Source organism: Copidosoma floridanum, unplaced genomic scaffold (genome assembly GCF_036245765.1).
Source record: "Copidosoma floridanum isolate Cflo_tuat_1 unplaced genomic scaffold, Cflo_Japanese_pri ptg000011l, whole genome shotgun sequence".
Classification (NCBI taxonomy): domain Eukaryota; kingdom Metazoa; phylum Arthropoda; class Insecta; order Hymenoptera; family Encyrtidae; genus Copidosoma; species Copidosoma floridanum.
The window spans coordinates 3,100,626-3,613,012 of record NW_028321888.1 but is presented as its reverse complement, the minus strand read 5'-3'; the positions used below and the strand labels follow the sequence as shown (position 1 = coordinate 3,613,012).

General features: G+C 33.5%; 2 protein-coding genes and 1 pseudogene across 3 annotated transcripts; 1 reads left to right on the top strand and 2 right to left on the bottom strand.

Annotated features, from left to right (window-relative positions):
* The first annotated feature begins 65,563 nt into the window (after nucleotides 1–65,563).
* LOC106647639 (proliferation-associated protein 2G4) lies at nucleotides 65,564–375,282 on the top strand. 2 transcript variants are annotated; one of them, XM_089590023.1, is made up of 7 exons: nucleotides 65,569–65,874; nucleotides 161,737–161,971; nucleotides 210,296–210,458; nucleotides 254,995–255,174; nucleotides 293,558–293,806; nucleotides 340,232–340,378; nucleotides 375,103–375,282. In XM_089590023.1, the coding sequence occupies exons 1-7, from the start codon at nucleotides 65,790–65,792 to the stop codon at nucleotides 375,208–375,210; spliced, it is 1,167 nt and encodes a 388-aa protein (XP_089446149.1). In that variant the 5' UTR covers nucleotides 65,569–65,789; the 3' UTR covers nucleotides 375,211–375,282. The 2 variants fall into 2 exon arrangements, with proteins under 2 accessions (XP_089446150.1, XP_089446149.1); XM_089590024.1 differs by lacking the exon at nucleotides 254,995–255,174 and having other exon boundaries at nucleotides 65,564–65,874.
* On the bottom strand, nucleotides 157,412–158,086 carry LOC149375148 (uncharacterized; annotated as a pseudogene).
* A 56,994-nt stretch (nucleotides 375,283–432,276) lies between the features above and the next one.
* SmB (small ribonucleoprotein particle protein SmB) lies at nucleotides 432,277–497,272 on the bottom strand. The gene is made up of 3 exons (XM_014363180.2): nucleotides 497,142–497,272; nucleotides 464,469–464,997; nucleotides 432,277–432,598 (listed from the first exon to the last, which is right to left on the bottom strand). The coding sequence occupies exons 1-3, from the start codon at nucleotides 497,142–497,144 to the stop codon at nucleotides 432,486–432,488; spliced, it is 645 nt and encodes a 214-aa protein (XP_014218666.1). The 5' UTR covers nucleotides 497,145–497,272; the 3' UTR covers nucleotides 432,277–432,485.
* Nucleotides 497,273–512,387: the final 15,115 nt, after the last annotated feature.

Sequence of the window (512,387 nt, the reverse complement as noted above, 5' to 3'; positions counted from 1 at the left end):
TCCTCACACGACTCATGGCTCTAACTGGTAGCTTTAATTCTTTATTATTAATAATGCAATACCGCAGGCGCCTATCCCTACACAATCAGGGGCACTTACGGGTAGCTTTGATTATTTATCATTAATAAAATAATACTGCTAGCGACTATCCGTACGAGACCTAAGGAACTTACTGACAGCTTCAATTATTTCTCATTATTAAAATAATACCGCAACCGCCTATTCCAACACAACCAGGGGCACTTACTCGTTCCTTTAATTGTTTATGATGAATAAAATAATAGTGCAAGTGCCTATCTCCATAAAACCAGGGGAACTAACTGGTTGCTTTAATTATTTATTTTTAATAAAATAACACTACAGGCACCTACACCAACACAACCTAAGGCTTTTACTCGTTGCTTTAACTATTTATAATTTATAAAATAATACCACAAACACCTATCTTCACACGACCTGAGGCATTTACTGGTTGTTTTAATTATTTATGAGTTATACAATAATACCGCAGGCGCTTATTTTAACACAACCAAAGGCACTTACGAGTCGCTTTAATTATTTATGACTAATAATAAAATACTGCAAGCGCCTATCTCTATACGACCTAAGGGACTTACTAGTAGCTTTGATTTTTCATGATTTATAAAATAATACCGCAGGCGCCTATACCTACACAACTAGAGCTATTTACGAGTAGCTTAAATTATTTATTATTAATAGAATAATACTGCAAATGACTATCCCTACACAGGCCAAGAAACAAACTGGTAGCTTTAATAATTTATCAATAAAATAATACCACAAGCCCCTTTTTCTACACGTTCCAATGCACTTACTGGTTGCTTCTTTAATTTATTATAAATAAAATAATACTGCAAGCGACTATCTCCACATGACCTAAGGCACTCACTGGTTGCTTTTATTATTTATGATTTATAAAATAATAATGCAGGCGCTTGTCTCGACACGACCCAAGGCACTTACTCGTTGCCTTAATTATTTATTATTAATAAAATACTACCTCAAGCGCCTATTCCCACACAACCAGGGGCACTTACTGGTCGCTTTATCTATTTAATATTGATAAAATAATACCGCAACCGCCTATTCCCACACAACAAGGAGCACTTACTGGTTGCTTTAATGATTTATGATTAATGAAAAAATACTGCAAGCGACTATCTTTACATGACCTAAGGCACTTACTGGTAGCTTTAATTATTTATGACTTATAGAATAATACTGCAAGCGCCCATCCCGACTCGACCTAAGGCACTCACTGGTAGCCGTAATTACTTATTAATTATTAAATAATACCACAAGCATCTACCGCCACACGACCTAAGGCACTTACTGGTTGCTCTAATTATTTTTGTTTATAAATTGATACTGCAGGCACCTGTCTCGACGCGACCTTAGACACTTACTGGTTGTTTTTTTCATTTATTGTTAGTAAAATAATACTTAAAGTTTCTATCGCGACACAACCTGGAGAACTTACTGGTTTCTCTAAATATTTATGATTAATAAAATGATACTGCAAGAAAACTATCCCTACACGACCCTAGGCACTTACTGGTAGCTGTAATGACTTATTGTTAGAATAATACCACAAGCACCTATCTTTTTACGACTTAATGCACTCACTGGTTGCTTTAATTATTAATTATTTATAAAATAATACTGCAAGCGACTATCTATACATGACCTGAGACACTTACTGGTAGCTTCAATTATTTATGATTTATAGAATAATACTGCAAGCGCCCATCCCCACATAACCTAAAGCACTAACTAGTTGCTTTTATTATTCATATATTATAAAATAATACCGCAGGCGCCTGTCTCCTCACGACCTAAGGCACTTAGTGGTTGCTTTAATTATTTATTATTAATAAAATGACACTGCAAGCGACTACCTTCACATGACCCAAGGTACTTACTGGTTGCTTCAAGTATTTATTATTAATAAAATAATACCGCAACCGCCTATCCATACACAACCAGGGGCACTTTCTCCTCGCTTTAATTAATTATTATTGATAAAATAATACCTTAACCACCTATCCCTACACAACCAGGGGTACTTACTGGTTGCTTTAATTTTCTATCATTAATAAAATGATAACGCAGGCACCTATTTTCATCAAACCAGGGGAACTAACTGGTTGCTTACATTATTTATTATTAATAAAATGATGACGAAGGCACCTGCCCTACACAACCTAAGGCTCTTACTAGTTGCTTTAACTATTAATAGTTGATTGAATAATACTACAAGCACCTATTTCCACGAGACCTAAGGCATTTACTGGTTGCTTGTATTATTCATTATTAATAAGATAATACTTTAAGCGACTATTCACACATGACTTAAGGCACTAACGGGTTGCTTTAATAATTTATGATTTATAAAATAATACCGCAGGCGCCTATCTCCTCACGACCCAAGGCACTTACTGGTTGCTTTAATTATTTATTATCAATAAGATAATACTGCAAGCGACTATTCTACATGATCCAAGGCACTTACTGGTAGCTTTAATTATTTATGATTTATAATGAAATACTGCAAGCGACTATTCCTATACGACCTAAGGGACTTACTAGTAGCTTTGATTTTTCATGTTTTATAAAATAATACCGCAGGCGCCTATCCCTACACAACCAGAGCTATTTATGAGTAGCTTTAATTATTTATGATTAATAGAATAATACTGCAAGTGACTATCCCTACACGGGCCAAGGAACTAACTGGTAGCTTTAATAATTTATCAATAAAATAATACCACAAGCACTTATTTCTACACGAACCAAGGCACTCACTGGTTGCTTTAATTATTTATTATTAATACAATAATACCAAATGTTCCTATCCTGACACAACCTGGGAAACTTACGGGTCGCTTTCATTATTTATTATTAATAAAATAATACCGCAAGCGCCTATCCTTACACAACCAGGGGGAATTATTCGTCGCTTCAATTAATTATTATTGAAAAAATAATATTGCAACCGCCTATACCCTTACAACCAGAGGTGCTTACTGATTGCTTTTATTATTTATGAATTATAAAATGATACTGCAAGCAAACTATCTTTACACGACCCAAGGCACTTACTGGTTGCTTTAATAATTTATGATTTATGAAATAATACCGCAGGCGCCTATCTCCTGACGACCTAAGGCTCTTACTTGTTGCTTCAACTATTTATAATTTATAAGATAATACCGCAGGCGCCTGTCTCCACACGAACCAAGGCACTTACTGGTAGCTTTGATCATATATTATAATTACAATAATACCGAAAAATTCTATCCCGACACAACCTGAGAAACTTACGGGTCGCTTTAATTAATTATTCTTGAGAAAATAATACCGCAACCACCTATTCCTACACAACCAGAGGTACTTACTGGTTGCTTTATTTCTTTATGATTAATTAAATAATAACGCAGGCACCTATTTTCATCAAACCAGAGGAACTAACTGGTTGCTTACATTATTTATTATTAATAAAATAATGACGAAGGCACCTACCCCTACACAACCTAAGGCTCTCACTAGTTGCTTTAACTATTAATAATTTATGAAATAATACTACAAGCACCTATTTCCACGAGACCTAAGGCACTAACTGGTTGCTCTAATAATTTATGATTTATAAAATAATACCGCAGGCACATATCTCCTCACGACCCAAGGCACCTATTGGTTGCTTTAATTATTTTCTTATTAATAAAATAACACTACAGGCACCTACACCAACACAACCTAAGGCTCTTACTCGTTTCTTCAACTAATTATAAATTATAAAATAACATTACAAACACCTATCTTCACACGACCTGAGGCATTTACTGGTTGTTTCAATTATTTATGAGTTATAAAATAATGCTGCAGGCGCTTATTTTAACACAACCAAAGGCACTCACAGTTCGCTCTTATTATTTATGATTATTAATGAAATACTGCAAGCGACTATCCCTATACGACCTAAGGGACTTACTAGTAGCTTTGATTTTTCATGTTTTATAAAATAATACCGCAGGCGCCTATCCCTACACAACCAGAGCTATTTACGAGTACCTTGATATATTTATAATTAATAGAATAATACTGCAAGTGACTATCCCGACACAGGCCAAGGAACTAACTGGTAGCTTTAATAATTTATCAATTAAATAATACCACAAGCACCTATTTCTACACGTTTCAAGGCACTTACTGGTTGCTTTAATTATTTATTATCAATAAAATAATACTGGAGCGACTATCTCCACATGACCTAAGGCACTCACTGGTTGCTTTTATTATTCATGATTTATAAAATAATAACGCAGGCGCCTGTCTCTACACGACCCAAGGCACTTACTGGTTGCCTTAATTATTCATTATTAATAATATGATACGGCAAGCGCCTATCTTCACTCAACCAGGGGCACTTACGGGTTGCTTTAATTATTTATGATTAATAAAATAATACTGCAAGCGACTATCCCTATACGACCTAAGACTTTTACTAGTAGCTTTAATTACTTATGATTTGTAGAATAAAACCGCAGGCGCCTTTCACTATATGACCTAAGGCATTTACTGTTTGCGTTAATCATTTTTTAATCATAAAATAATACCAAAATTTTCTATCTCAACACAATTTATGAAACTTATGGAGTGCTTCAATTATTCGTAATTAATGAAATAATACTGCAAGAAAACTATCCCTACACGACCTAAGAAACTTACTGGTAGCTGTAATGACCTATCGATAAAATAATACCACAAGAACCTATCTTCTCACGACTTAAGGCACTCACTGGTTGCTTCCATTGTTAAACGATTTATGGAATAATACTGCAAGCGCCCATCCCCTTATGACCTAAAGCGTTTACTGGTTGCTTTGATTATTTATATTTTATGAAATAATACCGCAGGCGCCCGTCTACACACGACCTAAGGAACTTACTAGTTGCCTACATTATATATTATCAATACAATGATACCGAAAGTTCCTATCCCGACACAACCTGGGAAACATACGGGTCGCATTAATTACTAATTATTAATAAAATAATACCGCAAGCCCCTATCCTTACGCAACCAGGGGTACATACTGGTTGCTTTAATTATTTATGATCAATAAAATAATAATAACGCAAGCACCTATCTTTATCAAACCAGGAAAACTAACTAGTTGCTTCCATTATTTATTATTAATAAAATAATGATGCAGGCACCTACCCCTACACAATCTAAGGCTCTCACTAGTTGCTTCAACTATTAATAATTTATAAAATAATACTAAAAGCACCTATTTTCTTGAGACCTAAGGCATTTACTGGTTGCCTTAATTATGTATGATTTATAAATAATACCGCAGGCAGCTATCCCCACACGACCCAAGTCACTCACTGGTTGCTTTAATTATCCATGATTAATAAAATAATACTGCAGGCGCCTGTCTTTACACAACCCAAGAAACTTACTGGTTGCTTTTATTATTCATTATAATAAAATAATACCGCAAGTGCCTATCCCCACACAACCAGAGGCGCTTACGTGTTGCTTTAATTATTTATGATTAATGAAATAATATCGCAGGTGACTGTACTTACACGACCCAAGGCACTTACTGGTTGCTTTATTAATTTATTATTAATAAAATAATACTGCAAGCGACTATCTGTACATGACCCAAGGCACTTCCTGGTATCTTTGATTATTTATGAATCATAAAATAATACTGCAGGCGGCTATCCCCACACGACCTAAGGCACTCACTTGTTTCTTTAATTATTTATGATTAATAAAATAATACCGCAGGCACCTGTCTTCACTCGACCCAAGGCATTCACTGGTTGCTTTAATTATTTATTATTAATACAATGTTACCAAAATTTCCTATCCCGACACAACCTAGGGAACTTACGGGTTCCTCTAATTATTTATGATTAATAAAATGATACTGCAAGCAAACTATCTCCACACGACCTAAGGCACTTACTGGAAGCTGTAATCACTTATTATCAAAATAATACCACAAGCGCCTGTCTATACACGATTCGAGGCACTTACTAGTAGCCTTAATTTTTTATTTTTGATAATACAATGTCACAAGCGCCTATCCCGATCCAACCAGGGGCACTTACGGGTTGCTTTTATTATTTATAATTAAAAAAATAATACTGCAAGCGACTATCCCTATACGACCTAAGGAACTTACTAGTGGCTTTAATTAATTATAATTTATAAAATAATACCGCAGGCGCCTGTTTCTAAACGACCCAAGGCATTAGTTTATTGCTTTGATCATTTTTTTTTCATAAAATAATACCGAAATTTCCTATCCCAACACAATCTATGAAACTTTTGGATTGCTTTAATTATTTATGATTTATAGAATAATACTGCAAGCGCCCATCACAACATGACCCAAGGCACTCACTGGTTGCTTTAGTTATTTATATTTTATAAAATAATACCGCAGGCGCCTGTCTCCACTTGACCCAAGGCACTTACTGGTTGCTTTAATTATGTATCATTAATACAATAATACCGAAAGTTCCTTTCCCGACACAACCTGGGAAACTTACATGTCGCATTAATTATTAATTATTAATAAAATAATACCAATAGGGCCTATCCTTACACAACCAGGGGCACTTACTCTTCGCTTCAATTATTTATTATTAGGAAAATATTTCCGCAACCGCCTATCCCCACACAACAAGGGGTACTTACTGGTTGCTTTTATCATTTATAATTAATAAAATTTTAACACAAGCACCTATCTCTATCAAACCAGGGAAACTTACTAGTTTCTTCCATTATTTATTATTAATAAAATAATGACGCAGGCACCTACCACTACACAACCTAAGGCTCTCACTAGTTGCTTTAACTGTTCATAATTTATCAAATAATACTTCAAGCACCTATTTTTACGAAACCTAAATTATTAACTGGTTGCTTAAATTATTTATGATTTATGAAATAATACTGCAGTCGCCTGTCTTTACACAACCCAAGGCACTTACTGGTTGCTTTTATCATTCATTATAATAAAATAATACCGCAAGTGCCGATCCCCACACAACCAGAGGCACTTACGGGTTGCTTTAATTATTTATGATTAATAAAATAATAACGCAGGTGACTATACCCACACGACCCAAGGCGCTTTCTTGTTGCTTTAATTATTCATTAATAATTAAATAATACGGCAGGCGCCTATTCTTACACAACCAATGGCACTTACGGGTTGCTTCAATTATTTTTGATTAATAAAATAATATTGCAAGCGACTATCCCTACACGACCCAAGGAACTTTCTGGTAGCTTGAATAACTTATTAATAAAATAATACCAATAGCACCTATCTCCCCACGACCTAAGGCACTTACTGAATGCTTTAATTATTTATGATTCATAAAATAATACTGAAGGCATCTGTCTTCACACGACCCAAGGAACTTATTTGTTGCTTTTATCATTTATTATTAATGAAATAATGCTGGAAGTTTCAATCGTCACACAACCTGGGGATCTTACGGTTTGCTTTAATTATTTGTGATTAATAAAATAATAATGCAATCAAACTATCCTTACACGATTCAAGGCACTTACTGGTAGCTGTATTAACTTATAAATAAAATAATACTACAAGCACCTATCTCCTCACGACCCAAGGCACTTACTGGTTGCTTTAATTATTTATGATATATAAAATAATACCGCAAGCGCCTATCCTTACACAACTATGGGAACTAACTGGTTGCTTAAATTATTTTTAACTAATAAAATAATACCGCAAGCGCCTATCTCCTTACGACCCAAGGCACTTACTGGTTGCTTTAATTATTTATTATCAATAAGATAATACTGCAAGCGTCTATTTAACATGACCCAAGGCACTTACTGGTAGCTTTAATTATTTATGATTAATAATAAAATACTGCAAGTGACTAATCCTATACGACCTAAGGGACTTACTAGTAGCTTTGATTTTTCATGTTTTATAAAATAATACCGCAGGCGCATATCCCTACACAACCAGAGCTATTTACGAGTAGCTTAAATTATTTATGATTAATAGAATAATACTGCAAGTGACTATCCCTACACGGGCCAAGGAACTAACTGGTAGCTTTAATAATTTATCAATAAAATTATACCACAAGCACCTATTTCTACACGAACCAAGGCACTCACTGGTTGCTTTAATCATTTATTATTAATACAATAATACCAAAAGTTCCTATCCCGACACAACCTGAGAAACTTACGGGTCGCTTTCATTATTTATTATTAATAAAATAATACCGCAAGCGCCTATCCTTACACAACCAGGGGGAATTATTCGTCGCTTCAATTAATTATTATTGAAAAAATAATATTGCAACCGCCTATACCCTTACAACCAGAGGTGCTTACTGATTGCTTTTATTATTTATGAATTATAAAATGATACTGCAAGCAAACTATCTTTACACGACCCAAGGCACTTACTGGTTGCTTTAATAATTTATGATTTATAAAATAATACCGCAGGCGCCTATCTCCTGACGACCTAAAGCACTTACTGGTTGCTTTAAGTATTTATTATTATTAAGATAATACTGCAAGGGACTATTTCCACATGACCCAAGGCACTTACTGGTAGCTTTGATCATATATTATTAATACAATAATACCGAAAAATTCTATCCCGACACAACCTGGGAAACTTACGGGTCACTTTAATTAATTATTCTTGAGAAAATAATACCGCAACCACCTATCCCTACACAACCAGAGGTACTTACTGGTTGCTTTATTTCTTTATGATTAATTAAATAATAACGCAGGCACCTATTTTCATCAAACCAGAGGAACTAACTGGTTGCTTACATTATTTATTATTAATAAAATAATGACGAAGGCACCTACCCCTACACAACCTAAGGCTCTCACTAGTTGCTTTAACTATTAATAATTTATGAAATAATACTACAAGCACCTATTTCCACGAGACCTAAGGCACTAACTGGTTGCTCTAATAATTTATGATTTATAAAATAATACCGCAGGCACATATCTCCTCACGACCCAAGGCACCTATTGGTTGCTTTAATTATTTATTATTAATAAAATAACACTACAGGCACCTACACCAACACAACCTAAGGCTCTTACTCGTTTCTTCAACTAATTATAAATTATAAAATAACACCACAAACACCTATCTTCACACGACCTGAGGCATTTACTGGTTGTTTCAATTATTTATGAGTTATAAAATAATGCTGCAGGCGCTTATTTTAACACAACCAAAGGCACTCACAGTTCGCTCTTATTATTTATGATTATTAATGAAATACTGCAAGCGACTATCCCTATACGACCTAAGGGACTTACTAGTAGCTTTGATTTTTCATGTTTTATAAAATAATACCGCAGGCGCCTATCCCTACACAACCAGAGCTATTTACGAGTACCTTGATATATTTATAATTAATAGAATAATACTGCAAGTGACTATCCCGACACAGGCCAAGGAACTAACTGGTAGCTTTAATAATTTATCAATTAAATAATACCACAAGCACCTATTTCTACACGTTCCAAGGCACTTACTGGTTGCTTTAATTATTTATTATCAATAAAATAATACTGGAGCGAATATCTCCACATGACCTAAGGCACTCACTGGTTGCTTTTATTATTTATGATTTATAAAATAATAACGCAGGCGCCTGTCTCTACACGACCCAAGGCACTTACTGGTTGCCTTAATTATTCATTATTAATAATATGATACGGCAAGCGCCTATCTTCACTCAACCAGGGGCACTTACGGGTTGCTTTAATTATTTATGATTAATAAAATAATACTGCAAGCGACTATCCCTATACGACCTAAGACTTTTACTAGTAGCTTTAATTACTTATGATTTGTAGAATAAAACCGCAGGCGCCTTTCACTATATGACCTAAGGCATTTACTGTTTGCGTTAATCATTTTTTAATCATAAAATAATACCAAAATTTTCTATCTCAACACAATTTATGAAACTTATGGAGTGCTTCAATTATTCGTAATTAATGAAATAATACTGCAAGAAAACTATCCCTACACGACCTAAGGTACTTACTGGTAGCTGTAATGACCTATCGATAAAATAATACCACAAGAACCTATCTTCTCACGACTTAAGGCACTCACTGGTTGCTTCCATTGTTAAACGATTTATGGAATAATACTGCAAGCGCCCATCCCCTTATGACCTAAAGCGTTTACTGGTTGCTTTGATTATTTATATTTTATGAAATAATACCGCAGGCGCCCGTCTACACACGACCTAAGGAACTTACTAGTTGCCTACATTATATATTATCAATACAATGATACCGAAAGTTCCTATCCCGACACAACCTGGGAAACATACGGGTCGCATTAATTACTAATTATTAATAAAATAATACCAATAGGGCCTATCCTTACACAACCAGGGGCACTTACTCTTCGCTTCAATTATTTATTAGTAGGAAAATATTTCCGCAACCGCCTATCCCCACACAACAAGGGGGAATTATTTGTCGCTTCGAATAATTATTATTGAAAAAATAATACCGCAACCGCCTATACCCTTACAACCAGGGGTACTTACTGGTTGCTTTTATTATTTATGATTTATAAAATGATACTGCAAGCAAACTATCTTTACACGACCCAAGGCACTTACTGGTTGCTTTAATAATCTATGATTTATAAAATGCTACCGCATGCGCCTATCTCCTGACGACCAAAGGCACTAACTGGTTGCTTCAAGTATTTATTATTATTAAGATAATACTGCAAGGGACTATTCCCACATGACCCAAAGCACTAACTGGTAGCTTTGATTATTTATCATGAATAAAATAATACTGCAAGTGACTATCTCTACGAGATCTAAGGGACTTACTGACAGCTTTAATTTTTTGTTATTAATAAAATAATACCGCAACCGCTTATCCTAACACAACCAGGGGCACATACTCATTGCTTTAATCATTTATGATTAATAAAATAATAATTTAAGCGCCTATCTTTATAAAACCAGGGGAACTAACTGGTTGCTTTAATTATTTTATATTAATAAAAAAATAACACAGGCACCTACACCCACACAACCTAAGGCTCTTACTTGTTGCTTCAACTATTTATAATTTATAAAATAATACCGCAGGCGCCTGTCTCAACACGAACCAAGGCACTTACTTGTAGCTTTAATCATATATTATTAATACAATAATACCGAAAGATTCTATCCCGACACAACCTGAAAAACTTACGAGTCGCTTTAATTAATTATTATTGATAAAATAATACCGCAACCACCTATCCCTACACAACCAGGGGTACTTACTGGTTGCTTTATTTTTTTATGATTAATAAAATAATAACGCAGGCACCTATTTTCATCAAACCAGGAGAACTAACTGGTTGCTTACATTATTTATTATTAATAAAATAATGACGCAGGCACCTACCCCTACACAACCTAAGGCTCCTACTAGTTGCTTTAACTATTAATAATTTATTAAATAATACTACAAGCACCTTATACCACGAGACCTAAGGCACTAACTGGTTGCTTTAATAATTTATGATTTATAAAATAATACCGCAGGCGCATATCTCCTCACGACCCAAGGCACTTATTGGTTGCTTTTATCATTCATTATAATAAAATAATACCGCAAGTGCCTATCCCCACACAACCTGGAAAACTTACATGTCACATTAATTATTAATTATTAATAAAATAATACCACAAGCGCCTATCCTTACACAACCAGGGGCGCTGACTCTTCGCTCCAATTATTTATTATTAAGAAAATATTACCGCAACCGCCTATCCCCACACAACAAGGGGTACTTACTGGTTGCTTAAATCATTTATGATTAATAGAATAATAACGCAAGCACTTATCTTTATCTAACCAGGGAAACTATTAAGTTTCTTCCATTATTTATTATTTGTAGAATAATGACGCAAGCACCTACCACTACACAACCTAAGGCTCTCACTAGTTGCTTTAACTGTTCATAATTTATCAAATAATACTTCAAGCACCTATTTTTACGAAACCTAAAACATTAACTGGTTGCTTAAATTATTTATAATTAATGAAATTATACTGCAGGCGCCTGTCTTTACACAACCCAAGGCACTTACGGGTTGCTTTAATTATTTATGATTGATAAAATAATAACGCAGGTGACTATACCCACACGACTCAAGGCGCTTTCTGATTGCTTTAATTATTTATTAATAATAAAATAATACTCCAGGCACCTATTCTCACACAACCAGAGGCACTTACGGGTTGCTTTAATTATTTTTGATTAATAAAATAATAACGCAGGTGACTATACCCACACGACCTAAGGCGCTTTCTGATTGCTTTAATTATTTATTGATAATAAAATAATACGGCAAGCACCTATTCTTACACAACCAGAGGCACTTACGAGTTGCTTCAATTATTTTTGATTAATAAAATAATATTGCAAGCGACTATCCCTACACGACCCAAGAAACTTACTGGTAGCTTGAATAACTTATTAATAAAATTATACCAAAAGCAGCTATCTCCCTACGACCTAAGGCACTTACTGGTTGCTTTAATTATTTATGATTAATAAAATAATAACGCAAGCGCCCATCCCCACATGACTCAAGGCACTTACTGGTAACTTCCATTATTTACGATTTATAAAATACTACTGCAGGAGCCTATTTCTCCACGACTCAAGGCACTTACTAGTTGCTTCAATTATTTATGATATATAAAATAATACCGCAAGCGCCTATCTCCTTACGACCCAAGGCACTTACTGGTTGCTTTAAATATTTATTATCAATAAGATAATACTGCAAGCGTCTATTTTACATGACCCAAGGCACTTACTGGTAGCTTTAATTATTTATGATTAACAATAAAATACTGCAAGTGACTAATCCTATACGACCTAAGGGACTTACTAGTAGCTTTGATTTTTCATGTTTTATAAAATAATACCGCAGGCGCCTATCCCTACACAACCAAAGCTATTTACGAGTAGCTTAAATTATTTATGATTAATAGAATAATACTGCAAGTGACTATCCCTACACGGGCCAAGGAACTAACTGGTAGCTTTAATAATTTATCAATAAAATTATACCACAAGCACCTATTTCTACACGAACCAAGGCACTCACTGGTTGCTTTAATCATTTATTATTAATACAATAATACCAAAAGTTCCTATCCCGACACAACCTGGGAGACTTACGGGTCGCTTTCATTATTTATCATTAATATAATAATACCGCAAGCGCCTATCCTTTCACAACCAGGGGGAATTATTTGTCGCTTCGAATAATTATTATTGAAAAAATAATACCGCAACCGCCTATACCCTTACAACCAGGGGTACTTACTGGTTGCTTTTATTATTTATGATTTATAAAATGATACTGCAAGCAAACTATCTTTACACGACCCAAGGCACTTACTGGTTGCTTTAATAATTTATGATTTATAAAATGCTACCGCAGGCGCCTATCTCCTGACGACCAAAGGCACTAACTGGTTGCTTCAAGTATTTATTATTATTAAGATAATACTGCAAGGGACTATTCCCACATGACCCAAAGAACTAACTGGTAGCTTTGATTATTTATCATGAATAAAATAATACTGCAAGTGACTATCTCTACGAGATCTAAGGGACTTACTGACAGCTTTAATTTTTTGGTATTAATAAAATAATACCGCAACCGCTTATCCTAACACAACCAGGGGCACATACTCGTTGCTTTAATCATTTATGATTAATAAAATAATAATTTAAGCGCCTATCTTTATAAAACCAGAGGAACTAACTGGTTGCTTTAATTATTTTATATTAATAAAAAAATAACACAGGCACCTACACCCACACAACCTAAGGCTCTTACTTGTTGCTTCAACTATTTATAATTTATAAAATAATACCGCAGGCGCCTGTCTCAACACGAACCAAGGCACTTACTTGTAGCTTTAATCATATATTATTAATACAATAATACCGTAAGATTCTATCCCGACACAACCTGAAAAACTTACGAGTCGCTTTAATTAATTATTATTGATAAAATAATACCGCAACCACCTATTCCTACACAACCAGGGGTACTTACTGGTTGCTTTATTTTTTTATGATTAATAAAATAATAACGCAGGCACCTATTTTCATCAAACCAGGGGAACTAACTGGTTGCTTACATTATTTATTATTAATAAAATAATGACGCAGGCACCTACCCCTACACAACCTAAGGCTCCTACTAGTTGCTTTAACTATTAATAATTTATTAAATAATACTACAAGCACCTTATACCACGAAACCTAAGGCACTAACTGGTTGCTTTAATAATTTATGATTTATAAAATAATACCGCAGGCGCATATCTCCTCACGACCCAAGGCACTTATTGGTTGCTTTTATCATTCATTATAATAAAATAATACCGCAAGTGCCTATCCCCACACAACCTGGAAAACTTACATGTCGCATTAATTATTAATTATTAATAAAATAATACCACAAGCGCCTATCCTTACACAAGCAGGGGCGCTTACTCTTCGCTTCAATTATTTATTATTAAGAAAATATTACCGCAACCGCCTATCCCCACACAACAAGAGGTACTTACTGGTTGCTTAAATAATTTATGATTAATAGAATAATAACGCAAGCACTTATCTTTATCTAACGAGGGAAACTATTAAGTTTCTTCCATTATTTATTATTTGTAGAATAATGACGCAAGCACCTACCACTACACAACCTAAGGCTCTCACTAGTTGCTTTAACTGTTCATAATTTATCAAATAATACTTCAAGCACCTATTTTTACGAAACCTAAAACATTAACTGGTTGCTTAAATTATTTATGATTAATAAAATTATACTGCAGGCGCCTGTCTTTACACAACCCAAGGCACTTACTGGTTGCTTTAATTATTTATGATTAATAAAATAATAACGCAGGTGACTATGACCACACGACCTAAGGCGCTTTCTGATTGCTTTAATTATTTATTGATAATAAAATAATACGGCAGGCACCTATTCTTACACAACCAGAGGCACTTACTAGTTGCTTCAATTATTTTTGATTAATAAAATAATATTGCAAGCGACTATCCCTACACGACCCAAGGAACTTACTGGTAGCTTGAATAACTTATTAATAAAATTATACCAAAAGCAGCTATCTCCCTACGACCTAAGGCACTTACTGGTTACTTTAATTATTTATGATTAATAAAATAATAACGCAAGCGCCCATCCCCACATGACTCAAGGCACTTACTGGTAACTTCCATTATTTACGATTTATAAAATACTACTGCAGGAGCCTATTCCTCCACGACTCAAGGCACTTACTAGTTGCTTCAATTATTTATGATATATAAAATAATACCGCAAGCGCCTATCATCATACGACCCAAAGTATTTACTGGTTGCTTTAATTATTTATGATTAATAAAATAATAACGCAGGTGACTATACCCACACGACCCAAAGTGCTTTCTTGTTGCTTTAATTATTTATTAATAATAAAATAATACGGCAGGCGCCTATTCTTACACAACCAGAGGCACTTACGGGTTGCTTCAATTATTTTTGATTAATAAAACAATATTGCAAGCGACTATCCCTACACGACCCAAGGAACTTACTGGTAGCTTGAATAACTTATTAATAAAATTATACCAAAAGCACCTATCTCCCCACGACCTAAGGCACTTACTGGTTGCTTTAATTATTTATGATTAATAAAATAATAACGCAGGTGACTATACCTACACGACCCGAGGCGCTTTCTTGTTGCTTTAATTATTTATAAGTAATAAAATAATACGGCAGGCGCCTATTTTTACACAACCAGAGGCACTTACGGGTTGCTTCAATTATTTTTGATTAATAAAACAATATTGCAAGCGACTATCCCTACACGACCCAAGGAACTTACTGGTAGCTTGAATTACTTATTAATAAAATTATACCAAAAGCACCTATCTTCCCACGACCTAAGGCACTTACTGGTTGCTTTAAGTATTTATGATTAATAAAATAATAACGCAGGTGACTATACCTACACGACCCGAGGCGCTTTCTTGTTGCTTTAATTATTTATTTATAATAAAATAATACGGCAGGCACCTATTTTTACACAACCAGAGGCACTTACGGGTTGCTTCAATTATTTTTACTTAATAAAATAATATTGCAAGTGACTATCCCTACACGACCCAAGGTACTTACTAGGAGCTTTCATTACTCATGATTCATGAAATAATACCGCAGGCGCCTATCCCCACACAACTAGGGCCATTTACGGGTTGCTTTAATTATTTTTTATTTATAAAATAATACTGCAGGCACTTATCCCTACACGATTTAAGGCACTAACTGGTTGCTTTCATTATCCATGATTTATAAAATAATACTGCAGGTGCCTGTCTTTACACTACCCAAGGCACTGCTGTTAGCTGTAATTATTCATTATGAATACATCAATACCGCAAGCGACTATCCCTACACGATCCAAGGCACTTACTGGTTGCTTTATAATTATTTATGATTCATAAAATAATACCGCAGGCTTTTATCTCCACAAGATCTAAGGCACCTACTAGTTGCTTTAATTATGTATTATTAATAAAATTTTACCGCAGGCGCCTCTTCTTACACAACCAGAGGCACTTACGGTTGCTTTAATTATTTATGATTAACAAAAGAATAACGCAGGCAACTATACCCACACAATCCGAGGCACATACTAGTGTCTTAAATAATTTATTATTAATAAAATTTTACCGCAGGTGCCTATTCTTATACAACCAGAGGCACTTACGGGTCGCTTCAATTATTTTCAATTGATAAAATAATACTGCGAGCGACTATCCCTACACGACCCAAGGAACTTACTGGTTGTTTTAATTATTTATTATTAATACATTGGTACCGAAAGCGACTATCCCCACACGATCCAAAACACTTACTGGTTGCTTTAATTATTTATGATTTATAAAATAATACCGCAGGCTTCTATCCCCACACGACCTAAGGCACTGACTGGTAGCTGTAATTACTTATTATCAAAATAATGCCACAGGCGCGTGTCTCCACACAACCAGGGGCACTTACGGGTTGCGTTAATTATTTACGATTAATAAAAGAACACTGCAAGCGACTATTCCTACACGTCCCAAGGGACTAACTGGTTGCTTTAATTATTTATTATTAATACATTTATACCGCAAGCGACTATCCCCACTTGACCCAAGGCACTTACTGGTAGCTGTAATTGCTTATTATCAAAATAATGCCACAGGTGCATGTCTCCACACAACCATGGGCACTTACGGGTTGCTTTGATTATTTATGATTAATAAAATATTACTGCAAGCGACTATCCCTACACGACCCAAGGAACATACTGGTAGCTTTAATTACTTATTAATAAAATAAAACCACAAGCACCTATCCCCTCACGACCCAAGGCACTTACTGGTTGCTTTGATTATATATGATTTATAGGATAATACCAAAAGCGCCTATCCCCACACGACTCAAGTTACTTAGTGGTTGCTTTAATTATTTATGATTATTAAAAAAATAATGCAAGCACATATCTCTATTAAACTACGAGAACTAACTGGTTGCTTTAATTATTTATTACTAATAAAATAATACCGCAGGCACCTACCTCCACACAACCCAAGGCTCTGAGTTGTTGCTTTAAATTTTTATAATTCATAAAATAATTCTGCATTCGCCTGTTTCCACACATCCAGGGGCGATCACTGGTTGCTTTAATTATTTATGATTGATAAAGTAATAACTTAAGCACCTATCCCCACACAACCAGAGCTATTTACGAGTAGCTTGAATTATTTATGATTAATAGAATAATACTGCAAGTGACTATCCCTACAAGGGCCAAGGAACTAACTGGTAGCTTTGATAATTTATCAATAAAATTATACCTCAAGCACCTATTTCTACACGAACCAAGGCACTCACTGGTTGCTTTAATAATTTATGATTTATAAAATGCTACCGCAGGCGCCTATCTTCTGACGACCAAAGGCACTTACTAGTTGCTTCAAGTATTTATTATTATTAAGATAATACTGCAAGGGACTACTCCCACATGACCCAAAGCACTAACTGGTAGCTTTGATTATTTATCATGAATAAAATAATACTGCAAGTGACTATCTCTACGAGATCTAAGGGACTTACTGACAGCTTTAATTTTTTGTTATTAATAAAATAACACCGCAACCGCTTATCCTAACCCAACCAGTGGCACATACTTGTTGCTTTAATCATTTATGATTATTAAAATAATAATTTAAGCGCCTATCTTTATAAAACCAGGGGAACTAACTGGTTGCTTTAATTATTTTATATTAATAAAATAATAACACAGGCACCTACACCCACACAACCTAAGACTCTTACTTGTTGCTTCAACTATTTATAATTTATAAAATAATACCGCAGGCGCCTGTCTCCACACGAACCAAGGCACTTACTTGTAGCTTTAATCATATATTATTAATACAATAATACCGAAAGAATCTATTCCGACACAACCTGGAAAACTTACGAGTCGCTTTAATTAATTATTATTGATAAAATAATACCGCAACCACCTATCCCTACACAACCAGGGGTACTTACTGGTTGCTTTATTTTTTTATGATTAATAAAATAATAACGCAGGCACCTATTTTCATCAAACCAGGGGAACTAACTGGTTGCTTACATTATTTATTATTAATAAAATAATGACGCAGGCACCTACCCCTACACAACCTAAGGCTCTTACTAGTTGCTTTAACTATTAATAATTTATTAAATAATACTACAAGCACCTATTACCACGAGACCTAAGGCACTTACTTGTAGCTTTAATCATATATTATTAATACAATAATACCGAAAGATTCTATTCCGACACAACCTGGAAAACTTACGAGTCGCTTTAATTAATTATTATTGATAAAATAATACCGCAACCACCTATCCCCACACAACCTGGGAAACTTACATGTTGCATTAATTATCAATTATTAATAAAATAATACCACAAGCGCCTATCCTTACACAACCAGGAACACTTACTCTTCGCTTCAATTATTTATTATTAAGAAAATATTACCGCAACCGCCTATCCCCACACAACAAGGGGTACTTACTGGTTGCTTAAATCATTTATAATTAATAGAATAATAACGCAAGCACTTATTTTTATCTAACCAGGGAAACTAACAAGTTTCTTCCATTATTTATTATTTATAGAATAATGACGCAGGCACCTACCACTACACAACCCAAGGCTCTCACTAGTTGCTTTAACTGTTCATAATTTATCAAATAATACTTCAAGCACCTATTTTTACGAAACGTAAAACATTAACTGGTTGCTTAAATTATTTATAATTAATGAAATTATACTGCAGGCGCCTGTCTTTACACAACCCAAGGCACTTACGGGTTGCTTTAATTATTTATGATTGATAAAATAATAACGCAGGTGACTATACCCACACAACCCAAGGCGCTTTCTGATTGCTTTAATTATTTATTAATAATAAAATAATACGGCAGGCACCTATTCTTACACAACCAGAGGCACTTACGAGTTGCTTCAATTATTTTTGATTAATAAAATAATATTGCAAGCGACTATCCCTACACGACCCAAGGAACTTACTGGTAGCTTGAATAACTTATTAATAAAATTATACCAGAAGCAGCTAACTCCCTACGACCCAAGGCACTTACTGGTTGCTTTAATTATTTATGATTAATAAAATAATAACGCAGGTGACTATACCCACACGACACGAGGCGCTTTTTTGTTGCTTTAATTATTTATTAATAGTAAAATAATACGGCAGGCGCCTACTTTTACACAACCATAGGAACTTACGGGTTGCTACGATTATTTTTGATTAATACAATAATATTGCAAGTGACTATCCCTACACGACTTAAGGAACTTACTGGTAGCTTAAATAGCTTATTAATAAAATAATACCACAAGCACCTATCTCCTCACGACCCAAGGCACTTACTGGTTGCTTTAATTATTTATCATTAATAAGATAATACAGCGAGCGACTATCCCCAAATGCCCTAAGGCACTCACTAATAGCTTTAATTATTCATTATTAGTACATCAATACCACAAGCAGCTATCTCCTTACGACCTAAGGCACTTACTGGTTGCTTTAATTATTTATCATTAATAAGATAATACTTTAAGCGCCCATCCCCACATGACTCAAGGCACTTACTGGTAACTTCCATTATTTACGATTCATAAAATACTACTGCAGGAGCCTATTCCTTCACGACTCAAGGCAGTTACTAGTTGCTTCAATTATTTATGATATATAAAATAATACCGCAAGCGCCTATCCCCATACGACCCAAGGTATTTACTGGTTGCTTAAATTATTTAGTATTTATAAAATAATACTGCAAGCGACTATCCCTACATGACCCAAGGCACTTCCTGGTAGCTTAAATTATTTATGATTCATAAAATAATACCGCAGGCGGCTATACCAACACGACCCAAGGCACTCACTCGTTGCTTTGATTGATTATGATTAATAAAATAACACCGCAGGTGCCTGTCCCTACACGACCCAAGGCACGTACTGGTTGCTTTTACTATTTATTATTAATACAATGGTACCGAAAGTTCCTATCCTGACACAACCTAGAGAACTTACGGGTTCCTCTAATTATTTATGATTAAAAAAATGATACTGCAATTAAACTATCTACACACAACCCAAGGCACTTACTGGTAGCTGTAATTACTTTTTTTTAAATAATGCCATAGGCGCGTGTCTCCACACAACGAAGGGCACTTACGGGTTGCTTTAATTATTTATGATTTATAAAATAGTACTGCAGGCAGCTATCCCGACAAGATTCAAGGCACTCACTGGTTGCTTTAATTATCCATGATTTATAAAATAATACTGCAGTTGCGTGTCTTTACACGACCTATCCCTATCCACAAGCGACTATCCCTACCTGATCCAAGGCACTTCCTGGTAGCTTGAATTATTTATGATTCATAAAATAATACCTCAGGCAGCTATACAATTACGACCTAAGGCACTCACTCGTTGCTTTGATTATTTATGATTTATAGAATAATACTGCAAGCGCTCATTTCCACATGACCCAAGGCACTTACTGGTAACTTTGATTATTTATGATTTATAAAATAATACCACAAGCGCCTATCTCCACACGACCTAAGGCACTTACTGGTTGCTTCAATTATTTATCATTAATAAGATAATACTGCGATCGACTATCCCCACATGACCCAAGGCACTTACTACCTGCTTTAATCATTTATTATTTATACATCAATACCACAAGCACCTATCTCCTCACGTCCCAAGGCACTTATTTGTTGCTTTTATCATTTATTATTAATGAAATAATACTGGAAGTTCCAATCGTGACACAACCTGGAGATCTTACGGGTTGCTTTAATTATTTATGATTAATAAAATAAAACTGCAAGCAAACTATCCTTACACGATTCAAGGCACTTACTGGTAGCTGTATTTACTTATAAATGAAATAATACTACAAGCACCTATCTCCTCACGACCCAAGGCACTTACTGGTTGCTTTAATTATTTATCATTAATAAGATACTACTGCGATCGACTATCCCCACATGACCCAAGGCACTTACTACCTGCTTTAATCATTCATTATTTATACATCAATACCACAAGCACCTATCTCCTCACGACCCAAGGCACTTATTTGTTGCTTTTATTATTTATTATTAATGAAATAATACTGGAAGTTCCAATCGTGACACAACCTGGAGATCTTACTGGTTGCTTTGATTATTTATCATTAATAAGATAATACTGCAAGCGCCCATTCCCACATGACTCAAGGCACTTACTGGTAGCTGTAATTACTTATTATAAAAATAATGCCACAGGCGCATGTCTCCACACAACCATGGGCACTTACGGGTTGCTTTGATTATTTATGATTTATAAAATATTACTGCAAGCGACTATCCCTACACGACTCAAGGAACATACTGGTAGCTTTAATTACTAATTAAAAAAATAAATCCACAAGCACCTATCCCCTCACGACCCAAGGCACTTACTGGTTGCTTTGATTATATATGATTTATAGAATAATACCGAAAGCGCCTATCCCTACACGACTCAAGGCACTTAGTGGTTGCTTTAATTATCTATGATTATTAGAAAAATAATGCAAGCACATATCTCTATTAAACTACGAGAACTAACTGGTTGCTTTAATTATTAATTACTAATAAAATAATACCGCAGGCACCTATCTCCACACATTCCAAGGCTCTCAGTTGTTGCTTTAACTTTTTATAATTCATAAAATAATTCTGCAATCGCCTGTTTCCACACATCCAGGGGCACTCACTGGTTGCTTTAATTATTTATGATTGATAAAGTAATAACTCAAGCACCTATCCCCACACAACCAGAGGAACTTACTAGTTGCTTGAATTATTTATATTTAATAGAATAATACCGCAAGTGCCTATATCGACACGACCATGGGCACTTACTGGTAGCTTTAATTATTTATGAGTTATAAATAAAGACCGAAAGCGCCTATTTCTACACCTGCCAAGGCACTTAGTGGTAGCTTTAATTATTTATGATTTATAGAATAATACCAAAAGTGCCTATCCCCACACAATTCAAGGCACTTAGTGGTTGCTTCAATTATTTATGATTATTAAAATAATAATGCAAGCACATATCTCTATTAAACTACGAGAACTAACTGGTTGCTTTAATTATTTATTACTAATAAAATAATACCGCAGGCACCTATCTTCACACATCCCAAGGCTCTCAGTTGTTGCTTTAACATTTTATAATTCATAAAATAATTCTGCAATCGCCTGTTTCCACACATCCAGGGGCACTCACTGGTTGCTTTAATTATTTATGATTGATAAAGTAATAACTCAAGCACCTATCCCCACACAACCAGAGGAACTTACTAGTTGCTTGAATTATTTATATTTAGTAGAATAATACCGCAAGTGCCTATCTCTACACGACCCAAGGCACTTACTGGTTGCTTTAATTATTTATGATCAATAAGATAATACTGCAAGCGACCGTTTTACATGTTCCAAGGAACTTACTGGTAGCTTTAATTATTTATAATTAATAATAAAATACTGCGAGTGACTAATCCTATACGACCTAAGGGACTTACTAGTAGCTTTGATTTTTCATGTTTTATAAAATAATACCGCAGGCGCCTATCCCTACACAACCAGCGCTATTTACAAGTAGCTTGAATTATTTATGATTAATAGAATAATACTGCAAGTGACTATCCCTACACGGGCTAAGGAACTAACTGGTAGCTTTAATAATTTATCAATAAAATAATACCACAAGCACCTATTTCTACACGACCCAAGGCACTTACTGGTTGCTTTAATAATTTATGATTTATAAAATAATACCGCAGGCGCCTATCTCCTGACGACCAAAGGCACTTGCTGGTTGCTTCAAGTATTTATTATTATTAAGATAATACTGCAAGGGACTATTCTCACATGACCCAAAGCACTAACTGGTAGCTTTGATTATTTATCATGAATAAAATAATACTGCAAGTGACTATCTCTACGAAATCTAAGGGACTTACTGACAGCTTTAATTTTTTGTTATTAATAAAATAATACCGCAACCGCTTATTCTTACACAACCAGGGGCACATACTCGATGCTTTAATCATTTATGATTAATAAAATAATAATTTAAGCGCCTATCTTTATAAAACCAGGGGAACTTACTGGTTGCTTTAATTATTTTATATTAATGAAATAATAAAACAGGCACCTACACCCACACAACCTAAGGCTCTTACTAGTTGCTTTAACTATTAATAATTTTTTAAATAATACTACAAGCACCTATTACCACGAGACCTAAGGCACTAACTGGTTGCTTTAATAATTTATGATTTATAAAATAATACCGAAGGCGCATATTTCCTCACGACCTAAGGCACTTATTGGTTACTTTTATCATTCATTATAATAAAATAATACCGCAAGTGCCTATCCCCACACAACCTGGAAAACTTACATGTCGCATTAATTATTAATTATAAATAAAATAACACCACAAGCGCCTATCCTTACACAACCAGGGGCACTTACTCTTCGCTTCAATTATTTATTATTAAGAAAATATTACCGCAACCGCCTATCCCCACACAACAAGATGTACTTACTGGTTGCTTAAATCATTTATGATTAATAGAATAATAACGCAAGCACTTATCTTTATCAAACCAGGGAAACTAACAAATTTCTTTCATTATTTATTATTAATAGAATAATGACGCAGGCACCTACCACTAAACAACCTAAGGCTCTCACTAGTTGCTTTAACTGTTTATAGTTTATCAAATAAAACTTTAAGCACCTATTTCTACGAAACCTAAAACATTAACTAGTTGCTTAAATTATTTATGATTTATGAAATAATACTGCAGGCGCCTGTCTTTACACAACCCAAGGCACTTACTGGTTAATTTGATTATTTATGGTTAATAAAATAATAACGCAGGTGACTATACCCACACGACCCAAGGCGCTTTCTAATTGCTTTAATTATTTATTACTAATAAAATAATACGGCAGGCACCTATTCTTACACAACCAGAGGCACTTACGGGTTGCTTCAATTATTTTTAATTAATAAAATAGTACTGCAGGCAGCTATCCCGACAAGATTTAAGGCACTGACTGGTTGCTTTAATTATCCATGATTTATAAAATAATACTGCAGTTGCGTGTCTTTACACGACCCAAGGCACTTACTGGTACCTGTAATTATTTATTATTAATACATTTATACCTCAGGCGACTATACCTACACGACCCAAGGCACATACTAGTTGCTTTAATTATTTATTATTAATACATTAATACCGCAAGCTACTATCCCCAGACGATCCATGGCTCTTACTGGTTGCTTTAATCATTTATGACTTATAAAATATTACAGCAGGCTCCTATCCCTACAAGATCTAAGGCCCTCACTGGTTGCGTTAATTATTTATGATTCTTAAAATTATACTGCAGGCGCTTTACTTTACACGACCCAACGCACTAACTTGTTGCTTTTATTATTCATTATTAATAAAATAATACCGGAAAAGCCAATTCAGACACAACTTGGGAAACTTACGGGTTGCTTTAATTCTTTATGATTAATGAAATGACACTGCAAGCACCTATCTCCTCACGACTAAAGGCACTTATTTGTTGCTTTTATCATTTATTATTAATAAAATAATTCCGAAAGTTCCTATCCCGACACAACCTAGGGAACTTATGGGTTCCTCTAATTATTTATGATTAATAAAATGATACTGCAAGCAAACTATCCCCACACGACCTAAGTCACTTACTGGTAGCTGTAATTTTTTTTTATCAAAATAATGCTACAGGCACGTGTCTCAACATGACTTAAGGCACTCACTGGTAGCCTTCTTTTTTTTTTATTGATAATATAATACCGCAGGCGCCTATCTCCACACAACCAAGGGCACTTACGGGTTGCTTCGATTATTTATAATTAATAAAATAATACTGCAAGCGACCATCCCTACACGACCCAAAAGACTTACTAGTAGCTTTTATTTCTTATTATTTATAAAATAATACTTCAGGCGCCTATCCCCACACAACCAGGGCCATTTACGGGTTGCTTTAATTATTTATGATTTATAAAATAATACTGCAAGCGCCCATTTCCACATGACTCAAGGCACTTAGTGGTCGCTGCAATTATTTATGATTATTAAAATTAAAATGCAAGCACATATCTCCATTAAACTACGAGAACTAACTGGTTGCTTTAATTATTTATTACTAATGAAATAATACCGCAGGCACCTACCTCCACACAACCCAAGGCTCTCAGCGGTTGCTTCAACTTTTTATAATTCATAAAATAATTCCGCAATCGCCTATTTCCACACACTTAGGGGCACTTACGGGTTGCTTTATTTACTTATGTTTAATCATATAATACTGCAGTTGCCTACCTTCACACGACCCAAGGCTCTCACTGGTTGCTTTAATTATTTATGAATTACAAAATAATAACGCAAGCACCTATTTCCACACAACTAGGGGAACTAACTGGTTGCTTAAATTATTTTCAACTAATAAAATAATACCGCAAGCGCCTATCTCTACACGACCGTAGGCGCTTACTGTTAGCTTTGATTTTTTATGATTTATAGAAGAATACTGAAAGCGCCTATTCCCACACAATTCAAGGCACTTAGTAGTTGCTTCAAATATTTATGATCATTAAAATAATAATGCAATTACATATCTCTATTGAACTACGAGAACTAACTGCTTACTTCAATTATTTATTACTAATAAAATAATACCGCAGGCACCTACCTCCACACAACCCAAGGCTCTTATTGGGTGCTTCAACTTTTTATGATTCATAAAATAATTCTGCAATTGCCTATTTCCACACATCCAGGGGCACTCACTGGTTAGTTCAATTATTTATGACTAATAAAGTGATAACACAAGCACCTATCCCCACTTAACCAGGGGAACTTACTGGTTGCTTGAATTATTCATATTTAATAGAATAATACCGCAAGTGCCTATCTCTACACGACCCAAGGCGCTTACTGGTAGCTTTGATTATTTATGATTTACAAAATAATAACGCAAGCACCTATCCCCACACAACTAGGGGAACTAACTGGTTGCTTAAATTATTTTCAACTAATAAAATAATACCGCAAGCGCCTATCTCTACATGACCCAAGGCGCTTACTGATAGCTTTGATTATTTATGATTCATAAAATAATACTGCAAGCTTTTATCTCCACAAGATCTAAGGCACTTACTCGTTGCTTTAATTATTTACTATTAATAAAATTTTACTGCAGGCGCCTATTCTTACACAAATAGAGGCACTTACGAGTTGCTCTAATTATTTATGATTAATAGAATAATACTGCAAGCGACTATCCCTACATGACCCAAGGAACTTACTGGTTGCTTCAATTATTTATTATTAACACATTGATACCGCAAGCGACTATCTTCACACGATCCAAAACACTTACTGGTTGCTTTTATTATTTATGATTTATAAAATAATACCGCAGGCTTCTATCCCCACACGACCTAAGACACTGACTGGTTGCTTAAAACATTTATTATTAATACAACGATACCGAAAGTTCCTATTTCGACACAACCTGGGGAACTTACGGCTTCCTCTAATTATTTATAATCAGTAAAATGATACTGCAAGCAAACTATCCCCAAACGACCCAAGGCACTTACTGGTAGCTGTAATTACTTATTATCAAAATAATGCCACAGGCGCGTGTCTCCACACAACCAGGGGCACTTACGAAATGCTTTAATTATTTATGATTAATAAAAAAATACTGCAAGTGACTATTCCTACACGTCCCAAGGGACTTACTGGTTGCTTTAATTATTTATTATTAATACATTTATACCGCAAGCGATTATCTCCACTTGACCCAAGTCACTTACTGGTTGCTTTAATTATGTATTATTATACAAAAATACCGAAAGTTCCTATCCCGACCAAACCTGGGAAACTTACATGTCGCATTAATTATTAATTATTAATAAAATAATACCACAAGCGCCTATCCTTACACAACCAGGGGCACTTACTCTTCGCTTCAATTATTTATTATTAATAAAATATTTCCGCAACCGCCTATCTCCACACAACAAGGGGTACTTACTGGTTGCTTCAATCATTTATGATTAATAGAATAATAACGCAAGCAACTATCTTTATCAAACCAGGAAAACTAACTAATTTCTTCCGGTATTTATTATTAATAGAATAATAACGCAGGCACCTACCACTACAATACCGAAGGCTCTTACTAGTTGCTTTAACTGTTCATAATTTATCAAATAGTACTTTAAGCACCTATTTTTACGAAACCTAAAACATTAACTGGTTGCTTTAATTATTTATGATTTATGAAATAATACTGCAGGCGCCTGTCTTTACACAACCCAAGGCACTTACTGGTTGCTACTATCATTAATTATAATAAAATAATACCGCAAGTGCCTATCCTTACACAACCAGAGGCACTTACGGGTTGCTTTAATTATTTATGATTAATAAAATATTACCGCAAGCGACTATCCCTACACGACCCAAGGAACATACTGGTAGCTTTAATTACTTATTAATAAAATAAAACCACAAGCACCTATCCCCTCACGACCCAAGGCACTTACTGGTTGCTTTGATTATATATGATTTATAGAATAATACCGAAAGCGCCTATCCCCACACAACCCAAGGCACTTACTGGTAGCTTCAATTATTTATGATTTATAAAATAAGACCAAAAGCGCCTATTTCTACACCTGCCAAGGCACTTAGTGGTAGCTTTAATTATTAATGATTTATAGAATAATACCGAAAGCACCTATCCCCACACAATTCAAGGCACTTAGCGGTTGCTTCAACTATTTATGATTATTAAAATAATAATGCAAGCACATATCTCTATTGAACTACGAGAACTAACTGGTTGCTTTAATTATTTATTACTGATAAAATATTACCGCAGGCACCTACCTCAACACAACCCAAGGCTCTAAACGGTTGCTTCAACTTTTTATAATTCATAAAATAATTCCGCAATCGCCTATTTTCACACAACCAGGGGCACCTACGGGTTGCTTTATTTACTTATGTTTAATAATATAATACTGCAGTTGCCTACCTTCACACGACCCAAGGCTCTTACTGGTTGCTTTAATTATTTATGATTTACAAAATAATAACGCAAGCACCTATCTCCACACAACGAGGGTAACTAACTAACTGGTTAAATTATTTTTAACTAATAAAATAATACCGCAAGCGCCTATCTCTACACGACCCAAGGCGCTTACTGTTAGCTTTGATTATTTATGATTTATAGAAGAATACCAAAAGCGCCTATCCCCACACAATGAAAGGCACTTAGTAGTTGCTACAGTTATTTATGATTATTAAAATAATTATGCAAGCACATATTTTTATTAAACTACGAGAACTAACTGGTTGCTTAAATTATTCATTACTAATAAAATACTACCGCAGGCACCTACCTCCACACAACCCAAGGCTCTTATTGGGTGCTTCAACTTTTTATAATTCATAAAATAATTCCGCAATCGCCTATTTTTACACATCCAGGGGCACTCCCTGGTTGCTTTAATTAATTATGACTTATAAAGGAATAACTCAAGCACCTATCCCCACTCAACCAGAAAAACTTACTGGTTGCTTGAATTATTTATATTTAATAGAATAATACCGCAAGTGCCTATCTCTACACGACCTAAGGCACTTACTGGTAGCTTCGATTATTTATGACTTACAAAATAATAACGCAAGCACCTATCTTTACTCAACCAGAAAAACTTACTGGTTGCTTGAATTATTTATATTTAATAGAATAATACCGCAAGTGCCTATTTCTACACGAACAAAGGCACTTACTGGTTGCTTTATTCATTTATTATTAATACAATAATACCAAAAGTTCCTATCCCGACACAACCTGGGAAACTTACGGGTCGCTTTCATTATTTATTATTAATAAAATCATACCGCAAGCGCCTATTCTTACACAACCAGGGGGAATTATTTGTCGCTTCGATTAATTATTATTGAAAAAATAATACCGCAACTGCCTATACCCTTACAACCAGGGGTACTTACTGGTGGCTTTTATTATTTATGATTTATAAAATGATACAGCAAGCAAACTATCTTTACACGACCCAAGGCACTTACTGGTTGCTTTAATAATTTATGATTTATTAAATGCTACCGCAGGCGCCTATCTCCTGACGACCAGAGGCACTTACTGGTTGCTTCAAGTATTTATTATTATTAAGATAATACTGCAAGGGACTATTCCCACATGTTCCAAAGCACTTACTGGTAGCTTTGATTATTTATTATGAATAAAATAATACTGCAAGTGACTATCTCTACGAGATCTAAGGGACTTACTGACAGCTTTAATTTTTTGTTATTAATAAAATAATACCGCAACCGCTTATCCTAACACAACCAGGGGCACTTACTCGTTGCTTTAATCATTTATGATTAATAAAATAATAATTTAAGCGCCTATCTTTATAAAACCAGGGGAACTAACTGGTTGCTTCAATTATTTTATATTAATAGAATAATAACACAGGCACCTACACCCACACAACTTAAGGCTCTTACTTGTTGCTTTAACTATTTATAATTTATAAAATAATACCGCAGGCGCCTGTCTCCACACGAACCAAGGCACTTACTGGTAGCTTTAATCATATATTATTAATACAATAATACAAAAAGATTTTATCCTAACACAACCTGGGAAACTTACGGGTCGCTTTAATTAATTATTATTGATAAAATAATACCGCAACCACCTATCTCTACACAACCAGGGGTACTTACTGGTTGCTTTATTTTTTTATGATTAATAAAATAATAACGCAGGCACCTATTTTCATCAAACCAGGGGAACTAACTGGTTGCTTACATTATTTATTATTAATAAAATAATGACGCAGGCACCTACCCCTACACAACCTAAGGCTCTCACTAGTTGCTTTAACTATTAATAATTTATTAAATAATACTACAAGCACCTCTTCCCACGAGACCTGAGGCACTCACTGGTTGCTTTAATAATTTATGATTTATAAAATAATACCGCAGGCGCATATCTCCTCACGACCCAAGGCACTTATTGGTTGCTTTAATTATTTTTATTAATAAATTAATACTGCAAGCGACTATCCCCACGAGACTCATGGCACTCACTGGTAGCTTTAATTCTTTATTATTAATAATACGATACCGCAGGCGCCTATCCCTACACAATCAGGGGCACTTACGGGTTGCTTTGATTATTTATCATTAATAAAGTAATACTTTAAGCGACTATCCCTACGAGACCCAAGAGACTTACTGACAGCTTTAATTATTTGTTATTAATAAAATAATACCGCAACCGCCTATCTTTACGCAACCAGGGGCACTTACTCGTTGCTATAATTATTTATGATAAATAAAATAATAGTGCGAGTGCCTATCTCCATAAAACTAGGGGAACTAACTGGTTGCTTTAATTATTTATTATTAGTAAAATAACACTACAGGCGGATACACCAACACAACCTAAGGCTCTTACTCGTTTCTTTAACTAATTATAAATTATAAAATAACACCACAAACACCTATCTTCACACGACCTGGGGCATTTACTAGTTGTTTGAATTATTTATGAGTTATAAAATAATACTGCAGGCGCTTATTCTAACACAACCAAAGGCACTTACAGGTCGCTTTAATTATTTATGATTAATAATGAAATACTGCAAGCGACTATCCCTATACGACCTAAGGGACTTACTAGTAGCTTTGATTTTTCATGTTTTATAAAATAATACCGCAGGCGACTATCCCTACACAACCAGAGCTATTTACGAGTAGCTTAATACATTTATGATTAATAGAATAATACTGCAAGTGAATATCCCTACACAGGCCAAGGAACTAACTGGTAGCTTTAATAATTTATCAATAAAATAATACCACAAGCACCTATTTCTACACGTTCCAAGGCACTTACTGGTTGCTTTAATTATTTATTATTAATAAAATAATACTGCAAGCGTCTATTTCTACATGACCTAAGGCACTCACTGGTTGCTTTTATTATTTATGATTTATAAAATAATAACGCAGGCGCCTGTCTCTACACGACCCAAGGCACTTATTGGTTGCCTTAATTATTTATTATTAATATAATAATACCGCAAGCGCCTATCTTCACACAACCAGGGCCACCTAGTGGTCGCTTTGATTATTTAATATTGATAAAATATTACCGCAACCGCCTATTCCCACACAACAAGGAGCACTTACTGGTTGCTTTGATTATTTATGATTAATAAAATAATACTGCAAGCGACTATCTTCAGATGACCTAAGGCACTTACTATTAGCTTAAATTTGTTATGATTCATAAAATAATACCGCAGGCGGCTATACCCACAAGACCCAAGGCACTTAATGGTTGCTTTAATTATTTATTATTAATACAATGATACCGAAAGTTCCTATCCCGACACAACCTGGAGAACTTACGGGTTCTCTAATTATTTATGATTAAAAAAATGATACTGCAATTAAACTATCTACACACGACCCAAGGCACTTACTGGTAGCTGTAATTACTTATTATTAAAATAATGCCATAGGCGCGTGTCTCCACTTGACCAGGGGCACTTACGGGTTGCTTTAATTATTTATGATTTATAAAATAGTACTGCAGGCAGCTATCCCGACAAGATTCAAGGCACTCACTGGTTGCTGTAATTATCCATGATTTATAAAATAATACTGCAGTTGCGTGTCTTTACACGACTTAAGGCACTTACTGGTAGCTGTAATTATTTATTATTAATACATTAATACCGCAGGCGACTATACCCACTAGACCCAAGGCACTTACTGGTAGCTTTAATTACTTATAAATAAAATAATACCACAATCACCGATCTCCTCACGACCATAAAAACTTACTGGTTGCTTTTATTATTTATCATTAATTAGATAATACTGTGAGCGACTATCCCCACATGACCCAAGGCACTTACTAATAGATTTAATTATTTATTATTGATACATCGATGCCATAAGTGACTATGTCCGCACGACGCAAGGCACTTACTGGTAGCTTTTATTATTTATAATTAATAGTATAATACTGCAGACGCCTATTCTCAAACAACTGGGGGCACTTACGGGTTGCTTTGATTATTTATGGTTAGCAAAATAATACGACGAGAACCCATTTCTACACGACCTAAGGCACTTTCTGGTATCTTAAATTTTTTATGATTCATAAAATAATACCGCAGGCGGCTATACCCACACGACCCAAGGCACTTAATGGTTGCTTTAATCATTTATTATTAATACAATGATACCGAAAGTTCCTATCCCGACACAACCTGGAGAACTTACGGGTTCTCTAATTATTTATGATTAAAAAAATTATACTGCAATTGAACTATCTACACACGACCCAAGGCACTTACTGGTAGCTGTAATTACTTATTATCAAAATAATGCCATAGGCGCGTGTCTCCACTTGACCAGGGGCACTTACGGGTTGCTTTAATTATTTATGATTTATAAAATAGTACTGCAGGCAGCTATCCCGACAAGATTCAAGGCACTCACTGGTTGCTTTAATTATCCATGATTTATAAAATAATACTGCAGTTGCGTGTCTTTACACGACCCAAGGCACTTACTGGTAGCTGTAATTATTTATTATTAATACATTTATACCGCAGGCGACTATACCCACTAGACCCAAGGCACTTACTGGTAACTTTTATTATTTATGATTTATGAAATAATACTGCAGAAGTCTATTTTTCCACGACTCAAGGCACTCACTATTTGCTTTAAATATTTATGATTAATTAAATGATACTGCAAGCAAACTATCCCCGCACAACCCAAGGCACTTACTGGTAGCTGTAATTTCTTATAATTAAAATAATACCACTAGCACCTATTTCCTCACGACCCAAGGCACTTTTTGGTTGCTTTAATTATTTATCATGAATAAAATAATACTGCGAGCGACTATCCCCACATGACCGAAGGCACTTACTAATAGCGTTAATCATTTATTATTTATACATCAATACCACAAGCACCTATCTCCTTACAACCCAAGGCACTCACTCGTTGCTTTAATTATTTATGATTAATAATATAATACCGTAGGATCCTGTCCCTACACGACCCAAGAAACTTACTGGTTGCTTTAATTATTTATTATTGATACATTAATACCGCAAGCTTCTATCCCCAGACGATCCAAGGCTCTTATTGGTTGCTTTAATTATTTATGATTTATAAAATATTACCGCAGGCTTCTATTCCTACAAGATCTGAGGCCCTCACTGGCTGCTTTAATTATTTATGATTCTTAAAATTATACTGCAGGCGCTTTACTTTACACGACCCAACGCACTTACTTGTTGCTTTTATTATTCATTATTAATAAAATAATACCGGAAATTCCAATTCAGACACAACTTGGGAAACTTACGGGTTGCTTTGATTCTTTATGATTAATGAAATGACACTGCAAGCACCTATCTCCTCACGACCCAAGGCACTTATTTGTTGCTTTCATCATTTATTATTAATGAAATAAATCCAAAAGTTCTTATCCCGACACAACCTAGGGAACCTACGGGTTCCACTAATTATTTATGATTAATAAAATGATACTGCAAGCAAACTATCCTTACACGACCCAAGGGACTTACTAGTAGCTTTTATTACTTATAATTTCTAAAATAATACCGCAGGCACCTATTCCCACACAACCAGGGCCATTTACGGGTTGCTTTAATTATTTATGATTTATAAAATTATACTGCAAGCGCCCATCCCCATATGACCCAAGGCACTTACTGGTAACTAAAATTATTAATGATCTAAAGAATAATACCGCGGGCGCCTGTCTCTACACGACCCAAGGCATTTACTGATTTCTTAAATCATTCATTATTCATAAAATATCACCGAAATTTACTATCCTAACACAATTTAAAGAACTTACGGACTGCTTCAATTATTTAAGATCAATAAAAGAATACTACAAGCAAACTATCCCTACACGACCTAAGGCACTTACTGGTAGCTGTAATTACTTATTATTAATTAAATATTACCACGAGCACCTTTCGTCACACGTCCTAAGGTATTTACGGGTTGCTTTAATTATTTATGATTCATGAAATAATACTGCAAGCGCTCATTTCCACATGACCCAAGGCACTCACTAGTTGCTTTAATTATTTATGATTAATAAAATGATACTGCAAGATAACTATCCCCGCACGACCCAAGGCACTTACTGGTAAATGTAATTTCTTATAATTAAAATAATACCACAAGCACCTATCTCCTCACGACCCAAGGCACTTACTGGTTGCTTTAATTATTTATCATTAATAAGATAATACTGCGAGCGACTATCTTCACATGACCCAAGGCACTTACTAATAGCTTTAATCATTCAATATTAATACATCGATACCGTAAGCGACTATGTCCGCACGACCCAAGGAACTTACTGGTAGCTTTTATTATTTATAATTAATAGCATAATACCGCAGACGCCTATTCTTACAAAACCAGGGGCACTTACGGGTTGCTTTGATTATTGAGCATTAATAAGATTATACTACGAGCGACTATCCCCACATGACCCAAGGCACTTACTAGTAGCTTTTATTACTTATGATTTATAAAATAATACCACAATTATCTATCTCCTCACGACCCAAGGCACTCACTTGTTGCTTTAATTATTTATGATTAATAAAATAATACCGAAGGTGCCTGTCCCTACACGACCCAAGGCACTAAGTGGTTGCTTTAATCATTTATTCTTAATACAATGATACTGAAAGTTTCTATCCCGACACAACCTGAGGAACTTACGGCTTCCTTTAATTATTTATGATCAGTAAAATGATACTGCAAGCAAACTATATCCAAACGACCCAAGGCACTTACTGGTAGCTGTAATTACTTATTATCAAAATAATGCCACAGGCGCGTGTCTCCACACAACCAGGGGCACTTACGGGTTGCTTTAATTATTTATGAATAATAAAATAATACTGCAAGCGACTATCCCTACACGTCCCAAGGGACTTACTGGTTGCTTCAATTATTTATTATTAATACATTTATACCGCAAGCGACTATCCCCACCTGACCCAAGGCACTTACTGGTTGCTTTAATTATGTATTATTAATACAATAATACCGAAAGTTCCTATCCCGACACAACCTGGGAAACTTACATGTCGCATTAATTATTAATTAGTAATAAAATAATACCGCAAGTACCTATCCCCACACAACCAGAGGCCCTTACGGGTTGCTTTAATTATTCATGATTAATAAAATAATAACGCAGGGGACTATACCCACACGACCTAAGGCGCTTTCTTGTTGTTTTAATTATTTATTAATAATAAAATAATACGGCAGGCGCCTATTCTTTCACAACCAGAGGCACTTACGGGTTGCTTTAATTATTATTGATTAATAAAACAATATTGCAAGCGACTATCCCTACACGACCCAAAGAACTTACTGGTAGCTTGAACAATTTATTAATAAAATTATACCAAAAGCACCTATCTCCCCACGACCTAAGGCACTCGGTGGTTGTTTTAATTATTTATGATTCATAAAATAATACTGCAGGCACCTGTCTTCACACGACCCAAGGAACTTATTTGTTGCTTTTATCATTTATTATCAATAAAATAATACTGAAAGTTTCAATCGTGACACAACCTGGGGATCTTACGAGTTGCTTTAATTAATGTGATTAATAAAATAATACTGCAAGCAAACTATCCTTACACGATTCAAGGTACTTACTTGTAGCTGTATTTACTCATAAATATAATAATACTACAAGCACCTATCTCCTCACGACCCAAGGCACTTCCTGGTAGCTTAAATTATTTATGATTCATAAAATAATACCGCAGGCGGCTATACAAACACGACCCAAGGCACTCACTCGTTGCTTTGATTATTTATGATTTATAGAATAATACTGCAAGCGCTCATTTCCACATGACCCAAGGCACTTACTGGTAACTTTGATTATTCATGATTTATAAAATAATACCACAACCGCCTATTTCCACACGACCTAGGGCACTCACTGGTTGCTTTGATTATTTATCATTAATAAGATAATACTGCAATCGACTATCCCCACATGACCCAAGGCACTTACTACCTGCTTTAATTATTCATTATTTATATATCAATACCACAAGCACCTATCTCCTCACGACCCAAGGCACTTATTTGTTGCTTTTATCATTTATTATTAATGAAATAATACTGGAAGTTCCAATCGTGACACAACCTGGAGATCTTACGGGTTGCGTTAATTATTTATGATTAATAAAATAATACTGCAAGCAAACTATCCTTACACGATTCAAGGCACTCACTGGTAGCTGTATTTACTTATGAATAAAATAATACTACAAGCACCTATCTCCTGCTCACGACCCAAGGCACTTACTGGTTGCTTTAATTATTTATCATTAATAAGATAATACTGCGAGCGATTATCCCCACATGCCCTAAGGCACTTACTAATAGCTTTAATTGTTTATTATTAGTACATCGATACCACAAGCAACTATCTCCTCAGGAACCAAGGCACTTACTGGTTGCTTTAATTATTTATCATTAATAAGATAATACTGCAAGCGCCCATTCCCACATGACCCAAGGCACTTACTGGTAACTTCCATTATTTACGATTCATAAAATAATACTGCAGAAGCCTATTCCTCCACGACTCAAGGAACTCACTAGTTGCTTCAATTATTTATGAAATATAAAATAATACCGCAAGCGCCTATCCCCACACGACCTAAGGTTTTTACTGGTTGCTCAAATCATTTATTATTAATAAAATTATACTGCAAGCGACTATCCCTACATGACCCAAGGCACTCTCTGGTAGCTTAAATTTTTTATGATTCATAAAATAATACCGCAGGCGGCTATACCCACACGACCCAAGGTACTTACTGGTTGCTTTAATCATTTATTAATAATACAATGATACCGAAAGTTTCTATCCCGACACAACCTGGAGAACTTACGGGTTCCTCTAATTATTTATGATTAAAAAAATGATACTGCAATTAAACTATCTACACACGACCCAAGGCACTTACTGGTAGCTGTGATTACTTATTATCAAAATAATGCCATAGGCGCGTGTTTCCACTTGACCATGGGCACTTACGGGTTGCTTTAATTATTTATGATTTATAAAATAGTACTGCAGGCAGCTATCCCGACAAGATTCAAGGAACTCACTGGTTGCTTTATATATCCATGGTTTATAAAATAATACTGCAGTTGCGTGTCTTTACACGACCCAAGGCACTTACTGGTAGCTGTAATTATTTATTATTAATACATTAATACCGCAGGCGACTATACCCACTAGACCCAAGGCGCTTACTGGTAGCTTTAATTACTTATAAATAAAATAATACCACAAGCACTAATCTCCTTACGACCCAAGGCACTTACTGGTTGCTTTAATTATTTATCATTAATAAGATAATACTGCGAGCGACTATCCCCACATGACCCAAGGCACTTACTAATAGCTCTAATCATTCATTATTTATACTTTAATACCACAAGCACCTATCTCCTCACGACCCAAGGCACTCACTCGTTGCTTTAATTATTTATGATTAATAAAATAATACCGTAGGTGCCTGTTCCTACACGACCCAAGGCACTAAGTGGTTGCTTTAATCATTTATTATTAATACCATGATACCGACAGTTCCTATCCCGACCAACCTAGGGAACTTACGGGTTCCTTTAATTATTTATGATAAATAAAATGATACTGCAAGCAAACTATCCCCACACGACCCAAGGCACTTACTGGTAGCTGTAATTACTTATTATCAAAATAATGCCACAGGCGCATGTCTCCACTCAACCATGGGCACTTACGGGTTGCTTTGATTATTTATGATTAATCAAATAATACTGCAAGCGACTATCCCTGCACGTCCCAAGGGACTTACTAGTAGCTTTTATTACTTATGACTTATAAAATAATACCGCAAGGGCCTATCCCCACACAACCAGGGCCATTTACGGGTTGCTTTAATTATTTATGATTAATAAAATAATAACGCAGGCAACTATTCTCACACGATCTAAGGCACATACTAGTTGCTTTAATTATTCATTATTAATAAAATTTTGCCGCAGGTGCCTATTTTTATACAACCAGAGGCACTTACGGGTCGCTTCAATTATTTATAATTAATAAAATAATACTGCAAGCGACTATCCCTACACGACCCAAGGAACTTACTGGTTGCTTTTATTATTCATTATTAATACATTGATACCGCAAGCGACTATCCCCACACGATTCAAGGCACTTACTAGTTGCTTTAATTATTTATGATTTATAAAATAATACCGCAGGCTTCTATTCCCACAAGATCTAAGGCATTTACTGGTTGCTTTTATTATTTATGATTCATAAAATTATACTGCAGGCGCCTTACTTCACACGACCCAACGCACTTACATATTAATTTTATCATTTATTATTAATAAAATAATACCGGAAGTTCCAATCCTGACACAACTGATGGAACTTACGGGTTGCTTTGATTATTTATGATTAATAAAATAATACTGCAAGCGACTATCCCTACACGTCCCGAGGTACTTACTGGTTGCTTTAATTAATTATTATTAATACATCAATACCGCAATCGACAATCCCCACACGACTCAAGGCACTTACTGGTAGATTTAATTATTTATAATTATTAAAATAATTCTGCAGACGCCTATTCTTACACGATCAGGGGCACTTACGGGTTGCTTTGATTATTAATCATTAATAAAATAATACTTCAAGCGACTATCCCTACGAGACCCAAGGGACTTACTGACAGCTTTAATTATTTGTTATTAATAAAATAATACCGCAACCGCCTATCCCCACGCAACCAGGGGCACTTACTCGTTGCTATAATCATTTATGATAAATAAAATAAAAGTGCGAGTGCCTATCTCCATAAAACGAGGGGAACTAACTGGTTGCTTTAATTATTTATTATTAGTAAAATAACACTACAGGCACCTACACCAACACAACCTAAGGCTCTTACTCGTTCCTTTAACTAATTATAAATTATAAAATAACACCACAAACACCTATCTTCACACGACCTGAGGCATTTACTAGTTGTTTCAATTATTTATGAGTTATAAAATAATACTGCAGGCGCTTATTCTAACACAATCAAAGGCACTCACAGGTCGCTTTAATTATTTATGATTAATAATGAAATACTGCGAGCGACTATCCCTATACGACCTAAGGGACTTACTAGTAGCTTTGATTTTTCATGTTTTATAAAATAATACCGCAGGCGCCTATCCCTACACAACCAGAGCTATTTACGAGTAGCTTGATATATTTATGATTAATAGAATAATACTGCAAGTGACTATCCCTACACAGGCCAAGGAACTAACTGGTAGCTTTAAAAATTTATCAATAAAATAATACCACAAGCACCTATTTCTACACGTTCCAAGGCACTTACTGGTTGCTTTAATTATTTATTATTAATAAAATAATACTGCAAGCGTCTATTTCTACATGACCTAAGGCACTCACGGGTTGCTTTTATTATTTATGATTTATAAAATAATAACGCAGGCGTCTGTCTCTACACGACCCAAGGCACTTACTTGTTGCTTTTATCATTTATTTTTAATAAAATAATACTGCAAGCAAACTATCCCCACACGACCCAAGGAACTTACTGGTAGCTGTAATTACTTATAAATAAAATAATACCACAAGCACCTATCTCCTCACGACCCAAGGCACTTACTGGTTGCTTTAATTATTTATAATTAATAAGATAATTCTGCAAGCGCCCATTTCCACATGACCCAAGGAACTAACTGGTAACTTTTATTATATATGATTTATGAAAAAATACTGCAGGAGTCTATTCCTTCACGACTCAAGGCACTCACTCGTTGCTTTAATTATTTATGATTAATAATATAATACCGTAGTTGCCTGTTCTTACACGACCCAAGAAACTTACTGGTTGCTTTAATTATTTATTATTGATACATTAATACCGCAAGCTACTATCCCCAGACGATCCAAGGCTCTTACTGGTTGCTTTAATTATTTATGATTCTTAAAATCATACTGCAGGCGCTTTACTTAACACGACCCAACGCACTTACTTGTTGCTTTTATTATTCATTATTAATAAAATAATACCGGAAATTCCAATTCAGACGCAACTTGGGAATCTTACGGGTTGCTTCAATTCTTTATAATTAATGAAATGACACTGCAAGCACCTATCTCCTCACGACCCATGGCACTTATTTGTTGCTTTTATCATTTATTATTAATGAAATGATTCCGAAAGTTCCTATCCCGACACAACCTAGGGAACCTACGGGTTCCTCTAATTATTTATGATTAATAAAATGATACTGCAAGCAAACTATCCTCACACGACCCAAGTCACTTACTGGTAGCTGTAATTACTTTTTATCAAAATAATGCTACAGTTGCGTGTTTTAACATGACCCAAGGCACTCACTGGTAGCCTTCATTATTTTTTATTAATAATATAATACCGCAGGCGCCTATCTCCACACAACCAAGGGCACTTACGGGTTGCTTTAATTATTTATGATTAATAAAATAATACTGCAAGCAAACTATCACCGCACGACCCAAGGCACTTACTAGTAGCTGTAATTTCTTATAATTAAAATAATACCACAAGCACCTATCACCTCACGACCCAAGGCACTTACTGGTTGCTTTAATTATTTATCATTAATAAGATAATACTGCCATCGACTATCCCCACATGACCCAAGGCACTTACTAATTGCTTTAATCATTCATTATTTATACATCAATACCACAAGCATCTATATCCTCACGACCCAAAGCACTTACTGGTAGCTTTAATGATTTATCATTAATAAGATAATTCTGCAAGCGCCCATTTCCACATGACCCAAGGAACTTACTGGTAACTTTTATTATATATGATTTATAAAAAAATACTGCAGGAGTCTATTCCTTCACGACTCAAGGCACTCACTATGTGCTTTAATTATTCATGATTAATTAAATCATTTTGCAAGCAAACTATTCCCGCACAACCCTAAGCACTTACTGGTAGCTGTAATTTCTTATAATTAAAATAATACCACAAGCACCTATCTTCTCACGACCCGAGCACTTTTTGGTTGCTTTAATTATTTATCATGAATAAAATAATACTGCGAGCGACTATCCCCACATGACCCAAGGCACTTACTAATAGCGTTAATCATTTATTATTTATACATCAATTCCACAAGCACCTATCTCCTTACAACCCAAGGCACTCACTCGTTGCTTTAATTATTTATGATTAATAATATAATACCGTAGTTGCCTGTTCTTACACGACCCAAGAAACTTACTGGTTGCTTTAATTATTCATTATTGATACATTAATACCGCAAGCTACTATCCCCAGACGATCCAAGGCTCTTACTGGTTGCTTTAATTATTTATGATTCTTAAAATCATACTGCAGGCGCTTTACTTAACACGACCCAACGCACTTACTTGTTGCTTTTATTATTCATTATTAATAAAATAATACCGGAAATTCCAATTTAGACGCAACTTGGGAATCTTACGGGTTGCTTCAATTCTTTATAATTTATGAAATGACACTGCAAGCACCTATCTCCTCACGACCCATGGCACTTATTTGTTGCTTTTATCATTTATTATTAATGAAATGATTCCGAAAGTTCCTATCCCGACACAACCTAGGGAACCTACGGGTTCCTCTAATTATTTATGATTAATAAAATGATACTGCAAGCAAACTATCCTCACACGACCCAAGTCACTTACTGGTAGCTGTAATTACTTTTTATCAAAATAATGCTACAGGCGCGTGTTTTAACATGACCCAAGGCACTCACTGGTAGCCTTCATTATTTTTTATTAATAATATAATACCGCAGGCGCCTATCTCCACACAACCAAGGGCACTTACGGGTTGCTTTAATTATTTATGATTTATAAAATAATACTGCAAGCGCCCATCCCCATATGACCCAAGGCACTTACTGGTAACTAAAATTATTTATGATTTATAGAATAATACCACAAGCACCTATCTCCTCACGACCCAAGGCACTTACTGGTTGCTTTAATTATTTATCATTAATAGTATAATACCGCAGACGCCTATTTTTACACAACCAGGGGCACTTACGGGTTGCTTTGATTATTTATGATTTATAAAATAATACTGCAAGCGCCCATCCCCATATGACCCAAGGCACTTACTGGTAACTAAAATTATTTATGATTTATAGAATAATACCGCAGGCGCCTGTCTCTACACGACCCAAGGCATTTACTGATTTCTTAAATCATTTATTATTTATAAAATATCACCGAAATTTTCTATCTCAACACAATCTCAAGAACTAACGGACTTCTTCAATTATTTAAGATCAATAAAAGAATACTACAAGCAAACTATCCCTACACGACCTAAGGCACTTACTGGTAGCTGTAATTACTTATTAATTATAAAATAATACCACGAGCACCTTTCGTCACACGTCCTAAGGTATTTACGAGTTGCTTTAATTATTTATGATTCATAAGATAATACTGCAAGCGCCCATTTCCACATGACTCAAGGCACTTACTAGTAACTTTAATTATTTATGATTTATAAAATAATACCACAAGCACCTATCTCAACACGACCCAAGGCGCCTACTGGTAGCTTTAATTACTTATAAATAAAATAATACCACAATCATCTATCTCCTTACGACCTAAGGCACTAACTGGTTGCTTTTATTATTTATCATTAATTAGATAATACTGTGAGCGACTATCCCCACATGACTCAAGGCACTTACTAATAGATTTAATTATTCATTATTGATACATCGATACCGTAAGCGACTATGTCCGCACGACCCAAGGCACTTACTAGTAGCTTTTATTATTTATAATTAATAGTATAATACCGCAGACGCCTATTCTTACACAACCAGGGGCACTTACGGGTCGCTTTGATTATTTATCATTAATAAGATAGTACTGCGAGCGACTTTCCCCACATGACCCAAGGCACTTACTAGTAGCTTTTATAACTTATGATTTATAAAATAATACCACAAGCACCTATCTCCACACGACCCAAGGCGCTTACTGGTTGCTTTAATTACTTATAAATCAAATAATACCACAATTATCTATCTCCTTACGACCCAAGACACTCACTCGTTGCTTTAATTATTTATGATTAATAAAATAATACCGTAGGTGCCTGTTCCTACACGACCCAAGGCACTAAGTGGTTGCTTCAATCATTTATTATTAATACAATGATACCGAAAGTTCCTATCCCGACACAACCTGGGGAACTTACGGGTTTTTTTTGATCATTTATGATAAATAAAATGATACTGCAAGCAAACTATTCCGACACGACCCAAGGCACTTTTTGGTAGCTGTAATTACTTATTATCAAAATAATGCCACAGGCGAATGTCTCCACACAACCATGGGCACTAACGGGTTGCTTTGGTTATTTATGATTAATAAAATAATACTGCAAGCGACTATCCCTACACGTCCCAAGGGTCTTACTGGTTGCTTTAATTATTTATTATTAATACATTTATACCGCAAGCGACTATCCCCACACGATCCAAGGCACTTACTGGTTGCCTTATAATTATTTATGATATATAAAATAATACCGCAGGCTTCTATTCCCACAAGGTCTATAGAACTTACTAGTTGCTTGAATTATTCATTATTAATAAAATTTTACCGCACGCGCCTATTCTTACACAACCATAGGCACTTACGGGTTGCTTTAATTATTTATGATTATTGAAATAATAACGCAGGCAACTATACCCACACGATTCAAGGCACATACAAGTTGCTTTAATTATTTATTATTAATAAAATTTTACCGCAGGTGCCTATTCTTATACAACCAGAGGCACTTACGGATCGCTTCAATTATTTATAATTAATAAAATAATACTGCAAGCGACTATCCCTACACGACCCAAGGAACTTACTGGTTGCTTTGATTATTTATGATTCTTAAAATCATACTGCAGGCGCTTTACTTAACACGACCCAACGCACTTACTTGTTGCTTTTATTATTCATTATTAATAAAATAATACCGGAAATTCCAATTCAGACGAAACTTGGGAATCTTACGGGTTGCTTCAATTCTTTATAATTTATGAAATGACACTGCAAGCACCTATCTCCTCACGACCCATGGCACTTATTTGTTGCTTTTATCATTTATTATTAATGAAATGATTCCGAAAGTTCCTATCCCGACACAACCTAGGGAACCTACGGGTTCCTCTAATTATTTATGATTAATAAAATGATACTGCAAGCAAACTATCCTCACACGACCCAAGTCACTTACTGGTAGCTGTAATTACTTTTTATCAAAATAATGCTACAGGCGCGTGTTTTAACATGACCCAAGGCACTCACTGGTAGCCTTCATTATTTTTTATTAATAATATAATACCGCAGGCGCCTATCTCCACACAACCAAGGGCACTTACGGGTTGCTTTAATTATTTATGATTAATAAAATAATACTGCAAGCAAACTATCACCGCACGACCCAAGGCACTTACTAGTAGCTGTAATTTCTTATAATTAAAATAATACCACAAGCACCTATCTCCTCACGACCCAAGGCACTTACTGGTTGCTTTAATTATTTATCATTAATAAGATAATACTGCGAGCGACTATCCCCACATAACCCAAGGCACTTACTAATAGCTTTAATCATTCATTATTGATACATCGATACCGTAAGCGACTATGTCCGCACGACCCTTGGCACTTATTGGTAGCTTTTATTATTTATAATTAATAGTATAATACCGCAGACGCCTATTTTTACACAACCAGGGGCACTTACGGGTTGCTTTGATTATTTATGATTTATAAAATAATACTGCAAGCGCCCATCCCCATATGACCCAAGGCACTTACTGGTAACTAAAATTATTTATGATTTATAGAATAATACCGCAGGCGCCTGTCTCTACACGACCCAAGGCATTTACTGATTTCTGAAATCATTTATTATTTATAAAATATCACCGAAATTTTCTATCTCAACACAATCTCAAGAACTAACGGACTTCTTCAATTATTTAAGATCAATAAAAGAATACTACAAGCAAACTATCCCTACACGACCTAAGGCACTTACTGGTAGCTGTAATTACTTATTAATTATAAAATAATACCACGAGCACCTTTCGTCACACGTCCTAAGGTATTTACGAGTTGCTTTAATTATTTATGATTCATAAGATAATACTGCAAGCGCCCATTTCCACATGACTCAAGGCACTTACTAGTAACTTTAATTATTTATGATTTATAAAATAATACCACAAGCACCTATCTCAACACGACCCAAGGTTCCTACTGGTAGCTTTAATTACTTATAAATAAAATAATACCACAATCATCTATCTCCTTACGACCTAAGGCACTAACTGGTTGCTTTTATCATTTATCATTAATTAGATAATACTGTGAGCGACTATCCCCACATGACTCAAGGCACTTACTAATAGATTTAATTATTCATTATTGATACATCGATACCGTAAGCGACTATGTCCGCACGACCCAAGGCACTTACTAGTAGCTTTTATTATTTATAATTAATAGTATAATACCGCAGACGCCTATTCTTACACAACCAGGGGCACTTACGGGTCGCTTTGATTATTTATCATTAATAAGATAGTACTGCGAGCGACTATCCCCACATGACCCAAGGCACTTACTAGTAGCTTTTATAACTTATGATTTATAAAATAATACCACAAGCACCTATCTCCACACGACCCAAGGCGCTTACTGGTAGCTGTAATTACTTATTATCAAAATAATGCCACAGGCGAATGTCTCCACACAACCATGGGCACTAACGGGTTGCTTTGGTTATTTATGATTAATAAAATAATACTGCAAGCGACTATCCCTACACGTCCCAAGGGTCTTACTGGTTGCTTTAATTATTTATTATTAATACATTTATACCGCAAGCGACTATCCCCACACGATCCAAGGCACTTACTGGTTGCCTTATAATTATTTATGATATATAAAATAATACCGCAGGCTTCTATTCCCACAAGGTCTATAGAACTTACTAGTTGCTTGAATTATTCATTATTAATAAAATTTTACCGCACGCGCCTATTCTTACACAACCATAGGCACTTACGGGTTGCTTTAATTATTTATGATTATTGAAATAATAACGCAGGCAACTATACCCACACGATTCAAGGCACATACAAGTTGCTTTAATTATTTATTAATAATAAAATTTTACCGCAGGTGCTTATTCTTATACAACCAGAGGCACTTACGGATCGCTTCAATTATTTATAATTAATAAAATAATACTGCAAGCGACTATCCCTACACGACCCAAGAAACTTACTGGTTGCTTTGATTATTTCTTATTAATACATTGATACCGCAAGCGACTGACCCCACACGATCCAAGGCACTGAATGGTTGCTTCAATTATTTATGATTTATAAAATAATACCGCAGACTTCTATTCCCACAAGATCTAAGGCATTCACTGGTTGCTTTAATTATTTATGATTCATAAAATTATACTGCAGGCGCCTTACTTCACACGACCAAACGCACTCACATATTGTTTTTATCATTTATTATTAAAAAAATAATACCGGAAGTTCCAATCCTGACACAACCTAGGGAACTTACGGGTTGCTTTAATTATTTATGATTAATAAAATGACACTGCAAGCAAACTATCCCCTTATGACCTGAGGCACTAACTGGTTGCTTAAATCATTTATTATTAATACAACGATACCAAAAGTTTCTATTCCGACACAACCTGGGAAACTTACGGCTTTCTCTAATTATTTATGATTAATAAAATGATACTGCAAGCAAACTATCCCCACACGACCCAAGGCACTTACTGGTAGCTGTAATTACTTATTATCAAAATAATGCCACAGGCGCGTGTCTCCACACAACCAAGGGCACTAATGAGTTGCTTTGGTTATTTATGACTAATAAAATAATTGTGCAAGCGACTATCCCTACACGTCCCAAGGGACTTACTGGTTGCTTTAATTTTTATTATTAATACATTTATACCGCAAGTGACTATCCCCACACGATCCAAGGCACTTACTGGTTGCCTTATAATTATTTATGATATATAAAATAATACAGCAGGCTTCTATTCCCACAAGGTCTATGGAACTTACTAGTTGCTTGAATTATTCATTATTAATAAAATTTTACCGCACGCGCCTATTCTTACACAACCATAGGCACTTACGGGTTGCTTTAATTATTTATGATTATTGAAAAAATAACGCAGGCAACTATACCCAGACGACCCAAGGCACATACTAGTTGCTTTAATTATTTATTATTAATAAAATTTTACCGTAGGTGCCTATTCTTACACAACCAAAGGCACTTACGGGTCGCTTCAATTATTTATGATTAATAAAATATTACTGCAAGCGACTATCCCTACACGACCCAAGAAACATACTGGTAGCTTTAATTACTTATTAATAAAATAAAACCACAAGCACCTATCCCCTCACGACCCAAGGCACTTACTGGTTGCTTTGATTATATATGATTTATAGAATAATACCGAAAGCGCCTATCCCCATTAACTTAAGGCACTTAGTGGATGCTTTAATTATTTATGATTATTGAAAAAATAATGCAAGCACATATCTCTATCGAACTACGAGAACTAACTGGTTGCTTAATTTATTTATTACTAATAAAATAATACCGCAGGCACCTACCTCCACACAACCCAAGGCTTTCAGTGGTTGCTTTAACTTTTTATAATTCATGAAATAATTCTGCAATCGCCTGTTTCCACACATTCAGGGGCAATCACTGGTTGCTTTAATTATTCATGAATGATAAAGTAATAACTCAAGCACCTATCCACACACAACCAGGGGAACTTACTGGTTGCTTGAATCATTTATATTTAATAGAATAATACCGCAAGTGCCTATATCGACACGACCATGGGCACTCACTGGTAGCTTCAATTATTTATAATTTATAAAATAAGACCGAAAGCGCCTATTTCTACACCTGCCAAGGCACTTAGTAGTAGCTTTAATTATTTATGATTTATAGAATAATACCGAAAGCGCCTATCCCCACACAATTCAAGGCCCTTAGTGGTCGCTGCAATTATTTATGATTATTAAAATAATAATGCAAGCACATATCTCTATTAAACTACGAGAACTAACTGGTTGCTTTAATTATTTATTACTGATGAAATAATACCGTAGGCACCTACCTCCACACAACCCAAGGCTCTCAGCGGTTGCTTCAACTTTTTATAATTCATAAAATAATTCCGCAATCGCCTATTTCCACACATTAAGGGGCACCTACGGGTTGCTTTATTTACTTATGTTTAATAATATGATACTGCAGTTGCCTACCTTCACACGACCCAAGGCTCTCACTGGTTGCTTTAATTATTTATGATTTACAAAATAATAACGCAAGCACCTATTTTCACACAACTAGGGGAACTAACTAGTTGCTTAAATCATTTTTAACTAATAAAATAATACCGCAAGCGCCTATCTCTACACGACCCAAGGCGCTTACTGTTAGCTTTGATTTTTCATGAATTATAGAAGAATATCGAAAGCGCCTATTCCCACACAATTCAAGGCACTTAGTAGTTGCTTCAATTATTTATGATCATTAAAATAATAATGCAAGCACATATCTCTATTAAACTACGAGAACTAACTGGTTGCTTCAATTATTTGTTACTAATAAAATAATACCGCAGGCAACTACCTCCACACAACCCAAGGCTCTTATTGGGTGCTTTAACTTTTTATAATTCATAAAATTATTTCGCAATCGCCTATTTCCACACAACCAGGGGCACTCACTGGTTGGTTTAATTATTTATGATTAATAAAGTAATAACACAAGCACCTATCCCCACTCAACCAGAGGAACTTACTGGTTGCTTGAATTATTTATATTTAATAGAATAATACCGCAAGTGCCTATCTCTACACGACCCAAGGCGCTTACTGGTAGCTTTGATTATTTATGATTTACAAAATAATAACGCAAGCACCTATCCCCACACAACTAGGAAAACTAACTGGTTGCTTAAATTATTTTCAACTAATAAAATAATACCGCAAGCGCCTATCTCTACACGACCTGAGGCGCTTACTGGTAGCTTTGATTATTTATGATTCATAAAATAATACTGCAGGCACCTATCCCCACACGATTCAAGGCACTCACTGGTTGCTTTCATTATCCATGATTTATAAAATAATACTGCAGGTGCCTGTCTTAACACTTCCCAAGGCACTGCTGGTAGCTGTAATTATTTATTATTAATACATCCATACCGCAAGCGACTATCCCTAAACGATCCAAGGCACTTACTGGTTGCTTTATAATTATTTATGATTCATAAAATAATACCGCAGGCTTTGATCTCCACAAGATCAAAGGCACTTACTAGTTGCTTTAATTATTTATTATTAATAAAGTTTTACCGCAGGCGCCTATTCTTACACAACCAGAGGCACTTACGGGTTGCTTTAATTATTTATGATTAATAAAATAATAACGCAGGCAACTATACCCACACGATCCAAGGCACATACTAGTTGCTTTAATTATTTATTATTAATAAAATTTTACCGCAGGTGCCTATTCTTATACAACCAGAGGCACTTACGGGTCGCTTCAATTATTTATAATTAATAAAATAATACTGCAAGCGACTATCCCTACACGACCCAAGGAACTTACTGGTTGCTTCAATTATTCATTATTAACACATTGATACCGCAGGCGACTATCCCCACACGATCCAAAACACTTACTGGTTGCTTTAATTATTTATGATTTATAAAATGATACCGCAGGCTTCTATCCCCACACGACCTAAGGCACTGACTGGTAGCTGTAATTTTTCATTATCAAAATAATGCCACAGGCGCGTGTCTCCACACAACCAGGGGCACTTACGGGTTGCTTTAATTATTTATGATTAATAAAATAATACTGCAAGCGACTATTCCTAGACGTCCCAAGGGACTTACTGGTTGCTTTAATTATTTATTATTAATACATTTATACCGCAAGCGACTAACCCCACTTGACCCAAGGCACTTACTGGTTGCTTTATTAATTATGTATTATTAATACAATAATACCGAAAGTTCCTATCCTGACACAACCTGGAAAACTTACATGTCGCATTTATTATTAATTATCAATAAAATAATACCACAAGCGCCTATCCTTACTCAACCAGGGGCACTTACTCTTCGCTTCAATTATTTATTATTAAGAAAATATTTCCGCAACCGCCTATCCCCACACAACAAGGGGTACTTACTGGTTGCTTCAATCATTTATGATTAATAGAATAATAACGCAAGCTCCTATCTTTATTAAACCAGAAAAACTAACTAGTTTCTTCCATTATTTATTATCAATAGAATAATGACGCAGGCACCTACCATTACAATACCTAAGGCTCTTACTAGTTGCTTTAACTGTTCATAATTTATCAAATAATACTTCAAGCACCTATTTTTATGAAACCTAAAACATTAACTGGTTGCTTTAATTATTTATGATTTACGAAATAATACTGCAGGCGCCTGTCTTCACACAACCCAAGGCACTTACTGGTTGCTTTTATCATTTATTATAATAAAATAATACCGCAAGTGCCTATCCCCACACAACCAGAGGCACTTACGGGTTGCTTTAATTATTTATGATTAATAAAATAATGACGCAGGGGACTATACCCTCACGACCCAAGGCGCTTTCTTGTTGCTTTAATTATTTATTAATAATAAAATAATACGGCAGGCGCCTATTCTTACACAACCAGAAGCACTTACGGGTTGCTACAATTATTATTGATTAATAAAACAACATTGCAAGAGACTATCCCTACACGACCCAAAGAACTTACTGGTAGCTTGAACAACTTATTAATAAAATTATTCCAAAAGCACCTATCTCTTCACGACCTAAGGCACTCGGTGGTTGTTTTAATTATTTATGATTCATAAAATAATACTGCAGGCACCTGTCTTCACACGACCCAAGGAACTTATTTGTTGCTTTTATCATTTATTATTAATAAAATAATACTAAAAGTTTCAATCGTGACACAACCTGGGGATCTTACGGGTTGCTTTAATTAATGTGATTAATAAAATAATACTGCAAGCAAACCATCCTTACACGATTCAAGGCACTTACTTGTAGCTGTATTTACTCATAAATAAAATAATACTACAAGCACCTATCTCCTCACGACCCAAGGCACTTACTGGTTGCTTTAATTATTTATGATATATAAAATAACACCGCAAGCGCCTATCCCCACACGACCCAAGGTATTTACTGGTTGCTTAAATTATTTATTATTTATAAAATAATACTGCAAGCGACTATCCCTACATGACCTAAGGCACTTCCTGGTAGCTTAAATTATTTATGATTCATAAAATAATACCGCAGGCGGCTATACAAACACGACCCAAGGCACTCACTCGTTGCTTTGATTATTTATGATTTATAGAATAATACTGCAAGCGCTCATTTCCACATGACCCAAGGCACTTACTGGTAACTTTGATTATTTATGATTTATAAAATAATACCACAAGCGCCTATCTCCACACGACCTAAGGCACTTACTGGTTGCTTTAATTATTTATCATTAATAAGATAATACTGCGATCGACTATCCCCACATGACCCAAGGCACTTACTACCTGCTTTAATCATTCATTATTTATACATCAATACCACAAGCACCTATCTCCTCACGACCCAAGGCACTTATTTGTTGCTTTTATCGTATATTATTAATGAAATAATACTGGAAGTTCCAATCGTGACACAACCTGGAGATCTTACGGGTTGCGTTAATTATTTATGATTAATAAAATAATACTGCAAGCAAGCTATCCTTGCACGATTCAAGGCACTTACTAGTAGCTGTATTTACTTATAAATAAAATAATACTACAAGCACCTATCTCCTCACGACCCAAGGCACTTACTGGTTGCTTTAATTATTTATCATTAATAAGATAATACTGCGAGCGACTATCCCGACATGCCCTAAGGCACTTACTAATAGCTTCAATTGTTTATTATTAGTACATTTATACCACAAGCAACTATCTCCTCAGGAACCAAGGCACTTACTGGTTGCTTTAATTATTTATCATTAATAAGATAATACTGCAAGCGCCCATTCCCACATGACCCAAGGCACTTACTGGTAACTCTCATTATTTACGATTCATAAAATAATACTGCAGGAGCCTATTCCTCCACGACTCAAGGAACTCACTAGTTGCTTCAATTATTTATGAAATATAAAATAATACCGCAAGCGCCAATCCCCACACGACCTAAGGTTTTTACTGGTTGCTTAAATCATTTATTATTAATAAAATAATACTGCAAGCGACTATTCCTACATGACCCAAGGCACCTTCTGGTAGCTCAAATTTTTTATGATTCATAAAATAATACCGCAGGCGGCTATACCCACAAGACCCAAGGCACTTAATGGTTGCTTTGAATATTTATTATTAATACAATGATACCGAAAGTTCCTATCCCGACACAACCTGGAGAACTTACGGGTTCTCTAATTATTTATGATTAAAAAAATGATACTGCAATTAAACTATCTACACACGACCCAAGGCACTTACTGGTAGCTGTAATTACTTATTATTAAAATAATGCCATAGGCGCGTGTCTCCACTTGACCAGGGGCACTTACGGGTTGCTTTAATTATTTATGATTTATAAAATAGTACTGCAGGCAGCTATCCCGACAAGATTCAAGGCACTCACTGATTGCTGTAATTATCCATGATTTATAAAATAATACTGCAGTTGCGTGTCTTTACACGACTTAAGGCACTTACTGGTAGCTGTAATTATTTATTATTAATACATTAATACCGCAGGCGACTATACCCACTAGACCCAAGGCACTTACTGGTAGCTTTAATTACTTATAAATAAAATAATACCACAATCACCGATCTCCTCACGACCATAGAAACTTACTGGTTGCTTTTATTATTTATCATTAATTAGATAATACTGTGAGCGACTATCCTCACATGACCCAAGGCACTTACTAATAGATTTAATTATTTATTATTGATACATCGATGCCATAAGTGACTATGTCCGCACGACGCAAGGCACTTACTGGTAGCTTTTATTATTTATAATTAATAGTATAATACTGCAGACGCCTATTCTCACACAACTAGGGGAACTTACGGGTTGCTTTGATTATTTATGGTTAGCAAAATAATACGACGAGAACCCATTTCTACACGACCTAGGGCATTTACTGGTTGCTTTAATTATTTATGATTTGTAAAATAATACCGCAGGCTTCTAACCCCACAAGACCTCAGGCACTTAGTGGTTGCTTTAATTATTTATGATTCATAAAATAATACTGCAGAGTCCTGTCTTTAAACGATTCAAGGCACTAACTTGTTGCTTTTATCATTTATTATTAATAAAATAATACCGAAAGTTCCAATACTAGAACAACCTGGGGATTATATAGGTTGCTTAAATAATTTATGATTAATAAAATGATACTGCAAGCAAACTATCCCCGCACGAGCCAAGGCACTTACTGGTAGCTTTAATTTCTTATAATTAAAATAATACCACAAGCACCTATCTCCTTACGACCCAAGGCACTTACTGGTTGCTTTAATTGTTTATCATTAATAAGATAATACTGCGAGCGACTATTCCCACATGACCCAAGGCACTTACTAATAGCTCTAATCATTCATTATTTATACTTTAATACCACAAGCACCTATCTCCTCACGACCCAAGGCACTCACTCGTTGCTTTAATTATTTATTATTAATAAAATAATACCGTAGGTGCCAGTCCCTACACGACCCAAGGCACTAAGTGGTTGCTTTAATCATTTATTATTAATACCATGATACCGAAAGTTCCTATCCCGACACAACCTAGGAAACTTACAGATTCCTTTAATTATTTATGATAAATAAAATGATACTGCAAGCAAACTATCCCCACACGACCCAAGGCACTTACTGGTAGCTGTAATTACTTATTATCAAAATAATGCCACAGGCGCATGTCTCCACACAACCATGGGCACTTACGGGTTGCTTTGATTATTTATGATTAATAAAATAATACTGCAAGCGACTATCCCTACACGTCCCAAGGGACTTACTAGTAGCTTTTATTACTTATGACTTATAAAATAATACCGCAGGCGCCTATCCCCACACAACCAGGGCCATTTACGGGTTGCTTTAATTATTTTTAATTTATAAAATAATACTGCAGGCACCTATCCCCACACGATTCAAGGCACTCACTGGTTGCTTTTATTATCCATGATTTATAAAATAATACTGCAGGTGCCTGTCTTTACACTACCCAAGGCACTGCTGGTAGCTGTAATTATTTATTATTAATACATCAATACCACAAGCCACTATCCCTACACGATCCAAGGCACTTACTGGTAGCTGTAATTACTTATCATCAAAATAATGCTACAGGCGCGTGTCTCCACACAACCAGGGGCACTTACTAGTTGCTTGAATTATTTATATTTAATAGAATAATACCGCAAGTGCCTATATCGACACGACCCAAGGCACTTACTGCTAGCTTCAATTATTTATGATTTATAGAATAATACCGAAAGCGCCTATCCCCACACAATTCAAGGCAATTAGTGGTTGCTGCAATTATTTATGATTATTAAAATAATAATGCAAGCACATATCTCCATCAAACTACGAGAACTAACTGGTTGCTTTAATTATTTATTACTGATAAAATAATACCGCAGGCACCTACCTCTACACAACCTCAGGCTATCAGCGGTCGCTTCAACTTTTTATAATTCATAAAATAATTCCGCAATCGCCTATTGCCACACAACCAGGGGCACCTACGGGTTGCTTTATTTACTTATGTTTAATAGTATAATACTGCAGTTGCCTACCTTCACACGACCCAAGGCTCTCACTGGTTGCTTTAATTATTTATGATTTACAAAATAATAACGCAAGCACCTATCTCCACACAACTAGGGGAACTAACTGGTTGCTTGAATTATTTGCAACTAATAAAATAATACCGCAAATGCCTATCTCTACACGACCCAAGGCGCTTACTGTTAGCTTTGATTATTTATGATTTATAGAAGAATACCGAAAGCGCCTATCCCCACACAATTCAAGGCACTTAGTAGTTGCTTCAATTATTTATGATTATTAAAATAATAATGCAAGCACATATCTCTATTAAACCACGAGAACTAACTGGTTGCTTTAATTATATATTACTAATAAAATAATACCGCAGGCACCTACCTCCACACAACTCAAGGCTCTCATTTGGTGCTTTAACTTTTTATAATTCATAAAATAATTCCGCAATTACCTATTTCCACACATCCAGGGGCACTCACTGGTTGCTTTAATTATTTATGACTAATAAAGTAATAACTCAAGCACCTATCCCCACTCAACCAGGGGAACTTACTGGTTGCTTGAATTATTTATATTTAATAGAATATTACCGCAAGTGCCTTTCTCTACACGACCCAAGGCGCTTACTGGTAGCTTTGATTATTTATGATTTACAAAATAATAACGCAAGCACCTATCCCCACACAACTAGGGGAACTAACTGGTTGCTTAAATTATTCTCAACTAATAAAATAATACCGCAAGCGCTTATCTCTACACGACCCAAGGCGCTTACTGTTAGCTTTGATTATTTATGATTTATAAAATAATACCGCAAGCGCCTATCCCTGCACAACCGGGGGAGCTTACTGGTTGCCTACTCAATTTACTATAAATAAAATTATGATGCGAGCGCCTATTCTCACAATACCCGGGGCGCCTACTGGTTGCTTTGATTATTTGCAATACATAGAATAATGTGAACGCTTATCCCCACATGACCCGAGAGGCTTGCATCATTTAATCGATTCCAAATATTTATAGTGACCAGTTACTACCCCTGGTTGTATTAGTATTTTTGTTATTGTATTATTAATAGTAATTTAAGTAAACGACCAGTAAGTGCCTTTTGTTGTTTGGGGATAGGTGCTCGAAGTAGTATTTTATTAATTATAAATAATTAAAGCAACCAGTTAGTGCGTTGGGTCGTGTGGGGATTGTCGCTTGCTTTGTTAATTAATAAATTTTATTTATTTTTCAAACTCATGAGGCTGCTTATTGCCCTATTGGGTTATTGGGTTAAATGGTTTGGGATTCGTTTATTAATTTACTTTGCATGTAATTGTGTCGAGTTATCTGGGTATTTGCGTCTTGCAATACATTGCATATTTGATTTTCCTACAAGTTTGCTAGTCTCATTCGGGGAGAACCACTAGCCTCCTCCCTTCTCCTATTCAGCTTTTGCATTTTTCTTAGTAGCTAGGATCTGTAGTTATATATAGGTCCTAGTGATAAAGTGGAAAATTATATCCTTTTCACCCAACACTGGGCGTGATGGAACGTGGCTTAGCTTGGCTCTACCGAGGCTACCTTCCTAGAGTATTTTCTGCATACCTTCACTGAAAATGGTTTAAGTATCTGTTCTGCTTTGCTCCTTACCTCCGCTTACTAGGTCTGCGTTATATACAGTACTTCAAGAAATGAATTTTTAGTTTAGGAGAATAAAAATTATAGTACGTCTTACAACAATGGTAACTTTTTTGTCAAAAAAATAAATTATTTCTAGATTGTAAAAAAGTATAGTAGGGAAAAAAATAGTGTCAATTTAATAAAACTGTAGGCATATTTTAAATGTTTTAGTCCTTGCATTTTGATTTTGACCTAATAACCCAAAAACCCATCGTAATTTGCACGAATTTTTGAGCCATGTATTTCTTTTTCCTTCTTCTTTGCAGTTGCACGTTTTAAAGCACGATATATCTTGACCTTTTCCGTACTTGATGACAACGATTGTTTCACTGTCTCACTTATTTTACAAAAAAAAATTTTTAAAACTATTCAAAAAAAATGCAGAGAACCCTTAACATCTCAGGTAATTATCTGTCAAGCACAGCCTCAAAATGGCTGTCATTTGCATTATTTGTACCTCTTCGCTACGTGCACAATTTTGAAGCAGCGCCAGCAAGGGAAAAACGAGAACTATTGGTCTGGCACAGCACAAGGCAATATTCGCGATATGTGCTTGATATCTATAGGAACACAGTACCTCGATGGATACACGAAAGGTTCTGTGTTTATTATATCACGAATTAATACAATGTCTCAAGTGGTACAATCCTATGTGAATAACTAAGGACAAAATTTGTACTACAAGCACTATATAAGCGCTTGAGTTTTACTTTAACACAAGTCCGTGTACTGTGTGATACGAGATGTGTTTTATTAGTTTGCATTGTAGTCAACACAGACCTCCTCTGACCAATCAGAGAGCTCCGTTAGCCCTATATACTGGCGTGTTTACACAGTATGTACACACGTTCATACGATACGCTTAGAGGATCAGGCCCCAGCTAAAAACTCTAAGAAATACACAGTATCCAATATATTTAATTGCGTTTTTTAATGAACATGCCTGAGTAAAATATGTACATTCTATTCATAATTTTATTAAAAATTTAACCCTTACAATGGTTAATTGTCGATGTATAAACACATAATTTTCTAATGATAGCTAATGCTTAGCAGTCTGCTAGCAGAAGACAAACATATCGTTTAGTTTCATGTATTAGCACAGGTATTGCTGCGATCGCTTTTTCAGCTTGTGCACGTAGCGAATATATATTGTAGCTACAGCTGCAGTATAAGAAAGAGTGAGATGGAAGATACGTAGGTAGACTTCCTACCTAGTCCCCACCAATTCCACCGTAACAAAACCTACCTACCTAGGCCTAGGCCCCCTCTAACTACCGAGGCAGCCTAGTTAAATTTCCGATCGGGTCAGCGTTTCTCAGTAGAGAGAGAGAGAGAGAGAGAGAGAGAGAGAGAGAGAGAGAGAGAGAGAAAGAGTGAGAAAGAAAGAGGGAAAGAGAAAGAGAGAGAGACAGACAACGGTATTAGTATATTCACATAGGCGTTACAGAAAAATTAAGCGTTACGCTTTGAAAATGTTCACCGCCCAAGTGGAAAGTCCAAAGCTCGTATAAAATGTTTTTACTTAAAAAATTATTGATTTGAGGGAACCAATGTAACCATGCTTCTCCGTATATTCGTAACCACGCAGACTCACCATTTAGCCACAAGTTGGCGCTGATTTCTTTGTGCACGGAGCCTGTTTTGGACTTCTATATTTTGGATAGCCAAGTTCGCTATACCCTAGTCAAGTAGCGAAGTAGCCCAAAATTGTGCGGCTAAAATGTACAAAAGTGGTGGTGGTTAACGTAGTGGCTAAAGTTGAAACTAAAACCTCTACCATTTTATGTGTTTAAAAGTGAACCGCAAAAATTTAGCGTCATTCTACTATGTGAAAAAGCATCATGTGGCAATAACTGGAACTAAAATCTTTCCCACGCGTCGCATGACGAATAATATGTGATGTAAAAGGTACGTTGCCTTTTCTGTATCTTCTGTCTTCATGATCTTCAGGGGCCCTATCCTCTAAGCGTGTCAGCATAACACAGAGATATCGTGATATAGAAAACGAAAATACATACAAAGCGTACTATCTTTTCCAAAAATACACTGCAACAAGCCCATTTCACAATTAAGTAGCAGGTAACAGCGGGTTAATTTAATTAGTGATTACAAATTCATACGTATATTTTAAAAAACTCAAAATTAACCATTACAAAGTGTAGTATTTCCTATGTATCCATCGTTTGCAATTATACAGTATGCTTCTAACAAATGTGAATCTTTTCTGTTAAGTACTTATTAATGCACGAAAATATAAACAATAATCATAACAGAAAATAGCTAATAAAGCATGGAAAAATAAACATTGAAAATTGTCACTAAAACTATGTGCATATAAAAACTGTATAGTTAAGGTTATGGATCGGAAACTTACCAGACGATAGATTAGACCTTAGTATTTTTGTTTTGTTATTTTTACTAAAATAATATATTAATAGTACTATTACACTAAAAAATAATATTTTGTGGATAAGGCTGATTTCTGTTTCAAAATTTAACAATTCAATCACCAACACAGTGTATGATATTACAGAGTATTGTAACTATCTTATAATTTTTTCGCAGGACATTATGCATTGTGAATATTTTTTAAATTCATATCTTATTTACATATGCAGCCAAATGTTATATTATCTGTCAAACTGACTCAAATGTATTTATTACTACTATTCGATCATTAAATACAGAACCAAGTACCTTAAAAAATTGTTATAATTCAACATCTCATTTGATCAGATAATTAATATTAATAGTAACTCGGAGATAAATTTGTGAACTCACGAATTCTTGCAATAAGTTTATCATAATAAAATATTTCAAGAACTTTTCATCAAATTCTATTTAAAATTAAAACAGCCTTGTAAAAGTACAACAAAATTTTTTTATTAAAATGGTTAATTAATAATTATTGATATACAAATTAGAAATTGCAATGTACGGTGTTATGACTAATGCATGTACAGAAAATATGAAAATGAAATGTGTCAATAACTCGATATAGAATTCGGTATTGAGACATACGACATACCTATTGTATTGGTAATGTCTCGAGCAATATAAAAAAAATGCACCTTTTTTCTGAAGTACCAATTATAAATAACTACTACCATGTAAGAAAACATTGTAGTGCGCATGCGCACAAAACTTTTGTTGCTGCTGTGTTACGTGTTAGTCTGTGTATATTATCTCACTGACCGACATGCAGGACACGCTTAGAGGATAGGGCCCCAGTGCTCCCTCAAACTACAGTGGGTCGAAGGACAGTACAGCGGATAGGGTCCAGCGGTGCTGATTGGTTCCGCTATTTTCAGCACCTCCCACTATTTTCCTGTGTATATAGATATACAGTTATGTGCCTAAGTCATTGCAGGGCCTCTTCTATAATTGCGCTGACCCTACGCACTTGCGCAGTGCAGCGAAAGCGCGATTGTAGTATGGCATTGTGGAGTGGTGTGATGTGAAATGTTATTGACCATCTCAAATTGACCGCCATTGACAAGTGCTATAAATGGCGGCTATACACCGCACTGTCCCTCGATCCACCGTACCTCAAACCTTTGCAACCAGCGGTCCGGCGGATCCATGTTGAAGTATCAGTGAATTTGCAATTTTACACTTGTATGGTTTGCGGTTTTGCTTCGGCTCGATCATCTTTTTTACTTATATCCGGCATTCTTGTAGTTATACAGAAGCTTATTACGGAAGTAAGTGTACGTAAATTCACGCTGCGTTCAAACTGAAAATTACTGGAGGTATCGAATTCGTATGTACTTTGTAAACGTATTGTAACTATGACGTATTGATGTATGTAACTTGAATGTAATTAAGAGAACGCGCTTGGCCACGTACACGTAAAAAAAGTGGAACACATCACGACAGGAGAATAACTTCAATTCGTACTGACTGCGACACTGTTATGTATGTACGTAGAAGCTGTAGCCATACAGGTGTAAAAAAAAGTACCTCGGTCGTGTTATATACCAAGTAAACAGTACTTATTTATCGCCAGTAAGAAATTTGGTAAGTCGGCACGAAATGTATGCAACCATGCGCTCGGCCTTAGGCTGAAATCACATAGAGCGGAATAGACCGACGCAATAGAATGAGCTGCATAGAAATAGCCAATGACAGCTATGAGGTTTTTTTTCTATTTCGCGAGCTAATGGGCTTATGTTTACATGGAGTGCAATATAGAACAAGCAGGATACATGAGCTGCCATGAGAGTGAGAGAGAAGTACGCGGTGAAACCATGATGTAAAAATAAAAGGTGTGGCGTTCCGAGGTCTCCCCAGCTAAAAATATTTGTCAAGATCTTGTATAAGAACTTACCCAAGAACTTAGATAAGAACTTACATAAGATCTTGTATAAGAACTTGCTACAGAACTTATACTTGCTTTTCAACCAAGAACTTACCTAAGAACTTTAATAAGAACTCATTCAAGTTCTTGTATAAGAACGTATTCAAGATCTTATATAAGAACTTATTCAAGTTCTTATATAAGAACTTATTCAAGTTTTTATATAAGATCTTATAACAGTATTTATTTGGATAAATTTTGCAACCATTAATGTTTGTCATATGGAAGTGTAGAGAAATAATAACAAATTTTTTATTTTGGTTCTTAGACAAGTTTATTTAATAATATTTATATAAATATACAAAGACACGCGGAAATTCATAATGGTAATATTAATAAGACAAGTGCCTATCACCCAATGACCCAGGGTGCTAACTGGTCACTGTTAAATAAACAATTATTAATAACACAAGCGCATATTACCTCATGATCCGGGGCGCTTACTGGCCACTCTGGTGAATAAATAATTATTAAAATAACACAAGCGCCTATTACCTCATGACCCGGGGCGCTTACTGGCCACTCTGTTAAATGAATAATTATTAAAATAACACAAGCGCCTATCACTCAGTGACTTGGAGCGCTTACTGGTAACTCTGTTTAATAAATAATTATTCATAACACAAGCGCCTATCACCCAATGACCCGGGGCGCTTACTGGTCACTGTTAAATAAACAATTATTAATAACACAAGCGCATATTACCTCATGACCCGGGGCGCTTACTGGCTACTATTAAATAATAAATTATCAAGGAATTACAAGAGCGCCATTTAAAAATATCTTTGTCGTACTAGATAGGGAATTAAAATTGTGATATGTTTACATATGTTATCGATTAACTTCATATCATTTAATAGTATAAGTGTCCTGGATCATCAGGAAAAAGGTGCTTGACATATTTATTAATAACTATTTATTTACTAGATTTGCAATTAGCGCCCCAGGTTATACGGTGATAGGTGCTTATGTTATTAATAAGTATTTATTTAACAGTGTGGCCAGTTAGCGCACCGGGTCATGAGGTGATAGGCGCATGTGTTATTTATTAATAATTATTCATTTAACTGAGTTACCAGTTAGCACTTCAAGTCATTAGGTGATAGGCGCTTGTGTTATTAATGATTATTTATTGAAAAGAGTGGCCAGTTAGCGCCCCGGGTCATTGGGTGATAGGCACTTGTGTTATAATATTACAATTTTTAATTTTCAGGCGTCTTTGGCAATGACCCTTTACTGCTGTGCTGTCTGCTCGACGGAACATTTTCCCTAGATCGTATAGCTATATATACGATCTAGGGAAGAAGTTCCGATATTGAATCCGCCTAACCCAACGCTGCCCGAGCGCTGTGATTGGCTGACGCTCAAGAGGCAATAACCTATATCCATAGAGGTATAAGTTCTTATACCTCTATGCCTATATCAGTAACTGCTGCTGACGGCCAGAATACCCCCTTCAGCAGCAGCCAATCACAGCGCTCAGCTAGAAAGAGATGGAGAGGATACATTCGGCGACCATCTCTTTGTTTTACCGTATCGCTCCCCCTTACGTACATTAGTATAATTAGCGCACTCTATCCTTATATCTCTATATGGTTCGGACTATTGCTGATCGGTTATCCGCCATTTGAGGCTCATGAAGACTTTAAGAGCATATACTACCGGAGTGAGCATGCAGGCGGCTGATAGCGTGACAGAGCAACTGCCCGAGTAGAAATGAAAGTTGTCAACCCAGCCTTAACGTTTGGTCTGAATTAAGCAACCAAGTGAACCAAGCCTGGCTGCAGGCATATACATATGAGATAAATAGACTGCTCGTTCTTATGTACGACGCTGAAGCACAAGTAGTAGGAGACACAACATCGAACGTGGACATATGTCTCTCTGGCACACTGCTAAAGTCGGGAATGTGCGAGAGAAACACATACCCACGTTCGATGTTGTGTCTCTTACTCCTTGTGCTTAAGCGCCATACATAAGAACGAGCAGTCTGTTTTTTTTATGTCTATCATCTGCAGATAAAAGTGGGCGATTACGGGCGAAAGTCATGCCAAGTCAGGCCAAGCTGCGCCCAAGTCAGCCCCGTATTACAAACCCACTGGAGGCCAAGTCAGGTGCCAAGCTGCGGCTAAGATGGGCGGCGTGGACGCGTGGTAGCCAAGCTTGGGCCCAGTTTTGCCCACTTTTAATTTCTACTTGGTTGAGTGCAGGTCTGCAGGTACTACCTCTTTCTCTGTCTCTAACTAAGTTATGATTGGTTGCACGCACGTACATATATAACATTATAGTGTATGTCAACACTAGGGATGCGTTCCGTAAGCACTGGCCGTTTAATCTAAGTATATAGATTCTGTGTAGATAACTTATTAGTACGAGAGAGATATCATGTCATACTTTTTCCATTACACTTAAATGTCATCTAGGAGACCGAGATACTTGAAAATTAACTGCTGGAGCTTGTGGAACGTACTCTAGTGGCATAACTACATACATGGTCCTCGTTTTCCATTTTTCCAACTGCTGGATGTTGAATAAAACACCACAAATATTTTACAAAAGTTATGCGTTCATGGGACCACTTGTCCCATATCTTACACCGTGCCCAAACCTAGCTTAGCACTTTTGAATAGGGCGACCTCACGATGTAAGATAAGACAGGTGGTACGAAGTAACACCCCTGCCGAGTTACAATTTTGTAGCAGTACTAAGTTTTCCACCAGATGGATCAGTGTCGAAGAGGTAGTATATATATGTAGAATGTATGTATATACATACATCATATATGTGTATATATATGTAACCGTTTCAATATGTATGTATATATGTACACTCCCTTTTTGACACTAATCTACCTGGTGGAGAATTTGGTTCTGCTACAAAATTGCGACAGACCGCACAAAGCATAGAGGTGGTACTTCCATAGGGGTATAAGAATAGAGGGGAAAAGCGCTATACTAGCCCATTAGCGGCAGCGACAGTATAACTAAGTGTAACGAGGCATCTGTCCTTGTTGCCAAAGCCACGTTAACGGCTACTTCTTCGTCCTGAATCCTACAGTTGATTGAATCTTATGTAGGACTCAACCAATAACATAACTGCTAGACAAAGAAAGATGCCCCGTTACGTAGCGAAATCTGCTGTCGCATATCACGTCCTCTTTTCTCCTCTATTCTTATACTTATATACCTCTATGGGTACTTCGTATCACCTGTCTTAGCTTGCACAATGGGCGACCGTAATAGAACCTTAATCATGAACGAATCTTCGGGCTTAAGGCCTACGCAGTGAAAAACACGACCATATGCACAGGCACAGTGCGCATGAATAACATTAGTTGGTATACCTATACACATGATGCTCAGCGCGGTGTGCATTACGTTTTCATAGATGTATAAATACAAACTTACCAACCAATGTTATTCTTGCGCACTGTGCCTGTGCATATGCTTGTGTTTTTCACTGCGTAGGCCTTTATCGTATTTGTGTACTGTAACCTTAAATTTCTACCACACGTGTTAATTGCGACGAAAATATTTTGGCATCAGCTCTAAAAGTATTTGTTTAGCGGCATAAGTTAATAACAAAAGATGGCTGATAAAGAAGACGTCGAAAAAACTATTGCTGAGGATTTCGTCGTTACGAAGTACAAAATGGCAGGAGAAATTGTAAATCGTAAGATATTTAAGAATATTAGCTTAGCTATTTTACAAGATAGAGAAAAATTTAATCATAAATGAAATTTTACAAAATTCTAACGTTTCTTGACAGATTTTTGATCCATCCATAAAAAAGATTATTCTTACACTCAATATCACAATTTGTTTAATTACACACCGGAATATTTAGTCTTTATTGATTGAATTACGACTTTAAGTTGTACATGCCGCTAGACAACTTTTTTTGTGTATTTAGTCAATTTCTATGTAACGAAAGGGAAATAAAATTAATTACCATGAGTTACAACACGTTATTACGCATTCTTGTTGAACATCTTCAAAAGTACATGAACTGATACACCATTGTAAATGAAGACTTGAGATTCAGAGACTTAACAGAGTTACAAATCATAAGGTACACTTTGTATGCATTAATGTTCAAGAATAATTAGTTTTCAATTTTCTATGAACTTAATATTGTCAGACTTCTTAATAACTTTAGTTAACTCTGCAATGATGTAAATGCCACGCAGTTTTTGCAAATCGTTGGTAGTAATTTTAACGTTTACTCGAAAATAATTTTTGTTGTAATTAGTCAAAAGAAAAATATAAAGTTCATTCTGAAAAATTTATGACGATGAAGTTGCTTATTTAGAATAATTTATAACTCAGTATTTATAATCTAAAGTTTTCAGGTGCTTTTGCACATTAAAAAAGAAATTACGAATTTCCTAGATACCAAAAAATGAGACCACAAACTTATTAAAAGCATATGACAAACTTTTTTAAAGCTTGTTAACATAAAAAGATTAATAATGTAAAAGCGTATTTTGTAAATGTAAAAGCATTGTCGCATATATATAGTTTAAAAAAACGTTTGATTCATAGGTAAGATTTTATTCTATTTGTACAGCAAATGTTTTGAAAAAAATGCAGTTTAATTATTTAATTGAATTGCTGTGGAAATTGAAATTTATGACCAAGTTTCAACTGCTATCCTATTTTAGCTGATACTCCTTTTTTCATTGTTAAAACTTTACTATTACATTAAATTTACAGTTAAAACTTTGAAAAATTTTGTTTTAAATGCGCAATAAAAAGTAAAAACATGGCCTGTTAAATCTTAACTTGACTTTTTGTCTATTTATATCAAGGAACGTTAATTTATAGACTTAATTGCTAGTTAGGGCCAAGGTATGCTCCTTAAGCTACAAGAATCTCATTGATAAGCTAAGGGTTTCTTTTATGTCATTTTTTACATTGAATCGGAATAAATTGATAAAAAAATTTCTCAGAAAGGTACAATTCGTTGAAAATATTATTCAAATTTCAAAATTAGATGATTTTAGCACATGCAATTTTTTTTTTTTTTTTTTTGTTAAAAAGTAAAAAAAAAAAATTTGATTTTTACATAAATCGCTCCACTGGAAAAAAAAAATTACTCAAGGACATACAGGACGTTTCATACAGTTAGCTAGTGGAAATATTTTGCGGCAGGGAAAACCAGCAGTGACCAAAGATTTGGCAACTTCGCACGGGTTTTTAATGTTTATGTGTTTCAATATATACATCTGCTGTCAGCTGTCGTTGGCAATCGTCGCATACCTCGGCATTAGTTTGTTTAATGAATGTGATAGGACATAAATATGATTTTGACTTAGACCGCACTATACGCATTGCAAAATTTAATGTGTACTTTACTAGTGAAATTTCCTGTAAGTAACGAAAAAAAAGAGCGAAATTCATTTAGCCAATTTTGTTAAAACCATGTGTTAAAGTATTGTAACTAAATTTGGAAATTTAAAAATAAAAAGAAAAATAGGTAAATGATTTAAAATTTGACCACGTGTATTATAACAACAGTATTGGGATCCCAACACGTCACGTGACTTAATCGAAATATATAGCCAAGTCGAGGCAAATTAACATAGGCCTTATGGGGACAAATCTGTTTTTGTTCTACGCATGGTGTCCACCGTACCTGAAAAACCTGGGAAAACGGGAAATCTTAGGGAATTAATTTTGCTCTGGAAAAACCTGGAAATCTCAGGGAATTCTCAAATATTTCTGGAAATTCTATATAGTTTTTTACTTTTCAATTAATACAAATTATCCATAACGATTTTCCACATATATTAATACTTAAATTTAATTAAGGTAGAGATTTATCAAATTTAATATTAGTATGATCCATACAATGGATGGGAGAATATAACATATCTACTTAAGTATAATATTTTTGAATTTAGAGATGTTACCTTTCTTAAGAAAATACGTGGAAAAAGTATCAAAAGATGAAACAGAACCTAGCTGTAACTCTTTCACTGTAGTAAAAAATATATTAGGTGATAAGTTTCTAGACACCAAATTAATTCTTTTTCAATCGTTTGCTGAAGAAATTGAACCATTCTTAACAGAATTTCAGTCAAATGAACCAAAGACTCCTTTTTTATATGATAGATTACTTAAATTACATATTAATATTTTAGAAAGAATAGTTAAGCCAGAGTACACATGCAAACCCAAAATTATCATAAAAATAAATTTACTAGATGAAAGTATTTTATTGACAGCAGATAAAGTAAAAATTGGTTACGCAACTAAAAATGCATTAAGAAAATTAAAAAATATTTCAGAGTTAAATATTTTGAGATTTAAAAATGGTATTCGTACTATCATAAAATTTTTTGTTGACAAAACTTTTCTTAAATCTCCTCTAAAGTACCCGTTTGTTAGAGGTTTATCTTGTTTTGATCCATCTTTTACGTTAAACAAGAGCCTTGCACGAAAACGTTTATCAATAGTTTTAGAAAAACTAGCCGATTGTAGTATTGTACCAGCTATTACAGCTGAAATAATTGAGAGAGAATTCAAAGAAATTATGTCGCTTGAAACAACTAAAAAATTATTAAAAAGTTATAAGTCAGAAGACAGACTAGACGAGTTCTGGGTGAAAATAATAAATATTCACGGAGCTTGTAAATATAGTAATTTATTTGACTTAATAAAAATTATTATAATTTTTTCACACGGTAATTCTGAGCTTGAAAGAGGGTTTTCTATTAATAATGACTGTATTGTGGAAAATCAAAAGGAAAAATCATTAATAGCTCAAAGAATGATTTACGATGCAATTAAATCGAGTCAAAAACCTTTACATGAATTTGAAATAAGCAAAAAGTTAATTTCTAGTGTTCGCATGTCATCATCTTTATACAAAGAAGATTTAACCGAAAAAAAGAAAAAACGTGATAAAGAACTAGAAGAGAAAAATGCAAAAAAAAAAAAAATATTAGCTTTAAAAGAATTAAAAACTAAAAAGAAAAAAATAATGGATGACGCATTAAAAGAAAGCGCTGTAGTAGAGAAAGAAATATTAAATTTAAAACAGATATAAGTTTAGTTTGTTTAAGGGGGCTCCTTCGCGAAAGTCCCCAAACAGAGATATATTATTTCTTGTAAATAAAAGTCTACTGAATTTAATGGTGGTCTAAATTATACTTCGAATGGGTCAAAATTTTGAGAAATCCGAGCTCAAAGTTGTAACTATTAGCACGTGTTCCTATGGGGCAGCGTGAAAAACAATTTGTTTTCGTTTATAATAAACCTAAATTAAAAGTCCCAGCAGACTGAATATATACGTTTTGTAGATGAAGTCTACCTCTGTAATATGCTGTATTAAAAATTGTGGATAAAGGACCATTTTAGCAAGATATTTGTGATGGAAATAAATGAATAGTGTCCGGGAGGTCAGGAGGTCACGTGGGTAGCAGACGTACTTGTTCACGACATATATATACCATATACCTATATATTACATCGCTATACTACACCAACACAGGTGGTCTGGTCTGGTGGTGTACCCTCGTATGCACTAGACTGGTCAAAACAATAATTAATTTTTCGTACAAAGTTGAACTGCACACATAAATATTATTTTTCCCACTTCATACGTTATTAAAAATATCATAATGATTTTCAGACACATTTGCTTATTGAAAAACAAAACTTTATTTTTTGTTTGTCTTTGACCTCAGCAGTAGTCGTAGGAGCCCCCTTAACAGATAAATATTTTTTATGTAATACATGTTTTATATGTTTATTATAAAAAAAAATTGTTATTAGATAATGATTGACTGACAAATAAAAACAATAACTCATATTTGATAAACTTTTATTATTAAAAAATTTCTGGAATTTTAAAAATTAGGCTCTGGAAAACCTGGAAATCTCAGGGAATTTTTTTCAGCAGATGCGGTGGACACCATGTTTACGCCTCTAACGATTGTAATACTATAAAATCTGGCAAATAACATGTTCTTGAGGAAGTAACGGTACTGCAACTCATTTTTTTTCCAACTCGACCGTTACATAAAACTTAAAATTTTACTTGGAAAGTGCGAAACGCACATTTAACCTGTACAAAACTCTCCCGCCACTGTCTATGTATAGTGTATATAGGTGTAAACACAAAACTTTTCTACAGGTTAAATGTGCGTTTCGCACTTTCAAAGTAAGGTTTTAAGCTATATGTAACGGTCGAGTTGAAAAAATAAACTAATTGCACTACCGATATTTCCTCAAAAACATGTTATTCGCCAGATTTTATAGTATTACAATTGTTGTAGGCATGAAAAAATAAAAACAGATTTGTCCCCATAAGACCAGTGTTAATTTACCTCGACTCGGCTATATATATATATATATTGCAAAAGTCACCTGACGTTCTGGGATCCCAATGAACGTCTAGTTCAAATTTCAAAAAATTCATTGTAAAAAACTATCGGCATGAAAGTTCTGAAACAAAGCCACCAGAATAATAGAAGCCAATGCTCTCAAGAAAAATGAAGCCCTCAAGTTCTCAGTAGGAATACATTGCATAACTCTGCCCGCTATTAGGCTTATAATCAAAGGTATTATACTGTACAGACTCCTCTACTGGAAAGAATTAAGTGATTTCTCACACGATATATCGAAAAAATTTTATTTTGAAAAATAATTCTCTGAAATATAATTCAACCCAAATTTTTTGCTTGCAAAACTGGGAGACTAAAGTAATTGATATGAAATTTAAAAAAATAAAATATTTTTTTTTATATTCCAAATTAAACATAAAACACTTAAATCCCCCAATTTTGGTGTTATCATATGGATAGTTACATCAATGGTGATCAATAAATTCGGGTTGAATTATATTTCAAACGATTGTTTTTCAAATTAAAATTTTTTTGAATAATTATGTGAGGTTTTGACGTGAGAAATCACGTGTGACGATCACGTGAGAAAGCACGTGATTTTTTCAGTAGGGTAGGCATGCATATGAAGGCGGCTTAATTACTAATTACATACTAAAAGAAACAACAACGCTTCCATATTATATTCAAAGCATGTGTGGAAAAAGACATCAACGATTCCTTTAATTTGTTTCCAAAGTATGTTTGGGAGAGTTGTTTCTCAAAGTGCACAACTCAGTCACCGCCATATGCGTCCTCGGTTTATGAGACTAGTGAGTTGGCAAGCTGAGCTCAGAGGGTACTAGAAAGAAAAACCTCCTGTTAATAGCGTGCTTGTGAATTTATCTCTTCCAAATATGGTGCTTTTGTAGCTGCATATATAGATTAGATAAAATTCATGTTCTCAAGTGTTTTTACACTGATACAAAAATATGGACAATAATAATAATAAGAATTGACAGACGAGCAGATTCTGCTTGGCACTGCGAAGCTAGTGTGATGGGTCACAAACCAAGCAAAACGGGCTCTGTACAATCAAGTCATCAATCGATGTCTCGTACAAAGTCTATCCTTATTCAGATTTTCAATGTTAATTTAAATGAGAAAATGTGAATAAGGCTAGATTCCGTACGAGGCGTCGCAATAGATCTGTTTCTAAGTACTTGTAATTTTTATTTTGCAAGCATTATTTTTATTGTTGATTACTAGTGTGTGTGTGTGTGTGTATGTGTGTGTGTGTATATATATATATATATATATGTATACGTAATAGTGCTTTACGTCCGGCTCCTATAAAGGGCACTACTGAGGGCACTTAGCACTTGGGAGGAGGAAGGGTACACGGAAGATTGTTGTTACCAGAAAAACAGGTACTATATGTTAGTACAAGTATTTTCGATACTCTGTACAAGAAAAATGTGTACTGGTACAGGTATATTTGGTACGGTAGTATACTTTAAAGTCCCTTAGTGAGTATAGATAAACCTTATACTTAGTACGTCAAAATCCGATACGTGGTACGGGTTTTTCCTGTACCAGTACAGAAAGTTAGTCGGCCCGTGGGAGCATATAGAATGTCAGTATATATATATATACATACGTAGCTGTAAAAGTTCAAGAGGTTAGGATTTCAGTATATATACCACAACACAATACAAAGTTCAATACATTGATACGAATCTAACAAGATGTAATGATAAGTGCAGTAGGCACTTGTAGTCACTTTCCTGTTGCGTATAATAATTGGTCTCACTCGCAAAGAACAATTTACATATTCAGCCAAAATAACAATGACAATCCCATACATGTATGCAAGTATGCACATATATATATACATACATATCTCCACTGTATATTATAAGCGCACGTACTATGCGCGGTAGACGGTACAGTAGAAAGCCATGCGCAGTAAACAAATTTAATAGACTATCCATGGTACAGAAAAATCCTGTACCAAAGCTATTGAAAAACTTGTACTAGTATAGTTATAAAACCGACTAGTCACAGGTTTTTCGGTGATCCAGATAAGTATGTCAAAATGTGAGACTGGTTGCAGAAATCTCAAGACCAGTACGTTATTTTTCTATGCTCATCACTTTTCGTATATCTTATTCTGGTAACAACAATCTTCCGTGTAGAGGGATAGGAGGCCTCCCATTACTGGGAGGGGGGTAGGGGGATATTAGGCAATTTTTGCTGCGAGAAGGTCGCCTTAAACCTTCCTCGACGAGCATTGCGTGGTGAAAAAGCACATGTGAAAAATCACAGAGGTACTTGCCCGAAAAAGTCGCACTGGCCAGGAATCGAACCACGGTCTCCCACGTGCCAATCCACGACCTAGCCGACTGAGCCACCTCGCGCTCATACATATATATATTTGTTGATGTATAATATATATATATATATATATATATATGTACTATATATAAGAGAGTTTCCATTCACATTTTTTTAGTATATTTATTTACAATAATTTTTTGCCTTACAAAATACATTTTGTTATAACAAGATATTCATTATTATGTTCATGTAATATACATGGACGAATTTCTGGTAATTCGAATATGAGTATAAATGTATATGATTTTTTTGGTTGCACATAATACGCGTACATGTTCATCAAATGCAATTGTCTTGAATATTAATATTTCGAAGAAAACTGGCGTATTTTTAACAAATATTTGTTATGATCTTTCTACGCTGATGACTAACACTTGATTAGTATAATATAAAGTTTCGTTATGAATTGTGCTCTCCGTCAAAATTATTCCACTAGCATCGCAGTCAGGAAAATATTTCTTTGAAAAGTAATCATGGATTTCTTCAGAATTCTCGACAATAATTTAATGTTACAGTAAATTTGCAGTCACTTTTAAATAAGCTAACTCTAATTGGCTCTTGATAGCCATCGTCTTAGCAAGGCTTATGCGACAGCTTGTAATAACTGCTGTAAGCTTATAAATTAAGGTTTCACAAATATAAACTACAGTGTAAGAAGCTGCCCCATCAAAGACATCGGGGAGTAAATTAAGTGCTATATTTTCACACACATTAAACCCAATCACATCGTTAAATACACATTTCTCTTTTACACCCGTTAAATTGTAATCGTTTATATCTAGATCTTTTTTAGTACGACTCACGTGTACGCAATAGCTTTTCTTTAGTGCATGAGGTTCTGATTTTGTTAAGATCAGCAGAGCAAATTCGACATGATTTTCCGGCATTGAAATTAAAAAAAAAAATCCTAATACTTATTTCGTTCAACCCCAAATTATCTTCCCATACAAGTACTAACTGAAAATAAACTGTATAACGTCCCCTTTACGCTTATTTTTAAACCATTTTGACGTAGATCGTTTAGTTCACTGATTGGATATTAAAAATTTTTTTCATTCCCATACGTTTTACAATGCCGGGATTTGAATAAAAAAGCTAGAAAAATAAAATTAAGTTTAGATGGCATTTGAGGCGAAAAACCTGATAAAGATACGTAAACACCACCAAACTTTTGTTGGCAGTGCATTCTCTGTTTCTAACTCATCTTCGTATACGAAGATGATACGTAATTCCACAAGTGGAATTATAAACTCATTCGTTCATTTCCTAACTCAATCGTTGAAAATTTTTTCTCAACATCTTAGATTGTGTAATGTTGCTCATTGTATTTTTTTTAAAGTTATTATTCCTCCATTTGTTTTTTTTTAGTAAATCAAAAGATCCAGGTATTTCTAGCAACAATCAAAGTCCACTTCAAACGTATGCTCTGTAAAAGTATTTTTTGCTTCCAGTTTTAACTGAGCCGTTACTACGGTATTTATTGACTCGTATCCTAAGATGTGTTCAAGACGCCGAATCATGAGGTCTTTACTCATATAATATGAAATTCTAGCATTTTCATTTTTAAACTTATCAAAAATCATGTGCACTTCACCCATTATTATTTTTTTCAAATTAGTCACGATATTTAAACTTTGCTCGTTAAACTGACAATTGAATTTTTGCTTCAGGTAGAACATAAATATTTTGTTAACGAAATCATAGTTATACTTTCAATAAGGACTTGCACAACATTTCTCGGTATGATTGAATCGTTATACAACTTTAAAGTTGGTACACTTATTTCACGCTTTAAATCTGTAATAGGAGACATTTTATAAATATTTTATATTATTAATAAGAGTGCCACTAAAATATATTTTATAAACTGTATTAAAGCTGAACTTGTTAAAATTAATTTGTACATATATTTTTATTGCAAACAATGTAAAAATTGTTGTGGTATTTCTGTATCGATTGTTTTTTGCACGTCAAACCTCTTCAAGTCACTGATCAAATTTTTAACCACAATACAATTTTTGAGCTTTTAACTCGTACGTATTAACAAGTATAAATTCCCAAATATCCCAGCACTCAGCAGGCCAGGAGAAATGATCTTATAATAAAGTGATCAACCAATGCGACGCCATATTGTTAGAATTGTTTCAAATTCAAAATGTGCGCGAAAATGTAAATACTTATAAAACGTATTGAACATTTTTATAGTAGATATAAAAAAAGTATTACTAGATAACAATCAAAAAAAGAAGTATAGACTTAAAGTAAGTTATATGAAATTATTCCTGTTTTATACTTAAAAATATATTTAAAAATTTTGAAACTTGTAGGTAGTAAAATAAAATTTTTTTTACATATTACAAATAATTTATAGAAAATATAATTAAAAAAAATCGAAGTTTATATAAATATTATTTTCAAAAATTGATCAATGCAAAAGATATTATTTTAAAAAATTGATCAAGAAATCACTATAGCATGATTGGTACTCGTTAAAAAAAATTAACTGCAATAATCGTTGGTAAAAGAAAGTCGTGAAAGTTATAAATTAATGCGGGAGTCTCCTCTGGTGATTCTACCAAAAGTGAACACTTTCCAGAGCTTGAGAGATCCTGGTTACATTTTCGCGTCGTTGCAAAAAAATATTCTTTATTCGTTAATACTGTACACATAAACATAACTTTGTTAGGCATATATTAATAAAAGTAAGAAAAATATTTCGTACAAAAATATAATTTATCATCTCTTTTTTACTTAGTATTAATGTACAGCTACACTCTTCCTTTCATACGTATAATTTGAAGTACTTTTAACTGTTTTAGAACATACTCTCAGTCTAAACGTGTTAAAGCGTTTTAATATCTTGTCTTTTAAATCATGGCACAGAGGAATTTCAAAATGTATCTCATTGAACTTGCTTGTAAAAAACTGTTTTGCATTAATGTTTAAGCCACGCAAGTAACTGTAGTACGTTCTAAATATTTTTTCCATTTGTAAAAAAAATTGAAAAGTTTCTTAGTTCCAAGGCATTTTCAGAAGTTACAAGATGTGTATTGCTCGAACGATTCTCAAGAAGTATATCGAGAATCTCTAATAAATATGTTCTGTTATCGACATCATAGTTATTTCCCCGGAAACCTTTCATTTACTGTGATATGGAAATAAGTTTTAAATTATTCTTAAACTTCAAAGCATTTGGAATAACATTTCTTTGCCTCATAACAGAAATGAAAGTCGGTTGCCTCTCAAGTTTATGAGGCCCTACTTAGGCAGCCTACTGAGGGCACAAGTAGGCGCGTCAGGGGGCGTGCGTGAGGTACTCATTAGGCAGCCTACATAACCTACTTTTATCTTACTTCTCGAATAGTATATACCATAGAGATATAAGGATAGAGTGCGCTAACTATACTAATGTACGTAAGGGGGAGCGATACGGTAAAAGAAAGAGATGGTCGCCGAGTGTCCTCTCCATCTCTTTCTAGCTGAGCGCTGTGATTGGCTGAATGGCTGCTGCTCAAGGGGGTATTCTGGCCGTCAGCGGCAGTTACTGACATAGGTTATTGCCTCTTGAGCATCAGCCAATCACAGTGCTCGGGTAGAAAGAGACCGAGAGGACACTTGGCAACCATCTCTTTCTTTTACCGTATCGCTGTATTCAGCCTCTAGCGCACTCTATCCTTATATCTCTATGGTATATACAGTTATATCAGCTACAGTTGCAGTGTAAACTGTAGCGTAAAATTACACACAGGTACACAAGTTACAAGTGTCTTTCATTGAGTCCTATACAAATGATTAATGAGTATTCTTATACATATATGAGACTGACAAAATTAATCAACATTAAATTTGTTGTCAACTAAACAAAGTTTCTCAAAGTACTGAATTAAAAATAATAATTAGTGCTTCAAAAAATTTCAATAAAAACTATTTAAAAACCGTACTAAGATTATGAAATTTAACAGCTTGTACACTGTCAATTAGATGTGCACCGTCAAATCAAGTTCATCTATCATTTAATTGAATCAATATGTTTTCGTATGAAAAAAAAGTAAACTGCAGTGTGAGCATGTAATTTGTATTAATTTCTTGGTAATTATTTAATAGTTCCTTAGAATTAACTCACGAATCACATGTTCATATTGTAAACTTGATATCAATTGTGAATGAGAGATATTTTTAAGGTGACATTTATATCTTCATTTATGTAAAATTTCTATTTATCTTAGGGTTGTATTTTTGTAACTACACGTGATCAACAACGCCGTGATGAAAAATTTTCATGAAGAAATTAAATTTGATTCGTTTGAAATGAGTCATGACTTTTGTTCAATCATAATACAATGTGTATTCTCATATGTACATATCTATATTTATCGATTGAAAGTTGGTTATGTTACGTCAATGGAGGCAGCCTACTGGAGGCCTACTTTCTGATTGAAAATAAGTAATATAACAACATTTTCCTACCTCGGGCGTTTTTGAGGGGCTGATGTACCCTCGGTAGGAAAAATAGTATTCACCACATGAGTGCTATCGCATCAGGGCAGCCTTACGTCCCTCAGGCCCTGCTTTGCATGTTCCTCGGGCTGTAAAATAGCCCTAGAGGCGATGGCACCTATGAGACGAAAACTACTATTTCATGACCTAATAAGAAAAGAAAAAGTGTATAACGTACCAGGCACAATTAAAGATTTGACCACTTTGCACTCATTTTAACTTGCACTAGGTACTACATTTCCATCACTGCCACTTAGGTTTAAGATATTTGTCTGAAATGCGTTGGCAGGTATATCATTGCAAAATACGTGCTCTTTTGTCACTTCAGTGACACTAGACTCAGCCCGTTCCTCAATCCTCGCAATAGAATTTGTACAATCCGATGGCATCTGGTGTTTGAAAATTGTTGGGATGGATGTCTTTTTCAGTTTCATTTTTCCATTAGCTTTACTTTCTCAACACTCTAATAAAAAATGGTCCTGAAAAAATTTCAACATGTTGATAAACACACAAAATAAACAATTTAATAGGTTATAAATACACCATGCACTAACAACACAGGCCCAAAAAAAAACAAAAGTGTCTGTGCCATTGACCAGACCTACATACTCTTATGTATTTTTTGACGCTGAATCCGAATTTGCAATAGTAAAGTAGGGTCCAGCTACTTTTTTATGGGGTTTTGCTCGAGACACCTCATTTTTTACGGTTTTTTCATGGTTTTTTTTTTTTTTTTTTAATAAAAAAAAAGAAAAAAGAAAACTTTGATTTTTTTGGCTTCAAAATCAAATTCTACGGAAAAAAAAACATCGAAAACCATGTTTTGAATTTTTTTTTTCAGAAATTTTAACCCACCATATGGCGATAAAAATGCATAAAATCGCGAAAAGTGAAAATTTGCTTCAAATTTGATTAAAATGACATTAAAATCAAGTTTTACGATTTTACTGCGACACGCTTTTGACCTCTTTTTGAAGATGTTTCTCTCTTCATCATCCAGCCGTAATCTGCCAACATATTTATACCCCATCGTCCTTGAAATCTGCGTTCAAATTCCTTCAAGTCTTGATAAAACCTTTCTCCTTGCTCTTCGCCAAAGTCCCGGTTGTTCTCAGGAAATTGATTAGTATGTGAATCAAGAAAGTGAAGCTTCAAGTTCATTAGGCAGCCCAGTCTTTCAAAGTTGCGTACCATTTTTTTTACAATAGTTTTGTAATTTACGTCTTTGGTGTTACCCAAAAATTATGTTGATACATCTTTAAAACTAGACCATGCTGCTTTCTCATCATCTTTCATAGTTCTTTCAAAGTTTTCGTCTCTAAATAGAGTACGAATTTCAGGTCCATCAAAAATACCTGCGCTTAGTTTACCATCTGTTTTGTGGTGAAACACTTGGCTCAAATATTCGTAGCATTCTCCATCTTGGTCTAATGCCTTAACAAATTGTTTCATTAAACCAAGCTTCATATGAAGAGGTGGTATCAAAATTTTGGACGGATTCACAAGTGGCTCTTTTACAATATTTTATTTTCCAGGTTCAAATGACTCTCTTAGTGGCCCAATTTTCTTTTAGTAGTGGTTTTCTCTATCTCTACTTTCAAACATACACAAAAAACAAGGATATTTTGTAAATCCAGATTGTTGTCCTAGTATTATAGATCAAATTTTTAAGTCTCCACATATTTGCCATTTATGTTCCTCGTATTTCATTTTTGACAGAACCAATTCAATGCTTGAATACTCTTCTTCAAGCACAGTTGAATGCGCTAATGGTATAGAAGCGTACTTATTTGTGTTATGAAGAAGGACTGCTTTAAGGCTCCGCTTCAACGAATCAATGAACAGGCGCCAATCCTCAGGTTTGTGTATACCTGGTTTTAATTCGTCAATAAGTCCTTTTACGTCAATGCAGTAAACTAGCCCTGAATCTTCTTTAAAATATTTTCAAAAGATTTTCTCGCGGTCACGATATTCACTTACTTTAGTTCCCTTTGTCAGCATATTTCGCTTTTTAAAGTCCGAAGCCATCAATTTAGATTGCTCTTTAGATGGGCCAGCCTTTCTAAATAAATCATTCAGACTCTTTCAATCATATTTTTTTACAGATTTCTCCACACCTTCGCGTACATACTCTTCATTATCATCTGAAGACAGATTTTCTTGACTTTCGTCGGATTCGCTTAGATCTTCGGATGATGTGTTATCTGATTTGTCGAATGATCGTCCACATGCAGAGAATCTAAACCTGTTGTAAAACTATCTTATAATTCTTTATTTTCTTAACCTTTTATAAGAATTTTTTCTGGGAACTCAACAGTTCTCAACCAGCAAAGGCGCGCTGTCTTGCAGGGGAATGCTTAGATGTGAGAATGATGCCGTAGTGTGTCTGACGACGAGTTGATTGTCCTCGTCAACGTCAGAAAGCTCTCATACTAAGGCCTAGGGAGGTATGAGAGTTATCACCCCTAGGACGGCTGACTCACCTGCGATCGGGACAGGATTCTTAGCGTGTGAGTTTAAGATATAATTTATGGCACATCACAATTCCTTATCTTCATTGAACTCCGCTGGCACTTCTGGTAACAAACGCAATCATGAATGCACTGGTAATCCTGATAACTTTTGTTATGTATGTGCAAAATTTGTTGGGTTGAAAAACAAAAGAAAAATAACAGAAACAATATAGTTATTTACGTAACAAGTGCGGAAAAGACGATTTATCGCACGAGTAGTGATTGACTCACACGAGTACCGGAGTTGACGGGAACAAGTAACAGTTGAGCACACGAGTGCGTAGCACAAGTGTGATTGCAAGGTACGAGTTACCGTCACCGGCCACGAGTGCGAGTCTATCACACGAGTGCGGGAAATTGTCCCGCATGAGTTGCGTACAAGTTTTTTCGCAATGTGTGAGGAAAATAGGTACAAAATAGGTTTGAATTTTGATTTCCAGTGTGTAGCAAAATTTTTTCCGGTGTGTGGCAAAACCTTTTCCACACACTTTTTCCGCACACTGTACGGCAAAAACCTTTGCTGCACACTTTTTCCACACACTGTGCGACAAAAACCTTTGCCACACACCTTTTTCGCACACTGTGCGGAAAAACCTTTGCCGCACACCTTTGTCGCACACCTCTTCATATGAAGCTTGGTTTAATGAAACAATTTGTTAAGGCATTAGACCAAGATGGAGAATGCTACGAATATTTGAGCCAAGTGTTTCACCACAAAACAGATGGTAAACTAAGCGCAGGTATTTTTGATGGACCTGAAATTCGTACTCTATTTTGAGATGAAAACTTTGAGAGAACTATGAAAGATGATGAGAAAGCAGCATGGTCTAGTTTTAAAGATGTATCAACATAATTTTTGGGTAACACCAAAGACGTAAATTATAAATCTATAGTAAAAAAATGGTACGCAACTTTGAAAAACTGGGCTGCCTAATGAACTTGAAGCTTCATTTTCTTGATTCATATATTGATCAATTTCCTGAGAACAACCGGGACTTTGGCGAAGAGCAAGGAGAAAGGTTTTACCAAGACTTGAAGGAATTTGAACGCAGATTTCAAGGACGATGGGGTATAAATATGTTGGCAGATTACGGCTGGATGATGAAGAGAGAAACATTTTTAAAAAGAGGTCAAAAGCGTGTCAGAAATCCTTTACGCCGGTCATTTGACTAGAAATGTGTGCGTAAGCGTAAAACTCTTTAAAACTTTGTTTAAAATATTTTTTTGGAAGACAAAAATAAAAATAGATATCGCCAATATCTTATCCAACATCTCACTATTGAAGTTGCGAGGTATTAGCTAAAATTCTACAAACTCAATTGATTAACCCATTAAAACTCTAAGGCACTTCTTAAAAGAAGCTAAAAATATTATAATGGAGGTCATGAATATCGCTATACACAAGTTCTAAGTCTTACTTCATGATCAAGAGTCGAAAAAAGTTCTAGTTTTGTGATTCATGTAGTGGAAAAGCTCCAGAACAGTATCCAAAACATCGATATTTATGAAAAAAATATCAATTTTTCACGTTTATTGTCCACTTACGCCAACTAGAAGTTGTTGTTTGAAAAAAATGGCTTAAAATTCGTAATCAGCGACCTCAATTACCCCCAGTAGAGTATTTTCAATGTTCATAAATTGGTTTATAATCGTAAAACTTGATTTTAATGTCATTTCAATCAAATTTGAAGCAAATTTTCACTTTTCGCGATTTTCTGCCTTTTCATCGCCGTATGGTGGGTTAAAATTTCTGTAAACAAAAAAATCCAAAACATGGTTTGCGATGTATTTTTTTCTCGTAGAATTCGATTCTAAAGTAGAAAAATTAAATTTTTCTTAATTTTTTTTTTTCATGTAAAAAAAAACCATGAGAAAACCGTAAAAAATGAGGTTTTCCGAGCAAAACCCCATAAAAAAGTAGCTGGACCCTACTTTTTTAATGCAAATTCGGATTCAGCGTCGAAAAATACAGAAGAATATATAGGTCCATTTAATTGCACAGACACTTTTATTTTTTTTGTAATTTTTTAAATAATAACGACTTATTTACATGCTCATTAATTAGAATAATTATTTCTAAAACCAAATTAAAATGTGACAAAAAATTGTACTTATATGACACAGCATAGCCCTAGGCCCAGGACTCCAATCACGTCTGTTTATGTTCACCATCCACATTTTCTTTTTTCTTTGTCTGGTGGAAAACGGTACATCTTGTACCCCTTTGTCGAAGAATTTTGACAATTCACCATGCAACAACCAGTCATGACGAATTATTTATACCTTGTCAACCAGTCATACCTTGCACTCGTAGGAATTTATACTGACGAAAATTTGTAGAACCTTTTTTTTACTTGATCAAACTCTTGCTTACTTGTCAGGTTCTAGTGCTTCTTGGAGCTCATTCTCTGAGGATTCTTGATTGTTGTCTTCTAAGTTTTCATCGCTGTGTAGGTCACCCATATACATTATATAAGGACAAACATTGCAATTCTTTTGGCGCTCTTTTCTTTCTTGTTGTTACAAAATTATCTGATTTCTTGTCTGCAAAAAAATGTAATAAATTGAAATTCTCTTTCATGCGCCTTGTTTGACAAAAAATTTTGTGTGTAAGAACAAGTACCTTGGCATGTAAAATAAAACTTTGCTAGATTGTTTTAGCATTCGTACCAAAGGTTTTATAAGATGTAGCCCTCTTTTGGTAAATAAATCCTTATAATCTTGCAAGACAAAGCAATGCTACTACATCCTTTTTTCCTGTAGAAGACAAAATATCTTCAGATTCAGTTAACTTTCCAACCGAGTGGGTTAATTTCACGATCTTTTATGCTACCGACGGCCACTTAGTAACAAATGTATCAGTCAAACGTGGGTAAATACGATCGAAATCATTGACTAACTGTGGAATAGTAAAGGATGAGCCAAGTCAGTAAAAAAAAAAAAAAAAAAAAACATTAACTTGTATACTCGTAACATCTCAAGTTGCGTAACTATTTTAAAATAAATTTTAATGGTTCTTTTTATGTTTATTAATTAATGGAGCAAACAAATTAAAAAAAAATGTATTAGATCGAATTCAAGCGTACTTTTTCAATATGGGCAACGAGGTACCGTACAATCTGACAATTTAAAAATGCTTGACTCAAAATACTCTAGTACTTAACAAATTCATTGATCGATCAGACCTTTACATTAGAAAAACCCGGAAATGCCTAATCTCGTGCTCATTATTAGTTTATCAATAATGTTCAAATCTTACCAAGGTCATACAAAAATACGTTTTCAAACAAGTAAACTGTTCGAAATACTGCTTTATCTGTTTATATTGATCTCTGTTTTCGAAACAACCATTCCACTTTTGAGTAACTTCCTCTTCTGGTGTGTCGTTATTCCAAAGCTATTAAATAGTAGCATTTACGTCGAGTAGATCTGGATAAAATAATTATTTTATTTGATACACATGTATTATTAAAATTGTAATTTCACTAATACCTTCACTCAGTCGTTTAGATACATAAATCACATTAACGAATAAGTTTTTTTCTTCAAAGCAAGATGTTTCACGTACAGTATTCGGACCGTGCAATAGTTTGAAAGAGTGACACCACTGGCGACAGTTGGAGTCACTGGATCGGAGATAACGTATGGAAGTAAGTTACAATTTCTCATTAATAATTAATTTTACAAATGTATCGAGTGAAAAGACGTTTATACAAAAAATAATAAATTTTCCATTGTCTGTGATAACCTTATCCATTTTTCTGAAAACAAACATCACTAAAAATTTATAACCTCTAAGCGTATGAAAAAAAAAAAAAAAAACAAATTAGATAATGGAAAATTCATTATTACTTGTATAAACGTCTTCTAACTTGATAGATTTGTAAAATTAAATTAATAAAGAGAAATTTTTACTTACTTCTGTGCATTATTTCCGGTCCAGTGACTCCGTCTATCGCCAGTGGTGGCGCTCTTGAAAACTGTAGCACGGTCCAAATACCTCGAGTATTTATGGCTTTCCTTGCATTTACAGCTGCTATGAAAAGTAAAATAAAAATTTTAGGTAGTTTTTTCTTCAGACACAAAAATGATGGCCAACTGGTGTGCTTAATCCACCAATTAAGCCATTGTTATTCTATTAAGGTAAATCAAATAATTATTTCGTGAATAGTTGGCTACGATTATCACATGTTTATTCAGTAGTAAATTAAAAAGTCGAAAAATCAAAATGATAATAAAAAGAGTTCCTACGGATATTTTTATTGTGTGCCTAAATTATGATTTTTATTTTTTATTGTTTTTCATGACTATATTGTTTATGGTAAATTACTAATGTTTGAAAAGAGTTATTTTTAATCTCGATAAAAAAATTCATGAAAAATAGTTTGTACTTATAATTTTTCGTAACTTCAAATTCATACTCAATCATAATATCACTTGTTATGCGTGTAGTTAACTTCAAAGTCTTGGCATATAATCCTAAAGTACATTTTCTTCTTGTGGTATATTCAAACAATTTTTCTACAGACAACCTCTGCACAGCTTTATACAATTGACGAAGAAAAAAATGTATGATATAATGCATTCATAAAATATCAAACATGTTAAGGTATCCGAAAGTAAATTACAATTTTTGTTGATCTCCTCAGTGTTTACGATTTCGAATGAAAAATTTCCTTCAGGTGGGAATGCTTGATTAATCGATTAATTAGGATCAAGGGAATGATCAGATGACTGGTTTGCAACTGGATTTTTGAAGGAAATATTAACAGCAAAATTACTATTAGATACAGAATTTTTTTACTTAGCATATCCTATCTCGAATTTTTTTTAAATCCACCCTTCGTTATATCAAACAAACTATCAAACATTTTTTCATTTAAAGATGAAATAATGAATTCATCAATCCCAGCCTCTAAAAAAAAATAAGTACCAGCGTCACTTACTAGAACGTAGCAATATCATACGCTGGGTCTATTCGCACCATTATACTATGTAACCTCAAACCAACCTGATTACGTGCCCTTGAAGGTGCGAATAGTTACTCCGAATTTCATAACCCCGTAAGCGTATAATAAATTGTACTATAATCTTTTCAATGAGTAAAAAAATACCTACTACGAAGCAACTAGCTCATAAATGGGTGCAACAGTGTGTGTATGTATTACACTAGAATCGTACACATATATTTATAAATGTAGATTAACAGAGCACTGCCCGAGTATTCGTTAACATGTACATATATCGGCACACTCACCATCAAATCTATCGATGAATATTTCCAATTTCCACTGACGTAATAACGACTTCACAAAATCATCCATGATTACATTACACAGATAACAGCTTTTATCTTGATTATACTCGCTAGTGATGTAAATACTGTACTTTTTAACACCTGATTGTACGTATATATACACGTATAAAGAAAGACAGAATCACTAAAAAATATACATAACCTGTGTTGACTTAATTGTACAGAACCCGTTTCGCTTGGTGTGTGACCCATCACATTAGCTTCGTAGTGTTAAGCAGAAATTCCTTGGCTGTTGAGCAGACTTTGCCTTTAGTTGCTTGGCCCGCTACTACTAGAGCGGTGGTGCAGTCAAGCTAACTCAGTCGTATTCTTCGATCAGTGTACTCCATTGGCTGAAAGCTCTTCTTAGCGCCCTCTAAGCTGAGCTTGCCAACTCGTCAGCGTTGACCGTGATCACGGTGTAAGATATAGGACAGGATATGGGACCACCTGTCCCATGTAGGCATAATTTTTGTAAATTATTTGTGCTGTTTCATTCAAGATCCAGCAGATGGCGAAGTGAGAAACGAAGACCGTATATACAGTTATACTATTAATGTTGGCAAACACTAGTACAATACTAGTGAAAGTAATAGCGTGTCGTTTACTTAAAAAAAAATTATTTACATCAAATATTGTAATACACTGTATAATACAATAATTGATTTCTTGTGTTCTTTGCTTTACGTTTATTTCAAGGGAACTCAAAATTGTAATTTCGTAAGATGCTTCCAATAGTTGCTTCATATATATTATTTTTATAATTTTTCAAAGGTTGAACAAAAGACTTTTCTGTATTTTGCAGTAAATCACATAAATTGCTATTGGCATTTATAAGTCCTCAACGGTTTTTTATGTTTACCAGTTCTGCCATTGGAAATTCACAATGTCATAAATTTAGCAGTAAGAATGTATTTTTAATAAAAAAAATATTTTATACAAGTTAATGATAAAAAATTAAACAGTTACTTTACTTGGAAAATAATTTTAATGATAGACTTTCGTCATTTTTTGGAGCACTAAATAATGTTGAGCCACTTTTACAGTCTTTTACACAAATTTTTTTTCCCAATTTAGTTAATTTATATTCAAATCATTTAATACAAGTTTTAACATACTTTTACAATTACATTTACTATTTTTATTTCTCCTTTTCAAATTGTTAACTGGCTCCAGGTGCTCGTCTGCTCAGTCCTCGTTTCTCTATTCGACACCTGGTGCGAGAAAGCGAAAATGACACAAAATGTTCACAAAAGTTTACTGTAGTCACCTGTTACATGTTACACCGTGGTCTTGGTGGTAAAAATTTTGAGCCCAGTCACTTACTTATGAGCGTACTTCGGTGAAATTTAACACAAGCGCTACCACCGTTAAAGCTGTAAACTAATTGGTGATATTCGTATTTCTGTACATAGCACTCGAAATGCGCTCTGTAAAAGTAAGCGACTGAGCTCAAGCTTTTCACCATTGCAGCTAGTACTGCAACTCGTATCGTCAAGTAAGTTACGACATGGATTTAAGGGAGCACTTTATCAATACAAGTAGTACTAATTTTTTTATGATTAATGAAGTAAGTACTCGAAGGATAGTTGATATTTAATTATAACTCCATACGATCAAACTGTGTTTAATATCACAAAAAATTTTATTTTTTTATTTTATCAATTACATGGTTACGGCTGCAAAAAAATCGTAAAAGTTGTAAAATATTCCTATTTTTGAAGTTATACTTCTATAGGCGCATTATGCGCGCGGGTAAATCGACGATTTCAAATTTTGACCTTGAGAAAAAGTGTGACGGAAGTAGATTTTTCTCGATTCTCCCCCTTCGCCTCGCCCCCCGTGACGTACTGCCGGTTTCCTTTATACCACATGACGCCTTATCACATTACCACATCACACATTTTAAATGTTATTTTTTTTACTTTTTACCAGTTCTAAAAAAAAAAAAAAAAAAAAAAAAAAAAAAAAAAAAAAAAAAAAAAAAAAAAAAAAAAAAAAAAAAAAAAAAACCCTTACCCACTCTGCTGCGAAGACTGCTACTGCCACTAGAAATATTCGATATCTACATGTTATGGTGTTATTCGTAACTTATTTCTTATGTAAATTTTTATTTAATGTATATTAATTCATTTGCTTGGATAATAAATTAAATTAATAAATAATTTACATAAAAGAATAATTTTTCTTCAATTATTTTTCAAAAAACTTGGAAATTAGTATATTTTAGTATAGCACCTTTCCAGTGTATTAATAAATATTTATTCCTATATATTTGATTTCTTACTTTTACAATAAATGAATCATTGTTTATACAATTTTTCATATTGTTTTAAAATTTTCAAAAATGAAAAAAAAAATTTTTTTTTGTACTAATACTAATACAATAATTAATTTTTATTGTGTTTTATTCTTTTAAAATTTTTTTATTCGTGATTAAAGTGATTTTGACTTAAGGACGTTTTTCACATAGTTAGTGGGAAAAAGTTCAGAGAAGGATAGGAACGCTAATGTGTGTAAAACTAGTGTAAGTAAAACTAGCAACTGTTTTTCTCCTATGAATGTACTCACATATATGCTTTTACGCACACTTCATCCCCTCTTTCTGAATTCATTAAAAAAATGAGTCTATTTGAAAATTCGATAGGTTTATTTAAAATTAATCTTTTGTACCCAAAACATTGGGAGATTCCTACAAATCATATAAATGCCATTTAACGTAATTTTTTCACGTGATTACATGTTAAATATCGATTTTTTAAAATTAAACATATATGAAATAATGGTACAGTCAAACGAGCTGCAATTTTTGTGAGTATTTATTAGACTATTTCAATATACGTTTGCTGTTTGAACAATATGTGTCAAAAAACCCTTGTGCGATAAACGTCCTGAAGAGACATTCACTGGCATGTAATACTACCCTATTGAAGCTATACTATAGGATAGTTTGTCTTAATTTTTAAGATACTATTATATTTTGGGTATTAAATAAGGACTAGTAATAAGTGTCGGATCGTATGTGATAAATGTGAGTCTGACGTTACAGATGGAATCAGCGTAGGCAGTAGGAAGTTGTTTTGAAATCACCTGAAGATTCGATGTAAGCACAGTCTTGTACTGCCCAGCCTATATGTAATTTTTATTGTATTGTGCCATAATATATTGTTTATAATTGTTAACTCATTAAATATTAATTAAAATCATACCCAATCAACGTAGGTATACTCATTCCTATGATGATTGCACTACCTCCGTTGACAATATTGTTTCTTGGGAGGTATTTTTATACTGAAAATTATATTGTTTGTCATATAATTTTATAGAAGAACAACTTCTTATTTGGGTACCCGAGCACTCACTGTCCACTGGTTTATCTGATTTTACTTGTCAGAGCTTATTGACTCTTTAAAAAATATAAAAGTAAGTTAATGAAAAAACTTTTTAAAATGTGATGTGTAAGAAATTAGGTCCTATTATTCATATAAAATAATGTAAAATATAATACCAATAGATTTTAACTTCTTGCACTTAATATGTTTCAAAAAATTTTAAAAAGCTGAATAGAAATGGAAAAAATGCTACATTTTTACGGTTTATATTTTTTTACAGTTATTAGGATGTGAATTGATTTTGTTCAACACCTAACATACACTTTATTTATACGACAAAACCTGATTCTTATTAGATGTCTACTGTTTACTAATTACACAAAAAGCCCCCTCAAGTGGTTAATGATGTTTGTCACTATCACGGATGAATAAAAAAAGGGTAGGGGAAAGTCGAGCGGAAGAGGGCAAAAGCGATAAAATATGCATTTAAATATTTAAAAATGAAAATACAGTTTGAACTGACTCCTCTTAAATATCTATCTGTGGCATCAATAGTTTCTTTATCCAAACTAATTTACTGGACTAAAAACCTTTTTTTTTTTTTTTTTTTTAACTACGAACTGATTCAATTCTTAGTCAAAGATAATCTACCAAAAAAACAAAATTATAACAATCTTTCACTAAACATTGGTTGCATCTCTCACACTTTGAAAGATATAGATATTGCTCAGTTAGGATCGATATTCCTGTATTTTGATTTGAGCTATTGCACATTTCCTGTGTATGTTTCTCTGAACTTGTATTCAGCGTTAAATCTAAAGTTTCGATTCATTTAAAAATATTATGCTGTTTATTCTATTTTGTATTTGTCAAACTTGAAAAGTATCATTATAAGTATAACCTATGTTTTCATAAGATAAGCAAGTCTTGTTTAGCGTTGGAAATGACAGATGCATGGAGTCATTATTTGTACGGTGAAGCATCGAATTTCCAGCTGTTACATTTTCAAACGACGAACAACTACTTTTTGGCGTTGGTAGACCAAAACTGTTTGTCTAAGCTAGAGAGCTTTTTTTTTTTTGTAAATTTCATCTTCGATTATCTCAGTGATGATATATTCATGACTTATTTCTTAAATGTTATTATTTGATACAGACATAACTATTCAAAATACTTACATCCTCATCAACAGTAAAGCTATCTATATAATTATGATGTAAGTATTGTAGAACTATTTAAATCAACGCTTGGAATTTTATTGCAGTGGGAGTTTGTTAAATGTGTATCGGTGTCTTGATTTTTTCAGACTCCTTCATTTTCATTTTCACTAACATTAATCGGTGCACTTGCTTCTGCAGTATGTCAAACTGTCAAGTTGAAAGGCATACTTAATCATACAATGAAATTACGTTGAAAATCAAAGAAACTCAATCACATGAATTATCAAAAAATTGCAGTGCACCGTTGTACAGTAGTTACATTTTTTTCTTGGATCTTTCTATGTTTCAAATTAACAAAATAACTGAGTATCACCATTCCAAGCTTCTCTTTGTTCAAAGTCTTTGAAGAGTGCAAGTGTATCGGTAGACATGCAATTATCTTCCAAAAATTCTAGCTGCGATGCATTTCTGTCGATTAATGACTCTTGATATTGGTTACTTGCACTCAATTGCTCTTTTCGTTTTTGTTGAGTACATTCTAATTAATTGTTTCAGGGTCAACAAATGCTAGCCTACATTATCTAAATCCTTTTATTATGCAATCTGTATAATCATGGGACTCTGAAGCCAACTGTAACATCGATGCGAATATTGATTTTTTAACGTCGATCATATTATCAGATCTTCAATTCTTGTTAGCTGACTTATATTCATCTTTAAACACGTGAAATAATACAACATCCAAGAGCTGTATAATATGTGTAGAGTTAACGTACAGACCAATTAATTCGATTTAATTCTCTTTACAAAAGGAAACAAGCTTCGTGGTGAGATAAGACGAGTGATTATCAACGTACAAAATAACAGAAAATGTCTAATTCTTTTCAAAAAATCAAACAAAAAAAAACATCTTTTATATATTTATAAAAACTTTCTGAAGTCATCCAGCCTTTCTTTGTATTGCCTACCACTCAATCTTTAGACATATTTTCCAGAACTTTTTTTGTAGTGTAATTTTCACATAACATAAGATCATTGATGGCAACAGCTTTTCAACAGCGTTTGCAGTAAATTTTATAAACACAATTGGTCCCCTAATTTTTCTAATACACGACAGGGAACAAATTTAAATAATGACTCGTCCAAATTGAACACTCAGTGAGTTTCAATATTCAACAAATCTTTTGCTTTCAAATATTCTTCTAATTGCAGAAACCATGAGTGAACATCCCATTCAGAAACATTTACCCTCATCGTGGTAAGATGCTGAGGTGATCTTATACTATTGTTATTGTGCCCTTGCATGAAAAACTTGTACCATTTATGGCCAAAGGATCCATTTTTCAATTTGGTCTTTTTTCCAGATTTCAAAACATACTCTTTGTCAGTGTCCATCAGTTCTTGTTTATGTACTGGAAAACTGAGCTCCGTTCTCCCAAAAATTTATTCTTTAAAATAATTTTTTTTCTTTTTTTGTTAAAATTGTAGAAGCTCCCTTTTTGCTGTCAAGTAGAGTTATATTCTGAAATTTCCTTAAAACAGTGCTCTTTGGTACACTATATTTTTTAGAAGTTTCTCTTGAAGTTTAACTACTTTTCATACTTTTCAAAGATTTCATCAATACGTTGACGTCATGCTTTTTCTCTTTTTTGTTCACAATTTTTTATGGTTTTTTTGCTTTTTTTAATGATTTTTGTCTGTTTTATTTGATTTTGGTCCTATCTAAGCATTATGTTCGCGTAAGAGTACGCAAAGAAATGAGAGAGAGAGAGAGAGAGAGAGAGAGAGAGAGAGAGAGAAGAGCCGAAAGTTCGAGTTTCCGTCCCGGTAGAAGAGTAGTCTCGTCCTGCTCGATGAGAGCCTAGTTGATCGGGCTTTTATTATCATTCTGGTGGTGGTCGCGTGGATTACAGCTCATCAGCAGCGCAAGCAATCGCCCCGACGGATTCACTTTCTTCGCAGGTGTTGCTCTATGCGAGTCTGAGTCTCGCACTATCTGAGAGCCACCAGCTGACGAGGGCCGAGTTTTCTTCTCTTTCTCTCTCTCGTCTGAGCAACGGCGTCGTTTTTGGTGAAATCTACATTTTGTTTTTTATTTTATAGTAATTTGTTCGGTATTTGCTGTCTAAGCGCCAGACGCCTTTATTACTATTTTTACCGTCGAATTATTTTCTTCCTCGAATTTATTTGTTAACGTGGAAATGATTGTTTTTTACTCACTTCATTCAGAACCCTTATATTAAATATACTTATTATTTCTATTATTTTAATTGTGTTGTTTGACTTCTTCCCTGCCTTTATTGCTAAACGTCCCGATCCACGGTGACGTTTATTTGCAGCCTCGCAGAGCTCTAGGCTAGTGTATTTCTGGAAGACGTATTGCGAGCTCAGAGTCTGAAAATTAACACATTGTGATACTGCAAACACACAATACATTTACGTAGATAATAAATCTTGATTCGAGTTGACAAGTATATAAACATTGAATTTGAACACTGAACATACTTCGCTTGCGTTGTTCCCAAATCCTCGTCTGAGATGGTGTCTCCAAAAGGAATGCAGAAACAGGTAAAACTGTGACAGCTGAGATTTGTGTGTCAGTTACAGGGGTACTTGTGCTACCAATGTTGATTTTCTTAAGTCAGTGGAAATACCTTAGAGGGAAAGCCTGAAGGTACTGAGGCAGAGTTTTACAAAAGTGGATGGATGCAGTTAGACGTATTTACTCAGTAGTTTGAAAAATCCATAGATTTTTCTCATGCATCCAAATATAATCTTGTTCTCCTTCTTGATAGTCACTCATCATATGTAAAAAATTTAGATCTTCTTACATCCAGCACAAGATAACGGTGTTGTTATTATTTGTTTTCTGCTGCACTCACACAGCTTATTGAAGCAAGAAGAATAGAGACTGCCATCAACTCTTTTCGAAAAACTGTGACATATTTTTATAACCCGTGTGTTTTTTCACCATCAGACTTTGCTGATCTACCTCAGAGAAATAATTAGCCTAACTCTGAAAAATAAGCTTCAAGCAACATAGTTACATTATTTATTTTCTTAATTCTAAGTGTAAGATAACTAAAAAACATTGCATACTTAAATTTTGCTGGTTGCTTATTTGCCAAATGTCAGTGGATCTGCATCATATTACTCAGGAGTACTACACAATTAAGTTTGTGATATATATGATCTTAACAAGAAATCACAAAGTTTATTAGAAAGCAGCACAAAAATGAGCTGGACATATCATTCACAGACAATATCTCAGTACCTCTCACTTATTTGATCAAATTTCTGGTAAAAATACCTCTTTTATAGAAAAATACTTTTTTTTTACAGAATTCTTTGCTGCTTCCTGGTTATGAAATAAAATTGTCATACCGGCCAAACAGTAATAAAGTGTAGTCAGAATATCATGAGTGACGTGGATGATATAACTCTAAATGATAACAGTAATTCAAACAGCTCAAACAGCCTAGTTTGTGCACCTGGTCCTACCGAGTGTTCCTCTTTAGAGTTAACGATAAGGATTCTCCTGGTCCAAGACAGCTTTTGTACAGCCTGCTCAGGTCTTATCAGATAGTCCATTAAGTGATTTAACAGATCAATGCAATAATAATATTAGAGAAACTGATAAAAATCAAAGAAAAGTATTGAAATCTAAAAAAAATAATTTAACGTGTGGCAAAGTGTGACACGGTAAAGTTAAGGTTCTTACCGTTGCAATAATGTTTGGATAATAATAATAAAATACTAAAAATTCTCACAAAAACATAATAAAAAAGAGTTGCCCACCTCTGCCCCACGTTCCCCTGCATACACGCTGGCCTATGCTGACCAGAAATAAAAAGCTAATAAAAAATTCTTTTTTTAATACAATGAAACGAAATAAACTTCAGAAACTAATTGATGCAAAGTTTAGCTGACAACAGCTATACTAATAACTAATTGTTAAGAATTAAAAATTGTAAACTAAGATAAAATTAAAACATAGTGAAACTGCATAGCCAAAACAAGCACATACATGCTATATTTGAATCAACCACAGTAAACAACAGCTATAAATATAAAGGTCTTAATGATTTACCCCCTTTTATGCCACCAACGATTTCATAAACCATCTGCAATTTCTTAATTTTGTAATCTTATTAAATTTTTCTACTTTTCTAAATGTATAGAAAAATAGGAAAATCAAGCCAACTATTGCCCTTTCAAGTTTAATTATTATTTTTAATTTTCTAAGTGATATGTCGTGACACACTAAACGTTTATTTAACCAAGCACTTAATCGAAATATTAAGCGATTTTCGCCGCTCTTTTTGCGATAGGCTTTGTTGAATAAACGAACAGTACCTAGCATTACTGACTAAACAAATATAGTATATGTTACGACTCCGCAATTCTTTGAAATAATAATTAGGAGGTGGGACAGAGCTCAATCTCTTCCTTTTCTGACGTAAAATAAAACCTAAACCTTCCGGCTTCGTTACAATTTGATAGTTTATTCGACTATTGTGAAAGCCGAAATTTCATTTTTGCTATCGGGCGCGCGTCTGTAAAAATAATTAGTCTCATAAAAATTTGATAATAGAAAAAAATCTCCGTACACAGGAATCTATTCTTTCAGACGATTACAGATGTATTCTAAATATTTAAAGATACAAATCACACCGAAAGTTGGTGACATCCGGTTAATTATGCAGATCGTGGGATAAACGATCATTTGTGGCTCTTTCCGAGTGAAAGAGTGAACATCAAAACTTACCAAAACTTATCGAGGCTATACCCATAAGCCTAAGTTATTTTCTAGCTCCTTAGGCCGATAGAGTTAGCAAATCCACAAGATGAAATTTCTTACAATATCTCACATGATTTATTCGAATTATTAAGTAGTAAGAAGCACATCTTTAAAAAAGCGCTCATTCGAAAGCGGGCATCATTTTTTTATAACCGATTTTACGCAAGAAAATGCTGAAAAATCGTGTTTTTTGAAGTATACCTTTAAGCCAATCAACAAAAGCCATATTTTGTGGTATGCCATTTGTAGGCATTATTAAAACGGACATTTTGCGACCAAAATTTTTCAAATCGATTTATAATTGTTTAAAATAATCGACATATAACGTCAAAAAAATCGAAAATTTCATTAATTTTTTACTTCGTCAATGGCCTAAAAAAACTAAAAATAGCACCTTGGCCTGTAAACATTTTACAACAATATATTTTTTTTTTAATTTATAACAAAATTCTAGCTTATAGAATAGACCAGTTTTATGCTAATATATTAACTTCTTAATGAGGTATTCCAAAAAAAACCATTCGTAAAAAAGTTACACGTTTGTGAAGACCATTTTGTTGATAAATAATGGCAAAAATCGTCATGCTCTTATTGGATTCTTAAACTACACGTTACAACAACTGAAATGAGCTCCCGCTGGGCCCTGTCAGATGACGGCAACCAGATGAGATTGAATTAAACATATGACACCTTTTTAATAAATAAATGCATTTTCTCAAAAAGTTAAGAATATTTATCAATGAAAAAATTGTAGTAGTTTCATGCTTACGGAAGACACATTTTTTTCAATTTTATTAATTTTTTATTTTATTATTATTTATTTTCTTTCAGCAAACAATGTTTACTTACATATTTGACATTAAATTGTTAGATATTTGTCCCAGAAATATATGTGTGTAGGAGTGTGTGGGCACTCGCTTTGTCATGTATATGTATGTGTGTATCTACAGACATTATTGGTACAATTAATGTTGGATAATGTTCCGCTGCCACATATATGAGGCAGCTTCGCTTCTATCAGGGGTCCCGTGATCCCTTGGTTGGTGGTGACGCTTGGTTTTTTTTATTTTTTTTTATTTTTCAACTAAACTTTTAAATACAACCTTACCCTCAAGCCACGTGTAAGCGTTCGAACGAGCGAGTTCGAGAAGATTGTGATTTATCAGCGTGAAAACGTAAGATCCCGCTAAAATTTAAAGTATTAGGCTGAAGAGGAAGACGAAAAGATAAACAAATAGATAAGGACAATATATTGTTTGACAGCGAATTAAATCTGAATCTGAATCTGAATCGACTCCCACGTCCACGATTTTTTGTTCGATATTCTCGAAATAAATATTTTCTTCGTCTTCGTCTTTTTGGAAATTCGTATTTTCGTCGTTTTTGTATAATATATCAAGTTGTGTTATCGCACGTCTTACCATTGCAATATTTGCACAAATGAGATCAATGAAAACCAGCCTTTTTGCAAGTAAAACGTCCTTTGTTGCAGTTTCTTTGAAAACTGCAAGAAACCTTAAAAAATGAATAAAAACGATGAAACAATATTTACTTCATTTGTATTTTTGAGTTTGTTGTTGTGAGATAAAAAGATCACGAAAATGATTAATTGAATCATATGCGAAAATTAGAATATTGCCATTTCTAACAGTTCCTCAGGCGTTGATGATTTCTCAGTTAAGAATGGAACAAACATAAAATTGGTCCTACTCCAGCCCCACATTTTTGGGTCAAACTTGTTCCCCAGCCGCCCCCAGCATTTAGTAGTAAACTCGTTTCATGTGTCCCATGAATGTTGCATTTGTTAGTAAACTTGTTTCATGTGTCCCATGAATGTTGCATTTGTTAGTAAAAGCGATGCCAAAATATTCTTTGATCTTTATTTTCCAAAAAAAAAGTAATAAATAGCTTTCTTAAAAAAAGAGCTTGTCGAGTTGCATCCGCCAAAACTGTGTGTGAGCATTATGTAAGGCTGTATATCTGTATGATATTGTATTTCATACAGTAGGTTTTCAGGTTTTCCACCTATTTATAGAAATCCACGTTAGTGTTACTGGCTGTCAGCCACCGTCACCACAAATAAGTCAACATCATTCTTAGCTATGGCAATGGGAGTTGAAACTTTTTCGGTTTTTCGGTCATTTCCATTGTCTGTCTTACAATAACCGTATCTGCATCCTCTTTAGCAATAACCGTACAAATATTCAATACATTTAATAGACTGATAAAAGAAGTTCTGAAATCGCCCAGAAAATACCATACTGCAATTTTAGTATGTTACGTAATGGACCCTGCTGATTACGGGAAAAATATCAAAAATGCTGTGAGTGTTGCAATTCTTGCGAAGAAACATTTTTTTGCGAATTTAGATGAAGAAACACTGATATCTCAAAAACGGTAGTACGTATCGAAAAATGATTTGCACCAATCGAAAGGGCATGAAAAGTTACATAATAGTACACCCTTTGTTTGATGAGTGCAAAGTTTCGACAAAAACGGTCCAGATAACGTAAACGTGAGTTGCAAAAGATAATCTCGTAGGGGAAAGCGGTGGTGTCGGCCAGTAGTAGCTGCTCTCAATCTCTTTCCCCATGCTGATGACAGCATAAAATAAGGGGCAAGGGGCAAGTGTGATGGCATGAAATAAGTGGCAAGGGAGAGAGTATTGAGGTGAAAGAGAGAGAGATCAGCTGTATATATATATAGACTGTGATGAGGTAAAACTGGTGCTGCTAGTTTCCCTGCGACCCTGCGACGCCTCCTTTCTCTGCTCAAATTCAAGCATGCTTAGCTGTCTTTGTCTAATTAATTGTTGTTTTGGGGGCCCGTGCGAGCCGGACGTGACGACGAAGACGCCAAGCCGGATTGGTGGAAACGACGGCGGCTGCAGCGGAAGAAGGGGAGAAAGGCGCGAAAAGTCAGCAGAGTGCAGCGGAAGTCAGGGAGAGGGCCGTCCCGAGAGCTTGGGAGGGGGGCCAATCTTGCTCGAACCTTGCAGCGAGGTAGTCGAAGCGAGAGTGTGTCACGAGTTTTTCTTTTTTTGAGTATAGAGCGCGTTCGATATTGTGGAGTGGAGAGAACGAAGGTACGAAAGTGTTGGAGAATCGAGGTGCGAGAGTTGAAACGCGAGCCGAAGACAGAGGCCAGGGTCAGCATCGAGAGGAGTCAGCTAGGGCAGGTCGAGCAAGCCAGCCAAGGAAGTTGAGAGAGAGAGAGAGAGCCGGACGGTGGACGAGGGCCGACCTGAGAGAGAGAGAGAGAGAGAGGAGAGATCCATCCCGAGGCCGAGGGTCAAGGAGCCACTCTAGAGACCGCAACAACGTCGGGACGAGGTAGGGTGTTAGAGCGTTTGGAAGCAGGTGAGAAATAGGAAACTGAGTGTGCCCGGGCCGGAACTGGTCGAGAATCGTGCGAGAGAGTGAGAGTGTGTGGAAGTTGAGAGAAAGGGATAGAGAAAGGAAAGTGTGAAGCTGGGAACGAGCTGGGGAGGGCATAGAGAGAAAGACTGTTGACCTAAGGGCAGAGTGCGATGGTGGTGGGACTTAAGTCGTGTAGATTCATACTGTAGGAAGCGGGTATCAGTCCGGTGAAAAAGTGTACGTGCTCGCGCGATCGCGGTCGAAGTCGGTGCCGTGGCCGCTGGATCGCCGGCACTCTCGATTGGTGTATTGTAACAAAGAAAAAGGAGAATATAGTGCTTGATTAAACATTGATCCCGCGTTAAATCTATTAATCCTAATTGTTTTTCCCCCTTCCTCCCGGAGCCGGGGAAGCTCGGCGTGAACCTCCTTTTGGTTAAGAGACGGCGGTAAGGAGAGGTATAACAGCGAGAGAGCAGGAGAGAAAACTTAGTCACCTGTTTCCGGGCCGTGGAACTCCTTCGCGGAAAGCAGTTCGTGACAAGACTGTGCACACATTACGTGCCGACGCTGCGGACGACGAGGCGCAGCAGACGCCTTGTATTATTTTACATACTTGATGCGTTGTATTGTTTTCGTTTCTATCTATTTTTTTATTTCTCATCATTATATGCCAGGTAAACACAATTTAATATTAGTCACTTAATAATGGAATGCGTATTATGTATTTAACGATAAATGTGACGTAGTGTTTTTATTTTATTTTTAAGAGTACATTATGTTCTTTTGTCTTTCCAAATTATTTATTCTGCATTTCAATCTTTCATAAGTATAAAATTAAGGTTTATAATATCTAGCGTCAGAAAGTAATCTTTTTGCTATCATTTTAAAATTTCTCTCTTGTGAAAGACATTAAATTTAGTAACAACAATAAGAATAGAAGTTTCTTGATTACCCATGAGTGTAGGGCAAAAAAAAGTTGAAACAATACAACGCATCCGGTATGTAATATAAGACAAGGCGTCTGCAGCGTCGGCACGCAATTTATGCACAGTTTATACATATACAGCTAATCTCTCTCTCTTTCACCTACAAATACTCTCTCCCTTGCCACTCATTCTGTGCCATCACACTTGCCCCTCATTTCATGCTGTCATCAGCATGGGGAAAGAGAGAGAGCAGCTACTACTGGCCGACACCACCGCTTTCCCCTACGAGATTATCTTTTGCAACTCACGTTTACGTTATCTGGACCGTTTTTGTCGAAACTTTGCACTCATCAAACAAAGGGTGTACTATTATGTAACTTTTCATGCCCTTTCGATTGGTGCAAATCATTTTTCGATACGTACTACCGTTTTTGAGATATCAGTGTTTCTTCATCTAAATTCGCAAAAAAATGTTTCTTCGCAAGAATTGCAACACTCACAGCATTTTTGATATTTTTCCCGTAATCAGCAGGGTCCATTACGTAACATACTAAAATTGCAGTATGGTATTTTCTGGGCGATTTCAGAACTTCTTTTATCAGTCTATTAAATGTATTGAATATTTGTACGGTTATTGCTAAAGAGGATGCAGATACGGTTATTGTAAGACAGACAATGGAAATGACCGAAAAACCGAAAAAGTTTCAACTCCCATTGCCATAGCTAAGAATGATGTTGACTTATTTGTGGTGACGGTGGCTGACAGCCAGTAACACTAACGTGGATTTCTATAAATAGGTGGAAAACCTGAAAACCTACTGTATGAAATACAATATCATACAGATATACAGCCTTACATAATGCTCACACACAGTTTTGGCGGATGCAACTCGACAAGCTCTTTTTTTAAGAAAGCTATTTATTACTTTTTTTTTGGAAAATAAAGATCAAAGAATATTTTGGCATCGCTTTTACTAACAAATGCAACATTCATGGGACACATGAAACAAGTTTACTAACAAATGCAACATTCATGGGACACATGAAACGAGTTTACTACTAAATGCTGGGGGCGGCTGGGGAACAAGTTTGACCCAAAAATGTGGGGCTGGAGTAGGACCAATTTAAATTCGCAAAAAAATGTTTCTTCGCAAGAATTGCAACACTCACAGCATTTTTGATATTTTTCCCGTAATCAGCAGGGTCCATTACGTAACATACTAAAATTGCAGTATGGTATTTTCTGGGCGATTTCAGAACTTCTTTTATCAGTCTATTGAGTGCTCTGAAAGCAAACGCACACACTTGTATTTATTCACTATGTTCGGTAAAAAGCGTGCCTGATGGCACAGAATAAGTTTGTCAAGAGCCACTTCTACAGCTGCAGTGATCGATTATTCTTTTCTGCGGTATAGTTCGCAAAATCTAACGCCTACCACTTTTTCTCGTTCCCTTAGAAAATAGAAGCAATTCTTTGAAATAGTACGTATGAGTCAACAATTGTGATTTTTTTATGTTTGTGAATAATTTCATGTACAGATGATAATGGTTTTACTGTATGCACTTTTGACAAAGTAACGTTTTCAGCGTTTTTCCCGACTATTTCTTCCATGATCTTCTTACCTATCTCAGAAGCCATACGACAATTGATACAGCCCCCCTCCCCTCTAACATCAATAAAAAGAGATACAAGACGTTCTCTGGCTTTGAAAAGTTTGTATTCGTTTACCCAAAATACAGATATTTTGAAGTGCTTGGCATCTTTGGATAAACGGCCACTTTTCAAATGTGCGTGCTATCCACTGGATTATGATTTTAAATGGTCGTAGTTTTTTTAAGCATTCGCAATTCAAAATAATGTTCTTAACAGCAGCAGGCAAACCTTGCTAATAGCAAGCCGCTACGCTGATTATCACTCCACGCCCATGAATAAATTATGTGCCAAAAAATCAATTTAGAGCTTGCTCAATCACCATGTCAGGTGATTGAGCCTTATCAGTCCTCTGAATCGAAAGAAAACCGTCTTTGGTGAACTTGCCAACATTGCTTTGATACTGTATAAGTAAAGTGTTTAGTCCGCGAGACGCTGAGCTTCGGTAAATTGCATTATAATAAGTAGGCATTTCATGTACTGAACCCACAATTTGGCAGAAGAACGCCTTTTGAAGTTATATTTCTATAGACGCGTTCTACCCTACAGAGTAAATCAACGATTTCAGATTGGTGACCTCGTGAAAAAATAACGGAAGTGGATTTTGCTTGATTCTCGCCCTTTAGCCCACCCCTCATAACGCACTTTTGGTCCCGTGTACACCACACAACGCCACTACATCACACCACACGTCATAACAACCAATTTCTAAAAAAAAAAAAAAGTTTCCAAATAGATTTGAACCCACGACCTCTTGCATTCTAGCTGAGATCCTTGCCCACTCTGCTATAAGCGGTCCCTATATGTGAAATTCGATTACTTCATGTTGTCATACAGTTCGTTGCTAATTTTTAATGTAAATTTTTATTTACTGTGTATTAATTCATTTAGTTTGATTATGCATTACATAAATGAATTTATTAATTACATACATTACATATTTATTGAAATATATTTTTTAGGTAAACGTTTTTTTCGAAAATTTTGAAGTTAGTGTATATTAGCAGAGCAGCTTTCATATGTAAACATTAATTAACTTATCATTAATTTGTTACTTTTGAAATAAATAAATAATTGTTTATACAATTTTTTAACATTTTTCAAAGTTTTAATGCTTGGAAAAAAAGATTTTGTATTGTATATATATGATGATTGATTTTTATAGCGTTTTCTTATTTCAAAATTTTTCTTTTGTAATTAAGGTGATTTTTTGACTTAAGGACGTTAATCACATAGTTAGTGGGGAAAAAGTTCAGCTGAAAATTGAGAGGGGTGGGAGGAGCGCAAATTTATGCAGCAACGGTGGAAATTATTTTTTTCATGTGATTGTACTTACATACACGCTTTTACGAGTACTTAACCCCTTCTTTTTTTTGTTAAAAAGAAAAAAAAAGTTATACAAGGTGTGATCAAAAAGTAAAGAGACTTTTCATTTTTATAAAAAAATATTTATTTATTCATCTAAAACTATGTTATCCCCTTCAAAGTAATCCCCCTCAGATACAATGCACTTGTGCCAACGCTTTTTCCAGTCGTCAAAACACTTCTGAAATGCTATTTTGGGTATTGCTTTGAGCTCCTCCAGCGATGTAGCCTTAATCTTCTCAATCGTGGCAAATCTTCGTCCTTTCATGGGCTTTTTCAATTTTGGGAAGAGGAAAAAGTCGCTGGGGGCCAAATCTGGTGAATATGGTGGCTGAGGCATGATGAAAGTACTGTTTTTGGCCAAAAAACTACTAACTAATAACGACTTGTGCGCAGGTGCATTATCATTGTGTTCGCGGATACACGTCTCATACCCAAAACATCCGTCAAAATTGATTGGCATGAGCCAAACAATATGTCAAGATCATCAGCTATTTCTCTAATCGTGATTCGACGATCTTTTAGCACCATTTCTTTCACTTTCTGAACATTTTCGTCGGTGTTTGACGTGCTGGGTCGCCCAGAGCGAGGTTTATCATTAACATTTTTTCGGCCCTTTTGGAATAACTTATACCACTTATAAACATTTTTTTTGCTCATAGTTGACTCACCGTAGGCCACTGTCAACATTTCAAGAGTTTTTGAGCACTTAATACCATTTTTTACACAAAAATTAATACAAACTCTTTGCTCCATTATTTTCAACAAAAAGAAATCGCCGAGTACGCAAATACGAGTCTAACCTTTAAGTCTCTCACATAAAAAGAACACATGCTATATAGTCAAAACTATGAACATATGATCGTGACTAGTGTACCAACATAATAAAAAAAAATTTTTTAACTTAAAGTGTAAAGAGCGCGCGCAATTCAAAAAGTCACTTAACTCTTTGATCACACCTCATAGATCTATTTGAAAATTGAACAGGTTTATCTCATAGTAATCTTTCATAGGAACAAAAATTGGGAGGTTTATACAGATCGTATGGATACAGTTTTAAGTGGTAGAGTACCAAGCGTGACATTATCCTTTTTTTCCCTATTTTTGCTCTCTTTTTCCTGCTGTGGGCTTTTATCTTCTCAACACCCCGGATACACGTTTTGAGGAGTTCTCGTAATTTCTCGCCAACTTTTTTCATAAGGTTACATGTTAAATTTTAATTTTTTAAAATTAAACATGTGAAAAAAGGTACAGTTGAACGATCTGCTATTTATTAAGGGTATTTCTTATTTTCTTAGAAAGTTATTTTAAAACCATCGGAAGATTCGGTGAAAGTGCACAGTCTTGTATTGCCAGCTTGCATATGAGGCGCGCTTCCAACTTGCTGAGACATTACTGAATCTGTTCCAAATTTTTCTTTTAACTTTTTGATGAAAGAATGGTTGTCCGTGATGTAATCAGACATTGCTTCGCTCAACTCACTCAAAGAATATTAATATTTTGCACTACCTTTAATGTACTCGCAAACGCTTTAAAAGCAACGCTTTTAACTATATATTATCTTCTACTTTACAAACGACCAAATCAAAAAAATTGCTAATAGTTTGTGTAACAGTAATAGTGTAAATTTTCTTCTGCTTACTATCAACATCACTGCCACAAATTAAATACAAGTTCGCTTAATTGAAGTCGGGGTTAGAAGATGTGCATTAAATAGCTGCGTGTGGTGTGTAATCCACACTTGCAGTAACTTCCTCCTTTCTTAGTTAACTTGGTATTTTATGTATTGTATATTGCTTTGATACTTTACTGAAGTCTTTTCTTTGAGCATTCTCCATTTATCGATTTTGAGAGCTTCACTTTTGGCTATGATCGTTTTCAAATGTCTTTCCGTCACACATACGACGTTCATCTTCCCATAATACAGTAGATTCAAGCAAAAAATGCAAATCTTCTCAAGATCTATCGCAGAAATCCACATAGACCAGTAAGCATCTGTATTGGCTTAGCCATTTTGAGTCGGAGCTCAATTTTTTACGGGAATACCTCCAAAATGTTAGTAGAAACCAGAACCACGATGTGCTCCCATCCCAAAATTTGTGTTACTATCGGTATGAAAATATAGTGAAAAATGTGTCGTTTTGACCCCTATTTTTGGGCCAAATATCTCGGGAAATATCGCGTCTACGTAAAAAATGATCAAACACAAAACTGTTAGTGAGATATTTTGATATCGAATAAGAATTTTAAAAATTAAAAAAAAAAGAATTTTTCATTCCAAAAAATCCGAAATTAAAAAAAAAAAAAAAAAAAAAAAACGAGAAAAAGTGCAATTTAAAAGAGTTCAAAAAGTACAGTTGACAACATTATATCCGTTTAATAATGCTGTCAGGAAAACTTCAAGTTATAATAAAAATAATGGCGCAAAAACCAACTCCGTATCTATTTTTGCTTTTGCATAATAATTTTCAAATTAAGCTATCGCCGAAAAATATAGAAATTCTGAAATTGTTGCTTAAGTTTAAAAAACAAATTATGTAAGTTGTTGATTTTTTGATGTATAGTAGGTCATTAGACATTTCAAATTCATTTTGAAAAATTCAAATCGCATAGTGAAGAGAGCGCAGAGATTTTTTAAAAATTGGTAATGATTTAGTGGCTTATAAACAAATTAAACATCTTCGCGAATTTTCAGGTTTTTGGATTGAAACTTCGTAGGATAATAATATTTTGCAAGGCGCATCTTTCGACAAAAAAGAGTTGAAATCTGTTAATCTGTTCCTAAGATAAAGCTAGTCAAATTTAACTTAAGTTTAACAATAAACAATAGCAGCTATCCAACTGACTTTTAAACAAATACCCTCGTTTTGTCCAGTACGTCCCTTATTAACATTAGGTATGCTGAAACACATGATCATTTAACAATAAATGCGCAATTTAGTTGATCCTATCGTAAAAAAAAATTGCTAGGAGGTGGTGATGGAGGGCGACCATCAGAGCTCGCTTCAAAAGTGAACTAGCAATCTTAGAACGAACGTGCGCTTCAAAATTGACGAAATCTTGGCTTCTAATGAACGGATTTAAACGTTTGTTTTCTTAATCTGGGGTAGCATTCAACAATGGAGCTGAAACTAGCCTCACGCCGAGGTAGCCTCACCAGGGACGAATTGGGCCTAGGGGGGCCTTAGGGTTTAAAATTTTTTTTATAAGCTTATTTCAGCTAGAAAACTAGAGATATCCTTGCACTTCTCGTATAGACGACTTCTATGGATTTTTTAAGCCGTGAAAAGCTGCCGTCCATAAAAATTAAGAGTTTTCATCGAATACGCGTATCCTCGTATACGGAAAAAATCGGAAAAAAAATCATTACTTTTTTTTGAGCTTTTGTGCCACTGGAAAAATGGATAGAATATTCATATTATATCGACTTATAATCTCTATATATTTTTTAAGCTGTGAAAGGCTGCTAGGCCTTAAAAATTAAGAGTTTTCCGCGAATACGCGTATCAGCACATACGGAAAAATTCTGGAAAAAAATCATAACTTTTTGTCGGGCTATTGTGCCACGTTAAAAACAAATAGAATGTATTATTATTATGTCTTTCTATGATCTCTATAGGTTTATTAAATTATGGAAGGCCGCCAGGCCCTAAAAATTAAGAGTTATCCGCAAACACGCGTATCAGCGTATACAGAAAAAATCGGGAAAAAAATCATTACTTTTTTTGAGCTTTTGTGCCACTAGAAAAATGAATAGACTATATTTATATTATATTGACTTATAATTTCTATATATTTTTTAAGCTGTGAAGGGCTGGTGGGCCTTAAAAATTAAGAGTTTTCCGCGAATACGCGTATGAGCGTATATGGAAAAAACGGGAAAAAAATCATAACTTTTTTTGGAACTCTTGTGCCACCAAAAAAACCAATAGCATATATCTCAATCATATCAATTTATAATCTCTATTAGTTTTTTAAGCTGTGAAAGGGCGACGGGCCTTGAAAATTAAGAGTTTTCCGCGAATACGCGGATCAGCGTATATGGAAGAAAAACAGGAAATAAAAATTTATCCTCTTTGTTTTTATCGTGACACAAGAGCCTGAAAAAAATTTATAACTATTTTCCTGATATTTTTCGTATACGCTGATACGTGTATCCGCGGAAAACTCATAAATTTTAAGGCCTGGCAGCTTTTCACGGCTTAAAAAATCCATAGAAGTCGTCTATACGAAAAATGCAACGATATCTGTAGTTTTCTAGCTGAAATAAGCTTATTAAACAAATTTTAAACCCCAGGACCCCCCTAGGCTTGATTCGTCCCTGGTGAGGCTACCTCGGCGTGAGGCTAGTTTCAGCTCCATATTCAACAACAAGTTTAAGTGTGATACTTGTAGTTTTGTAATATATTAAAAATTTGCCTTAATTAATTAAAAATTAAAAATGAGTTGAAAAATTCGCATCTTACTCAGGATAGAAACTTTTTTTGTCTCAAACAACATATCAATCTTCATAAATTGTAGAAAACAAATAGTAATATGTTCAGAAATTTTAAAAAAAATTTTTTTAAACATTTTTATTGTAAAAAAAAAAAAAAATTTTTTGGGAAAAAATTTTTCATTCAATTGCAGAATTATTTAAAGAACTTTACAAAAACCACACAAAAATAATAGGGAAAAAATAATGGAAAATCTCATGTTTGGTTGTGTTTTACTTCTATTTTCATTATTTTTTATTTGATTAATTCTTGCATTTATTGCATAATACGCAAGGTACAAAAAAATGCATATTAGTATTTGAAAAATAAACTTATCTTTACGAATTATTCATTGATATCTTCTTTATCTTCATATACATCTTCATTTGTAATATGCTAAATATTCAATGAGTCTTGTGTGGAAATCACAAGTTCTTCGTATTCATCAGCATCATCATCCTCATCAAAATCGTCTTGATAGCGTTCTTCAGAGTCTAAGTTTAAGGGTCGTGCAGGGGGTGCAATTTTATACTTCTCTTCCACGCAGTGCATGCAATATATAGAGGACTTGCATCCGTGCTTTATGCAATTGCAGGATTTCAAGCAACCTTTTAAACAGGAGGAACTTATATTTTTTAATAACGTGTCGGGCAACAGAGGGTCCGTGGTCTGAATAAGTTCCAAACCATCAGACCCTAATTCCCAACCCCAATACTTTGGATTTAACTCATTACCAAGCCATAGCTGCACTTGCATATATGCTTTGTAAGAGTGTACAGCTGCAGCTGATTTTGTTGGCGGAAGTACCGAGCGATCAAACGTCTTGTTTTTACAATGTTTTTTAAAACATATAAAGCGTAATTTATTTAAATCGATGCTTGTACTTTTTCCTAAATACATTGCTGCTATTACTTTACAGCCAACATCTCGTATAACTTCGCGTGAAGCGTGCATTGAAGATTCAAACTTCATTTAGTAAAGCCTTGTTAGCAAGCAACGTTTTGATAAGCTTATGCTTACCAAATCTGTAGAATGCGGATGTAGTGTCACAACCTTAAAAGCTATGTATAAAGCCAACTATTTTTAAAATTGTTTTATTGTAACTGCGTCAAATTCAAATTCTACGTAAAAAGAATCGCAGCTATATACCTGCTCTGATTTACTTCTTTTGCTTCGTTGATAAACAGTATATTTTGATGTTTCAACGCACGTAGGACAAATATAACCAATATATCGATATCTTCGCCTACGATAATAACTTTTTCCGGATTTGTTGCAATATTTATAGCGGTTTCAACTATGAAGGTGTCTGCATCTTCAAAGGCTTACTTATTATTTAACCCCATGGTGTTCCTTGCACAATATTTCATGTAGGTAACATAATCATTTGTAAGTAACAGTCAAGCGAACAAAAATTGTAACAATCAAGCGTACAAAAATTTCAAGCTTAAAACCTGTAACATCGCCTATGTAACACATGATAATTTAAACTTAACCTCACTTTAGCAGAGTCGAACGTATGTATTTTATAATACATTGACACGCACAATTTTCATAAACACATACGATTATTGAAACTATTTTGATGTTTACGTTACAATATGCAGCTGGTGTATTTTAAAAGAAAAATATTTCAACCGTGTTAAAAAGCTGACATACAAACTAAGCTGATGATTTTATTTCTATCTGCTTAATAAAAAAAAATATGATCTAAAAAAAAAAATTTTTTTTTTACAGTAAAAATGTTTAAAAAAATTTTTAAAACAACTTCTGAACAAATAACTGTTTGTTTTCTATAATTTATGAAGATTATTAATGTTGTTTAAGACAAAAAAAATTTCTATCTGGAGTAAGATGCAAATTTTTCAGCTCATTTTTAATTGGTAATTAATTAAGGCAAATTTTTAATATATAACGCAACTACAAGTATTACACTTAAACTTGTTGTTGAATGCTACTCCAGATTAAGAAAACGAACGTTCAAATCCGTTCATTAGAAGCCAAGATTTCGTCAATTTGGAAGCGCGTTCGTTCTAAGATTGCTGGTTCACTTTTGAAGCGAGCTCTGATGGTCGCCCTCCATCACAACCTCCCAGCAATTTTTTTTTTGCGGTAGGATCAACTAAATTGCGCATTTATCGTTAAATAATCATGAATCTCAGCATTCTTAATGTTAATAATAAAAGTACTGGACAAAACGAGGGTATTTGTTCAAAATTCAGTTGGATAGCTGCTATTGTTTATTGTTAATAAAAATAGATACGGAGTTTGTTTTTGCGCCATTATTTTTATTATAACTTGAAGTTTTCCCGACAGCATTATTAAACGGATATAATGTTGTCAACTGTACTTTTTGAACTCTTCTAAATTGCACTTTTTCTCGTTTTTTTTTTTTTTTTTTTTTTAAATCTCGGATTTTTGGAATGAAAAATTCTTTTTTTTTTAATTTTTAAAATTCTTATTCGATATCAAAATATCTCACTAACAGTTTTGTTTTTGATCATTTTTCACGTAGATGCGATATTTTCCGAGATATTTGCCCCAAATGGCCAAAAAATAGGGGTCAAAACGACACATTTTTTACTATATTGTTTATACCGAGAGTAGCACAAATTTTGGGATGGGAGCAAATCGTTATTCTGGTTTCTACCAACATTTTGGAGGTATTCCCGTAAAAAATTGAGCTCCGACTCAAAATGGCAAATCAAGCCAGTTCCTGACAGATACTTACTGGTCTAATAAGAGTCATATTATATAATTTTTCCTTTTATAGAAAAGATTTAATTTAATAAAAAAGCTTCTCACATGCTTGTAAAGGTTACGTATTAGTCAAATTAATATCGTGTAGTCTACCTTTAATTAATAATGCAACATCTGCATAGATACGTCCTACTTCTTATTCTCTTTACATACTGACTGGAAATATGTTGAGTAACCATCGTTATTGCAAGCGATAACATAGAAAAATTAGTTCTATAGCACATATTTTACTCTGAGAATCTCAGCTCATAGAGAGAGTGCAATCCGTTTCACCTATGGACTCTTTTCAGAGTTTGTACATAACATCCATCATTTGTAGCGCACGAATTCAAATTATAAGAAGCTAGACCATGCAGACTGGCAGTGGCGAAATAATCATCTAGCCATATTTTTTAATGAATTACGAATATAGTGCAATAAAAAAAAGTTGCTTCATCTACTAAACAATAGTGAAAATCCTAATGAACGCAATTACTTGTTCCAACTATTTCTCGTACAAGTTAACTAACAAAATAGTTACGTACAATAGTTAAAAGACTTATTCTTCATTGCAACTTGAACTTAATAGTGCCCGAAGAGGTTTTTAATTATTTTAAAAGCAATGAATTGGATACATCAGCAGTTGGAGAAATTTAAACATTTAAAACGATTACACTGTTTCAAGACTCCTGACAATTAAAAATTTCAATTGATTTTGAGTAATTTTATAGTTAAAGAACAGTTGAAAAAATTCTAGTGTTTGATAAGAAACATGTTAGTTAGTAAATAGAACAACTGAGTCAAAGTCAAAATAAAATGAAACAGTATAAGTCCATTTTTATCAGTATTATTATTTTTTTTATTATTAATGATGAAATAAATGAGTATTTAATAAGCTGGTTTGAAATACAACATAAGGTAAATTAACATTATTTAAATTAATGAGTTGTATCAGTATTTGCCGAAAAAGTTTCTAATCCAATAACTTGGGACCATGTGCAATCGATAGAGAATCATTGATAACGGGATAAGACACTGTCCCTCAGGGACATATTATTTCCCATTATAAAAATGTTGTGGGACTTGTTACATTTTTGCAAATGCAGCCTGTCAAGGAAAACCAACATTTCTGTCATGATCATCCCCAGCTGCCGTATATTTTCCTTCTCTTCTCTTCGCTCAGCTGCTCCTTATCAGTTGAGTAGCAGAGGCGAACGCGCGCGTGGTGGGAGAACTGCTGCTGCTGGCTGTCCGCCACTATACGTATAGTATGATAAAATTAGTTTTTCGATTTGAAAAATTTATTTAACGCAAAAAAAATTTGGCTGGTTGTTAAACGGTTTAAGAACAAATCTAGACAGTTTTAGACTCCAAATTAAGTCAGCTAACGGCTCAAAAAAAATGGTAATAGTGGCCAAAAATGGTTTTTCTCGTCTAGAAAAAAAGTGAAGAGTCGGACAAAAAAGATGTGCAACTTCAAGACGAAGAAAATGAGCTTCGGTGAGCTAAAATCAGTCCAGCCGTTTATTTGCAATTTGCATAAAGACTTGAAAATACAAGAATGAAAGCTATATCTTGTGTGCCTCAACATCCACACCAAATTTCAAGACGATCGGTTCTAAACTTTTTGAAACCGCTGCAAGAAGTAAAAAATGGTCCCTCCGCAAAAAAGTTGGACGTGGTTGGTTTTTCAACATATTGCCATTTTTTAAACGGCATTGTACCCGTAGAGAGTTAGTTTACAACCTACCAAAACATAGTTCCGTTCGACATTCCAGAAGTACGCGAAAAATCGATGTCAAAAAACAGCTTTTTTCCGTGAATGCGGCAGCACGGCGAGCCGCTTGCAAACCTCGGAGCTATGATGTGGAGAGGGGGCATGGCTTACGGCGGTAGCTCGCCGTGCAGCCGCATACACGAAAAATAGCTGTTTTTTAACATCGATTTTTCGCGTATTTCTGAAATGCCAAATGGAACGACGTTTTGGTAGGTAACTAAACTTGTAAAGTAACTCTCTACGAGTACAATGCCATTTAAAAAATGGCAATATGTTGAAAAACCAGCCACGTCCAACTTTTTTGTAGATGGACCATTTTTTGCTACTTGCAGTGGTTTGCAAAAAGCTTCCAACCGATCGTCTTAAAATTTGGCGTGGATGTTGAGGGACACAGGATATATCTTGTGTTTGATTTTCAAGTCTTAATATTTTAAGGAACGCGAGTTACAGATTTTAAAAAAAGGTCCTATGTAGCATTTTTTTGCAAACTGCGAAAAAACGGCTGGATAGATTTTATTATATCGAAGCCCATTTTCTTCGTCTTGAAATTGCGTATCTTTTTTACCAGTATAATTTTTTTGTTCGACTCTTCAGCTTTTTTCTAGATGCAAAAAACCATTTTTGGCCACTATTACTATTTTTTTGGGCCGTTAGCTGTCACAATTTGAAGTCTAAAACCATTTAAATTTGTTCTAGATTTTCTTTGTGTTAAAAGAAATTTTTCAAAAATAACCATGCTTTTTTGGAAATTTTATCATACTAGTATCTGTATCCTCTGCCGCGCCGCTTGTAATTTTGCATTAACTCATTTACGGCCGGTTTCCTCGAAATTTTACATCGTTCAAAACTGAGTATACAATTGTTTTCAACGTATTTCTTGCTTCTCTTTCGAATAGCGTAAGCCGTTTGCCGATCTGACTTATTGTTTGCGAGACATAAACGTTCTTGTGAAAAGTTGGCAACAAAACGCGATTTTTGCATTGAAGCCGGGAATAGGGAGTTTTTTTTACTTTTTTTTCCGTAATCAGCGACCTGAAAAAACTTTATGTATCTATTTTTCATCGTGATAGGAACAATGTAGGCTCTAACTATATTTTTTGGACTATTATAAACATTGTTTGACATCGTACTCAAAATTACAGTGAAAATGTATATCGGTTGACGACTAAATTAGAATTCGAAATATTTTCTACTAGTTAACCTGTTAAAATGCATATGAAATTTCTTTTTAAATTTATGTGGACTCCCATTGAAACCATGTGGATTTAGATAGATATTATGTGGATTTAACGTAGACTTTTTATAAAATTAGATTTATACATTAAAATTACATTTAAATTTTAGTCTCAAGTTTCAACAATAAACAAAATTCTTAACCACAGCAAAACGAGTCAAAAAGCGTTGCTTATTTTCAAAAAAAATTTCAGCTTTACTCCTTTTTTTTCATCTTCTAAAAGAATCTTTAAATGCTAGTTAACGGAGTTTTATTGGTTATAGAATTAATAATGAGAAATTGATGAACATTTATTTATGAATTAATCAAGTCATGAAAATAGCGCTGGCAAAATTTGAAGGCACAAGAATCCCTAGTAGCCGAGTAATTAATATTCATATTTAGCTAATTTACACAAAGTTAGGCTTATGGGCTATCGTCCTTTAAAGCGCTTCTATTGCATTTGCCTCGCTTATTAACAGTGAACTCTAGATAAAAATTTTATATATGACAAAAATACATCTAATGATTGTATTTAATTTTATTGAACATCTCGAGGGTCCTTGTGAAAAAAAAAATTAATTATTAAGCATGTTAAAAACTACTAAAGGTTATGATCTTATAGGAAACGAGAGAGACAGATGACATACCATACTATAGAGAGCGTCGCGTAGACTATAGTGATGGATTGAACCTCCTTAAATGTAACAGTGACGTATTGTAACATTATTACCATTGGAATGGTCCAAATAACTGCGCGTTTATCTACATAATCGAAAAACTTTCAGTAATACTTTGAGGTGATTTTTTTTTTTTTCATAAAATGATGATGAACAGAGTGACATGAAACCGTGAGGAATTATTTATAAAATAACAATACACTAACCCTCAAAATTTTAGAGTAGGTTGACGAATATGAATGCAAGAAAAAAATTAATAAAAACCATTACTCTACTGAAAGTTGTAGCCTAGTTATTTATTTATTGACCATAATTAAGTAAAAAAACTGACACAATAAAGTTTACGCAACATTCAACACACTACCATCTCAAAATATATAACTCAATCAAAAGATATCAAAACAAACACAGACATATATTTTTGTTTTTTATGTTGAAAGCATAGGCAAGCATCAACTGCTGGTATTTTGAGGTTACGCACAAATTGTATATTATGAACTTTTAAATCAGATATCATGATCTTAAATTTTTAATCAGTACTTGATTTGACTCAATATAAAACATTTACAAATAATCGTCAAAAGTTTAAGCGGTATTAGTAAATATCAACTTAATAGTCGCACTTTCGACTCTAGAGTTATGAAAAAACCACCTTGAAAAAATTTTTACCTAGTATTCGAAAAAAAAAATATTTAAAAACAATTCAAAGTTGTAGTGAAGCCCACTTATTTCAGAAACAGAAATAAAATAATTTTTTTTTTCATATGTTGACAAATAAATACGTATTCACTTGAAGAATAACTATTTGCTTCATTTTTGCTCAATAACTTTTAAAAAACACATCATGCATATTTGTTTTTAATAGTTTTTAATTTTTAAATGTTTCATCCATATCAAAAAAGTTGCAATGACTCATTGGAGAATCACTTAACAAGAATCGAAAAAAAATTTGGATTAGTTACAATTTGTGTTTAAGTCAAATTTTTCTCAAAAAAAATATTAGAATTTTTTTTAGGTTATGTTGGCAGAAAAGTGCGTAGGTAAACGACAACGATTTTTTCTGTATTTTCTGTTGAGCTTATAATTAACACGTCATACGTACCTATTTTCAAAAGTTTTACATTGAAAATGTGACATTTTTATCTTTTTACATTTATTTTAAATTTATAAATAATTTTTATCATAAAATTCGCTGTGACTCAATGAAGAGAATTTTTCATCTTACGAGTATAAAAGAAAAAAAAAAAATGCTTCTGTGTTAAACTCTTCAGTACTTAATGTTGTATCAAATATGTTCCTTGAAAAATTTACAGAATACAATTTGAGGCATGTAGTTTTTACAGTTCGAGTCAAATATTTTGCATTTGTGAGAAGAAAAAAAGAGTACACAATGTAGTCGATGAGACCTTTATTTAAAAAAAGTATGTCACGAGTTTTCGAAAATAAAAGTTTTAATTTTATTTAGTATAAAATTATAGCACAAGGTCTTATCAAGTATTGTGTCAAATTTCAGATCACAGTTTGGAGTAGATTATCGTTTGATTTGGCATGTACATTTATTTAGTGTTTTACTATGACTTTTTTCAGATAATGTTATTTGTGAAGTTGATTATGCTGCAACACCCTTACAGTAGGATAAGGTATAACTTGTCATTTTTTTGTTTTTTTAATTTCTGTTATTAAATAACCAATTAGTTGTTCTTACGTAAATCAACGAAAAGACTTGCCACTCTAGGGCTCTTTGGAAACAACCAATCTCAAATTTATTATGATCCGTTGTTAATTAAAAGACATAAGTTGCATCTTGCGATCATAAAAAAGGCTTAAGGTACCTTTCATTTGTAATGTACTTTTCTAGTTAATTATTTTCATTATACACGTGAGCAAAACGTCTCATCGAGAATTTGATGCTCTACTCAAAAGGTCGTTACGAAGTTTTTGATAATTCCACTCTTTTACAAGTTATTCAAGGTCAAAGTTCAACCCCAAGTGATATATGATGCCCTCTACAATTTTTACATTTTTTATGCATCGGTGACTCAAAAACATAATTCATGGAATGAAATCTGAACAATTTAGTCACAGCAGATTAATAAGCTGTTTAAGAGTTACGAATACTCAAATTAAGAAATAAATTTTAGATTGTGTTAGTTAAATAAAAATTAAAAATTCGTGATGTGGAGGATTAAATCACTAACATACAAAGCTTTGCTTCTTACAAGTGACTTTTTATACTACCTTAAAAGTGTTTGTGTTGAATTCGGAAAAAAAATTAGTCAATTTTGTTGTAAACAGCGTAATACACATACACACGTGCGTGCGTGTGTGATGGCTGTGGGTATGTACATGAATTTAATTCTTTTCTATGAGCAAAACGCTTTACTATTGTATATTAACACTAATTCGATATTAAAACTTTTATACAAAAATAACCATAATATTTTCTTTGATTTGTTAAAGAATAGCATACTTTGAAACAAGATACTTTATAAATCAAGTAAATGTAACAATCACTAACACGGTATCACAGTGGTAGAGTTGCAGCTTTATCTGTCAGCTAAACAGCATTTTACGTGGTTGTAACTTGGATAGGTGATGTCTTGCCCTTTGCCTTCGCCATTAGTATTAAGGGTTGGTTAACTATCTCTTCATTGTTTTGATAACGTAAGCGAAATGTGTGCATAAGTTCAGTCCTTGTGTCTATACAGACACATTTTTACCTCATCTGAACTTTATCAACAATTTTCAAACTAGATAAATTTTTTTAGAATTTAGATTTTTCTTGGCTCTTTTTACTCCTAAATCTATGAATCTATAATCTTTAACGTCATGCTACCGAGATACAATAATATTAATATCATATAATATTATATTGATTATATAATGATAGAATGCAATAAATAATACTATTATACATAATATCATGTGTAAATGTCAAATATAATGAGAATTCAGGTGAAGCGTTGGAAGAGTCGACCTGCGCCTGATAGAGCCTGGAAAAACTTCTTATGAAAAGATCTAGGAATTGAGACAAGAAAAAAAAAAGAAACAAATCATAAGGATAGATTTTTGTAATGTGGTGGGCGTTGAAAACAAGAATCAGGACTTTTGGAGTTACATAATTTCAATATTGCAGTCTTAATAGAAACATGGAAGTTGGTAAAAGACTAAGTAAAAGTAAAGTGTAGCACCAAGTTCTTATGTAAACGAGTAGACCTTATTAAAAGTGGTGAAAAGAAAAGAAAAAAAAAATGCAAGGAGATCGAACTAGGAAAGTTAAAAGAATCAGTTCAGAAAAAGAACCATGGAAATACCCGTTCTACTAGGGAAAAAAGACAGCAGATAAATGCATTGCACTATGGCATACTCGATACAGTAGAATATTCAATAAAAGATTAACAAATGAGATAAAAAGTGAGCTTAAAAGGATCAGCTAGGCTTCAGGAGTGAGGGAGAAACCGTCGATTCCATATTCATAATAAACCATACAGCAGATGTAAGACTAAGTAAGAAAAATTGAAATTTGTATGCCTGTTTCGCGGATTGAAAGGCTGCTTTTGATTGACCCCTGATTCCTGGCAGACTTGGAAAAATATCTGGAATAAAGTGGGATGCATAGTATTAGGATATAAAAAGGTAAGTATCCCGATTCATGAAGGTGACATTGTGTTTTCAGCAAAGAAGACTCACACACACACAAGCGTCTACTGGGCTAGGTGCAGATTTACAATCTTTTAAAAAGCAGATATCTTGTAAGGTGAACTAATGAGTTTGAGAAAAAAATGCCTACTTCATAAACTTCTGATTAACAAGCTAAAGAGCAAAAGAAGGCAACAAGACACAAAAAATGAAAAAATCTAATAATAGCACAATCTATAAGCCATTAGTATCGAATACGACTAAGAAATCAAAATATATAGAAATGAAGTTCAAACTGAAGTATAGAAAGCTACTGGCAAGATGCAGGTGTGGCAGCAAAACACGGGTCATATACCACTAGCTGAAGGAAGAAGAGAGACTGTACGAGGAATGCAAAGAATAAGGGCCATATGTTTTAGTATTCTTCTTTAAACAACCTGTATAAAAGTCGTGCACCAAACTTATTAGCGATGATTTCCACGGTTATTTGTTTGTTTTTTTAATGCATTTTTTTTACCGGATTACCGCGACAGCCTGTTGGCCCAGTCACCGGGGCCAACCTCTCACCATGTATGTGTGGGGGTGTATTGTCGCACCCATTTCCAAAATCTTAATTGATATCATACCTTATCCTACCATAGCACAGGGGGGCCAAATCCCAAGAAGCTGGACAAAAATCTAAGAATTAAGGAATCGATCTAAAAAAATATTACTCGGGGGGGTTTTGAGGTCGCGGATTACGAATGTAATGTTGGACTTCCTAAATTTCACCGCCTTCACTCCTAATTCACCACTACCTTGCATGAAATACCCCATATTTTACATCGTACTTGAGTCACTCATTATTTTTAAGGTTTTTGAAATCACTAAAAAGGTAAAAAAGTTAAAAAGTCTAATATTCTCATAATCCGCATTTTTATTTAATTATTTAACACGTACAGTTTATTCATTACTTTTTTTTTATTTGTTTGTCCATGTGCATAAATTAAGAGAGAAAGACAGGGAAAAAAAAAGAAAGAGAAAAGGAGAGAGAGAAAAAGCGGTGGATAGATTTCCAAATAACTCTGTAGCATACGGCTTAATTTGAAAGAAGAGAGAGAACGTGAAAAAGATCAAACCTTATTTAATTGTTTTGTATAGAATTAATAATTCGTATACTCGAAATTTACAAATGCCTTGCTTCCTAGAGGTATTAAGCAAACAAAAAGTTACATTTTTTAGCATAATAATACTGAGTTGGGAGCTAAGATTCACAATATTGGAAAAGCAACGTGATTTACTGACAAGCCCACACACACGTACTTGTAAATATATATTTGTAAGATACGCTGCGCAATGTCCTTCTCTTATTTACCTATTCTTCGTCTCTTTCTTACTCTCTCTTACACGCACGGTTACTCGGTATCTACATGGAAAGAACAAAATACTGATATACGCACGGATATCCAATACCACATTTTATTTCGGTAAAAAAGTCTCAAAAATAAAGGGGGAAGTCCAAAGCAGTTGAATTTTTTATTTTATTTTATTGCTGATACTTTCAGTTAAAATCTCCAATAAGTTTAATGGCCGAACACAAGAGAACATCGTAACTTTTTTTTAGTTTAGTTAAAATTTTTTTTTGATTTTCAGGACAAAAAAAAACCACATTTTCCTGGCTTTGTAATAATTTAGAGTTGTACTAAAATGTTATATTACATATAAATTATTACTCTACTTACCTCCAGAAGTCGACTCCATTTTGCACAATTGAATTTTATTGTGTGGTTAAAATTCTGTGCATCTTTAGGTGTGAGCGTCTTCTTGCCGTTTACTAACACTGTACCTGCTACGCGTTAGAGGTTTATGTTTGAACTGACTTATCAAAGCAGGTAGGGCAAGGGAAACCTAATTAATAGTGGTTTTAAACTCTAGGGACATCTGTTATGCCAACACCACAAAAAAAGCACCCAAAAAAAATTTTTTTTTTCATTTTTGGCCAGCTTTTTAAGATTTAGCCCCACTATGCATAGTCACAGTGTCAGTATCTCCAGGAAACACCTTGCCAGTTACGCTGACACTCTCTGCACCAATCGTGCATTGGGTTTACTCGCCACTGTGTACCCTGTCCCTGGAAAAGACTCCGTATTTCAGGATGTCCACTTCTCACCAGTTAAGCCGGTGCTCTCTGCCGAAGCATCGGATCCAGGCTAATTAGTATCCCTGGAGAAGTCCCATCTTTCAGGAACCATTCGTCGCCGGTACGGCCGGCAATTCCTGCCTGGTGCCTGGCATCGGATCCACTTATCCCTACCTAAAGCTATACCACTGTTTCGCATTTATTTTGGCCTGAAGGCCTGTGGGACGAAGAAAAAAACCCTCGAATCACTCTGAGGGAAAATTCTATGGAAAAACCCGCCCCAAAACAACCGAGGTTGCGTAGAATCATCATAGCATCAGGCGTCCTGCCTGTTTAGTGTCTATTAAAAAAAAGAGATAAGGATGTTGAGTTTTTTTTTTTTTTCAATTTTATTAAGGTTAATATAAATAATTAGGTTCCAAGTAACAATATATTTAAGAGCATGCAATTTCGAAAGACGTTAGGCGACAGTAAAAATAAGGTATCGTTATAGTAAAATAAAGTAGTGTGTTCTCAAATATACAAAAGAATCAAAGCTAAACAATAGTAGACTAAGACATTTTTAGAAAAAGGTGTAGAGGTGTAGACATACCCACCAAAATTAGTGTATAATATAGAAAGATTTAAATTGAATGTAATTCACTATACTATCGAGACTGTTCATCTCAAAAAACTACTTTAATTTAAAAAATTTTTATTTATAATCAAATTTACTATTATTTAAACAGAAACTGATAAAATACAAGAAACAAAAATTAAAGTTATTGAACAGTCGAAGTGAAGTGTAAACAAATATGAAGATAGCAGGCATCTAAGAAAAATTCTAATTTTTTAATCAAGGGGGTGAGAAATTAGCCTTTCTTGATCCTACCATGAAGTAATCCCAGCTAAATTCTAATTTAATATAGTGGGTGTGGGGAGAAGGGCTGTTTAAAAGACACCTACAATTGAAAGCAAAGTGTTGGGGGTGGGGTGTGAGGTGTTTTATTTATTTAGTGTTGGGTTGGAAAAATGTAGAGACTTTTTCCTTGCTTCTTTAGGGGGCGTGAACAGGATGATTACAACATTTTCTGATAATATTCTAAGTTTCCGAGGGAGTAGTAGGGATAGTGAGGGGCATTGAGTTAACATATTTTTGTTAGGTTGAATTCGCAGAGAAATACAAAGAATTTTCTCTTGTATTGTGGGAGGCTGCGGGGGGACTATAGGTGATGTAGGGGAATGTGTGTATAGGACCACCAAAATAACTGTATAACTTGGGAAGATACGTATTTATACATATCTTACTGTATTGTATAGTTGTTATCAGGGGATTCATTATAAAACCCCTTCATCCCCAATTCTCCTTCCCCTCAAAATACCCTCGTTACTCGTTTTTTTTCTTGCTGTTTTTAAATTCCATAACATCTCCTCTTTCTTCCACCCGCCACTTTCGATTTTTACTCTAAATTAAACTATTTTTTGGTCAAGATTGTTCCACAAAGTTAATTCGGTTATCTTGAATTCAGTTTAATCGTTTAGCGGTGAATTGCATGTGTGGTTAAATCACGGCTCCTGTTGAATTTGACGGGCTTAATAGTTAAGGAAATTGGGAAATTTTATTGGGTAATTGCCTTGGTCGGTCAATTCTTGAAAAAGATGATGAAATTCTTTAAAAAATCGGGGTGGACTGACATATTTCATCTCGTGATATAGCTATAGAACTTGAAATCGACCATAAAACAGTTTTGAAACATTTACTTTGGATGCTAGATACCAAAAAAAGCTCGATACTTGAGTTGTACATAAATTAACAAAGAAAAATTTGATGGACCAAGTTTCCACTTGTCAATTGCTGCTCAAACAAAAAGAACTCAAGCCATTTTTGAAACGAATAATTACGAATAATGAAAAGTGAATTATATACGACACTCCTGTGCGAGAAAAATCGTGGTTGAAGTCTGTAGAAGCTTCACAATCAGTTGCAAAACCTGTATTGACGCCAAGGAAAGTGATGCTGAGTGTTTGGTGGGACTGGAGGGGAATGGTTCATTATGAGCTGCTTGAACCTGGTCAAACAATTAATTTGACCCTCTTCCGTCAATAACTTATGCAATTGCAGCTGGTAAAAAAACGGCCAGAATTAATAAATTGAGAAGGCGTTGTATTCGAGTATCATGTACTCTTTTAGTTGAACAAGACTTTTGAGTTGGAGAATAAGACATGTGATAGTTTTGATTAACCTTCATGCTAAATTAATTGTGAAGAAACGAATATTGACACAAGTGACATAATGTATAAAATTAAAATGTTTAATAAATTGTATCTTCTATGAGATACTTAACACAAATAGATTTTCCATCGAATATGTTACAGTGAACGAAAAATTGTTTTTATTCGTGGTTTAGGTGGTACAGATAAGACACTCGTGTAATATAATTAGACAATGTTTAAAGTGAATCTTTGAAACTACAATTTGAAAAAAATTGATGTTAGTTGATTAAATTGTATGGGATAAAGCTTCAGTGATCTCAAAATAAGCTTTAGAAATAGATGAGAATACATTACGAGGCTTAAACGATGATAATAAACCTTTTGAAAACAAACAAATTTTTTTACTGTTAAAAGAAAAAGGAATAAAGGAATCATCCCACATATTACCTTACGCATAGGAATATCAACATCTTATTCATTTTTATGTCAAAAGCAATTCCAGCTTGTTTCATCGTTTTCTATGACAATTATTTAATTGCAATGGCAGAGTTTTTTAATAATCGTTTTCTACTTGAAAAAGTTTTTATTTTTACATGTGCGATCATTAGTTGTTTTTTTTAGGTGTAAGAATTCAAATAATAATTATATTGTTAGAGTCAAAAAATCCTCAAATAAGATAATGTAGTATATAAAAATATTTTTTCAAATTACTGTTTGAATAAAAAAATTTACGTACTTATATTATCTATATTCATCATAATTACAAAATAATTATTTTGTATTTAAATTCTAACTACTAACAAAATAAATCAGCGGAAAACAAGAATAATATTTAGTCTCTACGACGACACGAAATTTGACTTAAATTTACATGGATTCAGAAAGTAAATTGTATTACGCAAGATCTAAATATTCTATATTTAACATAAGATTGTTTCATACCTTAGAATACTTGTTTCTTATGCCAAATGCAATATCTTGTAACGCTTTGCTTTGATTCGCGAGACGATTGTGTTACAGATAATTGAAAGAAGCACGATAATAACATCGATAATTTATGAGGTATCATTATTATTTTCTTTAACGTCAATGGCGGGGTTTACACGCTAAATGACGCAAAAGTCAAAAAAAATCTAAAAAAAGTTAAATTCATTAAAATTTTTGTAATGTATTAGTTATATTAATCATCGGAAAAACTCTAACAGAAATGTGTATCAAGCAATTGAAATTCAAAACAAAACATTTTAAAAAGTTTAAAAAAACTTGAAATCATAATCTATGTATGGGGAGGAGAAATCTCGGAAAGCATGCATGGGGTGGATCCCCACTAATATACATATACCAGTAGGGGTCTGCCCACCTGTGCGCTTTGGATGCCAACCTCCTATTAATTCATAGTAAGCCTTCATATAGGCTTAGAAGTAAGAAGCAAAAGGTTTTAAACTAAAAAAAAAAATTGTTTTCAATTGAAAAACATGAATTGAATGAGTAATACAAATAATTACGTATAATGATATAATGAGTACCTTTCACAAAACTTGTGTATGGTTGTTAAAAAAAATCAGTTTCAGTTGGTGTTAGATTAACAATAAAGGAAAGTGCATGATACACGTAAATGAAAAATGAGGATTTAATTTGATAAAAAAAAAAAACTTTCTGCACAGTTCTTTTTAAGATATTTTCACAACAAATATTGTTATTTGTTAGTTTTATTTTTTCATTTCTTTTCTTTTTAATTTACTTGAATATTTCAGTATATTGATGGGTACACATCGACAATAAATCTTTTATAAAAAATAGTTAAATCTGTATTCTGAATGAAGTAAAACAATTATATATGAAACATTACTATAATGCTTAATAACTATTGACATGCTTTATTTACTTTTTTATGAACTCTATTGTGATGCCTTTTTAATGCATCTTCTTTTGAAAATTTTTTTTCGCAACATTAACTTATATCGCCGTTAATGTGTTGCTCTTGTAAGTTTTTGGTCACAGATAAAACAACATATAATTTTACCGTACGTATGCTCTCTTACGTAATGTACGTCATGATTATTTTTGTAATAACTACATTGCTTACACAACATTCAAAAAATTGATTTACTTTTTTTATTTTTCTGTAGTTTCAAAAACATACGTGCAATGTTCACAATTAATTAAGTATGGTAACATTCCAAATCAGTACTTTTTTAATAATAAATTTAATGTTTAGGAAAAAAAAAAATTAATAAAAAATACTGCAATCGGTAGATTAAATATACTATCTCCAAAAAATCATAAACGTTTGTTTTTAAAACTAATATTTAGTAAATTACGTGGTGCAACATCATTTAAAGATATTAAATAAAATACAAAACTTTTAAGGATGTTGTTGATTATGGTAGTTATGATAACATTTACGAATCATGTTAATCAAACATGATTCTCAAATTGATATTTTTCAGGAAGCAATAACTCTTATGCTTCCTCATTAGCTATGAAAATGTTTTGCTTGGTTTTTAATTTCTGAAATACTCAAGGTGACAGGATGTTCAATAAAAAAATATATATATATTATTTTACAAAAGATTTAAATACTGAGACAAATCATATGAATCTTTCAACTCACCTGTAACACAAAAAAACCTAAAGCAACAACACTTATAATTTATTATTTTGTAAAACAAAGTTTGATTCCTTATACATAAATTTTAATTAAGATCAAAAATTAATTTTTGATACTTGACGCAGAGGAGATGATAAAATTTATTTCATTTCTGGTCCTGAAAATTCAGGAAAAACTTATTCATGTTAAACATTTATTTATTATTTTATTTCTAAAGGTAGGAAAACTTTATCAATGGGCTCGTCTGGTATTGCATCAGTATTGCTTCCTACAGGAATGACAAGTTACAGAACTTTACGATTACCTTTGAACTACGGTAATATTGAAAGAGCATGCTTAGAAATGGAAATTGATTTGAAAAAATAATGAGAATCTAATTTAATTCAAGAATTAAACAAAGAAACCTAAAGAAATAGTTGATAAAACTTGGCGTGACCTGTGTAATATGGAAAAAAGCTTTAAAAGTAAATTAATTGTTTTGAGAAAAAGTTTTAGGCAAATTTCTCCAGTGATAAGAAACAGTAACAGAAGTATAACAATAGCAGGAACTATGAAGTCATCGTTTTTATGCTAATACTTTTAAAAACTTTTTAATTAAAAAAAAAATCGTTTAAATGATTAAACATTTTCAAACTTATTATTAACAATTGGAGAAGAAGAAATGCAAACGTTTACTATTACTAATAAACGGGTTATCGATAATAACTATTAAATAATATTTGAAAATAATAATTACTCAATACAGAAAGTAATTTTAACTTTACTTAATGAATATGCTTTCTTTTTAACCATAAAATTTTAAAAACACTAAAGGAATAATCTTAATTGTATAATAGCATAGACCAAGCAACTTCTTATGGTGTTGATTAATCAAATAATAACATTTGTATAAACATATCCAGTAAAAATGCTAAATAATATTTGGGAAGGCTTACAACCTCATAAACTAAATATAAAAATTAAAAGTATAGTAATGTTACAGAAAACTTAAGTATATCCGATGGTTTATATAATCGTACATGGTTGCGAATAACTTATAAGTACAATGTAGATGGTGAAATAATAACTGAAAAAATAGTTGAATGTATCTTTATTCGTTTTTAACCAAATGGTCCAGAAAGCATACTCGTTACAGTAATCGTTGTCTTTCTAAAATAGTTATTTTAGTTTTTTTCAGTACGTTAACGTATTACAAAAATCAAAATAACATTCATTTCGTTTATCTTATATGCTAAATATTGTTGAAACATTCGATCCTTACAATACGTTGCTTAACCTTATTATTTACGATACGCTTCCTCTACACAGAAAAAAAATACTGGACAATTTTTTTATAATCACACTATGTAACAATATTTTTCATTTCCTTTTTTTTTTTTTTTTCATATTACTTTAAAATAACATCACGTTACATCTATGGCACCTATTAACTATCCGATTAGTCGCGGTTATTATTTATCATTTATTTCATCTTCGAGTTATCTGTCTAATTTCTTCCGAAATTTCGCACATTTTAAGAGCAGTCTTTGAAAGTTTTTGTAATGTCTAGTTTTCTATCATTGTTCTCACTTGACATTTTTTATTGTTCTATCATACACTCGCTTACTAGGTCTAACCTTCCCTCCTAATCTTTACATAGTTTGCACATTCGTTCCTCGTCGCTTAGCCAATATTTGTTTCCACTTTCCAAATTACCGCAGCGCGCTCGCGCTACATGACATATATTCACCCCGTTACAGTGTTTGCTTAGATATTTGGTCCCCCCAACCGGTATCAACTCCTTGTATCTACTGCTATATTTAGATTCTTCTATTTTCGTCTAACCATCTAGTTGTCTATATCCTTCATACGCTTTTAAATCTTGTCTGCCGAGTTTTAATCCCTATCCCTCCATATGCCGAACATTATTAAATTTAAACCTAAATTTTTAAGAAAGTTCTAACCAAAGAAATAGTCGGAAAGAAAGTTTTTATTACAAGAATAACTTAAAATACTGGAGATACTTCTTCACTGACGTTTATTTTATACAGAACAGAATTTTCTTCAGTCTTAGCTTTTGCTATAACCATTAATAAATCTCAAAGTCAAAGTTTTGATAATGTTGGTTGACACTTAAGAAGCCATTGTTTTTCCGCTGTTCAACATTATGTAGCATAATCAAGATGCAAGAATAAAAATAGGATATTTATTTAAGTAGAAAAAAATAATAATTTAGTGTAGAAGACATTGTTTGAAAAGTGATTTTTAATTAAACTTTACTTCTGTACTAAATTTATTTTTAAAGAAATTAAATTTTCTATTACATTGATATTCAAATAGTTTTCTTATGACTATTAAAATGAGATACAGATAAGTACAGTGAGGGTTAAAATATATTATTTAAAAACTATACTTATTTTCATACTATTTTAACATACAGTGTTTTTTTTATATATAGTGTCATTTACAAAAAAAATTAATGCACCAAAAACCCTCTACTTACTAATAAAAATTTTTAATATCCTTTCATGTGACCTACTTTATCAATAGACAATAGAGATCAATCATCATATTCTTTTATGTATATTATTAGTATACTAATGTATGTATAAAGTCCATCTATTTGCTTCTTGAGCGTTGTGGAAAAATAGATAAACATATTTTGAATTTTAAAAAAACTTTTCTTAACATAGTAAAAAATTTTTTGTAAAAACAAATTGTTTAAAAAAAAGTATGTACAAATGTTTCCTCAATAAAAAAAGATGGGCTGAAGATTGTGTGATATAGTCAATTTATAAAAAAAATCCACGCAGACAATAGAAGTGCATTAATACACAAGAAAAGTCGTGTGAGAATTAGTGTGGGGGCGTTGGGGAGGAAAAAAAACGTCTATGGGGCAGTTTAAGGTCGGTAGTGAGTTAATGGAAGGCTCGATCCAATATTTTTTGGGTTAAAATAACGTAGAAATGAGACAAATTTTCCCTTAATTTGTAGCGTGGAATTAAGGGAACAGGGGGGGGGGCATGTGGAATTCCACATTTAAATGTACTATACAGGAATATGTGTATGTATCTATAGTTCTTTGTCTAGGCTAGTTCACACGAACCCCCACAGCCCACACCAAAACTACTGATGCGTATATTGTTATATATAATTATTACGTTTTCTACGTAAATAAAGTTCATATCCCTCGGAAAAGCATCTAATGACAAGTAATCCCGGGGGTTACCGCGCAAATTACACATTAAGGAGAACCTTACAAATATATAATAGGGCTTTGCCAACTCCCAAGAATTAATTAAAACTAATAAATTTAAAAACTGAATATCTAAAAAATGATAGACTTGTGAGTTACATAATCAAATTCTAACAAGTGTTACTCAGTTTTTTCCATTTTTTAAAATGTTTTCAATATCTCAATATACTTAAAATATACATACAACATATAGTTTCGTATAACATTATTTTATTATATTTTAAAAACAATACATACTTGAAATTAAAGTATTCAGCGATAAAACTGTAATTATAAATGCTTTTTTGCGAAAGAAAAATGTAGATATATGTATAAGATAAGGAATCAAAATATTCATTAGCCAATATTAAAAATTATAATTATATAGCAGTAATATTGTATTAAGCACACAAAATAAAATTATGTAATTTTTATTATTATAAAATTTGCGTTCAAAAATAAACGACGACTTTTTTAATGATAAAATTTCAAGTACAAAATTAAAGGCTGTCCCGTTCTTTAATTTTGTATAATTAATTTTTAACTAAAGTTTCAGATTTTTGAAATAAAGGTCAAAGTTATAATATAAATGAAAAATTTTGTAATGTGAGTAAAATTTCTTAGAGGAAAATAAAAAGTTATAAGGAATAAACTTTAAAAAATAAATAATAAAATTGTTAGTGATTAAAAATTTCTTGCCATACCATGTTTTCAATGTTTGCTTGATTCTCCGAATCATTTTGTATAAACATATTTTCAGAATTCTTACATCTTCATACCAATACGTATAGTTAACCATTAAAAACAAAGGTCATTTGTAGTAAAATTCTAATTTATCAAAACTTTGACTTAGCGATTTATTGATTGTCATGAAACAAGGTAGAAGTAATAAAAACTTTTTTTTGTATGTAATAAACGGTGAAGATGAATAATTACCATTATTCAACGTGATTCTCAAAATAAAAACTTTATTACAAGATTTTTCATCAGTTTTTATTTCTGCTTCTAAATAATATTTAGACAATTTTGTTATACGTAGTCTTTTGCCATTGTACAAGCCATCGGATATACTTAAGTTTCTTATCAACATAACAGTAGAATCTACTTTTTAATTCAAAACATAGGACGGTAGTTCTTTATGTATATTATTTAAAGTTTCTATCGAAAAACTTATGTTTATATTTTCATCAGTGCGATAACTACCTTATATTTTGCATGATCTATTCTGTAATAAGTTTGTTCTTTTTCTTCAATAAAATTAAAAATTTTATTATTCAAAATGTACGAGATTTTTATTAGTTGTTAGAATTACTTTGTTTAGGCAGCTATTTATACCATTCCTATTAATATGTTTACAAACGTTATCAGTTTTCCATCCCCAAGGAATTTTAAAAGACTTCATGGTTCTGTTTTCAATGACCATTAACAAAAATTAAAGTTGTAAATTAACGCATATTATTTTTCAATTTCATAATTTTTAAGTGTTTCCACAGAAAGAAATACTTCATAGTTGTACTTATTATAGAACTTTTACACCCATGTTTTATTACTGAAAGTATTTGTCTCAAATTGCCACCTAAAATAAATAATCCTTCACTTAATAAAATATTATTGTCTCATATGTCTTTTAAAGTTTTATTCACTATTTCCAGAGCTTTTTTAGGAATCATAAAAGTTGTGTCCTAAATAATAACATTTACTTCTCTTAATTTTTTTTTTATTAGTTTCGTATTCTAAAAAAGAACTTTCAATGTTATTTAAATCTAATGGTAATCGAAATGTTTTATGACTTTTCATCTCTTTAGGTAATAAAATTGAAGGAATTCCCGTCCAAGCTATACATATAACCTTTTTCTATTTTCACAACAAATAAAATTTAATGTTTCATACACATATGTTTTTCCAGAACCTCCTGGACTATTAATAAAATATAATTTTCTATTGCTATTGATAATTAAAAAAAAAATTTTTTTTGACCACTTTTCAGTTGAACAAATAAATCCTTGAAATTTCTTGTTAAGTTATTCACAGTTTCATTATCCTTAATATCTTCAGAAGTTATAGTTTCATTTGGTTTTGGTCATCCATAATCTTTACATGTTTTTTTTACATCTTTTTCTTTAAATTTAAAGATTCCATTTGAATGTAATAAAGCATTATTTTGCTTATCGTTTTTTAAATCTTCAATAAAAATTTTTGTAATTATTTACAAATAGGCTTACCACAAATGTCTGTAGATATTAAAAACCATGAGAAAAATTTTCCTAGTTGGTATGGCAGCATCAGAGATTATGAAGGAGATTTCTGACTGCAGTGCTACAAAGTGTACCCACATTTTCCCACTGTTTCGAGCGCCCTGTTGCGGCCGAACCAGGCACACATTTTTTTTATTTTATTTGAGAAGCATGGTAAGGTATGCACCTAAGGAGGGGATTCGCGTGGAAATGTGCATGTAGGCGCACGGTTTGGAGATGCGTAAAAGAGGTATACCGAATGTTTGCCTACGAGGAGAGAAGTGGAAAGGTTGGCCATGGCTGTACAGCTGAGCGCGTAACAAAAGCAAGAGACAACGACGACTCCGACGAGTATTTTCTGATACTTGCACTTTAACTATACCTGTAAGTATAATAGGCTATTTGACTGACTTGCTTTAATCTAATTATTCAATATTTTAGAAATTAAGGGGCATAAGTAAATAGTAAACAAAAAGTTTTAGCAGATGCTTATAATGCAGTTTGTTGTTTGATGTTTACAATATACTAATCTCTGTCAGCATAACGTTATAAACTTTCCCAAATTGTATGTACTTGAAAGTCATGTACAACTAAACCTCAAGCAATAGCAGTATCTCTAAACGCACTGTTATGTATGTTATCAACTGTTTTCAAACTTTCGAAAGATTCATCTCCACTCGCCCCATTTAAAATTAATTTAAAAAAAAAAACGCCCAAAGTCTTAAGGTGATACTATATTCAGACTCCCTGTTAATTTATGTCTCACTCTTTTTTTCGAATCAAAGGTTTTAGCGTGGATTTGAAATAGTAATATTCTAAAATATTTTCGTATCTTATTTTTTTTGTGAAACTCTCCATTTTATTTGACCTAAACCAAGCCGTTAATGCTGTTTTAGAATTTTCTATAGCTCTAAATATATTATTTTCTTAAAAAACTATTTTTTGTTAATTTTCAATTTTTACTAGTAAGTTTAATACAAAATGACTTCGTCTACACAGAGAAAGCTCTTGCAATCGCCATGCTGCTTTGATAGGGCTTAAGTAGTGACCATCTACATACTCTGATATTTAATCCAAAATTTATGTGCCGTCTTCTTTATTGCTTGTACCTGTTTTAGTTATTTTCAATAATGCTCTATTTTCTCCTTTATAAATATATTAAAAAATATACTGTATACTTTGATTGTTTTAAATTTAAAAAAAATGTATCTCCTTTTCCGAATCTTAATATGTAATGGCACGTTAAATACAGAATGACTTTGTCCACACAGAGAAAACTCCTGCAATCGCCATGCTGCTTCCATAGGGCTTTAATAGCGACCCATCTACTTTTTCTAATATTTCATGAAAAAATTTTTGTATCGCCTTCATCACTCATATCTGTTTTCATTATTTAACATATTGCTCCATCTTCTCCTTGAAGAATATAATAAGAAATATACTTTATGCTTTCATTGTTTTAAAATAAAAAATAAAAATCTTCTTAACGAATCTAAATCCCGACTGTACTTAAATTGATATTTGTATTTTGAAACTAAATAAATATAAACTAAGATTTGTTGGATATAATTCATCAATTAAGTTTTAGTGTGAGGCTAGAATGTTTTTACAAAAATAAATTCTCCATAGTTTCATTAGTTATGAAACTTTTCGAAAGAAAACCTGGTCAGCTCCACAGGTGAAGTCCCTGTCGGTTATAAGAAGGTTTGTACAGCGAAGTAGATGGTTAATTGGAAAATATTTTTTCATTAAACTTGATAATAGCTTGGGTGTATTTAAGGAGGCTTGTGCAATTTTGAATAAAATTCTGACTAGCTCTTAAATTCAGAGATTATTTTAAAAAAGTATGCCAGATATATAAAAAAAAAAGGTAGGTCAACACATACATTTTCAAAAAAATCGCTCGTTAAAATTCGTCATTTTAACACGTAACCTTACGGAACTCTAAATCCAATTGACTACTACACCATAATAAAAAGCTGTGGGCCGAGAAATCGAATTGATACGCATACTTTTAATTAACAATCTATTACTTAAAAAAAAATGAATAAGGTTAACTCGTTAAATTCAAAGAAAACTCAATAACTACACGAAAAACTGCTTATTAACCTCTTTCGCGTCGTCTGCTCATGCTTATCTTTTAGATTTGAAGAAATTTTTTTCGTCATTATGATTCATACGTAACAAACAATAGTTTACCATTGTTTTGACTTATTTTTAACTTATTGTAAGAAAAATCATTTTTCAGGCCCCTAGGGCCCTTCACTTCATACGGCACCAAACGCCCAAGCCTCCTTGAGACAGTTACTGTGCCCTGTAAGAAGTGCCCAGTAGGATGGACTGTACGGTACTATCATTGATTTACAAACTAAAATGTTTTTGTTACTATTTTCTATTTTATACATGTTATTATCATATCTATTGTGACTTATTAAATATGTGTAAAACTAAGTACATATAACTAAATGAACATGATAAGAATTGTTAAATATAATTGAATCATAGTATGTAGCCCGAGCGGGGACCAGAAACGGCCTCAAAATTATGAGTGACGGCTAAAGAGAAACAAGGGAGGATATGTGAGGTGTGGAAAAAAAAAAATTAATTTTTAATTGGTTAAATAAGTAAGAAATATTAGAATTTTCACCTTATTTTGAGGGCAGGCTCAAAAGATGTCCCAAAATTTTGAGGGATGGCGGAGGGGGTTGGAGAATAAATTTGGTCTTACTATATATCATATCCTATATTCCATACCTATTTTCTTAGGGCTGTCCACACATCTCCCCACCCCTATGGTTCTTCCACAGTCCCCCCTCAACCCCTACAGTATAAGGGATAGTTCTCTATGGATTAAACCCAACAAAATTTGTGTTAACTCCCACTTTTCTATCACCCTTCATAGTCCTCTACGTTAGTTTAGTGGTAAGCAGAGTGCACAAAGACTTGCTAACAATAAATAATCAATTTGTCAAAAGTATCGCTAAAATTGAAAAATTCTTCGTGTTCTAATATTTTATCTTAAAAATCAACGTGTTAAAATTTTTGATGAGATTTCTTTTTGATAAAAGATTGTTACATAAAAAAAAAAAAAAAAATAAAATAAAATAAGAAATTTTCTGATTTTACTAATCAATTTAAAGCTGGAAATTGGGAAGTTTGCGCGCGGACTGCGTAGGGGGCCGTAGCCTGACTAGTGTGTATATATATATGTGCACACGTGCTATAAAAAATATTAAAAATATCCTTTTTGAGATATAAGACGTTTTTTATTTTTTTTAGGTTAAGCAGCCATATTTTTGCAAAACCAAGAACATTATCGGAAAGCTGAGAAAAAAACACGTTAATGATGTATTTTCATAATTTTTCTACAATGCATTAAGAGGTTGCAATCGTGAGCTGAAAAACGAGTATTTTGGTGCTTGCGCGCCGCGCTTGGAAATCTATCGTAAAATGCCCCGTAAATTTGTTTTCATATTTACTTGTGCTATACATGTACATCTCAAGGTATATTTGAACACTTAATACTAACGCATATAAATAAAAATAACGATAACTATTTGTATATGCACGCGAAAACGTAAAGTAAATATTTAGGCGTATTTATATACGTGTATATGTTGTCTCTTTGCACGCATGTGTATATAATTATCACATATATAAGGCATTTCACGTCAACTGTCCTAGCGCGATCCGCGAGCACCAAAACATGTACTTTTAAACTCGCGATTGCGGTATTATAAATAACTGAAAAAAAATAATGAAAGCATCAGATCGACGTGTTTTTTCTTCAGGTTTTCGATGATGCAATCGGTTTTTTGAAAAAATGACGATTTAATTAAAAAAAAACACAAAATGTGTTATATCTCAAAAACGGCATTATTAATATTTTTTTAACCATCGCCAATCGAAAGAACAGGATTTTTTACGTCGGTATGGCGATTTCCAGAGAGTACTTTTTTCATTTTAGCAAGATATTAAATGACAAAATTGGGCGCAACGACACAGCGGCAGCGGCTGCTGGACTCGCGCGATGGTATGCTATATATATATCTCCAAGCGAACATGGTTAGGTTGCGCTGTTTTGATTCGACGTTTCGATGGACGGTTGGATCGCATACTTTTCTTGTTAAGTGTAATTGTAAATAAAGTGGTTTTTATTGACACATAAGTTAAGAGAAATCTACAGATTGGTAGTTTATCTTGAATGGAGCAGTGTTTGAGCTGTGCATTATATTTATTGCTCGTTTTCGACGTTCCATCAACTGGTAACCAAATACGTTATTATGCACGCAGAAGATGAAATATGAGCTAACGATTTTACTTGCCGAGCGTTACTTCGCTGCAACGCTTATGAAGGATATTTTTTAGATAGTTTATAATATTTTAATTTGATTCTTTTTACGTAGGTGAGGCCTAACTTAGGGTGAAATTAAAGTACGTCGTCGTGTCTACTGAATTGAAAAATCATATGCTTCTTGCTTGCTTTGACAATGGCTTTCTTGTCTCGGTGCTGTAATCCCTTGGGGTTGTCCAATCACAGCAGTCTATTCAAGAATTTGTTAAACTTTCCAACCGATTTTCGAGAGACACACCCTGCTGTTTGTGATGGATCAAAGATTTGTACAAAGTGCAGAATTCAAATTTACAAATTGAAATCTCAAAATTCTGATTCCCGTTCCAAGAACAAAAAAGCAAAAATTGAAGCAACTTGCGATGAAAGCTACTATAAAGCTGGTGTTGCCGTCCTTGATCAAATCAAAGAAAAGTTTGCTCTTTCAAGTAGTAGAGATGAAAGAATTTTGTTACTTACTCTGTCTCCGAAATTCTAGAGCCGTAATGATATGATAAGAGAATTTAACTGTACAGAACGAGAAGCAAGGCTAGCTACAACTTTATTTTCTGAAAACGGCATATTAACAGCTCTCAAAAAAAACGAGGCAAAGTACTTCCTCTCGAAACGGAAAATTTTGTTAAAAATTTTTATGTACATGATGATGTAAGTCGACTTATGCCTGGCTTCAAGGATTTTATTACGGTGAAACAAGAAGATGGTAAAAAAATTCACGTACAAAAAAGATTATTACTTGGTAATTTAAAGATTTACTTCTACAGTTTAAAAAACATGAAAATATCGAGATCGGTTTTACTACATTTACTTTGCTTCGACCCGTCCACTGCATTCTAGCTGGAAGCAATTAAACGCATACGGTTTGTGTTTGCGTACACCATGAAAATGTTAAATTGATGTTGGAAGGGGCTGACGTATCCGAATTAACAAAACTTAGCAAATTACAATTAAACAACTACCATGATTGCATTGCAGCCCTAGTATGCGATAATCCGTCAGACGAATGCTACAGAATGCTACACGAGAGACTGTCTTGATTACTCGAATACAGCTTAATTGAAAAATCATTTAATTCAAGTATTTAATGACAACGATATTTGTGTAGTAAAATTCCAGAACTGGTTTTAAACTGATCGGTGTAATATAGCATCACAAACGCTAAATGCTCACGAATTCACTGCTTTATTTCACTGCTTTTCACTCTGTGAAAAGTTAATGAAATTGAAAACCCATGATTATTTCTCAAAAAAACAATCACAGTATTTTCAAAACCTCAAAAGTAACTTGGAAGGTGGCCAATTAATCGTGTGTTGTGATTTCGCGGAGAACTACGCGTTCGTTGTGCAAAACTCGACCCAATCGTTTCATTGGAACAACCATCAGGCAACTGTATTTACGATAGTTATTTATCATAAAGAAGGAGATGAAGTAAAACATTAAAGTATTGCCATTATTTCCGATAATTTAGCATATGATATCATAGCCGTGGATGAGTATCAAAAAATTATTGTCAATTATTTAAAAAAGAACCTTAATCCGAAAAAAATTTATTACTTCACCGATGGAGCTGGCCAACATTTAAAAAACAAAAGTAATTTCCAAAATCTTTTCTACCACGAAACAGATTTCGGTATAGAAGCTGAATGGCATTTCTTTGCCACTGCACATGGCAAAGGTGCTTGTAATGGCATTGGAGCAAACTTAAAACGAGGCGCGAGAAGAGCAAGTTTGCAATTGACGTTGGAAAAGCACATAATCTCTATTAAAGCTTTATACGATTGGGCAAAAAGTCACTACAAAAAAACTGAAAATTTTTTTAGTGCGAAATCAGATTATGAAGCAACTTCATTATTTTTAAAAAGAAGGTTTGAAAAATGCAAAGCTATCCCAGGGACATTAAATTATCACGCAATCATTCCCATTGATAACAAATATTTTATGCTTAAAAATACATCTTTAGCCCCAAAATACCAAAATTTTCCTAAAGTAAAGAAAGAAAATCTTAAAGTGACGAGCATTGAGAAGAAAAAATGTACATTACCGAAGAAAAAAACTAAGTGACTATTGTAAAAATTATGTGAGAAATATAATATTGTTGTTGCGCCCAATTTTGTCATTTAATATCTTGCTAAAATGAAAAAAGTACTCTCTGGAAATCGCCATACCGACGTAAAAAATCCTGCTCTTTCGATTGGCGATGGTTAAAAAAATATTAATAATGCCGTTTTTGAGATATAACACATTTTGTGTTTTTTTCTGGGTTAAATCGTCATTTTTTCAAAAAACCGATTGCATCATCGAAAACCTGAAGAAAAAACACGTCGATCTGATGCTTTCATTATTTTTTTTCAGTTATTTATAATACCGCAATCGCGAGTTTAAAAGTACATGTTTTGGTGCTCGCGGATCGCGCTAGGACAGTTGACGTGAAATGCCTCATATATGTGATAATTATATACACATGCGTGCAAAGAGACAACATATACACGTATATAAATACGCCTAAATATTTACTTTACGTTTTCGCGTGCATATACAAATAGTTATCGTTATTTTTATTTATATGCGTTAGTATTAAGTGTTCAAATATACCTTGAGAAGTACGTGTATACCACAAGTAAAAATGAAAACAAATGTACGGGGCATTTTACGATAGATTTCCAAGCGCGGCGCGCAAGCGCCAAAACACTCGCTTTTCAGCTCACGATTGCAATCTCTTAATGCATTGTAGAAAAATTATGAAAATACATCATTGACGTGTTTTTTCTCAGCTTTCCGATAATTTTCTTGGTTTTGCAAAAATGAGGCTGCTTAACCTAAAAAAAAAAAAAACTTCTTATATCTCAAAAAGGGTATTTTTAAATACTTTTTTTAATAGTCCCGATCGAAAGATGAGGTTTTCTTACGTTGGATATGATGTTTTTCACAGTGTGGTAGAGCAGCAGTTTACGAGATATAAAGCGGCGAACGAGCGGCGCGCGGCACCGCATAGAGCACATACATAAGGGTGCCTTTACATGGACGTCTTGAACTCTGGAGACTGCCTGCCAAATTTTGGGCAGGCGATTAATTCATACTAACGATAAACTGATACTGATTTAATTTATTTTTAAAAGGGAAATAGATTCTCAATTTGTTATAAATCTGCATTGCGGAGTTAAATTTTAATATACAAAACGAATTTAGCTACAAACGGTAAAAATTTTTTTGTGAATGATTAGTCGACAAAAAAAGAGTTTGTTATCAAGAATCTGATCCGAACGGACATTATAAAATCTGTTTATTTTGGTTCATGAATCAGTTTTGAATGTTAAAATGCAATTACGTTTTAAGTTTTATTACAAATAAAGTGTTTATTCTTCTTTTTAAAAAAAATTATATCAGTATCTGTTTAACGTCTTTCAACGTTTTTGAATTTAATTGCCCGCCCAAAATTTGGTTGGCAGTTTCGTAACTTGAAGACGTCCATGTACAGGCACTCTAAGGCGAGTGTTGATATCGCTAACACAACTTGAGTATACATTTATTATTTTTTACTTTGTACTTACGTAAGCTAAAATTCCTGTTTATTTGTGGCTAAGATATTCGTAGGTAAATTATGAAATACCGTAAGTATTTTTGACACGAGATATCATCCGTTATTGTTTCGTTAAAATGATTTTAAAACCTTTTTTTTATAGGTTAAGTATAATTTCATTGTTTACACCATGCAAAAAGCGTTGACAGTTGCTTGTGTGAATCCATTAGGAAAAGAAACCCACGTAATAAGGCAAAACCTGAAGTTGTTTCCTGCAGTTTTTCGAGAAAAATATCCATCAGTGCCTCACGATGCCAAGATTTGCGAGCCGTGTAGGTCAGATCTATATAAAAAAAAGCAAAGATCTTGTGATTGACAATGATTTTGAAAAAGCAGGGGCTACGGTTCTCAAGCAGATAATGAATAAATTTAATTAATCGACTATGAAACAGGCAGAATCTGCTTGCTCACACTAGCACCTACTTACTGGAGCCGTCGACAACTAATGAAAGAATTTTCTTGCACTGAACGTGAAGCAAGATAAGCGTAGGAATTAGTTTCGGAAAATGGGATTTTCACATTTCCAAAAAAATCTTCAGTTTGTGCTCTGTCAGTAGAAACTCAATTATTGGTTATTGTTCAGTGCTTTGTCAGTAGAAACTCAATTATTGGTAACAAATTTTTATGAGCGTGAGGATATTAGTCGAATGATGGCCGGAACAAAAGATTTTTTATCTGTGAAACAAAGTGATGGTAAGCGAGTTCACATGCAGAAGAGACTTTTGTTATGTAATTTGAACGAATGTTATGCTATATTTAAATCTGAAAATGAGGCTATAAAAATCGGTTTGACAAAATTCACTCGCCTACGACCATCTTATTGTGTCTTGGCCGGAAGTAGCGGTACACACGTGGTGTGCGTGTGTTAATCACGAAAATGTATAATTAATGTTGCACGGAATCGACATTGAAATTTTAACAAAAGATTCACAATTGCCGTTAAATAATTATCATGACTATTCGTGTGATTGTTTGGGCTACAGCAACAGATTCGTGTTTTTTTGGCGATTGTTCGAATTGTCCAAATACAAGGCCGCTAAGGGAATTTTTCCTTGAAACATTTGATTGTAACAATATTCATGAGGTTAAATTTGACACATGGATGCAAACTGACTGATATACAATAGCTAGCTGAACTATGATCACTCATGAGTACGTGGACATAGTAGCTGATGAAGTAATTAAATTAAAAACCCACGATTTTATTGCCTCTAAGCAAGCAGCTTTTATAAAAAACCCGAAAGAAACTCTTGTAGATCAAGAATTTATAGTTTGTTTTGATTTCACTGAAAACTATGCTTTTGTCGTTCAAAATGCAGCGCAATCACTTCATTGTAACAACAATCAGGCCACAGTATTTACAGTTGTGATTTATGACAAAGAGAAAAATGAACTAAAGCATAAGAGCTTAGCAATAATCTCGAATAATGTAGTTCTCAATATATATCATTGAGCCCGCCGAGTGCGCCTGCCGCGTCGATGATATATATTGTTACGTCGGCGCAACGTACTATTCGAGCCTAAGCTTTCGCTTAATAACTCGGGACTCGCACTGGGTGCGTAGATGAGACGTGGGGCTAAAAGGTAGTTATTTTTTTTGTCTGAGTATTTGAAAGGGGGTGAGGGCGACCGTTTCGATTAAATCGACGCGGTTGTCGAGCAATAATGCGATGCACTTGTTCGTGGCGCGCCTCGGATTTATCGAGGATACTTGGTGTGATGTGTCGTACCGTATCCCGTTCGCGATCTAGAGGTTACCAGCACCGTAACGAGCAAAGGTAGTTACACTCTAGAGGTTACGCAAGGGGGCAAAATGGTTTAAGTTCGCGACCGGTCTAGGATCCACCAGTACCATCTGGAGTAAATGCGATTGTCTTAGACTTTACGTAAGGAGTAATTTGTCTATTTAAATTCGTAACGTGATATTTACCGATACCGAATGTCGAACTCTAACCGAGAGAAAAAGAGAAAAGAACTTGTCACTTTGTATTACAATTTGACTTACTTTAATTTCTGGTTTAAAGTATACAGCGGAGCGAACCAGCGCGGGGTGTCCGAGATCGAAGATTTAAAACCGCACTCGTGGAGGACCGTGAGATAGCAGAGGCGGACTCTAGCTACTTAGTCAACCGTTCGAGGGTGAAAATTAAACTGTGACTGTATCTGGCTTCGCAGTAGACTGGGTTGTAGCAGAGGCGGACTCTTACTACTCAGTCTACTTTGAAGGGCTATCGTCGAGCCGAGTCGAGTCGAGTCGAACTCCAAAATGATTTTTCTCTGGGCCTCCGGGCCTTTTTATTGCGTGAAGTGGACCTTGGTCACGCGCTGGCTCGAAATACGCAGGAAAACTTGCCAGGGAAAAATTTTGAAGAAAAGACAATAGCCGAAAATCTAATTGGCTAGAACTGCTCTAGTTTAGCCACTCAGAAATTGGCACATTCCACATCCGGCTTGTTCTCTATGCGTCAAGTGAAGGGAAGGTGATTCACTTACTCATGCCCTTCCTTTCTTTTTTACATCAAAAAGTTACAAGATTTTATCGTAACTTAATATTAACATTAAGATGTGGTATTATCATTATTAACGAATAGTAACCGTTGTTCACCCATTCAATCGAGCCCAATGCAAAAAGAGCGGTGAAAATTGCTTAATATTTAGGTTTGATTGAATAGATGTTCAGCATCTCGTGGTATTAATAATAGTCTTAGTAGTAGTTAATTTTAGATATTAATAACTATAATAATTGCTAGAATTTCCGCTAGTTACACCTGTACGCGTGAGCATTGATTGGACTAATAAATAATCATGAATGATTAATTAACAACAGTGGTTTCTGTGATTTCAACACGTATTTCTATAGAAACAGTAGTGGGGTGCTCGTCGCGAACTATTGTATTGTTAACTTACTTAAATTTACCGATAGTTTCCATTCATTGTTAGTTGTAAATGTATTTCAAAATGTTAGTAGCATTTGGTCAACTATGGTTTTCTCTGCTTGTCGTAGGAGAGGAAGTCGGCTCAGGGTGCCCTGGGGAATCGGAAATTCCGTTACCCGTGTTGGGGCAAGAGTGCGGACTCTCTCTCGACATCTTTGTGTCAGGAAAAGGGGGAAGTGCCTTTACTTTCCCGTTTTCCTTTACATTTGAAACAGTGACAGTTTTTAATAAGATTACAATTTGGGCTATTGCAGTATGTTTATAAAATTGTTAACGCGATACAAAAGGGTTGTACAGTAAACCATGAGCCTGCGAACATGAATGGTAAAAATTGGATAATTCTTTGAAAGTCAATAAGATTGCTTTCGTAGGTTTATGAAATATTGTTGCTGGCTAATAGTGTAGCATGTACAGGCTGTATTAGCCATAGTCTATGGGTCTTAACTCTAAGTTATCCTAGTTTTTAACATACTCAATCTATATATACTAATATCTAATATTAAATCTCAGCGCAGCTGCTCCCAGTTAACCTTTTGCATCTGTTAGTTCTTTAAAGTTATTATTTTACGCTTTAAAAAGTATTTCATTTGATTTCTTTTTCGGTCAGCATGGGCCAGCGTGCATTATATGTTAGTCATGCATGGGCGTAGTACCTTAGCTACGGGCAATCTTGTAGGTGATTCACCTCTTTTTAGATGCACATTCGCCCCTGCGTTTAGTGTTATAAAATTGGCACAGAAAGTTTTAAAACAAGGGAAAAAAAAAAATTAATGGGGATACACCGATGTTACACCCCCCTCCTAAGACTGGTACTAGGGCTTTTGGTGTAAACAAAGAGGTCTAGGAACAGTTCGCTGAGTGTTAACAACTTATTTACCTGGTGTACAATATGATAAATCAAATCTACATTTTAAAGTTAGTTATTCTCATTTATCTATGACTTATATCCATTCATTGACCCGCATTTGCCCAGGGTACCTCAAGGTATGAAAAAAAGCAATGAGGGACTCTGTGGTGACGGAAAAACAGTAATCAAAAACCTTCACCGGGACCAATACTATAACTAAGTTTAGTAACGCTTATACTTGAAAAAAATTTTGATTTTTTGTATTCATATAGGGTTGCGCTCCTCCTATCACCCCCCTCCTAAATCTGGTACTAGGGCTTTTGACAAAAAGATCTAGAAGCAGTTCGCTGAGTACCTGTTTTGGGAGAAGTGTTACATTTGGTTTGGCGTTACGCCCTTGTGGGTTATTATGAAATGGCGTAAAGTGGGTCTTCTTTTGGGGTAGTATCATGGATGTTCGGAGCGGTAGGGTTTTTGACTTGCATGTATTCTGGTACGTGGATTTGGTATTGTGCTTCAGCTTCTTCTTGTGGTACAGGGTTTCTGTTTCTTCGGTGATTTGGGTGGTCTTGTCCAACGAAGAGTAGTAACTTCGTCAGAGTGTTCCAGATTGCACCAAGCATGCGTACTGACCACCCGTAGGTTTGGTGCAGTAAGTAGCTGTTGATTAAACCTTCTGCTATTGTTTTTATTACATGGATAATCAGGTAGATGGCCACAAATCCTGCACTAGCGTTGCCGAAAGCGGTCAGCTTCCCCCATACACGCTTCCAGGAATCATCAGCAAGTTCCTCTAGTGATGCATCATTGAGGAGCCTGAAAATGGAACTCTGATGGTCGATCGCAGGTTGTCCATGCATATCTCGGGCGATATCGTTGAGAAGTGCTGGCTGCTCAATAGGGAACATGATTCGGTCTCTGAGCCTCTCTAGATCACTGGGGGTGTACATGCTGCTTGTTGCCAGGTTTGACGGTTCTGCGTATTGCCAGGTGGTTTTCGTCATCGGCTTTTATGCTTTTGGGGTCTTCACTTCTGTTAAGGTATCGAGTACTTGGTACTATCTGCTGTTTATCCTGTATAGTTGAGGAAATATGTGGTCGCATTGGATCCTCGTTCCGTACTTCTTGAGTACGCGCGTTTTCGGTGTCAGAAACATGGTGGTACCGTTGGTTTTTACCGGTAATTCTGCATAGCAGTTTTTTTCCTTCGCTAAGGTCACTTCAACAGGTATACATTCGATAGTTCGAATGGCCTCTCCAGTGACGGTAGCCATGTAGCCGGGTCCTTTCATGATGGTGTAGGCGAACAGGTCAGGGGATCTGTCGGCTATGGCGAGTGCATTTTCTAGTGTCATGCGCTCTACTCTACAGTGCTGTTCTCTGATGTCGTGATACAATGATTTTACCTGCGCTCTAACGTGTCTTTCGGCATAAACAAATTTTGAGTTCATATACGCGAAAAGGTCCATATTTTCGGGATTTCTGGACCCCTTTGTCAAAAAGGTTTGTCCTTTTTGTGTCTCGAAGACGAGGAGCTTCGGGTGTTCGGTCCGAATCACACTGTAGCCGCATATTTGGTCCAATTTCTTCTTTGCCAAGGTAAACGTTGTATCTTCTGATTCGAAAGAGTAAATAATTTCTCCTTGCGGGTCGGCGGGGTCTTCGGTACGATCAGCTAAACCTTCGAAGAGAACTTCGTACATCTCAAATTTACAGTTAGTTTAAGGGAGTACATTCCAATAAGTGCTGCTTCCATCTTGGTCTGTACATTGACCCATACTGAATGAGCAGCGTATGCCGGAATTCAGTATAATTTTGTCTTCCAGCAGATGGACTCTAGCATAATACTCTTGAACTTTTACTTGGAGTGTACCTTGTGCTGTCACATTGCTCCAAGAGCCATATCGATCCGCATAGTAGGCTCCTTTGCAACCCCCGTCAGACGTGAGCGAACCGGCAAAGGTAGCTGCGGTGCTAGTAGTTTTGTTAACCCCGACTCCTTGCACAACTAACAGATTTTTCCTGTACCATCCTGAGTTGTATATTCTCATGCACTTCTCTCCATCCATTTCTTCAATGAAGTTTGTGTCTCTATTGTGTACTGTAGAACTGTAAGAGTGCATGCTGCAATGGCGAATGTGGCGTTGAATTACTACCTTGCACTGTACGATGTCTGTTTGTACATAATGGTTCAATTGTAGCAGTTGTATGTAGTGCTTCGCTGACTTGACCGTATCAGTCGGCATATCGCAAGGGTCTACCTTGAGCAGTTGTAGAGTGGTTACATTCACGGTTTGCACGCCACAGTCGTACCCTACCAATTCTAGGGCTACCGGAGCCATGAGGGATATAAATACGCAGAGTAGCTTCATCATGCCTTTCTTCTTGGGCTGTAATCAACGAAGACTGTGGTTACGTATTATTGAGATTTGTAAGGCTGAAAGAGAGAGAGAGATAGAGAGACGGGAATAAGATAGGCTGGAAATTAAAAAATAAACCCTGCCATATTCACTAACCCACTTATTCGGAGCTCTCGCTATCAGATTCATGGTATTTATTATTATTAAAATCTATTTTTGACTGTCGTAATCTATTCGCATGCACTATTCTATGTTCATAAACTATAAGGATTTTTACATTTTATTCACTTAATATTTCTAAAACCTTATGGGGTCCTAAAAAATGGTCTCCAAATTTACCCTTTTTGACCCCCTTTAACAAAAAGACGTAATTGTCTACCTTAAACGTTTTTTCATTTATATTCCTATCGTAATACTCTTTAGATTTAAGTTTAGAGTTTACTCAATTTGCATATACTACTTTCTTTATATTAGTTAGCTTAGTTACTAAATTTACAATATATTCGTGATATGTAGGTAGGCGTTCTTCTTCCCTCAGCGCTGTGGAAGATGGTAGTCTTGCTAATCTTCCAAATACAACTTCGTAAGGAGTGTGCTTGGTGCTTTCTTGTATACAAGTATTGTAATTAAGAACGGCCAACTCTACCCATTGGTCCCAACTGTCATCGCTGTCAGCATATTGCTTGAGAAATTCGCTGAGTGCGTGATGCGACCTTTCCAGCGATCCATTGGACTGCGGGTGAAAAGCCGTAGTTTTGACCTTTTTAATTTTAAAGCGTTTGGCGACCTTTTGCACCAGATTACTCAGGAAATTTCTTCCCTGATCTGTGAGAATAACCTTAGGCGCTCCAAAAGTGCAGATGAAGTGTTTCACGAATGCATCAGCAATTGTAGCTGAAGTGGCATTTTTTAATGGCACTGCTAGGCAAAACTTCGAAAGTTGATATTGCATCGTTAGTATATACTCATTTCCGTCTTTGGTTTTGGGTAATCGACCGACAATGTCTAGGGCTACCTTATCAAACACGTTTCCAGGCGTGTCGGTTATGAGCATAGGTTGTTTAGTTCTTACCCGTACTAATTTTTTTAGTTGACACTTTAAACACTGCTGGATGCGTCTTTGGATGTCGTCCTTTAATCCTTCCCAGTTATACTCTTGCCGTATACGTCCGAATGTCTTGGAAACACCTCGGTGGCCTCCGATAGGGGATTTGTGCGCTTCATAAAATATTCGATCTCTATCGTTGTTATCTGCATATGCTAAAGTATTTTTACAAATTATAAATTTGACGTCACTATCCGAGAACTTATCTTTTAATAGGTTGACCACTACCGACCAATCCAAGTTGTATAAGGTCTGGCTTTTGGCTATACTGACTGTGCTTATATGTTTTTCAGCCAATTTGGTCTTAAGTTTTTCGTACAGAGTTTCTATTCTATTTTTAATTATCAACTGAGATTCTTCCTTCTCTTCCATGAGGCAGAGCGCGATCTGATATCTCTTGTTAGTCAATTTTTTCATGGTTATGCTTCCTAACTCTGTGGGACAAAATGCGGCTATTTTGTTGGCTTTGATGGGCCTGCGAGCGCCTTCGTCGAGAGGTTGGCCGGTTTTTTCTTCACCTTTCCTTGCTCCAATGTTTGTTGATCTAAGGCTTTTACCGGTTTAATATTGGGTTTTTCGGTGTTTGCGGTTTTTTTAAGGGCTTGGCTGCAGATTTCATTCTTATCGAGTGGTATTGCTGACTTAGAGTCTCTTTGAGCCGCTTGTCGTCTAGTCACAACGTTAACTTGGGCGGGTGGCGCTGGGTTCCTTGATAACGCGCCAGTGGGTTCATTTAGCCGACCAGGGCGGTGTATTATTTCGTAGTCGTATTCCGAAAGTTTAACCCTCCATTTTTGCACTCTTGTATTGAGATCTGCTGTTTGGAACCATACTAAGGGTTGATGGTCTGTTATTATCGTGAATTTGCGGCAGTATACATAGGGGCGAAAGGTTTGCACTGAATGTAATACTGCCAGAGCTTCTTTTTCGTAGGTTTCGTACCGGAGCTCCAGGCCTCGTAAAACACGTGAGGTATAGGCGATTGGTCGGTCGCTGCTGAGTTTTTCCTGATAAAGCATACCGCCTATAGCGTAACCGGAGGCGTCGCACGTTATTATAAACGGCTGATCTAATTCAGGAAATTGCAAAAGGGGAGCCGTGCATAAAGCTTCCTTGAGTGCTTGGAAAGCGTTCTCTTCTTCACTATTCCAGTGAAAGCTTTCGTTGCCTTGAATGAGCTTGCTCAGTGGCTTGGCTTTCCTCGCGAAATCTTGAATAAATTGTCTGTAGTATCCTGCAAATCCTAGAAATAGTCTTACATTCTTGAGATTTTTGGGTGTAGGGTACAATTTTACTGCTTCTAATTTCATGGGGTCCAGGTTTAATCCTTTTTCACTTAATATATGGCCTAAGTAAACTACTTCCTTTTGCATTAATTTGCACATGCTGGGTTTTAATTTCCAGTTGGCTTCACATAATCTTTCCATTACTAGGTCGAAGAGCCGTTCATGGTCTTCGAAAGTTTTCGCGTAAATGACTATGTCATCCATAAATACAAATACACTCTTGCCAATTAATCCGTCGAGGGTTCTTGTCATAGCGGCTTGGTATTCCACTGCTGCGTTTCTTAAGCCGAAAGGCATTTGGACGAACTCGTAATGCCCGTTGGGAGTCGAGAACGCGGTTTTGTGGGCATCTTCGGGGTGCAGCAGGATTTGGTAAAAGCCTGACTTACAATCGATTACCGTATAATATTTGGAGTCCCCAACTTGGTCGAATATATCTGTTATATTGGGGAGGGGAAAATTCATAGGTATAGTTTTCTTATTAAGTGGCCTAAAATCAAGAACTATTCTCCATTTAGGGCTGCCATCGGTGCTCTTTTAGGTACGATCCATAGGGCTGTACTATAACCCGATCGAGATCGTCTCACTATGCCGTTTTCTAGTAATTCTTGTACTTGACGCTCTACTTCTGCTTTTAATGCGTGAGGTAGCCTGTATTGCTTAGTAACTACCGGTATGTCGTCAACCGTAGGTATGCGGTGAGTTGCAATGTTGGTAGCCGTTAGTGCACCTCCTTCAAGGTGAAAATTTCTGTGGTGCCGCTCTATTAATCTTTTAGCTTAGGCCATCTCATCGGCTTCGAGCGATTTTAAATCTATTAGCATTTCTAGTTGTTCACCCTGGGAATGATAATTATTGGTGTTACTGTTGGTATTTTGGTTATCCCTGGCGTAAATGGTGGTTTCTTGAAAAAGGTATATATTTGTTTCGCTGTCACCCATATTTGGGATGTCTAATTCGTCAAATAGTTCATTAGTTGACTTGAGGAATGTTTCTATTTCCCCGAAGCTGCTAAATTCATCATCTAAGGTTTCGCAATCGAGGGAATCGTCATTTTCCTCGTCGTCAGGGGTCGCATCATTTACGATTGTTTCTCTGTCAGTGGGTAATTGCAATTTTTCGTATCTTATACTAAGGGGGACTCTATCGCCCTGTAAGGTCAATAGCTTGTTAGTAAAATTAATCCTAACCTTATTGCGGGTAAAGAACTCAGCTCCTAGGACTCCTTCGAATATTAGTTTCGAGTCGTTTGGTATAACTTGGAATGTAGTTTCTAAGGCTCCAAGGCCGATGACAGTACTTCCGAGTGTTTCCATTGCTTTAGTTCCAAACCCACTAATCATTCTCTTGTCGTTCGCATTAATCTGATATGCTTCAAGGGCTTGACTGTCTTTAATTATACTGACTTTTGAACCGGTATCTATCAGAAGCTGTCTGGTTGGTTTGTGTATAATAAAATAAAAAAAATTCTCGAACGACTCATTAATGTTGGAGCAGTAAGTTTCACGTGGGCTTATATTTAAATTTTGTTTAAATTTTGTTTAAATTTTGTGACACGACCAGTCAATAGTTGGTGCTCGAAGCTCATTTCGCACTTTGTGTCTAAAATAAATCGTACTCCTAGTATGCCATCGTAAGGTATATTAAATGGCTCTTCTACGATACGAAAGGAAACCGCGAAGTTGAGCACTTTTAGTGTTATTGTTCCAGTTGACGAGGTTGTGTCACCACCCATGCCGTGAAATTTCATTATTTCGCTCGTGTTGATGCAGACATTAGCGGGGACGCTTTTACGTTTTATCAAATTTTCGTGGGAGCCCGAATCGATCATTAGACTTATGGGCTGGGTGCCTGCCGTAAAATCTAAATAGGGCACATACTTTGGCTTAGGGTTTAGCTTGAGAGCATTAATTCTTGCAGAATTTGGCTCGTATCCGCCGAGTTCATTACTGCTTTGGGGGCGCTCAGAGCTGCACTCATTACTTGGGCGCCGGTGGGGTTTCCCTGTTTCATGCGTTCATTATATTCGCGCTTCCTACATTCTAGTATCGTATGTCCACGGTTAGAACAGTAGGCGCACGTTTTACAATCTGCAGCGACGTGTCCTTTGTTGCGGCATTGCGTGCAACGTGGTTGGGCGTCAGGTGGTGGCTGGCGCCGTCTGCAGTTGAGAGCTATGTGTCCGGCTAAATTGCATATTTGGCAGACTACTTTATTTATAGGACAGTTATTCGTAGTATAGTCTTGTCCTTTACAAATAGAACAAGCTACTGGATTTTCATTCATTTTTGTGCATCTCAAGGCGACGTGACCCATGGTGTTGCATAACTGGCATGTTACCGGTAGTGCACCAGCTCCTCCCATATTTATTTGCCCTAAGTATTTGAAACACTTGATGGCTATGTGGCCCCGTTTCCCGCATACCTGGCAACTAATAGGGGTTTCCCTTGGCTGCTGCTCGGAAGGGGTGGTATTACTACGGACTGTTGTAGCGGGTGGTTTGCATTTGTCCGTGGTGTGGCCTTCCTGCTTACATAACTGGCAAGTGGTTTGAGACTCACAGTCGGCATCCTTGTGATCGTTAGAAGGCATAATCGGCAGTATAAGGCATAGCGCCATTTCTCCGGTTGTGGCGTTACCTTTACTTGGCCTCTAAGTGCTTGCCTGGTTTGTGGGGCTTTTTCTACCTTAATGGCTCTTTTAATTATATCGTTCAAGCTTTCTGCATCTATAATGCTTAATTTGACTTCAATTTCTGGGTTGAGTCCATTTTTGAAGCACTCTATTGCGCCAGACTTTAAGGACGCGATGTATGTGGCTGGAACTACTCCTTCGTCTTTTAACCTCTTTACATCTAGTATTTGTTGCTGTAAATCGCATATTCTATTAGCGTAGTTAAGTACTGTTTCTTCTGGTTTTTGAAATTCATTACCCATCTCACCAAGGAGTTGACGTATCGTTTTAGTGGGGGCGTAGATAGCATTGATGTGATTTTTTAGTTAATCGATGCTTTCACAGGTTACTCTACTTATGGCCATTCGTGCCTCTCCTATTAATTTACACCTAATTAGTTTAGTAAGATTGGGCTCGTCTGCTGCGTTTTCCATATTCTTAGCTTCGTCGCAGCTTTATAAAAACATGCTTGAGGGTATATTGTTACCACTAAACTCTGAGATTACCTTCAGGGCGTCTTTTAAATCGATTGCTTGCGCCATGATTACAGGTTCGTTCGTAAACGGGTGGTGCTGCGGTGGATCTTGGGGTTATTGGGTTGTTGGGTTATCGATGGTACACCCACACAAATCACATAGTAGAGTGAGAAGTGTGAAGCTTTATAGCCCCAGTATTCATTCCAAGCTTCTAAAGCTAGGTCATCATGTATCCCGTACATCGTGGCTCTCGAATTTCGTACATCACGGCTGTTCTGTTATAGCAGATCCGATATTATGTAATTTCTTGAGCATTATAATTTTGTGTTTGTTACTTTCATAATATAAATTTATTTACAATAATTCAAAACAATAAAATCTTATAAAAAATTTCATTCTGTAGCAATCTAAAATAATAATAAAAAAAAGCATTCCAATGATAATAAAAAAAAAAAATTATACACAATGTTCTCAAGTTTGGTAGGAAAGATAAAAAAAAAACCAAAAAAAAAAGGATCAGACTCCGCAATGTAGGACAACATAATCGAGTAACAATAGAATAGAGTAAAATGTAAATTTGCGATGATAAAAAGAAAATTATGAATAACCATTCTTACATGGTTATACTTATTTAATAAAACAATAATAAATGTTATTCTAATTATTTTATTGGTAAATATTAGTACATCTAAATATTATTTATTTAAAAAAGGAACTACATACTTTATTATAATTACAACTTGCATTGTGTCGCAATTTACATTCTGTTTACTTTTCGAACAAAAAAACAATGCGTGTTTTAATCACTTTTTTAATACTTATCAATAACTGTGTAAGAGTGCTTATTCATGATTTGCTATTTTTTATTGAAAATTTACATTTTACTCTATTATATTATTACTATATTATGCTGTTCTATAATTCAGAGTCTGATCAGTTTTTTTCCTAAATCTTTCCTAAAAAACTTAAAAACATATTGTATAAATTTTTCGTATAGAATGCTTGTTTTTCGTCATTTCAGAACACTACAGAATAAAATTTTCTTATTAGATTTTATTGTTTTGGATGACTGTCAGTAAATTTACATTGCATCTGCTATAACGGAAAAGCCGTGATGTACGAGACTTACGAGCTGTGATGTACGGGATGCACCATGGTCTAGCTTCAGAAGCTTGGGATAACTCGAATACTAGGACTATAAAGCTTCATGCTCCCCACTCATGTGATTTGTGTGGGTATACCATCGATCATTCTACGCTGCTGACGCAAGTACCCGATTGGAAATTTTATTGGGCTGCCCAAGTTAGACGTGTGGCCTAACACTGGCAGCTCAGCTTGGGCACAAGTTGGCTTGTAATGGGGCGCAGACTTGGGCACATGCTTTTCCCCAGCCACCGTCTGATTTTGTCTGCACAGCTATGTATGATGGTATACATATATGTATGACTTGCAGGACCGTTGTGTGCATGAATGTGTAATTAATTGGGGTGTATAAAATTTTACTAGAGGAAACTCGGTGAATTATCAAATCAGAGAGTCCTATGCGTCAATACGAGACGACTTTCTAAGAGTACTACAAGGTGATGATTAATCATTTTTTCAGTTGTCGAATAACTTCCTTTTTGTCAAGATTCTACTAAAAATATCGAAAAAAAAGTATGTTCTTGCAGGACATGTGCTTTAATTTTTTCCAAAGCTCCTCTTAAGGCTTAGTAAATAAATAAAAAAGTTGGTTAAAATATATGTTTATACATTTCTCATTAAGATTCACCTGATATTTACAAGTGTATTCGTGTTCATAAGGTTCATCGCGAGTATAACTATATATATACTTTAAGCAGACGAAATCAGGTGGTGGTTGGGCAGAAGCTTCGGTCCAAGTCTGCGCCCGATTACAAAGATACACTTGGCCCCACTTTGGCTAACTAGGCATCTTGACTTAAGCCAAGCTGTCGCCAATTTTTAATTTTCAATCGCGTAACCACTAGCGTCAGAGACATGATAGTGATGCTTTCGACGCTAGAGACACCTGATGGACTGAGCTCATGGACTCTCCGAGCATTGAGCCAATCTTTTTTCTCTCCGTGCAATAACTACGGCACGACAAGGTGCTCTAACCAGAATAGAAGATCCTAAAAGATTGTAAGCTAATACAATTTCTATTAGGTGTCCTAAGGTTTCTATAAAATTACTAAGATGTTGAATAAATGTTCGAGAAAGTATTATCAGGTTCTATAAAGCATTTAATAGATTGTATAGGGTTTCTCGAAAGTTCAAACAGTTTTTACATCATTTCTGTAGACTTATATAGTCTTACGTATGTATGTCAGAAGTGAATGAATGTCCCACTAAAACAAAGACAACGTCAGCTTTGATAAAAAATATGTGAAAACCAATATTAATTTTTTTTTAAAACGAAAAAACGAGGAAAAAAAATTTAAGATAAAGTAAGTAGAGAAGGAAATTCAAGTGGTAAGTCATTATCTTGAAGCTCTCGTAAAGTAAGTGGAAAAAATGTTTCTCGAAACTTCAGATTGAAATAAGTTTTAATTATCTAGCCTCCAATATTATGTCTGATCTCTTAACTCAAATAGATAAGACGACTTGTTTAATTGTTTAATGTATATTTTTAAGGTATGTGTATACGATTTTGGATAAAAAATGTTTGCTTTTTCTACAGTATCGGGTATAAATAAAAAAATTGCAATCTTATGGTTAAATGGTTTTAATAGCTCGGGAGCTTGGGACCACAGACTTCCAAGTTCGATACCCGATCCCTACTTACTTGACTACTAGTTTTTAATATGCTAATGACGATAGCATATACATGCAGAGTAATACAGCAATGCAGAGCTAATGGTGCATAGTCCTTAGAAATGGCTGTAAAATATTTATATAATAATTAATATCCTATTTGAATTTTGAGTACCTGACTAACTATTATTCTTGTATTTTCCCAATAATAAAAAGAAAGAACATAACAAAAATTGCATTAAAACGAGATTTTTCTGATTCTTATTTGGTTTATTGTAAAAACCTTAGTACTTCATTTTTGCTGTATTTTTCTGTTAAATGTCACAAAGTAACGGATCTTGCCGTACATCTTGAAATTACGCTTAAATTATTATTAAGAAAATAAATTTTAAAAACATAATGGAAAAGTAGAAGACACCCTGAAAATCATTATTTGAGTTAAATAAAATTGACGATATTACAAAATTATGAAAGGAAGTGTATAATCCTGAAAACTGTATTTTTAATAATGAACTCTAGATTTAAGATTTACTATAGAAAAAAAAAAAAAAAAAAAAAAAAAAAAAAAAAAAAAAACATGTCGTGATAAAGAAATCTTTGTTAAAGCATAGCATAATTGTATTTTTCATATGATATATGAGTTAAGTATTCAAGTATATCAGACAATATGATAAATTTAACATAAGAACCAATCGTATTTCAATTGTTTTTACGAATTTTAATGGATCTCAATCAAATTCAGTGTAGTTTTAAATAATTTAGATAATGCTTATATATCTTCAGTTTGCCTAATCAGCAACTTAAATTTTATTGTACAAAATAAAATTTTTTATTTATTTAAAATGTAGGTAATAAACATACAGATATTTATCTTTTCATTTAATAAGTGTGTTACAAAAAACATGTTCCCACACTGTATCATCTATTTACAAATCATTTTCTGACTCTATCTGTATAAAAATGTTCTTAAGATTCTAACACTTGAAGAAAGCAACATATAATTTTCCATCGGTAAATAAAGGCTTTTTCACGTAAAAATTTATTGTGTGAAACTTTTGCCTTGTGATTTATTTAATATCACAGAAAATGCTAAAACAAGCAGGAATTGGTTTCGATACAATGAAGATGTTGAATTTCCTGTGCATAAGGTTTCATGTGAGATAAATACATTATTCCCGATTCTTCTAGCAGTCACTATTTTACTTTAATTTTATATTTTCAGAAAAATTTTGCAATTTTTAGTCTTGTTTCGTTTCATAATATGTTTACTATACTTAAATTTCTGATTAACCTACTGCTCTAATTTTTGTGTTTAATTCATGAAGTAGAATACCTTTGTAGATATTTAAGACTCCTATTGAAAAATTCCTATACATTTTATTATTAAATTTATCATTATTTTTATATGTTGCATAATTTACACTACAGTAAGAGATATTTTCTTCTTTAATAAAATTGGAAATTTGTTCATTTATGAAACATGTATATTAGATATGTTTTGTAAAAATTATACTACTTAAATTTGAATGTGATTCTTGACTGAATGATTTAAAAAATACATCATTTGTCAACCATTTCCTTGGAACGACAAATGACTTGACATTTCCATTGTCTATTTTTTAATAAAAATTTTAAGAATTTGACGTCATTTAAGCAAAGATTATTACTAATTTTAAATATTTTTAATGATGGTTATAAATGTAAAAATTTGGTTATTTGTGATATTATTGTACTTCTGTAACTTTTTTAATAACAGAAAGAATTGGTCAAAAATCACCCCATAAAATAATTCGTTTCCAAAAGTTTTATCGTTATCTGACAAGTCCGAAAAAGTTGAATCAACTATTTCTGAAACTTTTTAGCGGTCTTTAATGCTTTGTTTCAAACAATCAAATTAACTTCCTACATTTTTTTTTTCATTTCGTAGTTTTAAGAATGCACATTTATCACTGTCTATGAGTCTATTTTTCATATAAATTTAAAAAATGACTCGTCATATTCTTTATAGATATAATTAAAAGGGTATTTTATACTTTGTATTAATGCAGAGAACTCAAAATTTATATGGCACTTATAACAGGTCAATAAAAACTGATCATAATGTATAATCATTAATTATCTACTGAAGAAATAACAAATTTGAAGGAGCATTAGAGTTTCCTATAAACATTTAATTACCTACTTTATAATTTTAAAAAGAGTTTAATCATCTTCTATAAATCCCAATGAATTTGTACAGAAACTAAATTATATTTTATGAACCGAACTTTGAGGAGAGGTGAGAAGGGTTACATAAAATTGTTAGAAAAGTCAAGAAAGGGGGCAAGATAAGACAAACAAAAGGCAAAAAACTTTTGAAAATGAACAAGGATGTGCACAAAATATGCGAAATCCTTGCAATATTCTCCAAGAAAAAGTGAGGGGAAGTTGCAATGACCCTCCTCACAACTATATACATTGTAAGGGGAAACAAAAGAAAGCTACATAAAATCGTAAGTGGAGTCATGCAGCAACCTAGAGGGTGAAAAAGGGCAAAAAAAAGGTGAAGAAAACTCTTGAAAAAAATAAACATATACATTTAATATTCAACATTTTTATAAAGTTGCATTATAAGGGGCTAAAAGGGCACTTCCTAATGACCCTTCTTACGACTATAGATCTATACTAACAAGGCTACGCTCCCTGTGCGCTATAAGTATAATAATTTCTAAATAAGTTTTGCATTGTTGTTTTTTCAAGTTTTAAAAGATAAACTACTCGAAAAAAAATGTTCTGTGAAGGAAGCTGAGGAAAATAACAGCGCTTCTTTTATTAATAATATACTAGCTAAATGAATGCCGTAAAGCTCATGTAGAAAGAGAAATCTTCCCTTGACTTCTCTTGTTCTAGGTAAGTTTCAATGCCAGGGGCCCCCTGTTTACAAGTAGCAGTCTACCCTTTGCATGTCAATGGACATTTCTACAACTTTTTTGTCAATTGGGCACACCATAAATCTTTCAACTTTGGTTTACGTGCTGTTTACTGGTCGTTTTATGTTACATTATATTTATGTGGATGCTGCCTTATTTTATGTGATACACTGAAATAAAATTTAGTAAACTACATCTTTTTCTATATGATATTTTATTTCATACTTCATGAAATATCTTAAATGCTTTAGGATGAAAATAAATTTCTGACGATTCAATAATACTTTATTTTATTTTTTCAAGTTTTGTAGTTACAACTCAATTTTTGCGTCTTAAAATGGTACTAGCAGTGAGCATCTTACAATTAGCTACATATTCTGTTGTCATTACTCACAATTGTAGCTCAGATTTACTGTAACAGAAAAGCGGACAAAAATAACAATACTAGTATAATTATCTATGCCATGTATTAACATCAGCGTACCCAAGCAACAATTAGTAGGTTGTGATACCAGTGCCCCCAACTAAGAAATTAACTGTTGGTAGCGTTTTTTATACACCAACAAAACTTTGTGTGGGGATGAAAAACACTTCAAATCTCTAGGATCTGAAGTTTTTGAATTCTTAAGGCATATATATATATATATATATATATATATATATATATATATATATATATATATATAAGAGACTGTGGCAAGCCAGTTCTTCCTGCAGCCAACCGTTGCCTCCTTTGATCAGCTAACACTCAATGCTGCTAGCTGTAGTCAGTAGCCGCTCCAACTGCTCACTGTCAACTATCTATAAGGATAACAGTGGCTCAAAATATATTTTAGAAGATGGACCAAAAACAAATACAAACAAACTTTATGTAGTTAAAATAATAGACAAATCTGTGAAGTTCTCCCTTATATTAGGAGAGGTGCTAGAATCTTTGCATATTTTAAAAATATAGTGTGAGGGGGGATGGAGGAGTTGCAGGGAGAGCTTCAAAATGTGCAAGGTTGGTGCAGGGGCTCACACAAAAAAACGGAAAGTTTTATTTACAGAGGGTCAAGGGGCAGTGAGCAGATAGGCCGCCATGTTTAGGACTCAGTTTAGAAACTGTTTATCTATGTATATTGCTCACACACATTGATTTATGTCGCACAAATTTATAGAGCTCACAGACATGAGATTCTGAGCCAATGATTGGTTGATTAGGATTTTGTGCGTGTTAGTCCTGAACATGGCAGAGCCAATCAAGAGAAACTTCCACATCTGCCAACCTTGACCCTCTGTAGTTTTATTGTGTTAGAATAACGGAAAAATTAACGGAATTTTTCATTCGGCGCAAATTAAAAGGTGTTGAACAATATAAAATCAGAACTTTGTATTTTTGTTTACGGCCTGTATTTTCAGCGTAGGATGGCAAAAATTCTTCAAAAAATAAATCGCAATTTTATAATAGTAACATGAGATCTTTTCTAAAAGTAAACAAAAAAATTTATACTTACATACTAGAAGATTATGCATTAGGGTGTCCCTTACTTACCAATATCTTTTTTCTTGCCGTGCCGCCTCCTAAAAACCTTCTATTTGGTGAACAAATTGACCCCTGAATTTTTTCAGATTAAAAAAAAAATATTTAACCGTGCCTATTTTAAAATAACGGTTTTTAGTTAACGTATGCGTATTATGCTTGATATAATATACTTTTTTCAAATGAGTTTGCTTAAAATTGACCTTTAACAATTTAGAAGACTAATATTTTTCATGTAAAATTTGTCGTAGAATCCGAATTTTCACTTATTTTCAACATTAGAGTGCACCTGATAGCGTATAAAGGTCTTTTACGTCGTTAAACGGCCTTTTTTGAACGATTTTTCATGTAAAAGAGCCCTGTGAGCTTGTTTTTACTCTTGTAAATAGTTCTCAAATTTTCACTTATTTTCAACCTTCATTCACATCAAATAGCGTGAAAAGGTCTTTGATTTTGATAAACGACCGTTTTTCAATGATTTTTTGCATTAAAGCTCGATAAAACTTTCGTAACTAAATAAAAGCAGCGAGTTTACAGTGACATTCAACGTAGAATCTAATTTTCTACTTATTTCCAACCTGCAGTTTGATTACATAGTGTTAAAAGGTCTTCAACGGCCCTTACTGGCCAGTTAACAATGATTTTGTAGAGAAAAGAGATTTGAAGGAGCTGGCAAGCTCAAAAACGTAGTATGCGTTGCTTGTAATTGACAGGTAAAATATTTGTTTATGTTACAAAAAAATTTGATACTTGAAAAATATAAAATCAATCGTTACTATGATCTTCGCATTAGTACCAACGATTTTCACTGATATCATATTTTTTACCTTTTAATGAAGAAAAAAAAAAAAAAAAAAAAATACTGTTCAGTAATAGATAATAGGAAAGAAAAAAAGCAATTAAGAGGCACTGAGTAAATCTACAAGAATAATCATTACGGAGGAACAATTTTTTATTAAAAATACAATTTTATAATTCAACATTTGTCAAATTTTATTTTTTTCTGATTTTTTCAGTTTTTTTTACTATTGTTTCCTTTTTTGAATAATAAAATTCTCTACGAAATTTGCTTACATTTTGAACCAAAAATAATTTTTGATCTTCATTCTTTGTGATATTCATATAATCTTGAGCCAGTGTGACTGCTCTTTCAGCTGCATCATTAACGACTCGTAAATTTTTTTACGATTTCTAAACCTTTCAAATAATGAACGTTATTATACCAAGTTTTACAGTCGGTTTTCAAAAAGATTCTATTTATATCAAATCTATCAAAAAAACGTAATGATTGCCAATTAATAAACTAATCCAATTCCACATTTTTCAAATTTCCTAAATCTATATCAAAATGGATTATATATTTTTTCGAAGTAAAATCATCATTTCCTACATCTTTTTCTAATGCTAAAATCATTCAAACTTTTATTTCAAAAGAAATATCCTCATCGAAAAATGAAATGGCACTTGCTTCCGTGGATAAATACCATGTGTGCCTCATGATTTTTTGTAAGGCAGTATTAGATACCAAAGGATCGACTGCAGCATAATTATGGAGCTTTTTAATAAAATCCAAATCATTTTTCGGAGCTTGCACCGAATTTAGAGCTAAAAACCAGGTTTTTACATAGATGAAAACAATAAATATACAGATATATAATTTTTTCAATTCTGAAGCATTGACTTTGAAGGTTTTACAAAATAAAAATATTTTTATCGAGTAAATCGCTTTTGACATACACCTAGCATGATGGTATGCTCCCGGTTTACGAATTTTGAATGATTAAGGTTCTTCTGAGAAGATCAATTGTAGTTCAAGCAGCTCCTTATAATCATCTCTAGGTTAATGCTCTTTCAAACAGCTTTGAAGAAAAATAATTATTTCATTTTTTGTTAAAGTAATGATAAATCTTTGAGTTCATCAGTAATATCATATTTTGTTGGATCTAAATCGAGCCACTGATCATGAAATCTTTTAAATAATGTAACATCTAGATTTTTAGTTCCAGGCAATTTTAGTTAAAAGACGGATGCCAAGATGACTTTGTTAATATGGTGTCGACAAGGTAGATACAACAAATTTCTGTCAATAAAATGCTCAAGAATAATTGCAGCGCCATTTACATTACCCAAATTTGCATTCGTGGTATCGCAGCAAAAAGCCTTCACTTTGTCCAATAGACCCCAATTATTTAAAGTTTCATAAATAGCATTAGCTTGTGTAAAACCTGTTCCATCGGAAAGTGCTGGTATATTCAAAATCTTTTCCGATTCACCATTTGTAACAAGAATAGGTAAGCGGTCAACTTTTATAAGAGTCCAAGCGTCGGGTATTATTTTTTCATCCCAGTGAATAACAGCTGCTTCTAAATTTGAATCGAATGCGTTTTTCAACTTCTCTGCTTTTTTTTGCCTAACATCGAGTCGAGCTCGATTGAATGAACTTTTAATCAAAATTACAGTTTGAGTATCAATGCCCAAAGTATTAGAAATTATTCCTATCAATAAAACAGAATGTCTGTAGGATATTCTACAAACATCCAAAACGGCTCCAACATCTTCTGCCATTATGTCAATACTACCTCAAACACCTTTTTTTTCGTAATAAAGTCCTTTTGAAATCAATTTTGAAGCAGTGCTTTGTTGTGAATTTGGTTCACTTAATGAATCTAACGAAGATTGTTGAAAGCTCTAGGCTAATTCATCTAATTCTAAAAAATATTGATAACTCATTGTATTAGCTTTCACATAGGGATTTCAAGTTATATGTAATTCAAGTAGTTAATATGTGATTTAAAAATGTATCATTTAAGTTTTCGAATTTAGTATATAATTCAAGCCTTGAAAAATATAAATAATAATGATACTTTCCAATATTTACGATTGTATTAGCTTTTTGAATTTAAAAGATTCATTAGCTTTTAATTTTTTGTTTGAATAACAAGTTAAAAAAAAAGACAAATATTTGAGTAATACATCCTCAAAAACAAAGATACTACAAAAATGTTAAAATAAAAAATAATATCAAAAAATATTTTACCATGTTCATCAGTCATCTCATCAAGAATCAACTTTTTAAGAACTACCGTAGGATTTAAGTTTGTTCGCTGTAAACCAGAAAGCATATTACTATCAGGCATATTATCAAAAAGCACTTTAAGACTAGGAGAGCTTACATGGTTCACAATATCTGAAAAGTAATGTTATTTGGAATGAAATTGAAATAATTAACCAAATTAATTTATTTTAAAACCTTACTGTACCCTCAACTGTGTCTAAAGTTAAATCGTAAATAAAATCTCCTATATATAATTTTGGTTCTATTGATCTTTGATCTCGGAGAAATGCTTTCTGCTTATCACTTATATTATCTAAAACATCTTCATGTGCTACATCGAATAACATGTCTAATTTCGTAGTAAAATTATTTTCATGAACTCAACTGCTTGGTAATGACTTGAGGGTCAGTGCCTAAGCACACGATCAGTAAGAGCTAATTTTGGGAGTACGAATGAAAACTCCAAAAAACCAGGTGTTAGTTTGAGCAACGTTTCGTTGGTCTTAACGCCAACCTCATCAGGCTCACTTTATTAACAAAGAAAACAAAAACAAAAAACACAACAATTTTTGTAAATTACATTGTAGGGCCACTGTTTATAAATATTAACAATAGATACTCACGTCTATATCGTTAAGACGATCGTTACAGACTGTTGGTCACCTTAAACGAATAACGTAAGTGTCGAACATGCATGTATTTCTGCATATACATACGCAAATAAAAAAACAGACGACAAGTGATCCTTTGACCAGAGATGTTAGGCTGCGATCACATGAGCCAGGATCCCAGGAATAGAATAGAGCATGTAATGCGATTGATCCTTCCCGTTCAAACAACAAATCACGTTCTATGATTTAATCTATTCTTGGCCCATGTGATCGCGGCCTTAATGTAAGTTTAGTTTTGGAAGTCGTATAACTTATGTAAGTTATACAAGTCAGCCTCGCACAAATAGAAAAGTGACAGATTAGTAGTAGTAACTTCCGTGTATTTGTTTTCTGACAAGGTTTACTAGGCTGAATTATATAACTTATATAACTTCTAAAACTAAAACTCCACTTACATTAAAATTGCTGCCTTTGACACGTGATTTAAGACACAAGCAAAGCCATAGTTATTACATTAATTAAGATGAACCGAACGGAGTACTGGCAAGTGCATCAGATTTATTCTCAAATTAAAAAAAAAGTAAATTAATACCGGATACAGTCTTTAACAACTCACTTCGATTACTTGGGGTGTCACCGTCTCGCATCTTTGCCGGGATATAAAGAGAGGATAGGAGAAATTTCACATTAAATTTAGATCAAAATATGAGAAAATTAAAATTTTTTGTCAATATATTCATTTTTATTCATTGTTGAGCTTGCTAGCTCTTGCAAATCCCTTTTCTCTACAAAATCATTGTTAACTGGCCGGTAAGGGCCGTTGAAGACCTTTTAACACTATGTTATCAAACTGCAGGTTGGAAATAAGTAGAAAATTAGATTCTACGTTGAATGTCACTGTAAACTCGCTGCTTTTATTTAGTTACGAAAGTTTTATCGAGCTTTAATGCAAAAAATCATTGAAAAACGGTCGTTTATCAAAATCAAAGACCTTTTCACGCTATTTGATGTGAATGAAGGTTGAAAATAAGTGAAAATTTGAGAACTATGATAAATTTTACTCGAAGAATACTATTTTCGTTCATTTACGAGAGTGAAAACAACCTCACAGGGCTCTTTTATATGAAAAATCGTTCAAAAAAGTCCGTTTAACGACGTAAAAGACCTTTTTACGCTATCTGGTGCACTCTAAGGTTGAAGATAAGTGAAAATTCAGATTTTAAGACAAATTTTACATGTAAAATGTTTGTCTTCGAAATTGTTAAAGGTCAATTTTAAGCAAACTTATTTGAGAAAGTATATTATATAAAAAATTCAGGGGTCATTTTTTCACTAAATAGAAGGTTTTTAGGGGGCTGCACGGCAAAAAAAAGATGTTGGTAAATAAGGGACACCCTATTATGCATTGACAGAAACTTAAACCATTACCCTATTTTTTTTTCAACTTACTTTTAGCAGAATTACTTAGAAAATTCCAAAAGTAATGAATTTTTTTATAACGTTGTGTTCAGTTACTATCCATTTTGTTTTCAGATTTTTGCAAGGCTAATGGTTTTATAATTGCCTATTTACAATTTCATTCTAACTTCACCACACTTCCTTTCAATTCATAGTAAATTTAAGCAATGCTTATAAAGTCTTACGTAAAACAAATTTTAAAATAAATACATAAGCAGTGTTTTATCAATTGGTAAGGATAAAATGTACACTTTTAAATGTAGTGATGTATACGATAATGGGTACCTCATAATCCTGTTACTTTAGCTTATAAAAACTTTGACCCTCAAATCCGTCATCTGGTTTCTAAAGAAAGGTTTAAAAATTTCATTAATATTTACTAATAACAGCTAGAAATTTTGTTGGTAGTATTGTCCTGCTAACATTCGTTAAAGAATCTTCGATTTATCTTTTAAGTATTATATTTTTTAGTTTCTGTCTCAAATCAGTCAAATGTATGAATGTACCCTAGGATTTTGTAAAAATCCATTAATTTTAGGAAATTTATTTTGAAATTTCTCTAGTACTTAAACATTACATACCGTATTTTCAAAATATCTCATAAACTCTGTCAAATATATTGGCACCTGTATGACCCATGACTTACTCTGCTATATTCTCTCTAAGAAAAATTTTTTAAATGTTGGTTAGAACTCTTGATTCTCCTTACTAAAAGATACAGACATCTTTTATTTGTGCTGGTGATGATTTTTTTGTAATGTGACAAAAAAATTAAATTTGTTGACATGCTTTTCAAAAAGTATTTAATTTTGTATAGTTCCTTAGTATAAACTGAACCCCAATAAATTAAGTCAAAGCGTTATCTTATCGAGTCACATGATTTGCTTGCTTAATAAATATTAATATAGTAAAGTTATTAGCTCTTGTGCGATATTGATAAACATATTTTATTTGCTTTATGAATCTGATCTTAGCTCTTATTATCATAAGTAATTTTATCCTCTTTTTAATAATGCACCCAAACAATTCTATTTCTTTTAAAATTCTAATCGAAGCTTATTATCTACAATGTGTTTTGTGTTATTTTTCAGGCGTTTTGAAACAAGTTTTGAACCTTTGCATTCCAGGAGCCTCTGTGAGGAAAATTTGCGAATCTGGAGATGAGCTCTTGGTTCAGGAAACTAACAAAGTATTTAAAAAAGAAAAAGATTTAAAGAAAGGAATTGCATTTCCCACGTGCATATCAGTAAACAATTGTATATGCCATTTTTCTCCGATAACAAGTGAACCAGACTTAATTTTAAAAGATGAAGATGTTGTCAAAATGTAAGTTTTAACTGCTTTTAAAAAATTATAATCGTAAATAATCTTAGTAAGGTATTAAGTAATGTTTAGGAATTTTTTATTTTGTGTATGCATTTTCATTACTCGTCGGCTATGGCATTGCATGCATTCAACATAATACAAATAGCTGATTCTAGATTATGAGTAGGTATTATTTAATTTGAGTAAAGTGAAGTATGAAGCATGAGGTTTGAGTTTTGATTTAGAGTGGTTGCAGAATTTATACTTATTAGTAAAACAGCTCCACAAAAAATCGCTTTCAGATAACAGAGAACGTTAATGTAATGGCACAAGATAACAAATTACAAAGTTATTTAAATGCAGCATTGCAGCCGAAATTATAACTAGTGAAAAAATTGAAAAAAAAAGTTTTGATTTTAAAGATAACTTTAAATACTGGAAATATATCTTTATTACCCTTTGTTCTATAGGTACTACGATTTCCTACAAAATTTCAGTATTATTATTTAAGTTCTATGACCATTAATAATTAATTAATAAATCTGAAGGCCAAAGTTTCGATATAGTTGGTTTGTATTAAAAAAAAAAATTTATTCTCGCATGGTCAATTGTGTGTCACTTTAGCAAGATGCAAAAGTAAAAATGGATAATCCATTTAAATTTATTATGATTATGAATATGAATTAAATAATATTTACTCAGAAGAACTTTTATTTATTTGATAAAATTATATTGAATAAAAAAATTTTATTAAATAATTTCATAATCAAATTTTTTTGAAAATATTATTAAGATTCAAATGTAAAACAAAACGTTTCTTTTTCAAAGTAAAAAATTTAAACCAATAATTAAGTAGTTAACAACAAATTTTTCGGTCTAGTTCATGAACTGCTTGGGGAAAACAAAGGAAACGAAATAATTCAAGAAATTTTACCTAATTATTTAAAAAGCCTTTTCGTGAAAAGTAGGACTAACGGCGAGAACCAGGATTTAGATATTTTAATAGTTTATTAATTGCAGATTGCATTAGCATAATTTTTTCATGTAGTAGAATGATACTTTTTTAATATGATTAATATACTTTTTGAAAATCTAATAAAAAGGCACTAGCAGGACATTAGAATTACTCCATTATTGGTATGGAAATTTGCTACATATATTTGATTCATGTGAATTGTACATGATCGTTTTACTTCAGATAACAAAGGAACGTAACGAATTTTGATGAAAGTTTATACCTATTGCGTAGAGCACTACAAAGTTTTTTGAAAATTAAGACTTCACTATCATAAAGGAAAAAATTAACTGATTATGTAGGGGGTTGGTAGACGGTTATTTTTTGGTTTTCGTTTAGAAGTTCAGCAAGGTAATGGGAAACTTATGGATTTTTTGGAAAATTGTGGTGCTCAATGAAGACCTTTGAAGTTTTTTAAAGTACTGTGGGTGGTCAGTGGGAAATTTTTTCTATTTTGTTACCAAGACGTATGACAAATCCTATAATTTTGAGACTACATTTGGATTAAATTAACAATCAAATATCATTATAGAACGTTAATCCGACAAAAAAAATTAAGAAAAGAAGATATCATGATATGTAATGAAACGTCAATGATTCTAAACAAAGCTTTATAAAGTGGATTTAAGGAGGCTTCGGCGTTTGGTAACGTATCTATTGAGGGGCCCCTGTGGGGTACTTGTCATACAAATGATTCTTTGTAGTATTTTTTTTATAATCATGTTGATTATACACATGTGTGAACAAAATAGCAATAATACGTGGAAAAGTCATTGGGAAAATCGATATTAAAAAATTTATTAGTTTTCCCGAGGTACCTTGTGTAAAGATGACGGCCCTGCCACGATAAAGCTGACAACACTGTACTCTCTTGCTCTCATCTGCTATTATATACCTATACTTGTGTTAGACTTAAATTTTTATGCTTGTATGTTTATGAATGTACAGCGCATGCGCACTTACAGTACCTGTCTACCTGAACAAAACAATTCTCATTTTCGATGTTTTCCTCGCTATTTTCTCAAAATTTAACGTGTTGATCCTATTCTTTTTTTTAAATAATAGATTATTTATACTTTCAAGTACATGTACCAATTTAATGTATGGGCCCTCAGCTTTTTATTGCGGTACGGTAGTCTATTGAATTTTGGGTTCCGTAAGGTTGCCTGTTAAAATGACGGATTTTCACAAGCGATTTTCTCGAAAATAAATGTGTTGACCTACCTATTTTGTTTTCCTAAAAAAATCTAGCAAACTTTATCTATATAATCTCTGAATTTCAGACCTAGCCTGCATTTGATTCGAAATCGCCCAAGCCTCCTTAAAATTAAAAAATTTGTGTATTAATGATTAACCTTAGAGGAAAAACAATATTAGAAGAAGGTATGAGACAAATTTCACCGGTTTTAAAAAGTAAGTAAAAATAACAAATCAGCTATTATAAAAAAAAAGAATAAAATAGTCTCATTTATGGAAACTCTTTAATATTTTTTAATTGAAAAAAAATGAAAAATTAATTTTATTTTTATTAGATATAGAAAAAGGTATAACTGATTCGTTTAAATACCATATAAATGGAAAACGAAAGATTTTTGCAGTACAATTTTTGATAAACAAATATTTTTTTTATAAATTAAATTATTTTAACATCACGTAATAAATACACACGATTATTCAACAATATAGTACTAAATACTATGAAAGGAACTGTTATATCCTACTACAGTATTAATTATGCAACAGCACAAGGAACAGATAAATCTGACGAAAATATAAAGTTAAATTTTTAAGTTAGTGTTTAATTGCAATTTATGGATGCTTACTACCTCATAAGATAAAATTGAAAAAAAATAAAGTAGTTGTGTTGATACTGAATTTAAATATGATAGACGAATTGTGTAATAAAACTCGTTTACGCATAACAAAGTTATTTAAGTATAACATTGAAGCTGATATCATTACAGATAAAAACAAAAGGCAAATGGTATTTTTACCTAGAATCACTTTAAATAACGGGGATCATTCTTGTTTACCATTTATTTTACATAGAAAACAGTTTTCATTATTTCGGCTTTTTTTGTGATAAAAAATAGATCACAGGGTAGACGTTTTGATTCTATAGGATTATATTAAAAAAAACCTTTATTTCCTTATGGCCAATTATATGTAGCTTCATTCTCATGCACAAATTTAAAAAAAATTTCTGACGATAAATCAAAAATAAAAACTATAGTCTGGCAAAAAATTATTGAAATCTAGCAACATTCGTGACAAATACCGACGTTGTCATCATATCATTTTAGCAAATATCAATGTATTTAAAGTTGTATACACTGAGAAAAATATGTAGTAAAGTCTACGTTAATGTTCGGTTGTTGCTACTATGTAACTGTAGTAAGGGAGTTGAAATTACGTTGGCTAACTCTGTGTAGTAGTTTCTATTACAAAGTGTAAAGTAGTTAGCTTTTAGTTGAGAACTAATTAATGGTATCAATTATATACATGAAATGGAAAATATAAAGTCGATCTTTTGTTGGGACCAAAATGTTCACAAAATTTCTTTGCACTCAATACGGGAAAAAGTGAAAACAAGTTGAAAAAATTTATAACCTCAAAAGTACCTGTTTTTTGTACCAAACATTGCATTGACGACACTGTATTAATTTAGTAAAAATGGCTATTGAGATCTGGTTAAACAAAATCAATGCAGTTATTATGTAACAGTTAGCAAATTATGAATTTTTTTGCTTGAATTATATATATATTCATGAATTATATATATAAATATATATATATATGTGTGTGTGTGTGTGTGTGTGTGTGTGTGTGTGTGTGTTTGTGTCTTATTCGGCATTGCGTGCTTCTAACTATAGGGTGTGGTTGAATTTTCTACACACCGTTAGTAAACCGCCTTAAAAGTCGTGTAGTAGCTGTTACGGAATAATAATAGTCACGCTCACTGCTTTTATCTCTCAGTGTAGAATACCACTTTTACGCTATAGTGCACGTTTCAAATGTAATTTTTCTATCAAGTCTTTTAAATACTTAACGATAGCATTGTTAATAAATTTTTAACAAATAGTGTAGCTAAATCAAGAAAAAATTTTGTTCGAACAAATCACTCAATCATTTATTATAATATAGCCATTTAAAAGAAAATCTACTTAACGCATGTTAACTTATGAAATTGTTTTCCGATTTCGATCTAAAACCCCTCAGTCTCTTAAGAAATTAATTACATCCACAATCGTAACTTTTTTTGGTTGTAAAATATTAATTATTTATGATAAAAGAACAAATTTTTATGATAATTTTTCTAAAAAGCAATTTTTTGACATAACTAATCAAATTTTAACATCAAAAAAAGTTACGATTGTAGATATAATTGATTTCTTCAGAGACTGAGAGGTTTTAGATCGGAATCGGAAGACAATTTTATAAGTCAACAAGTGTCAAGTAGATTTTCTTTTAAATGGCTACATTATAATAAATAATTGAGTGATTTGTTCGAACAAAATTTTTTCTTGATTTAGCCACAATATATGCTTATAATTTATTAACAATGTTATTGTTCAAACTTTAAATGGACTATATAATTTAGATTTATAGCCAACATGGCCACACCTTCTCGGAAGGTGACTGTGAAAAGGAGATTTTTGGATTTCAGGCCACATGCAAATAAATCACTTCATAATAATTCTTTTTTTTCTAGTTATATTGATGAATAACTATGTCTCATAACTATTTTAACACTGAGTTAAACTTGTTCGCTTGTCGAAACAATTTTGCACGCAAGATTCTTGGTATAGCGACGTACTTGAATAAATCTAGTAGAAGTGATCTCGTCGATAGCGCTTGGTAGCTGCCGACCGAACCGAGTGAAAGCTCGAGGCAGCAGTGCTGTAAAAGCAGCAAGAGAGACCACTGAACTGCGAAGAGGCAATAGTACATGGAGAGTACTTAAGGACTCTGATTGGTTGACTTCAAAGGGTATTCTAACAAATATGAGGTTATAATTGGTCGACCGAACAGAGTCGTCTATCAAGGTACAATAAGCCGAGCAAGTGGTACATGCGAACGAAGCGGCTGCAGGCACATTATTTATGGCGAGCAGTGAAAGGCGCGTAAAAGAAAGAAAAAACATTAATTCAATTTCCAACAGTCATCGTTAAATATGTAGAAGACTTAATAAAAAATTATATTTCAAACTTTCATTCTAGCGTTAAAGTGGTGTCCGATACAACCTGAAAGAAGTATTATTGACAAAAAGATATCTATTATAGCTTTAAGACATTTAAAGCTATTTTATTATCAGACATTAAGTTTTTTAATGTAAATATTGCATGGTAAGGTTTAGAGATTACTTTGTAGTAACAGGACATATAAGAATTAATGCAAAAAAAATTGAACATGTCACCTTTTAAAAAAAATAATCAACCATAACAAAAATTCCTTTAAATCAAAATTCCATTCTCAGTTGTATAAATAACCATTATCTTATAAGAGTACAATCAGAAATCGATGTATGTTAATTGTATTTCAATCGATTTTGAAGTATAAAGTTTTTGGTGCGCTAAGCTTTTTTTTTTAGCATGTCTGATAAACTCTCTGGAAAATGTTTATTTTTATGTGTAAATATTAAATTATTTTGTATCAGTGTTGATAATAGCAATACATGCATAAATTCAAACTGCATTTCGTTTATTGTTAATACAAACCGTGCAACTTTGCATTAATATGACTTATGTTATGAGTCAACTTATGAAGCCCTATTAAACCGCGAAGACTTAAGTCTATACCTATTCGGTTTTAACTTAATGTTAAACTCGGTACGACAGATAAACACAATATACATTAATGGGATGTATTATTAGGTAATAAATTTTGTCTATACATATAAGAATAATAAATTTATGTTGTTATTGTTTGATACATTATTACTTATTATCGAAAATGTCTTTCCAAACTATATTTACAATATCTGAAACGTTTTCTCTATAGATTTTTAACAAAAATTCTATTTTCATTTTTGCATCTCGGGATTTGTGCGATAAATTGTCGCTAATTTGTCGCTGAAAGATCAGTTTATTGCTAATTATATTGCCGATCTTGAAACTAGCGAAAACGCGGTTTCTGCCGATCGGCATATCAAGCTAGCTGGCCACAGGTGCGTACCTCCGAGTAACTAACTTTATATAAAATTAACTTTAACTTGCATTAAATTATTACTTTCGACCCAATGTACAATTGAGGTAGACACTTCATCGAAAAACGAGACTTTAAGTATCGCAAACTTAACAATACTTGTAATATAGATAATCTTCACACAAACAGGGAAATAAAGTGGCTGTTTCTGTTATCATGGTGTCTTGGAAGTTCAGAGCTTATTTGAAGCTTATTAACACAATGTATGAGTCAAGCTTGCTTATGTATTTAAAAATTTAAAATTCTAATGTGATTTAAGTACTGACAGATATTACCATTAAGCCACGCAGAATCAAAGCTTTTCTTACTACTAACTTTTAGTTTCTACGAAATTAATCCTATATTTTAGGATTTACTTAAAATATTCGTTGAGCTCAAGAACGAATTCAAACATTTTTTTCCGATATCAGGATATGTCAGACAAAATATAACTCTTAGCACCGGGAATACATCACCACTGTCTTTTATCTTATGCATATAGCAATTCATGCCCGAATCATATTTTTTAGACCTTTGCACATTCTGATCGAGAAAGTATCGTAAATACGTGTTTATTAACGTTATTTTGTGGTTTATTATAAAAAGTAGATACAATGGCTGGAAAATTGTAAAAACAAAGCTGAAGAGAAGCTATGGGAAACGAGAGGTGGCGTAATGGAGTAAGATTCGGCGACGGTTGAAATAGTGTAATGTAATTTTGTTAAAGTTAACGAAAAATCTAAGAAATAACTACCTTTTTTGAAGGGGAGCTAAGAAGGCTACGAGGTTGGGTGATGGGAGTAAGAGGTAGTGGGAAAAGGTAAATTATGACTTTACTCCAAAAACTATATAATATGGTAAGATATATCTATCCGTGTGATGAAGTGATTTTGGAAGTTCATGAAACCCCCCTCCACACTGCCAGTCTAATTTTTTTCTCTCACCCCCCTCCCCAGTAAGGAAATATTTGCTTTACTTCTTAACTATTTTAACAAAAGAAAATTTTTAGGAGTTGAAGACAACCCCCCCTCAGACTCCCCTTGCAATTTTTGCACCCCTTCACTACCCCATCCGATTGTATTATAATTGTGTCAACTAATAAGGTCAAACTCGTTTATCTTAATATAGTGATTCTGGAGTTTTACAACACCTTACCCCTTTACTTTTATCTAATTTTTTGATCACTAAATTAATTTACAATTTATATAAAAAATAAAATGATAATTTTTTTATGTTTTATTTTAAGTAATTCAACCAATTCGGTGGTAACTGGAAAAATAAACACAGAAAACAAATTTATACCTGAAAATTTATTGTTTAATCTTTGTTTAAGTATCCGTCAAGATAAGTTGACTAGCGTATGTCTTCTAATTTATATTCACTTTGAAAAATGTTTCTACTGTATTGAATTTTTTAGGTTATAACATGAAAAATCTATATGAATACAAAATTTTAGCAAATTTTTTCTATACCTTGAAATTTTGCTATGCCTTATGGGTTGAATTAAATTCTTAAAAATCTTTAATACGTTTGTCAATTGTATTGTTAAAAACAAATAACATAACGATACATCATACTAAAACAAAAAAAATAGTATATGATTGCACTTAGTATTTAAACGGTGGTTCTTGCCAGTAGCCCTACGTACCACGAGTAGACGAAAATCTACTATCTAACTACACTATCTTCAACCTAGACAGTGCATAATGTACACCAGAAAAAATATGATTTATAAACGCTTACAAAACTGAAGAGCTCAATTTTAAATTTATTTTCATCATATAAATTTTAAAACTTTTATATTATTGCTTTGAGGGCTGTCCAAACAAAATTCAAAATAATCAATATTAGGAGACTAATATCTGATATCAAATAATTTTTAATAAAAAAACATGTACATAAAAATGGAAACTAAAAAGCTCAACTTATATTTTTTTCTATACTAAAATTTTTAAAACTTTTTATCAATGCCAATAGTGCTGTTGAAACAAAATTGAAGAAAATTAATTCAAGAAAAGAAATATTTAACATCAACTAATTTAAAATTAAAAAGAACATAAAAGAATTGCGATGCTACACCTCAGAGTATAATTTTTTTTCAGACAATCTAATATCGTTCATACAAATATTGAAATGTTTATCAAATTGTGTTACACCGACATAAGCAAAAATTAAGATAAGTATATCTATGATTCTTATACGATAATTTTTGAGCTATCTACGTGATGAAGTGACATATTTTAAAAATTTCTACGCATAAAAATGGATTGATTTATGTTGTAATTTAGTCAAAATTAAAATTGTTTTCGAAACTGTATTTTAATAGCAATAAAAATGCGTTACCTGTATTTAAAGTTATTTTTGCTTTATACTTGTATTTTTGCTTTTTAACTTTGTATCCAATCTTCTTCAATTGCATATAAATTGTAAAATTTATCTTTGAATAATTTACGAAATACATGTTAATATTTAAAAATATAGAATTCAAATCAGATCCGCAACAGATTTGAAAATTTTAATGGGGAGTTGGCACGCAGAGTGTGATTTAGTTAACTTATATATATATGGGGGTATTAAGATCTTATATGTGTGTATAGGTTTGTGTCGGTGTGTGCGTGCTTGTAAAATATGCATATAGAATGTTCAGTTTGAGGATTTTCATATATAATAATATATAAAATATTTTTTAATGTACATCAAGCCTAATTTTATGTATTGCAATAAGATGACAATATAATAACGATGATAAAGATTTTGGACCTATATATTTGTTATTTTATTAAATTAATGCGAATAATAGTGTCAAGAATCAAACCCTACTCTTACGTAAGTTTGAAGACTTTTAAATATCGATGGAAGATTGGGAATTATATTTGGCCTAACATGTAAACCTGGATGTTTAAGGATAATCAGTGTAACTCTGGAAGTTTTAAGATTGAAGACCTATATATTTGTTATTTTATTGAATAAATGTAAATTTTAGTGTCGAGAATCGAACTATACTGGCCAAGCAAAATTTTTTTTTGCGATTAAGTAACGACAAAAAAATGGAAAATAATAATTACGTTTTAGAAAGTCAAGATTTGAGACTGTAATGACTTTAATAAGTGTTTTTGTTAGTAGTTATTTTTTAGTATTCCTTTTTTTTCGTCATAAATATTATTATAAAATTATCAAAAACAGTACTAACCAGAAAAAATTTTTATGATTCATGATCACTAATTAGTACTTGACTTTTAAGATTTATCAAAAAGTATCAGCTAATAATAATTAATAATAATAAACGATTTTTATTGTTTTATATCTTATATTAAATAAAGAAAAAAAAAATCATAACATTTATGGGCACGGTTGTAATATTCGATCTCACGAAAAAAAAAAAAAAAAAAAAAAAAAAAAAAAAACTAATAATAAGTATTAAAAAGTTTTAATAATAACTTGTGACGGACAATATTAAATAATAAGTCTTTTTACTTATCTCAAATCTAGCCAATAAAAACTGTTATAATTTCTTTATATTTTGTACTAATTGAAAAAAAAATTATTACTTATCAAAAAAACTTATTTCCGCTTGGGTTTAATGAAGATTTGAGGATTTTTATACATCGACAGACGTTTGAGGATTATATTTGGCCTAATTCGTGAATCTAGAAGTTTAAGGATAACCAGCCTAATACTGGAAGTTTAAAGGTAACTTATATAACATTAAAAGTCTAATAATGATCAATGTAAGAAAACAAACTTGAGAACTTTTAAATTCTGTACAATCTCGAAAAACAGGTGTCTAAATATTGTGACCCTAGCGGTATAAAGTTGGGAAAATAGAAATTCGTATTTCAAGAGATTTTTTATTAATTTTGAACGCTATTCCACCTGCATTATTAAGTTATGTTATTATTGAATCAATGAAAATGTTTAAAACATATTTTCACATCCTTTATAACATTTCAAAAGAAAGATTAAAAGTAACAAAGCAAATATTTATACCATGGAATATTTAGATTTTTTAAGAGGTTATTACGACCAACTGCCAGAAGTTCCAAATGAGACTTTCTTTTATCACAAGTTTTTCACGAATACGGTTGTAACGATACTACAATACATAAGTTACAATTAATTTTAAATGCCATCATATTTGTTATTTCATCAAAGAAATGCCAATGATTGCGTCGAGAATAAATTTATACTGTCATGTAAGTTTAAAGATTTCTATACATTGACGGAGGTTAAAGGATTATATTTAGACTCATATGTGAATTTGGAAGTTTGAGAATAATCTGTGCAAGAAAACAGTCTTGAGAATTTTCAAACTCTTTACGATCTCTCAAAACATGTGTTAGAAGATTGTGGTACGGACGATATAAAATTATCAGAATATAAATTTGTATTTTCAGATATAGTGTTCTGATTTTTGACATTATAAAATATTCGTTATTTAATTATGTTTCTATTAAAACAATGAAATCATTTAAAAATCAGCCAAAAATTATAAATGAGATAAGTTTTTCTTCCACATGTTCTTCATAAATACGGTTATAATAATTAAATATGTATCAGTGAAAAAAGGTTTTTAATGCATTTTAATTAAGTATTTAATTATATAACAGCCAATTGTGTATAAATGAAAATAAATTTGTTATGCCTGGATATGTTTGCTAGTTAATCATTTTCATGTTAGTTATGTAAACAAATATCATACCATACTGAGATGTAATTCTCAGACTTTTTTAAGTAGATGGCGCTTTGAGGATTATATGGGAATTTAAAGATGATTATGGAAGTTTGAGAATATTTTGTGTAGCATTAGAAGTTTGAAGATACTGTTTATTTTTTTCGAAAGTTTTAAAAAAATCAATGTAAAATAACGAGCTTTTGAGGTTTTGAGGTATTTGTAAAATATGTGTAGAATATTATTAACTTCGTTACTGCATACAGAAATAACTACTAAACTTTCTTAACTTAAAAAATGATAGATTTTTCCTTGTCTCCAAAAGATAAGTGCGAAATACTTGAAAGCATAAAAGGTCATTCTTTATGCTATAAAATATGGTGTGCTAACATGCTTAGCACACCATAGCATTACGTTTACGATCTAGTGGGAACTCGATAACCTAAAGATAATTTTTATCTCCACACACTTATTGAAATATATAAAAAAACTTTTTTTTATATCAAATTAAAAAAAGAATTTTCCTTACACCTCCGCCGAAAGTTCGTTCCATCTGACCCGATTTTGAGCTAGAAAAAGCCTCATATCAGTCCTGCCATATGTGCGCAGAACGAAGTGCGCAGATATATATAGTTATATATTCAGCACCGAGAAGCAGCAGTAGTTATACACTACACATATATATACGGCTAACGCAGTTATAACCTTTATAGTTTATACAACACAGAAAATTATTGGATATTTATTTACATAAATTATTGGATATATATATATATATATTTTTTTTTTTGCACAATTTACATGTATATATGAATTTATTAATTTCATATGAACAGAGTACACAACACAAAATTAAAACTACCAAATTAATGTTTTTTGATCAGTTACTTTCACTTTAATAATTTATTTAGTATATTAATGTAGTATATACATGTCATATTACAAAAATAAACTATGAAATCTTTTATTTAATCGAATTATGCTTATCACAATTATAATAGTTATTGATAATAACCTGATTTATTTTGCACTTACGGATATAAACATTAGGATTTTTAAAATGATCTTTATAGGATCCATGATTCGAATTTAAACGGATTTCTCTTCCTCTCGTTTTGCCAGCACGACCAACCTGCACAAATCCTCGGCCCAATCTGATTCTATATAATATACTACAGTCTCGGCGAGCGTATATATATATAGATATACCTATACACATGTACACTCATCTACGTGCATTTAAGTGGTATTGTTCGAGCGACCGATCGATCAACAATAATGCATAATGCACTAAATCTTTGACTGGATCTTTAAACCATCATTTTTAACAAAACTAAAACCGTGGTGACGAACTTTCGGCGGAGGTGTAAGGAAAAAAAGTATACGTACCACGGCCAAAAAGTGGGGCTACATCTGACCGCGCATTACCGGCCTCGCCTTCGGCTCGGCCGATAATATAGCGCGGTCAGTAATAGCCCCACTTTCTGGCCTAGGTACGTAATATACTATTCTTAAAAATTTTTTTTTTTAATTTAAATTCTCCAGATTATGCAAAAACATGTATTATAAGATAATTTTAATGCCATTGCCATTCTTACAAATCATTTATTGAATTATTCATATCATAATTTATGTCAAAAGAGTAATCGACTATCTATGCCATAGATCTTCGTAATTAAGTAGTATTGACTAAAATACATGACAAGTTGCAGCTCTTTCTAATAAAAACTAAGTGCAACAAAGTTTTCCAGAATTCTATACGAGAAACATTTATTTACAGTTTAAAGTCAAAGTAATGTAAGCCCAGGAGATAAAAAAACTCTAATATCTAGACTACTTCTTTTGCTTTTCAGTGATTCCAAATAGGCATTATTATGTTATGTTATTGTCAAAACAATAAAAATATTCACAAAACACTTTTTAACTCTTTATAACAACTCTTCAGAAAAATTAAATTCAACACAGCACTTATTTTATACAACTTGAAATTTAAGTGATTTTTCAGGTTATGCTGACCATCAGCCCAGAATCGAGAACAAGAGAAAATCATCCTGATTAATAAGAAAGAAATAATGGAGTTAAAATTATTTTATTGGAAATACTGTAGTTATTATTTTACTAATTAAAAAAATGTCCGGACATAGTATGTGCTTTAAGCACACAACACAGACATTATACAGTTCCATATGAGTTTGCATTGCATGACTTGCACTTTTGTACTTAATATCCGTTCTTAGTCATAATTGTACAAGATCAGCAAATAAAAATGAAAAGCGTGAAGGTTGTCATAGTCCTGTGATTATTTTTATTGCGTGCTTGAGGCACCTGCTATGACCAGTCCTGAAGAGGCTGTTTTAAGACAATAAAAAATTGACCAAAAGATTTTTAATGCAAGAACTTACACTTCACAATTACCTTTTTTCCATTAATAACTACACTTAAGAGTATAGGCGTGGAGTTCAGACAAGAAGTCTTCCAGAACATGACAAGTCTTTTTGTTTTACAAGTTTTTGACAACTATTAATACAATACGTAAAAGAAAATAAACTTTTCAAGCTTATATACTTCTTGGTAAATGTTTTTAGTCTTATATGTGTCGTCAAGTATCGAACCACACTGTAATCTAAGTTGAAGGTTTTTCATGTGTAGATGTAGGTTTAAGGATTATATTTGAGCTTTTATGAGATTACGACAATTGAGAGATATTTGATGTAGTGTCGGAGGTTTAAAGATAATGTTTGTTTTTTCAGGAAGATGCAAGATAAATAATGTAATATGACAAGCCTATGAATTGCTGAGGTATTTGCAGAATATGTGAACAGTATTGTCAATTTTAATATTAAGGACAAAAATGACTAGTAACTCGTCCTTATTTAAAAGGTTTTAATAAGTTTTTTTAAATCAGTTTAGAATGTGTATATTTTAACAACTTGTGTTTTAAAACAATTGCCATGCAAATGATATTTAAGGAAATCTTTTTTAATTCATAGTTAAAAGCGTCATTGATTACCTATAGTATTAAATTAAGTAATCACGTAACTCTACAATAATTAGGCTAAGATGTCCATGGATCTTTGAAAACCTTTCTTTAAAGAGCATGTTCACAAAATGGTTTTTTAGGATTAAGTATGTACAATCACCAAACATGTTCTTACAGATAGTAGCCCAAGGTGTATTGGGATTCCAAAAGGTTACGTAACTCTCGCAATACGTACAGCCAATGGGGAAGAATAAGAAAGGCCTTATAGATAAAAATCTGTTTTTTTTTTTTACACGTTAAACGATTGTGATAAGATAAAAGCCTCTGAATAACGTATTTTTAAGAAGATAACATTAGCTTAGCTACTTTTTTCCAAATTCATAAGTCTTTTGCAGCTTAAAACTTTTTTTCGAAAGTGCGAAAACGCACATTTTGAGTTAGGGAAAGAATTCTCTAAGGTATAGTTATCATCCCAAAAACATGTTATTCGCACACTTTTACCATATATTATAATCGTTAAAAGTATATATATAAAAAAAAAAAAATACTGTCCCCATGAGGTCTGTGTTATTTTTTCCCAAATTAGCTATGTATATTGCCGGAGTCACGTGACCATTTCAGATCCTTATAAGCCCAAAAATAATGAAAATTTATTTTTATACATATTTTTTCTACTTTTGATGTCATAAAATACACGTCTATAAGCATTGTTAATCTTTTATTAATGTTAACGCTCACATGATACTTCTGTGTCCTTAATGACAACTTTTAAGCAAGAATAAACTAAACATAATAAATAGTTTTACAGCGAAAAATATGATTGCTTCTTGTGATTATGACGGCAATCTGCCAAAAGTTAGGAACGAGAGTGTGTCTCTCTTATTTATAACCTAGTTTTTTCAAAGATTGTTGTTACGTTACAGTGCATAGATAAAAATATATTTTTCATGCCTATATATTTGTTAGATTATTAGTTAAAAGCAAACTATGTTATTTAGTATCAAGCTACAAGTTGAAGACATCAACGTTAGATTAAGAATTATATTTAAACGTGTAGGTAAATACGTAAGTTTAAAGATAGTCAGTGTAACGTTGTGAATTTGAATATAGTTTTTGACACACTTAAAATTTAAAGACAATCGGGCTAATAAAACAGGCATAAAATTTTAAGAACTTTTTACGTTCTCTGGGAACGTGTGTTAACAGATTAAAGCCTGAGTAATAGAAACCCAGGTCAATAAAAATTCGTACTTTAAGACGTTTTTCGTTGATTATTAGTGTTATAAAATTTACCTTATTAAGTTATGTGAGAGGGAAACAGCCAAACCCTATTAGAAATAACTTCGTGTTGTTTGTAACAACTGTAATAAAAGATTAGTAACAATGCGGCAATTATTTTAACAATGAGAGAGTTGAGTGCTAACAGAGATTACGATGACTATCTGTTAAAAATTCACGTCGAGATTAAGACTCATTTATTCAACATGTTTATCACAAATACCATAATAAAAATGCAATGTATTGTTAAAAGTATATTTTTCATGTTTACATATTTGTTGGTTGTTTAATTAAATGAAGATTTTGTAATAAAGTATGAAACTACACTGTCATGTAAGGTTGAATCTTTTTATATGTAAATATAGGTTTGAGGATTGTATTTGGACTTTAATGAGATTATGGAAGTTTAAAGATGTTTAGAGTAGCAAAAGAAGTAAAAAGATAACGTTTGTTATTTTGGGGAATTTTAAGACGATCAATATAATGTAATTAGCTTAATACTTGTTTAAGTATTCGTAGAAAGTGTGTAGAATATTGTTAATTCCGAAATTAAATACTAAAATGACAAGTTAATCATCGGTAACTTGCAGGGAGTTGGTTTTATTCTTGTTATAAAGAGATGATCTGCGAATTTTAGAAGCATAAAGGGTGAATTTTTTTGTTATAAAGTTTAAAGTCTATACATATATATGCGGTGTTGACTGTCCAGTTGTAACTTAATTAGATACTGAAAAATTTTTGTCTTCACACACTTAATAAATTACAATACAGCTTCCTTTTCGTTATATAAAAAAAAAAAAGATTTTTATGTATTATTTTGAATTAATTATTTCATCCCCTGATATGTTTCAATGATTGTGTTCTAAAATTGTTACTATGTTTAAAAGCTGAAGTATAGGACTGAAAATAAATTATTAAAATGTTGTGGCAACTAACGCTGCAAAACAGTTTAAAGATTTATAGAGCCTTTCGACATATCATGTTAAAGTTCATTACGTCACTTACAAAAAAAATGCAATTGCAATATAATTATTGAAAAAAAATGACATTTAATTAAAATATGCAATGCCAAAGTTTATGGATCTTAAAACATTTAGTTCTCATTATATAGCATTCATGCTGGCTGAAGTTGAGTATTTTTGTAAAAATTATTACTATTTATTGCCAATTTCGTTAATAACGTTCAAAAACTCTTTAATACTACATTAGTAATTTAACAAACTTGCATTGTTTTACACCATGAGATCTTATTGACTAACGATGAAATACAAAAAATTTCAGGTGTTGTACATTTCGATTTATATGTTTAATGTAATTTAGCACAATACAAAGTCCATCATATGTATGAATTTATGTATGGTTGCACAGTTTTTTCTGTTTATTATCATAAAGCATTTATCAGGTGCTTGGGATTATAAAATAAAAAATTGGACAAATGATGATTCTCACAACAGCAAAAAAATTATTTGATAATTCACGTTATCTACGTACTTAATAATATTATGGTAACTTTGCAATTATAGATTGTACTGACATTGTATCTATTAAGTTCAGCTGAACTATTTTTGAGTGATGTAAAAAACAAATAAAATATAAAAGACTAGGTCTCATTTTCAATTTTGGGCCAACGTTCGCCATAATCTCAAGAAGCGCTCAACCTTATTGTTGAAGAAATACTTGCTATATTTATTTTGATCTTGCTTGGGAGTTGTAAAAATGGACGTGAAAGTATTTTCCGAACATTTTTATTGTTTTAACATTCACATAACTGATTGAAGTACATTTTATATCAGCAAAATCAGAGAAGTATATCTAGAAATCTAAACTATAATTCTTCTGAAATCATATCGCTTGAACTAGAATCTGTAAAACATTTTTCCTCTTCAAAGACCAGCTTCCAAACATGCTGTTTAGAAAAAGGTCTACAAATTTTCATGTATGGCTAAATTTACACATCACAACGATGTTTGATAACTTAATTCTATGTCTCAACTGAACAATTGCGCTTCTTACAAAAAATTAACTAATTTGTAAAAAAACCTATAACCGAGAAATCACTTGAATAAACAGGTTTTTGACACATGTTAGATAAAAAAATTAATGAACAAACTGAAATAACTAATGAGAAGCTTTCTGTTATTAAATTTTATTGAACAGTACTTTTCAGATACTTTATTACGTGTAAAGAGATACAGACATTATTTGTGAACGATTCATTCCCACGAGATAGTCAACCCTTCGCTCAGCACACTGAACTTAATAGCCTAAAAAATTATCCCTTTTGCTTCTAGGTTGCTCACTTTCTTCATTATCTTATGAAGACAAGCGTAAAACCAATACTTTTTGAGTTATGCAAAATAACTTACCTTTTCAGTGCTCAACTATAAAGTTAACAATATTGTACTCAAATTCTACAAATACCTCAGCACCTGTTAAACCAGTTATACTAAACTAATTTTTTTAAAACTTCCTGTATTAACAACTTAAGTATCAAACCATACTTAAATGTAAGTTTAAGGTTTTTTTTATGTACACGGAGGTTTGAGGGTTTTATTATAATTGACAAGTGAATGTAGAAGTTTAAGGATATTCTATGTGATTTTAAAATTTTAGAGATAGTTTTTAGAATTTACAACATTATATGAGGATTTGTCTGCTATTATAGGATTATGAATTTCCTAAAGTCTTGTTAAGTTGTGTCACAATAATGTCGAATCTTACTACTAGTAGAGAAACATCTAGTTAATTATTGTACTTGAAAGTGTTGGTTTCATTCTTGCTGAGAGTCGATAAGTGCTAGAAATCTCAAAGGCAACATACCTTCATAAATAGTGAGAGAGTTTAATTTATATAGAGGTAAAAAAGTACTCCTTCGTTCTATTGCAGTTCTGAAGCGGAAGTATGAGTAATGTTTTATACATATACATAACTCAAGAAGATACTTTCGACAGTTGCTGAAATCATATTGACTGTCTGCCAAAATAAGAAAACAAAACTAATTTCTGTTCATGTAAAATTTTTTTAAAATTTAACCACACGGTTTATTTTATGTAAAAATAACCATAATCTCATAAAGCTGTCAATTTGTTGGTTAATTAACTGTTTGCAAATTGTATTATAAAATATTAAACCGTACTTAAATAAAAATTTAAGGTTTTTTCTGTATACAAGAAGGTTTGTAGTTTATTTTTTAACTTATAGGTAAATTTACAAGGTTACGGATGTACAGAGCGATTTTTTAATTCAAACATAACCTTTGTTGACCAGGGAGCTTTAAAAGAATTAGTCAACTATACTAAATTTATAAATTTCTAAAAAGCTTTTTAGGTTTTTAACGGCAATGACAAATTTTTTAAATATTATTAAATAATACTATAACTGTCAGCATCTTAAAAGGATGGAACTCACACTTAAAAATTTGTACCATGCAGCACATTCAAACGAATTTGCTGAAATACAATTTTCGTGATCGTATTTAAGATTTAAGTACAGAAATTTTTTATTAAACAGGTGTTAATTTATTTGCTTAACTAATGCAAAAACCGTTATTTGATAGCAATTGTTGCTTTTTTTTTTTTTAAGTTTCAAAAAAAAAAAAACATACCGTACAATAAGTTTGAGGTGAATCTTTGAAGGTCATAAATGATGTGTGAAGAGGCTCCTCAAAGTCTCAAACGAACTTATTATCAATCATCCACATTCACATATTGAAAGTTTAAAGATGCTCCTCAAACTTCTATAAAATCTTCAAACTTCTACTACTGTATCAAAAAACACTTTAAACGTCTTGTTTCGTATATATATCTGTACTAGTTGGGCTTTGCCCCTCTGCAGAATTTGCGCATCAACCCCCCAAAAAATGTTTAATACTTGAAAATTCAATAGCTACATATGATTTACATTAAATATCTACAAAACGATAGAGTTATTAGATAAATTATGAACTGTTACTCTGTTTGTTCACTTTTATTAATAATGTTTTTAATATTCCAACATACTTAAAATATACATACAACATTTAGCTTCGTATCACAATATTTTAGTATATAATAAATACAACTTTCATGTGGAATTAAAGTATTCAAAGGTGTAAGTTTTATTATAAAGGCTTTTTTGTAAAAGAAAAATATACATAACTGTATAATCGTATGAATTCAAATATTTATTGATCAATATTTTATATTATTATATAGTAGTGGTATGGTATTTGGCACGAAAAAGTAAAGTATCAAATTTTTATGATTATGAAATCAGCGTTTAAAAATATACGACGGTTTTTGTGATTACAAAGTTTCTAGTACGGAATTTGAGGCTGTCTTGTTCTTCAATTTCGTAAAATTAATTTTTTTCCAAAATTCAAGATTTTCAAGATAAATGTCAAAATTTTATAATGTGAGATTTTAATTTTTTTTTAGATAGGAGAACTTAAATGTAGAGTGTCTTAATTAACTTCGACAAACAAATAATAAAATTGTTAGCGGTTCAAAAAGTTTTTGCCATACAATGTTTGTAATATTCTTCAAATCATTGTGTATGAATATATTTTCAGGATTTTCATATCTTAATACCAATACGTATAGTTGACCATGAAAGAACAAAAGTCTTTTGTTGTTAAATCCTAATTTATAAAAACTTTGACCTGGCGATTTACTGATTGTCATGGAAAAAGCTAGGACTAATAAAAACGTTCACTACCTTTATATTTTGCATAATCTGTTCTGTAATAAGTATAATCTTTTATTTTATAAAATTCAAAATTTTATCATTAAAAGTGTACGAAAGTTCGTTATCAGTTTTGAGAAATACTTTGTTTAGGCATCTATTTATACCATGTCCATACAGTTGTTTACAAACATCATCAGTTTTTCATCCTTGTGGGAGTTCGAAAGATTGTATTATTTGTTACCAGTGTCTATTCGCAATAACAAAACTTTATAGTTTTACTAATTATTGAACTTTTACACTCATGGTTTATCATTGAAAGTATTTGTCTCAAGTCGCCCCCTAAAATAAATAGTTTTTCACTAAGATTCAGCTCCACTCGCCCGATTTAAAATTAATTTAAAAAAAAAAAACGCTCAGAGTCCTTAGGTGACACTATATTTAGTCGCCCTATTGTTAAATTACGTCTAACTCTTACTTTTCTCACTCAAGTTTACCGTCGAATTGAATCAGTAATATTCTGAAATATTTACGTATCTAATTTTCTTGCAAAACTATTTTATTTCATTTAAACCAAGCTGTTAATGCTGTTTCAAAGTTTTCTATAGCTTTATACAGATTATTTTCTTAAAAAACTACTTTTCGTTTATTTTCAATACGTGCTGGTAAATTAAATACAAAATAACTACGTCCATACAGAGGGAGATTCTGCAATTGTCATGCTTCTCCCATGGAGCTTAAATATCGGCCATCTAAATACTTTGATATTACATGAAAAATTTCTGTATTGTCTTTTTTATCACTCGTATTTGTTTTCGTTATTTAACGTAAGGCTCTATCTCCTAAATTATAAATATAATCAATAATATACTTCATACATTGAATAAATGCACAATACTCAACATTAATGTGGCAATTATATTTGGTGCGTGTGTTTTATTGTATGTGGGGTAGGGTATATGGTGAGACCAGGAGTACAAGTTGCAAAAAAAAAATGCAAAACGATTATAAATCAATTTCAAAGTATAATCAAATCTTTTTTTTCGTCAGTAAGTGAATAAGTTTTGATTTGGCGCAATGGCTAAATTCTCGGTACAACGAGTAAAAAAAATAAGAAAAACATAACGTTAGTCGCTTGATTCTAGTCAACCACACTTAATTGTTGACTCGAAATAAATTAAATAGTTTGATTTTTTCCTACGATCATTCGTGGTTCATAAATTATCGCACAATTCACTGTTTTTCGATATTAAAGATTACACAACAATTTGAATAAAGTTAATAATAGAACGTTAACGCTACTTCTCTCTTAACAACGATGTAAATATCTAAATCTTGAGAAAAAGCCCTTTCTTATACGGGTCTCACACGATGTTTATGATAAACGTGTCTTCGCATATACATCAATAAATCAGAATTTTAATAAGTTTAACAACACATATTTTAAACTTTAGTTCTCAATTTGGTTTAACCACACACTGAGTGCAAAAAATAATGACTGTAAACAACAACAAAAAATATATTCGATCTCGCGATCTTTTTCGTTGAGTAGGTTTTGTCCGCGAATTAATAAGAATTTGAAATCAAACCTAAATTCCTTACCATCTATACTCTATTGGACTCATTAATCTCCTAGATATAATATTCAAAAAAAAAGGAATACAAGTGTGGGCACATCGTAGATTAAACGGCTAGACGACACGGTACGACAGTAAAAAAAAAAAAAACAACAAAAGAAAAGAACTTTAAAAAAAAAGAAAGATAGGCAAAGCAGTCAGCGAATAAAGACGATTACGCCTACAAAGCCACCACAAGGGATTTATCGCTTCAGCGACGAGGAGTTATCGCGATGATAACTCACAAACTCGCTTCACATGCTGATTAGATGGCCCCGTCTACTTACGCACACTGGAAAAAAAAATCAAGCAGAGGCGAGAGGCTTGGGACCAAGAGGATTTTATCCACGAAGAAAATCAAAATAGAGAGCCAACGATCGGTGGGCAACCCTGAACCATCCAAATTTATTGGGTCCGGTTCGTGAGGAACTCTTCCTCAGAATGACTCTCCCGTATCCACTCTTTAGTCTGTGTTTAATCTTCCCCTTTCCTGTGACAAGCTGCCAAGATCGCTGCTTGTTTTCGGGCATTTTCGTGCATCTTTGCCCAGGTCGTAACCCTACTCGTCTAGTCCGTGCATTGGTTAACAAAAATAGATTGTATGGTACAACCATTAAATTATCAACTCAAATTTTTTCATTAGTATTTTTGATCCTATATATGTGATTATCACATCTATTGTCACTTTTTTTGTAATTTGGGTATCCATTTTTTGTGAAAACAGTATGAGTAGTAAACCTTTTTGGAAACTTTTTTGTACAAGTTTTTTCATGACTGGTAGAACGTGGACTATCTTTACCATGAGGTCCATTAAGCATGTGTTTAATAGCTAATTTGTGTATTTGTGAATAAAGTGGAATTTCTGCTGAAATATATTTATTTATGTCTGTAATAGTGAATAATTTATTGTTAAGATACAATGATACAATAATACAAGAAGTTAAGTTATATCGTCTAAAATTAATTTTAATTTTGTATGAAATAATATAACAGTTATATTCGGTATATCGTTCAGAGTTGTACCTTTAAGGAAGTTTTTTAAAGTTCTCTTTATTTCTTTCTCTTCAGGGTTACATGTAACCTGTTATAAGAAAATCACGTCGTCTAAACTTTGGCATTATTGCCATTGCATCTTGATAGTGTTTCTGCATATACCTAGTACTACTGATGTATGTTAAAGGTAAAATAAAAATATTTCTAATTTTATTGTTTTAAAAATTTTGAGTTATTTGAGGCACTACGCATTTTATAATCTATTAATCCTTGATAACATCAAATCCTTGAAATTTTTCGGTTATGGCGAAAAAAACTTATTCTGTTGCTTTCTATCATTATATATGCATGCAAAAAATAAATGTCTTTACCTTCCAGCATATAGTATAGGACTAAAAATTTTTCTATTTGGTCGATGTGTAGTTCGATACAAGTAATATTAAAGCAACGTAAGATTTTCTGCTTTTGTTGAACATTTTTTTCTGTTGCATGTACTCCATCCTACATTTTTTACTGGAAATAATAAAGGAAATATCATTGGATCGACATGCTGTATTTAGCATACAGCATCAATAATGCAATCTACAAAGATGTTGATAAGTCAGATGATAATATTTATATGAATTTTACTCTAGAAACGTTGAACAATATTAGTTAAGGCTTGCCACCTCATAAACTTAAATTAAAATTAGGTGCAATAGTAATATTCATTCAAAATTTAAGTATATCAGACGGCTTATGTGATAGTGCTCAATGGCGATCTACTAAATTGCTAAAGTATAACGTAGAAGGTGAAATAGTTACGGGAGAAAAAATTAGTAATAAAGTTCTTATACCAAGGATTTCTTTACATACCGGAAATACTTAATTATTACTTTTCATTTTATATAGAAAACAGTACCCATTAGTTGTAGCATTTGCTAAGACTGTAAATAAGTCTCAAGGTCACAGTTTTGACAATGAGGGATTATACTTTAATAAACCTTTATTTTCTCCTGGTCAATTGTACGCAGCTTTATCGATATGCAAAGATGAAAATAGAATTTTGGTTAAAATTAATAGAGAAAACATTTTAGATATTGTAAATATAGTTTGAAAAGACATTTTCAATAATAAGTAATATTGTATCAAAGAATAACAACACGATTTTAATATTCTTATTTGTATGGACAAAATTAATGACCTAATAATACATCCCATGAATGTATATTAAGTTCATCTGTTGTACCAATTTTAACATTAATTTATAACCGAATAGGAATAAACCTAAGTTTTCGTGGTTTGATAGGGCTTTATAAGTTGACTTATAAAATGAGTCATCTTAATGCGAATTTTCATGGTTTGTAGTGCTAAAATACTAAATGCGATTTAAATTTATGTATGTATTTGTATTATTGACACTAATACAAAATAATATAATATATACACATAAAAATTAACATTTTACAGAGAGTTTATCATCCATGCTAACAAAAAAAGGCTTAGTGCACCAAGACCTTTATACTTATAAATCGATTAAAATACAATTAATATACATTGATTTCTGATTGTACTCTTCGTTGTATAAATAAAATGGTTATTGATTATTTGTATGTATTAAGTCCATTAATTTGCCTTCTGGGCGATGTGGAAAAATAGATGAAAAAAAAAGTTTTTGTAAGAAAAGAAACATGTTCTTATTAGTTAAAATTCTTTCCAAAAGAACATTTTTACAGTACAAAAATATGCATGGCATATTATTTTTATGATGTATTAAATGATATTTTTCTTAAAAGACTTTGAGTAAAACATAAATAAATAAATAATTTTTTCACTACCAAGATAAATGGTTTTGTATGGTTGAACGTTGCTAGAAATGCCCTACCCAACTAACTATGTAATGTAACTGTTAACTTAATGAAGTAATATGTAATCATAATAACGCTTTGTGCCCTCTATAAATCAATTATGACTTTAAATTTCTTCTTGACAAAGAGCAAAATTATAGCGATTAGAAATTTCTGTCTTGAAGTTATTTAATATTGAAGCAGATAAAAAATAATAGATTAAATACATATACGACACGTACACGTCTGTATACACATCAAGGTCGAAGAAAGACGGTATGATCCCTGTCCGGTTCCATGAAAATAGTGTTGGGGTGGTAAGGGTCACGTAAAAATAATTAGAGGGTCTGTGGAGGGTGTCGGGAAAAACTGCGATGTGTCAAAAAAAGAAAATAAAGAGTTTACACTTTATTTTGCGTGGGGCGGCGGGGGGTTAATGGGGGGCTGTGGGAAATGCCCCACCAAGATAACTATAAAGTTGTGTGTGTGTGTGTGTGTGTGTGTGTGTGTGTGTGTTCATGAATGGTGAGTTATGCGGAAAATTTCCTTCCGAAAGGGTTATTATGAGGAAAAAAAAAGAATTATGCGGATGCCGTCATAGACTTACCATGACAATAGCATATAACCTAAAAGCACGTAAAGTCCGCACAAGTTACTTTGACTAAGCACACACGCACACACAAGTGTGGCCAGCTAGCTTGATATCAAGTTAACGTTTTCATCGTTGTTGAAAAAGGGGAATGAGCGAAAAAATTGATTTTGAAGTAACAAATTAGCAACAAATTAGTGACAAATTGTAGAGCTAATTATAAGTGTGGCATGAGTTTTTGGCTAGCTAGCTTGATTTACGTGGTTTATGTGCTATTTTACATAGAGACAACATTGTTCATTGGGCAAGTTAAAAAGTGTGGGGCACCGTGGGCAAGTTTTTAACAATTAGATTGAGCGAAAAAAAAATGAGGTGAAGTGTGGGTAAGGATGGGGTAGGGTGGGGAAGCTTATCTTAGGGTAAAGTGAAAACAACTATATAATGTAGGAAGATGTATATTTAGTTACTAAAAGTGTTAGTAATTACTCTTTACTTTTTTTTATGGGAAACGTTTGAGTACATCTTAATACATTTGTGATAAACTCGTTGACCAGCACAGTGCCGTCGTTTTTTTTTTTTTTTTTGTATGGATAGCATCGTTTTACTTTGTTAATCTGTTTGTTGATTATTTTTCCTTTTCCTGATTCTAATTTGAAGTAATTGTATTCCTTTAGTTTAGAAAATTCCGGTATAAAATCTTTCCAGTTTTCCTTTTCGCAGTTCTTTGAGCATATAGCTTGTCATTTCAACTTACGAGTTTTGTGGCTTTGACTTACTATCGTAACATAATTTTGTAGTGTGTGTTGATATTTTAAATCTATCCTAAGCCATTTCTTGGATTGTACGTAGGCAGCAGGCAAGATTACTAGCATAAAATAGAAGGTTCGAAAAAAAACAAGTTCGAAAGGTGTAAAGCCTGTTGCTGAATGAACTAAAGTGTTGTACTCATATCAAAAAGAATCGTTTCATCCCAGTCATTTTCATCATTAGCGTTGGTTCTTAAAAAATCGTCCAACATAGCGTGGCTTCTCTCTAACGAATCATTTAGTTGTGGCTGGTATGCGCTATTAAGAGCTAAACGAAAGCCAAAAATTTTTGATACTTCTATTAATACTTGATTAATGAAATTTATTGATCTGTCGTTGAGAGTAATTCTAGGAATGTAGAAAGTTGGAATAAAATAACTTCACAAAACATCGGCTATAGTTACTGCCTGCATATTAGTAACAGGAACTGCAATAAAAACTGTCGTAAGTATACATTGCGTTGTAAAAAAAGTGATTATTTTCATATGTGCTTTGAGGAAAAAAGCCTACTGTATCTATAGCGACTTTGCAAAATACTCTTGATGGTATATTTGTTATTACCATAGATTCTCTGGTTTTGTGTGGACTAATTTTTATTACAGGAAAATTTTACATTTTTGTATGTATTCAGCAGTGTCATTGCGAATTTCCTTCCAGTAATATTTTTTTCTCATTCGTCTATAAATTTTTACTTCTCTTCTATGACCTCTGAATTAGCGAGTGTGGCATTCAATTAATTTTTTTTTCCATCTAGGGCTAGATAAGAACATGCGCCAAAACAAACTTTCACCGTAAGAGAAAGGTGCCGTAATTTTTTGTAAAAAATTGATGGTATTTCTCCTCTAGGGAGATTATCGGTAAGCTCACCTTTCCTAGGAATACGAGCATTGTTCACCTCCTCTACTAATACAGCATGTGCACGATTTTTAAAGTATGTTCGTAATATGCTAGGTTATATTTCATAAAAGTTTTTATTTACGACTAGTAAAAATATGCAGCGATTTCGGTTTTTTAAAGTGATGTATGACATCAAATGCTTGATGTCATTTGTGTGCGTGTATGTGTGTCAAAAGTGTTTTCAGCTGAGTGCTCCACGCGTGTGCTCTGAGTGAAAAGCGCATGCGCCGCGCTAGAAAGAGACGGTAAGACTGAGCTCCGTGCTCTCCCCGGCTTAACATCGCCCCGCCAAGTCAGTCGGCAACTGCTCTGCAACACTAAAGGGAGTAAGAGCCAGTCACGCTGCACTGCGTCTCTTCTCCCTCCTATGTAAGAAAGTCAATGTACGCGAGTGTTAAGTTCCGAACGAAAATTAAAGCTGACTCAATAAAAGGAAGTTGCCTTTTTATTTACCCGCGTACACTACAATTCCCAAAAGTTCTCGTCAACTCTTGTCCGTCCTTCCGATCCGGCGCAACAACAGTGCAGGAGCACTGCCTCCCGGGCCCAATCCTGTACAAGTGATAACGTCTGTTAGTTTTGGTTGAACATCTAGTAATTCTTCTTTCGATACAATTCCTATATCTGTTAGTAATTTATTGTTATTTAAATTTTAAAACTATAGTTTCAAAAATAAAATGGATGTAATTACTTTTGGTACACGTTAGATTTTTCGAGTACTTGAAAATGTTGATTCATTTGCTTTATGAGTTGGATTAGATGGTTTTTCAACAGGGCTTATTACTCTTATTACCTTTTCGCTATTAGCCGAGTTTCCGTTTCGCTGTTTAAGTTCTATTACTGCTGTATGGCTTGCTTGAATGAGATTAATTGGTTTTTCACATATTTTTACTTAGTTAGTTTGGCTTAGATGGTTTTACTTTGTTTAGGTTTTATAGGTAACAAACAAGCTTTTTATGATACTTCTTCGTCCGAAGAATTATCTTTGACGCTGTCGCCTTCATGTATTTCTATTGGATTTCTTGATAAGGTGTCTGCGTAAGTATTTAATCCATCAGGTTTGTATTTATAAGTATAGTTGTAACCCTCAAGTCTTGCTCTCCATCTATTTAGCCAACTCACTGGATCATCCATAGATTCAATCCAAAATAGTGGCTTATGATCTCCGTAAACCGTAAGTTTCCTGCCATATCAGTAAGGTCAAAAATATTGGACGTAACTCTGCCGAGTTACAATTTTGTAGCAGTACCAAGTTTTCCACCAGATGGATCAGTGTCGAAACGGTAGTATATATATGTAGAATGTATTCACATATATATATATATATATATATATATACATATGTGTATATATATGTAACCGTTTAAATATGTATGTGCATATATACTACCTTTTTGACACTAATCCACCTGGTGGAGAACTTGGTACTGCTACAAAATTGCGACAGACCGCACAAGGCATAGAGGTGGTACTTCGTACTACCTGTCTTATCTTGCACCGTGGTTTTAAAATGATTGCTTTCAGCTTTATTTAGAGTCTTTGACATATTTGCAATTGAGCGGTCTTTTCCCAGTTCTTCTCAGCTTCATACGGTCCTGATGGCTATATAAGATGGGTCTGTTGTTAATATTAATGGCTTATTTAATTCGGCGTAAGCTAACATATATGCTCTGCATAATATTTTCCTTAACTCTTCAAAGCTTCTTTGCTAAGTATCTCTTCTGTCAATTTTTTTCGTTCTTGAACAAGGGTGTTGAAGGTTCTGTAATTTGTGCAATATTTTTGACAAAATAACTAATGTTCGCTAACCCTAAAAATTGTCTGAAATTCGTTTGGTTCTTTGGTTTCAGAAATTTTTTAATAGCTTTTAATTTTTTTTAATCTGATTTGACTTTGTAGCTACCTATTTAATGTCCCAAATAAATAACTTTGTGCATTAACTATTCACATTTGTGAAGTTGTAATTTTAAATTTGATTCTAACAGTTTTTCAAATAAATAAGTAATTTTTGTCACATGACCTTTTTAAGTTTTTAAGCATACGATTATGTCATGAAAAAAAAATTAACTCAATGCTTTGCAGTCCTGAAAAAATTACGGCCAATAATCGCTGAAATGTTGCAGGTGCATTGTATATCCCAAACGTAATAAGCATCAGGGACGGTATTTTCGTTTAGTTAAATCTATTACTAATCTGTGTCTTTTTGTTCCATCAGGTCTTTGTTTCTTTGGGACTATCCAAAGAGGACTACTGTAAGAGCTGTTTGATATTATGATATGCTAATAATGTTTCTATTTGTGATTTTATTTCTTGCTGTGACAATAATGGGTGGCGCTATTGTTGAACATATACTAGGCGGTCGTCTGTTGTAGGTATTTTATGTTTCATAATAAAAGTACGAGGAGCCGGGTCGTCTGGAATGTAAAATAAATGAGCGTAATTTTATACAATTTTTCTTATTTCTAATGGACTAGCTTTTGAGAAATGAGGTCTTTTTATCTTATCCATTTCAAATTCAATGCGATTTTATATGTCGTTTAAATCGTTTTCTTCGAAGTCAGTGTTGAAAAAGTCTTCAGATTCTTCGACATAAAAAGGTTTAAGTTCCTGTGCAGATTTTTCTATTTTTGTCGGTTCATCTCTTGTGTTTATAACTATTGTATAACAGTGACTTTCTTTGTAATCTACTACTGCCTCGCCTATGCACACTTCAGGTTAGGTGGTAATTTTACGAAGATTAACATGGCCGGTAATCATATTTTAAGTCGGTAATTTAATAGCTTCTCTTGTTCTGGCTGGTAAATTGTAACTCTAATTTTATTTACTGCAAATCCTTGAAATTATAATAAAGAATATCGTTTGGGGGTGTGGGTATTTGATCTTTGTCGTGAAATGGAAAAATAAATTTTTCGAAAGTTGATTCGAAATTTTGTTTAATTTTAATATTGGAGGTTTTTCTTGTTTTTTTATTAATTATATACAGTTGATTTTCTTATCTTGGTACAGAAAAGATATAGATTTAATTAGTCTGCTTCCAACTATTAATGCATTTAATCCGTAATTGATTCTAGCATTTTGTTGCGTAAAAAAAGGATCTCCTAATATATATACATTCATTCTTGGCTATCCTGCACTCACAAAGTGAAATTCGTGATATGTATCAATTAAATTTACCGTAGCAGTACCTGAAGTGTATATTTGCTGTGGTGCTATTTCTTCTGATAGAATTGTATTATCACAATCAATTTCTGTGCCGTTCGTTGATACGTTATAACTGATGACGTTTACTTCTGCGCCTGAATCTAATTAAAAAATTTCCGAATCTTTTCAAAATGTTTTACAACGTAACTTAACTGCTGGCGAATTTCCTATTATTCTTGCTTAGAAGGTTCTGTAAATTTCGTTGCCTTTATTTATTTCGGACGCATAATCAGATTCAAACTTGCGGTCGCAACCTAAACCGTGAAGTCTCGGTCTCGTTTTTTGGAGAGTTAGGGCGAGAGTTTCTATATTGTTATAGATTATAGTTTTAATATTGCTTTTAGTTGTGGTACTAAAATAGGGCTTGTTAATGGTAAGGATAGCCTTGGGTATAAGGATAAGGATAATACATTTGTAGGTAGTAAAGTGGATAAAATGGTGGTGGTTGAAAATATGGAAATTCTTGAAAATTTGGAGGGTAGTAATTGGTTGATTACTCCAGGGTGGTACTAGTGTACGGCTTGCTGGTTGAGTACTTGATCGATGTTGAGGTACGTATCTAAGTACGTTCAGTAAGTAATACAGCTTCTTAAGCTTCGCGAATATCTTGAGGTTTTAATAGTGCTCTACTTCATTTCCACGAGTCAGTTAAACCGCTAATAAACGTTTGTAGTGCTTATTTTTCAAGTTGTGGTTTTTGTATCGTTTTGAGTTTACCATTATCCAATTCAGTTAATAGGGCTATTGAAGTAGTTTCTGTGAGAGAAATTATTCTCTGATAAAAATTTCGAACCATTTCGATTTATTTTATTGTAGTCTTTGAAAGTTCTTCCATGTATTTATGATACGATTTAGTTGGCAAAAATTCTTGTTCTAGATGTTTTTTTAACTGATTAATTGGTACAAAAGTAGAACCTATTTCTCTTCCTCGAGCTTTGCCTTTAAGTCTAGAAATAACTGTGTGAAGGTACATAGGTTTTCAAGCGACTGTTATTAGAGTTCTTCTACTTTCTACGTCTTGAAAAAGTCTTGTAAGGGAGTCGAGTATCCGTCATAAAAGGGTATGTGTTAAGATGCTTGATTTATTCACTTGAATGAATTAGTGGCATTTAACTCTTGTGAAACATTTAAAACCTGTTGTATGATAAAGTCATCCACTGACGAGTTTTCTTGACTATTTCGGGCATTTTTTTCTTTACTTATTTTTTCATACATAATTTACTGAAATAGTTTGTTTTATTTCTTAACAAAACTAAGATTTGATAAACACACAAGACAAGACAATTTGTTATGACCGGACTTGGTTAGAGTATAGTCTTAACTGTTTTATTGTAGTGTCATTCGTGGGTCTCTGAGGGTTTAGCTCGTGAGCTTTATTTGCACTCTTCAGTTGGGTGATCTTTATTTATGTCTTATAAATAATTTAATTAATGTTTTATTTCATCATAACAATTAAAAAATAATTTATTCTTTTAATACTATCTACTTGGGTCTTTTTTACAAGGTTGGTATCAATTATATTACTGATAAATAACTTACATCTATCACTGATTAATCTTACTGCTACTTTGGAGTTTCCTAATGCTTTATGCAGTATTTTTCAGTGGTCTCTTGAACTGCCCGAATGAGTTCGTGGCTGAAAAGATGTTACGGCTTCTGTTTCCGCTGGTATTGCTGGAACTACTTTCGGCGGGCCTCTTTTGTTGTACCTCGCTCCTTAGCGTAGTTTGATACTATTGATGTTGTTGAAATACACCTGAGTTGCCTCAGCCAACACGTTATGCCTTGCGTGTTTAAAGCACTCGTGAGTTGCGGATCTCAAGAGTTGACTAAAACTTTAGAAAACAGGTGACAATAGTAAAAAGAGCAATTTTTCCTCTTGATGGTGCGTTTTTATGGCGTCAGAGCAAGTAAAAGAGGTCTTTGGTTGAATTAGGTCAACTGTGGAATCATGACTTCGTTGACAGCAAATAGTACGCTTGCACAATAATGTTTCATAATATAATTTCATGTATTAGGAAATAACAATACAACAGTACCAATCGCATTTTTCTGACAAGTGTGATTGAGTTTTTTGGATCAGTGATGATGTAAGCTCGCATCAGCAATAAAAGAACGCCAAATACAAGTTCATGTGTGACAAATGAGTTTTCAAATTTTGCAGTTAATTCTTTTGAGGATTTTACAATCAATTTTGAGTATAATAAAACAATGTGTTATTTACGATTTTTAAATTGGTATACATTATTAGAAATGAACAATCAATGCGCAAGGGAACTATTTATTCGTACATACAACATGATTTATGCACTCATACATGTAACGTACAATTTTAATACATACATCAATTCTTACAACGAGGCTGGCCGTATTATATGTCAGCATATTATGAAATGTTCACCTCAAAGCTAACCTGCGCTTGTGTATATGCACAATACGTCTTGTACGAATTCGACGGATGAATTGCAATTTCACTTATAATCTGATTCGTCTGTATCAACTCGGAATGTCACATTATCATTTGTAGCCTAATTATAGTGCTCATTATTCAAAGAATTTTACAAAAAAAGAGTCAGCATCAAGTGGGCTTACGTTGGGTTGCTTTTTTTAATTCATCAACTCTGACAACTTGGCTAAAATTCCTGTACCGCAATAAGTGTAAATTGAAATGAAATATTTTTGTTTTAAAACGCGGAAAGAACAAAATTATCGCTTAGCAAAAAATGAGAACCTGAGGGACTGTTCTGCAAACTGCAAATTTAATAAAAGATCTTTGCCATGTAAACACGTAATTGTATAACCAAAAATCAACAATATTGTATCTTGAAGATGGCTTGTTTCGAAACATTACTTAAGTTCGATAACGTTGAAGATCCACCTGAATGGGAAAAATGACTGGAGCAGCACCTGTATTGGAAAAATGAATTAAAAAAAAAGTTTTTTGAGAATCCATAATTTTGGAAAAAGTGGTTTAAAAAAATAGATGAAGAGAACTGACTACCTATCTTATTCGTAAGTACTCGGTCAAAGTTTGATTTACCGTTTAAGAAATACATACGATCGGCTTCTTACATTTAGTTAGTGCCATATAAAAATTATTATGATAGTACTATTCATATACCGATTTTCATCAGTTGCCAATATTTATTTGTGTTAAAGGTTTTATAACATGAAAAAGTCAATATTCTAGATGAATGTTTTTTTTTTTTTTGCACACGCTTTTTCACACTCTTCAGACTAAAGAAACGGCATATTTTAACACAAAAGGTGGTTTACTCTCCTCCCAAATCAAATAGATATTGTATCGACTTGAGCCTAGAGGACATTATTGTCTAACTCTGCTACCTATCTTAAATTTTTTCATAATTTTCTTCTGCGTTACAATCTTATTTTCATAAATTTTTTCAACTCCTTTTATTATTGTCAGAAATTTTTCTTTTGTCTGGATTCTCTTTACTTTTTCTGGCAAAATCTTTTTATTTACTATATCCAACACTATTCTAAATTAATAATAATAAATTAACACTATTAAAAGAAAAATAAAATTCTTTTTATTTACTATATCAACAATATTCTAATATAAAAAATTTTGTAAAACATATCTATATTTAACCTCTTTTATTTTGTAACTTATTATTTATTATAAAATTCATTAACAAGTATGGAACTTTTACCTATTTGTGACGTGCTTCTATTTCATCGGAATCTCGATTTTTTCTTTAGTTTTTTTGTTACTACTAGCCAATTTTTTAACTTGTTAGCCATCATAATTATAAAAAAAATAAATCATTCATCTATCAAATATACACCCCTACTATTATTGTTACAGTTTTCGTCACTTGCTTCGTTTATAAAATATATCTCACCCGCTTCTTACACTTTCACGAGCTTAAGTTTACTAAATGCTTCGTCTTGAATTCTGACTGATTTATTCATTCCATACGGTGTTAACCCTTTGAGAAATTTTACAGATATTCTATCTTCTCCTGCCGGTGTGTTATTTTTTGTTTTAGTAAGTGCTCTCTGCACTTCGTATTCCGTGATTTCTGTATTCAAGGGTTCTTCTAATTCGATGTTTCTTCAGCGTTACACTAGCTTCTTACTCGCTTTTGTATGTCTTAAATTCTTCTGTAGTTAACATATCGTGTACCCTTGATAAATTTATAAAATGTCCTATCCAATTTTCTTTGTGAATACCTAATTTCGAAATTGTGACGTTCTTTTGTTGTTCTTAGCTTTTATACATTTTTCTTCTCTCTCCTTCTGGTATTGTCGCTTCTTGATTTTGCTTAGTTCCCCTCTGTTTTTAAAATGCTCGTATCCTTCCCATCTTCTGTTTTTTTATACTCCAATCTTATTGTTCTATTCTACTAACCTCACTTATCCTGTTTTTTAACTATTTTCAGTTTTTTGTTCAGGTCCAATATTTGTTCCGTAAGGATGTTAAATATTGTTTTTTAAGTCTATCCTCTGTATGACAATATTCGCTTTACTTTTTCCTATTAATGTAGTTAATACTGTATTACTACTGTAGCTAATAAATATAGTATGTTCCATTCGTATTCTTTATCCCTTTCTTTTCCCCCTTTCTTGTGCCTATTAAACTTATTCTTTCTAGTAAATGATCTGACTCAGTTCTTTAAGTTACTTTCAATGCATTTACAATATTTTTTGTTCATTTCTTAATTCGGAAATGGAATAAAAAATCATATTTCTGATATTATCTATGAAGGTATACATTCCATTCCAGTCCTTTTTTGCAGCCCTGTTTCTACGACAAAAACTTGATTCTCCGCAAAAATTAATTATTTTTTCTCTTTCTCCCTTCACTATTTTAAATGCAGAATTTCTGCTTGCCTCTTTCATTTTTACTCTTTACTTGCTATTCTTTAATTCTTCCATTGAAACTTTCAGTTATTAAGACCAATTTTCCATTATGTATACCAATATCTATTACCTTTTGAAATTTTTCAAGCATAAGTTCTATTTTCGTGTTGTTACATACTTAAATTACACTTTTTTTTAATTTTCAACTCTCTTTCAGTAAACTCAAAATCTCATTCGTTTACCCTATTTTTGATAACAGATTTTTGTTTGTCTGTTACAAATTTCTTAGCTCGCCCCCTTTTTTCTCTGTAATTGCCGCTTTTTAATAAGAATTATAGTAATAATTATAACTGCGTCTGTCTACGCTTGTTTTTTGTAGCATTGCTATTCAAAATATTAGGTTTTTTGTAATTTTTTTTTTTCACTTTGGTTTTTTTGTAATACCTACTCTATTCTGTAAAATTATTCTTACATAATTTTGTCTTTTCTTGAAACCGCCATTATCGTTAAAAAATTTTCTGTTTTCTGCTCTTTTTCTTTGCATTATTAGATTTCTCTTTAATTCATTCTATGCTCAATATTTATAAACAATTCTTAGTTTGTGATACCCTTTGCGTACCTTATTTTTCTTTTCTTGTCCTTTTATTCACGTCAATGCTGCTTTTTTTCTTTTCGCAAGCTCGTCTTCCACTTACAGATTGCACTCTTTACATTTTTTTAATTTGCATTATTTCTTATTTTTCAGCATTTTTATCTCTACTACCACCCTTTTCTCATTCGCTCTCATTTGAGCTGTTTGCCAAGTCCATTGTACAGTATTTCTTTTAACTTCCTTGTTATGCTCTTTTCAGTTGTGTGCATCCCGATAACAAAACTTATATTTTTCTGCTCCTCCTTTATTTTTTCTCTTATTTGTGTTCGCATTTGCTCGTTTATATTGTTTTTCTGTACTTTAATCTCTTTTTTATAATGAGTACTAGATTCTTAATGTTTTTGATCTTCATAATTGTTTGTTATACTTTCAATACCATCACTGTTACCCTTATTAAAATTTTCTACATTATTTTTCGATGAAGTTTTTATCCTGTCTTTCTGACTAATGTGTACAATTTGTCTAGTTTTTTATTCTCTTTTTGATAGTTTCCCCTGTAATTCTGTATAATTTCTAGCTGTCTGTCTACTTTTCCTAGTTTCCCTCTGAGATTTATATCTTTTTATACTAATATCAAGTTAATAAGAGAAATGTTAATGTTTCTCTTCAGTCAGCTAAAATCAAGTTTGGTCCGATCAAGATTTTGAGCACACCGTAGTTGAGATTGTATGCTGCTCACTTACTATCTAAAGTAGTATCACACTTTCTTAAAGTTATGCAGTTGAACTATGGGCCTGTAAATGTAGGTTCCTACTCTTAAATTATATTATTTTGCATGCATTCTTTCGAGTCAACATTTAAAATATCGGCTTTGGTTTGAAAAAACAAAATTTCTACATGAGTTTAAACTTACCAAACGTAATTTTGAAGATATACCCATAACACATGTGCACTTAGATATCTCTGATTTTTTTTTTAATATTAATATTCTACTTGGAAAAAACAAGTTAAATATCAGCCTACTTTATAAAATTTTTATACAGCTGCAGGTTTGAAGTTAAATCTAAAGAGAGTGGCGGTAATTTTGTCAATGGGTGTCGAACTCTTATCTGTTTAGATTCCCTTATTCAAACTAATTTCCAATTCATTCGTATTTCGGCTTCATTAAATTAGGCCACCATCAGTCTGTCTACTTCAGAGTGAGAGGGAAAGTTACTGTAAATACAGAATTAACATCTAAAAAGGCCTTACCTCTCCAACTTTGAAAATTAATTTTTGAAATTCTTTAGTGCATCTAGAAGAAGTAGTCCTTGGAGTACCTTCTTGCTTTGCAAGATCAAGTGATGGTTTTTTTACAGAAACTTGAAGATTAATGATTTGGTTTTCGTAAAAAACGAACCTATGTTTGCAGGTAGATGACCGTTCAATAAAATTGTCGAAGTATCTCGGCGTTCCCAACAAATGCTACACTTTTTTTGGTCCTGGACAAAAACGATCGCAATGCAGACGCTGTATGGAGAATTATATATGCGAAAATAACAAAGAAATAAAACGTTGTATGCCTGCCACAGAAATGAATTCAAATTCTACAACGAAACGTTAAACACAAAAGTTGTGGAGCTCATTAAACTGAAACTTTTTAGTACTGTCAATTTTTCTCTAAAGTGCCTTCTTAACAATTTAATCGATCGAGATACATAGTGTTTTGCATAAATTTAGCGGCTTGTTTCCTGTATAATAGGACGATAAAAAACAATAATTGTACGTAAATATGTGATTCACATTTGATTTTGTTGCTAATTGTTGTTTATTATTTACTGAATGAAATTTAAATAAATCACCGTTTTTTCATTACTGTCATTGTATTTACTGATTTCTTTTGATGTTCAACTATAATCGTTGTCTATCGACCCGAGGAGAACAAAGTTTTTAGTACAAAAACTTAAACAGCTGTGATCTTATTAAGACTTAATTTTGACCGATTGGTATCTCTAAGATAAGACTTGGGTCGATGAACCAAAGAGTTTGTTTGTACATAGAATTTATATGATTGAAATATGCACATCTCCGTTAATTATATGGTTGGCCATTCATACTACTTTTCTTACACATAGCTTTGTATGTGGTTGACAGAAGACTGTCAAATTAGCCTATTGCAGACACCCTCGTGTATCGCTGGCATACCAATCGTCCAGCTTCATGCAAATGCTAATACAGTATACCTCGTTCACTTCTAACAACAAGTAGTCGTGATCACTGCCTTTAACTTCTGTACGAAATTACAGCCATTACTTTTCCTCCTCTGACACTGGCTAATACAGTCAGCTTCAACTAATTTCGCTGACAATAGATTTACATAATGTAGAAAGAAAATTTTCGGAATTTGAATGTAACAAAAAATTTGGCTTAAAAAACAATGACAAAAACATTACTTTCACAGAAACTATTAAATCATTATTTTCTTGATTTCTATTCTAAATCCGAATCTAAAAATGAATATGTTAAAGTAATACTGAACTTTAGGGTTTTTAATAAAACGGATGGATAGACAAACGTAAATTATAATATCTAATGATGTGACGTCTCTAAGTATTGATAAATCACATGATAAAATTTATATCTATTTTTGCGATAGAAACTTTAAAAATTATTTGTAAAATACTCTTTCCCGATAAACTTATCTAAAATTAAAGTACTCGTTGTGTTATTATTGCTGTTTATTTCTATTTCCAAAAAAAATTTTAATTAGAATCCTTGATTAAGTTAAAATGAAATTTTTTTTTAACTTGTTTGTACGATGCATGTTTTTCAGTAAAAAAATGAACCAATATTGTAATAACGTACTTCAAAGGACTTTTGTTTTCATGTTGCTGATGGGTATTGATTTCAACTCACCATCAGTTAAATGTAACATTAAATGCTACAATTTAGTGGAGTTAATCTTTTTTTAGATTTTTGATGCCTCGTTTTTATGTAAGCAGCCTAGATCTTCCTAAATTACGTAAATACTGACTATTTACATATACACAGTATGTATACATGCATTAAATGGTAAAGGAATTTTTATTGAATATTTGACAGTAGCGCAAATTGACTGTATTAATCTGCAATTTATTAATTCGTGCCATCATAAAAAAGAATTTTCAATGAACAACATTTTTTTTTCTTTTAGTAATGACCGCATACTTTTACTGACACTACACTAGTACAATTTAAATTAACGTCAAATTCTAATATGGTATTAAGTTTACCCGATGAAAAATTGAATTTTTAAATCAAAATTTTTCCGTGACATAAGTACACACTGGATAAATTTTTCAAATGTATTGTAGTATATAAAATTTAGTTACCATGACTACATTATAATTCTGGAATCTGTAGTTAATATAAAAAGAACTAAGATAACTTAAGTAATTTTAACGTACGTCCACGGATTAACCACACATTTATGCTGCCATTATATTCGGTAGAATGAGATTGATCTATTTTTAGTGATTTTTGTGATAAAGAACGGAAAATAATGATAAATATGTTTGAAAAAACGTTTAACATCAATAAATAATTGTCTTGTAGTTTAAGTATTTAACGCCTGGAGCGAATTTAAATAACAACGATCTTACACTTTTTTGGAATTGCTTAAAAGTCGCAAAAGAGTTGAATTCTTGTTAACAGCTTGTAGCGAAATACGAAAAATGAAAAGTTTTAATGGAGATATTCATTTATCGTACTTGAAAAGGCTGGTAAGACTTCACCTATACATACTAATAACATAGTACTTATTTTTTTAAAGATGTTACATCAGTTAAAACGCATGTTAAGTATACTTTCATACAGTAATATCTTTGATTTATAGATTTTAAAGAATTATAAAATAAGTATGTTTAGCAAACAAAGAAAATTTAATGAAATTTCCATAATTTGCATTATTAAAACTTTAAAAAAGTATAGTTTCCCAAACAAGTAAGAATCGATCAGTTTATATTTGCACCGTTCATCAATATTGCATGTTAATAGTAGATTCTTTTAACGCAGCAGTCAACAAAAAATATGGAATAATCTAGATAATTGAATTAATTCCTTCAATGACTGCTTACAATTAATTATTTGTTAGGACTAAAAAAGCTTTGTGCTTTTTACATAGATGTAAAATTTGCCTAGGTGGCCAACGTCAAGTTTGCTCTTAAAAAAGATATAATTTCTTATCCTTAGCCGAGCTCGCTCCTTGGCCGTTGAGATGTATAGTTAAATTCGCTCCTGCTAATCGAAGTGTTTTACTTAAACCACTTTCTATAAGCGTTTTATTATATAATGGTGTAATGTTTCACCAGTAAAAAAATTACTAGGGATAATTGAACCTACGTTAACGATTTCTGCATTTAAATATTAAATACACCTAAAACTGAAAGCTGATACTTGAAAAATTCAAAGTTTTTGATGTATGATTTAGAAGAATCTGTTGCGTACGATAGTTTAGACCAACATTTACTAATTACAAATAAAACTAATGAATTAACTGAAATTTGGGAACGCACCTTTCGTTCTTTTAGCGAAATTTGTACCATTGTCAAAGAATAATTGTGTTTCTTCGGCAGCAGCTTCCAAATGAATTGACATAGGGTACATAAAAAAATTTAATTGTTAACCGTCTGTTCAGGGCAAGATAGAGCAATTTCTAAGCCTTTTTCAAACTTTATGGCAAGAAAGCCGTTTCAAATTCCTGAGCCAATGAGAGCTTTTTTCCATTCGAAGACAAAAAAGAGCCTTTTAAAACTCCAGAGCAAGAAAGAGCTTGTCTAAAACATTTACTTGAATTTTTTACTTGATTTTAAGTTGATAATTATTTTATATAAAATAAACAAATTGCCTTAAACTTATACTTTTTCCAATATTTTTGGTTATGTAGTTTTATTTATCATGAAATCTATTGTAAAAAAGGATTTTAATAAAAAAAATTTTAATGACAATATAAGGTAAATTCAGGTAATTCGGGACACTTTTCAGTAGCAAAATTTTCATCTCCACTTTTTTTAATGTCACTTATTTTTTAGAATTTTTTAAAAAGATTTTCCCTGTAGTCGGACGGTATTTTAAGTAAAAAAAAAAAAAAAATGTAGTGCTTCTTTAAATGTTAAAAAATATGTTATTATAAATTTTTTTGTAATTAAGCCTTTGTGAAACATATGTACGCCAGATTTCAGCTTATTCTGGACACCTATTGAGTTAAGTCAGGACACATGTAAAATCTTTGTTTTAAGAGAGTGTATTTTATATTTTTATCAGTTTTAAAATTATTAAGTAGTCTAACAAATCGACTTTTTTCAAGAAATATAAAAACCAACGAAAAGTCATTTTGTACAAGATTTTAATCTTAATTTTATTCAGTTAAACGTCCAATAAGTGACAAAATATTTAAAAAAATTAGTTAGGCAAAACTTCTTGTTTTATTTTAAGTTTTAATTGTAAAACTTCCATTTCGTGAATAACCAAGGTTCGTCCTATTTCATCAACTTGTTTTTCGTAATTATGTATATCTGTTCTCAACTTTTGTTTGTTTTCTTCATTTTCTTCCAATTTTATTGCGTTCTTACTTTCTTTCATTTTTTTAAAAATGTCTTTTTTTGTTTGATTAGAGACTTTTTTTTTCTTGTAAACTTTTATTTAAAATTGATTCTTTTTCTTTCATATTTCTAGCTTTTGCTCTTTCTTGTTTATTCTGTAATACTTTTTGTTCCTTTAATTTTTTTTCCGTTTCTTTCTTTTCTAACCGTTCAACCAACTCATCTACAGTACAAGCTGGGGCTACGTCTGATTTTCTCTTTTTGGGAATGAACTTTGGAACTAGAAGAGACGATTTTATTTCTGTTGACACACTTGTATTGGGTAAATCTAAAACATTTAAATAATTGTAGCTTTTATCCGACCATTTAAGTTGTTCTGTATAAAACCAAACAACACTTTTTACCATTCTGAATATCGTCCTGGCTGCTAATATTACTGTTCTTTGGTAAGGCTTGGTTTTTAAATGCGGCATCACTCTCGATAGGTGTGCTTTTTGCTGGTGAATTAATATTTTTACTTGATTTTCACTTGATCTGTGATTTTGAACTTTTATTTTCCTTTTTCTGGAATTATTTTTTGTCAAAATACTTTTAGATCTCAAAGCTTCAGTTTTTTTGCTCTTGGACATTTTGTTAGATTCTTTCTAAATATTTACAATTAAACCTGTAATACTTTATAATAAAAATCTTAAAAGTGCTTTGCATAATAAGTAAATACTTATATAAGTTGAGATTACTTACTGCTTACAGTAGTATTAAGATTATGATGTTTGTTTACATGTCGCATACACCTTTAATTGACTAATTACACTTGAATTTTACGTGAAAACTGTTCCCCTTGATCTAATAATACACTTAACTGTTTAATTAAAGTGAAAAAAGTTAATTAACTAGTACTTTTTTACTGTATTGACTAAAAATGAAAGTTGTGCCTCGCGAAGATATGATGTGTCCAATAATACTTTAAGGAGTAAAAAACGTTAAGGTAAGTCGGGACACACCGTCCAGAATTGGCTCATCAGTATCTCACTTGTGAGGTAATGTGGGACGCGCAATTTTCAATTATTAAAGTTGTTTTCATGACACTATTTATGAATAAATTATTTTAGGAAACACTACACTAATCGTTGGAACATTTTCCGCCTACTTTCCATCTTATAAATCTTTTTTTAATCATACATGAGTACACACGGTCATCTCCCTGGCACGGAAGAAAACTTAGTTGTTTACGGCTGCCGTCAAAACACCTTACAACATTTTTTTCCGCATTACTCTTTGCTATTAATTACTTTACTTTTCCGTTGCTTTAGATAAATAAAGGCTTGAAGAATATTGGGATTTTTTTTTTTTTTTTAAGACTTGTTTATCATTTATAAATACAGTTTTTAGTCTGTGTCCCAAATTAGCTTAAGAATTTAAAGTGTCCCGAATTACCTGAATTTACCTTATAGTCATTTACTGCAATGGATGCTCAGAATAACAGTACTTTTATTTCAAGAATAAAAATAAATGTTCTAACTAATAGCAAAGAACGATTTAGATGGAGACTCTATAGTCTTTGATAATTAATTCAACAATCAAGAAGTGCTTTGCGTCATAAGTTTACTGGAGTTTTTCACAAGAATTGCTTGTTTAATGTTTCAAACTGGCTTTTCGTTTGCATCGTGTTTTAAGCGTTTATTTATTATTAATTTTTTCTTTTTTAAAAAAAATTGCCTTTTTAGTTTTATTTATCTGATATTTAAGCCGCGCTTTGGGTCTTAAAGTTATTCGTCCATAACATTTTAGTAACTTATAACAAGTTCATGAATCGAGAAGCGCCTTGAGTCAATCATGTACATAGTTTGAAGGTGATTTGTATATCTATATTAACTGTATTACCAACTTGAAATCAAGTAAAAAAAAAAGGTTTCTCTAAAAAAAGCTCTTTCTTGGTTCAGAGTTTAAAAAGGCTCTTGCTTGCTCAAAAATCTGGAAAGGCTCTTCCTTGCCTTTAAGTCCGAAAAGGCTCTCGCTTGCTCAAAAATCTAAAAGTACTCTTTCTTGCCATTTAGTTTAAAAAGGTTTTCTCTTGGCGTTGTCTCAGAAAAAGCTCTTTCTTGCACTGACCCGAAGAACTACACTTTATTGACCGCATTTTTTATTTTTTGTGCAGCGTTTTGAAAATTTAAGAAGCTGTGGAACAAAGTTGCAAGATCTTGCCATGATGCAGAGTACTGCATTCTTACACCTAGCGAATAGGTAATTTTTTGCTTTCATCGATGTGGATGCGCCAGCTAGCGCTCCCTGTGCTTTGTGCTTCCTGCTTTTGGCTTCCCTCGTGGGTGCAGCCTGAATAATTAAAGCAAGATAACAAAAAGTGGCATCCGTCGTATATAGTACTAAGTGACGATTATAACATCCTTCCTTCTCAGATACAGGTATTACACTCACACTAAACCAACACATGCATACTAGCAAGTTTTTTCTAGCGATGGGTGAGAGGATCTCTCTCCGGCTGGCGTGAAGACCGTAGCAGTAGGTAAAACTGAACGATGAGACCCGGGCAATGCCGGGTAACTGCATCTGATTTTATTGTACGTCTCGCAAATAAGAAAGACGTGACGGTCTGACTAATCAAGACTTACTACCACTGAAAAGGCTACATATTGACACTTTACGGTGCATTGTTTACGCCAGCCTGTTTTGTCGAATTCACTGCTCCAATCATAGGCTTGTATGTCTGTTTCTTGTCCTTGTAGGGTACTTGTGGTATGTCTACATCAACATTTACTGCACACAATCACCATTTTCGCACTCTACATACATTGCCAGGACAGCCTCTGCAGGTAGAACTGAAGGAGAGTGGTGATTCCTGGCCGGCCCAAAAAAGTAGTGCCCTTTTCTGTTAACAGCAAAAGCTACTTCGCTGGTTTTCACCCTTTTTAGATCTTTGCTCTAGAAAAAAAATTTAATGCTGGCCTTGACTAGTCAGTATACCACAAAGAAAATACCACAATAAAGAACGTTGATGCAAAACAAGTATCTCAGGCGGTATCTCTTTGAGGGAATCCGCCGGCATTTCCGATTCGGTGAAAGCCCGAGTGACTATCGCAGATCCCGTGGATCCTCCGTGGAGGGGAGGAAGGCACAAAGACGTTTCAGGTGATCAGCAAGGTTTGTTGAACCTGAGATGGCCATTACTAGATAAAAGTAAAACACTTAGCCTTTCAAGCTAAGGTAGCAACGTAAGCCACGAGATAGAAGCGTCTTTAGACGAAAGGTAAGCTCGACCTTATAGTAAGAAATGGTGCAGAACTAAGGCTACAATGAAATAAAGATACTAAGCAAGTTTGATCTCTAACAAAATCGATCAAGAAGACGCTCAAAGTCATCAACCAGAAGTATGGCAACACGTCAAAAGTTGTTTAGGATGGCCTTAGAGCTGCTATTAAACACCTTGAATCAGAAGAAATTATGGGAGAGAGCGTTTTCAGCACTTACAAAATTAACTACAAATTCTGGAAAAAGTGTTTTAATTCCTTGGAAATCAGGAAACTCAGAAGGGCTAATTTCTGATGGCATATTCGGAAGAAAACTCTGAATTCCGCCCTTATGAAAATAAAACGCGTCAAAATAAATAGAAGCCCTTTAGACCACCCTAAAAACTAAGAAAAGCTGTGTTCTTTAACCAAAAAAAAAAAAAAAAACAGGAAAAGGCCAAGTTAAAGAGGTTTTTCTGACAAGCAGAAAGGGTCAGAAAAATAGAATGGAAAAAACATCGAAAGTATCGGTAAAAGTAGCCGAACGGCATACCTTTGCTAATGTGCTCAAATCAATAAAGGCAAATTTTCACTCAGGTGAGGTTAAACTTACTGTACAAAGCGTTGTCACAACTAAAAAAAGATGACATCCTGATTAGAGCCAAAGGTGTGAAAGATGTGGCTGCGCTCTCACAACACGTTGAAATGTCGGTGACAGGACAAAGAACGGTAGTAATCATACAAGAAAGTGACACTTAAAGTTCAAGTTCTGGATGTCATAGTTAAAGAAAAAGAGGTTAACGAGGCTTTTGAAGAGACTTTCAGACATGAATGTACTGACCTCAAAGTGGCACCCCTGAAACCTAACACTAGAGAACAGACAGTGGCGATCATAACGGTAGACAAAAATATTGCGAGGCAAGCAGAAAATGTAGGCAGACTGAAAGTCGGCTTTGTAAGCTACCAAATCTGGAAAAGAATAGTGATAACAAGGTATTACAGATGCTTGGAATACAGACATGTCTCTGTTGACTATAAAAAGGTTAATTGGTGTCAGCTATGCTGCCAATGCAGAAGCTCAAACCACCGAAAAAAAGAGTGACCTAGTCCATCTAGGTGTTTCCTCTATCCAACGGCAGAAAATAAGTACCAAACTGGCAGTCGAAACTGTCGTGTGTTTAGAAGAGCGCGCTACATGAGGTAACTACCACTACTAACAGTACTACCATTACTACCAATACTACCACTACTATACTTCCCCTCCGTGGTAAGCGTAACCTTGTCGAAGACCGTACTGCTTACAGCCAAGGTCGGGTGAGGAGGCTTTGAGCTGGCAGCATACCACCCCGTCGTGTACAGAGGTAAGCGGTGGTTACAACATTCTTCTCAGATACAGGCACTACACTCTCACTACACTAACACAGGTATACTCACGAGTTGTTCCGGGTTGCGGGTGGCTGGGTCTCTTCCTGGCTGGCGTAGGGGGCCTGGTAGTGGGTAAAGCCAGATAATAAGGCTCAGACAATGCCGGGTAACCACATCTAATATGGCTGCACGCCTCGTTAACAAAAAAGACGTGGTGGGCTGACTAATCTAGGCTAACTACCACTGAGGAGGCTACACGGCAGCACTTTTAGTGCATAGCTTACGCTAGCTCGTTTTGGTGGGTTCTCTGCTCTGGTCACGGGATTGTATGCCTGTTGCTCTTTGCTCTGAGGAACTTGTAGTTTGCTTACATAAACATTAACCACACACATTCACTACTTTCACAATTTGTACACAACGCCAGGTCAGTATCCGCGGGTGGAACTGAGGAGGAGTGGCGACCCCCGACCAGTCTGAGTTAATAGCACCCTTCTCTGGACACAGAGAGAGCTGCTGTCTTGGTTTTTACCCTTTTAAAATCTTTATTCTAGAAAAAGAGGGCAGTGTGCTAGCCTTTACGGGTCATCACGTCATGAAAAAAAGATGCCAAAATGAAGAACGTCAATGAAAAACAAGTACTCCAGGTGATTTTCCAGGTGATCCACCTTTTAGAGAGAATTCGCCAGCAGTTGTGATCCGATAAAAGGCTAGGTGACTGTCGCAGGCCCCACGAATTATGGGGGGTGGGGGCACAAAGACGCTATTCCTCGCTGGCAGGGACTATTAGATGTCCCATGGCTTTTATTTGATAAAAGGCGATGAACAAGTCTTTCAAGTATCAGCAGTAACGTCAGTTAAGAATCCAACGTTGCTGTCTTTGGTAATCAGACATAAAATGTCGGCAGTTCCAGAAAAGAACTCTAAACACTACCCTTAAGGAAATTGCATGGACGATGCAAAACAGAAATCCCTCAAAAAGCCCTAAAAAATGGCAAAGAGCAGTGACCTCAAAAACAAAGGGAACTAGCGACGGCGAAAGGAAAGAGGTTTCTTCTAATCATAAGAGTGCCCAAACAAAAGGCCATGACACGATAACAAATTTCCCGGTAAGGGTTGAAAAAGGACATACCTTTGTCAGTATACTTAAGACGATAGAAGCAGTCTTCCACCCTGGAAAGACAGGAGTAGTGGTCTAGAGTGTTTTCGCCGCTAAAAAAGGAGACTTGATTCTAAAAGCCAAAGTAGTTGAGGATGTCGAAAAATTTGCTTAACATGAGGAAGAGTCAGTAGAGGGCCAAGACGCGGTGGTTGCTATTGCACGAAATGTGACGCTTGAGATCTGAGATTTGGACAGTATTGTCGAGGAAGAAGAAATCAAGGAATCTATTAAGAAGATTGTCGGAAAATGTAACCAAGAAGTCAAAGTTCAGCTTCGCAAAGCAAACGATAAAAGTCAAAGAATGGCGCTCGTGACCCTTGACGAAACAGTTGCCAAGGAAGTCGAGCACGCAGGCTGGGTCAATATTGGCTTTATCTCCTGCCGTGTTAAAAAAAGGCTAGTGATAACAAGGTGTTTCAAATTTCTGGGGTATGGTCACGTATCTTATGACTGTAAAGAAGAAAACCGGTCTAAGCTGTGCTTCAAATGTGGAAGCTGTAGGCATCGCAAAAAAGACTGCAGTAAAACTGCGAGGTGTTTCCTTTGCGAAACAGGGGACAGGAAACACGAAGCCGGCAGTGGAAGCTGCCCTATCTTAAGACAAGCGCTAGAAGAAGCCAGGAGAAAAGCCCAATCAGCACAAAAGTAAAGTGGCTAAAATTTTTGAAGGATTGTGAGCTAATGTAGACCCATGCTGCGCTAAGTTTACTTACTTATCAGCAAGGGAAAGCACCAAGCATTTAGTGGCGCTTGCAAAGACTGCAGCCTACAAAGAAGCGCTAGACACGAGTGCGGGTCCTCAGGGACCCCTTTTCAGGACTCGAGAGGTCTGGCACTTCTGGTGACTGGTGTCGTGCTTGCTCGCTAATGCTCTGAGACGACGACGACGACGACGACGACGACGACGACGAACCGTCGTGTTCTCGTGGCACTGCCACTTAAGCTACCAAAGAGTCATGCACTCTCGCACACCGTAGGTTCTCATAAATTTTGTTTAATGTTTGAGCTATTTTTAATCATAGCTCGAAGTAATAAGGTTAGATTAAAAATGGTAGAGCAACTGTCCAGAGTGCAGGAGGTTGTATTTGCGATCCACACCTGGGGAAAGTTTTTTCTATTCTTGTAAATAGTTTGGAATTTCTTTAAACTTATAATTTTCGAAGTTATTTGCTATCATAAAAGGATATAGATGGACTAAGAGTGCTGAAAATAGTGCGTAGTAGACTCTTTAGTTTGATATTAGTAGCTTATTATAATTATTGAAAAATTGTATACATACATCTTTTTCAGGAGCTACATTTCTAACGAATGTATTGTAAGAACTGTTTTTATTTCCTATTTCTAAGCTACATGTTTACAAGTTAAACCTTAGTGGGTACTTTTATAACTATTTTAAAATGGTCGTGGGTTCAAATTTTGACGAAAAACTGATAAGTATATCTTCTCCAATAATGTTTGCACCTTCAGGATCTTCTTTTCTGAGAATAGCCAATACCTGATCAGCTCGTAGGTTAAATCTCTATCAGTTTTAACAATTTAGATATTTGAAGGTAAATTATTGGTAGAAGAGATCTTTCAATTAAATCTATTACGACTTAAAAATGCTTCAAACAATCACTGTGCTATGCAAACAGTTCTCAGTAGCATAAATAACTTTTTGTTTGAGAAGATTTACTAAGGCTTGCCAAAAGTTTCATTGATCTTGGAGATGCGGAGGAGTTAAAAAAAAAAAGCATAACGTGATACAGGTAGAAATGAATATACGTAAAAACCTAGCCAGGGGTACTCGAAGAATCAAATACAGTACAAATAGGGACTAACTTTTGCTAAATTTTTTTCTATTTACTCACTTAGAATTTTAAAATCTATTTATTTGATCTTTACAGTGATTTAGGGGCTCACATAGACGGATTTATTGCAGTGGTAGCACATACCATTATTGTAAAAGCTTCACAAAAACTAAAAATTTGTGGACGGAAGGCTGATGTCGTTTTAGCTGCATTCTATGCTTCGGAGGCAGCGTTGAGGCTTCTTAAACCTGGTATTGAGGTAAGAACTACAATATTTTTGTAAAAAATGCTATAAAATATTTATATATTATGAAACATTACTGGATTGCCATACGTTTTCTAAACGTTTACAATACTATTAGAAAAAATGAGAAAAAAAAGAAGTCTCAGCAAGTTAGAAAAAAATTTTAAAAATAGCTATGAATATTGAAATATCAACCGAAATCTTGTACAATGCCCCGCTCCAACAGACATCGCATGATCTGACATTTTTGGGCAACCCCAATTTAATGATCTTCCTACATACCAAGCGAACATTGATTGTACGACAATTAAAAAATTGACAAATTTTTTTATTGTATAGATTTTTTAAGTGCAGTCGTAATAAGTCAGTCGTTGTAACAGAAAAACTGCATAACTAACTTCTGTTACAATAACGCCATAGGAACTGATTTTTTAAACATCATACAATTCTAATGTATTAAGTCATGTTCTCGGTTTTCTAGATTGTAGATGTCGAACCATCCGAAAGTTGCATTTTACAAAATTTACTGCATAACACTTTTACGACAATATTATTGAAGAAACTTTGTAAATTACCCATGAATTCAAAATAGCATGTCATTTTCATACTTTTTTACATTGCTGTTGATAATCTTAAAGTTATTCTAATTAATATTCTTCTTGCAAACAATCCCATTAAAGCAAATATTTTAAATAACTCTAAATTTAATTGTTGAATGTCATTGCCATAATTTTTATGGTTACTACTTTACTGGTCCAGTAAACGATTTCACTAAAGTAAAAACTACAAAGACTTAATTGGTGAACGCGTAGTAAAAGAGATGTGCCTCAGAGAGTTAGTGCAAAAGTACAAATTTGTTTAGAAACAAAAGCGTTAAAACTTTAGTACAGGTTTCAACACGTGAAAAAATAAAAAGTTGCCAAATAGGCAGTAAACCAAAAATTAAAAAAAAAATTTTCATGAGTATCAGAAAGACAAAGTAACGTAAAAGTGATTGACAGTGAGAGCATGTAAAGTTTCTTATGATTAAGTTTGTGAAAGAAACAGAATAAGTGGTAATCAAAAACACTGTCTGCGCATGCATCGCAAGAGTTTTGCTGACTATCCCTATTACTGATTTCAATTTCCAACCGAGAGACTACTTGAAGTGATTAATAAGAAAGGGATCTGCAATATTAGTTGGAAATTTACAAAAACCCAAATTTCAAACATCAAGAAAGATAAAAAATATAAAATTAAAATTTTGAGAAAGATATCTTATTTATTCGTTGAAGAAACAGATAATTGCTATTTTATTTACATATAATAAAAGTTTTATTGGAAAATCAACGTAAGAATGGTAGATACAGCCAACATTAATACCAGAAGCAACGTCGGTAGAGACGACACAAAACCAGTGAATTAAACTACGATTAAATTTATGATAAAACAGCCAGAAACGAAATAAGGCAATCCAAGATCTAGGAAAATGACAAAATACAGTAGAATGAGTGTGTGATAAGATTATAGAAAAATTTAAAAAAGAAAACAGAAATTAATTTTAAAAAAGCAAGGTGTGCATGGAAGAGTGACAATAGTGGTCATAGGAGATAAAAGTCTTACAAAATAGGGTCATTAGACTAAAATGAGAAAGAAAAAAGGATAAGAGGTGAAAAAAAGACAAGACATTACCGTTAAATAAGCAAACACAGGAAAGAAAAATCTCAAGACAAACGTAGAAAAATTTATCTCACAGAAAATCATAGATTACTTTAGAGTTCAGAAAGTAACGAAAATACTGATTCAATAAGGAGGAAGTCAAATAAACTTGTTGCGCTTAAGCTAGTAGCAGAATAATATAAGAAGAAGTTATAAAAAGCAAACGTGTGGGACTCGGAGTCCCTCGGTCAGAACGAAGTTCTTGCATGTACGTAGAAATCACTTGCTTATACTATAAAATAATTGGTTCATAAATACAAGTAAGTTCAATACGTTTTTTTTTTGTGGGTTATGGCGGTATATGTTTCCCCTGTACGTTTATCATGTATAAAACGATTTTTGTCTAATGGTTCATTTAAAGTGATGATTATTGTGCAAGATTTGTCTTGCGCGCCCATGCCCTCCCCTTCCCCTCTTTTTGCTCAAAGAAGAGGGAGCTGCTGCTCGCTTGGTCTCTGCCGGCGCGAGCGTACAGCTTGATCTAGTGGAGCCAACGTGTGTGCACGCCTCGACCTCTTGCTTCGCTGGGGACTCTCAAACCAGACCTCCACGTCGATCTGCCTACTATAAAATATCTGTTACGGCTGATCTGCCAATCTTGTATTTACTCGACGTTCTAATAAAGAATAATTCAAACATTGGTCCTTCGAGCCGGATAGCGTGACTGGGACAGACAACCGCCAGAACCTCATCGAGCCCAAGACAGCCAGGACTACGGTGCTACGCGAAGCAATGTAAGTAGGACGATGTGAGATGCGATCATGCGAAAATACATTCTCTACGTCCGAGAACGTATCGAGACATTGGGCCTCTGTTGCAAGTGATGCAATCGTGCAGAGCCGCGCCACGTGGTAGAGCGATTTGAGGTTATGATAGCCTTAACAAGATGTGACAGGCGAGAGACGCCCCACCGCGACTGCCGTGCAGTCCGCGTCGTGGACCTTGCGTGCGACCGCGATTACTCAGTCAGTGAGGCTATCGAGAGGTTTTGGGTTGCAGATTGCAGGCTGCTTCATGTTTAAACCGCGGGATTTACTAGTTAACGTCATCCCGCGGCTGGTCGGGTTGATAGATTCATTTGCGATTCCTCACCCCCTTTTTCTCAATATTCTACGTAGACTCATTTGGCACGCACGATTGCACCACAAGTAACAAGGCGCCGTTTGAGAGACAAGCGTCGAGCTCAGCGCGTGACTAATTTACAGGGATAACGAAGGCTGGCCCTCGTTGCTGGAAACGCAGCAAGCCCTGCTAGAGGTTCTCGCTGAATTCACTCAATCCGCCAAGAGCGTCGAAGTATGGAGCATGGGTCTCGTCGACGCCAGGTTTGAGCTACTCGCTGATAATTGGAATGACTTCCAAGCCAATCATAAGGATCTGATTCAGGGCGCACCTGTGGACAAAGTTGCCTCCTTGATAGCCCTGTACAGGTCCGCAGAGGGATACTACCTCGACGCTAAGGCGTGCCTGTATGACGCTAGGAGTCGGCTGTTCCCGACCATGCCAGGAGGTGGTGGCCAGTTACCACTCCCCGGACCGCTCCCTGGACGGCACTCGGATCCTCGCCTGCCGAGCATCAATATTCCGCTTTTTTCTGGCCGTCGCGAGGATTGGCAGTCTTTCCGCGACCTGTTCCAGACGCTCATTCACCAGGATGCTCGGTTCACCGACGTCGAGAGGCTTTACTACCTAAAGGCAAACGTGCAGGGTGAGGCAAAAGCAGTTCTGGACACCTTGCAGCTCGTTGGCTCCAATTATTCCACGGCCTGGAGTCTTCTTGTCTCGTAGTTCGAGCATCGCGGCCTCCTTGTGCAGGACCACGTCATGGCACTCCAAACACTCAAGCCTCTGCGCGAGGAGTCCGCTACTGGTCTGCAGGGCTTGCTTGATGCCTTAGAAAAGCACCGTGATCAACTGCAAGCGCTCAATCAGCCGGTGGAACATTGGGATGTGTGGATGGTCTCTTTTGCCTCGACCGCCATGGACCCCTCGACTCGGAGAGCCTGGGAAGACGAGCTCGAGAAGTTGGAGGCAGCCAGCTCTGCACAAGGGGAAGCGGCCTCCTTCGCCACTTTGTCCAGCTTTCTGCGGAGGCGCGGCCGCTCACTGACTTCAATGGAAGCCTCGCGCCCTCCCCGATCGACGAACGATCCTGTACGCTAGACCGGCAGTCGCCCTCCCGCGCCGACGCCACTCAGCCGCAACCACTGATCTTTAGCCACCCACGCAGTCAACGATGACTGCCCTGCTTGCCACGCGCCGCACTACGTAGGTCACTGCAGCCGTTTCCTGGAACTGGACGCGCTTGGGCGAAGGAATTTCGTCACTCAGCACAAGCTGTGCTTTAACTGCCTGAAGCCGGGTCACATGGCAACTGTCTGCCCTTCCCAAGGTGTATGCCAATACTGCAAGGCGCGGCATCACAGCCTCATCCATGATGGCGGTCGCAAGCGCAGGGCCACGCCCGACCCAGCACCAGCTGAGGCAAAGCAGTGCCTCTTCACCTCGGACTCAAAGGACGGGATCGACGCGGCAGCTGCTTCACCGTTGTGACTAGGCGTCTGGCCCACGCTCAAGGTTTAGCTCATGGGCCCCGGGGGGTGGACAGTCACAGCAAGAGCACTCGTCGACGCTTGTTCGGAGATTTCAATCACGTCCACTGCAATTGCTCGAAAGCTTGGTGCCAGTCCCGAGCCAGCCGTCACGAGCATCTCTGGCGTCAGAGGCGCTGTCTTTATGCGCTCCCCAACGATTGCAAGTTTGCAGCTCCAAACCCGGAACTCAACCTGGACGTTGCGGCTGACTGCGCACTGCTTGCCCCAAATGGGACTCCGCACCCCCTCCGGACCGTTACAACCAGCCGTCATCGGACTCTCGACGGCGTCGCTGGATCCGTCGTTGGCTACGTCGAGATCCCGCTCCCTCGCCTTTCGCCCTACTGACGACGATTAAGCTGCGCGATGCCTACCTCGCCTGCGTCCGCCTTAGCCAGCGACAATTCTTCGCCCTAGAGATTGCGAGCTTGCAAAAGGGCGGCCGTGTCCCTGCGAAAAATCCACTGCTGTCTCTAGACCCGATCTTCTCCGATGACATCCTTAGAGTTGGCGGTCGTTTCCAACATTCTGCGCTCACTTTCGACGAGCAGCATACGCCAATCCTCGACAGCCGATGCAGCCTCGCTCGGCACATTATCCAGTAGGCTCATGCTCGTGCTCTTCACGGAGGAATCAGAGTCACCAGCGCCTATGTGGCTCGCAAGGCCTGGATTGTTGGTGGGCGGCGGCGAATCAAAAGCATTCTCCAGGGATGCGTGGTCTGCGCCTGACTGCAGGCGCGGCCTGCCACTCAACACATGGCACCTCTACCGGCCGCACGGGTTACTCCTGCTCGAGCTTTCTCTCGCACTGGAGTTGACTACGCTGGCCCATTCAACATTTTATCTGCTAAGGGCCGAAGCATCCGCACAAGCAAGGGCTACGTCGCGATCTTCGTCTGCATGACCACCAAGGCGTCACAGCTTGAGCCCGTTGGTGATCTCTCCACCGAGTCATTCATTAGAGCGCTCACAAGATTCTGCGCCAGGCGCGGTCGGCCCTTAGATATCTGGAATGATAACGCCACCTGCTTCCGCGCCGCAGACCGTGAAATGCGCGAGGCTCTCCAGGATGCCGAAATAAAGTGGAAGCGTGTTGCTGGCTCACTGGCTAAACAAGGCGTCACGTGGCACTTCATTTCTCCACGGGCGCCCCACTTTGGCGGACTATGGGAGGCCGGTGTCAAAGCAATAAAACATCATCTCTGTCGTGCCCTTAGACTGCGCAACCTCACCTACGAGGAGTTTTCCACCGTTTTGGCCAGCATCGAGGCGGTCCTCAATAGCCGCCCTCTCACTCCATTCACCGGAGGCTTAGATGATCTGGACATCCTCACCCCCTGGACACTTCCTCGTCGGTGGCCCGCTGAATTATGTGCTTGAGGCCAGCACCCCGCCCGAGAAGCTCGATCGCCTAAGTCACTGGAAGCTGGTCCGGGGGATCCGAGACCAGTTCTGGAGCCGCTGGAGCCGTGAGTACTCGGACACGCTTCAACAACAACCCAAGTGGAAGGTCCCACGTCGTAATTTCCAGATTGATGACGTCGTCGCCGTGGTGGACACCACGCTCCTCCAGTCTAGCGGCACGTGGCCGCTCGGTCGCATCATCTTGGTTCATCCCGGACCCGACGGGCTCGTTCGCGCCGCCACCATCCAGACCGCCACTAGTGAATACACCCGTCCCATCAGCAAGCTCTCTCTACTGCCTGTCCGATCGCCTAGTGTCGGCGACGCCACCTCCAAAGACCCTGTGGCCGAATTTGACCCAGGTACGGTGGGCGGAGACTAAGATCGTTCACGGAACGAGGCGGGCGGGTTGTGCAAGATTTGTCTTGCGCGCCCATGCCCTCCCCTTCCCCTCTTTCTGCTCAAAGAAGAGGGAGCTGCTGCTCGCTTGGTCTCTGCCGGCGCGAGCGTACAGCTTGATCTAGTGGAGCCAACGTGTGTGCACGCCTCGACCTCTTGCTTCGCTGGGGACTCTCAAACCAGACCTCCACGTCGATCTGCCTACTATAAAATATCTGTTACGGCTGATCTGCCAATCTTGTATTTACTCGACGTTCTAATAAAGAATAATTCAAACAATTATTAAGTATTAAATATGTTATTTTAGGTTAATAAAAACGAGAAACAAATAATAAAATACGCAAGAAGCAATTTGTTTAAAATATCGTAAGCTTTAATTACAAAAATACAAAATGTATTGATGCAAACGTTATAAAAACAAATTAAAAAATTCAAATTTGATAAAAAAACTTAATCATCCAATTCCATCATAGAAATTATTGGCTTATGCTAACTCAAGTATGATTGTTTTTTGAGAACGATCTAGTTGCGTGTTGTGTATCAGTAAAACTCGAAATTGATTAAGTATATAATTTACTAAAATCAGTCTCCTGGTCGTACTTGTTCCTCTACCAGTGAGTACGCAGAAGTATATGCGCATTGTGAAATAATGCGCACACATTCAGTCTCCTTAAACACCTTTTTGTGGGATGCTTGGTATGCGCGTACACGCGTATTCAATACTTGCTGTTTTTATTTATATTTTTAAATTTAGTATTTAAATTTGCCACTAATTCCCTACTAGTTATGTGATAATGGTACCTGAGTTTGGATGGGTATGGCAGCCGTGTGCATGCGTGTCGAACAAAAAAGTGCTCCCACTCTTTAAAGAAGATCGGTTTGCAAAAATTCTTATCGTATTCGATTCGTAATCAAATTCTCTACAATTTACTTTTTTTATCCAGCGAAAATGGGGGTGCATGCTTTTTTTACAGTTTCTGGCTGATGAGTCCCTGCGCTGGCTGCCTCTCTCTCTCTCTTGCTCTATGTCTATGTCACCTCTGCTTCTCTATGCTCCCCCCTCCCTACAAGTGCACGCTTTTTCTTACACTTTTTGGCTGATGGGTCCCCATTTCCAACCGTCCTTTTACATAGTAAATACGTGGGGAGTACATATCTGATCGTAACCCACGGTAAATAACTTCAGTTCTAACAAGATTTTACTGGATAAAAGAATGTACGTAAAAAACGATCTTATACAAAAAGAGATAGAAATACAATTATTTATTCTAAATAAATTGAATGAAAAAAGAATTGGTAAAAACGTAGATATGGAAAGACAAGTGACTGAATTGAAAAAGCAAGTAACCAATAGGTGTTGAATCGAAGTGTATACCAGTATTGAGGGAACATAAAAAAAGGTAGAGTAGAAGAAAAAATGATTGCAGGAATCAGTAAGAAGATACTAATAAAGAATTTTAAAGTATGGAGTAAAAATATAATGATGCAAGAAAAAAAACGAAAAAGTCAGAGATCAAAAATAATTGGAGTTTATAGTTCAGATCTAACAGAATAAATGAAAATTGTCAAGGAAAACATAAAAACACAAGATACCAAAAGTGTCATGTCAGCAGAAAATTAGAATGTGAAAACAAGTTAAGGAAATGGATAGATCAACGAAATGAATTTTGAAAGCAAAGAAGTTAAGACAATGAAAGCAAAGGATAAGATAATATAATCAATGAAAAAGCAAAAAAAAACTAAAAAAAAAAAAATTACCGAAAAAGGATAGTGTATTGTGAATTCACAAAAGGAGAAGAACGAGAGCTTACCTATGTTGGCAGTAGAAAGAAAATAGTGATGGATTATGTTATAGAAAATCAAGAAGGATTCAATTACATAGGCAAGATGAAAATAAAACAGAACAGAATTGAACCGTATGCCATTAGAAGTTAACCTCAAGAAGGGACGGAGGCAATAGAAATGAGAGAAGTTAAGACGAAGGAATCAAGAAGAGAATCGACACAAAATGTTATTGGACATAGAATGAAGAGGATATTAATTTGAAATAACTAGAAATTAAAACGTTTATAGAAAATTACATACGTGAGGAGTAAAAGTAATTTAAAAAATGGGAACTAAAAAAAAGAAAATAGTACGATAAGGAATGAAAAATAAAAAACTAAGAAAAAAGCAAGATTATGGAAAAAAATAGAAAGAAGAAATTTTTTGTATAAAAAAAAGGGAGTACAAAAATTAGTAGGAGGTAAAAAAAAGTTTCATACAACGAAAGAAGAATTTAAGCAAAGTAAAGTCGGAACAAGTTTACAAGTATAATTATTATTAGTTTCAGAAAAAGAAAGGATTTGATAAACAAAAATACTGAAATCGAGGATTAGTATAGACACATGATAGAAAAGCTGGAAGGCAAAAATAGAGAAAAAATTATAGTAAAGCAGTAAATCTTGAGTAAAAAAAAAGCATAAGAGTTCATAGTAATACAGGGGATCGAAAAGAGGTAAGCACGAAAAAATTAAAAAAAGAATGTTGCATGATTACAGTTGAACAAATCACCAAGAGATGACAAATTGAAAAATGAAATTAGGAAGCACATGCCACAGGAAGTAGAAACAGCTATATGGGAGCTTATCAAAAAAAGTTTAGAAGAAAGCAGGTTTGCCCAAAAAGGGGAAAAATAAGTGCGATATAACTGATCTATAAAAAAAGTGAAAAAGACAACTTTGACAAAAGGAATATCATTAAGTTGTACAGCTTACAACATATAGAAAAGCATGGTAAATAAAAAGGTAAAAAAAACAGCAGAAAAATTAATAGAGAGCTGGTTTGGTTTCAGAGAAAAAAGAGGAGTAATAGAAGCAATATACACTTTATATACATAGTAGATGAGAAGTTAAGCAATCTAAAAGAAAACGTCTTTGCATGTCTTATTGAACTCAACTAAGCATTTTACTAAGGCATGAGAAATATACTAAAAAAAAGATTGCAAGATATAAAAGTGAGTGAAAAGTTAATTATTAGAATTATGGATACATACAAGGAAACAAGAAATGCTGTTAAAATAGGAAAAAAAAGTAAAGAAAAACATCTAAAGAATTGTTAAGAACATTAAAAAAAGAAAATAATACTAAGCAATAAAAAAACAAAAATTCTCGTCTTCTAGAATAAAACAAATGCAATTAAAAAATGGCAAGTAAATAAAGTAAAATAAGTCGATAAAATAAAATATTTTAGAAGTACATTACAAAAAATTGTAGTAATACAAGGCATTTACAGGTAAGAAAAAGAAAAGTGGTAACAGTTATTAAAAATGCATGACGTTTAAAAAAAATATGTAAGAACAGCTACAAAAAAAAAAAACAAGTTATTTGGAACATCAGTAAAAAGCACAGCATTGTTTAGAGCAGAAGTAAGGAAATATGAGGAATTTAAGAGGCTAGACAGTGTATAAAGCAGATATATGAAGTAGTTATTAAGGTTAGATTATAACACACCAAGCTATATCATCGGTGAATAATGTAAAATAGAAAAATTTAGAGTGGAAGCATTAAAAAAGGCGTTATAATTAAAAAAAAGAAAAGAACGTCATAAAAACGAAACTTGCGAAAAAAATTCATTTAAAAATAAGAAAATACATAGGAAGAGGATAAACAAAGAGACAGGAAATTTTAAAAGTAGAACAAGTAAAAAAAACAAAATACATGTGAGAAACAGAATATTAAGAATAAATAAAAAAATAAATAATGGTGAATAGCGTATAAATAGATAGTAAAAAAGAAACTTTAAAACATTCCAGGTAAAATAAAACAATCAAATATATAAGAACAAAAAATAAAAAAATTAACTTCAAACAAGAAATTTTGATTAGTTTATTTATTATTAAACTTACTTGATTATTTGACTAAATATATTCGTTAGTAACGTCTACTAAAATGCGCATGAAAAGATATTAATGATTTGAATCTAATTGTTATAGTATTATTGTGTTTTACGAGGCGTGTTCAAAAAGTAAGGTGACTTAAAATTTTGCGGGCGACATTCATCCTATTATAAAAGTTTTTTTTTTTAAAGTTGGTACACTCGTTAAGAACACACTTTTACAGTTTTAGCTATATATTGTGTTAAGTTCAATTGTGAGAGCCATAACGGTTACAAGTGTTTTTGTGCTCAACGATTTTTGCCATTGAAGAAAAGGATCAAAGAATTTGCATCAAATTTCGTGTAAAAAATGAAATTAAGTGTTCCAAAACATTTAAATTGTTGGCAATAGCATACGATAAAACTGTTCTGAATAAAAAAAAATACTTACAAGTTAAACAACTCTTTCAAGATGGTCTGGAATATGCCAATAATGAGCCTCGTTAATGATTATCTTGATTTGATAAAAAAGGTCATAACTAGTGACGAATTATGGGTGTATGGTTATGATATCAAAACCAAAGCCCAATCGATTCAATGGAAGAGCCCAGGTAAGCCAAGACAGAAAAAATCATGCCAAGTTCGTTCAAATGTCAAATTTTCGCTTACTGTTTTCTTTGATTACGTAGCATAATGCATCAGTATTTCTCATTATATGGTTGTATAGTCAATAAAGAATATCATATGGAAGTTTTGCGCAGCTTGTCAGAAGCAATAAGATTAATACGTCCGGAATTGTGAAAAAAATAGCTTATGACTTTTGCATTTTGATAATGCCTCTACTTACTCATCTTTGCTTGGGAGAGATTTTTTGATTAAAAACAACATTACAATCATGCCTCAGCTACCGTATTCACCAGATTTCGTTTCATATAACTTTTTTTTTGTTTCCAAAACTGAAGAAACGTATAAAAGGACGGAGATTTGCAACGATTAAAAAGAAAAAGACTGCATCATTAGAAGAGTCCAACGCTATGCCGAAAAAAGTTTATGAGAACTGCTTCGAGGATCGTAAAAAGTGTTAGTACAAGTGTATTGTATCTAATAGAAATTATTTTGAAGGAGGCAACATGAATATTTTTGGATAAAAAAATATTTTTTTATAAATATACATAGTCCTTTTACGTTTTAAACACACCTCGTATGTAACCAAAGCCCTTCAATTTCAAGAGGAATGGAGTAAGAAACGAATAAAAATAAAAACAAATAACTAACTACTTTAATACTTATTGATGTAAATGTTTTATTCTCTTATTTGCAGAAGAAAAGCTTAAGATTGTCTTTTTATATTAACCATTAGAGGTAGTTGTATCCCTACAGATTTGGTTTAATAATAATTTGTAGTATTTTATTAGTTTCGCTAACATTGAGTATTTGTAAGGTTCATGACTTGCGTCATATTAGAAATTGAAAACCTGGTCTTCCTGATGTTTTGGTGTGTGAAACGCTACACAAAAAATTAGATACGGTTTTATGTGATAGTATCTACAGCTAAATTATTTAGTATTTGTCAGTAAATCGAAAACGAATGACTATTAAAAATTAAGAGTGTTCTTTAAAAGCAGTAAAAATAACTTTTGAAGTATAAGTGCTACGTTGTCAAAGGTGGGTACATTTTAGAGGCTCCATTACTTAAGTGTCGAGAATCTATACATATGCTAATAGAAGTCGAAATCACGCTAAGTTCAGTTAAGTCTTTTTTTTTATACACGTAAGAAGTCAAAATTTAGATATAGGAACTTGAAGTTTACTTTTTCAACATGCATACTTATAGTCAATTTTGTATAATTAATGAATCATAATCTTGAATCAAAAGGAAACGTTACTAATAACAAGTATATAAGTATTGTAGATTAAAGCTTTACCTTTACAGTGCTGATTTTTAAATGGGATATCTAGACTTAAAATTAAGATAATTGCAAAAAAATAGATCATTTACATAGAGTGTAAAAGTTTGACCGACTATGTGTGCGTAGCAGACTACATTCACCACACAATACTCAACCGTTGTATACAAAATAAATTTCGAAATTCAGATAGTACTGCATATAGTTTTTCATAACGACTTTTTGCTGGATATTTTCTTACAGTTGATGATGAGCTTTTTTTCCGTCTGGAGGTACACGCTGCAGTCTGCTTAACCGATATTACAAATGGCATACATGTATAGCCATACTCTGGCCATGTAAACTAAATTGTGATTTTCAACTACTCCATGCATGAAATTTAATCTTTGGTATGCGCACAAAAATACTTGTTCTTGTTAAATATTCGTCTGAACTATTGTCCATGATAAAATTTAGCAATCGAAAATATTTAAATTGGACAACAAGAGTCGCTATTTTAGATTCATTTCCATGCATTTATAAAAGCTGGGAGACTGAGTCACCGAGTACTCACACCATAGGCTTTTTGATGGATTGGATTATTTCCTCTAGTTGTTTTGTATAAGACTTTCCAAACAACCTCCATAACCGATCAGTTAGTTTAAAACAACCAGTTATGTATTTGCTTTTGCGATCGTGTAACTTTTAATTCACCACATTAAAAAAAAAGCTGCGTTACAAAACTGGAACTACGCTTGCAATCCTCAAAAAATCTTATAAAGTGCTCACCTTACAACATCAATTTGCACTAATACATAAAAAAATACGAGCGATCAGCAATTTAAGCATTAATAACTATGCATGATGCGCAATGGAAATTGTACACATTTTGACTTCAACTTGTATCGAAATGTAAAATTCATAGGATTAAAAACTTAAACCATCAATCGTTGTGCACTTATTGTACCAAGATTGTGTTTGTGTCAATCGAGAGCAGCTATATTAAAATGTAGCTTAAGTTGCAAGCTACCTAAAAATGGTGTGGATAACAGATCATAAGTCGTAGAGAAGTTAATCTAAAATTTTTATACCCCTGCCTACGATTCTCAAACAAACCTATCCTACCTTTTTAAAATATCAGTATAAACGAATCCTAACTTACTATTGAGCCTGCGCTAAAAATTATGTGTTGCTTAGTATCATACAAACACTGTATATTAAAGTATCCGAAAAAAATGACACGGCATGTGATTTTTTATCGACTCTCTACCATCTAACAAACAACCATACATTGTTTAAAATATTGAACAAAAGCCTTGCTAAAAACTGTACACAGTTTTTGTTATCAAATGTACAATGCATAGCATAAGAAAATCCAAGGCACAATAACAGGGATAGGAGATTTTCTATCGGTTTTCCATCACACGCGTGTATCGAAAACAACCAATATCCAACTTCTGGCTTTCAGAACTTGAAATCCACAACGATGGTCTTACTAAAAATTATATATACATTTTTTATTATCATGAAAACTTAGTATATTTAGTTATAATTAAAATATTTAAGGAAAAACAGAAGAATGGGCAAAGGCTATAGCCGGATAAGGGGGTACAAAATGCCCCCGAACATATCAAGAATCTGGCTTAGCCAATCAAAATGTAAGCCAAATTTCAAGACCCTCGAGTCATTTAGTACCCCTAGCCTCAAAAAAGAAATTTTTGCTTTTTTTTTTATTTGGGACGTAGTTTTGCACTAAAAATTATTTATAAAATCGTAGAGGTGTAGTTTTAAAAAGTTTAGCCTTTAAAAAATGCCTGAGGTAAGAAAAATAATTTCAAGCTGCATTGTGCTGAGGAAAAAATGTTTTGATTTTTCTATTGGCTTTTAGGTTAAAATTTTACCAATTGGCTGATTTTTTAAACCATGTTTTTTATGTATTTTTTAGGCTCTTTCAAACCATTATTAAAAAATAAAGATAAAATGGTAAAACAGAGAGAAAATTTTAAAAAATTGTTTTTTTAGTAGTTTCTTGCATTTATCATACTCCTGTTGGATTTTTTCTTTAATCTGTTGTTATTCTCAAAATCTACGGTAAAAAATACGTTAAAGGTATGTCTCTGACTTTTCTAAAAGTTTTGTTTTGCTAAGTAAAAACCATGCTCTTAAGTTAAAGAAATTCGATTTTTCTTTTCTTGGCGTATTAATGTCATTCTGGTAAAAAAATTTAGTATGGACCGTTAAAATGTCTTTAATCATTTACAGTTAAAGGTCGTTTATACTGTGTATACAGCAATAAGTGATTTTTGTCCAGAGAATGTTTAAAAATAGTAAAATCAGCTCACTGGAAAAAGCCGAAATTGATATATTGTCGTAGATAGCGCATGAGTGGTACCAGTCGCAACAAAACAAAAATCCTACTTTGACGAAAAGTGGAAAGCAGTACTATTACTAGTGAGCCTATTTGCGGTCTCGTATAAAGGGCAACAGAGTGAGCAATACCGTGCCCGTTGCCTAGTACATATATGTGAGTGTATATATATACATGCATACATACATACATACCTCTGTGTGTGTAGGCGCGTGCATGCGAGTGTGTGTACTTTCGTACGTATATGAATAATACAGTGTTATGATTGTTAGAAACACGAATTTATTTAATGCCTGACTTAGTAAATAACAATTGATGTTTCATAAAAGAGTGTTGACCGATACGGGGAACCCGGGAAATATACGGGAATTTCATCGACCCGGGAACTTTACTGGGATTTTATTGACCCGAGAAATACATGGGAATTTTAGAAATGGTACGGGATTTTGGTGAAATATATTACAGTAATCTTTGCAGACATTGAAATGCCTGTAATTTTTCCACAATATGTGTTTCGTCCACTCTTGCAAAAAATGATTTTATACAATTTCAAAATGGATTTTCAAAACTTTTTTGCATTACGCGTTTGTTTTTAATGTTTTCATAAGAGATGAGTATGAGCTTGCTGAACGTCATGAAGAAAAAGCATAAAGAATGCTGAGATTTGTAAGCGTGTGCTATCACCAGCCCTCAAAGTAGGTGTAGTTATATGTGACAAGAGAGTGAAAACGGAAGAGAGAGGAACATGATAATAGAAAGAGACAAACGATGAAAGATTATGGGTATGGTTACAATACAGCATTGAATTTTGAGTAGCAAAGTGGGATGGAGTATGTGTATGGATATGTCCGTACGTTATTACAAGAGATGCGCGTGCGCAGCTCGCACACCCGAATGATGCGAAGCAACCAACTAAACCGGTGGACATCAAACTGTCCTGATGTGCCTGTCAGGATACTTTACGATATCCAGAATACTCAGCTAAAATCATCCTAGTCGCTGATCCGAGAGAACGAGACAAGAACCTAGCAGTGGTGCCAAAAAGTGGAGCCAATAAAGCACGCAGCGGTAAGGAGGTCTTTAGTTTAGAGGCCTTTACAGAACACATAACGTGAGCCTTTCTGGTGTAGCTGCTAATGATCACAACAGGTAAGTGAGCGCCAAGGGACGCAGATTTGTGTTTACCAGGAGTATTGAGACAGAGGGTGTTTGTAGCAGCATTTTCAAGTAAGACGACAGCACGATATAACTTTATTATCCATGATAGTTGATAGTTGGTGAGATTATAGTGACGGATAAAGAGGAATGCCATAGCAGGCCCATAACGAGAATATAGAGTATACGTCGTGAAACACATTATGAAGTAGAGTGGTAGAGGTACATGTCAGTTTAATCAGCAGACAATGCACGACCCACAGTTTTTCTGACACAGAGATCGTGGAAGTCGCGCTAGTTAATAACGTCAAATCAGCCTCTCGAATATATCAGCTACAGTTGTGCTGATACATCGAGAAAAACGATAATTGCGTGTTTATATACTCAGCCGTGCATTTTTTTTTTCAGTCACCGCGGTAACTCTGTCTAAATTGCAGTAGTTTTCTCCTATTCGTATAGGTCTGATTGTGTCTGCTAAAAGTTGTTAGGCTTCTCTCGTACCATAATCATGAAAAATTAAATCTTATTTTGGAGATGCCCTAATTCATTCTTATACGTCTATGATGCCAAGAACCACCGTATTGATAAAACAAATTACTCTTTTGTTTTTGGGCATTCACACACAGATCCATATATAAGTATAGCAGTCATACATAAATATGTATATATAAAAGGGTGTCCGTTATTTACGTAATTATTATTTTTAATTATCTACCATATAAAATATCTTCGTTACCTCATAAAATGAAATTTCATACCAAAAAATCTAAAAATCTTCGATTTAGCATGTGCCATCACACATAAAATAATTTTTCATTTGAGTAGCAAGTGATTTCTATACTTAAACATTTTTTACTTTTTTTATCACTTGAAATTATTTCTTTATTATTATTTTGAAATAGTCCAATTTTTTTCGCATTGCTTAAACTTATTACATTTTGTTTTTTATCCAGCTCAAAACATAATGTTTTAAAAATTCTATTTTTCAATTTTTCCTCCTATGGAAGCTTTGGAGATCAAAGTTTTTTATTGTGTCAACAAAAAAAAGCCCCAAGCCTTCATTTTATAATTATTTCCCTTTAAAGGAGTTGTTTAAGATTCGATCAAGTGATCATGGCAAGAACCTTCTTTTTGAGAAAAACAGAAAGAGTGTCGGTAGTAATGTGCGGCATGACCTTATCAAATTAATCACCTGATTTAAGTCAGTATTATCACCATGAGTGGTCCTCGATGTATGTGCACCTTTGGCCCATCTCATGAAGCAGGGTTTCCGTGGTCTGAGGCTGTGCCCAATGTCATTTCCAGTACACGATGCAAGTTACGTGGAAAGATCATCGATATGAGCTCCATGGGCCGAAACTCGCTAATGAGTCACGCCTATGGTCAAAAGCATAAACATCTTAAGAATGCTTAAAAAAACACCCCATCTACTGCTGCAGTCATATTTGCTACACTTTTACGTCCCGTGGGTAAGTTATTACTTTATTTATACGCTTTTCTATTAGTTTCGACCGTGGATATTTAGATCAGTAGAACCAATCGACTCGACAGACACAAAATGTCATCTACAGTCTTGGCGTGAAATCGCAAACAGAAGAGGATTAATTATGTGTGAATTAGTCGGGGGCTAGTAGGCCGAACTGCTCAGACGAATCAGCATGTGGTACCTCCTATACCGTTTAAGCTTTAACGTCAGAACTATACCTCACTATTAAAAAGCACCCAATTATTTGTTTTGGATGTGAGACGTTTTACCTTACGTTCCGAAGCACTTAAAAGAGTTCAACATGAATAATACGCGCCTTAATGAAATTTGGCCTGCTCTAATAGCATCAGTACAGACTATCCCACCCAAAAAAGACCCCCTGATTCCGTTAAGATGCTGTTAATTTTATTCCATGGTAATGCCCTATTGAAGAGAAGTTTTTTTTTTCATAATGATTGTATGATTGTGAATAAAAAAATAGCCTCATAGCAAATTGAATAATCCAGGACGTGGTGGTCACTTCTGGTGGCGTTGACAAAGTAAATTTGACCAAGTCTATGATCCTTGCTGCATGGAATGCCAAAGCGAAGTACACGGAGGCAATGGGAGAACGAACTTTAGGAGGAGAAAAGGACAGCCACTCAAGTGGTGGCCAAACAAAACGCCACAAAAAATCAAAGAACTGGCTGTCAAGAAAGCTAAGAACATGGAAGATGCTCACCAAGAGAGCTCTAAAATCGATAAGTGCATTCATGAAGAAGTGATAGGAATACCATTGGATAGTTTTTGACTTTAAATCATTGTCTCATCCTAGTGACAGATCTAGTTTTGTTAAAACATAAGTGACACGTTAAAACATTTTATTTGGTCTAGATTTCCTTACGATGTTATACATAACCTTCTGATCAAAATTTTTTGTAACTAATTTCCGCGTAGGTAACTTTTTTATCCTGAAACAAAACAAAAGTTTTAACTGAGCAAAAGCGCTTTGAGCAGACACACACGCGCGCACACACACGAGTGTGTGTGTGTGTGTGGGCGTGCGTGCGTGTATTTGTATCAATAAACAAACTCCAGAATACTTCAAATTAGATTCTTCAATGACGTCAAAGTATACGGGAATTTCACCAATCTTCATCTGGGAACACCGGAAAATATACGGGAATTTTATTTCAGGCTTCTAGTCAGCACCCTGTTATCAAAACCAACCAAATTCTGACTTCTCACTTTTAGAACTCTAAATCTAAAACAAAAGCCTTGTTAAAAATTATACACTTTGTTTCTTATAATATAATAAATGTAGGAGATATAAAAATCCAAGGCAAAATAACGGAGATAGAATATTTTCCTTCAGTTTTTCTTAATACAAGTGTATCAAAAACAACCAATTTCTGATTTCTCTTTTACAACTTAAAATCCAAAATGAAGGTACTGCTTAGAATTATACACATTTTATGTTATAATAATAATTATAAATTGTAATATATAATGAAAAATGACGGATTGGATGATTTTCATCAAATGGGTTGATTAAAAACAACCAAGTTGCAAATTCTGGCTTTCATAACTTGAATTTCTGAACGGAAGCTAAAATCAAAATATCTAAAAAAAGGATATGAGACAAGTGATTTTCCATTTTTTTTTACTATACTCATACCTTGAAAACAAATAAACCCTATCTTCTGGTATTTTTAACTCAATATTTAGATCTCAAACTTTGCTGAAAATTATACACATTGCCATAGTACAATATGCGTTGGTAGCCTGTTTAATGCTTCTAGACTCTTATAAAATAAAAAAATCAATAATGGAACAAGTTTCCTCATACCTAAACTTGAGTCATAACAAAGAACGTTTTAATACAGGCGTAGTTGATGAAAATTAGGTAGTATAACGTAAAACAAAATTGAAGAGTGTTAAATGATTGTATTAGCGTAAAATTGCAAAAAAATTTTTGATTCCGCATGACTTACGCAGTTTAATGTTGTGAAGTATTTAAAGAAACTATACTTGAAAGTAAGATACGTTAAATGTACTCTTGATTAGTAAAAAATTGAGAAGTTTTCACCCGTATTGGAGGCTCATTTAACACACAAGTAACACATACATATCGCCCATGCTCTGTGTATGGAGGATTTTGTAGAACGTCTTCTTTCTCAGTTCTAATAATATAATTAAAGAGTAAGAATTCTGAGTTGTCACAAAACTACTTTATTTATCTTAAATATCTCACATTCAATACACATAAAACAAGCCATATTTCGGTAGCATAGCTAGCAAGAAAGGGTTTTAATTCTAAGAAAATCATGTGCAAGAAAGGTCGTTGAACTGGTTCAATGCACTGAAAAATAAACATTTAAAGTACGTAAGGACCTTGAGAAATTCATGAAGGCAAGCGTTGATTAGAGAACAATAAATAAATTGGTGGTAGAAAAAAGCCGTGGAGGAAAAATTACAATTACTATTTTAAACTTAAGAATGTATTGATGATAATATAAAAATTTTCGCTGGCAAAAAACCGATAAGATTAACACAAGAATTAAAATATGCAAAGATAGAGTTGAGAAACAACGCAGTTGAAAACACTATACATGATTTAAATGTAAATTACACTACTCAAGAAAAAAGTATCAATGCTTGAAAAATAAAAGACGAATTAGTATGAGAAAATTTTAAAACGCAGGCAGAAGACAACATGCTTCAACTACACGATTTAAAAAAGTTACACGAATAATTACTAAATATAATTAATCAATTATAAAAAGATACTAGTATACAACATATTTAATTGCAAAGTGAAATGAGCACAACAATTCAATATATCTCAATAAAGAAGAACATCACGAACAAGAACCCATCGTACAAATTGTAAGGTTTAAAGTATATTTCAATTAATTTAATAGTTAAATATATCACCAAACCAAAACTATTGTTTATTTGAATTCTCATGTCTATGAACATAGTAGGTCAAGGGACAGTGTGGCAGATGAGCCGCCGTGTTTAGGAGTCGAACAGAGAAACTGTATATCTACGTATTTTACTCATACTACTTTTATACATATTGATGTGTGTCACTCAAACTTATGAGGCTCACGGACATGATATTCCGAGTCAGTGGTTGGTTGATGAGGATTGTGTGCGTGTTTGTTCTGAATATGGCAGCGCCAATCAGAAGAAGCTACCACATCTTCCACGATGTCCCTTAACTTTCTCTATTGTAAATGTGTATTAGCGCCCTCTGTAACGTAATAAAACGACGAAGTGGAACTATACTTTCTCCAGTAGCCTAGCCGCCTAAGTCAAACTGCTGCTGCAGATTCGGGTATAAAAGCCCCAGTAGGGACACGGACTGATCACTCTGCTTCTGCCTTACGCAGTGGGTCCGACCCTTTACATATGAGCTTTGCTCTTTAAAAGCGTCGTGTACATACTTAATGTTCAATATATAAACCTATATTCTCTTAAAACTTTTGTTCTTCATTCAATCTTGGCTTTGATAAAATGTAGCAATAGGCGAAACGGCGACGAGGCTAGTGTAGTCTCCTAGCTTTCCCTCACCATTGCTCACTTTCGTGGATCTCGGGTAAGGAGCCGACCCCCGGGGCATTGCGAACCAGGGTAAATCCTCTAGATAGGGAATCGCTGGATCGGTGGACCTTCAGGGTAATATGAACTGAAGCTATCCCAAAATATCGAGGAACTATCGCGCCCAGTAGGGTTCGAAGAGAGTTAATTTTTTTATTATTTATTAAAAGCCAGAATATTCAACCGAGATGTCATATACTACCTGTCAAAAGCAACGCGAACCTGGTTGTGTATGTACATGCTCTCAGTAAGATATCTCGTGCTACGGGTTGGGGGCATTGCAAATCTATATTCGTACCCACAAGTTCCTCACTTGACTATTTTTTACTTGTAAAAGTGCTTCCATACTAACCCTTATATGAGTATGATTGATCACGTCACCAAGCTCTTTATGTATAATAATAATTGAGAATTGTTTGACCCTCAGACAAAATTGGTGCTTCAACAGGGGCGTGACATACTCATACAAAAAGTTTTAATTCTCAATTTATATACAATATTTTGAGAGTTTTAACATCTTTGCAATATGTCGTCACGACGAACTACTATTTTTATGTCCAAAATTAGTACCACTAATCCATATAAATTAAATAAAATGAAGAAGTATGAATTGGACTAGAAACAGGCAGTGACTGATAAACTAAAATTAGTGGACGATGCACAAAACTACTCTTGCAAGGAGATTAAAGCCCTGAAAATGATAACGAGTCATTAACAGTACACGATAGACGTATGCTTGAAGATATTAAAAAATTAGATACTTCGTAATCTCGTTTTACAATTTTAGAAGGAGATTATGATAAATTGATTGACCAAATTTGTAACTTACAAAGTAACTATGATCAGATTCTTGGAACTATAATTGTAGTGGAGGATTTAAAATCTCTAAAAATCGTGTGTTTTGATCAAATGAGCGAAAGTGCCGAAAATTGATGCAAAAATTTAGTCTCTTGAACAAAAAATACGAAGCCCTATCGGCTTCAGTAATCCTCCTGAATTTCAACCAAAATACCCTGCAACTCTATAAAATCGCCACTTAATGTTCACGTAATTGGTTTACTATCACTATTACTATCACTACCACTATTATTATTACAACCATTTTCTATGAAATTTTTACTGTCACTGTATTGAATATGTCACATTATTAATACCCCTTATAATTAGGGTTAGTCACCCAATGTCCATCGTGGAAGTGCCCCTTATTGTCTCCGTCTCTACCCTAGTCTTCCTCACTGTCGTCGATCAAGTTCATGTCACTCTAATAACCATAGTTGTAGTCGTAGTCATTGTCTTCCGTTGTTATTACAATTATAATAATATACACTGATGCACTGACAAATAAGATAAAAAACAAAAATTACGAGTACACTTCCTTTTTTTCAAAGACGGACGATTTAAAAATGATACTTTAGGAAGACGTTTATTACGCTCAATAGTATCGTGCAAACTTAATGTAGATACGAATTTTAAACTTTAACACGAAGTTATATTTTTTGTTGTTGCAATCGTAAAGAGTATTAACATGTAAATTATCAATGTTACATTTAACCGTAAAAATGAAACTGCTAAAAAGCTAATTTTTTAATATTATTCTACGATTTCGAAACGCAACAGATGACACCCATCGTACAAGATATTTTGATATGGTACAATTATTGTGGTATTCGAAAATATGTTTTTCAAACTAATATAATCAAACAGTTTATAGGTCTGGCTTCAAATCATCAAAAATATTTTGACGAGATCATTTGCATGGCTCATAATACACAAGAATTCGATGCTCAATTTATTTTTAAGTATATAGTGGAAATACACGGGGATGACTAGTAACATCCGTTATAATGAACGGATCAAAAACAATATTGATGGAACTTATGAAAATAAAGTTTATCGATGGTCTTAATCACTTTCATATAATTTTAAACAGTTTATCCAAGTCGTACGGTCTGTTGGAAATTAAAAAGCTATTTTTCCACATTTTTTTAAGAAACCTGAAAATCAATCGTACATTGGTCTTCTATATTCACATGACAGTATGCATTCGAAAGATTGAGATCAGTATTTTAAATGGTACAATGAACAAATGAAAAATATTTATATATTTAACTTAAAAAAAAAATCTATCAAATACGGTAAACAAGACGTGAAAATTTTGAGATAAGCTTGTTTAGCTTTTTGAAAAACATTTGAAAAATTCGAGGTGTATCCTTTAGGGAATGCACGACAAAAAAATGATCAAATTGGTAGAATACCACAAAAAGGTTAGAGAATGGCGAACAAGAAATCTGAAATAGCTCTAAAATGACTTTATTTAATGAAAAAATACATTTTTCAGCAGTTTACTAAACACGTCAAACACTTTCAAAGCAGACGCTAACCAGAAGGTGTCATTGTCGATGGATACTGTACTGTTTTAGAGGGTGTAAATAATCTTCGAGGAATTGTATTATATTTCCAAAGTAGATTTTTACATGGCTGCCCACGGTGAAACTGAATAAACCGAGATACTATTTTGACTACCGGAGATACAATGCATAATAGATATGAGAAAATTTAAACAATTAGCGAAAAAATAAGAATGTTACATTATGAGTCGATAAAGAAATGGCAATGTGACTTTAACTTGAAAATGCGTGAAAAAGAAAAAATTTGAAATTTTATTCGAGAAAATGAAAATTATTGGAGTAGAAAACAATTGAACGTGTGTGATGCATTTTTCGGTGGTTGGACAGGAAACACTGTGAAAATGTATGATTATCGGAAAAAAGAAAAAATTAAATACGTTAACTTTATGATCCTTGTATCTATTTATATGAAAACGAGGTATATTTTCCGTTTGTCATCCATCGTTATGCTCTAATGAAGCGGAGTGTCAACAAATAGTTGACAACAATAATGATATCTCCCAAGTGAACAGTTAAATTGTGTGATGTGCTACCACCTAGAAATTTGTATTGCCCTGTACTACCGGTGAAAATGCACTGTAAGCTCATTTTTCCTTTGGGTCATACTTATTGCGAAAATATGCTTCAAGAGCACTGTATTCATGACGATTAAAGAGACCGCATTTTAAGAATACATATAACACAGTAAAATTAAGATTCCTTTGTACTCGTGTCAGCGCATTCTTAAAAGTGTTATGACGGTTACTTAATAAATCCTGATCCATGTTTCAAATACAGTGACATCAGCACTTTTTTAATTACGAATCCTTAACCTTGAAAAACATCATCCTAATGTCAGTTACTCATGTGACTTCAACGTCAAAAAGACTTCAGATGAGGAGAAAACTTTCTAATATGGTCATTCCAATTACTCGCTTAGCATCGCTATAGGTACTCCAGCCGACGCAACGTTCCAAGCTGATTGGTCGCGCGAGCCATTTATGAGCGATAGTGGCTGCAAAAAGAGCTTGATTGGCGGTCGATCCGAGGAAACGAGCTGATTGATCGCGCAAACCACCTCTGCGTTAGCCAAAACGCTCGCGGTCTCGTGAGCGGAGCTCGGAGGTCTCAGCCGCAATCGCTCAGCTTTTCGGTAAAGTTCAGTTTATGACAGCATGGATACCCGATAGAAACACCCGTGGACGTGCGCTTTGAGTCGACTCACTGGTTGCAGTAAGACTGTGTTTGTCAAACGGTTTTGGCAATCAGTTGATCGTATGAATGGTACTTGTTTTAAGCGGGTCATTTTTTGGTACAGTGAGTGACAGTATGGTTACTGAGATATTGTGATTAATATTTAGTTCTACAAAGTATTCCCACAAAATAGTGATTAGGCGGATGACTCTAAACCGAACCTGGTCATTATTGACGATTTGAATCGTGACTCATCCGGTAGTGATGGTATTGTCGACTTATTTACTAAAGGCAGTCATCACAATAATTTAAGCGTAATCTTTACCTCGCAAAATATAATTTATGAAGGTAAGGGCCAGCGTGATATATCGCTAAACTCACAAAACATTGTCATCTTTAGAAATTGACGAGATCGTGCACAAATACATCATCTTTCAAGACAAGCATGTCCGAAAAATCCTCTGTTCTTGCAAGAAGCGTATTGGACGCTACTTTGCGACCATTTCCTTACCTTTTCTTGCATCTCGATCAAAATACACCGGACGATTATCGATTTCGAACTTGTATATTTTCGGTCTATGAATATCTATTCGTATACGTGGTTAAAAAACAGATAAACGAAAGTGACACAACGAATCAAGTTCCAATCGTATCATTGTAACGACGTCAAAGTGACGTTTCCCGTTTAGCTAAAAACACGTTGCAATTTTGAGCGCTTTTCATCATCTCAACATTGAACTAGAGAGTGCTCTATTGCGCAAAGCCGATACGATGCTATTCAAGTATATTTTCTAGTGCGCGTTAAACATTCTCGAAAAAAACATTCCACTAACTACCACGCACAAATAACTCTAGCGTAGACACGACAACGTAGTCAGAAAACTGGTGAACGCAAAAATTCATTTGTTATCGAAAAAAAAAGTCATTGTATAACAAGGAGCAAATTACTTACCCGTTTTGTTGGTTCCGCTCCTTGGAACAGTGTTGTTGGTGCTGTAACAAACAACAAACAAGAAGTACGCAAAAAAAATAATTTTTCTGACTCAAAAAAGTGTGGACCAATTGCAAAGCACATTTTTCAATGATAGTCTAAAATATGTGCAAACGCTGGGTACAATGATGAGTCGACTCGACGGAGAAATGAACGATATCTTGAATTTTCCGCGTCCTAACAAGCGAAAAAAGTGAAAGAAATATTTAACGAATTTTACAATGGTATTTATACTTTAAGGAATTGGACAGCGAAAAAAATGACATGCTGACACGATCACGATGAACACCAAGGCATCACAAGATAACGATTCCTCTGACGACGACATTAACGAAGACGAAGAAAAGCGTAAAGAGGAGGAAAGATAGGATGCCAAGGTTCTTAAAAGCGTATCGGATGAATTTTGACGAAAAGCTGTAGTTATCGTATGTCGATTGAGCGCTACTGGTAACTATAAGTGAAATGAAGATACCGTTTTCATTGGTGGTTTTCGCATACCACAGTCGAACATTGTCAAGCTGTTGAACGATGTTTTGAAGGACAAAATAAAACGCACACCAATTAGTTGGCAGTATCACTTCGTACGACAAAAATTTCATAAAAGTTTGTCAAAAATATCCGAGTATTAAAATTACTTTTTGCAACGATAACGATAAATCAAAAAAGCCAAATTAGAGTACAAGATCTACGTAGAATTGTGGTATTTTTTTGATAAATGTGGAACTCAATTAACGACGTCGTCGAAAAATGAGAAAAAAATTTAAGAAGTCGTGCTTTCGTCAAAACGAGAAGGAACATGGAGTCGATTAAGCGAAAAAGTGACCAAGGTAAAGAAACAGAGGTAAAACTCAAGAAGGAGGGGAACAAAACAGTGGTCTTCACGCTTCAATCGACTTGCTACCGTTTAAGATGCATTTACTTGGATACAAATTTTGCTGCCCTAGAACAAAGCTATTGAAGTGCAATGAGCACGGCAATGTGTGTATAAACCTCTTGGATGAAGCATGTCGTCAGCACGATCTTGCCTACGCTACGGAGAAAAAAGGCGAACGTCTAAAGCCGATTGGTCATTGGCTGAATTTGCTTTTTTGCGTATGCTTGCCAGAAGAACACCGCAAAAAAAGCGAATAGTCGCTTTATTGACAGCATGCTGTATGCATAACAAAATTATATTCAAGACGTTTTCTCGTGCATCCAAAAAGCCATTGAATCTAAGTCTAAAAAGAAAAAAAAAAATAATGCACAATACATAACGCGACCAACTACGTACGCGGGTAGTGACAAACTTGCTAGGGCTGTAAAAAATAAATTTTTTTGACTGAACGTAATTAGTTAGCTTAATAGTCAAGATACCTATAACGTACCTAGGCACATAAGAAATCCTTTTCCCAAAAAAAGCTATAACGTGCGTAACTTTGACAACGTGTGGGAAGCTAATTTAATGAACTTAAGAGCTTTAAAAACTACCATTGATGGCTACGCTTATGTGCTTGTTGTCATCGATGTTGTCAGCAAATACGCTTGGGTTGAATCTATCAAAGATAAAACATCGAATGACGTCGCCAAAGCATTTCAACATATTTCTTGAAGAAGTAACAATCGTATACTATTGTGTCTCCAAACGGATGAAGGTGAAGAATTACTTGGTTGCGAAATACAATTTTACGAGAAAATAAAATTGAATATAGAGTAGTACTTAGTCCACCAAAAAAGTCTGCAATAGCTGAAAGTTTTATAAGAACTATTAAAGAATGAATATAGTGGTACTTTACACACACCGTCAATCGTTGCTTCGTAGACCTTCATCTAAGTATAATAGAGGCATACAATCATATAAAGCATTCGTCGACAAAGATGACAACAGTTGACATGACTTAGCACAATGTTGCGCAAGCACGCAAAAATATAAAGTAACCTCATGGTGGGCATATTTATAAAAATCTAAAGTACAATATGAAAAATTTAGTTCGTATCACTAAGACAACAACTGTATTCGTCAAAGGTTACGAAAGTGGTTGGACTTGAGAATTGTTTACAATTGTATATATCTCTTGCAAGTGGCAACATTCAGTACATTTTTTCAGAGATTTGGCTGACGAAGACATTGACAGCTTTTTTTACGAGGAAAAGATGAGCAGAGTGCGAAAAGAATTGAACAAAAGCTTCTTTAAGGTTTACAAGATATTGAAAAGTCGTGATAAAGGGCGTTCTAAAGAATATTTCGTTAGCTCGAAAGGGTATTCTAAGAAATTATATATCTGGGTAATAGGCAATTACTTCAATAATATAAATCAAAGGATCAATTTTACGTTATGTTGCCTAGCAACAGTAGCATGCAGTATTATCAGGATACATAATAATGCATTACGTGACTAGGTAACCTCCCTCCCTCCCTAAAATTAGTTTGGAAGGTCGATGATTTTTGGTATAACAGAGATTCAGTTACCATGGAAGTTTTAACACGCAGTAGAAGATAGTAAAAGAAAAATGAACATGAAGTGCATACCATGGCTACACAATAATGTATACAGAGAACGTCCTGTGATTAATGTAGATTATTGCATACGCCCTGGCCTATACGTGAATATTGAAGAAATTGATACAAAAATCCAACAGTTATTTAACTCATTTCACAACAATGAAATCGATATAAGCGACCAGTTTGGTTGACCCATACCATTCGATATTAAAACGCTGATGGTAACGCTTTACTTAAAACGAGTCAATTGAAAATAATAGATCTCTACTAGGACTACTTCATCGCACAAAGTGGTGACTTTCTAACAATGCGTACGCTTACAAAGCGTATTTGAAAACCATAATAAATTACGGACCTCCGGCAATATCATCCCACTCAACAAGTGTCTTATGGTGCAGCGATACGGTGACAAAGATGGACGACGTGTTGGATACTAACACGGGGCTCGTTAAGTAACTTACATTAATACCAGAAAAGTAATTCATTGATCTGATTGGTCTCTTCATTGCGATGTATGCAATCAGAAAAAATTACCCATCAATGGCGTCAAGGTGAAAATGAGATCAGTAAGATCTTGCGATGCATTTTACCTCATAGACACTTCGAACTTGGTTTTCGTTCCCATTGAAGTGGCAAATATTTAAGTGAGACGCGTTCAAATAAGCTCGTCTGTTTTGCTAGTTCATACCAAACCTCTGTTAAAGAGCACGGCAAAATATCCGCTCATGTGTGTTGAAGTATACGCTAGGACAATGTACAGTGGTATTCATGGCGAATTTTGGAATTAGTATATTACGTCACAAGGCTGTAAAGTGGCAGATGTGTGGCTGTGTAGACACGCGGCGACATCAAGCGGCTGTCCATCAGCCACCTTACAGCTGAGTGACGAATACGATTTTTTGTCTTCCCGTATAAGAAAGTTCAATTTCAATAGGTTGATATAGGTTAAAGTAAAGAAAAATGAATCGTTTGGTGAACCGTTCGTTTCTTAAGCATTGATCTTAATGGAGTGTGAGCGATTGAAAGATTAGTATTTGAACGTGCCCAATAATGGGTATGATTTTTTCGTGATCGGTCTTTGGGTTGTTCCGATTCTTTCAGTATGTATATCTATGAACATAGTGAAGGTATATATACTTGCTTGAGGAATTGGACCGACCAATCGACCAAGAAAAAAAAAACGTACCTATAAGTCAATAGTAAAAGCTAAAAAAACACATATTTTTTTGATAGTTCTTCCAAGTATACCAAAGAACTTTTATCAAACAATGCTTTGTTCTTGGTTTTCCAGTCCTTTTTGAATATCTGCTTTTTTGTATAGAGTGCAAGACTTTTGAAGTAGCAATCGAATAGCCATGAAAATTTACTCACTATTACCTACAAGGAATTCTGAACTTGAAATAAAGTTTGTAAAAAAAAGCACGTAGTGGTAATTCATAGTACACGTATACAAGAGACGAGAAACAGAATATACGTAAACGAAGTCAGAGAATGTAATAAAACCGGGCAATGCCATACAGTTAACATAGGCTTTAACCCAACTTGACCTGACTTGATGCAGTGATAAAGGTAGATTGCAAAAGGCACTGAAAAGACGATGCACACATGCGTCTGGCCGTAAAAAAAACCAACACTTGGTCACTATATAAATATTTATTATAGATCAAATATATGTAGATGGATATTCCTTATGAATTTGAGAGCGCGAACCTTGTAGAAGTGCCTTGTTCAGTGGATGTAAAGAAATTCCGCGGCCGTACATTTGTTGCATTACGTCTTACTAAGTGGACGTTAATAAAAACTGTTACTGTCCGGAATGACAAAAAATATTATTTTGGGCCGATTACCTAAGCGAATAATCATCGGTTTCTTTAAAAATCAAGCTTGTAATGGCGACTGTACTATAAATCCGTTTAGTTTTCATTATTTCAATATTATTTTTTTTTGTACATTGACGACGTTCAAATTCCTTCCAAACCATTACAGCCAGACTTTTAAACGAATAATACATACGTAGATGCTTATCATACCTTGTTTTTGGATACTGGCGTTTACTTGTTAAATGAAGGAAGTGCTATCAATCGCGAATTATATTATAATGGTTACTATCTTTTTGCTTTCGATTTAACACCAGGTTTATCGACCAATTAATGTTGTCATTGAAACCTGATTAAAGACGGTAGCGTTAGATTGGACATTCGATTTGCCGACACTTTAACTTCGACTGTTAACGTATAGTATATACCGAGTACGAGAATTTTCTCGAAATCGATGCATCACGTTAAATCATGGTCAACTTTAGTGGCTAGATGGCACCACTAACTACATATATTTACACCCACTGTTTGGACACTTCAGTCGTCTCTCGGTTGCGTTTCTGTTGGTACGCTCAACCATAAAAAAATGCAAAGGACCTTGTAGTAGACATTTAGTATTGACTTCTTTGAGGGCGAAGTACCTTTAAAAGCGACTTTCAAAATTTTGAATGATATTGGAAGAAACACACACAAAATTTACGTCAGAGGTCGTGAAAAGTGGTACGATTTGCACAAAATTACAAATTGTGAAGTAATAAATTTGGAATACGAGATAGACTGTCCACGTTTATAAACCTTATAAGCGAAACAGTATTCCATGCATCTCGCATTAAAGACGAATTACCGAAAATATTGATGTGCCTTGTATAATGTTTACAAATTCAAGTCTTGGCTCTGTGAACACAATTTTGACAAAAAATCATTAAAAACAACAGAAATTAACCATAGACAGTCTACAAATACTGCAACACTTTACGCGAATCCCTTCGCACACTGTGGGTGTATTTTCGGCTGACCAGCTCGGACGGGTGTGGACAAAACCAAAACGCTCGTCATAAACACTGACATTAATACGAAGCTAGTTACTTATTAAATTGCTATGTATGCTGATGAACAAGGTAAAGGCTGGTGTTTCGATAGCTATGGTGTACAACCGTATATACCGTATCACATTCATCGTTAAGGAAAAAATCGGAAAAAACTGCGTTGGAATGTTATACAGCTACAAAGCCTATCCTCAAATGTATGGGGTCAATTTTGTTTAATCTTAGTGGTTTTTGTGAGTCATGGATAGCGTTTTAGAAAATTTTTTGACATTTTTTTCGATTATTTGAAATCGCCAGACGTTTTATTTTGTTAAGATGTCACAAAAAAACTATAAACTATGTATCGGGTAGTGGTAAATATTTTAAAAAATGCTCACAAAGTAGTTGCAAAATGTCGTCGATAAAAAGTTTAACTCTAAGCTTTTATTCTGTATTATTGTAATTATGTGCTTATAATTTGTAGTCTGCGCATTCCAAAAAATGTAGCTATGGACTGTTATAAATTCTAAGAAGTAAGATAAATAATGTCAGCAGTTTATAAGCCTACCTTTGAATGCTTTGTAAAAAAATCAGTCATCATTTTTATACTTTTGCGTTCATACTTTCTTTTCACATAATATCAGCCGAAATGTTTCGTTGTGCAGTCTTGAAAAGTTCAAACATGATTTACCATATTCAAGCGTCTTTAATACCCCGCTTATTAGAGTAATGAGTAGCATACATTTGTACTTCAATAAAAAGTAGCTGTCAGTCTCTGGGCAATTATCTGACAGTTAATACATTACGACAGGGAGAAAATGGAGCCTATTAAAAAAAGGTAGTTAGAGAGAGAAGCTTTGGATCTGTCAACCTCAAAGCAGCATCAACAATGATTGCTCCCTCAAATTATTTGCAAGCTTTACGAATTGTAAAAATAATTTGGTGAATCAATAATCGTTTGGCTTGAATACCAAAAATTGTTGGACAATAATTGGGAACCTATCGTTCGTCTGTTAGACGTAGGTTTTGAAAGAATCCCTTTTACAGTCTCTTGTTGAAGTGAGTTTAAATTTTCCGTCTCTGACATTGAAAGATACTTTACGACAAAAGACAGTATCTTGCAAGATATCGAGATTTACGGGTCTAACTGGTTCTTGAAGTTTACGATGAGCAATAAGGAAAAAGCCATTGAGATTGAAAAAATGAGACAACAAAGTAAAGACGAAAGAGCTGCAAAGAAATATCATCGAAGTTTAGTGTTGTAAAAAGTAACGTTCAATCATTTACACAAATTTATTGTATATTGCGTCGATTGTAATTTACACACATTCAGCAAAATATCAGATTGTACGCCTATCGTAGCTCAGGAATTTATAGACTTTATCTTAGAAAAAGGTAGTAATGTGCGTGAAGAACAAATGAATTACTACACACCAAACGTTGTAAAAAATATCGTGAGTGATTTGAACAACGATATGCAGAGTATGTGCAAAAAAATTGTAGCTCATGACATTGCAAAGCAGGAGTCTGACAAAAATCTCATGTATGATTTTGTGTACAATATTTTAGTTTTCAGATTTCAAAACCTTACATGACATTCTGTATTAATCTGAAGCAAAGTTTATACCTTGACTGTAGGTAAGCATAGAGAGGTTTGAAAATTCCAATAAGACAATGTAGCTAAGACAGTAAGCTGATGATATTATTCATACTTTTTTATATTAAACCAGAATGTTATTCTGATTTTTGTTTTTTAATAATTGTGCACAATGATTCAAATTAACACACTTGCGCGCGCGCACGCACGCACAGAGAGAGAGAGAGACAACTATAATGAGAAATGCAACATGAATAGTAAAGTAAAACTATTTTAGTTTTACTTAATTATAACCTGAATTGTACGACATTTTATTGAGTACGTGTGTTAAAAATTTTTCAAAAAGTAAGCAAACAAATGAAAAAGTACGTTAAAGTTCGCGATGCTACGACAATTTGAGGTTAAAATGGTGGCTGGGCACTAAGAGCTATATTAACGTGTGAAAAAATTTTCAGACATTTTCATGTCTCCTCGTGTTACCAAGTACAATACTGAAATTTAAAAAAAAATAGATCTAAAAACACCATAAACGGCATTTTACATTGTATGGATGGTTGACTTCCAAATTTTACGTTATGACCTATTATCCTGAGTTATTACTAAGAAACGGACCATATGGTAGTTATCGGTGCATGAGATTTAAAGCGTATCGTCAAAAATTAAAAAATTGTGCACAATCAATTAGCGGGAGTAAAAATTTGATGCCAACGATCGCTAAAAAAAAAGGTCCTGTAAATGTGTAATACATTTTATGATCTTAAGGTTAGTTTATAATATTTGATTTGGTGTTATAAATAAAAGAGATGACGAAATGGCATCTAGTAATTAATCGTGTTACTTTGAAACATGAACACATTAACATGTGTACATCTAACAGTAAATGAAATATTTGTTAATTTACTTGCCTGGCTCTGTGAGTTGACTCATAATATTGAGCCGCCATAATAGGGCGATAATTCAACGGTTTGTATTATTAAATAACAAAGTGATACTTGAATTTATGTATGTATTAGTACCGTTTAATACAAAGAGTTATAGAAAATTAGATTTTTTCTAGTTTATTAACTGATCGTATGCATACAGTTTATCTATTTGCTTTGTAAGAGGTGTCGAAAAATAAATGAAAATATGCGTGAAAAGTCAATTTTCAAGTACATTCAAAGTCAGTGAGTGGTGTTGTGTTGTCTTGATAAAAATAGAATTAAACAAAATAATGTAATGAGGCCCAGTTTTTCCTTATTTTCCTGATGTTGCTTAACGTATGCACTCACTGCATATTTATTCTTATTCATATCATAAATAATAAATTTGTAAGAATTCTGAATGATTCTCCTGCTTTATACGAGAACTTCGTTTAATTCACCTGAAGAACGAAACATGCTTTGATTAGATAAAACTTTTCTTATAAATAAATATATGAATAGTTGTAAAATATTAAAGTAGTCTAAAGTAGAATACTATATTACCGTTGTATTAAATTCTATTGTTTTTTGAACTCAAATGTTTACTTTAATGTATTATGAATTCGAGATCAAACCACAATTTTTAAAATTGTATGTGATTAGAAAGATGAAATTTTTTTGTTAATGCACCAGCAGGTTTAAGAAAAACATTTATATTTAAAACATTAACTTATTATTTCATTTTTCGTAGAAAAAAATTTTTATCCATGACATAGACTGGTACAACATCAATATTACTTCTAAAAAGAAAGACTAGTCGTAGAACAATTCATTTACCACAATATTTAAATAATGAAAAGTTTGTTCTTGGAATTAAAATTCGAACAAAAGGTTAATAGAAGTAGATTTGATCATATGGGACAAGGTTTCTATAGTCTCAAGAAAAACATTAGAAATAGTTGAAATAACATGACGTGATTTATGTAACACTAATGTAAATTCTGGTTATAAATTAATTTTTTTTAGGAGAAGATTTAAGACAGATTATTTCAGTTTCAAAAAATAGTAATAGAAGCATGGTTGTAGCAAAAAGTATTAAATTATTACATCTTTAAACAGTGTTTCGTATTCTGAAACGTAATATCAATATTCGTTTAATTGACACATTTTCTAATTTATTATCATTATTTTTTATTATATATAAAAAACAATTTTCTGTTGTCCAAGCATTTTTCACGGCTATAAATAAAACTCAAGGTCAAAGTTTTAATAATATTGAATGATATTTGAAAAAACCACTGTTACAAGTGCTAAATAAATGGAAAACAAGTGATATTTGTTTCGATATTTTTGGCAAAGATAATAAATTTTCAACACATAACGTAATACTTACTTCTCATAACAAGTAACATTACTTCTTAAATAAGAAAATTCTAAATTATGTAAGAAAAAATAAGAATATGTTAACGCATAGATCATGCTACTTACGAAATGGATGATAAATCTGATAGTGATATTTATATGAATTTCCAATTAAATTTCTAAACAAAAATAATGAAGGCTTATCCCCTCAAAAACTTCATTTAAAAATTTGAAAAATTGTTATTTTGATATTAGGTAATGCAATTAATAAACTTATGGAGATTAAAAGATAAAATATACCAGCACGCCATAGCACTACCTTAAGGATGGTGTAGAATTGTGTTAACAAATTATGTAGATAAAATAATTGTTGAGAAAGTGGTGGAAATTGTTTGAAGAGAGCTGGAACAAATGTTGGAGCGTTGCTCAGACAATATGTTAAGCAATTGTAAAAAGGCTGAGGTCGTTTTCTTGAAAAGTGTCGAAAAAGCTGAGAAGATGAGTGAAAAAAGTAGTTGAACTAGAAATGACATGATAACCCTCATACTTTTACCTCGTTTAGAGCTGTAGCTGAAGGGTGGCTAGAGGTAGTTCTTGAAAATGGTGAGAAAAGCTTACTGGGCTATCCAGTTATAGGGTTATTTAACAGTAAGGGACGACTGAGATGAGGCGGTGGAGGAGGTCTCAACAGAAAATTAACCCAACAATAATAAGGTAAAAACTAATAGAATTTTACCTTATTTAGTAGGGAGCCAGGGGGAGGCTGAAGGTGGCCCGGGGGTGGTGATGTGGGGTTGTGTGCAATGAACCTCTAAAATCACTATATAGTATAGGATGATATATATATATATATACATATTTTTTTATCTTGTCGTATTGTACCTTACCATCTATATAAATATCTTTTTATATTAAATAGTTGTTTTTAGGTCGATGTCTACCAGCCACCCAGTGCAACCTTACCAGTCTATCTCACAAAAATGTATAAAATTCTTCTCGTTTAAACACAATTTAAAAAAAAAATTAAATATAAAAGGCTGCTCCACCCCGTTTTACTCTGCGCTGTCCCTCAGCCGCTCCATGCCGGACCGAAGAAATATATGCCGATAAAGAGAGATGAATACCCTATAGTGGGCAAGCATGTTAAAAGTGCTTAATATATTTGGGTCCAATAAATCTGACAAATCTATGAGGAATATCAGACATCGGATTTAATATGTCTATTGAAAAAATGATTCAAGAAAATTCTTAAACTTTTTTTTTACAATTAATGATAGAATAAGTAAAAATGTTTAGTGTTAAAAGCTTAGTACTATATTTATACATTTCGGACATCTTCGTTTGTGTAAAAGCATTAAATTTTTCTACTTTATAGAAAACTTATTAAGAAAAGATAATACGCGTAGCATTATCGGCTTGTGGAGGGAGGGCTTGGTGTGCGGAGCCTTGCGCCGCCCCATTAAAATTGAGACTTCCATTTTTTAAAATTTTCAATGCTACTTCACTTCTGTAGAATTGGATTAAAAATCAGCAAATAAGATTTTTTAAACTGACCATCTGTAATGTTGTTAAGATAAAAAAAATTATAGTGTACCGTACTCTTATTTGATATACATTAATTATGCATTAGTTAAGCATTAATTACGTATTATAAGTAGTTGTCAGTAAACACTTAAGAGGTACTATTCCAACGCTTCGAATCTTTTTTTTTAACTCTCCGCTATGTTTAAAGAATAAAGCTACGTGAAAGCTTCGCTACTTTCGATAACTTCCAAGTATAATTAAAGAAAAAAATAGTTGTCTAACTTTCATGTTGAATGTTAGTCCTGCCATAAAATACCAAGTAATGTTATGAAAAAAAATTATCATTATATGTTGCAATATTTTTTAATCGTATAAAAACCACTTATAACGCTATAAATCTTTTAACGAATTGGGGAATCTCTACAATAACTTTCTGTTTTCAAACAAAAAATTTTTAGAGAATATGTTTTTTTGTCCAAAACAGCAATACAAACCTTTATAATTAAGTATACCACTTTATGAATTTAACCAAAAAATTTTTATCCATAAGTGATTATTTTAGTAGAATAAAAAAGAAAGCGTTCAGTATGCAAAAAAGCGTACGCATAGATGTATCTAAATGACGAAAGTAATTGCCAGTGTTGCTGAGTATTTGCGCTCCTGTTGATGTACACATAGAATTTTGTATGAATAAATCATTAATAAAAAAAAGGTAAAAATCATGAGAAACTGCCTTGAATGAAATGAAAAAATTGTATAAATAATTATTTATTTATCTATTTTAAAAGTAATGAATTAATAAAAATTAAGTAAACATTCATTAATACATAGAGAAGCTGCTTCTGAAAAATATTAATTTCTGTGTTTTTAAAAGAGTTATTTAATTATATAATAAAAAAAGTACTTAATTAAATCAATGGTTGATCTCAATCGGTATAATGTATTACCAAACCAAAACAACTAATAAACAGCAAATGAATATCAAAATTAGAATAATGTTCAAACCACACTATATCAATAGAAAAGAGTTAATCTATAATAGAGAAAAAGGTTAATCCATAATAGAGCTCACTCGTAGCAGAGTAGATAGGGTACTCGGCTAGGGTGCAGATGATCGCTGGCGCGATTAACAAGGAAAGTTTCTTTTTTTTGTTGTTTTTTATTCGTTTTTTATTTCTTGTTATTGTTTTTTTAAGAGAATTGTAGGATGAATATCAATCAAGATTTGAGAATGTTTTTCTTCGCACATGCGCTTGCTTGGTGTGGTGTATCACGGTGGGGTTGGGGAGATAAAATAAAAAATTCACTTCCGTTACTCATTTTCTTAAGGTCAAGAATCAGAAAATGTTGGTTTTAAAAATTTAAAATTCCATTCATACATATGTTTCTTTTTAATATATAAAATTAGAAGACTTTTTTTTTAACTTAGAGTAGTGAGAGGTCAGTGCGTGGAGTGCGCAGGGAGACCGAGCCTTACTAACATGTATATAACAAGACGAATTTTTCTAAATGCATATGTCTTATTAATATCATTTTTATGTCATTTTTACTTATACGAAGTTCGTATACTTCCACTAATGTTATTAGTGTATACTTTACAAGTAAGTAACGTCTACTTACATAATACATATATATTATTTAATAGTTTCGGTCGTCACTTGATAAAGATACTTCATATACATATGTATGTTAATTTTTTTTTTTTAATTTGTACGTAGATTTAATATGATAAATGTAATTTAAAATAGTGACGAGAAACTTTTGTCTCGTTGTAGTTTCATAATTAAGTCATCTTAAAAATGACAAACTGTAAGCATGGATATGTGTGTGTGAGTTTGTTCATAAAGACTTTTTAGATCTTATTAAAGTGCTCAAAAAATGTTGTGGAGGTTGGTGGGGGCTGTGGAGGGTTGAGAAAAAATCTCCAAGGGATGGAGTTGTGGTGCGCAGGCTTTGGAGGGGTTGTGAACACTATTAGAAATTTAGACTACAAATGTGGTATCTTACTTAGGAAATTTGGTATGTAAGTAGGTAAAGGCACTTTTTGAAGCTTCCATAGCTTTCATAAATTGTTTTATCAAACCCAACTTGATTTGTGATGGTAGTAATACTTTCTTAGAAGGGTCGACTAATTGCTCAAAGATAATATTTTCATCTTCAGGTTTTAACTCTTCTCTTATTGGCTAATTTTTATCTATATAGTGTTGTTTACGATCATGACTGTCCTGTTCGCAAATAAAACAAAGATACTTAGTCAAACCACTTTGCTGTCCTAAAATTATAGTGGCAACATTTAAATCTGCGCAAATAATCTACTTGAATTCATATTATTTAGTCAGCATTACAGAATGAGCAACTGGCACCGAAGCATATTTATTATCATAATGGAATAGTGAAGCTTTAAAACTTATTTTTAAAGAATTCCAGAAAAGTCTTTAATCATCAGCTAAGTAACCTGCATTTAATTCGTTCATAAGTCCTTTTATATTACAACAATATACTAAAAAGTTTTCTTCTAAAAAATCTTTTCTGAAAGTCGAATCTCTATTTCGGTAGTAAGTAACCCTGGTTCCTTTTTCTAACAAGTGATTTTCTTGGAACTTAGAAGCAAGTAGTTCTGAAAGTTATTTAGAAAAAGCTAAATCTCATACAACGTCGCTCAATGTCCGTTGGTTAAATAAAGTTAAAGTCTTTTTTTTTTTTTTTTTTTTTTAACTGTCATGGCAATCGAAATCTTTATGTTCAGATTCAGTATTATCAGAATCTATAATCTGTTCTTCATTTATTATCGGAACATTAGTTTCGAGTTGTTTGTTAGATTTTCTCTTTATGGTACTTGTTTCGTCATTTACGATTGGAAAAGTCACTAAAGATACGTTTAGATACGTGATGCTGTGTTTATTTTTAATGTTATAACCCATAGCGTTACACGAACCAAAGTAACAGTAATTTCTATGATTTTGATTTTTTCTCTATGTTACCAGAGAAAAAAACGTCTTGTGCTATCCTCACCGTTCTTCCACTATCTAAGTCTGTGAATGCACTTTACACAGATATTCTGTGGAATCCATGGTTAGTAGATTTCATCTGAAGATTTTTTGTAACATTCAATATTCCAAGATTGCAATTAATCAGTGAAAAGTTGTCGTTCTTTACTTGCAATGTTTTCACCACATATAATACAGAAATATTCAGGATCAAGACTACACTGAATCATTTTTTACAATTCTTAGCCCAAAACGTTAACGACAAAAAAATATGAATTTACAAAATGATCATAAATTGAAAAAATTAAAACTACAATCTGTATCAGATCTTTTTCAATACACAACTTTACATTGATTACGCATGTTTGCAAGTATATTTACAGAGCTCACGTTTGTGGGCTCAGAGTTGGAGGCCTTGAAATTTTTTTGTCTGTGTTAAATAAATTTAGGATTTGTGGGTTGAGGTAATGAAAACTTGGACTTTGAAAAAGCAGATTTAGAGATTATAGTTTCTTGTCATAAGTTTTATGAGCTTCAAAATTTTGAAATCGTAAATTTATAACTTGTTAGCTTGAAGTTTAAATAACTTTAATTTTATTTGATTGTAGTTTTGTGAGCTTGAAATTGGAGAAATGAGGGTTAAAAGGCTTCGAATTTCTTGATTTTTCTTCGTAGGTTTGGAGTTGTGGGTAAAAAGTTCAAAAATACATTCTACAAAATACCAGATATATTTTTATTGAAGGAATAAAATGATACAATATTTTGTAAGCTTAAAAATAGGATAAGATACTAGGTTACTCATAACAAACTAAAAGCAGACTAACACAAAGGATCCTTTTTATAGCATTGAATTCATTTTTTTATTTAAAAATAGAGATTGAACTTGCAGTTTTTAAAGTTAGCCTGCTTAAAGTATGTAAGAGGTAGGTGTTAAACGTATGTTCTCAATAGATATATTATAAATGAATTGCTATTAAGTAAATTATCAAGAAATAATGTATACAAAAGAATTTGTGTTATTAATAATGGGTCTTTTTAAATAAAATATATACTGCAGTTAAAAAAGAAGACTAACTTTTCAAGTGTTTTGAACACGAAAGTATTAAGGAATGTTCAGTACGATATTTAATTTTTCATTATTTGCAATTATTAATAAAAAAAAAATCAACAGAACATTTAACACAATTTATCGTACCGATTAGACTACCTTAAAACCGCATAAAATATTACCATGATTATTTCACCATATCGAAAAAATCCGGTATAGGTACGAAGAAATATCACCTAAAATTGTCCGTCACACTAAATAGCCAAACACGTATATTGAATTAAGTGTATAATCTATCACACAGGCAAAGAGCTAAGCGAACAAGAGATCAAGTACTCAACAGTCACCGGAGTAAGTATTATTATACAGGCGTCCATTGTGCTTTGCATAATCCAGAAAGCGCTCTCGGAGCACAGTTCCCGAATGTATATGTATATATATGTAAGCCACAAATTTAAAGAGCTTAAATTTTGGATTGGTCGTTTTGAAGGTTTGAAGCAAAACAAATAAGATGCAGTAAAATAACTGTATTATGAAAAACAATATGTACATGTTAGCAAAGCTAAATAAAATATTACAATTAAACCGCACACTTTACACCAACCTGAATCAATATAATTGTCGATAGCAAAACCTCCTCTACAAAACTACAATCACAACAAATCATACGAGGCTCACAGCTCGCAGTTACATTACTCACTCACTCTCTCCTACCAGAACTACCAACAACAAAGCCAAGCTCAGCTACGCTCAAGCTTACATATATATATGTAACTCTCGCTTGTCGGGATTTGTATAAGTACCTGCGTTGTTTACGAAGTGTGAATTACTATAAGTACATCAGGTAATCAAATGAAATGCATTGAAGGCTCTCTAAACAAGATAATTTTAATTATACTTACAATATTTGTAGTACACTTACATTGATCGGAAGTGGGTAACTACCACAATTTGCTTAACATAATAAAAACTTGATAGTTTATTTCAACACAGAGTCATTGGAAAAATAATTTTTATTTTACCGTGTTTGTCGTGTCAGCATCACATTAAGCCAAGATTTCGCATTACCAAAGATTGATGTTTAATAAATATTAATAAGATAAGATATTAATAAGATTGGTGTGTGTGTGTGTGTGTGTGTGTGTGTCTTTATCTTATTTGGATCAGCAAAGTTCCGATGCATCTTTTATAGCGGTGCTCATGAACATGTTTTTCATTGCTCTCTGGCTGCTAAGATTCTTAAAAGACCTTACTGTGTCCCTTTCGAAGACATTGAGCGAATTTCAGACTTGGACTACAAAAACGATATCAATGGCACTTATGAAGCAGTCTCCACTGAGCAACTTAAGCCAGCTTACTTCATTCTGGAAGGCCTCAGTAACCTGATCTGGATTTTCTCTTATCGCCTGGTCTCTACAGTCACTATGTATTTTGAAAACCTATCAAAATAAAAACAGAGCTTGATTCACAGCTTCTCAAATTTGTTCTAAATAATTCTTACTCTCATTTTTTTTTACTTTGTCTCTTGGTCAAGCCTGATTAGTATGTTTTATTAGCTTTACCAGTCTTCGTTTATTTAATGAGAAAACTTCTATTGTAATATCAGTTTTACTGTTTGTGTCACTAGTTGTGAACCTAACTAATTCCTTTATTATCGATGATACTGAATTTTAATTGATTAGTGACATATGACTTTTGTAAAATACTAACTGTATTTTAAGTCAATGTTAAAAACGTATTTTACGATCAAAGTTAATTTTGTAACAATACTCAATATTTTTGTATTTTGCGCTAACATGTTTATATTACAATCTTCTTTGGAACAAATTGTTTGATTTCAATAGTTTTATAACAATTTGGCGTGCAAGCATCTATATGTTACTCTTCAGCGTTATACTTATATCAAAACGCCTCTAAAATTTTACCGTCCAAAACCTTTTTGCGTTCTCTGAAAGTAAGAGATCTCCCTTTTCAACTGCATTTTCACTATCGCTCTCTTCTCTAGGGTACCTCTTAACCTTGTGTTCACAAAGAACATAAATCACGTTATTGTTGCAATGCTCCATAATTTCTGGTCCTCGATCTCGTTCTGAACTCAGCAGCTCTAGGCTTGCCCAGCAACCAGTTATAACGTCAAGCCCTTGAAGCCATTAATTTCCATAAAACAAGGTACTCAGTGCCATGTAAAGTAGGTTCGAAAGGGGCGAGCGCCTACTTTTGAAAGTACTATTGTAACAACAATTGTAAGCAATTAAATTTGTTAAAGAATCTTGAAAATTGTATCTTTTGTAATGTACAACTGTTTTTAAGTACAATTACAAACAAATATTTATATCTTACGACCTTACACGAACGTAAACAGTTTTTAAGCCCACCATTGAATACAGAAAATCGAAGTGAGTAAACCATTTATTATGAAATATTTGTATGCACTGTTGAAAATGACTGCGGTTTTCAATACTAAATATGTTGGTGCATTTTCTGGCGTCTTAAAAATATATCTTTGAATAAAAACCTGTTCTGAAAAAGACATGACTTACATCGATTAGTGTGAAAAAGCATAAAATTTGTTAATAGGTACAAACACACTTTAATTTTGTTATACTATAAGACAAACAGTAGGAAGTAAACTGTGAGGACATCGAATGAAGTTAAACATGGTGGCTTGTACGAAGTAGTAAGCTACTACTTTTTTGTCAATCTCATCATCATGGATATCATGCTATTTTTGCCTTTTGCCCAAAGATAGCACACACGACTTTCTTTAACGTTAAAACTGCTTTTAATATATTAAATAAGAAAACATAAATAAAAAAAGTTAAGCTGGTATTTTATCAAAAACCTTTTATCATAAATATTTATGTAAAGGTGGAAGTATGTAAGGGTCAGCAATATAGCTATAAAGGATTGTTAGACAGTTAAAGCCGGTTGAATTGCATTTATGTAAATAATTAAGAGGAACAATTTAAAAAAAGTAATAGTAATATCATGGTAAAAAATACTAAAATATAATTCTTACAAAAGTAAAATAATGTTATTATTCCGTGGTAGAAAATACTAAAATATAACTCTAACAAAAAACAATTATGGTATTATGCCATACTGACAGTATTTTATTAGAGTAAAAAGATATGTGCTAATAAATATGTAAATTACTTATCAAAAAATTCATAAGAAAGGAAAAGCTTATTGTTAGAAAATACACTTTAATTTATAGTCAAGTAGCAAATTTTAAAAAATTAGTTAAGAAATAGGATATGGAAATAACTAAAAAAGTTGATAATTTTTAATGCTGACGTTCCAATTTGAAGAACACTAAAAGAAATCAAAGGAAAAACAACCTTGGAATCAAAAACGATTTTTGAGTCTAAATAAAAGCAAACGTGAATGAGACGTTGCAAGGAAAAATTTGTTGTTTGATTATTTAAATAGAACTACTCTAGCTTTTAAGGTAGAATTTTTTGATGGGACAAAGTATAGTTGTTAGGAAAATTACTGCTAGATCACTTGAAATAAGTGATAAAGCAAGATTTGTAAACATCAGAGTATTTGATGACAAAAAAAGTGAATTGAAGTAAGAGAAGTTTTTGTATGTGTTAATAAGTCGTCGTATGTGATAGAGTTTTGAGACAAAACATTTATTTAAGAAAATAAAAGGCTTGCAAAGGTATTTTCCTGTAATGAATCTACAAATATAAGGAGGTGCATATATAGCGTAGATAAAAAAAAATTAGCAGTATATAATATAGTTGTGTACAAATTGAACGATTTATATGCAATAAAGTGGATTTCAAGTATAATGGATTTTTGACATCTGTAAGCAAAATTTAGACAGTAAAGTGAAGAAACCCAGTTATAATAATAGATATTCTAACATAACGCACAAACGACTTCTACAAAATCTTAAATCAAGTGAAAGGAAAAGAAGTTATTGTTTTACTACTAATTCCAGATCTAGTAACGTACATATAGGCATTAAATATTAGCTCGTGCTGACTAAAGATGCCACAATCGCATTTTTTTTTTTGAGCTTAGGTATAAAATATGATGTACTTGAACTATAGTGTGGCACACAAAAGTACACAAGAGAAGAGATCTCAGAACTCTCGCATAGAAAAATAATCTTTGTAAACGATATTATTCTTCAGGTTAAGTTAAAATTATGACGTGATGGAGTAATTTAGATACTGGATTCCGATTTAGCACAATAAAATACATGAAGAAAATATGTTCACTAGTGTGTACCTTATCACTTTTTTTAGTCTGTGTTATCATCAAATATTTAACTTTTTTTCTTTTAATTTTAGAATGGCGAAAAAATTGTAAAATTTTATGCGCAAAAAGTAGTGTACCTTTATGACGTTATTTATTGCAAACTATGTAGATCATCTGCTGAAAATTTTCTTGAGAAAAATTAACAGTCCAAATTTAAGTCAAAATAGGTGTCTCATACAATTTCGACTTTTGACGTCACTGTATAACTTTTAACCAATACTTCAGAATCAGAAAAATTCTCTCACTGTTGAATGATTGTCAAAACTTGTATACACTCTAATAATACCTCATTCAACTTTTTTTAGGTTTGAATTTGAGTGTTATTTACTGTCTTGCAGAAGATTGTGAAACTTGAAAAAAGTGAAAAATTATATTCTTATGCATAAAAAAAATTAATGAAATTCCGGTATAGAATGAATAATAACAAATTTTTGGATCTTTTATACATGACATTACTGATATATAATTTTTGAGAATATTCAAATACATTCATTCTTATATTAATTATATAATGCTCTTCATATTTTTTAGACATACTCAGTTACAGATACTGTGGGAAAGATTTGTGACGTATTCAAGTGTAGACCAATAGAGGGAATGTTAAGCCATCAACTGAAACAGTTCAAAATTGACGGTGATAAAACGATAATTCAAAATCCTAATGATGCTCAAAAAAAAGAACATGAGAAGTTTACACTGGAAATGCACGAGGTAAATAGTTACTGTTTAAAAAAAACACATCTCAAACGCATTCTCAACTTTGAAAACTTTATTGTACGAACATCAAATAACTTCACATATTCACTGGTTTGCTTTTCTGCATTATTAATAGAAAACCACATATGTACACCAAGTCTATAATGTATGTTTACGTCATTTTTTCAAAGTTTATACCTAAGGTATCTCCCTACTACTGTATACCACAGAATTTTCTATTATCAGGATAGAGTAGTACAAGAAAGTTATACTTTATAAATAATTCTATTATAAAATTTACTACTTTGCATTTGTGTATAACTCTAAATTTTACAGTCGCACTTGAAAGACATAATAATCTTATTTGATTTCTTTAACTTGTTTTAATTTTTAAAATCATGTTGTTTTCTTTGGACAATTTAATATAATGTCACCTTGAAAAATTTTTAAAAATATTTAATGCTTAATGACACAGATGAAATTACTTACTTAAGGATTCTTGAAACCGCAAAAAGCCGATATTTCCTTATAAACTATTGCATCTGACTTACGATACATTAGATATTTTTAAACATGTCTCATGGTGACATTATATTAAATTGTCCAAAAAGTCGAACAAGCTTCAAAAAATAGGGATTGGATAAGATACCAAAAAGATTTATGTTTATTGTATGATTTTAAAATTAAACTACACACTTAAATGCAATATAGTATTGTAAATTTTTACTATATAGTAATTTATATTGTAAAGTATATTATATTTTACAATATAGTAAATTTTGTATGACAATTTTTTTCTGTTTTATCAAAGATTTCTTTTCTCCATTAAACTATCTTTTTATTATTAAACTAAATCAGGCAAATTTATAAATCCATACAAATTTTGTGCTATGCAGTGGTAAGAAGACACTTTAACCAATCTTTTCTTTGAAGCTCAACCAAAATTTAAAAAAATAATAATGATAAGGATCATAAAAAAAAAAAATTTTAATGTGCTAAGGGATGCCTATACATCAGCTTAATATATTGTATACGAATTTTTACATGCATGCTTTTTTGCGTAGATAAATTATTACATACTTATTTTCCGTACCCTTTTTCCATAAGTTTTTCTTTTAGACACTGGACTCTTTGCAACAGATGCCAAATCACATTATAAGATAACATTATATAAATCAATTTTTTATGAAAACAATTTTTTCTGCTTTTGTTTACTTTTAAGGAGCTTCGTAATAGATTGAAAATCTCAGAATAAGATAACGTGATATCGTTTTTCTTGGATTTTATAATCTTTATAAAGTAATCTCTCGTAGGTGTCTGTGTACACATGTATGCGTGCGTACGCGTGCGTGTGCGTGCATTGTTTGTCACGACTTAAGGTTTCCTCAATCGATTTACATAAATTTTTTTTTGTAGATATAAAAAATGCTATCATAATTCCAACATTTAAAAATGCAAAGGTGTATTTATAAATACGTTAAAGTGCACACTTCAATAATCGATCATATTTTAAAATATAATGAAAAGTCTTTGATAGGCCTTAGCAAATTTTTTTAGTAATTAATGATTATCACGGAATATTAAGGTCTGGGTTTCGTCATTTGTTTTTTTCTTTATTTAGACCTTATAAATTTTAGAAAGTCCATATTTTCTAAATATTTATTTTAAGCTTTATATTACCATTTTAGGATATTTCATGGTAGAAAATAAAAAAATATAAAGTTTTCTACGAAAAATCGTTGCATAATAAGCGTAAATTATTAAACACTTACTTGCAATAAAAAAAATTGATTAGATTACGCTTACTACCATCGAAACAATTTCACATACCTGGGTATACATGTATGCGTATATATACATATATATATATGAGAAACTTGAACCATCGAGTGATACATTAAAGTGACAAGTTTTTTTGTTATACAGTTCGACAGTTTTATCGTTATAGTTTTCTAAAAACGCGTTTATAGTCTTCCTTTTTCTTCTTCATAATTAGTATTAGTCTGATATCGACATGTTAAATTTGTTCGAGCATCAGACGCCCAGTTGAACAACTGTTCTAGTGTGTGGATAGGATGATTTACTCTTTACAGGATAGCTCTAGCAGCAAGTCGTTTTAGTGTTTTACCTACTCCGTCTCATGGTCCTTAACCGTATAAGATTAGATAAAGATGCCACTAAGCTGGTACTTAAAAATTAGCCATATAATAAGTATGATTTATTAAAATTTTTTTGTTTTTATATTGCTCACTTGCACCATCAGACAAATTATATTATTATTTTATTTATGACTTTGAAATTTGTTTTGATAATTTTCATGAGTTGTCTTTGAAAGATATAAACTGTAATAGTATCGTAACGTGAACATTTAGAAATGGAACCAAAACTTTTGATTTTTAACTCATCTTTGTTATCTTTATAATAGATTACAAAATAATGTATTTTCACCTAATCATTATTCCAATGGATACCTTAAATAGAATTTTGAATTATAAAGGCATAACTTTCTCAAACCGTTACTTAAAAATTTTCAAAATTCATCAACGCTATATATTAAGGCTTGTCATAAAGTTCTTTTAGTTGTAATCCACTGTTTGTACTTAACACTGTTAATTAGTTTTTCTTCAAAATTTTGATGATTCTGAAATGAATCCTCGCAGGTGTGATGAAGAATGCTTAGGTAAGTAATAAGCTTTATTCAGCTGACTATGTAGTCACACGTATTCGTAATCATAGAGGTATAATAAATAGAGTGCGTGACTGCTATACTGGCGTGGAAGTGGCAGCGTCAGAAGGTGCGAGAGAAAACGCATTCCATGCCACCACTTCTGATTGGCTGTTCCAATCTCCCCGACCCACACCCCGCTGATATCCCTAAATTCGTTATTACTGTATATATTACAGTGTGTATATGTGTGTGTGAGCATAGCAATGCAGCACTGCAGCAGAAGACACATTTGACAGGTGTTAAATTAATATATATTTGGGAATTCAGAATAAAATTAAGAAAGAAGATAACGAACACATGTAATTCAATAGTTTTGATTCACTGCAATTTAATTAATAGATTAGAATTTTCTTACATAAACAATATAAACATGACTTATTGCATGTGAGATTTTACAATAGTGAGTAACGTACTATTATTGTCCTTGAAATATTGTTAATTTGTTAAGAAGCATGCGCACTCTTTTATTATTATTATCTTTAAGAATGGTACTCTCATGTTTTAATCGAATATCTATATATTTTTGTATGATTGAAAAAATTAATTTACTACGATGATCTGAATGATTAGAAAAATGTAAATCACTAAAAACATTCTTTGAAAGATTTTTTAGTGCGTCTTTTACTAAGTAATTATTAATATCGTTATCAAAAAAGTTGGTCTTCTTTCTGATTGCTTCTTCTGTTTTCATGCAAATAATAAAAACGTCTTCTGCAGCAAAATGCAAGCTGTTACGATTTTTTAGAACAGACAACTGAAACTTGTTTGTGCCATTGGACCCATCAATCAAATCTCAACATTTCTGGCAGCTTTCTTGTTTTTGTATTACATAAATTATACTACCTGCCGTATGTTTGATTATTTTATCAGTGTACACAGAAGGATCCCACTTTAATTATTTACAGTAATCATGATCGAAATAAGGCTGATTTTCTTTGAGGGTAAGAGCAACATCTTTTACATTCAATTTTACCTTAGTTGTGTATTTGGTTACACTCTTGTTCTTTACATCATTGCTAGACGATTCCACGTTTCCAAGTTCAAAGCTCTCTGTAGATAAAAGTAAAGTGCGATCTAGAGGTGAACAGTTTGCAGATGTAGACACGTTTACATCGAGCTTATTAGACAATAACTTTCTAATCGCTGACAAGTACTGAGTCACTGTGGGGTTATTATTAAACCCGTTCATTCGTCTTATACTAGAAAAAAACTTTTCTACGTGATCCTGCGACAGTTTGTAGCTTAAAAAATATTCGATACAATTGCTCTCAAGTAATTGTTTTGCAATTTATTACAAGTTTTTCAAGCTAATGATGAAACCAACAAATCCTGTACTAACTGACTTACAATGAACAACTGATTTGGTAATGGTTTTATATGTACTGTTTAATGCACTATTTTTGTTTTTCTTTTCTTTCACTAGTCCATCAATATACGAATTTTCAATATAATCAATACACGAATCAATTGTTTCCTTTAGTTTTGGTAATAAGCTTTTATCCATCCCACATTTATTTGGTGCTTTTGACTTTTGCATTCTGACGTTCAAGACATCAAACATGGTATCGATATTTTGGAAAAAAATAGTAGTAGTAGCTGCAGCATTTGTAAAATTAGGATCTTTTAAGTTGTATTCAAGTAACTGTAAAGCTGTTACAATACTAGTACTTGATACTTGTGCAGCCAAAAAGACTTTCATCTTTTCATTAATGAAATCAACATGCCTCCTGCGAATTTTGCAAGCCAAGTGAAACTTTTCTTTTTCTTGCTTAGCATGTAATAAACGAATGTATTTCCAACCTATAGCTTTTCCATCGTAAGTTATTGGATCTTTCAACTCAAAATAATAACGGACAAGCTTCAAACAGTGACACGCGTCATTAGATATATAAACTGGCTGAGAAAAACATGGATGTGGAAAAAAGGGTTTGAAATTTGCTTTGTCTGTATAGTTTAAATTCGTGCCTAGAAATTCGCAAGCAGTTTTATGACTGCCATCGCCGTCAAATGTAATACTGCACACATTGATACCATTATTATCTAATGTACGTAATGAGTCTCTCAGTAATACCGATTTTTCTGATTCAGATAAAAAATCAATCAAATAATAAGCAATAGGTACTTTAAAGTTTCCATTTATGTTAACTAGCATGAAAACTAGAACTTTTCCAGCCTGTGCTTTTTTATCTTTTTTATTGCATTCTCTTAACTGACCACCCATGTCAACCAAAGCTTTCCAATGATGAGTGTTTTTGTCCCATTCTGTCCATTTTTTTATGTGCATCTCATCAAACGTTACATTGAAAACGAGATTTTTACCCTTCATTCTCTTATTCTTCACAAGGTCTGCAACATTTTCAACAACTTCCTGGGATATACCAGGTTCAAAGTTACGTGATTCCATCCAATTACGTAGTGTTCATGGACATGGTAAACAATTTAAAAATGAACGCCGAACAACTTCATATGCCGCTAGTGAATGTAAGTGACGAGTTTTTGCGAAGCTTTTTAAGTGTGTTGAATGAGAAGCATTGGCTTTGTTGTTTCTTATACGATCAATGACTTTTTTGACATGTGGAGGTAATTCCTGTTGAATGATAGGAAATATAAACTTATTAAATGGAAAACAAAACAAAGCAAAAGAAAGTTTCAGGGTAGCCCGCACTTTAGAATAATTGAAAAGTAAATAATATAGCTATTTTTTTTTTTTCGTATTCAAACAAATCACGTGTACGTAATAATTAATTGAAGAACAGATAATTAAAAAAAATTATACCACTAATAAAACTAAAATGGAGCTACAAGTAGTATAGAACACAATTGGTATTTTTCCAAAACCTAGGCATATTTCATGAATTGACGACATTTGAAACTTAGGTAAACACCTGCAAATACTGAGCAGCGCTATTCTCCGCATTTTTTTTTTTTAATGAGTGGTGACACTATTCATATTTAAAAACTTCTTCTGACGACTGCTTCTGCTATGTCATGCTGCTATTTTCTTTTTCATTAAAATACATGTCATAAACTTTTTCCACACTTCATCGGATACAAAGTTGCTCCTTGATACGTATTTTTTTTTGTGCCCATCAACACATTTAATCTTTTTTCATGGATTGCTGTCAGCAAAATTAATTTTCCGGTCATTGAAAAAAAAGAAATCAATAAAATTTAACTTTTCTTTGAAAACACAGGCCCACAAAAAAAACAGAAGTGTCTGTGCAATTGACCAAACCTATATATTTTTATGTATTTTTCGACGCTAAATCCAAATTTGCAATAAAAAAAGTAGGGTCCAGCTACTTTTTATGGGGTTTTGCTCAAAAAACCTGATTTTTTTCGGTTTTTTCATATTTTTTTTTAAATAAAAAAAAAATTAGGAAAAATTTTTTTTTTTTAATTTCAGAATCAAATTCTACGGAAAAAAATACATCGAAAACCATGTTTTTTATTTTTTTTTTTGCAGAAATTTTAACCCACCATACGGCGATGAAAAAGCAGAATATCGGGAAAACTGAAAATTTGCTTCAAATTTGTTTAAAATGACTTTAAAATCAAGTTTTACGATTTTAAACTGATTTATAAACATTGAAAATACTTTGCTAAGGATTTTTTAGGCCGCTGATTACAAATTTCAAGTCATTTTTTTCAAAAAACAACTCCTAGTCAGCGTAAGTGGACAATAAACGTGATAAATTGATATTTTGTTCAAAAAATCGATGTTTTGGATTACTGTTCTGGAGCTTTTTTACTAACTGAATCACAAAACTAAAACTTTTTTTGACTCTTGATCATAAAGTAAGACTTAGAACCTGTGTATAGCGATATTCATGACCTCCATTATAATATTTTTAGCTTCTTTTAAGAAGTGCCTTAGAAGTTTAATGGGTTAATCAATTGAGTTTGTAGAATTTTAGCTAATACCTCGCAACTTCAATAGTGAGATGTTGGATACTAGATATTGGCGATATCTATTTTTATTTTTGTCTTCCAAAAAAATATTTTAAATAAAGTTTCAAAGTTTTTTACGCTTACGCACACGTTTCTCGTTAAATGACTAGCGTAAAGGATTATTAACAAGCTTTTGACCTCTTTTTTAAGATGTTTCTCTTTTTATCATCCAGCAGTAATCTTCCATCATATTTATACCCCATCGTCCTTAAAATCTGCGTTCAAATTCCTTCAAGTCTTGGTAAAACCTTTCTACTTGCTATTCACCAAAGTCCCCGTTGTTCTCAGGAAATTGATCAATATGTGAATTAAGGAAATCAAGCTGCTTCAAGTTCATTAGGCAGCCCAGTTTTTTAAAGTTGCGTACCATTTTTTTTACAATAGTTTTGTGATTTACGTCTTTAGTGTTACCCAAAAATTTTATTGATACATCTTTAAAACTAGACCATGCTGCTCTCTCATCATCTTTCATAGTTTTTTCAAAGTTTTTATCTCTGAATGGAGTACGAATTTCAGGTCCATCAAAAAAACCCGCGCTTAGTTTACCATCTGTTTTGTGGTGAAATTCTTGGCTCAAACATTCGTAGCATTCTTCATCTTGGTCTAATGCCTTGACAAATTGTTTTATTAAACCAAGCTCTATGTAAAGAGGTGGTCTCAAAATTTTGAACGAATTCACAAGTGGCCCTTTTACAATATTTTGTTTTCTAGTTTTAAATGACTCTCTTGGTGGCCAAATTTTTTTTTTTTTAGTGGTTTTCTCCATCTCTACTATCAAACATACACAAATAACAGAGATATTTTGTAAATCCAGATTGCTGTCCTAGTATTATAGATAAAAGTTTTAAGTCTCCACATATTTGCCATTTATGTTCCTCGTATTTCATTTTTGACTAAACCAATTCAATGTTTGAATACTCTTCTTTAAGCATAGTTAAATGCGCTAACGGTATAGGAGCGTACTTATTTGTGTTATGAAGAAGGACTGCTTTAAGGCTCCGCTTCAACGAATCAATGAACAGGCGCCAATCCTCAGGTTTGTATATACCTGGTTTTAATTTGTCAATAAGTCCTTTTACGTCAATCCAGTAAACTAGCCCTGAATCTTCTTTGAATATTTTCGAAAGGTTTTCTCTCGGTCACGATATTCACTTACTTTAGTTCCTTTTGTCAGCATATTTCGCTTTTTAAAGTCTAAAGCCATCAATTCAGATTGCTCTTTAGATAGGCCAGCCTTTCTAAATAAATCATTCAGACTCTTTTGATCATATTTTTTCACAGATTTCTCCACACCTACGAGTACATATTCTTCATCATCATCTGGAGAGAGATTTTCTTCCCTTTCGTCGGATTCGCTTAGATCTTCGGATAATGTGTGATCGCTTGGTTCAGTTTCTTTCACATTAATCTAATTTGTCGAATGATCGTCCACATGCAGAGAATCTAAACCTGTTGGAAAACTATCTCGTGATTCTTCATTTGAATGCAGATTTCAAGGATGATGGGGTATAATTATGATGGCAGATTACTGCGGGATGATAAAGAGAGAAACATCTTAAAAAAGAGGTCAAAAGCTTGTTAATAATCCTTTACGCTGGTCATTTAACGAGAAACGTGTGCGTAAGCGTTAAAAACTTTAAAACTTTATTTAAAATATTTTTTTGGAAGACAAAAATAAAAATAGATATCGCCAATATCTAGTATCCAACATCTCACTATTGAAGTTGCGAGGTATTAGCTAAAATTCTACAAACTCAATTGATTAACCCATTAAAACTCTAAGGCACTTCTTAAAAGAAGCTAAAAATATTATAATGGAGGTCATGAATATCGCTATACACAAGTTCTAAGTCTTACTTTATGATCAAGAGTCGAAAAAAGTTTTAGTTTTGTGATTCAGTTAGTGGAAAAGCTCCAGAACAGTATCCAAAACATCGATTTTTTGAACAAAATATCAATTTATTATGTTTATTGTCCACTTACGCTGACTAGGAGTTGTTTTTTGAAAAAAATGACTTAAAATTCGTAATCAGCGACCTCAAAAAACCTTAGCAAAGTATTTTCAATGTTTATAAATCAGTTTAAAATCGTAAAACTTGATTTTAATGTCATTTTAAACAAATTTGAAGCAAATTTTTAGTTTTTGCGATATTCTGCTTTTTCATCGCCGTATGGTGGGTTAAAATTTCTGTAAAAAAAAAAATTAAAAACATGGTTTTCGATGTATTTTTTCCCGTAGAATTCGATTCTAAAATCAAAAAAAATAAAATTTTTCCTAATTTTTTTTTTTATTAATAAAAACATGAAAAATTCGTAAAAAATCAGGTTTTTCGAGCAAAACCCCATAAAAAAGTAGCTGGACCCTACTTTTTTATTGCAAATTCGGATTTAGCGTCGAAAAATACATAAAATTATATAGGTCGAGTCAATTGCACAGACACTTTTGTTTTTTTTGTGGGCTTGTGTTATCAAAGAAATGTTAAATTTATTGATTTCTTTTTTTTTAAATGACCGGAAAATTAATTTTGCTGACAGCAATCCACGAAAACAGATTAAATGTGTTGATGGGCACAAAAAAAAATACGTATCAAGAAGCAACTTTGTATCTGATGAAGTGTGGAAAAAGTTTATGACATGTTATATTTTAATGAAAGAGAAAATAGCAGCATGACATAGCAGAATCAGTCTTTCTTCACCTACAAATTTTCTTCCAGCAATGCTAATTAGCGCATGTGCAGAAGAGTCTTTTAGCTCTTGTGCTACATTAGTATCTGTATATATATGTACGTTCTTGCTTTGTTAATACACTTTTGTAGGTTAGAACATTATGTATGTTCTTTTTAGTACACTGGATTGTGTTGACTACATCTACTTATCACGATGACTTATAATTTAAGTTAAGTAAAAAAAGAAAAAGATTCCCATTGGCTCATAATCAACTACCTTTCACGCAATTAAAGAACGGAACAACGTACGATAATATACTGTCACGTATGTGTATATACACACATATATATATATATATATATATATATAAGAGTGGTCCTTCAGAAAAAAAAAATTTTTTTTTCTACTTCTTACCCCCTAGATCTAATGTTTGGTCAAAAAAAAAAGACGCGTGCCACTCTGGGTGTTTTATTAAAGTTCTAGTGACCGCTCTAACCTTAAAATGCCATTTTTTGCGATTTTTCGTGCAAAACAGGTGGTACACATTCTCGTTTTCCATGAATTCACTTGAAAATTTTCATTCGGGGGTTTTTGAGGTTACTAAGTTCGGATATGAGGTCAGAATATTAAAATTTTTAAATTGAAGATGGCAGATTCGAAATGATGGATTTAGATTTTCAAGAAAACGAGGCAAATGGCTCTAAAACTGTATACTTGGAGGTTTTCGGGGTCGCTGAATATGAATCTGAAGTCAGAATATTAAAATTTTCGAATTCAAGATGGTTGATTCGAAATGGTACATTAAGATTTTTTTGCATTTATTAACGGATTTTTAATCCTTCAAAATATTTATATTATTAATACAGAGTTTTTTAAATGTGTATTTTCTAAAAATGTATACTCTGGGGGTTTTAAAGTTGCTGGTAACGAATCTGCGGGCAGTTTTTCAAAATTTTTAAATTCATGATGGCAAAACTAATATGGCTGCTTTAAAGTATTTTAAAAAGTGATATATTGTCTCGGAAGTTATTACTGAGAGATTAGAAAAAAAGTATGGCTTGAACAAAGATTGTTAAAGCATTCCCAGGTTCTTGTTTTCTGGTGAATCTTGAGTTAAAACCAGGATTTCGTATATCAGTTTCTTTATTGTAAAGTGCAGACCAGGATTTCAATTCCTATATTATCATAACACTCATCGAGCGTCAAAGAGCCAACTAAATTAAAGCGTATATGTCAGAAAAATTTTCTTAAAAAAGGCGAAAAATCTCGTTTAATGTTAAACCTACACCTGATAAAACTAATTAAGATTATGCAAGTTATCGGTATGTATATGATTGAGAGGAACAAATAATATGTAATAATAAATGAAGCAGTAAATATTTTATTTTACAAACAGGTGCTGGTGAAAATCGCATTTCTTAAAATCCCAAGTTAAATTGGAAGAAGTACTTTATTTACATATAAAGTTATGAATAAAAAATGAAAATACAAAATAAATGCCTGGCGAATCTCAAATGAGAATGCATTTTAATATTTTTTGATAATTGTTTTTTTTTACAGTTTCGATACTTTTTTCTGTAGTCTTCTAACACTTGCAAGATATATTCTTTTTGCTCGGTCTTTTTTGTCAAGCAATTGTTATAATCTTGAATAAGCTTAATATTTCTCTCTGCAGTATCATTGACGACTTTAATACTTAGAACAGCAGCTCGTGACTTTATTTAGGACTTATTTTTTGCCCAATAAAGAGGATTAGTATTTAAAAAACCAACATTGAGTGTAAATCTTGTAAAAAAATTCATTGATTGTGCATTTATAAAATAATCCAAATCAACTTTAGGAAAATCTTCAACTTCGTTCATATTTATGCAAATTTTCTTTCCATAATCAGTATCATCAGTTTCGTTCAATTTTGCTATCATTTTTGTTTTAATGTCTACTGATAAGTCCTGATCAAAAAAGGCTAATGCAGCACTCTCTGGAGTTAAGTACTACAAATGTCCCAGCAATTTCTTCAGCGTCACATCGGATATAGCCTTGTCAGTGTTCCTATACTCATAGAGTTTCTTCATCAGCCCCAAGTCATTAGAGGGTGCTGAAGTTGCCAGTGGTTAAGTAAACTAGTCTTTAACGTATACCAGAACAATAAAAAGACATACATCTGCTAACCCTTTTCCATCATTAACACTTAATGGAAACTTATCTCTAAATATATAAATTTTTAATGAATAGTTGGCCTTAGACATCCATTTTGCGTGGGACATTGCTCCTGGGTAATGAAACTTGTAGTTTTGGGGAGCAAATCCTAGAAAAACTTAGGTGAGCTCCAAGAGCTCCTTATAATCTCCTCTAAGATCAGTATTTTTCATCATTTGACAAGTGAAATTGTAAATCTCATTTTTTTTTCCAACAAAATAGGCTTTAGAACAGGATCGTCAACGCCAGATTTATCATTGGTCTTATCCAAGCTTTTCCATGCCTCTTTAAATCTTTTGAATACAGGAACATCAGGTCCAGTAGTACCAGGGATCTTTACTTCGAATGAAGCTCTGAGCATCAATTTTCTGATATGGCGACGGCATGGTAAAAATAAAATACTTTTTCCCAGCAGTTGTTCCAGAAAAACAGCTGCACCATTCACACGTCCCATATTTGCTGGTGTGGTATCACAACAGAATGCTTTAATTTTGTCATTCAAATCCCAATCATTTACAACTTCATATAAAGCATTTGCCAATGTTTCTCCAGAGGAATTTTCTAATTCTGGTACACCTAAAAACTTCTCGAGCTCGGTATTACTTATAATGACTACGATCCTATCTGATACTTCACGTCCTAGCAAATCCCCCATCATCTTCCCATCCCAGTGCAGTACAATTCTTTCCAAATTCTTGTCCAAAAATATATTTTTTATCTGCTGTGATTTTTCTTTATGACATTTTTCCCTCATACTTCTTATTGTTGATCTATTAATCACAAGAGACTCAAGGTCATGACCAAGAGCTTCTGCTACAGTGCTAATTAAATGGACAGCATTTCGATCACTCACTTTACATTTATCTAAAGCAGCAGCAACTCTTAAATTGATGAAGTTTATTGAGCCACGACTCCTTTTATTTTCTGGCCATGAGAGTGAATCTTCCTGTGAAGGATAGCTAGAAGATGTTGCAGATTTGTCGATGCAAATTCCAGAATAAACTCCAACACTATTTTGGCTAGCATATTCAGAATCTGCAGGTTTTTCAATATCAGCTGAAAAATTTTTGATAATCTTAATTGTTTGAAATGTATGTTTCCGAGCTTATATTATTAATATGTATAAATAATATTTGAACATAATTAAAACTCTAAAGTCTTAAATAAGTTGCCGAATGTTTTCAGACTCATATAAATTATATTGGGTCTGCTGCTAACCCCCATTTTAACCACCAAAATGATACGCAAAAGGTAAGATGCTAAATCTGTTTTAATTTGATTAAACATTTTTTAAGAAGCTGACAGTTTAATTCAGTGAATTAACAATAATACAATTTTTAACTTCGTAAGAGTATTTCAAAATATTGTGTTTAATTCGATGTAACTAATGAAAAAATGAATATACTTTCATATTTCAATATAATCATTTTTAATGTTTCCTCTGAAAAGCAGATTGGGTAAGAAAATTTTAATAATTATACAACAAAATAAAGAATGTTGAACAATAATTTATCAGTATCTAAAGATTTTTTTATATCGGAAATAAGGGGTTTAAGTTTTTGAATTTTGTTGATGAAATATATTAGCATTATAGTGTAATAGTTTTAAAAGTTTTATGACGGTGTGTTTTACTTGTTAATTAGAAATTTAAGTACTTTAGAACGATATTTTCTATCGAAATGTTCTTGAAAAACCCAACTTATACTGTCAAACTCCTCTAACTAACTTATTTATTTTCACAAAATATATGATCTCACCTTCATCCAATTCCATTTCAACAATTTCTTGTTCATGAATGTTTTCAGTTTCACTCGACGAGTCCAAGGCTCTGCTTTGATCCTCTGTTTCTGTTGCTACAACGTTGCTCTTAATATCAAAAATATTTTCAATGTTAGCTTTAAATTCTTTTTCTTTTTCAAGATTTCTACCTTTATTTCTGTTCAGAGAGTCCCACTTATCATAGAGTTTTTTAAAGATGTAGTTGCATTATAAATCTTTTTCGTTTTAACATTATTATCCTCGGTGGCCGAAAAATTATATAATTGATTCATCGTATGGTTTAAACTAAATTTCAATGACTTTTGCTCGATTCTTAGTTGATAAAACAAGCACTTTAGGACTTGTCTTTTCGATGGAAAATTATCGCCAGTAAATATTTTTTGAGGTTCTCCAATTAAATAAATATCTTGTGCAGTCATTATACGATCGGAAGGATAATAAGCTAGTTTCTTCAACTAAGAGCTTAACAGGAAATTTAGTGGCACATTTTGGAAACAACTGTATGTCATGTGTGGACCAATAAATAAATGCGTGATTTAATTCGATGTTACTAGCGTAGTGTTAGTTTAGGTATATGGTTGTTAGTAAAAAGAAACTACTCTGTCAATTAATATAAGTTCTTCACACTTTAATACAATATCATGTACTGGAAAAAAATTGAACAAGCATGCAAGCATTAACAAACTTATAATAATTGACAAAATAATTTGTTCTTACCTACAACCATATACCGAAACTGATACCACGCTAGTAACATCGAATTAAATCACGCATTTATTTTTGGTCCACACATGACATACAGTATCAAGACCATACATCTCGTGACTGAAACAAGTACGAAATATTATTATTTATAAGCTGAGTTTATTATTGTGTCTAGTAGTTCATTAACTATCGAAAATAATGTTAATGTGTCGTGAAAGGAAACTAGAAGATTATTTATTCACTTAAAAGTAAAGCACAAGCTTTTCAAGATATAGGTTAATCATATGCCTCGATATGTTATTTAAATCTTAGTAAAGAAAAAGTATATGACAGCAACCTCACATTTATTATATTCTCCAATGATAAAAATGCCTACACAAAACATTTTTCAATACATAATATCCAAAAATATCTCATCTAGAAATTTTTTATATAACACTGAAAATTTTGAATCAGTGACTACTAGGACACTCATGTATAACGTACGATATTAGGTCTCCCTTTGTATTAAAAATGGAAATCCAGGTAAATCTGGTAAAGTTGATAAATTCTAAGACCTAGAAATTTTTTTTTTTATTCGATCGTGTGCTTCAGCAAAAAAATATCACAAACAAATTTATTTTCCAATTGTATGCTGAATTTATTATTTTTAAACTACGAAATCGCGTAATTTTTTACTTATGTCCGCCATATTAGATCCGCCATTTTGAATTTTGAAAAAATACCATAAAATTCGTGTTCAGCGGCCCCAAAAACAGTAGTACAGCGGTTAAAGAGATTAAATTAACTTTTAAAACTGTTTTTGTCAACTAAGTACCAAAATTTTTTTCCGACCTACTGCATTATGGCCGCCATCTTGAAGCCACCATATTAGATCTCAAAAAAGGCCACGAAGCATCTGAAAGTTGAAGTCTTAAGCTACATTTTCCATTTTGTTTCAAGTCCTCGAGTAAATTTTTGAACCGACTCGGTGGCGCAGCAGTAGAGTCGCAGTTTCGTTGATCTCCGAAGTTAAGCAGCTTTGGACGCGGTAAGTACTCGGATAGGTAACCGCATCCATTCGAGTCTCGCCGTTCGCCTTGGCTGTTTATTTCGTGGGTCGATTAACTGTTTTTGGACGGCTGTGGTCAACGTGAGCGGGAGGTGTACTGCTGGAGTTCAGTCCTGGGTATCCACGTCGTCTTCGCGGTTGACGGGGTGCCTGGTATGAACTTAGGCATTACACCGGGCTGTTCCAGGTCAGGTTTTCCAGAATTTCTCCTCACGGGGAGTTTTTCTGGATTTCCCTGGCCCACAGGGGATTGTTCCTGGGCGAATGCGTAGTGGTTTATAAATGGTTAGTCACCCCCTACCCCCTCCCTGTAATAGAGAGGCCTCTCATTCCTCTTCCCTTCCCTATCCCATCTACTCAGCCCATATGTAGTGCCCTTAGATGGAGCCGGACGTATAGCACTATAATATAAAAAAAAAGTCAATTTTTGAGATGGGTAAAGGGGGGGTCCGCTTGACAGAAAATGCCCCATATGCATTTTTCTATTGAATTATTTGGGATGGAAATTGTTACTTACGAATTTTTGGGGTAGCTGATGATAAATCTAAGGTTAGCTTTCAAAAATGTTCAAATTTAAAATGGCAGATCCAATATGGCAATGACAAAATTTCATTAAAAAAAGCATATCCAACTCCAAATTATCACTTAGATTTCTTTGTGATTGCTGGTGAAAAATCTTAGGTTAATTTTCCAAAATTTTTGAATTTAAGGTGACTGATCCAATATGGCGGTGATATTATTTGGAAAAAAACAGTTTATCCCACTTCAAATTATTACTGGGGGGTTTACGGAGTTGCTGTTGACGAATCTGAGGTTAGTTTTGGAAAATTAAAAAATTTATCGCCATGTTGGATCCGCCATTTTGAATTTGAAAATTTTGAAAAACTGATCGCAAATTCGTTACCAGCAACTTCAAAACCCCTCCGAGTATACATTTTAAGAGCCCTTCGCCTCTTTTTTTTGTTGAAAACTTGTACATTTAAAAAATTCTGTAATAATAATATAATTATTTTGAAGGATTAAAAATCCGTGAATAAATGAAGAAAAATCTTAATGTACCATTTTTAATCCACCATCTTGGACTCGAAAATTTCAATATTCTGACTTCAGATTCATATTCAGCGACCCCGAAAATCCCGAAGTATACAGTTTTAGAGCCATTTGCCTCGTTTTTTTGAAAATCTGAATCCGTCATTTTGAATCCGCCATCTTCAATTTGAAAATTTTAATATTCTCACTTCATATCCAAACTCAGTAACCCAAAAAACTCCCGAACAAAAATTTTCAAGTGAATTCCTGAAAAACAAGAATGTTTGCCGCCTGTTTTGCACGAAAAATCGCAAAAAATGGCATTTTTAGATTAGAGTGGTCACTAGAAATTAAAAAATAAATGGACCATGGGACCCACGGTAAGAACGAAGTTCTATAAACATGAGATGAGTATGGACACAATTTCTCAGGTAACAAGAGGGTCGACAGACTCACAGGAAGAACGAAGCTCTGTAAACCTTAGTACTTTATTGATGTTGTTTACTAAAACAAAAACTTGAAAAACAAATTAAAAAAAACATTTTACTACTCACGATGGTTGAACTTCGTGAGAATGTCGTTCATAAATACAGTACTCACGAAGTTCAACCATCGTGAGTAGTAAAATAATTTTTTTTTTTTTTTTTTTTTTTTTTTTTTTTCAAGTTTTTGTTTTAGTTAACAACATGAATGCAGTACTAACGTTTACAGAGCTTCGTTCTTTCTGTGGGTCTGGCGATCCCCTTGTTACCTAAGAAATTGTGTCTATACTCATCTCATGTTTAAAGAACTTCGTTCTAACCGTGGGTCCCATGACCCATTTGTCCCCCCTGGTTTGTTGTTTTTTTTTTTCATTTTTTATATTATTTTTTTTTCTTTATTTTTTGTTTTATTTTATTTTTTTCATTTCTTGTTTTATTTTGTTTTCATATTTTATTGAATTACATTTTTTTTCATTTTTTTGTATTTCCTTTATTTAATTTCTTTCTTATTTTTATATTTAATTTTTTTTTTTTATTCCCTTTTTTTTCATGTATCATTCCTTTTTTTTTCATTTTTAATTTCATTACTTTTTTTTCTTCATTTTTTTGTATTTCCTTTATTTTAATAATTTGTTTATTTATAAAATGATTTATTTATAACAGTAATTATTAGCATTACTGTAATGCCAAAAAAAACCTCAGGTTTAATAAAAATCGGTCGGTATTTTATGCATTAAATGCATAAAATACAAATATTAATAACGCGTCTTATTATGTTTAATCTACATAACCATATTTATGCTAATGAATTTTTTTTTTTTTTTTTTTTTTTTTTTTTTTTTTTTTTTTTTTTTTTTAAGAAAACAAATACATAATATATCATGAATTAAATGTAGTATTAGTGAATGCATATAAAAATGAAATATTGTAGTTACAAACCAGACGATAAGTACAAGAAACCAAGTTCCTACAGTCGGCAGCGCTCGTAGCAGAGTGGGTAAGGAACTGGACTCATGTGCAGGAGGTCGGGGGTTCAAATCTCTTGATTGGAAAATGTTTTTTTTTTTTTTTTTAGAATTGTAAAAGAAAAAAATTCAAAGTCGAAGAAAAATTAATGTGGGAAAACAATAATTGCTTGGGAGTGTGAGGGTGAATGGTGGATAAAGGTGTGGAGGAGAGTAACACGGCACGGTTGGCCGATATACATATATAGTGGGGAGAGGAGAAGTGTATAGAGAACAGTTAGTGAGGGGGACGGGGTAAGGGGGGAAACTTGAAAGGAAGAGACTTCGGGTGAAACCACTTTCGTTTCCAAAAAAAAAAAATCTGTCGGTTTTAAAATTCCAGCCCCCCGAGCAACGCGACATAAAGAACTTCGTTCTAAAAAAAAACACCCAGAGTGGCACGCGTCCTTTTTTTTTTGACCAAACAATAGATCTAGGGGGTAAGAAGAAGAAAAAATTTTTTTTTTTTTTCTGAAGGACCACTCTAATATATATATATTATGTATAGTAGTCGGCAAATTTGACTTACTGTTCACTCTCTGCTCTGTGCATGCCACTGATTTTTCGAAGCTACCGCACCGTTGGTAGGCGAAAAACATCTACCACAGCCACTGAATACGCATACTTAGTATGAATTTCGTCGTGACTAATGTGGGGCTAGAAATTTCAATTACTAGACTAGCGTGAAAGGTTACTGATCTGACATTAATACAATCTAGTTAGTTAATTACTTAATGTAAAAAATCGTGGTCGGGGATTTTCAACGAAAAATGTCTTTCCGTGTCCCAAGAGTGTGATTGCAAGGCACGAGTTACGGTCAGCAGCCACGAGTGCATGTCTGTTACACAAGTGTGAGAAATCCTTCCGCGCGAGTTGCGTACAAGATTTTTCGCAATAAGTGTGAGGAAAATAGTAGGTATATTGATAATTTGTAAGAAAGATTATGCGGGGTCCAGGGGGGTCCCCCCGATTGCAAGAATACCAAATGATCGTTGAAAAAAAACAAAAATTAACGATTTTATACCTCAAATATAGAAGCAAAAATTTGATTAAATTGAAACTTTATTTTCAAAAACAAACTTTGAATTACTCAAACAAAAACATTTTCAAAGAATTTTACAACTGTAACAAATTTTGTTAAAAGACCCCGCACCACATAATGGGATTGTGAATCCCAATGAAATATTCTGAAATTTTAATATGATACAGTTTAGTGGAATTAACTGAAAAATGGCATTAAAAAGAAATCTCAGTTAAGAGTTAAAATTTACACCAGGTAGGATTGATAGTTGCACACACACGGAATCTTAATTCGTTCTCTGCGAGATTTCTGGTGTGTAGCAAAATTTTTGCTGGTGTGTGCAAAAACCTTTTCCACATACTTTCTCCGCACACTATACGGGTGTTACATTCCGAGTTGATGCAGACGAATTATATTATAACTAAAAGCTAACCGTCCGTCAAATTCAGATAAGACGTATTGTGAATATAAAGCAAGCTCATATGACAAGAGGAGCTTATATGTCACCTAAATGCGCGTGTGTAATAGATTTAAGGTGAATGTTCAATACACCAATAGGTCCCTAGACGCGTGTTCTAATTTAAATGTTAAATGTCAATGAGTGTAACATAGAATGTCTTAAAGATGACTTTTGAACCATCCGATATTGTCCTAAAAGGAAATAAAAATGTTACGTAAACATGTCCTAAGGTTAACTGAAAGATAATAACTTAACTTGTTTATACTTGTCTTACTAATATATAAAGCAAAGTCGCTAAAACCGTTGTAATCGCTAACCGCGAAAACTACTGAACCGATTTTGCTGAAATTTTGCACACTGATTCATGATACTTCCTAGATGGTTTTAGTATAGTTTTTATCTTAAAAAATTTAATAACAATAGCAATAAATGAGCTCAAAGTTTTGCAAAAATACGCCAGCTTTTCACTTTAGTTCAGTAAAATCCGCTAGGTGGCGTCGACATAAAATCGAAGCTACCTGCAACATAAATAAATAAGTGTGGTTATAATAGGCCGGAGCGTGTCGTTAGCTGTATAGTCGAACTTCGGCAGCTCATCAAGCTGTTTAGAGAATGCTGGTGATAGTCCTGCAGCTGGGTATCCCGGTTACGGACGACACTCTTCTCTAAGGGGGAAGGAACCCAAGTGTCCCTTCACCCTGAATCTCGACGAGTGCGATCAAAGAAAAATAAATTAATTCCAACCGATGCCGTCTCTGCCAGAATACCAGGAGACATATCTAGCCAGAGCACAATCTGGATCCAACTCATCAGAGTTGGGTGGCATCCCACCATCCCACCTGGTGTAGTTAAAGAATTTGTGGCTACAAATTTAAGCAAGGAAAAACAGCTCTGATGGGCACGGGAAGCCACAACGGCTACCTTCTTGGTAGTCGCGTCCCCAACGCTCTTACCCACATGTTCCCGTCTAAAGATGAGCAATTGAGCAGTTGGTTATCCGGGGAACGACCCGAGACGAGATATTCTTTGGTCAGCGGCGTACCTCCCTCCATCACAGTCTCCGTACATCGAGACTCCCAGGGTAAGAATCAAGCAACCCGTAGCCAGCTCTTCATCATCAGGAATAATAATAAAGAATAGCCTGGAAGTTTCACCACTGGCGCTTTTTAGGGCCATTATAAGTATTTACGTTCCCTACTTAACCATCAATTTCATCGGTTCTTTTTAGGGGCCACCTAAGTGTAAACTACCTTGCCAACAAATACATTTTTATTACCATTTCCGGAAGCGATTCGTCAACTAAAAGACTATATTAACTAAAGACGGGCACTATTAAACCAAGTCAGCTATTCACTGGCAGACGTCACCTGCGGAGTTGTTCTTCGCAAGGCTGGGAAACCCGGTGACCAACGACCCTATAATACCCTCTTGACTTTAAGCATTCAACCAGGAATCACTGATCCTCTCCAAGGTCTGCGTTGGGCAAACCTATAACAGCTATAAAGGAAAAAAAACTTGAGCCAACGGGACAGCCTCCACTAGACAAGTATCACTAACCAATCTCCCCATCTAAGATCACCAAAACAACTAAATCTGCAAAATAAAAAAGGTGCTTTAGACACCAACGTCTTTGACGTTATACCGGGAGACGTTGGGAAAGAGCACTACAACTAGCCCCAAAGCTTCGGACTTTGTAATTTTTCTCCCAATCAGTCTGGGTCTTCAACAGTAAGCCAGAGAAGATCACCCTGAGGTATCCAGGCAGTCACAATTGCTGTTAACTGCAGTCAAAAAAGAGTTAACTTAAGAAGCTCACCGGTCTTTTTTAGGGCCATCGGACGTCGAACTACCTTGCGAACAAATGTATGAAAATTAACAAAGTTGACTGAAAATAGCCTTTAGGGGTCATAAAAGTCGTTAGCATACCAATAGTCGCAAAAGGGTATATTGGAAAGAAAACCTCAAATGTATCTAATGAATACAATTTGAGGCGTCAAGAAACTGACGCAGAAAATTTATCGAGATTGAAACAGCAGCGTCAAAATCGTCAACTTAAGAGTCCATTACGTGAGAGATCAGCTTTTCATTGTACCCTCACAGCAATCTCCGAAATCTTTAAAGATCCTACTTCAGATTTTTTAATCAGTAGAAAATGTATTTGTGTTTTTGTGGCAATAAAGATGTTGGGTTTAAGGTCCAGGACTTTGTTGCTCTGGTAATAAAATTGTGAGATATGAGAAAAAACAATTTTTTTTTAATATAAATTTTTTGGGGGTTTTAAATCGTAACAGCTTTAAAAAATAGCCCTTTTCGTGAATTACACAGAAGAAACCAAATCAACAACTTCTTATAGCCATCGATTATTTTATGGCATAAAGAACGCACGGTACTTTTCAGCATAATTATTTTTTTGAATTTGTACAACTTATTATTTGACCAAATAAACTATATGGATTCCGAAAAAATATGTTTTTAATAAGAAGATTTTTGTTCTGAGATGTATCGGAAATATGTGTAAAATTTTCTAACTAAAAATGTTTCACATTACGTGTCAACACACTACGGTGTTTTATTTAGTAAGTCTCGGGCGAAGCCGAGACGGGGGGCTGCTAGTATGTACATAATTGTGCCTATAACCCCCATAGCTGCCGGATTAGTGACCGTATCCGTATCTGGATTATTGGATTTAAATGAGTGCACATTACTAAATCAGCGCTCTGCATAAATTAATCGATTGTGATCGGTCAAATCTAGTAACGTTGTAGCATTTAAGTCAATTATTAATTTGTTTGAACAAATAATTCGAGTCTTAGAGGGCTATATAAGCTAATCAAGACCTATGACTAACGGTTTGTCTTCTTGTTATTTGACAAACTTGATAAATTTATTCATGTTCAGCGAGAAGCGGTTTTTGAAGCAGTTAAAACAAAAATTAATTCTTCAAACTCTAACATGGGTGGAAAACCCGTAAATAAATCGTGAAAAACCAGGTCTTGAAATTAAACTCTTATGCTTCTACACTGAATAAGCCTAGATCTTGTACGTATTGTTCTGAAGAAAAATAATGTAATAAATTGTGTTTCTTATACCTTAAGCCAGGTCATTGTTCGAAAAATTGCGTTCTTTCATATAAATGTAATAAATATAAAGGTAAACATTATATTATAATTCATGAGGTGTGTACACAAACTGCTCCTGGCCATAGAAAACAGGATACAAAGTCTAGCCCTCATTAACAATCGTTTGAAACAGAAAATGAGTCGGAGAATGAAGTCAAAAAATTTTTTGCACCATGTCCTGCGGTAAACTCCAAACATATAGTGTTAATGTGAACCGCTTATGTCAAACTGATAGCTAGATCAGGCAAAGTTATGATTGTTAAAGCTCTATTAGGTACGGCGTCAAATTTTTCGTCAATATCTAAAAAGGTGGCAAATAACTTAGATTTGCGAAGGTGTCGTGTCAGAAGCAGCTTATTCGGTATAAACTCTTGTCAAGTAAATAGTGTTGATGCATAGGTTTATTCAACGGTTCCTTTTGTAGACGGTAATGCGCTTTTCTTGGCTTTTTCTGTTTTTATTTTTAAATAACTTACTTGAGCCCACTCAGATATTAAGGCTGCCAACCTGTATTGGCCACATCTTTCCCAGTTAAACTTAGCAGATCTGAATTTTATCACTCTGAGTTCTATCGATGTCCTGATAGGTGCAGATTTAACTGGATTTTATATACATATAGCACTCCTTGTGATTTTCTGGACGAACCAGTAGCCAATCTTCCGATTTTTGGATGAGGTTTTCTAGGAAAAATATGTTAACCCGTAATCTTGTATTCCCAGCTCTAAGCAGGAAATTCAGGCATTTTCACACCACCTTTCATTGTCTCTTTTCCTAACTAGTGTTAGCAACTTTTTACCGCACCATACGTTTTTAAAAATTCAGACCCCAACAACAAAACACTTATTGTTTTCAACGGTTCTTCAAAGATCCCATCACGTTCGGCTTATCCTAAGTCGATAGCGTTTTCATAAAGTAGTCTTCACTGTGGAGATAGCCTCAATGTATTGGCATATCTTGGTTATTAGTTATCCTTAGTCGATGGCGTTTTCATAAAGTAGTCTTCACTGTGGAGATAGTCTAAATGTATTGGCATATCTTGGTTAAACCCAAAGATCGTTAATAGCAACGAATCTTCTTTCGTGATAATCTCAATCAAGATCTAAAGAATTTGAATCTGAATACCATCACTTATGACTCATCTTCTGTTCCGTTTTTGGTCTTGCAAGTGCTAAAACAGCTAGTCCTTGCTGAACAAGCTTGATTTCTAATTAGTGCTACCATTTTACTTAATAATTTCTGTATCAATGATTTTTATGCTGGAGCAGATAATAATGCTCAAACTGTCATCGCTCAGCTCTATTTGATAATATTCTTAGGCCTAGTAACTTTTCGATTAGCAAATATGCTTTATATGAAGTAGTGTTAATTTTTTTTTTTTTTTTTTACACCGGGTTACCACGACAGCCTACTTGGCCTAGTCGCGGGGGCCACCCACTCACCACCTATGTGTGGGGGTGTATTGCCACACCCATCTCTAAAGCTTTTTCCTCGCATCCTACCTGAATCCATGGTCACAGTGTGAGTATCTCCGGTGAAACACCTTGCCAGTTAAGCTGACACTCTCTGCACCGATGGTGCATCGGGTCCACCTACCACTGTGTAGCCTTTCCCCGGAGAAGACTCCATTATTCCAGGACGTCTACTCCTCGCCGGTTAAGCCGGCGCTCTCTGCCGAAGCATCAGATCCAGGCTAATTAGCATCCCCGGAGAAGCCCCGTGTTTCAGGGGCCACTCCTCGCCGGTAAGGCCGGCGATCCCTGCCCGACGCCTTGCATCGGGTCCGCTAATCCCTACCTATAGCCCTAACACTGTTTCGCATTCACCCAGGCCCGAAAACCTGTGGGGCAAGAAAAAAACCCTGGAATTACCGTGGAGGAAAATTCCACGGAAAAACCCGCCCCGAAACAGCCGGGGTTACATGGGAACTTTTCCCGATGAAAACAGTTTTTGAAAAAATCTGCATTCACCGGGAATCGAACCCACGACCCCTAGAACTGCATTGTATCAGTAACAAGCACGCTTACCACTGAGCCAACGCCGCTCCTAAAGTAGTGTTATATTAAAAACGTAGTTTCCAGTCAAGTCATCTGGTCCGAATTGTGGCTGTTTCCGCCCTTGGTTCTTGAGATGCCCAATTCGACACTCTTTTATTAAAAATTACATTATTTCCTAGAATCACTAAACCACCAACAATACGCACTATTATACCCGATTTGGCTCACTTGTTTAACCCACAATGCTGATTTGTCCAGTCCTAATTTTTGCTAAGGTCATGATTCAAAACACTTTGCTATTGAATTTGGATTAGGACCAGGCGTGACCCAAGTCTTTATAAAAAAAATAGATTGGGTTCTATCAATCCCTCATTAAACCTTTTTAGTAGCCAAAAGTAAACTCGTCTAAAACTCAACAGATTGAGCTGCATAGATTTTGTAATGTCTGTGTGCGTAATATGCAGCTGCAGTGTATATTTAGGTAGTTCTACCTCATCCCAGTATTTCTCAGTTAATTTAACCTAATAAAAATATTCTACAAAGATAAAGCTTCTCTTCACCACCCAATAATTACTACTCAGACCCTCTCACATTTTAAGTGACCCCTCCACCTCTCCTTCGCCACTCTGCATTACGGTAGTTGAACGCAAATCATTAATCATAATATATATGACTAAATGATTAAAATACCAAAGAATACACCGAAAAAATATTATGTGAGGGATCACTTTATTAAAATAATTTGTGCTAATTCTAGAAATTTACATAAGTGGACATCATTTTTCTACTATTTTATCGCGTAATAACATATTTCATACACAAGTAAGATATATAATAGATACACTTGGTGAGTAGAATACTTTCAAGAGAGCAATGCGAGAAAAAGGAATGAAAGAAAATGTTAAATTTAATTTTGTAAAGAAAGAAATTCTATTAGTATTAGAGACTTCTGCTGCTGTTTACTAAAAAAAAGAAATTTTAATTGTTAATTATAGAAAATTTCTTCTCGTACGATATATTCCAATGGTTGATTAATTTTCGAAATTATTTGGTACAAAGAAATTATTAGGACTCTAACATTTAAAAAGGAATGCAAGAAGTGGACCGGGAGAAAATAAGGGTCTTTTGTAGCAAAATCATTATTATTCAAAGTCTTAGCCCTGCGAATCATTAATTGGCACAGAAAAAGCTAAATCCAGCGCAAATTGTTTTCTGCATAATATCAACGGTAATGATGAATTATTACTCGTACTTAAAGCAGTTCTTAGTATGAGAACTTTATTACCTGATTTTTCTTCAGTTATTATTTCTGCGTCAATTTTATATTTAAATAATTTGGTTATACGTTTAGTTTATTAAGTCTAGTTTCCGTTGCCCAAACGATCAAATATACTTGAGTTTCTTATAAACATAATCATTACATCCACTTTCAAATTTAAAACATATAGTGGTAGGCCCTTACGTATATTATTTATAGTTCTTATTGAAAAATTTATTTCTACCATAAATTATCATTGGTGCGATCGCTTCCTTTATATTTTGCATAATCCATACTGTAATATGTATGGTCAGTTATTTTCATTAAACTTAAAATTATGTTGTTGAAGATAAAAGATAACTATTTTAAAAACTGACATTGAATCATTATTCATTGTGAGTTGTTAAAATTACTTTGTTAAGGTCATTATTTAGACACCCTTTTCTTTAAAAATTTTTTTATAAATGATATTAACTTTTCACTCTTAAGAAATGCTAAACGATTTTATTGTTCTATTTCCAATCTTTAACAACAACGAAGCTTATTCTTTACTTGTGTAAATTTTCAATTTTTTAATTTTGAAGTTTTTCCATAAGAATGAATATTCTATAGCATCATTGAATGTAAGGGTCTTACGTTAATGCTTGATGACTGAAAATATTGGCCTAGAATCGCATCCTCAAATAAAATTTTCCACCAAATGTCAAGTCATTGTTACTTGAATCTTTTAAAGTTTTGTCCAGAATTTTTAAAGCTTTTTTTGGAATCATTGAAGTTTTATAACCTAAACAACTACATTTAGTTAACGTGATTCTTTTTTTATCAGTTTCTTATTCTAAAAAAGAACTTCCAATGTTAGTCATATCTAATGACAATCGAAATTTTCTGACTTGTCATTCCTTAAGGTAATAAAATTGAAGCTATTCCAATCCAAGCCACAAAAATAGCTTTTTTTTACTAAAAAAAATGATAAATCAACGTTTTATACAAAAATATTTTTCCAGAACATTGTAGACCATTAATCAAATATAATTTTGTTTCACTTTTAATCATTTCCTTGAAAATTTTTTTTTCATTACTATTTAGCTTAACAAAATTATCCTTAAAATGTGTCTCTTAATTTATTAAATTTATAATTTTTTCATTTTTTTTATTATCTTCGCAAATAATTAATAAATTTGGTACTAGTAGACCATGCTCTTTGCATGATTTTTCTTCCCATTTTCAAATTATATTTAGCTATTATAAAGCATTATTTTCTTTATCCTTTATAAAATCCTCAATATGAATTACTAATATTTTTTCTATATACACAAAGAATGCCTATAGCCACAAATAACTTCGAACATTAAAAACCACTCAAAAAGTTAATTGGTATGGCAGCATAATGTTACATACTTCAAAAATATTATAAATTTGGAAATTGTGTTCCACTAAACCTTAAGGAATAGCAGTACCTTTAAATGTCCTGAGGCACATGGGTCACAAGAGGTCCGCCACCTATTTAAAAATTAATTATACTAAAAAAAATTCTACCATCGGTAATGTAGTTAGTTTAATAAAGTTGGCTACACTGCTTTACATACACACGTATGCATCGCTGTTACGTCCATGAGTGCACTGCATACGTAAATTATACTTTTAGTAGGATAGAATGAGCTTTTCGATTTCCAAAATTGCTTCTAATGACGAGGAATATTTATCCACTACAACATATATTATTTATATTAAAATCAGGGACACATGTTAAAAGGTTTCCTTGTAAGTCGTTTGAAAGGAAGTTTGCACTAGGGGCCTTCTAAGAAGGCGCTTAAGTAAAAAAAAAAATCAGTGGTCGTTGGTGCATGATTATCCAAAAATGAAGTTATACTTCTCTAACAGATATGAATATACGAATATACATATACCCTGTATGTAATGTTACAGTTCATAATCTTCTGCGATACATCGCAAGTGATGCAATACATTATCTTTGGAATAAGGATATACGATAACAAAGTGTGGTAGTAATAAATTTTTGAAAATTTAATGAAAAAAAAATTATCAACAATAATATGTTTGAAACAACTTTCTAGGCTGACAACATTTTTAACGTCGGGTTTGTAACTTCACATACGCTCACACACTAATTATTATAACTAGTAGCGTGCGTAACACGTACAATATATATTTAGAGAAAATAAATTAAAAACCTTTTTTCTCATTAACTGTTTGTGAACTCATATAAAATAGATAATTAATGTATTCTACATGAAATGGATTACAAATACAATATTATTTTATGTATAACAGTCGAGTAGGAATAAAAGTAACTCTTTTGTTTTTACATGTTTAATAAAAAAAAAAAAAATTTCACTTTAACATAAAACTTTTAAAAAAATCATGCGTAAATGCATTCATAAGGGAATGATCTGTTACAATCTTTCGATTTTTTTGTATGATAGAGTACTATTAAATAATTATATTTATTTTTTAGATAGATCCGAAAGTTGTTTTTTAATAAAATAAGAAGAAAAGAGCTTAAAAATAAGTAAAAACAGACCTACGGGTATATCCATATTCAGCAAAATCGGTTGAGTAGTTTCCGTGGTTAGCGATTACAACGGTTTTAGCGACTTTGCTTTATATATTAGTAAAATATCACCCAAAGAATTGCAAGCGTTACTGCATATTTGCGCTTATCTCTCTATACTTTCCCCGATAACTGTGATGAACGTTCTTAACTCAAAAATAATCTTAGTAACGAAAAAAAAAGTTTTGAAAGACTAAGACGCAATAAAAATCGAAAAATTTTTTCATAGAAGCTTGTAAAAATAAACCATAATTAAAAAAGAGGAAAAAAATGTAAAACTGCTTAAAAAAATAAAAAAATATGGACAAGTTGTATTAACAATTACTTACTGATTTATGTTAAAATTAAAAAAAAATTAGTTAAACTGAAGCTCATTTTTATTATTACATAAAAAAGCTGCTACTAAAAGACATTTTTTTTAATTAAAAAAGAAATTGTTTAATTGAGCAAACAACTTATCGACGTATATAATACATAAAATATTTTAAAAAAAATTAATTGTTAATACTCAATGAATACCCTAACTACCAATAACTTTGGACCACACTATTGGCTAGGTGCAAGTCGTTGGAGGGGAGGGCTGGTGCTAGTAATCATTTTAAAACGCAGTTGTATGGAAGCGGGCACGGGAGTTCGCCCGTGGTGGCCACTGAACTAATTTGTCCTCCTTAAAAATTTACGTGGGCTTGAGGACCCAGGTGAGGGCAGCACCTTGCTTGCTACCGGACAATAAGAATAATTACAGGTATCCAAAGTATGTAAGACAGCTTACGTCCAAGGAAATAATATGCTCAGCTAGTATGCAAGAAGTCGTGCAATTAAGCCAGTAAAAAGGATTTTTTTTTTTTCTTTCTAGAAATAAAATTAATTAATAATAATAACAAATCTCCGTGCGCCACTTTTCCCTCTGTCCTGGGGCCCGAAAGTGGGGGTAAAAAATAGTAAAAATATTGTTCAAAGGAGATAATTTGAAATTATTTATTAATTTTTGTGTATAACGTACCTATAGAAGTACAATTAAAGAAAAAAGAATAAGACGATAAGAATAGAGATTTAGCATACACTAACACTTTTTGATAGGTCCATGTATAACATACTAAAATACTACTGAAACAGTATGTGCGGCGTCCTAGTTCTTTGACATCACTTTACCACTGACTTTGACATTTTTCAATATAAATGATTCTTTGTGGACAATGTGTAGTATCGGAAATTCATACGACCAATAGTATACAAGCGACTGTTGATACATCTAAATCATTGTATCAAGAGGTGCATATGCATAGATAGCGGACTTTCAATACAAGCACTCTATATCCTCCATACATGCCCTTTTTTCAATATCCAATATACCTAAGATTCATAATACTAAACGACATGGTCTCTTTTTCAAAAAAATTTTCTTAAGAAATAAATAAGAATGAGAAAAATATCCTCTCCGGGTGCGAACCAAACACACAACCTCCTGTTTACTAGACAGTTGCTCTACCACTTGACCTACCGAGGAGCTGTACATTCACTCGCACCTTGAAAGTTTCTCATTCTTAATTTTTAGAGCTGTCTTTCACCTAAGCTCGATAAAGTAGTTATGTGACTCTAATGCGTGTCGGTAAATTAGAAATTCATACGACAAATAGTATACAAGCGAATGTTGATACATCTAAATCATTGTATCAAGAGTTGCATAAGCATAGATGGCGGCTTTTTCAATTCAAGCACTCTATATCCTTCATACATGCCTTTTTTCAATATCCAATATACTTAAGACTCATAATACTAAACCATATAGTTTCTTTTTCAGAAAATTTTCTTAAGAAATAAATAAGAATGAGAAAAATATCCTCCCTGGGTGCATATCGAGCACACAACCTCCTGTTTACAAGACAGTTGCTCTACCACTTGAGCTACTGAGGAGCTGTTCATTCACTCACACCGTAAGTTTAGATAAGTTTCTTATTCTTCATTTTTCGAGCTGTCTTCCACCTAAGCTCGTGCGAGTGAATGTACAGCTCCTCGGTAGCTTAAATGGTAGAGCAACTGTCTAGTAAACAGGGGGTTGTGTGTTTTATATGCACCCGGGGAGGATATTTTTCTCATTCTTATTTATTTCTTAAGAAAATTTTCTTGAAAAAGAAACTATGTGGTTTAGTATGAGTCTTAAGTATATTGGACATTGAAAAAAGGGCATGTATAGAGGATATAGAGTGCTTGTATCGAAAGTGCCGCCATCTATGCATATGCACCACTTGATACAATGATTTAGATGTATCAACATTCACTTGTATACTATTGGTCGTATGAATTTCTAATTTACCGACAAGCATTAGAGTCACATAACTACTTCGATGCGTAACATCGTTAAATTACAAATGATCATTGCAACAATCTTTAAATCATAATTTATCACTTGTTTAAAAAAAGGAGTCGTCATTAATCTCCTAATAGTGTCAAGAAGTGAAGGGGTTGACAAAGCATCATACTTGATGACATGATAAAGGACGATAAATTTGATTAATTATATGAGAACTGCTACACGAAAGCTAATATTGTGAATGGTGACTGCTCCGTAAACTACCTTACTTAATTTATCAAAACACACAAACTGACATGAAAATAGCATACGCACCATCTTCGTTATTCTTCTGAAGTTGTACTTTTTCTTAGGTTGTTACCACGTTACCACGTACGACCACGTTCGACCTTGCCCACCATACGCGTTAACCTGTTTTGCCATAAGTATAAAACATCTGTGCAAGATCAAATATAAATTTAAATTGAAGTATTGGAAAAGAAAAGAGAAACATTAATTTCATGTACTGAAATGAAACCTCTTCCTACGATTACATCCGTTGATAAGCCTGATGAGATTACTTAATATCTTCAAGTCACAAATAGTACTGTGGATCACTTTCTTGAGTATGATTTTAATATAGTAATAATTTCTACTAATGCAACTGACCAAAGTGTTTTTATAGAAGTCCAAATAAAATGGTTCCATTAAGTAAAGAACAAGCTAAGATAATTTTATCCCATAAAACTTTCGGGAGTTATATTAATTTCCTTGATCGAAGTACAACCCTACAGTCAAAAAAGTTATTTTTCTAAAGCTAGCGGTTTTTTAGGCAAGCACTACAGAAAAATGAAAATCAACGAACACAACATTTTAGCTAAACATATTAAACGAAACATTGAAGTTAAAAAATGTGTAGCATCAAGTCCTTTACCGCTGTGGTATTTCACTAATGTACATAAATCTTAGTTTATAATGCAGGTAACAAATCACTTCATTCACTGAAAATGGGCTTTTTTAGGTAATAAAAATACCTTCTTTACAACAAGTGATATTACTTAAACTTATTTATTTTCATCAATTTATCATTAATTTTTTTTCATAACTCAGAAAATTTTATAACTATAAATTCTTAATGATTCTAAATTTTAAAACATGGAAAGAAAGTTAGTGCTTAAAACAATAGTTTTTGTAAGTTGTAATTTTTCAGATTTTTAAGTGCACAAATGCAACTTAGTTTAAAAAACGCGTAGTATGTGGTTAAATGCAGACCCTACATATTTTTTACAGGTATATAAAGCTTGATTTACTAAGTTGTACCTCCCACTTTAATAAGCACTATAATTTGTTGCCACATTGAATAATTTGTCGCTTTAGCTGGTTAGGACTAAATCTACACTGTGTACCCAATTTGTCGTCTATTTGCTGCTAAAATTTATTTTTTAGTACTGAAAATTTTTTGCTAAGAAATTGGTTTTTTTTTAAATAACTATTTTTGAAAAACAATGTTGGTTTTATGTTAATTTACTACTGATTCAATGAATAATTTATTGTAAAATAGAATTTAACTAGTCTAAACTTTTTCGGTCTTTTTTTGCAGTTTAGTTTAAAAAATGTCTCCGAGAAGTATAAAAATTAATTTTGTTTTTATAAAAAAAAATTGTAAATTGAAAAAATACTCGATATAAAATATATAAAAATGTTCTGAAAAATTATTTTTCTTTATTTGCAATGATCTCAAGAGAATTAAAAAATCAGGTGTGCACTTGGCAGGAAAAAAAGGTTTGCACCTAATGCGCATCCAACCAGGCCAGGCACAAGGAGTCCCTCAGGCCCTTTTTCACAGGTCCCTTTAGCCTGGTGCTCTTCCTGGCGACATGCGCCACCAGATATGAAAACTGCTATTTTCTACCTGAGGCGTCTTTAGAAAATCTAGCCAGGCAAGCACAAGGAGTCGCTTGAGCCTGATGCTGGCCTTGGTGACATGCATTACAAGGTGCAAAAACTACTATCAACTTAAAGGATTAAATTTAGGTTTGAATATAGCCCTTGACACTCATTTACGTAAAAATAGAAACATGACTACACGTACAAAATTGTTTTTTGTTAGAAAAAGAGACACAAAAGTTGTGTACGATTAAAAATTTTAACGATAATAAAGTTATATTCTAATGACTATTAACTAATATATACATCAAACAAATCCAGAAAAAAACTGTCAACATTAAAGGCAAGTTGAATTAATTTTATCACTATAAAAAGTAGTCTTCGTACCTGGTAGCGCATGTCACCAGGGCAAACACCAAGCTCGAGGGACTCCTTGTGATTGCCCTGATTGGATGTGCACTAGGTGCAAATCCAACTTTTTCTACCGAGATCACTCGTGACTCTCAAAAACGCCCGAGGTAGGAAAAAATCATTGAAATTATTATATTTTTAATAAATTTTGTAAAAAAAAAAAAAAAACATCGTTAATTACGGCATCAGAGTAAGTTCATATGTACTAAAAAATAGTTTCACCTAGGGAAAAAAGTTAATAATTTCTAACATCACAGGCATTTTTCTCGAACCTTGGTGAGTGTTGTACTATTATAGCATTAAATTAAGTTCAAAAGCTTATTTAGCTTTTCAACACCCACAACTTTTTTTTTTTAAATCAAAAAAGTAGTCAAAAATAGCAGTGATTTATAATTGTGTGTATCTAATCAGTACATTGATTTAAAATTATTAAGAGCATGTTAACGCATGCACTCTTTTGAAAGGCAAGTATTATCTTGTACTCTTTTAGTCGTATCTCATTTTTTAAGCATTTTTTTCACTAAAACATTGTCTAAGTATACAAAAAAATTAACAACTATAGTGCTCTGTCTCTTAAAATTACATATTTTATCAGCGCTTTTTATTTCAGTTAAGAAAAAAAGTCACATTAAATATTAGTTGACTTCAAACTATGATAAAAAAATGCATGAAAACAAAAGAAATAAAAAGAAAAAGGGCTTACAACTATTTCAATTATGAATATATGTGTAAAAATCCTCTTCAAGTATTACTTATAGTGTCTACTGAATATGTTATCTTGAAAAACATGGTTTGTTTCTTTTGGTTTTCAAGAATGAAAAAATTGAAAGAGAATTTTTTTCATAATATGCTATTTCTGTACTATATAACACACCTATGACAAGACAAAAATGAAAAACCAATAGCATTTACTCCTTAATAGCGAGAAATTTAATCGTTTTATTCATAAAAAATAAGCTTTCACACACACTTACCTCGTATTGAATTTTTTTGAGTAAATTAATGAATTGTGTTTAATTACTTAAAAGAATTTTAAGTTACTGACCTATGGCGCTGTCAGTCTTGGAAGCATTAACGAATTTTCAGATCTAAGAAGTTCCAGTTAGGAATTTTCAATATTTGTTAAGGTTTGTATACTATTTTAGGAGTATGCCTGAGCACCTTTAAAGTATTTTTACTTAAAAACTGAAAAAGTGAGTCTTTTTTTCAAAATAAAGACATATATATGACATTTATGAGCCATACATTATGAATGTTATTATAGTTTCCAGTTCTACTATATTGTTGGAAATATTTACATATACTACAAAAAAATTATACTTATCGCAAACTCTATGTCAGGATTGTTTGTGAAAAATTAAACCTCTGCAGCTTCTTATCTAGTTTGTAATGTGCATTGTTTATAACAGTCTCATAAAATATCTCTGCGTAAACAATAATCAATGAAAGTATTGTGTTATAATGCATTTTTAACACCAAACTACGTCATTTTATACTGATTTTGTAATTTATTAAAAGTAATTAATTTTTTTTTTTTTTTTTTTTTTTTGTAAAATTTTGAGCAAGGTCACCCAAATACTACATTGGAAAAATAAATTTTCAACATATGCGTAAGTATACCATATTCTACTATACATTTAAGGCATTTAGTATATTACTGGTACATTACGTCACTAGGGCACAAAGTACTAACATGAGCGCCGGAAGGGCGCGATTGTTTATGTTGGTGCCCGGTCGCGTATAATGTTTTTCTTATTGAGGGCCCAAAGTGCAATTTTGTGCCCACGGGCACAAAGCGACAGTTGCACTTGGGGCCCATGGTCAGAAATGGAAGTTTCAATTTACCGATGATCTTACTTTGATTGATTTCCATTAATTACTAATTTTATGTTTATTTTAACAAAAACTATGTGAAGATCTTTAAAACGAATGCCTTAAAAGATTAATCAAACTTACTTCAATCAGCTGCAAATTTGCATCTCAGGTCTACTAAAATGTACTTCAGTGTTCATAATCAGTTCAAAGAAGTTTAGTTCATTAGACGGATTTGCGGTTTTATTGGCTACATCATTTTCATAAGTTTTTATTACCTAATTATCCCACAGCTATTTTTAGATAAAATAATAAGCTTGTGCACAAAGCCGGTAATTTGACGAATTCATGAAGCCCAAATATATTGTAAACGAATGTGAATTAAGAGAGAAGAGTTGCATCTCTTGATGATTGAATAAAGTATATGATAATAATAATTACGAGATGCAAGTTTTCTTCATCAATTTGCAGCTGATAACAGTTTTAGGTCAAGAAAATTAATTTCATTTCAATTGCCACACTCTTCAATTCATCGATAAACGTTTAAAAAAAAGATTATTAAACATCAAGAATCCTTCTAATAAAATAGCTCTAGGTTGAAAGAACAATAACGCTAAACGAATAGTATTGCCCTTTTTATAAATTTTGTTCCGGTTATTAAGAATATTTTTTTATGAGAACAGAATGGTTGTTGTTTTTAAAGGTATTGACGAATTGTCAAAATTTATTAAATTAGGAAAAGACTCATTTAACAATAATAACAGAAATAATGTAGCTTACAAAAAAAATTCTAACTATAACCAAGCTTGTTACATAGGATAGTCTTCTAGGAGTCTAAAAACAAGAATATATGAGCACAAAGGCATTTAAGAGATAAGTCAGCATTAGTGCAACATATGGAAAAAGACATCACCCTCACAAACCTTTGACTTTGCCAATGTAAATATTTTAGACGTCGAGAATAATAAGTTTATAAAACTGTTCTCAGAAGTGCTTTATATACATATTTATCATGATAACGTAAGTAGAATGCTTGACACGAAGAACTTCAAAAATTGTTATAAATTATTTATTGACAATAACTCTAAATCGCTAATGCACTCTTTTAGACAAAGGACACAGCGTTCCCTCTAAGTTTTCGTAGGGTCATTGACTGGTACTTTTGAACAGTCGTGTGTGTTACTCAATGTAGTGCATACTTACGTTCTTACATTTGTGAGTAAAAAGTGTTACGATACCTGTAAGAGATCTGAAATAATAATGTTGGCAACGTTAACTTTAGTTTCAATTCCATTCCAAGTCAGCATGACCATTGTTTTCGAAAATTGCTATGGCAAAAAATAGCAAGTAATTACCAAAAAAACGTAATGTAAATTTTGTAACGGCACCATTACTTAGCTGTGTTAGCTTGTTAAATGAGTCTATTCTAATACTAGTCCTAGATTATTAAAGTTACACTTGCAACAAAACTATACATTACGGTACAGTCTAACAATTCAGTAAAATAATGTATTCTGTTCCAAAATTTGTGGTCTTCTTAATTATTAGTGCTCTTCGTACAAGATACCAGATTGACACTTCTCACATTCATTTGTTATTTTACTATACACTTCTCCCCAGACTAATGACTACAATTTATATTAAATTCATATCGATAAACTACCACTGACTGTCTTTTACAGTACGACTGTATAATGTCTATAACAAAAAATCTACATCATGCTTACTTTTTTTTACAAGTCAATCATAAGACTTGGAAAAAGTGTGGAACATAAAATTGGTCCAAAAAATCTATTAAAAGTCATTGATCCATTTACGCTGCATCAATACTCGGCTCCATACGATGTCAGTTATAAAAAAAATAAATTTGGGAGTGGAATTTTACATGTTAAAGTAATTTGCAATGATTTATGCTCTCATCTACAATAATCAAAGAAAAATCCACGGAATATTTTTTATCGAAAGAAGAGTTATAATTTAAATAAAAATTATGTTTTTCGTAATTTTCAGGTTTAAAAAACAGAAAATTAAATATTGATATGAAAATAAGTAAGAAAAATTAAATACCTAATTTTTTAGTCTATGGTTGAACAATTTTTTGAATTTCACCTTTGTTACTCTTTTGGCAGTTAAAACGGTGACGTTTAAAAATGGGTCCCACCTTACATTTTATGCTCAAGCATCGAACTTGTTCGTGAGACCTCAAGTGAAATCAGGTACGCCAAACTAGAGTTCAACAGTAATAGTCTTGAATTGGTGAAAAAACGCCTGAACACACAAACTATCTTCATCATATAGACCAAGTAAAGAGGCCATGCCACTGTCTAATTAAGCAGGTAATGGGTAATGAAGTATTTTTCTCTTCATGCTGGTCTGTTGTATTTGTGTACTTTTTCCGTAACATGCAGTAAGCACACTTCCAAAAAGTGGCATGGTAAAAGTAGAGAAAACCTCTACCAATTTGTATTGCAGTCAAATTGTACAGTAACACAAGAAATAAAGCACTTGATTAAAGTAATTCATTGCTTAAGACTTGAGATTTTATACGACTAGCTTCAAAAAATCCTTACGAAAAAGTGAATAGTGTATTAATGACAGTAGCAATGAACAAAACTAATTATATAGTATCATGAAGCACTTCCATGGTCTCGTTTTATGAAACTGTAAATTCTATAATGCAATCATGCAATAGCCTACACTAGAAAACAATTAAAAAAGGTATGAAAAATAAAATAAAAATAAATAAGTTCATTAAAAAAAAATTTTAGTTTAAGAACCCCAGACCCTTATCAAATGAGATTTTATGTCATGAATGCAATCAATTAAGCTTTTTTAAAAAAATTCTATTTTATGCATTTAGGCAGCACCAGTTTTAAAAAAAGCCTGTGACCCTGGGATACTTCCTTGTTGCCTTAAGCATTCAAAATTCCGAATGTTTACCAAATTTGAGCCGTCTATGATAATTTCTAGCTCTGGAACAAGCGAAATGCAAATTTTTCTCTGATGGTCAACGACCACAACATAATCTGACTATAACAGAGGCCTTCGCTGTGGCAACATTTATTGTCAGAAGATAAAGCGTCACAAATAAGTGTATCGTTAGTGTAAAATATTTATAAAGATAATTTTAAAGATGTTTAAAATGTCTATTTAGTTCCCAGACTTCTTTTTTTTTATCTCTTAGTAACACATGAAAATCAGAGCCGTATAGAAATTTTTTTTTCTTGACACACAAAGTATCAATATAAAAATGTCGCCTCAATTGATCATTATAAAATAATTTCGTAATGATAATTTAATAGTTAAAAAAGTTATTTGAAGGAATTCGTTTTTTGCTGAGTTAACCATTAAACTTATACTTAAATAACATTGATAAAAGCCTCTAGAGGTCCAAGCATGGTCTACAAAAATTTACTGAACTTCATGAAAATTGTTTTTCGACCTTTAAAGTACTTATTTCATCAAAGAAGCCCGATAAAAAAAGTATCGATATTTTTTGACAGTTTTCAAACTCAATGTTTTGAGTTTTTCTAATCAAGAAACTTGCATACTACCCACTAATCCATCAAAGCTGTTATCAAAGAACTATATCAAATCAGAAATGATGAAGACTGAAGAAAAAAATTGGATAAGAACTTTTTAAATCCGAAATAGTCTTAATTATAAAAAGCTTTATGGTCTGTAATATTCCTTACACCAGTTTTTTCTCATGTAATTTGCTTGAACCAAGAAATAAGCTGAGCTTATGACATGTCATATTGACCCTCCGATGTACTATAGGTCCCTGCAGCACATTAAACTGTTGACAAAATTTTTTGTTTTCCTCTTTAATAAATTTTTTGTATTCACTCATTTTTATCAAGTGCTCCAATACACAAATACATAGTATAACATATAAGTAGTAGCTAATGTTTATTTTCCATAGCTTCTAGATTTTCTCTCTCATTATCTTAATCATTATAATTTTAATTCGATTTTTCAGGTCTATGCAATGGATGTCTTAGTTAGTACTGGTGAAGGAGTAGGAAAAGAGCAAGATACCAGAGTAACTATTTATAAAAAGACTGAAGAAAATTATCAACTAAAATTAAAAGCATCAAGAATGTTTTACTCTGCAGTCTCACATGAGCATGGCTTGATGCCATTTAATTTACGTAGTTTTGAAGATGAAAAAAAAGCAAAAATGGCTGTTGTCGAATGTGTTAACCGTAGGCTAATAGAACCTTTTCAGGTAATGATAATTATAACAACAATATTTATAATAATAATGATGATGATAACAATGGTCAGCAATAATAAAAATAATAAGAACAAAAAATATTATACTAGTAATTTGTACAATAGAAATACTGTTAACAACATTATAGGTCGTAATATTTTCAATAAAAAAATGAGATGCACTCAATTTTTAGCTGATTACTTAAAAGTTGTACATGATAACGTGCATGTGCGCAATACACATTTGTACATTTATAAGAACCCAACATTTTAAGCTTGTTAAGTTGTGTTTAAAATTGTTAGCGCGTCACGCTGAAGAGTCCAGCTAGTGATCGAGAACAAAACAAATCCATTTCTTTCCTTTCCTTTACTTTCTCTTTACATTTCATTTTGACAAGCTTGAGTTCCTACAAATTTTTAAACTTGATTGTGAAATGTCATACATGTGTAGCTCTAAAGTAACGTGCTAAAAAATCAGCAAAATCTTATTTCTTAGAATCTTAATTACAATAATTTAAAAAAAAAATTGTTTAACTTGTAACAAAGTTCTATAAAATTTTTTTAGTAAATTATGATATCTTTAAACACCATAAACTTTTTGGTTATTCACGTAGACTGTTATATTTCAAAAAAATCTGCGAACTTACGTTTGAATTTGTCATTATTTTTTTAAATGTAAGAGGGAATATGTTATCAGATATTAACATCAACTGTTCTCATAAAAAATTTATGCTATTACATGAAACAAGGAAAAATTATAAGAAATCTAACAATTCAATTTAAAAAAACAGAAATCCAGTCATTAACATTGACAAATCTGTTATTTGTAACGGTTACTCTGTTTGACGAGTAATCTTTGCTCCAGTTGCCGTCTTTTCGATGATTCACCAATCATTTTACTTGTAATTATGTAGTATCATGTTTTGTTTTAAAGGGAAATAGGTGTCAAATATGTAGATAAAAAGATGAATTTCAGGGTACGACCCTAAAAGTCATCCTTTCTGCATTCATATAATGACACACCGAATACAAAGGCTCCAAATTCAAGTTAAACTTGTTGTTTATTAGATCTTACTAGCTTTTAAGTGATACAAGAGAAGTTTCTAGAGTTATTTGTGATATATTTATTCGCTTGGTTTTGGCAGAGCCACAGGAGAAGGACAGAAAGACAAAAATATACGGTATAAGCCTACTAGTCAATATCGACCGCTTCCTGGGACTCTCGCTTTTTGCTGACTTTCACTGTTGTTGTTTCAGTACGGTTGTACCTTATTTTTCTGTTAAATGTATTTTCTCATTCTTATTTAAGGTATTATATAAAATATTATCTTTGTGCAATGTTCAACATAAATTATATTTTTTTGATTGATAAAAATATTTTTCGCTTCCTGGGACTCTCGCTTTTTGCTGACTTTCACTGTTGTTGTTTCAGTACGGTTGTACCTTATTTTTCTGTTAAATGTATTTTCTCATTCTTATTTTAGGTATTATATAAAATATTATCTTTGTGCAATATTCAACATAAATTATATTTTTTTGATTGATAAAAATATTTTTCAATCTTACAAAATTCACTATCTTTATTTTTAATTAATTAATATTATTTTCTACAGATAAGACTAGATTTTATGGAAAACAATCAGCCTCTGAATTGTTTTGACCAGTAGTATACTGAATATAAAGTTCAAATCGTAAAAAACAGTTTAAAATATGTAAGAGTTCGGTGTCTTCGCAATTTTTTATATTGAAATTTCGTAAAAGTTCATAATCCTCACATATTTCAAATTTTTTGTCAAATAGATAATATTGTCAATACAAAAAAGCCTCTTCCATTGTTTAACATTAAATAAAGTTTGCGTTTTTTGTTTTCCAAAATAGTGTAAGTTTTCGCAAAAAATTGAATACTGGCTAGTTAATACGAAAGCTACAAAAAAAAAATAAATAAATAAAAAAAAAAAAAAAAAAAAAACAGGTGTGGGGCCCGGAACTCCCAACAGACGTGAAACATTAAAGAGTATATTATTGAACCCTGTCGTATTTGATTATCTATAATGAAAAAGTATTTAATTCTTACCCCCTCAATAATCTTCACTTCTTATTTTTTATATTAAAAAGAGTTTATTTACTGATACAAAATTTTATAGGTTAGAAAAAAGCCAATTCTGAATTATGTTTATTTTTTTATTTTTTTTATTCATTAACATATAAACTACGAAAATGAGGAAGAATATCAATACACGGCGAAGAGAATATATATTACCTACTTTAAAGCGTATACTACTGGCCTGAGCATGCAGGTGGTTGAGAGCGTGACATACGGCGACCAAGTGTAGGTACTACCTCTCTCTCTCTCTCTATTTGAGTTATGAACGGTCAGGTCAACAGGGAAGTGGAGGTAAAGAAAATTGAACACTGTAATCTATTTATTTGCTTATCTAGTGATACTGCGTTTTGCTTTGTTGATAATACTTTGTTTTTTGAGCAAAGTGTGAAGAGGATAAAAATGTATTTTTTCAATAACATGTAGGATATAATCAAATGGATTATTTTAAGAAATAACTTTAATATACGCTTAGTTAAACTCTAACTATTGAACTACGCGTGCTTTTTTTCACCTCCTGTTGCCTGCCAGGCCCAATCAACCAAAGCTTGGCTTAAGAGAGAGAGTTGAGTTGAGTTGAGTTGAATTTATTTAATCGACAATGGACTCAAGGTCCTACAACGCCAAGGCATAGTGTATTTGTTATAAAAACAAAATGACTCAGCCAATACAATGGCACTAGCCTAACAAAATTCACATTATTAAATGCTAAACAAAGATATAACAAAAATAAAAAAAATGAACACAAAAAAAAAGAAAATACAAATATGTACATATACATACGCACATATATACATATATCTACATACACATATTCAAAAAAAATATGTATTATAAGAAAAAGAAAACAAAAATCAAAAATGAAAACATAACAACTTAGTATATAGTAACGCATCATGAGCGAAACCATCATAAGCTACAGGTGACCAAACGTCTTCTCAATGAAGTACCTGTAACAGGGCCGATCATAGCATCGGTGCAGATCATGCGGGAGACCATTCCACAGTCGTGGATCAGCCACACGGAACGCATTTTGATAGTAAGAGGTGCTAGCATACGGGATCACCAAATCAAACTGGGAGCGACGAAGAGAGCCACCAGCTCCAAAAGGCCTAAACTGGAGTTGTTTAGCAAGGTGTTCCGGCAGGCCACATCGCAAAACTGAGACCAAGAGGCATAACGAAAGGTACAAACGTCGCTCAGTAAAAGGCAGTATACGTAGTGCTCTGTATACAGGGGTGATATGTTCGGAACGACCAACATCAGAGACAAATCTCAAGGCAGCATTTCTGCAACGTGACAACTTAGTGACCAAAACCCCTGGTAAGTTCAACGCAATACCGGAATAGGAATCAAAGTAAGGAAACACGAGGGCACTAACTATATTCAGGTGAATTGAACGGGGCAAGGCATCACGGCATCTCCGAAGACGTGCGAGGGCAACATAACTCTTTTGAGAGGTTTCAGCAGCAAAAGGGTCTCAAGAAAAGGTATAGTCAAGAGTGACTTCAAGTAGCTTAATAGTATCGCCGATCTAGAGCAGTTGGCCATTAAGGGTTGGGGCAGCGTCCTCAACGTCTGACCAATAGCCGCACTTAGGTGGGTTATAGACGATAATCCAGAGAAACTTGAGTTGCAGGACAGATAATTTAAGCAACAGAAACTCAGGTCGGAGAGATTAGATATCAGCACGAGCTGAACGAGAAATATCACGAAATTTGATTGAATCTTGTATATAAGCTGCAACACCACCGCCACCCTTACAGAGCCTGTCCTGACGAACAAGAATATAACCCGAAATATCGAACTGGCCAAAATGCTTAATCGGCTTTAGCCAAGATTCACTGACAGCGAGAACATGCAAACAATTGTCAAGAATGATCGATCTAATTTCCTGAAAATGCGGTTCAATAGATTGTATGTTACAATGTGCCACTTTTAGTAAATTAGATTTACGTGACATAGTTTGTCGAAGAAATTTTACGATCAATCAATCTCAACAACAGCGGGCTAGCTGCCCTATCCGAAGCAGCGTGAACGACAGATTTCAGCTTTGAGATCACACAATTTACGCAGAGAGAGAGAGAGAGAGAGAGATAGGTAGTACTTACATTCGGTCACCGTGTCATGCTTTTAGCCGTCATGATTACTCCAGTAGTACATACTCTAAGCTACCTAATTACACATAGGTACATAAATATGTTTACAGTACGTCCATATGTCTTAGATTATCTGTCTCTCTGTCTCTTTTCGGATACCTGTGGGTAGTTACACACGTGCACAAGCTTCGTCAGCTCTTTACTGAAGGCAGGTTAACATGAAATTTAACATTATCCTATTCACGAAGAAAAAAATTTTTTTTAATAATGAAAAAATAAAAGTTATTTTAATATTAATTGATCATCTTCTAGAAGCGCAAAATATTGAAAAAGAATGGAAAACGCCTATCTCTATGAGTACAGTAGAAAAAGAGAGCGCGACAACAGACATCATTGATAAAAAAATGTTCGCCCTTCAAGCTAGTATTTTTATTTTTTCTGTATGTCTAATTGTTACAAAATGATATAAGCTAAACGAACTTAAAACACAATTTAAACATTAGTCGACCGCTTCAAAATAATAACAACCATTTTATTCGCAACCAGTGAGCTTAATCACATATAATATAAAAAAACGCCCAATTATTAATCAATTTTCTGAATCAGAAGTTTCTCAGTTGGTATTCATAAGTAATAAGAACATAGATCAGATTGGCGTACTGCGCAGCACAATCGATAAGGTCCCCGACTGCCAATCCGAAGGTTTGGAGTTCAATTCTCGGACTCAGTAAGATTAAACATGTTTTTTAACACACATATTTGAATTATTAATTTTGTTTTATATCTTACTAACACATAAAGCAAAATCGCTTAAACCGTTATAATCGCTAACCGCGAATACTATTCAACCAATTTTGCTGAAATTTCGCTTACTGATTCTTGACACTTCCTAGATAGTTTAAGTATATTTTTTTTGTAAAAATTTACAACTATAGCAATAAATAAGCTCAAAGTTTTGCAAAAATACGCTAGCTTTTTACTTAGTTTAGTAGGATCCGCTAGGTGGCGTAGTAGTAAAATCAAAGCTACCTGCAACAGAATTAAGTAAGTCTGGTTATAATATGTGCGAGCAAAGTACCGAATACCACAGTCTTTCACCAAGAGTGCATTAAGCATACAGCTGGGAGTCATGCAGCTGGGTATCCATAACACTGTTATCTAATAGATAAGTCCATCCTGAAGTACCATGATGTACGAGTGCCACTAATACAAAGGCGTTCTGATTGCCAACGTCTACAGTGAAATTTCAGGAGACATCTAGCCAGAGCACAATCTGCTCTAACGGTTTCATGGCTATTATTCCAACCGACCTAGTGCTACCAGAGTAGATTTTGCTACAACAGGACGCTAGGAAAAACAATCCTGATGAGTTCGGGCAGTCACAACGGCCTCCTTCTCAGTGGTCGTCCCAACAGCATATCCACAGAGAAGGTATTCTTCAAGCCCACTTTTTCCACTAACGATGAGTTGTTGGTTATCGGGAAAACGACCCGAAGACGAGATATTCACCATTTACCATGGTCTCCGTACACTGAGTTTCCGAGGGTAAAAGTCAAGCTACCCGCAGCTAGCTCTCCATCATCAAAAATGATAATAAGGAATGACTGGCAGTATCGCTACTGGCCCTTTTCAGGGCCATCATAAGTATTGACATTCCGTACTTAACCATCACTCTCATTGGTTCTTTTTAGGGCGACGTAACGTTAAACTACCTTGCTAACAAATACATTTTTACTACTATTTTCAGTGACGATTCATCCACTAAAAAACTTTATAAAGCCGGTCACTATCAAACCAAGTCAGTCAATCACTGGCAGACGTCAAAAGCAAAGTTGTTTGTGGCAATGCTGGAAACTCCGATGACCGACAATCCTACATTACATTACTGTTTCGACTTTAAGCATTCAACCAGGAATCTCTGATTCTCTCCAACGTCTGCGCTGGTCAAATCTCCTAGTTGTAAAAAAATATAAACTTAAGGAAACGGGGCAGTCTCCAACGAGCAAGCATTATGAACCCCCCCCCCCACCTTAGATTACCAAAACGACTGAGCTTTGCACAAATAAGAAGGTGCTTGAGACACTAACGTTTCTGGCGTAATACCAGGAGACGTCGTTAAATAGCTCTGTAATTAGCTCTAACGCTGCAGACGTTGTAGTTTTCCTTCTGATTAGTCTGCCGCTACAACAGTAGGCCAGAGAAGAATACCCTAAGGTATCCAAGCAGTCACGTTTGCTGGAAACTTCAGTCAAAAAAGAGTTTAGCTTACCGGTCCTTTTGGAGCCATCGGACGTCGAACTTTCTTGCCAACAAATACATTACAACTCGCCTAAGTTAATAAAAAACAGCCTTCAGGGCTTACAATAATTTTAAACATGCCCATAGTCACAGGGAAGTGATTTGAAAGGGAAACTTTAAATGCTAAAAACGTATAAAATTTTTGGTGTCAAGAAACTAACGAAGAACATTTATCGAGATTAAAACAGCAGCGTCAAAATCGACCAATAAAGAATCTGTTACGGGAGAGATCAAATTTCTGTTAGAATCCTGACAGTTAGTACTTCAATCTTTTAGATTTTTAAATACGTAGAATAATGTGTATTTGTATTAATTGTTGCAATAAAAAATAAAAAAATTAGGCTTCGGGACCTTGTTGCTCTGGTAACAAAGTTGTATGATTGTAAAAAAACGTTTTCTAATAATATATTTTTTATCAGTTAAAAATATTTATTGTTTTAACAAATAGCTTTTTTCATTTATTATAACGTGAAAAAGTGCAAATCAACGAGCCTGTTGGGCCAGAAATTATTTTATAGAGTAAGGAACGCACGTTAATTTTCAGCATCATTATATTTTTTTACTCCTTACATCTCACTATTTGATCAAATAAACGGCATGAATTCCGAACAAAAACGTTTTTAGCGAAAAGATTTTTGTTTTAAGGAGTTTCGTGTTAGAGCAGCTGTCTAGTGAACAGGAGGTTGTGTGTTTGATCCGCACCCAGGCAGGGTATTTTTCTCATTCTTATTTATTTCTTATGAAAATTTCTTGAAAAACAAATTATGTGGTTTAGTATTATAAATCTTTAGTATCTTGGATATTGAGAAAGAGCATGTATGGAGGATATAGAGTGCTTGTATAAAAAGTGCCGCCATCTATACATATGCGCCTCTTGATACAATGGTAAAGATGTGTCAATATTCGCTCGTATACCTATTGGTCGTATTAAATTTCTTGTCTACCTACAAGCATGAGAGTCATATACCTAGTATATCGAGGTTAGATGAAAGACAGCTCTGAAAATTAAGAATGAGAACTTATCTTAACTTACAGTACGAGTGAAAGTACGGCTCCTCGGTAGCTCAAGTGGTAGAGCAACTGTCTTGTAAACAGGAGATTGTGTGCTCGATCTGCACCCAAGGAGAATATTTTTCTCATTCTTATTTGTTTCTTATGAAAATTTCTTGAAAAAAAATCATTTTGCTTAGTATTATGAGTCTTTAGTATATTGAGTATTAAAAAAAGGCATGTATGGAAGATATAGAGTGCTTGTGTAAAAAGTTCCGTCGTCTACATATATGCGCCTCATAATACAATAACAAGGATGTATCAATATTCGCTTGTATACCTATTGGTCGTATTAAATTTTTTGTTTTTTCATACTTCTTTGTCTTTATTTTCCTTACTCCATATGTGTATTTAATAAATACAACAATTAAATAGCCATATTTGGAGTGTGTATTTTTATTTGAATAAAAATAATTGACGTTCCACCACTCAAGGAGGCCTCCTTCAGACATATCAACCACAAGAGTTATGTTTCGATTTCTAGGCTTTTCTAAACCTCTTTTATATTTATGGATTGAAACGAGAAGAAAAAAAAAATCAGCTGTCTATTTTTTTTTGATGGCAAGATATTTAAGAAGGCTTATTTTCAGGTTAGGTTCTAATATCTTTTTCAGGAATTTTTAAAAATATAGAAAAAAATTAGAAAAAGATTTTTAAAACTATGCTTTTAAATACTTCTGTTTCTAAAATATTTATTAAATTGACACTAAACTTCAGTTGAGGTTAGGTTTTGACTTTTGAAGCTTCCTCAGATTTTTGTTAAGAAATGCAATAAATCTAAAACTAATTTAAAAAATAGATTAGCTTTTGATCTATTTGCGTGGGCATAACATTTAAAATTTAATTTAAAAGCCGATGTCAAATGCTAGTTTCTCAGTTAGAACTTGTTTTTTAGGCTTTGGCAGTTTGTTTCCATAAATTCAGATTCAAGAGCAAGAGTAAATTAATTTCCTTATTTGCATTTGTGCTCTAGTTATTAGGTTATGAAAAAAAAAAAAAAGCAGACATCTGCCCACTGTGGTAATCCCTACGCGCCTCTACTAGAACTAAATCCATCACGTCCCTTTAGGAACCCTCCATACTTTTTTTTCTGGTTTCTCCAGCCCTTTTTCGCCGTCTCTTCTCTGTTCCTTTACGAAACAAGGCCGAACTATTCTGATTTCATAGTGATTTCAGACAATTTAACCCTCCTTCTAGCACCCTTTCATTACTCTATTATTTATTACATAATGATTAGACTGACTCATATGAATATGTCTAATAAAGATGTCATAAATACATGTTATTTACAGCATTAAAGATGAATAAATAAATAAATATGATTGAAATAATCAAAATTTCAGTGTGCGCTATTGAAAGAAAAATTCCGAAATATTACTTTAGAACGCTTCTCTAATTTTCGTAGATGTTGTTGAGTGTCAAATTAGTTGAAGAATTTATGTTTCGATGTCCATAACGACATGTGCGTGGAAGACTATCTCAGGGTGACGTCACACCATGTTATTTTAAATGGGGTGACGTCACGCTGTGATAGTCTTCCACGCATACGTCGATAAGATTATGACATAAAGAGAAAATTGGAATGTTTTTTGTTTTTGTAAAATTAAATAAATAAAAATAATTAAATTTAAATAATGTCAACTATAACATGTGGTAGTCGAATGAAAAAAAACTTTGACATGTTTTGTCAAAATACTCTTCTCTCCCCTACTTAAAGTTAACATTGAATTTTGTGCTCTTTGGTACTACTGATTTTTTTTTTAAAATAATTACTTTTTTTATAACTTTCCTATTTATAACATTATATTATTTAATTGTATTAGCAAACTTAATGTTTTTATATATCTATCTTATGTGTTTTTATACATACTGAATTATTTATCTCATCTGTATTAATTAATTGGTTTCATTATTAATAATAAAGTGCGGCTGTGCTACGTTTATTATTTTTCTGATTGAACTCTTCGATATTCTTGGAGATATTTTGTTGAAGGTGGTTTTTGGCATACAACTTACTGTACTTCACTCGTAAAATTCCTTTGTAGAGTTAAAAGGCTGAGACTACAAAGTTACTCAAATTTACATTTCAAATTAACAGCAACTTTAAAAATAAAATAATCTGCAATAAAGGACAGCTCTAGATAGCAAAGATATTCCAGAAACGGCAATTACATACTTATAAGAAAATTGGTCCTGATACATTAGGTTAGTAATACATGGATAGAAATTTTAAAAAAGGAAGATAAAGATTGGAAGACTATGATATAAACGAAAAGTCGTGAATGCATTGAGTTCTACGTTAACATAAGTTGATTGACATTAAATTTTATAATAACGAATAGTCAGTGAGTCACTCCAAAAATACTAAAAAAAATGATGCCAAAAAACTATGGTAAATTTTTTGTAAATCAGTTGAAAAGCAATAACAAAATGTATGACTTCAGTCTACCGAAAAAAAAGTTTAAATCACGTATAATATAATAAAAACAAATCGTAAAGAGTTTATAGTTCTATAAAAGCTTAAGAATAAGAGAAAAAAGTAAGAACAAAGCTGAGTGCTTGCAAATAATGCAAGTAAGACCAAGTAGATGTAACAAAAATATTAGCAATTCTGATTTATTTCTGCAAAAGCATTCGAAGATGTAAAAAAACATATAATAGTACAGAGAAAGAATAAACAACATTTTGCACTAATTTCAGCTAGTAGTTTATTGCCAAACCATTGTTAATTCTTACCAGTTTCTAGAGTATCATAATACCCATGAAAAGTTAATTCTAAAAACTAAAATATATTTCAACGTAGGGGAACAACAGATGGCACTCACCTACTGAATGGAGTAAAAAACTTCGAGCGAGTAAGAAGATAATAAATTGTTATAATGTTCGTCATCAGTTGGTCGCTATTCAAGTCTCTTGAAAAGTTGTATTGAATGTCTGGCTTCATTTAATATTTATTTCAGTGGAATGAGCAATAAGCAGCCTTCTCCAAAATAAAGTTAAGTTCTTTTAATTTCTTCAATGATTTAACTTGTTTATTAGGTTATTTGTATTGTATACTGCAGAGAAAATGTTCTGAATTTCAGACTTGATAGAAATTATCAATTAATGATGAAATTCAAATCATACATGTTTGATTAAGTTTTTTTTATTTTTTTTTTTTTTTTTTTTAGTTAAGGTGTTTTGAATTTTCTTTCAACTGATTTTAAAAATTTTTTGAGCGTTAACAGCGTGTTTTACCTATGGGAAATATTTTTGCCACATATCGACATTATTGGCCCTACAGAATCCTTTATACATATAAAAAAAATTACTTCTAATCTTTGAAAAACATTCAAATTGAAAAAAAATAAGACAAACGATTTTTTAAAGTATTGTGTTTTATTTGCTTGTGTATATCATTACTTTATATTCCATCTATTTCATTTTTTTGTATTTTTTTTTGTAACTTTTTCACCTTTACTAAAAATTACTTGATTACTACATATTATATGAGCTTGACCCTTATTTAGTTATCAAAATATAAAGATTCAAACAATATTTTAATATTTATTGTACTGTAATATCTCATACTTGAATAAACAGTTATTTTTTCATTACTTGAACAGCGCGACGTGCAGTATAGTAAAATATCTATTCACTTTATGTATGGAGAGCTTAGTATAATTGTTTTTTCTAATCTCTTTGTTCATATTTTATAATTATATATACTGTCATTGAACATCTTAATAAATACTCAGAAATCAGCAAGCTAAGAGCGCAGGGAGTGAATTTATACATAGTAATTATAACTTGATTTTTTGGCAAATTATTTTCATAATAATAGCATAATTTGTAATTCTACCTACCTTCTATTTTTTGTGTGAGATGTTTACTGAGCAAAGTTTTTGAATCCGTCGCTACAGTAAAAGAATGTAGCAGTTTTTTTTGGAACGGAATAGATGTTTCTGCCTATACTTTTCTTCGTAAATGAAATATTTTATATCCTGAGTATTTAATAAGCAGTACCCTCGAATACACAAATGTCTTTATTGTTATTAAATAAATAAATTGTATGACACCATAACTACTTTATTTTCAACGTATAAGAATTTTTAAAAAAAGTAAAAATTAATTTCAAGATATATAATAATTTATTCTTGTAGTTACACAAAACGTATTTTAGTAACCTTGTTTCCATAATAATTGAAAAATAAAAATCGCACCTTGGTATACAATATTTTTTTACAACCAATGAACATTTTCGCGTGTACTTTACTTTCTTTTTCTCTGGCCCAAATTATTCATTTATTTATTGAGGTAATTGTTTCAGGGACATATCCCATTACAAATATTATGATAATGAGAAAAGAAAATAGAAAGGTATACTAGTACAATAAGCAGATACATAGTTGGGAAAACAACAAATTTTAAGTAGTACAGAAGTGGTCGGAGATCGTGTGTTCAGTCACGTATCTAAAATGAAGGCTCTGATCTTGAAAGCTTCGGCTAAGAAATAGTACAAGTTGGATATATCTCGTTTCGTCTGAAATGAGAGGACTAAGCTAAGGCTGTTTCCCGTCAAAAACTTATCTCTTTAACTAGTGTAAGCTGGACAGTCGAATATAATGTGTGACCTCGTTTCTTTGGTGTTAGTATTGCACAGTGTACAGATCTCGTCTTCATTAATTTTGTGCGCCGTGTTGTTCAAGTAAGTAAGGACTGTTTTCCTTCCAGAGAGCCTCTAATTGGCAAATAGTCTGATAAAGGACAGTGGCAGAACGTGCTCCAAGTATAACTCGATATTCATAAAGCTGATGTTTTTGAGCTCTGTGTAAATAGGATTATAGCTAGATTTTACAGCTCTAGCAGAATCTTCGTCAAATTTACGTCTCGTGGTATGTGCCTCTATGACTGGAAGAGCAAGGCGAATTTCATCTGGGTTATCGTTATCAAGCAAGTACGAGGTGTGTTCAAAAAGTAACGAAAATTTTTTATTTTCGTTGGTTTGGAGAGTCCGCCTGTATGAAATTTTTTTTTATTGTGTTGGTACACATGCCCCTAAAGTACGATAAAATTTTCAGCAATATTCATTGCTTACTTTTTAAGTGGCAGCTGCTAACGTTAGATGTGTTTTTCAAGCTCAGCGATTTTCGTTTGTGAAGGAAAATGGATCAAAGAATTTGTATTCAATTTCGCGTAAAAAATGAAATAAAGTGTAGTGAAGTTTGTATAATGTTAACAAAGGCATATGGTAAGTCTGCTATGAGTAAAGCAAGGATTTATGAGTGGTATAAGCGTTTCCAAGATGGCCGCGAAAACGTTGAAAATGACGAACGACCTGGACGCCCAAGCCCATCAACAACCGATGAAAACGTGAAAAAAGTGGCATAGTGCATCATGAATTATTGCCACAAGGTCAAACAATCAATAAGGAGTACTACCTACAATTTCAACGCCGTTTGCTTGAAGCAATCCGAAAAAAATGCCCGGATTTGTGGCAAAACAATTCATGGCTTTTGCACCACGACAATGCACCTGCTCACACTTAATTGCTTGTTCATGAATTTTTGGCCAAAAACAAAACTGTAACGATGCCTCAACCTTCATACTCGCCAGATATGGCTCCATGTGACTTTTTTCTATTTTCCAAAATAAAGAGAACATTGAAAGGCCGTCGTTTTACAAGCATAGATGACATTACAAGCGAATCGCTGAAAGAGCTAAAAGCTATTACAAAGATCGAGTCTCAAAAGTGTTTCGAGGATTGGAAAAAGCATTGGCACAAGTGTATTATATCCGAGAGGGATTATTTTGAAGGGGACAAAATAGATATTGATGAGTAAATAAATTTTTTTTTCATAAAACGGAAATTCTCGTTATTTTTTTAACACACCTCGTAGTTGTGACCCGTTTGTCTGAGAATGCTTTTTAATGCGGAGTACCAGTTAAGGTTTGCCCTAAGGGAGGCACGCTCGTCGAGAGTTTTCAAGGTGGAGTAGAGCTTCTTAGGGTGACGTGAAGTGTCCATTTCAAGTATTCTGATTCAGAATATCAGGATACGTTTGACGACTAAGCTCTCTATCACAGACTCACCTGTTTCCAATCTCAGCAAGTAGCCAGGTGTGCAACGTGGGAGGCTCAACAACCTTTTGAGAAAGTCGGAGTGTGCTTTTTCCAAATAACTGAGGTGACTAAGGCCCCACACTTCGGAGCCGTAGAGCACTGTCGACATTACTGTAGACCTGAAGATTTTCCTGCTTGTGATCCATTTGTAGGTGCCTCCCGCATTTAGGCATGGCCAAACAGCTTCCAATGCCATTCTTCTCTTAGCTAATACTCTTTCTTAATTAGCATGGAAGGAGCCGGAGGACGAAAACAATGTACCCAGGTAAGTATATTCCTTAGCAGTAGATATGAAGTTACCTCCGTACTTGAAACTTTTGATTTGTTTCGTTCTTCCCTCGTTCTTGCAGATGAGGGCTAGTGATTTTTTTGAATTAACGTCTAATCTCTTGATAGAGCCGTATATTGAGAGTGTGTCAAGTTTGCTCTGTAGATCTACCGGATTTTTTCTAAAATAATGAGGTCGTCTGCGAAGAGCAGGAGGTCGACTGAAGATATGATGTCTTGGTGGCCTCTGCTGATGAAAAAGTCTGCTATATCTGATATCAGTAGCGAGAATAACAATGGACTCAGCGAGTCGCCTTGTAAGACTCCTTGAGTTACTGCAATATTCTCAGTTGTGTCTGTACGGTTTAAACGGATACGGGTGTTGGCTCTCAGATATAGATTCTGTAGAACTTTTATCAGTCTTGCGCTAACTCCTACCTTGTAGAGTGAGTCCCACAGGATGCCGTGATTAACCGAGTCAAACGCCTTCTTAAAGTCGATGAAGGCTACATACAGTTTGCCCTTGAGTTTTGATAGTTCCATTGCTATTCTAGCTCTCAAGAAAAACAAATTATCACTGCAAGCTCTGCTTTTTCTGAATCCCGCTTGACATTCTGGGAGAATGTTGTGAAGCTCAGAGCAATTCGAGATACGATCTGCAAGTATTAAAGTGAATATTTTAAGAACGATGTTGAGTAGCGCTATACCTCTGTAGTTAGCCGGGTCATATACATCTCCTTTTTTATGTAAAAGACTGATCGTTGATGGGCACCAGGATGAAGGCACCGAGCCAGTGTCCAGCAATCGGTTAAAGATGTCTGTGAGGTAGACGAGCCATATGCGTGGTAGTGTCTTATAAAAAGAGCCTGAAATTAAGTCTGGGTCCGGGGCTTTGTTTACTTCTAGCCGGCTGATCACCCACAGAACCTCTGGAGTGCTGATAACTTCATCTAATAGTGGGTGTCTGGCATCTGAAAATAACGAGTGTATCCGGGCCCTTGGGGAATATATACCTCTGTAAAAATTTTCTATAACCTCCCTGGAAATAAGGCAACCAGCAGCTTAGCGAGATCTAAAGCTTCTGACTGCATTCCAGAAAGCTCGTGGGTCCCTTGTATTGATCAGATTTGACTGCAGTTAAGAGTTATAACATTCTTTGCTTGCATGATATAGTTTTAGATATGATTTTTTAGCTTCCAGGAAATTGGCTCTTGAGGTTGTACTCCTGAACCTGACGAAAGTATGATACAGTTTTATCATACTTTTCTTGGCTTCTCAGCAGTTTTTATTGAACCAGAGTTTGTCTTTAGCCTTTTCTGTCACAATATTGTTGGTAACGACTTCTAATTCCGAAGAACGGGCTGCTCATTTAATAGATTCTATGAGACTTTCATTCATATGGTCGATATCTTCCGTCTCTGGAGGGGGATACGTTACCAATTCTCAAGAAAAATCTTCTGATTTGGATGTGTCCCAGATGTATTTAACCAAATTAGTTTAAGGTTGGGCGTCCGCTATCAATGGAATCGAGTTAACGTTTGGATGTGTACGAACTAAAGCAGAGACAGGGAGGTGATTGGAGCAGCCAATGCCCAGCACTGAGAAATCATAGAAAGTAGAAAAACCGTTCATGTTTGACTAAATGTGATCCACTGTGCTGGATCCATTACTGTTTATGAAGGTTAAATTTCCATGTCCATCCGAGACACTCCTGCCATTGAATATTAACAGCTCTGAGCTTTCTATTTCTTCTGTTAGAATACGGCCCTGTTTGTTAACAGCATGATCTCTAGAGCATCTGTGCCATGAGAATGAGGTGTCTTCGGTAAGGTCACTCATGAGCTGGTTTTCTTCAGCTACTCTAGCTTTAAAATCGCCTCCAACTATTAGCACAACATCCAGATTACTAGAAAATAGTCCCAAGAAAGAGCATAACTCCTCAAGCTCTCTTTGAAAACATTCAAGAGTTGGTTTTAAATACACACTAACAACAATAAATCTCTGATCTTGAATGAATAGGTCGATGGCCAGGAAGGATTCTTCCACACGCAGGACTTTAAAGCTCCTAACGATGTTCTTGTTGACTAATGTTGCGAGGCCGCCACTAGCTCTGCCAGCGAGTGAAGATTTCTTGGCGGGACTGTTAATAATATCAAAATCACTGAACGCATTGGGTTGATTTTTTAAAGGTTCTTTTGACCAAGTCTCCGAGATACTCGGGACTGCTGCTCTCAAGAAGTTATTATTAAATTCTTCTGCAGTGATATTGCAAAGGTTGGAGAAGCCGCGTACATTCCAAAAGGTGAATAAGACGTCAGTAAGGCTGGATCTAGATAATTGCGTGAAATGGTTAGGTATCTCGTTAGTAGCAGGCAGAGAGCAAACAGACTGTGCGTAAATGCTTTGATACTGTTGAGCTGACCGCGGAGAGGAGCATACAAGTGATGGTTGAGTGTAGCTGAAAGAGAGCTGGGTCTCGAAACGATAAGTACTTATGGACGAGTTACTAGTTGCGAAAGGAGTGAGAGATGGCGGAGCCAGGACTAGAGCTTCCAAGCCTCTTCAATGATTTAGTCAGGCCTTTGCCCTCTTGCCACTCTTTAATTACTCCATTGACTTCGATTTTCCTGTATCCTAGTTTAGCTCTGTTGCCCTTTTGTCTTTCTTCTTCTACAATTTTCGCCAGCTGGCTGTGCACTGTTCTTTCAGCCTTTTTTCGATCGTTTAGAATGAAGACGTCAGATCCTCTCAGCTTGTTTTTGTTTCTCATTATTTGCTGTTTATTTCTAGAATAAAGCTAGTTTAACAACAATGATGCTGCCTCTTTTAGTCTTTATAGGAACGGCTTGCCTAACCTCTGGTGCAATTCCAAAGTTTCGAGTCATAAAAGAGCCAACTTTTTGATCAAGAGCGTTAGAGTTAGGTGAGAATCCTCTAATAGCGACGTTATTCTTCTTGTCCAGTCCTTCGCGTCTCTCTTCACTACGTTCGACAGCCTCTATTCTTTCAGCTAGCTTATCTAAATCCCTCGACCATTTGGATTCTCGCGTGTCCAATTTTTATGGGACACATTTCTTTACGTACGTTTTGACATCCGAAACCTCTTTTCCAATGGTCGTGACTGTAGTCGTCAAGGAATCAAGCTTGTTTCGGATTCCCTGAAGTATAGAGTTCTCGACCACGGAGGAGTCAGTGGAAGCTCCTTATGTCAAATACTCCTTCAGCTTCATTGTTGTGCTAGCAGGCTTGTTTGTGCTGAGATTAGAACGCGTGTTGATTTTGGAAGGCTTATTAAGTGCCATAGCTGCTTGTGTGTAGATATGATTCGCTAAACCAGGTGGTCAGCAGAAGATATGGCTAGGTATCGATCAAGCAGCAAAAGTGAAGGTGAAAGGTAGTACTGCTGTTTGATCGTCGATAAAGGAAAGCATAGCAAGACTACTCTTCTTGTAGATGAGCACCAAGTCTAAGCCACCAAGCCCAGTGTGGAAAACTAACGCCTGACTCCTAATCGTGGCTTCCAGAATGTGCTGAATTTGTGAATGGAGCAGGAGTGTCGCCCGACCTCTTGAGCTGCACTCATCAAGCACAAAGATCCCGATAGCAGTTTAAGGTTAGGCCGCGGCTGTATGGAGAAACCGAAGATATCTGGCCCCAGGAGATTGGATACAGCTCGCTAACAATAGACAAACCGGCCTAGCCTGTGTGAAAAGCTCCTCCAGGGGCAAGACTCCGGACGAAAACACCAAAAACACTCATCAGCCTCGACAACAATCACTGCGACCACGCACCTTCGATAGCCACGATGTCCCCCCAATCTTTGGCCCAAATTAGAAAGCGCTATAAAGTTCATCCGTATCGTTATATATTAAAGCTTTTTGGTTACTTTTTAACCAATTTTTTAGTCAAATAAGTTTTCAAACTGTTACATATCATCTTCTGAACCATCGTAAGCTTTTTTTTTTCATTATAAATTTATGATTAAATTGATTAATGACAATAATTTGTAACGGAATTTTCCGATTATATTGTATTAAATCTTTTATAAAACCTACTCATTTAGAATAATTGTACACACATAGAATTACTTATACATGCTATATTTGACATCACGTGATTATAGCAGAATAGGCAGCTAAATAAGCAAAGTGAAGCGTCGAGCGAGAATAAGCATAGAGCGGTAGTTCCAGCAAGGAGTCGATAAAGAATTGTAGGCTCGCATCGTATAGCTTACATTACTTCTTCTGTAACTCTACTATAATCAAGTGAATAGATTTATCACAAATAAAACCAGCTCTGTCTATAATCGTAAAAGATAAGCGTCTTTTGTATGATTTTAAAATTAGTGAGATTAAATGAATAACTAATTTGACTCTAATTTTGGAGAATTTTTACCTTTTGTTTGCTTTTGGTACCTAAATATATAGGTCATTACACAAAAAATGCGAAATTTTTAACCTCTAATTGGTATTTTTGAAGTTAAGTTTTCAGAATTTTTTAATTATTTCTCCCAAGTTATATAACATCCAAACTAGTTAGAAGCTTACCGACTCTACGATTACTTTTTGAAAACCAATGTTAATTTAGATACATTTTTTTTAATTAAAAAAAAATGTACTGTAATGACAAGTCTGACACGACCGTTACGGTATTTTTTTTGCGATTGTAAAGCCCCAAGGTGAAATTCTTCAACGAAATTTTGTTTGTCACATCTGCACTCTATACTCCTTCGTATACTATAGTCATCTAATCAATGATTTCAAATCCCTCGAAGATTAGGAACGTTAAAGTAATGACAACTTATTTTACCGGAAAAAAACGCTCTGTATTCGAGACGATACTACAAATAGCCAAATAAAACTTAAGGGCTGCAAAAAAGTTGACAGTAATTTTATACACTTTTAAATACAAAGTGGTTAACTCCAAGTATCTGAAAATTAATCAATTGACCAAATTAAATCATTTGTAGTGCGCCATATAAAAGTGTCAAAAGTAGGCTTCACAAATAAAACGTCCGTAACTTGAAAACAAATTTTTTTTTTTAATCTTAACTACAAGATAAGATGCTCATTACCTGAATCTTTTTAGTACCACATCGTAAATAAATTAAGAAATCACGTCTAGGTGCCAGCAGCTGCAAAAAATAAAATTTTTAAATGCTTCGCGCTACGGTAATAAGATTTTGGCCTGTTTTTTAAACCTTACGGCCATGCAAAAAAATTTTTTGACACGATCTCAAAAATGCATTTAGGGAAAATTGGTTAAAACCGTTTTAAAAAGTTTTGACTCGAAATAATTCGATCCGTTGTTTTTAAACAAAGGCTTCATAGAATATCGCATTTTTTGTGAAATTACCTGTATATGAATGTAGTAAGGATGACTTTTGGGCTAGTACCCTGAATTCCGTCTTTCCATACATATACATAATATCTTTTTCTCTTCAAAACAATACAAGGAATTATTTCGTGATTAATAAAGTCACTGATGAATCATCAAGAAGACAGCAATTGGAGCGACTACTCCTCGTGAAATGGAATCACCGTTATCAACGCTAGATAAGTACACCTGTCGTAGAGGATCAATGAAACGTGAAGATCTGCCAAATCTGGTAACCGCCATTCCCACATCTCGCCCTCATTAACTTACATTATTTGGTTGTTATGTAAGTTTTTTACGAACGTCCCTAAGCACTCTTGAAAAAAGCCGTAGTTTTTCGAATCCAGCTGCAGCCCTCTTCCACAGCCCCTACAATAACTACAGTCATTTGATTTTTAAGTAATCATACTCTTATTAAGTTGATTATTTCAGTTTATTACGAAATTTTTCGAGGGCTGCCAAAAAAACTTAAGTGTTTTGGACAGGTTCTTGCAGCGAGTCTCAAATGAGTAAGTTTAATTTAAAAAATTTAATTGATATGATTGCACCTTTTTTATGACACACATAACTAATTACTTGCCAATGTCCAACAGCATTCTCCAACCCCTTTTACTAGAATTAAGATGAACAACTGTAGAGCTAATGTAACTTATAAGGCTACATAACAAAAAATATGTAATGTGAATTTTCTCTCTGTAGTACAAAATATTATTGATGTTTAATCATTAATTTTTTAGTTTGCCTAGCATTTAATAATTTTATTTTTTAAGGTAGTAGTAGTAGTTTATGAAATAAAGAGACGACGAAATTTCTCAAAATTTTAAACATGTATTCTTCAAACAATTTTTAATCAACAATTGAAATTTCAAAAGGCTTAGTGGTGCCAAAACAAAAATATAAGGCTTCAAAGTTGCAGTACTCAACGTAGCGAGTACAGGCAAAGTATGTAAAAAACGAATATTTCATTTGAGTAGAAAATAATCATATGATTAATTTTTTTCAAAAACTGATGTCTTATTTTGTATTGGAATAGAAATATTTATTAAAAAACGGAAAAAACTGCCTGTGCTGTTTAGAAAATATTTTAATTTCAAATATTTTTCAATGTTTTCAGTATATAAGGCGTTTCACGCGAAACGTCCCAGGCTCGCCGCGCGAGCTCTAAAAGTCACTGTTTTCAGCTCATTTTCTCGGCCTTATTCCTATCCTTAAAAAAATGTTGCGAATATCATTTTCGATGTATTTTTAACTCAGCTTTTCGATGGTATTATTACTTTTCCGAAAAAATTTCATTTTCACTGAAAAAAAACATAAAATATGCTATATTTTGAAAAAGGCATTTTTAATATTTTTTTTAATAGACTAGATGAAAAGCTGAGGTTTTTTTTTACATCAAAAACGTTTTTTTGCACAGTGTGCTCTCACTAAAAAATTCGTGTAAAACAATATTTAAGAGTAGACATTCGGCTGTCCGAACGCGCGCCAAAGGCCAGCGCCGCGCCGTGCTCCGCTTACGTTAACTAATATCATTGGTTTTGTAACATTTAATTATTTATTTAACAATGAAGTATGCTTATACGTTATTACTTAATATGGCATTGTATAATTAAAATAGAATCTTTGATTTCTTATATGATTTTCAGGTACAATTAAAAGAACCGTCTAAACATAAAGCGTATTAGCAAGCAAACAGTGAACGAAAACATGTTCAGAAAAGATTACTGCTTGGAAACACTAATGAAATTAATTGCTTATTTCAAAAAGAGTATAGTGATTATTAAGTAGGGTATACTAAATTTTCACACTTAAGGTCATCACACTGCGTTTTAGCTGGAACCAGCGGTACACATAATGTATGCGTATGTGTACATCATCAAAATTTTAAACTGATTCTTAAAGCTATAGATCTAGAACATTAAACGCAAAATACTGAACTGCCTCTTGAAAACTACCACGACTGTATCAAAGCAGTAGTGTGCAGTAACTTTATTGAAAAATGTTTCTTAGGTGCAGAATATCTAGATTGTCCCAATATAACAACGTTACGTCTACATCTTCTTGAATGTTTTGAAAAACATGATATTTTTGAAATCAAATATGAATCATGATTTTAAACAGACAGATGTACCATTGCTACACAAAATTTGAATTCTCATGATTTTGTTGACTTACTAGGAGAAAAATTATTAAAACTCAAAACTCATGATTATTTTGCTACGAAACAATCACTTTTTATTAATCAACTGAAAAAAGATCTCGAAAGTAGAGAATTTATTGTAACTTGTGATTTTTCGGAAAATTATGCGTTTGTTATACAGAATTCAACCCAATCTTTACGTTGGATTAACAACCTAGCTTCCATTTTTACAGTTGTAATTTATTATAAAGAAAAAGATGAGCTCAAACACATAAGTATTGCTGTTATTTCCGATAACCTAAATCATGATACAATTGCTCTATGTGAGTATCAAAAAGTTATAATAAATTATCTGAAATCCAAGTTTGTAGTAAAGAAAATCTTTTACATAGCTGATGGGGCCAGTCAACATTTCAAAAATAAGAGCAATTTTAGCAACATACTTTGCCACACAAAAAAGTTTGTAATTGATTGTAAGTGGCATTTTTTTGCTTTGCTTATGGAAAGGGAGCGTGTGACGGTAATGGAGCCAACTTGAAGAGAAGTGCAAGTCGTGCAAGTCTTCAAGTTTCCTCTAATAACCGAATTTTAACAGCACACTTGTACGACGGGGCAATGAATTATTGCAAGGAAATAAAAGTTTTTTATTTGAGTAAAGAGTTGTATGAAACTCAAATCTTGATTTGATACAGCAAGATTAATACCAGATTCTTTGCAATTCCATGCTGTCATTTCAATCGATGATAAAACATTGAAATGAAAAAAAACATCTATGAGCTCTGAGTATCAACTTTTTTTAAAACAAAATAATAAAACCAAAAAGCCTACGTCTCAAACTTCATCTAAAAGTAAAAAATAATAGAAAACATTTGTTTAGAAAGTATTAACAATATTCATAGTTAACTTGAGCGCGGCACGCGTTTAGGCGGCCGAACGTTTCTTCTTTGGTATTATTTTACTCGAATTTTTCAGTGAGAGCACGCTGTGCAAAAAAAAGTTTTCAATGTAAAAAACCTCAGCTTTTCATCTAGCCTATTAAAAATGCCTTTTTCGAAGTATAGCATATTTTATGTTTTTTTTCAGTGAAAATGAAATTTTTTCGAAAAAGTAATAACACCATCGGATAGCTGACTTAAAAATCCATCGAAAATGATATTTGCAACATTTTTTTAACGATAGGAATAAGGCCGAGAAAATGAGCTGAAAACAGTGACTTTTAGCGCTCGCGCGGCAAGCCTGGGACGTTTCACGTGAAACGCCCCATGCCTGTATAGTGGCTATACTATTTAAAATTTTTATAGTTTTATGCTATCGTTGTGGTTGTATTTACTGGTTATATTTCTAACATTAATTTTAAAGGTATTTCTATTTAAAATAATTAAATTGAATTGAAAATCTTCGTATGAACTGGATTTCGCATCTGACAAATTTTTTAACACAGTTCCTTAAAAAGTGGAAGTATCTAAGACCTAGTGCTTATGCCTGGTAATTGTCCTATATGAAACAAATAACAAATTAGACCTTGCCAACTATATAGGAATCACACTCACGTACAGTACATGCGAAATCTTAACGTCAATAATCGCTATCCACCTTTTTGTTGGGTGCGAGAGTAATGATATATTACCAAAATGTTAATCGGTATTTAGGAAAACAAATGCAGTAAAGACAGTATCTTTATCCTCTAAGCCAGAGTTTGTACAAAACTTTTTAAACCAAAAAATAAGCTGCTTGTGCTCCTTATTGACTTTCGAAGAGCTTTCGACTAGCTCATACACTCTGTCTCGTTGAACACCTTTTTTTGTGCAGAAATGAGTGAAAGAATTAAAAAACTACTTAAGCCTTAAACAGAGCCTATAGCATAGTGCAAATATGCGAGTAAGACTAGAAAATGGACAGACAACTAAAAACATAGATCTATTGACTTTGGCACTACTTTTCAACGATATAATTTCTTACTTCGAACAAAAAAGCCACAGAAACATAAACACATCCTACTCCTTGCCGATGATCTAACATTGTTTTGAAATAACCAAATAGATCTTCAAAGCAAACTCAACATGCTCTTAAAGTAGTGTGAGACAAAGGCAGTCGAAGTTCACGCAGAGAAATCAACCATACTACAATTCAGTAGTTTTGGACCTACTCAAAAATACAGAAGTATTAAGTATGAATGAACTTCATTAAAAATGGTAGATAAATATACTCATTTGGATACCACTTTTGCTATTTTTGGCTTTTTCAAGAGAAAATGCGACAAAGTACTGGCTAAAGAGAAATCAGCCCTAGGTACCATCTGGTCACTTCTCTGCTCTAGCCATAGTCGTAAGTTGGACGCAGCCAAAAAACTTTTTAAATCACTTTTTACCTCAACCGTATTTTATGGGGCCAGAGTCTGGGCACCGAACACTGTGCAGGAGCTTATATGAATTCATACGACCTTCCTAAGAAGATACCTGCAACTACCTTCGTGCACTTCCGGCTACTTGCTAAGATTGGAAACAGGCACACAACACTGACCAACCTAATAGCCTCAAGAATGTTAAACTACTGGTGTAAGATTATGAAGATGGATAAGACTCGTTTTCCAAGCAGAATTTTGCAGGCACTAGCAAAACCTGATGAACACTCTAGGAATAAAAGTAAGCTCAACTGGTATGCGTCACTTTATCTGCTGCTACAGTTAACCGGACCCAGATATCTACTGAAAACATCTGATGCTAACACCATCCAACTAGCCCGTCCAACAATTATGAGTAGATGACGAAAAAAGTTTTAAAGAAGACAGTAAACGTTAACAGAACTCTATTTTCTCTCTGTTGTACTGTTACTTAAGAAACCTGGATGAAATGACTTAAGAGAAATAGCTAGTGATGCAAATCTCTCTACCGTATGCTCGAGTACTTGCCGCTTGTCATTTTGCTGGTAGATCTATTTCTCACAGTATGTTACAATAGATGAAATACTGTATAAAATCAAGGGAACGAACCCACGTTTGCTCTGTAATCTTGACTCAGCTAGAACAATCTACCACATTATGTTTATCTGCCCAATGTATAGACATACTAGAACACTTTCTTTATTCCAATAGTCTGCTAATACTTTAAATAACTACAATGTACAAAACTTTGAAGAAATTTATTACTTTCCATCAAGCGCAATTAATGTACGCTTCCTTATTTTATTTTTTATCTGGTTAATATAAGCGTTACTTACTTAATCAGTGTGACAAATTGATTTTCTTATGTACTGACGCTTTATTATACAGTTAGTTTGGCAGGTGCTTTTCAATATTAATTATTATAATTTTCATTCGAATTATTTCTCTATTTTGTCACTGCGTTTTTCAACTTATGTTTCTCGTAATATTATTACTTTGAATGTTAGGTATTTAGAGAGCTACTTCATTTTTTTATTTTTTACAATTCCTTCTATATTCTAAGAAATAATTCTTACATCACTTGTTCTTATCTTAAATGCTACTTCCTCCTAAAGAAATTTCGTGTTTTTCACTCTTTTTTTGCATTATTGAATTGCCCATTGATTCATCTCATGCTTACCATGTATCAACAATTCTTAGATTATGATACCCCTTGCGTGCCTTATTTCCCTTCTATTTTTTCTTTTCTTCGTCCTTTTGTCCGTGTCGATATTGCCTTTTCTCTTCTCATAAATTCGTTGTGTTACCATAAGTTAATTTCTTTGGGGTTTTTTTTGTTTTGCATTTTTGTACCTTGTTTTTTTAGAATTTTCAATTCTACAACCAGCCTTTCTTTAATTGCTCTTATTTAAGTTGTTAGCACTTTAACCTCAAGTCTGTAGTACAGTATTTCTTTTGACTGCTATATTATGCTCCTTTAAACCGTGCGTATTCCTGGTACAAAAATGTTATTATTCTTGCTTCTTTATTATGTCGTATTTCAGTTCGTCTTCGTGCAACGTGTCTGGCTTAAGGATATCACGTTATCATTAATATTTTTTTCTGTCATTTGATTGTATTATTTTGTCAATACTTTGTTTATTAACGTTTAATACTTTTACTATTAACGATATTGAATTTTTCAATACTGCCCTTAATAAACTTTTTTTCCTGTCTTTTTGACTACTATGTAACGTTTTTAAAATTTGCTATTCTTTTTATAATACTTTTCTTATGGTTATCTGCAACTTTTAGTTGTCTGTCTACTATGCTCAGTTTCTCTCTCAGATTTTTATCTTTTCATACTAATCTTTTAATAACTTTTACTAAGTAACTGTATTTTAGCTTCTGTATTTTTTTACGCATAGTCTTTTTATTATCGCTATATTTGATTTCATACGCTCCTCCCATTATTGTTGCAACTACTAGTTTGCCGACTTCTGCTGCTGTCTCCACCGCTGCTTCTACAATAATCGTTGTCAGTGTTGTTTGCATTATCGTACTCTTTTCCCACACAGTGCACCTTTTCTTTTATCGTCTTCTTACTTCTCCTTAGCTCTTCATCTGCTGTGCTTTCAAATGTCTGCGCCACCGCCTGTGTAATTGTTACTGCTACCCTCTTGAGCTCATAACTTACATTCATCGCTTTTTCTCATGGTCGTTTTTTGGCTGCAGGTTTCTTTTTCATCTGTTATTTTATCAGTGTTTCTTCTCTTTTCTTTTTTCCCCTGTCCTCCTTACCATCTGTTTTTCTTAGACATGCTATTTATCTCATTTTCCTCAATCACTTTTCTTTTTTTTTATCTGTCTTCTAGTCCCTGATTCTCAAATTTTACTGAATTTTTTTTTCTAGCTATTAATTGTCTTTCTTTCTGTATCTAACCAGAAGATATCTGCTCAATTTTCTTTTTTTATCAGAAGAAATAATTATATCAAGACTAACGAACGTTCTTAAAGGTATATTTATAGACTCTGCTGGCTGCTGCTATGTCCCTGCTATTGTTTTATTTCTCGTTCTTTTACTCCTTCCCTTTTTTTTTTTCTTGTAAAATCTTTATGATTCTTTTTGTCCTCCATCGAGAATACTTTTCTGTTCTTGTCTTGCTCATTGCCTGATATTTTTTTGCGGTATAGGTTAACCTCATCTTTTAATATCCTTTTTTTTCTAATATCTCGTAAACTATCTCAAATTTTTATTCACTCACAGGTTACGATTTTTCTTATTTTACCGATTTTCTTTTAAGCCATTGCTTTTGAATGTCTATATCCAGAGCAAAAGAAAAATGTTCCCTTTCGTACTAAATTATGTTGCTTTACATTTGACCGCTAAAACTCCCTCTCGTATTTGTGCAATAACAACATCAGTTTAGGACTGGGTCAAGTGTAAAATTGTACACACACTACAAGAAATTAAAGAATGCTCAAATCTCAATTTTTTTAGCCTTGGCTTCGCCTCCAAAGACAATACACATGACATCTGGATCATTCCTTATTTAATTACCATTAGTATGTTAATAGGTTTACTTATAATTCGTATGTCGTCAAGCATGATGCACAACCTGTCTATTGCTTTGACTTTTTTTATGTTGTGTTGCCATATAGTACACACTGGGACAACATCATCCATTTAATCCGTTAATCTGTACAAATCCATGTGCGAATTTACTGTAAAAACTCTTTTCATCCACTGTCGTGCATAAATACGTTGGACGTACATCCAGCTTCGCACAATATTCACAATCGGTCTTGCGAATATTTTATCTGTTGTGGACAGTGGATGTTCGTCTATTGCTCATCCTAAGTGTATTGTTACACTGTAGTTCTCACTAAATTATTGTGCTTTCAAATTGGAACTGTTGGTATAGACTTTTTCGAAGTATTTATCTTTAGGAGTATACACTTACGCACCAGCCTTTTAATTTTCTGACTGACGAGATCGTAAAATATTCACGCTTTGCAGAAACTTACAGAAAGATGGTTCGTGTTTTAAATTTGTTGAAATAGTACTCTGTACTTGAATGATTAAACGCATTTACAAAAATTATGGAACCTTCGTGTGCTCCCTTATTTTGTAATTAAAATTTCAAATTTTTTGCTATCTTAATACTTTTTGCTGTAAAAAAATCAAACTTGACTTCAGGTCTTTGTACTTCATCTTTATTAGGTCTTTTCCATTTAGAAAGTTATAGTAGGCTGTTAAAATTCCGAAAACCAAGATAATACAGCTCGCAAGAAGCCTGTTTATCCTTGGAAACATCATGTTAAGGTAGTCTGATAGCCAATTGCTGTATCTACCAGTCCAACTTGATTTCGTGTTACACAGAAGACTTGACGTATTATGCAAGTATCGCTAATACTACTCCAGCCTCAGAATTCGTTGTATCCGTAGTTGTTTTTCATGTTAAATCACTTAATTACTGAATTAAATGTGAATTAAACCAAAATTACCTTTCAAATGTTAAAAAAAAGACTGACAAAAGAAATTGATATTTCTACAATTAAATAGTTAAAACACTCAAATGTACCATTTTGAGCTTTAATAGAAAATAACTTGTTAGGTGAGCTGTTAATGAACAAAAAGTTTTAACAAAAGTTGAAGGGTTCAATGGGGCCCAAAGAATGGCCAACTTTCCAATCCACCTAGGGCCCATCATAAAACCTTGGGGAATACAATTTTTTTTTTTTAATAGGAACCCTATGTTTTTATAACTGATTCTTATTCTACGAAAAAATTAAGTTTAAAACGTATTATTCAATTTTTTTAATGGGGCTTTTAAAAGGCCCAAAATTGCAGTTTTATCATCTAATTTTGAAAAAGGGATAGTTCTACAGAAACAGATAATTACGATAAATTACCATGTATTTAATTGATAAAAACTTAGTAGTAAAGGGGCTCAAAGAGACCCAAAGAGAGTTACATACAAATACGTTTTTAACTTATTTTTTTCCGTCGAATAAGAATCCTTTATAAAAAATAGGATCCCCGTTTAAAAAAATTTTTCTATCCAAGGCCGTATAATAGGCCCCAAGTAAGTTGTAAATTTGGCCTCACTTTGGGTCTCTTCGAACCCCTTTTCTGTTAATGCTATTTTGTTTTAAAAGCCCCATTCCAAAAATTGAATAGTACATTTTAAACTTGTTTTTTTCCGTAAAATAAGAATCAGTTATAAAAACATAGGGTTCCTATTTAAAAAAAATAATGTTTCTCTCCAGAGCCTTATGATGGGCCCCAGATGGGTTGTTGAGTTGGCTATTCTTTGGGCCCCATCGAACCCTTCAACTTATGTTTAAAGTTTTTGTTCATTAACAGCTCACCTAACGAGTTATTTTGCATTAGAGCTTAAAATGGTCCACCCTGCATATACGAGGTGTATTAAAAAGTAATGAGAATTTCCGTTTTATGAAAAAAAATTTATTTACTCATCAATATCTATTTTGTCCCCTTCAAAATAATCCCCCTCGGATATAATACACTTGTGCCAACGCTTTTTCCAATCCTCGAAACACTTTTGAAACTCGATCTTTGTAATAGCTTTCAGCTCTTTCAGCGATTCGCTTGTAATGTCATCTATGCTTGTAAAATGACGGCCTTTTGATGTTCTCTTTATTTTTGGAAATAGAAAAAAGTCACATGGAGCCATATCTGGCAAATATAGAGGCTGAGGCATCGTTACAGTTTTGTTTTTGGCCAAAAATTCACGAACAAGCAATGAAGTGTGAGCAGGTGCATTATCGTGGTGCAAAAGTCATGAATTATTTTGCCACAAATCTGGGCATTTTTTTCCGATTGCTTCAAGCAAACGGCGTTGAAATTGTAGGTAGTACTCCTTATTGATTGTTTGACCTTGTGGCAAGAATTCATGATACACTATGCCATTAAAATCGAAGAACACAGTGAGCATAACCTTCACATTCGACCGCACTTGTCGAACTTTTTTCGGTCTTGGCGATCCAGAATGGCTCCACTGGGACGATTGAGCCTTAGTTTTGACATCATATCCGTAAACCCATGTTTGGTCACCTGTTATAACACGTTTTAGTAGTTCTGCATCGTTATTAACTTCATTTAGTGACTTCTGAGCAATTTCCATTCGCCGCTGTTTTTGTTCGAAATTCAACAATTTTGGAACGAATTTTGCTGCCACACGTTTAATACCCAAAACGTCCGAAAAAATTTCATGGCATGAGCCAACTAATATGCCAACATCATCAGCGACTTCTCTGATTGTGATTCGGCGATCGTTCATAACCATTTCTTTCACTTTTTTCACGTTTTCATCGGTTGTTGATGTGCTTGGGCGTCCGGGTCGCTCGTCATCTTCAACGTTTTCGCGGCCATCTTGGAAACGCTTATACCACTGGTAAATCCTTACTTTACTAATAGTAGACTTACCATTTGCCTTTGTTAACATTATACAAACTTTACTACACTTTATTTCATTTTTTACGCAAAATCGAGTACAAATTCTTTGATCTATTTTTTTTCACAAACAAAAATCGCCGAGCTCGAAAAACACGTCTAACGCTAGCGGCTGCCACTTAAAAAGTGAGTAATGAATATTGCTGAAAATTTTATCGTACTTTAGGGGCATGTGTACCAACATAATAAAAAAAAATTTTATACAGGCGGACTCTCTAAACCCGCGAAGTTTAAAAATTCTCGTTACTTTTTGAACACACCTCGTGTATACTATAATCTAATTTTTTCCTTAGTTTCATAGCGTCCTTCTAATTAAGATTACAAGATTTTGCATACATTACACTTACCATACTATTCTGCTTAAGTGAAGTGCTTGGCAGTTGTCACTTATTTTAACTACTGCATCCATAATTAAGCAGTAGCTCAAAATGTTTTTAGTTTTCCAAGCTAATTGTTAAATTTGTATGCCAATCGTGTAAATGCATCGTTTCGCAATATTTCTTCTTTGCACATATGGGGATTCAGTGCTTCATATATATTTTCAAATACTTGAGTATTTTTATTATTAGAAGCAGCTTAAGAGACAATAATTTCAGCGAGGGCTGTTCGGACAATCATAAGACCGTGAACAGCCCTCGAAAAAGCATGGCCTGTCAGAGCTTTTTCTGCTAACTTTTTAGCATACAGTGTTGAAAGTGCTCCTTTGAATACATTGCAATCGACTATCATGCCAATTGATCCTGAAAGCGCATTAACACGTAAAAGATTCGAATGAATCTTCAGCGGGATCAATGAAACCAGTAATATTTTTTGTTTTTTAAAAAAGCAGTTGATTAAAAGTTACCACGCATATGTGTTGACCCTGTGCCTTCGTTCTAAGACTAGCTTCAAATAACACTGTAAAAATCACGTTGTACTTGCTTGGAGGAGCATTAACGAATATCAACTGAAATATTTTCTATGTTAAGTAATTGCGTTTATTTTAAATCATTTGCATCAGACCGTTCCAACCTGGCTTTATTTCGGAGAATTTTTCTCCCATAAAACCAAAAAACATTGATAGGCGTAACATCTACAATATCTTAGCAGATAGTATTAATATTTTTTTCAATTATTGTCTCAAGTCTTTGATGGTTTCTTTCAAATTGTTTAATGTCGATAAAACTGAACTTGGACTAATTTGAATTTTGTCAGTGCCCTCCGATGAACTTAAAAATTGAAAGTAATTGGTGATCCGTTGGGGGCGAGGTACATGAAATGAATTAATGCAAGGTGTATTTAAATTTTCTTTTGCTGATTTATTGTTTTATTTTTTCGCTGACCATTCGTGTCAGCCTCATCAGGCTACAAATTTTAAACACAATAAGAGATTTAATTAAACTCATACATACAACAATAAAATTGAAGATACAAATTATTATCTTTGGTACGTGAGAATTAATAAGTATTTTGATTCACTCGTTATAGGTCGAACGATGGACTTACAGTAACCTACATGGTACACAGCGCTTATACAGGCAAATCAACAAAAGTAGGTGGTGCACATTATACGCATTAAGTAACAATTCGATACACAATTCAACTAATATAGTCATTTCAAAGTATGTCTCTGAAATTGTCTATCTCAGACCAAATTTTAACGCCCCAACAACTTTTTTATGAACGCGATTTATTGTGTGTCATTAAAACCTTGAAGTAGATCCCTAATACCTCAATACGAATAAATGAATGAAGACTGAAATCTGCGACAAAGTTGCTCAGCATCTACTCAATGCTTGCGAACATAAATCAGCTACTTTTAAAAAAAACCGAGAATATGCAAGAATTTAAAATCAACAAACAATTTTTTACATAAAAATCCAAATATCTTGTACCTCTGTTGATTAAGGTAACGTTACGGTATGTCTCAAAAAACTGATTCTGTGGAAAAAATGCATCATTTGTTTTGAGATACATGAACTGATAAAATTATTTTTTAAAAACTTTAAAATTCTCTACAAAAGAAAACCTCTACTATTTTCAATAATCTGAACACTAACGGTTTTCTTTCGAGAACTCACCATCCAAACGCTTTGTCACTCCCGGACACAACTTGAGCTAAATGTAATGGATTGCCAAAAATTCGTAAGGTTCGATGGCCCCTTGCGTCCTATCGTCTCTCTAGTCAATAAGCCTATATATTTTGTGGCGAAAATAGTTTATAATGAACTCAAAAATTCTGTGAATATTTTAAGATCACACATTAATAAGAGTTTCGAATTAAAAAGTATACAACTTTTTACTAATTACAGATTGATGTTTTGAGATGTCAGCTGCTTGTTTACTAAAATCCCCGTAGGTTTAGCATTAAGGAGCATCGAATATAATGAACTAAAGTAGAATACCTATTGACGAAATTTGACAATGCACTAAATTTTTATTTAATAACACTGTTTTAACTTTTGACACTAAAATTGAGAAACAAATTTTCGGCCTGCAAATGGGGTCTCCCATTTCACCATTGTTCGCTGACCTTGTAATGGATAACCTGAAAAATAATTGTCTCTCCATTAAAAAAAAATTAAAATATTCATCCATCTTTTTATTTTTGTTACGTAGATGATGTTTTACTTTTTATTGACGAGGACCACATTGACTAAATATTGAATATTTTTAATTCATATAATCCCAATCTACAGTTTACACATAAAATTAAAATTGACAATAAACTTAACTTTTTAGACTTGACTGTAATCTAAAATTAGATTCATTTGATTTTTGACTGGTTTAAAAAACCTACTTCTTCCAGACGTATCTTGAATTATTTTTCTGGTCATCCATTTCGTTACAAAACACGTATTGTTTTTAAATAAGTTGATACAGCTATCTTACATTTCAGTACATGTTTTCACAGTGTAAACGTTGCTAGAGTTGAAAACCTTTTGATAAATAACAATTATCTACTGAGTTATAAAGAAATTTTGTAACTGATAAGAAAAAAAATTTATTTTCGTTAAATCAAAATTTTTTTTCTTATTTCTTGGCTAGTTTGAAATAAAAATTAACTTTTAGAATTTTTCTCTGCATGACGGCAGATTTAAAAGTAAATTCGCAAATGTGAAGAGTTATAATTTATTTTTAAGTATACAGGTAACAACAAAGGTAGACAGTCGAGGGCGTTGATTTCGATCGGGACATCTCAATTGTCTCTAAATGGAATATTAAATTACTGTGGAAACGAAGTCCCGAAAATATGCAGTGTAAGTAAAAAATTTAAAAATTAAATCAAGGAACACTGCATAGTCGTAATAATTGTTTATGCATAAATAAATGATTACATACTATGTTTTTGCAATACTTGGGATAACATGCAACAGCAAAGTTTTAAGGAAGAAAAAAGTCAAAAAAGTAACGTGGATAAGCGTATGAAAATTGTTGAAAAGGGTGTTAATATTACTTTTGAAGGATGTGTGGTCAATAAAGTATGAAAATTCTAAGTAGAAATTTTTTAAAGTATTATTAGATTATGTTAACAATGCCATCCCGGAGGTTTTGAAAGAGTTTATAAAAAGATTAATTTTTACGCAGAAAAACCAGCAAATACAATGAGACAAATGGAGTTAACGAGTACTGACAGTCGATTATATTTTAATCCCCAACTGGCGCCCTTGAACATTTTAATCATCAATTTTATCCGCACTATCTTCAATGATTCATAAAAAGCACGATTCTAAGAACTTAATGAATGCTATAACTTATTTGAGTCTCGTTGTGTCTTATAATCAAATGCTACTTTTTAAATCTTCCAGTGTCATTTTTATATATTTTGACCCGCAGAACACGATGTTCGATGGCAGTTTGCTGTAAAGTTCGTACATCCATAATTAGTAACAAATTTTATCAACAAATTGGCAAACAATAAAATTTCTATGGAAAATTTTTTTTTAATATTATGTGGTACATTTTAAGCGAAAAACGTTTCTTGCAATTTTGCAATTTTGCAATAAAATAGGATGTACATCGTCAAATTAAATTAGTCAACCTAATTTTTTCTTAAGTATTTTCATTAGTTTTACGAAATCATTAATGGTGGATTGTTGTGAAATTATCAAATCTATGGTTTTAAAAATAAAATTTGTAACAAATAAGAAAAAATTTTTTATTGGAATCCATGCAGTTTTGGTCGAATAAGCTGTCAAAAAGTAAAAAAGTAGAATGCTAGAAAATACCGTGCGTTTCTTACGTCATAAAATAGATATTGGCCGTTGATTGGCACTTCCCCACGTTATAATATATGAAAAGTCTCTTTTTGTTAAATCTGTAAAGATGCAAAACTGATAGAAAATATATAATTAAAAATTTTTTTTCTTCAATCACAAAATTTTACCACCAGAGCAACAAAGTCTTAGAGCCTTGTATCTCCATTCTTAGCGCCACAATGAATACAAATACGTATGACTCGACCTAGTTAAATAGCTGAAAGATTTAAGTAATCAATGTCAAGGTTATTATAATGGAAAGCTGATCTGTCACTTAATGGAAAGCTGATCTGCCACTTAATGGATTATTTATTCGTCGATTTTGACGCTGCTGTTCGAATCTTGATAAATGTTCTGCGTCAGATTCTTAACGCCCAAAACTGTATCATTTGTAGCACGTGAAATTTTCCTTCCAATTCGCCCTCTTGCGACTATATGCATGGTTAAAACTTTTGCTATCACTAAAGACTGTTTTTTACCAATTTTGTTAAGTTGTTGGCAAGGTAGTTCGACGTAAAATGGTCCTGAAAGGGACTGGTGAGCTAAACTCTTTCTTGACTGAAGTTTCCATATAACGCGACTGCCTGGATATATCAGGGTGATCTTCCCTGGCCTGCTATTGTAGTACTAGACTGATCTAGAGGAAAACTATAACGTCTGAAGCGATGGAGCTAGTTATAGGGTTCTTTCCCAATGTCTCGTTCTCTCATTATTGAAAATAATAACAATGCAATTTTTTTAAATCATTTTTTTCTTTCCGAAAACTACGTGCGTACTTTCTTCTGAAGGAATTTTATGCAAAATATTTAGTTACACGCTAGACAAATTTCAGCTTTATTTGATAAGTAAGATTACTTTTTTTAATTTATGTTAATTATTTAGTAACTCAAAGTGCCTACCAACAATGAGAAATAAGCCAAGTAATCCATGTTAATTACTACGCTTTTCATAAATTAGTGTATTACGAAAATTTAAAATTTATACTTACATTTTTTGCATTACATGCGTCCACTCAAAATATTTTAAACCACTCAAGTTTAATATGAATTATTATGATGAGCATAAACACGCAAATTAACAAAAGATGCAATGCGCTTTTTTAACTATTAATGAGTGAACTATCGAAGGAGAAAATTATATAATAAACTACATGTACTAAGTGGTAAGGCGTGACAAGTTGGTTAGCGGACGCTAATTTGCTATGGGTGCGGAGATGTTTGTTTTGATTCAGCGACTTCTGCACGCCGTTTTTTTTTAAGAAGTATATGCAGACTGTTGATTTTTGTGTTCATTATATCAGTTCGTCGGTTGTCGTGTAGCTATTGAAAAAGTAGGTTTTCTTGGTTTATATTGCTTGTTCGCTATAACGGTTTTTTTGTTAATAGTTTGGTATTTGTGATAGAATTGTATTGCATAAACTGAGAAAATAAGCAGTGCTCGATTGAACAGTGGAAGTGTTTTGTTAGATGTAGTACTGATGATGTATAATTGGTGCATGGTGATTTTTTTACTTGTGGTGTAAAATTTAAACGTTTTATCGAGATTGTTAATGCAGCGCAAACTATGTATTGTTTAGTGCATATACTGTCAACATGTTACACAATTATAACTGTTTATAGGCATCTACGTACATGTGCTTTATACATAATGTGTATTTTCGTGCTTGCTGAATATTATTAAGAAGTGAAATTATGAAACCGTAAAAAATTGCTTTTTTTAGCAGAACACAACGTATATATTCAACTTGTTGACAATTTTATTTTCTGCATTCAAAAAATGTGCAAAAAATCTTACGCAGTAAATAAAATGGAAATGAAAAGAGATAAATGCACAAGCATAATCCAAAATGTTTTGAGTGTACCTGAGCTTACGAAATTCTTGATGTATTAAAAAAACAATAATTCTCGATTTTGATTGATAAATCTACAGAAATTTCTTAGAAAAAAATTTTACATGTTGTTGTAAATAACGTAAGTCCTGGCTACGGCAAATTTGTCACATCTTTTAGCTTCATTGAATCAGACGCAAGATAGTGCAGTGCAAAGGTATTTTTTAATTTGTTTGAAAAAAAATTTTAATGACAATGAAGTTCGTTTTAGTAATATTAGCTTAGCCTGTGCCAACGCAAGTATAGTAACAGGTTCTGAGAGTTCTTTTTACACTTGTCTTCAACAAAAACAAAACAAAAAAATAGTTTTTTAATAGTTCTAAAAGGTCACAAAAAGATTTTCAAATTTTGTATGAAGTTTTAACTGAAAAAATTCTCAAGTTATCTAATACTAGATGGCTCAGTCTTCATAATTGTACTGGCCGGCCATGTCCTCGAAAGTTTACAAGCTTTAGAGAATTTTTTTTTTCTCGAGAGTCACAAAAACTACCCTGCAAGAACGATAAAAAAAAAATTCAAGTTCACTGGTAAATATATGAAAAGTCATATCCTACTGTTGAATTGACTACGACTAATGTTAATTGTAGGATTGGAAATAATGAAGCATTGGAAGCCACTTTGAGAATTTAAAAAAACTGAATTAATTTTAATATGAAGAAAAATATTTACAGATATATTTACAGAGCTTTTGCGGAGGGCTTAAAACAATGTCTGAAGATTGCAATCTAGTAGTGATTCGTCGATAAGACATCCAGACAAAATTACATAAAATTGACCTTGGAGAATCTGAGTAAAATAATTGATGAGAGCCTTTGGGAGCCAGGTAGGGCGGTCGTCCAACTATAATCTCAACTGATACAAGCCAAAAAAACTTCGATGCCAACGAAGAAACCAATAAGATAAACTGTAGTGTTCTAGCCTGCTTTAAAGGTATATTCGGTTGAACAAGAGGCCTAGAGAGACGTTTACGGCTCGCAGGATGGCTGGTGAAGAAGGATGTTTCCATCCAGTCGCGAACTGGAACCTGGCAGTTGTTGGCCCCATGTAGGGGAGGGGGAGAGTCTGACGTCAGCTCCCGCAGCAAGAGAGCAACTCAAAAACTACAAACAGTACTGTTCGTCAGACTCAAACCCTAAAGGACAACAGCCAGTCCTGACGCGTGGAAACTTAATTATAACTTTAACATAACTGCCCGCCTTGCTGACTCCCATGGCAGCAACCAATGCAATATCAATATTTAGATAAACAAAAAAGGAAAGAAGAGTGCGCTTACTCTTTACTATTCAAGCATGATTTATAAATCTTATAGACAATAGTAAATTACATAATTTAACACATCAAATTGAAAACGCAAGAAAATACTTATATAGCCTTCTGCTTGCTCAATCTTTATTTAAATAAATAATCTTATAAATAACAAAAATATTTCAAGGCTCTGTTCCGCTTAAGGATTACATAAAAAAAACTAACATCATTTAAAAAATTTAAGAGTACAACAACAAAACAAAAAAAACTGAACTAAACAGTCCACATAAAAAAGTTCACTAGGATTTATAGATCTTAATAATCACCAACTTCACGCACTTTTAATCACTCGCAGGCTCATGGGTCTTCTGATTTGATCTCCCTCGGGCTCTATCGTAATACTGCTTGGCCTCAATTTCGGTGGGAAAATGAATGAGTTTTGCAATAGGCCGAACAAAGGTCGACCTGGCAGCCCTTGACGTAACCACTCTAACAAGCCCGTCCTTACCTGGATGCACTTCAATGACGCGGGCCAATGGCCATTGAGCAGGGGGTGCAAGCTCGTCCCGGATAATGACCACATCATCAACAGCCAGATTGGGAGATATATTCAACCATTTGTTACGCTACTGGAGGTGGTGAAGGACTTCCTTGCGCCAGCTAGCCCAAAACGCATGACGAATGCTCGTCAACCGTTGCCAGCGATCCAACAAGCGACAGTTTTTCTCCGACTTGCTGTAAGGCTCGGGATGAGACAGTAACACTGAGTTGACAAGAAAATGTCCGGGTGTAAGTGCTACTCCATCTAGGCCGTTACCACTCAGAGGGCAGAGAGAGAGAGCAAGAGTTCAAACAAGCCTCGATTATTGCCGCCAGTGTAGAGAACTCTTCGAATGTAAGAACGGCCTCACCCAGGGCTCATCTAAGGTGATACTTGAAACTTCTAACATTAGCCTCTCACAATCCGCCAAGATGGAGAGCCCTCGGTGGACTGAAAATCTATGAAGTCCCGGATGATGCCAAATAACCGGATATCTCATCCATAAAGTCAGACGACTTCCGAAACAATCGGTCAAGCTCTCGTGAGGCGCCCTAGAAATTTGTGCCATTGTCCGAATATGTAGTCTGGCAGTGTCCTCGGCGAGCTGCAAATCTTGCATAGGCTGCCAGGAAGGCCTCTGGTGAGGTCAGAAACCACCTCAATGTGAACTGCTCTCACCACCAAACAAATGAAAATGGCTATATAACCCATGGTTATCTTAGCTCCCCTACCTCTTAAAAACAGAATCGGTATCGGTCCAGCAGAATATACTCCAGTGACCGTAAAGGGTCTTTGAGGCTCGAGTCTCACTGTCGGTAGAGGAGCCATACACTGATGAGCGATGCCAGCCGAGAAGCGCATACACCGAACACAGTGATGCAAACTCCTCGTATCAATCGACGTCCTCGCAAAATGAGCTGCGTACCACCGTGCACAGTAAGCAGATGGACTCCTTCAACCAGACGCCTGACAAGCGGACAACTTCCAGGCAATATGACTGGATGCTTTTCATCAAATGGTAGGCCAGAGTTCTGCAGTCGTCCTCCCACACGCAACAGTCCATCCTGATGAAAAAATGGAGCCATTATGGCCAACGAACTTCCACGCTGAACTGGTTTTCCTCTTGAAACAAGCGCCTTTTCACCAGAAAAATCGTAATCTTGAATGACTCGGTAGCAAGCTACAGTGGCCTACACGAATTCTCTCGATGACAACCGTCCAAAATTTCGCTAACTCTTGGGCCTCTGAGCGTTGAACCGCCAACGAGCGCAGTATGTCAGTACTCGTAACACTCTTGAAAAGGAAGACAGCCGTTCCAAAACGTCCAAAACTCCTCGATTTTTCTCGGCTGCCCCAGTACATGCTGCCACTTCACTGTCCCGCTGATCGACGATGTACTCATCAGATTGGGCTCCAATATCTGGAACGGGACCCCGAGTGGGCCACTTGGTTTCATGTAGTATAAGCCAGGGCGGCCTCGTCCACCATAGATCGTGCGCCCTCAGCTGAACCACTGGTATCCCCCTAGATGCACAGTCTGCCAGGTTGCTCTCAGAACGGACGTGGTACTAACGAGCCTAAGGGTGCAGAGAAATAATTACACTAACTCTATTAGCAACAAAAGTCTGCCAACGTGATGGGTGTCCGTCCAGAAATAAATAGACTCTGGGCCCTTCCGCAAGTGTGTCGAAACAAATTCGGCGAGGAGAGCCAACAAGTAAGCGCCACACAGTTCCAGTCGAGATAGAGTCTGAACCTTGACAGGCGCAACCTGCGTCTTGGCTAGCAGCAGAGTCGACAAAACTCCAAGGATCACCAAGTAGACAGCAGCCGCGTAGGCCCTCGTAGAAGCATCAGCGAACCCATGAAGCTGCCAATGGCCACTCGAACTGGTTCCAAGCTATCAAGGCACGCGAACTTCAGATAACTCTGCCAGCGAGATCCTAAAACAAGTCCACCTGTCCTCCAACTCCCTTGACACTGACTAGTCCCAATCGCTGTCAATGTTCCAAAGATCCTGTAAGATAATCGTGGCAACCACCAGAGTCGGTGCTAACCATCCCAAAGGATCAAACAGTCCAGCTGTCTCTGAAAAGATCATGCGCTTAGAAAGAGAGCCCACTACAGACCTAGACTTGACTTTAAAATAAAATGAATCAGTCCTCGCATGCCATTTGACTCCGAATGTAGACACAGCTTCGACGACTCTTACTTCCACCTCGGAGTCTGACAGCGAATCAATTGTACGGAGAAGAGCCTCATCGTTAGCCGCCCACTTACCCAACTCCATACCAGCAGAGCCCAGCAGTTGAATGAGCTGATCGTGTTGATTGATCGCCATCTCGATGTTATCTGCGCCTCCAAAGGCATCATCCATATAAATTTGGCGTCAATAAATCTCAGCGGCCTCCAGAAAACGCTTGCCTCCATCGCCGGCTAACTGCTTCAGCACTCTTTGAGCCAAGTAAGGAGCGCAAGCAGTACCATAAGTGACTGTGACTGCTCTAAAATCCTGGATCGCTGCAGCAGGATCCTCTCTCCAAACTATGCGCTGCCAGTCTCAATCCCCAGGATACATCAGAATCTGCCTGAACATTTTTACTATATCGGTTACAAATGCAAACCTTAAAAAACGCAAATAAGTAATTATCGTTACAGTATCAGCCTGTAGTTTTGGTCCAGGTAATAAAAAATCGTTCAAGGAATAGCCATTTGATGATTTCTGAGAGGCATTAAATACTACCCGCATCTATTTAAAATTACTCTTGGGAACCACCGCGTGATGAGGCAAGTAATAATTAACACGACACCTGAATTCGGACGGAACCAAAGCCATGTGCCCCAAATTCAGATACTCCTTCAAAAATTTGACATAAGCCTAAGACAACTGAGGATCTCTTTTCCTTCTTTTCTCTGAGCAAATCAAACAAGCGACAGCAATATCCCTCATGTCCGTAAATACAGGTTTGTTTTTAAACGGCAATCGCACTACAAATCTACCTTCCGATGTCCGAAAATGGGTTGTTTCAAACAACTTTTCGCAACAGGAATCCTCTGGCGACAGAGGCTTAGGAGTCGTGATCTCCTCAACTTTTAAAAATTTAGTGAGAAGCTGTGAGATAGAGGGCTCGATCAATGCATGAAGTACACTGACCGTCTCACTCTTAGCCCTGTGAAAGGAAGTCCCCCTGGTCAAGATCTAACCAAAAATGGTATGCTGAGCTAGAGGAGCACCCACTGGGCCTCTAATTAACCCTTCAAGCATAATACTCGAATAGGTATCCGCACCGAGAATACAACCTATAGAGTCGGCCCTATGAAAGTGAGGATCGGCCAAAAAAAGACTACACAGATGAAGCCACTCAGCACGTTCAATTCTAGTTGACGGTATATAACGCGTAAGATTTTTCATTGCGACAGCCACAACCTTGAAGGAAAGACGCCCAGTAGACGGCCGGACCACGACCGGCGCGCTGCGGCGCCTCCAAGATTGCACTTGACGTAGCCCCGCCAATTCCTACGATTTAATACCTAGAGCCCTTCGTCGGGATGCCAAGCTCTGCACTACATCTCCAGAAACAAAACTGTGCTGCGCACCAGGATCAATCAAGGCACGGGCTGCTATAATATCACCGCTCTCATTTCCCAAGACAATGCGAGCCGTGGCCAACAGAACCGAACCACTCACCAGCGCCAAATTAGCCGATATCACTTTATTCGGCTCACCATCTAGTGTTGACTCTGATCCCACCCATTTCCCTGCTCCTTCCGTGACCCTTCATACCACTGACAACAATCCAGAAGACTTGTCGCGAAGACCGGAAGATCTCAAAGGGCCATCGACATAGAAGTCCTGAAAACAATTCATGCACAGCCTTTCCTTCTTGATCAATTCATAGCGCTGTGATTGCGACATAGCCAAAAATTTTGCGCATTTGTACAAAGGGTGATTTGTTTTACAAATCGGGCATGAGGATTGAGATTTTGTATTCTCACACTGCGCCGAATTCGCAGGAATCGTTTTTCCCTTACCGCGCTAATTACGATTCACCTGAGGACTAGCAGTGGAGTTAGCTGGGGCCAAAGACGAATGAGCCTGCTCCAATGACTGAACCCTACGATCCGAAAAATCAACAATATCCTTATAGCTTAAAAAATCACGCCTAGCCTCCTCAGAAATCTTCCAACTTTCTCTCGTTAGATTGTCTAATTTTCGCATGATGCAATGCACCAACCAGACATCGTACTCATCAACCGGGCAATCCAAATCCCGTAAGGCACGGATCAACTCCTTTGTTTTATCCAACAATTCATTAATATCCTGCAAGTTTCGCGGATGGCACGTCGGCAATGACATCGAGCTTTCGAAGTGCTTAGACAATCTTATCCGAGAATTATCGTACCGGTGGATGAGCTTCTCCCATGCGATATCAAAATTCGAATCGGTTATGTCCAACCCTTTAAGTCGTTGCGTCGTGAAGCCCTGAACCAATGAAAGCAGATGCTGCAACTTTGCAGACCTTGACATCGTACTGTTTAAAACCAATGACGTAAATAAAGTCTTAAATGACTCCCATTCCTCGTGTTTACCTGTCAATACTGGGATTGAAATTTTGGGCAAATAATTACGGTCTGACAACGCAGCCTGAGAATTGTCCGCACGACCCGTCGGCGGCGTCGCCTTGGGTTACAAACACTCAAAAAAGTCGTTATAATCCCCTACGGCATCCAAAAAACCTTCACTCACTAACTCAAGCCAATCCTTTTGAAAATACGTATGGCTTTCGAGTATATTGCTGTCAGAGTTCATATCCTCGTCTCGCTCCTTAAATTTGGCCAAATCTTTATCAAGCTGCTCGCGACGCGCCATACCCTGCTCTCTGCTCATGTTAAATTCTACGATAACTGATGATTGGTATGGTACCTGTAAACTAATTTATTTTCTATTGTCTATTGTGTTTTATAAGACTAATTGTCATATGACTGAAACCTATATTTTTATTAATAATTTTGAGATTTGTAGAAACTAGAAGAGCACGGGTAAATTTTAATATTAAATTATAAAAAGTCGTAGAAAATAAATTGAATGGAATATTACAACTTCACAATGGAAAATAGCTATGTCTGTTGTTTTTCTTAATTTTAATCAGATAGAGTGGATTATTTTACTTTTACGGTAGCCGAAATTGAAAAAAAAATTTATTTGCCTGATACAAACATTCTAACAAAAATTGATTGTACACATATGATTCAAATCAAATGCACGAATAGTTATTTTAAATAAAACAAACTTTTATCCCGCGTACGGGATGAAAGTACCTTCTTTCGGCGCAGTGTTGTGGAAATTTTCGTTTCGTTCTGCATTACATGACCAACAATTCGTACATGTATTAATACATACATCATAGCAAACATGGAAGTACTTGGAATGTGCTAATCACGTGTAACATAAGTAGTACATTTAAGTAAATATACTCTATGCGCACGCGTGCTCAAATACGTAATAGTATTAAAATTTTTACTATTTTAATACTTAATTTTTAAGGACCTATTGAAATTAGGTGAACTCTAATTTTCTCAGTTTTTATGATACCGAATTTAATAACATATGAGTTAGAAGTTTCATTTCTGCAAAGGGTCCCAATACCCACACCTGGTTTTTTTAGCGGAAACGCGATGGGTTTGTTTGACAAAATAAAAAGAATTTTGTGATTGATTTTTTGCATATTACCAGTCAATTAAAAAAGTGCGAATTACTCTGATATATTAGAGAATGTTTGGAGAAAATGTTACGCTCTGTATCGCTTGAAAAAATGAAAGGGTGAATGAGCCATTTAGGTTTAAAAGTTCGGTACTTTCTGAAACTTTTTAATACTTTTAAAAATTTTTAAAACGCTTTTTTTTAAGCTAAGAGCTACATTTTCACTCAATTTGGTTGAAAAATATACATTTTTTACGGAGGTATGGAAATGAAAAGAAAAAAAATGCAATTCTCAACTGTTTTCAAAAAATAAACAATAAGTTTGTTGTTATTTTATAAACCATCTTGGCTAGATTGATGCGTGATTGATATTTCTATAACTCTAAATAACTTTTATTCTGAAGCTTGTTTTTTTAAACAAAAATATAACAGTTTTTCTCTGACTTTAGCCTTTGTTTTTTGTGGTCCCCTGAAAAGTCAGTTTTATTTACAGTGTACTGAATTCTACACTGAGAAAGATTTGGTGCTGCAGTTGTCCTTCCCCCTACAGCAGCTATACCAAATCACGATTAGTCTGATGTCTCTGACTACTGGGATGGCAGGTATCCCAGTCGGAACAGCGCACGTACGAGCTCAAGTATAGTAGCGTTACCCTTAGTGTGGTTCGACGTATGTACCATAGGTTAGGTGCACCGTATATACAGGTCTTGTGCAGCTCTCGTCTCAACTGGTATCGCTGACGCATTAAAATTTCGAACTAGCACTGTACTACCGATGGTACTCTGACGGTGCCAAATCTTTTTCAGTGTATGGAACATTTTTGATTTTTTATGTATTTTTAAATACTGGAGATCCAGCCCAAGATTGGAAGTTGAAAATTAACATGGTGCTCGAAATAAACGGACTATCCTAATAGTTTATAATGTTTCTCGCTTTCCATCTAAGTATAGTCTAATATTAAGAAACGTTTGAGAATCAATAAGCTTCTCAAAGTTTCTTGGTTATTACACGGGGCAATAAGATAATTTATATTTATGGTCTAATATTCTTATGTTGATCTTCTGGGGCAAATTCATAAATAACACACACGATCTTTAAGGCAACGTTTTCTTGACTGGTGTGTCCACCTTTTCAGGCTTTATGGAGATAATTTATAAAAATAAATATTGCAATAACTACTAAAATTATGGCAGATACATGATTGAATGTGCAGATTACCTGTTATAAACACTGAGGAGAATCAGTTAACATGTTAAGATTCGCTTGCATGCAAATCAAACAGGCGAAAGCGTACACATTACGCTAAGTTGTCAGTTTATATAAAGAAATTCATCTACACTCACACGCATTGTACTATGAGCTTAAAGTGTCAAAGCTTATGAAAATAATCGGCAACGTACATACTTGAAAAAACGTTTATAAGTACAATTCAATGTGTACATCTTCTTTCTTTTCTGTATTATTACCGTTGGATATTATGTAAAGCATTTAAGAAATTAATTGTTTCTTATAATGTGACTCGTTGTCTTATATTCTTTTATCATTCCATTCAAAAATATAATTATTAGTACTTTGAAGTACATATACAACAGATTTTAATTTTTTATTATTTTTATCTATTTTTTTTCTTTCTTTAAGTGCTCTCTTAGTTTTTCCTGGACATTTTTCAGGACAGTCACTGCACGAAATTCCATATACCACATTAGTGCCATCTTACATGTTTGTTCTATATTTTTCTAGTTGTTAAATGTGATGAAATTTTTTCGTTTTTGTAGGAATAATGCTCGTATTCGATTTTTTAAAAGTTCTATTTTGTTGAAAAAAGTAAAAACATGTAGCACGCTGACAATGTTGTTACTTTTGCATGATTCAAATTTACGGCTTGCAAATTTTATAGTGTTGATTTTTAAAAGTTGTTTGTTTATGTATTCATTATTAAAAATAAGTGGGATATTTGTTTTCGTGCAAAATCTGTGTTACAATTTTAATATTATCGCTATGAAACGAACGATCTGACAATGTTATGACTACTAAATTATATGTGATACTCAAATTCTGTTGTTTTGTATGGGCTGACATAAATGTTAAAAGATTTATAAATTTAAAAAATTTTAAATCATTAGAAACACTCAATTTTTAAAATGTTTCACATAGTATCTGCTGGCGAATCGTGATTATTAATGATTCCCTACAGTGTTTCATAAAAGGTAATTTACACATTTGATTTTTTATCTGTCATATTTATCTAAGAATTTATGTAAATGAAATCTAAAGATGTCAACAAATCAGTCAACGAAACGTTGCTATAATAACTATGTATTTTTTATTCATGAATTTGCTTCAGAAGACCAAGAGAATATTAGTAGACTGTGAATTGGTATTTCACGGTTCTTCTTCTTTCTTTCTCTTACTCCGTGTATGTATTTAGTAAATAAAATAGTTAAAAAGCCTCGTATGGAGTGTGTATCTTTATTTCAATAAAAATTTTTGACGTTTCGCCACTCAAGGAGGCCTCTTGAAGATTTTTTATTGAAATAAAGATACAAACTCCATACATGGCTTTTTGATTATTTTATGTATGGTATAAATCGTTATTGTTACAAATTTCACTGCTATCCCTATATTTTCAAAACTTGATTTATGTATTTATTAATGGAAAAATTAATTCACTCATTCAAATTCCAATCATTTGATGACTTACATTAATATAACGAATTCATACGATGTTTATTCTATGTTTCTCGACTTATTGGTATAAATCCCCGTTATTTATTAGAAAAGAGTTTTGAAGATAAATACGATTATCATTCAATTAATCAAAAGCAGTTAATCTTTGATTAATAAGTGAAAAAAAATCATAATCCATCTGTGAAGGGTTTGTAGAACAAGCTAAATTAAAAAAGTTAATATGGTGTTCGCATGTAATATGAACTTTGTATAAGGTAAATTATCAAGTTCCACCTTCAAAATACATTTACTTTCGTATTTTAATCTCCACTGACAACATTTTTAAGGTAGGTCACTATATAATTCGTGGTTTTTATTGTTTGTTTTAGGTTTTGTACGAAAAACCAAATGAATACGTGGCTCAGTTTAAATTTACAGTGTTGTTAATGCCCACTGGTCCACATAAAATTACAGGTATACCATTCGAACAAGAATTATATGACTCACAGCATACTATAGATGATCCTACGCTCATCGTAAGTATTTTTTTGTTTATTACATGTTTATGGGTTCAAAAGTAAATATAGAGATATCTTAAAAACAACCAAGAGTACAGAGGATGTAGTATAATTTCACTGAATTTTTTCGTTACCAAATATTGGTTTTCCTTTGATTAAAACAAACACTAAAATATCATGTAATAGAAACACCTTTTCCTTTGTCTTGTTACAATGTTATTTCTTCTCACATTTTGTTTCATTCTAAAGCTAAGGTCTACGTGTTACATTGTCTTTATAAACTCAATGTTATTCCTATCCATAAAACCTTTTATATTTTAAACGAAAAAATGTTTTTTCATAAACATTTGAACTAAGTAAATATACAATAAAGTAATTATGTATAATATGTAATAAAATGAGTTATGTTCACATAATCTATACTTTTGATAGCATAAGATTGACTTGTTAGAATAATTTATAGAAACATTTATTTCTATTTTTAAAGCTGAAAGATTAATTTGTTTACTGTGTGGATCATTAATTAAATCCTTTTTTTAGTTCAGCAGTAGTTAGCGAGCATAGCAGCATTCTGACAATAAAATTTGTAGTTCTATTTTTTGGTATTTGCCAAAAAGTTATTTCAAAGTTAGGCTCTCTCATGACACAACGAATTTGAGAACCTCCAAATATCCCTCCCTTAATTCTTACATCACTAAGTCTTTACAATGTATTCACTAAATGTTTAAAGCATTCTTATGTTTTATCTAAGGCTTTTACAAATTGCTTAATACTAATGGTCCCCCGTGTCGGCTTCGCCCAAGATTCACTAAGTGGAGCACCGGAATGTGTTGACACGTAATTCCAATTTTTTTAAATTTTTGTTTGGAGTCAATGAAGTTCCGATCAAATAATAAGCTGTGAGAAAATTTGAAAAAATGTAATAATGCTAAAAAGTACCGTGTGTTTCTTACGCCATAAAAAAGTAGTTGATCCAAAAGGCCGTTGATTTGCACTTTCTCACGTTATACTAAATGAAAAAGCAACTCACCTAATGGATTCTTTAATCGTCGAATTTGACGCTGCTGTTTGAATCTCAATAATTGTTCTGCGTCAGTTTCTTGGTGCCTAGAATTATATACATTTAAAGCATTTGAAGTTTTCTTTTCCATTTGCCTTCTTGCAACTCTAAGCAGTTTGCTCTAAAAACTTTTGTGAGCTCTATAGACTGTTTTTTTGTCATTTTTGTAAGTTTTAAAACAATTGTTGGCAAGGTAGTTTAACGTTCAATAGTCCTAAAAAGGACCCGTGAGTTAAACTCTTTCTTAACTGAAGTTTCCAGCAAACATGACTGCATGGATACTTAAGCATGGTCTTCTTTTGCCTGCTGTTGTAGCACTAGACTAATCGTAAAAAACCACAACAGTCTGAAGCATTAAAGCTAATAATAGAGCTTATTTCCAATACCTTCTGGTGTTACGCTAGAGACGTTGGTATCCAAAGCACCTTTTTTTTTTTTACAGAGCTCAATGATTTTGATGGTCCAAAGTGAAAATATTGGTTAGTGACGCTTGCCTGGTGGAGACTGTCTCGTTTGCTCAAGTTTATTTCTCCTTTATATCTTTACTGTTAGGATTGCTCAGAGCATACTTCAGAGAGGATCGGTGATTCCTGGTTAAATGCTTAGAGTTGAGAGGATAATTCGGAGTCGTCAACGGCCGGGGTTCCCACCTTCGTGACAAGCAAGTTCGCTCGTGAAGTCTACCAACGAATGACTAGCTTGATTTAATAGTGGCCGCCTTTATACAGTCTTTTGGTGAATAAGTCATTGTTGAAAATAGTTATGAAAATATTTTTGTTGTCAACGTAGTTTAGATGGCCCCAAAAAAACTGATGAGATTAATGGTTAATTAGTGAATGTAAGGACTTATAATGGCCTTAAAAGGGCCAGCGCTAATACTTTTAGTAATTTTTTAGGATTATTTTCAATGACGGAGAGCCGGCTGTGTGTAGCTTGACTCTTACCCTCGGAGTCTCTGAATACGTAGATCGTGCTGGAGAAATGTACGCCGCTGGCTAAAGATATCTCGTCTTCGAGTCGTTCCCCGGATAACTAACTGCTCACCATTAGTCAGGGAAGATTCCCCGATGAGCTTGGAGAAAACCTTATCCGTGAGTATGGTGTTAGCAGAAACCACTGAAGAGGAGGCTGATGAAATTTCTAGCTGATGTAACTGTCCGAACTTTTCGGGGTTGTTTTCCTTGGCTTGCTATTGTAAAAAAAGGTGCTATGGTAGCACCAGGTTGGTTAGAAAAACGGTCATGAAACCTTGAAGTGTTAAAGCAGATTGTGTTCTAGGTGGAGGTCTCCAGGTATTACGCTTGTTAGTCGTAATCTTGGCTGTTTAGGATTGGATTTGACGTAAGTCACTTGTTTATTAGAGGAAAGCGTCGTTGGTATCCGGTTTACCTAGCTGTAGAACTAAGAACTCTGTCATTGATGCACTGCCAGTTAACAACTAAGGAAACCGACCATTTGCTCAGGGGTATTAAAACCAGACTCACTTCGGTAGCAGGTATCTTTAATTTTACGTTGACGTGACCTAGCAGATCCTACTGAACTGAAGTAAAAAGCTAGCGTATTTTTACAAAACCTTATGCTTATTGATTGCTATTGTTATTAATTTTTTCTAATTAAAAACTGTATGAAAACCATTTAGGAAGTGTCAAGAATCAGTATGCAAAAGTTCAGCAAAATCGGTTAAAATTTTCGCGGTCAGTAAATACAACAGCTTTTGAGACTTAGCTTCATATATTAGTGAGATTACTTCAAAAACAATTTGAAAGTTAGCATACGATTCATGCATATACACAGAGTGCAGAATAAGGATGGAAGTGTATTTGCTACCATTGTGTAATAAAACACCTTTCAAGCTACACTAAGATAAGCCTAAAGAGAATCTTTAATTTTCTGCATTGTATGGTAATTCTAATTTTTTCATGAAACCATAAATAGTAAGAAAAATGACAAGATGTCTTATCCTGTGAAAAATTCAAGAAAATCTTGATTTTAACACCTAAACTAACTCATAGTTTCTCCTTCTGCAAGCATTTTTATTTTTATAACCTTGAACTCAAAAATTTAGATTTTAATTTGGTTAAAAACTATTATCAGGTTATTAAGTTAATTCCTTAAGTTGATTTTACCATAGTCGTTAACTACCATTTTATCATTGATTTATAACTCTTCAGATTGTTTTTAATTTCGTTATCGTACAGGAAAAATCATAGATGCTGTAGTAAGAATGAGTTCCGTCACAGACAGTATTTCTGTATATTGAATAATCATTATTATTTTACTATTCAAACCAAGAAAATCTCTATAATAACAAAAATAGAAATTATTGTGAGTTTAAATCCCTTGCTCAGTTATTAGTTAGCTGAGATATATATACTGTTTTCGTTTTTCCATACTCTTAAAATAGCATTACACTAACTGCAAGTGGTATGTGGAACCGACTGTTTATCTTAATTAGAAACTACCAGATATAAATAACTGTAACACAATTTCTTATCATTTCATTGAGTGTTTGTCTATAATTTTTATAATGTTATAATGGAATAATGTTATGCGTGTTACTGATATGCCCAACGTTATAACTTATATTAATATATTGTAGCAAGTTTATGACTCCGATACTTTTACTACAATAAATTCTTAGAGTATTTGTGTACTTAGAATTAAGTTGTATAGTAAGAAAAAAAGTTTTAGTTTTATTTGTTGATCAAGTCATTACAAATTTATAAGATAACAAAGATAACCAAAGGCTACAATTTTTTTATTAAAAAATTGAACGCATTCTTGCCTTCGATAAATAAATTATCACTGTTACTATGAGTCAAAGTAAAAATTAAAAAAGAATTTTGAATGCAGTGTCAACTACTTACCGATTAAAATAGCCGTCTTAAAATGTAGTCCAACGAAATTTTCCAACGTTACAGTAAAAAACGAATCTGTATTTGTCTGGATTGATCATAACAAGACTATTTTACCGAGTGTCAACAAAGTATCAGCTTATGGTTTCATCTTTTTCATTAAAATTTTAAGTGTTCTGTCTGTAGTGACTGCGTTAAAAAGTTTTTTAAATAGTAAGAGTTGTAGACTATCATTAATGTTAGCAAATAGGTAGCCAACACTAAAGAAAACAGTGTTGTGTTGTCGGGAATGGTACATATGGGGAGAATCACGTCAACTGTCCCAGCGCCGCGGTGGACGGCCCGCGCGGTCGTCAAACACGACGTTTTCAACGCGTCGTTTCGGTGTCAAAACTTTGATAAAAAAATTATCTAAAAACATATACTTACGTATTTTTTCCTCAGCTTTCCAGTGGTGGCATCAGTTTCTCGAAAATTTGCTCCCATAACCTCGAAAAATGCACTTGTTTGAAAAACACGTTTTATCTCCATGATCTTCAACTTTTGGAATTTTTTTGATAGTCTAGATCGAAAGATGAGATATTTTTACGTAGATATCGACAATAAAAAAAGAGGGATTTTTCGTTTTTATAACGTATTTAAACGACGAACGAGACGATGCGAGCCGCAGCGGCCGGGCCACGCGGGGCAGCAGCACGTCCGCCGTGTGTCGCGCTACGGTGAGTCTGTTTGGCTATATAATATATAATGTAGTAGTGGCGATGTAAACAACAATTAGTTAACCGGGGCTTACAATGGATAAATAATAAATGTTCTGATAAAATTTATTCATATATACAACAATTTTATAATAAAGAAATAAATAATGATTAATATTGATTAAATATTAAATATTTACATAAATAAAGCAAAAAATAAAAACAAATTTGTTCTACTTCGTTCTTTTTTTCTTTTTAGGCATGGTAATCGAAGTGACACTTGTTTTACGTTCTTTCAGTTTCGGAAAAATTCCATACTGGTTACTCAAAGAAGTTTTCTTCAACATTAATTTATTATCCTTAATAGGAATAAACGCATGATAATTCCGTGTCCCTGGAATCAGTTTCGCACTGGAAATTTTGTCTTTTAATCTCAAGGAAGTTTCTTCGTAGTCAGATTTGCTACTAAAAAAACCTTCGTTTCTTTGCAGTAAAACCTACGGAAACTTCGACTTACGATAGCACAACCTCAAGTCATAAAAATAATAAATACTAATATTTAATTAATCAATCGAAACTTGTTGCGAAGTGCAAACCGTCACGGTTAGGTGTATTTGTTTACATCCAGTCAGAGAGACGGTAGCAGACGGCGCGCTCCTGCCGCGCATGGCCCGGCCACCGCGGCTCCCATCGTCTCGTTCGTCGTTTAAATATGTTATAAAAACGAAAAACCCCTCTTTTTTATTCTCGATATCTACGTAAAAATGTCTCATCTTTCGATCTAGACTATCAAAAAAATTCTAAAAGTTGAAGATCATGGAGATAAAACGTGTTTTTCAAACAAGTGCATTTTTCGAGGTTATGGGAGCAAATTTTCGAAAAACTAATGCCACCACTTGAAAGCTGAGGACAAAATACGTAAGAATATGTTTTTAGATTATTTTTTTATTAAAGTTTTGACACCGAAACGACGAGTTAAAAACGTCGTGTTTGACGACCGCGCGGGCCGTCTACCGCGGCGCTGGGACAGTTGACGTGATTATTCATTCACAATTGTGGTTATTCATAACCACAAGTACAAAATTAAATTTAAAGTAACTATAATGTAATAACAATTATAAAGTCTTACTATACATCAATATTAACATTGAATAATCGGATACACCATATCTGCTATGAAAGCATAATGCGACCTAGGCATGCTTTATTTATATTTTCAAAAAAATTATTTTCAAAAAATATTTTAATAGAAAAATTAACAGAAGTATGACAAAACAGATGAACAGTATATTATGTTATGTATGTAGTCAGCCACATGCAGGAAAAAAAGATTTAAGAAATATACAGACATTTATGAAGCCAAAAATACGAACACAAGGCCCTATCTACATTTATGAAAACCATATGTGCGCACATCAAGCTTTGCTGACAGGTCTAGGCACTAGCCAACGCAACGGAAAAAGTTAAGAACCTACTGATAGTTATTTAATAGTCTAATGATTACAAAATAAGAAAGTGTGTATCTTCTCTAAATTGAGTGAAATTTTTTTTGTACTTTAGTTATAAATATTGTGTATTCATTTAAAGCTTATTGATATCTAATTTTCTATTAACATTATTATTTTACAAAAAAATGAAAAATGTTTCTGCAAACTCTCTTTTAAATATATTTCTCTCACACTTAAGAATCTTCACTCTGTCAAAATAAAAAGAATGCCCCTTGGAATGGTGGTAAGCAGCTAACCCACATCTTTTATCGTTGTTATTTGCTTCGCACAGTAATTTTAAATAACGCCACCAATAGAGGGAAACATGTTGATACTATCTAACAAGAATACGCAGCCCCTTAAGATAATAATCTGTAATAAGTGTTCATTTCAACAAGAATACATCTTGAACAATTAAAATAAGTTAATTACGTCCCAAGTAACATATTAACAGCCAAAAATGTATTTTTTTTTTTTTAGTTTCATAAAAAAAAAAAAACACTTATTGTATGATATGCACATAATGCATAAGTAAGCATAATAAATATTACTTTTTAATGTGCTGATGTGAAAGTACTCTATAAAATAAATTAACATTTAAGAGAAACTCCAATATTCACCAACAAAATACAACCATGCTAGAAAACAATTTTTTTTTATTCATGCACCGTAAAGTAGGTAATTTTTAGCTCGGAAGTATACTCAACATGCAGAGAAATAACATTATTTGTTAAATATACATTATTATTAACATAAACGCTGGAAACTGGTCATTGTCCAAAGAAGGCTGTGTATTATTGTTAGTACCGAGACAGTTTTCTCTTAAGCTAGCGCTATTTCAAATTGCTGCACGGAGCGAATACACATCTCTTATATGTTCACACAGATGCTCAAAAAGCTTAGATTTGCTCAGACGTATAAAGCAGAGGTCACAATCTCCGAAATTTATTTTATAGATAACTAAGGGCGCCCTTGTCTTCGCCTCAGACTCGCTAAATCAAACACTGCAGTGTGTTGACATGCAATTAGGAACGTTTTCAGTTAAAAATTTTACATCTATTCCTGATAATTCTCAGAAAAAAATTTTTTTATTTAATACATATTTGTTCTGAATCCATGCAGTTTATTTGGCCAAATAATAAGCTGTAAAAAGTGAAAAAAATAAAATTATGCTGGAAAGTACCATGCGTTCCTATGCCATAAAATAATCGTTGGCCCTAAAAAGGCCGTTGATTTGCAGGTTTTCCTGTATAATCTACAAAAAAAGCTATTTTTTGAAGCTGCAAAGATTTAAAATTAACATAAAATATATAATGAAAACATCTTTTTTCTCTTATCTCACAACTTTATTACCAAAGCAACAAAGTCCTGGAGCTTAATCTCTACATTTTTTATCGCTATAAAAATACAAATACATATTCTACCTACTTTAAATTACAACGTCTAAAGTGTTGGAGCTGGTTGTAGAGCTCTTTCCCAACGTCTCCTGGTATGACGCCGAAGACGTTAGTGTCTAAAGCACCGTCTTTTTTGCAGAGTTCAGTCGTTTTGGTGATCTAAGGTTGAAAGATTGGTTCGTGATGCTTTATCGTTGGAGACTGCCCCGTTTGCTACAGTTTATTTTTTTCTCTACAGCTGTTAAGTTCACCCAGCGCAGACCTCCTAGAGAATCAGTGATTTCTAGTTACATGCTAGGAGTCGAGAAGGTAATGTAGATGTTTTGTCAACTAAACAAAACACTTTGGCTTACTTTTAAAAACTCGGATTGTGTAAAATAAAGTTTAAAAGTCCGATGGGAGTAGAATGTTTTTTGCATGAATTAGAGAAATAAACGAAACCAGGAGAACAAGTAACAAGAATCTCTAGGAAAATTTGGGAGCCATTGTCCTTCTCTACGAAGGTAAACTACACAAATATTGTAACTATTGAAAATTTCCAATGTCGATTGTGAATAATCTTTTTTAATAATTAAAATACAATCATCGATGTAGCATTCATAATGAAGAACCGATTCATGGCATCTAAGAACCTCACCCGAAAGATTTTTAGGAACGATATCCTTAAGCCAAGAAGAACTGCAACTACCCATTAGTAAGCCGCAGCACTTTCTATATGTTTTCCCATTAAAAAAAAATAATAATTGGAGTTGATGAGAGAATTCGACCCTTAATAAATTCCCTGGTAATGATTCCAAAAAGTTAAAGAACGCTCCTAAATTTTTTTTCTTGCTTGCCAATATTAAGTAATACGGTAGATGAGTATACAAAAAAAAAAAAAACATCTAAAAACACCAACATATAGCTATCCGAAATAACAATGCTACTCAGAGTCTCCCTTAATTCCAGAGAATTCCTCTAAAAGAGAGATCAGTGACTTCCCAAACATCTTGTTAAAAATGAAAGAGAACCACGTATCTAACTCATAGATTGGAGAACCCAAGGAAGATACTATGAATCAAGCTGGTAGTATATTTTTATAAACCTTGATGAGAGCGTGGACTTCAGCTAATTAACAACTTGACAGCTCATCCACCCCAGGAGCTCTTACTTTGAAACTCAAAAACTCTCAAATAATTCTATTTATTAACTATTTTTCTTGCGGAATTGATTAAATCTTGTAGTGGCTGCCTCTTACCCTTAAGTATTTTGTAATAAGTACTGTTGCTAAGTATTTCCCCAATTTTTTGAAGTTATACTTCCTTAGGCGCGTTCTGCTCTACAGAGTAAATTGACGATTTCAGATTAGTGACCTTAAGAAAAAGTGTAACGAAAGTGACTTTTGCATGATTTTTCCCCTTTGCCCTGCCCCTCTCGACGTACTTCCGGTCCTCCTACGCCACGAAAGTCCTACTACACTACACCATACATTTTAAATTTTACTTCTTTTTTCTTTTAACCAATTAAAAAAAAAAATAAAGGAGGCCCGGCAGTAAAAAAATTAATAACTTCATTTTATCTTGCAGTTTGTAACTTATTTTTAATTTAAATTTTTAATTAATTGTGTATTAATTAATTTACTTCACTTATACATTAAATAAATATGTAATTTATTTAATGAAATAAATGTTTTTGGTACATGTTTTTTTCAAAAATTTAGAAATTAGTATACATCAAAAGAGCAGCTTTTATATGTAATTATAAACTTTTATTCACTTATCATTTATTTGTTACTCTAAAAATAATGTAACTTTTTCACACTTTTTCAGTATTTTTGTATTAAAAAAAAAAGTGTCCGTAATGTATGGATACCATAATTTTAATTTTTATCGCACTTTTTTTTCCACAATTTTTACTCTATGATTAAGGTGGTTTTTTAACTTAAGGATGTTTATCACACAGTGGGGAAAAAAATCAGATCAAAATTCAGAGGTAAGAGGAGTGAATATGTATGCAGCAACGATGAAAATTATTTATTTCATATTTATGTATTTACATACACGCTTTTATTTACACTTAACTCCTTTTTTGTGTTATTGAAAAAAAAAAAAAAAAAAAATTATTCATCTTTTTGAAATTAAAACAGGTTTATTTAAAAGTAATCTTTGATACAAACAAAAATTAGGAGGTTTATACAGATCTTACAAATACAATTTCAATTGATTTTTCTATAAGGTTACATGTTAAATTGCAGATTTTTAAAATTAATCATGTGAAAGAAGGTACAGTTAAAAGATCTGCAATTTTTTTGGGATTCCTTACGGTATTTTTAGTATACTCTTAATTCTTGAATAATATCTGTCATAAAATACCTATGTGTGATAAACGTCCTCGAGGGATATTCACTGTATATGTACTACTATGCTATTGAAGAAAGCAGTACTACAGGATGGTTTGTCCTCATTCTTGACATACAATTATATATTGGATATTAAATATGGACTAGGTAAAAATGTGTAAACGTATGTGATAAATGTGAGCGTGACTTTACAGATGTAATCAGCGTAGGCAGAAGGCCATTGTTTTGAAATTATCGAAAGATTCGATGAAAGTGCACATTCTTCTACTGGCCAGCATTGAAATTGTTTATATTGTATTAATTGTATTGTGCCATAATTTATTGTTTGTAATTGTCTAGTTATTAAATATTGAAATATTTACTGAAACTACTTCTAACTAACGAAGGTATACTCATTTCAACGATAATTGCACTACCTTTGTATACAATATCGTTTCAGTAAAAATATTTTTTAAGATTACTCTACAGATTCCCTTAAAGATGACAATTAGATATTGATGAATTATTAGACTAATATGAAATTATAATTAATAATCCTCCTCATGAAGACTATTCTGTATCATTATATACAAAATAATTTATTTGCTTTTAAAAATTATTCGTCAATCAAAAGACAACCTACATAATCTCCTAAGGTATATAAAGTATTGTGAGATATATATTTGGCGCTTGTAGCTGAATTTCAGTGCATGCGTAGTGGCAAAGAGTTGAGACGCTGCGACGCTGCACTGCAGCATCGAAAAACGTATAGCTTGATTTATTCTCGCGCGGTCAGTCTGTCGATACAGTTCAGCTTACGATTGTATTTTGATTGTTAAGACTAAAGATAGCGTATACCCAAGATAAGGAGAATAAATGTGTTCGTATTTTGTAATAAAAGCGATAGTGTTGTACATTTTATTGCCCGATCACATACCCATACATCCATACTGCTAACAGGTCATTGGCTTTAAAAAGTGTAGTGTGGTTGTGCATTCAAGACCTCCCTAGCTGCCATTTTTTCTCTGTGATTGAGCACATCTCGCGTTTACTCGCATTCTCCTAGCCCTCCGCGTTTTAACCCCTTTTTCTTACAGGCTTTTTACAGGCCATCGACGAGGCGGCATTGAGGTTGACATCAGCCACCAGTGAGACCGAGCAAATCGGGGAGGTGACAGCTGGCGGGGTGACAAAGATTGTGAAAAATATACAGAAGAAAAAAAGTAAGTAACTGATAATGATACTTATAGTGTCTTTATTGGTCGTTAAGTTGACATGATGTGTTTTAATTGTCTTTGTTTTCAAACCGAAATTGTATGAGAGTGGTAATAATAGATGTTGTAGATATGATAAATATGACAGCTTTGTGAAGTGTTTCATAAAGCCAATACTCTGTAGGCCGTGAGGCTGGCTTGCATTGGGGTAAGAGGATTTTTATTTAGCTGCTACAGCTATAGCTACTGCTGAGGGGGACGCCTTAAAGCAGGGAGAGGGACTCTCGTTTCGGCCATGACTTGCGTTTGGTCAGGCCAGGCGTACGTATTCCTTTTAGCAGGCTTGGTGGCTGACGGCGCGCACAGAGCAGCTATCTTAGATAGACTTTTGTTTATTTTTCCAAGTCCCCGTACAGTGCGGCCTCTTTCCATGGATTTTCACGCTCAGACCAGAGGTAAATGCCGACTTGAACCAAAATGCAGAAATTTCAAATTTCTAATTTTGGTATAATGCGCGTCAGCACATCGTAATAACACGCAGAATATATTTTGAAATAAACTCACTGGATACGCTGTCAGAAGTATATAAAAGAATTTAGGAGAACATAGAAAAATTTAAAGAAGTGATGGTGACAAGCAGTGAAAACGTAGCACTGTTTTTGTCTAACGATAAAGTATCATGTCTAAAAACATTATTCTGTGCTTGTTATACATACGATTGTGCTCAATCGCGTTGGAATTGTGCTGCTATTGTGTATGACTTTAGACATGTTGCGATTGCATGCTTAAGTCATCTGCTGTATTTTGTCCCATGGGTAGTGCGCATGCATTGCGTTCGTGTGTGCGTGCTTGCTCATTTTTACCGATGACACAGCTTGTGTTTGATTAGTTACTGGGAAATAGTGTGTGTGTGTGTGTGTGTGTGTGTGTGTGTGTAACTTGATCTGAGTTATTATAGGAGATACGAGTGACGATTACGATACAGAAGATCCGTTTCATTTGATGGAAAAACGTGGAGGTATAATTTACACAATTCCTAAACACAAGCAGGACATTCTGGTTAGAGGTTCTTTAGATATATTAAAGATAGAAGATTTAAAAACAATAAGTCACGTGTAAACAAAAATTTAAGATAGACATAAACAAAGATTACTTTATCAAGATAGAAAATTAAAGATTTAAGAGATAGAAAACTAAATTTGATTGATACCTCATCTAAAGATAAGAATAAAGATTGGAGAGATAGAGAAATAAATTTGATGGATACCTCATTCAAAGACAAGAATAAAGATTTGAGAGATACAAAAATAAATTTTATTGACACCTCATCTAAAGACAAGAACAAAGATTTGAGAGATACAAAAATAGGTTTGATTCATACCTTATCAAGATAGAAAATTTAAGATTTGAAAAATGGAAAGATAGTTTTGATGATACCTCAACTAAAAATAGCAAAGATTTGAAAATAGAAAGATGGACTTGATTGATACAAGATCATTTTAACAAGAAAGCAAGTGAAAGATTTGAAAATAGAAAGATGCATTCGATTGATACAAGATTTTTTCAACAACAAAGCAAATTAAGACTTTAAAAAATAGAAAGATAGATTTGGTTAATACAAGATCATTTTAACAAGATAGCACATTAAATATTTAAAAAGAGAAAGTTTGACTTAATTTTGATTAATAAACCTCACTAATTGATAGCAAATTAAAAAAAAAAAAAAAAAATAGATTCGATTAATACATGAACTATAAATAGCACATTAAAGAATCTGAAAAATAGAAAAGATAGTTTAATGAAACAGATAGATAATTTGCATAAGAAAATGGCGGGCAAAAATAACGATCATCAGATAAAACTGACTAAAGGAGCCTACAAGAAAGATATTTAGGAGATTCAAAAGCTGATGAAAGATGAAGAGCAGACTTTAAATTTAATACTAGGTAGATTATCCCTAGATTATTAAAACAGAGTGTACTTATTACTTATCCCACGGTAATAGTGCAATAATTAATGATATGAAAAGAAGTGACATACAAATAAAGGCGTATTAAATACACAAAAAAATCCACACTGCTAAATTTGATCCCGCAAAGCAAAGTGATACTACATTTTGCGAATTCTTCGATGGACTAAGATAGATTTTAAATGGATTTCGATGGATTTCGATGGATTTTGAACTTGTTAGTAAAACTCAAAGTTTTCTTGAAGATAAGAAAAGAGATGGTTTTTGGTAGTAATAACAAAAATAAAATTGTCCTAGATAAAGTGATATACGCCAAGATGCTCGCTGGAAACTTGCTGTAGCTTTGTCAGCTTGTTGATAAAGGCATGTGTATCTATTTAGACAACCCTAAGATAGATATATTTGACCCACGCTCTAATGAGACGTTAATTTTCGATGCCTATAGAGTCTTTGTTGGATAGTGGAACTAGTGAAAGATGGTCAGAATACAAGCAACAACAAGAAGTGTAAAAAAATTATAGATTGCTTAATGATAGAAAGTGCATCTGCGGCCATGGCCGAGAAGGTTCAGCAAGTCAGTACCAATTTATAGTAAGAGCTGCTCTATAATCCCAAACAATGGATCCAAAAACGATTGTTTGGATACCGCTCAGCAAAACGAGTTTCAGAAAATCATTAAAGATAGAAAAGTTAATGATAGTAAAGAACTAATGATTGGTGAGATTTCAAAGGCTTAAAGTCCCTTCACATAAAGGTATAAAATATTTAAAAGAAATAACAAAGCCATGCTCTGACACGCAAGATTCGGGCATTCATCGAAGGAATATCTTAAGGCATTGCAAAGAAAGTTTCTGGACAATGAAAATTTGAATAAGTCTGAGTTCGATGATAACTTCATTGCATTATGCAAGGTGTGTCACATTGCTAAAATTTAAAGATTGTCCTTTAACACTAGAAGAGAGAGGGCATCGAAACCACTTGAAATAGTTAACGCTGAAACAATGGAACCGATTAGTCCGGAAACTCACCCTAAAGGATACAAATTAATGATAGTATACACAGACGACTACTTAATATTGGCGATGGCATACCCTGTGAAAGTGAAAAGTAAAGCAAGAAGTTGTATGGACAAATTTGCTACCAGCGCACGAAATCTACTGGGCTTTAATACAAAGATGCAAAGATGTGCTATTAAAGAACTGACCAAAGCACAGAGTTTGCAGGAGGTCAAACAGTGGAAATTTTCCAGAGATTAGGAGCTGAGTCTCAACTGGCCTGTCCAGACACTCTTCAACACAATGGCGTTTCAGAACGAATCAATCGCACATTGCATGGAAAAGTGTGAACCTACATATATTACTCCGGGTTCAGGGAGAACATGTTGGATCTAACCTTGGGTGCTGCAGTATATACATATAATCACACACCACACCTGTCCAACGAAATAAAAGCTCCCTTAGGAAATTTTACCCCCAATCTAAAGATAGAAATAAATCAAAATCCATAATCAGTTATGTGGCATTTATTAAGATACAAAGGAACACTGGAACCAAATTCAGCCTACAAGGTATACGAGTAGTACTGGTTGGCCATACTACTACCGGCTACATTTCCTTAAGACCAGAGGATGCAAAATTTTATGAGATTCCGAGTGTAAGATTTTATGAAAGACTTGTATTTAGAAATATATAGAAAAACGACGAAATAGCAATCTGAAATAATCATAAAATAGATATTAAATAAAACGAATGCTCCATCAAGTTTGGTGAAGATAGTCTTAAAGTATTAGAAATGGAGAGAGAACAAGGAGTCAAGAGAAAACAAGGACGACGAAAAAAAATAAAGAGTTTGTTCAAGAAAACTTCAGAGCAATTGACGAAGAATTGGAATCAATGCATAAAAATCAAGTATGGAAAATTGTAGATAGACCAACTATGAATGTTGAAGGAAGCAAGCTGAACATCATAGATTCCAGATGAGTCCCGAAAAAGAAGATAGACAAAGATGGAAAACACGAAGTTTAAAGCGAGGTTGGTAATTCGTGGATTTAAAGATAAGAATAAGTACGACTTGCAACAGATTCTTGCTCCTGTATCTGGGTTGGCTCTTGTGAGATCGGTAATATCATTTATTAATAAATTTAACCTAGAAACTTGTCAACTGGATGTCAAGACAGCATTTATGAATGGTTCAATCAAGGAAGAAATATATATATATATGAAGATCCCTGAAGGTCTGCTTGACGAATATCAACTTAAGAAAAATAAAATACGTAATTTAGAAAAAGCCCTTTATAGACTTAAGATCAGCTTGAAGAAATGGAATGAGTGGTTTCCTGCGGCTGCACTAAAACTAGTATTACAAACACACACGAGTGAACCTTGCCCCTACGCACGGAGAGAAAAAGTTAACCTTTTAATCTTGATTCTATATGTAGATGTTATCATGGTAGCATTAATTGTGTAAGTAAATCAAAAGAAATTAAGATTCGTCTGCAGTCTGCAGTCTAGCCTATTTCTCAAAGAGTTACAAATATAACCTGCTAAAAAAGTAATCTCTCAGCTTTTGCATTGGTCAGCTTAGAAGTTGAAATATTATTGTAGACTTGGGACAGGTACTGACTATTTGACCTGTAACAGCCTTAAAACAACCATTTCTTTTTTGAAAATTTTTTCATATTTTTTTTGCATGCACTCTGGCTTTCTTTGAAAAATTTTTTTTCTTATCCAAGCTGTTTTTCTAATTCTTCTTTTGATAAGAATTTAGAGCTTCTGGTAGTTGCAGATGCTCCAGTTTTAGATGTATTTTCAGATACCTTGTTTTTGTACTTAGTCAACTATGGTTACTTTTTCTAGTATTTTTTTTTTATTATTTGATGTAGAGCAGCTGTTTTGGGGCAACTAAAAATATGATTAAGATTTTTTGTTTGTTATTATTATTATTTTTTTTTTTTCCTTATGAATTAAAACTCTTGTCAATTTGGTTTGGCCCCATTGTATACGTTTACGACGAGCGTTTGATAATTGCCTGCTTAATTATGAAACTTGTTGTTGTAATTTTTCTTAAATAAAGGTAAACGTTGTGGACAAAGTTAAAAGTGTTGACTGCCGCCCACAAATTGCTTGAACTCCCAATTTAAAAGGCTGTAGGCTGAATATAAAAGCATGTATTGTAATTCATTCTTTATCGCTGAATTTTGTGTCAGATTCGATCTCGATCAAAGTCCTTATCGAAACAATTTTTCAGTGGTAAAAAAATTTTCATGCTTTAAGGAAGCTATTCTAGCAAGTGCGATGGTAAAGAATTAGAACCAATTACTTTCTAGACTCTCGTTTCCTTACATATTTGTGTACAAAATTAGCATTCCTGGTTGACGGTTTCAAAATCTTTACAACTTTTTATAGTTTCTTAAAAGGTTAATCGTAAGTCAGAGTAATTTTAACTGACAGCAACTCCGTTGCTACCATCAAAGTTCTGTATAATGACATTAAAATTAAGGGGTCAAAGTATTTTTAAATAATTTTGAAACAACTTTAAATTTTTAATAATTTTTGGTTTATTTTAAATTATTTAAAAATACTTAAGGCCCCTCGTTTGGATGTTATAATACTGATGATAGCAGCTGTACTAATGAATATATCTTTAAAAAAATCAGATCTTGAATCAACTTGTATCGAAAATATTTAAAAAATGTATATCTATAATTTATAGCTATATTTTGCAAGTAATTATAGCTGTTTTATGAATAATTGTAAGCGTTAATACAGTTATAATTCATAGGAGTAATTATAGCTATAAATTTTTGACTAAGTGTGAAATAAACTGTGTGTCTTACGTCACTGTATAAGTTTGATAAAACTTTAACATAACTGTTCAAAAAATTTTAGGACTAATTTAAGGACAAAAAAACCAGGTGTGGGTCATGGGACCTATGACAAATGTGAAACATTAAAGAATATGTTATTGAATTCGGTAGTATTTAATTGTCTATATTAAAAATACTAGTTGTCGTTAGATAAGTGTCGTTGTTTTCAGGGCTATTTCGCGGCCCGAGGGACCTGTGAAACAGGGCCCGAAAGACGTAAGGCAGCCACGGAGCAATGTCGCGTATGTGGCGAATCCTATTTTTTTTACCGAGCGCATACCTGCCTCTCAAAAACGCGCGAGATAGGAAAAGTATTTATTTTTTTGACTCTAAATAATCTTTATTTCATATTTTTATATTAAAAAGACAGTTTATTTATAAATATGTATTTTTATCAGTGAATATTATAGATTAGGAAAAAAAAAATTATGTTTACTTTTTTTTTTTGTTTATTCACATATAAACAACAATAACAAAAAAGAACAACAATACACGGCAAAGATTATATCTATACTACCTACCTATACATAGGTACGTACATTGATTTAACAAACGACTCTCTGTCTCTCTTTCTCTTTTTAGAAACCTGTTTACTGTGCTCCCGTGCGTGAATTTTGTTGGCTTTTTATTAAAGACGGGTAAAAATGGAGTTTGAATAAACACAATTGAAAGACTCCGGGAAAACTTTGCATTATGGTTAAATATTAAATATTTTAAAATAATCCTGTTCACAGAAAAGAAATTTTTTTAAATGATTAAAAAATAAAACTAGTTTTAATATTAATTCATCATTTTCTACATGCGCAAAATATTAAAAAAAACCATGAAAATGGCCTACCTGTATGAGTACAAGAGAGAGAGAGAGAGAGAGAGAGAGAGAGAGAGAGAGAGAGAGAGAGAGAGAGAGAGAGAGGGAGAGAGAGAGAGCAAGCGCGACAGCAGATGATCAGCGGCTCCCTCTATCTCACTTATCAGTTGAATCAGTCCAGTTCTACTGTAAATCAGTAAAATTTCGTTCACTTATCACAAGAAGTAAACAACTTTTCACTCATAATTAGTCAATATTAACTAATTCGACTTATCTAGCTTTAGAAGATACTTGAACAGGTACTGCCAAAATGCCATTTCATTTTTTTCTAAACATTTTGCGCTAGTCGAAACAAAATTAAAAGTACTTATTAATAGAAAACTTTTTGCTCTACACGCTGGTACTTTTTTTTCTGTGTATCAAACCGTTAGAAGATATAAGCAAAACGAAATCCAAAACAAAATTTTACATAATTTTGATATGATTAGACGATTTAAAGATAATTATTACTATTTTTTTTTAAATCGGGAGGCTCAAATATATATATATATATATATATATATATATATATATATATATATATATATATATCTTAAAGATAGGAATAAGTAAGACTTGCAAGTAATGTACACACACACACACACACACACACACACATATATATATATAGACATACAATATAATTGTGTGTGTGTGGGTGTGTGTTATGAATAGGGACTTATGCGGACTTCACGTGCTTCTAACATATATAAATCAATAACATGGTAGAATTATGCAGATATCCGCAAAATTCCACTTTTGCCCTCATAATTACCCTTACATACATGTGATTGTCCGCAAAAGTCACCTCCTCATAAATATATATGCTAAGGGGGGCTCCGCCCCCCCCTTCTTTGTGCGCCAACCCCCAGTGTAAAAGTTTAAAAGTTTTTTCCGTAAATCATTAATTACATGAAATTCATCTCTACTACTATTATTTCATATTTTTAAGGATATTGAAAAACCGCAAATGTAAAAATTAATTTCTTTCATTATTTCTTACCATGTACAGCAATAAATATTTGAAATTTTTATCTACATATCACATTATTATTTATAAATTTTAGAAAATAATATTAAATATTTTAATAACTTTGCATCAAAAAAAAAAAATTACTGCACCTAAACAAATTAATGCAATTATTTCAGCTGAAATTTCTTCTGTTAATACGGAGTTTACAAAATTAGTGATTAAACACATGCTTCATGGACCTTATACAGAACAAAGTCCTTGTGTGGTTGATCAAAAATGTACAAAAAATTTCCCCAAATCTTTTACAAACGTAACTTTAGTTACAACGAATGCTTACCCTGAATATAGAAGAGGAAATAATACTTCCAAACGACATATTTATAAAATTTAGAGAAAAGATAAGATTTTAGTAGATAATTCAATGGTCGTACCGTATAAAAAATTTTTGATAAAATATAAATGTCATATTAACGCTGAATTCTGTGCATCTATTGAAAGCATAAAATGTATTTATGACTACATACATAAAGGTAGTAACAGATCATACATCAAAATTCAAAAATTAAAAGACCAAGATGAAGAAATATTTAATGAAATTCATAGTTACGTTGATGCTATATATGTAGGTCCAATGAAAGCAGCTTAGAGATGACAGGAATTCCCAATTTGCGGTAGAAGTAATACAGTTGTAAGTTTAGCTGTTCATCTTGAAAACAAACGGTATTTGAAGAAAATACTATTGAAACCGTTATAGAAAACTACAAGACACAGTCAACAGCTTGGTTCAAATTAAATAAACACGATGTCACTGCAAAATCCATAAAGTATGTGAACATTCCAGAATACATTTTTAATAATAAATTAAAGAATTGTCGAAGAAGAAAATATGTAATAAAAAGTACTGTAATAGGTTGATTAAACATTGTATCTCCAAAAGATCATAAAAGATTTTTTTTTAACTTGTAATAAATAAAGTAACTGGTTCGACATCGTTCAAAGACATTGGAACATATAGAGTAATAACATATGAAACATTCTAAGGTACTGCAATTGCAATGAGTTTAATTGACAGTGATAAAAAAATCGATGATATATTACAAGAAGCAATTGCTGTTGTGTTTCCATATCTATTAAGACAATTTTTTGCTTGGTATTTAATTTCAGAAAACATTCAAGTTCATAAAATATGGAATAAATAAAAAGAATTTTTTACAGAGGGTTTGCCTAATAATAAAGATAATGAAGCTCTTTTACGTATTAATCAAATTTTAGAATCAGAAGATAGATCATGTAAATTCTTTAATTTACCTACACCAAAAAAATGGAGTAAAAGAGAGTAAAAAAGAAGATATAGATGATGAAATACGTTTCACTAAAAAAATGTTCAACTCAATGTATAAAAGTTTAAACAATAACCAGAAAAATATTATTTATATTATTTGCAAACAAAAAATAATATTTCTTTCAGAGATGGTCCCGGAGGGTCGGGAAAAACTTATTTATATAAAACATTGATTCATTTTTTATTTCTCAAAATGAAAAAATTTTGTTAATGGCATGATGTGGGATAACATCAATTTTGCTTTCAAAGGGGATGACCAGTCATAGAACTTTGAGACTTTCTCTGATCTTAATAATATAGAGAGTGCATTTTTAGAATTCGAGTCAGATAAAAAAAATCAAGAGAAGTTGATTTAATTATTTGGGATGAGGATTCAATAATTCCAAAAAAAGCATTGGAAATAGTAGATAGAACGCTTAGAAATTTATATAATACTGAAAAATATTTTGGAAATAAATTAATAATTTAAGGAAGTGATTTTCGTCAGATTCTCCCAGTGATAAAAAAAGGTAATAGAAGAAATTATGAGTGAACAAACTATTAAATCTTCATTTTTATGGAACTCATTCCAAATTTTGAAATTAGAAATCAATATTCAATCTAACGATAAAAAATTTTTTAAATTATTATTAGAAATTGGGGAAGGGGAAGTAAAAAGTTATAACATTCCTAAAAATTGGATTTCAAATAATGTATGTTCTCAAATATTTTCTAATATCTACAGTTGTTCGATGAATAGTGTTATACTTACATAGCATAACGACTACACCTATTATATAAATAACAAAATTCTTAAAAAATTAACTGGAGAAATGAAAACTTACTATAGTATAGATAACGCAACTTACAAAGGGGTTGATAAATCAGACGAAAATATTCATTTAAATTTTCCGGTGGAAATGTTGAACAATATTCGTAAAGGATTACCACCTCATGAACTAAATCTAAAAATAGGTACAATAGTAATGTTACTGAGAAATTGAAGTATATCAGATGGACTCTGTAATGGAACATGTTTACGAATCACAAAATTATTACAGTATCATATAGAAAGAGAAACAATAACTGGAGAAAAAATTGGAAATAAAGTCTTTATTCCAAGAATAACCTTAGACACTGGAAAACTCCTCAACATAACCCTCTATTTTGTATTGTCAACAATTTCCAATCATTGTGGCATTTACAATGACTATTAACAAATCTTAAGGTCAAAGTTTCGATAATGTGAGTTTGTATTTTAAAAAACCCTCATTTTTCAAGATGCAAAAATAAAAGTAATTTATTTATTCAAGTAAAAAGGAAAAAAATACAGAAATAGAAAATTTTATTTGGAAAGAGATTTTTACAAAATTTGTTGACTTTACTTGATGATTTTTATAGATAAATCGGCAAAATTTATGGCAATAAATTGAAAGTTATTTATGAATATTTAATCATTCAACAAGTGTACATGACATGAATAACATTATTATTTCTGAAAGACAACTGTTTCCTAAAATTAATGATCTTGAAGTATGTGTAAAAAAGTGTATTTGCTTTTCCAAGTTCAACATTTATTCGGCCTTTACGAGATAAAGATAAGTATAAAACGGCTTTTGTAACTCACGATGGTCCCTGGCAATGGAAATGTTTGCCTTTGGCTTGAAATTAGCTGTGGTCATATTTTAATTAATACTATCAAGTATAATTAGAAACAGTGATTGAGATTTCTTTGCTATACATAATATTAAAATTTTTTTTTTTCTTTGTAAAGTATTCATATCACTTAAAGCACTCACAAAATCCTGCAAGTGTTATAAAAACATGGTTTAAACCAATGCCTAAAAAAAGAGTCAGTTTAAATTCAGAGTGATGATAAAATAAATAAAAAGAAGTTGGATCCAGTCCAGACAGGTCCATTTAATATAATGAAAAAACGAACAGTTCAAATATTTTCATAAGAGTAAAATTATCCCTTACTATCCTGTTCCTCACAAACCTTCTCGGAAAAGGGGGATATAAGTTTGTTTTATTTAACACACAAACTAAGCCGCTATTATATATAACATAAGAAAAATCGTATTGATACATACATTCTAGGAACCCTTGTACAATGGCTTTAATCAGATTCAAAAATGTTAAGTCCGCTCCACGCTCCACTCATCTTGGCTCCACGCTTACATTTATCACATACGTTCACACATTTATTCCTAGTCCATATTTAATATCCAATACATAATTGTGTCTCAAAAATTAGGACAAATCATCCTGTAGTACTGCTTTCTTTAACAGCATAGTAGTACATGGCAGTGAATGTTCCTTGAGGACGTTCATCACACATAGATTTTTTATGACAGATATTATTCAAGCATCAAAAGTGTACTAAAAATACCATAAGAAATACCAAAAAAAATGCAGATCGTTCAACTGTACCCTCTTTCACATGATTAATTTTAAAAATCTGCAATTTAACATGTAGCCTTATTTGCTGTGTGCAAGTGTATTGGTGCTATCTAATGGTGAAACAGTGCGTAATTTTAGGACTTAAGTGCATCCAGTACATTATAAATTGCAAACATCATAAGTTTACAGATTTGTAACGACAGCAAAGTAAAAGTAACAATAACTTTAACAATTCTAAATATCCCAGTTGCCTCTTATGTACAATGTAAAAGCAAAAAGTTACACTGACATTCAAATTATTGAAACAAAAACGCCACCTAAGACAGTAACATAACTTCAAATTAAAGTATCGAAGCAAAACAAACTCATCTTGACCGTAAAGTTACATGGGTATCACGTAAATGACAGTATGTGACATCTCCGACTCCTTTATTTTATTAGTTACCATTCGTATATTTAAAGATTACATTCAATATATTTTAAATAAAAAAGTTGTGAACCATGAGTTTATCATGTGAATAATTATATTCACTTTCGGTGATTACAAATATTAAAAAACTCAATGACTCGCGATCAAGAATAGTATGAGTCCTCTAGAGCCCTGAAATTTTGCACATTTCTCTCACCATAGGTTCTGCGATCGCTGTTTTTACCCCCTCCAGAAGCTTGCACACAGCAAATAGAAAAATCAATTAAAATAGCATTTGTAAGATTTGTATAAACCTCCTAATTTTTGTGTGTATGAAAGATTAATTTTAAATAAATCTGTTTCATTTTCAAAAAGATGAATAATTTATTTTTTTTTTTTAATAACACAAAAAAGGAGTTAAGTATGCGTAAAAGCGTGTAATGATTTCTGTACTGAAATGATTTCTCACTCAGATCCAGCTTTTCTTAATACTTTAATGCCTGAATATCTTATTCTGTCAGTCAAGCATAAAAAAATAGTACTTCTATTCGCTATAGCTACCAATGCCCTAAATCAGCATTTGCTGCGTACTTGTTTAGGGTCCTGGCAGATTTTGCGGCCAGTGAAGATCATGTAATAATCACGGAAGACATCAATGTTAATTATGATCTAAATGATGCAAAGAAGTTTGTCCATGATAAGCTGTCTAAACTAGGGCTGCACCTCGTTCCTCTCCCAGCAACTCATCACGTTTCCCGGCGTGACCCTCAACCGCACACTTGTCTACTTATTACCAGGAATTACGGGATCGGAATAAAATATCATTTTGCCAAAAAACACGCTGGAAAGATTAGTTCAGTGCGTTAAGTAAGGAATGTAAATAGAAATGAACTCAATCGGGAGCTTCGATGGCTTAGTGGTTAACGTGCTAACTTTCTAGCCGGGAGAAACTTGAGGGATCGTGGGTTTGAATCCTGTCGAAGATTATTGAAATTTTTTTTGTGAGGCTTTTTTGATAAGATAATTATTCAGAATGCCGAAAAACGACTAATCCAATTTTTTAAAATGAACAGTGAATTTTTCTGGTGATATCTGGCCATTTAGGGGCTTCTTCTTTAAAGGAGAGCTATCATGTGATTAGCTCATCAAGTAAAAAGCCACTATTGGCTTTAAAAAGGGTCAGTACAGCAAGTGAGATGGGTTATTGGAAAAGTTGCACTTTTGAGGGGGGGGAGAGATACAGAGCAGCAGCAGCAGCAGCAGCAGCAGTGGCGACCCAGAAAGAGAGGGAGAGCCAGCCAGCCAGAAAGCGCAAGGAAAAAGTGTGCACTCTTATTTTCACTCGCTAAAAAAAGAAGAAAAAAAAAAATTAAAGAGAATTTGATTATAAATCCAATGCAAAAAGAATTTTTGCAAACGGATTTTATTGAAATAAATAGGAGCACTTTTTTGGTCGACATGCATACACACCACTCTCACACCCTTTTAAGCTCAGGCGCCACAATCACATAACCAGTAGGAAATTGGTGGCAAGTTTGAATATTACAATTAATAAAATAAATAGAGAGAGGAAACGTGTACGCGCATCCAAAATGTAGTGTTAGGCATATTCCTATTGCCTCGTATACAATGTATACGTGCACGCATGAGTGTGACATAAGTACCACACACATAGTGGCATAATTACCGTCAAGTTACCATGTAAAAAAATTTTGTTATTGTACCCTGACGGTAATTATGCCTTAATGTGCCATACCTGTACGTGAGTGTAACTTGTTCACACAATTATGGATGCAACCATGACAGTGTGCACGCATGATGAGCATGTGTTCGTACTTTCTACTTTTACTGTGCATATGTATACATATTTGCCTGCGCGCATGTGTATAGAATATAGTAGTTAACATTAATACTATTTACACTAGTTAATTTTATCTTTTTAATGAAGTACATTTACAAATAATTTTTGCATGTATGGCAGATCGATGAGATAGCCACTATTGATTAAACGAGTATTTATAATGTGCCATAACCTTCAAACATTACAATATGTGCCATATCTTTAAAAAGAAACAAGATAGAGCGAAAATAACGAGTTTTACGGATTCTCTACAGGGAATAAAAATATTGTGGCATACAAGAAGAGAGGTGTTGAGTTATGATAAGACATAACCTCAAATTTCAGTATTTTCAATATTTTTTTATAAATTCAAGAAGGAAAATTTATGGAAAAATCATAGCATATTTGAAAAATTATTACAAATATGTTGGAAATATTTCTCGTTTTTTGCCCAACAATAGTATAAAAAATTATTTTAAAAAATTTCCAAGCCTTTCATACATGACAAATGTATGGAGAAGACATAAATATTTAGCCGTAACCCACGAAAAGAAAAATACATATTGAACTCACATGTGTTTATGAACCTTTCATTTTACAGTATACATGTGATGTCTGTATACGTGCGAGAACTTCGTTTTTACCGGGGGATTCCGAGTCCCACATGCTGGTTTTTAACATCCTTACAGTTCTTCTGTGATAGTCCCAGGAGCATTCTTTGATTCCACTTGTTTTTAAATATAATGATTAAATACAACGTCCAATCGAGGTACTGTCGTATTTTTATATTTATTAAAAAACAAAAATAACGTTTCGGCCGTTTGGGCAACGTCTTGGCCCTCATCAGGTACAAAAACGACGTCTTGTTTGCTTAAATATATTGGTATATTGTTAAACAATATATTGCCATTTAACATTCTCTCACATTTAATGATATGGCCCGTCTCAAGAATTTTTCCTTCTCAGGGGACAGTTTTCAAATTAACCTACTTCTTTAAGCTTTGTACAAACGTTTAACATTTTTTAAACTAATAAAGTCTAGACTATTTTAATTTTGTTATACTTTGCATGGGATGCGAAAAATCATACAAAGACATGTACAAATTTTTTTTTATAATTAATCACAAATATTAACAAAAGAAGAGCTCAGCACACCAAAAACTTTTCACTTAAATAGAAATCTAAATAAAATTAATATAAATTTATTTATAATCTTACTATAAGCAATATAAATCCAGCAATTGTCGCATATTTCTGTGTATAGGATCCATTCATTTTTTACTTAAGTGGTGTGAAAAATAGATGAAACTAAGTATTAAAAAGTAAATATTCAAATATGCGTCAAGTCGGTGGAGAGCGCCTTGATAAAATGATGTAAGTCAAAGTAACAGAGAAATTGAGACTAAACTTATTTTTATTCTCCTTATATTGCCTACTGTGTGCACTTATTACATATTTATTTTTATACGTATCATAAATCTAAAATGTTTCAAAATCTTAAATAGTGCTCCTGACTATAGCAGTTTATCACCCAACACTTTTTAACTTCGGTTGCCTTGAAAAAAAATGTATGTTATAGATTAAATTCAACTTTTTCGGAATGAATTATAAAAAAATATACCTACAACATTGGTTTTTAAGATAATTTAGTTGTAAGTTTGAAACTTTAACACAGGTTACAATGGGACTTTTCGAATAGGGGTAAAAAGAGCTACTTAAGTAACTAAAAAAATTCTGAAAAATATACCGTATAAATACAAAGTAGTAAGTCATTTAACAATTGTCATGTAACTTGTCTGCCGCATACGTGAATGTCTCAAATATTTGGCAACAGAGCAGCCACGAATATATAGCCATATGCAAGTTTGTGCGTATAGCTAATGTATGAAGACTATGACGAGCTGATCGACACTGTTGCCACATCTCAGCAGAACGTAATAATAAGCCTTTTCTACATTTGAACGTTATGCGAATTTTAATTGCACTAACAGATGATGCATTGTAGATAGGCCTGTGGGTGATAGACTACCTTAATACGGCAACTGTATATAATCCTCTTAAAGAAAGGAACATGTTATTAGTTAAAAATTTTTGAAGTTATATTTCTATAGGCACGTTATGCGCGAGGGTAAATCAACGGCTTCAATTTCTGACCTTAAGAAAAAGTGTGACGGAAGTGGATTTTACTTGCTTTCGTCTCGTCCCCCGTGACGTACTTCCGGTGTTCCTCTACACTACATAACGCCAAATCATATCACCATGCCACACATTTTTTAATTCATGAAGTTTTTTTTTTTTTTTTAACCAATTGAAAAAAAAAAGTTTCTAAAGAGATTTAAAATTCCCGGACCTTCTGCACACTAGTCAAGGCCCTTACCCACTCTGCTACGAACAGTCCCAATATATGGAATTCGATTCCTGCATATTATCGTGTACTTTGTAACTTATTTTTATGTAAATTCTTTGTATATTCTTTAGAAATTTAATGTATATTAATTCATTTGGTTTAATTATAAATCAATTTCATAAATAATTTACTTAATAGAACTTTTTTTTAAATATTTTTTTCAGAAAACTTAAAAATTAGTTTATTTTAGCAGAGCACCTGACCAATGTATTAAAAAATATTTATTCTTTTATATTTAATTTGTTACTTTCACAATAAATAAATGTTTGTACATTTTATTATATCTTTTGGAAGTTTTAAGCAATTAAGAAAAAAATTACCATACAAACACAAATACAGTAATTGATTTTTATTGTATTTTATTCTTTTACAATTTTTTCATTCGTGATTGAAGTGATTTTTTGACCTAAGGACGTTCTTTACATAGTTAATGGGGGAAAAAATTGGGAGATTCCTACAAATCATATAAATGCCATTTAATGTGATTTTTTCATAAGCTTACATGTTAAATAATGATTTTTTCAAACTCATCATGTAATAAATAATGGTACAGTCAAACGAGCAGCAATTGTTGTGGGTATTTTTTATGCCAGTTTAATATACGTTCGATATTTGAATAATATTGTCAAAAAAAAGTATCTGTGATGAAAATTTCAAAGGGATATTCACTGGCATGTATTACTACCCAATTGAAGGAAGCGATACTACAGAATGGCTTTTCTTAATTTTCTACGTAGAATTATATTTTGGGTATTAAATATGGACTAGGAATAAGTGTGGGAGCGTATGTGATAGATGTGAGCGTGACGTTACAGATGTGATCAGCGTATAGGCAGTAGGAAGTTGCTTTAAAACCATAGGAAGATTCGATGAAAGCGCAGTCTTGTACTGGCCAGCCTATGTATTATTTTTATTGTATCGTGCCGTAATATCTTGTTTATAATCCTTAACTTATTAAATAGCTGTACGACTGTACGACTGTAACTGCTTATATTTTTGAAAAATGCCTGGCAAGGCTTGATTTTTTTTGTCGAGCATCTTCCTTTCATACCAAGTTATCTATTAAAACGTTTTTTTTTTTTTCATTCTAACACATTTAGAATATACCTTAATTTCAATTAAAAGGCAAACCTAACTTTGCCCTCTCATAAGAGACTGTGTTAAACTGTCAATATTTCATAATTTTTTTCTCAAAAATTTATCCTAGTGAAAAATCTGAAAAATTCATGTGCACTTCTAACATGCTCAAATATAACATACACTTTTCTTGGCACGTTTCTCCATTTTAAACTTTTCTCCCAAACCTCCTTAATATGTTGACAATTTTTGAAGACAAGTTATAACTGCAATCTTCTGAATAACGGGGATCATTTTCTTTAAAAAAACATAGTGGCTTAACATCTACTCCAGTACTCAGTCAACAACGAGTTATCAAACCGTTAAAATGTTGAAAAAAATAGCCACTACGTCAGAAAGAACAATCTGCATATTTGAAATTAACTAATCAAAATCTATAGTTTATAAAAAATGTAGGAGAAAAAGAAATTGTATATTCTTTGATTTATAAAAAATGGAATAGATTCTTAATATTCAGTATCCAATAAATAACCTTTGCCAAATCCATCGCACATTATGAGATTTATTTTTATGAGCCATATTTATTTTCAACATGTGGGAACAGTGGGTTAATTCGTACATCAATTCAATTTCAAGACTTATGTCTTTTATCATCACGCAGTCCGTTACACATTTATAGAAGATAGAAATACAGCAGTGACAAATACGCAATTGGTAAACAACGTCATACACCACCTATTAAAAGCAGCAAGATATGAGATAAAAGCTAGAAGTTCTGGCTTAACAAGCCTTATAAAAAATTGGCTAACTTATATTCCTTAATAAAAAATCATCAACTATAAATTCAGGTTGGCTTGGTAATGTACGACTGATACGGCTACTTTAATGTCATAATTCCACTGGATATAATTAAAGGTTTTGCTGAAGACTATCGTAAGATAGTTGATAATGTAAAACTCGAGCTTATACTCACTAGATCAAGAAATTACTACAAAACAGTGTTGGAAACTTTAGTGAATGCTGACAGTGCTCATGCAGTAGCGACTTTAAAAGATTTGAAAGTAGTAATACCTAAGCTTAAATGGCTTACGCCCTGTGAGGTAATTTTAGATACACACAAGATTCGTCTATTGAATCATCTACAAAAAAAATAAATTTGTATATATGAGTTTTTAAACTTTAAAATTTTATGAATATCATTCTTACCTATCACATCCAAGCACATTTGGGCTCTTCAGACATCTAATTAGTTACAAAGCTGAGTTATGGTAGCCTTTTAGAAAAACCGTAAAAAACAGTAAGGTATTAACACTAGTATATTTAATCATTGTAATCTCAGGAATGTTAAACTACATTTTAATTCACAATACTATTCTTATGATGGTCTCAATCTTTAGATAATGCATTATCAGTATAAATTGCCGTATACGTACGTTACTTTTTAAAATTCATATTATAATAAAGATAGTGCACCTTTATTAAGTAAATACTATTTTCGAAATCCAATATCTTTAATCATCATTGATTTATCCAAGAAGAACGAATCATTAAATAATGCTCTATTGGATTTGCGTCTAGAATTTAAACCTTACAATAATTTTTCAGCACTTAAATCAGCTAACTGCTTAATTTCACATAGTAGTATTATTGTAATCTAATAAGTAAAGATTTCAAGAAACTCGTGAAGATTGACTTATTTCTGTGTGAAATATCGTAGAAGTAAGGATCATCATATTGAATTTCGGAGAATCCTACAGGTCAAAGTAGATTAAGGAGATGCTCCTATAGTTACGTAGAGCTTAGGGCAAGCACTGGTGGAATGACTATCTAGAAAACTATGTGCTGAAGAATGCTGTCGGTTTGCAATGCTTTTAAATTACAAGAGAGAAAAAAGGTTCTGGGACGTTACATCTTATTTTTTAGCTTAAATGCTAGTAATTTTTTATGCATTCACATATCCAATAGTTTGTATGTTTCTAAACTCTACAACGTCAATATTATTTTGTGCAAAAAACAAATTCAGTGTTTTATTGTAGATGATCAAATTTTGAATTAGTTAATTTTTAGTTACAAAAGCACTTTAATAAAAGCAGAGTTATTTAAAATAAATGAACCTACGTTAAGTACAATGCTAAAAAAGCATTGAGCTTAAAAGCAGTAACAAATGAAGTTGGGAATCTATAGCATAGAGGTAGCACTAATAAAGAAGATGGTTTCCTTAAGGTAGATGCTTTTAAAAATTTAAAAAAAAATTCAAAATAGTATAGCAACATATTAACAGCAAACAAGCACTACATAGGATTGTTCTTAGTTTAATATCTCCAGTCAAGAAGTGGATAAAAAATGCATTTTTTCTCATTTGACAGGTAATCAAATTTCGAATGGAAAAAAATAGATTGGAAACGAGTACATGACAACTTTACCAAAAAATCTGGTATTCCTGTAACTTTTATTGTAATCTTTAGAAACATCTAAAATTGTGTAATTTACTTGATCTAATGGGCTCTTAAGTCAGTTACAAAGCTCATTTTTGCAGAAATACATTATGAAAATCTTACATACATGCTTTTCTTTCATTTTTCCAAGTTTTTAGTGTTCAGCCAGTTAGCACGTTGGGAAAAAATCTTGTGATAAATCGTTTTATTACTTTTTAACACCTAATCAATACAAAATTTCGCACATGTCTTAAGTTCTCATAATCATAAAATGCAGTACATCTTATATAGTGGAAAATGTAATATGGCCACTACCATGAAATGGCGGGCTATCATTTTTTAAGGACCCCTCGTCATGGGTATTAAGTTTAAGGGCATCATAAGTAGATTACTAATAAACAAGCGACATTGTAATAACCAATATGGTGGCCAAAATAAGTGGAGTTCCTTTTTTTGCAAAATCTCTTGACATGGGTATCAAATGACAGAGTATGACGAAAAAACAAATTAACCACATGACGTAACATAAAATTGAATTCATTTTCAATAGTAGGGCACATTTTGCTTATTTGGGGTCATAAAATTATGGAGTCATGCATTTATAAGATGCTATTGGTTTGTCAATAATAAATTTTTAGTTTCTTATAAAAGCCCTCTGTGTAGTAACAATACCAAAAATTTAGACGTAAATAACTTTTTTAAGTAGGATGAATTTTTAAACTTTCAATAAATACATTCTACTTCTAAGGCATGAAACTACAGTAATTTATTGTGTTTATAAAATTCTATAATTACATCTTCGATCGTAATAAATTTATATCTTAACAATTAAAATAATATCTTGGTATTCAGGTACAATAATTTTAAATTTTGAAATTTTACCTTTTAAAATAATTTTTTATATTATTCTATCACAATTCTGTAAAATCACTTTTTATTAATGATTAATGTACTGTTGAGGTTATAACTTACGATTAATTACCTACTTATAAATTTTGAGGTTGGAAAGTCGCGAGTCTGTTAAAGAAATCATCATCAACAATTTTTGTCAAGATGTATCCTGTCTTAAAAAATCCTATTTTTATAGATTATTTCACAAAAAAAGAAAAAAAGGTATTTTTAGTACGTCAATAATATAATTAGTACGTCAAAATAACAAACAACTTAAGTTATGTGCGATAAGTAAATTAAAATATGTGTGTAATGAAATGTTACTGCACAAGTCTATGATTTTAAAACAATATGTATAAAGTTTTGTCACAAAAAAATCGTACATTATTTATGATGTCTCAAACAATTTGAGCATGTATTTCATTTGTTACATTCTTTCTCGTCGAATCTACGCTAGTTAGCATCCACAGAGAAGCCCCATGTTTCAAGAATCTCTCCTTGCTGTTAAGGCCGGCGATCTCTGCTTGGTGTCTGGCATCAGATGCGCTTATCTCTACCTATAGCCTACACTACTACACTATTTCACATTCACTCAGACCCGAAGACCTAAAAATGAATATTCTTTATGAGATAAAATTATTTCGTTACCGTCAATAAAAAACGCAAAATTTGATAGGTCAAATATTGGTGGTCCACTTTAGAAAGTTTAAATCTTTTCAATTAACTAATAATTACATATTATACAAGTAGTCTAGAATTAATTTTCTATTCGATATGCTTTTTCATTAATTTTATGTCATTTCAGATTTGCACTTCAATACATGCTCTACGCATGCACGTGCGCACGAACGCACACACACGTATATATTTTCATTTATAGATTTTTATGTTTTTTATAAAAATTGTTTAATATAAGATTTAATATTATTAACAAGTATTATACATGTCTGAGAAAGATTGAAAAAATCAGTTGTTTTATTCATGTCATTTAAAAGATTTCTTGAATAAGGATACAGGTTGATAAATGAATAAGATCACTGATGATATATGAGGGACTAGTAGAAAAAATTTAAAAGCTTATCGTCCTTTAAGTAATATGCGGATGATTCAATAAAAATGGAAAGAGATACACTTTATAATCAAGAATTTGACGATTACGATTACTTTTTATAGTATTTGTTAACTAGTGTACAGCTTAGTAAATTGAATGATAATTATTCTAAAAAATAAATGAGTAAACAAATTGTATACTTGGTGTCATCTAGGTAGAGGTGCCCGAAAAATATTTCATACTTATAATTTTTTTTAAATCGCAAATCACACAAAATGTATGATTGCATTAGTCTATTCTAAAGTAATAACTGTTTTTAATTCATGCTATTAATATTTTTTCATAGGAATCTATAAGCTATTTTATACACCGTCAATAATCATGAAACATAAAATATAATATTTGACTTCGTAATACATTTAATAAACTGCATACGGTAACGACGAGAACATGAAATATTTTTTTTGTTGAAAGAACAGTTTAAAAAAAAAAAATAGACAAAACAGCTTGAGTAAAATTTTTATGTTCTTGTCTAAAACTATACTAAAAATTTTATCAGTATGTGTTTAAACTTTTTCTTATAGAGCATATAATTTTTCAGTAATTAAGCATGATTCATAACTTTCCCGATTATGCCGTATTCGTCGTATTCGATGACCTTACTGCAACAACAACTCACCACTCTAATAATAAGCTATTAGCGTTTTATCGGCACAAATAGACTACTACGTCTTTAAAAAGAAAGTCAGTGTAATACTTTTATAGTATCATATTATAAAAGACACAAAAGTATTACACTGACTTTCTTTTTAAAGACGTAGTAGTCTATTTGTGCCGATAAAACGCTAATAGCTTATTATTAGAGTGGTGAGTTGTTGTTGCAGTAAGGTCATCGAATACGACGAATACGGCATAATCGGGAAAGTTATGAATCATGCTTAATTACTGAAAAATTATATGCTCTATAAGAAAAAGTTTAAACACATACTGATAAAATTTTTAGTATAGTTTTAGACAAGAACATAAAAATTTTACTCAAGCTGTTTTGTCTATTTTTTTTTTTTTAAACTGTTCTTTCAACAAAAAAAATATTTCATGTTCTCGTCGTTACCGTATGCAGTTTATTAAATGTATTACGAAGTCAAATATTATATTTTATGTTTCATGATTATTGACGGTGTATAAAATAGCTTATAGATTCCTATGAAAAAATATTAATAGCATGAATTAAAAACAGTTATTACTTTAGAATAGACTAATGCAATCATACATTTTGTGTGATTTGCGATTTAAAAAAAATTATAAGTATGAAATATTTTTCGGGCACCTCTACCTAGATGACACCAAGTATACAATTTGTTTACTCATTTATTTTTTAGAATAATTATCATTCAATTTACTAAGCTGTACACTAGTTAACAAATACTATAAAAAGTAATCGTAATCGTCAAATTCTTGATTATAAAGTGTATCTCTTTCCATTTTTATTGAATCATCCGCATATTACTTAAAGGACGATAAGCTTTTAAATTTTTTCTACTAGTCCCTCATATATAGTGGAAGAAGCTTCAACACAGCCTTAGTAAAATAATTGTTTCTACTTTAAAGAGTTTTGAGTGGCTGATGTGCCCTCAGTAGAAAGGACAGAGTTCGTTACTTATGTGCATCTAATCAGGGCCGTTCTAATGGTTCCTCAGACATTGCTTTGCGAGCGCTTTAGGGGCCAGGGAACACGGGGGATATGCACATTTTTGACGAAAACTACGATTACTCAATTGGAGAACACAAGAATTTATAGTATCTTAATGGTATGCTTGCGACTTAGTCAAGTTGAAGTTTTTTTTTTTTTCTTAAATCTTCTATGATTCTTTTTGAGTAATTTGTGAAAGTAAAGTATGCCGTCAATGTATTTGCAATGATTTTGCAATTAATCTAATGTAAGACTTGCAGGAAAAAGTGCCTGCTACAACACACTTGAGACAATGTTATCTTACAAATTTTCGACGATGTTTAAAAATTAAAAAATTTAAGCTGAAACGATGTTATCGTATTTGAAAACAAAAAATTTATCACATTCTACTGGCCTTTTGAGATTGTTGCATATATTTAAGGGTAGATGTTCATATTATAAAAACTATAAGATTCATAGTGAATCAATAACAACATTAGTGTGTAATTTAATTATAAATGTTATTGCAAGCTAGTAAAAAATTTTATATTTTTTAGGCATTACTTCATTCTTCGGCAAATCCAAAATCAGCAAAAAAAAAAAAAAAGAAGTCAGAAAAATGTTTGGGTGACGGATCCACAGGCATAAGTCAAGATGATGATTAAACCTCAAGTAAATAAATGTAATTCAGAAAATCAAAAGTTTATGATTTTTAAATAAAATAGGCTGTTTGTCAATCGTTCATATTCATTATAAGCCCAGTCAATCATTTTTTTTTTTTTTTTTTTTTTTTTTTTTTTTCAGAATGACCGGGCTTGTAGATTATAAATTTCTTTAGTTTTTTTTATTTTCTAACTGATTAAAAGAATTTATTTATTGAAATGAGCTATCACAGATCACTTTTAGTAGGCTTACATATATTTACAATCGTACTAAAAATCAACTTCGTTGTTTGAATGTATTAATATTCTTTATGTAGTATTGGTTGAAGTATTTTGTTTTTTTTACACTTATTTTTTTAAACTTAACTCTTGACTGTATGCAGACAGTAAATACTTTATAAAGTAAGGTATCTAGGTACTTGCATAATGGGCACTCGAAAAATTAAGTACTAAATATATTCTTTTAAGTACTAGCACTGAAAAATTTCATGCTAGTGATTGATGTGAAAATTTTCATTATTTACAAGTTTTCTCTGTTTCATAACCCAAAACCTAAGCTCTACTCTTCAGTGTACATGGAAAAATATCGGACTGAATAAATAAATGCAAATGTACTTTGAGTATTTAAAAGTGAATTTTTCAACTCCTTTTTAATACACAAAGTCAACCACCGACAAAATTAAACATGCCAATTTTTGTCAAAACACCACTTTATCGACCAATGCGTTCAAATTTATGTAGTAAGAGATTCAGTCAAAAAGCACTTAATTAATAAGTATTGGAGCATTGAAAAAGTTATACAGGCATAAAGAGTAAGTATGCTTGGTACCGACATTAGAAATAGTAGGTTTCTTCGAGATTTTCGTATGTTTGTGTCAAAAATACAAAGGACGTTTTTCTTTTCGAGAGCGCTCAGTCGTACTTTATGCCCCCAAGAATACTTAGAGTCCGCTAACTTTTCCACCTGTGAGTGCAAAGTGCTAAGAAAAACCATTTTTGAAAGATTACTTTTATAAGAATCGCTTTTCTTATTGAATAAAATAAAGAAATGTGTACAGAAAATAAAGCATACTCAATATTTATTTATTTACTGTCCTGAAAATGTGTTCGTTAGAGTGCTGATTTTTTTCTGTACATGGCTCTCAGTACTGACACTAAAAAACCAAGACAGTTGAAATAAATGTAAAGATAAAGTAAAATCTCTAACAGAATTAAAAACTAAATTCAAGCAGAAGCTTTAGAAATCGTCTTTATTAAATATTAAAAAATTGTTGAAAATTTTGCGAAATAATTAAGAAACAAACCTTACGAGCAATGTTTGTGAATTTTGCTTTTTCTGACGTAGTTAATCAGATGAAAGATTGTCTTGAAACCTATTTTTGTATCGCATGTATGTGTATAAGTACACAAAAAAAAGTTGGCCAATTAAAATATTGCTAAGCCCTCTTGATAAGGTTAAGGTCCCAATTACCGCTCACATCCGAACTACCGGTCAATTTACTATTATTTCTTTATCTTATTGTATTTGGAATGAAATGTTGTTAACAATGTCGTATTTAAATTAACGCACAGCTTTAAAAATTGAGCTCACCTCGCATAAATCGTTTAAAAGACAGTAGCTCGTACGCTTCTGGAGGCATTTTATGTGAAAAAATTCAGTTAAACTAAATTAAAACGTGCATACAGCAATAGAAAAATATCTAAATTATCAGTTGCAAATGTTGTGAGGTACAAAAAATATTTCTAACTAAAAAAAACAAAGGTGATGAGAGTTATTTGCAGAATCCTTACCTCACTGTACCAATTACCGGTCAACTCATTCTCTCACACGTAAGGTTAATCACAAATTTTCCTATATCAAACCAAAATTAAAAAGAAAAAAAACCAGTTTTGACACATTAAATAAAGAAGTTAATGATTCTTAATCTACTGTACGGGCAATAAATCAAAATCTACTAATGGACCAAACAAGACTTTTGAACATCTGTGGTAGGAAAATATTTTTTACGATTACAAATATTCAAATAAAAAATGTAACAAATTAATTTTTATACAGATGATATACGAAGTTCAGTACCTAACATACTCAAATCTACTTCGTTTTACCCTGTTAACTCAAAAGAAGGAGAAGAAAAGTGGGATAAAAGTCGAGCTGCTCGTGACTGTAAATGCAAGTAGTTGGTAAAAGTTGAAAAAGTAATAAAAACTGAAAAAAACGTGGGAATTAAAAAAATTGTATGGAAAAAAAAAGAAAAAAACCTAAAGGTGTCCAAAGAAGGAAGTTATTCTTAAATTTTTTCATCTTCAATTTTCTTGCATTTAAATTTCAAATTATAAATATTATTTATCGTAAGCGACATTTTTTTTAGATCTCATGTACACGACCAAGATCTAAAACAAAATACTTACATTTTCCCATGAACGGTAATTAAATCATGAGGTGTGACTTATTTTCAATGACCAATTTACAATTGAAATAACACAGACCTTATAAATTTCCATTTTTTACTAACTTTAAAAATATTAAAACAACGAAATTCTAATGTATTTGCCATAAATAATAATAGTTTTTACGACAAAAAATGTGCTTTATTCTTGATTATGACGTATGGTCCCCATGTAATTTATTGAAGAATTGAAATTTAAGCTTTAATAGGTGGTACTTAGGATGTTTACCGTATGTAAAAGTGGGAAGGAGTGGAAGAGGTGTGGGAAAAGAGAGGAAAATGACAGCCTGACACTACACAATTTTTTTTTTTCTTTTGGCCACGGTACCAGAGTGATTTAGGTTGCGGTTCTTACATCTCGGGAACTTGTTAACACAGGCTTCTGAGTTTGAGACCTAAGTTTTACTCACTTGGCTCGCATCTTTGAAAATTTAATTGCCCATTGTCTTGTAAGTGATTCATCACATATAATCTGAAGCGGTTTTTTAGTGTACTAATGACGATGGCATATACATGTAGAGTAACAGCAATGCAGAGCCTATTGGGTATAGTTCTCAGAAATGGCTGTTGAAAAAAAAAAAAAAAAAATTAAATTAAAAATCATACAACTTTTATATATATATACTATTTCACGTGGTTTCGAAATCAAAAGGACAAATGGTTATGTTTCCAAGACTTCGTAAGGGATGGTAAGTCTTGGTTCGGAGCCAGCGATGAGTTGCAATACTGGCTAGCACTCGAAGCTTAATTACAGACCTGATACTGGGGAGAACCAGTGCAAGATTATTTGGCACAAATAAAATCCATTGTATTATGTATCTAGGTTCGAACTAATAATAACTACTTGTACCGTTAAGTTGGTTTATTATAAAATTCACAATAGAAAAAAAAGATTTACATAGTACAACTAATTTTCAACATCTATTTGATTGAAACCAATAGAGTGCGACGCACAGCTCATGTTACTCGGGCTTGTTCTGAAGCAACAGCATGTAGATTAGGCTAGGTGAGCCAGTAGGCGGTGCGTACCAACTTATGAATAGTAGATGTGGACACAGCACATTGTAAAAAGAATTGAACTCCCATAGCCAGAACAAAAACAGTTTGACCTATTGTGACATCGAAACTGAGCTTAACGTACCTTTTTTTCTTTTATTTTTATCCTTGCAAGCCTGCGTTTTCGTATCAACCTAAACACCACATACTCACACATATGCCAAGTACCGGAGCTAATGTATAACGTATAAGGAGGGACCGAGTAAGATTAACACCCAACAGCTAGTTTACATCTCCTTCCTTCCTTATGCGTTAACAGATTTATCCATATCGTTCCGTGAAATTCAATAACTATTTTCTATTCTTTCTTTTCTCAGCCTTAACTATTTGGAAACAAGATGATGTAGTTAAATAAGCTGACGCTCAAGCCAGGATGTTTGGTTTACACGTTAGCCAACGTTCATGCAACAAAATTTAACAGCGGTATGCTACACTTCTATCATTCTCTTTTCTGAACACTTACAATATCAAAGGCCACCAGGCCGAAAAATCACGTGAACTATAATGCGACCTATTTTCGGCAAGCGAACACTAGGACCAGTATCGTTGCCGTACGATATTCTTAAGCGAGTAAGCATTATCCCAAAACCAAAACAACACATGTTAAGGAAGACGGGAAGCATGTAGAAAATCTTTCTCCCTCCCTGCCACGAGATGATGCAGACTAATTCTAAGAACCTATGTACGTCTCGTCGTCTTTGGCCATAGTGGCGATAAGGAGGCAAGAGTTCCGGCTATATAAGCCCATGGCCTCTTTTGCGAGCAGGCAGTCACAACAAACTTGTTCGATGGTCAGATCAGCTTGGGTGTACACCTAGAGCAGTAGCCAGACTATACCCTCAACCTGGAGAACCCGGTCGGTGTATACATGGTCAGGCTAGCTTGGTAGTATACCTAGAGCAGTAGCCAGACTAAAGCACACGATCTGGAGAACCCGGTCGGTGCCTATACGTGACCTGGAGCATCTGGTCCATTTCAACGTAAATTATATCTGGCCATCCGGATCTTGCCTCGAGAGCCACTTCTGTACCCTTCTTTTTAGACAATAATAAAAGTAAGTAATATTTATAATTAAAGTTAATTTTTACGCATCTCCCGTAGCTATTTGCGTAAAACCCACTATTGCGTGCAATTCAATCCGGATATTGGTGTCTAGGCATGTGGCAAAAAACAAAATTTTAATTAAAAAAAAAAATCAAAATTTTATTTAACAAAAGAGTTTTTAAATAAAGTATCAACGCTAAGTTGTGTGCCAGTTGGTGTAAATGCCGACACCCAAGCAACTAGCTTTTATTTAGCAAAGTAATTTTTTAATCAAGTATCAATGCTAAATTGAGTGCCAGTTGGTGTCAATTCCGACGGCCAAGTAACTAGCCTTTATTTAAAATCAATCAAGTGACTACGCTACGTTGCGTGCCAGTTGGTGTTAATGCCGACGTCCAGGCAACTCGCTTTTATTTTAAAAAACTCAATCTTTAAAGCTATAAGTTGTGTACTGCTAGTTTAAAATGTTGGTGACCAGACGACTATGGACTCCTTAAAAAGGGACCAAGCTAGCATTTCCAAATAAATAGCCGGTTACGTGCCGTTGGTATAAATTCCAATGGCCAAGTAGCTAGCTAACCTTTCTACAATTATCAAATAAAAGGCCTAAATATAAAAATTACTGCTATGCCATCTTCGACGTAACACTATACTACCGAAATATGAGAATAGAGCTCCAAGTCATGATCAAACGAGAAAAAATCCGACAATTACATGATCTTTTACATAAAGCCATAGAGGCTGAGCGAATAATACAGCTGCGAACTACATTCTGCGAACCTCCTCCACTGGAGAGGTCCCTTTATCTGGAAGGATCAGGTAACAATTATGATTTTATAATTTATCAAGACCTAAGAGAAATTCCTTGAAAAGTTATCCAAAACTCCCAAAACAAAACTGGAGACGGAAGCTAACCAATCACGACTTGCTGGTCTCGCGTTCATAAACGATACAGAGGTCAATATTAAGGAAGAACTACTCAAAAGGGAAAGGGAAAAAGCACGCGTGTCAAAGGATGTGTACAAACTACTAATCGATATGATCTACGTAGAGATGACTCTAATTAAGTTTGGCTCGTCATTAAACAAAACCTCAATTCGCAGGCAGAGTGCTCAACTACAAGGGAACAACAATTACCTACCCTATTTTTAATAAAAAGGGGGGGGGCAAACACCACTCCTCTTTATTATTAGACTCATGACGTTCTGAATGTAAAGGAACAAATCAGGGAAACCCGAAAAAAGAGGTAATTCCTGACAACCTTTCAACGGACGATAATACGTCTGCGACGAATTAGGTCATCTAGCCAATAAGGAGGATGGCCGCTCGTGGGTATTACTCGAAGTTCAAGGCTTTAAATTCCGAGCGTTGACGATCCCGGTTCCACACATATGATAATGCGACCTATAGGATTACAGATCGCCAGTACCTGTAAGCAAAGTCCAGTTCCTTCGCTGATCTGTTATCTTCGGGCTCGAATCTACGCTTTATTATCGTCAAAACAATTAAGTTTGTGGTTCCGTCCTTAAACCAAGTTTCCGTTCTAGTACGCGAGGTCTACCCGTCGCGTAGAACGTAGAGCCGTGCGAGAGACAGCGGTCTGGGCGTCAGGAGATGTCTCCATGCTCTTGCTCGTTCCGTTACCGGCACACACCCCCGTACACAATTTGTATTCTCTTTTGGTTAAATACATGTGTTTTTATTAATCAAAGCCGGAGCGGCGTTGGCTCAGTGGTAAGCGTGCATGTTACTGATACAACGCGGTTCTAGGGGTCGTGAGTTCGATTCCTTGTAAATGCAGATTTTTTTAAAAACTGTTTTCATCGAAAAAAGTTCCTAAGTTTCGGGGCGGGTTTTTCCGTAGAATTTTCCTTCAGAGTAATTCCAGGGTTTTTTCCTTGCCCCACAGGTTTTCGGGCCTGGGTGAATGCGAAACAGTGTTAGGGATTAGCGGATCCGATTCCAGGTGTCGAGCAGGGATCGCTGGCCTTACCGGCGAAGAGTGGTCCCTGAATCATGGGATTTCTCTGGGGATGCTAATTAGCCTGGACAGCGTTGGCCGCGATGGTAAAAAGTTTGCTGCCAACCGCAACCTTCAGAGCGCTTCTTTATCAACACCACTACCGATCAAGCTGTGAACTATCGCTGATGTACACATTTGTATATATCTATATACAGTTCACAGCGATAGTTCACAGCTTGGCCGTCGGTGGTGCTGATAAAGAAGCGCTCTGAAGGGACTGAAGGTTGCGGTTGGCAGCAAACTTTTGACCATCGCGGCCAACGCTGAGCCTGGATCCAATGCTTCGGAAGAGGGCGCTGGCTTAACCGGCAAGGAGTGGGCGTTCTGGAATATGGAGTCCTCTCCGGGGAAAGAATACGCAGTGGCGAGTGGACCCGATGCACTATTGATGCAGTGTCAGCTTAACTGGCAAGGTGTACCACCGGAGATACTCACACTGTGCCCATGGATTCAGGTATGATATCGGTAAAAAGGGTTAGAAATGAGTGTGGCAATACACCCTCACACGTAGGTGGTGAGTGGGTGGCCCCAGCGACTAGGCCAGTGGGCTGTCGTGGTAACTCGGTAGAAAAAAAAAAAAAAATTAATCGAAGCTCAAGAGTTATTAACGGTCGTTTGTGTGTGTCGTTCAACCTAAAAATCCCATGGCCTGGACCATATGCATGTTGTTTAATACTTAGCTGCTCCTCGCGTCAAAAATATGCGTACCCTTGAGAGAAAAACCAGTAGATCACGAGACGCACAATATTGACTATACCGACAAAGGTAAGAATCGCAGGTCGTCTGACCTGCGTGTATAGTAAGAAGTGCCGTCGAGTGTTCCCAAGCCTGATAAGTCCGGTCCCAATTTCATAAGGCAGGACGGGAGAGTACGTCCTGTTCACTGCGTATTTTCTCCCTGCTCACCTTATAATAACTAGTAGGGCTCCGCCCACTTTGCGATTCGCACGCCAACCACTACGATTATTTGTTGTTCCATGTTTTTTCCAATGAAACTTTAAAAAAAATCTGTGAAGCTCGGTGAGTGTATGTACAACAACTATATAGTACAAGGTATACATAGCTATATATATGTATATAACCGGAATGATGGCTCAGTGATAGAGTCGCAGTCCCGTCGATCACCGAGATTAAGCAGCATATCGCGTGGTTAGTACTTGGATGGGTAACCGTTCAAGTCTCACCGTTTCGCCATTGCTGTTCGCTTCGTGGACCGATTGCATGTTTCTCTGTCTCTCCGATATCGTAAGCAGGAGGTGGGCCAAATTTCTGCCCCCTTGTATAAGTCTTCAGGTTAGACACTAGGTCAGAAATGAGGCAGACACACCGGGCTGTTCCGGATCAGGTTTCTCTTATGCGATATTTCCCAGGGCTTTCCTGATCCACATGACAATTATCATGGGTAAATGCAGATCAGTCGTTAGGGCCCTCCCCCTTTCCAATCTCATCCTAATTTCTTTTTAATCCCAAGTGCTAAGTGCCCTAAGTAGTGCCCTTACAAATGAGCCGGACGTAAAGCACTATAATATACAAAAAAACTTTATATATATATGTATATATACGTATATTCCTTAATTATGTTCTTGTTTATGTATACATTTACTAGTGCTACTGATTCGAGCGCCAATCCCCTGTCAATGAATTTTCATCATTCACATAACCATAGACCTTGAAGTAGTAGGCAAAAGGTTTTAAATTTGAAAAAAACTTCATTTTATTAAATAAAGCGAATTACATTAGAAATAAGTAAAATGTAATAAATACTTTTTACAATGAGTTAAAAATCAAAAAAGAGAAATGGAAACGTTTAATATTCGAAAAACATGGATTACCAATGATTTCTGTTTAAAAATATTTCCTAAATAAAGAATAAATAAAAATGTAAAAAAAACATTGTCTGTTAAGTAATTATTCAATAAATAATGTGATTTTAACTTGACACAATAAATACACTTTTTTTTAAACAATTAAATTTTCAAAACATGAGAAAAAGACTCCAAATTGTATTGTAGCATGGATCAAGGAACTTATAAAGGTGTGATAAATCAGATGATAATTATATAAATTTTGCTATTGAAATTCTACGTGATATTCGGGAATGCTTACCATCTTATAAACTAACTATAGAAAGTATGGTAATGTTAATAAGAAACTGAAGTACATCAAATGGCTTGTATGATGGTACATCACTGCAAATAACTAAATTATATAAGCACAATGTAGAAAGTGAAATAATAACTGGAGAAAAAATTAGAGAGAAAGTCCTTATTCAAAGAATAACTGTTAGTACTAGAAATCGTGTTTATTAACTGCCGTTTATTTTATACCGCACACAATTTCCTTTAGTTTTAACTTTTGCTATGACTAAAATAAATCTCAAGGTCAAAGTTTTGATAATGTTGGTCAGTACTTGAAGAAACCTTTGTTCTCTCATGGTCAACTTCATGTAGCATCATCAAATTACAAAAATTGAAATGGTATATTTATTTAAATAGAAAGAGAAAACTATTCGATTATAAAAAATATTGTTTGGAAAGAAATTTTTGATTAAACTATAATTTTATACCTAACAAAAAATTACACTTTAAAACCTGTACTTATTTATAAAATTATTTTAATAATTACATCAAGGATAGTTAAAAAATAAACCGTTATTGGTGGTTTACATGGCTTTATAATATGGTTCGCAAAAATAAGTCATATGTATGGGGCGAAATTTTTACAGTTTTTACTTATTTACAACTGTGAAGGATTTAAGTGCATATAATGTTATTAACAAAAAAAATTTGACGCATTAAGAACTTTAATCTTAGTAATAAAAATTTTCAACATTGTTTCATAAGTATTTTTATGTATTAATCATCATGTACTCTTATATGTATGTATTATAAGTATGAATAAAGACAATAAATTTACCCCCTGGACGGTATGGAAAAAAATGAGCGGGGAGAAGAATGGAGGGGGCGGTGAATGTCAGAGGGGAGGCTTGTACCAATATTTAGTGGTTACTATATATATTGGACATATTTATAAGGTAAAAATAACATAGGAATGAGACAAATTTTACCTTAATTTGTGGGGGGCAGAAGAGGGGTTTCCCCACACATTTAACTGTATAATACAGGTGTATATATATAGACACAGTAACGTACATTCTGACACACGAAAACAGTAGTTCTGTTCCTAATCGTGAGTACTCAATTAAGCGGAACCAACCAGAGCAAACTTACGCCTTAGCGCTTTTGCCCCTCGACCAACTGTACTTCTAAAACTCGGGTTGCCTCGTCACTCTCTAAATTTATAGAATTCTTTACTCTCTCTAAAAGTATATGCTTGAGCAATAGACGTTTTAGAGGATGTACTTCTCAGTCTTCGATATATTCCGCAAACATTATTGCAGCGCTATGCGTTGTGCATTACGGCAATCTTCTTGTACAGCCCAAGATAGTCAAGATAAGGGTGGGGGAAAATTTTTTGATGCATACTGCAATCCACAGCTCGTTTCTGCATACGTGTGATCGCGGCTTTTTGCAGGTGAGATACGGAACCTACCGACAGTTAGTACAGGTTGACTTTAGCGCTGCTAGACCATGCCGTGACCTACAGGTAACTCAAGTGCTGGTAGCATTTGCGAAATATATTGAGACCACGTGTAAGAAAAACAAGTGGGCCGATGGCTTTACACAATCTGGCTGAGCGACAGCTATGTAGTAGTGTCTCTGCTGGCCAACCGAGATATCGTGTCGAAAAGGTATTTTATATATATATATATATATATAAAAATATATATAAAGATATATATATATATATATATATATATATATATATATATATATATAAAGATATATATATATATAAAGTAATATATATATATATATAATGTATTATATATATACACTTTGAAAAGGTTATATATAAATGCAGAGAATCTACATTTATTGATAAAAATTTATTTATAATCTTACTATAGGTTATAAAAATAAATTTATTAGTTGTTAAATGTATATTTAAAGTTTATCTATTAGGCTCCCGGGCGGTGTAAAAAAAATGAAAATGAGTATTATAAAGTTTATATTTAAGTATAAATGTGAGGTCGGTAGAGAGATGTGGGGTAAATGGATGAAAAATTTTACAAGTAAAAAAAAAGACGTCAGCATCTTTCGACCAAATTTATATATATACACATAAATATTATTTTAGTTAAAAATTTAATTTATCAGTCAAGTACAATGGGTGTGGAGGAAAGTGCCAGGGTTCATGATGGTTAGTAAGGTTTCAGTTAAATTTTACAAAAATGGTGTTGGAGGATGTGGGGGGGGGGGCAGTGGGGGCCAAGAAAACTTCTGCGGTAGAGGCGGAGATACGTAGGAGGGTCAGTAGGATGCTGTGGGGGTGGTGAGGTGTCGGGACAAAAGCTTAACTAAGCCGAAGTAAAGGAAATAACGACGAAATTTTATCTTACTTTGTGTAATGTCACTGGGATTATTAGGCTTTGATTTTTAGGTCTTAACTATAATCACATGATTCATTACGAGTTATGATCCTCTCGAGCAAATTTAGGTCGTTGCTGAGCGAGTCCAACATCTGAGCAATGTCAACGTCATGATGTTTTTGGGCGAAATTAAGCGATTTCAGCACGAAGCATTAACAGTCAAGTGAAAAAAATTGTAGTTAACAGCCAATTTTTATCTGTGAAACTTATTTTATTAACTATTTTATGTTTAAATATTTCTTATGTGTATTAGTAAAAAATGGTTAAGTAATAGTATTCGTACCATGGGCGGAAAGTAGAAAAAATTTCACTTGGGCAGTGTTTTTGTATGTCAGTGCCCAAGGTACGAGCGTCAATTTTCTTTTCGAGCAGTACATTGTGCCTGTAGACCTACTTTCCACCCATAGAATGTACTTTCCCACCTGTCGACACTAGGTAAAGCATGAAGATACAGAGACTATGGTAAGAAAATAAAATTTCATCACTAAAAAAAAAAAATTACTTGAGTGCTTTGTTTTTTTTTTTCAAGAAATTAAATTTTTTTGTGTCAAATTTTTCTAACATTGCAAAATTAATAACCATTGACAACAGTAACACATCTTATTAAAATTCTTCATTTTTGCTGGTAGACGCACCCTTAGTTTTTCGTATGTCATAAATTTAAAGTTGATGATCAAGTAGTACATAGTGGCGTCAAGATTTTAAATACAAGGAACTTTACTTAGTGGTAGTGTCATCATAAAAAGGTACTTAGCTTCTAGTATATTTTTCGCTGAAATTATTGGATAAAAAATAAATGCATGGTAATACTTTACTAAAATTAGTTGAGAAAGCAGAGCATTATACATCCGATAAGTCAGAAAGGTAATGAATTTTTAAATATTTTAATATTTTTATAAAATGGTTATAGTGTCTTCAGATACTTTCTTTTAAATGTGCCTAAAATATACTGAAATCATATTTTTGATATATGAGACAACCATTTCGTTACAAAAAAAAGTGGAAAATGTAAATGGTATACATTACTTCACTAGGGCACAGAGTATAAATATGAGCATCTGAAGAGCGTTGTGGTTGTATGTTTGTGCCCGAGTCAAGTACATTGTTTTTGTAACTAAGGACTCAAAGTACAATTTTTCACCTTTAGACACACTTTGTATCCAGTAAATCTCTTTCAGCCTTAGGACAGAAAAGTACTTTTGCTTGGAGGGCGCAAATAACTTTCTTGCCCACGGGCCCAATGTGATTACAAGGGCGCAAAAAGTGGCCCGGAGGCGCAAAGCGGCAGTTGCATTTTGTATCCATGGTAAGAAAAATTAACTTTCGTATGGTTACAACCATAAAAGCCAAACAACACTCTCAAATGGAAAATTAAGTAAGTTATTGGAAGTGGGATAATGGTATCAGTATGCGGTCAAATATCTCGCAGGTGTGAAATTTGACCACATCATGATACCATTACATGCTTCAAGATTTATAGGAAATGTTCCATTTTAAAAATTCAAACAATGTTATCGTTTTTCGATGTTCTTATACTTGAAAAATAGGCTACCTAAGAAACTACTTTACACAAAATCACTAATAACTTTCTATGCTTTCACTTTACGTGTTAAACAGACTTAACGCTCAAAAATGCATGAAAACACAAAGTTTTTATAAACTTATTTTACATTGCTAACTAGACGATCCTATCATCAAGACTAGTAAAAATATGTCTCTTTTGGATCTTTTTTCGGTAACAGCTTAGTATACATATGAAAATCATTATTTTAAACTTGTTTTAAGTGCGAACAGCAAGACATATAATTAAATAAAAAGGCCCATTAAATTATTCTATTACGTATAATACTATTGCTATCGCTCAAATTTTTTTCACGCTATCTAAAAATTGCTTTAATAAAAGCGCTACCTCAAAATTGCAGTAAAGAAAGTGCGTTTTAAAAAATTTAGATCCGTGTTGAAGAAGGTGCTGATTCGGAGAAATTTTTTCTCATATGTCAGAGTGTATAGTACTGTTTGATTAATTTTTTAAGACAACAAAAATTTAAAAGCTACAAACTTTAAATCAACTAACGAATTGTAAGGCTAAATAAAGCATTTAACCATCAAAACACGTAGTTATTAATACCAAGAAATAATTAAAACCTGCTGAATTAAAATATATTTTTTTACCGGGTTACCGAGACAGCTCACTGGCCTAGTTGCCACGGTCGACCGTTCACCACCTACGTATGAGGGGTGTATTGCCACATCCATTGATCAATCTTATAACTAACATCATACATATCATACCATGGGCATTGTAGGAATATCTCAAGTGAAACACCTTACCAGTTACGCTGGCACTCTCTGCACCAATTATGCATCGGGTCTACTCGTCACTGTATAGTCTTTCCCCTGAGAAAACTCCATATTTCAGGACGTCCACTCTACGTTGGTTAAGCCAGCGCTCTCTACCGAAGCATTTGATCCATGAAAATGAGCACTGCTGGAGAAGCCTCATGTTTCAGTTACCATTTCTAGCAGGTAAAGCTAGCGATCCCTGTCTGGCGCTTGGCATTGATCCGCTAATCTCTTCCTATAGCCCTCACACTGCTTCGTGTTTACCCAGGTCCGAAGACTTGTGGGGCACAAAAAAAAAATTCTGTAATTACTCCGATAAAAAATTCTACGGAAAAACCCGACTGAAAATAGCCAGGGTTTCATAGGAACTTTTTCCGATAAAAACAGTTTGAAAAATCTGCATTCACCAGGAATTAAACCCGACCTATAGAATAGGGTTGTATCAGTGCCATGCACGCTTACCACCGAGATAACACCACTCTGAAATTAAATTTATCGCTATACTGATAATTTCGTAATTCGTTTACTCCTGCAATTAGTGTAATAATTAAATGTAAAATTAAACAGACAGTACTGACACTACGAAATTAAAAAAAAAAAAATTCCTCCGTATAAGTGCTTTCCTTAACAGAAGTGTTGTCAATCTCTAGACTACGAGTAAAAAATCAAATTATCAAGTAAAGCAAATCGAGGTTAATAAATAACTAATGTATGTGTGTATATAATTATACATATCACGCTATCTGAAAGGCAAATTTTATTACACCAACACTAACACTTATTTGAAAATAATGTTGAAAAAAAAAAGAAAAAAAAAACAAAAAAAAAACAATTTCCACTCTGACACAGAAACTGAAGTGCAGCTATAGGTGCATAGAAAGATAAATCATTCAATAAAGAGAAAAGTATTAAAAAAAGGTTAGGAGGAATAGAAATAAAACATTACAGGTTATCAGATTGAACAGCAGTAAGAGAAACTTCAAAAGAGACACAATACAATATTTCAAGACTGAGACAAAATAACATTTTATAGAGAACAGTTTTAGAATTAAGGTTACAGACCAATAACACACACACAGAAATTTTAAATTAATAATTCATGCGTTAACATGAGGTTACGTTTATATATAGAAATTTAAAAAAGTATAGAAAGAAGCATATTTAAGGATAAACAAAGAATACACATAAATCAACTTAGATAAAAAGACTAAGAAAGAAAATACGCAAACAATGTTTCAAAATCACTGTTGGACAAAAAAATGAAAAAAGTAAGATAATTCATATCAGTTGTATTTTAATTTATTTGTAAGTATAAAGCTCTCGGTACGCTTAGTTTTTGTTTTGTTAGCATTTATGATAAACTATGTGTAAAATGTTATTTTTATGTGTATGTATTATATTATCTCGTATATGTGTTAATAAAACCAATACATTCATAAATTTAAATTAAATTTATTTTATCATTAAAATAAACTGTAGATGTTTCGCATTAAGATGACTTATTTTATGAGTTAACTTATAAAGCCCTATTAAATCACAAAAACTTCTGTCTATTCCTATTGTTTCAAATTAGTGTTTAAATTGGTACAATCGATAAACACAGTATACATTCATGGGTTATATTATTAGGTGATAAATTTTATCCATACATATAAGAGTATTCAAATTCTGTTATTATTATAAATTATAATCAAAAAATTTTTTCCCAAACTGTATTTTCAATATCTTAAATGATTTTCTATAGATTTAAACAAAAATTGCATTTTTATTTTTGCATCTCGATAAAACCACGTACAATTGACCATGAGAAAAAGAAGGTTATTTCAAAAATAATCCCACATTATCAAAACTTTGATTTTGAGACTTGTGTGTAGTCATAGTAAATGCTACAACTAATGGGAATTGTTTTGTGTATAAAATAAAAGGTAATGATGAACTATTTTTGGTATTTATTGTAAATTTTGGAATAAAAACTTATTCCAATTTCAATGACCAAACTTTTCTCTCGTAACTGTTTCGCCTTCTGCGTTATACTTTACCCATTTAGTAATTCGCAATCGTGTACCATTACATAAGACGTCTGGTAGACAAAAATTTTAAATGAACGCTACTATTGTACCTATTTCAAGTTTATGTTCAGAAGGTGGCAAGCCTTCACTAATACTGTTTAACATTTCTACGGGAAAATTTACATGAATATTATCATCTGAATTATTAACACCTTTATAGGTTGCATGAGCGATGCTCTATGCCGAATACAGCATATCGATCCAATGGTATTTCCTTTATTATTTCCAGTAGAAGATGGAGGATGGAGTAAATACGATAAACGAAAATTTTCAACGAGAGCAGAAAATCTTACGTTGTTTCAATATTACTTGTATTGAACTTCTCATCGACCAAATAGTAAAATTCTTAGTCCCATACTCTATGCTGGAAGATAAACCCAACAATTTTTTTTGCATGCATATATTGTGATAAAAAGCAAAAGAATGAATTTTTTGGCAATAACCGAAAAATTCTAAGGATTGAATGTTATCAAGGATTAATAGATCACATAATGCGTAGTGCCTCAAATAACGAAGAATTTTTAAAAGGATAAAATTGAAAATATTTTTATTTTACCAACGACATACATCGCCAGTATTAGGTATATGCAGAAACACTATTGAGATGCAATAGCAAAGATGCAGAAGCGTAGACGACATGATTTTTTCATCACCGTAACATTTAACCCTAAATGAAAGTAAATAAAGCAAATTTTGAAAACCTTTCCTAACGGTACCATTTTGAATGATGTATCGAATACAACTGTTAGATTATTTCATAAAAAATTGAAATTAATTTTAGACGATATAACTAAACACAATCATTTTGGAAAAGTTATTGGTTACGTTTGTACCATTGAAATTAAATAAAGAGGATTACCTTACTCTCATATTATTGTAACATTGCATCTAAACAACAAATTATTTACTACTACAGACATAGATAAATATATTTCAGCGGAAATTCCATTCCGGACTTACAAATACAAAAATTAGTTATTGAACACATTCTTCATGGACCTTATAGTAAGGATAGTCTATATCTTACCAGTCATCAACAAATTTGTACAAAAAAGTTTTTGAAAAACTTCACATACCATTCAGTTTTTACAAAAAATGGATATGCAAATTACAAAAGAAAAGACAATGAATGTGATAATCACATATATAGAATCAAAATTAGTAATTAAAAAATTTTAGTTGATAATTCAATGGTAGTACCATACAATCCATTTTTATTAATGAAATATGATTGCCACATTAATGTTGAGTATTGTTTATCTATTTAAAGTATAAAGTATGTTTTAAATTATGTTTATAAGAAAGGAGATAGCACATAACGTAAAATAATAAAAACAGATACGAGTCATTGAAAAAAACGATGTAGAAATTTTTGAGAAAATATCAGAGCATGTAGATGGCCACTATTTCAGCCCCATGAGAGCAGCATGACGATTCCATCTGTGTGGACGTAGTCATTCTGAATTTAATCTATCAGTACATATTGAAAATATATGAAAAATAGTTTTTCAAGAAAATAATATGTTTAAAGCAATAGAAAACTCTGAAAGAGCATTAACGGCTTGGCTTTGATTGAATAAAATAGATAGTTTCGCGAAAAAATTGGATACGTAAATATTCCTGAATATAACTGTTTCAATTTGACATTAAAAACTTGGGTTAGAAAAGAAAGAGTTAGACGTAATTTAACAATAAGGCAACTAAATATAGTGTCACCTAAGGACTAAGCGTTTTTTTTTAAATTAATTTTAAATCGGGCGAGTGGAGCTAAATCTTTTGAAAGTTTGAAAACGGTTGATAAAATACATTACAGTACGTTTAGATCTACTGAGGTTGAGTTAAACGCGACTCTAAAATATACACAATATTTAAAAAAGCATATGAAGTTACTCTACCATATCAACTGAGAAAACTTTTCGCACGGTTTTTAATATCTAAAGTCGCTTGTGATAAAAGTATTTGCAAATCACTCTAAAATTGTTTTATTGAAGATATAAAAGACGAGAAACAATATAATGCTTTATTACATTTAAATGAAATCTTAAGATTTAAAGGAAATTCATGTAAAAATTGTAAATTACCAGAAATTAATAAAACAGTAAAATCTGAAAATATTGAGGACAATAAAACTGTTATTGATTAAGAAACAAATTTCAAGGATTTATTTGCTAAACAAAATAATGATTAAAAAATAGTTTTTAATAGAAATATTAACAGTCAAACAAACTTATATCTTATTGGAGGTCCTGAAGGTTCTGGAAAAACATTTTTATACAAAACATTAATTTTTTTTTTTTTTTTTTTTGACAGAAATTATTTCAATTTCATTACCTAAAGGAATGACAAGTCATAAAACGTTTTGATTACCATTAGATGTAATTAACATTGCAAGTTTTTTCCTCAAATACAAAGCTGATTAAAAAAAATTATGGAAAGTAAATGTAATTATTTGGGACGAAGCTTCAATGATCCTTAAAAAGCTTTTGAAATAGTAGATAGGACTTTGTTCGCTTTGGCTCGATTCTTGTGATAATCTTAGAAGAATCATAGAGCATTTTGCGATTAATACTACGAAGACAGTGGAAGCTTAACATACAAAAAAACAAATGACTGATGCACCATTAACAATAATGTAAACTCATATATTTGAAAATAACAGAAATAACAGCTTAACAATTTAGAAACGATCGACTGGATTAAGGTATATTTACTATTCGAATTGAAATGATGTTGTGAGTAATGAGAATCAACCTCGAGCAACCTCTATAAAATAACGCAGAACTTACGTGTAATTTTCAATGACGCAATCAACGGAATTATAATGACGATCAAGTACAGAGCAGGCCATCAGCAATTATTCAATTTAGGCTTTATTATAGGAACGATCGATTTGTCCGCTGGAGACTTAATACTCTTTAATCAAGATTACACGTCTTCGCAGTTCGCCAGCCACGCAGCAAGAGCGAGTTTTTGAGTCTCGATTTTCCGGAACAGCACAGAAAAAACGTTTTCGGCGGCTCGAGAGAGAGAGAGAGAAATCTAGTACTTCTGAAAGAGCCAACTATACTTCAATATTTTCAATTTATTACTAGCTCTCTCAGTCTCAAAACTGGTAACACTGAACGCGCGATGGTTTCGACTTGTAATCGCCCTTCACACTTTTCCTAACAGACTTTGAAAGATTTATGTAATAATAATATACTATTTGGTGGAAAATCATTAATTTTAGGTGGCGATTTTAGACAAAGCGATAAAGCATGAGTGTGAAAGTTCTGTAATTAGCGAAACTGTATGATATTCATTTCTATAGAAACACTGCAAAATTATGAAATTGAAAAGTAATATACGGTGTACAGATTTTAAATTTACATTATTGTTAATGAACAATAAAGTCTTTCGAAATTATACAGGGATGTCAAACTGATGATGTTTCTAAAAAAATTTATAGAGATAGTATAAATAGCTGCCTATACAAAGTAATTCTAACAACTCATAACGAACTTTCATACATTTCAAATAATAAAATTTTGAGTTTTATTAAAGGAAAAGAACATAATTTTTACAGCATAGATTATGCAAAATATAAAGGTAGTGATCGCACTAATAAAAATTTTTCTATAGAAACTCTAAATAATATACATTAAGGATTACAGCCACGTGTTTTAAATTTTAAAGTAGATGCTATTGTTATGTTGATAAGAAACTTTAGTATATTTGATAGATTGTGCAATGACACTAGACCACGTATAAGAAAATTATTTTAATATAATTCAGAACGAAAAAAATTACTGGTGAAAAATCTGGTAATAAAGTTGTCATTCTAAGAATCACGGTTAATACCGGTAATAATTCATTTTTACCGTTTATTATATACAGAAAACATTTTTCAATAGTTCTAGCTTTTTCCATGACAATTAATAAATCGCAAGGTCAAAGGTTTGCTAAATTAGGAGTTCGTTGCAACAGACCTTTGTTTTCTCATGGTCAACTATACGTACAAATATCAAGATGTAAAAGTCCTGAGAATATATTTATACAAAATGATTCGGAGAACCAAGCAAACATTGAAAACATTGTATGGCAAGAAATTTTTGATCGCTAACAATTTTTTTATTTTTTTTTTCAAAGTTTATTCCTTATAATTTTTTATTTTTCTCTAAGAAATTAAGTTTTTTAAATATACAGATTGCATCTTGAATATTAGAACTTTAACAAGGAAAAATATTTTAAAAAACTAATATATTAAGATACTGTATTTTTAAATTTTTACATTAAAAAAAAAGAAATACTCTCATTACAAAATTTTTTATGCATATTATGTAATTGAATGTAATTTGCTTACCTGTTGCAAAAAAACAAAGCTGCCAAAATATGCTTGAATTTTTTACTTAATTTAGCCTTGCAAGTACATGTCATGTAAAATTGACCACTCTCATTGATTCCTCCAACAATTTTTAAAGGGTCATTTTTAATATTGCGAGATTTGCATATTTCTTAGACTGTTAAATACATTTTAGTTCAATAAAAAATATGATACATATTTTTAAAAATTAACTACACAGTCCCTATTGAGTGTACACGGAGGTACAATTTGGGTTGAGAGAGTGCAAAAGGTGTGTAGTCAGAGTCCAACAGAACGTCAAGCTTGCTCAGTACCAACTGTAAGACTGCTACAGTCCGATGCTTGTGTTGATACAGTTTGATGCACCGCTAAGCTATAAGAGCTCGAAGAGAGGGGGCGAGCGAGCCCAGGGCTTTGGACTCTCTCATGACAATCCCGGAGGCTCACGGCCTGACGATAAATATAGATGTATATGTATACATAGATAGTCAGAGTGAGAGAGAGGGAAGGTGTGCAGCACTATACGGATGATGCATAATTATATATGCATATGTTTGCATTTCTTTTTTCTTTTACGACGTGCAAAGCATGGACTCGCATCAGTTGCTGCCGTTTTAATTATTTATACGCTGTATAGCTTGTGAATGTTTTTCATTCAGTAGTTTATACGTATTAGTGTATTAAGTTATATGTGTATAAAGTATTAATTTTGCTTCTTTTAATTAACAGAAATAATAACTCCGTATATATATTCGTAGCTATGGTATAATAAAAACCTTACTGTTTCTTTGTAGAGCTGCATAAGTCCAGTCTTCTCCAAGAAAGATTTATCATATTTCCTTACTTACACAGTAATAAGCACTCTATTTTATTTTTGTAGTAGTTCAGGAGATTCGTTCAAAGGAGTAAGGAAGGAGAAGCGTCTTCTACCCGCGCAGCTTGGCTCCTTTTACCGCACTCCTTCTTGCACTTAACAAACTTAATATTTAACTTACGTTTGACGTTAGCATTGTTTAAAATACACTATATCACACTTAGAAATGTTACTTACTAGATAATTAAACAATAATTAATTTATAGGTGGGTTTATAAAAATATCTTTGCATTTTCTAAAAATTTTTGTCCATGTAAATGTTAAAATTGAAGTTGCGTCCTATGAGAGCCAATAGGCTTAGCATAAAAATTAAAATCAACATGTAATACAAAAAAAATCTTTTAAAAGTGACCTATAACAAATATTTCAAAAATAAATACAAGTTCTACGTATTTTATACTATCTAGAAAACTAAATATAATTGTGCTATCTGCATTTTATTATTACTCCGGAACTTCCTTAACATTTTTCAACCGATTGAAGATTTTTTTTTTGTTATTTTTTACGCAAACAGTGATCGAAATTACGCAAAGTGTTAAAAAATCATCGGTGGAACATCAATTCTATATCAGAGCTCCATCGACTGGCCTAAGGGAACGTCGTGCAGCAGCCTGTCGCGCCAAAAATACCGGTTTTTTATTGATTGATTAAACAAAGGTAGATTTGGCAGGTGGTATAAATATTTAGATATTGGTAATTTAACTCTTCCTTAACACATAGGAACTGAAATTATAACCTTTTTAAAAATGTTGATTCCCTTCCAGTGATATTAAAAAAATGTCACTTTTTACAAATGTCGACGATTTGTAAGAAGGTTACTACATTTCGACATAAAAATGTCACTAGTTTTTTGAATATAATACTGACAACAAATTTAAATTTTACCACTCTAGCATTATTAAAACGCGAGTGATTAAATAAACATTTTTTACGATAAAAGGAGGATTTTTTGCAATTTGCGAGCGATTTGCTAGCCCGATTTTGTTTTTTCAGGGCTCCTTTTCTTCGTTTTCATATCATGCATATTTCATACACAAAACTCATTTTTTTAAGAGCCGTATTTTTCGCTGTAGAAAAAAAATACTGATTTTTGATATTTTTACCATTTTTTTGGCACTTCAGCTGATATTATTAAGCTTTTAAAAGTAAGTTCTTAATCTATTTATGTTACTTACATCTTGAAAAAAGATTTTTTTTACAAGTAGGACTTTTTCACTTAAGAGTGAATATTGTGAAAAAAGGCTGTCGTAATCAACGCAACGCTCCCTTTAACGTAGGCGCGGGAAGATGAAAGTATGGGGTAGTAGGGGTACGCATACTTGGCATTTGACTCGGATGATTTACAATATACTTACTTCGGCAAGTGTGGGTGCTCCCTCTCCGGCTATTCGGCTTCAAGCGCTGAGTCTCACTGCTGGCAAGCTCGTACGTTCGTCTCGGCTCTTTCTTTTTTCTCACAGACCTTTGAAGTTAAAAAATCCTCCCACCTAGTCGCTCCCAATCTTTAAAGTCGATCCAACCAACTTTCTTGTTAAGCTTGCAACGAATTACGTCATGATCAGGACAGCCTCCTCATCGCCGCTAAATCGTCGTCAGTAAGTTTTGCGAAAGTTCTCTTCAAGTCGAGGCGATTTTATTGACTGCAAATAGTTAATTTCGTTTGCTTTATTTTTCAAGGCCAGCTCGAACTACTCGCTTCGTCGTCGTCTCGAGCTTAGTCCTTTTACCTTTTATTCTGAGAGTTCTGTTTTCTCTTAGCAAACTCTTGGTCGAATATTCTTGCTACACTTATTTTGTTGAATATCATTTCTTTATTATTAAAATTTAAGTATTGTTTCAATTTCCTGTCACTACGATGCTAGTAAAACTAAGAAATTTCTCGAAACTGGAACACGATAATCAGCGAGAAAATAAAAATTTTTATTTAAATTTTCGAGAATTAAGACATTTATACTCATTTCGTAACCCTTGCATATTCAGACCACAAGAGAAATAAGGTTTGAAAAGAACACAAGAAAAAAAATCTTAATTCGACCCGTCCACACAAGTTAAGGTTTATAATATTTTCGGCTTTATTACATCATACAAACTACATTATCTACGAGTATACATACAAGTGTTACAAAGTCTGTTTGTAAATAAACAACCTATTATAAATACTTTCATGAAATAGTGTAAGTCTTGATAAATGTAATAGAAACCATCCAATGCACAAAAATTGCAAAGATAAGCAAAGTACGATAAGAGAAGCCCGGAGATAGTTAATGTTTCCTACCTTGTCGATAAGGTTACTTTAATTGCATAGCTTTGTAAAATTATTTATTCAGCAGCTAGCTGTTTTATAAAAAAAAAGATTACACGTACATTCTGATACATCAAAGAATAAATCAAGCCCACACTTGGCAAAATTTATTAAGAATTTAAGGCGAATAGTGAAAAATCAGTTGTTAGTCTGATAAGATGTAATGTGATTTTTCACTTTTCTTCTTCACATTTCAATACATCGCGCCGGAATCCAGCTATATTGATTCCTTATAGATCAAAGAATGTTCTTCTACTCTTCTTTTTTTCCAAAAATTGTGTAGAGTAAATTACTGCCGCAAATAACATCAACTAACAGATTTATAGGCATAAGATATTACTTTGCATAAGGAGTATCCTACTCTATCAGTCAACAGATATTTAACTTAGCTTACAACAATCAATTATTCTGGAATATTTACATTGTAAGAAAAACAGTAGACGTACATTCCTGAATCTACAAGCAATAAATATTGCTCGATTTTGGTGACATTTATTAAAATATGCAAAAAAAAAGTGAAAAATCAGATTACACCTTATTAATTCAAGATCTGATTTTTCACTTTTTGCCTTGAATCCTCAATCAATTTGGCTAATTTTGCACTTGATTAATTCTTTGAAGTGTTCATTAGAGAGTTCTCTCTACTCTTCTTTTACGAATAAAATAGCTAGCTGCTTAATATATAATGTCATAAAGCTATTCAAATAATGTAACCTTATCGATAAGGTAGGAAACTTGAACTATCTCTAGACTGCCCTTAAATACTTTAAAAAACCTGTTAAGTTCTATTTAGCTAATATAAAAACCACATGTATGCAAAATAATAACCTCAAGCTATTAATCGTTAAGTATATTGTTTGATAAGGTCAAATTTACATAAACCTACGTATTTATGTACAGGTTAAGCAGCATTTTGTCCTCCTGCTTCATTTTAGAGTGAAGACAAAAAAAGTCTTTATTAACTTCTTTCAAACATCATGATGGTCAAAAGCTCGATTTAGTAGTCAGGTCACGTATTTTTTGCTTATGAAATTATTACAGATTATGTAGTACGTGGTCAAACCATAGAAATAATTCAGCAGTTGGGAGATATGACAGTCCTTCATTTTTTTAAGACAAGTAGTATGATGGTAGCCAAACTTTTGTACCTGTACACAACCTGTAGTGTTTACGTCGGTTTTTGTGTGTTTAAGTAGTACAACTAGAATGAACACAAAACGATAATTCATAGTATATTTTCATTGTTATCTGAGGAAGTGTAAATCGAACTGTTTTATAAACTACGTGTATCCCATAAACTATCGATACTTAGATAATAAAACTTTATTAAACATACAAAAATTAAAAATCACTCAGGTTCCTACATTTATTGAAAGGTTTGTTTAAGTAGGTTTTTATATGAAAAATATTGCTTCTTGTTCAAGCAAAAACTTATTTGAGCACAAAATTAAATAAGCTACTGTATTGAATACCTTCAATTATAAGCTGAATTCCTTGCTCTATTTTATATTTTTTCTAAGTTCTCATAATTCTGAATATTAAGAATCAGGAAGTTGGCACGTAGAACTCGCAGGGAGGTTAAGCTCCACACACACACACACACACACACACACACACGCACACGTATATATATGTATATTTGGAGAAGGTCTCGAGGATATGCTCAAGCTTGCAAGAAGAGAAGGAGAAGCCGGGTAAAAGCACAGTCGTTACCCGTGGATACACAATATGGAGATCTTTATTCACTCTTGGTTTACAGAAAACTTAGTTGCAAGGTACAAGATTAAAAGTCACGTGACGTATTGTCTGCACTGGTCGAGGCCAAACTGGAAGCGCCGCTAGTTTAGCTGGCGACGCGAGAGAGCGAGAGCTTCTGACTGGTGGCGCCATCTGATTGAGCTCGAAAACCTCTCTCGGTATGAGAGACTGCTTGCATCTGCCCTGCCTGTTTGTGGACGGGAAAGGCTGATGCGCCACATACACGAGCGCACACACACACACACATTTTTTTTATTGTTCTACATCGCCCGTAGGCTCAAATATGGCTTTTTTTACACAAGAATAGTGTTTTCCAGCCATCGGTGCACCTGAGTTATGACCAGATATTTATACGCATGTAAACTTCTGGACCAACTTATAGTCACACCTATGATCATGACGTCGAAGCGAAAGAGAAACAGTTAATCGACCCTAGAGAATCAAGAGCACAGGCGAAACGGCGAGACCTGAATGGTCACCCAACGGTCACCCATCCAAGTACTAACCTTGCCGAATATAGCTTAACTTCAGAGATTGACGGAACTGCAACTCTACCGTCGCACCACCGCGACCAATGGGTGTATATATATATATATCCCAATATTACATGGTTTTTTCGATAAAAGTGAGTCTCAGCCCCCCCAGCTCCCCCTTGATTCACATAGTTATTTGCTTGTTTTTACGTCATTTTTGATCAAATTATATTTGAATAACCCCCCCCCGCTCCTCTTCAGCTTCTCCTCCACCTCCTCGCCAAAAAATACTTATTTAGAGAATATTTTACCATCTGAAATATTAAAAAATATATGTAATTTAGTACCCAAGTCATACTTCGTTTAAAGGGTTTTTCAACTCACTGATCATAGGTCCCCTCTGTCTATTCTCTCCCCCTTACTCACTATATGTCTCTCAAAGACCATTATTTGTTGAACTTGATTGAACTTTTACATTCGGAATCTCTTTCTGGTCCATGTGTACTTTACCCAAATATAAAATTCTTGATTAACTGAGAATTTTACTTACAAAAAGACAGAATTCAGAAGAAGGTATAATTAAATAGACAAACATAATTAAGCTTTTGAAACAATAATTCATTCTGTTAATTTAACGTTGTGACATTTTATGTGTCGTTTTAACCCATCTGTTCTTTTAAAACCCTATCCACATTTTTCACATTTTTTTTCCATGGTTTTTATAAATGAATATATGTCTGTTTAAATGTGACGATCATTGAAGTTACATATTCTTGAATTACTGAAAAATTTCTTGCTGAACAAGATTTTTTATTCCTGATTTGTTCTCGGATTCAATATAAATAAAAATTCTTTTTAGACTCTTACATCTTGATAAAGGAACGTATAATTGTCCGTGAGAGAATAAAGGCTTTTTAATATACAATCCTAAGGAATCAAAACTCTGTCCTTGTGATTTGTTGATAAACATAGAAAATGCTAATACAAAGGGAAACTGTTTTCTATAGAAGACAAAAGGTAATGATGATGAGGTGCCAGTATTCAAAGTTATTCTAGGAATATAAAATTTGCTTTTTTTCCTCCCATAATTATTTTTGCTTCTATATTATACCTAAATAATTTTGTTATTTTTAATCTTGTGCCTCTATAGAGACCGTCTGATATACTTAAAGTTCTTATTAACACTACTTTAGCATTTATTTTTAATTTTAATTCGTGTAGTGGAAGACCTTCTCTGATATTATTTGAAAATTCTATTGGAAAATTAATATTTATGTTATCATCTGTTTTATCAAGTCCTTTGTGAGTCGCGTATTCTGCCGTTGTAAACTCATTCTCCGCCTGCATTGATAATAACACGAGTAATGTCGTTATTTCGTCTACTAAATCTGTTAGTGGAGGGTTGGAGCGCAGGGGGGCGTTAGACCCACTAATATATATATATATATATATCTTCCTATATTATATAGTTAACTCAGTGGGGCATTCCACACAAACCCCCCATCGCCCCCCCACCAACCCCCCACAAAATAAGGTAAAAATCTGTTATTTTTTTGCTTATTTTGACATATCGTAGTTTTTCTCAAAACCCCCTACAGCCCCCGCACAATTTTTCATGGCCCCCCACCGCCCCCCCCCCCACCGACCCCCCACAAAATATTATACGAACAGTATAGAAGTATGGTATAAGTCCTTATTCAAGCCAGGGGGTTCAACCACGTATGGCTTCATGGGATAATAACAATGTATGTTTTAATATTTAATCAAAAAGTTACAGAATACTGCACAATACTGTAATCAGCTAAACATATATACAATTAATTGTATTTCGATTTACTGGATCCCTTGGTTTCTTTGTAAGCATAAAGTTTTTGGTGGGCTGACTTTTTTCGTTAGCATTTTGCAATGTTCTATTTTTCCAGCCCTGTCAATGTGTTAAAGTCTATTACTACATTCCTACCAAATCACATGGAAATAATGTATAGTATTTTTTCTCAAAACATCCCACATTCCCCCACCTACCCCCTATGGCCCTCCCACTGACCCCCACGAATTTTTTCATGGCCCCCACGGCCTCCCCACACTACTTTTTTGAAACCTGACCGTGATCATACCGTCTTTACCTATCTTTAGACAAAACTGTCTTATTGCCATGATTTATTTCATCGTCAAGGAGAAATTTAAAGTCATAAATTGATTCATAGGGGATTGTTGCGCAAAACATCATTATTTATACAACTAAGTACGTTTAAAAACCAATTTATATGGAGTTAACAATATTTTGAAACCAAATAATATATACACATATATTGGTGCGCATAATTATTATATCATCATTACTTATATAGTCCTTTATTACACAATTCTTCTTTTTACGTACATAAACTTGAGTTAAATTTAGAGTATCATTAATATAAACAATGAAAGTTTCGCATCACTTTATGAGTCATCTTATAAAGCCTGATGAAACCACGAAGACTTACGTTTATTTCTATTTTTTTTTTTTATTAATGCTGAAATTGAAACAATAGATGAACACGATGTACATTCATGATATGTATTATTAATTAATAAATTTTACCAATACATAAAAAAATGATAATTAAATCATGTTATGAATATTAGATACATTATTATATTCAAAAATTTCTTTCCAAACTATATTTTCAATCTCTAAACTGTTTTCTCTATCGACTTGAACAAAAATTCCATTTTTATTATTGCATCTTGATAAAGCCACGTATAATTGACCATGAGAAAAAAAAGGTTTTGTTAAGTATAATCTCACGTTATCAAGATTTTGACTTTGAGACTTATTTATAGTCATAGCAAATGCTACAACTAATGAAAATTGTTTTCTATATAAAATAAAAGGTAATGATGAAGTATTTCCAGTATTTAATGTAATTCTTGGAATGAAAACTTTATTACCAATTTTTTCTCTCGTTACTATTTCGCCTTCTACGTTATACTTCAGTAATTTAGTAATTCGCAATCGTGTACCGTTACATAATCCGTCTGATATACTCAAATTTCGAATTAACATTACTATTGTACCTATTTTTAATTCAAGTTCATGAGGTGGCAAGCCTTCACGAATGTTGTTTAACATTTCTACGGAAAAATTTATATGAATATTATCATCTGATTTATCAACATCTTTATATGTTGCAGTATCGATGCTGTAATGAGTTTTAGTTTCCCCATGTAATTCACTTAAAATTTTATTGTTTAAAAAAAAAGTATATTCATTATGTGAAGTTAGTATGACGTTATTGTCAAAACAGTTGCTGTAATTACCAAAAATGTTGGTACAGACATTATCTGTTATCCAGGATTTAGGAATATTAAATGTTTTTATGTCCCCTTCTCCAAATCTTAACAATAATTTTAAAAATTCGTTATTACTAGAACGGATATTATTTTGTAATTTTAAAATTTTGAAGAAGTGCCATAAAAATGATGATTTAATAGTTTCTTCTAATATTATAGTTCTATTACCGTTCTTTATAACTGGAAGGATTTGTCGAAAATCTCCTCCTAATACTATTAATTTATCATCAAAGCAAAGTTTTGTATTACACAAGTCTCTCAACGTTCTATCAACGATTTCTAGAGCTTTTTTCGGAATCATAGAAGCCTCGTCCCATATTATTAAATCAACTTTCCTCAATTTTTTTTGTTTGTTTCAAATACTAAAAATACACTTTTAATATTATCTAAGTCTAGAGGTAAACGAAAAGTTCTATGACTGGTCATACCTTCTGGTAGCAATACAGATGCAGTTCCTGTCCAAGCCATTGACAAAATATTTTTACCTCTAGAAATAAAGTAATAAATGAGTGTCTTATATAAGTAGGTTTTTCCGGATCCACTAGGACCATTTATGAAGTACACTTTTTCATCTTGTTCACAAATAGTTTTAAAAATTTTTCTTTGATCTTCATTTAAATTTGTGTACATTACATCGAACATTTTTTTACTGAAAGATTCTTATAAAATTCGGAAGTTGGGGGGTTGGCGCGCAGTGCGCGCAGGGGGGCGTAAGCCCCACTAGTATATATATATATATATATATATATATATATATATATATATATATATGTAGTGGGTTGAGTGTTTGGAGCGCAAAGCCTGCAGGGGGCCGGAGCCTCACTAGAATACATACACGCGCGTTAACCACCCAACTTTTAAAAATTGACATGGGACAGCTCGTTCTATAGTAATTGAAAATATAATCAACGAATGGAATGATTATTGTGATTTTATGGAAGAAAATAATTATTATAGAAATTTTATAAACCATAGAAATTATTTTTATTTAATGTCAGAAATTGGTACATATGGAACAAGTATTGAAATCAAAAGTTTAGCAAAAATTTAAGAATACAGTGTTACGAAGGATTATTAGATGCGATAGCCAACAGTGCATCAAATTTATCTAAAAATTTTGAAACAGAAGAAAAAGTAGGAAATCTTTATATACTACCTTCTACGTATATAGGAAGTCCGAGATACATGCAGAAACATTATCAAGATGCAATGGCTATTATGAGAAAATGCGGTAGACCAGACTTATTTAAAACAGTGACATGTAATCCTAAATGGGAAGAATTAAAGCTTGTATTGCCTAAATTTCTAAAAAATACAACACCAAATGATATCCCAAATATTACAGTTCGGTTATTCCACACAAAATTACAATCAATTTTACATGACATTATTTAAAAAAAACTTTTTGGTAAAGTATTACCATACGTTTACACTACTGAATTTTGAAAACGTGGTTTACCACATGCACACTTATTATTGACATTCCATCCTGATGAGAAAATCATAACACCTCAGCAAATTGATAAATTTATTTCGGCTGAAATTCCTTCGAGTAATATAACACTCACAAAATTAGTGATTAAACACATGCTTCATGGCACTTATACAGATTAAAGTCCATGTATTAATAATTCTTACAGAAAATGTACAAAAAATTTTCCACAAACTTTTACAAACAAAACTACATTTAATAATAACGGTTACCCACAATATACGAGAAGAAATAATACGTCTGAAAAACATATTTACAAAAGTCTGAATAAAGAAAAGACTTATGTTGATAATTTAATGGTTGTTCCATACAGTACATTTTCGTTAATGAAAAATTAATGTCATTTAAACGTTAAATATTGTGCATTAATACCAAGCATAAAATATATTTATAACTACATGGTTAAAGGTAGTGACAGAGCATACATTAAAATAGAAAATCAAACGAACTAAATAAAAAAATATAAGATAAAATTGTAGTTACGTAGATGCTAGATATGTGAGTCCAATCGAAGCAGCTTAGAGACTTCAAGAATATCCAATCTGTGGTAGAAGACATACAGTTGTAAATTTAGCTGTTTGTCTTGAAAATAAACAGAAACTAATATTTGAAAAAACTTATATCAAAAGCGTAATAAAAGTTATCAAATACTACTTACAGATTGGTCTGAATTAAATAAAAAAGATGATTTTGCAAAATCACTAAAATAAGTCAACATTCCAGAACATTACATTTCTGACAATAAACTCAAAATTTGGAAAAAAATGATAATTATAATGAAAAACATTGCTATAGGTAGATTAAACATAGTATCTCCAAAAGATCATGAGCGCTTTTTTAAAAACTTATTTTAAATAAATTAGATGGGGCTACATCATTCGAAGACGTTAAAAAACATAAGGGAATAACATTTATAAATTTTAGGGATACAGCAATTGCAATGGGTTTAATTGAACATGATTCTGAAATTGATAATGTTTTTAAAGAAGCAATAACAATTATGTTTCCATACCAGTTAAAATAATTTTTTGCTTGGTTTTTGATTTCAGAAAACATTTAAGGAGATGAAATATAGATTAAAAACAAAAAATATTTTACGGGAGACTTCGATAATGATAATAATAATTTTGCTCTTCTACAAATTAATCAAATTTTTGTATTGGAAGGTAAGTCATGTGAGTCTTTTAGTCTACATACAAAATTGCAATATTTAGGAAATATCTGTTAGTAAAAAAATGTTTTCTCCCTCTCCTAGCCGAAAGGACGTACCTCCTGGTCGATCTGCTTGGCCAGAAAGAGTCTCTTTTGTTTACAGTCGAGACACGACTTTTTTCGTTTTGAGCCGAGACAAATTAATTTAAGTTTAGTGTCGCAGCAGTATTTTATAGAGTTGTGTGTTTACGAATTACAAGGTAGTTGAGGATATCATACAGTGACAAAATCAAAAAAGTAACAACAAAGTACAACGGCGATCCTCCGTTATTAATAAATAATAAATCATTATTTATGTTGAATAATAAAAATATAAAAACTTGTTTTCGTAGTTTAATAAAATTTAGATGGTTATATTTTATTTTCTTTGTGATTTTGTGTCTATTCCCATGACTTCATTTTCATTTTGTTAACTTGTGCATGTGCTTTTTGACGCCCGCCCCTGACCTGCAAGGCTTCGCCTTCGGCTCGGCCGTCGCAGGGTCGGCGGGCATCAACACACACATGCACGGCAGCACAGCAAAAAGCATAATCGAGCAACGAAATAACAGCTCGTAAGCTCACACTGGTTGCCCATACATCCTTAATACCTATGCATATCAGCGTATGCAGGTAATATCAATTAAAAACGTACTTTCGGCTAGGAGAGGGAGAAAAGTACTATACGATACTCGGCCGGACAGTGTGAGTCGATGGCATGCGACTCATGACGGCCGAGGCCGTCATAACCTCGCAGCCATAAACTCCAACTTTCCGGCCTAGTTTCGTAATCTACTATTGATATAATGTACATTAATTAAAATCAAAATCAAAAAAACATTTTTTTAGGTATTTGTGAACAAGATCAAAAAGTATATTTCATAAATGGTCCTGGAGGATCCGGAAAAACCTATTTATGTAAGACACTAATTTATTACTTTCTTTCTACAAGTAAAAATATTTTGTAAAAGGCTTGGACAGGAATTGCATCTGTATTACTACTTAAAGGTATGACCAGTCATATAACTTTTCGTTTACCTCTAGACTTTGATAATATTGAGAGTGTATTTTTAGAATTTAAAACTAAAAAAAAAGATTAAGGGAAGTTGATTTAATTATATGGCATGAGGCTTCTATGATTCCGAAAAAAGCTCTAGAAATCGTTGATAGAACGTTGAGAGACTTGTGTAATACAAAACTTTGCTTTGATGATAAATTAATAGTATTAGGAGGAGATTTATGGCACTTCTTCAAAATTTTAAGATTACAAAATAATATCCGTTCTAGTAATAACGAATTTTTAAAATTATTGTTAAGATTTGGAGAAGGGGACATAAAAACATTTAATATTCCTAAATCCTGGATAACAGATGATGTCTGTACCAACATTTTTGGTAATTACAGCAACTGTTTTGACAATAACGTCATACTAACTTCACATAATGAATATACTTTTTTTTTAAACAATAAAATTTTAAGTGAATTACATGGGGAAACTAAAACTCATTACAGCATCGATACTGCAACATATAAAGATGTTGATAAATCAGATGATAATATTCATATAAATTTTCCCGTAGAAATGTTAAACAACATTCGTGAAGGCTTGCCACCTCATGAACTTGAATTAAAAATAGGTACAATAGTAATGTTAATTCGAAATTTGAGTATATCAGACGGATTATGTAACGGTACACGATTGCGAATTACTAAATTGTTAACTAAACTAAATTACTAAAATGAAGCATATCGTAGAAGGTGAAATAGTTACAGGAGAAAAAATTGGTAATAAATTTCTTGTTTCATGAATTACATTAAATACCGGAACAACTTTATCATTACCTTTAATTTCATATAGAAAACAATTCCCATTAGTTATATCATTTGCTATGACTATGACCAAGTCTCAAGGTTAAAGTTTTGATAATGTGGGATTATTCTTGGAAAAACCTTTATTTTCTCATGGTCGATTGTACGTGGCTTTATCAAGATGCAAAAATAAAAATGGAATTTTTGTTTGAATCAATAGAGAAAACATTTTAGATATTGAAAACATAGTTTGGAAAAAAACTTTTGATTGTAAGTAATAATGTATCTAATAATAGCAACACGATTAAAATATTCTTGTATGTAAAGACAAAATTTATTACTTAATAATACAACTCATGAATGTATGTTGTGTTTATCTATTGTACCAACTTCAACATTCATTTCAAACAGAATAGAAATAGACCTAAGTCTTTGTGGTTGGATAAGGCTTTATAGGTTGACTTATAAAATGAGTCATCTTAAGCTGGTCTAACGGTGAATCCCAAGAAGTGCAAGTTCTGCGACTCACAGCTACGTTGCCTCGGACTAGTGCTGAATCAGTAAGGTTTGCGTCTGTGTCCGAAAAAAGTATCTCTAATCCTAAAATACCTGGCCCGAACAACTGTTCAACAGTTGCGAATGATTCAGAATTGAAAGTCCTGTTGTTAAACTGTTGTTGTTATGACGGAAAGGACAGACGTGGGAGTAGAAGCCGGAGCAGACCTTTGAGGAGTTAAAAAATTCTTTAATTAGGGTTCTTGTTCTTTTTTGACCCGACTTTTCAAATCCATTCACAGTGTAATGCTAGTAGCTTGTCTATAGGTGCTGTTCTTTCTCAGGAACATAAGGATGGTGAACACCCAATTTTTTTCGTCAGTCGAAGTTTAAATTCAGCAGAGAAAAATTAATCGACCACCGAAAAAGAGTGTCTGGCAATGGTGTGGGCAGTCAAGAAAGTTTGACAGTATCTCAAAGAATACTATTTCATGCTAGTAACGGATGACAGTGCTTTGTAGTAGCGTATGCCTTTTAAAGAGCTAGCAGGCTGAATAGCTCGTTGGGTTCTCAAGCTGCAACAATAAGATTTTAAGATTATGCACCGCAAAGGTGCTTTTCATCATGTCCATAATGTCTTACCACGTGTGTAGTTTAAGGCATAATGGATTTTTCAATCTTATGTTTTCCAGTAGAGAAAAAATTGGTTATTTCTCTAAAAAATTGTCTCAGGAATATAGGAAAACAGTTTCATCTTAATCCAAAGTCTGCTTCATTTATTTATTTAACAATTAATGAAAAAATGCCAATTTTTTACTTGGTTTTTTTGCCTTCACCTCCGCTTCTATTGCTTTTAACAAATAGCGATTTGTAAAATTTCAAAATAATTGTGAGTTTTTAATTAATTAATTTTTCAAAGTAATACTTTGAAGTGTTATTACAAGCTTAGTCAGCTTATCGTCATTTCGCATTTATAACAACATTTTTTTTGTTGTAAGTAATAATAATAAATTTAAAAAAATTGATTATTGACAATTTTGACGATTCACCACCAAAAAATTTTTTTTGCAACTTGCAAATATCTGTCGACTTTTCATGCTTTCTTTCTCAACAAACGTCATAGCATTTATCATAAAAAATTACGATTTTAAAAAAAATAAAGAATGTTGTAGCTCACTCTGAAGCCGAGATAGAAAAATTGGCGTGTTTTGCAATACCGGACTGATAATAAAATTTTCATTGCGAAAAAGTTTGTGTATCATCTTCATGTATTTCTGCATCACACTGCCGGAGCACTCCATCAATTCCATTAAACGGGAAGCTGAAAAAAATCAAGAAAGTCACATTGTAACAGCTGGGGCTGCTCACTGCTAACATCTGTACCCCTCTTTTGTGACTAGTCGGCCGACCGGGTGCAGTGCGCATGGGCTTTGGCTGGCGTTTGAATTTTAATAAGTTGTTTTACGTAATTATACACTTTCAAACGTAGTATTCCACGTTGAAAATGTTAAATTAACAAATCAAATCGTAGAAAGTCCGTAATAACTCCTGCGGGTGACCAAGTTATGCGTAGAACTCTTCCTACTTCTCTAGTGCTGACAATCGGTTTTTAGTTAAACTAGCACCACGGTATGAAGGGCCCTTTACGATAGTTGCAGTTAAGTCTCCCATCATGTACGTACTGGATATGGCTACGAGTGATAAGAATGTTAAGTTTCACGTTTTAGAGCTTGAGAGATATGTTCCCCCAAAACTAGCAGCCCCTTCTCATTAATGGGGACACGCGTAGTGACTAAGTTGATGGGTCGTACCTATATCTCTTTCTAGGTATAGATCCAGAACTGTCATCTTTTGGTTTGACTTTAGACTACCTAGAAAATTATGAAGTTCTTTTTTATCCATTTTTTGTTAGATAGTGGCTGAAGGAATTCTCAAATTCTGGAGGAAGTATCTGCAGTTTAAGGGGGAGGATTATGACGGAATCGCAGCGTCGAGCACATGCATGCAGGTGCCTGGCTATGGTAAATCTCTAAGCTTTCTGTGTACGTGCCTGTGTATGTGCGTAGCGCAATTAGGTTATGCCCCTCAGGCCGTAAGTTGTGCGTTCACGCTTGACGAGCGGCACTGACATGACTTAAGCACAAGAGGTGTAGCTAGTTGGTTGGTGGCGGATAAGTTACTCGTGACAGCGCCTCCACTCTTGAGGGAGTTGAACGAACTGAAAAGTGAGGACCAAGCTGGTGAAGGTGCCAGTACGATTTGCCGATCAAATCATGCCAATAAAAGTTACGGGACGATTAAATAAATAAAAGAGCGCTAGTGCATGATTAGCCAATCAGCAATCGTTGATGAACGCTAGACGATCGATCAAGGGTTGTTGGTAGAGACTTTTCCGAGGTGACAAGTAAGGAGAAGTAGCTGGGTTAGTCAGTAGTAATAATCAGTAATTTCCTGTGGGTCTTGTTGAGCGGTAAACTGGGTGTTACTGGGTCTTGGCTGGCTGGGTGTGATTGGGTAGCTCCAAGGGTTGTAAGGAGATCAGGGCCGGAGCCAAGATCCAGGACCTTCGTGGTTAGTGGCTCCAGGATTCGCGTGTAGTAACTTCTCAAGGGCTTTGTAGTGGCTAGTTATAGTGACACATCAAAAATAAGCTAGTAGCATTGTTAGTAGGAATAATTCACAGCTGTGCGGAGCACTTTGGGATACGGTACCGGGGCACAAGAGTCGTACCAGAGGGGTTGGAGCTGCGTAGCTGTGTCCATGTGGTAAGTTGTTGTACAATGTTACAACTATTTTCGACATATATTGATAGGCTAAGATACACTGTCAAACTATTGGGATACGACGGTTTCTAAAAGGAAAAATGGTTAACCCGACTTGTTTATAACTGTAACTTGTGACCAAAAAAAAGAAGAAAAACAAATTTTAAAAATATTCTAAAAAATGATACATAGACGCCGAATGATACCTAGCACATTTTTGTTGGATCGTTTCATAAAAAATTTTATTGTTTTTTAGATGACATAACTGAAAAAATTATTTTTGGTAAGTATTAGCTCACGTTTACATGATAGAATTTCATAAAAGACGTTTGTGTAACGCCTCTATTTTAATAACATTGCATCCCAATGATAAAGTTAACTTAAAATAAAGTTAAAGATGCCCAATCTTTCATTTAGGAACATAAAACAAAATTATTTATGATTCTTTAAAAGATACTGCTATTGTTATGGGCTTAATAGAAAAAGATGAACATACTAAAAATATTATAGAAACGACACCTGCTGTGTCAGAATGTCATTTTAATTAAAAAAAATTTTCACTTAGTTTTAACTCCAAAAAATTTGTTTGGATGGCATTTCAAATTAAAAAAAAAATACTTAACAGAAGAGTTTGATGTTTATTATAAAAACAGTGCCCTTTTGAAACCGAACATAATCTATTATTTGAAAGATCAACTTGTAAGAACTTCAAGTTACCAGAAGCAAATAAAGCTAACGCAGACGATGTTAATGATACCTTAAAAGAAATGTTATTCCGTAGGTAAGAAAATGTTTTATACAATATGTAAAATTAAAAAAAAATTAAAAAGTTTATTTTCTCATTTCTATGCATAAAAAAGAGAAGAGAAATTGTTTTTTGATAGTCCAGAAGGTTAAGTGGAATAATTTTGAACAAAACAATGTTGACTATTGAATTTCTAAGGGGAAAAAATTATGTTTATGGTATGAATAGGTTTAGTATCTGCATGATTATCATAATAAATGAACTTTTAAGAAAACTTCCGATTACCTACAGATTTACAAAATATTAAGAGTTAGAAATAATGATAAATTAAAATTAGGCTTTAATTTAGAAAAAAAGTTTACTAGAAGTAGATTTAATTATACAGGACGAAGCTTCAATGATTCCAAAAAACTTTTGATATTGTCGATAGAACCTAACATGATTTAAGAAACATTAGTTCTACGTTCAGTAACAAATTAATTGTTTTAGGCAGAAATTCATGTCAAATTTTACCAGTCATAAAAAATATCAATAAAAGTATAATTATAATCATCACATTTTGGCTGTCGAAGGAAATTTTACATTAGTGTCAATATTTATTTGGTTAAGGAAGAATTTTCTAAATTATCATGAAAAACATGAATAGGCAAAATCATTAATTATCAAATTCTCAATTCTTGGCAAACTAATGTTTGTTCAAAATTTTTGGTAATTTTTATGAAAATGAGGGCGTGGGGGGGGGCATGCAAAATATTTAGTGAAGAATTTTTGGCATAAATAAAAATTCAAACTTACTTGAAACGTACATTAGAACAAAATAAAAATTTGTGCATCAAATATCTTTTATCAGTGTAACAGGAGCAGTTTCACTTTTAATCTGAAGAATCAAAATGCAGAAGTTCCTTTAATTATCTTATATTGTAATATCCAACTTTGATAAATAAAATATATTCGCGACTAAAGCTATCTCCTAGTCAATAGGCGACTCTGTAGAGTGGTGTCCAAGGCATAATTGCGCTGACCAGATTGAACAAATTAAAAATAAAATTTTGTATAGAATTCACCAGAAAAATCGGGAAAAATAGTTATGAACCACGAAGACGTTGGCTTCATCTATTTAGTCAAAAATTTATTTTAAAAATATTTTAATGATTCTGTCAGTTCTAAACAAAATCGCAAAAATTTAATACAATAAATCTTGTGACTCAAAACTTCCAACTACTGTACAAATAAATAATTGTATTTAATGGAACCATAAAAAACACCACTACTTTTGAAAACAAAAAGCACTCTAGTCTGATGCAAAACATTCATAACTTATTTCTTAAGAAATTTCAAACCTTGTATATCTTCCATGATATTCAATTTCCATAACAGTGGATAGATGGAAACGTTATATTTTAAAACGGTGGAAAAAAATTTTGTATTTAAATAAAACATGTCATTAAAAAAAAAAAAAAAAAACACTTACAATTTTCATAAATAACAGTATCTCAGCCAACTTTTCTTTCAACATTATGCTTTGAACTGACTTTAAATCGCAATAAAAAACACGAATTGAAAAAATAAGTGGTATCCGGTTCATAAGGAGTCAAGATATAAAGAATTTACGACTCATGCAACTACATGATGTTTTTAATATTATTATGACGGAAGTTTAATAGTAAACAATTAATTACATCCTAAAACTACTCTAAAAGTTAATTCCATAGAGTAATACTCTATTGTTAATGGTTATTTGTGAAAAAATTAGAGAACTTATTTTGTGCATTTAGAAAAATTTAGGTACTTAAAATAAGTATGTTTAACTGCTGGTTAGGCGGATGAGTGGCTTTTCCACGCAACTTCGTCCTACTCTTCCACAAGCTCTGTAGTCGGATATAAATAGCTAAAACAGGACCGAAAAACTTCCGAAAATCGCAAATTTCGTTCATCAATTTTTTTTTGTATAACAATACAAATAATGTATTAAGCTGGAACGAGGATCGAAATACGGCACGGCGCTAAAAAACAATAAATTTTTTTGCACTTAGTGGAAAAACTAAAAATTTGACGGTAGTTAAAAATGTGCAACAATAAGCCTAATCAAATAAGTTTTGTTAAGTCCTGATAAGTCCAGCAGTTTATGATTAAACTCCAATTGTGTCGATTTTTTCAAAAGCTACTGTCAAATATTGAGACTTGAAATTTTCAAGGTATATGAATTATATAAGCCTTACTTTACATACTAACTCTAATTAAGATCAATCTTAAACTTTTGGAGAAACATTAAAAAATTTAAAAGATTAAAAGAAGATTCTTCCGAAAAGCGGCCATAAAAAAAATTTGGATCATTTGAAAAAATTTTACAAAAGCATTTTCGTTCATCAAAAGTTGCTCTACACCATCCTCAAATGTCTTGTCATTTGACCTACTGGAAGTATAAAAAAAAATAATTGCAAAAACAAAGCTTCTAAAGTCCGGCGATAGGGAAAAGGGTCGCCAAGCTCTACATGCAGCAATAGGCAAAAACCACCAATACTGACTCAAAACTATTTTCAACTTCTTCCATGTTTGAAGCAAAAATATCAACGATCTAATCACTGGAAAAAACCATGATAATATATTAACATACAATTTTGCAGCTATGTTTACATGAGCCTTCTTTTTTTACTGCTTATGGATTTACAGCTGTTACAACTTAGTTTTTAACACTGCACCTGAGAATAAAAAGAGGCGCCACACGCAGTCTTCAAAATTTTCGCTCTCTTACGTCACCTTTGTCTCTCGTACCACTTGATTTCTCTTCCTCAAAAAGAGAGATTCCTGCAAGAGTTCTCCCCTTCTATCAGGAGAACTGTTACGTCCGAACTTCTATAAGTGAAGGGCGGAACTCGTTGATTCGTTCTACAAACAAATAAATTTAATTTTTGTTCATCAGGAACCAGCCATCGGCCCAAAGGCCTAATTTGATTTTACTTACAGTATACTTTTCTTTGAAATCGTTGACTCAGCGTTGTGGTGTTAGGTTTCACCGAGCGATGTGTATGGAGTGGTGTACGCTGAGCTGGCGTTGACTTACTGTTAGAGTTTATGTCTTATGTCATACGGTAGTAGCGTATCTTATTCGTCTTTTTATCTTACGTCCTTGTAAAGGTCTTTGTCATACAGTGTCTTTTAGTTTTCCTCGATATTCAATTTATTCATTAAGGTAAGAATTATGTGTCAATCAATTAGAATTATTAGATTTTAAAATTTTTCATATAATTTAGCGTATGAAATGTTTTTGAATTAAAAAAATTAATTTAATTAACAACCAAGTTATGTCTTATTTGATGATTTAATATTTAGAAAAGCGCGAAATAGTTAATTTTACACATAGTATAAATAAAAAAGTTTCAGATTCGCATTTGCAATGTTATACAATTTATAGTTTCCTTTACTTAACTTACTTCTATGATTGTGGGTTAGCTGCTGCTTGAGCACACGCAGTCGCAAGATCTTACAAGGTTGACCGCAACGATGTTCTTACTCCTACACGAGAGCACTTGTGACGATGACAATAATTAGGCTTCTGCTTTTAACGTCGGAACCCAAGTCGACGGTCCTTTCTTTCTGGTTCCTTCTTGATTCACTTTTTAGGTGAGTTTACAGTGGCCTGGTTTGCTCGATCTTTTCTCACACAGCTTAGTCACCGAACTAAGTCTTACATTTGCTCGAAATGCACGCTTTTAACACATAGCTTGATCACCGAACTAAGTCTTACATCCGCTTAAAAGACGCAACAGAACTTACTCTCCAACCTTTATAGTTACTTTGGAGCACATGATGGAAGAGGAAAGGCGAATATTGTTATGTGCGAGAAGTTTTTATAATCTTGCGTTTAAGGAGAACGCGTCAAGTTGGAGATCCAAACGACCAATCAGAGCTTAACCTAATTATCCTTGACTGACACGAGCACATTCGTGGTGCAATATTTTTACAGTAATTGATGGTTAAAACTGCTGATCTCTCGGATTTTACATTTAGTACAAGTTGCTGTCGAAATTGTGTACGATATTTCTTGCGTACATCCGCAGTAAAGAATGTTGAAGTAGTTGATTAATCACATTATTTGGTGTACTTGTGCAAATTGATTTTGTAAGATGAGCGTTTTATAAGATTATTTGAGGTTGCACGCTTAGTTTAAGTTTTGCGACGGTAGCTTGTTTCAAAATAAGTAAGTTATATGTCACGCGATTGCAGAAGCAAGTTTACTTCTCGATAGTTCGAGTTCACTGAGCTTTTGCTTTTTATAATTTGAAAACAAAACTCTGTGTTTTGAATTAATAAATATTAAGTATATGACGTGGGATGTCCCACCCCCCGCCTTAGCTGATTGACACCCTCGTCGAAAAATAATTTGTAAATAAAATTAAAATAAAAAAAAATAGTCGAACCTATGTCAAGTACTTAAAATACGAACACAATTATGATATATATACATATTTCTAGTAGTATAAAGTATTAAATTAAAAAAATAAGACATAAAAATTGTGTTTTAGATATGAATTAATACAAATCGGTAATACAATTAATCGGTAGTGTTATACAGTAGGTGTGGATGCTTTGCATTTCACAAAGTATCCTAATGGCGTTGATGTTGTATGCGATATTTTTGCGGGATCCGTAATGCTTCATTGCTCTAATAAAATCAAGTGAGAGAATGCACTGCAGTGTTGCTTTCACGCTTTTATTATATCGTTTTTAAACCTGCGTAAAATTGTGTTATAAAACTACGAGGTTCATTATTTTTGATGTTTTACATGTTTGAAAAGCTTTTTGCGAACTGAAAGACATGAATTCCACTGTAGATTTTTGTCACAACTTTACAATGCACTAGTATTGAACTAAATGTTGTTGAAGGTCAGTGGTTGGAAATACATACTGAAAACGTGAAATCTTCCGTTGATCGTTTCGCACGTGCATATGATTTGTTTCATGTTTACAAGTTGTATGTAATACAATAAAAGAGTTTAGTTTTAAACAGTAGTATACGTAAACTTGTGAAAAAGATTTTGTAAAATTTTATTTGATTATAAAAACTTCTTCTTTTCACTTCTTTTTTTTTAGGGTTTTAACATTTAGGTATTATTGGTAATAAATTTTGGACGTTGCTGACATTCAACTATTGTGGAAAGAATTTCAGTTTAGAAACCAATTAACTGAAATTTAGTTATGTATATTTTAACTACTGAAATTATTCCCTTACAAAGTTTTGATCGATCCAATTTCTAATTAGTCATATATTATGAACTTATGAACGAATGTAAATTTTTAACGGAGTTCACAATAAAGTAACAAATATCAGTTAATTGTATCGGCAAAACTTGGCTGTTGATTGAATCAAATTATATGAAAATAATTTTTAATATAGTGAGTTGCAAGAGTTAAAAAAAAGAAAGCTGCATTTCATATACACATATCTTGTGGTCAACATTCTCAAATTTTTGTTGAATTGCAGTTTTGCAAGGTGAGTATAAAAAACAAAGCTTTCTGTTTCAGTTCTATTCGTGTAGATTTTTAGACCGGTTGACAGAATATATATTTAAAAAAAAAGATGTATCGACGAAAAAATACGGTTTTAGTTCGTAATAAAAGTGTATTAGTATTTGTGTAAAAAAAAACTTTTTTTTTTTTTTTAGTTTCGGTTGTTAGAGTACACCCGAGACGAAAGGTGTTCCAATTGGGTGCGGAATAAAGTATTTCGTTTGGTGGGACTTGACACAAAGTTAGAATTAAAGCTATTTTTTCGGAGGCGGAATATTGTAATCCGTTTAGGGGTGAGTAGATAAGTTTATTTTTCTATGTAATGAGAGTTCAGTAATAAACATCCCCCCCCTTTTTTTTAGATTATACAACATTTTTGTATGCCGAGGTTTTTTCGTCGAAACCTGCAGTGAAGTCGAGATATGATGAAGGAAAAATTAGAGTATATAGTTGATCCGGGTTATGTGTGCTTATTAGAGACAAGGAAATATATGGTCTGCGGCGACTTTTTGAATATGAAGTGTAAGCAGTTAAAATAGTATTGCTTCCAATAAAGAGGGTGCCAGAACTGAAGGTATTAATATTTAATAGAAGTAATAATTGTAATAATAACGATGATATTAATGTATTGAATTTTTCCGTTTTTTTTTTTTAGGTTCAAAGGACAGGATGGCTACGAAAGGTGAGCCAGCGTGTATGTGAGCAGCGCCTTGAGCTAGAGCTGCCAAAGGTTAGGGAAGCGTCCGGGGAGGATGTGTTCAATCTTTTTATTTACCCTGGCTAAGGTGGTAATTGACACCTTCCCAGAAGTGGGAATTTCCGCCACATATTCGAGTTTTAAGTTTTATGTAGGTGAATATTTGGTGTGGGAAGTCGACCTAGCTAAGGAACCAGAAGAGAAAAAGCAAAAGAAAAATGAAAAATAATATGTTTAAAGACAAGATTCCCTCTTCTCTCTTTTTATTTTTTTTATTTATAAGTGATTTTATGATTATATAGAAAAAAAAATTCTTATGATTTTTATTTAACTACCCGATTTCCGTATGACTCACAGAAAAATGTGAAGTAGATATAATTAAGTAAAATGTTTTGATGCGTCAGTTGACGTGCGTGAAATAGTACGTGTTGCCGCACATAGTTTGTTTTACTGCGCCAAATTTCCGAATTATTTACAGCGGCTGCTTTCCACTGCTCATTAGGTAAATGTATACGTGTGTGAAACGTTCTTCTTCTTTGATTTTGTCAGGGGTTTGGATATTCCTCACTTGTTTTTCTTTCTTTATAAAAAAAAAAAAATACATATATATACATATATACTTTTTTTCTGAGAGAGAGAGAGAGCGGCAGGTTGAAATACAATATTCTGCTGCATCGTCAGACGCACGTATGCACAGACAATCACCCGTATCCGTGCAATTGCACGTATGTGCCGCCGAACTGCGTCATACTTATATGTTTGCATATACAGCCGTCGTTCTTACTGCATATAAGGTAATGTATATATACATATATATGTAATTGGCTAGGTGAGAAGGATGGAAGGAAAAGAAAAATAAAAGGTGGAGAGATACGGAAAAGAGAATAACAATAATAATATAGGTGTATGATAATGCTAATTTGTGCCTTGTGTGGGTAATTTGATATTTTTCTTAGAGGGTAATGTTCTGGTCCCCGCAATATGAGTGTAAATAGCATCTGTGTCCATAGGGCAGCACGTTATTTGAGTAGGTACAGGTTGCATTGATGGTCTTGCTGAAGTTGCAAAAAAATTCGGGCTCTTTGACTGATTGCCTTATGTTTAGGGATATCGGACGATCTGCAGCATGAATCCTTTGGCTTCCGATTTTATGTGACCAATTTAAACGCATTTGGTAAATTATGAGTATGATGATTACTATAATTAGGTATCCTCCAAATGCTGTAGCAAAATATGTTTTTCTAGGGATTTTTCCTTTTAATGTGTTGCGATTTCCCTCATTTTTTCATCTATATCTCGTAGTGATGTTATAATGATTTGCTCTTCTTCCTCTAAATCAGGTATGTTGTTTGTAATGCGAGGAAGTGCATCTTGAGAATCAGTATGGATAAATTTAGGGTTAACTCAGGTTTGTAGATATATTTGTAATTTAATTTTATTAAGTTTATGCCATATAGAGTGACGTCACGAGAATGTGCTGAGCACTGTCCGCTAATTATTAGAAGTCTGGTGCCCTTGAGTGTTAATTCTTGGCCATAATCATAATAAAAAATTAGACGAAGTGTGAGAAGATCTCTGGTAGAATATAGACATTTCTGAGTGTATTTAAACTTGGTCCAATATGATTTTTCCAAATTATATAACATAATTTCACATTTTCTTAAGGCTTCTTCTTTGGGTTTTGTAAAAAGGAGAAATTCACAAGTAACATCGTCGATTTTTTCCATTATTGCATACGTGAGTTCACATAGTAGTAAACGACCATAGTGTAAACAGTCATTTATGTAGTCTTTATGAGCTAAAAAATAATTTCCTTGGTGGTGGTTTATCATTAAATAGTCTGTTTTGGGCTTGATACTGACGTAACCTTACAAGTTTTGGTGTAAATTTTGTGGCATAGGTAGTGGGTTCATTCTGTAAGCACTATATTTATCGTTTCCGATTAAAGGAAATGTAATTGTAACTGCTAATCGTCCGTCATTTATTACAGCTGTTTTACGGGCAAAGCTATACTATATAGCAACGGTGATTCGTGCTTCATCTATTGGTAGAGAATGTTTGTAACTAAATGAGTTAATTTCTTTTACTATTTGAGTCAATTACTCGAATGAAAGTAGAAGGGGATGGAGATGACTTTCGGCAGTAGTCTCGATGGCATTAACTAATGTTTTATAGGATTGCAGTATGTAATACCAGAATTCCTGGAAATGTATCATCCATATGCTAATGGATCGTGATATTGTATCAATTTTCTTCTGTTCTGATAAATACGTGGAATTCATGGCTAGCTCCCGTATTCGTTGTGTAAGTTTCAAATTATCGATTTGTGTTAAATCCATTTCTTTGTGATGAGTTTCTAAATATGATCGGACGATATGCGTTTGGTTTGCGATAAGATCAGAAATATTTTTCGTTTTTGATTGGATATTGTTTAATTCAGAAGCTATTTCTTCTCTACCATTTGCGTCCATTGTTCCAAAAATTTTCTTAGACATCCATCCCACGAGTTCAAGAGGGGCTCCCCTTTTCTTCATACTATCGGATTCGGTAATTGACGAGTCAAAGACTTTAATAGTTGGTGCGAAGAATTACTGTACCTCAAATTGTAATAAGTTGATGTTTTCAAGTAATTGTTTTAAATGTGATAGAGGTATTAATATTTCACATTGGTTCGTATTTAGGTGTTCACGGCAGTGATTGGACAAATTATATATTTGAAAACCTAGTTCTTCGTTACACTTTGTAAGGTTTTTACAATCCAAAAGTACGGTTATTACCCATTGTGTGTTGATAACACGAACTTCATTCTGGTTCTCATAATAAATTCCATGGATTGTTGGATATTTCTTGATTTTCATAAAAGCTTTTCCAAGGAGGGTGGTCATGGTTATACATGCTGGGAGTTCCTTTGTTATAATAAATCCCATTATGAGAAGTTTAAGGATCATCTTGTTACGTTGTTGAGATTCCTGAAACACAAGGGAGATCTCATTCGTAAGAGCGTTTTACTTTATCTAAATGTTTGATAATTATTGTTCCATTTTCGGATCTAAGTGTTATGTTGTTATTATTTTTAATTATGTTACTGATTTTGAAGATTCCGTTGTAGTATTTATCTAATTTTCTTTTCCGAGGTTCTTTTATTGTGTTAACTTTCATACCAACGTATTAATTCTAAGGTCTAGCATGTTTATCATGATTTTGTTTAGTTTTATGTTTACATTTGATGAGCTAATATTGAGCTTCTTCATGCACGTCTCCTAAACAACAAATCAAATCAATAAGATAATTATAACCATACAACGCTATGAAGGGTCTTGCCAAAGCGTATGCGGCTGTGATAGCTCGGACGTTAGGTACAGCTACGGCTACACAGTATTTTGAAAATAAACATTGTATAGTTGATATATAATTATTTCCAAATGTTGTTGTTGCTAAGGGTCCTACAGTATCGACAGCTATTTTCAAGAAAACTTCAGCTGGAGTATCAGTTATCATCATAGGTTCTTTTGTTTTTATCCGTGTTAGTTTTTGTTCTTGGCAAATTTTGCATTGTCGTACAAAAATTTTCAATATTTTTTCTCATACCCTCCCAATAATACAATTCTCGTATTTTTCTATAAGTTTTATTCATGCCTTTATGTCCACCGAAGAGACTGTTGTGGCATTTTTTGTTGTCTCGTTTCGTTTGATAAATAAGCACATTCACCGAAACATACAGTTATTTTAATGTTTACATGACTGAGTTCTTCATGAATTGCTTTGGGCAATATTCCTCTGGCTAAATTATCGGTTATTTCACCCTTTCTGGATACTCTCGATGTTTCCGTTTTTAGTTTCTATTGCTTTGGCTTAACCTGCTAAGCATGAATAAAGATCTTGAAGCAATAATTTATCTCGTTTTCTTTCTTTGATAACTAAACAAAATACTAGTTTATTTTTATAATTGGTTGTTATCACGTCACCTACTTGAGGTAGCGTTTTATTTAATTCGGATTTTGAAATATAATTAAAATCTAATAATAATATATTTTTTGTAGAATTGAGCGTCAAGTCAGCTGAAATGAACGTTGTAATGTTATCTTCTGCATATGTTACATATTCTCGTGTGCTTAATAATTCAAGGTGATCCATTTCTGTTCTTATCATAGGTCTAATTTTAGTGCTTTCCTTACGAGTGACTTGGTCATCGCGTTCGGCATTCCATTGCTGCTTTAACATTTCAAATGCGGCTGTAGGACAAGGAGACGGTGTCAAGTTACTCTGCTTCAGGGAATTATGCTGTATTATGAATGTGACTCGCTGTTTTGCACTTGAATGAGAAGGTGTATTGGGTATACTACCATGCTTTTTTTCTTCCTTTCTAGCTTCTTCGCTATCTTCTTGTTCAATGATGAAAACCTTAGGCTCTTTCCATATAGTATCGACATCGTCTCCTGTTACCGGAGATGTAGCCTTGGAGCGTCTTACAGGCGATTTTGATCTTATTGGAAAGCTTCCTTCTTCTATAGAATTTTTAGAGTCATTGGTTAGTCTAGTGCATTATTAGATGAAGTTTTTAAATTCTGAAAATTTGTTTCGGTTGACTCTGGTTCGTTATTTCCTTTGGTTGCTGGCGATATGTAATAATCCCAAAATAAAGATGGATCAACCAAATTTGTATTTTGCAAACTATTAGTTAAAGGATATTGTTTATAATTATTTTCATCCAAACTGCTTTCCAAAGCATCTTCATGCGTTGATCTGCGAGCAGTGGATTGCAGCTTTGGATTTTGTTTCATTTCAGCCACCATTTCGTCTTCTAATGTACTTAATGAGTCAGTGTCAAACCTGAATCCTACTGATTTTCAAGGTGCAGTTTCGATTTTTTTATTTGTTGAAGTCCCGGCAGTTGATGGTTGTGCTGATAGGTTAAATACTTTTAAGTCACTGGCTCCAGTAATAGCTTCTTGTTGTGACTCATTATCGGTTGTAGTTAAAATTGATAATGAATCTAGTTTAGTGTTCAACAGGCTAGAAAATAGAGATTTATCTCTTTGGAGCATCGGTGCTTGCTGGTTTTCTTCATCTTCCGATGTACTTAGAATTTCTGTGTCGTCAGAGTCTGAAGTGTTTGTGGGTCTGTCAGGAGGAGGTGAACTCCGTTTTTCTTAAGCTCGGCGTTTAAGTAACCTTTGAGCTATTGATGGTCCGGTGAATTTTCCTTGCCCTCCTTTCATTCCTGGCGGTATAATGAGAGGAGAACTTTTAAGGCCCTTTTTTTCTCTTGTTTCTTGCTTCGCTGTAGTAGTGGGTTCGAGCTTACTTGAGCTTCGATTGTGTATGTCACTGGCCCTATTAGCAAGTGAAATAGATGTTTTTGTTTGTCGAGGGATTTTTAATATAGATTTTAAGGGTAACATACGGGACTGCAATGTTTTATAATTACCAGACTCGCTGTCAAAGCTCGAACTGTTAGAGCGACGACTGCTTCTGTTACCGCTGGATGTTGAAATTTTTCTGACCCTTTGACGCCTCCCCTTAAAATCTATATTATCTTTACGGTATCTATTTCTTAAGAATCTACAGGATAACGTGATAAAGCATCAGCATTTGAATTCAAACGTCTAGGTTTGTACTTATGGGTGTAGTTGTACCCGTGGAGTTTGGCTCTCTATCGATTCAGGCGACTCATGGGGTCTTTTATTGATTCAACCCATATCGAAGGCTATTACTGCTAAACACTCTTTTTCAGTAGTGGAGTAATTTCTTTCGCATTTATTAAGAGTGCGAGACATGTAGGATACAGGATGATCTGCTCCTGGTTCTCCTTGGCTTAAAACAGCACCGAGAGCTAAGTTGGATGCGTCAGTAGTTAAAATAAATAATTTGTCGAGATTGACACATGCAAGTACCGGGGCCTCACACAGGGCTGATTTTAATCTTTCAAGCTCCCTTCCTGAGTCTAAGTCTAATCAAATTTTTGACTTTTTAGTAATAATATCATTTATCTAGCTGAACTTTAAAACCAGCATCTGATAGACGATGGCTCTTTTCTCTGTTGGGTCCTGTTTTTTTGGGGACAATTTACAGCGGACTATTGTACGGGAGAAGAATAACCAATGGTTCCTTCTTGTAATAATTTATCAATCTAATCTCTAACGTCCTTGTGTAGAGCAGAAGGGTATCTATATTGTTTAGTAAAAACAGGTTTATCGTAAGTCGTTGGTATATTATCTTGTACATACGACGTATGTGGAGCAGCATCACCTTTGATGTAAAAAGATGTGAATGCTCTTTTACTATTCGATTAAGTTGTTTATAGCTTGTCTTATCATGATGATGCCGTCAAAGTTTTTCCGTAATATATATTTAATTCTTTCCTCTATTGTTATGTTGGGAACATCATCACTAAAATCTGAGTCAAGAAAATTTTCTGAATCATCTACATTAAAAGGTATGAGATTTTGCAGACGGATCTCAATTTCTACTGGCTCTTCTCTAGTCTTTAAAGCCATCGTAAAACAGCAACCTTTATCGTATATTACAGCTGCTTTGCCTACGAATATACCAGGAGTAGTTTTTATCAAGCGCAAGTATGCTTGTTCGTGGCTGTTAGTTTGTGTGACAGGGATCTCTACGGGAACTCTCATTCTGGATGGTATTTTGTATACACGATTTTGACCAAAGTTTACTCCTGTAGGTTTAAAATGTTTAGAAGTTGCAAGAGATTCCAAGTTTTCTTTATTTATGCCAATATTATCTATAATTTCGTGAAAATCATTTTCATTACTTATACATTCTGTCGTTGTATCAAGCAATTCAAGTCCACGTTCTTCATCGCTTATTGTTACAATTCTTCCTATAGATGGAATGCGACTTCTTTATAGTATCAAGGCTCTTGTGTCATAACAAAGCGTAGCCCGTTCTTCATTTTTCGGTTAGAAAAAAAAATTTCTAGTATGCTTGTCTCACTAAGGGGTGTTTCTTGTGCTAAGACGTGAAAAACGTGATTTTTATCAAATATGTTGGACGTTACTGTTCCTAATGTTATGATATTTTGAGAAGTTAATCCAAAAACAGCAATTTGTGTATCAGTATTTACAATAACATTTGGTAGTAATGAAGATATTTTAATAGCATTGACGTCCCCTCCTGTATTCATGATAAAAGTGACTTCACTTTTATTTAATTGTGAAATTTTAAGTCTTGCTGTAGGTGTATTGCCTATGTTTCTTGCGATGGACACTCGGGCAATTGCACAAATTGGTTCGTCAGTAGACGCTGATTCAGGTCTTTGCTCGCCGCTGCGTCTGGGCGACGACCACCGTTCATGTTTAAAGAATGGCCTGGTTGAAGAGAACTGGGTCTGAAATTTTGCAGATAATTGAAAAAGTTTGACCTTGAGCAAAAGCTAGTGTCGTTTAGCGATTCACGTGGTATCTAAAGGATCTTGCAAGTGCAGGGTTAATTTCCCATTGGAGAAGTAAATGAGTTACCAAACACACACTGCAGTAAGCTTGTGTAGAAGGAGCAATTCAAATAGGCTAATAATTGGTTTTGGTGTTGTGTTGGTTGTGTGGGGCCGAAATTTCGATGATTTTTCCACGAGTCGTTCAAAAGTTGATAAGATTGTTTCATTTAATTTTTGCAACAATTTTACAGATTGATCAATGGAGTCGTTATTATATTGAAGAGCTGAGTGTGATACTATTTTTCCGTCTAAATTAAATGTAGTAGGAAAAGTTTGTGTGTCATAAGGATTGTAACAGTAAGATACATTATTGTGATTGTACGTGTTGGGATCGTCAAACTCAACATAGTGGGTGTTAGTTTGATTAGGTTGAAAATGTGAAAAATGTTCTTGTCTGCCCTGCTGGTGTACTGATATATTTTGTCTTGCTGTAGGGTACATGTGTAAATTCTGATAGTACATGGTAGCGTTAGTGTTGGGGTATGATATTTTTCCAACTTATTCTGCTTCTAAAGCTACCTATAAGGCACCTGCAAACGTTTTTGCTACGTTTGACATCATATTAGCCTTGAATCTATCGGGTAGGCCTCGCGTAAATGCTTCACGGCCAACCATTTCTAGATATAACTTAAAATCAAGCGGTTGGTTCTCAGGAATGTTGTTGGAAGCGGCCTCTATTTTTGCTGCTCCAGTGCCTCCATTAATGAGTAGGGAGATTCTTTCGTGCAAATCACAAACAGTTTCTCCCTGTTTAATTTAAGAATTATTAATGTCGGTGATGTATTAAGCGTAAGTTTAAGAAAGAGCAAAGTGTCCCTTTGAATGGTGTTTAAGATCGTCTAATGTATTTATTGTTAAACCGTCTAGACAACTTCTTGCTCTACCTTTTAACCTGAAAATGACTGTTCTTAAAAATATGGGTTCTTCCGCATTTGAGATAAGGGACCTACCATTTTTAACAACTTGCAAGAAATCTCTGAGTTGTGTATTTTGGCCACTATATATGGGTATGTGTAAGGCAGCTTGATTTATACGTGACGCTGAATTATTTAGGGCTACGTTACGTGATAATTCAAGGAATTTAAGTGATTTTTCGGCTTCCCTTGCCCTGTGGTACTGTTCGAGGAACTGTACCCTTCTGGCGACATCTGCTACCTTGCTTATATTCTCAAGTGTCTGATCCATTAAATGAAAAAAATTTTTGAAAATAGATAAAGAAATTTAGAAAGAAAAAAAACAATAAAAATTTTGATTTAGTTAAAGCATACTCCAAGTAAAACAAAAGGCTTAGTTCCTCACAAGAGATACCAATTTGTTACGTCCGAACTTCTATGAGTGAAGGGCGGAACTCGTAGATTCGTTTTACAAACAAATAAATTGAATTTTCGTTCGTCAGGAACCAGCCATCGGCCCAAAGACCTTATTTGCTTTCACTTACAGTATACTTTTCTTTGAAATCGTTGACTCGGCGTTGTGGTGTTAGGTTTCACCGAATGATATGTATGGAGTGGTGTACGCTGAGCTGGCGTTGACTTACTGTTAGAGTTTATGTCTTATGCCATACGGTAGTAACATATCTTTTTCGTCTTTTTATCACACGTCCGTATAAAGGTCTTTATTATAAAGTGTCTATTTTATTTTTCCTCTATATTCAGTTTATTTATTAAGGTAAGAATTATGTGTCAATCAAATAGAATTACTAGATCTTGAAATGTTTCATATAATTTAGTAATTGGAATGTTTTTGAATTAAGAAAATTAATTTAATTAACAACCACGTTATGTCTTATCTGATGATTTAATAAATTTAGAAAAGCCAGAAATAGTTATCTATGTATTTATTTAATTACTTAACACCTAATATACAGTATTCCTCTACGCTACATACTATACACTACACTTAGATTCATGTCGTCACTTGGACTGCGCTGTAGCGACTCTACCTCACACCACGTGAATCACAAGTACACGTCCACTACGTCTTGTTTGTTCTGGGCCAGGAGGGGCTTTTACTTGATCTAGTCCCGCACTTACATGCACACACTTTGTCCACAATCCCACGCCACTCTACTCAACTGATCCTCTCTCTATCTCTCTCTCTCTCTGTATACTCTACTCTAATTTCTCTGTCCCTATCTGCTCTGCTTATTTTCTCTCTCTCTCTCTTTTTCGTCCTTATCTCTTACTTTCTCCCTTTATGTCTACACTACTCTCGTTCTCTCACTCTCTCTCTTTCTCTTCTATCTATCCTTAAACATGGCAAAACACTCTAATATTAGCGGCACTTCTGAGTAAAATTCTCACGGTCTCTCGAATACCCCGTCTCGTCTACACACACACTACCTTTTTCTGTTTCTAGCTAGCCTCACTTTCTGGTTGAAAGTCAGCGAGTCCAACCCAACACGATGGCGTCTGAGGTTCTCGAGTTGGTCGTTTTTTCTATGGTTTCGCTCTTTTTTGCTAGCTCTCTTACCCTCTTCTTTTTGTCCTCGCCACTTCCATCGTTTTTCACCAAGAGATCTCGTCGTCCTGTGAGAACATAGCAGCTACTAAACTCGTACACAGACCTTTATCTCAACACTTTACGTACCTTGAAGAAAACTTTCTCTTTTCTCTTTGTACCACGCATCCCGAAATAATCCGCGAAAATCACCGGAACTCTCTGTTCGAGCTTTGGCATCTAGATTGAGACTAACTCGCGAGCTCTCGCTTTGACCATGGCCATCGTCACTGCTGCTGCTGCGTATCATCCTTCGCAGTCACTCTCGACATAGCTACTGCTATTTTAGTGGTCGCGTCCGCATTTTCTAACCCTTTCCCGTTGGCACTGTTGTGTCTCTACGGCACAGTTGGTTGTCCGTTGGCATCATCCTCTCCTTCTTTCAGCGTATGTACAGCTCCCGAAAATAAACAAATCCGGAGAAGCTTGAAATTTAGGCTCCTTGTACATGCGTTACGTTAGCGAGAGCATTTTGGACGCGCAGGCCATTTTTACATCATTACAAGCGTTATACATGTTCCGATTTACCTTTAAACTTAATTTACGATTTGTATTTTTATTGTCAATAAAAAAAAATTTGAAACCAGAGCTTGTAGATTTTAAAGTTTTCCGGTCATGCATTCGCTGATTTTATCCTACTACATAGTTGGAATGGAAGTGGAATGAAGTAGCGTAGAAAAGCCCCATATCTGCCAAATCCTAAATTCAAGATTGCAATTTCTCAAAGTTTTTTTTTTCACAAACAATTACAAATAATAGAAGTTTACAACTGTTAGCATAGTTATAGAATGTAATCCAATGTATTCTATAAATTTTCAAGTTATAATAATTGTAAAAAGACCTGTTACGGCAAAAAACGTGAATTCTTCGTGTTTTCATTTCCAATAAACCTAGCGCAATTTTTTTGTTAAATTCGTATTTTTTTATTGTTATTTCAAATCCATTTGAAGTATTACAATTTAATCAAAGTTGGCTGATATGTTTGCATTGGTTTAGGTTCAAAAATTATAGAAAAAATAAAATAAAATAAAATAAAAGCTATTTCTGACTTGAATATAAAAATTTATTTTTTCTTAATAAAAATAGAGAGTGTTTATTATGTTTTATCCAAGCAACACTTTCAAAAATTAATTCAAATTTAAGGTATGAACCCAGCTTAATTTTTGAGTTTGACAATTTATAAAAAAAAAGTAATTGATCTTTTGCATTGGACCATGTTGCTTTTTTTAGCACCAAAAGTACGTTAATTTTCTGTTGTTTTATTAAAGTTACTTACAACTATTGGTGTGAACGGTAGTTAGAAATTAAAGTCACAAAATTTTTTTCTCATCATGGAACTAAAGTTAAGTCTCATGTTTTCTGGTACCTTCGCATAAAATATACGCAATCTACTTTTCCGTTAAATGGTTCGGTTGTATCTTTCTGACACTGTGATATGCTCGGGAGTATCTGGACTGACTAATTGTAAGTAAGCAACCAATTTATTGAGCACTTCAATCGTGCATTCTCCTGTAAATTCGATACCTCTATCTTTTCTGACAAATTTCTAGCACTTTTCTTGAATTTTTTGAAGTAGAGACCTGTTTCCTGTTGTATATAATTTTGGGAAGCATGTTCTAACTATATATTTCACATCATCCTGAATTTCTTACTTTCAATTTCATGGACGATTAGTTAAATGGGCTAGCAAGTTACTCATTGTTATCTGTCATATTTATGACACCGTTTTGGTGACACGCGTCGTTTTAATTGAATGTAGTACTTATTTTTATTTGACCTTTTTTAACACCTGTGTCACTCATCTCAATTTTAAAACGTCTAAGAAAACTTATGAGAACTATACAATACATTTATATACTCTACACGAGTATGAGTTGTTTTTTAAAATTTTCTGAACTGGTAAATTGTTTAGTAGGATTATAACATTGCTGCTAAATATTTTTAGCTAACAGTAAGTTGTATGGAGCTAAAGAGATGGATGATAACACAAAAATGTTTGATTTATACACGAATTTTTTACTTTATTTCTGCTCTTTTTCTCCCTTGTTTTTCAAGGGTACTAACGATTTTCAGCAGTAAAATGCCGTCATTTTTTCTTCTTCAGTGTTTTAGAGCAAAAGTATGCATTAGAATTTATTTCCAAAATGCTGTTTTGAATTATTTTTTCATAAGGTGTGTAAAATTTGATTTTTCTATATTATAGAACGGACAACTCCAACGTATTTGTAACACTTTTTTGATTGGTGCAACGTAATCTTGAAATCGAAAAACCGTTATTTTTAATGTTTCTTGATGATTTCTAAATAATTTTTGCATCCAATCAAAAATCTAATAACAATGTTACATTATGCGTAGGAATATACGTTAGAACGATGTATTTTACGGAATAAAAAATACTAAACGACTTTTATGAACAAATTTAAAGTCCATACAACTAGTTAAATATCTGCACTTTCCACGTTTATTCTTTTTTTCTTTTTTACGTTAAAATTATTAAAATATTTTAGAAAAATTCATGAGCATGGTTTGAAAGATCATTTTTTATTAAATTATTTTAGAGTAGATCAAAGGTCATTGTGAGCTACAAAAATACATATCAAAACTTTAAAACTTGGTTTTGACAGCGTTTTTCGAAAGTTGAGCCAATTTTTTTTTTTTTAATCGTGTATAACAAAAAAGTAAAACTTTGTTTAAATTTTCCAGGATAATTTTGTGTTGAAGTAACATAACTTAAATTTCGAAAAATTGTTACACTAGTAATCTGCTAGAATGTTCAAAAGCTACATTTTTGATAGATATTTAAATACTGAGATTTTCTTATTAATAAATTAGACTGAGTATTAAATCTCACAAGTCTGTTGTATAAACACGTTTATGCTTACATTTGATATGGCTGAGGCTTAAAAGATAAATTATCAATCTTTTGATTAATTTCGAAACTAAAAATTTTATTTTGTACATTACACTTATGCACCTCTAGCTCTTTTCTTTGTTAACAGGTTTATAGATGCAGTTAGCTTTTGTAAAATAAAATTAGTTGATAGAGAAAAAGTATGATACAATTTATTACACAATTATTTTTAACAAGCAATTTAAACTTAAAAATATTTTTAAATATTTGTTTCTATCTGAGAAATTAAAGTCTCTTAATTGAAAAAGTGTGTGTTACTCAAGTTACTGGATATGCTCTTGAAGTATGGTTTTAAGAAGTTTAATATTTTTGAATTACAGACAATTATTTGAGAGCTACATACATGCTCAGCTGTTCATACGAAAGCAAGTGCAACTGCGATACGCTTCTGCACGTGTATAAAACACTTGCTGAAGAAGCAAGTTTAATAAATCATTAAAATTCAAAATTATTTTAAGCCGCGATTAAAAAAAAGGAATCGAAAGTAAAGGAACACATTGGTTTGTTTTCGATTGATAGTTCAACTCTTCTGGTTGATCGATATCTTTTGTGCTTACTTATACAGTACTATGCCTGTAGCTGAGTTCGCTAGCACGCTACTCTAGGGAGAAATGAAACAAATCCATTCCTCTATTTTCGATACTTCCCTTTTTTAATTGATATTTTTGACAAGCGGTAAAACAAATTTGTTTTTTTTAGTGCAGGATGTAAAAGCTTATAATTGAATTGTTTAATTTTTTTTATTATTCTATTCCCATTAGACATCCGTATTTTAAAACGTTGCCCTAGAAAAACATTCCTAGTTAATTTTAAAGTTAATATTTCCAAATTATGTACGCATTACTTACCACTTATTGCATTCATACGATTGTGCACTTGATAGAGATTTCTTTATTCCATAAGTTTTCGTAAAACATCAAGTTTTGCCAGCTTAGCAACTAATGCAGAGGCTAAAGCAGTACTGTCGTTTATTGACTAATTCTTTATGCATTTGAGCTTGTACATGTACTTTTGATCATACGAAGTTTATAAAAAAAGAAGCAAATTGTAAGAAATGGCAATGCAGTTTAATTGTTTATTACAAAATCAGTATCACTTCATAGTTTTTTTTTTTATTTATATTAAAAACTATTTGTAAAAAATTTGACGTATTTTAATATTTAGTAAGGTCGAGATGGATTCCCTCTCATTAGACCAGGTGGAGGACATCTCATATTAGAAGGACCCATTGGTGGCCCTGGACGAGATATCGGTGACATACCAGGCGGCAGACCTGAAATATTCATTACATGTATGGTAGTAAAAAACATTTTTGTAATAATCGTAAAGCAGTTTTCATTATATATTGGGACTAAATGATAGGGCTACTTAGATTATTTATTTTATAATTGTAAAGCGTTTTTAAACAACAAAACACCAACTTATTTTCTCAAAAGTGTGTTTATTTGTAAAAATTTATCAAATAAACATTATTGGAGGTAACAATTTTTGGTGATATAAGAATGTGGGGGTATGAATATTTAAGAATACAATGTTAAGAAAATAAAGATTCGAGAAATTAATAATTCAGAGAAAAGTTTTTGGGAAATTAATCAACTACGACCCTAGACAACAGCTGTTTTGGAATCTATTAATGCCTGGAATTCTTATCAAGAGTGGATTCGAAATTTTACTTGCTTCACATGTGTTAAAATGGGCAGACTTGCAAAATAGTGGTAGGCAAGGTAGGAATTTATGTAGGAATTTGTACACAGTGAAAAACAGATTTAGTTCAGTCTTTAGCAGAAAGAACCAGCCATACTAATGTAGTCTCTAAAATGATGAAATTGTCTCCAAAAAAAAAGTAATTAAATTCAGTAAATTGACTTTGTTTAAATTCTATGTTACTTAAAGATAACTTGTAGTAATCATTATTTTTTGATCGTGCAAGTTCCTAAAGTATACAATTTTTTTTTCTTTTTCTAACAAATGGCAAGAGGTGCTTAAAGTTTTTTTTGTAGAACTAAAAAAGTTCCAATTAATACCTAAAAACAGAGAGAAACTTTAACTCCATGATTTTTCAATCCAGATATATTTATAATAAGTTAAATTTGTTTCAGTGTTTTTAAATAATTATTTCTCACACCAAACGAAACTATTTGAATTTTCTTTTTCATAGTCGCAATAGAATAGGTTACCGTTAAAAATAACTATTTTTTCTGTAAGGTACAATTATTTTGATTAACAAGTAAGTGTAGCGACGACCTCAGCACCGACAGGGATCTCCAGTATCGTCTCCTTGCTAAATGGGCTACACTTGTTTATCAATTCATACCTAGAAGATAATTAATAAAGAGATAATAAACAAAGAGAGCAGTCATTATCGACGTAAAAATTATCTGTTCTTTTTATTGCAACTAAAAGAAAAAATAATTTGACAGTCTTTTGATGAGTTTAAACACGTTTTGTACTTTTTTCAAGGTTATATGGTTTTGTGTGTTTTCAGTTTATGCCAGTATTGAATAGACCATTTATTGTTCAAATAGTTACTAATATAAACACAAAAACGATTCAATTAAAACTACCCCAAAGGAGCTAAAATGCTTCTCAATGGATATAAATTAAGCGCAAATAAATGTTCAGTAGCATTTACGGAAAACATCAAATATTTATGCAGATCTACGTTCGACATTAAGACATTCTTAATCATTTGATGTAAACAAGTGTTTAAATTAATTGTATTTATGAAAAAACTTCATCGAATTGAAACAATTTTTATTCAGGAGTATTCAAAGAATTATTGGATGAGTTCGAATGAATATAAGAAAAAATTTTCATCTAAAACTTTCAAAATATATATCATTGTATTAAATGTTTAGTTTTAGCAATCAATACTTATTTTTGGATGTTGTAAAATGATTTATTAATTCACGCGTAACACACCAAAAAAAAAGGAACTTCGAAAATGTTCAAAAAGGTCCGTATTAAAAGAAAGAGCGAAAGTTTATGATTGAAAAAGTAAGAGCTCGAAAATTATAGAGGTATTGACACAATAAGTAGAATAAGCTTTATGTATAATGCAATGCCTTTACTGTACAGTAATGGATGCATTGATAAATATTTCAGAAAGTCTATAGTACTTATAATTTGGTCACAAAGGTCCAGTAAGTTAAGAAATGCAAAAAATAATGCTTATTAAGAATCAAGTTTTTATTTAAATAATATACATACACGCACTCCCACATACATACAGCGGATATAAATAAATGTGGACATAGATGCACTTAAAATAAAATTGATAAATAATTTTGTATATACATGTATGTGTATAAATTCTTGCAGTTTAAGTTTATAAATACAAATTTAAGTGTTTATACATTACGTATACAAACGAAAACCCACATACTGCTGTATGCATGTCTACTTGTATTTAAAGTAATTTTACAAGGTCATTACATACATCCTCACTCCAATCACCCCTTCTTAGCCACTGTAAAATAAGGTTCAATTCTCTTATTTTTTTGTTATTTTAAATGGATTAAATATTGAATTACCCTCTCCACCCCTTTTGGGCCTCCCTCAACAATCTTAGTCCGCCTCTTAACTCCTCCTCAGCCACCCTCAATATAAGATAAAATAAGTTCAGTTTGTTCGTAATTTAATTAGGTTAAATTTTTTAAGAAATCTCACTTAGCCCCCAATCTGCTATTATTTTCATAATACCCCTGGGTTGCCACATTCTTATAAAACCCTTTAGCCTCACTTCAGTCCCCTTGATTTTTATAATACCCATTTACCCCCTCAGCCCTTCTCATTTTTACAATACTGCCTTGTTTCCTTTTAGCTCACTTTCATTTTAAATATATCCCTTCACCCCTCTTAGCCTTTCTTAATATCAGTAAAAACTATTTTAGTTTGTCCGGTATTCAACAGGGTTAACTAATGCTCTCTGATACCCTTTAAACCCTGCTTTAGTTACCTTCAAAATGAAGTAAAACTGTTAAAGTTTTTTTCGTACTTGATTTAGTTAAATTTTTTGATTAATCTCCTTAACCCCACAACTTCTACTTAACTTTTACTTTACTTAATATGAGGAACAAGTCTTTCGTTTCTTCGCTTTATTTGAAGGGTTGCATCTTCTGTTTAATATCTCTTAACTTTCTTGAAATATCAAAATAATGGTACATTACGTCACTAGGGCACAAAGTACAAACATAAGCGCCCGAAGGGCTCGCTTGTTGTAGGTTGGTGCCCGAGTCGCGTATAATTTTTTTCTTACCGAGGGCGCAAAGTGGGTACACTTTGCGCCCAGTAAATCACTTTGGGCCCGGAGGGCGCAAAAAACTTTTCTGTCCATGGGCCTAAAGTGATTACAAGGGTGCAAAGTGTGACCCGAGGGCGCAAAGTGTGACCCAAGGGCGCAAAGCGGCAGTTGCACTTTAGGCCCATGGTAAGAAAAAGTAAATTCTTATTTGCACTACTTCAAGAACTATATATTTTTATGGTTAATTTTATTAAATGTAAAATTTTTTAATATTATTTTGTGTAAATTTTTTAGCAAATTTCAAACCTACTATAAGGAATTGCTATGATACGCTAATTTTTTTGAAATTTCTAATACAATTATTAGTTTTGTTACTGCACGTAGATAAGAATATAACCTGGTCATATCATACTTGGCCAAAAAAACAACGAATAAGCTTACGGAATTAGAAGCCAGTTAACCTCGCTAGTATCCGTTTTTTATGACGTCAAAAAAATCCTCTTTCTTTTTTTATTAAAAAATGTAGGGTATTATAAATAAGTTTAACCGTATGTCTCTAAGTGAGAATGTTAATAATATTTCAACAAAACGCTAAAGAAAATTATTTTTTGTGTAAAATAAAAAATAATAAAGATGCAGTTTCTGTTTTTAAAGTAATTTATGGTATAAAAATTTTTATTCCAACTTTTTTTCTGGTTATAATTTCTGCTACATTTAAAAAATAAATAAATTTTATAATTGAAAGGTGGAAAATAATTGAGATTTAAAAAAAACGTAGTTAGTAAAAATTTTGGCGTGTAAATGCTTGACAAAACTATTTATTTATTTATTTTTTTTAGTAAATGAGATTTTCATTTTAATACTTCCACAACGAACTTTAGTTCTAGTTTATCTCAAAGATTGTGATTTCAAATTGTTTTAGTTTATGAGTAAATTATTAAATATGTAATAACTTCGGTATTAATTACTACAAATTCTTATTCATTTAAAAAAAAAGTAAATAATTTCACAAATTTTTTTTCCATATCTATTTAATACTTAAGAAAATGTCAAAAATTAAAAAAAATAAATATGAGTCATAACATACGCGTATGACAAAAAAAAGCCAAAATTCTATATCAAGAAATGTCTTTTTTAGTAATGATCATTTAAAAAACAAATACATTTTGATCGACATCTTGTATCCCATTAAAAAAAATAAAAACTGTTTGTGAATGTAAAAAACCTTTTCCTAAAATAGACTATTTTTAAAGGCATTTGAATAGGATGTACAAATTATAAAAATAAACTGTAAATTGTTTTTAAAAAAATGTTTTTCAAGTACTATGTTTAATTAAATATATGTGTACCTATCAACGTTTCACAACATTAGAAGAACTTGAGGTAATTTGAGAAACAACTATATTTATTATAAGTCGTAAGTTCAACGCTGTTAGTTTATAAAGAATCTTGATCAAACATTCTTGCGCAAGTATCCTATGTTGTCCAATTTCCTGGATGTTTTCATTTTTTTATCTCCAATGTATAATTACAACTTTAAAAATTGCTTGTTATTGAAGAAAACATAAACACTCCGTATTCAAATACGATGTAAAAACCAATAGAATGGTGACTTTAAGGTCAATCCAATGATCATGCTCCGATTAATTTTTTTTTTTTTAACGGGGAATATTCGACAAAAATGTCGCCCAAAACTATCAGTTTGTGTCCAAAAAAAAATTCTTGTATTGCATAGGTCACGTCAAGTCTTATCTTACTTTTCCAAAGGTTTTTTGTGAAATCATTGAAGCCTTTTTTCTTACTTCTTTTATTTTAATTTCAATCTTTATGAAACACGTTTCGATTGCTTAAATTTTAAAGTAAATAAAAAGTTTTATGGCTGATCACACTTTTTGACAGTTAAACAGGTGCAATGTTAGTCCAAGCTAGAGATAAATTTTTTTTCTGGAAAAATAAAATAATAAATTTAATTTTTGTACAAAAATGTTTTGTCTGATTACCCAGGACTGTTTATGATTAGTCTTTTATCATTTTAAAACATTTTTTTTTTTAGTGACTGTTTCAATTAATAATATTATAAAAAATTAATTTCTAAAATGTAATTTTTTAGTGTTTATATGTTACAGCATCTATTTTTGGCAGTGATCAGTGAAATATAAAACAAAATTTATCTTTTAATTTGAAATTTGTTTCATACAAAAAAGTGCACGATTTTGATTATTTATGTTAAATTTTTCTATGTAACAATTTTTATAATTTTTTTTCTGGAACTAAACAATTTCTGCACATTTATCATAATTGTGTTAACATACTATATCTTTTCTTCAAATTTCTCACTTTTATTCCGTTAAGATACATCGACAACAATGAAAATTAAGTGTTTAAATATTAACTAATACTTCTCTTTTAGTAAGCTGCGATTTCTTTCCTTTTCAGAAAACCAATACAAATTTATATTTTTGGTCTATCTTGCTTTCTTTTTACGACATGGAGTACTTCTTCAAGTTTGACTTTTTAGTCAAATCAAAAACTCAATTATTACAAGTGATGCACAACTCTAGAAACTTTGACCTACTAAAAACCTGAGACTGCAGTCTTGAGACTTATTGCTACTGTCGTCATTTAAAAGACTATAGTATCTAAGTAAATTTAAAAACTAAGATTGCACATGATTTATGATGAACAGAGTTTACAAAAATAATTTGATAACTATTCCAAAGGGGTTATTGAAAAGAAAAAAGAACAATGAGATACAATGTACAAAAAAAAAAACGATAAATATTTCGGATTAAAAACAAAACGAGCATAGTTAAAACATGAGAAAAAAATACATACACACACACGCATATATATACAATGCTTTCCATATATACCAGCAATATGACATTACTTGATAAGCCAAAAATTCTAAATAGTATCAAAATTATTAATGCAGATGAACTTTATAAACTGAACGATTAAGATTGAACAGAATTAAGTGAGCAAAATTTTTTTTGTTACCTAGAAATTTAAACATTGTACCCTTATAGTACTACATAAGAAATTTTAATATAAAATCATAGACTTAAGGAAATACACACATAATTTCGATTGACCAAGTAAATCCTTCAACAATGTTAATTTCAACATGGTTCATCAAAAGAATATGTTTAAACATTGGAAAAAGTATTTAGATTACATACAATATATTAATAAAAATAATTTTCGTTGCTCATAATTACAATTTCAACTTCAGACGCTTATTGGCCAGGAAAATAATTATCTTTGATTAATCAAAAAATTATTACAGACTTTTTAGTCACTACAGGGTGCTTTAGATATTGCTATGCAGATTAGATTGGATAGTTTTTTATCTTGAATGAAAAATACACATAAATGGTGTGCAATTGTAAAACAATTTTTTATTTATTTAAAATGAAAGTCTAAAGAGAAAAGAAGTTTCGCTTAAAATGTAAATGGTAAACCTACTGAACAACCACTTCCAATTTATTGGCACCAAGCTTCTTCAGCTTTTTTTATAATTCTTTATTTAAACATGAAGATATTTCTATTTTTTTTTAAATATTGTGCGTGTGTACATCGAAGTTTTTGCAGAGCCACATTATATAGCTCTAAATATCGTTCTCCGCACACGCTGTGACAAAAAGTTGGATGCACTACACGTGCAAGGTTACACGACTCACACGCGTGCTAGTATCATTAAGTACTAATTTTTCTTATTGTAAACATTTTAACTTACAATATCCACATAAAAAATTATTAAAAATATAAAACATTTAAAAAAATTACCAGTCACCTTTTTCACAGTGTTATGACATCTAAATGTCATATCTCAACGGATTTGATGGAATCAACTGTAATTTAAGTACTGATTTTATATCACACGCAAGGCGAGCGATCATGACGTGTGGTTACGTGTATAAAAGCAGTTCCACGTTTAATGTACACTTAGAAGCCCCCAGTTATTTAAAAAAGTAAAATTCTAGGCACACCTACAAGATACGGTTTTTTTTCTTCCTCACACATTTGAAAACAGGAGAAAACTCGCGAACATGCCAAAAGTGAAGGAAGACTAACTTTTTTTTAGCTTTTTCGGAAAAATGGCCCAAGAGTAGAAAAAAATTTGATCATTGCAAAAAAAAAAAAAAAAACAACTAATTTACTATACGACTTTTTTCTACATAAGCCATAGAAATTATGTACAAAGCCTCTCAAAGTGCTTGAAATAAGCTTTCGTTTGAGCACTGATTAGGTTCAAACTGTCAACACCGTTGAAAAATACTGGATTTTGAATTTTAGGCTCCAGATTAAAAAAATCTCTGGTCGATTTCTGCAAAAATTACTTTTTCGCCCTCAGGTGGTTTTGGGAGGCTGGTACTTCCTCGGGCGAAAAAGCAGTTTTCCGGAACTCGTTCGAAAAGTCTCCTTTACGAACCTCGTTACGTCCCTCGCCTTCGGCTCGGGCCGCAAACCTCTCGGTTCGCAAACAGAGACTGAGGACTTTCAAACTCGTAGGAAAACTACTATTAAACCACCCAAGTTTTAAACTAGAAAATCATTTTAGACTTTATCAGAGCTCATATTAAATAATTATTAATTAGCTTACAAAAACTTTAGTTTTGGAGCTTAAATTGAAGTGCTTGGAACAAGCTTTAATTTTAGCTCGAAAGGAGTCTAAAAAAATGATCTAACCAAAATTTACGGCTAATGTTGGCTCATACATCACATAATTAAATTATGCTATTTAAATACAAATTACCATGAATTCTAATTTTATGTTCATAAATCATTTAAGTTCCCAACACTAGTGTGTCTTCAGTGACATTCCGAGCATGAAACATTTTTTGCAAGAATTATTTTCTTGAGTGTTGATCTTGATGATTTCTGAAGCAATTGAAAACGAGCCGTAAGTTTGATATGATTATCGCTTTGTAAAAATTGTATAATATGTGATGCATAATATTCTACATATATTTCATAAATATTACTGAGTATAAATAAAAATCAAGTAGGTTAATACAAAAGGTATGTTGGTTTTTTTCTTATAATAAATAATTGTTTATAAAGCTTCTACACATAAAAAATTATTTACACCCACATAAAATTTTTTGGTTCTTATCCTCATACAAGATTTTGAAGGAAGTTGAATAACCCTTTAGATTTTTTACTTTAATTGTGTTACGTTAAGTCGTGAGTTAATAAAGACGCAGTTTGTAGTTAAATTACTTTAATAGAACTTTTTATTTATGATGGAATTCACACTTGTCTTTCGGTCTTGCAGACCTGGTCCTATCACTCTCATGTCTCTAGCTGATCCCCCCTTTAACTCTCCCTTGCTTCGCTATTTCTCTATTATCGCTTCTCTTCTCTATTTCCCTACCTTCTAGGGCCCAGTCCAGAAGGGTCGCAGGGACGCATAGCTATATGCTATCGTGCTTAAAACGTCTGAGGCTGTGATGCCAACGTCCTTGGCAACGATTTTCTTCTTAACTTGTATGTTTGTGATAGGGTAGTGTTTGTGTTGTGTTGTTTGTGTTGTATATTATTTCCAGTTAGATAAAAGAGGGTGGTTTCAAAAGCCATATCCTCTCCTACTGATTCATTTTCGCTATATCTTATGTGTAAACACGTTTGTTCATATTTACACGCTTCCCTCATGCAATTGAAAGTTTCAAATTTTTTTAGATTCTATTTTACATTATTACGTGTAACTTTTTTTTTTACTGTTTTTTTTTACACACACACACACACATACACACGCACATACAGAGAGAGAGAGAGAGAGGAGTTATGTTATGGATTATGAGAGCAAGTAGTAAGTATTATCGCTACAGTCAAGTCATATTTATATAATTTCTGCTTTTATAATTATTGTCAGGGATGTCAAGGGTCAAGGACTTACTGCTTTAACTTATTTATAATATTAATGTTAGTATTGTGTCTTATTGCTAATCTTGTTTATAGATGCTATCATTGCTACTGCTATTTTTATTATTCGTATAATATGTACAAATTTTTTCACTTTATTCTTGTTTTATTTTGCTTATCGTAAACAATATATATTTTACGATACCTTAGAAAATATTTGTTATAAGAATACAATTCTTACTATATTGAAGTTACAACACATTCGTAATTTTATTCGATTTCTACACATTTATTTTATTTTAGTATTAATAGTATTAGTAACTATAACTGATACGTATTCAATTAGTGTTGTCGAGGATGTACTGATCAAGGTCTTACTGCGTTCAGCTGAATATTATTACTATTATCATTATCATTATCGTTATCATTATCATCGTCACCGTCGTCGTTTCCATTGATTTTCAATAAGCTGTTGGCTTCTGTTTAATCACGAAGCACTTTTGGGTTGCATGATTGGATCGTTGCCTGGCAGTTCATTGCTCGTGTGTCTGTACGCTACTTATATCTCTTTCAGTTCCTTCTTGTAACATTACTGATTTGAATGCCAAATTATTGTTCAGTGACGTCTCATTGGTTCTAAGATTGGTGTTTTGCGCCTGTCACCTTAAATCATTCTATAATATATCAGTAGTGAAGGACCCCATTGGAAAAGGCACTTGGACGCGAAATGTTAAAATGAAGAAAGAGAAGACGTACCGAATAAATATACTGAATCTTTGCACCCAATGTATTAGGGTTAACATGATCTGTTAATTACTTATGATAATAGATTTCTATCATTAGGTAATTATATTTTGCACCCCGTGCACACGTGTTTTTGCTTGACGTACATTAAATTCTTATTTTTCTATCAGTCAAATTTTTTACGTACAAAATCTTCAATCACTGTTCAATCGGAATATTATGATCAATCATGCAATCATAGCTCTCTCTGTGATTCCACAGCAGACGATTTTTCCAGTCGAACGATTGTCCATTTCTTCTGGCTGCTGATTTTTTTGGTAGGTGAGGAGTATTAGGATCTTTATGACTTTAGTAATTGGGGGAGTGTAGCAGAATGCTCGATTAATACAAATTTTAAACTACACTGTACGTTTTTATAATTCAAAAAAAAAAATGTTTTAATATTTTTTTCTTAAAAGTACGCTCAAATCCCTGAAAATCCGTCTAGTCTCCGTTTAGTCTAATTTTTGCTTGGAAATTGTCTATCGAATCGTCAAGTATTGCCCTGATTTTTCCATTTGTTCCAGCGCCCTTTCCTGCACCCTCTTTTATTTGCATGTACGGCACTGAGTCATTCATTCGCACGCTATCGTTTACTTCCTTACTTGACGGTCCGCTCTGAATCCTTTTCTTCGGCATCGGTCGGTTCGATTCGACCTTACTCGGTACATTTGGCAGCTGCTTGTTATTTTCATGCATTACATCTTGCGCGTGATCCTCTCAGTCGCTCCAAGTCTCATTGTTTTCGTTTTGTCGACCTGCACCCGCATTCGTTATTTTTGTGGTATTTATAGCACTGAGAGTTTTAGCTATCTTTTTGGCCACTTCTGTTGATAGGCTCCCCTGTTGTATCTGGTGACCCCGTGCATTAGTGCACCTGGATTTATTATTATTATTTCCTTACTCTTTGTTTTGTTTGTCACACTTGCTTCGGCTAGTTTGAATCTCTAATGTTTTTCTGGCTCGGATTTCCTATGCATTGTCACCGGTGTGTCACAATAAGCCATAATAATTTTCTTTGAGTTGTCCGATTGCTCGACAGCATTAAAAAAAATCTGGGATTTCCTTATGAAGCGCATCCAACTAACGTTTATAGGTTTTGTGTTATATTTTCTTTACTATACCCTAGTTTATAAGGAGTGTGCTCGATTTCTTCACCTTTTCCCATGTTTTTTTCTTTGCGTATGTACGCTAGTCTTTCGTCTGCTGGTCATTATAATATTATACTATTTTCTTCTGCATTTCTGACTTCTTTGGTTATTACTGTCGGGTGTCTTATAATAGTATTTTTCTGTGGTCAGATTTTTTTTTCCTTGTGATATTTGCTAAATAAGTATCCTACTTTCGTAGTCTTAAATTTCCTTTAAATTCTGAGTCAGCTTCACCTTCGGATTGTCTATATACACTCTTATCTAATTTTTTTTGTTAATTTTGTTGTTACATCGTTTTTTCTTTTGTACTTTATCATCTGAGTTCCCTGAATCTGAGCAACAATTATTTACTTCCTTGGCTTACCTTCATTTCTCTTTTTAAGAGTTGAACGCATTTTAAATAAACTCACCAGCCGTGGTGGTCCGTCGCTATCAGCCAGTTCTTCATTCTCTCGTTCATCTGCTAGCTAACATAGATCTAAGATGACCGTTCAGGATTTGCTTCTCCTTCCTCAAGTATTAGACTTTAAGAGAGCGCGTATGGTGCTTTATTAAAAATGCCTGGCTGATATATTATATTCAATTCGTAGCCTCGTCGTTCCGCTTTGAGCCTGTTAAACCGTATATAAGGCTTTTTTGATTTAGGACAGTATTTTGGAGGCTCATAATCTATAAGTACAGTAAAATTGTCATAACGTCCAAAAAAATACGGCCTTCATTGTTTTTTTGCGAACACAATCACTGACAGCTCTTCATAGCATGTGGGATAGCGTAGCTCGCTGCTGTTGAAGCATCTAGACGTATATTCACAAGGACGATCTTTTACTGTGTCTCCTTAGCTGAGGATTATGCCTATTGCATAATCCGATAAGTCAGTTACAACAAAGGGGTCGTTTATATCTGAAACTGTGAGTCCTGGCGTGCTGTATAGAGCGTCTTTTAATATTGTAAACGCTTTTTCTCAGGCTCTTGCTATTTAAATTCAACGATTTTTTGTGAGTTTTGAGAGCGATTTGCTATTTTTGCATAACCTTTAATAAAGCACCGATAGTACCCTGCTAACCTAAAAATTGCTTCATTTGCCTCGTATTCGTTGATTTAGAAAAATTCCTCACCGCTTCTATTTTTCTGGATACGTTTTGGTTTGACCGTTACCTACAATATGTCCAAGGACCTTTGTTTTTTTTCTAAGAAATTGACATTTTTTCGGCTCTATTGTTGAATTTACGTTAGCTGACTGTTTTAAAAGCTTTTTAAATTTTTTCTTGTGTTTTTCCAAATGTTCCGCAAATACCAAGATATTATCTATGTATACCTTTACCTCACGTCTTTGGAAGCCCGCAAGTGCCAGCGTTATCACCCGCATAAATGTGCTCGGGGTATAGTCTATGCATCTCATCGGCATCCGCTGATATTGGTAGTGTCCATTCGGACCTGAGAACGCTGTTTTATGAGCATCCTCTTCGTGAATTTCCACTTGAAAAAACCCGCTTTTACGATTTACCACGGTTATATACTTTGCGGCTGCTATGTTTGCCAAATTTCATTCTGGAATAGCGGAATAGCGACGGATAGCCCATAGTGACTGTTTTCTGGTTTAATAGCCGGAAGTCTGTTACGACTCCAGCGTTTTTTTTCGTTTGGTCTCAAGTTTTTTTGGGACAATCCACATATTTAGGTTAATAACTTGTATATTTCTATTTGCATTTGTTCCCTTAGTTTTATTGGGTACAATACTCTTTTTGCAACGATTGGTTTCTCTGTTGACGTTGTTACTCTATACTAGAGTCCGTTTGCAGCCTTTAGTGGCTTATCGTCTACGCCAAATAGGAAAGTATTGTATTCTATAAGATTTCGGATGTGGTCTAATTCTTCTGTGTTGCAGCCGAATATATATCAGCAATTTTTATTATTTTATTTACTCAAGCCACTATGTCTGATTTTTGATTGTCATTGGGATTTTTAATATCGTTATTATTGACATATAATTGTTTTTAAAGCTTGTCACATTTTTTTTAGTAACTTTATTCTTTTACATATTTTCATTCGAATTTTTAATATTAAAAAGTCTAATCATGGCTTCATTCAAACCTTCAGCGTCGTCCTTAGCTATGCGGAATGGTTCCACCCTTTGTCTGATTTTACATTCAAAAACATATATTTCTAGTATTAGTACGTCAATTTGTTGATCTGTTATATTTAAAAATTCCGCGTGTATCTTAGAATTTTTATCTTGTATAATATAAAATAACCGAATAGAATTCCCTCGCTTATGTTTTGTAGAGGAACCGACTTGTACGTGGCTGCTTTCATCTTTTATGCACAAAAATATAATTTTTCTCGACTTAGCAGGGGTTTTAGAAAATTCTGGTTTCCATAGCGAGATTCCAATGCCTTTCAATACCAAATAATTTTCTTTGGCGCTTATGCGACCACTGTTTAACTTAAAAGTGTCTCAGCCAATAATGCCTTCCATCTTGATTGGGAAGTCATCTGGGACTACATGCAGAGTAATTATAGTATTGTTAAGAGGTATTCTAGTCGTCTCAAACGTGCAGTCACAATCATAGAAGTAAGTTAAGTGAAGGAAACTATAAATTGTATAACATTGTAAATGCGAATCTGAAACTTTTTTATTTATACCATGTGTAAAATTAACTATTTCGCGCTTTTCTAAATATTAAATCATCAAATAAGAAATAACTTGGTTGTTAATTAAATTAATTTTCTCAATTTAAATACATTTCATTCGCTAAATTATATGAAACATGTCAAAATCTAATAATTCTAATTGATTGACACATAATTCTTACCTTAATGAATAAATTGAATATCGAGGAAAACTAATAGACACTGTATGACAAAGACCTTTACAAGGACGTAAGATAAAAAGATGAATAAGATACGCTACTACCGTATGGCATAAGACATAAACTCTAACAGTAAGTCAACGCCAGCTCAGCGTACACCACTCCATACACATCGCTCGGTGAAACCTAACACCACAACGCCGAGTCAACGATTTCAAAGAAAAGTATACTGTAAGTAAAAGCAAATAAGGCCTTTGGGCCGATGGCTGGTTCCTGATGAACAAAAATTAAATTCATTTGTTTTGTAGAACGAATCTACGAGTTCCACCCTTCACTTATAGAAGTTCGGACGTAACATCTGTATCAAGACAGCTTTTCCTAATAATTGTTCTTTGGGTGCTAGTGGCAACGTAGAATTTTGCACAATATAATTTCAGCTTGTCACTGCTCAATATTACCGATGGTGGTGTACTTCCTGTACTCAACATGTTTACCCTGTGGAAAGGTAGACTCATGTTTTTGTTAATGCTATTTTCGTCAGCTTGAGGGCTACTAGCAATATGTTTTAATTTTTATATTTTTACTATTTGTTTGTTCTTAGCAATTTAAGGAGTCTTTTCAGGGTCTGCTTCTAGCAGTACTTTCTTTTTTGTTTCCTTCGCATACTTATTTAGGTATGTTATCTCGTTAGATTTACTTCCGATGCATATTATATTTGACTCTGATGGCTCCTTCTCTCCTTCAGCTGCATCTTTCTTAATGTTCCATGTACGCTCTATCGATTTATCTGTTCTCGGGGCTTGCTTGGCACTTAGGGAGCACGACGAGCGTCCTGTGAGTTCCAATGCTCTGTACTTCGACTACATTTGCTTCCGTCGGGTGAATTATCTTTTTTATCCGTAGGTCCTATCTCATGATAATTGTAGCCGACGTTATAATTTTAATTTTAGTTGTAGTTATCTTTATAGTTATTGCAGTTACAATTCCGATTATTGTAATCATTGCTTTTATTTCTTGAATAATCAGAATTCCTGTTGTAACAATTATATCTGTTGTAACTTGTATTATTATAGGGGTTCTTTCTGTAATAGTTATTGTAAAATAAGAAAAATTTTAAGTTATTTTAAAATGTACGATAAATAAGTGCGAATTGAAATGTCTAATGTATACTATGTTAAAGAAAAAAAAGAAAATTTAAAAAGCTTATCAAAAGTTACAGATAGGAATAAAGTTGTTGCTCAAAATAATACGGCAAAAATTTGTAACAGTCGGGGTGCGCTTTTAGCTATTGCGTACATAACAGATAAATTGTACAGAATGCAAAGTAAAATTCGAAATGATTATAAGATGACCGTTAATACTATGAGTACCGGGAACAATGATAATCTTGAGATGAAAAATGTTATCGTATTTTAGGGCATGTAAATTTTAAATATTTAAATATTTTATGTAAAAATGAATTAGCAGAAGGTCTGCCGAAAGAAATTAAGAGTGATTATATGAAATGGGCTGTTTGTATGGAAAATAAAATGCACAATTTACCGTTTGAAAAGAATCAACAAAAGGCAAAGAAAATTTTAGAAATAGTATTTACTAAACTGAATGGACCTTATAATACTATAGAATTAAATGGGAGAACATATTTATTAACTTTTAATGACGATTATAGTGAAATAGATAGAGTATATCTAATTAAATCAAAAGATAAAGTTTATGATTGTTTTGTGTCATATATAAACAAAGTTGAAAATGTTACTAGAAAAAGAAAAAAAAATTAAGGTGTGATAACGGAAAGAAATATATGAATAAAAGAATTTTTATATAAGTAGAATAAAAAGAAATTATTTTAGATGCATATCCACCGTATGTACATAATTTAAACGGTACAGCTAAAAGATACAATAGAATCATTATGGAAATTGCTGGATGTTTGTTATCTGAAGCTAGAATTAATAGAAGGTTTTGGCCAGAAGTTGTATGCACGGCAGCATATTTAAAGAACAGGACACTTGCAAATACTGCTGATTTAAAAAATCCTTTTGAGTTGTTCTATGGTATAAAACCTAATGTTAAACATTAAAAAATGTATGAAAGCAGGGTATTTGTACGTGTACCTGAACAGATAAGGAGGTCAAAACGGGATAGAAAATCAGATTTAGGAGTCCTTGTAGGTTATGAGAACGTAGGATATAAAGTTGTGATAAACAATAGGATTATTGTAGCTAGACATGTTAATGTGTTAAAAAAAGATGAATACTGTATTGGATCGAAGAATAATGATAATGATGAACTGTTAAATAAAAATGAAATTGTAGATAAATAGTCCGAGTCAAGCGACGAATTCAAAGATACTGGGTATGAAAATGATTATGAAAACATTGAAAATGAATTTGAAAATGCAAATGAAGACAGTAATATTAAAAGTAGACCGACAAGTAACACAAAGCCTCCAGCGAGACTTGATGAAAACTATGTACCTAATACGATTTATGTGTATTATTGTAGTACAGAAAATCCTTAAGGCTTTGATAAGCTGTAGAAAGTTTTGAATTTGATAATTAAAAAAATGCGATGAAAAAAGAAATTTGACGTTTAAATAGACGAAGACTTGGGTATTAGTAGATAAGCCAGAAGATGAGATAGTTTTAGATGTACAATGAATTAAAAAAAAAAAATAATAAATAAACAAAAATGAACATAAAGCTAGATTAGTAGTAAGAGGTTTTCAATAGAAAGAAATCATTAAAAATATCTATTTACCTGTAGCTAAGATACAAACTTAGAAAATTTGTTTATCTTATTGTTGTCATAAAGGTTTGATTATTGATTATATGGATGTTGAAACTGCATTCAAAAATGGTAAAGTTAAATCAGAGATGTATAGGAAACAACCTTAAGACTTTGTAAAAGATTTAAATAAAGTATGTAAATTGCAGAAAGCATTGTACGGTTTGAGAGAAAGTTCTAGGGCCAGGTACGAATGCTTTAATAAATTTATTAGCAGTTTAAAATTTAAAAATAGTAAAATTGATAACTGCTTATGTTTTATAAATAATGGAAAAGATAAATTGTGTATTATTTTTTTGTTGATGATTTATTTATTTGCAGCAAAAATCAAAAGACTTTGGATACAATTAAAAGAAAAATGTCAGAAAGGTTTTGCATGAAAGATTTAGAAAAAGTAAAGGATTATGTAAAAATACATATTGATTACCATTGCCCGAAACTCACTAAATGGAACACCGTAGTGTTAACATATATTTTAAAACGTTTTTACTTAAAAATTCTAAATCTATTCCTGACACTTCTCAGAACAAAAATCTTCTTATTAAATACATTTTTTTCGGAAATTTATTTAATTAAATAATAAAGTGTAAAAAGAAAAAAAATAATTATGCTGAAAAGTACCATACGTTCCATAAAATAAAAGTTGGCTCAAAAGGGCCGTTGATTAGCGATTTCTTTCGTATAATCTATGAGAAGGGCTATTTTTCATAGCTGTAAACATTTAAAACTCACAAAAAATATATAATCGAAGAATTTCTTTCTTTTATGTCAGAACTTTGTTACCAGAGCAATAAAGTCATGGAGCTTCATCTCTGCATTTTTTATCGCCACAAAAATACAAATACATATTCTATCAGTTTAAAAATCTGGAATATTTAAGAAATTACTGTGAGGGTTATAATAAAAAGCTAATCTCTCACTTAATGAATTCTTTATTTTTCGATTTCGATGCTGCTGCTTCAATCTCGATAAATGTTCTGCATCAGTTTCTTGACGCCTAAAATTGTATACATTAGACGCATTTAAAGTTTTCCTTCCAATTCGCTTTCTTGCAACTTTTAGCATGGTTAAGACTTTTTTAAGCCCTAAGGCTGTTTTTTGTGAACTTTGCTAAGTTCTAGCATATTTGTTGGCAAGGTAGTAAGATGTCTGATGGCCCTAAACAAGACCAGTGAGCTATACAAGTAAACTCTTTTTTGAATGTTTTCAGCAACCGTGACTGCCTCCAAACCAGGGTGATATTCTCTGGCCTGTTATTGTAGTACCAGAATGATCGGAAGGAAAATCCTTCTTTCTTTGCAGACCCAGTTTTTTTAGTGATCTAAGGTGAGGAGATTCGTTCGTGTTGCTTGCCCGTTGAAAACTGTCCCGTTTGCTAATACTATATTACGCACCTAGTAAGCAAACGTGGTGCATATACTATTTTTCTGCATACCCTTGTTGAAATAGCTGATTATCTGTTTTGGAGTAGGGCAGATATTAAGCACTTTGAGCTAAGGTATGCAGAAAAGTTTATTTTTCCTTCATAGCTGTTGGGTTCGCCTAGCACAGACCTCGGAAAGGATCGGTGATTCCTGGTTAAATACTTAGAGTCAAGAGAGTAATGTAGGATTCTGGGTGGCCAGAGGTCCCAGCTTCGTTAGGGTCGTCAATCGCCAGAGTTCTCAGCCTTGCGACTAATAACTCTACTCGTGACGTCTGCCAGTAAATGACTGGCTTGATTTAATAGTGGCCGGCTTTATATAGTATTAAAATCGTTGCCGGTAATGGTAGTAAAAAAGTATTTATTGGCAAGGTAGTTTAACCTTAGGTGGCCCTTAAAAGAAGCAATGAGATTCATGGCTAAGTAGGGAACATAAATACTGACAATGCCCCTGAAAAAACTTCCAGCTATTTCTTATTATTATTCTTGATAATGGAGAGCTGGTTGCGGGTAGCTTGACTCTTACCCTCGGAGTATCAGTGTACGGATACCATGGTGAATGGTGAATATCTCGCCTCCGGACCGTTTCCCGGTGTAACATTGCATTTTCAGCCCCGAATCGACGTTTTCACGTCGACGCGAAGCCGTCCTGATACAACGCACTAAAACGCCTCCGATCACAAACGACACCTAAAACAACGAAACTCTGCGACCCAATACTCTCTCCAACGCCTTGGCTTGGCTCAGCTCTGCTCTCCTGATGTAGACTCCTTACCTAGAGGAGGCCCCGCCGCAGACGGTCCGTCGGGAGGCAGACAATTCCCGAGGAAAATGATCAGGATGTGAATATTTCACGCTCATACGAATAAATACACTAACACAAATTTTACCTTTAGACTACTCTTTATTTCATTTACAATAACTGAACACTTCTAAAGAATCGACGCTACCTCCGGCGCTAACTCGCAATTCGCAGTACACACACACACTTTTGCTCTTATACCCCGCATTCGAACATCTACCTACACGCACACGCACACACCTAAAGTTCCCGCACTCGACCTAGAGAATGGCTCGCTCCTAGGTTACGATAACCCGGTTCGATCACGAGAGCACTTGGCTACAACGAAACGCCTTCGATCACGAGCTACCTCACACATCAACTTGATGACGAAGACACAGACCACACATCCTCTCTTGGTCCACAGGGTGTCCTACCAGCGGCTTCACCAGCTGGTTTACCGAGTCTCAGACAACGCTGCAAACACTTACACACACACACACACACACACACACACACACACACTCTACGACGTCCTACCACAACGGTCAGCTGGTCCCTTGCCGACTGCCGAGACTCGGACAACACTTCACTTCAAATACCCACACGCATTACGTTCTACCGCAGCGGACAGTCGACCTCTCGCCGACTGCCGAGACTCAGACAACGCTTCGCTTCGAATACACACACGTATTACGTCCTACCACAGCGGACAGTCAACATCCCGCCGACTGCCGAGACTCAGATAACGCTTCGCTTTAGATCACGCCCACCAAGCTCTCTTCCCCGACCCGAACAGGCCCATAAAAAAAAAAAAGTGTCTGTGCAATTGACCAGACCTATACATTTCAATGTATTTTTCGAGGCTGAATCCGAATTTGCAATAAAAAAAGTAGGGTCCAGCTACTTTTTTGTGGGGTTTTGCTCGAAAAACCTCATTTTTTACGGTTTTTTCATGGTTTTTTTTTAAATAAAAAAAAAATAAAGGCAAATTTTATTTTTTTGACTTCAGAATCAAATCCTACGGGAAAAAATACATTGAAAACCATGTTTTGAATTTTTTTTTTTACAGAAATTTTAACCCACCATACGGCGATAAAAAGGTAGAAAATGGCGAAAAGTGAAAATTTGCCTCAAATTAGATTATAATGACATTAAAATCAAGTTTTACGATTTTAAACGAATTTATAAACATTGAAAATACTGTACTGGGGATTTTTGAGGTCACTGATTACGAATTTTGAGTCATTTTTTTCAAAAAACAACTCCTAGTCGGCGTAAGTGGACAATAAACGTGATAAATTGATATTTTTTTCAAAAAATCGATGTTTTAGATACTGTTCTGGAGCTTTTCCACTACATGAATCATAAAACTAGAACTTTTTTCGACTCTTAATCATAAAGTAAGACTTAAAACTTATGTATAGCGATATTCATAAACTCCATTATAATATTTTTAGCTTCTTTTAAGAAGTGCCTTAGAGTTTTAATGGGTTAATCAGTTGAGTTTGTAGAATTTTTGCTAATACTTCGCAACTTCGATAGTGAGATGTTGGATACTAGATATTGGCGATATCTGTTTTTATTTTTGTCTTCCAAAAAAATATTTTAAATAAAGTTTTAAAGTGTTTTGGGCTTACGCATACATTTCTCGTCAAATGACGGGCGTAAAGGATTATAGACAAGCTTTTGACCTCTTTTTTAAGATGTTTCTCTCTTTATCATCCAGCAGTAATCTGCCATCATATTTATACCCCATCGTCCTTGAAATCTGCATTCAAATGAAGAATCACGAGATAGTTTTCCAACAGGTTTAGATTCTCTGCATGTGGACGATCATTCGACAAATCAGATTAATGTGAAAGAAACTGAACCAAGCGATAACACATTATCCGAAGATCTAAGCGAATCCGACGAAAGGGAAGAAAATCTCTCTCCAGATGATGATGAAGAATATGTACTCGTAGGTGTGGAGAAATCTGTGAAAAAATATGATCAAAAGAGTCTGAATGGTTTATTTAGAAAGGCTGGCCTATCTAAAGAGCAATCTGAATTGATGGCTTCAGACTTTAAAAAGCGAAATATGCTGACAAAGGGAACTAAAGTAAGTGAATATCGTGACCGAGAGAAAACCTTTCGAAAATATTTCAAACAAGATTCAGGGCTAGTTTACTGCATTGACGTAAAAGGACTTATTGACGAATTAAAATCAGGTACATACAAACCTAAGGATTGGCGCCTGTTCATTGATTCGTCGAAGCGGATCCTTAAAGCAGTCCTTCTTTATAACACAAATAAGTACGCTCCTATACCGTTAGCGCTAATATTCAACGCTCCTATACCTATTCAACTATGCTTAAAGATGGGTATTTAAACATTGAATTGGTTTAGTCAAAAATAAAATACGAGGAACATAAATGGCAAATCTGTGGAGACTTAAAATTTTTATCTATGATACTAGGACAACAATCTGGATTAACAAAATATCTTTATTATTTATGTATGTTTGATAGTAGAGATAGAGAACCACTAAAAAAAAAAAAATTTGGCCACCAAGAGAGTCATTTGAAACTGGAAAACAAAATATTGTAAAAGGGCCACTTGTGAATTTGTTTAAAATTTTGATACCACCTCTTTACATAAAGCTTGGTTTAATAAAACAATTTGTCAAGGCATTAGACCAAGATGAAGAATGCTACCAATGTTTGAGCCAAGAATTTCACCACAAAACAGATGGTAAACTAAGCGCGGGTATTTTTGATGGACCCGAAATTCGTACTCTATTTAGAGATAAAAACTTTGAAAGAACTATGAAAGATGATGAGAGAGCAGCATGGTCTAGTTTTAAAGATGTACTAACAAAATTTTTGGGTAACACTAAAGACGTAAATCACAAAACTGTTGTAAAAAAAATGGTACGCAACTTTAAAAAACTGGGCTGCCTAATGAACTTGAAGCTTCATTTCCTTGATTCACGAATTGATTAATTTTCTGAGAACAACGGGGAATTTGGTGAAGAGCAAGGAGAAAGGTTTTACCCAGACTTGAAGGAATTTGAACGCAGATTTTAAGGACGATGGGGTACAAATATGTTGGCAGATTTTTGCTGGATGATGAAGAGAGAAACATCTTCAAAAAAAAGTCGAAAGCGTGTCAGAAATCCTTTACGCCCGTCATTTGACGAGAAACGTGTGCGTAAGTGTAAAACACTTTAAAACTTTATTTAAAATGTTTTTTTGGAAGACAAAAATAAAAATAGATATCGCCAATATCTAGTATCCAACATCTCACTGTCGAAGTTGCGAAGTATTAGCGAAAATTCTACAAACTCAACTGATTAACCCATTAAAACTCTAAGGCACTTCTTAAAAGAAGCTAAAAATATTATAATGGAGTTTATGAATATCGCTATACATAAGTTCCAAGTCTTACTTTATGATTAAGAGTCGAAAAAAGTTCTAGTTTTGTGATTTATGTAGTGGAAAAGCTCCAGAACAGTATCTAAAACATCGATTTTTTGAAAAAAATATCAATATATCACGTTTATTGTCCACTTACGCCGACTAGGAGTTGTTTTTTGAAAAAAATGACTCAAAATTCGTAATCAGTGACCTCAAAAATCCCCAGTACAGTATTTTCAATGTTTATAAATTCGTTTAAAATCGTAAAACTTGATTTTAATGTCATTATAATTAAATTTAAAGCAAATTTTCACTTTTCGACATTTTCTACCTTTTCATAGCCGTATGGTGGGTTAAAATTTCTGTAAAAAAAAAAAATTCAAAACATGGTTTTCAATGTATTTTTTCCCGTAGGATTTGATTCTGCAGTCAAAAAAATAAAATTTGCCTTTATTTTTTTTTCATTTAAAAAAAAACCATGAAAAAACCGTAAAAAATGAGGTTTTTTGAGCAAAACCCCATAAAAAAGTAGCTGGACCCTACTTTTTTATTGCAAATTCAGATTCAGCGTCGAAAAATACATTAAAATGTATAGGTCTAGTCAATTGCACAGACACTTTTTTTTTGTCATGGGCCTGGGTAATACGTGTCTGTGTTATCAGCTGTGTCAAAATCGATTCTGGGATCACTATCTTTAGTGGGGATGGTGATTTTTTGTAAATCAAACCCTCATAAGGCTTCCACCTTCTTGTTAAATGTGAGTCTTTGCGTTGCAAGGGATTTTTATTTTAAAACACAGTTCATCGTTACCTTGATATTTACTTAAATTAGAAAAGATATGCTGTAATTTTATAGACGGTTTAATTGAGATAAATGGTGCTATTATCATTTAATCACACTAGGCGTTATTTGAATAATATTCTTTACTCAAAAAATCCGCTACATTATTTTTCTTACCGGGAATGTACGAAGGTGTGATATTATAATTTTGTAATGACAAATTCCAGCGGTGTAATTTTGAATTTGCAAATTTTCAATTTTTTAAAAACGACAATGATTAATGATCAGTGTTCAATAACATTTTGCAAGCGCCCAGTAAGTATGTTCTTAATTTTTCGACCTCCCAAACAATAGCAAGCATCTCCTTTTTAGTTGTTGAATAGTTTATTTAAGCATAACGAAGAGTACGACCGAAGAAAGTGACAATGTGCTTGTGACCCTCATCATCCGTTTGAGAAAACACCGCCGCGATAGCTATATCACTAGCGTCAATATAAAGAAAATATGGTTTGGATGGATTCGCGAATATTAAAATAATATTTTCATCGAAAACATCTTTTATTCGCTCAAATGCAGCCTGATGTGATTCATTTCAATAGAATTTAGTTTTGTTCTTCTTTTTTATTAGATTGAGTAATGGGAATGTATACTGTGAATAATTCTTAACAAACTTGTAATAAAAATTTATAAAACCCAAAACGCTTGTAACCGTTTTATGTTCTTTGGTGGTGTAAAATTTTTGATCAATGCTATTTTTTCTGGATCAGGTTTTAAACCTTCTGATGATAAAATATGTCCCAAAAATTTTATTTCCTTTTGTGCAAAAATTTGATTTGTCAAAACGTAACCGCAAGTTATAAAGCTTTATTCTGTCACAAAAGTGATTAAATGCTCATAATGGGAATCAAATGTTGATAATACCACTGCCATATCATCGACAAAAGTAATAACAAAAGCTCGTATAGAATTTGATGCAATCTCTTTATAAGAGCTGATCCACTAGTTTTTACGCCAAATGATACGACATTAAATTCGTACACGTGCCCATCGCACTTAAAAGCAGTAAATTATTTAATTTCCTCATCCAAAGGTATTTGCCAGTAACTACGTCGGAAATCTACATTTGAGATAAAATTTATCCCTTGACAACAAGGAAATAACTCCTCTATACCCAACGGCGTTTCATGATCGTTTACGAGACGTTTATTCTTTTATTCAATTCTCGTGCATCAAGACGCAAACGAACCGTTTTATCTCTTTTTATCACGATCCTCAAGGGATTTATGTAAGGACTCGTCGATTTTTTAATAATTCCAATATTTAGCATTTTTAATATTTTGGTATTAACTTTATCTCTTAAAGAAAATGGCACTGGATATGGTTTTATAAAGAAAAACGACTCATCCATTACTTAAAATTTATGGTTATAAGATACATAAAGCCCAGATCGATTTTCAAGAATACAATTATATTGATACATTGAATTTTTTAGTCTTTCCTTCTGATACGAATTTAAATGAGTAGATCTATTTAATTTTTTATTTATCTCCTCTTCTTCGAGGATAGATTCATAATTTAATGCGCCTGTGAGTTCTGCCCCATTTAAACGCTCGCGCCTTCTTTTTGAGTTAATATTTGATCCGTAAGGACTATTGTAAATAAATTCTTCATTAGTTTTCATATTTTCATCTAACTGATCACTTAAATCATCTATTGAAGAGAAACAGTCACTCAATTGATGATCACCGTGATTATCGTGATACGATTCAGTTATAGTCAACGTTGAATATTCCGAATATTCGTACGTTCGCTGATTGTATTTAATGTACTGTATTTTTTTACCTTTCGAAAGTTTAACCTGGTCTTCATGTGCATCTATCCTCATTTTCATTTCTTTTTGCGCATTGTAACCCAAAATGCACGGTACAACCAATTTTGGTACTATCAGGTAGATTAATCGAAAATCCAATATCCAAATCTTTGTACTCGCTTGAATTTGTAATTTTAATTTGGTCGATTTTAATCCTGTAGCCCTTTTCATAATTTACCTTACCGGCAATGACTTACATGATTCGAATACCTTCCTTGCGTCATCATACAATTGTTGTGAAATACAAGTGATCTCACTTCCAGTGTCAATGAGGGCATTTGTTTTAATCCCTTGAATTTCTACCTGTATTTCAGGGCATTTAACGTTTTTACGCGTATCATTCTTTGGGTTAATATCAAATAATAATTCTTTTGATGGGTCTTCAAAAATGAAACATGCTCGAAAATATTTTTCCATTTTCATATTGATTTTAAATCCATATGAAAATTATTCCTTATTCAATCTATTTTTTGTTTTACATATGTTCTTAGATTTAACATAAAATTTGTACATTCTCGTTATTCTTTTAAGAGCGCATCCTATTTCTCTACTTATTGTTTTCCGAGGACTAGTTAGAACGCGGGTTGTTATTTTCATTGAGCCTTTTTTTTTTTATCTTCCTCATCAAAGTAAGCCAATACTTTCAAGAATGCCTCAAACGTTTATTGTTTTGACCGATAAATGCCCGACGTATGTCTCTATCAAAATAATCCTTCAAATTATTAATGAGTTTCTGGTCGGTATTATTAATTCCTAGGTCGCATGCAAGTCCCATGATATGGGTTACGTAATCAACTCTTTGTCATTTACCTCCATTTATGTATTGACCAAGATCAATCCTTCGTTTCAAAGCAAGTTGTATACTCTCGTTCCAATACCTTTTTTTAAAACGTTTTTCAAATCTCTCAAACGTGTTTATTTCGGGTTGGTGTAAATACCACCACTCATGCGCGTGATCTTCAAGACATTGGTTGATATAAACAAAAATTTCACGATTATTTATATCATACAAGCTTTGATAAGTTTTAATTTCACTCAAAAATTTAATGGGTCTCTCACAATCAAGGCCTTTACATTTAGGTAGGGTGATCTTTTGCTGAATTAGTCAAAGATTTTTTTACTTGATCGCGTAAACTTTTCAATTCATGGGTTTGAATCATGTTCTGTTCGATTTGAGACACACGTGTTCGTAATTATAAAACGGCAGCGGGACGTTCTACTTCTATAGACTTTAATTTCTCCTAAAGTATTTCATTTTCGGTTTTCAATGTGTTAATAGTATTTTCTTGAGCCAAGATACTCCCTTTTAACTCTTTTATAGTGTTTATTAAAGATCCTACTTCTTTTTCAAGCTGTTTTTTCATATTTCTTAATTCTTGAGTTATGCCCACTGGTTCATCGCCAGCAAGAATTTTGATGTATAGTCAATCAGTTTGATGTATTGATTTATAGTCAAACCAGCTTGTGCCAGTGATTCTAACTCTTCAGCCACGGTCTTTTCCCATCTTAGATTTAATTGTTATAACTCATCTAACGATTCATCGTTTGATCGTTCTAATTCGTTCAAAATTTCGCGGGGTTTTTTATTGTCAGTTACCATTTTGTAACTGCTATTAATTTAAATTTCGTAAGCCCCGTACGTCGAGCGCCAAATATAAACTTTCTTTCTTTTATCTTAAATACGTATGAAAATGGAAAAAACTTTTTGTATTATATATATATATATATATATATATATATATATATATATATATATATATGTGAGTGTGTGTCTGTGTGTATTTTTAAGGAAACATAGAGGTGTAGAAATTCACATGAGTTTGACCTTGAATCGATCGGTGTCTGATTATTATGGCATGGGCAAAACATGTGGTAATAATGACCTTGAACTGTGATACACCACGCGTAATGTTTTGATATGGCAAGGCAATCCGAATACTTAGAGCGATTTATATCGTTCTCTTATATTAATAATTATTTTTACCCTTATATCAATTTCTCAGAAAATGAGAAGAAAGGAAGAGAAAGATGGGATTGATCTGCTCTTAGTACTTGCAGTGCTAGCGTTAATACGTGAGCAATATCGTGAAGGTGAAATAGATATCCTCCCATTCGCATGAGACAATACTCGATGGTGACACTACTTGACGATTTATCTTCCTTAGGTGTGTATCTGTTGTTTATTCGTATCGCTAAATGATGAGGAAGGGAAATGCAATCGGAAAGGCTTTCTTCAATGTTTGAGATTGAAGCCCGTCCTTACGACAATTGCATTTGTTAATAACTTAAGCCGATAAAAAATAACGATGGATCGAAATTATGTTTACATCAATTTATTGACTAAATATAGATTTATTACAATTGTATCATGCATCATATCAAAATCAATGAACATATAAATCTTATGATTAATATCTAGCTTTCGGCAGAGTCACAGAGGATGGACTAAGAGAATTAGGGTACTAGCCCAACTTCTCAGTGCCACCGTTCCACTGAGACTGCCGTGCTGTATCAACGTTCGTTCGCTTGGCTCTCTTTGGTCGCTTATTCCACTTTTTCCCCTTCTTCAAGTAGTAAGGAAAATATACTACGTATATGTGTGAGCGTATTGACGGAAAGTTCTGTTATAGTGATACAAAAATAAGAAAAGAAAATTTATATTAAAAAAATTGTACATCGAAAAACGTATATAAGAGCAAATAACGGAAAATTCCATTATAATATATGCGGACGCTTGGTGCTCGAATGCGGGCGCAAGACAGATCTCGTCTGTCTGTCGAAGCATGCGGTTGTGTGCATGGAGAGTGGCCGGCTTGGCACTCTTTGTATAGGTTGTTTTCTTTTTTCTTATTAAATACATATTTTCTATTAATCAGTGTGTACTCATTTCCAGATCCACGAAATAATCCTCGTATATTAACATATCGTATACTTTCTAAACGTGGCTGCTGTATTTATCTACTAATTCGCTTTTGTATTGTTTCACTACTTTTAATTTTTCTAATAATGTACCGACGCGAACGACGCTGCTACACCTATTTTTCAGTTCTACTAAAAATTCGTTTACTGATGAGAACTGCGATAAGCGTGGTATGAATTTGGCTGCTTTCTTTCTATTAACTTGCCAGTGAATTTATGAAAAATTTTGCATATAAAGGACCTACAGTACACGATACCATTCTTACCGTTTGTTCAAATAGAGGTTACTTAACGAGATCGCCATATCATATTGGTACATTCGTTGCAAAGTAACTTAGTAATGACAATGTGTTATGTATTGCACGTTCATAATTGAAATTTTTAGTGTAATGTGGCGGTAATGTACTTTGGTCTTGGACGTTTAAATAATTTTCATTTGCCCAACCTGGCTTGAATTCTTCTACGAATTGAGGTAGTGGCATAGTATTTTGTTTATAATTATCATAGTCGTAATTTTTATTGCGAATAACTCTACAGCTGCCGATAACTTGCTCTTTTTGAACTGCTGGGATTCTTGTTTGTGCTTTACGCAGTGTAGTTTTTCTGTAAGTTTGTTGTACTAATGAGTATCTTGATTGTGTAAATGTAGGTGTTTGATTTTCATAGTGGTGTACAGCTTGTGTAGCTGCTCCTCTTATTATACTGTATAGATTTGTGTAATGTTTGACTTGCAGTTTGTCGTTAAGCTGATTAGTGAATGATCGATTCATGTTCATCGTATTACTTTCGTACTCAGTGGTAATAGTAAATTTTCCAAGTGAAAGAGATCTATGTGTTTCTGTCTGGGGTGGCACATCATCTCCTTTATCGCTTAGGTCTTGTCTATGAGATAACTGCGTTTTATATTTGGCGTTAATTTTCTTAGCATTTTCATCATAAAAAGTTTCTGTTTTTTGTCAGTTTTCTTCCATTAAGGCAACGACTCTGGATCGTGCTCCAGCATCGTTTGTATTATTTAATTTTTTGTTAGGTTATTCTGGATATTTTCTTCCTAATTTCTTTGATTCAATTGTTCTTGAAATTCTGCGCTTTGTGCTCTATTCATATCCAATTCTTGTATGATGTTGTAAGTGAAATAGGTTCTTGTATAACATATCACCCGAAGCCTTGCTTGTAAGAAGAAAATAAACGGTCTTTTTTTCCGGTTGAGCATTAAACCTACTCTTTGCTTTGAAGCTGACTCGGGTCTTTTTTTTAAAGCGGAGTTGGCTTCAGCATTTGTATCGTATAAGATTGACTTAAGATTTTATGATTATTACTCGGTTTGTGTTATTATTATCTATTGATTAATAGAATATATTAGATAAAAATTTAATCTGTAAATTGTATTTTTTATGATGAATCTTTTCTCTAAATCGATTGAAGAAGTGCCTCTTCCTTTAGTTTTTCTTAAGAGTGAGAGAGTTTATAATGAAACAAATATTTTATATTCTGTAATTTTTACTTACCAAGTCATCCCTGCCAAGATGATTAATAAAGCTACACTGATCTACATTTTCGTAAAGCTCCTGTCCTTAATATCGATTGTGTTGATCGCCCTCTTTTTTCCGTATTTCTTTGAGTACAGTGATTGGCAACTGCCTCTAGCGTCCTGGTATATTAGTTCGCTGGCTTGATTTTCAAATCATTCCCTTTTATTTTTGATCTGGTCTTCTAGCAGTGTTGAGCTTTTTGCCAGATAATTTTTTTCTTCTGTTCTACGCTTTATTTGGTTTCCTTATATTATGAAGAGATACACTGAATTTGGCATCTGGCACTTTTCACATATTTTTTGCACTTTGCTTTGAACGATGTTTTTTTTTTCTACTATATTCACGAGCAAAAAAAATTATCTTGTTTCGCGGAATTAAACATTTTTTGCACGCGAAACAAAACTTTAAAAAAATTTGTTTGTATCTCACTTTTGACACCAGCTGTTACGTGGGTTTCTTGATTTGTAAATAAATAAAGACGCGGCTTGTGGTTAAGTTACTTTATTAGAACTTTTCATATGCAAGAGAAGTCACGCGTGTCTTTCGGTCTCGTTGGCCTGGTACTCTCGCTCTCGTATCTCTAGCTAATCTCCCCCTAACTTTTCCTTGCTTCTCTCTTCCTTTCCTATATTTTCCCCTATCTTTTACGGCCCAGGCTAGAAAGGGCGCACAGACAAACAGCTATATGATAACGTATGTAACAATTGTATTAAAACATCAATAAATAGTAAAAAAACTTACCTTTAAAGAAATAATTCAATTCCAAAGATCAATGAAACCAAAGTCAAAAAATTAGACAACCAAATCCTGATTCTTTTTCAGGGGTCATGAAGATCTTAAAAAAAAAATTAGTGGTCAGTGGGTGCTGAGGTAGTAAAGTATAAAGTTATACTTCTATCGTAGATAATGTATGAATTTAGATATACCTTTTACGAAACGATATATTTAACAACCCTCTGCGATGTATCGAAGGTGATGCAATTATGCTTGGAATAAAGATACTCGGTAATTAGGTGTAGTTTTAATAAATATTTTAATGTTGAATGAATAAAAATCTATGAGATTAACATACCTAAAACAGCTTTCTAGGCTAATAACATATCTAACGTTACACTGTCATCTGTCACATACGCTTACCCATGGGTTGCGTACAAGCATTCTTAGTGGCGTGTATAACGCCCACATTATAAATTAAAAAGAAAATGAACGAAAAACCACTTTTATAATGAAAGGTTTGTATAATTGTAAGAAAGAGATGTTTAATAATTGATTATTTGTTTCGTAAGTAACAAGTTGATAAAAACTGAATAAATATTATTACACAATATATGGAATACCTGTTACTAAAAACATTTTTCCAGTTTCGAAAAAAATTATTTTATTATGTACATAATTTATCAATGTATAGAGTGAATGATGTATTGAAAAACAAATGAATCAATAAACAGTAAACGAATAATTCAATGTAAAATAAATTTGCACCAAGCTATAAGAAATGTGAAAAAGGTGTTGTAATTCTTCCATCAGTTGTACCTTATGGTGAAGTGAATATTGTGCTCGGCTGATACGGAGGAAGTCATGAGCTCAACACTGGTGGATAGTTTTTTCTTCTTTTTTTGGGAATTAAATTGAGAAATAATATTTAAAAATTTACTTTACTTGTACATATACTCTACTTATACATGTTTGTTGTTACTAAAATAAAACGTTTTATGAATGCATGTATTTTAGACTACATTTATTTTACAACCACTTTAAAAATGCTTAAAAATCAATATTGAAAATATTTAATCTACCACTCTATGCACTTAATGATCATCTTTACTAAATTTTTTTGATTTTCTTTAACTTTTAGATAAACAATTATAATCCTTCAAGTTAACTATAATGCACCTTACATATTATGTATATACACAAGCAAGTTCAAGTCCAGCGACTCCCTTGTACTTCAGTTGATTAGAGCTTTGATTACGTGGTTGTTAGCTCGCTAGCTTATTATTGAGAGAAACTCAAGGCAACTCAAGTGTTCTTCTAGATATTATCTTCTAAATCTGTAGCGGCTTCATTAATTCATGACACAGTAATTTTTCAACATGTTGGTAAAATCGCTATCAGTTTTAAAACCTGATGTCGGCCGAAGAGTGCTTAAGACGATCACTGTGATTTATGAGTGGTACCTTCTACGATGGATGAACGTATTGTCTAAGGGAAATTTCGCATTTGGAGCTTCAAAGAATTACTTCTACATTGGGGAAAAGACAAAAAGTGGACAATAGAAGGGATAACCATAAAATAGTAAAAAATAGTCGTTTTTCTACTTAAGAGGTTTTTTTACCTTTAAACGTCTAGTGCGCCCTTAGTAGAAAAAAAATGTTTACACCTGGTGCGCATCCAACCAGGGCAAACACAAGGAGTCTCTCAGACTCTGTTCCGCAGGTCTCTCAGGCCTGGTGCTTGCCGTAGGGACATGCGCTACCAGACAAGAAAAAAAACTACAATTTCGTACCATGGGCCCTCAATGAAGAAATCTTGTTTAAAGGGCGGAGTTTTCATATGTTTGTGTCCAAGATGAGTACAACGTTTTTTTTCCAAGGGCGCAAAGTCGTAATTTGCGCCCACAAATCACTTTGCACCCGAGAGGTTCAGAAAATACTTTACAGCTTGTAGGCGCAACGTGATTGAAGGGCGCAAAAACTTTGCGCCTATGGTGCAAAACATTGGGGTTATTGGGTTATTGGGGTTAAAATAATGTTTTGTTTCATTGAAGTAGATTTGAATTGAAGTAAATGTCTTACCCATCATTGGTGGTCCCAACATTGGGGGCGGTGCTCCAGGAACAGAGATTCTAGATCCTGTTCCAGGGTGCATTTGAGGTGGTGCAGATACTTGCCCTCTGATACCAGGTGTCATGATCTGTTGTGAGGGTCCTCCTATACCTCTGACTGGGCCTTGAAGACCAGTTGGAACACCAGATATATTAGTAGGTATACCACGACCAGCAGCGCGACCAGCTCCAGTACCCGAGGCTGCACCAGGGATTGGCACTCTTGGTAGACCTTCTTCAGGTGGTGGAGGACCTTCAACTGTTAAGGATACTATATTTTCTCCCCGCAGCAAGACGAATCCAAGGACTCTTTTTTCTTCTCTTTCTGGTTGTTTGGTATTTTTTGGTTTAATTTTTCTAAATTCTTCACAATCACCGAGTATAAGGTTCATATGCTTATCGAAAGCTTTAAACGTACCAATGAAAATTCGAGAATCTTGTAAAATAATACGAACTCTGTAATTGATGTGTTGCAGCATTTTATTGTTCTTTCCAACAGTCTAGAAAAAAAAGATGTAATTCAGTCATGCTGATTTAATAATATTTACAATAGAAAATGTTTAATATGTATAAACTACGTAATTTGAAGCGTTCAAAAAACAATCAAATTGGTTGACTCCTTACATAAATTTTTTAAGTAGAGGACTATTATAAGAGAACAAAAAAAATAACTTTAGTCGTAAATATATATATATATATATATATATGTGTGTGTCTTTTTATACTACATAGTTGTAAGAGTTTAGAGCGAGGTTTTGCTCCTCCCCGGTCCCCTCACTCATTTGAAGTCCTCCAGATATGTATAAGTTTCGTATCAACATAACAATAGCGTTAATTTTCAAATTCAATTCATGTGGAGGAAGACCTTCTTTAATACTATTTCAATATTCTGTAGGAAAATTAATATAAATATTATCGTCTGATGTATCTACTCCTTTGTGAATTGCTTTATCACTACTATAGTACGTTACTAATTTTTCTACCATATTATTAAAAATTTTTTTGTTCAAAAAATGAGTGTATTCATTGTGAGATGTTAATATAGCTTTACTTATAAAAGAACCATTATCATTATTAAAAATTTTAGAACATGTTTTATTTGTTTTCTATTTCTGAGGAATTCTGAAAGTTTTAATTTTGCCTTCTTCTATATCCAGTAGCAATGAAGAAAATTTTCTAGAGAACGTATATTATTAAAAAAAAAATATATGCATTAAACAAAGGCCAAAGATTGGAAAATTATATGGTTTTTTGAACAATAGTAATTTTGCTTCCGTTTCTCACTACTGGGAGAATTTGACGAAAGTCTCTACCTAAAATAATTATTTTTTTTCCAAAAGGTTTGTTTTTTCTAGATAAATCTTTTAAAGTCCTATCAACGATTCCAAATGCTTTTTCTGGTATCATGCAAGCTTCATCCCAAATAATTACTTCTACGTTACGTAATTTTTGTTTATCTGACTTAAATTGAAAGAACGCACTTTCTACAGTGCTTAAGTCTAAAAGAAGTCTGAAAGTTCTGTGAGTGGTAATTTCCCTTAGAAGCAGAATAGAAGCAATATCTGTCCAAGCCATTGTAAGAATTTTTTTTTCAATTGATATGAAATAATAAATTAATGTTTTATATAGAAAAGTTTTTCCAGATCCACCAGGAGCATCGCTGAAAAATTTTTTTTTCAATATTATTATTTCTTGAAAAATTAGATGTTAATAATGACTAAGTTGTGAAAACATTTCATGGAATTTATGTTTGCAAAATATTCTTTCATCGTTGTCAGTATCGATATTTTTTTTCATCGTTTCTGTTAGTTCTGGTAAACTGAAATCTTTACAAGACATATTATCAAAATGAAAAATTTCGTTTAAATATGAAAGAGCTTTATTTCGATCATATTTACAATCTTCAATTATAAATTTTTTGTATTTGTTCTAAATAATATTACCAAAAAAATTTGTAGACATAATAAACCATGTGAAAAATGTTCGTAGTTGAAAAGGCAGCATAACGTTACATGCTTCTTAAAAAATTATATCGATTTAATAATTGTGTTCTATTGATCCCATAGAAATAGCTGTTTCTTTATAGGTACTGAAAGTGATGTCATTAACAGTTCTTAAATTTATAAAAGAAGTTTTTCCTGCTACTTTATTCAATATCAATTTTAAATAAAATCTTTCCTGATCTTTTAGTGGAACTATATTTAATCTGCCGATTGTAATATTTTTTTTAACACATTTTTGTTTACTCCATTGTTTTGTTTCATTGTTGAATGTATAAAATTCAGGAATGTTCACGGATTTTATTGATTTTTTTTTTTTCATAAATTTCATTTAGTTCAAACCGTGCTATTAGAGGGGTTTTCGAATTCTCAAGGGATTCCTCAAATTTGCCTTCTTTGAATATGATGTTTTGTTGATGGTCGACCTGAACAGGTAAATGAAACACTGAATGACTTCTCCCACAGAGAGGAAATTCTTGAAGTCTCCATGCTGCCCCCATAGGGCTTAAATAACGACCATCAACAAATTGTAATATTTCATCGACTGTCTCGTTATTTTTTTCATTTTCATTTTGATTTTCTTTTTGAATTTGACAAAAAGCTTCATCACTTTCTTCATGTATGTAGTCAAAAATATATTTAATGCTTTGTATGGATGCACAACATTCAACATTTATATGACAATTATATTTTATCAACAAATATTTGTTGTAAGAGACCACCAATGAATTATTAACTAGAATTTTTTTATAACAGTATTTTAATGTATAAAAATATGATTTTCATTACAATTATTTTTCCTCTAGTATTCAGGACATCCATTTTCTTTGAACTTTGTAACTAATGTGAAAGGTTTCGGAAAATTTTTTTTGCAAATATTTTTGTTTTTATCACAACAAGGAGTATTTTTTCTGTGTGGCCCATAAAGCATGTGTTTTATAACTAATTTTTTAACTATTTTTTAGCGTTAACAGAGTAATAATAAAGTATCAGCAGTAAATTGCTCAGATAGAGGAGATGCTTGTGTTGCCACTTATTTATTTAGAGGTTAATCAACCTATTTTAATTTGGTTAAACTTAACTGGTAAAAGAAACTTAGGGTGAGCTAAGCAGATTTTAAATCATACAACTATCCTTTTTCACTCTCCTGCACGCTTAGTGCGCTGACTCTTGATTGCCAGATTATAGTTAAGTTCAAAAAAATTGTATTTGGTGCTCTAATCTTTTATTAGCTGCAATTTTAGAAAAATGCGTGAATATTAAGAGCTGAATATATTTACTTATTTATTAAAATAATTATTTGAGATGTAAAATAATTATTCTCATTGGGAAATTAACAGCCTATGTCTATACCATAAAATTTCAAAAACGTGGCTTACCACATGCACATCTTGTCATAACACTACATCCAAATAATAAAGTTATTTTACCTGAACATATTAATAAAATTATATCAGCTGAAATACCTTCAAATAGTAAGAAACTTACAAAATTGGTTATTAATCACATGATTCACGTTTCTCACACTAAAAAAACCCATGTTCAAGTACGTCCATTAACAAATGTATCAAAATTTTTCCTGAAACATTTGCTGACATAACATCGTAAAAAAATGGTTATCCCGAATGTATCAGAAAAAAAAAATTCTGGATAAGCATGTATATAAGACTAAAAATAAACATAAAATTACAGTGGACAATTTATAGGTCGGTAGATACCGTATAATACGAATTTTGAAAATTAAATATAAATGCCACATAAACGTTGAATGTTGTGCATCTATTTAGAGGATAAAATACATATACGACTACATTTATAGAGGTGGTGATAGAGCTTTTATTGAAATTAAAAGATTAAGTCATTATGATGATAAAATTCTAGATGAAATAAAAAAATATGTCGATGCTAGATATTTCAGTCCCATAAAAGAAGCATGCGGATTACAAGAATATCCAATTTGTGGTAGGAGTCACAAGGTTGTTAATATTGCTTTGGTTCTCGAGAATAAACCAAAATTACTTTTCGAAGAAAATAAAATTGGAAAGATAAAAAAGAAATGACAGACCCATTCAATAGCTTGGTTTAAGTTGAGTAAAATTGATGTTTTGCAAAATCTTCAAAGTATGTTAACATCTCAGAAGACAATATTTTTATTAATCAACTAAAAAGTTGGGTAAAAAGAAAAAGAAAAATGGAAAATACTGCAATAGGTTGATTGAATACAGTATCATCAAAAGATCATAAGAGATTCTTTTTTAAATTAATATAAAATAAAAAAAATGGAGCAAGTGTATTTGAAGATTTGAAAACATGTAAAGATATAAAATATAAAATATTTAAAGATACTGCTATTGCCGTGGGTTTAATCGAGTACGATTCACAGATTGACAGTATTTTCCAAGAAGCTAGTACTGTTATGCTTCCTCATCAATTAAGAAAATTTTATGCATGGTTTTTAATATCAGAGAATATACAAGGTAATAAAATTTTAAATAAGTATAAAAACTATTTTTGTGAAGATTTCATTTGTAATAAAAGAAATTGTGCTCTTCCACGCATCAACAATATTTTTGAACTTGAACATAAATCATGTAAATCATTAAATTTATCAGTACCGATTAAAATTGACTTACAATACAATAATGATGCACAGGAAGTTGCATTCTGTAAACATATGTTTGATTCAATGTATGCTCAGCTAAACAATGAACAAAAAATATTTTTAAAATTGTATGTGAAACATTAAGAAGATTTATTTTTCAGATAGTCCTGGAGCATCAGGAAAAACCTTTTTATATGAAATATTAATTTATTACTACACATAATGTAGAAAAAAAATGTTGTCAATGACATATACTGGTATTGAGTCAGTACTACTACCAAAAGGTATGACCAATCATGGAACTTTTCGCTTACCTTTGGATTTAAATAATATTGAGACTGCATTTTTTGAACTCGAATCTGAAAAAAGGGAGGTACGTGAAATCGATATAATAATTTGGGATGAGGCTTCTATGACTCCGATAAAAGCTTTATAGACAGTAGACGAAACTTTGCGTGATATATGCAACACACCCATACATTTTGGAAATAAATTAATAATTTTGGGAGGAAATTTCCGTAAAACACTTCGTGTTGTAAAAAATGGTAATAGAAGTACAGTTATATCAAAAACTATTTAGTCATCATTTTTTTGGAGTTATTTTTTTATTTTAAAATTAAATACGAATATTCGTTCGGCTGATAAAAATTTTTCTAAATTACTTTTAGAAATTGGAGAGGCTCGCCGAGACCGTAGGGAGGATGGCGGAAAGTTGGAGGCACAATCAATCACAGCAATCAATTAGGACACACTCTTTTTAATGAAATACAAGCTCTCCATATTGTTTTATATAACTTTAGATTAACTTTAATTACGCTACACTGAATTTTCTTTACACAAATTGAACAGTAATAAAAGAGCCATTAGCTCGATTACAATAGATAGTCTTTCTAACATCAACACTTAAAATGGTGCGAGCGCAGAAGAGCAGTGAGAAACGCTTTACCAACCTGAAAGGCGGAAGCGCTCTGGAGAGCGAGCTCGTGACTTCTCTCCAACTTAGCACGTTTGATATATATGTATGCGGTAGGTGCACGTGCTCGTTATACTTTAGTACATGGATCACGCACAGTGACGAGACAGTCCCTGCGTCACACGGTGATTGACTAAAGCCTGTGTTTTCTTATAGGCTAACGCCAATAGGACCACGGGTATACTTATGTGATATTATATAGTCAATGATGTATGTTTGAACATATTAAGTAAAATTAACCAATCTTTATTAAATAGTGTTATCTGACTTCTCATAATAAATACACTTTTTTTTTTAATTACAAAATTTTAAATTTAATAAAAGGAAATACGGCAACTTATCGGATCATGGATCATGCCATGTATAAAGGTGTTGATGAATCGGATGATAACACTTACATAAATTTACGTATTGAAATATTAAACAATATTCGTGAAGGTTTGCCACCGCACGAACTAAATTTAAAAGTTAGAGCAATAGTTATGTTAAGAAGAAATTTGTGCATAGCAGACGGTTTGTGCAACGGCACACGATTTGAGATTGTAAAATTATTTAAGTATGATAATAAAGCTGAAATTATAACAGAAGACAATCTTGGAAATAGAGTATTTATACCAAAAGTCACTTTAAATATAGGTCATACTTCGTCGTTAACTTTCATACTTTACAGAAAGCAATTTCCTTTAGTCTTGACATCCACTATGACAATTAACAAATCTCAAGGAAAAAATTTCAATAAAGTTGGTGTATATTAAAAAAAGCCTATATTTTCTCGCGGACAACTATACGTATCGTTATCAAGATGCAAAACAAAAAAGGGATATTTATGCAAATTGAACGTGAAAATCATTTGAAATTAGAAAATGCTGTTCGAAAACAAATTTTCGATTAAGAGGAAGTACAGTTTTTTAAAAGAAAAAAAAGAAAAAAAAAAAAAAAATTAACGAATTAAAAGCTATCACATAAATTAAAACAACATTATTTAGTAGTTGCAAATGACATGATACGTTTACATTCTATTATGTTAAAATTTTTTTTTTTTTTGAATCATTAAAGTTAAAATTTTGATTCAGGATAACTATTTATAACATTTGTCTAAATAAGATAATTCTTTAAATGTTCTTTAGCAAATTTGATTTATTTTTGTGGCTACTTCGTATACGTATTGAAAAACAATAATTTAAAAAAATCAAATTTTAAGATTCTGTACTAAAAATCTTATCTTATGCGAAATTAGAGTTGTGTATAAAATAATAAGGAGGGGGGGAGGCACTTAAAAATGTGCAGGAGTGGCAGAGGGGCATGAGGGAGGCTTACAATAAAATAAGGGAGATTTTTAACAGGTCAAAATAACGGAAAATTAACGGAATTTTCCCTTATTTTGTGGGGGGGGGGCTGCGGAGGGGTCGTGAGGGGCTTTGAAAATTGTATGGGGGGCCAGGGGAGGCTGTGTGGGTCTTCGGCTATGATTTTGTTGGGTTAAAACATTATTGACAGTAATCAAATATTCCCTTATTTTTCGGGGAGGTTTTGGGGGTGGTGGAGGGGTTGAAAGGGGCGCAGGGGGTACTGTGAAAAGCCATGCCTTTACAACTATATAATAAAGTAAGATATATATGTATACACACAGAATTATGTAATATATACAAAAACTGTACCCTATATACTATACATCCGTGATACCGTAATTCAGTCGGAAACTTTTCTCTACCACCAAAATAATTTTAATTTTTTCCTCTTCCATCCCTCAATATGTATAAAAAAAACGATTTAATATTCCTCCGTTACATTAACCCAATAAATAATATCCTACGACAAGTAGGCCTCCACGCACTCACCCTTTCTTAACTTCAACGTGGTTCATTTCATTCTCCCACTGCCTTTTCCAACCTAATGATGTATTTGGATTTCTAGAATAAGATGATATAGAATGATCGATATTACGATATTCAAACGAAAACACTGTCTTCTTATAGTACACCGTTCAATTACTTGATCACACGAACAATAATTGATAAAAAAATAACGAGTGCTGATTTAAGTTTACCAAAGTGAATAGTATCTAGGGACGTTTCAAACAATTTTATTCTATTTATGCGTCAAAAATAGTTAATCTGAATATAGTCGACGGCCAGAAGGATTTTTCATTCTTGTATTTTCTAGTACAGAAAAAATAGTCATTCCCCTTCAGAATTTTCTACGAATGTAGGAAAAATAGTTTTGTCCAAATCAAACGTCCACTTCATATATTTACTTAACAATTTATGAAAAAATGCCAATTTTTCATTCAGTTATTTGCTTACATCTCCACTTCTATTGCTCTTAGAGAAATTTTTCGATCACTAATCTCTTTGTCATCAAATTTCCTATAGAGTAGACACTTTTGTTAATCCATTGTTAATTTTTTGTAACATGTTAATGGCAAAAAGGTGTGAAAAAAACTTTTTTATACCGAGAAACTTTAGATTGACATAAAAAAAAAGTGTCAAGTTAATTTAAACATATCCGTTCTAAAATATAGATATTAAGTTGCATATAGTAAATATCTACTTGTTAAACTACAAAATAACTATTAATTTTTTGTTCATTAATTTTTGAAAGTAAAACTTTGAAGTGGCTTACAAACTTTACAGTCGGTTTATTTACATTTCGCTTCGATAAAAACGTTTTATTTGAAATTGGCTATAACAACAAAAGAAGAAAAATTAATTTTTGTGAATTTTGACGTTTTACCAGCAAAAATTGTATTTTGCAACTTACGAAATTGCAAATAACTTAGTCAATTTTGTATATTTTCTTTCTTATCTAACGTCAATGGATTTTTCATGAAAAATACATATTTAAGAAAAAAAAAAAAAAAAAATTCCGTAGCTCTTTTCGAAGCCGAGATACCAGAAATGTATGTTTTTTGCATTAACGGACTAATAATTAAACTTTTTATTGCAAATAAATTTGTGTATTATCTTCATGTATTTCTGCATCACACTGCCAAAGCACATTATTAATTTTATTGAAAGGGAAGCTAAAGAAAAATCAAGAAAGTAACATTTTAACAGCTGAGGCAGCTCAGTGCTCTTATCTGTACTCCTCTCTTTTGCATAGTTTTTTTCTTGAAAAAGTTAATAACAATAGTGATAAACAAGCTTAAAGTTTTGCTTAAATAAGCTAGCTTTACGCTTTAGTTCAGTAGGATCTGCTAGGTGGAGTCGAGAAAAGATTAGAGACACCCGCAACCAAAGATAGTGAAGAGTGGTTATAAGATGCCCCATCAAGTGGACAATCATGGCAGTCCATCATCTGCACTACGTAATGAACAGAGGAGTTCGTCGTGCAGCTGGGCATCCCGGCTACCGATGACACTTTTCTTTCATGAGTGAGCGAAATAAATCGGTCTTACGCCGGATCCTCAAAATAAACGAGTGCTACGGAAAAACAGGCGTTTAGAACGTCAACGTCTCTGGTGGAATACCAGGAAACGTTTCTAGCCAGAGCACAACCTGCTCCAGCACTTCAAAGCTTTGTGGCCGTTCAACCATCCGACCTCGTGCCATCACATAACTTTTTACAACAAATTGAAGCCAGGGGAGACAGCTCTGAAGAGTACGGGCAGCCACAACGGCTTCCTTCTTAATGGTCGTCCCAACGGCATACTTACAAAGAAGGTTTCTCCAGGCCCACTTTCCCTACTAACTATGAGCCATTGGTTATCCGGGAAACGATCTAACGAGATATTCTTCGATCAGCGGCGTATCTCTCTCATGAACGGTCTCCATACACAGAGACTCCAAGGATAAGAGTCAAGCTACCCATAGCTGGCTCTCTATCATCAAGAATAATAATAAGCAATAACTAGAAATTTCACCACTGGCCCTTTTCAGAGCTATGATAAGTATTTACGTTCTCTACTTAACCAAAAATCTCATCGGTTTTTTTAAGGGCCACTTAAGTTTTCTAAGTTTTAATTACCTTGCTAACTAATGCATTTTTACTACGATTTTCGGAGACGATTTGTCAACTCAAAGACTATGTAAGGCCGGCCACTATTAAACCAAGTCAGTTATTCACTGGCAGACTTCACAAGCAGAGTTGTTCGTTGCAAGGCTGGAAACCCCGGTCACCGACGACCCTATATTACTCTCTCGACTCTAAGTATTCAACCAGGAATCACTGATCCTCTTCAAGGTTTGCGCTAGGAGAACCTAACAGCTATGAAGAAAAAATAATAAACGTAAGCCAAGGGGACAGTTACCAACGGGCAAGCATCATAAACCAACCTTTCCACCTTAGATCACCAAAACAGAGTCTGAAAAAAAGGTGCTTTAGACACCATCTTTGACGTTATCCGGAGACGTTGGGAAAGAGCTCTACAACTAGCTCCAAAGCTTCAAACCCTGAGTTATCCAGGCAGTCACGTTTGCTGGAAACTTCAGTCAAGAAAGAATTTACTTAAGAAGCTCACCGGTCCTTTTCAGATTCATTGGACGTCGAACTACCTTGCCAACAAATATATTACAACCTAATAAAGTTGAAAGAAATAGCCTTTAGGGCTCACAAGAGTCTCAACTGTGCCAAAAGTTACAAGAAGTCGAATTAGAAGAAAAACTTTAAATGCATCTTATGAATACAATTTAAGGCGTCAATAAAATGACGAAAGAATTTATTAAGTGAAACATCAGCTTTCCACTGAAACTCTTGTAGTAATCTCTTGAATTTTGCAGATTTTTAAATAAGTAGAATAAGTATTTGTATTTTTATTGCGATAAATAACGTAGGGCGTAAGCTCCAGGACTTTGTTGCTTTGGTAATAAAGTTGTGAGATAAGAGAAAAATTTTTTAATGATAAATTTTTTGTGAGCTTTGAATCTTTACAGCTTCAAAATAGCCCTGTTCATAGATTATACGGAAAAACTGCAAATCAACGGGCGGCCGGCCTTTGAAGGCTAACGATTATTTTATGATATAAGGAATGCACGGTACTTTTAAACATAATCTTTTTTTTCACTTTTTTCAGCTTTTTACTTGACCAAATAAATTGTATGCATTCCGAACAAATATGTTTTTAATAAGAAGATTTTTGTTCTGAAAAGTGTAAGAACTAGATGTATTATTTTTCACTGAAAACGTTTCACATTACATATCAACACACTACGGTGTTTCATTTAGTGAGTCTCGGGCGAAGCCGAGACGGGGGGGCCGCTAGTATATATCTTCCTATATTATATAGTCGCAAGAGTTAGAGCGAGGTTTTGCTCCCCACCGCTCCTCCCCGCTCCCCCCAGCTCCCCTCCAAATGAGGTAGTTATTCTTTCATTTTATTGCATTTTTCGAGTAATCCTACTTTTTTTGCTAGCTCCCCCCCACCTTCCCCCCCGCTCCCCCAGCTCCCCTCCCGACTCCCCCCCAGCTCCCCTCAGCTTCCCAATATATAATGTAAATATATTCGTAAAGCCTTATATATTAACTGTTACAAATGGTCTAATTTTCACATATAATTTTATTTGACCATAACAAAAAAGTTTGTTACAATTATCTTACTTACGATGTTTATTTTGATTACATACTCTAAAATGTCTTTTTAGGTTCTCTGCTCTTACATAACCTTTTCCACAATTTTAACAGATATTTCTTTGAACGTTTTTTTCATGACTTTTCAAATGTCTCTGTAAGTGATGATTTCTTTTTAAACTTTTTTCGCATTTAATACTCTTAAAATTTTTTTCAATGTTTTGGCATTCCTTTGGGTGACCCAAATAGTTTTTCTTGTTAAATATTATAATACTACACAGATCACATACAAAAAATTATTTTTTGTGAATTTTTTCGTGCGATGATAGACACTCTTGACTTGAAAATTTTGAGTTACATTTATCACACTGATAAAATTTTGCATCCATGATAGTGAATCTGAAAACATATTACAAAAAACGGATTGTTTGTGATTACATAAATCTGGGTACTAGACGGTACTGAAATTTGCTTTTTTGATGAAAGATAAAATTTGCAAGAGAGTATAAAAATAGTAACGAACTATAGAATAGTTTTTTTGTTACTCTAAAATTTCATTCCAAACAATATTTTTAATTTCAAATTTGTTTTCTGATTCAATTGGGATAAAAATTTTTTTTTTGCTATAACATTCAGACAGTGCAACATATAATTGCCCATTAGAAAATAATGGTTTTCTAAAGTATAACCCTAAGGCATCAAAACTTTGACCTTAAGATTTATTGGTAGCCATAGGAAGAGTTAAGATAAATGGAAATCGTTTTCTGTACAATATAAATGGTAGTGAAGAAGAATTGTTATTATTGAGTGTTATACTTCGACTAAAGACTTTATTTCCTTTTTTTTACCTGCGATTATTCCAGCTTCGATGTTGTATTTAAATAATTTTGTAATTCATAATCTTGTACCATTGCAAAAAAAAAGATGTAATTCAGTCATGCTGATTTAATAATATTTACAATAGAAAATGTTTAATATGTATAAACTACGTAATTTGAAGCGTTCAAAAAACAATCAAATTGGTTGACTCCTTACATAAATTTTTTAAGTAGAGGACTATTATAAGAGAACAAAAAAAATAACTTTAGTCGTAAATATATATATATATATATGTGTGTGTGTCTTTTTATACTACATAGTTGTAAGAGTTTAGAGCGAGGTTTTGCTCCCCCCCGGTCCCCTCACTCATTTGAAGTCCTCCAGATATGTTTAAGTTTCGTATTAACATAACAATAGCGTTGATTTTTAAATCTAATTCGTGTGAAAAAAGACTTTCTTTACTAAAATTTGAATATTCTGTAGAGACATTAGTATAAATATTATCGTCTAATTTATCGACTCCTTTGTGAGTTGCTTTATCAATACTATAGTACGTTACTAATATTCCTACCATAATATTTAAAATTTTTTTGTTCAAAAAGTGAGTGTATTCATTGTGAGATGTTAATATAGCTTTACTTATAAAAGAATCATCATCATTATTAAAAATTTAAGAACATATATCATTTGTTTTCAATGTCTGAGGAATTATAAAAGTTTTAATTTTGCCTTCTCCTATTTTCAGTAGCAATGAAGAAAATTTTTCATCAATTGGACATATCTTATTTTTTAAATAAAAAATATTAAATAAAGGCCAAAAATTGAAAAATTTTATGGTTTCTTGAACAATAGTAATTTTGCTTCCTTTTTTTACTACTCGGAGAATTTGACGAAAGTCTCCACCTAAAATTATTATTTTATTTCCAAAAGGTTTATTACTACTTGATAAATCTTTTAAAGTCCTATCAACGATTTCTAACGCTTTTTTCGGTACCATTGAAGCTTCATCCCAAATAATTACTATTACATTACGTAATTTTTGTTTATCTGGCTCAAACTGGAAGAATGCACTTTCTACAGTGCTTAATTCTAAAGGAAGTCTGAAAGTTCTGTAAGTGGTCATTCCCTTTGGAAGCAGAATGGAAGCAATACCTGTCCAAGCCATTGTAAGAATTTTTTTTCAATTGATATGAAATAATAAATTAATCTTTTGTATAGAAAAGTTTTTCCAGATCCACCAGGACCATCGATGAAAAAAATTCTTTTTTTTAATTTTATTATTTCTTGAAAAATTCGACGTTGATCATGATTAAGTTGTGAAAACATTTCATGAAATTAATGTTTACAAAATATTCTTTCATCATTGTCAGTATCAATATTTTTTTTCATCGTTTCTGTTGGTTCTGGTAAACTGAAACCTTTACAAGACATATTTTCAGAATTGAAAATTTCGTTTAAATGTTAAAGAGCTTTATTTTGATTATCTTTACAATCTTCAATGAAAAATTTTTTGTATTTGTTCCAAATAATATTACCAAAAAAATTTTTAGACATAATAAACCATGCGAAAAATTTTTGTAGTTGAAACGGCAGCATAACGTTATATGCTTCTTCAAAAATTATATCGTTTTGAAAATCGTGTTCTACTTATCCCATAGAAATAGCTGTTATTAGTCAGGGAAAATAAAAAGTGATTGTTAACAATTCATGTTATTAATTATGATCAATATACATTAGTTACATATATAAATTTTAGGTTACAATTAATATAATTCGGATTTTTTTTTATACTTTGTAAATCTAATTTGCAACTACGGGGGTTGGTGCGCAGAGCGCGCAGGGGGCATATATAGTTATAAGAACTTAGAAATATCTATTGACACATACAGAATTGACAGCTCATTTAAAAAAGGGAGCTACCAGAAGAAATAATAAAGCTCACCAACAAAAACTCAAGGGCACATCTCTCTAACTATGTAAACTTTACCACTATTATTTGAAATTAGCAGCTTGTTCTCCATATTTCCTCAAAAGCAGACCAGTAATCATTCCCTAGCGTAGAAAATTTATTCCCGAGTATTTACGAAAAATGCCATAGTCTTCCGAATTTTGTAAAACATACTTCAACATATTATTTTCGTACTAACAATTAATTTCATCATTTTGTGTGTGTGTGTATGTGTGTGTTACAAAACAAGCATCGGGGATTCTTGTGTAGATGGGTAGCAGGTCATTCCGATATATTAAGGAGGCTTGGACGTTTGGTGTCGTATCTATTGAGGGGCCCCTGTGGGGTACTTGTCATACAAATAATTCTTTGTAATATTTTTTTTTAATTATTTTGATTATACACATGTGTGAATAAAATAGCAATAATACGCTGAAAAGTCATTGGGAAAATCGATATTAAAAAATTTATTAGTTTTCCCCAGGTACCTTGTGTAAAGATGACGGCCCTGCCACGATAAAGCTGACAACACTGTACTTTTTTGCTCTCATCTGCTATTATATACCTATACTTGTGTTAGACTTAAATTTTCATGCTTGTATGTTTATGAATGTACAGCGCATGCGCACTTACAGTACCTGAACAAAACAATTCTCATGTTCGATGTTTTCCTCGCTATTTTCTCAAAATTTAACGTGTTGATCCTATTCTTTTTTTTAAATAATAGATTATTTATACTTTCAAGTACATGTACCAATTTGATGTGTGGGCTCACAGCTTTTTATTGCGGTACGGTAGTCTATTGAATTTCGGGTTCCGTAAGGTTGCGTGTTAAAATAACGAATTTTCACAAGCGATTCTCTCGAAAATAAATGTGTTGACCTACCTATTATGTTTTCCTCAAAAAATCTAGCAAACTTTATCTATATAATCTCTGAATTTCAGACCTAGCCAGCATTTAATTCAAAGTCGCCCAAGCCTCCTTAAATAAATGGATTAAAGTGACCGAAATATAGTATTGGGCTCAAACCGATCAACTTAAGATTCGTAAGACTTTACACTGAACGCTTAGAAATGACCGCCACTGACAGCGGCTGTATTAATTGCACTCCGAGGTGCACTATTGTGTCGTCAGCTGTACGCCGGTGGGCCAACACACGCGCGCTGGCTTGGCTGGCAGTATCAAGCCACGTCCGTAATACCCCCCCGGTTAATGTGTCATCGACTATTAAAACATGAGTGACTTTTCTTCTTATAGAAATTACAGTAATTTTTTTTTGCTCAAGTAAAGATTGAAATTTAAGGATCATAACGGTCTTATTCCTAATGTTTTTCCCAATCCTTACGAGGAATTGGTTAATTTTTAATTTGTTTATGACAAAATAGATTATTTATGACAAAGTTGCGGAACTTTATTAACAATTTTTTTTTATCCATTTCGTTGTTTTTAAATCGAACCTGCAAGTTTTTTAAGCTTTCATGCTACAAGTTTGAAAAATATTACATTTATCATAAAAAATGTGTGAAAATTTAAAAGCTTATTTGTGTTGCTAGTATGATAAGTTACTAATTTTAAAAAATCAGGGACGATTATAATACATTTTTTTCGTACAATCGTAACTGCTTAACCACAATAACGTATACTATATGTTAAGGAAAAAAAAATCTGAATGCTTAAGTGCAGTTTTTTCAAGTGTATTGTTTCTGAATAAAAGGATATATTAAGAATATTTAGGACAAAAAGAATTATTTTATTTGTCATGTAATGTGACTAAGTATTTTGAAATAACGATAAATAACAAAAAAATCAAGTTTTTACGAAAAAATTGATTTTTCAAACACGAAAAATTAAAATTAAAAAAAATGTTGCAGCTTAAATTAAGTTTCTTTACCTGATGGTAATACGAATTTTTAAACAAAAAAATAAACCATGTTTAGCCAATGTCGGTCAAAGATTCATAAGAAATTACTATTTGTACATGTTAACACCAACACACAGTCACACAAAATTATTTTGAAGCAAATTATAGGATTTTTTAAATATAAGTGCTTTAACTATTTATTAAATGTGAAGTGATAATGCAGGCTTATCTGATTTAGGGCGTAAAAACTCAACATATGTATATACTCTTTATCACACAGGATATTAGGAGCTCTTAAGTAAGTGAGTAATTGTACCAATACGTTAATATTATGATAATTAGTACACGTGTTAGCACTGCTCCATGTCAGAGAAAAATCATAGCCACTGTTCAACGTGTTAGTCAACAGACACGCTACTGTTGGAGATCACTACGCTCTGAAAATTGGTAGAGCGTGTGCACCAGTATTAGTATGGTACAGTCGCTACTGTCGATAACCTAAACAGAAATAATGTGTCAGCAATCGTTTGGACTAACCGTGGCTCCCACAAGCGCGTTGTCGGACCTAGAATGGTTGCCAAGTAAGTACCAAAGAGGGGTGTGCGCAGGTTCCACGTCGGCCACCTTCGACAGCTTAATGGTGCGGCAGCCGAAGTAGGTCCTAAGACTGCCTGTACGTAGTGTGCCAAAGAGCAGACGGATCACATAAAAGTAAATTGTCACAAAGATAAGTTTTTCTGCAAAAATTCTCTTTTATTCAAGACTTACCTATAATAAACGACGGAAACTTATCACATAATACTTATACATTATGATTAGTTTAAGCTTGTAAAATGCACAGATGTAGCTTGAAAAACATAAAATGAAAAGAGTAAATTTCTAAACAATTATCTTTTTTTTTCTGCTTTTTTAGTTACGACTAATACTCAAGACTGCTTCATAGTTTTGCCAGAGCAAAAAGTGTAAGAACCCTCGAAACTTATTTTTTTTGTGTAAAAAAAAATGCGATCGCTAACCACAGCGTCACAGGTGTATGTGTGTATGTAGGTATGTAAGGGCAATCAAGTTTTTTGACAAACTCATGCAGTTTTTGTCGGATTGTGCTCCAATTTGACAGAAAGCTTTGGCTTTTATTTTTAACGTGATGGTTTCAAATCGGCAAGGTTCCTGTTTAAAAAAAAAATTCATTTTGAGATGGTCCTTTCCGTAAAATAAAACAGTTTTTGGCGGTTACTTTGTTACGTGATATATATTTTTGAAGTTTGTTGTGAAAGACAAAGTCGTGGATATAATTGAAGTACAATTTTTACGTAGAAAAATGTTCATCCAGGATGTAACCTAAACGTTCTGTGATCCAAAAAATGTTCAAAAATAGCAAAAATTTAGTTTTTCCTTAGCTAATTTATTTGTTTAATATTTTGGATTATAAAATTAGATGTTTAAGTTGTAGATCTTATTGAAATCCATTTTTTCGTCTTGAAAATTTTGACTTAGGATGTAACCCAAACGATCTATGAGCCAAAAAGTGCTCGTAAAATAAATAAAAAGTCATTTTGTCCTATCCAACTGTTCTGTTTTCCATTTTAGCCGGCAACTATTAAACCAAGTCAGTCATTCACTGGCAGACGTCACGAGCGGAGTTATTCGTCGCAAATGCTGGGAACCCTGGCAACCGACGACCCTAAATTACATTACTCTCTCAACTCTATAATCATTTAACAAGAAATTACCGATGCTCTCCGAGATCTGCGCTGCATCACGAACTAATCTCCTCTCCTTAGATCACCAAAACGTCTGAGCCCTGCAAATAAAGAAGGTGCTTTGGACACCAACGTCTCTGGCGTAACACCAGAAGATGTTGGTTAAGAGCTCTATAACTAGCTCTATCGCTTCAGACGTTGTAGTTTTTAGTGCTACAGTAGCAGGCCAGAGAAGATCACTCTGAGGAAGATAGGCAGTCACGTTTGCTGGAAACTTCAATCAAGAACAAGTTTAGCCCACCGGTACTTTTTAGGGTCATCGGATGTCAAGCTACATTGCCAACAAATACATTACAACCTAATAAAGTTGACAAAAAACAACCTTTAGATCTCACAGAAGTGTTAACCGTGCCTATAGTCACAAGAGAGCGCATTGGAAAGAAAACTGCAAATGCTTTGAACGTTTCAAATTGTAGGCGTCAAGAAACTTACGCAGAACATTCATCGAGATTGAAGCAACAGCATGAAAATCGACCAATAATATTGATTATGCCGGAGAAACTGCAAATTAATGGCCTTTAGGGTCAACGATTATTTTATGGCATAAGGAACGCACAGTACTATTCGGCATAATTATATTTTTTTCACTTTTTACAGCTTAGTAATTGATCAAATAAACATTACAGATTCCAAACAAATATGTTTTTAAAAAGATTTTTATTATGAGAAGTGTCAGAAATAGACGAAAAAATTTTTAACTGAAAACGTTTTAAATTACATGTCAATACTACAATGTTCTATTTAGTGAGTCTCGTGCGAAGCCAAGACAGGGGAAGCAGCTAGTTTAACATACATAGATATGTTTTAAAATTGGCACTCTAAACAGTAAAAAATGCAGAAAAATTGCATAATTATCGTTTTTATATGATTGATGCTCGAAGCAAAGGCTAGGGCGATAATAATTGTGTAAAACTGCATTAATTTTTTTCGAACGGAGCTCAATAGCTTCTTTTATTCAATTCTCACAATGTGTCGTCAACGTTGGGCACAAAAGACTAGTGCTTTTAAGGTTATAAATTTGTTAAACATATTTTCGCTGTCTGGTACATAGTGGGTATTAATAAGAAAAGGGACTAATAATCATGCTAGAGTTATCTGACTACTCATTCTAAGTCGCAAGATTGATGTCATCTTATCGACCTAATACGTTTGTTATGTAATGGTTACAGTTAGTAAGAAAAGCTGCTAAATAAAATTTAAAAAAAAGGACATTGTAATTTTACCTTCTTAATTTGTGAAAGATTTTCAATTGATTCAATGATGTATTCTATGTTATGACAAATACTAATGCTCAGGTATGGTTGTTACAATTTTTATTGAAAGACAACATAAGTGCAGAAAAGAAACGCACAATTAAATGAAAAAACATTATTTGATTTTTTTTTTTAAATTGAACTATATTATCACAACAAATTTGTTATTGATTAATATTAGTAAGAATAAACAGTTTACGTGATTAACTGTAATATATAAAACTTGCCTAACTTTTTACTTTTGTTGCAGACATTTTTTGTGGTATAAATTAACTTTATTAAAACTTTGACTTTGTGATTTATTTACTTATTAAAAATGCCAAAACTGGAGGAAATTGTTTTCTGTTTAGAATAAATGGCAAGGAAGAAAAGTTTTCTGCAGTTAGATTTATTCTTAGTATGCAAACTTTATTCTCAATTTTTTTTCTAACTATGATTTCTCCTCCTAGATTATATTTAAATAACTTGATAATTCTTAATCGTAATGAAATCATATGGTAAACATTCTATCAAACAATTTTTGTTTTAACGACTGATAAACAGAAATAATAATTGATAGTTGGTTTGCTACAAACATATATTAATTGGTAAAATTTAAATCGTTCTGTAGGAAAATTTTTTTTCTGAGAGCAAATTAAGTAAAGCATTTCAGTAGTTGTAAGCATGCTCAAAATAGAATCGTACTGTTTACTCAGAACGCTATGCGTAAGTCTAGAATTAGCGAGCGGAATTCTTTTGACTAGTCATGAGATCTCTCACAATACAACCGACAACCCTTCATTTGACCTTCACATTCCCCTAACGATAACCTACTAAACTGTATATTCGTTTTTCGTAGTTTCGATTAATTTCAATTCGCAATGTGTAAATATTAACAATTAAAGCAAAAAATTCTTTGCAAATTGATAACTTTGTTTCAGAAAAAGTAAAAATACAACTATGCAAAAAATATTACTACTGTGTTTGGTAAATATTGTAATTATTAAGTAAGTTCTTACCTATATATCTGAGAATTCATTTGATGTAGGTTTTTCGATTTAAATTGATTTTAAATGTACCAAATAGTTAGTCATTGTTCTACAAAATTACTTTTGTCTACTGCTTTTTTTACTACAAATTAGCTACAAAATATACTACCTGATAGAATTATTTCTCAGCCCACGATCAATGAAAACGTGTGTGATTTGTTGGCGTAATATCACAAAATTAATTTTGTCACTACATATTTACTAAAATTTAGCTACAATATACTAGACTCCTTAAATGTGGGAGTTGAATGTGTGATCTGCTAGCGTGGAATATATTTTGTACCACGCATACTGACGATTCATAGAAAATGTAATGTAGCTAGCTAAGTTGCTTGTTCTAATGCTGTAGTTGGCTCATCATTTTGATTGATAAGAAAACACCCCTGTCTACGATCATCAGTCAGATCTTAGGTGACATATCCTATGCGAAAAATTTACCTGAGATTTTTTAAAAAGTATGCTTACTGAAAAAAAAAAAAAAAAAAAAAAAAAAAAAAAAAAAAAAAAAAAAACTAATTTTACAGTATTCCAAACTGCTTTGTTAGACATATAATTTGGATGGTGAATTTAAACACACACCTTTTAAAGTGTTTTGTGTCAATTTCTAAAATACGATAAGAATTTTTCAAATTCTAATATGAGATCTTTTCTGACATCTTATCTGAGAAATTACTCAAGATCTAACCTGAGGATTCTAAAAATTATCAGTTCAGCTTAGAAAACTGTTACATTAATTTTTTTTTTTTCTTTTCAAGTATTGATACTTTTTAAGAAATTTCAGCTAAGATCTCAGGTAAGTTTTTGGCATGAAATAACTCCCTTATATCTCAGATGAAATCTCACCTGATGGTCGTAGACAGGAATGTATAGCTATTACTTTTATTATGATCTGAACTTGTCGTGCATTGACCGGCCTTTGTAAAAACTTCTAAATGATACTCATCTTAAAATAATTGCGTATCTTTCCTACGTTAAAACTTTGTCATAAAACCACATTTTTTATGGAATAAGCCTATTAAGCATACCAAAATGGCCCCCAAACCGATTTTGATCGGACAAAGACCTATATAGATCACAAAAACAACATTATTTCTCAAAGTTACAGAGTCCTCACTACAAAATTTTAGTTTTGAGGTAAGATTTAAATTTCTTTGATTTTTCTAAATGAACTTAGCAACTTTACATTACTATTGATTGAAAAAATGTTAGCCAAAAACTGTTAGTAGATACACACTAAAATTTTATCAGATTTTATTTATACCGAGCATAACTTCAAAAAAACCATGTAAAAATTCAAAAAAATTCCAGGGTAGTCAATAATAATGAAAAACCGATTTTTCAGCCATTTACAGACATGTTTTATAGACTAAGCACAAAGATGTGCGTTAAAAATTGTTCTTCAGATTTCTTACTACCGCAGACAGTAATCTGATTTTTTTTAATTTATAAACAAGGTGAAACACATGATACAAATTTTTTTAAATCCAAATATTAGAAAAATAGTGTCCTTATTTATAGGGCTCTGTAACTTTTAGGGAAAATAGACTTTTTTATAATTTGTAGTGACTTTTGTCTGATCAAAATCGATTTGGGGGACGTTTTAGCATGCTTAATAGACCCTTATGTTAGATTTATCTAAATCTGATTCTTGGACTATGTAATTTTACGACTCAACTTGTCACATAACGATAGGTATACAAATAAAATAATCGTTTCTTGTTAAGTATAGTAAGCTACATAAAAATCAGTATCTGATTTCTGTGGCGACGCGATCTGAGTGTGGTTTCTTGTATATGTTGGTGCCAGAAATACATGAAAAATAATTTAAAAATTTTTACTTACCTTCTATTCGAGATATCAAACTCTAAACTCAAAAAAATCGTATTTCGTATAAATTTGATATTAGGGTGATTACGTTCTAATTTGATGGTAAGAAATGTAAAAAAAATAGTGAAAACACTCTTACTTGCTTCCTTTTCGAGATGTTGCTTCGATTTTTTAAAAACAAATTTCAAATATATTTAACTTTAATATAACAAAACTTAATAAAGTCATATCATTAATTGGTTATAAAAGATGAAATTTCATTTTATTTTACTATAGCTTTCCGGCACACTGACACAGATCAAAGTGTATTATCTATTCTTACAAGCTTTGTATCTCATGCGCTTTTCATGAAAGGGCTATTCAAAATTTAAATTCTCATGCACTTCATCAAGCATGGAACGCCTCTATCGGTCACTTTTTGGTTAAGCGCGTAAACATTTTAATTACAAAAGCTCAGTGTTATCCGTAAATCTTGTGGCTTGTACATCTATTGTTGACTAGCAGCCCCCCGTCTCGGCTTCGCGCGAGACTTACTAAATAAAACCCCGTAGTGTGTTGACATGTAATGTGAAAAATTTTCAGTTAGAAATTTTACACATATTCCTGATACATCTAAGAACAAAAATCTTCTTATTAAAAACATATTATTTCGGAATCCATATAGTTTGTTTGGTTAAATAATGAGGTGTAAAAATTCAAAAAAATTATTATGCTGGAAAGTACAGTGCGTTCTTTATGCCATAAAATAATCGGTGGCCACCAGAGGCCGTTTATTTACAGTTTCTCCCGTGTAATTCACGAAAACGGCTATTTTTTAAAGCTGTTAAGATTTTAAACCCCCAAAAAATTTATATTAAAAAAAAATTTTTTTTCTCATATCTCACAACTTTATTACCAGAGCAACAAAGTCCTGGACCTTAAACCCTACATTTTTATTGCCACAAAAACACAAAAACATTTTCTACTTATTTAAAAATCTGAAGTAGGATCTTTAAAGATTTCAGAGATTGCTGTGAGGGTACAATGAAAAGCTGATCTTTCACGTAATGGACTCTTTAGTTGTTAATTTTGACGCTGCTGGTTCAATCTCGATAAATTTTCTGCGTCAGTTTCTTGACGCCTAAGTAAAATTGTATTTATTAGATACACTTGAAGTTTTTCTTCCGATTCACCCTCTTGCGACTTTTGGTATGCTTAAAATTTGTGTGACCCTTAAAGTGTATTTTCTGTCAACTTTGTCAAGTTCTAATATATTTGTTGGCAAGGTAGTTCGACGTCCGATGGCCCTAAAAAAGACCGGTGGGCTTTTTAAGTTAACTCTTTCTTGACTGCAGTTAACAGCAATTGTGACCTCGATACCTCAGGGTGATCTTTTCTGGCTTGCTGTTAAAGATACAGACTGATTGGGAGAAAAATTACAAAGTCCGAAGCTTTGGGGCTAGTTGTAGTGCTCTTTCCCAACGTCTCCCGGTATAACGTCGAAGACGTTGGTGTCTAAAGTACCTTTTTTATTTGCAGATTCAGTTGTTTTGGTGATCTTAGATGGGGAGGTTGGTTAGTGATACTTGTCCAGTGGAGGCTGTCCCGTTGGCTAAAGTTTTTTTTCCTACATAGCTGTTATAGGTTTTCCCAACGCAGACTTTGAAGAGGATCAGTGATTCCTGGTTGAATTCTTAGAGTCGAGAGGGTAATATAGGGTCGTCGGTCACCGGGTTTTCCAGCCTTGCGAAGAACAACTCCGCAGGTGACGTCTGCTAGTGAATGGCTGACTTGGTTTAATAGTGCCCGTCTTTAGTTGTTATAGTCTTTTAGTCGACGAATCGCTTCCGGAAATGGTAATAAAAATGTATTTGTTGGCAAGGTAGTTTACACTTAGGTGAATGCTAAAAAGAACCGATGAAATTGATGGTTAAGTAGGGAACGTAAATACTTATAATGGCCCTAAAAAGCGCCAGTGGTGAAACTTCCAGGCTATTCTTATTTCTCATGATGAAGAGCTGGCTACGGTTGCTTGATTCTTACCCTGGGAGTCTCGATATACGGAGACTGTGATAGAGGGAGATACGCTGCTGACCAAAGAATATCTCGTCTCGGGTCGTTCCCCGGATAACCAACCGCTCATCGTTAGGCGGGAACATGTGGGTAAGCGCATTAGGGACGCGACGACCAAGAAGGTAGCCGTTGTGGCTGCACATGCCCCTCAGAGCTCAGAGCTGTTTTCTTCCCTTGCTTACATTTGTAGCCACAAATTCTCTAACTGCACCAAGTGGGATGGTGGAACTCCCTCACAACACTAACGAGACGCTCCAGCCTATTATAACCACACTTATTTAATTATGTTGCAGGTAGCTTCGATTTTATGTCGACGCCACCTAGCGGATTTTACTGAACTAAAGTGAAAAGCCAGCATATTTTTGCAAAACTTTGAGCTTATTTATTGCTATTGTTATTAAATTTTTTAAGATAAAAACTATACTAAAACCATCTAGGAAGTATCATGAATCAGTGTGCAAAATTTCAACAAAATCGGTTCAGTAGTTTTCGCGGTTAGCGATTACAACGGTTTAAGCGCTTCTGCTTTATATATTAGTAAGATTGATCAGCGGGCCGTTCTGTGCGTGTAAACAACGTCAAAACATCCGCAATTACATCAAAACTTAGACAACTTTTCATTTTTTTGCTCCTGTAATAACTTGTTGGAGACAGATGAGCATTGTCTTACTTTTTTTAAATAAGTTGGTTTTGTTCACTCAAGATCCTCGATACTTCCATTGTGTTGTGGTTTGCCAATGAAGGTCAAGGAAAAACATGGCAAACTGGGATGGATTTGGGTTTGAGCTACGGAGAGCTCGAAGAAAAAAGGTGCTTAACCCTGCAGAAAAACCCTGTGCGTAAACTTACACAAATATACATGCACACATACACTTACGCATGCACACATTGGAGTGCACGTAGGTCTACCTCTTCGCGGTGCCATCTGGGTAACGCTAAAGACCTACATAATTTTTTCTGTAAGTAGAATTTTTTTTTTTTTATTAGGTATTATTTTCATTATGTTGGACATAGAGAGAAAAAAAAAAAAACAAATGAAACATTTCACAAGTAAAAATTTTTTAAATATTTTTTTCATATTTCTTACTATTAAATTAGCACGATACTGACCGAATATTTCATTTATACGAAATACGATTTTTTTCAACTTTCAAGTTCAATATCTCGAAAATTAGGTTATCTCGCAAAAGTAAGCAGTTTTTTTCGATAATTTAATAATGACTGCGCATGCACTCGGACATAATTTTATGAAAATTATCTTTAAAAATGCGTACGTTTACGAGATATCGAATGCCCTTATCAGACCCCAGGTATGTTTAAATCTGGTCAGGAGGTATTTACGACAATCACGTGGAATTCAGATCATTATGTAATAAATGACACGAGTTTCCTAGAAGTGAATTAATTTATAGTTAGTGCTTCTGATTGCAGTGGATTTTACGAGTCATCATATTGGCGGGGCATTTAAAAATATTAAAACCCAACAACTGAAGACGAAACTATTAAATCCAATAATCTTATAAACTAAGAACTTTAATTTGCAGTCACCCTGTACTAACCTTTTCTCATGTTGTTGATAAATAATATTAAAAGCATATTTAATCAAGGGGTTCTTACTGTCCATTTCATTACTCATTAAAGCATTAATTAATACTTTTAACTAATAGAAAAAAACAATAAGCAAGATAAGCACCGATTTGGCAATCTGGTGCATCTACTGGCCACCTAATAAGTTGAAAAAAATAAAAAATAAAAATAACACAAGTGCCAATTACCAGCTACTCTGGGGCGTTTTTGAGGTTCTTAATAAATTACTAAAACGACAATAAATAATATAAGTGCCAATCACCAGGCAACCCGGGGTGCTTACTCGATGTTATATATATATATATATATATATATATATATATATATATATATATATATATATTGTTTCGTGAATCATTTATAATCAACATAAACATCAATCACCAGGTAGCCTGGGGTAGCACTAATCACCAGGTTACCCAGAATGTTTACTGGCTGCTTAAAAAATTAGTAATAAAACAATCCTATAATTAAATAACATGGGGGCTTTTTTGATACTTTATTGATTAATTAGGCATAGACTGGTAATTTGTGCTTATGTCATACATTATCTCATTATTTACTTATGAACTTTCCAGTAAACGCTCTATTTTACCTGGTAATTAGCACTTGTTGTGTTGATTAATGCTTAATCAATTTGCTTCTTTTTTTGCTAAGAGCCCATAACATTACTCCGTAATGCATTATATCTTCGTTTGATGTTAGATTATCGACTTAAATAGGGGCTTGTACAATTGTAAATAATATAAGCACATAATATAAATAGAATAATAAAGTTAAATTTTCATTGACAGCGCCGTTACCTGTACTACGATAAAATTTCATATGAACCTGTATCGCTCCTATTTTTCTGAAATAAAATAAAAAAGTTGACGTAAAAAAATTTCCTAATACAACAAATCGAGCAGGCTCAAAAAAATTTTAGCTTTTATTGGGCAATACAAAAAAAATATCTGAACAATTAAAAATCTATTTTAAGTAGTTGTCCATTCCGGCTTTTAAAATATTCCAGTTTCACTAAGATGGTCAATTTGTTCTTATTCATTAACAAAATATGAGGTTACTGGGTAACTGGGTTAAATTTCTAAGTTTGTAAGGTTATTAGGTTCAATAGATTTGGCCTAAGTTCTTGGCTTATTTTCCCATTTATAACGGAGGATTCACAAGTGACGACGTCACTACTGCTCTACAGAGGCGCGCAAATATCTACCAGTCCACTTCAAAAACGAACCAGCCATAAAAAATAGCATTATCTTGGGAAACATAGGTCGTAGAGAGGTAAAATATGCGAACCTCTCTCTCACTCTCATAGGCTCAAATGGTACCGTGGTACGCATTACGCTCTCCATGTGACCAGGGCCTTAGTCAAATCAAGTTTTAGTTTTGTCCAGATTTTAAGTAACTTGATGTAGAAAGGTAGAAGATATTTTTACCTTAATATTTATAACAATACCACACGTAAACCACAAAGCCCTCTTCTAATGTTACCTAAGAGCGCACCAGGTCGAATGGTAACTTAAATCCCTTTTTGTTGTCTAATAGTACTGACTCTAGCACTTTTTTGCATGTCTTCACACACGCAAAAAAAAATTAAACAGTTCAAGCATTAGAATCTATCCTACGCTAGTATGACTCTCGAGTTACGCGTGCAACGCTTGGATTTTAAGTGTACAGTACATGAGAGGCACCGAGACGAATATAGTATTGTCTGCTATAGCTCCCACACTAGGACACACACGGGAGTAGCGCGTGGAGCTCATGCGCAAAGTGTTTCGTCAGTATTCACGCTGATTTTCTGTAAAAGCCAAGTATACTAAGTGTGAACCTTGTAGTTTGTAAGGTATTTTGATTTTCACTTCTGACGTCATCATGCAAAATGGTGAGGGCTTGGGGACAAAGTTTGAATTCACACAATAAGTTTAATCGCGACTATAAAATTTATTGAGATATTCCAGTTACTTCATTTGATTACAAAAACTTCTCCTTTTCACGAGCTATCGAATGGGTATCAGATATACGATAGACCGATTAGATGGTTGTAAAGAGTTTTAAAAAATAATAATTGTTTAATTTATTAGTACTTATTACATGATTTTTATATTCTTTAACTTTGTTTATTGATCCAATAAATAACCATACTCATAAATTTATTTACATTATATATATATGGGCGATTCTGCTAAAACTTGCTCAGATCGTGTGCGGTATTCATACTCAGGTGCCGTAATGAAATCCAAAACTTCAAAAACGTCAAATTGTGTTAAATGTTGTCAACTTTACTAGACATATTATCTTATATCAATATATTGATTCCTTAATGGAGATAATCGATCATTTAGAGTCAAATTTTCCATTCCGACCCATGTCCGCAACTCAATTATACTCATAAAAACTTTCACCGGTAAACAATGAGGCTTATATGCCACTTGGGCGTGTAAGCATTATATACTCTAGCTATTAATGATTAGATTTGTACCTTAGTCACACCAAAAATCGACGAAGACGAGTGAGTTTTCACTGCATACATTTTGTCCGCATATTTGCACCATGATCGCGGTTTTAACAAAAATCAGTTTAAATAATTAACTGTTTGGATCGGAAATTATACCTAATGGTCACTTTTTAAAGTATAGGACGAAAATGAATAAATCCTTACGACAGTTGTACCTGAAGTTGTTACCTCTCGAATAGCCAAGCTCTTCTTGTTGCATATTTCGCGTGTACAAACATTTCATTCCGTTCCGACCCCCATGGAACAACCACCTGGTCTGCATGTGCAGGTACGCAAACTACAGTTTCTTATTGCATTTGAGGCTAGTAAATAAATTATGAGTGGACAAGTCATTGTAATACGTCTGAGTCGTACAAGCACTAAAAACTTTGAAAATTCCATTCCGAACTTCTCCATTTTTACCCTACCGTACCTCAAAATGCCGTTTTTTTTTGTTTTAGAGTAATAAATCCCAGCCAAAATTTTTTTTTCCTCACTGTTGGGCTTAAAGACGAGACATATGTCTCAGGGTTTCGTCTAATTGGCCCTTTTTCGCTACATAAATGCAAAAACGGTGGTGCTGCTTCCAACGTTGGTAGCCAAGTGATGCACTCCATTAGGTGGCTTTATCTGGGCTTTAATGAAACAAAAGCATAGTCCTAATGATTAAACCAAAAATCTTTTAACATTATGCCCCGAGTAAAAAGTTGTAGTGATTTTATGGAAAATACTGAATTTTAGCAAAAATCACATTATTAGCGATATTTACGCTCTAATTGAAACAGTTGTAACTTTTGAATGGAGGCACAAAATCGAGGAAAATTTTTTTTAATTCATAGGTCTTGATCCCAGCTTTTATTTCAACCCAGTAGGAACACTCGAACTGTTGTAAGAGCATAGCTACACGTGCTAGAAAGTGATACAATTTTTCGAAAATCAACGAAAACAGACTCTTACAAGGTTTCGAATCACTTTTGACCAGCAAATTTTATAGTTGCATCGCTTTAGATATTTGTTACTGATGTTGTGTATAGTAGAAACACCATGAAAGAAAGTTTTTTTAACTAACTTTGCTTGAAAAAATTTTTCTAGTCGATCTGAGCAAGTTACGGCAGAATCACCCATACACATTTATATGTCTAAATATGTATTTGTTTTAAAAAAACTTTATGACTTAAAAAATTGTTATTTTTGGTTATTTTGCTTCCCCTTTAAAAAATAGCGTTTTTCATTTTTTTGGGGTTGCGTTGTCGTAAAATAATTTGAGAATAGATTCTAAATGTATATAATAATTTCCTAATTATGCTACAACTGTTTACAATTTCCAACAATGTGATGAGTCATGTAGAATTCCTTATGAGTGGGTTCTGTCATGCATGGCTTGAACCGAAAATCAGTGTGAGTACACACGAAACACTTTGCGCATGGGCTCCACACGCTACGCTTATGATCCATGATGCTAATACTTACAGAGTATGAGCATCATAGTGTATTCGCTCCGACCTATCTCATACTGTAAACATTTGAAATTCACAGTGTTACTCTACAGCGCTCCCAAAAGTGGCTACCGAACTTGGGGGGGAAATTCAAATTGGCTATATGGAGCAAGACGCAAAACCTCAGATAACTCGACAACATTCCATACACCATAACTTGATCAATTAATCCTAAGCTATTTAACCCAATAACCCAACGCGCCAATACGCAGTATCACAAACATTAATAATTAATAAAATAAATTAAACAATAACGCAAGCGCCAATCCCCACACAACCCGGGGCGCTTACTGGTCACTTTAATTATTAAGAAAATTAATAAAGTAGAGCAAGCGCCAATCCCCACACAACCCGGGGCGCTTTCTGGTCGCTTTAATTATTATTAAAATAAGTAAAAAAATAACACAAAAGCCAATCCCCACACGACCCGGGGCACTTACTGGTCACTTTGTTAATTAATATAAAAAAAATAACACAAGTGCCAATCACCACACAACCTAAGGCACTTACTGGTCACTTTAATTTTTAACAAAATTAATAAAGTAGAGCAAGCGCCAATCCCCACATAACCCGGGGTGCCTTCTGGTTACTTTGTTAATTAATATAAAAAAAAAATAACACAAGCGCCAATAACCACACAACCCGAGGCGCTTACTGGTCACTTTAATTATTAACAAAATTATCAAAGTAGAGTAAGCGCCAATCCCCACACAACCCAGGGCGCTAACTGGTCACTTTAATTATGAATAAAATAAGTTACATAACACAAGCGCCAATCCCCACACAACCCGGGGCACTTTCTGGTCACTTTGTTAATTGGTGTAATAAATAAAATAACACAAGCGCCAATCCTCACACAACCCAGGGCGCTTACTGGTTACTTTAATTATTAACAAACTTAATAATGTAGAGCAAGCGCCGATCCCCACATAACCCAGGGCGCTTACTGGTCACTTTAATTATTAACAAAGTTAATAAAGTAGAGCAAGCGCCAATCCCCACACAACCTGCGACGCTTTCTGGTCGCTTTAATTATTAACAAAGTTGATAAAGTAGAGCAATCGCCAATCCCCACACAACCAGTAAGCGCCCTGGGTTGTGTGGGGATTGGCGCTGATGTTATTTTATTAATTATATCAATTAACAAAGTGACCAGAAAGTGCCCCGGGTTGTGTGGGGATTTGTACTTGTGCTATTTTATTAATAATTAAAGTGACCAGTAGGCGCCATGGGTTGTGTGTGGATCGGGGCTTGTGTTATTTTATTTATTATATTAATTAACAAAATGATCAGAAAGCGCCCTGGTTGTGTGAGGATTGGCGCTTGTGTTATTTTATTAATAATTAAAGCGACCAGTAGGCGTCCCGGGTTGTGTGGGGATTAGCACTTATGATATTTTATTTGATATATTCATTAACAAAGTGATCAGAAAGCGCCCCGGGTTGTGTGAGGATTGGCGCTATTGTTATTTTACTTATTTTATTAATAATTAAAGCGACCAGAAAGCGCCCGGGTTCTATGGGGATTGGCGCTTGTGTTATTTTAATTATTTTATTAATAATTGAAGCGACCAGAAAGCGCCCCGGGTTGTGTGGAGATTGGCGTTTGCTCTACTTTGTTAATTTTGTTAATAATTAAAGTGACCAGTAAGCGCCCCGGGTTGTGTGGGGATTGGCGCTTGCTCTACTTTATTAATTTTCTTAATAATTAAAGTGACCAGTAAGCGCCCCGGGTTGTGTGGGGATTGGCGCTTGCGTTATTGTTTAATTTATTTTATTAATTATTAATGCTCGTGATACTGCGTATGGGCGCGTTGGGTTAAATAGCTTAGGATTAATTGATCAAGTTATGGTGTATGGAATGTTGTCGAGTTATCTGAGGTTTTGCGTCTTGCTCCATATAACCAATTTGAATTTCCCCCCAAGTTCGGTAGCCACTTTTGGGAGCGCTGTTACTCTATAAACCCGTGCATTTCAAACAGGATTCAACTCATACAATCAAAGTCTAAATGGTGTTCATGCTATACTTACTTGCTTGATTTATTTTCAGTGCACCTTCTTTGCGATAACGCAATACGTGTCGTCTATGCACCAAGTGTGATATATTGATTGTTTATGATACGTTGTACACAAAATATTTGACGTGTCGTAGATTAACATGACATTAATGACACGCCCATCCGTGGGTAAGTAAGAATTTTTTAATTATTTTTCCCGTATTCCCGGCACTATCATGCTTATTTCAGAAACCCCACTCAAATCGCGGCACCACAGGAATCGGAATCTTTTCTAAAGCTTTATTTAACGTGAAAAATGAAACAACTGCAATACACATTGTACTTATTTTTCTTGTAGGATTATGTTTCATGTACATACCCTGTCCTAAATATCAGAGATGAATCAACGCTGAAATCAGTCGTAAATTACATCGTTAATTGCAAACTGCAATGCTAACATGAAAAATGCACTGTTTTGAAGTTAATTAATGTTATTGTTTTCAACAAACGCTCATTCAATACTGATACGCAGAATCAACGATGTAGTTAACGACTGATTTCAGCGCTGATATTTTTTGTAGGGTAAGCAAAATGATCAACACTTGAAACTTAATGTTACAAAAGTCAAAACATAAAAATCACAGGAGTCATTTGATAGCAACTAATAATGACTTATGCTATTTTATTACAATGTTACATCTCAGCTTTAATAGACCGACAGTGAGTTCCATTAAAAATTCATTTATTTGTTTTGACAACAACAGCATTTAACAGTTTCACTCTTCATAGGAATGTGTCTCAACTCCTGTCCAAATCTCATTTCCTCTACTTACATGGAATACTATTAAATCGTTCTGCACAAACTTTCAACAGAAACATGTCAACTAGTCGTTGTAATGTAAAATTAGAGAAGTCTTTGGGGTTGCCTAGAATGGTAAATGCTATGAAAAGACAACTGTGGGGGTCAGTTAAGTGTAACATTTGGAGAAAATATTTGGTAACCAAAAATTCGATACTATTAAGTGATTTAAAAAAACCATGTCAGATTTAATAACAAGGTTTCATAACATAAATATTAGAAGTAATGAAATAATTGTGTTGATAGTGAGAAAGTTGAATATGTAATTGTGAAATAATACGTAAAGCAAAAAAATTATTATGAAAGTTAATACTTCTTAGTTAGATTTTTAATAGTTAATCATTTATACATGACCAATTATGGATATTGTTTGTACGTACTAAAACAGGAAAATACCTTTCTAGATATAAGCAATATTAACAGCTAAAATTACATAAACTTCAACAAATTTTACTAAACAGCAGTAAAAAAATTGAAATCAATATGCGAGACTGAGCTTTGTGGGTAATAGTAGCCATCATTGACCAAAAATTATCGTAAGAATCTATGTATAACAATTTCTTTTTAATAGTTTCAAATATCTTACCATGGTTACTTGTGATAAATTAACTTAAGTCAGCAAAAGATTAGTGTGAATCACTACCCTCAGCCAGTTACATATAATTTTTTTACACAGACAAGAACGCCGTACAAAAAAATTAGGTGTAATCGATGCTAACCATAGACATAAGAGAAATATAGACTACTCGTTCTTATGTACAGTACAGCGCTGATAACAGCGTTGGGTTAGGCGGATTCAATGGACGTATTCCAAACATAGAGGTATAAGAACGTTCTTATACCTCTATTATTCCAAATGACGCGACACTTGGGTGTCACGCGACACATTAGTATAGGTTTTGAATAGGACTGCGTGACACGGTCGCGTCATTTGGAATGCTCTCATTGAGATATCGGAACTTTTTCCCTAGATCGCATACGTAGCTATACGATCTAGGGAGAATGTACTGCTGAGAAGACCATAGTATTACCAACAACGCGCGAAAATTCAAAATTGTAATATCAATAACACAAGTGCCCATCACCCTACGACCGAGGGCGCTTACTGGCCGCTCTATTAAATAATGAAATATTAATTATTACCACAAACGCCTATCACCTAATGACCCGGGGCACTTAGAGGTCACTCTATTATATAATAAAATATTAATTATTAACACAAGCGCCTATCACCCGATGACCCGGGGTGCTTACTTGCCACTCTATTGAATAATAAAATATTAATTATAAACACAAGCGCTTATCATCCAATGACTCGGGGAGCTTACTGGTCACTTTATTAAACGATGTATATTATTAATTAATAGCATAAGCGCATATCACCCAATGACCTGGGGTGCTTACTTGCCTCTGTATTAAACAATTAAATGTTAAGCACTAATACAATAGCCTATCACCCGATGACCCGAGGCGCTTACTAATCGCATTATTAAACAATATATTATTACTTAATAGCTCAAGCGCCTATTACCCGATGACCCAGGGCGCTAACTGGCTGTTCTGTTAAATAATAAAATGTTAAGAAAAAATACAAGCACCTATCACCCGATGACCCGAGGGGCTTACTAATCGCATTATTAAACAATATATTATTAATTAATAGCACAAGTGCCTATCATCCGATAACCCAAGGCGCTTACTGGCCGCTCTCTTAAACAATAAAATGTCAATTAAACACAAGCAGCACCCTGGGTTATCAGGCGATCGGCGCTTGCATTATTATTGAACTTTTTGTTATTTAAGGACGATCTCCGGGTATAGTAGTTTTCGTAAGAATTTGCTAAAATTGGAATATGTTTGAAAAGAAAGTGTTATTTACACGTGTGAGAAATTTTAACAGGTGTTTCCTTACTTAATTGCGAACTATTCAGTTTTAAAGATTGTCGATTTAACAGTGGAGTATATCTATAGCTATAATCTTGGCGAAAAAAAACGCACACTTCCGAGCATAACTTAACAAATTTTCGCAGTATTTTCCCCAAAAAATTTTATGTAATAAACAAATTCCTAAGGAAAAAAATGAGTACAAGTCTTAGGCCTTTCCATATTAATTATTGAGTAACAATAATTTTAATAACACCTCATCTGGCCTCCACCGAGAGAGAAGCAGACGCCCCAAGCAAATTGACAACACTGCAACATCCTGTTACTTACTGAGTACAGAACAGTCAGACGACGGTCACGAAAAAAAGCCCAACTCAAATTGGCCCAAGTAAACTGTCATAGTTCGATAAGCTTTAGCGTTCTTAATTGCTACTTTTTTCTTCACAAATCTACCGTTTTTTAAATTTCTCACTTCATTCGGCATTTCTGTTGTCGTATACATAACCTGATTGTAAATGTAAACACAAGCGGAAAGTCTTTATACTCGCCTCGTGGCACCTAACCCTAACGGCCAGAGTACATATATATATATATATATATATATATATATATATATATATATATATATATATATATATATATATATATACATATATATAAAGTAAGATCGGTGGCGATATGTTGCAGTGTTGCCAAGTTTCTTATGTGTCAGCGCATCGTCTGCTCATGCAACGAAAAAGAGATTCTCAACTTACATCAATTTTGATTGAGAACCACTGGTCCCGGAGATTGTCCTTAATAGAGCGGCCAGTAAGCGCCCCGGATCATCGAGTGATAGGCGCTTGTGCTATTAATGAATATTTCATTATTTAATAGACAGGCCAGTAAGTGCCCCGAGTCATTAGGTGATAGGCCCTTGTGTTATAAATATTACAATTTTTAATTTTCGCGCATCTTTGGCAATGCCCCTTCACTGCTGTCTGCTCGGCGAAACATTCTTCCTAGATTGTATAGCTATATATACGATCTAGGGAAAAAGTTCCGATATTGAATCCGACTAACCCAACGCTGGCTGATACCATGATGTAAGAATATAAGGTATGGCGTTGCGCATCCATTTTGATTAACCAATCAGGAACGCTTCCATCGCGCCGCCGCGCGCCGTGTCTGTCTGCGAATTTCAAAAGCTTTTAAAATATCAAGCATATTAACATTAAGAAACACGTGAAACAATATATGTTTTTTATTTCAATATTTCCATTCCAGTTGTTTCAGTGACTAAACGTACAATTCGTAAATATTTACACAGAAAAACTGTCTAAATAGGTAATCATTTATCGATTGACGTACATTTATATTCTTACGTATGTCTATTTCTATATATATGTCTCACTTCAAGGTGAATGCGGGGGATTAATTTTAGTTTCAACTTTGGACACTTCGTTTCATTGTACAGGCTCTTCGGCGCTGGGTACGTACCATATAATTATTTTTCTGTACTTCTGCCTATGTTATAACATAGGCCTGTGAAGCAAAAAAAAATTGTATGGTACGGTCTCTGTAGTAGTCACATCTTCTTCAAATATAGCGTCGTGATGGAAGGCGCAGAACGGCACGAAAATGAGACCTCGGAACGCTACACCTTATTAGCAAGGTGCAAGTGATGGGAGGGGATAGATGAGTCAACACCAGCGTGTGTAGTGACGAAAATAAGAAACCTGGGGTACCAAATTACTCTTATTTTTGCTTAATAAAGAAAAGAATAACAGCATTTCGTCAAATTTACAGATGTTATCATCACGTATGCATAAATAGTATCAACAAAATAAGATTGCAGTTGCACAAATGTAAAAAAATGAACTATGTGGTGCCAAGAATGTTTGTAAAATGTTTGAATGTAACAATACATTAAATAAAGTCTCGTTACTTTTCGATCCAGAGCACACACTCAGAAGCAGACGGCTAAAAGAATAGTATATTGCATACAAGTTTGCGAAGGCTTCAATTTACGAACCGAGAGGTTTACGGCACGAGCCGAAGGCGAGGGCCGTAACAAGGTTCGTAAAGAAGCCTGTTCGAACGAGTTTCGTGTACTATTTTTCCGCCTGAGAACCCAAAATCAAGCGGTGCGCCGAAAGTGCTATTTTGAGGTTAGAAGGCGGAAAAGATATTTACGTGAAATAAAACATGATCATTGTGACTTCTATTGTTAAAACGTGTGATTTCTTTTATTAAAATGTTTATAAAATATGGGTGTAAGAAAGTGCTGTGTTGTTCAGTGCAACAGAAGCGCAAAGACAGATGTAGTAAAATTACATAAAATTCGGTGATTATCTAACTGTAAATAAAGGTAATTTTCATGTTCATTGCAACTTAGACAATTTTCAAAATAATCTGAACAAAATGTACATGCAGGTTAACTTTGTACGAAGCTGAAGTTACCGAGGTCTGCCTTATTACGACGGCACTCATCAAATTGCTAACTCCATCAATTTGAAATTCTGTAACATCGCACACATGACTACTTTTGACCAACTGTTTACCTCTTTTTAAAGCTTCAGAGTTAAAACAAATCGAGCATGTGATATTCCTAAAGCCTGTTTTTATGATAACATCCATTATCACATAAATAAATATACTAACTTTTTCCTAATTAATTAATTATTACTAAAAGTGTGCATCGGTGTATGCTGACGTATAATGTGGGTACCCGCGGTTGCATGATTTTGACACCAAGAGTGGCACTGCATGACATGCACCTGGCCAATATTCTTACATCATGGCTAATACTGCTAAAGGACCAGACCCATAGACATAAAACAAGTATAGACTGCTTGTTCTCATGTAGGGCACTGAAAACTGAAACACAAGTAGAAAGAAACACATCAATGAGAGTGGGTATATGTCTCTCTTGCACATTGCCAACGGTCAACGGCGGCAAAGTTACATCAGCCAGATTTAGTAAACTGACCCCCCACCGTTAGCAATGTGCAAGAGGGACAGATACCCACGCTCAATGCCGTCTCTTTTTACTTATGTTTTAGGTCCGTACATAAGGAGGAGCAGTCTATACTATACTTCTTATTGTCTTGTATGTCTATGACTAGCCCAACAAGAATGTGACCAAAGGGAGAAGGTTAAGACAAGAGCCTGGCCAGGCCATAGAGATAATATAATAGAGGAAGCGAACAAGCCGTGACCGCATACAGATGGTAGATAGAGAAAGAAGATTGTGTTGGTCTTGCATCTCTCTCTGCTCTTATCCTGATTGGCTATTTTAAATGCCCTCTTCTGCCTCTAATTCAATATATATAAATACTGCTCTACTATCACTACTACTATATACACTGTCAAGCAGCAGCCAATCAATACAGAGAGCAGACAGAGATGCAAGACCAAAACAGTCGTCTTCCTCTATCTACTGACCGTACGCTTCCACTTACAGAAGAATATACAATTCGCTTCCTCTATTATATAATCTCTATGGGCCAGGCACGCTTTACATCGATGACAGCATAGACATTTACAAAATAGACTGCTTGTTCTGATGTACGGTGCTGAAGCACAATTAAGAAGAGACACGATATCGAACGCGTGTATCTGTCTCTCTCGCACATTGCCAACGGTAGAGTGGTTGCATCAGCTGGCCCATGATGTTAGTAGATTAAGGCGCAACTTTCCGATGAGTCCGAGTTTCTCCAATAGCGTGCCTCATCCTCACATCGTCCATATTAGGATTTAAGCCAATCCGAATGTAGCGGTATTTCAAAAATATGTGATTGTCAGTAGTTTCAAAAGGTTTTAGCTTACATTACAATGTTAAAAGTGATGCTTCAAAATTGTTGCTGAAAATGAGAAAACATCATTTAACAGTTATTTCGAATAGTGATGAGACAATAAAAATTAATTATAGCTGGATTCAAGAAAGAAATTATTTGAAGTCATGTACGTATTTATGGTGAAAAAATCATCAATAAGTATTTCATAATTTTTTTTGAATTAATGAATGAATTTTGGTTGATTCTGATTGTTTTCATCCGGTTATAAAAATATAAACAGCCCGCAATGCAATAACAAAAATAAATAAAAATTCAAAAATTTACAACAAATTAACTCTACTATTAGGTAATATTTAAAAGGGATCATTACTTATGTACAACAATAGTGAAAAAATCACAGAACTTTCAATGTTTTAAAGGCTGCTGTATTCAGTGAGGCTTCAAGCTGTACTTTTCTTTTAGTTGCACATCAGAGATTACTACATGAGATTAGATTATTTCTTAGATAAAAAAAATCCTATAAAAAAATTCAGTGTCTCCTGTACGTATATAGAGTCTAGTTTTATTGTTGGAACAGCTGATTTGGATAAAACAAATATATTTGTATCACCAGGGACGATTGAGTGTTCTGGCTATTTCTCGCTGTCTTGAGTAAAATGTACAGAGCATACCTTACCTACGATAGAAAAATGTTTGACTGTTTATTCATTCGTGTAAAAATATTTATATATAAGTGAACACGATGGCATATTGTAAATATTAATTTATTACACCACTTGAGTTCTCAAGTAAGTGTCATGAGTGCATGCATATCTTAAAGTAAACAAAGCAGACTACACAATTTTAACATGGTGGAATTACGGATGTGCGCAGGAACAGTCTCAATTTGAATCGGTTGGGTCACACACCTTATTTACTTACATCATGATGGGCATTAGAGAATATATACATGGAGGAAGCATTGTATGCTCCGGCCACGAGACGAGATGAGAGAGACAAAAGACAAATAGCAGTACAACCTTTCTCTCTCTTACACGCCTCTGATTGGTTGGCCCCCTTCCGTATATATAGGTATAGTCGTATCCACGAGTGGCGGTCATGGGGGAACAGAGCAGATATATGTAACCTAAGCTCTGATGAAAAAGAACTTATACATTACCAGAGAATATAGAATATATCCTCTTTAAGTATAGAAGGCCAAAGCGGAATTCCAAGCAATACACACTAAAACAAATATCTTCCATTACAACATAATTAAAACAACAAAATTTAAATAAAAATTTCCAATTTTAATTAAAGCCCTCATACCTGGTTAAATAGTTCATGTATGGCTAATGACTCAGTTGGAATGTTTGTCTTCGATAGCTGAGCAGTCAAGAATGCTCGAGTAGCTTTTGCGCTCTGGGCTTCGAATCTGGCCAATGGTTTTTTTTTTTTTTTTTTTCAGGTAAACATTTTCATAATACTTGTTTTATTACGTTTCGTTTGCTTATAATTTTTATGTATTTTTATAAACATATTTATTTTATAAGATTTCACACTTTAATAATAAGATTTAAAAAACTACTCTTGGCTAATGCCAGTAAAATACTAATGCAAAAATGTGTAAATACTTTTTGTATGTTATTATTATTACAAGTGTGAATATTATTTGTCTAATTATTTACTGCATTGATCGATACGGATTTATTGGGGTTCTAATATCTAATATGCCCTTTATCCTGCATGTATCCTATCCTAATGAAAAATACTGCCACCTTCCCGTCGGTTTCCATTGAGTAATGCCAATAAAAAATAAATTATACGACGTATTGTAATAGTATAATATTAAATTTATGCTCACATTAGTATTTTGTTGGCATTAGCCAAGAGTAGTTTTTTAAATCTTATTATATAAGTGTGAAATCTTATAAAATAAATTTATTTATAAAAATATATAAAAATTATAAACAAACGAAATGTAATAAAACAAGTATTATGAAAATGTATACCTGAAAAAAAAAAAATAAAAGCATAGGTCAGATTCGAAGCCCAGAGCGCTAAAGCTAATCGAGCATTCTTGACCGCTCAGCTATCGAAGACAAACATTCCAATTGAGTCATTAGCCATACATGAACTGTTTAACCAGGTATGAGGGCTTTAATTAAAATTGGAAATTTTTATTCAAATTTTGTTGTTTTAATTATGTTGTAATGGAAGATTATTGTTTTAGTGTGTATTGCTCGGAATTTCGCTTTGGCCTTCTATACTTAAAGAGGATATATTCTATATTCTCTGGTAATGTATAAGTTCTTTTTCATCAGAGCTTAGGTTACATATATCTGCTCTGTTCCCCCACGACCGCCACTCGTGGATACGACTATACCTATATATACGAAAGGGGGCCAACCAATCAGAGGCGTGTAAGAGAGAGAAAGGTTGTACTGCTATTTGTCTTTTGTCTCTCTCATCACGTCTCGCGGTCGGAGCATACAATGCTTCCTCCATGTATATATTCTCTAAGTGATGGGCAGACTTGTGAAGTTGGCGCCCGTAAATATTAAATATTAATATTTTGCACCCATTCAGGGCTTAAACGATTCCTCCTTACTTGCGGATTTATCCTCCACTTGAATTTTTATTTGCGGATCAATAGTTTGCGAGATATTTGCAAAATAAAAAGTCGAAAATGGGCGCGGCGCTGAAGTATAAAAAACTTTGTTGTAAGTGCTAAATTGGGTTAAAATCTAATTCTACCTGTACGATTCGATTCCTCCTCATTTGCGGATTACGTAGGTATATAAATTAATGTAATTAAATGTCACAAAGTTTGTAAATAATGAATTTAATTATAGAGTGAGAGAATCTAGTAACTTTTGTCTAGTGACTTTTGGTCCAGTGCTCCGTTCCTGTTGTTCGGTACATGTCGTTGACTCCGTACCGCGGGTTCTAAAAAATATTTATCTGGAGCCGTACCATACAACTTTTTTTAGCTTCGCGGGCCTATGTTATAACATAGGCCGATGTACAGAAAAATAGTTATATGGTACGGCCCCAGAATAGAAAACTTTAGTAGGTATTAATCTATTAATTATTAGTTATAAATTATTCAGCTTTTGGATTAATACACACACACACACACACACATTTTTCGATGACTATGCAATCTAGTGTAAGCCCATTTAATAAACATTTTTTTAAATTAAGTACTTGTAAATTTATTACTGGGGCTGTGTTTACATAGGCTCCATTTGTAGTCTGTTAAGGTCACGTGATCATTTATGATAAGTGCGAGTGAGACGGTGACATCATGCTGTCTCCCTCGCACTTATGATAAATGATCACGTGACCTTAACAGACTTAATAACAGAGCCTTAGGCGAACACAGCCTGTGTCACTTTTATCCGTTTCCACTGGTCGGTAACTTGATCTTCAATTCGCCTGATTAATTATTTAAGCGCGAAATTTGAATGCTTGAGCTGTTTTCTAAAACTTGCCCAAACAAAATTATTACTCGTGTGCTTAGCTGTGGCTTGTCTTGTGATGATTATAGCTGTACTGCTACTTTTTAGTTGTGTTGTTATTTGTTTCTTGAATAACAACAAATATTAAAATTTTGCGCGTAATGAATAAATATCAGTCCACAGTGTTTGCCACAATAGATTCCAGATATTAGATTCTTAAGATGAAAAATCTGTACCTATTGACAAATAAATTTTTCCTTAAGTTTGAAGTATGCAATGTATGTGTGTGTGGATTGACCCAAAAGCTGAATAACTTATAGCTAATAATTAATAGATTAATACCTACTAAAGTTTTCTATTCTGATAAATATTTTGTAGAACCCGCGGTACGTAGTAAACGACATGTACCGAACAACAGGAACGGAGCACTGGACCAAAAGTCACTAGACAAAAGTTACTAGATTCTCTCACTCTATAATTAAATTCATTATTTACAAACTTTGTGACATTTAATTACATTAATTTATATACCTACGTCATCCGCAAATTAGGAGGAATCGAATCGTACAGGTAGAATTGGATTTTAACCCAATTTAGCACTTACAACAAAGTTTTTTATACTTCAGCGCCGCGCCCATTTTCGACTTTTTATTTTGCAAATATCTCGCAAACTATTGATCCGCAAATAAAAATTCAAGTGGAGGATAAATCCGCAAGTAAGGAGGAATCGTTTAAGCCCTGAATGGGTGCAAAATATTAATATTTAATATTTACGGGCGCCAACTTCACAAGTCTCGCCTAAGGCTCTGTTATTAAGTCTGTTAAGGTCACGTGATCATTTATCATAAGTGCGAGGGAGACAGCATGATGTCACCGTCTCACTCGCACTTATCATAAATGATCACGTGACCTTAACAGACTACAAATGGAGCCTATGTAAACACAGCCCCAGTAATAAATTTACAAGTACTTAATTTAAAAAAATGTTTATTAAATGGGCTTACACTAGATTGCATAGTCATCGAAAAATGTGTGTATGTGTGTGTGTGTGTATTGATCCAAAAGCTGAATAACTTATAACTAATAATTAATAGATTAATACCTACTAAAGTTTTCCATTCTGGGGCCGTACCATATAACTATCTTTCTGTACATCGGCCTATGTTATAACATAGGCCCGCGAAGCTAAAAAAAGTTGTATGGTTCGGCTCCAGATAAATATTTTGTAGAACCCGCGGTACGGAGTCAACGACATGTACCGAACAACAGGAACGGAGCACTGGACCAAAAGTCACTAGACAAAAGTTACTAGATTCTCTCACTCTATAATTAAATTCATTATTTACAAACTTTGTGACATTTAATTACATTAATTTATATACCTACGTAATCCGCAAATGAGAAGGAATCGAATCGTACAGGTAGAATTAGATTTTAACCCAATTTAGCACTTACAACAAAGTTTTTTATACTTCAGCGCCGCGCCCATTTTCGACTTTTTATTTTGCAAATATCTCGCAAACTATTGATCCGCAAATAAAAATTCAAGTGGAGGATAAATCCGCAAGTAAGGAGGAATCGTTTAAGCCCTGAATGGGTGCAAAATATTAATATTTAATATTTACGGGCGCCAACTTCACAAGTCTGATTGACAGATATACAATCACATGTTCGATATTGTGTCTCTTTCTACTTGTACTTCAGGGCCGTACCCGTACATAGGAACGAGCAGTCCAGTCTATTTTTTTGTATGCCTATGGTCACACCTAAACAGTGAAGAGGGTAGAAAAAGATGCAAGGCAACTGTCTTTTTTTTATAGACTGCCGAGACATCTTCACTTACATGAGGCCCTAATGCCTTATGCCTTCCCTACTCTATGTATTTTATCTGTATGTATAAGACACATATGTTACTTAAATACCAACAAAACTCTTTACCAGAATGAAATATGACCAGAACACTTTGAATCTCTATGAATCATAAGGTTCCTTAATTCTGTTGAGAGGGGTGGCTTAGGGCACATGAAGCGCCGCGTAAAGCATAATAGACCAAGAGCTGAAGCTAAAAGGTGGTCAAAATTTTAACCAGCCGCTACTGTCACCAGAATTGAGGAACCTTGTGATTTACAGAGATCCAAAATATTTTTGTCATATTTTATAGTGGTGAAGAGTTATGTGATAATTATAGTAGTGCCGTGTGGTCTTTTTTATTAACCAGCCGCAACTTATACCAGTGGATAGAAAATCTATAGTGGTTAGCTACAAATGCCATTTGCAGCAAGATTAGAATGCATCTTGTACCCGAAAATCGACCTTAAAAAAAAAAGACCCTTTATCCAATCTTATCTATAATACTCATTTAAGATAATAGATGAGACATTATAGATAACATTGTAGTTATGAACACAACATCTATATTTTTTGAGGTTGATTTGTGGCGCCTTCGACCATCGTCAAGGCACACACAGGCGATCGACGCAAGCAGCAGCTGAAGCCACGCGAGGTCTTCGCGCTGTCCACGCCGAGCGGCGCTGCCGCCGCCTTCTCTAGCCACCAAGCAGCTACCTAGTGTGGCGCGAGACCAGTCCGAGCTCGACCCTCGCATGAGCCGCATTCGCGCACGCTCACGCTCGCAGCCTCCGCTGCCGTCACAGCTCTCGACACTTCGCCGTACCATTTCACCTGTTATTATTTGTATGCTAATAAAGCTCCATTTATACCATACACGTGAGTGAGCATCATTAAGCGCCTTCCCTCGCCTTCAACTTCCTCGAGCGCCGGGACACGCTCAGCTGATCCCAACAGTGGTGACCCCGCCTGAAAAAGTTTCGAGGTGAGCTAAACAATCGCGTTTTTTTTCTTCGCCATCTTTTCTTTTTTCGGCGAGCAAGGCGACTCATCTCGCTCACGCCTTGCAGTGCGCGTGCTTTGTCCGGCCCGCCGCCATTTTTTAGCAAAAGCCCGCGCGCTCGCTCGCGTTCGTGGAACACGGCCATCGTCAACTCGGGCGACGCTACGAGCCACGCGCTAAAGTGCCCGCACTCTCTCTCTCGCTCTCGTGGACCGTTTAAAAAAAAAAAAAAAAAAGACAAGGACAAAGACAGAGTGAGAGGTTGTGTGACAGTGCTGTGCAGTGCAGTTTTTTTTTACACTCGTCTCGCCGTCGGCACTTGCCATGGTCAACAACGACAATGGCGTAAGTCCCCCCGGCGACAATCCTACTGGAGGCGCGAGCCCCACGGGTGATGACACTAACCCCGTGATGTCGGTCGCACCTCTTCGCCTCCCGCCTTTCTGGAAGGCCAACCCGACCGTGTGGTTTATCCGGATCGAGGCGGCCTTCAACAACCACAGGATCCACGCGGACTCAAGCCAATTCGACTACGTCGTCGCTGCCTTGGATGACGCCACGGTGCAGGAAATCGCCGACGTCCTCATGGCACCCCCAGCTGAGGGCAAGTACGATTTCCTTAAGGCCGAAATTCTGAAGCGCATGACAGACACGGCCGATCAGCGTCTCCGCAAGCTGCTCACGCAGCTCGAGCTAGGCGACCAGAAGCCGTCACAGCTCCTGCGTCGCATGAAAGCTCTCGCGGGCACCGCGGTCACCGACGATGCCATCAGGATCCGGTGGTTCGACCTCCTGCCGCCGTCCGTGGCACGCTCCCTCCGGGTCGTCAAATCAACCCCGCTGGAGGAGCTGGCGTCTCTGGCCGACGAGCTGATCCAGGACTACCCGCACGTCGCCGCGGTTCACCCTCAAGCGACCAAGGTTCAGACGGCTGGTCAGTCTTCTGCGCCGACCGTGGAGTCCCTGGCCAAGGAGATGGCGTCGCTGCGTCAGTCCATCGCGCAGCTCCTCAACATCGCTAAGCAACAACCGGAAGGCCAGCAACGTGGCCGTTCAACCACGCAGTCGCAAGGTGGCCCCCGAAGCAGGTCAAACACGCCAAACCGAGACCCCAACGACCCGTGGTGCTGGTACCATCGCACCCTGGGGAACAACGCTCGCAACTGCAGGCCACCCTGCAACTTCACCCCGTCGAACCAGGGAAACGAGTAGTGCCGCCTTCGTATTAGGCGGCGGAAGTCGGCGCTACTCCCCCTGCAGAAAATCGCCTCCATGTGTCCGACAAAACTTCAACAATAAGGTTTCTCGTCGACTCCGGATCAGTCGTTTCTCTGCTCCCAGCTTCCCTGTTCAAGAAGCCACCAGCTCGCGACTCTCTTACGCTCACCGCTGCTAACGCCTCGGCGATCTCCACGTATGGCACACACCGTGCCGAGGTCAACCTAGGCCTGCGCCGAGCCTTCGTCTGGTCCTTCATCGTCGCCGACGTCCAGACGGCCATTCTGGGAGCGGACTTCCTCACGCACTTCAGCCTGCTGATTGACCTCAAAGGAAAGCAGCTCCTCGACGCCACGACCGGGCTTTCCAACAAGGGTTTTGCGGTCCTCACAACCGGCCACAGCGTCTCCGTCGTCCAGCAGGTCGAGATTCCGACAGGACTCCTCTGTCAACGCTACCAAGACCTCGTGCGGGAGTTCAACGACCTAACGCTGGTTGACGGATCGGCAGCAGACCTGCCCGATCTCCCAGTGCTTCACCGCATTCACACGAACGGCCCCCCGGTCTTCGAGCGCCCTCGGAGACTCATCGGCCCTCGTCTCGACGCCGCCAAGGACGAGTTCAGCCGTCTCATGGCCCAGGGCATCATCCGGCCCTCTTCCAGCCAGTGGGCAAGCCCGATCCACCTGGTTCCGAAGCCCGACGGTTCCTGGCGCGTCACCGGCGATTACAGGCGACTGAACAGCTGCACGACGCCCGACCGCTACCCACTCCCGATCGTCGAGGACCTTCTCCAGGAGCTGCAGGGATCGGTATTCTCGGTAATTGACTTAAAAAAAGCCTTTTACCAGATCACCATCGCCGAAGAAGACATCCCGAAGACCGCAGTGACGACTCCCTTTGGACTCTTCGAGTTCACTCGTTCTTCTCTTGGTCAACGCAACGCCGCCCAGTCTCTCCAGAGGACGATGGACCATCTTCTCCAGGACCTGCCCTTTGCTAGGGCCTACCTAGACGATATCATCGTCGCCTCCGAGGACAACGAGTCACACCTGGTGCACCTCCGTCGCCTCTTCGAGTCCCTGCGCTCCGCTGGGCTCCGCTCAACCCAGACAAGTGTGTCTTGGGGCAGACCGAGGTCACCTATCTCGGCTGGACGGTATCCAGCCATGGCTTCAAACCTCCGCCGCTCAAGGTCGAGGCCATCAAAGAGTTTCCGCGCCCGCAGACCTCCACCGAGCTGCGTCGGTACATGGGACTCTTCAACTATTACCACCGCTGTGTCCCTGGGGCAGCCAACATCTTAGCGCCACTCAACGACCTTCTCCAGGGCCTGCCGCCCAGGAAAAAGAAGGTTGAGTTGACCTGGACGCTGGATGCAGAAGCTGCGTTTGCTCGCAGTAAGCAAGCCATCGCTGATGCCACGACAACGACGTTCCTGCGACCCGACGCTCCGCTGGCCCTTCGCACGGACGCTTCCAACACTGCAATCGGAGCAGTCCTCGAGCAGCAGGACTCCAAGGGCACATGGGCTCCCCTTGCTTTCTTTTCTAGAAAGCTCGACAACACCGAGAAACGCTACAGCACCTACGATCGAGAGCTTCTAGCCATCTACGCAGCCCTGAAAAACCTGCAGCGAATCCTCGAAGGCAGGTCCTTTAAATAAAATAAAAGTGCGGCCAAGTAAGCGCACTGGGTCGTTGGGGATTAGCCGCTTGGGATTTTGTTAATTAATAAATAAAATAAAAGTGCGGCCAAGTAAGCGCACTGGGTCGTTGGGGATAAGCCGCTTGAGATTGTTTTTATTAATAAAAAAAATAAAAGTGCGGCCAAGTAAGCGCACTGGGTCGTTGGGGATTAGCCGCTTGAGATTGTTTTTATTAATAAAAAAAATAAAAGTGCGGCCAAGTAAGCGCACTGGGTCGTTGGGGATTAGCCGCTTGAGATTGTTTTTATTAATAAAAAAAATAAAAGTGCGGCCAAGTAAGCGCACTGGGTCGTTGGGGATTAGCCGCTTGAGATTGTTTTTATTAATAAAAAAAATAAAAGTGCGGCCAAGTAAGCGCACTGGGTCGTTGGGGATTAGCCGCTTGAGATTGTTTTTATTAATAAAAAAAATAAAAGTGCGGCCAAGTAAGCGCACTGGGTCGTTGGGGATTAGTCGCTTGAGATTGTTCTTATTAATAAATAAAATGAGAGTGCGGCCAAGTAAGCGCACTGGGTCGTTGGGGATTAGCCGCTTGAGATTGTTTTTATTAATAAAAAAAATAAAAGTGCGGCCAAGTAAGCGCACTGGGTCGTTGGGGATTAGCCGCTTGAGATTGTTTTTATTTATAAAAAAAATAAAAGTGCGGCCAAGTAAGCGCACTGGGTCGTTGGGGATTAGCCGCTTGAGATTGTTTTTATTAATAAAAAAAATAAAAGTGCGGCCAAGTAAGCGCACTGGGTCGTTGGGGATTAGCCGCTTGAGATTGTTTTTATTAATAAAAAAAATAAAAGTGCGGCCAAGTAAGCGCACTGGGTCGTTGGGGATTAGTCGCTTGAGATTGTTCTTATTAATAAATAAAATGAGAGTGCGGCCAAGTAAGCGCACTGGGTCGTTGGGGATTAGCCGCTTGAGATTGTTTTTATTAATAAAAAAAATAAAAGTGCGGCCA

Bases quoted from the DNA above. Each gene is read 5' to 3' on its own strand.
- LOC106647639 (XM_089590023.1), top strand. From the start codon at position 65,790: ATGGCTGATAAAGAAGACGTCGAAAAAACTATTGCTGAGGATTTCGTC. The intron at 210,459-254,994 runs GTAAGAACTACA...CATATTTTTTAG, and splicing joins TTCTTAAACCTGGTATTGAG to ACATACTCAGTTACAGATAC. The intron at 255,175-293,557 runs GTAAATAGTTAC...TCGATTTTTCAG, and splicing joins TTACACTGGAAATGCACGAG to GTCTATGCAATGGATGTCTT.
- SmB (XM_014363180.2), bottom strand. The intron at 432,599-464,468 runs GTAAGACATTTA...TGAATATTTCAG, and splicing joins GTTGGGACCACCAATGATGG to GTCTGCCGCCTGGTATGTCA.